At 45.1% G+C, this 511,098-nt stretch overlaps 12 protein-coding genes, 3 long non-coding RNA genes, 1 other non-coding gene and 3 pseudogenes across 68 annotated transcripts; 7 read left to right on the forward strand and 12 right to left on the reverse strand.

Moving 5' to 3' along the window:
- Positions 1-12,063: 12,063 nt before the first annotated feature.
- On the reverse strand, positions 12,064-172,161 carry LOC117314238 (uncharacterized). The gene is made up of 8 exons (XR_004528957.2): positions 172,012-172,161; positions 163,767-163,870; positions 162,422-162,614; positions 126,373-126,434; positions 67,912-67,982; positions 18,294-19,223; positions 17,829-18,045; positions 12,064-12,288 (listed from the first exon to the last, which is right to left on the reverse strand). It is a non-coding gene; the product is annotated as an uncharacterized lncRNA (long non-coding RNA).
- A 302-nt stretch (positions 172,162-172,463) lies between these two features.
- CALCOCO1 (calcium binding and coiled-coil domain 1) lies at positions 172,464-187,723 on the forward strand. Of its 3 annotated transcripts, XM_033866564.2 has the most exons (15): positions 172,464-172,570; positions 174,778-174,957; positions 175,295-175,397; positions 176,132-176,322; positions 177,884-178,042; positions 178,446-178,594; positions 180,274-180,364; positions 182,280-182,435; positions 182,638-182,892; positions 183,353-183,478; positions 183,966-184,061; positions 184,431-184,539; positions 184,772-184,974; positions 185,588-185,694; positions 186,647-187,723. In XM_033866564.2, exons 2-15 carry the CDS (start codon positions 174,802-174,804, stop codon positions 186,822-186,824), a joined length of 2,079 nt encoding a protein of 692 aa, XP_033722455.1. In that variant the 5' UTR covers positions 172,464-172,570; positions 174,778-174,801; the 3' UTR covers positions 186,825-187,723. The 3 variants fall into 3 exon arrangements, with proteins under 3 accessions (XP_033722455.1, XP_073644662.1, XP_033722456.1); XM_073788561.1 differs by lacking the exon at positions 185,588-185,694; XM_033866565.2 differs by lacking the exon at positions 182,638-182,892.
- Positions 187,724-191,208: 3,485 nt separating this feature from the next.
- LOC117314316 (nucleolar protein 56 pseudogene) lies at positions 191,209-194,079 on the forward strand (annotated as a pseudogene).
- An 8,411-nt stretch (positions 194,080-202,490) lies between these two features.
- LOC109552093 (uncharacterized) lies at positions 202,491-215,391 on the reverse strand. 5 transcript variants are annotated; one of them, XR_012324384.1, is made up of 5 exons: positions 214,828-215,391; positions 213,957-214,094; positions 212,518-212,608; positions 209,790-209,845; positions 202,491-203,859 (listed from the first exon to the last, which is right to left on the reverse strand). It is a non-coding gene; the product is annotated as an uncharacterized lncRNA (long non-coding RNA). The 5 variants fall into 5 exon arrangements; XR_012324382.1 differs by having other exon boundaries at positions 202,491-205,518; XR_012324385.1 differs by lacking the exon at positions 212,518-212,608 and having other exon boundaries at positions 202,491-205,518.
- ATP5MC2 (ATP synthase membrane subunit c locus 2) lies at positions 214,655-229,918 on the forward strand. 4 transcript variants are annotated; one of them, XM_073788563.1, is made up of 5 exons: positions 214,655-214,699; positions 217,218-217,287; positions 218,536-218,613; positions 219,110-219,306; positions 224,663-229,918. In XM_073788563.1, the coding sequence occupies exons 2-5, from the start codon at positions 217,249-217,251 to the stop codon at positions 224,727-224,729; spliced, it is 381 nt and encodes a 126-aa protein (XP_073644664.1). In that variant the 5' UTR covers positions 214,655-214,699; positions 217,218-217,248; the 3' UTR covers positions 224,730-229,918. The 4 variants fall into 4 exon arrangements, with proteins under 4 accessions (XP_073644664.1, XP_033722457.1, XP_073644663.1 ...); XM_033866566.2 differs by lacking the exon at positions 224,663-229,918 and adding an exon at positions 220,772-221,047 and having other exon boundaries at positions 214,675-214,699; XM_073788562.1 differs by lacking the exons at positions 214,655-214,699; positions 224,663-229,918 and adding exons at positions 215,186-215,209; positions 220,772-221,047.
- An 18,847-nt stretch (positions 229,919-248,765) lies between these two features.
- On the forward strand, positions 248,766-340,314 carry LOC101326029 (cyclic AMP-dependent transcription factor ATF-7). Of its 7 annotated transcripts, XM_033866569.2 has the most exons (13): positions 267,464-267,508; positions 291,784-291,838; positions 312,632-312,728; positions 318,090-318,279; positions 318,661-318,779; positions 321,781-321,918; positions 323,929-324,086; positions 325,319-325,418; positions 325,950-326,063; positions 326,650-326,802; positions 329,661-329,858; positions 331,404-331,512; positions 334,958-340,314. In XM_033866569.2, the coding sequence occupies exons 6-13, from the start codon at positions 321,802-321,804 to the stop codon at positions 335,173-335,175; spliced, it is 1,167 nt and encodes a 388-aa protein (XP_033722460.1). In that variant the 5' UTR covers positions 267,464-267,508; positions 291,784-291,838; positions 312,632-312,728; positions 318,090-318,279; positions 318,661-318,779; positions 321,781-321,801; the 3' UTR covers positions 335,176-340,314. The 7 variants fall into 7 exon arrangements, with proteins under 7 accessions (XP_033722459.1, XP_019802749.1, XP_019802750.1 ...); XM_019947190.3 differs by lacking the exons at positions 291,784-291,838; positions 318,090-318,279 and adding an exon at positions 248,768-248,968 and having other exon boundaries at positions 267,440-267,508; XM_019947191.3 differs by lacking the exons at positions 291,784-291,838; positions 318,090-318,279 and adding an exon at positions 249,007-249,300 and having other exon boundaries at positions 267,440-267,508.
- Positions 316,141-316,788, reverse strand: LOC117314122 (potassium voltage-gated channel subfamily E member 3-like). The gene is made up of 2 exons (XM_033865671.1): positions 316,775-316,788; positions 316,141-316,435 (listed from the first exon to the last, which is right to left on the reverse strand). The coding sequence occupies exons 1-2, from the start codon at positions 316,786-316,788 to the stop codon at positions 316,141-316,143; spliced, it is 309 nt and encodes a 102-aa protein (XP_033721562.1).
- A 3,130-nt stretch (positions 340,315-343,444) lies between the features above and the next one.
- Positions 343,445-344,189, forward strand: NPFF (neuropeptide FF-amide peptide precursor). The gene is given in 2 exon segments (XM_073788578.1): positions 343,445-343,896; positions 344,012-344,189. Coding segments are annotated over 2 exon segments (546 nt in total). The 3' UTR covers positions 344,106-344,189.
- Positions 344,190-344,444: 255 nt separating this feature from the next.
- TARBP2 (TARBP2 subunit of RISC loading complex) lies at positions 344,445-349,582 on the reverse strand. Of its 3 annotated transcripts, none has more exons than XM_033866570.2 (9): positions 349,381-349,582; positions 348,664-348,833; positions 347,745-347,847; positions 347,049-347,144; positions 346,418-346,490; positions 346,082-346,199; positions 345,667-345,794; positions 345,035-345,236; positions 344,445-344,878 (listed from the first exon to the last, which is right to left on the reverse strand). In XM_033866570.2, the coding sequence occupies exons 1-9, from the start codon at positions 349,431-349,433 to the stop codon at positions 344,721-344,723; spliced, it is 1,101 nt and encodes a 366-aa protein (XP_033722461.1). In that variant the 5' UTR covers positions 349,434-349,582; the 3' UTR covers positions 344,445-344,720. The 3 variants fall into 3 exon arrangements, with proteins under 3 accessions (XP_033722461.1, XP_033722463.1, XP_033722462.1); XM_033866572.2 differs by having other exon boundaries at positions 348,664-348,828; positions 349,381-349,518; XM_033866571.2 differs by lacking the exon at positions 349,381-349,582 and adding an exon at positions 349,133-349,323.
- Positions 349,583-350,932: 1,350 nt separating this feature from the next.
- Positions 350,933-367,416, forward strand: MAP3K12 (mitogen-activated protein kinase kinase kinase 12). 4 transcript variants are annotated; one of them, XM_073788565.1, is made up of 16 exons: positions 350,933-351,448; positions 358,450-358,577; positions 359,777-359,950; positions 360,050-360,258; positions 360,852-361,035; positions 361,201-361,392; positions 361,673-361,831; positions 362,000-362,158; positions 362,895-363,003; positions 363,249-363,358; positions 363,482-363,598; positions 363,722-363,859; positions 364,055-364,679; positions 364,880-364,950; positions 365,042-365,315; positions 365,716-367,416. In XM_073788565.1, exons 2-16 carry the CDS (start codon positions 358,570-358,572, stop codon positions 365,812-365,814), a joined length of 2,628 nt encoding a protein of 875 aa, XP_073644666.1. In that variant the 5' UTR covers positions 350,933-351,448; positions 358,450-358,569; the 3' UTR covers positions 365,815-367,416. The 4 variants fall into 4 exon arrangements, with proteins under 4 accessions (XP_073644666.1, XP_033722470.1, XP_073644665.1 ...); XM_033866579.2 differs by lacking the exon at positions 350,933-351,448 and having other exon boundaries at positions 358,555-358,577; positions 359,777-360,258; XM_073788564.1 differs by lacking the exon at positions 350,933-351,448 and having other exon boundaries at positions 358,555-358,577; positions 365,042-367,416.
- PCBP2 (poly(rC) binding protein 2) lies at positions 362,873-389,679 on the reverse strand. 31 transcript variants are annotated; one of them, XM_033866596.2, is made up of 15 exons: positions 389,443-389,654; positions 386,971-387,113; positions 386,383-386,406; positions 386,262-386,294; positions 385,246-385,362; positions 382,718-382,849; positions 381,619-381,747; positions 380,533-380,619; positions 378,610-378,702; positions 377,485-377,526; positions 376,159-376,231; positions 375,611-375,649; positions 374,619-374,674; positions 373,529-373,698; positions 362,873-363,008 (listed from the first exon to the last, which is right to left on the reverse strand). In XM_033866596.2, the coding sequence occupies exons 2-15, from the start codon at positions 387,037-387,039 to the stop codon at positions 362,993-362,995; spliced, it is 1,080 nt and encodes a 359-aa protein (XP_033722487.1). In that variant the 5' UTR covers positions 387,040-387,113; positions 389,443-389,654; the 3' UTR covers positions 362,873-362,992. The 31 variants fall into 31 exon arrangements, with proteins under 31 accessions (XP_033722487.1, XP_033722484.1, XP_033722486.1 ...); XM_033866593.2 differs by lacking the exon at positions 362,873-363,008 and adding an exon at positions 367,132-367,543 and having other exon boundaries at positions 374,619-374,671; positions 389,443-389,649; XM_033866595.2 differs by lacking the exon at positions 362,873-363,008 and adding an exon at positions 367,132-367,543 and having other exon boundaries at positions 374,619-374,671; positions 380,533-380,607; positions 389,443-389,647.
- On the reverse strand, positions 384,727-384,833 carry LOC117314427 (U6 spliceosomal RNA). Its single transcript, XR_004529171.1, has one exon. It is a non-coding gene; the product is annotated as a U6 spliceosomal RNA (small nuclear RNA).
- A 3,601-nt stretch (positions 389,680-393,280) lies between the features above and the next one.
- Positions 393,281-396,885, reverse strand: PRR13 (proline rich 13). The gene is made up of 4 exons (XM_004316063.4): positions 396,788-396,885; positions 396,189-396,227; positions 395,456-395,817; positions 393,281-393,947 (listed from the first exon to the last, which is right to left on the reverse strand). The coding sequence occupies exons 2-4, from the start codon at positions 396,205-396,207 to the stop codon at positions 393,906-393,908; spliced, it is 423 nt and encodes a 140-aa protein (XP_004316111.1). The 5' UTR covers positions 396,208-396,227; positions 396,788-396,885; the 3' UTR covers positions 393,281-393,905.
- A 123-nt stretch (positions 396,886-397,008) lies between these two features.
- Positions 397,009-403,168, reverse strand: LOC141275871 (3-hydroxyisobutyrate dehydrogenase, mitochondrial pseudogene; annotated as a pseudogene).
- Positions 403,169-403,352: 184 nt separating this feature from the next.
- AMHR2 (anti-Mullerian hormone receptor type 2) lies at positions 403,353-421,662 on the reverse strand. Of its 3 annotated transcripts, XM_033866605.2 has the most exons (11): positions 415,465-421,662; positions 414,981-415,163; positions 414,468-414,659; positions 414,122-414,196; positions 413,855-413,985; positions 413,509-413,739; positions 411,876-411,990; positions 411,560-411,732; positions 411,223-411,370; positions 410,924-411,060; positions 403,353-410,027 (listed from the first exon to the last, which is right to left on the reverse strand). In XM_033866605.2, the coding sequence occupies exons 1-11, from the start codon at positions 415,535-415,537 to the stop codon at positions 409,818-409,820; spliced, it is 1,668 nt and encodes a 555-aa protein (XP_033722496.1). In that variant the 5' UTR covers positions 415,538-421,662; the 3' UTR covers positions 403,353-409,817. The 3 variants fall into 3 exon arrangements, with proteins under 3 accessions (XP_033722496.1, XP_033722495.1, XP_033722497.1); XM_033866604.2 differs by having other exon boundaries at positions 414,981-421,662; XM_033866606.2 differs by having other exon boundaries at positions 403,356-410,027; positions 414,633-414,659; positions 414,981-421,662.
- Positions 421,663-424,735: 3,073 nt separating this feature from the next.
- Positions 424,736-467,492, reverse strand: SP1 (Sp1 transcription factor). The gene is made up of 6 exons (XM_033866608.2): positions 467,407-467,492; positions 466,178-466,335; positions 464,349-465,864; positions 431,521-431,689; positions 428,545-428,744; positions 424,736-427,284 (listed from the first exon to the last, which is right to left on the reverse strand). Exons 1-6 carry the CDS (start codon positions 467,411-467,413, stop codon positions 426,971-426,973), a joined length of 2,364 nt encoding a protein of 787 aa, XP_033722499.1. The 5' UTR covers positions 467,414-467,492; the 3' UTR covers positions 424,736-426,970.
- Positions 427,308-428,525, reverse strand: LOC101323735 (actin-related protein 2/3 complex subunit 3 pseudogene; annotated as a pseudogene).
- Positions 467,493-470,256: 2,764 nt separating the features above from the next.
- Positions 470,257-472,642, reverse strand: LOC141275872 (uncharacterized). The gene is made up of 2 exons (XR_012324387.1): positions 471,272-472,642; positions 470,257-470,689 (listed from the first exon to the last, which is right to left on the reverse strand). It is a non-coding gene; the product is annotated as an uncharacterized lncRNA (long non-coding RNA).
- Positions 472,643-505,684: 33,042 nt separating this feature from the next.
- On the forward strand, positions 505,685-508,669 carry SP7 (Sp7 transcription factor). The gene has a single exon (XM_033865639.2). It carries the CDS (start codon positions 505,697-505,699, stop codon positions 506,936-506,938), a length of 1,242 nt encoding a protein of 413 aa, XP_033721530.2. The 5' UTR covers positions 505,685-505,696; the 3' UTR covers positions 506,939-508,669.
- The last annotated feature ends 2,429 nt before the right edge of the window (positions 508,670-511,098 follow it).

Below are 511,098 nucleotides of genomic sequence, written 5' to 3' on the forward strand. Positions count from 1 at the left end.
TGATGGATGATGAAAAAGTTCTGGAGTTGGATAGTGGTAATGATTGCACAACAATGTGAATGTACTTAATGCCACTGAACTGTTCACTTAAAAATGGTTAAAATGGTAAATCTTATGGTATTTAGATTTTACCACAGTTAAAAAATTAGACCTTAAGATTTTAAAAATGGAATCACTACGTAATCATAAAAGCAACAGTTTACCAGGAAGATATAGCAATTATTTACTTTTGTGCAGTCACTTCAAGTACATAAAACAAAGCTATAAGAAGAAATTTATAAATTCACCATAATAGTTGGAGATTTAAAAAATTATAACTCTCTAGTAATTGGTATATTGGTAGACAAAAACTAGTAAAGGCATAGGAGATTTGAATAACACAATTAGCAATCATTCTCTAATGAATATACGTAGAATGCTTTATGCAACTATTAGAGAACACACATTTGTTTTAAGAATATACAGAGCATTTCAAAAACTGACCCAACACTGGGCCACAAAACAAATCTCAACAAATAAAAAGCATCAGGGTTACACAAGACCACATTTCTCTGCACACAAGCAATTAATTTAGATAGCAATAACAAAAAGATTAAATTCCCAGATAGTTGGAAATGTAAGAAAAAATTTTAAAGTGTAACTAATAATGGAAATTAGATAATATTTAGATTGAACAATAAAGAAAATACACAATCAGAATATGTGAGGTACAGTTAAAGTAGCATTAGAAAGGGCTTTATAGCCTTAATACATTACAAAAGAAGAAAGAGGAAAAAAAGCTAAGTTCCAACTCAAGAAATTATCAAAAAAAAAAAAAAAAAAAAGACAGTCACAGAACCTCCCTCCAATCAAAGCAGATGGAAAGAAATAATAATTGTAAAAGTAAAACTTAGAAAACAAGGATACAATAGGGATCATCAACAAAACTACGAATTGGTAAATGCTCACTCACCAAAAGGCGCCGTGAGGTCTCAATAATCAGGTAGACAAAATCACCTGGGTCTGTAAATGTCAGTCACTCTCTACTGAAACACTCAGGGCTTGCCAAGAGAGCTCATTAACACAGTAGCTATGAGGACAAGGTTGGAAATTACACAACAAATTTTCCTCTCACCAAGGTAGATCTGGCTACGATATACCTCCTGAGGATAATCTGCCAATAGCACAGACCAGTCATGAGCCATATGATACCGTACCTGAGGGAACCAGCTAAGGCAGGTTGATTAGAGTGGATCCCTTCCATCATGGAAGAGGCAGTGTTTTGTCATTGGAATAGATACTTTTTCTGTCTTTGGATTTGCCTTCTCTGCCCACAATGCTTCTGTCAGCCCCATCATCCGAACCCACTAGTGTGTTCTTCACCATTACGATAGCCCACACTGTATCTCTCCATCCAAAAGAAGTGAGGCAGTGAGCTCAGGCTCACAAGATTCAACAGTCTTAACATGTATTCCCATCATCCACAGACAGCAGACTTCATGGAATGGTACAAGGGCCTAATGAAGACTCTACTACAGAGCCAGATGGGAGAAAATACTTTGTGATGTTGGGGTGCTGTCTAATATGACTGACTGGGAGAGCCATATTTGGAGATATTTCTCCCATAGCCAGAATATATGGGTCTAGGTACCAAGGAATGTATGTAGGGCTGACCTCTCTCACTGTTACACGTCATGACCTACTTAAACATTTTTCTTGCCTCTCATTCCTCTAACTTCGGATTCTGCTGATTTAGAGGTATTAATTCCTAGGAGACTTTTATGGCTTTCTGGCCATTTTATATTCATGCCACGGAACTAACAGGCAAAGGAGCTCCTCCAACAGCTGGGGTGAAACAGAGTGGTTGCCTTGCAATGAGAGCAGGGAAGAGTGTGCTTAAAACCCAGGGGATCCTCTGGGGTGCCTCACAGTACCTCCATGACCAGGGTAGAGCTAACGGAGGATTAGAGCACCTCCAATGCAGGCAGAACCACTACAAGCTAGCTTTTTTAGGAATAAAGGTTTGGACCTCTCCACTAGGAACCCGAACCAGCTAGGTGCTGATTGAAGACAAAAGAACATGGAATGGGTAGTTGATTAAGAAAGTTATAAATAGCAACTACAGCTTTGTTCTGAAGCCTTGGGGCATACATGGGTAGTGCTGGCAGCTATGATGGTGGGAGCGGCAGCTTCCTGGCCTCTTGATCACAACCACGGTGGTATGTTCTTCAACTAACAAGTTTAGTGGTACCTTCTGACTCCTGTTCTTTCAGCCCTTCCAACAATTTTGTAAGCCTCGAATTTCTTTAAATCGTTGTAGTAAATTCCTTTCTTCTTAGAATATCTAGAGTTATTTCCGTTCTTGCATTAAGCCCTGACTAAATCAGATAATGATTAAGATAGTGTGGTATTTGCATAGGGATGGTCAGACTGGCCAATTTAAAAGAATAGAGAACCCAGAAACAGACCTGTGCTATTTAAATCTGGTATCTGATATTTCAAACCAGTAGAGAAAAGGCTGGACTATGTACTAAATGCTGCTGGGGACAATGGGCACCCTTAGGGGGGAAATTAAATCCTTTTCTCTCACCAAACAAAAAAATTAATTCCAACCAGATTAAAGATGTAAATGTGAAATGCGAAAAGTGCAACGCCTTTAGAGGAAAATATGTGGGAATTTAAAGTAAGAAACAGTATTATTCTAATGACTTTTAAATTACATCTCTAGCTTATACCTGTCCCCTAAACACCACACTCATACATCCAACTTCCAATTCAAAATTTCCACTTGGGTGTCTAATAAGCATCTCAAAATTAGCGTCTTCAAAACCAAGTATTCATTTCCCCCCAGCAAACCTTCTCCTGCAACATTCCCCCATTTAAGAAAATAGCACTATCACTCATCCATTTCCTCAGGCAAAAAACTTGGAGTTATTCTTGATTTCAATTTCATATAATCCTTACCAAACCCATTGGAAAATCTTGTTAGGTCTCACTTCAAAAAATATTCTGAATCTGACCACTTCTCACCATTTTCTCTGCTAGTATCACTATCTAAGTCATCACCACCTCTCATTTAGACTATAGCAATAAACTCTTACCCAGTCTTCTTGCTTCTACTTTTACCTCTTGGACATTATGATAGTAGCCATAATGATCTTTTAAAAACTAGATCACTCCCTTGCTCAACATCGTCCAGTCATTTCCCATCACAGCATAAAATTCAGCTACTTCTCTGAAGTAATCACATACCACTCTTCCCCACACTTATGCCACTTAGGCACACTTGCCATGTCCTCAATAAAAGTTGGTTGACTAAATTTAATAACAAGTTTGTAATAGCAAAGACTTGGACGCAACCTCAAGGTATCCCAAAGGAGAATGGCTAATAAACTGTGGCAATTCTTTATACTGGAATAGTCTACAGCAGTTAAAATGAATAAATAAGTCTCGTGTGGCCACACAGATAAATATCAAAAACAATATTGAACAACAAAAGCTAGCTGAAGGATAAATATGGTATGCAAATTAAGAAACATAAAACAATACTGTATGTAGCTTATGTTACATACATATGTAGTAAAAGTATTAAAAAACTTCCATGGTGGGAATTCCCTGGTGGCCTAGTAGTTAGGATTCCGGGCTTTCACTGCTGTGGCCTGGGTTCAGTCCCTGGTCAGGGAACTGAGATCCTGCAGGTCACACAGTGTGGTATAAATAAATAACAAAATCTGCTTAAACAAATTAATTAACTAATTAAAAAGGAAAAACTTCCATGGTAACAATAAGCATCAAATTCAGGATGGAGGATACCTCTGTGAAAGAGGAACACTAATATGATAGGGGAAGTGTACCCATGGGGTTTCCTTATATTTGTGTTAATAATTTATTTCTAAGCTGAAACGTTGGCATGTAAGTGTTAATTTTCTGTATGCCTGAACTATTTAATAATAAAACTAAATGAGATAATAGGGACTGGTGTGTAATAATAGTTGATATTTATATAGAGCCTGGTTTGAGTTAGGCACTGTTCTAAGTGCTTTACATGTGACAGCTCATTTAAATTCTCACAACAAGCCTTTGAAGTAACGAATATTATTATCTCCGTTCTAAGGATGAGAAAATGGAAACACAGAAAAGTTAAGTAATGTATCAAGACTAGATGGTGGAGCTGATCTGGGAGAAGAAAAGCAGTTTGGCTCTGATTTTTAACCATTACACCAAATCGCCTCCTAGCCCTTATTAAACACACAGTAGGTTCTTAATATTCAGTTGAAACCTATGAGATTGTTTTTGGAGGCCAAAATGGTCAAATATGTCAGCAATTGCACATGGTTCAACCACTAAATGGCAAAGAAATACAAATACAACTGAAATGATCATATGAAAAGGCTCTATGATGACTCTGCCATTGCTTTTAAACATATGAAAGACTTCTGCATGCACATCCTATAGATGTTGTTACCACTGAAGCATGAGTGCTTGGAAATCCCTTCCCAACCATTAACATTGAAATCAAGTGAAGAAAGCAAGGCTTTTTAGGAAAGAGTGGTCATGATCAATGTAGGGTGGTGTGCAGCCACCGTGGGGTTGCGGGGGGGGGGGGGGAATGGCTGAGTTGCCCTCTCAGCACCCTAAGTCTCCCTTCCTTTTTGCCTTTCTCAGTTTGTCCAGGAGGCTGCTTCACAACAGCCAGGACGTCGCCATAGGTTTGGCTCAGAAGCCCTTGTTTGCAGGCCTCTGAGTGAGCTCCTGAGAAACCCAGACAGGGCGGCAGCCTTTCTCATTAGAGCACGCAAGGGCATGAGATCAAAAATCCCTCTCCCCCAGCTCCTGGCTGCACCCTGACTCCCAGGAATTTGGAAATAGAAAGAAGGAGACAGGAGACAGATACACATTACCTCAGGTTCAATCTGCGTGGTCTTTGCAATTTTTGTCCTAATTTTTCATCTGAAATTTCCGAGTCTCGTCTTTTGCATCTGTTCAGTGACGCTGTCTCCTTCTCAGTCTCCATTTCTAGTGAATCAAAATTTAACTCCCTCTTTTTAAAAAATAAATTTATTTATTTTATTTTTGGCTGCGTTGGGTCTTTGTTGCTGCACGCGGGCTTTTTCTCTGGCTGAGGCGAGGCGGGGCTACTCTTCGTTGCGGTGTGCAGGCTTCTCATTGTGGTGGCTTCTCGTTGCGGGTCACGGGCTCTAGGCGTGCGGGCTTCGGTAGTTGCAGCACACGGGCTCAGTAGTTGTGGCTCACGGGCTCTAGAGTGCAGGCTCAGTAGTTGCGGTGCATGGGCTTAGTTGCTCCATCGCATGTAGGATCTTCCTGGACCAGGGCTCGAACCCGTGTCCCCTGCATTGGCAGGCGGATTCTTAACCACTGCGCCACCAGGGAAGCCCTGACTCTCTCTTATGTATAGTTAACAAAATAACCTGCATGAAACACTGCTTTCCTCATGTCCTTCCTGAAGAACGATCATCTACTATATTCAATTCGAAATCCTTAGTGCAGATTTCTGCAACTCCTCATCACGTTTACAGGTGCCCCTCTCAACCATGTCAACCAGAACAAAACCCGCATCAGTGGCTGGATCTAGCCTGGATCCTGTGTGGAAACACAAGAATGGACAGGGCTGTATCTGCAAAGTGTAGTGAAATTATGTTGCACACTGTTGCACACATGCTTATTCTATGGGCATGAATTTCTATGTACGCACATGGAGGGGGTCCATGCACGGGTGCACAAATGTAGTTGATATATGTGCCTGAAGGTGGTGTGAGCATTTTCTAGAACCCTATGCTCGAAGTTTCACTCCATAAATCTCTTTTACTGACAGTACTCTGAAAACCAAGGGCTGTGTAATAATTTACACTGCATTGTCCTTCCTCTCTCACTCCCCTTCACTTGCCTAGGATGAAAACCTGAAGATGGATGGTGATGTCTCTTTGGAGGAGCCAGGAGTGTCGTTCACCCGCTCTCTGTCAGTCTACCCCTCTAGAGCATTTCTTCTCACTCCACTCCTCCTGCTTTGCTCTAGAGGACAGTCTTTCTGTCTCCTCTTCTTCCCCACACCTTGTCCACTGACTCCTGAAAAGTTTTTCTTGTTGGGGCAGCCACCCTGGGTTAAGTAGAAGGAGAAGGACTTTTCAGATGATCCAATCACGAGACCCCCGCCCCCGCCAAATAACAGTCCTCCGTGGGATCCAAACAGTTCCAGAGTTTTCCTCCTTCCTCCACTCAAAGCTATTTTAGTCTAACTTTCAAAGGCTCCAGGGAAGATGATTCCACATTTCTGTTGGTCCTCAAGAAGAGTATTTCTAACTCTCAAAGATTTACCTTTCATCCTCTCCACTATGGTTTTATTTATTTATTTATTTTTGGCTGCATTGGGTCTCTGTTGCTGCGCGTGGGCTTTCTCTAGTTGCAGCGAGCAGGGGTTGCTCTTCACTGCAGTGTGTGGGCTTCTCACTGCGGTGGCTTCTCTCGTTGCAGAGCACGGGCTCTAGGCACGTGGGCTTAGAAGTTGTGGCACATGGGCTTAGTTGCTCCATGGCATGTGGGATCTTCCTGGACCAAGGCTCGAACCCGTGTCCCCTGCATTGGTAGGTGGATTCTTAACCACTGTGCCACCAGGGAAGTCCCTCTACTGTGGTTTTGACCATATTCTCTTGAGATTGTTTTATTTTCACTAGACAGAAAGTTCCAGGTGAAGGATAACGGGTAAGTATGGCAGCAGTGACAGAGAGAGCTGAATGGAGAGGTACATACTTGTTTTCAGTTTGTGCCTTGCAGCCTGTAAGTGATATATTTAGGCTCATCGAGAGCTGGAGAATCATTTTGTCTGTCCCTTGATACTTCCCCTCTCCTCTCTGGTTGAATTTTCATCTCTCTAGTGTTTGACAACCCCCAAGCAACCGTCCTCTGCTACCAAACAAAGTGACATAGACTCCATTGCTTCAATAAGCCAATGAAACTGCAAACCGTCATAGACAGGAAACCCTTCCTGCGGTTAGACCAACCCTCTCTGCAGCAGCTTCATCTCTAATTCTGTGTAGATAGACCACCTTTGGCATCTGCCTTCTATGTAAAGAAAAAATACTTCTTTTGATGGTTTCCCATTCCAAGTTTTCACACCTCTTCAAAAATCAATTCCGCCACAACCTTACTTTTTTAGGAGAAAATATAGAATGTCTTTATGTCCTCAGAGTAAAGAAAGATTTCTTAAAACAAGATATGGAGTAAATCCTAATGGAAGAGATGGATAAATTTGACTACGATAAGAACGTGTTTTCTTTAGAGACCTCCATGTAAAAAGTGACAAGCCAAGCCACAAACTGGGAGACATTTGCTATTAAATGACTTGTAAAGGATTTGTGCGCAAAATATATATAAAGAACTGATAAAAATCATTAAGAAAAAGACAAACAGAACAATAAAAAATGGGCAAAAGACATGAATAGGTCATTCACTTAAGTGGAAAAGATGTTCAGACTCTATAGTAATCAATAAAATGCAAACTAAAATTATCCGTAGAGTGGCAAAATTTTAAAAGCGTGACGATACCAAATGTTGGTGAAGATAATGGACCAAATTCTGATATACTGCTAGTGAGAGTATACCTCGCACAGCCATTGTGGAAACAATTTAGCTTTATCTTCTAAAGTTGAAGATATTCACACCCCATCAGATAGGAATTCTATTCATTGTGTGTGTGCGCGCGCGTGTGTGTGTGTGTGTGTGTGTGTGGTCAAAAACAAAGCATAAAATTTACCATCTTAACCTTAAGTGCGCAGTACAGTAGTGTTAACTCTATGCACACAACACATCTCTAAAACTTTTTCATCTTGCAAAACTGAAACTCTATACCTACTGAACAGTTCTTCATTTCCCCCTCTCCCAGTCCCTGGAAACTACCATTCTACTTTCTGTTTCTAAGAGTTTGACTATTTTAGACATCTCATAAAAGTGGAATCATGCAGTATTTGTTTCTTTGTTACTGAATTATTTTACTTAACATGATATCCTTGAAGTTCATCCATTTTGTAGCATAAGACAAGATTTCCTTCTTTTTTATTTTTTTTCCAGAGAAGGAAGGATTTATTACTTGCAGGCAGTAAGGAGAACATTTGCTTTCCCAAAGCAGTGTCTCTCCTTTTTTTAAGATTGAATAATATTCCATTGTGTGTGTATTCTACATTTTCTTTATCCATTCATCTGTTGATGAACATCTAGATTGTTTCTATAGCTTGACTGTTATGAATAATGCTGGAATGAACATGGGTGTGCAAATATCTCTATGAGATCTTGTTTTCACCTCTTTTGGTTAAAAATACCCAGAAGTGGGGGGCTTCCCTGGTGTTGCAGTGGTTGAGAATCTGCCTGCCAATGCAGAGGACACGGGTTTGAGCCCTGGTCTGGGAAGATCTCACATGCCGTGGGGCAACTAAGCCCATGAGCCACAACTACTGAGCCTGCGTGTCTGGAGCCTGTGCTCCACAAGAGAGGCTGCGATAGTGAGAGGCCTGCCCACCATGATGAAGAGTGGCCCCCACTTGCCGCAACTAGGGAAAGCCCTTGCACAGAAACGAAGACCCAACACAGCCAAAAAAAAAAAAGTCAATCAGGTTTACCTCCTAAAACAAAAAACAAAAAACACACAGAAGTGGGATTGCTAGATCATGATACTTCTGTTTTTAATTTTTTTGAGGAACTTCCATATTATTTTCCATAGTGGCTGTACATTCCCACCAACCAGGAATAAGAGTTCCAATTTCTCCACATCCTCACTTACACTTGTTATTTTCTGTTGTAGTTGTTGTTGTTATTGTTTTTAATTTTATTTATTTACTTAGGCTCTGCCGGGTCTCAGTTTTGGCACACGGGATCTTCGTTGCGGCATGCAGGATCTAGTTCCCTGACCAGAGATCGAACCCGGGCCCCCTGCCTTGGGAGCACAGAGTCTTACCCACTGGACCACCAGGGAAGTCCTGTTGTTATTGTTTTGATAGTGGCCTTCCTAACAGGTGTCAGGTTTCATATAGTTCAGGTGTCAGTTCATTGTGGTTTTTATATGCATTTCCCTAATGATGATGATGCTTAGCATCTTTCCGTATGCTTTTTGGCCATATGTAAATCTTCTCTGAAGAAATATCTATTAAAGCTCTTTGCCCATTTTCTAATTAGATTTTTTTTTATTGTTGAGTTGTTGAGTCCTTTATATATTCTCTATATTAATCCCTTATCAGATATATTGTTTGCAAATATTTTCTCCCATTTTATAGGTTGCCTTTTCGATCTGTTTATTGTTTCCTTTGCTGCACAGAAGTTTTTAAGTTTGTTTTGTTTTGTTTTGTTTGCGGCACGCGGACCTTTCACTGTTGTGGCCTCTCCCGTTGCGGAGCACAGGCTCCGGACGCGCAGGCTCAGCGGCCATGGCTCACGGGCCCAGCCGCTCCGCGGCATGTGGGATCTTCCCGGACCGGGGCACGAACCCGTGTCCCCTGCATCGGCAGGCGGACTCTCAACCACTGCTCCACCAGGAAGCCCGGTGCTCTGTTTTTACTTTTAATGCAGCATTACTTCTTCTGCATATAGATTATTAATATACAGTCAGCTTTTCTAAATTTTCATAAATTTTGACATAAGTTTACATTTGTAAAATCAGCATCAAGTAATAGACATATTTGTCCCCCTCAGAAGTTTCTTTTTTTTTTTTAATCGGGGTATAGCTGCTTTACAATGTTGCCCCTTTGCCATCTACCCTGCCCACGCAACCACTGACCTAACTTCTGTCACTGCAGAGTAGCTTGCATTTTCTAGAGTTTACATAAATAGAATCATATAATATGTTCTCATTATTACCTGGCAACAGTCATCTTTTGACAGACTAGACTAATCGAAGGAAATGTGGATAATTTCTTAAAGAGGATATATATCTATTTTAAATCATAAGGGGAAATATTTTAAAACTAAATTAATACTCAAGATCAAGTGAACTGATTGATCAAGTTCTTCTGGAATTTGTATGGGAAACTTAAACGCACATCGGAATGCTCCTCTGAGTGTGATGTAGTAGAAAATGGATTGGTTTGGGAGCCAGAATTATATGCACATTTAGGTTCCGTCATCCCTGGAAGAGTGACTTTGAATGAATTATTTAACCTCTCTGAGTTTCAGTTGTTTAACCCATAAAATGGGAATAATAAGGACCTCTTTATTGGGTGACTGGGAGGATTCAACTAGACTTGGACATGGGAGGTGTCTCACATTCAGATATTAGCTTCTCTTCCCTTAACAGTGATTCTTGTTTCTATGAGAATATTACTTCAGAATCATAAAGTCATCTAAAAATTACTCAACATAAAAATAGCCACTTAATAGCCTTTATGAGAACATATCTAGTGTGTGGAGCTGTGTTAATCTATGTAATCTTTTTTACAGCAGCTGATTAACCTTCCTAATTCTGCTTTGTCCTAAATGACATGAAAAAGAATTTGGTATTAGTGTTCCCTGACTTCTCATTGATTAAGAATGGGAGAAGAGGGTTTTCCTGGTGGCGCTGTGGTTGAGAGTCTGCCTGCCGATGCAGGGGACACAGGTTCGTGCCCCGGTCCGGGAAGATCCCACATGTCATGGAGCGGCTGGGCCTGTGAGCCATGGCCACTGGGCCTGCGCGTCCGGAGCCTGTGCTTCGTGGCGGGGGAGGCCGCAGCAGTGAGTGGCCCGCGTACCAAAAAAAAAAAAAAAAAAAAAAAAGAATGGGAGAAGATAGCCAAGAGGCCAGGGAGACCATCAGAAATTGATCAAAGAAAGGACAATGGGTGAACTCCAAAGTGGATAACCCATACAGAGAAAAGAGTGAGGTCATGATGGCAGCTAAAATGAACCAAGTGCTTACTACATGCTAGGCTTTGTGCTAAGGCTTTACCTGAATTGTTGCATTTAACCCTCATAACAAACCTTTGCGTTAAGAACTATTATTGGGCCCATTCTACAGATGAGTAAATCAAGGCTCAGAGAAGCTAAGTAACTAATTCAAGTTCAAACAGATGGAAGTGATGAAGATGGATTCAGACCTAGATCTAAAATACTTTTAGAGAAGCACAGAAGAATCCCAGGCTCGAGAGGTTTTCTGCTCTTAGAAAGGGAAGAAAGGAAACTACTACCAAAATTCTGTCCTGAATTTTAGGAAAGCAACCATCCACAATGACTTGAGTGGGATTCAATCACTTCTTGATGATCTTTTCTGGACCGTCTGACCATGTGTCACCTATTTTAGGCCTTCCTCACCGCCCCCCCCCCCCCCCCCAGCGTCACCTGCAACGCAGGCCCTTGATTTCCGTCACTGTTGGAAAAATTCTCCTGTTGTTGAATCTCAGTCATCCCATGGAAGTGGAGGCCCTCCAGTTCTGGCTAACACCCACTTCCCTCCAGGGCTATTTGTCGAGGAGGGGGTGAGTATGGGCTTAATGACATGACTTCCTTAACAATTTTCCAAACCTATCATCTAGGATAGGGTTTACTAGCATTCATCAACAACACCCCAGCAAAGTAGGTTTATAGGATGAGCCCATTACTTGTTTAGGAATCTGGAAGGCTAAGGAATTTGTACCAAGACTTGGAACTCAGGGATTTGAACCCCAGTCCCTCCTGTACCACATGGCCTTCAGTTAGCTGTACGGTTGCTGTAGTTGTTCATCCTCTCCTCGTCTTCCCTCCACGCCCACCACCATCATCTCTGCTGGCAGAGTGAAGGCTTGAGTTTTGCCTTACTTCCCACGGAACTAATTAAAGTCTACAAAGTACTTTGAGAATATTCAGTGTGGGGTTCTTTCCAAGACAGAATTACAGGTGGGAATGGCAAGGAATGGGAATAGGCTAAAACTAGGATAGTTGAGTTGCTCTAAGGAAGGCTCAGAGAAGCCTCTTTCCGCTATGAATCTTAAGGCTCTTTCTCTATGCTTGCCCAGCCATCGCAGGGAAGAGTTCACTTCTTTTCCCCTTTCCCAGGCTCAGATATAAGGCGAAGAGGGACCTGAGTTCTGTTGTTCCGTCTGCCCTTACCCCTCAAAATCACACACAGAACGCTTCAGACAATACTTGTCTTATGAAAAGGAAAAGGTTGGATTACATACATATTAGTCTGGAACAAAGTTCTCAGATGCAGGATGTTGATTGCTGTATCTTCTGTGCTTTCAACTGTGGTTGGTTAATCACTGCCCTTGAACTTCTGCTCTAGCACAGCCTTGACATGGGCACCTCTGGTGCGGGGGACTCTTCTGAAGAGTCAGGTCCTGTCCAGGAGGGGTTTACCTATAAAGGCAAAACACACACAATAAAAGCGACCCGAGAACAATTACAAAGCAACACATCAATACAGGCAAAATAAAATAGCACAACGGGTGTTGTGGATTCGGCTTTGCTTGATAGGTTTAGGAATATCCCTATTTGAAAGCAGGGACCTTTGGGCTTTAATACTCCTCACCCATGTTACAAAAGCCTCAGTCTTTGGGGTCTTTTAAATATGTCCTGCTTTTAAGCAGGTCAGCTGTACTTTGGGTATTTCTCCCTTTCTTCTCTCACCATCTCATGAAACACTTTCTGGCTCCATTTCCCCCACTCCCATATCCTGAATAGCAAAGGCTTTCTACTGTCCAAATCAACCTGTCCCCTTGGAACATATCTGGAACCAGCCAATAAGCTGCCAGGTGAAGGGGAACAGGCTTGTTAAATATTCTTTAGTACAAATCTCAAATGTGCAAATGCTGATGTTGTGGAGTAAGGAGGATGACGGTTGGGAGAGACATCTACCCCCCATAAATTCTCAGAGATTAAGCTCCACGCCCTTTGAACCAAAGGCTTCCAAGACCTTTTACCTTTTTAGGAAGGGCTCCCTGTCATCTCAATTGTCCACATTACTGGTAGAAAACTATGACACTGATAGCCAAAAGAGGAGATTTCCGATGCAGTGAGAAGGTGTTCTCTGAGGGGTCCGATCCAGCAAGAAGGGTTTCTCTAGGAGGAGTGGCTATCAGCAGTGTTTCATTCTGCTCTCACCAAATGATAGAGCAAGGAGATGGCCAAGCCCAAGGATGGCGGGGTAACAGGAAGAAGCTGGGTCAAGACAAAACATTTGCTGCAAACGATTCCAAAACGTTCACAGACAGAGATAATGGCAAAATGAACAGACAGTAAATGGGAAAAGATCAGCTCTCACCAAAATTATATTCTCATTGGAAGAAGAAATAAGAGGAAAGGGAGCTCTAGCTTTGGGAAGGGAAGGAGATCATAGAGATGACCCCTAGCACCGGCATCACCCTGCAGCTGTGGTTTCAGGGGGTTATGTTTTCAGACTTGCAAGGTTGATGACTACAGTCCTGGCAGAGAAGGTTCTCTTCAGTGTGTGGGTCCAGCCAAGTCTAACAGGCCCAATTTTCTCAACCAGCTCTACTCCACACTGCAGGTTTTCTCTTCTTCCCTACCACCTTCAGTGTGCACCTACATTCCTGATCTCCTCTTTCCTTCAAACCACATATGAGGCTTTTTGGACTCCACTGGATACACTCAAGGAAAGTGGATGAACTATATCTTAATACGCAAGCTCCTCTGACACAGATCAAATAATACATTTTATGAACTTGAAATGGCAGAAGGGTCAATCATAATTATTTGATGCCTGCCCCAAAATCTTCTATGGTTTTAGGCCAGGTATCAAATATTCAATAATATCAAGGAATAATATCAAAGAATAGCTGGCCCTGCCCAGAGGACCTTACAGTTTAAGTGGAGAAACAAGACACAAAGACACATGAGAACAATCTCAAAGCTCACATAAACCTAGGCGAAATTACACAGCACGTTTTGGAAAAGGAGGGATGGAAGCTAGATTTAGTTCTGTTCTTCTCTTTATTTATTTGTCTATTTATTTATTTATTTTGGTTGTGCTGGGTCTTAGTTGCGGCACGCGGGATCCTCGTTGTGGCGTGCGGACTCTTAGTCGCAGCATGTGGACTCTTAGTTGTGGCATGCATGGGGGATCTAGTTCCCCAACCAGGGAATGAACGCCGGCCCCCTGCACTGGCAGCGCGGAGTCTTACCCACTGGACCACCAGGAAAGTTCCAGTCTGTTCTTCTTAACAACCATTTCTGAGCATTCACTGTCAGCCAGGCACAATGCTAGGAGGTACTTTATATCTTTCTTTTCTTCTAATCCTCACAAACCTTCGTGGTAGGAACTGTTGCCACCGTTTCAGAGATGAGATTAAGTAACTTGCCCTACTAAGCAGGAGAATGGGTTGAAACCCAGACCTGTGTGACTCAAAACTTGTGCCTTTAACTAGCACCTCATACTGTATCCTTCTGCAGAAGAACTTTCTACCTGGAAAGAAGTTTAAACTCTTTCTTTGCTTTAGAGGAGGTTGTACAACTTAGGGGCAGTATTGTGAAAATAGAGGAATGAATTACATGAACTTCTATCTTTGCCTGATTGGCTCACCCAGCTCTAATCCTTGGGCCAAGGGGGAAAAAAAACAAAAGCAAAAACACTACAAGCTCAAGAGATGCTAAGGTTGCACATCTAAGAGCCTTGGGCTGAAAGGCGTTTTGAGAGGTCATTCTCCTGCCTCCGCATAGAAGGCCCTTTAGATTCCATGGAATTCACTTTGGGAAAGTGGATGAACAATATCTTAATACAGCGCTAGCTCCCTTGCCATAGAAGATCACATAAAGCATTTCATGAACTTCTAGATTGATTAGTCCTCAGTGTAGCTTTTGTTGTTTCACCGGACTCAGTGAAATTAATAGAAAGGGATATTCTGGGGATCTCTCCTTCGACTTTCTGGCATGGCAGCTTTTCCATACCTCTAGCCTCAATCCTTGCTGCTGCGAGATAAGCATGAGAGCTTTACTGGGGCTTGGAAACACGCCACATACACTCTGTGCAATGTAAGGCTATGTACAATGGTCAGTATCCTCCAAGGACTTATGCCGTCATATATAGGTAATTACAGTAAAAGCAGGATTCAATATGGGAGGAGTAGGAAAAGAGCCTATAGCTCTTAGTACCAAGAGCCCTTTCAGTCAATGATATTCACCCAAATGCTAACAGAGCCACAGTCTGTTTGAGAAAGTCTTGAGCAGGACGGCAGGACCCTGGGGTCCTGTGCTCAATTTGTGCTACCAGCCCACCCTCTCCCAGCACTCAGGGGACATTTATTGTGCACTGACGCTGTACAAGCACTGGGTATACAGAGATGACTGTGATGTGACCCTGCCAGCAAAGCTCTCACATACTCAGTGGATCCGTGTCCCATCCAACATCAGCATGGAGTTTAATTTGGGAGTGTTGGGGAGAGCACAGGGATTAATGCTAAGAGTGCTGAGTCAACAGTTTCTCCACCCCCCCCCCCCCCGCCCCCCTCCACTTCCTCAGAAAGTGGGAAAGTTGTAGGAAACCACATGAGTTTCACTAATCCCCCATCAATAGCACCCACTGCATTACTGGCCTCATTCTTTCTTTTTTTGTTTTTTTCTTAACATCCTTACAATGGTGTGTTAGTTTCTGCTGTATAACAAAGTGAATCAGCTATACATATACATATATCCCCATATCCCCTCCCTCTTGCGTCTCCCTCCCACCCTCCCTACCCCACCCCTCTAGGTGGTCACAAAGCACCGAGCTGATCCCCGGGTGCTATGCGGCTGCTTCACTTTGTTGATTACAGACTGCTTAATTACAGTGACAGACTCCTCTTGGTTGGTGGGGGTGGGAGGACTGGGGCAAGAAATAAGGGTGAGAAGGTATGGGGGGACAGTGAATGCAGGCCAGCCAGCCCCACCCTCACGGTCCAGGACAGGAGCTAAGGTGAGAAAGAAATCTCTGATCAGCGATATTGACCCTCTCGCCACTGCCTTCCCCCCAAATAATAAAACCTCTAGGAATAAGGGGGGAAAATCAACTTCCTCTGATAGCTATTTTCCTAGTATAACTTCCCTCTTTAGGCTTTTAAAATATCTGGTAATTAGAGAGAAACAGCAATATTGTGTCAGTATTAAACCACAAATATAATATAATTCTTGGCATACAGTAAGTACCGAATAATTGTTGAATACATGAAAGGTTACAGAGAGACAAAATAATAGGGACAAAGGCATACAGAGAAAGCAAGCTGATGGTGTATCTATGTTGGGCTACCTGAACCAAAGCACTGTTTCCCTTCCACTAAAATCACCAATTACATGACAGAGTTGACAACACCAGAAGGCACTTTTAGCATGATACACATGTATCCAGCGGCCAAATGAGAGGAATAAAGAAGGGAGGAGGAAGAGAGCTTTTTTCTGTGAGAGTAGTTACGTGCAGCAGTCGCAAAAAGGCTGAGGTGGAAAAGCAGAAAATAGGCAAGGCAAGGTCAGAAAGACTGAACCAGCTACGTGTCAGACGAAAAGGTGTGGAACAGAATGGGCGTTTCAGGCTGTAGACAGGGAAGGTTTGGGGCTCATCCAGAGAGCCACATCTTCAAGTAACATGATTTAGCTCCTTTGTGGCCTTGAACTGACCTCACCTTGCCACTCCTGCCATACCTATCCCAGGTACTCAATAAATACTCTTGGTTTAATCTCAGGAAACTCTTGATCAATCGTGCTAATAAAAATGAAGTAGACGATGAAAAATTTTTTTACCTGGTTTTGCCTAAGGAGTTATACATTAGCAATTACAATTTATATAAGCATTCATTTGAAAGAGTTTGCAATGCCGATTTGGGAATGACTGGGGTAGGGCAGCCACGATGCATGTTGACAGGCAAGAAACAGTCAAGTTAGGTGGTTTTTTTAAAATCTATTTTTGGCTGCATTGGGTCCTTGTTACTGAATGCGGGCTTTCTCTAGTTGCGGAGAGCAGGGGCTACTCTTCGTTGCGGTGCGCGGGCTTCTCATTGCGGTGGCTTCTCTTGTTGCGGAGCACAGGCTCTAGGCGCGTGGGCTTCAGTAGTTGTGGCTCGTGGGCTCAGTAGTTGTGGCTCACGGGCTCTAGAGCACAGCCTCAGTAGTTGTGGCCCACGGGCTTAGTTGTTCCGTGCCATGTGGGATCTTCCTTTATCAGGGCTCGAACCCGTGTCCCCTGCATCGGCAGGCGGATTCTTAACCACTGAGCCCCAGGGAAGTCCCAAGTTAGATTTTTTAATTTCCTGAAGATAATTGACATGCCAACGTTTAAGAGTTGACTATTTGGGCTTCCCTGGTGGTGCAGTGGTTGAGAGTCCGCCTGCCGATGCAGGGGACACGGGTTCGTGCCCCGGTCTGGGAAGATCCCACATGCCACGGAGCGGCTGGGCCCGTGAGCCATGGCCGCTGAGCCTGCGCGTCCAGAGCCTGTGCTCCGCAAAGGGAGAGGCCACAGCAGTGAGAGGCCCGCGTACCACAAAAGAAAAAAAAAAAAAGAGTTGACTATTTGTACCCACATTCTGAACTATATCATTTATGGAAATTTCTTTAATGTCCCCATCTTTCATTTGTCATAGTCATCATCAGATATAGATATATCTCAGGGCTGTTTCTCTCTTCTTTTATATAAACTAGCTATGCCTTATTCTAGTAGAGTATTAAACTGCCTATAAAGCTCCCTTAATTAATCACCCAATAGTTTAAGCATAATAAACATGTGAACTGTCTCGGTTAATTGGCCCAAGAAATTGTGTTCATCCCCAGAATCATATTTTTCTTCTCCCTCACACTTCCCCTGTCACCCTGAGTTAATGTCAGAAGCAAGAAAACGTTATTCTTGGCAAATGCTGGCTTCATATCCAGAATTAGAGCAAGACCTTAAATAGGAATTTAAGAAATAATTCACTGACGTGGAGGGTCTTCAGATGATGTGTAGGTCAGGGACTCCTGAGGTGACCACCTGTGTTCGGGGGCCGAGGGAAAATCCAGAGGCAGGAGGAGATCCCCTTCCTAAAGGTGGGGTCCAGTCCCATGGAGGAGACGGGACGGCACTCATGACACAGGGACCAAGGCAAAGAGAGACAAGGACAGACCAGGAGGCACTTTATTGAGCTGCAGAGGTAAATGCTGGAAAGACATGAAGAAACAAAATAGAGAAAAATTAAGTCAGGAAGTAAAGGATTAACATGAAGGGGTAGCTTTTCTGGTAAGCGGCCTGAAGTGACCTCTAAACATGGTTTGCTATTCACTAGATGCAGAAAACCCCACAAAATCATGCAAGTCAAGAGGTTCAAATCTTCGTGTTCACTTTAAGAACACTCATGAAACTTCCCAGCCTATTAAGGGTATGCATATCCAAAAAGCCACCAAGTTACCTGAAGGATGCCACTTTACAGAGCAATATATGCCATTCCGTCGTTACAGTGGCGGAGTTGGTAGGTGGGCCCAGGCCAAAGAGTGGGGCTGGATGCAGGGTTGGTGGCCCAAAATGAGTGCTGAATTTTTACTGCACATGCTCAGAAATGCAGAGAGTAGTGCTGACCTTAAGGGCTTAGATGTAGATTCTCTGGTCATTGAGCACATCCAGGTGAACAAAGCCCCCAAGATGCGGCGCAGAACTTAGCTCATGGTCAGATCAACCCATACATGAGCTCTCCCTGCCACGATGAGATGATCCCTACTGAAAAAGCACAGATTGTTCCTAAACCAGAAGAGGAGGTTTCACAGAAGAAAAAGATATCCCAGAAGAAACTGAAGAAACAAAAACTTACCGCCTGGGAATAAATGCTGCAAAAAAAAAAAATACAAATAAAAGTTTTTTAAAAATGAAGGGATATATACAAGATGCCACGTGTGCATCTCCATGTGTGTTTTGCAAGAAGCAGCAGGAAAGGGTGGTGGAAAAGGAGTGGACCTAGATCTGTGGAGAGAAGCAAGGAGAGGGCCTCAAGTCTGGGGAAGAAGGCCAGAGGGCGAAAGACAGGGAGGCGTGATGCAAACTACGTCACCAGCCTTCTGTCCTCCTGGTCTATTCAGATCCACACACACACCCCCACCCCCCATTGGTGGGCAGGCCAGTTGCTTCTTGTAAGGCCTCTTGACCCATGAAATATATCTTCAGGGTCCAGAGAGTGAAAAGAGTGATCTTGCTTACATACGGCTCTGAGCCTCTACTGAGGAACACTCAGAGTTAAGTCCACTCTAACATGAAAATATGGGGTCTGGGAGCTTCAACAGCATAATGGGCTTCAAATCTCTGACGAGTTATTATTCGCAGGACCACTGGCAGCAGTTCTTCATTCTTTCTGGGGAAATAAAAACCACAAGGAAACAGAATGAAACTACAGAAGCAAGGATTGAGTTAGACAGAGGAAACATTTCCTGACTGAAACAACCCCCCTCTTTGGTAGTCTTTAGGGAAGGCTTTGTGATACCCACGTGTCAGGATGACTTAGATGCCAATCAGTTGACCTCGTTGGAAAATAGTGCTAAATGCAATGTTTCATGGTAGAACTCAAATATTTCCTCATGTGTAAGATGGGCAAAATAATACTATTTCACAGAGATGGCATGTGAGAAAATACACAGAGGCCCCTAGTAGATAGTGTGTGTGTTTGTTGTGTGTGTGTGTGTGTGTGTGTGTGTGTGTGTGTGTGTATGAGAGAGAGAAACCACTTCCTCAGTAAATATTGACACATTTTTTTTGCTGCTCCTCAGTTTTCTTAAATATAAAATGAGTATGGACTGCATCCTTCAGAGGGCTTAGAGTGAATATCAAAGGGGTTCAATAGATGGGAGATATTTAGATACTGTAAGCTACCACACACAAAGATATATGTTATCATTAGAATCTCTGTGAAAGTATTTTACCAGCTGCCAATATATGGAGACCCCTTTTATCACAGGTCAGTTTCTTTGCATCACAAACAAAGGCTATATCCATAACTCTTGCCCTTGGCTGGGAACAACCAAGGAAAAAATGCTGGAAAAAATGCAAAAAACTGCTACACTGCTGGAAAAAATGCAAAAAACTCTAAAAACTCAAACTTCCCTGACTTCAGGTCAGTCCTAGCACGTGAGAAGAAAGATCATAAGAAAGATCATAAGTTGGTCAGGCCTGGGTTCAAATCCCAATATCACTATTACTTAATATCTTTGAACCTTGGTTTTCTTGTTCACAAAATGGAGATAAGTACTATCTATCATTTGGATTGTTTTAAGGTTTTAATGAAATCAAATATATAAAAGGTCTGGCCTATTGAGGATGGTCTTTGAGTATTAGTTCTCTTCACATCGGACGCACTGCATCCTATTACTGGTCAGGGTTCTGCGTGGAGATGGTAGCATGGACACACTGATGTCTAACAATTTAAGATTTGGAGCAATGTGTAAAGGGCAGGAGAACGACAGAGAACATCTAAAACAGGACTGCTGCATCTTGAACAGAGTGGCCATCGTTTCCCTAATCTCTTCCTCCCTTTCCGTGTCCTTCTCCAATAGGTATTCCTCATTTTTACCTGTAGGCTGATGTGCCACTTTAAATGGTTTCCAGCCTCAAATTAGTCTCCGGGTCCTGCTTTGTCCAGGAGAACGGGGCAAGTGGACTGGCAATTAAGAGAAGATACTTTCACCCGGGGCTTGCCCAATTTTGAAAATTGGTCCAATATATGTACGTGATAGTTTTCAAAGACCTTCTGCTCCTGACGAAATGGAGCATGTCTCTACATCCCACAGCATGCTAGGGAAGAAGGAAGGAGCGTTCAGGGAAAGCTGAGGTCTACAGGTGTGTTTGTGTACCTCCACAAGCACACTCATTAGAACATGTGTCTGAATGGATACGTATTAGTGGAGGGGAAGGTGGCGTATCTTGGGCGTATCTCTGTATCTTGGGAGGCTTGCTATTGAGGTAAATGTATGATTAGTGAGTGTATACGTTGGATTACTGCTGAAGCGCAGTGTATGTATACAGGTGCTAATGTCCATCTAGCATGGCATAGGTGCTAAGGACAGGTGTGTGTATTGTATACATCGGTGTTTGTGGCTGAGAAATATGATGGCAAAAAGCCACATAACTGATGTATCCTCAGTACCTAAAACAAAGAGTGTGTGGCACGTAGTAGATGTGAGATTAATATCGAGATAAATATTGGAAGAAACATCTTATAAATGAAGAAGTGATTTATTTAAACCACCCCGGGCCCATTCTGGCTTGGCCAATTAATGGCGGGGTTGGGTTGATGGCAAAGAAAGACTAGGGACCAGCTGGACACTGATACTCGAGGAAGAGGAAGCATATGAAGAATGAAGTCAGAAGAGTTCATCCAGGCAGGCTCCTTGGATGGATGGAGATGTGGAACAGAGAACTGTCAACATTCTATGCAAGAAGTTATCCATTAAGTGTTTGTTCTCTAACATTTTATGAGTATCTAGTGCGTGGAAGATTCAGTGTTTGGCGGTGTGGTTATAAAGACGAGCAAGCTGTGGTCTTGAGGTATGCATTTTGGTGAAGACCAATGTGAAAAGAGACAACCATTATAAAATGGGCATGGGCCTCAGTAAAGGTTTGTAAAAAGTGCTCTGGGAGCAGGTGGGATGGGAGAGGAGCTAGGTTTTGAAGCCTGAGTTCTTCCTCACTTGCCAAGCACAAAAGGGGGACAGGGTTTTCCAAGCAGAGTAGGGTGAAGTCCGTTATGTTTTGTAGGAACGGGAAGGGGTAGGGCTTATTGTGCACAGTGGCAATGACACAGAGGACGCACAAGGAATCCAGGTTTTTAGATGCAACGATTTCCTAGAGATGTTGTCTTAAAGCAGATCGTCCATAAAGCAAAAACCTAATGGCACAGGTACTATATCCTGACCGCACATGTAGCATTGATGTCATACTTGTAGTCAAAGAGCAGAAAGAGGGCAAGGTGTGGATAAAGGTATTAAGAAGGTACATGGAGATTTTTATGAGACAGCATCAAATGAACAGAGTTGTAAAATGCAAAAGAAAGGAAAAGGGAAAATGGCTACTGAAGAGACAGTTTTCATAAATCCACTTAAGGGAACATGGCACACATATAGAAAAATGGCTCAAAAACACAAAGCTACCTACAAATAGTGCAAATAAACACAGTACAGACTAAGTCCCCTGGCGCTATGTAAACACAGAATAAACAAGGAGCCCACATTGGGTGAAGAGAACTAGGGAATGCTTCCTGGAGGATGGAGATTTAATTACCAGCGATGCTGGGATAAGCGTATGTTAAATAGAGTTACTTGGGAATGAATCAAGCCACATTCAAACGATAGGCAGAGTGAGAAAATTCTCAGAGCCCCTGGCTCACTCCCATCCTGGGTTGTTTTCTCTTGGCCTGCCCCAATGAGCACATTGCTCATTTGCCACTTTGAACAATCTGTTTTCATTTCCTGTGCTGGCAGACACCCCATTCAGTTTCTCACAGACAGTTATGACTTTCAGATTTCCTGTGGCTCCAGGAGTATGGGGTCAGGTAGCCCTAGACCACGAGGAGGCAATTTTCCAGGTAATTTAGGAGCCAGACTACTTTATCTGAATATCAAGTCCATCCATCCAATTTTCTGCTCCCCAAAGCCCTGGCAGCTGACTATCTCAAGACCAACGCATGCAGCACCTAATCTTGGAGAACTTAACCCATTCTGGCTTGGCCAATGAATGGGGGAGTTGGGTTGTCCAATAAAATGCAGCTGTACTGACATCGTGCAGGGTCCTTGGGCCTCAACCACCTTTTCTCTCTGCCATGTGGTTTGATGTACACAGTAATCTTCAAGAGCCTATGTTAATTTCCTGTAGATGGAAGGGTGCAGACTAGCTTCGGGTTTTGTTAGGTTTGAAAGTCACTGTATGTCACTTATGTAAAAAAGGAATGCGAGTCTGAAAGGACTCCTCACCACGGGGATCTCTAAACTGGAAGACTGGGAATTCCCTGGTGGTCCAGTGGTTAGGACTCTGTGCTTTCACTGCGTGGGTTCAGTCCCTGGCTGGGGAATTAAGATCCCACAAGCCGCGTAGCGCAGCCAAAAAAAAACTGTGTTGAATAATGGAATGAATAAATTCTGTCATCACTTATACAAAAATAAATAAATAAATAAATAAACTGGAAGACTGTTAGCCTAGAGTCCCGTCAATACAGACTGCCTGCCCTCGAGGTAGGTTTGAGAAGTATTTAAGAGTGAAAAGGAGAGGATTTGGTAATTTAATCAATGGTGGAGAGGGCGAGGAAGGAGTCAAGAATGATGACCAGGTTTCTGGCATAGGCACCTGGATGCCCCCGACTGAAGTGGGGTCTACAAAAGACAGAGCAGGTTTAGAGGAAGTAGGTGAGTTCTACTTTTGGGCATTTAAATCTGAGCTACATAGGAGTACACAGTGGCTGGATACATGGGTCTGTTCTAGACTTGCTTGCTCTGTGTAAGTATTCAGGTTTATTTCATGCTCACGTGGCCTGGACCTCCTGCCGTATTTCATGTCCTCCAATGATGCCTGATGCCTAATGTTTCTTTAGTATCCACCTGCAGAGAACCTCATATGGGGTCCACACACAATTGAGTCTAATATTTGTTGTTGATTAATGGACTGGGAAAAAAGATACTTGAATGCCCTCGAGGAGAAACTTCCTCCCTCCCAACTTGCTTGTTTGGGGGAGGGTGTTTCTTTGGACCCAGTAGAGCCCAGTTTAGACAAAGAGCTTTGCTGCTTCAGTCTGCTCTTTTTCTTTTTTGAAATGGTCCTGTTGTATCTATTCATTAGGTTTTTAAGTTGTTAAACTATATTAACTAAAGTTAGGGTAGATGATTTCATACGTCTGTAATCCTGACTGCATTCCTTTCTATTATTTTATTCTATTACATTATACCATAAAAAGGATTGAGAGCCAAACCCAGCTTGTCCTAACCCCGTTACAAATGTACACACATCAAATAATGATAAGAGGATACAGGGAGAGGACTCTGACGTGGGAAACCAGAGGCTTTTTTTTTTCTTTTCTTTTTAACATCTTTATTGGAGTATAATTGCTTTACAATGGTGTGTTAGTTTCTGCTGTATAACAAAGTGAATCAGCTATACGTATACATATATTTCCATTTCCCTGCCATCTTGCAACTCCCTCCCACCCTCCCTATCCCACCCCTCTAGGTGGACACAAAGCACCGAGCTGATCTCCCTGTGCCATGAGGCTGCTTCCCACTAGCTATCTATTTTACATTTGGTAGTGTATATATGTCAGTGCCACTCTCTCACTTCATCCCAGCTTACCCTTGCCCCCCTCATGTCCTCAAGTCCATTCTCTACATCTGCATCTTTATTCCTATCCTGCCCCTAAGTTCTTCAGAACCTTTATTTTTAGATTCCATATATATGTGTTAGCATACGGTATTTGTTTTTCTTTTTCTGACTTTCTTCACTCTGTATGACAGTCTCTAGGTCCATCCACCTCATTGCAAACAACTCAGTTTTGTTTTTTTATGGCTGAGTAATATTCCATTGTATATATGTGCCACATCTTCTTTATCCATTCATCTGTCGATGGACACTTAGGTTGCTTCCATGTCCTGGTTATTGTAAATAGTGCTGCAATGAACATTGTGGTACATGACTCTTTTTGAATTATGGTTTTCTCAGGGTATATGCCCAGTAGTGGGATTGCTGGGTCACATAGTAGTTCTATTTTTAGTTTTAGTTCTATTTTTAGTTTCTATACATATACATATATCCCCATATCTCCACCCTCTTGTGTCTCCCTCCCTCCCACCCTCCCTATCCCACCCCTCTAGGTGGTCACAAACACCAAGCTGATCCCATTGTAGTTTTGATTTGCATTTCTCTAATGATTAGTGATATTGAGCATCCTGTCATGTGCTTGTTGGCAATCTGTATGTCTTCTTTGGAGAAATGTCTATTTAGGTCTTCCACCCATTTTTGGATTGGGTTGTTTGCTTTTTGATATTGAGCTGCATGAGCTGCTTGTATATTTTGGAGATTAATCCTTTGTCAGTGGCTTCATTTGCAAATATTTTCTCCCATTCTGAGTGTTGTCTTTGCATCTTGTTTATGGTTTCCTTTGCTGTGCAAAAGCTTTTAAGTTTCATTAGGTCCCATTTGTTTATTTTTGTTTTTATTTCCATTTCTCTAGGAGGTGGGTCAAAACGGATCTTGCTGTGACTTATGCCATCGAGTGCTCTGCCTATGTTTTCCTCTAAGAGTTTTATAGTGTCTGAGACCAGAGACATTTGAACCATCTATTTGTGATAGAGACACCTTATGCTCCCCCATACGAAGAAGCAGTAAAGTTGACTCTTTTTTCCCCATTTCCTCAGTGCTATGAAGAGTACTCCAGCCCCAGGCCTCCAGTTTATGGAAACTGGGAGCTAATTTTTAAATTCCCCCTAATCTTTACCTTATACAGTCAAGCCATTACCAAACCCTTCACATTCTTCCACCTTATTGCCTCTCAGATTCTACTCTTCTCTCTTCTGAGTTCTTGGCTCTAGAAACCAGAGCCTGAAGCAGTTTATGTGATAGTGCTTTATTGAGGGGTACAATCCCAGGGAAGCAAGAGTGAAGGATCAGGAAAGCAAAGCAGGAAAAAGGGGCAAATCAAGAGGCTTGTGTTACATAGCTCTCCATGGCTTCTAGAAAAGTTGTTGCTTCACATGGGAGGACGCCTTCAAATGGACCAAGTGAAGCAACTGTATCCCCAGTCTCTCTAGGGGAAAGAAGGAAAACGTTAACTGCTAACTCCCATTATTCAATGTTTGTCCCTTGAGGTGTTAACTACCTTAGGTATGTGTGTATACATGTTTATATATGTATGTGTGTGTGTGTGTGTGTGTGTGTATGCTGTGCACAATCTTCTTAAGTATCAATAGCAACAGGGAAGCCCCAGGGTGGGGGACAAAAGATGCACAGCATAGGTGTAAGGTGAGGCCAATCTCTTCGTGCCCACAAGTTACATGAGGGCCCTTGTTCAGCTATAACTGAGCTCCTCCACCTCCCAGCAACAACAGACACCCTAGCCAGAGGCTGAATCTGGCATGCCTCCTTTATCATTTGTATAGTCCTAAACCTGGTCTAGAACCAAATTGGTTATGTCTAAATTATCTCAACAGACACCTAACCCTCCTTCATGCTTTCATATGTCTAGTCGTTCCCTTCTTTATTTTTTAAAATTTGTATTGAAATATAGTTGATTTACAATATTGTGTTAGTTTCAGGTGTACAGCAAAGTGATTCAGTTATACATATGGACATTCTTTTTAGATTCTTTCCCATTATAGGCTATCACAAGATACTTAGTATAGTTCCCTGTGCTATACAGAAGATCCTTGTTGGTTATCTATTTTATATATAGTAGTGTGTATATTTTAATCTCAAACTCCTAATTTATCCCTCCCCCCTCTGTCCCCTTTGGTAACCATAAGTTTGTTTTCTATGTCTGTGAGTCTATTTCTGTTTTGTAGATAAGTTCATTTGTACTTTTATACCTCTGTCATCAGAGGGCAGGGCTCTGCTCTTCGGCACTGGGAGCACAAGAATACTAGAATGCTTACAGGGCAGTGTTCAGATGTGGTTTTGTACAAGACAATGGCATAGCCACACATAGGATAAGAACCCACTCCTAGATTCTCCTCCCTAAGACAAAATGAAGTCAGGGATGGCCCAGGGAAGAGATGAGGGCCAACTTATGACAATAGTTGTCTTTATATGCAAAGATAAAATTTGGAGAGTAGGATGTGATGAAAATTTTTAAGTCAAGAAGGATATGATTGTAGGTGAATATAATATTTACCAAATCCTAAAATAATGGGTCAAGGGAGGCACATTTTGAAACAGAAAAGAATAAACCCCTGGGGATCTTGTTAAAATGTGGGTCCGATTCAGTAGGTTTGGTGCAGGACTGACATTCTGCATTTCTTATAAGCTCCAGGTAATGCCAATACTGCTGATCGTGAACCACACTCTGAGTAGCGTCTATATAGACTGTGCAGGAGACGCCTGCAAATAAATAAGAAAAACATAACAACTCTAGTAGAATAACGTGAGGAAACTCATATATGAAAGTATGCTCTCCAGTATTCTGAAGTTGCATGTATTGATAGTTCATTCCTTCTTGTTGCTGAGAAGTATCTTGCCGTGTACATAGCACAACTCGTTATCCATTCACCAGGTGATGGACATTTGAGTTGTTCCCAGTTTCTAGCTATTATGAATAAAGCTGCTGTGAACATTTGTGTCTTTGTGAGAACATACATGGACTGTTAGGGATAAGTCTGGGCTAGTTTAGCCTTAATACTAAGGCATCATCCTTCTGGAGTTTCTACTGATTACTCCAGGTGTTCAGTGATGTCTCTACTCTGGGTGGACAGAATCTGAATGTTTCCCAGCCCTGTGTAAACTCTAGAATTGTTCAACTTACACTTATCTGCTATTGTTCTTTGTTCAGCATCATGGAGTTTTACCCTACCCAGGCACAAATTAGTATTCATCCAAAAATTCTAGGAGATTGTAGGCAGACTCCTGGAGCTCTTTCTCTGCATGGCTCCCACCAGTTCTAGCTGCCTCAGCTTCCCTGAACTCCAATTTCTATCTCAACTTAGCATGACCACCACACTCTGCTAGATGCCCACTCTCTCTGTTGCTGCTGTTTCAAACTTGCCTCCAGACTGGAATCCAGGGTGATCATAGGGTTCACCTTGTTTGTTTCCCTCTCTCAGGGATCACAGTCCTTCATTGCTTCTTGTCTCAGTATTTGAAAATAGCTTTTCATATGTATTTTCTAGTTGTTTACAGTGGGAGATTAAGTTCCAAGCCAGCTAGTTCTTTGTGGCCAGAAGCAGGCCTCTTACTTGGCTTATTTTTTTTCTCTTCATTTTTCATGTTCTGCAGTTTCACTGACACTTGTTAAGTGTGGATTTCTTTATTTAACTTGCTTAGAACTCATTGGGCTTCTTAGTGACTAATCAGTTTTAGAAAATTCTGTAATTAACTTTTCAAATATTGCCTCTGCCCTGTCCTTTCTCTCCTTTTGTTTTGGAACTTTAATTAACATATGATAGGTCTTCTCACTCTATCTTCCACATCTCTCAACCCTCTTCCATATTTTCATATTTTTGTGTCTCTGTGCTGTATTCTAGATTTCTTCTGACTTATCTTCTTTTTTTTAAATAAAGATTTTTCTTTTGATGGGGACCATGTTTTTTAAGTCTTTATTGAATTTGTTACAATATCGTTTCTGTTTTATGTTTTGTTTTTTTGGCCGCAAGGCATGTGGGATCTTAGCTCCCCAACCAGGGATCAAACCTGCACCCCCTGCATTGGAAGGCAAAGTCTTAACCACTGGACCTCCAGGGAACTCCCTGACTTATCTTCTAGTGTGCCAATTCTCTCTTCACTGGATCCAATCTGCTGTTAGATTCATTCTACTTGGCTCTGTTTCAGATCTACGAGATCACTTTTCATATTTTCCCTGTAACTATTTTCAAGCTGGTTTTTTTTTTTTTTTTTTTTTTTTTCAAGCTGGTTTTATAATATATTACTGAGAGTTTCAATGTCTGAATTTGTCATGAATCTGTTTCTGTCTATTGTTTTTGCTGATTCTCATTCAAGGTGGCTTCCCTCCCTGTATGTTTGCTTATTCATTGCCTTTGAAGAATTACTTGTGGGCATTTTTGAAGGTTAGGATTAAGGTGCCTTCACTGAGGGAGGATTTACATTTACCTTTGCCAGGTGCCTAGGGAAATACTTGCCTGGCATCATTTTAAACTAAATTCAAGGTTTGAGGTTTTCCTTGGTTACCAGAGTAATGTAAATTTGGCTACAAATCAGGCTGGCAGGGAATTTTCCCCTCTGCTCTGCTCAGCACCAGGGACCCTTTCTTGCAGTCCTTCAGGAGTGAGAAGAAAAATTAGGTTTACTTCTGTTTCACCCTTACCTTGAGGGTGTAACCCTTTGATTCTTCACTGTAATGTGAAAAGGGAGGGTCTCCTGTTAGACTCCCCACATTAGCCAACCCTGAGTTTTAACTTCTGAGACCAGCCATCAAAACCAGAGTTCAAGTTTGCCTTGATCAGCAAATACCTTCTGGTCAAAACTGCCCTCTTTTGTCCACTTACACTGCTTTGAATTTTCATTTTCCATTAGATTTGGCCTGATATTTTCTTACTATCGTCTCAGCTCTTTTTTTTTTTTTTTTTTTTCAGTACGTGGGCCTCTCACTGTTGTGGCCTCTCCCGTTGCGGAGCACAGGCTCCGGACGCGCAGGCTCAGCGGCCATGGCTCACGGGCCTAGCCGCTCTGCGGCACGTGGGATCTTCCCGGACCGGGGCACGAACCTGTGTCCCCTGCATCGGCAGGCGGACTCGCAACCACTGCGCCACCAGGGAAGCCCTCTTGTCACCTCTTTGATGCTTTTAAGATGTTTTCAATATTTTATCCAGCATTTTTAGTTGTTTTCAGCAGGAAAGTTGATTCAAATAACCTAGACTGTCACGTTCCCAGAAATTGAAGTGGTTTTTGTTTTGTTTTAACAAATTCCATCAAATAGCCTCTATAAGCAATTCAAACAAGCATCGATTCTGTTTTTTGTTTTGGGGGTGTTTGTTGTTTTGTCAGCTAATGTGTCTTCCCAAAAAAAGAACCTAATTTTTCAAAATCAAGTAATTGAAAACATATTCTACAATATGACACTTTGCAAGGATTCAAATATAAACCAAATTCTTTTCTGAGAATTTATTTTGAGAAGATAAAACTTCACCTTATATTTAGGCAAATATGGTATATAGTCTTTTACAATACCCAGCATAGAATAAGTATTTAATAAATATTCATCTCCCCCCCTCCTTTAGCTCTTCAGGGATCCCCTTTAAAAAAAATCCTTTAAAAAAAAATCTAAGTGCTCCAGTTGTTTAAACTAATGTGGATCTGTCCCTGCTTAGGGTAAGTGATGTGGTCAGCATGACATTTTCTAAGTCTCTTCTAGTCCACAGTGGTAATCACATAAATTACACACACACACACACACACACACACACACACACACACAGCCACATAACCTTATAAATTACTGGGTTTTATGGCCTTTTATTTTACAGGGATTGTTATGAAGCATAACAACCAATATATCATAGAAGAAGCTTGAGTTCCATTTAGAAAATGAAGATTTTTTTTTTTTTTAGTTCCAGATGGAAATAATCTTCTTTTTTACTCACATAGGACTTGGGAGTTTCTAAGGAAGAAATGAGTAAGAACTTAATGTAGTGTCTTTTTTAATGACTCTAGAGAGGGTGGACCCACCTTCCCACAGTAGAATAAACATATTTCTGGGATACAGGGTCACTGTGCAAAGGATGTAAGGCTTAGGCCATAGCCACTTCCCTACCCTCTAAAACAGATCACAGCAATTTTTGTAAGATTGCAAGAGGATAAGAAGGCACACTGCCCTCTCTCATCCCTGCTACAAATTTTCAATCATTACCACCAGCACTACCTACACATTAAAATGGCTTCCCCCCCCCCCCCCCCCCCCCGCTACTAGTTAGGTCTTTTTTTTTTTCTTAAACAGAAATTTGTTTCTTAGTTCTGGAGGCTGGAAGTCCAAGATCAAGGTGTTGGCAGGTTTGGCTTCTTGTGAGGCCTCTCTCCTTGGCTTGTAGGTGGTCATCTCCTCCCTGGTCTTCACATGGTTCTTCCTCTGTGAGTTCCAATTATGTCTTTTAATTCATTCTTCTATTCTGTGGTTTCCCTGCTTATAGAGTTCTGTCCATAATTTTGGAGGAGACCAAGAAAGAAAGGAAAACACAAATTCATAATATTTCAAGTTTAAAGCATTCTTAGAGATGGCCTGATATAACACTTCCTTGTCCGAATAATTAACTGAAAGTCCAGAGAGGTTATGAGTTGCCCAAGGTTAAGACCCACACCAGAACTCTGGGGTTCTTGACTTCCGTGCTATTATGCAGCCCTCTATACTCTAATGCTGATCCCTGTATGCTCCTCAGGGCTCTTCTCATCTGGGATCCGTATTTGCAGACAGTGAGGTGAAGGCAGGTCTTGAGGCCAGCTGAACGAAGTCCTTTACATTGCTGCTAGGGGGCTGGGAAGGAAATGCAGAGTTAGGAAAGGAAAGGAAAGGAAAGGAAATGCAGAGTTAGGAAAGGCAGTGGAGAGGGAGAGAGAGAGAAAACGGAACAGGGCTTGGAGGTAACAGTAGGTCAGGACTGATGAGAGAGGGAAAGGCATCCCAGGTAGAGAAAACTCCATTTGAAGTCTCAGTCCAAAGAAAGGTCGTTGGAGTGGAGGCACGGTAACAATAGTGACAAAAAGATGGACAACTAGCTCAGGTCAACACTGCTCAGATAATAAGGCAAATTTCAAATAACACTAACTTTCCTCTTCTGGTATAAGGAAGATAGACATGAGACCAAACTAACATTTGAGAAGCTTTATAAAAGAACTGAGCACTTTTAGCTGGAAAGTTATGAGACATGGATCTCTCTTTTGTGTGTGCACGCGCGCGCTTGTGTGTGTGTGTGTCCATGTCTCATGGCTTGCGGGATCTTAGTTCCCCCACCAGGGATCGAATTCAGGCCCCCGGCAGTGGAAGCTCAGAGTCCTAACCACTAGACTGCCAGGGAACACCCTACCTGGATCTCCCTTTTCACAATGAGAAGTACTGTGTTGGAATCACCAAAGGAAATTAAGATTCGACAACAGGGCCAAAGAGCTGTGCATGTTCAACCAAAAGATGCCAAAGATTCAGGAAATCTTGAAACAAGGTCTACAGGAGACAGCCTTCAGCCTGGGATGAGTTAAATTCAGTCCTGCCTGGAGGCAGAGGGAGGGTTGAAATGTCTTGTCACAGAGTCTGAAAGTCTGGATCAGGGCCGATTCACTCACGGAAACAAAGCGTCTCATTATGGAGAGAGGTGGAGAACAGCAGGAAAAATCCCCAACCTATTTGCCTGGAGCTTCAAAGCAGTGGAGAAGCTTTCTGGTTTGATCAATTTTAGGCTCTGATTATAACAAAAAAGATTTCAACTAAATCAAAATGAAAGAACATCCCATGATACTACCATGGAGCTTAGATCTCACCTACTGGGGATTTAGCAACTGGGAATAACTTGCAAGAACAGTTTAGGCACAACTGGGAATGGAAACAGAAAGAGGGATGAAATTATTGCTTGGTTTGGGAATTTAGGATTCAGCTCTGAGGCCCTGGAGTTTGTCAGAGAGGGTTGGTTAGGTGAGGGTCCTCCCAGCCTGGTGGCTGTGCAGGAACCCACTCCTGGGAACCCACAGTGAAGGCTGGGTGTGTCTTAGTGTGTGCTGAATTCCTGGCTTCAATTACAGACTAGCAGGCAGCTGAAGAGTCTGTCATTGCCGATGTCATCACATTTACAAGGACTCACAGGTCCCCTCTCCAGTAAGAACCAAGAATGAGGGCCTCTCCACACCTGCAGCCACGTCCCACGTGCTATGTGAAGAAGCAGAGCATTGAGGCAAGTAGAAGTAAAGATCTCTCTGGTGTGTCCACTCAGTCCCACCAGGGGAATGAGGAAATGGGAGCTTGGAGAATATACACCGAGCTTCTACTGCCCTGGCATGGCCTCCATCTTATAGGTCAGAAAAATCTTCAAGGGGAGGGATTTTTATTTACCTGGAATGAAGGCAGAAGTATGGATAAGATGATCTCTCAATCTTCCTTTCACTTGAGACACACTATGATACTTTGCTGGTCTAAGGATTGTCCTCTGCCCATTAAAATCCATTTAAATTCTTCTCCTGCCAACATCCTAGGGGATTCAGAAGAGCGTGGGTGCTCAGTCTGTCTTCTTCAACTGAATGTTTCTAAGCTCTGCTCCCGAGATGCCATTAGAGAACTGACAGGAATGGGGGGACCGGCTTCTCTTCACAGAGTGAAACTCCCAAACAACCAGCCCCGCATTCCTCTCTGACTCATGCCACCAACCCCCCACAGTGCCCTGCAGGTCAGTGGGCTTGGAATCCTGCCACATCTGGAACCACTGCAGCTGGAATAAGATGTCTATTCTGATATCCAGGACTCACCTCCTCCCAGCCCCAGCCCTGGATCACTCCCTGGCCTGTGCCCTAGGTATTATAAGATGCAGCCAGTGATAGGCAGGGGATGTGAACGAGGGATCTGACCTAGAGCTGCTAGCCTCACCTGGGGAGAACTGATCACAGTTTCTGTGGCTCATCCCTGATTCCTCCACTTGCCATAGTATAGAATCCTCCCAGCCCCTGGAAAGTAGGCACTTCTCATTATCCAGGTCAGTGGATGAGAGCAGAGATGCATATAATTCTTTCATTTGTTGACCGGCTACTCTGTGCTATGTCCTACACTAAATGTTGAGTGTAAAATGGTGCACAAAATAAACATAAGCCTTGCATGTAGCTTACTATCTAGTGGTAGAGGCCACCATTAAACAGATTCCAAAATAAATATACAAGCTCAAAATGTAATTAGTGTTACCAAAAAAAGTGGTACATCACTTTACCTACACAAAGTCACTCATACACACACACATGCAAACACACCATCTGTGTCTATCCCTGACGCTTTTTCTGACACATCGTTTCTGCTAGACCCAAGGCAGTGGAAGTACGGACTCTGCAAAAATCCACCAAGTAGATAATCCACAAATCAGGAATAAAGAGTTGACCCAATGTCAGTATGAAATTTCACCTTGGCTATTCATCCGGATATAAGAATCATAACAGAATTGGTCACAAAATTCCATGTGCACATCTAGGTTGAATAAACTTCATTTTCACTTCCTCAAAGTCTTCTATCTCTGAACTAGAAAGGCAAAAAAATATGTTTTTGAGGAAGCAGAAGGGCATGGAGCCATGGGGAAGAGAGGTGTGAAAAGACAGTTTCGGGTCACTCTGCCTTCCTCTCTCTATGTCCTGTTCTGAAATCACTGAATTTTAGGCCTGAAGACAGAACTTTGGAGTCTCCACATTCGTTGCATTGCCTCCAAAATCATGCAGACAGTTGGTAACTGATCCAGTTCTTCTAGCTCCTCAGATAAAGGAACTACACAATTTCCTTCAATCATCTCAATAATCATCTTCAATAATCCACTCTGTTGGGAAGTTCTTCTTTCTTTGGTAAGTCTATTCTTTCTTTCTCTACAAAATTTAATTCCTTTCTTGGTATTTTGTCTTTTAAACCTAAATATACCAAAGGGAAGAGGTAGACACATTATAGCATCTTTTCCCTCTCATTCATGTTTAAGCATTATATGGAAAGTGACCACCCCCTCCTTCTGCTTCAGAGGAAATTCCAGCAGCAGTCCAAGGTGAAAATATCATAAAAGGCCTGGAAGCTAGAGCTGGGACTCTCCTCCCCTGTGGTAGTTAATATAACCCAGATTTAAAAGACCTCCCTTTAACAGGCTGGCAAAATTCAAAGGCAGTTTCTCTTTGAATATTTCCTCCCCTCAAGGAGGGTGAATCCAGAAAGGTAAAGGTCAATGGACAGATACCATGTGTGAAAGTTTCTTTGCTTTACCCTGAAACCTTGTTATACAGGAAACAATGGGTAGACTGAAGGATGCCAGAAGTATTTGACTGGCTAAGTTAATTTCTGTAGGGTCAATCTATGATTCCAAGCAAAGTGAAGTGCAGAGTTCCTGTGAATAAATAATTACAGCTGAAATTTAAGCAATATTTTGAAAAAAAAAACCAGACCCTTTGGCTTATATTATAATTGGTCTTTGTTCCTTCCCTCATGTTAGAAGAGCCCTTAAGTCAGGTAGTAGTCAGAGTTCCAAAAGCCTTAATCCTTTTCTCTCAAGATCTAGGGAGAAGAATGAACATTTTAGTCCTTCTTGAGTTATTTTATGTATTCCCCTGCCTCCAGCTAGGAAGACACATCAACCTAGTCTGGCCATCTAGGTCCTCCACCAATTCTCCCCTAATCTCTCATTGAACCTATTTCTTTTTATTTTTCCTACTTAGACCTTGCGCTTCAGCCAAGATAACCCATTCACCAACTCCCACCCCGCTACTCACTCCTACATCTAAGACTGTGATTGAATATTGTCTCCTATCCCCTAGAATGTTGTCTTCACGGCCTCTACTTCCCAGTCTCCCATCAAAACCCAGCTGCTTAAAACCCTTTCCTCCAAAGAGACTTTCTTTGTTAACTCCAACTAACTGAGATGACTTCTTTGCTCCATTTCACCTAACCATTTAGTTTTTCAACAATATTTAATTGCGTAACCCAGCACATGTATGTGTTTACATATGACAGTGGGAGAAATGATGCCTTCTGTCTTGTTTGTTAAAGTTTAAGTTCTGTGAAGGCAAGAACCATGGCTTCTATTTTTGAGGGGAGTATCTAGTATCCCCACTCCCATCCTTTGAGTTCTTCAGTAAATGCTAAAATTATGGTTGAGATGGACTAACTGCTCATCACAGGATGAGACGCAAAACAACTTTTCTATATCAAGTTCTGAGAGATGGACCAATGATCAATAGAAATACCAAGAATGGGGAGAGTGGCTAACAAAGAAGAGAAATCCTAACTCTGTACTCAATCAGAGACTTCCATACTTTTGACATTGTCTGGGAACATTTGATTAAGTAATTTCCCATAGCAAACCAATATCTAAACTACCACTCAGAAAGAGCTTTGAGTATAAGCTGTATACAGGGAGAAGCATAGCAACTTAGAGCAGTGCCTAGTACATAGCAGATGCTCAGCCAGCATTTGGGGACGGAAGGAACAGTGGAAAGGAAGGATTAGGGGCGGAAGAACGGGATCAGGAAAGTCAACAGCTTCTAAATCTCTCTTTATTGTCATCTGTTAATGTTGGTTGACTTTCCAAGCAAAAGAAAGCCAGTCAATGACTTCTCTGACTGGAGAAACTGGAGGCCACATGGATGCATACAGAGTTAAAAAGAAAAGTAATGTCCTTATGGGGAAGTTCCCTGGATGATGGAAAACAAGACACAGAGAAACAGGAACATTACTAAAAGATCTGGGCTGAGATCTAGCCACCCATGCTGGGGAGGATGAGGAAAGGTTAAGGATATTTCCGGAAGTTGGTCAGAGAAGACTTGCTAGAGGAGGAAAAGGAGATAGATAATAAACGAGAGTTTGGCAAGAAAGAAGCTACAGAATTGAGCACAGAGGACTAGGACTGAAGAAATTACCCATGTGGACCATCAGAAATAAGAGAGGGTAACAAGGGAAACAATCTAAGAGTTTATCTTAGAATGCAAAGGCCTTGTTGGAAGTCAAGAGACCTGAGATGATGGGCGAGTGAATAGTTGATGGGAGGAATTGGTAAGAGACCTGGGAGGCTTAGATTTGTATTGTCTTAAGCATGTGGAGCAGTCAAAAAACATCGCATTCTTCTCCTCCTACCAGGAAGCACATGGGAGCAGAGCTGTCAGCCCTTCCTCGGGCACTGGACAGGAAAAGTGCTGTCAGCGACATTATTGTAGCATAAAAAATCAAGCTTGGTGCCAAGAGTGAAATGAATACCTCTAAGCAAGTACATTGCCTTTTTTGCTGACATACAAAATCCTTAAACTGATCCCTTTCCCAGAAATCAGTTTCTTCTAATCTTCAGGTGCCTCTCCCTTGATCCTGGTTTCTCCCTAAGTGACTCATCATGGACATTCCTTCAAATGCCCTTTGTCATTCAGGAAAGCTAATCTCAAACCAGTCCAGAAACTTTCCAGGGATGATTCTGCTTTCAGGGTCTTCTTAAACCTGTCAGTTCTACCCACACTAGATTATTTTAGATGATCTGTTCTTACAATAGACAGAGGTGGAGAATACGCAAAGACCGATTTGGCCAGTATAAAATGGTGACATGGTTAGAGAAGAACTGTAAGAGCAAAATAACGTAAAAACAAGCCATGTTTTCCAGATAATTGATATTTCTTGAGCACCTACTCTCCAAAGCCTTATGCTAAGTTTATATAGATATATTATTCCAGTACAAAACAGTGCTATCACAGAGGCTCAAATAATGTGACACCTTAGTTGGAGGAGAGACAGAAATAATTGTCACTAGAGAGATCTAGGAAGTATTCCTGGAGGAGAAGATTTTTAAGTTGGGCTTAAATGAAGGATAGGACCTTGATAGGTTGATGAGGAAAGGAATGGCATTCCAGACAGAAAGAATAGTATGTACAAAAGTCTGGAAGCAGAAGAGCATAGAATGAGTTCCAGAACCTAAAGTAGACCAAGAGGTTGTAGTCTAGGTTATGTGAAGGGATATAGAGATAAATGTAGTGTCACTATGGAGGGCTCTGAAGACCAAGCAATGGAATTTGGATTTTATTCTGTATGTAATGGAGAACCAGGTAATCATGATAGATGCCCCATATTTCTTTGAAATTTCCAGATAAATGATTCAATTTTTGAAGTTTGAGAAAATACAATCTGCACGTTATCATATGGAAAATGACATTTCACATGGATTCCACCATGGAAGCCACTGTCTTTATCAAATTCATCTGCATCTATACAACTCCACTGGACATAAAAATTGGAGGCCAAGGAAGCGTGTAAATTCTCCCTCTTTGGAAGGCCTTTAACAGAAGAGAGATTTTTATCCACCTAAGAAGCTGGTGGTAACAGTTTTGCTTTCAGTCAGGAGGCTCATTCAGATGGCCACGGAAAGTCCTTTCATGGACGTAGGCAGGCAACAGAACAGAGAGATACGTACAAATAATAAAATGTTGAGGAACTGTAAAACAATGGAGTCCTAGGGGTCAGGTAAGGCCAATAAGGCAGCTTTATGGTGGAAGAGACTTTTAGGACCAGGTATGCAAAAAAGAAAGGGACAGCGTTGAACACGGAGGACAGAGAAACAGTACCTAAGGTTGAAGAAGGAGGGAACTGGCCTGTAAAAATCAATGGAGGCAAGTATCAGCAACCATATGTGGTGAGTGTCATGTGTGGGAGAGAGAGAACAAATGAACTCAGCTGGAATGGACAGTCTGTAACAAGAGCCGACCAGGACTCAGTCCATAGGTAGACACCAGTTTCTAGCACAGTACCTAAGTCAACATTGGATGTTATGCTGGCCTTTCCAGAAAGAGAGGTAGGAATTTCAGTCTCCATTTTCCCCTTATACTTTCACAAGACACGGGTTACATTCTTAGTTGTTCTCAACATTGACTCATCCTCCTGTAATGAATGTGACTGCCCTAGAGTTTGATGCTTTGTATTACACTGAGGGACAAAGTTAGGCTGGGGCAAAGAAGACTGTTGGGCCCAAATTCAATTATACTTAAGAACAAAGTTCTGCTTGGGCTAAACTTACATTCTTAGGACTTCACTACTCATCCTCTGTTCCCCCTGGTCACCCCTTAGGAGATGCTGAATTTTACCTAAACCAGGTGAACGAGTGGTCAGATGTGGGAGTTACGGGTTATTACAGAATGACTTCAGAAGGAGGGCATTGCTTTGGGTCAACTGCCTCTCACAGCCCAGACTCCCTAGGTTAGGGTGCAACATTCTCACTTCTAAGCCCATCTGAATTCACAGATGCAAGTAGCCACAATGGAAATTTCCTGAAGAGTCGACTATCAGAGTAGAAACTGCTCTTTGACCATTCTGCACAACCAGTGAAGCCATGTTGACCTAAGCCATGAAGAAAAATTTTGCTGAGTGGAGCAAAACTTTCATACAGCCCAACTGCAATTAGAAGTTGGGGACCAAGGCATCCCTGAAACCCAGCAGGGGAATCCCTCCCTCATGTTCTCTCTAAGCTCCATATTCTACCACAGAAGACAGTTAAAAGGGAGTTGTCCCACACCCTTATGTAGGAAAAAGGTACATTTTGGGATGGTTTGGAGGCATCAAAATGGTAAGCAATTTTAGGGTACAGTTAAGACCTGGCTGCTCAACCCGACAATAAATTACCATCAAAGGCACTCACACGTCAATAGGGAAACAAAACACAAGTGCTTGCAGGACGATGTGTGTTTGATGCTCATAAAAAGGATAAAAATATGGGTCATCATCATGTAATGAGCTTGTAGGTGTCAGAACGTGTGCTGTTGGGGGAGGTAGGGAAGAGAAATGGAGAGGTATCAGCAAACCGAAAAGGAGCTGGAAATCAGACTCTATTCCCAAGTTCTTCCCTTAGGTCAAAGAACTAAGGGTGGGCGATGGGGGACACAAAAGGACCCCTCTCCCATTTTTTATTTCTCAGGACATCCCCTTCCCTGCTCGCCCCAGCTGGATTTCCAACATATTAATCACCTTTCCCATTTTGAAATCATCTGGTCAGGCTATTATTCAAGCATTGTAATGACACCATCAGCCAAGGTATCAATTAGGCAAGTTAGGATAAGAAGAGCAGAGAATAGGGCTGGTCAGAGAGCAGAACACATGTCTGTTTTGGTGTAGGGAACCTACACCACAGCAAGGGCTCCCAACTCTCCTTCTCCGCTTCCCTTAAAAGTAAATGCACTGAATTTCCCAGCCAAGACTCAAACCAAAACTACTTCAAAAGACCCACTACCTTGCCCCCACTCAGTCGGCCCTTAACTAGACTTCAGCCAGTCACTCAGAATATGCAGGTGAAGGGCCACAGTTAACCAGCTCTGAGGGGAGCTATTCCTATGGTTGGGGCCCAGCATCAAGGGAGGGAATGCTTCCTCAATCCACACTCTGAACTTCCTTTAAAATCTTGCTCAACATTTTCTCATCCAGAAGGCTTTTTTTTTTTCCAAATAACAAAGGTCTTCCTATTTGTTGATTCTTTATTTCTTAAATCCAAGAGCTGAGTATCATTTTCCTCATCAGACTGTTTCCTAAAGACCAGCACTAACTCCTTTTTTCCCCCTGCCAGATCCCTGTGCTTCCCACACCTACCCAAACCCCTTCTCTCTGTCAAGACGGCTCTGTTCAAAGGCTCTTGTTTAGAACAAATGGGTGTGAAGGTATTCACGTCGTTGAAATTGGGATTCTGGAAAAAGGAAGGAATCCAAGACTACAATCAAAACTACAGCATAGTAGGAGTCAATTTAGTCATCAAGATGTCCAAGATCCTTCCCATTATATGCTTAGGGAGGTTTTCCGAGTCTTTTGTTCCTAGACTCCAATCTCCTTGAGTCATTACCCAGCTCTTTCTCACCTTGCCACTCTCCAGATGGATACAAGTTCTCCATGGCTTTCTTTCCACACCCACCAATTATCCAGATCTTCAGACAGATGTGAGAGACTAGAGAAGGATAGGAGGCGGATACTTTTATATCTGCCTTTGCACCCAAAGCAGGTGGCTGAGACAACTCAGTTCCAAACACCACCACCAAAACTGGAACTCCCAATCAAAAATATTCGTGTTTGTAGTTAAACCCACATGTTACTATCTGTCTGGCCTCTTAATAGAATGTACTTATTTGCACAATAAGTTCTCTGTACAGTTGTTTATTTCTTGGCCCAGCTGTAGATTAATTATAATGCCCACGTTTACGTTCCTATGGGTGCTGTTCTAAAATCATTTTTAAGTCAGTTATTTAAAATGTTAGATGATATATATTAAAAAAAAGAAGAAGATATTCATGTTTGGAATCTTGAAGACAAAGTTCTTACCTATTAGACTGGCTAGGAGAGTGAACAGGCCTCTTCCCAAAGACTTAGCTCCTTGGGTTCCCTTTTGCCCTTTTTTTTTTTTTTTTCTGCCCTTTTTTCTCTAATGTCTTTCCTGCAACTTTACCCTAAACTCCAAAGCACTAAGTTACAGTAGCCAATAGAAAATAAATAAACAAATAAACTTTCAAAATGGAGTAGCCAGGATTTTTAAGATGGAGAACCAAAAAAAAAAAAAAAAAGAAAATTCAATTAACTTGTAGGCTCCCTAAGGGCAGGCACTGTATTATAATTTTCTTTTTTCAATAAAAGCTTTATTGAGGTATAATTCACATACTATATGATTCACCTATTTAAAGTGTACCATTCAATGTTTTTAATATATTCACCAGGTTGTGCAACCATCATCACAATCAATTTCAGGATATTTTCATCACCCCAAAAGGAAATCCTATATCTGTGGGCTCCACCCCAACACTCCTAGCTCTAGGAAATCACCGATCTACTCTCTCACTTCATGGATTTACCTACTTTGAACACTTCATATAAATGGAATCATGTGATATGTGGTCTTTTGTGATTGGCTGCTTTCTGTTAGCATAATATTTTCAAGATTCATCCGTATCGTGGCATGTATCAGTACTTCGTTCCTTTTTTATTGCTGAATAATTCCATTTTGTGAATATTCCACATTTTATCCAGTTGATGGACATTTGGGTTGTTTCCAATTTTCAGCTATTATGAGTAACACTGCTATGAACATTCATATACACATTTTACATGAACATATGTTTTAATTTCTCTTGGGTATATACTTAAGGAGTGGAGCTACTGGGTCATAGGGTAATTCTAGGTTTAATATTTTGAGAAACTACCAGACTGTTTCCTAAGCAGATGTATCATTTTATATTCCTACCAGCAATGCATGAGGGTTAAAATTTTTCCAATCTTCACCAACAGTTATTATTCTCTTGTTTTTATTATTATTATAGCGGTCCTAGTGGTTTTGATTTGCATTTCTTTGATAGCTAACAGTACTGAACATATTTTTCATGTGCTTATTGGCATGTATTTCTTCTTTGGAGAAATGTCTATTCAGATCCTTTGCCCATATGGGCTACTTGTCTCCTTATTATTGAGTTATAAGGGTTCTTTATATATTCTAGATACAAGTCTCTTATCAGATATATGATTAGCAAATATTTTCTCCTATTCTGTGGATTATCTTTTCACTTTCTTGATGGTGTCCTTTGAAGCAAGAAGTTTTTAATTTTGATGAAGTCCATGTATCTATTTTTCTTATGGTGTCTTTATCTAAGAAACCATTACTTAATCCAAAGTCATGAAGATTTACACCTATGATTTTTTCTAAGAGTTTCATATTTTTAGCTCTTACATTTAAGTCTTACATTTAAGATCCATTTTGAGTTAATTTTTGTATATAGTGTGAAGTAGGGGTCCAATTTAATTTTTTTGCACATGGCTGTCCAGTTGTCCCAGCACCACTTGAAAAGAGCACTCTTCCTCCACTGAATTTTCTAGTCTCTCATGTTGAAAATCAATTGACTGTAAATGTGAGAGTTTATTCATGGACTCTCATTCTATTCCATTGATCTATATGTTTATCTTTATGCCAGTACCATACTCTCTTGATTACTGTACCATTGCAGTAAGTTTAAAAATCAGTAAATGTGAGTCTTCCAACCTTGTTCTTCTTGTTCAAGGTTGTTTTGGCTATTTTGGGTCCCTTTAGTTTCTATATGAATTCTGGGATTAGCTTGTCAGTTTCTAAAAAGAAGCCAAATGGGATTCTGATATAAGTATTGTGTTGAATCTGTAGATCAATTTGGGAAGTATTGCCATGAACATGGGATGTTTTTACATTTACTTAGGTTTTCTTTAATTTAATTAGGTTTCAACAGTGTTTTGTAGTTTTCAGAGTATAAGTTTTTTACTTTTTTCTTAAATTGATTCCTAAGTATTTTATTACTTTAATGCTATTATAAATGGAACTGTTTTTCTTAAATTCACTTTTGGATTGTTTATTGCAACTATTATAACTTTCTTTTAAATACTCTAGTGATGAGCGTAATTATTTACAGAGTACCTACTATGCAGAGAGTACTCTGCTAGGTTGAATGGGAAATAAAGAGTATAAGATTTGGTTCCTAAACTTAAGGAATTTACAATCTAGTTAACTAAAAACGATGCTTTACACACATTTCACCTGTACAATTTTTCGAAAGTATTTTAAATACTTCATCTTACTTGATCCTGACAATACCATTCATTCATTTATTCAAAAGTATTTATTGAGTGACTGGCCGGTAGCACTGTACTAGATGCTGGGAATTAAATGGAGAGGAAAACAAACACAGTTCTTGTCTTCCTGAATATCTCTGTCAAGTTAGGAAGACAGATATTAATCAACTACAAGTTACAAATCATGAAACATACCATAAAAGTGAAGGACATTGAATAGTAAGTAGGACAGGAATTACCATACTCATTTTGCAGAAGAGAAAACTGAGGTAAGCGAGCACTGAGTGTTCTAGAGGCAAAGAGCAATGAACTCTATGAGAAGGGTTAGGCCTTTCAGACTTAACACTGAGTTGTTACATGTTCTGTTACACAGAACATTTCGGTTTTATTTCCTCCCTTCAGCTTGAGGAAAGAGAAGGAAGAGGCAAGTTGATCAGCAGGGATGCGAGGCCTCCTGTTCCAATCAGGTCAGGACACTTCAGCCACCAGTCTTCCTCTCTGCTGGACTCAAGCAGAGAAACAAACAGCATTCTTTGTAGAGAACACGATACAGTCCCTGGGCCCTGCCTGTCATCCCATTGTTCTAAGTATAGGGTGGTTTTATTTCTTTTATTATTTTTAAAATTTTTATTTTATTTATTTATTTATTTTTGGCCATGCCACTGCAGGATCTTAGTTCCCCGACCAGGGTTTGAACCTGGGCCCTGGGCAGTGAGAGCACAGAGTCCCAACCACGGGACCACCAGGGAATTCACTAGGGTGGCTTTAAACTGTTGGTTAGCACTGGCCAAAGTAAGCCAAATGGCTCCTTTCATATTATGTCTCTTTCTCCGGGTTCCAGCCTCCTCAGTGCTAGTCAACCTGTCCTAACTTTTGTGAAAAACAGTCTGGAGTTATAAATACTCTCCCAAATAACTTTAAAATACTTTTTTAAAGATTCACAGAAAACTGGGAAAGGACAGGGTTAGAGAGAGCTGACGACTATTTTATGAATGCATTATAGATAAAATAAAACTATTATATGGTTTTATTTCTTATGTGTTACACATATACGGGGACAAGGGACGGTATACTTAATTAACCAGGGAAGTGGAGCTCTGGCGCTGGCCCAGGATCTTCCCCTAATTCCATCTTGACAAGCAGTGGCAGGACCAAGTCACAGACTGCAATCGTAGAGCCTGGTCCAGAACGCAGACCTCCTGACTCATATTACAGTGCTGGTGCCGCTGCATTTCCAGAGACGTAATACCTCCTTGATCAATTCTTTCGACAAGCATGGTATCATAGTTAGGACGAGGAGGTACAAAAATAAATAAAATAAAGTTCTGGCTCTCATCATCTGCTCCTCCTCAAGAGTTCACCCCCACCCCGAAGAGTAGGTTAGATTCCACAGCTCCTTTGTGCTTTTATAGTGCTTGTGTGTTGTTTCTTTTTTTTAAATTAAATGTTCTTTTTTTGTATTTTGTATTTTTTGGCTGCGTTGGGTCTTCATTGCTACACGCGTGCTTTCAGTAGTTGCGGCGAGAGGGGGCTTCTCTTCGTTGCGGTGCGCGGGCTTCTCATTGCGGTGGCTTCTCTTGTTGTGGAGCACGGGCTGTAGGCGCGTGGGCTTCAGCAGCTGTGGCTTGCGGGCTTAGTTGCCCCACAGCATGTGGGATCTTCCTGGACCAGGGATCGAACCCATGTGCCCTGCATTGGCAGGCGGATTCTTAACCACTGCGCCACCAGGGAAGTCCCTCCCTAATAATTTTTTTTATGTAAACAGGGACAGTCCTATAATAGAACTTCCCCTCTCTTTTTTTTTTTTTTTTTTTTTTTTTTTTTAGCAGTACGCGGGCCTCTCACTGTTGTGGCCTCTCCTGTTGCAGAGCACAGGCTCCGGACACGCAGGCTCAGTGGCCATGGCTTACGGGCCCAGCCGCTCCGTGGCATGTGGGATCTTCCCGGACCGGGGCACGAACCCGTGTCCCCTGCATCGGCCGGCGGACTCTCAACCACTGCGCCACCAGGGAAGCCCCCCCCCCCAACTCTTGTGATGAGGAAAGAGACGATGGTGGGGGGAACTATGGATTCCTGTTTCCACCCAGTTTAAATATAACTGAGAGTCTGGATACATGTGACAGGTAACCACTCTGCCCCTATGCTTACACTATTTGAACTAACCACATAGTAAGCTGAGCAGTGTAGGCAATCAAATTTGGGCCCCATGACCCTGTTTGGGTGTCTTTACTAATCACCAAATGCCCACATCATCCATGCCACCCAGTGGTTCTTATCCCTGGAGACACATTAGCACCTGAGGAGCTTTTAAATACTACCAGTGCCTGGGGCCCACTCCACATCAGCTGAATATCTACATCTGGGTGTAAGCATCACTACTGTTTAAAAGTTCCCACGGGTGATTCTGATCCACAGTGAGGGTCGAGAGCCACTTATTCACACTGACCTGATTCAGTATAAGCCAGAGACGTATCCCAGGAACTGGGGACTAGTAGACAAACAGGGTGATTCTAGCCAAAAACAAACCAACAAACAAAAAACAAAGTAAGGTTCCTTTCACAGAGCCCTTCTCATCGTGTTATAATATAGGCTCACATAGATACAGCCAAAGAAACTGGGCTGGGAGCGTGGGGATGCTTGTCTTTTAGGAACCTCACATTTGGGAGTCCATTCCCAAAGTACTTACAAGGAAAACTGGGGCATGTGTGCGCACGTGTGCGCATGCGTGTGCGCATACACACTCATCCACACGTACACGCCATGTGACCGCAAGCAACTTAAAACAAAAAAATGTTAATTGAATTTCGGGGCCTGGGGAAGATCTGAACCTATAATTATTCCTTAGCAAACTTGCTGAACACAGGGTTTCCTTCCTCTGGGAGGAGATGAGACGGGTAGCATAATGAACCCTCTTTCATTAAAAAATAAAATGTTTTAGGATAATCATATTCTTCCAAGTTACATTATTTTCTTTTTAAAGAAAGGAAGGATGGTGAGAGAGTGTCAATTTTCAAATGCCCAGTGTTAGGCTGCCACAAATGGCCTCATTTCTCATTCAACCCTCTAGATTCAAATTTAGATCCTTAAGGGAGAACTCGAGTCCCTGCATTATTCCCAGTAGGAAGCTAACTTTTTCACCCCAGCTCTATTCCCAGTTCTCTTAAAAGCAACAGACAGATTCAATGTCAATTGATTCCAGCCAAGCAAAGCTGCAGGAGGGAAGCGGAAGTTGAGGAACCAAAAGGGAGACTCTTTGCCCAGCAGCTCTCTGACCTAATTTTATTGGACTCTCCAGGAAAGAAGTGCACTGTTCATGTTGCCCACCATACAGTTCTTCCCCGGTTCCTTAGGAGGTATTTGGGATGTGGATATAGAGGCGGAGGTGGGGAAATAGCCACCTGGATCCTAGGACTATGGAGGGGGATGGGGGAAATGCAGAGGGAGGCACATGCTCTAATGCATAGAACATGTCTCTCTTCAGAAAGGGGAACAGGGCTTCCCTGGTGACACAGTGGTTGAGAATCCGCCTGCCAATGCAGGGGACATGGGTTCGAGCCCTGGTCCGGGAAGATCCCACATGTCACGGAGCAACTAAGCCCGTGAGCCACAACTACTGAGCCTGCACTCTAGAGCCCCCGAGCCACCACTACTGAGCCTGCGTGCCACAGCTGCTGAAGTCCCTGAGCCTACAGCCCGTGCTCCGCAACAAGAGAAGCCACCGCAATGAGAAGCCTGCGCACCACAATGAAGAGTAGCTCCCGGTCGCCACAACTAGAGAAAGCCCGCACACAACACGGAAGACCCAACACAGCCAAAAAACAAACAAATAAATAAGAGATGGGGGCCTGCAGAGGACAGAAAAGAAGACTGGCACTGATTCTGAGATCTGTGCGTTTGTGAGCAAAGAGGAGGGGATGCTTGAGTAAAAACGCCTCCCGACCCAAGCAGGGAAGAGGCAGAGGCCCGTGGTGTTGCAGAAGGTGGAGGGATGTGGTGGCAGAGGGTAGCAAGCCGGAGAAATCCTGGCTCTCAGGGAACTTTTCTTTTAATCGGGGGAACAAGTTTCACTGTAAGACACTCTGCTGGGCATCTTATGGGCACGTTTTGCTCTGTTCTCATGACATCCTGTGAGATAAATAGTCTATTACTCAATTCAGATTTGGAAACTGAAACTCAAAGGGTTAAGTAACTTGCCCAAGGCCAAAAAGCTAGAATGTTGAGGATCTAGGATTTGAACTCATGTCTGGCTCACTCCAAAGCCCACATCACCATGTTCTTTCTAACACTGTGCAAGAGACTGAATACAATGTCGATGTTTCCCAAAAAGATACAGATCTGGAAGGATGCTCGGCATCGGTCTGTCCAGCCACCTGCTCCTTAGGTTAAATCCCTGCCCTCCTCCCTGGAGCCTCTTCCCTCACCTGAGAACTACCGTGGGCAGGGCCTCTCTGGCTGTGATTGGCTTCTCTCTCCCCCCCACCCCCCGACCCATTCAGGAGGAGAAGACATCAAAGATTGAGGCAGGGCCATAAAGAGAGGGAGGGGGTTAGAAGGGAGCCACCCTGGGCTTGCAAACTGGGTGGGGGTGGGGACCCACCCATTTGTCAGGCGATGCTGCATCTCACTTTCCCCCAAAACTGAGATCTCAGCTTTTGCTTCAGGGCATGGCACTTAAGCAAAGTTCGGGTGGCCAGGGCGAGAGGCAGGGTGGTGGTGGTGGGCAGGGGTGGGGTGGGGGTGGGGGTGAGTGGAGTCATTCTGATATAGAAACAGTGCCACCTCTCCACTCATACCTTGTGAGGCCAAGACACTCAGGTGGGTTCATTTGAGACCTTGAGTTGTAGTTTCAGTTCTGCTGCCCCATGGCCGTGAGGAGCTTCTTCCTGTCTCCTCAGCCTTTTTACCTTGTTCTGGGGTAAATCATCACTGGCACCCCCTTTACCTTGCTGAGTGGTTCACTGGAGACCACATGGTGGAGGCAGTGCACGCGGCCCAGCAGAATTCCCTGGGCCACAGCCAGGCTACACTTCTTGAAGGACAGCTAGACACCAAGAGTACCTGTGGTCTCCCAGTCACCATCTCCTTCTACCATCACAGCAAACCAGAGCCTCCAAACTCTTTTTGGGTGATGCCTGAACCTGCAACAGTCCTACAAATTCAGTAAAAATGCCTGTGTCTTAGGTCTGCGTGCAGCCACCTCCATTAGCCTGGGAGCCTGGGGCTCTTAAAATGGAGTCAGCAAAGTCCACATGGATCAAGAAGCCCACGTTCTCCTAGGCAAACTGGAGAATCACAATTAAAACTCTCTCTTTCTCCCGATCATATTCACCATAGAACTGCTTTTTTCTGCATCACCGTAATTATCAACAAGCGTTTATTAAAGACTGTTAAATAGGGTGCTGTGCTTGGTGCTTGATATGACAGATATCACAGGTCCTGCCATCAGGAGACATGATATAGGCACTTAAAAATATGCAGATACTGGGAAAGCATCGGCTCTGGGTCACAAGGGCCTGGGTTCAAAGCTCAGCTCTGCCTCTTTCCAGTCATGAGACATTGAACAAGTCCTGTAACTACTCTGTACCTCTCTTTCCTCATCTTTTTTTTAATATATAAATTTATTTATTTATTTTCGGCTGCATTGGGTCTTCGTTGCTGCGTGCGGGCTACTCTTCGTTGCGGTGCACGGGCCTCTCATTGTGGTGGCTTCTCTTTTGTTGCGGAGCACGGGCTCTAGGCACGCAGGCTTCAGCAGTTGTGGCACGCAGGCTCCGTAGTTGTGGCTCGCGAGCTCTAGAGCACAGGCTCAGCAGTTGTGGCGCACGGGCTTAGTTGCTCTGCAGCATATGGGATCTTGCCAGACCAGAGCTTGAACTCGTGTCCCCTGCATTGGTAGGTGGATTCCTAACCACTGCACCACCAGGGAAGTTCCTCTTTCCTCATCTTTGAACAGAGAAGACAAAAGGCCCTACCTTGGGCTTCCCTGGTGGTGCAGTGGTTGAGAGTCCGCCTGCCGATGCAGGGACACGGGTTCGTGCCCCGGTCCGGGAAGATCCCACATGCCACGGAGCGGCTGGGCCCGTGAGACATGGCCGCTGAGCCTGCGCGTCTGGAGCCTGTGCTCCGCAACGGGAGAGGCCACGACAGTGAGAGGCCCGCGTATCGCAAAAAAAAAAAAAAAGAAAAAAAAAAAAAAGGCCCTACCTCACAGGGTTGATGCGGTGAGTAACTTAGATGATGCACACACAGCACTTAGTATAGTGTCTGACACATAGCAAGCACTCAACAAGGTAGCCATGGGAACCAGCAAAGTTTCTGAGCGGAAAAGTGGCAAGATTAGGGCCATGTTTTAGGAAGACAAATCTTGCAACAGTGTTTAGGATGGTTACAAGGGAGAGAATTGAAGGAGAGGAGTTCTTTTACAACAGATAAAGTTTTTACAACAGATAAAGCAAAAAGGCAAGGACAGCCTGAATCAGAGCAGAAGGAAACAATAGCTCTTCATACTCTTGGAGCCTTGACCTGTCAGAGAGACCGTGAGCAACCAGTATTATTCAAAAGCTGACGTGAGAAGGAAAGCCCAGTGAAGTCGGTTCTATTTAGACTGAAGAAGCCTGAAAAGCATGAATTCTGTTTATAAACTCGTGAATGGATATTACCCTGGAAGCTTCTAAACAGCTTTCCAAATCCCATATAGATACAAATATAGATATAGATAGCTCATACCCCCACTCCCACTAACACAAGACTAGTTGGGACAGTAACAAAAGAGATTATATTGGGCCTAAGATAAAACTAATAACAGACAGGTGGATGGAATACTGCTTTGGGCTCCTGTTGCTCTGATATCTTTAAGGACTGGGCATCCAAGCACATGCTGACAGTACCGCCTACAGGTGGCGACCTGGACATAGTAGCTGCTGGAGTTTCCTTCTAAATCAGACTGCTTAGAACATCCAAAATTTCGTGAACAAAATATTATCAAGCTCGCAGATGATGGCATGTCTTTCCCAGTTTTCTTAATATTTTCTTGACCTTGCAGTTAGATACAATTTTTTAGACCTCATTTCTTTTGGGGCCCATGCCAAGACCATCTTACCCTGACCCTCTGAGCTAGAGACCACTTCTGTGACTTCATTAGAAACTCTGTATTCCCCACCTTGGAAATTCTTCAGAAAAGGCTCCCTCACTCTTTTTTTCCTTGTTGGACACAGATCTTCAGCCCCCTTGCAACCGTCACCAGACTTTAATCAGGTGCCAGCTGTGTCACTGACTAGTTCTAGAACCTTGAGGAAATCCCATTAAGTGCTCTGGACCTCAGTGTCCTCGTCTGTCAAATGAGGGTAAGAATTCCAAGCACACAAGGCTATTGTATGATTATAAATGAAAGCACGCTGGAACTGTAAAATGCCATTTAAATATTTGTTATTATTACTACAATATTTCAGCATTACGAGAAAGAAAAAGGAGGGAGCTGGCAGGAACTCTGACCCCAACCCTCTTTGACTCACACATGTTGACATTTTTCTAAATCAAACTGCATTTTTGAAACCCTCAGCAAGCTGGAACACTGGTCTTTTCCAAGTGGGTAACACCCGGGCATCTGGTAGGCTGGGCTGAAGTGAGTACTGCATGTCACCCAAAGGATGGAGATTTAGGGATCTTTCATACATCTGTATGTTAGGTCCTGCCACTGTCACTTCCTAGTTGATTTTAGAGGACTTTTAGCCTCTACCTTCTGTGGAGGAGGCTGGGACAGGAGCTAAATCTGGGATGGGAGGAAGTGTAAACTCTGCTCCAGGATGTGCAAATGAGGCCTAGAGGGAATAGATCAGAAAACCAGGCACCATCCTTTCCCTTCAGTCCTACCTGTAGTAGTTACAGTAGGATTGGCAGATGTGGGCTAAGGATAGAGGGGGAAGGAGTAGAGTTTCCATGAGCCATAAGGGCAGAGACTGTGTTGAACTGTGTTTAGAGTCAGGCTGATGGTTGTCTGGCTTCCCCAAGGAATAAACAGTACTAACCCTGATCATCCCTCAGCATCAGAAAGCAATCATTAGTGTCCGGCTCCTTCTCTCCCTTCCTCAAGAGTAAGGGTCCAGGGCTTCCCTGGTGGCGCAGTGGTTGAGAGTCCGCCTGCCGATGCAGGGGACACGGGTTCTTGTCCTGGTCTGGGAGGATCCCACATGCCGCGGAGCGGCTGGACCCGTGAGCCATGGCCGCTGAGCCTGTGCGTCTGGAGCCTGTGCTCCACAACGGGAGAGGCCACAACAGTGAGAGGCCCGCGTACCGCAAAAAAAAAAAAAAAAAAAGAGTAAGGGTCCAGGCTGGTTCCATTTTGTAGATAGAAAACTGACTCATTGTGACCGAAGTTAGCTGGGGAGAGGTACCAGGCTTGGAGAAAAGTTCCAGGTGTTTCCAGCTGTTATTTCATTCACAAGCACAGGTTTACCCCATAAAGATCTCTATCCAGCCACAGTGGATGCCTGTCTGGATTTTAGCAATGACAACCGTGGCAGGGAGGTGGGTTAGTGCGTGGGCCCTGTCATGAGAGGGCACAGGGCAGAGCGGAGCAACTCGGCATCCCTGAGGGGGGTGACGCTCAGGGGACTGGACTAGGTCACCTCCCCCATTTGGAAGCTTCAAGGCTCTGCATTTCCAGTAATTTATCTCTCCACAATTTCCTCGCAACCAATGACAAAGTGCCAAGTCTTTCCTCTTGCTTAGCTTGGGTCTCATGAAATCTAAAAGGAAAGAAAGAAGAACCCTCAGGATGGAAGTCTTCTCCCTTCTCCTCCAAATGAGGGAGAGGGGCAGAGGAGAAGCACCTAATTCGAAGCAAGCCTGTTTACCAGCTGCCAGCCCATACCTCCAGCAAAATGCCATGGAGAATGATGTTGTGACTCATGGCTTGGCAAGTACCGGGATCATGCCCCAGGCTTCCAGATCCCACACTGGCTCCTCCAGGTCGCTCTGGCTGGATCTCCTTCTCCTCCTTTTCCCCAGAGGCATTCATCATCTTGCCCTCTCTTCCCCAGCCCCTCCTCCCCTCAAATCATTCTATGCAGTGAAAGGTGGGGGTGGAGAAGCAGAGGTAGAATTGGGATTTGAGTTAGGGTTAATTTCAGGATCAGGATTGAGGATAGAAGTAGGGATAGAGCTACTCTGAGATTGGGTTTAGTCAGTGGACTTTTAGTTGGCAGAGACAACAGAACTCTACTAACTTACATGCACTAAAATCCTAGGGTCAGCCTAGGGTTAGATGTCTTGGTCAGAGGTCCACTTTTTTTTTTTTTTTTAAGTATTTCTTTCTTTATTTATTTTTGGCTGCTTTGGGTCTTCGTTGCTGTGAGCGGGCTTTCTCTACTTGTGGCGAGCAGGGGTTACTCTTCGTTGCAGTGTGCGGGCTTCTCATTGCGGTGGCTTCTCTTGTTGTGGAGCACGGGCTCTAGGCACACGGGCTTCAGTAGTTGTGGCTCATGGGCTCTAGAGCACGGGCTCAGTAGTTGTGGCACCCGGGCTTAGTTGCTCCGCGGCATGTGGGATCTTCCCGGACCAGGGCTTGAACCTGTGTCTCCTGCATTGGCAGGTGGATTCTTAACCACTGAGCCACCAGGGAAGTCCCAGAGGTCCACTTTTTTTGAAGTCAGATTAGAAGAGTTAGAATCCGGTTTAGAAAATAGGAAATGTCAACATTTAAACAAAGATGTACTCAAGAACCACGTCCTAGGAATCTGAGCAAAGTTTTCTGGGAATCAACTACATTCCTAAGGATTGTGGATACAGTGGAACCATTATACCTGTTCCCCAGGCACCGTGCAGTATCGTCTGACTTTACATCGACCTCAGACTTAGAATTTTCTAGTACACCCAAGAGTATTTCTTGGATTTCTTCTCCTAATCCCCTCCTGGTCTTATCAAAGGAATTGTTCCTCTGTCCCATCAGCATTGGGAAATGGCTGGGGAAGTAGCTGAAGCACCGGGGCCCTGACATTTGGGTACCTCAGGTGCCATCTTGGCAACGAGGCACAAGCAAAGCATGATGGGGCTTCCCAGACTGAGACGTCTGTCAGCAAGCCTCAGGAGACATCTTGTCACCTCAGGCGAAGGACAAGACACATTGCAAGTTCTGAGCTCAATTTCCAAGGACAGAAAAAAAATAATAGTAGGAACAACTAGTAGGCAGTAGCAGGGCATGGAACAGGAAGCTTCCCAGGAAGTCCCGGGGGTCCTCCAGGAGAATTTGGTACATAAACCGAAGTGAGGCCATTGGGTTTCGTTCCTAGAAACACACACACACACACACCAGCACCTCCTTACGTAAGTTACTCAACCCAGAAAGATGAAATAGCTGCAGCCCACCAGTACTGTGCAAGCAAAATCTCTTCTGTTTGATATGGGCCTCAGTTTCCCTTCTTTCTCTCGTGCTTGGAGATCCTCCTGCAGAGGGGCGAGAGGGTTCAAATCTGGCACAAACCCCACCTCAGCCCTGCCCTCGCCACGAGCAGCAGCAAGAGAGTGATTATCTGCTCTCCCCAAGGCTCAGAGGTAAGGGATTTTTTTTTTCTTTCAAACATGTCACATCTGGCACATCTGCTTTCCTAGCAATGATGCATCCCAAGGGGTATAATCAACAGTTGGGGCGGGGCCAGGATGCAGGTCTGTACTGACAGAAACCTGAGCCAGAGACGCCAAGAGCAAAACTGAAGAACTCCAACAACTCCCACTCCCATTCTACCGCCAGGGCTGAAGATGGGCCCTCTCCCTGCGCACCTTCCTGCCATACAAGCAGCTGCCCTCCACACATGCCAGACCTATTTTAGGGCACGGAGATCACGAACTGAATGGTGTATTTTGCTTTGGGAAATTATATAATCCTTTCTCTTGTCCAACCTTAAACTTTCCTACTGGAATAAGAAGGGAAGTGGAAAAGAACTGGTCACCCTTCCCCCGTCACAAGTTTAGAAGCCCTGCTAGTGATCTCCCCAGTCTTTCTCCCCTATTCCTCATAGCTGCCTCCATCTCCCCATTGCCCTAACCCCTTATTCTTTCCAAGCCCAATTCCTCACTGCACGGAAAAATCTTCCCATCCTGGACCTAGTATGTCAAAGGACTACCTAATGCCTCCCAGCAGCGGTTTGATGAAACACCACCAGCACTTCGATCCCTCTGCCCATTGGAACAGCCCTCTCCCTGCCCCCCCACCCCCAACTATGACTTCTTCACTCAGATATTGCCTTTCAGCCAGGCAAAACTACTTCCTTCCCTGCAAATGTCTCCCCTTCTCCCTTAAAGGTCATTCTTTTCTCTCATCAAAGATACCGTCCTTCAGGAATAAAGACGCAGATGTAGAGAATGGACTTGAGGACCCGGGGAGGGGTAAGGGTAGGCTGGGACAAAGTGAGAGAGTAGCACGGACATATATATACTACCAAATGTAAAATAGCTAGTGGGAAGCAGCCGCATAGCACAGGGAGATCAGCTCGGTGCTTTGTGACCACCTAGAGTGGTGGGATAGGGAGGGTGGGAGGGAGACGCAAGAGGGAGGGGATATGGGGATATATGTATATGTATAGCTGATTCACTTTATTATACAGCAGAAACTAACACACCATTGTAAAGCAATTATACTCCAATAAAGATGCTAAAAAAACAAAAAGATATCGTCCTTTCCTTCTCTCTGGTCCTAATCTGCCTCTTCCAAACACTCTCCCACAACCTCTCCTGAAGGAAGTTCTCTGTGGATAAGTCACCCATTTTGCATCTAGTGGTGTCTCTCCATCCTCCATCACTACCTAGACCTCTGCCCTTATCTCATTATGTCTGCACGTTTGTCATTATCCTGGGTATCACATCGTTCCCATCACACTGGGAGCCTCCCTCCTGCTCTGCACACTCCAGTTTCTTGATTCAATAAAGAAAGGTAACTGAGTGAGAGAAAGGCATAGGGTCTAATACTCACTCTGCTCCCACAAAAAAACATAACCAACATACATATACATACGTGCACACACACACACACACCCACAAACATACACAAACACACATACACACCCCAAGTCATCCCAAAGGTGACTGAGCTTGTCAGAGATAAGTCATGTTTGGCTTTCAAATGCAACAGTAATTACATGGTATCTTAACTATCTGTGCAAACTGTCAGAGAAAATATATTGGCAATTCAGAGGAAAGAGGAGGGGAAGGTTGGAGCATCCATTGAACACCTTCTCTGAAGTCATCCAGAGATAGGACAGCACAGAAGGGCAAAGGCGTGCCGGGGCCAGTCCCAACACTTTCAGAGCCTAATGGTTTTTTAGGTGAGATGTGTTATCACAAGCTCCCAGGGAGGAGGGGACATTCAAGATGAATTGTAGGCATCACCAGTCTCATAAGGTGTTGGAAGCAGCAGCAGGAGGGATTTAGGCTAAATTTTCTGAAGACAGCCTGACAAAACAGAGGCCCCAGAAAGATTGGGTCCTTCCTCTGTGAGTCTGGGAATCATTTGGTCTAACCTTTGGCTTCCAAGCAGAACTAGATCCAGACTATTCCAGAAGGGGAGTGATATTTAGAAAACCCAATTTTAAATTTAAAACATATTCGTATATTCAAATAAGTCTCTGTGTCTGAGATTAGGATTATGTTACTTCTTCTTACTTATAGCTACAATTCGGGGTGCTCCCCCAGTTGCTACTCTCTCCTAATATTCCTCCCACCCCAGACTGACGTTTGCTTCGGCTCCCCTTTTCCTAGAAGCACTGCTTACCCATTTCCAGGCTACTTTTCATACACGTCTTTCTGCCAGTGGTTTTGGAGAAAGCGGACTGATGGGTTTCAGAAGGAGGAGCTGTATGTAGGGAGGGGGAGAGTCCAGGGAGGGGGACATGAGAGACGGGAGCCAGACTAAGGAGGGAGAGAAGAACAGACGGAGGACAGGAGTGGGGGCCTGGGGTTGAAAAGTTCATCCCTGCAGGGCAGAGGGGGTGAAGAGAGCAGGCAGAGAGCGAAAGAAGCAGATTTCTCATGGCTCCTCTGGCCCATTTCTTGCCTCTGTGCAGATTCCATATACACATACTTGGTTCCTCACCGACACCAAGCCAGGAAACATGTTGTCTAAAGCTGAGAAAAGAATAGTGTATTTATCGAGAGATGGCTTATGAACATTTCTAATGTGTGCACGTGTAAGTCTTCTGGTGACTTTGTGGACAAGAGGAAAAAGAAATCTGCCTGTACAAAAGGTTGTCACACATGGCAGCAGAGGGCAGGGTCTCCTTCATTAGAGGTGTAGGAAATGCAGATGGAATGTATCTTTCCACAATGATTCTGGATAGTTTATATATTCCCAGACCTTCATGACCAAATCAACTAACAAAACAACACACCCACACCCACACCCCCCCAACACACACACACGTACATTGTGTTCTTACAGACTTGCATAAACAGTAACCCCCAATTCCCTACTTAGCATCTGGATGAACCCTGTTTGGTTCAACACCCCAACGGTTCCACTAGGCCCACAAGTTCCTCTGTCAAAGGAATAAGATCCTCTCAATTTTTCTCACTTGGGGACCTCAAGCTCACAAGCCCTATTTTAATGTCAACCCTACTATCAGTATCTCATTCCCCTAGAATGGACGTTTAGGAGGCTTCTAACTATCCTATAAGTGGCCATTCTATTTATGGATCAAAAGTAGTATGACCGTCACACGAGCAACAGAGATTCAGGACAGACACTGATGGTGGCACAGCGTTCACACTTCTGCAACAGGGTTATTCATACGCTGTGGGATGGGCAACTAGAGAAGAGAGAAGTGACACTTTTTTAGTTTGTGGAAGATGGATCTCCAATTCAGATCATTACCAAAATTCCTAGGTTCCTAAAGGTCCAGGATTCCTGAACTCCAAACACCGCGGGGCTGAGATCTCCTGACCTGTCCCCACAGAGCTGTGAAATTCAGTTATAAGGCAAACAAGGCCATGTTTGTCCCATAAAACCACCGTGTGTGAGCTAATTAAATGACATCATAAAACAGGGAGATAAATGCAGGCAGCAGGGAGCCCGCCTAGAGACGGCGATGGTATCAGATGGGTGGCTGAAATAAAGACAGGCCAGGAGAAGAGTTGAGGGTGAATATCCCCAACCCCAACCTCAAGATTCCTCAGGAGCTTCCAACGAGCATCATGTGATGGGTGAGGGGAAGGAGGGTGTGAAGACAGAGAAGAGCTACACGTAGTCTAAAGGAAAAGACGTTAGCAAAGGAAGCAAAGCAGCCTACGCAAATGTGGACCTCCCCACCCTGACACACGGAGAGATTCTTACATATTACGGTTAAACCGATTTGCATATATACATGGAGTCATATGTAGAGATATACATAAGGAGTCGCAAAAGCAAACATTCTAAACAAGATAATTCTCCTCCAGTTCACTGAGTTAGGCAACTTCCACTGCAACAGAGGGATGTGTAAGCCATGACCTCAAGGATTTCCTCCAGCCCTAAAGGATTCTTTGATTTTGTGATCTCTGAGCATACTTAGAGCATTTTAAAGTGACATATGTTCACTGCTTCCCCTAAACAGTAACCCATTGATAATGTCACTAAAATGATGGGTACCTGGAGCAAATAAAATTCACATTCATATCTGGTCATGTGGCCAGAGCTCTGCTGTTTGCAGCGGAATGGATGAAGGCTATAACTGGCCAAGGTGCCTGTCCCAGAGGAATACTCTGGCAGGTGAGGGGCAGGAACTCACAGAATACCTGAAGTAAGCTTACATTTTAGTTTCCTTTACAGATCTTCTTGGGCAAAGTAAGACTGAGTCTCAGGAACTCCTCCTCCCTCCCCTCTTCCATTCCCAGCCTTCAACCTAAGGCACCTTTCCTCACTGCTCCATTCAGGCGCACATCTCATCCAGAGAAGTTCAACTAAAAGTTCAATTCCTCATGCCCGTGCCCCTTCCCAAAGGTGTTCATGTTAGAAGAAAAAATTGGGAGTGAGGAGGATGCCCAGATCAGTAAAACAAATTCAGGCATCCTGTCATTTATTTGTTCACACCTTCACTCAGCAAACAGTTATTAAGGGCCTTCTATGTACGAAGCACAACTGAAGTTGCAAAAATAAATGACCCTAAAGAAGTAAAGCTGTCACTATTTGCAGATGACATGATACCGTATATAGATAACCCTAAAGTCTCCACCAAAAAACTATTAGAACTAATAAGTGAATATGGTAAAGCTGCAGGATACAAGATCAATATACAGAAATCTGTTGCTTTTCTATACACTAATAATGAACAATCAGAAAGAGAAAGCAAGAAAAGAATCCCTTTTAAAATTGCATCAAAATGAATAAAATACCTAGGAATAAACTTAACCAAGAAGGTGAAAGACCTATACTCTGAAAATTTTTAAACAGTGATGAAGAAAATTGAAGCTGATACAAAGAAATGGAAAGATATCCCATGTTCTTGGATTGGAAGAATTATCACACTACCCAAAGAAATCTACAGGTTTAATATAATACTTATCAAAACATCCATGACCTTTTTCATAGAACTAGAACAAATAATCCTAAAATTTATATGGAACCACGAAAGGCCCCAAAATGCCAAAGCAATCTGGAGGGGAAAGAACAAAGCTGGAGGTATCATGCGCTCTGACTTCAGAATATACTACAAAGCTATAGTAATCAAAACAGCATGATTCTGGCTCAAAAATAGACACATAGATCAATGGAACAGAATAGAGAGACCAGAAATAAACCCACACACTTATGGCCAATAAATCTACAACAAAGGAAGCAAGAATAGACAGTGAAGAAAAGACAGTCTCTTCAATAAGTGATGCTGGGAAAACCAGACAACTACATGTAAAAGAATGAGATTAGAACATTTCCTCACATCATATACAAAAATAAACTCAAAATGGATTAAAGAGCTAAATGTAAGACCAGAAACCATAAAGCTCCTAGGTAAGAACATAGGCAGAATGTTCTTTGACATAAATCATAGCAATATTTTTTGGATCTGTCTCCTATGGCAAAAGAAATAAAAGCAAAAATAAACAAATGGGACATAATTAAACTCAAAACTTTTGCCCAGCAAAGGAAACCATCAACAAAATGAAAAGACAACCTACTGAATGGGGAAAACTTTTGCAAATAATACAACCAATAAGGAGTTAATATCCAAAATATATAAACAGCTCATACAATACAACCCAATATCAAAAATCAAAAAAAACCTGATTGAAAAATGGGCAGAAGACCTGAATAGACATTTTTCCATAGAAGACACACAGATGGGTAACAGGCACATGAAAAGATGCTCGACATCACTAATCATTAGAGAAATGCAAATTAAAACCACAATGAGATGTCACCTCACACCTGCTGGAATGGCTATCATCAAAAAGTCTACAAATAACATATGTTGGCAATGATGTGGAGAAAAGGGAACCCTGTATACTATTGGTAGAAATGCAAATTGGTGCAACCACTGTGGAAAACAGTATGGAGGTCCCTCAAAAAACTGAAAATAGAACCACCATGTGATCCAGAAATTCCACTCCTGGGTATATAGCTGAAGAACAGAAAAGCTCTAATTCGAAAAGATACACACACCCTAATGTTCACAGAAACATTATTTACAATAGCCAAGATATGGAAGCAACCCAAGTATCCATCAACAGATGAATGGATAAAGAAGATGTGGCACACATATACAATGGAATATTACTCAGCCATAAAAAAGGATGAAATTTGCCACACATGGATGGACCTAGAGTGTATTATGTTTAGTAAAATAAGTCAGACAGAGAAAGAAAAATACTGTGATATCTGTTACATGTGGAATATAAAAAGTAAAACAAACAAATGTATATAACAAAACAGAAATAGACTCACAGATACAGAAAACAAACTAGTGGTTACCAGTGGGAAGAGGGAAGCAGGGAGGGGCAAGATAGGGGTATGGAATTAAGAGGTACAAATTATGCATAAAATAGATAAATAACAAGGATATATAGTACAGCACAGGGAAATATAGCCATTATTTGGTAATAACTTTATTTTGGGGTTGTTTTCTTTTTAACATCTTTATTGGAGTATAATTGCTTTACAATGGTGTGTTAGTTTCTGCTTTATAACAAAGTGAATCAGCTATACATATACATATATCCCCATATCTCTTCCCTCTTGCATCTCTCTCCCTCCCACCCTCCCTATCCCACCCCTCTAGGTGGTCACAAAGCACCGAGCTGATCTCCCTGTGCTATGCGGCTGCTTCCCACTAGCTATTGATTTTACATTTGGTAGTGTATATATGTCCATGCCACTCTCTCACTTTGTCCCAGCTTACCCTTCTCCCTCTACATGTCCTCAAGTCCATTCTCTAGTAGGTCTACGTCTTTATTCCCGTCCTGCCCCTAGGTTCTTCATAACCATTGTTTTTTTTTTTTTTAGATTCCATATATATGTGTTAGCATATGCTATTTGTTTTTCTCTTTCTGACTTACTTCACTCTGTATGACAGACTCTAGGTCTACCCACCTCACTACAAATAACTCAATTTAATTTCTTTTTATGGCTGAGTAATATTCCATTGTATAAATGTGCCACATCTTCTTTATCCATTCATCTGTCGATGGACACTTAGGTTGCTTCCATGGCCTGGCTATTGTAAATAGAGCTGCAATGAACATTGTGGTACGTGACTCTTTCTGAATTATGGTTTTCTCAGGGTATATGCCCAGTAGTGGGATTGCTGGGTCATATGATAGTTCTATTTTTAGTTTTTTAAGGGACCTCCATACTGTTCTCCATAGTGGTTGTATCAATTTACATTCCCACTGACAGTGCCAGAGGCTTCCCTTTTCTCCACACCCTCTCCAGCATTTATTATTTGTAGATTTTTTGATGATGGCCATTCTGACTGGTGTGAGGTGATACCTCATTGTACTTTTGATTTGCATTTCTCTAATGATTAGTGATATTGAGCATCCTTTCATGTGCTTGTTGGCAATCTGTATATCTTCTTTGGAGAAATGTCTATTTAGGTCTTCTGCCCATTTTTGGATTGGCTTGTTTGCTTTTTGATATTGAGCTGCATGAGCTGCTTGTATATTTTGGAGATTAATCCTTTGTCAGTGGCTTCATTTGCAAATATTTTCTCCCATTCTGAGGGTTGCCTTTTCGTCTTGTTTATGGTTTCCTTTGCTGTGCAAAAGCTTTTAAGTTTCATTAGGTCCCATTTGTTTATTTTTGTTTTTATTTCCACTCCTCTAGGAGGTGGGTCAAAAAGGATCTTGCTGTGATTTATGTCATAGAGTGTTCTGCCTATGTTTTCCTCTAAGAGTTTTATAGTGTCTAGCCTTACATTTAGGTCTTTAATCCATTTTGAGTTGTTTTGTGTGTATGGTGTTAGGGAGTGTTCTCATTTCATTCTTTTACATGTAGCTGTCCAGCTTTCCCAGCACCACTTATTGAAGAGTCTGTCTTTTCTCCATTGTATATTCTTGCCTCCTTTATCAAAAATAAGATGACCGCAGGTGCGTGGGTTTATCTCTGGGCTTTCTATCTTGTTCCATTGATCTATATTTCTGTTTTTGTGCCAGTACCATACTGCCTTGATTATTGTAGCTTTGTAGTATAGTCTGAAGTCAGGGAGCCTGATTCCTCCAGCTCCATTTTTCTTTCTCAAGATTGCTTTGCCTATTCAGGGTCTTTTGTGCTTCCATACAAATTGTGAAATTTTTTTGTTCTAGTTCTGTGAAAAATGCCATTGGTAATTTGATAGGGATTACATTGAATCTGTAGATTGCTTGGGTTGTATATTCATTTTCACAATGTTGATTCTTCCAATCCAAGAACGTGGTATATCTCTCCATCTGTTTGTATCATCTTTAATTTCTTTCATCAGTGTCTTATAGTTTTCAACATACAGGTCTTTTGTCTCCTTAGGTAGGTTTATTCCTAGGTATTTTATTCTTTTTGTTGCAATGGTAAATGGGAGTGTTTCCTTAATTTCTCTTTCAGATTTTTCATCATTAGTGTATAGGAATGCAAGAGATTTCTGTGCATTAATTTTGTATACTGCTACTTTACGAAATTCATTGATTAGCTCTAGTAGTTTTCTGGTAGCATATTTAGGATTGGTAATAACTTAAATGGAATATAATCTATGAAAATATTGAATCATTATGCTGTACACCTGAAACTAATATAATATCGTAAATCAACTATACTCCAATTAAAAGAAAAAAAAAGAATGTCTTCGGCCCCAGTATTGAAGTATGCACATCTCCTTGGGCAAGGCTATCTTTGTCAGCAATTCAAAAAGGAGTCCAATATTCTGAAATACTAGCCTCATCTTTCACCATTCTCTAGTGAGTTCTTTTTTGTGCTGAATGTGCAAAAAACTGGAGCCCTGAATCACTGGCAGTCGAGGAGATGGTCTCCCTGGACCCTTAGGTTCCTTTCCTGGCTCCACCCTGACTCCCTGGGCAGTTCTGAACAAGTCGTGGACTCAGTTTCTCTATCTGGGAAGCGGGGGAGGCTCCCACTGACTAGTTCTCAACTTCACAGAGCAGCTTGGTGATTAATGGGCTAATGTCCGTGGGAGGCTTTGAGCTCTTGGGATGAAAGACATTCTAAAGCCCTGACTCTGTTGGAAACTCTGCCCAGCCAGCAAGATACCCTGAAACCAGAAAGGGGGCCTTTGATCATATATTAAGAGTTGTCTTTGGAAGGATGAACTAGAGGGGATGAGTTAAAACCGTAGCAGAAATTAAGGTAGCATGAAAAAAAGGACTTTCGGGCTCCTGGGCGGAGTACTTTGCCCTGGAGTTGTTTTCAGATCTTTCACTAGCCTATAGAGGGGGGTGGTCTGGATCATTTCTGAAAGCTTCTTCTGGACATCCTACAGCCAACTCCATGTTAGCTGCTCTCTAACAGGTCTTTAATTTTTTTTTTTTTTTTTGCAGTACACGGGCCTCTCACTGTTGTGGCCTCTCCCGTTGCGGAGCACAGGCTCCGGACGCGCAGGCTCAGCGGCCATGGCTCACAGGCCCAGCCGCTCTGCAGCACGTGGGATCTTCCCGGACCGGGGCACAAACCCGCGTCCCCTGCATCGGCAGGCGGACTCTCAACCACTGCGCCACCAGGGAAGCCCAGATCTTTAATATTTAAGGTTAAATATTTAATCTTAATGTCTTCCCCCACCCCACATATGAAACCAGCCACCTTCTCCACTGCACAAGTTGGTAGCAAGCATGAAGGATGGTCCATTTTATATATTGTTATATATAACAAAAATTTTTAATTGGTTTAAAAAGTTAAATGTGCAGAAGAGCTTTGTTATAGAATTTATCCAAAATCTCAAAGTATTCATTATCAAGATAAAGTGCAAATATTGAGATTTCAAGCTTGAGTATGGGGTCAGGCTTAAGTTCAAATACTGGTCTGCCATTTGCCAGTTATACAACTCTGAGCAAGTTGCTTAAACACACTAAGCCTCAGTTTAATCGTCTGTAAAATGGCAATAATAAAAATTCCAACTTCATATGATATTGTAAGGATTAAACTGGAAAATTCTGAGACTACCGAGAGCTGGCAAGGATGGTAGAACAACAGGAACTCTCAGATACTCTAGAGTGAAAATTGGTACAGATACTTTGGGAAGCAATTTGGTATTACTGAGCAAACTTGAATGTTCACGTACCCTATAACCCAGAAATTCTACTGCCAGGTAGAGACCCTACAAAATGCGGGCACAATCGCACTAGGATACATGTTTAAGTATGTTCAAAGCAACATTGTTTTCAATTGATAAAAACTGGAGGAACTTCCCTGGTGGTCCAGTGGGTAAGACTCCACGCTCCCAATGCAGGGGGGCCGGGTTTGATCCCTGGTCAGGAGCTAGATCCCACATCCCACAACTAAAGATCCCACATGCCGCAACTAAAAGATCCCACGTGCCGCAGCTAAGACCCGGTGCAGCCAAGATTAATTAATTAATAATTAATTAAAAAAAAACTAGAAAGGATGTGATGTCCACCAACAGTAGAATGGATAAAATACTGCATATTCACACACAGCGCAATACGTATAGCAATGACAATTAGTAAACTACAGCTACAAGCAGCAACATGAATGAACCTCACAACTAAAATGCTGAGTAAAAAATGTAAGACAAAAGAATACTCAAAATTTGAGTGTATCAACATAAAATTCAGAAAAGGGCAAAACTGGGACTTGTTGGCGGTCCAGTGGTTAAGACTTTGCCTTCCAATGTAGGGGGTGTAGGTTTGATCCCTGGTCGGGTAGCTAAGATCCCACATGCCTCGGGGCCAAAAAACCAAAACATAAAACAGAAGCAATATTGTAACAAATTCAATGAAGACTTTAAAAATGGTCCACATCAAAAAATCTTAAAAAAAAAAAAAAAGGCAAAACTATATTGTTTAAGGACACATACATTGATACTAAAACTATTATGAAAGGCCAGAAAATTATTACAAAATACAGGATAGTTACCTTTGGGAAAGCGAAGCAATTGTGATCAGAAAGGGACTGCCAGGGAGCTTCTGGGATGCTGGCAAAGCTCTTTCTTTTTAGGAGTGGCGGTTACATGGGTGTTTCTAGGTGCCACGTTATTCATTAAAATGCACGCATATCCTTTATACACTTTAATGAATATGTGTCATATTTTACAATTTAAACATAAAAAAGATTTAATTAGGTTACATATGTAAAGTGATTAATAAAATGTCTAGTGAATACTAAGCTCTCAGTGACTGTTAACTATTATACCCATTAGTTATCCACCACTAGTTCAGAAATTATCTGTACCATTCTTTCCCCCCTTTAATCATAGTAGATATATGGATTTGTGTTAATAAACAGTTAGTTGACTGCCTACTATGTGCTACACACCGTACTAGGGAGAGAAGAACCAGATATCATCCCCATCCAAGGTGCTCACCTCGCTCACCTGAATGCACCAAGACAGCTCCTGCTTCCCAAACTATCAACTTCTCTTTCCACCTATGTGGGTCAAATGTCAACTTCTCAATAATGACAAAATCACAAACAGGGATTTGTGTCCAGAAAGAATCCTCCACTTCAAACCACCCCTCCCCAATCCTTACCAATTGTATTGTTGCCCCAGACCATGGGTATCTACTCACCCCGATACACACATAGCAGATGCAGCCCACATGATGTCTGCCACACCCTCAACCGTGGCAGAGAAAAAAAGAGCTGTGACCAAAAAAAAAATCTCCCCAGTGTCTGCACCAGCCTCCTACTCATCCCTTCCCACCTCAACCCCACCATCCCAGCTTCAGGACACGAAATACATTATGACCCTGGGCCTTCGTTTACATGTAGCAAACAGAGGTCAATTTATTTCTAAATCACTTTTTTTACGGCTCTATTGAACTATTTGCCACATTATTTATACGTTAATGGGCCAGGCCCCTCTGGGAAGCTCCCCATCTAATAAATAACGTGCCAAATCATTAAGCAAGGTGATAAAATCAAAGCCATTTAAAAATACATCAACCTGCGTTCCCTTCCAGTGAAATAAGCTCCAGGGGACCAGAGAAGAGAAGCCAGGGAGGGGGAACCACTTTCTATTACTGAGTTTGGTCAGGTGTAGGTTTCTCCACCCTTCCCTTGGGCTGGAGATAAAACTCAGAGCTGGGAGATCTAGATAACCTGGCTGCTTATCCACATCTCCAGCAGCTAGGGTGAGAGGAAGCAGATATTACAGTAGGGATCACCGAGAGTAAGCTTCAGGCCAGAGGAAGCTGGGACATTAAGATTCTACCTCCCACCTACGCTGTAGGGCTACTGGGGGCAGACAGAGGAGCCCAACTGAGCAAAGGAAGTTACATCCTCTGGCTGGGAACTGGGGGTTAAAAAGAATATCCACTGAAGGCCTTTACCTTTCTACCTGTTTCCCATCACTATAATTCTCTCTTCCGAATCTCAGTATTTACAATTAATCTGAGTCACAGAGAAGAACACTAGTAATAACAATTACTCTGGCTACCCGCCCCCATTATTCACCTCTCACCCCAAAGGGCTTACCACAACCTTCTTCATCATCAACCCCCTCAGAAAACCTGTGCAGAGCTAGTAGCATAGCAGTGGCAAGAAGACCTAGGCTGGAAGACTTACTCTTGAGCACCCTGATGATTTGACCTTGAGCTCCCTAGGGACTTGACCTTGAGGTTCTTCCAAGTAGTCCAGAGAAAAAAGGCACACGGGAACCCATCAATCTATCCCTACCCTGAGGCTCCCTGTGGGTAGACCCCTGCCTTAGGTACTATAAGGAATGATTCAGCTAGATCCTCCCCTGGTTGATGAGAAAGACAAGACCCCCTCCCCAGGACTCTGACCCAGACTGAAAACCTAAACAGCAATACAATTGAAGGAAGTACAAGTTGAATATCTAAGCAGAGAGGGCAGGCAAAGCAGAGACATTATCTTTTGGATAGGAGAGGTTTCAATAAATATGTAAGTCCTAAGCAAACAAACTAAACATTGTTTACTTTAATCCTAATAAGAGCCTTGAAAAGTAATGTACAGATTCAAAGAAATGAAGAGATTTAATCAAGGTCACACAACAGGTAAGTGGAGGGCCAGGGCTTGAATCCAAGTGTGATTGTCTATAAAAGGCTGTGTTCTTTTTATTAAATCATCATGCCAAGGAGTAGAGATGAGCTTTGAGTTGAGTTCTAAATGAAGAGACCCATACGGATAAACTAAGAGAACAGAGGCGGTAGGGTTGCCAAAGAAAAGTCAGGATGCCTGTGCCCAAATATTCCATGGGACACACACTAAAAATTGTTCGTTGTTTATCTGAAATTCAAATTTAATTGGCATCCTGCATTTTCATTTGCTAAATCTGTCAACCTTTAAAGCAAGCAACTCTTAAACCTTAACACAAAGTAAATGGCCTGGGTGAGAGCTCTCAAATGAAGGGAAATAAGGCTTGCAGGGAGGAGGAGAAATAGGTTTGATTAGATGGTACAGACAGTGCCATACTGGGAAGTCAAAAACTAGGAAGATGATGGTCACAGCTGCTAGAAAGGTCTTGAAGAATGAAAAGTTTATACTTCATAGGGAATAGAACATTGTTGGTTCTAGATTGTAAACTTTGAGGAAAGGACAAAAATAGTTTCACCGAATTTAGAACTGGAAGTTAATTAATTTATAATAACTCAACACCTTTTATTTGTAGATTACTTTATAGTTTTCAAAGCACTGTCACATACATTTAATTTGACCCTCATATACCCGTGGCATGGTAGACAAAATGGATGTTATCTGCTTCTGTTGACTCTGTTCCCCCTCGGTCTAGCTGGTCTACATCCTTCCCTCTACCACCAACATCCTGAAACGCACTCCACTGCTTCCCACCCCCACTTTACCACCCTCCTGAAACTGTCCTCACAGGGTCACCTGTAACATAGCCAATGGCTTCTTTTCATTCTCCATCCCACTTTACCTCTCTTTGGCACTAACACTGTGGACAACCTCCTTTTTCTGTGATACTATTGATCTCTTATCTCCTCCTACCTCTTGGATCACTTTTTCTCTGTCTCCTTCATTCTTTCCGTGTCCTTCCATCCTCCCCTTAATGTAGATATTTCCAAATTTCCATCTTTGGTCTTTTCGTTGGGTGATTTCATCCGCTCTATTTTCAGTCACTGAATGTGCACTGATGACTCCCAAATCTACACGTCCCACTGGTTTTCTAGATGCTAGACATGGATTTTTTTTTTTTTTTTTTTTTTGCGGTACACAGGCCTCTCACTGTTGTGGCCTCTCCCGTTGCAGAGCACAGGCTCCGGACGCGCAGGCTCAGCGGCCATGGCTCACGGGCCCAGCCGCTCCGCGGCATGTGGGATCTTCCCGGACCGGGGCAGGGCACGAACCCGTGTCCCTTGCATCGGCAGGCAGACTCTCAACCACTGCGCCCCCAGGGAAGCCCCTAGATTTGGATTTTAAATTGCCTCCTAGAATTTCTACTTACTACCCCCATTCTATTCATCCTCCTACTGCCACCAAATCTAGCCATCTTTTTCACTTAATGAATAACTCCCAATTACTTACAGGATAGGCTTCTCCATGGTCATACAGTTATGGCAAAATTCGGTCTAGATCAGGAGGTTGGCAGACTTTTCCTGTAAAGGACCAAACAGCAGACATTTCAGGTTTTGCAAGCTGCATATGGTCTCTGTTGTACATTCTTCTTTGGTGTTTTTTTTTAAATACAACCCTTTAAAAATGTTAAAAAAAAATTCTTAGCTTGAAGGTTGTACAGAAACAGGTTTAGGGTCACAGTCTTCCAACCCCTGGTCTAGGACCAGGCCTCCAAACTTATTCTCTTTTTCTTGTTTTTGGAAGTTAAAAACTTACATGTATGCAGTATTCACAGCTTTAAAAATTTCTCTTGTACACATCATTTTATTTGCTCTCTGTTTTTTGGACCCCCATTGGACTTCATCTGTACCTCCCTCACGGTACGTACTCAGGTTCACAACTTATAACTCTACTAGGCTATTTGTGAAAATAATGATTATCTCTCATTCACCTTTTTTTTTTTAAGTCACGAAGGGATTTATTTGTTTATTCATTTGTCTATTTATTTATTTTTGGCTGCGTTGGGTCTTCGTTGCTGCACCCATGCTTTCTCTAGCTGCCGCGAGCGGGGGCCGCTCTTTGTTGCGGTGCACGGGCTTCTCATTGTGGTGGCTTCTCTTGTTGCGGAGCACAGGCTCTAGGCGCGTGGGCTTCAGTAGTTGTGGCACGCGGGCTCTAGAGCGCAGGCTCAGTAGCTGTGGCGCACGGGCTTGTTTGCTCCGCGGCATGTGGAATCTTCCCAGACCAGGGCTTGAACCCGTGTCCCCTGCATTGGCAGGTGGATTCTTAACCACTGTGCCACCAGGGAAGCCCCTCTCATTCATTTTTTATAGTCCATAGCAACCAGCCCTATGTGTTATTGATAATAGGCACTTTAAAATGTTTGTTTAAAGAACTAGTAACCTAGTTTTAAATTTTTATTTAAATAGGAAAAGTTGAAGAAGGGTCTGAAAGCTGAACAATCAGTCAGATGCCTGGTGCTCTTCTGGACTGTAAGGAGAGCCCTGGGGACAGGAAGGAATGGAAAGAATGGGAGAAATCCCTCAACACTACAATCTCTGCTTCCCCCTCTGGGAGTTCCAACTCTCCAAGAGCTGAATGGCCTAAGGTTTTTCCAAGAGAAAACCTACCTGGAGTTAATATTGCCTGTGGGGGTCTTAACTGCTTCACTGGAGCATCGGAGGCCCCCAAGGCTGATTGGAATGAAATCAGAGAATCTTAAAGTTATAGGAGAACTTAGAGGTCCAGTTTCCCACCTAAATGGCTATAGTCAACTCCCAGTTATCCGGGCTAAGGCAGGAGAGCTGTAACATGGCTCTCACCAAGTCAACAGAAAAATTAAATAATGTCTTTTGGACTTCTTAATGCAGCATTTTTTTTAATCTTCCAAAAATGTGTCTCTGCCTTCAGAATTGTCTTAGGAAGTGTGTCTCATAAGCACACCTCGCTGGGAAATAAAGGAGAAGGTGGCCTTGATTAGGAAAAGATATTGAATGAGAGTTGACAACACCACTCCTGCAGCTAATCTGAGGGCTGGGGGGTTGGGGCAAAATCCCCGCTTTTTAATATCAGGGCCTCAATAAATACTTGTTAATAAATTTATTGATCTACTCTTTTCTCCCATACCTTCCAGCCTTCTCTTATTAAATTCTGCATTTGGAAGGGGCTAACAAGGAAGAATTACCAGACATCTGGGCTTGGGCACTTCTAGAGACACAGCTAGTCAACAGACTACAGCAGAAGCCTTGAGGCTAGGTCACGTTCACCATAAACCCTCGGTCTAATTCAACTAGTGGCCGCAATGGAATAGGGATGGAGATGACTCCACCAGTGGCCATCAGTCAGTAGACATGCCCAGAGCCTCCAGTAAGCAGGGCCTGCACCCAGGAAGTCTAAAGCCACCCTCTCGTCACTTAGGCTCAGTTCTTGGCAGAAGCATCAATCACCAAGACGTGTCAACCCAATCAGCCAAGTGCCAACTCTCCTTTTCCTTCCAGGATGAAGCTGACTCGTATGGTTCCCAGAACTGTTTTAAACAAATGTCCTGTCTGTTCAGGAAACAACTCTGACAGCTCGTGACAATGTGAGTCTGAAAATGGTTGACATGGAGACGCAGTGAACAAAGTGTAGAGCCTTACTCCTCGCCCTGTGGTCCATGAACCAACAGCATCAGCATCACATGGGAGCTTATTAAAGAATGTTGCAGGAGCTTCCCTGGTGGCGCAGTGGTTAAGAATCTGCCTGCCAATGCAGGGGACATGGGTTCAAGCCCTGGTCCAGGAAGATCCCACATGCCGCGGAGCAACTAAGCCCATGCGCCACAACTACTGAGCCTGCGCTCTAGAGCCTGTGAGGCACAACTACTGAAGCCCGCATGCCTAGAGTCCGTGCTCCGCAACAAGAGAAACCACCACAATGAGAAGCCTGCGCACCACAACAAAGAGTAGCCACCGCTCACTGCAACCAGAGAAAGCATGCGCACAGCAACGAAAACCCATCGCAGCCAAAATTAAATAAATAAAATAAATAAATTAAAAAAAAAAGAATGTTGCAGAATGTTGGACCCCATCATTAGATTCACGGAATCAGAATGAGCATTTTATTAAGGCCCCAGGTGGTCTGTATGCTTATTAAGGTTTGCGAGGCACTGGTGTATTGGATGAGGTTACGCTACTTAACAGCTGTGCGACCTTGGGCAAGTTATTTGACTTCTTCATAGCTCAGTTTCCTCACCTATAAAGTTGGGATAATAACAGTATCTCCTCATAGCTGTTGTGAGACCTTAGTCAACACATGGAAAGTGCTTAGGGTTCTGCCTCGCACTTGGTAAGCACGCAATCAACGTTAGCCATCATTATTATCCTCTTTGATGTACTCCTCAAACTCCACTAAGGGGAACTGGCTGAACTTATGGGGACAGGTTAGGAGAAGGTGGAGGAATACATGTCTGTGTGTGTGATGGGCTGAAGAGAGGGCACTGATTATAGGAGGAATAACTTTTTTGATTAATAATAAAAAAATTCAATTGTGGGAGGGCTAGGCCAAGCTTGAGGTACCCAGAGCCCCAGAAGAGTGAAAAATCATCCACATGATGGATTTATCAATATATACTATTGGCAGGCCCTCTGCTGGGTACTAGAGATAGTGGTGAACAAGACAGACAAGGCCCCAGCCCCCAAATTAGGGAAATTCGAAATTTCTACTAACACTGATGGAAGTGAAGGCCTATAGATATTATATACTGCGGCCCATTTAGACAACCCAATTATGAGGGCTTGGAAATTTGGTTTGGCTCTCCCCCCAGATCTTATTAACCTGAGAGTTTCCCCCACTCTTTTTTCTTCCACGTCCCGCAGTCAACTAAAGCAGTAGTGCAGCTCTCGTTGGCTGTATCATCTGCTGAGCAGAACACACTGAGAGTAAGACTAGCCTTCTCAGAGGCCAGTTGTCCACGTTGTCCCAGTTTTCTGGAATTGTCTTTCTTTCTTTTTTCTTTTAAAGACTGTTTTTTTTCTTAATTTTTATTTTATATCGGAGTATAGTTGATTAACAATGTTGTGTTAGGGACTTCCCTGATTGTTCAGTGGGTAAGACTCCGAGCTCCCAATGCAGGGGGCCTGGGTTCGATCCCTGGTCAGGAACTGGATCCCACATGCATGCCACAACTAAGAAGTCTGCATGCCGCAGCTAAGAAGCCTGCACGCCACAGCCAAGGGTCCACATGCTGCAATGAAGATCCCTCGTGCCGCAATTAAGACCGGCACAGCCTAAATTAAAAATAATAATAATAGTAAATGAATAATAAATAAATATTTTTTTAAAAACAATGTTGTGTTAGTTTCAGGTGTACAGCAAAGTGATTCAGTTATACATATACATGTATCTATTCTTTTTCAAGTTCTTTTCCCATCTAGGTTATTATAATTGCTATGATTTTGATCAACACTCTTTAAAAAATTTATTTTATTTACTTATTTATTTTTGGCTGTGTTGGGTCTTTGTTGCTGCCTGCTGGCTTTCTCTAGTTGCAGTGAGCAGGGGTGATGCGCGGGCTTCAGTAGTTGTGGCATGTGGGCTCAGTAGTTGTGGCTTGCGGGCTCTAGAGTGCAGGCTCAGTAGTTGTGGCGCACTGACTTAGTTGCTCCGCGGCATGTGAGATCTTCCCGGAGCAGGGCTCTAACCCATGTTCCCTGCATTGGCAGGCGGATTCTTAACCACTGCGCCATGAGGGAAGCCCTTGATCAACACTCTTAAGGACTTCCTCCTTAGAGTAAGTGCCCCCAGAAGCAGATATTTGCCAGGCAGGAGCAAAGGCGAGTTTCATAGGTGTGGTAGCAGGAGTCGGGATGTTCTTAAAGAGATCTTTGGAGCCTTGGTTGTGTTTCTTGGTTTTGTTTGGAGAAACTGGGCCTCTTGGTAGGGACCAGCAGCTAGGATTGCTCTCAAAAATTGTTCTGGAATTGTCTTTCTAAAACACAGATCTGGGGACTTCCCTGGTGGCCCAGTGGTTAAGAATCCGCCTGCCAATGCAGGGGACACGGGTTCGAGCCCTGGTCTGGGAAGATCCCACATGCCGTGGAGCAACTAAGCCCGTGCACAACAGCTACTGAGCCTGCGCTCTAGAGCCCGTGAGCCACAACTACTGAAGCCCGCGCACCTAAAGCCCATGCTCTGCAACAAGAGAAGCCACCGCAATGAGAAACCCGCGCACCGCAACGAAGAGTAGCTCTCGCTCGCCGCAACTAGAGAAAGCCCGTGCACAGCAACGAAGACCCAACGCAGCCAAAAATAAATAAATTAAATAAATAAATAAATAAATAAAACACAGATCTGATCTTGTTACTCCTCTGTTTGGAAACTCCTAATGGCACATAAGACTATTCACACCTTAGCCCCAAGCTATTCGGCAGTTCCATTACAAATTATCACCTCTCTCTAGTGTGCACCCTACACCTTAATTACAAGAGTGGTTAAAGACTGGCACTCTATTCAGAACTGGGTTTCAAACCCATGCTTTATTGCTCACTATACATGTGAAATTGGGCAAGTTACTCTACGCAAGCCTCAGTTTTTGCATCTGTTAAATAGGAATAGCAATAATGAGACAAGAATAAAAATAGCTAATATGACTCCATATTAAGTACTATTCTAAGCACTTGTCACCTTTTGGTTCACTTCATCTTCACAACAGTCCTACCTCATAGCCTTGTTGTAAAGATTAAATGAATCAAAACATGCAAATGCGTGTGCCTGATATGAAGTAATATTAACCACTATTATTATTGATATTAATACTACAAAACAAACAGGTTTCATCATGCGTTTATACTTTTAATAGTTCCCTGTCCCTGGCATGACCAACTCCCCTTCTCAGTGCTGCAGACTCCTAGCATTCCTCCAGAAACCTCAGCTTTTTGAGCTTCCATACACATAGCATTTTAAATACGCTTCCCTATAGCTCACTTATCCTAGTGCATTGAGAACAGTCTTTGCCTGCCAGTCTGCACCACTGGACTCTGAGCTTCTCAGCAGTAAAGATCCTGTCTTATTTACTTTATATCACTAGGTTTGACTCTAACGTAAGAAACATAGCAGGTACTACATGAATGTTTGTTGAGTGAATAAATGAAAGTCTGACTGAATAATTAAATACTTATAAGAAAGGGCCTAAAATGGGAAGTTCCAAAGAGAAGTTGGGTAGTAAAACAACCTAGCTATCTGCCTGCATCCCCCAGCCCCTGAGCAGCAAAGCCATTCACCAGCCCAAGCTGCTTCGCTGTCACTGGGTTGCTTGCACCTCCTCACCAATCCCCTCTTGCTGTAGACACACCACTCACCTCTGGCAGCAACAGAAATAAAGAGGATTACATCATTTGTTACAACGAAATGGTTATTATAGTAATAAGTATAATTAGCATCAATTACAATAATAACATATTTCCTTGCTGCAGAGGTACTTCTTTAAAAAACAGGTTTATTTAATACCCCCACCTACCCACCCACCCCCAACAGAAAACAACTCTTTTCACGAAGAGCAGAGGCCTCTTTCATTCTACGGAGATTCTATCTTAATGAAGGAACATTATTGCAAACCCCATTATACAGGAGCAGATTCCCTTGGAGCAAAATCTCTTTTGCTCTGGTTTCTTGGGAGGAAAAGAAAATCTTGTGCCTCTCTTTCAAGGGATTAGGAGAACTGGTTGAACGATAGAAAAAATGAAGCCAGGCAGAAGGACAAAGAAAAGAAAAAAATCTTCTCAAATAGCTAGAGCTTAATACCTGTTGTTGACTATCTGCTATCTTTTCTTCCTGGTTCGACAGACCAGGAAGGGAAGACAGCCTAATTACTCATAGTGGTGAATGAGTGTTTTAGGTAGTTTCCCAAGCTTTGTAGGAGAAAGAAGTGCCTAGTGTGAGAAGGCACGAAGGCCCAGGAGGAGATCTCAGATGGATGATGAACAAGGCATAATGTCACTCCATGTGGACATACCCATGTGAAATGCTTATGCTACATCGAGTTAGTTATCTCCTGCTTTTTCCAAAAAGATTTGGGGGAGCTTACAAGAATCTGCAATGCAAGATTTAAAAATCAGATAGATGAGAAAATTAGGATACACATAGACATTTCAAACTCGTGACATATACCTAAGTGTATGTGCACTTTCCATACATACCTACAAAAGGAGACACACACCCCATATGTATACATAGACATGTACCTTGTACATAGCAGGCTCTCAATAAACACTTAGTGAATTACTAAAACAAACCCACCCCCAAAGACAAAGAAATGTAAAAATAAGTAACTCATATAGATACAGCCTAAGATGCAGACATATAAATACATATAAATGTTCATATATAAAATATATATGTGAATATATGCCTCATATATATAAAACAGACCACTCTCCAAATACACATGTAGTGTATACACCATTTTACACACTTATAAAATTGTATTGTAAAATCCTTTTACAACAGACACAGCCATAGATAGGCATATAAACACTTTGCAAACTGATATATACACATAAAACATGGCCATGTTTCCACAAATATGGGCAAGTGCACACTTACTCATATAAACACACATTCACACACGTAGGTGCATACAGACTACACACACACACAAACAGAATATAAGTCAAATAAGAAAAGCTATAAAGATAAGCATCTCCCTCATCACTCTTCTGTTCTCTTGAGTGAGAGTGCCCAGAGGAACACACTTAAGCTAGGGCTCAAGCTCATCACACCCAATGCAAGAGAAAGCAAGAGGTTTGGGCCACCCACTGGGGAATCTGTCTGTCTCCAAGGCCATCCACATATGTGCGTGTCTTGTCCAAGCACCCTGGGATTTCAACCTCCCCAGTGAAATGTGTGTTGACCTACTTTTCCAGATGCTCCAGATAAAGTCCTTCTTCTCCCTCATTGACTTTCAGCACGAGGTCCATCCCATCACATTTCCCAGATCAGCGTTCTTCTGTTCTTGAATTTTCAGCCAAGTAGGTTGCCCCATAAACCAGGGATATCTGCTCTCTGCAACCACCCCATCAGCAGAGAATATCCTCTTTCCTCGCTTGATATCAGTGCTCCTCTCTTCCAAGGAGCCTTCTCAGAGCTTTCCCTTAAGACATACAGCTGCTTATGGAACAACCATGTTTTCTTTCCATGAATAGCTTTCCTTTCCTCTAATGTCTAAAATGCATTTATTCCAGCTCTCTTTAGTCGCCTATTGGTTTAATGTCTTATTCCATTATTTGTGTGTCCTTTATGGGTATGTCAGGAAATCTATCTTAGATCCTGAGTTTTTGATTCTTGGGAGATTGGGCCTACCTATGGATGTCTTTGTACAGTGGCCAGCACTTGTAGGGTATTTTCATTCTATCCCCCCTTTATCTTGGGATGGACCCTGTCTTAGATGTTTCAGGAAGACACACAGAATAAGAGATGTAACACTGATCTTAGGCATTCACAGACTAATGGTAGAAACAAACATTAAGAAAGAAACAGAATAATAAGGGAGAAATTATATAATGTCAGAGCCAGGAGAGGATTGAGGGATCATTTAATTCAGATTCCTCATTTTCCCAGTAAAGGAGAGGGGAAGTGACTTACCCAGAGTCACCTAGAAAGAGGTGCAATGCCAGGTTCCTGTCACTTAGTCCAATATTCCTTCCACTACATCAGCATTTCCCAAACTGAAGCTCATGAAACATTAACATCCCCCAAACTGACAAAACATTGTTCTTTAAAAAGGGTTCTGTGGGGCTTCCCTGGTGGCGCAGTGGTTGAGAGTCCACCTGCCGATGCAGGGGACACGGGTTCGTGCCCCGGTCCGGGAAGATCCCACATGCCACGGAGCGGCTAGGCCCATAAGCCATGGCCGCTGAGCCAGCACGTCTGGAGCCTGTGCTCCGCAACGAGAGAGGCCACGACAGTGAGAGGCCCACATAACGCAAAAAAAAAAAAAAAGGTTTCTGTGGTCTAGTAATATCGCATATCATGTCCCCTCTTAAACATTCAAAATGAATATCAATACGTTGAAGGTTCTGAGAAGTCCCGCAGTTTAAGAATTTTGCCCAGTGTTTCGTAAACTGACCTGATCATGGAATACTTTTTTTTTTTTTCATGGAATACTTTTAAAATAAATTCCTATTAACACCACGTGGGACTCTTTTGATGATTACACAGTTTAGGAAACACAGCACTCCTCTAAACACAGCAATGGGGAGGGCCTGAGTTGAGTTCCTTCTAAAAAAGAGAGAATTGAGCACAAATATGAGCTTGAGACTGCCTCCTCCTCTATGGAGGAAAATGTGAAGCAGGGTTCAATGAAAAGCACGGTGGTAAAACCAAGCAGGACCCTGTGCAGCTCCTGGGCACAGAAGCCTTTCCGTGTCTCCCATTCCTTGTTTGTAAGGAACAGACTCCAGCCTCCATGAGCTTCCCTGAGTCCCAAAGGGCAGATTTTAAAAACTGCTCATCAGGGAAGGGAGGGGATGCAGAGACAAGGGAGGAGCAGCTAAGAAACAATAGTGCAGCCTTGGGGCAGGGTCCTGGTTCTGCCTCAGGAGATACACATAACAGTATTTTTAAGTTTTTTGTAGGACTAAAACCCTCAACGAATGGAAGACATCAGCATTCTTCAATTCCAGAGAAGACCATCTGAGACCAGATTAAAGGAACCAGAGAAGCTCATCAAGAGGTTACCTGAGACCAGATGAAAGGAGAGCAGGCCCTGCACACACCCTAACCTTATGAGCAACCCTGCCCTTGAACCATTGCTATAAAACTCCTTACCAAATCCTCCTGGTGGGACATACAGCTTTTGAGGGCAGGAACCGGCTGTGTCCCCCTGCACCTGACCAAGCAGGAAAGCTATTCTTTTCTACTTCACCCAAAACTCTGTCTCCGAGATTCAATTTGGCACCGGTGCACAGAGGCCGAGTTTTCAGCATCAGTGGAAGGATGTTCCAAGAGACAGGAATAACCATCAAAGACTTACTGAAAGGAGCTAGTTAGGGTTCAGAAACAAAGTTCTTCCAATGGTGGAAGAGGAGAAACAAATGCGTTATTATTATTATTATTAGATGCTATAAAAGGGGGATTTCAAATCATTTAGTTAGAAGACGGAAGTATCAACATCTTCCAGAGCTAAAGTCAGCAAGCCCCCATCCCGAGAAGCAAGAGCCACACAGACAGCAGGCATTCAGTAAACATCTGCTGAGCGGGTAAATCAGTGAGGCAAGCTGCTTTGCCTCAAGCAATGGAGAGAGCCCAAGCCAAGCGAATTCTCTGAAGTTACCACTTGTCTTCCGCACCTCCAGGGAAGATTAGTGTTCTATGGAAAAGGGGAGTAGGAATCTATAACCAGACACCCATAACCATTGGCTCCCTTATTTCCATAGGGTCTGAGGGATTTTTCCTGGCAAACCCAGCAAGGAACTGAGGGAATGAGTCAGGTTGAGCTGTTTGTTCTCCAGGACAGGGACATGCAAGAGGCAATAAACACACTGGAGCCTCTTTGACTGGGCCTTGGAGCAAGAGGTCAGCTTGTGTGTTCTAGGGAATTTGAACTTGGGTCAAAATGGCTCTCAGGGCCTCCCTTCCCTGGGGTAGAGACCTCCAGGCAGCAACCAAGGTCATCCGCTGGGCAGCCAGGTGCTCCGCCTAACAATATATTCCGCAGAGGAAAGTCCTTTCGCCAGCTATTTTTTTTCATAGCATGCAGTGGATATGCCAATCTTCCACCTACTACTTGCAGGGTGCTGTCTCATTTAACACAGGCTACAAATTGGTGACAGCATCAGGTTAAGGCTATAGCACATCCAAGTTGGTTCACGCGGTTACAGAATCCCAGGACTGGAAATAACCTTAAGAATTCATTTCAAATGTGCCCCAGGCTCAAAGCAGGATAACCATACCCACCTATCTCTAAGTCAGTCTTCTTTTCTTCTTTCCTTTCCCCAATTACAGAAGTGACTTTAACTTTCTTAGCCTATCCAAACCCAGGTAGTAAGGCAACAATATAAAATTCCCCCTATATGTTCCAGGCCTTGCTATTAGGAAGCTCCTAATCTAAGTAAATTGACAGAACCTAAATATCTAGAAGCTGACTTCAGAATGTTTATTAAGCAACAAAGCAGCAAGTGCAAAACAAACAGCTGGGCTAAAAAGATGGCGAGCCAAGAAGCATTCAAAGACAGAAGAGGTGGACTTCCCTGGCAGTCCAGTGGTTAAGACTCCATGCTTCCAATGCAGGGGGCGTGGGTTCAATCCCTGGTCAGGGAACTAAGATCCCACATGCCGCACGGTGTGGCCAAAAAATAAAATAAAAATTTTTAAAAAGACAGAAGAGGTGACTTCGGGAAGGCTTCCTGGAAGAGGAAGTGTGAAGCTTGGTTGGAGAAGAAGAAGGGAACAGAGGGGAGAGAAAAGTGAAGGTATCCCAGTCTGGGGATCGAAGTGCTTAAGGGATGTTTCAGAAGCCAGAAAACATGTAGTATGGATACGAGGCCAGGAAGTAGTTGGGTTTGGCTAAAGTTGACAATAGGGAGGGACAGAAAAGAACCGAGTGGAAGGACGTTGATAGGTGAGTCTTTCTAGTAAAGCTAGAGTTTGAATGTGACACGAAGTAGCAAAGTGTAGTATTAAATGTCTTGAAGTGTGACTCAAGAGACATGAGTTCCAGTCCTGGATCTGTTACCATCTCACGTACCATAAGTCTTAGTCTTCTCATCTGTAAAATAAAGACACTGGATAAAAGGGTCCCTTGCAGTTCTGAAACTTGGGATGCTAAGGTACAAGAGACAATGACGACTACCATGGCAGCTCCTGGACAAATCCGTCTAGTATTTTTCCCTTATACAATACAAGTCTAAGTTCCCCTTATCCCTGCTACTGAATTACAACTTGAGCATATTTACTATGTCAAAGATTAATCCTCTAAACCCGGCAAGCTTGCTGGTTGAGCAGCAAGGAAATATCTCTATAAAAAGAATAGACTCTATAAATTATTGGTCACTTACCTAGGGTTGTTACTAAATTATTTTAAAAGGATATATATTCTGCTGCTACACTCTCTCTCTGTCTCTCTCAGACTAATTGCTTCCTGAACTAAAAAGGGTGCCCAGACAGAGACCTGGGAAGTTTGATATATTCCGGATTCTTCAACTGCTGGGATTCCAGATGATAAATAAACTGCACAGTGGAATTTGAATCAACCTATTCACAGACTTCAAAGGAGTAAGAGGGTAAGTCATTGAAATTGCCCTCCGTTTTTTCCCTTCTAAGCATTCTAAACAGCATAACATTTCCACTGGTTTTCACTGAGGAATTGTCAACTTTCCCATGCTTCTACCTCAGGCCTTAACACATTGTATTTTATTTATTTATTTTATTTTTGCGGTACGCGGGCCTCTCACTATTGTGGCCTCTCCCGTTGTGGAGCACAGGCTCCGGACGCGCAGGCTCAGCGGCCATGGCTCACGGGCCCAGCCGCTCCGCGGCATGTGGGATATTCCCGGACCGGGGCACGAACCCGTGTCCCCTGCAACAGCAGACGGACTATCAACCACTGCGCCACCAGGGAAGCCCACATTGTATTTTAAATGTTTCTTTTTCTATCCACCACTCTAAACTACAATTTCTGATGCCAGGAATTTAACCTTATTCATCTTTATTTTTTTTTAAATAAATTTATTTATTTATTTTTGTCTGCGTTGGGTCTTTGTTGCTGCGCGCGGGCTTTCTCTAGTTGCAGCGAGCGGGGGCTACTCTTCGTTGTGGTGCGCGGGCTTCTCATCGCCATGGCTTCTCTTGTTGCGGAGCACGGGCTCTAGGCGCGCAGGCTTCAGTAGCTGTGGCACGCGGGCTTCAGTAGCTGTGGCACGCAGGCTTCAGTAGCTGTGGCTCGCGGGCTCTAGAGCGCAGGCTCAGTAGTTGTGGCGCACGGGCTTAGTTGCTCCGCAACATGTGAGATCTTCCGGGACCAGGGCTCGAATCCGTGTCCCCTGCATTGGCAGGTGGATTCTTAACCACTTCACCACCAGGGAAGCCCCAATCTTATTCATCTTTAAATAAGACCTAGCATAGTGACTAGCACATAATTGGTCCTTGTTCAAGCATGAGTGCATAGATGACAAAATCATTATCTAATTGAGAGAGACTGTCCAATGTCTAGGCTTAGTCTTCTGCCACCACAACCACTCACCTGCTTCTGCCAATGGGGCCAGTAAATGACACCTCCTTGCCTCTGAGTTAGATGTCTAGCCCTCACGTGGTATCCTGTGCACAACTCCATCGCAGCTCTGATCACACTTTATTGTAAATGCTGGTTTACTTGTCTATCTTCCCACCAACATGAAAGCACCTAAAAGGTAGACACCTTGTCTTATTCATTTTGTACCCTTGTCCAGAGTATCAGCTATCACAAGTAAGGCAATTTGTTGATGAATCAAAGAAACACAGTAGTTTATCTTTTCCGTGTTATGACCAAAGAAAGAATCCTTTAGGAGTATATTATAGATCGATCTCTATGATAAAAGATACACCCATCTCATTGTGTTTACTTGACCGAAGGCGAGGCTTGTAGAGGCAATCACATGGATATTTTAATTATCTAAACATGCTTCATAAAAACAAAAGATGTCTATACAGTTCAAATTATCTCGGTAACTGTTCACCTCTAGTACCTTGGAGTATTATTAATTCAGTCTCTAAATTGCACTATGAGGGGTGTGGAATGGAGCAAACCATGCAAACACAGGCTCTGTTGTCAGGGATGCACAGACTAAGACACATTAATGAGGATGAATATGAGAAAGCTGAAGACCATCAGTGTTATACAATTAGCCAAAGAAAGACATCAGAGTAAGGTTCTGGGGGTACTTGGCTTGGGAAATGGGCAGAGATGGCTAATTCGCATTTTGACAAGCTGTCCTCTTATTGGCCCAGGAGAGCTTCTTAGGTGTAGTGAGGAAAGCACAGAGTGCTGGAAGGTTGAGAAAAGGACTATCTAATAGTTTGAGGGAAATCAAGGTCAGAAGTAAAATATGAATGCTCAGTATTCTTACCTATACCTTACAGAGGAAGAGGAAATAGACCCAAAAATCATAAACAAGGCAGGCCAAGGAGAGTGGTGGTGAAATAGAAAAATAGGCCTGTTTCGAAGGGTGTCATGAATTCTTATAAAAGCTAGTGGGAAGCAGCCGCAAAGCACAGGGAGATTAGCTCGGTGCTTTGTGACCACCTAGAGGGGTGGGATAGGGAGGGTGGGAGGGAGATGCAAGAGGAAGGAGATATGGGGATATATGTATATGTATAGCTGATTCACTTTGTTATACAGCATAAACTAACACACCATTGTAAAGCAATTATACTCCAATAAAGATGTTAAAAAAAAAAAGCTGTAGGGGAGCTCTAAGAGAGATTGATGGGGATATGAGCTAATTAATCAACTGGAAAACTGAGATGTCCAGGCTCTTGAGGATGCATAATGGAATCTATGCTCCGAAGTTGTTCGACATCTCCTACTTACCCACCTCTACACAGGGGCCATTTGTTCGAAGAACGATCTCCTCCTTTTCAGCTCCATGTTTGCCTCCTCCAGGAAGCCTTCCATAGTTAATAACCCCCAAAATGCCCTTCTCCGCACACAGCTATTTGGAGCTTGGCCGGGCTACGTACTACTCATTCATTTCCTAACATTTTGTCACTCACTGTCTACCTCTGGAGATTGCAGTCTGTCTCATCTCTTTAGAGGGGTGCCAAGAATAGAAAGCATCTTATCCTCCTTTGTGAATTTTGCTCCCCAAAGTTGTTCATGGTAAGAAAGCACAGACCACCCAAGGAAGACAGCCATCAGATGGCTCCATTCCCTGCATCACGGAGTCTGTGATGGGCTCTTCCCTCATACTGGACTTATGGAGTGGGAGTTATGGCTCTCCCTGTAAAAAGTCATTATAATTATGAGAAATGTCTACTGCTCTTTCCACCATTTAGGCAAAGCCTCTGGCTGTCCCGATGAGCAGAGATTTAAGAGCCTGTTCTCCATAAAGATGGCTAGATAGCCCCAGAGATAGATGTGTTAACGCCTAATTGGCCATTGTTGAGTCATCAAATCTGTTTCAGACAGCGAGATTGGACAGTCCTGACGGATAAGGGAGGGCAGAAGACAGCTCAGGAGGGGTGGCAAGGGATTCTTTCAGTCATTCTCTCTTTCTGCACTAGCTCCCCCCTCCCACTTCCGACGTTTCTTTGCTTGGGATTTCTAAGAACAGTAGGTTGGTTCCACAGTCCTTCTCAGAAGTATTCAATTTCCCAGTTCGGTAGTGCTTTCTTTAATCTAATCCTAATCTTTCATGTTGAAAGTCCCAGTTGTTTCTGCTCTGGCCTCCGGAAAGGCTGGTATTCTCTTTTTCTTGAGTTTTCAATACTTTAAATCACTGGTCAGCATCTTCTCTTCTCCCTACTTCCTCTATCCTGCCCCTCCAGTCCTGACCTTTCTCTTCTCCATATTAATCACAACTTTCTTAGTGATATCCTTTTTTCAAAGCCGTGAGACGTTTTAAAAACACTTTTCGAGAACCCCTAATAACTGTAATGAATATCACTTGATTCAGAGCGGGTAAAATACATTATTCAAACAAAAGTCACTTTTGGCAGCAAACGATGCAGAGGTATCCGCCAAAGCCCAGGGGCCTCTCACTAGGAGGGTAATAACTGATCCAGTGTAGACGTGAGTGAAGAAGATGGCACTGTTCACAATTTGCAGCTTTAAAAGCAAGGGCAGGGGCTTCCCTGGTGGCGCAGTGGTTGAGAGTCCGCCTGCCCATGCAGGGGACACGGGTTCGTGCCCCTGTCCGGGAAGATCCCACATGCCGCAGAACGGCTGGGCCCGTGAGCCATGGCCGCTGAGCCTGCGCGTCCGGAGCCTGTGCTCCGCAACGGGAGAGGCCGCAACAGTGAGAGGCCCGCGTACCGCAAAAAAATAAATAAATAAAAATAAATAAATAAAAGCAAGGGTAAGAGGACAATCTATGGTTAGGGTAAGACTTTTAAGATGTTAGAGTGTGTGAAATCTTCATTTCAGGTTTTAAACACAAAAAACCATCCACCTGCCTGAGTCTGAAAATATCTCAAGAGGTAAAAATAACTTCCCGGGTGGATGGGACAAAATGACTTTTCAAGGAAAATCTGTGACTCTTCTTCCTTCCCAAGGAAGATTGGGTTCATGGAAATGGTAAAGGAATGGTGTTTGTCCCACAGTAAAGGTGCAGAAGCCAAGGGCAAGATGGGAAATAAGGGCTGGTTCCCTTTGTCTGTGGTGCTCTCCCCACCTACCCACCCCACCCAGGTAGATGCAACTGAGCAGCAACTCCATTTGTGTTACCCTGCAAAACACCCCGCCATCAACCACCCTTATCAACAACTAAAGCCCGGAACACCAACCCCACCCCTCCCAGGCAGAAAAGTAGAACATGGCTATGGCCTGTGGATTTATTCACTTAGCAGCAAATATTCCTTAAGCTTATCCCCAGTATCCTTCCAGCTCTGGAATGTTCCTCCACATCAACCACCCAAGTCAGAGATGAAAATTCTCTTCATTTAAAATCCATCAGAGGGACTTCCCTGGTGTCCAGTGGTTAAGAATCCACCTTCCAGTGCTGGCGACACGGGCTCAATCCCTGGTCAGGGAACTAAGATCCCACATGCCGCGGGGCAGCTAAGCCCGTGCGCTCTAGAGCCTGCACGCTGCAACTACTGAGCCCTCGCACCACAACTAGAGAGCAGCCTACGCGCTGCAGTGAAGAGCCCGTGTGCTGCAACTAAGACCAGATGCAGCCAAATAAATAAATACAATATTTTTTTAAGAAACAATAAAACCCATCAGAGAAGGTGCCTCTGCTACTTTCCTTGTGTGACATCTTTCCTCTCTCTCCTATAAACCTAACATCACTCCTGGGCAGCTGTAGTCCAAACCCATTTCCTTTTCTTCTTCTGCCTACCCACAGAGCTGGTTATCTCAGCTCCCTTGAACCAATCACTCCCCTCCCCTTTCAGTCCTAGAGACGAGGCCAGAGAGCTGGTTATCCTCCATCCCTAAAGTCTGAATGCTCCTGCACATCCAGGCCCTCTTGAGACACAGAAGCTGGAAAGGAGTCGTCTGGATTCCGTCACTCTACACTCCTCAGAATTGCTTCACCTCCTGGAAAATGAGCATTTCAGAGTTTACTGAGCTCATGCAGTGTTACCTGTCCAGCTCCAGAGGGAAGATGGCAGGTGGTGAAAGGAACCTAGCTGATACCCATCAGAATCCAAGGCAGATAAAGCAAGGCAGTTTGCCATGCCTCCTAGAGCCTGGCACTCCCTTGAGGGACAAGGGAACTGGATGTCCTGATCATCTCAAGTCATTGCTGCTGCCGCCACCACCCAGACAATAATAACCCCCGAACCACCGGCAGCCCTTTCCATCTGAAAGATCTCAAAGCTCTTAGCTGCCAGGTGCTCATTAAGCCCTCTTGGATGAGGGTTGGCCCGACGGGTCTGAGCCCTTGCTACAGACGGTCAGGGTCAGGGGGTGACTCAGAGAACCTAGGGAGCCAAATGGTACAGAGGACGGGGGCCCACCAGCTTCCTACGCGTGGGAAAATGAGTCTCCTTGGCCCAGGTCTCAGTCCCAACTCCAGAGGAATGAAAAGGAGGCTAGCTCCTCCCCCAGCTGTCTACAAGCCGGGTCATGCAGAATGAAGCCAACACAGAGCACATCTACCCCAAATAGCAGACAGGACTGTTTATACCCCAAGAACTGGTGGGAGGCACAGGGGAGTGGGCATGGGCAAGGGTAGTTTTGGAAGAGAAAAGCAGAAATGAGGGAAACATCTCTTAAAAGAAACACTCCCTGAATCAAGAGGGGCCCTGAAAAGGATGGTTCTGGGAAACTCAAGCCTTTGGCGGGACACTGGGTGGCAAAGCAGGGAAGGGTTAGTCTTCATTTCCCTGGTATCAAAGGAGGTAAAATCCATTTTTCTACAGAAGTGCCCTATACACAAAGCCTGAATTCAGACTTTGAACGGGGAGTTGTCATCCACTGAACTCGACACCCATAACGTGTAGATCAGAATGTGATTTCTGTTTACCACCAATCCTGCTATCCTGCCCCGCTTGAGAGCCTCCACAATACCATGCCAAGAGCTACATGGATCAGGTAACTGAAAACATCCCAACCTGCCTCCTCAGTTCCACAGAGATTACTATACTGAAGTGAATCCAAAATCATTTTGAATGGCTGTTTCTGATACAGACCACAAAACCTGCCTTTAGAAAAATGGACCACAAAGTAATACCATGGACCATTTGGACAATCTCAGAACATCATATCCTTCACTCGCTCCCTTTTTCTATTACAACTACCACAACAAAAGTTTAAAGGGCTTTTACCTGATGACATATGTGGTTTTGAATAGAGTCAAATCTAATCCAAAAATATACTTCAAAATAATAGCATTTTTGGTAACAATTTGAAAACGCGCAAATGAGCGAGACAGCAAGCCTGTCTTGCCCTCTTGAGATGACCCGAAGCCAAATCACCACGGATTCACCTGGTGGCAACTGTTGGAATTTCAGGCATAAGTACCTTCAAGACAACTGCTTTTAGTGTGCTAACTTTCATACTCCAAAACGAAAAGAGTAGAGGCACTCAGTGGCCTAACCTATGGACTTGGAAGAAGATGACTTCCTGAGCATCAAACTTAAAGAACCAAGGACTCAGGATCTTAACATTCCTTGAGGGAAGGGATGGGGTCAGGTAAGTACCAGCTTGCCTCTGCAAACCAAAGCCCAGAAGACCCCAAGAAATCCAAAGAGCCCCAGACCTGTTGTCCTGTTCCTAAAGGTTTCCATCTCTCCAAAGCTCTGCAGTCAGAATAAATACTAGAAGTATCTTCTGTTTTTATTTAGTATATTCCTCAAGGTCATTTCTGTATTCTTTCGTCCCTAAAAAGGACCTGCCCCCACCCTCCAACCTCAACTCTCCCAAGCAAGAAAAAGGAGAAAGCATCCATTTGCCCAGAAATCAGGGGTTCCCATCCCCAACTTCCAAGAGGTGAGGGAGGCAGGGAAAAGACACTCATTAGCAAGTTGCAGGTGGTGTTACCAGGATGTTATTTATTATTTGGTGGCTGCCAAGGCTTCCCTGAGCCTGCAAAGACAGAGCCATTGCCTCAGGCGCTGCAAAGTCTGAGACAGACAAAAAACACACAACCCAGGCATGAAATCCACCCCACTAAGGAGCTGGGGGCAACCTCAGGGATCAGAGCTACCCTCCTCTCTGGGGAGTCCTCTTCTTCCTGAACATCTTGGGGGAAGTACAAATGTTCAGGGAAGACCCTGGATCAGAGAGGCGAGGGCTGTCCAAAGGAATGAGAGGGGCTCCAAAGAAAGGAGCCCAAGCACAGGTTGAGGCAAGAGGTCTTAGAATGGTGTGAGAGGTAGGAGGAAATGAGGCCAGGGTTACAGGCTGGGACAGCAGGCAGAGGAGTTGGGGTGCAGGCGGGAGGCATTGCTGAATGGATGCGGGAGGCCAAGAGATGTCATCAACTGTTGCATGGAGGAGCTCTGATGCCAGAACTCAAGTTGTGGCAAGAATGGACCGCCAGAGGCACCAAACGATTGGGAGTTTAACCAGAGGCAAAGGGGCTTGGTCATCGGTAATACCTTCTGTGGAGGATGCTATTGCTCCATGATAACTGGTCCATTCCCAGTACAAAGCAGACCACAAAAGAAAAGGCTAGCATCTGGCATGGTAGGACTCTTCAAGACAACATCTGGCCATGTATCCCTTTGCTGGGAGAAGCCCAACCATCTCAGAGTGGTGAAAGCTGTAAGTGTCACTCATAACCTCTTTCCCTGGGAAAGTCATTTGAGCGCTCACCATCCCCTAAGAGTTCCACCCCCTGGAAACTTTGCTCTATAGTCCATCTTCTTGGTCTGGCCTCACCCGCTGTGCAGAGCTCACTAAAACAAGGGAGCTTGTTAGGAGGTTTAGCAGGGAAGACTGCTCTTGTCTAACCAAAGATAGAACTACTAACTAAAGAAAAGCACTTTCTGACTTTATTTTTTTTAATATGCAGCTTCAAGAGGAACGTGCATGAAAAGGAGAGGAAAGCTGGGACACCCATCCAGTCAACCCTGGAAATTGATGAGGTGAGAGATGTCAGAACCACACTTGGCTCCCACGCCCGACACACGGCGGCAGAAAACAAGGCCTGGGAGGAGGACAGAAGGGACTTAAAACAGAATGAGTCAGTCATGTCGTGCTTACTCTCAGGAAGTCCTGGGCTCAGGTTAACCTCAGCTCCTCCAACTTTAAAAAATCTCTTTTCGGGACTTCCCTGGTGGCGCAGTGGTTGGGAGTCCGTCTGCCATTGCAGGGGACACAGGTTCGTGCCCCGGTCCGGGAAGATCCCACGTGCCGCGGAGCGGCTGGGCCCGTGAGCCATGGTCGCTGAGCCTGCGCATCCGGAGCCTGTGCTCCGCAACGGGAGAGGCCACAACAGTGAGAGGCCTGCGTACCGCAAAAAAAAAAAAACAAAAAACTCTTTTCTTCTTATTCGGAAATGGAGAAGAGCGAGCACCCTTCTCCATTTAGGTAATCCAGAAACTGGTTATAAAAGCCCCAAGCCAAGTTATCAAATCCCTGAGCCCCTTCTAAACTCAGCATTCCTGAGTATTCTTTGCTGGTCTCTTCCCAAGAATACTAGGCTGCACCAAGTGAGGAACCTGAAGAGAAGAAACCTGCCTGAGTTTATTTATTTCTCTTCTTCAAAACATGTACCCATTACTCAATAACCTTGGATGGCTCGCCCCATAAAAACAACTTAATAGGAGCAAACACTGCAGGACAGCTCTCTCCTGCTATCTGTGCCCAAGCAGAGAGGCCAAGTGCCAGCCTTTTGCTTTAGATTCACTAAAACCACCTGCAACAGGATGGAAACTTCCTAACAGCCTGGTCTAAAATGGCCCTATGAGATGTAAGCCAGGACATCTCTCCTGTAGGGACAATTATGGGGTCACTGCAGACAGCGGGTCTGACCTCCTCCAGTGTGTCCCCAAATAGTAGTGAATGGAAACGTCTTCTGTCCCCAGCTTCCTCCGAACTGTCAAACCCCCTAAATGAGATAAGAAAGAGCCAGGACTATAAGGCAGTATAAATCTCTCTGTAAGTTCCCACGTTCACCCCAAATTGTGAATTCCTATACCCTATGAACCCTGGGAATGGAGAACAACGGCCCAGACAACCCAAAAATGTTTAATAAACTTTCAAAAATCCATTTGGCTCTGAAATGTTTTATACAAAGTTTTTGCACAACACGTATTTAATCTGTATTATTTAAGCAGACATTAGATTGCTCTTCCCTAGCACATGCTTACTTCGAGCTGTGGGAGGGAAGCAAGCCCAACGTCACAAATTCCCTACAAAGATGTCCTAAAATGGAAACTAAATAATTGTTCATATTTAAATGGTCTGTTTCCTACCAAATCCTCACAATCACTGTACACAGAGAAATCCAGAACTACCATGCATCCACCAGGGGGCCAGCCAGTCAGCAATCTTTCCCTACAGCAAACACAGGGGCTGAGGGAAAATGAGATATTATTACTAGTCACTGCAGGCTCTGAGGGCACCAGAGGGTCTACTCTCATATGTTAATGGTGGAATCAATTCTATCCTTCAATTAGTTTTCAATTTGACTAATTTATTGAAGGGGGGGCAAGGCCATCAGGCCAGGCACAGTGGCAAACTTCCTAATAGAAATGTGGGCCTATTAACCTCTAGGATCTCTGAGACTGGTTAGCTTTAAAAGCATAGACTCCATCCTCGTTTTCAAGCTAGATTCTAAGAGAGTCTGTCCCGAGGCAGCAAGATTGGTAAAAGGACGCTCCTGTTCACTCAGTCTTGAATCTTCTCTCCTAGGGGAAGGCAGATCCAATACCCAGAAGGTGAGGGCTGCAGTGTTATTTTAGAAACAAGCCCTCCCTATATCAACGCCACTTACTGTACTGGAAGCCAGTATTAAGTGAACTGCTTGTGTAGTGCATCAAGGGCTTATTGAATATTGATTCCCATTTACGTGACAGCAAAATGGCCTAAGAAATCTTCTCTGGATGCCTCAGCCCCTTGATAAAGAGGGTGTTAGTTTTGTTTTATGAAGCTGGGATCCAGGCCAGTCACATCTTATAGCTCCACTTACTTTTATTTAATAAAAACAAAGGATGGTATGAATGAGGAGGGGCAGTGTGTTGTGTCTTGTTGTTTTTCAAGAGGATTCGATCTGTTAGAAAAGCGAGAGGAACAGGAGTTAGACTTCAGGAAGGATTTAGCCACGTGCCCAAGAAGGGAACAGAGAAATCCTAAAATGAGCAACCCCAAAGGCAGGTGCAGACCCTTCTTCCAAGAAAATAACCCTACCTGGGTGAGATAGGGAAGGGATTTTGCTAGCTTGCAAGTCCCATACCAGCAAACGATGGAAGAGACTGTTTTGGCAGCAAGAGCAGAATCATAGAGTCTGTATTTTTATTTTAAGGTTGCTTCTTTTCTTTTTCTTTTAAATGTATTTATTTATTTAGTTATTTGGCTGCATTGGGTCTTTGTTGCTGCATGCGGGCTTTTTCTAGTTGCGACGAGCGGGGTCTACTCTTCATTGCGGTGCGCGGGCTTCTCATTACGGCAGCTTCTCTTGTTGCGGAGCACGGGCTCTGGGCACATGGGCTTCAGTAGGTGTGGCACGAGGGCTCAGTAGTTGTAGCACACGGGTTTAGTTGCTCCGTGGCATGTGGGATCTTCCTGGACCATGGCTCGAACCCGTGTCCCCTGCATCGGCAGGTGGGGGAAGCCACCAGGGAAGCCCAAACCTTAGTTCTATTCACCCATTTTTTAAAGTTTTCCCTCCCGGAAAATAAGCTACACTACTTCCGTGGAAAGGAACTGACAGCTCCATCTCAGAACAACGTGGGGGTGGGACAGGGGGCATGGAGAACCGGGGTCAGGCTTAGAAGGTGAATCCTCTCTTGGATCCCCACCATCACCCCACTCAACCTCAACTCCTAAGGTTAGACAGTTGACAAAACTTCTCAGTGTGGAAGACCACAGGAGCCACTTCCTCTGGCACCTCTAATTTGATGGGGTACAGAGGCAGAGGGATGCCAAGATTGGAGATGGAGCAACAGAGGGAGGGTGAACAGAGGAGCTGAGGAACGACCACAAATCGGTCAGCCTGCCAAAAGCCACTGACCCCGCTTTAATATCCCAGAGGTTGGAGGCGAGGGTAAAAATCACAGACTCCAGGAAAAACAATCTTTGAAAGAAAATTGCCTGTCTCAGCCAGAGATATATGAAAGTGCTGTTACCGTCAGGGGGAGCGACTGTAAAACTACACCTGGTTATTGCACTGACTGGCTGACACCATGATGCTTCTGCACTGCAAACAGTTTTGTTTGAAATGAAAAATCCCTGTGGACTTGGGTAAGTAAGGTGGTGCTGGACAAGGTAAGCAGAGAGAGGAGAAGCAAGCAGGGCTGCTCTAGCTTCAGGGTAGAGGCAGATCCGTGATGGCTGGGTTGGGGCTGGGATGACCAGATTGCAGGGAGGAACGGGACGTGGGACCAGGGCTTGGAATTCAAGTCCCACGGTATCAAGGGGCAAGAAGACAGCAGGAAAGTTCTTGCCCCAGGAACCTTATGCCAACTTCCACAAGTGAAGTCTCCATCTCTGTCCCCTGACAGTCTTTGGCTCGCACTTGTGTCCCCCTGCCTTTCCATCTGACTTTCTGACCTTATCTCTCTTCTTTTTTCACTTATCTTTCACTCTTCCCCTCTCCCTTGTCCATCTTTGTATCTTTCACTTTCTCTCTGCTTCTGCCTGGTTTTTACTATCTGGTCCTCTAACTACAACTATTTTTGTGTCTCTGTCTCCATGGCGTCTCTGGCTTTTGTTGTCCCTCCATTTTTCTTACAGTCAACTTCTTGTGTCCATCTATGTGGACATCACTCTTTCTCTCCCTGATTCTCTCTACTCTTCCAAAAAGTGACCAGGGAGTAGAGAAAGGGAATTCTAAAGAAAACTCTTAACTACCTTTTTACTAAGCACTTGCTTAACATTCTTTTATTTAATCCTTACAACTAGTCTGAGAGGTAGGTCTTATTAACCCCATTTTACAAGAAAACAAGAGCAAAGAGTCTTAGTAATACAGGCTAGGATTCAAACTCAGCCTGCTGGCTTCAAATATCCAACCCTTAATAATTAATGGGCGGACTTCCCTGGTGGTCCAGTGGTTAAGATTCCATGCTTCCACTGCAGGAGGCGCAGGTTTGATGCCTGCTGGGGAAGTTCTGCGTGCTGTGTGGCACGCCAAAAAAAAAAAAAAAAAAATTAAATTAAATTAATGGGCAAGAAAAACCAGACAGAAAATGGCAAGAGGGTAAGTAGATGCCCTGGAGAAAACCATGGAGGCAGGAGCAGGTAAATATTCCAGACCAATCGGTAGGAGCAACTCAGTGTAAATCCTTATCCTGCCTGCTTTCAGGCCTGATGGACCAATGACCAGATCTGTCAAGGAGATCACCAGCTCTGTCCAGATTCAAACCAGAATCACTAGCCCCAAGAGGAGCATCCTCCCCCTAGTCTGGGCCTAGTCTTTCCTAAACCTTTCTAATTGAGCTCTGAAATTCTTTGTGGGAAAAGACTGGCTCCTTTTGGCTTGGGATGGCGCTACTTCCATAGCCAGACATCTGTTCATTTGTTATATGTAGATAACATAATCAGAAGCTATGTTGGATCACAAAATTCTCAGGCTGGAAGACAAGTTTTTTATCTATACCCAATAAATCTCTTTTGTTTTAAAACTACAGTTCTCTCCGTGTTCCCCACCCAGCACCTGACACCCTTCCTGTTCACAAAGTTTTCCTTAGCACTCCTGTTATCTTTTCTGCTAGAACTGAATCTCGGTCGCAAGACTTCAGCCATCCAATTCTTGTGTAAGTGATGGCGTCTCCTAGCTCCCAGGAGTGCCTGGCGTGTGCCACGGAGCGTGAGATGGGATCTCTGTTATCTCAGCGTCATTACAAATGGAATAATTGGTCATAAAAATTATGCAGCCTGTTGGAAAAGAAATAACAACACACACACTCATTACACAGATTCCTGAGATAGCTTCTCCCAGCTAAAATTTCATGTTTTCTCCATATCCCAGTCACCACCAATATTCCCCTACTTCCTAGTGCCCAAAACATTGAGTCTCTCCAGAAAGAAGCCCAGGACAGAACACAGACTCAACGCTACAGCCTTGTCAGAAGTTTTGCTCAGCTGAACCAACACAACCTGACTAGAAGTTGAAGTGTTTTTTTAAAATATTCCTGTTACATCTCTCATAAATCATATCTTAGATACTTTTTTTTTTTTTTTTTTTTTTTGCGATACGCAGGCCTCTCACTGTTGTGACCTCTCCCATTGCGGAGCACAGGCTTTGGACGCGCAGGCTCAGAGGCCATGGCTCACTGGCCCAGCCGCTCCGCGGCATGTGGGATCTTCCCAGACCGGGGCACGAACCCGCGTCCCCTGCATCGGCAGGCGGACTCTCAACCACTGCGCCACCAGGGAAGCCCCTTAGATACTTTCTGAAGTGGAAAGGTAGGATCTCCTTAAATTCTCTCCTCATCAGCCAGTCTGTACTGACATTGGTGTGAAGTGAGATCCAGAGAAAGGAGATGCCGATCCTTGCCAGCAGGGAAACTTCAGCCTGATGGGGAAAATGGGCATGTTTAGGACACAGAAATACTGAACCCAAAGCTAGAGCAGGGGTTCTGAGGTCCCAGAGCTGGTATAAAATACAAGAGGGAGATATCCTGGTAACAGACGTAATGACCAACCCCATGCCACCCCCCAGAGAAGGGAGAAGTGAGGGCTGTTATTATTTATTCTGAATGCCTGAAATACTGGAAACTATCTATATTCTGAAAGGCCTGGGATACACCCTCCCGCCCTGGTCCTGACTACCAGGCCCCAGTGCCTCACCCTGCCACTTCCAGGCACGCATAACACTCAAGGATTAAATTATAGCAAGTGGTAAAATTCAAAGAGCACTGCTCCAAAAGATAAATGCTTTTTAAAAATTTTTGTATTAGAGTATAGTTGATTTACAACGCTGCATTAGTTTCTGCTGTACAGCAAAGTGGATCATTTATACGTCTACATATATCCACTCTTTTTTAGATTCTTTTCCCATATAGGTCATTACAGAGTATTGAGAACAGTTCCCTGTGCTCTACAGTAGGCCTTTATTAGTTATCTGTTTTATATACAGTAGTGTGTATTTGCAATCCCAGTCTCCCAGTTTATCCCTCCTCCCTCCCCTGCTTTCCCCCCTGGTAACCATAAGTTTGTTTTCTACATCTGTGACTCTATTTCTGTCTTATAAATAAGTTCATTTGTACCATTCTTTTAGATTCCACATATAAGCAATATCATACGATATTTGTCTTTCTCTGTCTGACTTATTTCACTCAGTATGACAATCTCTAGGTCCATTCATGTTGCTGCAAATGGCATTATTTCATTCTTTTTTATGGCTGAGTGATATTCCTGTGTGTGTGTGTGTGTGTGTGTGTGTGTGTGTGTGTGTATACTGCATATTCTTTTTTTTGAATGTTTTTATATTTCTTTCCTAAATGACATTTGTTTATGCCATTCTCTTTTTATTTATTTATTTATTTAATTTTGGCTGCATTGGGTCTTCGTTGCTGCACGTGGGCTTTCTCTAGTTGCGGCAAGCGGGGGCTACTTCGTTGTGGTGTGCAGGCTTCTCATTGCGGTGGCTTCTCTTTGTTGCAGAGCACGGGTTCTAGGTGCTTGGGCTTCAGTAGTTGTGGCATGCGGGATTAGTTGCTCCACAGCATGTGGGATCTTCCAGGACCAGGGATTGAACCTGTGTCCCCTGCATTGGCAGATGGATTCTTCACCACTGTGCCACCAGGGAAGTCCTATTTTTTCTTTTTCTTTTTTTTAATTTACTTTATGAACAGAAATATACTTCACAAAAACCCCATGAAATATCTATCTGTATCCATAGAGTTACATATAAGCACTTTCCTACTTACTTAAGTAAATAAATTTAAATGCAATTATACTACATATTCTTTATCCATTCCTCTCTGTCGATGGGATAAATGCTTTTGGAGATGACAAGAGATACAGATGAGGTCTTTTGCTCAGGCTGTGATCTGAAGGCCTCTGCTCTCGAAATCACCACTAGGAAAAGACTGAAAACACATTTCTCCACCAATGGAGCAACATTCAGAGACCCGGGGGCCCAGAAAAACATCAGAAAGACTCAGAGTAATCTCTTCCCATGACTCTGGGGGAACACTTCTCATTTACATTGTTTTCTCACTCAGCAGACCACCTCTTCTTCCCGGTTGACCCCAAACTCCTTTGCTCTCTAGTTACTCCATAATTCCACTCAAGACTTAAAAAGCAGCAAGGCCAGTAGTTCCCGGCATCCTCTTCTGGAGATGACCAAGGAGGGCAAGGCACTGGCCTAAAGAATTTCACACTCCCACCTTAGCCTGTGCTTCCAGACATCACAGTTCTCCTATACCCGGATCCAGGAGAGCAGGGGCAGATGTTAACTACTCTCTCTGATTCCCAAAGGGAGAGGAAACAAAGAAAGAGGGAGGCTGGCTACAAGCCAAGCAGACTCAGAGACTGGCTCCTAGTTTTCCCAGCTGTGGACTCAAATCCTTGGAGTCAGAGTAGAGAGCCAGACAAGCCGATTGCTATGTGAAGAACAGGTTTGACTCCCACACCCTGCCTCCGCTCTCCGGCCTCTCCTCCCTCCCTCTCTGTAGCGTGCGGAGGAAGGGGGGCAATTACAGCTCCTCAGCCATTCCCAGCCACAGTCAACCCTCTTACAAAATATGAATCAGCACCAGCCAGTGGAGACCAGTGGAGACAGAAACCAGGAGGTTATTTTGAGACCTATAAGTTCTGCTTCTCCTTAGGACTTCAGTGACAAATGTCTGCTTGGGGACAAAGTGCTTAATTCTGGGGCAAACACCATCAGTCGACCTCCAAGTGAAGTTTAGAGAGCTTGACCCCGTTCTGCACAACTGCGAGACAGGCTGGGAGGTCCCCACGCCTTCCCCTCAAGAACATTGACTCCTGTGCCCTCTCAGCTTCAGAGAGACGGTTCCCAGCTTTCTGGGCAACTCTGATAGAAACTCATAAATTCAAAGAACATGAAATATCCTTTTTCCCCCTCTTCAAAATGTCCACACAGTTTGAATCTAGTCTAGAGGTGTTACTTAGGTAGCTCTTACCCATGCCCACCTACAAGGTAAATTATGCGATAACCCCTCCTTCAGTTGTGCTTCTCTCACTTTAATATACCTGTCAGTAATGTTGGAAGCCTGTTCAAATGCAGATTCTGATTCCATAGGTCTGGGGTGGAGCCTGAGATTCTGCATTTCTAGCAAGCTCCAGAGTGAGGCTAATGCCACTGGACCCCAGGCCACACTGTGAGTATCGAGGATCTAGGATAGAGTACATGAACCCAGGAGGGATTTCAGTGAGAGGCTCCTGACTTGCGGTTGCCTCAGTCTGAGAGGAAACTAAAACAGAGAAAAAGGCAAGAACAAGATCAGAGCAGCCAGGCAGAAGGCTGCAGAGTTCGGGAGGGGTGGGGTGTGCATTAAAGGCTGGGACATCTCAGGACATCAGGGAGGATGTCCGAAAGCAGAAAGTATGCAACAGAATATGAAAGTAAGGGCCAACTGCACGAGGAGAAGGGAGAAGGGGCAACACGTGCACAGGATCAGGTGGGAAAGAAGGACCCTCGCACAAGGGCATGGACCCAGGACTGCCTCTCAGAGCAGGACTCTGAGCCAGGAAATGATAGGAGCTCACTGGAGGGAGTCCGTGGGGGCCAGTGGGGAAGGGTCTAGAAATTCAGCCTGAGGAGCTTAAATTTAACAGAAGAAATAGAGCCTCTGTGGTCAGAACGGTGCTTTAAGAAGCTAGGTCAAACGGTAGTGGAGGCATGCCTGGGGCTGGGGGCAGGGAGAGGGGGAGTTAGCGTTTAATGGGCACGGAGTTTCAATTTGAAAAGGTGAAAAAGTTCTGGCGGTGGATGGCGGTGATGGTTGCGCCACAATGTGAATGTACTTAATGCCACCGAACCGCACACCTAAAAATGGGTTAAATGGTCAATTTTATGTTATATATATTTTACCACAATAAAAAAAAATCATGGTGGAGGCAGAGGCCATAAGAAGATTGCAACACTATGTAAATATGACTAAAACTCTAAATATGACTAATATCCAAGCCCATCCCAGGCTGAGGGGATGCTGGAAAATGGGTCTCCTAAAGTCAAAATGAAATCTGGAACTCTCTCAACCCCAAACCCTACTCCTCCTCCACTTTACCCTTCTGCCATAATACAAGATGCTTATGTTCTTAAGGATTTGAAAGAAAAACAACCACGTTACAAATGGGTTTCTGTTGCACCTCTGAGCTCGACCTGCTCATCTTGAGTCACTAGGAGCTGCTCCACGGGCCGTGCACGGATCTCCTTGCTCAGCAGCCAGCAGATGAAAGAACAGGCCAACAATGAGGAAAGGCCAGCTCTTAAAATGCCCAGGCTCAGAGTCCTGGGGATCACTCAGCTGTTTTCTGGCTCCTCAAGGCAATTAGGGAGAAAACAGATGAGCTGAACTGGTAGAGAATAAAAACAAATTGTGAAAAGAACCTACCAGCGATCCAAGCTGGAAACCTTCTCAAGAGGAAAATAGTGGCCATCCTCAGAGGCCAGAGGAGCAAAGAGACAGCTCTGTCTACAGTCAGAGGCATGGACATGTTTGGGCTAGAGAAGGCGCTGCACACTACAGCGTGCCAGCACGCTGTGTAAATGTTTCTACCAGGCGTGGGCTGTGAAGTGGGCTTGTCAGGAAATAAAGGATGAGCCTCAAGCCAGACAACTGGAAGAAATCCCTGACAGGATCATGGGCTTGAGGGGGTGTTGAGGAGGGAGTTTGGGAAACCAAACACGTTTCTTCAGGTCAGAGTGGAGGCAAGTAGAGAAGAAAGGAAACCTTAGAAAAGTGAGGCAGTTGCCCTGAAACCCATTATGCTGACCCATCCAATGGGGAAACGCCAGAGCAATACCCCATTGCAACCCATCCATCAGGGTGAGCTCAGACAGCAAGGGTTCCAGGGAGCTGGGAAGATCCCGGGATCCAGGCGATTTCTCTGCCCCTGAGCAGCTTCTGCCCCTGCTTTCTGCCTCCACCCTCTGTAGGTAATGGGGTGAATCCAGCACCTGCTCTGAAGTCATTAACAGGAACAGAGCTTGATGATATTTCCTGACTCAGGGCAGCCTAGTCAGACTCTTAATTTCTCTTTGGAAATCCATCATCTGGGATCAAATCATCACTACCACTCTCCCATGTAATCCTCGGGCTCCTCCCAGATCATCATAGAAATTCCCCGGTCTCCAGCTATAACGCCAAGGAACTGCATCATGATTGGAGTGGGGGATGGGAGGGGGAGTTGTTGGATTTCTCCTATTACTTATGTCCTCATGCCTAAGTGGTTAAGGGCTCCTTTCTGAAGTCAGCCCTCAGTCCCTATTACTACAACGAAAAGCATTTGTTTTCTTCAAGAAAAAAACTTTAAAGGGACATTGGCTGTCATTGGCAAGAAGGACCAAAGAACTGCCATCTACTAATGCGTAAATACAACAAAGGCTAAAGGTTGATGTAATTGATAATTATTTCAAATTCCCTTTTTAGCTATACTAGTTATAGGAGAAAAGGTCTCTCCTCCATTTCCACTGAGAAGTTAGGAGGGAGTCATGATCTAACATTCACAAAGTTTTTAGAGAACTGTTACACCCATCATTTCAACCAATCTTCACAAACATCCCAGGATATGGGAAAGTAGGTATTATTATTATGATGCTCATTTTAAAATATTTATTTATTTATTGAATACTGAAGGACAGGGAATGATCTTAACTGCAGGAGTAACTAAAGTTATAGGCATTGAGAACTTACCATCTGTAGGAATTATCAAACATTAGAATGCAGTACTGGGACTTCCCTGGTGGTCCAGTGGGTAAGACTCAGCGCTCCCAATGCAGGGAGTCTGGGTTCGATCCCTGGTCTGAGAACTAGATCCCGAATGCATGCCACAACTAAAGATCCCACATGCCACAACGAAGATCCCTCATGACGCAACTAAGACTCGGTGCAGCCAAAAATTAAATAAATAAATATTAAAAAAAAAAAAAGAATGCGGAACTAAGGGATAGGAGTCGTCAATACAACTTGCCACAGCTACTGTGGAAAAAGATGGCCAAGGGGCTTCGCTTGTCACATTACAAAAAAATTGCTCAAGCACTTTGTGCTTCCTCAAATTGCTCAGAGCCCGTGTGCCCCTCAGAGCTAACCAGAAGGCCTGGCACTTACCAGGTACTCAGTAAGTATTTGGTGAAGGAATGGGGAGGGAGAGAGGGAAAAGGAGGGTAGGCAAGGCTGAGGGACATAGGGAGACAAGGACAGGCTGAGAGGAAGCTTGGGGAAGGAGACAAGAGCTAAGCGGGGAGGGGGGGGAAAGCCCAGGAGCTACCATATATTGCAGGAGGAGAAACAGGCTTTGGGGGGCACAGGAGCAAGAGAACTAGGGGCCACCAGGATACCAGTGGAACCAGATGGGAGCAGGGTCACAGGGAAAAAAGCAGGGCATGGGGAAATTTCTGTGCAAGAGGCACAGTTGGTGCCTCCTATTGGAGAAGTACCTTCTCGGGGATCCTGTAAGTCAGGGACTGTGTTATGTGCTAAGGATAGGGTGGCTAAGAAGAACGGAGTACAGGACAGACAAGCAGGAGACATATTTTTTCAGCAAATATCCCACAGCAAATCTGCAAGGATGGAGGAGCCGGCTTCGGGAGCTGCCCTACTCTGAAGTCACTAGACAAGTCGGGCTGGTGGAAGGAATTTGGGGAGCACATAGAAGCTCCTGTGCCTAAGACATGATCCCATTATGCTGGGCATCTGGGTACCCACTTCAACTCAGAGCTGATTACAAAGTGGGTATGACTGGGGCAACAGTCAGGGGACTCTGGGACAGGAAGCAGGGTGGAATCGTCAATATGCTAGGTGTCTTTCGGTGAGTCACTCAAGCTCTCTGGCCCTCGCTGGGAAAATGGATAGAACGTTCCTGTACAAGGAAATGTCCTTGTACAGCCAGGACTTTTACCATATCCAGGTCTTACACATTTGACACTTGAGCCAGAGAAGCAATGGCTTCTTTTTTTTTGGCTGCGTTGGGTCTTCGTTGCTGCGCGCGGGCTTTCTCTAGCTGCAGCGAGCTGGGGCTACTCTTCATTGCGATGAGCGGGCTTCTCATTGCGGTGGCTTCTCTTGTTGCAGAGCATGGTCTCTAGGCACGCGGGCTTCAGTAACTGTGGCACGTGGGCTTAGTTGCTCCACGGCATGTGGGATCTTCCCGGACCAGGGCTCGAACCCGTGTCCCCTGCATTGGCAGGCGTATTCTTAACCACTGCGCCACCAGGGAAGCCCCCAGAAGCAATAGCTTCTTCACTGGCCTTATGTACCCACTCCCCATCATCAACTTCTTCTCCCCTGATTTAATGTCCTGTGCTCAACACCAGACAGACTACATTGAGACTCCTTGAAGAGCTGGAGAGACACAGTGTGTGAGAAATAGGTTCCTATTGCTGCGAGGAAGTTTTCAGGAAGGACCATTGGACTGTGGGTACCCAAATTAGTCTCTGGTTTCAGAGAAGAGGCTCATCTCTCTACACTCAGATAAGGATGGCACCGCTCGAAGGATTCCCCAAAACCCCAGACCACCCCACTGGTAAGAAGGGATTGTGGCTTCTGCTGCATCTTTCCATCCACAGAATTCCTGAATGTACTTAGAAATATCAGAGTAGATACTTCAATTAATTTTGGAACTAGACTCTCCCCCATCAAAGACCCTTACTCTCACCCACCTCCCCATCCCAGATCTTGATTCTTTTGAGGAGATGAAAAGGTAGCAGTTCTCCCTTACAGCATCTCCTGACCTGATGCAGGAATCAGAATAGAAATGAATATTTAGGCCATCACCATGGAAACCGGCAGTCTCCACGGTTCCCCCTCTCACACGCTCCCCCATCAACTCTTCCCCTTCCGCCTCTAAGTCATATCAGCTCACAGGATTTCTCTTTGTGGCCAATACACTAATTCATCTGGAAAAAAGAACAGAAAAATAGCTCGTTTGGTGTGGTGAGGGGAAGACTGACCCTTGGCTTTCTAACCATTCACCTCAGCTGAGACGCCCTCCCAAACCATCATACCTCTTCTCTCACACAGATGTTTCTCCTAACCCCCACTATCCGATCTCACCAACACTCTGAGCCCCCCATTCTCACACAGTTGCCCCATCCAGAACCCCTTTTCTATTGGTCCCCAAATACAGAACCTGTAGCTTTATAAGCCCCAGTTCACACCTGCTCACCCTCAGACTGCCGTCCTCTTAACCCAGGCACCTTGACCCCCATTCTTCGTGCCACCCCGTGCACACCAACTATTTTCACAGTCCCAGAGCCTCTCATCCCCACCCAGTTACCCTCCATTCTTAATGTTCTCCAATTCAGGGTCCTCATCACTTATCCTACCCCCAGAATCTCAAGCACTCCTCAATAAAAATGGGCCTTACAAAATATCGGTATTTCCCATGATCCATTCCCCTTTCCCTGCTCAGTCTTAATTCATCCAAATTGGATCTCTGAACCCCTGGGTCCCTTGAGAAAAGAGGAGAGAAGGGAAATCTCTCTCGATGCTCCTTTCTCCTAACTTGGTCCTGCCCTGGTCCAGTCATGTCCCCACTGGGGGCTGTGAGACTTAATTAGCCTTTTCCAGATTACTCTGAGATTCTTGAGACAGGCTCCAAAGACTATTCTGAGCTGGGAGGAATTTTATCGGCGTCTTTTATGGCTTTGTTTGTTCTTCAGTTTCTCCAGCTCGGACTCTTTAGCTGAGTCTCTTCAGTCATAAAACAGCCTCAAAAGGACGAGCTGAAACCGAACTACGTAGAGCCATCTTGACACCTGCCCCTCGCCCCACCCCATGATGGGGAAGGGGTGCCTGGATCCCTACAGCTGCCACTACCTCCCCACCTACCCCAAGCACCCATCTCCAAACATGGTATCCCATTGCCCACCACCCCCATCTGGGAAAATGGAAGCAGAAGATGACTCAGGGGGTCAGGGAGGATCAAGGCTTGTTTAGAGCTTTGAGATCCCTAGATGAAAAGTAAGAAGGCGGGGGTCGGGGGGAGTCATGAAAAATCAGCGTCTGGGGCTCAAGAGCAAATCACTGTCCGCCCTACCCACCCACTTCCCAGACTGAGGCTCTTAGTCTTTCATAAATAGGTGCAAAACAGGTTTGCATCAAAGCATGAGCACTTAAAGCTAGCCTGAACGGAGCTGCCCGAGTATACTTCTTCCCTAAGGAGCTGAAAACTGAGAAGACAGACATACCTATGTAGGATAGGCTCCAACTGTTTCAGCCAGATGAGCTAAAAATTTTCCGTGAAAGCCCACCCTATTACTGTACTGGTCAAGATTCAGACTTCAATGGAGAAGAGACTTACAGAGGGCTGAGCATAGGGTCTCTTATGTTTCCAGAGTTATTTAACCTCAGCTCTCAAGAACAAGACAAGTAAAAAGCTGGTAACAGCACCAGAAGACATTAAAGGTGGCCCTATAATGTACTCTCTCCTTCCCAAAGAAACCTCCAACTTTCTAGTTTTCCCTCTAGGTACTTTCTCTCTCAATTATCTCATCCATTTTCACAGCTTCGATTATTATGTCTATGTAAGTGAGTTCTCAATCTATCCTTCCTTACCTGACCACATTCTCTCCAGTCTTCTACTTCCAATGTATGATGAATTTACTTAGCGGGGGTTCTACTAGCAACTTAATCTAAAATGTAATTCATATTCTCTCCAAAACCAGTCTCTTCTAACTTGCTCTTTTTATTTAGACAGGTACCACTATTCTATCAATCACCAAAGCTGAGAACCTCCAGCTTCATCTTTGAGTCCCCTTTTTTCTTTTTCCCTCTTCTCCCATCTTACCTACAATCCCCACCATCAAAGTCCATCAGTGACCAGGTTCTGTTTATCATGCTTTCACAATGTTGGTATCTCCATCCTTCCGTGTCTATTCCCATGCCTTTGTCCTAGCTTAGTCTTTTAGCATCTCTCATCTAAACTTCTACACCAGCATCTTAACTAGTATCTCTGCCTCTGTCTTTTTTCCAAGTTATCTTCCCACTGCCTCAAGCACAATCTCATTTAAACAGTTTTTGCATGTCATTTCATCCCCTCCATTAGAGCGTACAGTTCTATTCATATCTCTTTCAAGTTTCTCATATGAACTCTCAGTGCTGGATAAATGGGTCATTCATTCATTTATTCAACAAATATGCATTTAACATTTACCTTCTACATGTTTGGCATGTTGAGAAAGCAAATGTGAATATATATCACCCTTGACCTTAAGAAGTTCAGAGAAAGCTCTGTTGGGTATCCCTAAAATATATCTTTTGATTCTTGCTTCCATGACTTTGTGCATTCCAACCATGTAGAACATTCTCCTGTCTAATCTTAAATTTTTCCTTAAAATCCTACCACTTCCATGAAGCTTTCCCTATCACAATTATCCCTTCTTTCTCAGAATTCCAATAGCACTTAGTTGTCTGTATCACTTGCTGGGCATGTCTTACTGCCTTCACTTACAGTTTCCCATTGCTACACTTAATTATACTAATATTTCCCCAAATGACTTCAAGCATCTGGAGGGTGGGGACTCTGACTTTCTTTTTATCACCCCAAAAACATTTAGCACTGTTCCTTACACACACAATTGTGCCAGTAATATGATTGGAGACACCATACTGGCCAACGGAAGAAGTGAATTTCCAGGATGGAAATACAGTGTAGTGTCATTGAAAAAAGCAATGCTTCTGAAGTCGGAAGAAGTGAGTTTGCCTCCCGGATCTACCAGTTATTAGCTGAGACCTTAAATTCTGAGCACAGTGTGCAGGGTTTTATGAGGATTTGGCTTCATGAGGAAACATACGGAAAGAGTACACCAGTGCCTAGCACCTAATAAATGCTCAATAAATATTCATTTCCTTCATCTCAGTTTGGTTCTGGTAAGAAGGTAGGTTGGATAGAAGAACCTCCTTTGGGGGCCTCCCAGCTTCAGCTTGTACAGGTCACGGGAACACAACCAAGAGGGAAACACGAACCTACTCAATCACTGCTAGCTTTCTAGCCATCTTTATTCTTGAAATCCTCAGCACTTAGTCTACTTTTCGTTATCACATTTGTCATATCCCAACCTCCCTTCTCTAGGGAGCTTCCCACTCAACTTTCACCCAGGATTCCCCAATCTAGGAAATTAGTCCCCAAACTCCAAGCCTGGAGAATTTATTTTCTCCATCCCCCCATTTCCTAGACCCAACATCATCTTATAACCCTTTCTGAAGATGCTCAAACCTTCGAGGGTATTATGTCTCAGGGCCTCAACACCCCTTCAAGGAGCCCATTCTCATCAACCTCAACTACCACCTTTCCCAGCATCTCCCAGATATTGTGAAAAAGCTTGGGACAGTGGCCTGAGCAATGAAGTGACCAACAAGGCTCAGGAAAGTCTAGCACCTCCCTGTTCAACTGAAATAAGTCAAGGGTCATCCATCCTGGAAGGAGGGAAAGTGATTAAAATGTTCTTTCAAGTTTTCTTTAGATTCAGGTGAGGGTCTAAAAATAGACAAATAAAGAAACACAAAAGTCCTGGCCCAGTGGAGTCATCCTCTCCTGTCACTGTCACCACTAGTAGCAGCAGCAGGTCTCCACCAGGGCTGTGAGAGCTCCTTTAACGGGGAGATGGGGGAAAGGGAGGGGTGAGTCAGCGGGAGCTGGAAACAGAGGGTTTTGTTCAAGGGAAGAAGTCTGTGATGCAAGCTCTAGGGAAACAATGTGCTCCCTGTATCTTCACCCCCTCCCCTCCACCTCCCTCTTCTCCCCACACCCCAGCCAGATCACTGACCAGGTCTCTGGTCAGAACAGAAGCTTCCTAAGCCTCTGGTTTCCATCTAGCCCTTCCCAACTCAACAACCTTTACCTTCACCATCACCCTGCCTGCTCCCCTTCTCAGAGACCAGTGGTGGCTCACAATCATCCCAAATTTCACATGATTATTCCTCAGCTTAAGCTTAGAGCTTAAGCTTCATGCTGCAGTTCCACAGTGCTCACTCACTGCTTTAAGCAAAGAAAACCTCTTTCTAGTCTCTCTGCCTCCAAACCCTTACACTGATCTCTGTCTGGCATGTCCTTTTCTCTTTCTTACCTAGGTCTATCCCTTCCTTTCTTCCAAGCCTTGCTCAGTATTCTCCTCCTCCAGGAAGCCTTCCCTAGGTAAGCCAGATTTCCAAGTCCAAGCCCCCTTTTACACTATGTACTCTTAGTATCTGGTACCCAGTTTACCATTTCTTGTGTATGTGTCTGTCAGAGTCTAACTTGTGTAGGTGATGCTTCTCCTCCCCCTCAATAATTTTTTTGAGAGTTTTATGTTCAGAACCAAGCATAAAAAGAGTTCAAGTTACAGGGGTATAAAAAATGGAATGGGCAACCTGGGGAGGGAGGACATAGGCAGTGATGGTGAGATGTAGAATTGATGTAAGAGGCAGCAAGTCATAAGAGTACGATCATTAAGCTTTTCCTCACCACCTATCTGCACAGACTTCTGGGCAGGGTTACAAAGAAAGAAATTACACAGATGGGCTTCCTACACATTAAGGTCTCAAAAAATAGTCATAATTGTATAATAAATAGAGGACAAATGAACTCAAAAAGAAAAATCAGAAGACTAGAGGCTGAAATATTGAATAAGAATATCCCATAGAAGTCAGAAATAAGTCTAACTGAGACGAGAGAACAAGATGTGTTTGAAATGAGAGGGGAGGACAGGGTTTGAAAAATGGAGTGGGGGAGGGATATAGGATGAGGCTGAGGTGGGGTGGGTCCAAGTTCAGTCAAAGTGAGACCAAAGTCACCAGGTGTCCTCTAATCCAGGAAGGCATCCTTGAAATGAAGGAACTTTTGGAATGCTTTGAAAGGTAGGAAAGAGATGGCTTGCTAAAGAGCATATCTCCTGTTTGAAAGAAAGTAGAAGGCAAACAAGTAGAAGGGGATCATAGCAGATAAGCCCGAGCCAGATGGGAGAAGTGTTCTCTCCAATCTCAGTCCCCCACCAGTTAGCCCTGTAATCCCAGGCCAGCATAGCTCCTTGGAGCAGAGAACTGTTCCCAACAGGACTGGCCGCTTTGAATGAGTTCCACCTCCGCCCCCCGCCCCCCCCCCCCAGGACCCCTTCCACTCCCTACTGGAGTGGAGAACTTCATACCCTGAAATAAATCTCCTCAACAATAGCCCTTACAACTGTGGCTTATTTTACAACTTTCAAAGCACTCTCATATATTGGTTCTCATCTGAGACCCCCACTTCCTGCTGAATTTCTATTCCACTCTGTGCATAACTTAAACCCTGTATCACAGTTAGACATAATGCTCCTGGTATCTATTTTACAGTGCCTGGAATATAGCTGGGGCTCAGTAAACACCAAGAAATAAATGGTTGATTAACTGATCAAATGTTTTAGTTTCAACGGAATGGGATGACATTTGATATCAGAGAGGACTTCCTGACCACAGTGTGGATGGAAAGATAGTAAGAGAAAAAAGCATTAATAGTCACAGAATTGTTCCACAAATTCTCTGACCAACATGGACCTCTAAAATGTCTTTCCCTCCAACCCTAGCTTCTAAGAAAGAAATGAAAGTGGTACTTGTTATACCCCTACTATGTGTCAGTAGTAGGTACTTATACATATATTATCTAATTTATCAAGCCATATTCCAACCCAGCCCTTCCAGAAAGATTGCTTATTCATTTTTCTTTAATAGACTGCAGAGAGGTTAACTTCACACATTTCACATGGGGCCTTCCTACTTCCACTTTTAAGGTTTTCATTTTGACTAAGGGCATTACTTTATGGTGCAATTTAAACTCATTTCCATTCAAAGCGTCTCTCTTATAATCCCTACCTTATCCCTCTCTCTCCCTTACTCAGCACCCCTACATACACCCCACACATATTCTGATTTCTTCTCCTCTGGGTTCCTTGCTCCCTTTTTCCACCCCAAAGGCAAACAACCTTCCCTAAACCCGTAAAAGGTAGATGGAAAGAAGGAAGCAGAGGACACTGGGCTAAGATGGAAGCTTTGAGCCCAGAGAGACTAACAAGGAGAGAGCCACCCGCCCTCCGCCAAGGTGGCTTTGCCTGCAGTTTTTATTATGCATCGATTTTCTTATCCATCTTCTTTAGAGCCTCTTAGATCTTCAGGCTGTGGCTGTTTCTCCAAATTGTCATTCACTCCAAGCTCTCTAGCTCCTTGCAGCAGCTAAGAGAGGGTGGCGGGAACTGAGGTGGTGGGGTGGGGGGTGTGGAGAGGAGGGAGAAGGCAGCCAAGAGACGTGAATGAGGGTTGCTAAGTAACCGTTGCCAAGGAGCCAGTACCAAGGAGCATCCCAAGCTGCCTGCTTATTCCAACCTACCCTCCTTCCACATCTTCCCCTCCCTTAAGTTCACTCAGGTCTATAAAGCAGCTTGATTCTGTCACCTTCAGCAGCTGCAGAGCTATTTCCTTAGCTCTTCAGGTGAAGGGGTGCAGATTCCACTGACTGAAAATCTCACATTCTTAGACCTGGGCTGGTCATCATGGGCACCCGTCTCTCCTTCAGATGGCACAGTTTAAAACAAATTACTAATGTGTTTTCATTTAATTAACAAAAGGAAAGATCCTGTCTGCATAGGCAGGTTATTTGTAGTTGTCTGAATTCAGAGGGTGGACATGCAGGCCAGACGGAGAGCCAGACTGTGTCCATCACCCTAAGAGGATTTAGACCCCCTCGGGGAAGCTCCATCATTTGATCTAAAATTTTGTGAATCCCAAGAACAGAAGATATATCCTGTTCTTACATCAGGATCAATTCCAGACTAAAATGACATTTTGATTGTCTATAAAGTTTGGATTATCCACTAATTAGGATCATCCGTGTCTGCCCCCTCATTAATGCAGAGATTCCAGAAATTACTGCATAATATTTTATAGCAAATTTACCATACCAATTCCATTTGACTCAAATAAATATGAGAAGTTCACATCCCTCCAGGGGTAGTAGGGGGAGTATATAGCAGAAAAAAAAAAAAAAACTGAAGGGGGTGGGGCAGGGAGAGTGTCACTGAGGAAAGCCAGTCGAGAATTCAAACTCTGCCAATAAGTAACCCACAAAGCAGATAAACATTCTTCTGCCAATAACCCCAGATAACGCCAGAGCCACTATCTCTCCAAGGTTAGTTTATAGGAGGTGAGGTATTACCCTGAGCTCTCCCAGCATCCGCATTCCTAAACTGAGTAAGTGCATTCTCCTCACTAGACCCATAGTTCCTATTACATGCCAGATATTGTTCTCAGTACAGCCAAAAGGGACCCCATCTTTGGTCCTAAGTGTCTCTCAGCCATCCTCCTGTCACTAAGAAAAAAATATTCCACAGTCTCCTTCAGAATCTACCAGAGTTTTCCACTCTTGAGAGTCAATACATCTTAGATTTTCCTGATGTTACTTCAGACGAAACAGCAGCACCTTTTTATCTAAAGGTCTCCAAAAAGTAGTCATGCAATATAGCACAGCGGTAGGTAAAAGCAAGGCTTTAGAGTCAGACAGACATAACTCTTGGAGCAAGGAACACCACCTCTCTAAGCTTGAGTTTCTCATCTGTAAAATGAGAATAATATCACCTATTCCACAGAATCCTTGTAGAACTGAAGTAGGTACCATGTTATCATGGTGCTCAATAAACAGTTGCTGCTGTTATCATCATTATTATCCCTGGTCTACTCAGGATTGGGTGAATGGATAAATCAAAACAAGGAAACGCTCATCCAAAAACGCCATGTTTTGGGACTTCCCTGTGGCTCAGTGGTTAAGAATCTGCCTGCCAATGCAGGGGACACAGGTTCAAGCCCTGGTCCGGGAAGATCCCACATGCCACAGAGCAACGAAGCCCATGTGCCACAACTACTGAGCCTGTGCTCTAGAACCCATGAGCCACAACTACTGAGCCCATGCGCCGCATATATACTGAAGCCCGTGCCCCTAGAGCCCATGCTCCTCAGCAAGAGAAACCACCGCAATGAGAAGCCCACGCACCGCAATGAAGAGTAGCCCCCGCTCACCACAACTAGAGAAAGCCCACACGAAGCAAAGAAGACCCGATGCAGGCAAAAAAAAAAACAAAACAAAACATGTTTTTATGGCCACCCAACTTCCAAACGTGAGCTAATTATCAATGAAGTGAAGCCAGAAAGCTGAGGCTATCGTTCTAATGAACAACATGGACTAAAGAAGGAAACCTTCACTGAAGCTGGGTTAGAGCTGGGGTCCAGACCATAACCATGGTCCATGCTGACTTCTTATAAGCCCACAAAACATTATGAGCCCACAAACCAAAGCCTGAATTAAGAAATGGAGAGGGGCTTCCCTGGTGGCGCAGTGGTTGAGAGTCCGCCTGCCGATGCAGGGGACACGGGTTCATGCCCCGGTCCGGGAAGATCCCACATGCCGCGTAGCGGCTGGGCCCGTGAGCCATGGCCGCTGAGCCTGCGCGTCCGGAGCCTGTGCTCCGCAACAAAAAAAAAAGAAAAGAAAAGAAATGGAGAGGGAAGAATGGGTAAAGGAATATTGTTTTATAGGACCAAGGAGTTCCCTTTGCCCTGACCCCTTAATCTAACCACATTTTATTTAAATCTGTCACCTGCACCTCAGCCCCATCTGTTAGGGAGGATGGGTCAAGAGACAACTGCCACCCATGTCGGTGCCTATCAGGTTCTTCCTGATGTCTGACTACCATGCCTCTTGCTGTGCCCAAAGCCCTCTCCCTCACAGATGCTGTCTCTAAAACTTATCTTCCCATCTCCTCAAAGTTGGAGTCATAGGTGAAGAAGGCAAGAAGAACCGACCAGGCGGTGGGTGAAGAGGAGTTAAGAGGACGGGGTAGAGAGGGGAGACGTCGCGGGGAAGAAGCAAAAGACGGACGATCCATGAGTAGAGCAAACAGCATGTGCAGAACATTCTCCCCAACTCCACTAAGTGGTTATGGAAAGAAACAGACCTGGTGAAGAGGGAAAAAGAGGAAGAGAGGAATAGGGAGACAGGCAGACAGCCTTTCTGTCAGAAAAGGAAATGAGGTCTAGTCTAACGTAGGAATTCCCAATACACATGCTGCTTTGGTGTTGCAGAGCCTTTTCTGAAAGGGACTTGGGACTTCAAGATATTCCCCTGAACTAAAAGGGTCATAGGAGATTGGACTGTAGATCAGGAGATAGGACTGCCGTTGAAAAGTATAACATATGAAAGTAAAGCAGTTAATGGAGGCCATGACCTTGACTAAAGTTCCCCCTTTTCTCTCATCCCCTAATCCAATGAACCCGGAGAGGATCAGTGGACCCTCTCTCTTCCTCTATCTCCCATCCTCTGCTCCTCCCCCTGCCATCTCTCGAACAAAGCTCCTTGGGAAAATCTGCCCATATTCACTTGCATTAATGTCAGCCCTGGCACCAGAATCGGCCCTGGCTTGCCCTAAGCTACATGCCCTATCCTGTCTGCCTAAGAAAGGAACCAATAATGCTGCTGCCCACTGAAGGACAGACTCCAGAAAGAACCTCAAGCTAAGAACTAGAATATTGGTACATCTCAGAAATTATTAACTGTGTCCCCAGTGTAAACCTGGGCTCCCTGCGTGCAGAAGTCGGCTTAACCATTTCCCCTGCCCCCACACTATGCTCTTGCCTCACTCTTCCTTTTCCTCTTCCAAGCAGTGTTATTTCTGTTCCACCTCATTTACTCTGCACCCATAGCATGAAGTCCCTTATCAGATGTAAAACCAACCTCAGCTCATCTCAGGTTCCAGCCCCAGTGCAGATGGAAGAAGATATACGACTATCCTACATGCCTCCTGCTCCAGACATAGCAAGTGGCCCAGCTTGGACAAGAACTTAGCTGTTTGACTTCAAGGGCTATGTAGGTACCACTACTCTACTGTCTATCTCTGATGGTCAGAAGTCTGTCTTATGCACGCCCTGAGCAGCTAAAGGGAAATGTGGTTCTTCCTCCTCCAATAAGGATCTCTTCAAAACAAAGCAATCTGAGTCCTCTAGGTACATTTCTGGATTATGGAGCAGAGGGGTAGTGTTCATCTTGAACTATGCAGGAATACAGGATCCATCCTTGTGCAGGATGCCATTTGCAGTTAAGCTAGTCCCCATGGGGTGGGAGAAGGCTGCAGAGAGGCAAGGGCTACAACTTCAATTAGAGAAACTTACGTTAATCTAGATAAGACCCTCTCAATGGTCTGAGGTGTCCTTCAACATGAGCAGGGAAGTCATGCCCTTTGTGAGAAGGGGAACCATTAGTCTTGAGCGAGCAACTGAAATGTGTCATCCCAAAAGGAAGCAGGGGTCAGGAAAGGATTAGTGGATATAAAATCTCTGGGTAGGGGCTTCCCTGGTGGCGCAGTGGTTGAGAGTCCGCCTGCCAATGCAGGGGACACGGGTTCATGCCCCGGTCCGGGAAGATCCCACATGCCGCGGAGCGGCTGGGCCATGGCCGCTGAGCCTGCGTGTCCGGAGCCTGTGCTCCACAACGGGAGGGGCCACAGCAGTGAGAGGCCCACGTAATGCAAAAAATTAAAAAAAAAAAAAAAATCTCTGGGTACCGGTATCAGATTCTTATCCTCTCCCAAGCCTTTCTTAATGTGGCCAATCCTCTATGAGAATCAGAAACTAACGCTACCAACTTGTGCCAGGAGGAGGGAGGAAAGAAAGTGGTCAGAGGAGGACCCTGGTAATGCAAGAACTACCGGAAGCTTCTGGGAGATTGGCAGACTGCATACTCCTCACAGCCTTTGATTGTCTTCAGCCTTGGAGCTGGGATCCAGGAATGACCAAGAGGGGATCTAAAGTCACTCGGGGGACATCTTTCCTCTCCCCAAAAGCCCAAAGGTCTTGACCAACTCCCCCTGAAGTATAGACCCCAGAACCCACTGAGACCGAGGTGGGAGGTAAAAGAGAGTCTCTGTGACAGCAATTTGCCTCTCTCTTCTCTTTGCCTACCTTTGTCTCCATCTCTTCCCCAGCTTCTCACATCCTGGGGCATTACTTCAGAGGCCTCTACCTTGATCTGTCTCCAAGTCTCTAGCAAGATCAAAGCTCTTAACACCTAGTTTGCTTGTCAACTCTTAGGCTAGAAAGAGGGGGTGGGGTCCGTCCTGAGGCAAGGGGAGGGCCCTGACTTCCCCTCTTCCCAAGGCAGAGGGGAGGTTGGGAGGTTAAGAGTTTGGACCAAGGAAGGAACCAAACTTGAGGTTGGGCTAACAAAAACGCCCCCTGGTAGGAAGGCTGTTATTCTCATTCTGTTATTGATTTTTATTATTATTGTTATTCAGGTTGTAAACTGAATTAACTCATCATCGTAGTAGGGTAAATATATGACAGTGACCAGAAATGTCTTTCCTAACTTCCCTATCTAAAGAAGACTCCCTGCTATTCTTTATCACAAGACCCTGTTATTTCCTTCAGGTATTTACCACAATCTATAATTGTTAGATTTGTTTTCTTGCTTATTGTCTATTTTCCACTAGGAAAAGTTCTATATTCGAATGAGAGAAAGAGAATGATGAATAAGTAAATTAGATGGGAATAAGTCTACCATATGATAAAAATTCCTTAATAATATGATCTATACCTGAAAGTATCGTAGCCAGACTTTTATCAACAAAAATATCCTTAATCAATATCCATAATACCCCTACTTCTACATCTCTACTGATGACCTCTTTTCCTGCAACTCTATGCCACTCATTAATGGTATTTAACAATTCTAAAGCACTATGGAGAGAATATAAAAATATACAGGGCACAGTCTGTCCACTCCAGAAGCTTACAGTTGAGGAAAGGAAGATACACAATAAACACAGCTGAAGACAGTGTACCGTAAGACAGTGTATGATAAGGCTGATACTCAAAGGAGTGTAGGAATTCAAAGGAAATAAATTGCTTCTGGCTGAGGTTATCCAGGAAGGCTCAGGCAGGAGTTAATATGTGAGCTCTCCCATGATGATTGTGTAGGAGTCTAGTAGTCAGAGATTGGGAGGAGGGAATTCCAAGCTAAAGACATTGTTACTAGGAAGGATTTCTTGACTTTGGGCATCATCTGACATTGAACTTCTGTTCATCATTAGAGAGTGAAATGCAAGGACCAGTGAAATTCAAGATAAAACTGCAGAAGCTTGAGGCTTTAAATAGGGAAGACAGGAACCAGGACCCAGGTCCCAGCTCAGGTTCCATTTATCCCCAAATCTCTTGTATCTGGTCTTATTCGGGGGATACAAGGTTCAAATAGGACAGGGTACCAGTTATGTTTCCATCTAAATGTCTCTCATCTCCCCTCTCCCCACACCGAGTTCTTTATTAACAATGAAATGATTTCTTAATCTCATCACTAAGAAGAGCACAAAGCACAGAAAAACATAGGCTACACAAATTAAGTTAGATAATTTGCATACCTGGGGAAGGAGAGAAACCCCTCCTCCTTCCATCTCCAGAGTCAATTTCCCTCGATCTTCTGACACCGTATGTCAATAAATATCTGTATTTCTTCCTTCCCTGGACAAGAGATGCTGTTAAATGTCAAAGTGAAGTTTGTCATAAAAATCCCTCTTAAAAAAATCTCCCAAGTACAGCATTGGAAGATGGAGGAGAGGAGTTCCTATCTTTAGGAACATAGGAGTAGCTATGTCTTTACCTTGGAATTCCCTCCTCCCAATCTCTGACTACTAAGCTCCTACACAATCATCATGGTTGAGCTGTGTTTTCCTCCTAATAATGTTCAGGTCGTCCCGCCTCCTGCTTCCAGGAGCATCTCAGACAACCTCTTCTTAAAGTTTTCTATAAACAGAGACACGCAAACAGAGACACCACCCCTGCTTCTGTGAAAGTTCATTCTGGTTTTTTTTATGAAATCAGTTTCACAAGTGACCAGTTTCTCACAATCTCAACTCTAGATTTCCTAATTAGTATAATTTTTAATTCTTCTTTCTGGAATGGCTAGAGTCCCAGTTGGAAGCAAAGAAGTAAATAAAATGGCTTCTCTTAGCACCTTCCATCAAGGGGGTTCTAGGAGAGTGGAGGTGATTATGTGGGTGGTGTGCATACAAGGGTGACTGTGTATTAGGCTAGAAAGTAAAAGACAGGAGGGTATTGCCTTGCAGCTGCTGTTTCTCTTTCTCTGCAAACCTCCTCTGATTATAGCAGATTTATAGGGGCCCCAGAGCAGCCCAGCATCTCAGCCATAAACTTCCCAGAAAGAAAACTCATTGAGGTTCCCTTGAGAGGTGATGAAAAATAAATATCAGGGTTTGGTACAAACACATCAACCAGGGCCAGGGGTGGAAGGCAGCCAGTTCCCTATAGCTGGTTTAACTCCTTCAGGATTTATGTACACACACACACAAAGACACACACACACCCCCCACACCCATACTCTGTAAGTCTAACAAAGATACTCATGTTTATAGACCTACCGAGATAAGCGTACCGCACTCCTTGGTGCCTATTTCCAGTCAAGTGCAAACACGTATGTCCATGTAGTATACATACACACATGACTTTCAATGAGTTGCTTTATGAATATAATACACCCAGCCTCTCCCCCTTCCCAAGGTCCTGACTGCAGGGTGGAGCACAGTGAAGATGAATGAGGGAATGTCTGAGTATAAATGTGCCTGTGTCACTAAGTGTCTCTGATGACATTCCAAAAAACAAATAGAAATTGTTTTTACACTGTTCACTATTTGGGATTATTCACTGTCTTTGAACTACCACTCAATGTGCCATTAGGTTTCAGTGATCACCCCTCCCTCACTGAGCCGCTGCTCTGTGCAGAGTACAGCCCAGGGGTTAGCAGCACGAGCTTTGCACAAACTTGATACAAATCCTAGCTTCACGACTTGTATTGTGCAAACCACTTAACCTCTCTGAGCCTTAGTTTCAACTTCCGTAAAATGAGAATAACAGTACTCACCTCATAACTGTTATATTAAATTTGATGATTGTGTGAAGTGTTTAGAACGAATTATAGGGCACAGTACTCCACAAATGGTAGCTATTATTATCATTGTCATGTTTTAGGCATTGGCGCTACAAAGAAGTAATAAACAAAAGAGATGTTCTTTTCCCTTAGGAATTTTAAAAATCTTGTTGACGAGACAAGATAAATACATGGAGAGTGAAAGGACATTAGGTTTCCATAACCTAAAACTCTTATTTGAGCGCAAAAATGCAACTTATTCTCCTTAATCCGAGCCCCGTTTTGAAATTTTCAGCAATGATTTCAACGTTCTAATGACATTGGTTTTTTCTTCAATTGTTCATCGTCCCCATGCCTCATCACCTTACATACACCACACACCCACCCCAGTTTTTCATTTAAGGAGTTGGGATAGAAATGAGTATGAGACGGAATTCCCTGGCAGTCCAGTGGTTAGGACTCCATGCTTTCACTGCCGGGGCCTGGGTTCAGTCCCTGGTCAGGGAACTAAGATCCCGCAAGCCGCACAGTGCAGGCAAAAAGAAAAGAAAACGAGTATGAGAGATCATTTTGTGCATTTCCTTCTTTCCAAGCAGAATTCTTCTCAGGCATCCCAAACCAAACTGATACAGCCACGTGCATGGCCAAAGAGCCCCTTCCTCCGGTCTCCCTCAATCACCCTTCTAACATCAGAAGATACTTCCTTATTTTCCATCTCAATCTGTTTTCCTTCAACATTGACCTCTCCTTGTCACTCATTCTTATTGGGGATGAACTACACAACTCTTCCAAAGCTTAAGTTGTCAAATGCCTACTTGGTAACTTTTTTCCATTGCCTATCACCCCAGGTCTCTTGAATTACATGCCTCGAATATTTTGTCATTGACCCATCAAAAATCACGAAAAGAGCCTTTAAAAAGCATTGATTTGGCCCTTGCCAGGGTGTAGCCCCTTAACCAGTCATCTAGTCTCTCCTTAAAGCCTTCGAAAGATGAAAATATTTTCATTTCCATGACAGACAGTTAAGAACTTCTATTTCAATCCCTCCAACCCGCCTAGCCTCCTTGGTTAGTATAATCAGATTGTCACTCATTTGATTAAGGAACAGCACAGCCCTGAGGCAGGGGCATGACTAATATGACCTCCCCAGTCTCTTTCAGTCCATCCATATGAAATAGGGGAAACAAAATTGGCGGCAGTCCCAGCCCACGCAATGCTCGCCTCAGGGGAGCCCCTGAGGACCAGGTAGACTCCAGCGTGGGCACGGAAGACATTTTCCCAGAGTAGGTAAAGTGCCAAACCCTGGCATAGTGACTGGTGTGGGAAGCCTGGAGACAAGGAGGTGAGCCAGGGCCCACACTCCCCCCTCTTCCCCAAATTCATTTTCCCCAGCCCAGGCCACTCATCTTGAGCCCCCAATTCCAAAGTTCTCAGATCCTTCTATAGTGTTCACCTAAGGCCAGACACCTATCATTGATCATCTAAGGCCTGTGCTTCTCAAACTTGAAAGAGCGTACAAATCACTTGGGAGCTGGTTAAAATGCAGTAGATCTGGGTTGGGGCCTAAGGTTCTACATTTCTAACAAGCTCCCAGCTGACACCCACGCTGCTGGTCCACAGACCATACTTTGAAGAGCAAGGATCCAGATGACTGTAGCAGTTTCTACAAGAGTTTCCCAGGAAGAGTCCATCCATCCATCTCCATCTGTCTATCTACCCTCCAGACGGCAATGAGAACCATATCTCATACATTTCTGATTCAGGAATCTCCCTCCGTGGCACAACACACAACACAAGCCTGGCTCATAAATTCCACTTCGAAGGCGACAAAACATCCCTCACCAGAGTCCCATGCTTTCGTCACTCTTAAGGTCCATGCAGCCTAGAATTGCTGTCTCGTTTCTTTTCCAACTCACCTATCCGTCTTTTATTTCCCACATTGCTCTACAGGCACCCTCCTCCAGGAAGCATCTCTTGACCAACATCTCTTTCTCAGTTTCTACTCATACCTTCCACTTCCACAGTAATGATGTCTCAGTCCCCATCTAGTTATTAATTCCTCCTAGTTTAGTCCCAGTCTTTCTCCCCAGAGAATCTTAGGTGCTCTCACAACGTTTTTACACCTGTCTCTCAAAAAAGCATCTAAAGGAGTTGGCAAGTATTTGGGTAACCCTGCCTTGAGCAAGTTTCCCTGGTGTCACCTACTCCTTGTTGGGAGTATCAGAAATCCCACAAGTAAGAGAGTCACTTCCCATATCTCCCTCCGGGGGCAGGCCCCGTACATACGTATAATACAATAGGAAAACACTGGCCCTTCGGTGCCAGAGCATAAAACTCTGACTGCTTCAGGAAAGATGCCTATTGTGCCCACGCTGGAGCCAGTCTAGTCTTCAGGGATTCTCTGAAGTCAAGTAGAGTGGGTTAGGCCTTCTAGCAATTTTGCTACTTCCTGCTCCTCCCCAAATTCCATGGAATTAGGTGCAGGGGAACCAAGGGAGGTCTTTCAGGCATTCTCCTGCCCCAGGGTTGGATTATACCTTGTCACTCTTCGAATGAACACTATTCTCACTGTTGGGTCTAAAGGAAGGAGAGAACCTAGTCCCTGCCCTGAACAAAATTCCACTATGATGGAGTAGACAGGAGAGTCACCAGGACTCAGGCATAGCCGAACAAAGGCAAAATTAGAAACAGCTGAGTACAGTTCTAGACGGAGGAAGGGATGGGGAGAAATACTGTTTGTTAAAGAAGTCTCCTAGAAGATCTTTGTAAAGGAGTTTTAAAGGCTAGGGTAGCCTGAAAGGAAAGAAAATCTTTTATACCAAAGAAATGTATAAGATTCAGTTCAATTAAATAGGTATTTATTAGGGTCTTCCCTGGTGGCGCAGTGGTTGAGGGTCCGCCTGCCGATGCAAGGGACACGGGTTCGTGCCCCGGTCCGGGAAGATCCCACATGCCGCGGAGCGGCTGGGCCCGTGAGCCATGGCCGCTGGGCCTGTGTGTCCAGAGCCTGTGCTCCACGACGGGGGAGGCCGCAACAGTGAGAGGCTCGCATACCACACACACAAAAAAAGGTATTTATTAAATGTTCATTATGCGCTGGGCACCTAGCTGGATGCTATGGGAGAATGAACAAGATACACTCCTTACCTGTGATCTACAATCTAGGGACAAAATTAAGAAAATAAAGACACACAGATAACTACTGTATTTTCATTGAGGTGCTTTATTAAGTGAAGCTAAGTGTTTGAAGGGAGGCTTTGTTTCTCTCACTTCATCTTTACATGTGGAGGGGCTTCAGCAGGAGCTTTGGTTTTCAAAGTGTGACCCCTGGACCAGCAGCATCAGCATACCTGGGAAATTGCTAGGACTTCAAATTCTGGGCCCCATCCAGACCCTCTTAAATTTGAAACCCGGGGGGTGGGACCTAGCCGTCTGTGTTTTAACAAGCCCTTCAGGTGATGCTGATAACACTCTAAGCTTGAGAACCACCGAGCAGAGTAATACTCCTAGCCTCTCTCCCCACTACCCCCCAGGGACCTCTTTGATTTGAAGAGACAGCACTGAGCACGCCCAGCTCAGCCTCTTCTAGGCTTCTTGTTGGTTTCTTTTTTTTTTTTTCCAGAGCCAGTCTGCCCACAGAACACATGCACTCCAACCTGTTCATACACGAGAAAATCTAATAAAAGGAGGCTCTATCCTGGGGTAGAGGCGGGTGTTTGTTCAGCACTACCTGTGATGAAGTCTAAGTCTGCCTAATTTAGTGATGCGTTATTAGCAAGTGGATTCGGCAGATCTTAATAACTAGATGCAGATCTAAAGCTTACTGTTTAATCACCTGTCTGTCTCTACCTCTTGATTATCAATTAGTTCCAAATACGGGAGGGGGGAAATGGGTGTTATTTATTGTACCCCTCAAACTCTGACAATGGGTTATAGTGAAAAGTGGGCAGGATGCAGGTTCAGATTGCTTGTAGTAGAGAGACCTAGTTAAGAGAGTAAGGGCAGAAGAACCAGAGGAGATCCACCACCCATCTCTCACATTAGAGATAAAGTAACAAGGCACTGAAGGAATTGAGTGGCTTGTTCAAGGTCATATTGCTAGTTAGCAGAAACAAGACTAGAACCCAGCACACTTGGCGCTCAGCTGTGCACTTTCTGAGCAGGTGGACCAAAGCAGAATATGAGAGAGAAACAAGAAAGTGTTTTAATGTCCAAGAATACAGATATCACCAAGCAAAAGAACCAACCCCAGAATTTTCAGCATGAGTAGTGGGTTCAAAGTCAAAATGCTTTGTGCTCGTAGGAAAACTCTGGCTCCAATGCGTCTGTGCACGTTGCCCCTTCCCTCGGCCAAGGCTGAAGCTGCACAGCCTGCTCAGTGTGTTCTGAACACTGCTTTGCTCTCCTGTGCTTCTCCTCGTGTTATTCTCTCTGCCTAGAATTGTCCCCCTGCCCCCGTGTGTGGCAAAATCTTATCCATCCTTTAAGAGAGCCAACTCAAGAGCCATTCCTCTACAGAGTCTTCTCTGATCACACCAATCAGCCCTCTCCACTGTGCCAGCCAAAACTTATCATTCTCCACTCTGAATTCCCAAGATGCTTTATTTTTATATAACTTATGACACTTATCACTTTCTACTTTGTGTTGCAACTATGCTTCATCTCTTGCATCAGAATATAAGCTCCTTAAGGGCAGGGGCCATATTTCGTCTTATATGTGCTATCCGTCCATAATGCCTAAGAGGTGGTGCACAATAAATATTTACTGAACCTATTATTCAATCAACCAACCAAAATTCAGAAGTCACATGTCACCTGTCGCAGCCCAAATATCACAGAAACTGACACCAAAGGACGCCACAGAAAAATCAACACTGCTCTCCCCCCAGAAAAAGTGCCAAATACCTCCCAACATTCTGCTTTTTTACGCACCACATGACATAATCCCATTTGGGTTCGTCTAACTCATGTAGCTTCATGTACTAATTAAGCTGTAAGACACAACAGGGCATGAATTTATTGTGCAATAATTCACATGCGGGATGTTTGCGCAGTGCTTGGGCGTGAGTTATGACACATTAATTCACGGCCTAGAGGGCCTCATTGCAATTACAGAACCATTTTTTAAATATCATCTGGATTTAAAGTATAAATATTGGTCCCCTCGGTCTTAAAACCCTTAGCCCCAAAAATGCAGCTAGCCGAGGTCAGATGTCACATTGGCCCCCTTTCCCCTCATTCTGCATTACACATGTAGCTGTACCGATGGCAAAGAATGCACAGTCCAACCCTGCACCTCACTCACCTAGGACCACAGGGGCACTGGGAACAGAGAGGAAGAGGGAGAAAGGGGCAGGGACTAACTACCTGCAGGAACAAGAGGAACTGGCTGTTGGGTAAGAAAACACGGAAGAAATGGATGCAGCAGCCAACTAGGGGTCCATTACTGAGAAAGGAGAAGAGCCAGAAAGGACATTTTATAAATTCTGACATTCAGTAAACCTCACCCAAAGCAACCAAGCAAAATTCACTACCGTTTTTTATGTCCACAGTTAGGAGAGTGTGATGGGTAGGCAGAGAAGAAATAAGTCACCTGGCTCAGTAACTCACAGCCGAAAACAATTCCTTCTGTCTGCTCTCTCCCCAGGGTTCTGGGAGAGAAGGTGAGCTCACTTCTGCAGATGACTCCCCTCGCTGGCCACACTGTGTTCCGTAAACACCCTGTGCCATCTGTAATGTCAGCTGCCAGCCACCTGGAGAATCTGCCCTGCTCTGTGAGCTTGTATTAAAACACTCACTTATAACTCCCTATTAATTTTTCACGAGGAGTTATTTTTAACTCGCTCAGACCATTGTCTGAATATGCCAAATAGATTTTCTTAATGAAAGGAGCCCAGCAGTGTGGTTCCTCTTTCCCTCTACTCCCCTACTGCTATTCAAATGGTCCCCTCCTCACAGGGAGCAGGGCTTCAGATGAACAATTCACAGCAATGCCCCGGAAATTAGGAGCAGAGAACACCCAGCTGGGCAGCCCACACTCTCCTCCCTACTCCGGGTTTGGTTTTGAGAGAATTTCAGGAAATGTTGTCAGAGGTTTTCAAAGACAGAAAGATCAAGTCAACATTGAAAAGTCTCGTCTATAGATCATCAAAAGGGACCGTCAGGTTATTGGGTCAGGCATTCCTTCTAGAAATCCAGCTAGACTCCTTTGTTTGCCATTCACCAGTCCCAATATTATGATTAACTCGCAAACAAGAGAGGTAGATAAAGAGAGTCGATTCTTAACTCAGGGAACCTTTCTAAACTATAAATTCGATTGAGTTGCCCCACCATCACCAGTACCAACAACAACAACAACAATAACACCAGCTTAAAACCCTTCAGTGGTTCCCCACTGCCCTCAGGATAAAACCCAAACTTCTTAGCACAGTGCTTCCTTTCTTCTCAGTCTGACCCACGCTTATTCCTCTAGCCTCAGCCCCTTCCAGTGGCCGCTCCGGCAGCCCACTTCTAGGCTCACCCTGTTTCCTTGCCTCTAAAGCTTCCTTGGCCCCCTCTGTTTAGCTAACTCCTACTTATCTGTCAATTCCCAGCTCAGAAACTGCTTCCCCAGGAAGCCTCCCCTGACTCTTGGGCTGGAATAAGTTGCCCTTCCTTCGTACTCTCACAGCACCATTTGCCATTTATCATAAGGTATCAAAATTCCAGTTTAGCGACCTGTGTCCTCCACTAGACTGTGAGTTAAGCACTCAATAAATATTTGTTGAGCAAATACACAAACGGAGAAGAGAAACCCTGAAAAAACGCGTAACCCAGAATTCCTATTTACTCAACTTTGAGATACATACTTTGTAGCCAAGCAACCTTTGTAAATCTGACGCAAGTAAATTATAAATGGTATTACATTCCTGGTAGAAGGCAATCAAAATGAAAAGTGTGAAGCGAAAACCAACTGTGATAAAACCTTGACCGCAGATAATTCATGGCATGTATAAGCCACACATAGGTGATAAAGAATTGTTTGCCTTTGGGGAAACTCATTTTAGAAATATCAGGCTGCTCTGGGTGACAGGGAACTAACGACCCAGGCCCGATTAGAGAATCTCCACTTTTCTGAAGATACCATGCTCAACCCCTAGAGTCTAGGTAGGACACCCCCTAAGGCAGAAGTTCTCACTTTGGGAGACAGAAGGAAGCATAATGGAGACACCTGGGGACCCGTTTCAAACTTTATATCCTCACCCTCTGGACATTCTTTTCAAACTAGCCCCTTACTTCCCATGACTACTCTAAACCATCCCAAGGGACAAGGAACTGTCCTCAATTTAAATAGGAAGAGATTCTAAAATCATCCTTCACAGGAAGGCAACACAGTTAAGAGTAAACGCTCTGCAGGTAGACCACTTAAGTTCAAATCTCAGCTCAGCCTCATAGCTGGGTGACTCTGGATAAATTATTTAAATGTCTCTGTGCTTTAGTTTCCACAACCGTCAAATGGGAGTAAAAGTAAATACCTCCTAGGGTTATTGTGAGGATTAAGTGAACTAATGCTTGCAAAGTACTTATTTCAGTGCCTAGCAAACAATATGTACTTAATATAATCTACCTAATATTTAATATTAAAATCCGATCCAAAGTCTCCAAACTTTGAAAATCAGTTAGTCTTTATAAATGTCTAGCCTCAGAATCATCTTCTAAAACTTGAGCTTCTTAGCTAGCCCTCGTGAGAAAATGAAAGCAGGCTTATTCCATATAATTTGTCTTGAAGCTCTAAGGACTAGAATTAGACACCCTCACACATATTGGTGCTAAACACCTCAGGGGTTCCTAGGCTTACCGAGTTAGACCACATTGAAAAATGCAAGGCTCAGACGTAATAATAACAACAACAACAATAATAATAACGGCTGACATTTATGAACATTTACTATGTGCACTGTTATTAAGTATTTTACCTCTACGTCCTCACAACAGTCCTAAGATACAAGTCTTGTTACTGCCTCCATTTCACATGTTAGGAAACTGAGGCTTAGACGAGTTAAAAAAAAAACTGTGCAAATCACAGAGACGGCAAATGATGGAGCCAGGATTTGAATAAAAATTATCTGCTACCAAAACTCAAGGTGGACAACTCTGCCATCCTGCCCTCCTTCCCTATGGCTACTGTGCACAGCTTGCATTCAACATCCCAGTTTCTAAAATGGGCAGAGATTGAGAGAAAGGCCACAGTTCCCTTCTTGTGGCTCCTTGAACCCCAAGAATTTTGTCTTCTGTCCAACTAGCCCAGAAGAGGAAGATAGCATGAATAGTGATAATAATAATAATGATAATCAGAATAGTAGTATCTTTGCCTGTGGATGCCTCATCTTATTTCTAGACGAGTCAATACTGGGTACTATAGTAGTAAGAGCAAAGAACATTATGTCAAAAATTCTGGATGTGGGCCCTGGCTCTTCTATTTGAATATAAACTTGGATAACTTGCTTAATCTCTCTAAGCCTCAGATTCCTTATCCATAAAATGGGAATAATAATAATCCTTACTGGATCCACATGAGAATTAAATAAGATACAAACTGTCACACCCTGTTTGTGGGAGTGTAACTGGGACCGCCATCCTGAAGCACTATCTTAGTGGAATTAAGTAAGCACACACCCTGGGACCCAACGATCCCGCTCTGAGGTATACACCCAAGGAAACTCTCTCCTGGGTCCATAAGAGGCCCACATGTGGACGTTCATCACAGCACTGCTTGCGGTAGGAAGAAGTTGGAGGCAACCCAAGCATCTATTACTAGAGGAACATATAAGTAAAATGTGCTGTATGGACACGATGGAATATTACACAGCAAACAGAGATAATGAAGCAGATTTACATATAGCGGCATGGGGAGATTTTAGAAACAATGTTAAAGGGGAAAAGTAAAAAGCAGGATGAGGTATATAGCACAATGCCATTTATGTAAATTTTAAAAAGCCAAAACGGAACTTCCCTGGTGGCGCAGTGGTTAAGAATCCTTCTGCCAATGCAGGGGACAAGGGTTCGAGCCCTGCTCCGGGAAGATCCCACATGCCCGTGCACCACAACTACTGAGCCTGCACTCTAGAGCCCACGAGCCACAACCACTGAAGCCCGTGCGCCTAGAGCCCATGCCCTGCAACAAGAGAAACCACAGCAATGAGAAGCCCACGCACCGCAACACAGAGTAGCCCCCGCTCCCTGCAACTAGAGGCCACAACTAGAGAAAGCCCGCACACAGCAACGAAGACCCAACGCAGCCAAAAATAAATAAGTAAATAAAATTTAAAAATAAATAAATTTAAGAATAAAAAGGCCAAAATAACACTGTATATTTTTAAGAATACACATATTTCTGCTAAAAAATGTACAGAACATGTCATTCCTCTGCTCAAAACCTTCCACTGGTTTCTCTTTATATTCAGAGTATAAGCTAAAGTCTGTGTTTCCAATGGCCTAAAAAGTCCTACCTGACTTGCCACTGACCCAGCTACCTCTCAGCCTTGTTTCTCTCTCTTCTCACTCATTTTGCTCTAGCCCCTAGCCTCCTAACATTCTGGCCCCCTAACATACCAAGCAAGACTCTACCTCAGGGCCTTTGCACTTGCTGTCTCCTGTACCTGGACCACTCCTACCCAGGTATCCAAACGGTTGGTACCTTACCTGCATTTGGTGAAATAGCACCTTTTTAGTAAATCCTTTCTATTTTTTTTTTTTTTTTTTTTTTTTTTTTTGCGATACGCGGGCCTCTCACTGCTGTGGCCTCTCCCGTTGCGGAGCAGAGGCTCCGGATGCACAGGCTCAGCGGCCATGGCTCACGGGCCCAGCCGCTCCGCGGCATGTGGGATCTTCCCGGAGCGGGGCACAAACCCATGTCCCCTGGATCAGCAGGCAGACTCTCAACCACTGCGCCACCAGGCAAGCCCAGTAAGTCCTTTCTTAATCACCCCACAAAAAACTTCAATCCACTCCCAACCACCCACAACCCACTTTATCCCCCTGTCCTTTTTTTCCATAGCACTTATCACTATTTAAGTTACTATATGTTTGTTCATGATTTGTCTCACTCCACTAGAATATGTAAGCTCCATGAAGGCAGGAATTTTGCATGGTTTTGTTCACGGCTGTATTCCCAGCACCTACAACTGCCTGACACATAGTCGACACTGTACGTTTGTAGAATGGATGAATATATCTAAATAAACATATAGAGCATGGATTGGAAGAGCATTTGTTAAATACACGAAAGCAGGTGCCTCCAGTAAGGAGGGCAAATGAGAATAGAGATGAGAGAGGAAAAGGAAAAACAGAATGAATTGGAAAGGGGCCTGACACAAACAATGATGCTAATGTGCCATGAACTGGGGAGGTGACTGACTCAATTCTGTGCCCTTGAGGGTCAATAAAGGAATTGTATGAGATGATGTAGTGAGAGCACCTGGTGCAGAGCCTGATGAATGGCAGACACTCAATTGATTTAAACTGAAGAGGACTCAGAATCCTGTAGTTGTCAGGATGTGGAGTATACAAAGAAGGGATACCAGCTAGAAAGAAAGCGAAGAACAAGGGAAGATGGGGCACCCCTCCTACTAGCTCCCTGGGCACCCCTTTCCCTTCTCCCAGTTCCTCTTCCTCCTTCCATCTCCTTCAACTGTCTTTGGAGGCTCCCATAACTGGCACTAAGGATGCTTATACCCCATTTCTGTCTGGGAAACTGTGCTCGGGCACCCACCTCTCAACAAAGAATAGAACAGTGGTTCTTAACAATTTCTGAGTCACAGGCCCCTTTGAGGCCACTCAACTCAGAGAGACGTCACACACTCCTCTGAAGTCCATCCGTGGATGCTGAGCAACAATTCCAGATGAGGAACCTCTGAATGGCAGGGTCAGAGACGGGCAAGATTGTGATAATTTCTGTTTCCCTCAACTTTGTTACACAGGAACATCCTTGGGCCCCTCCCTCTTTTACTGAAGATGAGTGAAAGTGGACCTACAGACGAAGTATGAAGATAACAGGAAAGGGACTTCCCTGGTGGTCCAGTGGTTAAGACTCCATGCTCCCAATGCAGGGGGCCCGGGTTCAATCCCTGGCTGGGGAACTAATATCCCACATACCGCAACTAAGCCCACGCGCCGCAACTGCTGAGCCCGCGCACCCTAGAGCCCACGCACCAAAACTAGAGAAGCCCACTGATGCAACTAGAGAAGGCTGCATGCTGCAATGAAGACCCAGCGCAGCCTTAATTAATTTATTTATTAATTAACAAATAGGGTGATGTAAAAAAAAAAAGAAAAGAAGATACCGGGAAAACAAACTGAAGAACAAAACAAATGGGAATTACAAAATATTATGTATAAAATAAGCTATAAGGATATATTGTACAACACAGGGAATATAGCCAATATTTTAGAATAACTATAAATGGAGTATAAAATTGTGAATCACTATATTGTACACCTGTAACTTACATAATATAATACAGCAACTATACTTCAGTAAAAAAATGGGAATTAAACAATCGTATTTTATCACTCAAACAGAAGCAGGCAGAACAGACGAATAAACAACATACCTTACAGAAGAAATAGCAAACACCTGATGGGGAATCCTGAGAACGTCTACCTTCAACCCAGCCTATAACAATAAACAGAAACATCTTCCTCAAATGCAATGTTCAGAAATGCCCTTTCCCTGCACAATAATCTGTGAATAGTCCAATCATTCCAAGTATTCCAATAATCTGGAATTCAGTCCAGACTCTTCAACCCAGCTGTCAGAGTCCTTCCCTAATTCTACCTCCTCCCCAGCCTCAGGCCCATCACCTCATTCCTAACTCAGCTCCTTACATCTTGGCTTACCCTCCATGCAATGAGCCTTTGTTCTGTGTGAGTTACTTGCCCTGCCAGCGATGCCCTCCTCACTCGTCTCTGTCAGTCTTGACCCTATAGCTCTGCTTAATCCTATTCTACTACCCTCCCCACCACTCCTAGAAAGCCTTTCTTAAACCATCTCCCAATCTCCAACATTCTTCCCCATCCCACCAGCACTTATAGCTAGCCCTGATTCTCAGCTGAAATAAATATTCCCTTTCCGTCTGGTGGTTCCCTTGGTGTGTCCCTTAAACTCCTTTATAGTCTAAAAGCTCCCAGAGGGCAGGGTCAGAATCCATGTACCTCCTCTTTCTGAATTCCACACTCCCACCCCTCAATCCTCTCTACCCAGGGCATGGATCTGCTCATAATTGTACCAGGCAACCAAAAGAGGCATTTAGGACAGAGAACATATAGATGTATTGAACATATAGATGTATTGATTGACTACTAAACCTTGAGATTCCTAGAAGTAGGAAAAAAAAATATTTTAAGAGAGAAAGGGCCAGAGAGAGGTGGAAACAGGAGTCGAAAACATGCACAATCATCTATTTCAAGAGCATTTCCTAAGGACATTTCCTAATGAGGGCCCTGGGCCTGTGAATCTCAGTTTAATTAGGAAACAGTCTCTCCCAGAGGAGATGCTTCACGCAAGGGAGGTGCTTAAAGAAATGATGAGAGAGCCCAGGGAACAGGAAGCCAGCTTGTGTGAATTCCAGAATGCCCTCTGCTTCCTCCTTCCCTCCCCCCTCTCCCTATGTTTCAGCTCTGAGCTCATTCCAAACTCCAAAACAAAAGTTCCATCCCGAGTAGCCAAGAAAACCCATGTCAAATCCAACAATCCACACACGAAATTCCAGGCTGTCCTGCTTTCCCAGACAACCCCACCCACCTTCCTTCACCCTGGAGGTCATTGTGTTCACTCCTCTGTCTCTAAGAAGGGCACTGCCCTCCCTCTGGGCCTTTCCTTTTCAAAACATTTGTCCAAGGCAGTAAGTTCCACTGGTTCCCTTGGATGGGTGTTAAGAAACCTGCCAATCAAGAAGTTTGGCCTCATGGCTCCTGCCGAATAGCTTCAAATATAGTTTGGATCCAAGTTGCTTTGCTAGAAGTTTGATCAAGACTTGAGAGAGGAAGGCTAACGAGGCTATTAATTATTTTTAGGTCTCAGCATTTCAGAGAAGTGGACTTTAAATGTCACATTTCCAGAGATTATATCAATCCTCTGTATGCAAGTACGGCTCCTTTTCTGACCCCAAACTCTATGAGTTTTCTCATCCTCCTTAAAATTTCCAGAGAATGAAAGCTCCCAGAACCAATCAAACCAGTGTCTCCCAAACAAAGAAGTACAAACTTTCTGGGTATCTGAGTTTCCCCAGAGTTTCCAAAGTCCTAACTCAAGCACCCTTGCAACTCTGGTAGGGGCAGTCAGGAATCCAAGAGCACAGGCTTCGAGTTCAAGGTGAAAGGTTTAAATAATCATTAGTGTGGTGTATGTAGTAGACCAACACTTCCAGTTGGGAACAGTTGACAATACACATGAGAAGGTAAATAGAGCAAAAGCCACCACGAAAACTGATCCAAATCTCATATCCAAGGTTAGAAGAAATTAGTTAATCAAGGCAAATGAAAAACGGAATCTTCCCATTTCTTTTCTGTTTGTGCCTGCTCTGTCTCTAGTCGTGGTCATTCATTCATTCAACAAATATGTACTGGCCCCCAACTATTTAGCACCGAGGATACAGCAAAGAAAAAAACACAAAATCCCTCCAATCAAGTTGTTTACATTCCTGCAGGAGGAAGCAGACAGTAAACAAATAAGTAAAAAGAATACATATTGTGTTGGATTGCAATCAGTGCTGCAGAGAAAAGTAAAGCAAGAAAAGGTTAGAGTGGGAGTTGCAATGTTAAAATGGGTGGTCCAAGAAGGCCTCACTGAGAAGATGACATTTCACCAAAGATCAGAAGCAGGTGAGAGAACAAGCCACGATGCAGATCTCAGAGAAGAGCAAGTACAAAGACCTTGGCCATTTTTTAAATGAATTTTTTTATTATGGTAAAATACACATAAGATAAAATTTATCGTTTGAGCCACTTTTAAGTGCACAGTTCTGTGGCATTAAGTCCATTCACGCTGTTGTGCAACTATTACCACCATCCATCTCCAGACCTTTTTCATCTTCCTCAACTGAAATTCTGTCCATTAAACAGTAATTCCCCAACCCTTCCTCCCCACCAGCCCCTGGCAACCGCCATTCTATTTTCTGTCTCTATGAATTTGGTCCCTCTAGGGACCTCATACAAGAGGAATCATCCAATATTGTCCTTTTGTGATCAGCTTATTTCACTTAGCATAACATCTTCAGGGTTCATCCACGTCGTAGCATGTACCAGAATATCCTTCCTTTTTAAGGCCGAATAATATTCCACTGTGTGTATATACCACATTTTTTTGTTTATCCGTTGAAGGGCATTTGGGTTGTTTCACCTTTTGACTGTCATGAATAGTGCTGCTGTGAACATGGGTGTACAAATAGCTTCTTGAGTCCCTGCTTTCAGTTCTTTTGAATACATACCCAGAAGTGGGAATGCTGGATCATATGGTAATTGTATGTTTAATTTTTTGAGAAATCATCATACCATTTTTCCACGGTGGCGGTCCCATTTCACATTTTCATCAGCAGAGCAGCACAAGGGCTCCAACTTCTCCACATCCTCACCAACACTTGTTATTTTCTGTTTTTTTAAATAACAGCCATCCATCCCAATGGGTGTGAGGCAGTACTGCCCGCTTTTGAGGAGTAACAAGGAGGCCCGTGGGGCTGGTGCAGAGTGGGTGAGGGGGAAGCAGCAGGGGATGAGGTCAGAGAGAAAGCAGCAGGCCAGAGCCTTCTCAGGCTCAGTAGGGCCTGAGAGTCACTGTGAAGATTGTGGCTTTTACTCTGGGTGTGATGGGAACCCTAGATAAAGTGATAGTTTTGTATGTTGGCTTTGAACTAAGTATTTGGTTCTCAGACTAAAGAATAGTCCTCCAGAGTTTGAAAACGAGGCACGGAGAGAAGTTAGATGTCCGGTGCTTCTGACAACACAATGAGGGCTGCACAAGCTGAGATTCTCCCATCTGCCTCTCTCTCTAGGTACAAAAGAAGAGATGTCACACATCCTTCATGGGAGATTAACGTGATGGATCGCTCTCATCAAAGTTGTTCCCTTTATGGATTATCTTTAGCCAGGATTCCATCTCTTAAAAATCAAACAGAAGTCATCTTGGTGTCATTCACTCCTTTAGATTAACCCCTCCATGACTGTGGATAATCAAGCGCTGACATGGAGAGAAAGGGTGCTTTTTCTGGAAACTGGGAAAATTGAGGGCTGCAAAGACAGGGGTAGGTGGGTTCTCAGAAAAGGGGCAGGAACAATGTGAATCAGGCACTCACAAGCCTTTCAGAATTAAATGGATGAATTCAGTCCCAAGCCCCAGATGCCTCAGGAAGGATTGTCAGAAATGTCTGAGATGATAAGAGCTAGGGAGAGAAAGGGCCCCAAAGGGAAGGCTGAAAACACATTTTCGAGAGGCAAAGAGTACCTCTCATAACCTCGCTTCCCCCAGGCGACAGGGATGAAAGCTTCTACATCAAAATGAGAAGTCCAAGGAGTTATAGATTTTCTCAACAATAAATAACTTGGAGAGAATGGCCGCCCAACCACCGTTTATAAATGTTAGAAAATACACACTTGTGCTGGGTGGGGGGGTGGTGGAAGGTAGAGAAGGAGAGAATTATGGGGTTGTCCCCTCTGGGAAAGGAGGAGGGACAGAAATCAATTTTCACTATGGCATTCTTAGGATTCAAATGGGGAGGGAAGTTTGGTAAAATCTGGAAACCTAAATAACTAATTTCTCTCCACAAGAAAGCAGGCCATGGACTCCTAGATTTTGTGTGTTTTTCTTTCCATCGGAAACCAACTTATTCATCCTCTTCTCTGAACGCAGTGTGATCGCCAACCCCCAACCCGGGGTAGAGAAGCCGCAGCTCGCCTCACGTCACAGTACCTAGTTCACTTCCCTTCTCTGTGGTCTCATCACAGAGGTCTTGGGTTACCTTTTTTAAGCCCCCAAACATTTATAATAAAAGTGGGACTAGGATAGAGGAGAAGGCTGTTCTTCCCGCTCTCCTCAGGTAGAAAAATAATGGACCTAAAGGGCAGTGAAAGTTTTAGGTCACTTATTCATTCATTCAGTAACTATTAAGACCTTCTAATCGCCAGTCATTGTGCTTGGTATGATGGACACAGCAGGGAGGAAAAAGATGTTCCTTGCCTACATGGTACTCACTGTCTTTAAGAATGTTTCTATAACAGACTTGTGGTGGCCAAGGCGGAGGTGGGGCTGGGGGAGGGATGGAGTGGGAGTTTGGGATTAGCAGATGCAACTATTATATACAGGATGGATAAACAACAAGGTCCTACTGTATAGCACAGGGAACTATATTCAATATCCTGTGATAAACCATAATGGAAAAGAATATGAAAAAGAATGTATATGTATGTATAACTGAATCACTGTGCTGTATGGCAGAAACTAACACAACATTGTAAATCAACTATACTTCAATAAAATTTTTAGAAGAATGTTCTTGTATACTATCCTGCTCAAAATGCGTAACCTGAATCAAACAATCAGTCTACAAAACAACTTTCTACAGAAAGTTGACTTTCTACAGAACAACTGACCTATAATCTTCAAAACTGTCAATGTCAGAAATGACGGGCTGAAGAACTATTCCAGATTAAAGGAGAATAAAGAGACATGACAATGAAAAGCAATGCATAACCCTGGATTGGACCTGGATTGGGGAAAAACATTTTACAAGAAAAAACATTATTGGACAATTAGCGAAATTTGCACATAGAGTGTATTTCATATATGTGTATGTATATATGAGCGAGAGCATGCAAGTGTGGCAAAATATGAACCATTGGTCAATCGTGGTTAAAGCTAAGTGGGTGTTAATTATACTATTCTTGAAACTTTTCTGTACATTTGATATTTTTCAAACTAAAGAGTTGGGAGGAAATCAAGAATGTCCCAGTAGTAAAGGTTATGAAGTCTCCTTCCTTGAATGACCTTTATAAACAAGCTGGCCATCACTTTTGTTTGAAGGAAAATCTCACCCAGAACAATCTAGCCCCAAATCAGGAACTTTAGATCAGAGGGGTGGGTAGGAAGATAGAACTCCTTTGCCTTTGATTTACAACCAAAATTGTCAGCAAGTAAAAATGCCTGGAAAGAAACCACAACCTTGGCTCATGTTGGTATGGTTATAAAAACTACATACTGTTATTGTCATTTTGTGGGACTAACACAAATTAATAAATCAGGGCCCTAGACTTGAACTCTGTGAGGCATTGGGGAAGATTTGCAGAGGCTGGAGGCAGAGAAAAATGGTATCTGGAAAAGAGGGATAGCAGGTGTATGTGTAAGAATTACGGAAACCTGGAGAGGGAGGTGAAAGAGAACCAGAATTTTGTTGAGCTGCAGGTAATGCACATATGTTAATTCATTTAACTCCGTAACAACCCAATGAAATAAGTATGATTATTCCACTTTACAGACCGAGAGATTAAATAACTTTCCCAGGATCATATAGCCAATAAAAAGAAGAGTTGGAATTTGAACTCGGTTCTTTGTGACTTCAAAGCCCATGTTCTTTCTACTGCAACACTCTGCCTCCACAAACATTAAAATTAATGGCTATTAATGGAGAATCTGAGCCAATTCTTATCGTAGTGTCCAAGTCAGCCCCTGTCAATGACTTCCCTTTCTCCCCTAACAGATGCTGATGGACCTGGGCTAGAAGTAGTTGGATCATTAAATCTGAAGGCTCCATCTAAACCACGTTCTGCTAAAATCCTAATCCAATTTAGGGCCAAAATGTCTCCAGATTTTCCTTTTAGATGCTAAGAAAGGAGATTCCAAAGCATCCCTGTGGCCATTCCAGTAGTTCCCAGATATAATTTTACATCTAATTATAACTCTTATCCACAACTTTAACCCATCTCCTTTTGCTTGGCTTTTAATGGAAATATAGGCTAATATATCTAGATGTCTATATGTCACCCTTCTGAGACTCTTTTCCTCATGCTATTCCAAATCTTTTCTATTCACTACACCATTCTTGAGAAGAATAAAACCATATTAGAAAGTGCTAGAGAAGGAAATGAAATCTTGATTCTCCTTGGCTAAAGGAAGATGGGGGTGGGGGAGCAAACAATTTTTTAAATGGGAGCCCAGTGGCAGGAAGACGGTTGAAATTTCCCTGACAATCTAAATACCTCCAGATTTGGCCTTCCCAAACCTCAGCCGTCACCCAAGGCTTCCAGATGTTGCCGGCACACACTGTTAGGAAACATCTGTCACAAAGGACAGCCCCAACTGGGACAAAGGAGAGTGGGAAGGCAGACGGTGCCAGTTTAATGAGGATAGTTTAACAAAGCATCTTTTAAGCTTCCTAATTCACTTGGCCATTTGCTCCCCAGACTTGGCTGCCGATCAGGAGCCGACGGGGAATGTTTGCCAGAGAACAGCGACCTCCTCCAGAAGAACCCAGTACCAGAGAAATGTCAGTATGTCAGTCACTCTAAAACATGGTTAACCCCATTCCAGAGCTAAAAATTCATGATGATTCCGGGAGAAAGGAATTCAGCTACATCAGGTCGATCAGTGTGGTGAGACTGTTGTTGACAACCAGAGACTGGACATAGTAGAATATAAAAAATGGGCATTAGGACTTCCCGGCTGGCGCAGTGGTCAAGAATCCGCCTGCCAATGCAGGGGACACAGGTTCGAGCCCTGGTCCGGGAAGATCCCACACACCTTGGAGCAACTAAGCCCATGCGCCACAACTACTGAGCCTGCGTGCCACAACTACTGAAGCCCGCGCGCCTAGAGCCCGTGCTCCACAAGAGAAGCCACCGCAATGAGAAGCCCGCGCACCACAACGAAGAGTAGCCCCCACTCGCCACAACTAGAGAAAGCCCACGCACAGCAACGAAGACCCAATGCAGCCAAAAATTAATTAATTAATTTAAATAATTTTTTTAATGGGCATTAGTGTTCCCATTGTAACCCGTCTGTGACCAGCTCTGAGCTCATAACGCCTAGAACATTCTTAATATTTATTAATCATCCATGGAAATAAGCACAAAGACCAATGGACATCAGGCATCAACACAGACCTCTTAGTCTTTATTTGGGATCTCCTCGTTATTTTGTAAAGGTTATTGTGGAATACGGACTCCAGATAAGAAATAATGGATATTCTGGAAACGCTGTGAGTATAGGAAGATCAACAGAGAAGATAAAGGATTGCCTTTCCATGTTCGTTCCAAAAGGAAGAGAGCTCCAGATGTGTCCAAAGCAGCTTCTAAGGATCCTGATTTTATTCAGGTAAATTGCATTAAAATTTAGATCAAACCTAAGCAATTTCAACTGAAATCATTGGTTTCAGATATTTGGGAATCACTCTCCTAGCCCTCAATTCAATTCAGCTGACATGAAGTCACTTAAACACTCAGCACCTTGTCCCCACTAGACTTCTATCTAGTAGGTTCCTACAGCTTGCAAATACTGTATATCCAGGGCCAGCCTGCAGCCATACTCTCTGGTCCACCCTCCTGGTCCATAAAATTGGTAACTCTAGACAATGAGATGCTCTCAGATCCCACTCCGATTCACTCAGCAGCCATCAGAGAGTGCTGTCCTTCCCTGAACCAGGCTACAGCCCTAAATCACATTCACCCTGACTGCTGCATTGCAGTAGATAACTGAAGTGTGAGTGCCCTCTACCCTCCTTCTAGAAAATGACACGTTCCTCAAGTCTTAAAAAGACACACACACACACACACACACACACACACACACACACACACACACACACACACACACACACACACACACACACCCTTTCTCCCAACCAGACCTGCAGTTTCCAGCTCTCTGTTAAATCTGAACTTCTAAAACTGTATTTCCAGGACTTTCTTTTCACTGTTCTTCTACCTCATACCCCACCTTTTCTGTGGCTCTCTGCTTGAACAGGACACATCTTTCCCCACACGTGAACATCTTGCTGTCATGCACCTCAGCCCTCACACAGACTGTCTCTCTCTGCCTAGAACACCCTATTTCCAAATCTTTTTCAGCATGACCCTCCTTCGGGAAGCTTCTCCAGCCACACCTACAGATATCTGATCTCTCCAGTATGCTCTCCTTGCCCCCTGCTCCCCCCTCCTTAGTGTCCAGTGGTAAACTCACTGGCCTAGAACTTGGCACTGAGAGAATGCCCAGTTGGGGAAAAGAGCGGGAGTAGTGGATGGTGACACGGAGCGGAGGAGTGCAGTTTCAACCTGCGGAAGCTTTCAGCTCACCACTCCTTCTCACTGAAGCCTGAGGTACAAAGAGTCAACTGGCCACAGCCAGGGAAATATAAGTTCCCATAACAAAGTGAAAGTACAAAGGGAATAACCCATATTGTCTGAGACAAAGCACATTATCTGTGACATTTATCATTTGCCCCAGTGTCATCCCCTTGATGTCCAATGACTGAACAGACAGACAACGGAATTTTATTACTTTCATTGCTTTACTTAATTTGGAAAATAAGTCATCTAATGCTTTGCCATTAGGCAACATGATATGATACTCAAACTGCAATAACTAAGCTTAAGATTACACTACAGAAGGGAGAAGTGGTCCAGTAGTCAAATGGTTGGATATTGTTTAGAATAGGATTTTACTTGTTTCGGGAAGATAGGGAGATATGCACAAAATGTCCTTATGTTGTAAGCTCCCAGAGAAGAGAATTTTCTGAATGTGCTATCATTTATCCCATGCTGTCTGTAAATTAGTACACAGATAGATTCTGTTCCGTTTGGGTTGGGTCTAACGTGAGAAACTGGATAATCCCCATGTGGGTTTGGGTTTCTCATGGAAACCACAAAAAGTTTCCATGTGAGAAAGACTGTATTCAAACTATTAAAAATCAGATGTCAACTAAATGTAAATACATACAAAGACAAATTCCAAATTAGAAAATTCAGACACCAAAATGACTCTTTGTGCAAAAGAATTCAAGCAACACCAATGTCTTTTTCCCCATAAATCATTAACATCACCACCATCACCTCCAAATCACCACACACTTGTTTATATGCAGTGCAAGATAATGGTGACAAACAGAGAATTCCCCTCTCTGGGAACTTACAATTAGGGGCATTTCGTGAATTCTTCCCCACCTCCCCAAAAAAGTAAAAGATACATAAACCAGGAACCGGAAAGGGTATCCCTAAATCAGAAATGAACAGTATGATATTTACATCAGAGGCAAGGGCATGTCAAGATCCCAGATGACTTCACAGTTGATAGAAGAAAAGAGTAGTGGGCTTCATTTTCCACTGCTGGCAAGATTAGAGCGCATCTTCTGTGCACCATGGGAAGTCTGAGAAGGCTGCATGGAAGAGGGGGGAATTGCTCCATCTTGGCATTTTGTCTAAGTGTTTCCCAGGGAAATATCAGTTCAAGCTATGTCTTCATGACAGTGTGATGCTTGGGCTATGTTTCAATAAATCCAGCCTTACTGAGGGCTTCCTCCCAGCCCCCCACCAAAAACACAAAACAAAACAAGCCTTACCACACTTTGAACCAGTAAATCCAGTTTGCCCAACTATACAGATCCAGCTAAATATTTGCTACAGATACAAATACAGATCTCGATACTAAAATACAATAATAATAAAAATTCTCTGTCCTGGTCTGTGCAGAAAAGTAAGAGTCTGTCAGAAAGAAACAATTTTAGTGCAATAAGTCTTTTACTTCTCCCCTGGAGAGAGAAAAGAAAAGCTCAGAAAGTTTCCCTGAAAGGTCGGAAAGAAAGCTGAAGGAACCAAATTCAGCCTATACCAAAGAAAATAAATATGCAAGCTTATAACCCAGGAGTCTTCCAAAAAAACAACCTCACCAAACGGATCACTTACAAGGCATCTTCCCTCCACCTATGATTTTACTTTGTACTGCATTCTGTTTGAATGTTACTTGGGAGAATACTTTGTCTCCCTTTCTAAAATAAAAACTCCTTAGGGTAGAAGCTGCTTCATGTTCTCTCACTGAGGCTAGAAACCATAATTCTGCAAGTAAACATCGTCAATTGCAACCAAGACTTGAACTTGAAAGCTGTGGCAGTCCCCAAATGGCTACCTCATCCAACTGAACTACCCACCCTACAACCGCCAGCACTACACCTCTCAAATCCCTTCCCAGTCTGACAGAGGCTGAATTCCAAGTGAGTGAAAACCCATCCTGATAGAGACCAAAACACTCCAGACCAAATTTACACCAATATGGTGTTGACAGACTCCACCCACCCAAATGTAGACCAAAATGCATGTAGACGTAGACCAGAACATTTTTGCTTCTTTCCCTCAATATTCATGGAGTCTGTACTATAGGCAGACACTACATAGTATCATTACACCATTATTTGGGTAAACAATCAGAGAGCCAGAGCCTCTGATGTTAAACCCAACATTCCTCATTCATGATCTGACACATTCGCAGGTTTAATTTCAGTCAGAACCCAGTTTTGGAAATTCTTAACCTTTCTATCACACCAAACAAGATGACCAACAAATCCAAAAGCAGAAGCAGAAGCCTCGCTTATAGAGCCCTTCAGTAACTAGATGGGCTACTAGAAAGGATCAGAATTAGATTTTCCAAACAGGATTCAGAAAGAGAGCTGCAAAAAGCCAAGAAGGGTGTGAAATGAAAGGATTAGAAAATGATGTGGTATGTTGACATCAAAAGTGAAAGTCAGTTCCTTCTCTCCTTCCCCCTATGATTCTCTACTCCCCTTTTCTCAACCCTGCATCCTATCAACCCAGAATTTCTAAATAAAGACCTCAGGAGAAAACAGTAAAAGGAAATCCATCTGCCTATCCACCTTGTTTTCCAATCTACAACTGTAGTACAGGATGGGCTTTGTCTCAGTGAGCACTAATCCACACTCATTTTTTTCCAAGAAGCCTTGCTAAATAGCTTTAGTTCTGTTTCCCCCTTCCCAAACCTTCCTTTCCTTGTAAAAATAGAATCTAGAAATCCATCCAGTGGTCCCATGTATCACTATATCCTGTCTCTACCTTTAGACTAGCAGTTGTGAGCAGCCAGAGTCCACGGGCCCCTTCTTCCGTGGACTTCCTCCCAACACCCACAATAACGCATTGCACACAAGGTGGCTTAGGACACACCAACTATCTCTCTGGCTATCTTCCTTCATATCTTTAAAGGTATCCTTCTGTCCCCCCATATGAGTAGATGACCATCTCTCTTTCTGTCCTCTCTCACCAGAGTTCACTTGGTTCCTCTTACAGCCCTAGGTTGCTGCTCCACACCTCCACCATGTCCTTTAGAAAGTTAATTTGTTTTGTTTTGTTTTGTTTTAGGAAAGACACCAGATCATCTGTCATATGAAAGTTGTATCATGCCTCAGAGTCCTGAGGTCTTATCCAAATATAGATCAATATGACTTCTCCACCAAGACCCACCCAGCTCATGCACCATGATCTACAGCAAAGAAACTTCACCACCATGCTTTTTAGGAGACACTCTCTATCCTTTTTCCCTGGTTCTTTCTTTCTTTCTTCCTTTCTTCCTTCCTCCCTCCCTTCTTTCCTCCCTCCCTCCTCCCTCCCTCCCTCCCTCCCTCCCTCTCTCCCTCTCTCCCTCTCTCTCTCTCTCTCTCTCTCTCTCCCTCTCTCTCTCTCTTTCTCTCTTTCTCTCTTTCTTTCTTTGCTTAGAAAAGCCCCCTGCAGTGGAAGCACGGACTCCTAACCTCTGGACTTCCAGGGGTTCTTTCTGTTCTCCAGTCTGCCTTGTGATTTCTGTGATAATAAGAGGGGGGGAAAAAGGACAAATAGAATAGAATAGAATCCAAAAATAATTTTTATTAATTTGGAATATACTTTTTAAAGGAAATTAACCTTTCCACATGATTTTGCTTAAACTAAAGTTAAAATGAGTCTGCCTTCTGGAAGCATACATCACATGTCAATTGGTAACAGAGGGAAGCTGCCCAAGAGCTGCTGGAGGGCAAGAGAAGACAACTTAGAAATAAACACTTGCCACATACAATCAATAAAAAGGTGTCATGCATGGATAAGTGTTGTCTGGGCTCCTGGTGTTGGGGTATTAACCAAAGTGTGTGGAGGGGTACGGGCTAAGGAGAACAGTTTAAGACTCCAAGTGCCTTAGAAATCAGAGTTGCAAACATGTTTTGTGATAGCAGCAAACTGCCTCTTGGAGACCCAAGAAGTCAGTCCTATTTCAGGATTCTCCTCCAATGCTTTATCAATCAATAAATATGCCTGTCATGTACATAAAATTGACAGATTCCAAGAGAGAGAACAGAGCCATCAAGTTTCAATGTTTCTTTAGCACTGGATCATTTATAATATACTTGGGACCTCAGACAAGCCTTCATACAATGTTTTAAAGACCAGTAGACGGGGCTTCCCTGGTGGTGCAGTGGTTAAGAATCCTCCTGCCAATGCAGGGGACACGGGTTTGATCCCTGGCCTGGGAAGATCCCACATGCCGCGGAGCAACTAAGCCCGTGCGCCACAACTACTGAAGCCCACAGGCCAAGAGCCCGTGCTCCGCAACGAGAAGCCCACGCACCTCAACAAAGAGTAGCCCCCGCTCGCCACAGCCAGGGAAAAGCCAGTGCGTAGCAACAGAGACCCAATGCAGCCATAAATAAAATAATTTTTTTTAGTAAATAAATAAAGACCACTAGGCAGCCAAACCCCCGGTGGAATTTGGTAATCTTTCCCCCCACAATCCAACCTAGTCTATAGTCCCCACCTCGGTTTTTTAAAACTAGATGAGAAAGGCAAGGAGACTACCTTCAGCATGTGTAAAAATACATATCTAGCTCCTTGAGCATCCAGCACAAAGCCCCTCCAAACCTCTCTCATCGGTGTGGACGGCCTTATCAAGCTGGACTAATGTTCTGCAGGGTCCACATCAATGTCCTCCCTAAGAAGATGAGATACAGATACTTTCAGAACCTCAAGTGAGAAAAGGTGGCAAAACATGAAGGAGACAGCAGACCCAGCAGGAAGAATCTTCATTCATTCAAAGGTCATGTCTAAGCACACTATGTGCTAGGCCGTGTGGGAAAGAAAGATGAATCAAGCAAGCCCCACACCAGTCCAGAAAGGAAAGGCCAGGACGGAGGGCAGGGCAGAAGAGGGAAGGACTCCGGAGAAGAAGGGCCAGGGAATAACCTCCCCTAACTCATATTTTTCTAGGACCCACTCTGCTGAGGCCTTTTCTGGTTTGGAGGAGAATGTACTCCAAATCACTCTAGCTCCAGCAAACCTACCCGCCCCGCCCCACCCACCAAGCTCTCGAGGTCTCTCGTCTGCACTCTCCAACCCGAAGTCCTGCCCTGGCACCGTGGAGTACCCTCTGCTCAAACTCCACAGGACGTCTACAGGCAGCAGCCCTCCGGGTCCAGCCTTCTTCCTCTCTGGCCCTGTCTATTTTCTTACCAAGTCTATAACCACAAGAAACCACTTACTCATGGTCTTTTTCTACCTCAGAGGAGAAAGACCTGAGGAGAAAAAAACGAGCCAAATCTAGGGAGATGTAAGGAAGGGACTTGGCCAAGCAGCTCGGGGAAGAAGGTCAGGGCACCCGGGGAGGGGGGCTTTGGGAAGCTGGGCGGGGCTTTGGGAAGGGGTGGGAAAGTGTGAAAGACGCGGTTTAGCCTGGAATGCCGCAGGAGCTGGAGGTGGGCAATGGAAGCCAAGCGGGGCCCTGTATGGGTGAGGGGGTGGAATGAGGGTTTAAATGGAGCTTTTGGTTGGAGACTGAACAGAAGGCTATGAATTGATAAGTAAACACGCCTTCCAGGGTCCTGGGTATGAGGGAGGGTTCGAGGAGAGTCTGGGGAGGTGGTGGAGCCCTACACGTGGAGATTTGGGGGCCAGTCCCAGATTCAGTTAAAGGACCTCCACTCAAGAGTCCTTTAAACAAGGATAGAAGCAAAACCCCCCACCAGCCTCTTCCAGAATCCTCCTACCAGGTCGCTCTACCCTCACCACCCAGCTGAGCCGTCCTCACCCCCATTTCCCATCACTCCAGAGATAAAATAATTAATAAAAGAGAACTGGTTTAAGCTTCACCACAAGGTGAAGACTGAGACAGTCGTTCAGCTTCACAGCATCTTCTAAGTGAATATGCACTGAGTATTGTGCTAGAGGAAATAAAGATGAAGGCTACAGTCCCTGCCTAGAGAGCTTCCTGCTCGAGACCTTCAAAAAGTAGGGCTTCCGGGCTTCCCAGGTGGCGCAGGGGTTGAGAGTCCGCCTGCCGATGCAGGGGACGCTGGTTCGTGCCCCGGTCCGGGAGGATCCCACGTGCCGCGGAGCGGCTGGGCCCGTGAGGCATGGCCGCTGAGCCTGTGCATCCGGAGCCTGTGCTCCGCAATGGGAGAGGCCACAACAGTGAGAGGCCCGCGTACCGCAAAAAAAAAAAAAAAAAAAAAAAAAAAAAAGTAGGGCTTCCAAGACTCTGAAATAGTGACCAAAGGAAGGTGCCTGCTCCTTCCCAAAATGTTAATCTTCAAACAGAGGCAAGTCTGTAAACTGGCAGAGGTGGAGAAGGTAAGGCAACTTAGGAACTGAGGGCTGGATGGACAAGTGATCAGCCCAAGAAGCCGTCGGTCTCGAGAAAAAGGGGTGCCCCTGCCTTTACTTGACAGTACTGCTATTCCTCTAAACCCTAAGTTAGGTGCAGTAAAGACTGGGGTGGAGATGGGAGGAAGGGGAGGAGAGGGTCAAGACAGGACCCTGAAGAGTTGGAGTCTATACTAACTGTATTAAAACAGATACTGACATTGGAGTAGAAAGAATTGCTCCAGATCTCAGAAAGAACCTCCAACTGAGGAAAAGCGAAAAGTCATTGACCCTGCCCTAACGCGTCTCCTGCCGGGCATAGAGCATTAACTGAGCGCCTCCTTTGTTTCAGGCACTATGCTGGATACTGGATGATTGGCCCCAGCCAAGGGTACAGAACCAAAATTCCTAGAGGCAAAGGAGACAGGCAGGAATTGGAAGGATGTCTGTAATGACAGAACAGTAGGGGAGGGGCATTTGTGCGTTTGATTTATGTCTGTTCCAACAGTCCTAGGCTGTCTTCCCCTGCCTCAAGCTGGGATTTTCCCAGATGTGCATCTGCTGGAGGGAAAGAAGGGCGGGTGCAGGGGGAGGGTCTCCACGTCCTTGCATCTGGTCCCAAGAGTAATCCCTTCCCCTTTCTCCCCGTGCTATCCACTGCCTGCTGGGTAGAGGGTGGAGGCTGGGGGAAATGCCAGGGCCCCCAGATAATCACCAGGTAATGAAAAGAACCGGCCCAGGGCTGGGGGGAATGCAGAGGATGCAGAGTTGGGGCCATAAATCTCCCTTGGAGGAGGGGGTACAGAATGGGGGGACCTGACAGTTGGAGCCCATCCAGGTGATTTCACATGAAGTAGCTGAACCTTGAGGGGTGGGAGGAGGGAAGATGAGAGGCGGGCAGGGGTAGGAGCCAGAGACGGGAAGAGGCCGAAAGACACACAGATAAGAGAAGCAAAAGAGAGAGGTGGAAGGGCAGGCAAGAGATGGGAACAGTGATGGGGGAGGCAGCAAAAGGAGACAGATGGGAGGAGGTGGGGATGGAGAGACTAAAAGGCACACACGGTGAAACTCATAAAGATGTGATGGTCTGAGAGACCCTCAGAGAGAGGGAGGGAAGGGAGGAGGGAGAGAGAGAAAGAGAGGAGCTGATGGCAGACAGAGTCCTAGAAAGACTCGGACCAAAAAATATCTGGAGTCAGAGAGACAGACAGATAGACCCCGACAGACAGATCTGCCTGACAGAGATGAAGGTGAAGGAGGCAAAGAAGAAACAAAGAAAACAGGGATGCGGTGAGGAGAGGGGAGGGAGCGAGACAAAGAGAGAGCAGGAGGCAAGTGCAGAGAAGGAGGAGGGAGCGAGGCCGGGGAGGAGGATATATATTTTCTTTATGATCCTCTTCAATCTCACTCGGCTCACTACTGAGCGGTTCCCCTCTCAGGTGCTGCTCGGTGGTGGATGTGCCCAGAAAGCTGATAGGCTGAAGCTGCTGCCACAGCTGCCCCCAGGCTCTCTCCCAGTGCCCGCCGGGGGGATCCCAGAGACCCCTGCGTGAAGACGAAAACCCAGCCCGCCTTCCTTACTTCCTCCCCCAAAATGCTGCAACCAAAAGAGGCTGAAGCTTGGCCCGAAATTTTGCAGAGTTAATGGAGCCTGATACAAACAGTGCGAGGTGGAGCGGGACAGAGGAGAGAGAAATAGAGGCAGGCCGGCAAGCAAGGCGGGCAAGTCCTCGAGGAAGTGCTGGGGACACACTTTGCGTAGGGATCACTCGGAGAAGAGCGAGGAGAGGGAAGGACCGGGAAGATGTCTGCCTTTGAGAGCTAAATAAGCAGCATGCAAAGGATAAGTGAAATAAGGTACCCGTGACTGTCCATTAATTGGGGGTCAACAATGTAGACACATTCTGAGCAATCGTGATCAATGCCTTCAAGCAACTCTCCACTATAAAAGGCCCCCACGAATATACACATGAAATATGAAACTCACAAAAAGGAGAAACTGAGGCACAGAATAGCGATCCTGAGGCCAGTGTACTTGCGTGAATCTAGGTTTTAAGGGACCAGTGATGGAGCAACCAGCCAAGTTTCCGAAGACCTAAGACTTAGCATGGCAAGCTGGACCCCGCCTTGTTTCCCCAGGCTTTCTTGAGCCGAGCTCTGCAAAGACTAGCTCCCCCAGCTCCTCTCAGGGCAACAACTCACGCAGTCTGAAGGGGACTTGTTCTCCCCACCTCTTTCTCCATCAGCTGCATTTGAAGGTCCCAGAGGCCTGATGTCTGATTATAGCTAGAGCCCAAAGAGTCTCTTTAGCAGCAGGAAGAATCTTAACGCAGTGGGTTTGGGCCTCCCAGAGGTAAATTCGGAGGCTGCAGGACAATAACTGAGGTCACCTACCTCTTCCTACAGCCATCTCAAAGGGGTATGGGTGGATGGCCACCAGAGGACGGGAAAGGAGGTACATCACGAAGCAGGGAAAAGGAAGACCCAATACCCAGGGTCCCTGTCAACAGCTAGGTAGGTCAGTACTTCTGATATAGGGACGAAGGTTGGGCAGCCCAGGTTCCAGGCCAGCTGATGGACGCTGCGAGGCAGCTCTAGATCTGTTTCTTGGCTGGATCAAGCAAAGCTGCGACTGGGGAGCTCTGTAATACTAGAGGGGATCGCTAGGGAGTGCTCACCAACAGCCAGGCTCCGGAGAGGCAGGAGCAGGCGGACTTGGAGGAGACCGGAAGGCAATCGATCAGAGTCACCCTGGCAACCAGGCTGAGCCTGAGACAGACAGCACATCGATAATGAAATCATCGTTAAATGACTTCAAGCCCTAATTAATAATCCGGGCCAACCGAGGCCATGCCTGACTGGGGTCGGGAGGAGGGGATGTCATTGTTGGGGGATCACTGGAAGCTTCTGGACAATTAATCAATTAATCCACTCACTCAATAATTGGCTCCTTTGTCCTGTGCCGTGCCCCCCTCCCCCACCCCATCCACCTCTGACTGCGGAGAGGGTAAGAAGAGCTGTGGGGCTAATCATTTCCAAGGGTCACGTGCCTCCTTCTCTCCTTTTTATTCACAAGTCTGTTTCCTGGACCAACCCCCAGAAACCTTCCCCAAGGTTGGACTTTCCTATGCTGTTCTGCAAGACCTATCAAAGGGTGAATATTTCAGGACCTGGATCCCTAGCTATCCAGACACCTCCCTGTAACCCCCTACTCCTTATCCCATCGCATCCCCCAAGCGCACGCACACACAGGCACGCACACAGACTAGTCACGACCCACAGCCCACGCTGACTGAGGAAAGAGCACTGAACTCCAAGCCCAGAGGGTCAGGTAAATCCCAGCCACACCAGCCCACCACTAAATATGTGACCTTGGGCAGATAACATCTCCTCTCCAAAGACTTCATTTTCCCCATCTGTTACCTGAGGGGATCCAACTGATTTGTAAGATTTTCTAAGATTCCTTCCTGTTCTATATATAGTATCCTATTATGCTAATAATTGCAGCACCTGGATCATCTCCCACTCCTCTCTACTCAGTTTCTTTACCTTAGGGAGGTAAGAGGGGGATTGGAAGGAGTACCAGGCACTGATTTATCAAGTTCCCCATCCCCAAAGAATTCACCTTGAGACCTGGAAAAGGGGAGATGGCAGAAGAGTGTACGGAAGGACGCTTCCCCCAGCCCATCCCCCACCTGCAGAATCCATCTGGTCCTTGCCACCCACCCTGCTTATTGCTCTCCACAACCCCCAGCAGGAAATGAAAAAGGTACAGGAAATTGCACTTTAAATCCCCCAGCTCCTGGATCCCTCCACCAAGCCAGGGAGCTGGGGACAGACTAACCTCACAAACCAGGCTTTCTCTGTTTGTAATTAGTAAGCCACTTAGGAAGGGAGGGGGCTCCCTGCAGAAAGAGCCCCTCCCTCCAAAACAGACAGACGGGCTATCCAAAAAAGGAGTGTTGGGGAGAGCGTGTGGGTTTGGAGAGAAGGAACCAGAAGATCTTGGAAAGATAAAGAGAGTCAGTGAGACACCTGGACTGGACAGGTGATAGCCTCATTTCTGGGAGAGCTGATTTATAGTGCCACCTGTAGCTGGATGAAACGGGGTGTAGCCAAAGGCTGGGATGGGGAGGAAGGGTGGAGAGGAAACCCTCCAGAGAAACCCTGCAGAGAAGACAAGGGAACAGAACCCACCAGGTCCATCCCACTCCCATGGACACTTAGTAGTTTAATAAAGTTCAGAACGTCCAGGGCTTATGTGTAATTAAAGCCAGGAGCTGGGTAATTACATTTCTTCTCCAAGTTCTACCCTTTACCCTCTTCCTCCCCCACATACACACATGTTTTACGAAAGACACTGAACTTTAGAAAATATCTCCACTAAAGAGATGGGCTTCATTTCAGCAAAAGAAATTTAAAGTACACTTTGAAAAGTATTTTAGAGTTAGGGTTGGTAAATGCTAGAATAAGAAGAGAAGCACATGCACACACAGAGGAACACACACACACACACACACACACACACACACACAAGTATATACCCCAAAGAGGAAAAGGAAAACACACTCTTGACTGCCATTTCTTTTCATGTGGGGTTGACCTCCAGATGATGTGTCCCACATCATGGGGCAAAATACAGTCTCTCTAAACATGAGGAAAGTAATTTCCCCCTAACCCTAAGCTCCAGGAGGGAGATGATTGTTTCCCTCCAGGGTCATGGCAAACATGCTGCCGAAGGACTACACAGCCCATAGGTAAGAGCCCCACGTGCAGGTGCCTAGCCTGCTGTCCTGTCCCCCAAGCCCTCCCTCTTCCGTTTTATCTCAACCTCTCTGTACCTCTCAGTGTCCTTCCTTTGAACTCACCCTGTGAACCCAGTCCTGGGGAAGGGAAAGGGTCCAAAGAGAGGAGAAGACAGGGCCCTGATCTCTGGAATGTGAGAAGAGAGACACACAAGACAGGAGATCCAGGCAGAAAAAAAAAAATGCATGTAAGTTAATAGAGTGTAGCCAGATCCTTCAAGTACTGAGAGGCCTATGGAAAGGAGAGTAGAAATAAAGATTGAGAGTATAAAGCAATATCAGAGGAGTAAATGCCAGGACTAGAGGCTAGAAGGTACAAAGGACTTGGGAGGCAAGAGGCTGAACTGTCCAGCAGGTATGGAGAGAATAAGCTGGGAAGATAGCAAAAGTGAGGATGAGGATGATTTAAAATGCCTAATACCTTTAGGGCTTCCCTGGTGGCGCAGTGGTTGAGAGTCCGCCTGCCGACGCAGGGGACACGGGTTTGTGCCCCGGTCCAGGAATAGATGCCGCGGAGCGGCTGGGCCCGTGAGCCATGGCCGCTGAGCCTGCACCTCCGGAGCCTGTGCTCTGCAACGGGAGAGGCCACAACAGTGAGAGGCCCGCGTACCGCAAAAAAAAAGCCTAATACCTTTAGATTTATAAAACTTCACAACAGCACACAGTTCTTTTGCATAAATCTCATTTTATCCTCAATCAAAAGCCACAGAAGCAGGTACTGGTATCGCTATTTTATAGATAATGAAATTAAGGCACAGAGAAGTTGAGTAACTTGCTTTGGTTCACAGAGCTGGTAAGTGGCAGAGCAAGGAATCAAGTTGTGTGTCTGGTGCCAACTCCTGCAGGTTCTGTTTCTTGGGAAGCAGCCAGGCTTGGGGTCTAGTTCTGTAAAGAAGAGACTAATCCCCAGAGGGCAAAAGACCTGCCTCCTTGTACCTTTTTCAGCATCTTCTGCTCAGGAGACCCCTGTTAGTTAGTCAACTTGTCTAGGCCTCATCTGCGAAATGGGGAAGTAATATCTTAACCTCTGAAGATGGAAGGCTAAACCAGGTAATTGATTGAAGATTTTTAGCTTTAATATGCATAACTCAATCCATGAAAGGCGTGAGTAGCCAGGATAAAGGTCTCAAAGCCTTCGGTCTTCCCATTACCCCTCCCCATTCCCATCTCCCTCTCCCTCTTTCTGTCTACTGACCCCAGGAGACCTCTTCCCCACATTTCACAGTCTGAGCAGCTGTCTCCACCCAGCCGCGTCTCACTAGCCCATGAAATCCAGCCTCATTTATCCTCACGCTGTAAGAGGCCACAGCAAGGCCAGGGAAGTCAGCCTGGCTTCCCAGGATCTCATCCACCCAGCCCAGGGTCACTGTGGAGCTACAATGTGGGACACTTATTGCTGCTCCACAACACCACCACCACGGCCACCCCACCACATCCCATCCCTGGAGGGATGGTCCTCTGGGACATCTCAGCTCGAAGCCCAAGCCCCTCCCTCCAGCAATGCTGCCCTCCCAAACCCTGCCTCCTCCAACCCCCTGCCTCCCCAGCACACATTCCCCAAAGAGAACACAGGCGTGGCGCCTACATTCGAATCTACCTGTTTCTTCCTCATCTGCCTCCAGGGTTCACATTCCCTACCCCAAGATAATGCACTCACTGAGAGCTCAAACTCTGTCCCTCTCCTCTCAATTTTCCTGCTCCCAGCTAACTTAATGAGTGCCATTTTCCTTGTCTTCTAGGAAGTCTTCTAACCCTCCTCGTCTTCCTCCACCTTCCCTCCTTCAGTCATTCCCAGTCTCCTGTCATCAGAGTCACGTTGGCATGACTGTTGACAGTCATGTTGTAGGCCCAGTTGCTTTTGACCAACTCAACTCACAAGCATTTGATGGGGGAGTGCCCAGAGTGCCTCTAGGTCTTGGCTATTAGCCTCATCTTACCCTCAGCCTAGGAGCTCTCCCAAGGCAGGGCCCACGCTCCTCCCTCTGGATCTCCCCTCACTCTACTTGGGAAGAGTGTGTGACTCACTGATTCTGCTCCCTAGGAGAGAGGAGGGAAGTGAGAAAGAAACCCAAGCAGGGATAGAGTTCTGAGCCCACACTTTGCCCTGTAAGGTTTAGTGTCCAGGCAGCTGGAGGGAATTGCTGTCCAGCGCGGTACTGCTTTCCTTTAGAATTCCAGGGTACCTTTGGATGTGTATGTGTGTGTGTGTGTGTGTGTGTGTGTGTGTGTGTGTGTGCGTGTGTGTGCGCTTGTGTGACCCGCATGGAGGGGAGAGGAAGATGTGGATCCGAGGCTCTAGGAGTCTAGTTCCTGTCTGTGGTTGGAGTACTGGGGAAACTGGAGTCCTAGACACACTGCAGCCTCCCAGCAGATCCAGTCCCATGCCTGCATCTACAGAGAGCAGCCGCTGCAGGACTGACACAGCTTGGACTCTGGGCATGCCCCATACTCCCTGGACTTGAATCTGCTCAGTCCAGTGCACCAATCCACGTGGTTTCCTATGTTCTGCCGTTCAATGCAATCCCCATCCTCCCTTCTTGTCCACACTCAGGGTTCAGAGCTTAGAGCATTTGTTAAAATTCCTGATATTCAACTGGTTTGGGGCCTATAAAGTCTATTACTTTGGTTCTTCTCTCCTCGAAACATTTTTTAACTCCACGCTAAGGAGACGGGGGGGGGGGGGGGGAGCAAATTGAGGAAGGGTGAGGAATAATAATGGTCTAATATTTACTGATTACATTCTGTGTGCCAAGTGTGTTACATCTATAATCACAGTGCTAATCGCACCTAAGATTATTTCCCACATTTTACAGGTGAGTAAGCCCAGGTTAAGAGGCTACACGGTGAGGAACTAGGGCTGGGATTCAAACTTAGCCCAAGACCCACTGCTTAACAACTGCCACCCACAACCAGGGACGTCCTGGCAGAGACTGGGAGCCAGCAATCCATGCCTGCAGCTCCACAAAAGGAAAGCAGAGAAAAAAAACAGACCAAACTCAAACTCTGGCTCAGACCAGAAGAGCCCGAATCAGGATGGGGTGGGAGCAAAGCCCAGGGACCACACCTGAAACCTAGGGGTAGACAGGTCAGAGAAAAGAGCCCCGGGCAGAAACAGAGGGCCCGCTCGGGGGCTGGGAGGCCGCGGCCGCCGCAGGCGCGCGAGAGAGGAAGGTGAACGCGGAGGAGGCGGCCAAGGCGCGTGTAGACAGAGTTGAAGGACAACGGCGCGGAGGCAGCGGGCTACGTCGTCTGCGAGGCGAAGAAGAGATCGATGACGGCGGCAGGGGGAGGAAAGATAAAGTTCAAGGGAAAGTGTGAATCGGGGGAGGGAGGGAGAGACCCTGTGGAGGAAACACGGAGACTGGAACAAAAAGAGGACCCGAGGGTTAGAGGCAGAGCGCGGAGAGGGGGAGCTGAAGTCAGCCGCAGTGAGGGAAAGTGGGAGGGAAGGACGGAGAGAGAAGCGAGGAAGAGTAGACGCGAAAAAAAAAGCCAGAAGCGCACTCTGGCCGTCTGGTGGGGGAAGAAACCTTCATCTCAAGGACACTGAGAAAGGCAGATAAATGGTGGAGAAATGGGGGAGCCGCGACCCCGGCGGGGCGGGCATCGGCCCAGCCGGCCGCCCCCGCTCCGCGTCCACGCGCCCGCACTCCCTGCCCACCCCTGCCTGGCCCAGCCCGTGCTCGGCGCTGGCATGAAATTGGCTGCAGCTGTAATGAGTCCGCGCCGCGCGGAGGAGGCTGAGGGCCCGCCAGGGAGCCCTGCGCGCCTCGTTTAGCTTGTTTATTGTTCAGGCCTAATTAAAACGTTCCACCGCGCTGCGTTTACATCCGCCCCCCGCTAATGAATTCTCAGCCGCCGTGAGATTTCGGAAACTGCGGCGGGCCGGAAGGGGGGTAGGAGGTGGCGGGACTGGCGAAGGAGGGAAGGAGGGGGTGCGCACAAACACACACCCTTACACAGCCAAAGGAGCAATTAAACATCCGGTGATTGGCTCCGAGGTCCGAGCGAGCGTCCCCAGCCCCGTGGCCCCAAACCCCGGCAGGCAGGCAGGCGTTTGGAGGGGATGGAAGGCAGGGCTCGGAGAAGGGGTGGGGAGAGGGAGGTCACGAGCGAGTGTGTATGTCCTGTGCGTGGCAGGCCTGCGTGTGACTGAGTACGTGTGCGTGTGAGTGCACCTGCTACCGGGAGCGCGACCGCGTCGACGCGGAGCGGCCTGTGCGCGGGGACTGTGTGTCTGTCGGTCTGTCCTGGCTGTTCAAGCCGGTTTCTCCTCCGCAGGGGGAGTCTCGCTTGGCTTACAATGTTTCTGGTCGCATTTTGCTGTTTTGCTGTTTGCCTCCTAGTCACGACCTCAGCGAGGGCAGATGGAGCCAGTGGAGGGAGAGAGACAGACGGTGATGCTTGGGCAGCCAGTGCTCCCTGCCGGCCCCATATCTCCCATAGACACGCGCGCGCGCGCACACACACACGCACACGATCCCGCGCACATCCACTGCATGTAGCCAAATAAAACACACAAAAACCGAGATGCCATTCACACGTAGACTACATGGAAACACACAAATGAGCAAACGCTCTCAGACACAGCAACTTGCCAGTCACACATGCAGATGGAAAGACGAGAGCCTGGGGCACAAAGCCAACTGGATCACTTCCCCCCCCCAAACAAACACAGAAGACATGCAAACTTGAGTACACACTTCTCCAGACAGTTGTGCGTGAATGTGTCACTGCCTGACACGTCAGTGTACCATCCATTGGGCCCCAATGCCTCTCACAGCAAATTCAGATCACCCAGCCCCACCTTTAGAATGTGCCCCTCCCGATTCCCCTTCATGCTGGTTCCCCACCCCAACTTTTTATTTCAGGCCAGCAAAGCTATCCCCTGCCTGGGTGATGGTTTGCTCCTGCTCCAGAGCCATCAGAGAGGTGTTCTTCCTCTTTCCTACTCCATTCCATGCCTTGTTGGGTTTCTCCCTCCACAGCCTACATATAATTCTCCTCCTCCAGGCAGCCTTCCCTGATGAACTAATTGACTCTGAATCTGCCCTGGTCGTTTACACTTGTTGATCTGTGCAGTGGTGTGTGTCACCAGGTTGACTATTACGTTGGCAGGGAGAGAGACTGTAAGCTCCCCAAGGGCAGGACCACTTGACCAAATATTTCAAGCCAATGTCAGGCTTCAGTGCCAGGCTGGAATGTTCCTGGGAGTACTATTACCTGGTTTTAACAGACAGAAAAATGAAACTGGTCCTCAAGAAGCCATCAGGAAAGTCTCCTTCTGTCACATCCTGCAAGTATCTCCTTCAGAATGACCTTTCAGAGCCACTTTGGAGGACATACCCTCCACTGGGTCTTCCCACATTCACCTTGTTCTTAACTGGAAATACTGCTTCCCAGTATGGCTTCCCAACTGGGTGCTACCTCATTCTGCACCCTTGGAGAAAATTTGGCTCTTTTCAAAAATTAGATTCACCCTAAAGAATAAAAATTTGCCTCTGGTGAGGATGCTCAGAGCTGTACAGCAGGCTCTAAAGGTGATCCCCAAAGAGGAATGCCAGGAATGACCAGGCAACTGCAGTAGCAGCAGCCCAAAGTGCTACTTTGAAGAAGATGGCATGCATTGGAATAGGTTCTTTGTATTAAAAAAAAAAAAAAAACCACAAGGTCACCCCAAAAATCCACAAGTTGACTGCCTCCCCAACTTACCCGAAGAGTTGTTTCATCCCAACCCAACCTCTTTGGAGAGACAGGTGCCCTGCCTGCTACACCCCACCCCCTTAGTCTCTCTCCTCTCTTCTCAACAGCCAAGTCTCTCCATTCCCCTCTCCCTCCTGCAGTTAGAGGCTCCCTCCCCCTCCGTGTCTTTCATCTACACAGCCTCCATCATATTTCTTTCTCCACCTCTGTCTGTCCCTGTCTTCTGTCAATTTCTCTACTCCCTTTTTCAATATCAGTTTCTCTCCCTTGATCTCAATTGAGGCTCTGCCATTCCTTTTTCAATCTCAGTCTTTCTCTAACTTCCATCTTTTTCCTGTTCTCTCCTCCATGCTGCACCTCAATTGCTCAGAGCAGTCACTGCAGAGGGAGGGTGTGTGGAAGTCTAGTTCAGCATCAGATGATTCTGGCGTTTTGACTAGAGCTCTTAATGGCTGTGTTCCTGCACACACACACACACACACACACACACACACACACACACACACACAGCCTCTCCGCCCAACAGAGTCCCAGGTTCTGAGAAGCCAGCAGAGCCCCAGACTCAGGGTCTCCATCCCATCCTCTGCAACCTCGACCTGCCCCTTCTCACTGCCTCCCCACCCCCTCCTCTGTCTCCCATCTCTTCTCTTCCCTTCTCCCTCTTCTCTTCGCCCTGGCCCCAGGTGGATCTGCCTTTGGCTCTGGGTCCATGACTTTTGGTTTCCCCGTGGCTTAGGTCCAATTCCTGTCTCTGAGTCCCTGTCTGTCTCTGAGTCCCTGTCTGTCTCTGCTGCCTCTGGCCTCTGGGTGTCTCTGTTTTTTTGTCTGTCTTCCATTTTTCTCTCTGCTCTCGGATGCTCCTCTCTCTTTGCTCTCTCCTGTCTCTGGGTCTCTCTCCTGTCTCTTCGTTTCCACTCTGCCAGTGTCTGTCTCCGTTCCCTCTGTGTCCCGATCTCTCTTAATCTCCAGGGTGCTGTGACCGACTCTGCCATGTTGGTCCCACAGTGTCGATCTTGGCTTGTATTTACTGGGCCTTTCTGTCCCTGTCTATGTGTCTGTCTCCCTCTTCTTTGCCTCTCCGCCCTGCCCCGCAGTCACGGGTGGGCTGCCGCGGAGGGCTTCGAGGGGACGGGGGCAGGCGGCCCTTTGTGTGGAAGATTGACGGCCGCACGGCGCAGCCTCCGCAGCGCTGATTAGGATGCAGCGCTGGCTCCGACTGCAGCCTTCTCCTCCTCGCCCAACATTCTCCACGACTCCAAACGCCTGCCCCTCCCTGCCTGCTACCCTGCCGCTCAGGGTTGTGTGGCTCACCCCTCCCCTGCCTCAGTTCGTCTACTGGGAGCCACTGGAAATCCTGGGAGGGGACCCGAGGGCCCCTTCTCTCACTCAGGCATCCACACGTCTTGTGCATTTTAAGAGAAAAGGAATGAAGAGAGGTGTGAGGTCGCCTGGAGGTACTTTGTCTAAGGTGGGCAGGTGTCGGGGGTGAGAACAGAAACGCGCCCTGGAGCTTTGTCTCAGCATCATCCCAGGTCGAGAATAGCCTAGCAGCTCCTTGCACCCCTCAGATAGGCACACGTGAAGCAACAAGTCCAGGGAGAAGAGAGAGATGACTGCCCCTCTTTCATCCCCCCACATAGCACCTATAACCCTTCCTTGTGCATAGGAAGCTCCCGATAAAATTATTGACTCATGTTTCACCAGTTCTCTCAAAATTAGCACCTAAATCTGTGGAGCTCAATTCCCTTAAATATGCCTCCCCATTCCCTCTCCTCACTCACGCCCAGCAACTGCCCCCTTGACAATTTCCCCTGCGAAGCCTTCCAAGCACCCCAGTGATCATCGGACCCCAGTTCCAAATCCCAGTCATTCCAACCACTCCATCCCATCATCTACCTGGTGTTCCTCCCGCCTCCTCTCCCTCCCCAGTGCAGCCTGGCCCACGAGGTTTCTCCCCAAAGATAGTCAGTCACTAAGGAGCGCTGAGTACTAGAAGGGGAGGGCCAAGGGCAGCCTGGTGGGTGGGAGGGGATTCCAGAGCTAGCAAATAACGAGCCCTGTCAGCATCTGTCAAATATGCCATCTCCCTCCATCATCCCTGTCTCCTGCCTCCTGGTTCCTGCCAATCCATCTGCCTGCTGACGACTGAGCTCAGGTGCAAATTCGAGGAAGCCCAGACGCATAATGCCTGGTCCGCTCCAGACCCATTTCCTCCAGGAATGTCACTAGACCCTGATATCTTTGAGAACTACCGACGATCCTAGGAAACTGGGGTTGTAGATGGAACCCAAGAAGGAAGAGAAATTGCCCTCTCTGGTCAATATCTTGGTCTCAGCCCCTTGACTCCACCGCACATCCCCAAAAGAAAAACTTAACATGTCAGGAAGACCTTCCCAGCTTTAAGGAAGTCATGAAAGCCTCCAGAAACTAGGAAGGTCTCCAGAAACTAGGAAGCTGGTTGTGGGGGGAAATGCTGTTGAACAACCGAAGATCGCTTCTTGTAATATACTCAATTTCCACCAGGGGGCGAGGGACGTAGCTCTGCGGACTTAGGCGGAACCTTCTCAGCGGCGACCTGCAAAGGGCTCGGCGGCCACAGGAGGGCGGCAGAGAATGGCGCTCCCTGCAGAGCCAGACCTCGGCCCTGTGTGCTGAGATGGGGCTGGACTGCCCAGGCTGGGGGAGTCTTGCTCCAGCAAGAACCCATGAATTTCCGAATTCAGGAAATCCCTCTTGCATCCCTCTCCACCAGCATCTCTCCTCTGGTTCTCAGGCCCCTGAAAGGCCATCACCTACCAACCACCCCAGCCCCCTTCCATTTTCTGGCCCCCCAGCACTGGGTCTGCTGGCACAGAAGGGCCCTGTGGCTTTTCCATCACGGTTGTACAGCAAATGACACTGAAGCTCAAAGAAGGGACGTTTCATAGGGTCCCAGCTGATAACTGAAGCCAGACCTAGAACCCAAGTTTTCTTGATTCTCAATACAGGGGTCTTCCCATTATGCTGGTTGCCTTTCCTGAAAGAAAAGCATACTTTACAGGCCCCAATGGAAAACCAGCTTACAACCTTTGGTTTAAAAAAAAATCAATGTCAGAAATTCCCTGGCGATCCAGTGGTTGGGACTCAACACTTTCATTGCCATGGGCCTGGGTTCAATCCCTGGCTGGGGAACTAAGATCCCGCAAGCCACACAGACGCAGACAAAAAAAAAAAAAAAAATGTCAAAGCTACACTCTTCCCCATGTTTACATATGTAACTGGTGCACATGGGACTGTTAACCACAGAGCACAGCGTTGCACCCCCTCATCCTTAGGCGCACACACCCCTCCGCCCCTCTCTTCCTACTTCCTGAACTGCAAGAGGAATTTCTCTTCATTTATAATTTGCGATTTTCACCGTATTTGCAGAGGCTCCTCAAAGCTGAGACAGAGATGCACTTTTCCGGTTGTAACCTTGGTCCCTCCTACCAGTGCCCTGTTCAGATGGAGGAGAGAGGCCACTCTCTCTTCCCAGAAATCCTCTCTCCCAGGCCCTTCACTGCTCCTTGCCTCTCCCATCCTCTGCTGACAGGCCTCCTCCTCCAGACCCTTCTTGCCACTAGCCCTCCTTTAACCTCGAAAGCTGAGTCACCTGGAGAGGTGAGCACAGAAAAGAGAGAGAAGGAAAGGTGGGAGGGACAAGGAAGAAAACCTAGTTGCAAGCCAGGTGAGGGCTCTGTCCTATTCCCTTTACACTCAGTGGGGAAGTTCTACTTAGAGTATGACCCCAGTCTTCTGGCCGGTCCTCACTCCTTCTACTCTCCTTGGGGCTAAAGAGCTGACAAAGGTGAGAGTGAGTGAGGAGGGGTGGAGCCTGGGGCAGAGGGGGACGCATGCAAACTCCAAACTCATGTGTGAGTACCTGCATACAGGGGTGCCACACCCCACGCCTTCCACATAGCCCCCCACATGTGTACTCCACGCCATTGCCCCATCCAGGACTCCTTCCCTATAAAACAGGAGGAGAAAAATATCCCAGCCTCTCAAACACCTTATTCCAACTTTCATCCTCCAGGGGAGATCTGAAAAGACAAAACCCTCCCCCTGTCTTTCCCCCTCCCCATGTGCCCCTTTGTCCACTCTGGCTTTTGAGATGTCCCCCTCGGGTGCAGCACCCACACCCAGTACTGAGGAGGCACCAGCCAGAGCCTCCTCCCTGCAAAGTACTGAGACAAATGCCAATCACATTGGGGCCTCTCACGGTGCCCATTCTGCTATGAATTCCCAAGGTCAAAACCATTCTGGTGTTATTAAAAACGTAAATGTTGCATACCAGGCAGCGGGGGGAAAAATTATAAGGCAGCCAGACGAGAGGAAGATGGAGGGGCCGGTAATTGTGTTCGTCTTCCCTGAGTCAAGCTCCACGGGGCTGGAGCCGCACACAGAACATTGCTTTTTAATTTAACTCAGTAAGGTCAGCGGCAGCAAATGAGGCAGGGGAGGAATGGCACCTCAGAGGGAGGGTGCCAGGGCGTGGCCCCGACCCGGAGTCTGCAGAGCCAGAGCTCCTGGCCAAGATCTCCAAGCAGTGCCACCGGGAGCACAGGGAAGATGGTGGCGAGGACTCACTGACTCTCAGCCTGCCAAGGAAGGGGGCTGGACTGGGGCGGTGGAGGAGGAGGGATCATTGTGAGGGCTTCTGAGGAACCGGGATGTGGGTGCAGGGAAAGAAGAAGGCTTCACAGGGACCCTAGGTGGAACCAGAAAGACTCAGGCTGATGAAGACAAAACCCTGCCCCCATCTTCCCTCCCCACAATACCTGCTCTACAGAAGAGAATAACAAGGGCCATGATCGGAACTCAGGGGTTCGCCTTCCCCCAGCACCTGTGAATCCTGAGATCCAAACAGAGAGAGTTCTCCCATGAAGTGGACCACTCTGTCCCATCCCCTTTCACTTCCAAGGATCCAGTAGGGCAGGGGAGCAGAGAATGAAGGAGAAAATGAGGCAGCACTGCCCTCCCTCAGAACCTTCCTCACAGGTTCCTTTCTCTGGCCACCTTCCCCTCTGCAGATCTGCTAGCTGTATGGTGGTTCCCTCCATTTCCAGTGCTATAGGAAGGACTGGAGTCAGACCACAGAAGGGACTTCCCAGGTTAGCATCTTGGTAATAGCCACAGCACAGGCTGGGGTAGGGGAGGCTAAGGAACTTGGGCTTTTCAGAATAGGCCCAATGAGCTGAGCACGATGAGATCAGGGAAGCTGGAGAAGGTGGGCAGTTTACTGGGTATGGGGGGAGGGGGTGGCTTTGAAAAAGCTGTGCAACTATCAGAAGCAGTGACATCCAAATACAGTTTGGGATTTATTAGGAAGTTCTTCTGCAGGTCAAACCTCAACTCCTCCTGCTTTCGTTTCAGGCTGTTTCCCTTTTAGGACTCTTAGAGAGGGAGAATTTGAATAGTAGGTTTGAGACTTGAGGACAGAGTTTCAATTATCTCTCTCCATGTAGAAGTGTCCTTGCCACTTGGCTTTCCTCCCAGGTTTCTACTCCCCTGTCAACTAAGAATTCAAAAGCTCCCTGAAGAAACCATCAATGTCAATTAGGAATTCTGAGGCCTGCTACCCTCACAGTGCACACCCCTACCGGCCTTCCCAGTTCTCTTGCCTGGAGGTCCCACTCTTAGCACTAGGCCCCCATCCCTGCAGTTCTCAGTGCCTGCCACAAGGTGGCGGCCAACACACCGATTGGTCCAGAGCTAGAGCTGATGCCTCACCAGCGCCAGGACCCTCTCCTCCACCCAGACCTCCACGCATCCCACCCCCTCCTGCCCAGGCAGGATGCCAACCCTGTGGCATCATAGTGGAGCTGCCCGTCACTCCCCACACCAGGCCCAGAATCCCAGGGTTACTAGGGCAGTAGTCTAGGGGGGCCTGTTAACTGGGCCAGAGGCAACCAAGAACAGGAAGAGGAACGGGAGCTGGGGGTGAGGTCTAACCCAGAATAAACACCGGGAAGGTGTTTATTCTGCACTGCCACCTCCCTCCTCGGGAAGAGACCCAGTTGGATGCCATTATCTCTGACATTCTCAGAACACAGAAAACAGGGCAGGGTTCAGTCAATTCTCCACAGCAGTCCTGACCTTCCTGGTGTGTGGAGAGGAGTCCTGGGAGGGAGGAGAAAACAGCCCTGCCCGCAGAAGCACCTTCCATTCAGAGGTGGGAGTGGGAAACAGGGACAAGGTACACAGCTGGAAAGAGGAGACAAAAGAATGAGGAGAGACTTGCAGCTTCCCTGGCAGTGGTTTAGAAAGAGAACGTTTGGGATCCAGAAACAGGAGGATTAATCAAAGAAGATTTCCCAGAGAAGGAGAGTATGGGGTGATATTGCAAAGGGTCAAGAGGCTAGTCTGCAGAAAGAGGAGGAGAGGAAATGGTTCAGACTGGGGATAGACCATGAGGCTAGGAGAGGGCAAGGGAGAACCAAATGCTGGGACGGCTGCCCAGGTGCATCTAAGACAGCAGATGGCGGGCTCCTGCGAGGGGGATGGGAAATTGAAGGAACAGGGGTTGGTGGGTAAGAGGCCTCAAAGGCCAGCTGGGAAGGCTGGGAAGGAGTCGCTGGAGGCTTCAGCGAGAAGAAGGGAGACAGCCCCCCAATTAGCTGAAGTATTCCTCCCTCTCTCCCCACCACCTTAAAACCAAGAGAATAGAAGCAGAGTCTAGGGTTCTCCAAATGGGACACAAGAAGGATTCCATGACCAGGAGTCAGGGGCCTGGGTTTTCCAGAGGCGGCCACCATGGAGCAGGGGACACTGAGTGAGTATTCCCACCTTTGAGGCTCTGTATGTACAGTAAGAGAGTTGGAACCCACAGTCTCTGAATTCCTGTCTCTGAAATTGTCCTGTTGATCATTGCCCTTCTCCCCAAGAATGGTCCGACCCATCTGTGATCCACCAGGCTTTAGCCCCCCGTTCTCTCAGTGTCCCTAAACTCCAGACCCACTCCCCTATTCAGAGGAAACCGTTTCCATGCCAAAGGGCAGGAGGTGCTAGGTTCCAAGTTCACAAACTCGGCCTGGGCTTACTGGGCACAGGGTGCAGCAAGAGGATTTGAGGTTAGACTCAGAAAGAACTTCCCAGCACAAGGGGTCTGAAAGCCTCAGCTTGTACATCTCCAAGAGACAAGGACATTTATTTTGGACCTGTCTGGGTAGTGCTGACTAGAGAGAGGAGTTTTCACCGTGGTTATGGTCCCCCCAGAGTCAGAAGGCTTCACACAAAGACTTTCAGGGACTCTACCACCCTAAGGCGGAATGGGTGGAGCCTAGAGCTAGGAATTGCAGCCTGCTTAGAAGACATTCCTAAAACCTGGTGGGGGAAGAGGTGAAGAGTAGGCCTCACTCCTCCACTGTCTGGGCTCCACTGGTCAGAGCAGGGCCTCTGAGCACATCCAATACAAGCCCTGAGTGAAGACCTCAGGGCCCAGTCTTCACCCAGCCTCAGAACCAGCACCCTGACGCATGCCTGGCGGGGCAGAGGCACCCAATGATCAGGCTACCCAATCCCCCACGCCCCAAGCAGAAACAGCCTTCCTCTCCTGGCCTCTCACCTCAGCCCCACCACACACCACATCCTGGAACATGCTAGAGATCTGGGCAAATGAAAGACATCTTCAGCTGTGAGGCTCCCCCCGGGGCACCACACACATCATACACACACTCACCTGCACACACGCAGATACACACACACCGAGGCACACACTCATACATACCCATAGACACATAACCTTCAAAATATACACATATCCACAACCAAACATCACAAACATTCTCACACGTATGCAACACAAAGACACATGCTCATAAACTCATACATTTACAGACAAGCACATACACACAAACTTACACACACCCCTACATTCATCAAACACACATGTATACATACATACATGTGTCTCTACTCCTTTCTTCTGACTAAGGATGAAGAGCCCAGCCCTCTAGATTCTAGAGGTCTAGAATGCCCAGGGGGGGTGGGGTGGGGGGGGAAGCATGGAAATCCACAGGAAACCTATTTCCAGTTTCCTGACCCAAACTGAAACTCCTTTGCTGTGTTCCCTTTCCTGCCTCCAGAGTCTCTGGGACTCTCGCCCACACCAGGGAAGTGGAACCTGCAAAGCTCATTCATTCATTGATACAACAAACATTTTGGAGCACCTATCTGTCACACACACACACACACACACACACACACACACACCCCTACGTGCCTGAAGCTGAGGCGGACACGTAGAACAGTGAGAACTTCTGCCCAATGGTGTGGTGGAAAGAGCAAGAGCCCAGGAATCAAGGACCCGAGTTCAAATCCTACTTTTGCCTCTTAATAAACTGTGTTACTTAGGACACCTTACATAACCTCTCTGAGCCTCAGTTTCATCACCTGTAAGATGGGGTTAAATAAAATTTACCCAATAATTCTGTGGGGATTAAAAGACAGGGAAAGCCTCCATCAGCAACGTCCACCGTGGAAAGCACCTCCTCCCCTTCCCCAGTCCCCCGTGGTGAGCGTCTCCCCAACACCCTCCCAGTCCTGCAGTCCTTGAAACAGAAACCCAGTCTCCCTCAGCCTCAGACCCCCAGGTGTGCGCACCTCGGAAAACCTGATCTCGGACTTGGCCGGCTCCATCCGACTCCCCCGCCCCCGCCCCTCCTGGTCCATCATGCCTCTCGCCCGTTTGCAGGTCGCGTTTTCCGTAATAACCTTTAATGCGGCTGGCCACGGCCCAAATGTTCGCAATGGAGCGATGGGCCCCGCGCATCAGATGGACGATGAAGTGTTAATCATCCCCCAGGGAGCAGTCCCGCGGAAAGTCGTCATTAATTTCTCTGAATTACACCAATTCCGAGACATTCTTTATGGACAGACAGTGTGGGAGACAGTTATATGACAGGACTTGCTGTGCTAAGCAGATGTGGGAGAGATTGCGTCGCCCCATGAATACTAAACAATCGCTCGGAAGAAACCCCACTAGCTTCTGCTCTCCGGGCTGGGAAGCCGCCCAACACACCCCCACCCCCATGGGCACACCCACCCCAGCTTCTTAAGTGGCCTCCTCAACTCCCCTCCAGAGTCGCGCCTCTGCCTCAGAGTGGGAAGTGGCTCTGGGGGTCTTACCCTCACCTTCCTGGGACCCTCCAAGGACCCACAAACGCCCTTGCTTTCTCTGCCACAGCCTTTGCTCCCTACATTCCTTCCAGAGCCTGACCTGCTTCCTGAACTCCTGTCATCCCCACCCTGATCCTCCTCCGGCTCTCCTTCTAGAAGACTCACCACCCTGACCATCTCTGAGTTTCCATCTGGCATCGCCCCATCCTCGTTCTTCCACCTCCCCACCCCACCCCATCTCTCTACCACTCCATCCTCCTCCACCTGCTCCATCTCTCCACCTCCCCACCCCGTCCCACCCCCATCTCTCTGACCCCCTCATTCTGCCCACCTCCCACTCTGCTCCCTTCCCCTCCTGGCTCACCTCCCCAGCCTGACCACCTGCTTCTCTTACCCATCTCCCAGCGGGCTCTGCTTTCCCATTACCTCCATCTCTCCAACCTGCTGCATTCTACCATTTTGCCCCATTTCAAATCATTGCCCCTACATCTGCTTTCACATCTCTGCCACTCTTCAGACTCTAGAGGGGAAGGGCGAGGTTCAGAGCAGAATGAAAGGAAGGTTTGCCCCCCCCTTCCTCTCTCCTCAAGCCCTCTGCCTGCCCTCCTCCCTCTCTTCCTTCTGGCAGACAGGACAAGCGTAAACGAGAGCTGAAGAGACTTCTCCCCACAAGCAAAGCGGTGGGTGGGAGGTGGGGGAGGTAGAGGGTGACCAGGGAAAAACCTGCCGAGGCAACTCGGTCACATCACACCTGAGAGAAGCCCCGCCCACTAAGGCGCGCCCCGCCCCCTCCTAAGTGACCTCGCGAGGCCCGGCCAGGCCAGCCCACAGCTCGCCCCGCCCCAAGTCCGACAGGACTCTTGGCAGCGCTGGGACCTCGGTCACCCCAAAGGCACTCCCTCTCGGGAGAGGGCAGAGGCAAAGGGTGACTGTTCCCCCATCAGGTGGTCTCACCACCCTCGCTTCCACTCGGGCTGGAGGGAAGGGCACCCCCTCTGCTCCTCGCTGGGTTTGGGGGAGAGAAAGGAAAGTGCGCAGCCTCTGCGTCTTTTCCCCTCGCAGATAATTTATGTCTGAGAGCCGAGCAGATGGCGGGTAATTTAGCAATTACCGTGTGCTGGAATGGGACTCGCGCCTCCACACGGAAGCCAAAGATTCCCTGCCACAGTCTCGTCTTCTTTTCTGCCCGTTTTCTCTATTCTGTCTCCCCTTCCCCACTCCCGCCCCGCCTTGCTGAATCCCACCGCTCAAGGGGAGAGGATCTCCTTCTATGGGTCCCTTTCCCTTCTGATCCCTTCCTGTATCGGCGGAGGATTTCTGCCTCAGGAAACGAGTAGAGCTGCCTGCTCACTGGAAGATCTTCCTCTCCTCTCACCTTAATCCTTCTTGCTGCTGTGACCACAGTGTTCTGCGAAATTGTGAGGCTCTCTCCCAACCTTCTCCCCTCCCCGTTTCTTCAGGTTTTCCATGATATTTCTCCCAGATATCTAGGTTCCACATCCCAGGCTTCAGAAGAGGCTTCTGGGCTCTTAAGATAGACCCAGGAGCTGAGGAGTTCGGGTCTCTATCTGCAAGGGAGGCAAGGGGGAAGGCAGTGGTTATTACAGTGAGAACGGTGAGAGAGGCTTTAGGAGCTCTGTGCACACAGTGAGTGTGTAATAAGTGTGAAATGGCTGATTGAGAAGCTGGGCTTAGTGAGGTGAGGGAGGGTAGAGGGGACAGGAATGAGGCTGGAAGGGTCTGGAATGCCTCCTGCCTGTTCCACTCCCTCTCTGGGCCACCTGGAGAAAGGATGCTCTAAGACAGGCCCTGAGCCTGGAGAGCTCCCTAAGCTGAGGGGGCTGTCCTCCCCTCCATCCACCTCCAGCAGCCCAGCCCAGGACACCCACCACCAAGAGCCCAGTACCCCACACTCCCTCTCTTCAGCTAGGGCACCCAAGTCTCTGACCCCTAACTCTGCACACCAGCCTGATGCCCCCATTCCGGCAGAACCTTAGGTGACCTCTGGGCTCTGAAGAGCTAGGCTCTTGGGCTTTGAGACACCCCCACCATCACCTCCCCCAGATCCTCCTCATTCCTCAACAGCAGAGGAGCACTAATTAATTAGCGTGTGCAACCAGCCATGGGCATGATCTCGTTACTTACCACAGGGACCCGCTGTTAACACACCAGACCCCTGGGACGCGGGCACACACTAATTACACAGCCAGCAGCTCAGCTAATCATAGCTCCTGGTGACACTGTGGCTCACAGAGGAATCCCCAGTTTCCCTCTCCTCTCCCCAACACCCACCCCTCCACACTCCTGCCTCCTAGAACAGAAGGCTGGAAAGGAGGGGGTAAAGACTGGTTAGGAAAAATTGAAACTTGCTGGGAAACAGGAGGCCAGTCATGGAGTAGCTGAGGGGAGAGTGGGGATGAAAAGTTAGAAAGAAAAGAGAACTTTCCTACTAATCACTTTGGGCTACAAACAGTCACTCCGAAATTAGTAACTGCAGCAAGAGGGAGTGCTGGTTAGACTACAGGAAGGACTTCCTGGGGAAGTGCTAGGATCGGATTGGGCCTGGGAAAGAGCAACTTTTCTCCCTATAAGCAGGAAGCAAGAGACGATGGCCACTGAGTTGGAGGAGGAAGGGAGAGAGGGGCAGTTTCAGAACTCAGGTATCTGGTTCCATCCTGTCCCAGCTGTAGTTCAAGGGTACAGAGAGGAGGCAGCCTCACCGCAGACACAGATAGACGGCTTCCCGACACACACGTCCCATTGACTTTGCCATTCCGCTGTCACTCCACAGCTTCTCCAAGATTTAACATATTGACTCTTCGAGCTGCAGAAAATTGAATTTTCTTCATTACGACTGTCTCCCGACAAAAGCAGCTCATAAATTCTCCCATCTTTTTCAGGCTTCCCACCCCCTCACCACCCAACATCTCTCTAGGGGATTCACATATTTGAACATACAATTCACACAGGTGTAAAGGCAAGGCATGACCAGCACTCTCCAGGGACATACCACCCACCAAGACCATCCCTTGCTGCCCACACCCAGATACAGTCTACAGCCGGACCAGACCGCTGCTTTCAGGAATGAGGGTGCATGTCTTCTATAACCAGGGTCCGTGTATATGGTACTCGTGTGCCCCATAGAGCAGACACAGTTGGTCCATACCAGGGGACTAAAGGCCCCACGCCTCAGCCATACGTGTACGTCTCCTGTACCCTAACGGCACTCTCACAGATGTCATCCCTGCATGGGACAGATTCATATATCCTGACATGCAATATTCACTGCAGGTTCACCTCTGCGCTGCCTGGGCAGAGCTAAAGGCCCCTCCCCACAGCATCAGAGCTCTGTGCATGGTCCCACCAGGGGATAAGCCCACAAGTAGGAAACAGGCACAAGTTCACATGATTTGCACAGACACAGAGAGAAGAAGGGAGACATCTCCTAGGACCTAGTAGGGAGTCTTCCTTCACACCATAGCAACTGATGGTGTCTCCTCCCAACACTACCCCCAGCCCATATACACACTAAGGTGGTCCTCCATGGACTGCAGCCTAGCGCCTCAGCAGTCCTCCCCAAGGCCCAGACACCCTCTTCCACCATGGGGGGTGGGTGTTGGGATTGGTTCCCCACCCAAGAGTGTGCTCTCTCCATCTGACTCTCCTTCACTTTGGCCCTAGGAACAGAATTGGGGGAGGTCAGGGCCTAGCAGAAGTTCCTTTTGATACCTGTGCCAGTCTGGCAGCTGAGGCTATAATGGATGGGCAAGAGGCCAGGCTGATGGCCAGCACCATGTGGCTCGTGCCCAGGGCCAGATTGGGGCGGGATGTAATGGGCTGGGTGCCCAGGCACTCCACCCTCCAAAATGCCACACAATCTGTGAGCGGAAAGAGACAGAAAGAGGGACCCAGATAGATACAGACAAGGACACCCCCTGAGACCAGACTAAGCCAGTCTCTGTCCCCATCCTGGCCCCTCAACAGCTACTCCCTCCCCCATAACTCTGACCCAGGCACAAAGGGAAGTTACCCTGAAATGGCAGGAGGGAAGCCAACCAGTTTTTTCAAGTATGAAGAGCCCAAATTTACACAACAGGAATTAGGGGTTTGGCGGCGGCGCAACCAGAAAAGAGAAGGATGATTCCTCAATTGGGAGAGGGGCTGAGACTTGGGGGGGGGGCTTTTTCAATGCATTTTTATGTGCACTAATTAACGTGCAAATGTTATGCACAGTGAGTGCAGATGAACATCTATTGTCTTTGTAATCCCAACCTGCTGCTAATGGTATTTATACACACACACACACACACACACACACACACACACACACACACACACACACACACACACACACACACACACACTCTTTATTTTATCTATGATTGGCTCCTCTGTTTCTCCCAATGCCTGAATTTCTGAATCTTCTCCTTTAAGAGCAAGTCTGGAGCAACAGAAAGATGGCCAGGAAGGCCTAGCTCCACAGTACAAGGAATGGCTTTCCGGAGACTGGGAAGTATTTCGGACCATGTATGTCCAGAAGCAGAACAACTTCCTCCACCCAGCCTCAGCCCCACACCTGCTCCTTCCACTAAGGTCCCCATCTCAAGGAGGAACTCCCATCCACCAAGCCAGGAGCCTGGGATCAGCCATGACTCTTCCATCTCCCTGGGTTAGGGATAGGACTAGGAAGTCTGTTGCACTCATTGATTTAAGCGACAATTCTTTTAAGCTAAAAGTTGAACTTTTTTAGAGTCACACGTCCATAGGCATCAAAATGACTTGCCTCCCTCTCCTTCACTCCCACAACCTGCCCATGCCACCTCCTAAATAACTCTTGAGCCTACCCACTTGGCTCCATTCTCTCTAGCAGATGAGAAGCAGCTCTCAGCAAGATGACTGAGCTGCCTCCTTACTGCTTTCCCAGGCTCCAGGGTTACCCTCTCTATTCTCATGGCACTGGGGAGGTCTGCAAAGCTTAGGGGACATGCCCACCCACACAATTTCCCAGGGAGAAGTATTTTGAAACTGCTAGAAAGGTGATAGAACTGTCAAGGGCATAAAATCAACGACTAAATTTATGACCATAACACAGCTTTGTTTATTTTGTAATAATGTGAAAAATTTCAAACTTTTCAGTAGAATGTAAAAATAATAAAAACTATAGGAATAACGCTCTATTGAGGGGAAAAGACCACTTCTATCACCAGTCACTTTGGGGCCTGAGGCTCCACCAACATTTGAAGGTCTTTCCAGAGGTATCTTTTCTCCCAGGACAACTCTATCAAATCTAGAATGTTGACTCAACCCCACGCTGATGGAAAGTGGAATTGGCACACGGCTAAATTCGATCTCCAACCCCTCTGCAGTGAGGTGAGGCCATATAACTCGTTATCACCAGTGGGATATAAGCAGAAGTGATGTGTTACTTCTGGACTGAGGAGGTTAACAATGGTTATGGGGACTACCTTGGTGGCACAGTGGTTAAGAACCCACCTGCCAATGCAGGGGACACGGGTTTGAGCCCTGGCCGGGAAGATCCCACATGCCACTGAGCAACTGAGCCTGTGCGCCACAACTACTGAGCCTGCGCTCTTGAGCCAGTGAGCCACAACTACTGAAGCCCGCGCAACTAGAGCCCGTGCCCTGCAACAAAGAGAAGCCACTGCAATGAGAAGCCCTCGCACCACAATGAAGAGTAGCCCCTGCTCGCTGCAACTAGAGAAAGCCTGCGCGCAGCAACAGAGACCCAACGCAGCCATAAATAAATAAATAAATAAACAAATAAAAATCTATATTAAAAGAAATAATGGTTATGGCTTCTCCACATGCTTGCTCTTCCCCATCTGCTGGCAGGATGACACCTGGGCAACCCGAGGCCATGTGGTTAAGATGGCAGATCCACAGCATGAACAGATCCAGATTCCCAAGTTACTTGACTACAAATATTCACATTAGACTATGTGATACATAGTGTTTATCATGTTAAGATGCTGAGATCTGGGGGTTGTCTGTTGCAGCTGTTATATCTACTCTAATATACGAATCAAGGTAATGAGGCCAAAATGGCAAGAAACCAGGCTTAAGGCACCATAGAATTTGGACTGTAACGGATGTAGAAGGCAGAGGGAAGCACATGGGATTCAGAAATTCTTTTTTTTTTTCTTTTGGCCTCGCCGCCCAGCATGCAGGATCTTAGTTTCCTGACCAGGGATAGAACCCATGCCCCCTGTAGTGGAAGCACAGGACCCTAATCACTGGACCACCAGGGAATTCCCGGGATTCAGAAATTCTTTTTTTTTTTTTTTAAAGACAAGACCGCTTTTTAGGTTTATTTTTTATTTTATTTTATTGGCTGCATGGCACAGCATGTGGGATCATAGCTCCCCAACCAGGGATCAAACCCACACCCCCTGCATTGGAAGTGTGGGGACTTAACTGCTGGACCACCAAGGAAGTCCCAGAAATTCCTGATTTGAATATCATACTAGTTCTGTGACTCTGGTCAAGTTATTTAGTATTTCTGAGCCTTGGTTTCTTCATTAATAAAAATTACATAGTATCAATAATAATACAAGCCATTTCATAGTACTGGTTGTGGGGATCAAATCAGTCCAAGAAGGTTAAAAGGCCTTTGAAACCAGAAAGCTACATTGTCATTGGTTGTTATTCCAGCAGTTGACAAATAATGCTTATTTAAAATCTGTTGAATAAATAACTATAAATGAATGAGAATAAATAGATGGATGCGTTCACAGAGCCACATCTTCTCGTCACTAATAAAGGAAGGACTAAGGTGATCTGAACACTTTGAGATTAGAGTGGGTCTGTGAGTCCATGGAGTGAAGGAGGAGCTCCAGGACCTGAGTATTATTGAGAACCCTATACTATACCACCCTTCCACCTAGCCTGAAGAAATAAAGCCAAAGAACTAAGAGGACAAAAGAAAATGGGTTAGGGACCCTAAAGAGAAATCCGAAAGAATCCAACTTTGCCCTAAAATAATGTTAATGTTTTTCCTACTGGTATGGACTGAATGTGTTCACTCAAAATTCATATATTGAAACCCTAAACAGCAATGTGATAGTAGTTGGGGATGGGGCCTTTGGGAGGTAATTAGGGTTAGATGAGGTCATGAGGGTGGGGCCCTCATGATGGGATTAGTGCCCTTATAAGAAGAGATCAGAGAGCTTGTCTTTTCTCATTCTCTTCCATGTGAGGACACGGTGAGAACTCAGCTGTCTACAAACCAGGAACAGAGTCCTCACCAGGAGCCAAATCAGCCAGCACCATGATCTTGGACTTTCTAGCCTTCAGAAACATGAGAAATAAATTCCTGTTGTTTGTGCCACTCATTCTATGGTATTTTATTATGGCAGCCTGAGGAGACTAAGCAGCAGACTAAGCAGACTAAGACACCTACTTCCCACAGAGTACACAGTTTGGATACACTAGTAACAGCCTACAATGTCTGATGCACCAGCTGCTTCTGTATGTTTGTAAAGCACCCAGCAGAGTGCCTGGCACATGGCAGGCACTCAGCAAATACTAGCCATTATGATTTTCTGTGAAAGCATCTTGTTATATTGGAAAAGGTATGGGTTTCAGAATAAGATTGTTCTGAGAGACCTTGGGCAAGTTACTCTTAGAGTTTCAGATTCTTCCTCTGTAAAATTTGATAGCATCTTGCAGGGTTATTGTGATGATTCAGTGGGGGAAAGGGCCCTCTCAGACAGTAGGCACTCCATTAGTGGTAGCTCCTCAAAACATTCCAAGAGTCCAAGACCACCTTCCATTCAACATTTATTACATATCAGGCACTGGGCTAGATGAAGCAATACCAGAGTTAGGGCTTTTACAAAAGATAAAAGAGACTTTAAACTTCAGGAAGATAGGATTCATTTTGTAGCACCTTCTTCCACAGCCTCTAGAAAGCTTTCCAAAGATCATGTCACTCTTCCCCCAGCCCCATCAGGAGTCAGCCTGTATTCTGAAAACAGCAACAGTCCCAAGATCTCACAACCTCACTCAGAAGGATTTTTTTTTAAATATTTATTTATTTGTTTGTGCTGGGTCTTAGTTGCTGCTCGTGGGCTCCTTAGTTGAGGCTTGCTGGCTCCTTAGTTATGGCAGGCGGGATCCTTAGTTGCGGCACACAGGCTCCATAGTTGTGGCATGCAAACTCTTAGTTGCAGCATGCATGTGGGATCTAGTTCCCTGACCAGGGATCGAACCCGGGCCCCCTGCACTGGGAGCATGGATTCTTAACCACTGAGCCACCAGGGAAGTCCCAGAAGGATTCTTTAATCCCTACAGCTGTCACTTCCACCAGTCTTCGCAACATTACTCTCCTTGTTAAAAAATTCTCAGTGACTAACTTCCTACTCCTAATGGGAATCAAGTCCAGATCTTTTAACCTGATGGAAAACACTGGCTACTACAAAACATAAAGCCCGAAATTTTAGGGATTTAACAAAATAGAAATTGACTTTTTGGTCAAGTGAAGTCCAAAACACATGTTCCTGATTAGCAGGTAGTTCTCTGCCAAGTAGTGATTCAGGGAGTTAGGATCCTTCCTACCTGTAGCCCCACGATCTTTAACATTTAGCCTTCAAGTCCACTGTACTTAAGGTCCTATGCATCAAGCCAAAAAGGAAAGAACATGAAGGATCTCCCTTGGGAGGTTTCACAGCGCAGGCATGGAACTGCATCACTTAGAGGGAAACCGAAAAATGTGGTCCAGCTGTGTGTCCAAGAAAAAGAAGGAAAGAGATTCTGATAAACACATAGCAGGCCCTGCCTCACCTGGCATTCAAGATTCTTCACACCCTGGCTTAAACTTACCTTTCACACTTGATACCATTTACCTTTCAAACTTTATACCATTACCCAGGTATGGCCATTAGTCAGCTTTGCTGCCAGAACAACCAATCCCAAAATCTCAGTGGCTTGCAGCAACAAAGACTGATCTCTGACTTCCGTATATGCAGACCATGGGCAGCACTTCTCATTCGGGGACACAAGCAAAAGGAGCAACCCTCATGTGGAATATGCCCATTTTAGTGGCAGAGAGAAACAAGAAAGTGTAAATTCACATGCTCAAACATGACATGAGTCACATCTGTTCACAACCCATTGGCCAAAACACGAAAAATGATCGAGTCCAAAATCAATGAAATGAGACATATACTCCTTCCACAGGAGATACTGCAAGTCATGCAGCAATGGGCAGAGAAGGAGAAAGTAAATGATTTCAAACAATAAGTCAATCTAATACAACAGCCATCTTCCATCTGGAGTACATGACAGATATTACTGATTAATCCTAGCACTCTTTCCTCAGAATCCTCCTCAACACAACATTTCAGGCAGTCATTATCAATAATCTGAGTTTGGGGGAAAAAAGTTGAGATTGATGTGCTCTTCTTATATGACTTCCTAGGCTCCAGTACATGTTATACATTCCCACCGCTGCATCTTTGCTTCAGCCTGGCATAAGCTTATCCAACTCAGACCCTGTTCTGTTAAACTATCCAATTCCTCCCTCAAATATCTATATTGTATACTTATTCTTTCAACTAAATTTATTGAATACCTAGCATAGTACCTGTCACATCTATTTGTTGAATTAATCTGTTTAACATCACCTTGCACATAAATGTTCAGTGAACACCTGTCCCCTGAATAACAGTACTGTTCCTTAGAACAAAGGGTGTTAGTATTCCATAACAGGAGTTTCTGGGGTGGTAATATGGTGTACTGACTAGCTGTGCTTGAATCCTGATTCTACTACTTACTAGTTGGATAACCCCAGGTAACTCTCCTAATTGTCCGTGCCTCAATTTTCATCATATGTAAAATGGGGTTGATAATAAGGCCGACTATATAAGACTGTTATATTAAATGGAAAAATCCTTAGCATAGTTTAAACACATGGTAAACACCTAGTAAATGGAAGTTGTTATTATTTTTAGCTCCAGCTGAGACTGAGTAGGGGGAGCAGGATGCCCAAGCCTTTATTCTGGGTGGAAGACAAAAACCAAGAACAACTGAGACTTGGGTCCCTGAACAGGCCTCACTCTGAACCCACCCCAGGACCTTGAGCCATCTCTGCAACCACCAGCTTGTTCCGTAACTCATAAATCCTGACTAATGACACAGACATGTCACCTTAATGTTTGTGAAGCCCAATGACTTATTGTTAAGTGCTTGGAGATCTTCAGATGAAAGGCACCCAAGGGCAGGCACCAGCCACCCTATTCAGTCATAAAAGCAAAATACTACCCCAAAACTTGGAAAAGGCAGAGGCTCCGTAACAATGCAGCAGAGAATTAAATCAGGCACCCAGGAAGATCAAATCAATCTTTAGACTGAAATCCCTATTACGGAGACAGAGAGAGAGATCATTTTGAATGCCTCAGACTACTTGGAGGGTCCAGAGCAGGTAGGGGGCGCAGGATGCCCAAGTCTTTAATGTGACTTGGGGTGGGTGTGTGTGTGGGAAGAGTGTGAATCTTTCACTTCTTCTAAACAAAAGCACATGGATTGTTATTCTAATTACTTCAAACCAGTTAAGAGGCTTGGGCAAACTAGCCCCACAAGGGTCTTGTTTCTGAATTGTGACCCATCCTGAATTATGCCAGGTTCCCTTTTCAACTTGATTCTTCTCACTTCAGCTTCCCCCTCTCCCCACACCACCACGTCAGCCAATGGGTCCTCCTCCTGGACCTAGAGGCCATTCCAGGGATGCCCAGGCCAGGACTGTGAGTACTGGCAGGCCCCTGGCAGTGAAACCTTCAGGTTGGAAAAAAACGGTCAGCGGTGCACACAACACAGTTTTTACAGGGGCTGTCCCTGAGGTTGAAGCAAAGGAGAACCAGCTACCACAGCTGTTATACAGTTTCCTATCCCCTAAATGGTACTAGGTGTGATGTAGTGGCGAGAGCACTTGGAGTCGTGCAAACCTACCATCTCATAGCTTTGATACTTTAGACCGGTTCCGTAACCGTTCTGGGCTTTAGTTTCTTCATCTGTAAAGGGTGGATAACAAAACTGCCTACCTCGCAGGTTGGTGTTAAAAGTAAACGGGAGCGCGCACCCGAACTCGTTCGGCCCTCTCAGAAGTATTACTGTGAGGGCGTTAGAGCCGTAACTCCTCCCCACCCCCCAAGCACGCACGGTACCAATCAGCAGTCGCCACTCATATAGCCTGCCCCTTCGCAAGGACTCTTGGGCTGTGAAGTCCTTTGCTGGCCACACCCTCGTTTGCTGCCGCGGAAGTGAGAACTACGCCTCCCAGGATGCGGCGGTGACGCCGCTACCACAGCCGCCCTCTACTCCGCCCTCCTTGCGCACAGCCTCCTGGCACATGTAGTCCCAGATATGCTCAATCTCACTGGCAAAAAACGCGCGGAGGAACCACAAACCCCAGAAGCCCTCGCGCCCACCCTTCTCCCTCCCTCTCTCGGAGCCGAGTGCTGTTTTTGTTGTTGGTGAAAGGTGAGGGGACAGCTGATCCGTCGGTGGGGTAAGAAACTTGGCCTAATTTGGGGGCGATCTTATGGGGGATCCCCCCACTTCCCAGTCTGTGAAAGGATAATCTAAGGGAACCGTAGAAGGGGGAAGCAGGAGCGTTTGGGTGTTAACACTTTCCGTACTGGAGAAGCCACCCCGCTGTTTCGGGAGTTCTCGGTCTCAAGGGGGCCCTGATCAGGGGCTGCCCCCTGGCTGTTCTCGCCTCCCTCTCAGTCCTTCTCTATAAAGCTTGTTAGGCCTAAGGGAGTTGTGAGGGAGGCTTAAGTTGGCTCGTTCTCGGCCCGGCAAGACTTGACCCCACAAACCTTCCCTTACCCCTAATCCCCCAAACCGCCAACCCCCGCGCCCCGCCACCAATCCAAAGGCCTTTACCACGCTGAATCCCTTGGCGCGGGGGAAGCTTCCAAGGTGTAGAGTGTCAAAGAACTCTAGAGCCCTACAGCGTGGGGGGGATGGGGACACCCCCCTCCCCGCCCCATGCAAACACCTGAATCTGGCTACACATATACACCTTAGTTGCCCAGAGCTCTCATTCAGGCGTGGGGGATATTTCCAGCTTTTTTGAATTTTGTTTGTGGGGAATAGTTGGGGTCCCCAGGACAATGTCTTTGAGGACAGTTCACCCCCTCTTAGAAAGCCAGAAGAATTGTATTTGGAAAAAAACATGGACTAGTTTTAACTAGGGATTTTTCAGAGAGATGAAAATTCAGAGAAACTTCTTGTCGTCAGTTCAGTCTCTATTTTGGAGGGAGAAGTAGCTCCTTTTTGTAGAGCTGTCCCACCTTCCCTTCTTTACTGATTTTCTGTCCTCTTTTAAAGTCCCTACCCACCTGGCTTCAGCCTGGTGTGGGTTTGTGATGTTTGGGGGCGTGCACATGACTAGTGGCCATGGTTGATTGGACGTGCATTACTGTGACTGACACAGGACAAAGCTCAGTGGGCTGAAGATGAGAGATGACAAGGGCCATCTCACAGCCCTGGGCTTAGGAGTTCTCTTGACTGTTGTTATCTTTCCTCACCCTAGCCTCATATTTTCCATTGAACTCTCCCCACCTAACTTGGAACGCTTCGTCTTAATCCCATCCTGTAGCATGCCTCCAACTACCAATCCAAGCAGATGGAAGGGTTCAGGCACTTAGAATTGAGGCTAAGGGGAGCAGAGAAAATGGGGGGGAGGGGAATACTAGCGATGGGTTAACGAACCGTCAAACCAGTAGGTTTCTAGCCCTGCTCCTGGCAAGACCTGAAGAGAAGAATATGAGGTTCTTTTTGAACCATTTCTCCTTCTCTCAACATTATGTGTACATTTCCCTTCCCAGGGCCCCTTACTTCCAGGCTGTCCCTACCCAGGGGTGGGGCTTTCCTGGCTCCAGGCCCCCACATTCCATCTCCCCGCAGCACCACGTTCCTGCTGAGTGTTTCACTCCACCCTTTGAAGCAGCCGCCTCCAGAATTCTTGACTTCCTGGAGGAATGAGTGAGGGACAGAACCTATCTTTCCTTTTATCCTCCCTTTCCCTTTGTTTCTTGGATGAGAGTGCAGGTTTTTTTTTTTTTTTTTTGCTCATGGCGGAAGACAGCTGAGAGACGGGGAGAGAGGGTGAGAGTTCAGGGGCTTGAAGATTGGTCTCTTCGTACCCCCAGCCATATTCCAGCTCCAAAGACTCAGTCGTTACTTTCAGAGAGAGTTGCTGTTTTCAGGTGTCCTAAGTCATTCCTGGGTATAGCTGGAGTGGGCAAGGAGGCCTGCTGAGAATGAGGGGGCCCCCCGCCTCAGTTGGATGTTGAATTCAAGAGCCAGAAGATGTAGGGGATGGGGTGGGGAGATGGAGGCTGAAGAATTTGGAATGGTCAAGGCTATTAAGAGATGGAAAAGGAGGGACTACAGGAGGCCGAGCCTGGGAGACTGAGGCTTGGTCAATGGGGCTGTGAAAAGGGAGCAGAAATTAGAGAGCTCTTACCTCTAGGGAGAGTCTGTGACTCAGAGGGTACAGTGTGAGCCAGGATGCGTAGTGACCCAGAAGGCCAGACCTATGCCCTAGAGACTAAGATTGATACCTCTAGAGGGTCCTAAACCCTCAGGGGCTGGAAACCAGATACGCCTTCATCTCCAGGAGCAGGGGCTGTGGGTGGGGACAGAGTTGGGGGGCAGAGAGGCAGAGGGGGAGAGACTTCAGGATATTCAATCTTCATTTCATAGGAGGGCAGCCATCTCAGGGCCAGAATGGAAGAATCATCGCTAAGCCGGGCACCATCCCGGGGTGGAGTCAACTTTCTGAATGTGGCCCGGACCTACATCCCCAACACCAAGGTGGAGTGTCACTACACGCTCCCCCCAGGCACTGTGCCCAGTGCCAGCGACTGGATTGGCATCTTCAAGGTATCCCTGGACCCCCTTTTGGCTCAGGCTTACGGGCCATGGGTTGTCTGGAATAAGGGGAATGATTTGGTTTCTGAATTCTTAACCTCATGATGATAGAGAGGAAGGGAGAACGATGTCACAGGTGACAAGGCCATGTGTGTAAGCAAAGCCCATCTCCCCATCTTAGCCTTGCTGTCTCCTGACACACTAGCATCCCTCCACTTTCCCTGTCTCTCAGCATCCTTGCCACTGCAACACCATCCTACCCACCCCTGGTTCAATCCCTCAGCCTTTTCCACCTTCCGGAGCTGGGAGTTGCATCACTATACCCCTCTCCCACCGTGGGCTTTGACAGGTGGAGGCTGCCTGTGTCCGGGATTACCACACGTTTGTGTGGTCTTCGGTGCCTGAAAGTGTAACTGATGGTTCCCCCATCCATGCCAGTGTCCAGTTCCAAGGTACAAGGGAAGAGGGAAAACCGGGAGGGAGGAGTCAAGGGGATGGAGGTTTGGAAGAGGGTAGTGGTCTCAGCAGATACAGAATCATGGGATTTTCAAAGAATCAGGGATTCAGACAAGAAAGGAACTGTAAAAGGGCCGCTAGTCCTGCCTCTTAGCAAAAAAGGAGGAACTCTTCTTGTGGGACTAGGGGGTAGGGAAGAGAGAAAAGTGGCTTCATATATTAACAAGAAGATGGTCATTAGATTTTGAAAGACCCAGGTTCAAATCTCAGCTCTAATTACTTACAAGCTGTTTGACCTTGGGCAAATTATTTACCCTCTCTGTGTCTGTTATCTTAACAGTAAAAGGGGATGCCTGGCTTACAGGGACAATATGAAAATTTTAAACGATACAAATAAAGCTGTTAGCAAAGTGCCTGGTATGTAATGGGTACTCAAAAAATGGTAACTAGCATTGTTGTTGTTGTTGTTATTATTATTATTATTAAGGAGGGTAGGTTTGGGAAAGAGAGGAAAGAGAAGGCTAGGCAGAAAGGAGGGAGAAGAGTATCCCAGAGATCAGAAATAGCCTGTGGGAGGTGGAGAGGAGAGAAAACAGTCTATAGAAAAGGTAACAAGGGGCTGGGGCCAAAGACAATGGATAATAAGACACATCAAGGGGAGGGGGAACCTGCTGAGCACTTGAGGGCCTGGGATCATATTGGGGTCCTGGGTCTGTACTTCTTCCCACAGCCAGCTACCTGCCCAAACCCGGAGCCCAGCTCTACCAGTTCCGGTACGTGAACCGCCAGGGCCGGGTGTGTGGGCAGAGCCCCCCTTTCCAGTTCCGAGAGCCACGGCCCATGGATGAACTGGTGACCCTGGAGGAGACTGACGGCGGCTCTGACATCCTGCTGGTTGTTCCCAAGGCAACTGTGCTGCAGGTGAGAGCAGAGCAACAGAGCTGCTCCTGGGCGAGGGTGCCGGAGGATAGCATTGCAAGGGGCCCCTTCCCGCTTCACCCTCCCCTCGCTGTAGCTTCAACTGCAGACCTCACTGGGAGTTATACAAAGCCTTGCCTACAGGAAAGTCTCAATCTGACACAGACAGACACGAACACATAGGGTAGGAAAGCAAGCCACCCACAGGCCAACATCACTCAAGATTTCCTAAGAATTTTTTGAGGCTTCCTTCTCCAGGAGCCTTCCCTAGGCGCTAGAGGAAGATGCAAAGGGTAGAGGGAGGCCACGCAGGGAAGGAACACTGCAAGAAAGGGGAGGATGAGACCCACTTCCACGGCAAGTGAGGAGTGAGAACAGATCAGCAGGGCCCCAGGCCTGTGCAGCCACTACCCACATGTGGCTCTTAAGCGCTTGAAATGTGAGTGGTCTAAATTGAGGTGTTCTGTATGGATAAAATACACACCGGATTTGAAGACTTAGTATTTAAAAAAAGAATGTAGGGAACTCCCTGGCGGTGTACTGGTTAGGACTCCACACTCTCACTGCCGAGGACCTGGGTTCACACAAGCTGCGTGGCACAGCCAAAACACACACACACACACACACACACAATGTAAAAGATCTCAGTAATTGTTTACATTGATTACATGTTGAAATAACATTTTGGATTGACTGGGTTAGATAAATGAATTCCATCTGCTGCTTACTACTTAAGTGTCTACTAGAAAATTTTAAATTATTTATGTAGCTTGTATTATTTTTCTGTTGGACCAAATAGAGAAGAATTAGGGAGTGGAGGCAGATGTTAGCAAGGAAGACTTCTTGGAGGAAGGTGAAGGACAGGACTAGGTGGGGAGGAAGTACATTCCCCAGACAAGAGGACAGGCCTGAGGAAAGCTCAGCAGGTGGGAATGAGTAGTTTGTGATTTACACAAACTCCTGCCCTGTGGAACCCTCTAAACATATGGAATCAATACAAGAATAGGAAGATGTTTATATCTTACATAAGTCAGAGGTGGGTGATCTCCTACCCGTGTTCTGTTTTTACATTCATTGTTCTCATTTAAACCTTAAAACAACCCAGGCTAAGGAATCACATTACAGTTGAGAAGAGAGACTCAGAGAAGTTAAGTAACTTGTTCAAAGTCACCTAGCTAGTAAAAATTGTATTGGAGATTTAAACCCACATCTGTCTGACTCCAGAACAGATAGGGTAAAATTAGGGGAACCATCCCCTTTGTCCATGTGGATTGAGAAAGACTTCTGCCAGACAAGGGGTTCCTGCAATTGCTGGGCAAAGGAGGGACCAGGCCTCAGCGGGGAAAAGATAAGAGGGGTGGGCAGTTCAGCGTGCCAGGAGCTGGTGTGTCTGATGGGTGGTGGGCAGGGTTCAGTAGCACACCAGGCCTCCCCTGACTCGCCTCTTTATAGCCTGTACTGATGTAACTTCCCAGCCCTGACATGCATCTGCAGAGCGGTGGGGATGGGACCTTGGAATGGGCGCTTCACAGGCAGATTCCCCTTCTCATCCCGTCCCCTGTAGAACCAGCTGGATGAGAGCCAGCAAGAGAGGAATGACCTGATGCAGCTGAAGCTGCAGCTGGAGGGGCAGGTGACAGAGCTGAGGAGCCGAGTACAGGAGCTCGAGACGGCTCTGGCGTCCGCCAGGCAGGAGCACGTGGCACTGGAGGAGCAGTACAAGGTGGGAGCAGGGCTGCTGGGGGGAAGGGCCTGCCTGCTCACCTGGGGTCCAAAATCTGAACCCAGTGAAGACAGTAAAGGGGAGACGTTAGTGGGCTGTTAAGATGGTGCTGGCATCTAAGATATAGGTTTAGGCGGTCACAAGTAGTGTTAAACTGGATATGATGGGAAACACGTCCCAAATTTGTAGTGAGACTCAGTTCTCTGAACACAGGAGTGCTGAGTTAGGGTGGAGGTGGCCGTCTTCACCAGGAAGGGGATGTTCCCTTACAGTTTCTTCTTCAAGGAAGGTGACCGGGTAGAAGGGTGGATAGGCAAACTTAGGAGTTCTCCTAAGCCTTTACTGCACTCTTTGAGAGACGCATCTCAGCTTCCCTCTTCTTCTTGGGGAACCTTAATTCCAGGGGCTTTCCCGGTCCCACGGGGAGCTCACGGAAGAGAGGGACATCCTGAGCCGGCAACAGGGAGACCACGTGGCCCGCATCCTGGAGCTGGAAGATGACATCCAGACTATCAGTGAGAAGGTGCTGACGAAAGAGGTGGAGCTGGACCGGTGAGGGGACCCCTCTACCCCCATTACTTCCCTTTGCTTCCTGTGACCCTCGAACCCCAGCCTCCCGTGTCACGTAGGCAAGACCTGCTCTCCATCTCACATGGTTTCTCTTTCCCTTCTCAACCTCACTCAGGGTATTCCAATTACTGGGGGTAATTTTTCTGCCAAGCTCGCTTCCATCTTTCCTAACCTATACTGTATTCCTCACCTTCGGAAATAATCATCATTACCATTTATTGTGCAGCAAAGGCAAAGCAAGAGCTAGGAGTGGAGGATTTGGAAGAAGAGAATGGATAGGACGGTCCAGGCAAGATAAGAGAGGATGGATTTCAGATTTTACCCCAGCAAAGCATAAGATTAGACTCTGTTCTCACTATTAGGAAATGTTAGAACCAGTGATCCAGAAATGTTATGGGATCTCTGCCCTGAAAAAAAGGTACAAATCATAGAATCTTAGCATTGGGAGGAATGTAAAGTATTTAAGAGGGTATGTGAGGAAAGATCACTACCTCAGAAGACAGCCTCTTTCAATATCAGACAGCTGTCATTTTTGTATCTCTTGTGTTGTATTTACCCTCCTGTAACTTTCATTCCTTGGTCCTGGCTTAGACCTCTGGAGCCACATAGAATAAATTTCTTTCTTCTGCCAGACAACTATTCTTTCTACCGAATGGCACGAATATTGACCACCTCCCATGCCTGTCCTTCAGATTTTCACCAGGAGAAACACTTCTTTCATCAAATGACATAATTAAGTTTCTTTCATTCAGTAGTGGTAGATTTGATATTTTCAGAAAACCTCTTTAAAGGAAAGAGGCATGCTATCCAAGACCCAGAGTAAAAAGTGAGTTGATCACTAAGGCTTCTTCAGTCCAGGATATGTTAGTCTTGCCCTAGGGAGATACTAAATGTCTAGGTTCTAAATCATGGAATAGAAAAATTGGGATCAAACCGAGCATCTGGAAAAGATCAGGGACTGTGTAGACCAGGGTTCAGCAAACTATGACCCACATGCCAAATCCAGCCTGCCACGCACGTGGTTTTGTACAGCCCACAAGGGAAGAATGGTTTTGACAATTTTTAATGGTTGAAAAACAAAAGAAGAGTAATATTTTGTGACATGTGAAAATCATATGAAATTCAAATTCCAGTGTTCATAAATAAAGTTTTACTGGAATGGCCATACTCATTCATTTACATATTGTCCATGGCTGCTTCCACATTCCAGTGGCAGCGTTGAGAGGTTGCCCCAGAAGTCCACATGGCCTGCAGAGCCTAAAATATTTACTGTCAGGCCCTTTACAGATAACATCTGCCGACTTCTGACCTAGATCAAAAGTTTATCGTCAATAATGACTGCTCCTTGTCCAGAAAAGACTGAATTCCGGTCTCTTGATTTATTGCAAACAACTGGGAAGCCATTAGCAGAACATCCCTTAAAGTGATACATAAGGAGAAAAGAACAACTGTTTATTTCTATATTCTGCTCTAAAACTAGGAATCTTGGGTACTTGGGGCTTAGAACTAGATCGTCTTGGTTTGGGGATTTGGGCATCCCAGAGAGAAGTGGAGGTCTGGGCTAGAGGAGCCCCAGCAGAAGGGCTCAAGACAGAAGTCTGAGTCTTTGTTCCTTCTCTGGTGACCAGTCGGTCTTCTGACATTGCATCCACCACTCACAGGGTTAGAGACACGGTGAAGGCCCTGACTCGGGAACAAGAGAAGCTCCTCGGGCAGCTGAAGGAAGTGCAGGCAGACAAGGAGCAAAGCGAGGTAAGGGCTCAGAGTTGGTTTGCTTTCTCAATTATCCATCCAGTGCTTTACTATAAATTTACTTTTATAAATTCAAATGTATAACATTTACTTATAAAGCAATGAAAGCAATCAGATAATTTTGCTGGATACCAGACTTGGAAATTGGAAGTTATGGATGACTGTCTTGTCAGCCTCAGCAGCTAATATGTTTCTGTATTGTGTCATGGTTGTACAGTATTGAGAACACCTTGAGTCTCACACACAAGCAGGCGCAAATGATAATTTTTAAGCTTCTACCTTGCGATCTCAGTTTGCTCTCCACGTCAATAGAAAATACAATTGAAACTTTATTCTGAGCTTTGCACAAAAATGAATTAACCTGGAAGCACATATCAGTGCTTGATGATCTCCAGTGTGCTAACTTGTGAGTTTGTGCATTGTTTTTCAACATAATTTTTTATAATTTGGAAGAAGTTGAAATCAAATATTTCAGCTTCTAAATGGCTTCATCAGAACCCTAGGCTTCTATGGGAGATGGTCTGAAAACCATTTGCTCAGCAGTGAAGAGTAGGTAGAATTTGAGTGGACAGAGATGAGAGGGAGGCCATTCTAGGAACAGAGGAACACATGAGGGCCTTCCCTGGTGGCACAGTGGTTAAGAATCCGCCTGCCAATGCAGAGGACACAGGTTTGAGACCTGGTCCGGGAGGATCCCACGTGCCGCGGAGCACCTCAGCCCGTGTGCCACAACTACTGAGCCTGCGCTCTAGAGCCCGCAAGCCACAACTACTGAGCCCTCGTGCCACAGCTACTGAAGCCCGAGCGCCTAGAGCCCGTGCTCTGCAACGAGAGAAGCCACCGCAATGAGAAGCCCGCGCACCACAACGAAGAGTAGCCCCCACTCACTGCAAGTAGAGAAAGCCCACACGCAGCAACGAAGACCCAATGCAGCCATAAATGAATAAATAAACACATAAGTAAATACATAAATAAAAAATAAATAAATTCTAAAAAAAAAAACCCAAAAATACATGAGCAAAGGCTTAGAGTCCAGAACACTCAGAGCAGCTGAATGCGTGGGTAAAGAGTTTGAGGTAAGGCCTAGGTCAGATTATAGAGGTTCTTGAGTTTAGTCTTTATTCTATAAGCAGTGAGAGGCATTGATGATTTTCAAGTGGGGGACACATACTTAAAGAATGTTCTTAAAGAAGATTAATCTGGGAATTCCAGTCCAGTGCAGTCCAGTGGTTAGGACTCTGCACTTTCACTGCTGAGGGCCTGGGTTCAGTCCCTGGTCGGGGAACTAAGATTGCACAAGCCACGCGGCATGGCTGGGGGGAAAAAAGAAAAAAAGATTATTAATCTGATTGCCTTGTGGAAAATGAGCTAGTTGTGAGATTATTCAGTAGTCCAAGCAAGAAATGACCAGAGCCTGAGCTAATGTGGTCGTGGTAACAGTAGAAAAGAGAAAATGGCTGTGAACAAGATGGAGGATGGAGAAGCGTCCATCCTGTGGGCCACTAGGGAGAGAACAGAACCACGCGTGGCACTGAGGTATCCAGCCCAAGTGACTTGAGAAGTAGTTAGTGCCATGGACAGAAACAAGAGTGGCAAGGACGGGGGTGGAGTGGGAGGTAGAATATGCCGGGTGTGAGAGGCCTGCAGGACATCCAGATTGAGTTTTGATCGAAAAGGAAGAGTGGGGAAGCAGGCATGGGGCAGGGGAAGACCCCAGGCCGTGCCACTGGAGACGGGTTGCTCAGGATTGAGACGCTTTGCGCTGAGAACCCAGGAAGGGCTGGCCAGGGTTGAATGCTTGAGTTTGTGTTTGATCTGAGGAGTGGAACCTTGGCTTCTCTCATCACAGAGGCCCACCTCCACGGCCCCCCCAAATATGTATCCCCTTTCCTTACCTGCTCTCTGCTGCCATCAGGCTGAGCTCCAGGTGGCACAGCAGGAGAACTGTCGCTTGAATTTGGAGCTGCAGGAGGCCAGGGGCCGGCAGGAGGAGCAGGGTGCTCAGGCCCAGCGACTGAAGGACAAGATGGCCCAGATGAAGGACACCCTCGGCCAGGCCCAGCAGCGGGTGGTGAGTGAAGCCCCTAGGCAACAGGGAGTGGAAAATGTTCCAGGGCTGGTTGTAGACAAGTACGGGAGAAAGACATGGCTCAAGATTAAACAACCCAATCCTGAGTCCTGATGCGGTGGGGGAGTGGAGGGAGCCTAGTTACCTTCTGGGCTCACAAATGACTCCCTGGGAGCCCTGATTCCATCTCCTCCTTTCTCCTGAGGCTGAGCTGGAGCCCCTGAAGGAGCAGCTTCGAGGGGCCCAGGAGCTTGCAGCCTCGAGCCAGCAGAAAGCCGCCCTTCTTGGGGAGGAGCTGGCCAGCGCAGCGGGAGCCAGGGACCGCACCATAGCCGAGCTGCACCGCAGCCGCCTGGAAGTGGCTGGAGTCAACGGCAGGCTGGCTGAGCTCAGTCTGCACTTGAAGGAGGAAAAAAGCCAGTGGAGCAAGGAGCGGGCGGGGCTGCTGCAGAGTGTGGAGGTAGAGGGATGGGGGGACCTGCAGGCTCCTGGCTGCTACTGCCCGCACCTCTGTGTGGTCAGATCCCCTGGGAGGAGAGAGACGGGGGTGAGAACCTTAGAGGACTTATGGGTGGGGAGGGGCTGTGAGGGAGGTACAGTCGCTGTCCAGGTGTGGCCCCTCCCTGAGCAGAGTGTCTAGATCCTGATCTCTGTAGCACCTGTCTTGGTTACCATCTTGATTCAGAAACATTTACCGTCCTAGGCGCCGGCCCTGCCGTGATACCCGTCCCTGATCAGCAAGGCACCACGCTGTCAGGGACCTTCCTCCATTTGGGGATACAGGGGATGAGGAAAGCAAGAAGGGGAAATCACTCCAAAATACTCAGTTAAATAAAGAAGAGACACAGTGAGGAATGGTGCTGTTGCCAGTGGCATCCCATTTCCTTTACCCTCCCGTTTTCCTTTTCGGCGTCTCCCAGGCTGAGAAGGACAAGATCCTAAAGCTGAGTGCAGAGATACTTCGACTGGAAAAGGCAGTACAGGAGGAGAAGACCCAGAACCAAGTGTTCAAGACTGAACTGGCCCAGGAAAAGGACTCTAGCCTGGTGAGGCGCCCGGCCACCCGAGAGTCCCGGGCCCGGGCCTCCTGAGGCATCAGTGCCCCTTCCCTCTGTCTTGGCTGTGGGCTCAGAAGTTCTAGGCACTCACTTCCCACTTGCACGCCCCCCAGCCCTCGTTGGTTCGAAGCATGCCATGTCCCTTTCTGCTCTCGGCACACATTCTGGGCCCAGTAGGGATGACTTAGGAGAATTCTAGAGTGCCCCCTGCTATGACCGAGCCCTCTGCACCCCAGCCCAGAGGCAGTCATCCTCTGGTCCCCACTTGGGAGACAGAGACTAGGACTCAGGTGAGTCTCCTGCAGCCAAGACAAGGGACTCGTGGAAGCAGAGTGTCGGGGCCTCCTGTGTGTCAGGGCAAGAGAGGAGCGAAGGCACGGAGAGTCGTGGTTCTAGATTGTTGCATCCAGGTCAGAGCCCAGGTTCTGGGAGGTACCTTCTAGGCTCCAGATTCCCTCTGGCCCTTTCTGCTCAGGTGCAGTTGTCAGAGAGTAGGCGGGAGCTGGTGGAGCTGCGGTCAGCCCTGCGTGTGCTCCAGAAGGAAAAGGAGCAGCTCCAGGAGGAGAAGCAGGTGAGAAGCCATAACCCAGCCCCCTGGAGGCCCCAGCGGGGGACTTGAGGGCTGGAAACTTGGTATCTTCTCGTCACCTCTTGGCTTAGAAACTGGCATCTGTGAAGAGGGCCCCGAGGCTAAAAATGGGACCATGGCTCCCCTTATTAGCTGCCTTGGCAGGACAGGGGAGGGTTGCTGGGGGAAGAAGGGGTGAAAGAGGGCTGGGGGCTGTGGGGGGAGGATCTGCCTTAAACTGCCCCCCACCTTTGGCAAAAGCGTCTAATCCTGAAGCGCTCAGAGTTCATCCTGGATGCAAGGGAAGGCTGTGCAGGGCTGCGTGGTTCGCATCTTCCCAGCCTCTCACATGTCTTTCCTGCCCACCTCCAGGAACTGCTAGAGTACATGAGAAAGCTGGAGGCCCGCCTGGAGAAGGTGGCAGACGAGAAGTGGAATGAGGACCCTGCCACAGAGGACGAGGAGGCCGCTGCGGGGCTGCGTCTGTACACCCCCCGTCCTGGGACACCTCTTCCCCGCTCTCCCTCCCTGTGTTGGCAAAGCTCCACATGACCCCTCTGGGAGCTGCCTCTGCCCTCTATGTTTTGCCTTTTTCCTTCCCAGACCCTGGCCCCTGATTAGCTTAACTGTATCCCTCATCCAGAGAAGCCAGAGCTGATCCGACCCTCTAACAATGCTTCTTCTTTCTTCTCCGCCCACTCCCTCACCTGCAGGCTGCCCAGTGGCTCTGACAGACTCAGAGGATGAGTCTCCAGAAGACATGAGGCTCCCGCCCTACGGTCTGTGTGAGCGTGGAGACCTGGGCTCCTCCCCTGCCGCAGGGCCACGAGAGGCTTCTCCCCTAGTCGTCATCAGCCAGCCGGCTCCCATCGCTCCCCACCTCTCAGGACCAGCTGAGGACAGTAGCTCTGACTCTGTGAGCACAGAGGGGAGATGGGGCAGGGGCAGGGACAAGAGGTAGAACCAACCCCAAGTGGCCCAGCCTCCAGAGCAGGGAGTCTTAGCCATACAGGGCTCTCTTTTCTCTTGGGGGAGAGCAGGCAGGCACAGACTCTCTTCAGGGCCACCAAGTGGACCCCAGTCTGACCCAGTAGCCTCTGTGCTGCCAGCAGCTCCTCCCCACACCCGTTCTCTTCCTGTGCACCAGCTCTCATCAAAACACTTCTCCTGGGCTTCCCTGGTGGCGCAGTGGTTGAGAGTCCGCCTGCCGATGCAGGGGACACGGGTTCGTGCCCCGGTCCGGGAAGATCCCACATGCCGCGGAGCGGCTGGGCCCGTGAGCCATGGCCGCTGAGCCTGCCCGTCCGGAGCCTGTGCTCCGCAACGGGAGAGGCCACAACAGTGAGAGACCCGCGTACCGCAACAAACAAACAAACAAACAAACAACAACAAAAAAAACTTCTCCTGCTCCACTCTTACTACAACTCTGTTAACAGTCCCGGCCTAGACTTCCCTTACCTGTCCCAGTGTGCTGCTCCCCCGTCTGGGGACACTACCCCAAAACTCACCCCTATCCCTTTGGTGCCCAGGAGGCTGAAGATGAGAAGTCAGTCCTAATGGCAGCTGTGCAGAGTGGTGGTGAGGAGGCCAACCTGCTGCTTCCGGAACTGGGCAATGCCTTCTATGACATGGCCAGGTGAGGGCCAAAGGACAGGAGGGAGGTGGGAGGATGCCCGCGGATAGGGCATCCAGGTGAACAGTCCTCATGCCCTTCCCCCAACCTCCCTCTTCTTGGCCCCAACCAAGAAAAAGAGATACAGTTGTACTGACACACAAAATGACCCACCACTCCAAATCACCGGCGCCTATCAATGCACCTGCGCACTCAGAGGCCCTGCCTTTAACTGGCTTCTGTGTTGTTCCAGCAGCACATCTTCCGTGGAGCCCAAATTGCCCTGCATCCCCTCTCTCCTGCCCCTACCCCTTCCCCAACCGCCAGGTAAGTACCTAGGCTCTGTCAGGGATTGAAGAGAGGAGACCAAGGTCCCTTGGGACAGGAACAGAAAGAAGACTGGGGTCCAGCATCCATCTGGTCGCCCCTTAGATGCTATCCCTCTTCCCTGACTTCCCTGGGGGACGCTTTGGGTGGGGAATTCAAGTATCAGATTGCCCGCTACCTTCCCTTTTCTTCCACAGTTCAAGAGGGGGAGGCAGGGGGGAAGAGAGATCTTATCATCCAGCCCCCCGCTTTGCCTGGATGTGAGATGGGCTCAGGGCAGGGAGCGGGTGATGCTGTCATCCTTCCAGGCTGGAGCAGGAAGATGAAGGACGATGTCACACTCATTTTCAGCCTCATTAGGCAGCAGACGGAGATGGAGGGAGGAGAGCAGGAGGTTGGGGGATGGGCTCTGTACTAGAGAAACCAGCAGGGACTAAAGAAAAGAGGGCATGGGGAGCTGGGAAACTAAGCCTTCCAGTATTGTGGGGAGAGGGATACTATGAGAGGCTAGCAGAGGGAACTGCCAGGGCGCTGCATTAGGAACAGGGTCATCTGGGAGCCCACATGTGTGGGTCCCTGTCCCAGAGGTCCAAAAGCCGGGAAGGCAGTGGAGCGCACTGACCTTCTCCTTTCTCCTGTCTCTCTTTAGTGGCTTTGCGGCGGGTCCCTTGTCAGAGGCCAGCACTGGGGGCCCTACCACCCCCCCATGGAAGGAGTGTCCTATTTGTAAGGAACGCTTCCCAGCCGAGAGTGATAAGGATGCCCTGGAGGACCACGTGGACGGACACTTCTTTTTCAGCACCCAGGACCCCTTCACCTTTGAATGATCCCACCCCCGCACCCCCAGTACACACACGAATACACACTTACACACATGCACACACTCATGCATAGACGTACACTTAGGTTTCATGCCTCTTTTCCAACACACTCAGCTCCATGATATTCTGTTGCCTGAGACCCGCTCCTGTGTGATTTCATCCCAAGCTCTCCAGCTTCATCCTCTGCTACCTGGCTCTTCCGTCCAGGCAGGGGTTCCTTCTTGGAAGCAGTGGCTGAATTTGCTCCCTGAAAGTGCTTTTGGAGGAACCTGGATGGAGGAGGCCTTCTCCAGGGGGAATCATCACCCCCTCCTGGCCCTGGTTGCTTCTGTCACTCACACCAGCCACTACACTACCACCACCACCACCACACACACACACACACACACTCACACACTCACACTCTCTGGTGCCCCGAAGCCAATTCCTGGGGCACCCCACCCTCTCTTGTTTGGGGTGTGTGTTTGTTTACCTGAGTTTTCCCTGGGGCCTGGATTGACATCATGACCTCTTTAGGTCTCTACCAGTTCTGAACTTCCCTGGTTCCTCCTTCTTTTGCCCCACTGCCTTCCATACCCCAGCCCAGCCTTTTCTATACCATTAGATATTAAGTTTGGATGTTTCTTTTGTATTTTTGAGGTTCTCTGTACTCTATCTCCTGTCCCTCCCTACCACCACCCCCCAGGGTCCTCACATGGAAAGAAATGATGCGTTTGTGCCTTCTGTGAGGGATGGGAGAACAAATGGTCCCAGGTGTCCCCACTTGCCAGCCCTCCCTCCCTCTCCAGGTCCCCCCTCAGCAATAAGAGCTTCCCCCCTGCCATATCCCTCTCCCTACCTGTAGCTGGACAAATATATTTATATGATATGTATAACTATTCTAATAAAATGTGTTCTTATCATGAGGTGTGGCTGGATCAGAGAAGGTCAAGACCTCTGGCGCTTAGACCTTAGTGGAGGGAAGAGGGAGGGAGGAAGGGACCCCCTCACCCCACCCCCGCTGCCTTGGGGAGGAGGCTGTTGGTATTTCCCCATCTTGCCCCTCCCTGGTGTGCTAGCCACCAGTGGGAAGACAGGAGGGAGGAAACTTTGTCTCAGGTGGGGTCTGGCTTGGGGAACACTGCAGTGCAGGAGGGAGCAAACTGAGGGGGAGGGAAGGGTTTAGTCCCAGGGGTGGGGCAGTGAGGGACCTCGGATGGGCCAAGGTGAGTGCCTTGGGAGTGGGGGGAGGTTTCCGCCGCTGAGACCTTCACTCCCCAAAGCAGCCTTCACTGTACTTTGAGCCAAAGGACAGGCATTACTCCTGTGAAGAGTGCACACCTTTGAGTATCCACTTCGTGAAAAATATCCTAAACCTCCTACCTCTAGAGCTTATTTGAATTCCTCCCAGCCCTGCCTCCCTCTCTCCCTCTGTTGCCATCCTCACACACCCATATGCACACACAGACTCCACAATCACAAAAACACATTCATCCACTCTAACCAGCTTCACAGGCTAGGCAGACACACACACACAGCATCACAAAGCATGTATTAAGGACCCACGTGCTCAGCAATGCCTGGCATTAACCGTGCCTACAGCCCCCTGGTTTCCATCCCAATAGCTCTCTTATCAGCCACCCCCATTCCCTTCAGGGCCTGTGGGTGGGCCACCCCCACCATCCCCTCTCTCCATCCACCTGAAACCCTCCTGCCCACCCCCCTTCCAACCCCACCTGGGTGACATCTTACATCCTTCCTTCTTCCCTCACGTTGCTGTCTCCTAGCAACCCCATCTCGTTCCCTGAATCCCTTCCAAGGAAATTAGAGATAATGGATCTCTCCTCTCTCCCTCTCAACTCCTCTTTATTGATCCTACTTTAATGAAAGTTAATTATAACAATGATTTAATTAATAGAATCCCTCTCTTCCTTTATTGCTTCCCGTATTAAGACTATTAATAAATACGAGCGGGCTGACAGAGGCATCCATCACCGGCCTGGGATTCCCCCCATCCCTCCTTCTTCCCTCCCCCTTATCCCCTCCCTCTCTTGGCCTGTAAACTTGCCGGGGTTGTGGGGGTTAATCAGAGAGGAATTATGAGCCAACATCCCCAGCAGGAGGTGCGTTTAATGAAATCGCTTGTGATTTATGTCTGGGGGAGGTTGGGGAGGGAAGAACCTGGAACCCAGACATCCTGCTTCTAGAAGGGTGCCCCCCCCCCAGTGCAGAAGAGGAGGAAGGGCGACAGAAAAAGGGACCCAGGGCCTTTACTGCCATCCCACAGCCCCTGCAAAGCCGCACACACACACCGGCAGGAGCCACATGGGTAGCCGCACAAGGCCATTGACACAGACACTGCCAGACTAAAAGCACTTACGACGACTGCAGCATAAGTTTTGTTCTTTCCCACCTCCAAAACTGCATGGGTCATTTTCACCTATTTCCTTTCCCCCCAGCCCAGTGCTGCCTCACTTTCCCAAACTTGTTCCATACTCCCCTCCTCCACGAAGTCCCCCAGTCCCTCATTGGACCCCTTAACCTGGGTATCTAGAGTTTCCAGTCCCTCCTTTCTCTGCCCTTCGTATGTCTTCAAGTGTGCAGTCGGCACCTTCAGACTAGGAGTTCCCCAGAAATGTAGAGACATTTCTCTTCGTCACTTACGATTTGTCTACCCCAGGGTCCAGTGCATGGCTCCAACACAGGGAGCTCAGGGGAGAGTAACTGACTGCATGGGCAGGGAGGGAAGACAGCTGGGATCCAACTGGAGTTCTTTCTCCTACTCACCATGCGGTATTTGGCAACTCAGCCTTCCTACTGTATCCCTCCTGTAAGGGATTGTCTCTCTCCCTCTGCTTCCCAGTATTCTTGCAGAAAGTGATGGACCTGAATGGGCTCAGACCAAGTAGCAGCAGATAGGAACTCAGGTGTCAGTATTTGGTGAGAGATGAATGAATCCAAACATCACTCCCCACTTACAGAACCACAATGGCTGCCTGTTACCTACAGGAATGCGATGTGCAGATCGTTCAGCGTGCCCGTCAGGGTCTTCACCAACTTGCCTTTCCATTCCCCATCCTACCCTAAGGAACCCTGGAGTCCAGTTTTACACAACCACTCCACAGAAATAGGCACTGCTCTTGCATGCCTCTGAACACATGCTTTCGCCTCAGCTCAAAAGATAGCTCCTGGGCTTCCCTGGTGGCGCAGTGGTTGAGAGTCCGCCTGCCGATGCAGGGGACACGGGTTCGTGCCCCGGTCTGGGAAGATCCCACATGCCGCGGAGCGGCTGGGCCCGTGAGCCATGGCCGCTGAGCCTGTGCGTCCGGAGCCTGTGCTCCGCAACGGGAGAGGCCACAACAGTGAGAGGCCCACATACTGCAAAAAAAAAAAAAAGATAGCTCCTCCGTGAAGCCTTTCGTGATTTCCTCCATTATCCTCTGTGATACTACACATAGCACTTTGTAAAAACTCACTATATCATGTTCACAAGTTTTTCTTCTCTCTCGACTATAAACAGCTTGAGGGTAGGTTCTGTGTTTGTACATCTCTTGTCCCTGAAGTCCAGTACAGAAACTGGCTCATAGGACCAGTCCTCCAAAAGTAATTTTTTAAGTTATTTTAATAAAATACTCCATACATACAAGAGAAGATATATATGTCCATACACAAGGGATAAGGAATAATAAAGTGCACATTATTGGACTTACTAACCAGCTTTAAAAACATTACCAGTACCTTTGAAGTGCCCTGTGTGGCCTGAAAGAACAAGATGTGACGTCAGTTAGGATACAGAGATTCCATGCAAGCAACTATACTCCAATAAAAACTAATTTAAAAAAAGAGAAAGAATGGCGAAATACTCTACATTTTAAAAAATTAAAAAATAAAATTTTACAGGAAAAAAAGACATTTCATGCGTTCATTCAAAAAAACTTTATGGAGTGTTCTTTATGGGTCAATTGCTGGGACTAGAGATGGAACAGTCAAAAGCCCTGCCCTCAAAGAGCTCACAGTCAACATAAACTAACAAATAGAAGAAAACAAGGTAAGCGCTACTTTAGAGATATGCACAGTATGCTGTGGGACCACAGAGAACAGGTACTTAATTAACCAAGACTCGGAAGACAAAGCTTCCTGTGGGTGATGATATGGGGGCTGAGTCTTAAACAGTGTGTACACGGGAGCCCAGAGTGTGCAGGCAGACGGGACAAGACGGCAAAGACCTAATTCACTCAGAAATCTCAACACTCAGGGCTGCCGAATGAGGATTGGACGCGATGTGGGAAGTGAGGCTGGAACGACGGATAACAGACCTTTACTCATACATTTCCTCAACACATACTCACTGAATGCCCACTACGAGCCAGGTGCTGTCTTAGGCACTGGGAATCTGCATGAACAGATAGGAATGCCTGCCCTCAAGGAGCTTACACGCTATTGCCGGACCATGAAAGTCCAAAGAAACCAGTTAGGAACCCACTGTAATAACCCAGGCCAGGAAAGTGAGCCCTGAACTAGGGAATTCTCTGGCAGTCCAATGGTTAGGACTTGGCACTTTCCCTGGCGCGGGTTCAATCCCTGGTCAGAGAACTAAGATCCTGCAAACCGCATGGCAAGGTCCCCCAACCAAAAAAAAAAAAAAACAGTGAGCACTGAACTTAAGTAATGTCAAGAGGAAAAGAAGCAGAATTCTTCAGGATGCAGAATTAATGGGACTTGATAATCAGATATGGGAATTGAACAGAAGGAGTCCTGTTGATCCCAGGTTTCTGGTTTCAATGACCAGATAACCAGTGATGCCATTCACCAAATTAATAATACAAATGGAGAAATAATACATTGAGGGAAAAGATGATTCGTGCCGTTTTGTCTTGTTGAATTCCCAATGTCTTTGGGATCGTTCAAAGGAGAGAACTCCAGTAGACAATTGGATAGATATTTAAGTCCGGAGCTCAGAAGGGTTTAGAGCTGGAGATAGAGACTTAAGATCCTTGTAAATAAAGGTGATACAAGTGAAGATAGATTACCCAGGTATCCCTGCATGTAGAGTGAGAGGTAAGAGGACCAAGGGCAGCACCCAGGAGACCATCAACATGGAAGGGAAGGATGGAGAGTGCCGAATCACGGAGAAGATAGAAGGATCGATCAGAGAGATAGGAAGCAACTGGGGACAGATAAGTCAAGGAGAAAGGCCAGCGGCGGCAGGTGTAGCAGAGAAGCCAGGGAAAGTATCCCTGGAAACGGCTGGTTTAGCAGCCAGGAGGTCACTGGCAGCTCAGCAAGAGGCGCTTAAGGAGCGTGTTGCCGGTGGAAGTTATTGTGCAGCTGGACTTCACAGAGCCTGCAATAGATACCCTGCAATAGACACGCAATTCTTCTGACCCGTGGGAATTGGGACTATGTCTCCATACTCATAGAAGAACAAGGACTCCTATGTCAAGGTGTCAGAAGAATCAAGGGTGGGAACCAAGATGTCTGGATCTAACATCAAAGATCCTGCAGGCTCGAGGCACGCTCTAAGCCTGCACTCCACTATGGTGGCCACCAGCCACATGCCACTACTGAACACTTGATTTTTTTTTTTTTTTTTTGCCACATGGCATTCGGGATCTTAGTTCCCTGACCAGGGATCGAACACATGTCCTCTGCAGTGGAAGTGCAGAGTCCTAACCACTGGACCACCAGGGAAGTCCCCACTACTAAACACTAGAAATGTGGCTAGTACAGATTGAGATTTGTCGACTGCAAACTGCATAACGAATCTCAGATTTAACACCAAAAAGAAAAATGAATTTAAAATAATGTTATATTGATTGCATGTTGAAGGGATATAGTATTTTGGATACATTGGGTTAAATAAAATATATTATTAAAGTTAGTTTCACCCTTTCCCGTTGCACAGCACAGGTTCCAGATGCGCAGGCTCGGCGGCCATGGCTCACGGGCCCAGCCGCTCCGTAGCATGTGGGATCTTCCCGGACCGGGGCACGAACCCGTGTCCCTTGCATCGGCAGGCGGACTCTCAACCACTGCGCCACCAGGGAAGCCCCTTTTTTACTTTTTAAAATGTGGCTACTAGAAGACTTTATGTATATGACCCATATTAAATTTCTACTGCACAGGGACTTCCGTGGTGGTCCAGTGGTAAAGAATCCGCCTTCTAATGCAGTGGACGCAGGTTCGATCCCTGGTCAGGGAAAGAAGATCCCGCATGCTGCAAGGCAACTAAGCCCACGCACCACCACTACTGAGCCTGAGCGCCTCAACTAGAGAGCCCATGAGCTCTGGGGCCCTCACGCCACAACTAGAGAGAAGCCCGCGCGCCGCAACAATAAAGATCCCGCATGCTGCAACTAAGACCCGACGCAGTGCTGGCCAGTCCTGGTGTCTGAGTGATTCAATGGGCCCAGCACAGGGACCAACTTTCCAGAGCCCTGAAGACAAGGGGTAACACCCCAAAATACGGACTCATTTTCCACTCTACCTTCATTGGCCGAGCGGCTGCCGAGAACAGAGGCCGCATCTCCCGATACCTGGCAAACAAATGCAGTATTGCCTCACGAATCGATTGCTTCTCTGAGGTACCTACCAGTGTATTTGGGGAGAAGCGTCAAGAACAAGTTGAGGAGCGGCTGTCCTATGAGACTGGAGAGATTCCACGAGAGAATCTGGATGTCATGAAGGAGGCAATCGTTCGGGCAGAGGAAGCAGCTGCTGAGATTACTAGGAAGCTGGAGAAACAGTAGAAGAAACGCTTGAAGAAGGAAAAGAAAAGCCTGGCTGCGATTGCCCTGGCATCTTCAGAAAACAGCAGTAGGACCCCAGAGGAATGTGAGGAGACAAGTGCAAGACCCAAAAAGAAGCAAAAGCAAAAGCCCCAGGAGGCTCCTCAGGAGAATGGAATGGAAGACCCATCCGTCTCCTCCAAACTCAAAAAGAAGAAATCTTTTCCCAAGGAGGAGCTGGTTAGTAGTGACCTTGAAGAGACAGCTGGCAGTGGAAGTCTTACCAAGAGGAAGAAATCTTTCCCCAAAGAGGAACCAGATAGTGACCCTGAAGAGTCAGGAAACAAGAGGGTCCCCAAGAAAAAGAGGAAATTCTCTTCCAAGGAGGAGCCTCTCAGCAGTGGACCTGAAGAGGCTGCTGCCAGCAAGAGCAACAGCTCCAAGAAAAAGAAAAAGCTCCGAAAGCTATCGCAGGAAAATGAGAATGGACATTTCCCTAGTAGGGCATAACTTACAGAGATATGTCCCAACCCATCCCCTATAGCCCAATAAAAATTAAAAATAAAAAAAAATTTAAAAGACCCGACGCAGGGCTTCCCTGGAGGCGCAGTGGTTGAGAGTCCGCCTGCCGATGCAGGGGACATGGGTTCGTGCCCCGGTCCGGGAAGATCCCACATGCCGGCGGAGCGGCTGGGCCCGTGAGCCATGGCCGCTGAGCCTGCGCGTCCAGAGCCTGTTGCTCCGCAACGGGAGAGGCCACAACAGTGAGAGGCCCGCGTACCGCAAAAAAAAAAAAAAAAAAAAAAAAAAAAAAAAAAAAAAAGAGTAAAAGACCCGACGCAGCCAAAATAAATAAATAAAAATAAATAAATAAAAAGACATTCTTCTATTAAAAAAAAAAGAACTTCTACTGCACAGCACTAACACTGAATAGGACACCCACAACCTGGACATCCCTAGACTCCCAACAACCCTCCTAGCAGAAAGAGAAATGCCTGGAATTCCCAAGACTGCATTCTATAGGCACCCGGATGTCTCAAGCTCCCAACGCCAGAACCTATGGCAAGAGATTCCAGTGCTCGATACCCGACCTCTGGGTATCTCTGTCCCTGTCCCTCTTTCTCCAGGTCTGTTGATAATCAGGTAAGAGCAGAAACGTCCTGTTCTAACTCTCATAAAAGTGTACTTTTTTTCCCAGCTTAGAGTTCCGAATCTCTCTCCCAACCGTAAATTTAGAAGCCATGTCTTCTCCCTGTTTTCCCCATTTCTCAACTCCTTCTTTGCCTTTCTGAAACCTTGGAAATCTCTCAAACTGGTAGAAACACGGTGTTGTGGCAATCACCAGGCTTTAGAGACCTCTAGACTTAATTTGTCATAGTTCCTAACCATGTGACCTGGAGCAAAACACCTCACCTCTCTGAGCCCTCATCTGCAAATGTGGATAACGCCTACCCGGAACAGTTAATGTGATGATTATATGAGATCAGATGTGTAAAATGCCTTGTACAGAGCTCCACCCACAGTAGTTACTTTGGAATTTGGGGTTTCCCACTTTGTGTCTGTCTTACCCCTGCATATCTGGAGAACTGGGAAAAGAAACAGCAAACTCAGGTTCTTATACATGGCCTGATAGAACCTCAAAACCAAAAAGGTGCTTAGAGATATATCTCCAACTTCTCATTCAGTGCAGCAATTCCCTGGACTCCACCCCTAGTTGATATGCATCCAACCTCTGCTTATACATCTCTAGTGGCCATTAATTGGTTCACTTAATAAACAAGAACAAGGCACTATGGGTGCCACAAAGAAGGGCAGACACAGATCTTGCTATTAAAGAGCCTATTTATATATTAGCACAAAGGATATACAGAGAAATTACTATAACATAAGGTAAATGTGGTATGCGCCAATCAAGATGCCATGACAGAGAGCCAACAACATTGCGAGTTAATTCATGTGCAACAAAGTGTAGCTCTAGGGACTTCCCTGGCAGTCCAGTGGTTAAGACTTCACCTTCCAGTTCAGGGGGTGCAGGTTTGATCCCTGTTTGGGGAGCTAAGATGCCTCATGGCCAAAAAACCAAAACATAAAACAGAAGCAATATTGTAACAAATTAAATAAAGATTTTAAAAAAATGGTCCACATCAAAAAAATCTTAAAAAAAAAAAATGTAGCTCTAATGTTAAAATCCCTCCCAAATCCCAGACCTCAGTTTTCCCATTCATTTCATGGAAAATGGGACAAGATCCTTCCACACTAGATCATGGATCATTCTTAAGGAGGACATTTTTGTAATAACCTCTAAAATTTCAGGAGGGTGTGAACATGGAAAAGGCTAAAATGGATGAATGGGAGCACAGGTATGAGGAGAACTGCAAGATCTTCTGGCCTCTTCTGTATCAGAATTTCTGGGAGTCCCTAGAAGTCTACCCCACCCTCTACATATTACCAGCAATTCCTGTCCCCCTGGAAAGCCCTGCACATCCCTACTCTCAGGACTTATCCAACTGTTTTCCTGTCTGCTTTTCTTTTCCTTTTCACCCCATCCTTCTTACATTTTTCCCCTCTTTTATCAGCATCTCTATAATTTTCTTTGGGTCCATCTCTGCTTTAGTCCCTCTCATCATGTTGATTTGGGGTATCTGTTATTCTCGAGGTCCTTCTGCCTCTGTCTTGGTCTCCCTCTCTTTTACTCTTTCATCATTCTCAATTTCTTGGTGGGTTTCCATTTTCGGTCTCTGGCCTCGCTTTCTCCCCAGCGGCCACAAAGCCATAAACCCAGCCGGCCCTGCAGCAGGCAGCCGCCAATCACTGGGCTCCAGAAGTTGCGGGGAGGGGGCTGCAGAGAGAAGGGGGCATGGAAAAGCTGGGGCGCTGCTGCTACACCAGGGGAGGGGAGAGGCAGAAAAGATCAGAGAGATGTCACTCCCAGAAGGCAGCCACAGCTTCCCTGCAGGGAGCAGACACCTGGCCCTTCTTTCTGTTGTGAGCCAGTGCACATGGGTCCCTCCACTGTACGCCCCAAATCGTGGTTTCTCATCCAAAAACCACAGGCCGCAGATCACCCACTCCACCACAGATTTGCCTCCTCCTTCATTCTTAGGTTCTCCCAAGATGAGGGAGCTAAAGGACCCTGGGAGTCTGAGGATGTTTGCAACACATCCTTACACGAACATTGGGACAATAAAAGAACGGTCACGACAGGGTGTTGGGAAGGCACTGAGAGGAGGGAGAAGCTTAATTGGCCAAGGATGAACCAGAAGGTTGGGCACTCCAAGCTCCTTACCAGCTCCCTGGCATCACTAAAGCAGGATGACAGCCTGAATCCCTGGTCCCTGGTCTAGGCTGGGATTGGGCAGTTTAGGTGCTGCATAAGGGGCAACTATCCAGCTCGTGGATAAGAAGCTACAAGGCCTGGGGAAGGGGAGGGGGGCTAGAAAGGGAAAGCAGGAAAGGGGAGGGATCAGAGAGAGATTTTAGGAGAAGAGCAGAGGAGGAGGAATATTCTGTCCTGTTAGGGCAGAAGGAGACTGGCCCAGCAAGTGGTAATTCCTGGTGTGCTGGCGACCCCTGCTGGCTGCACACTCCACCGACTGGGAGAAGGGAAGGAACAGCCAGCCTCTGTTGAGTCCCAGCATGGGTTAAATGTGACAGTGAGTTTTGTGAGCATGTCACTGTACAGCAGTGACGGTGCCTGTAGCACCACGCATAATTATATATGGGCACCCCTGGGTGATGATAGTAATGGGACCGGGCACAAAGGCCATAATATTCAGCCTCTGAACCCCTGGCTCCCCGGCAGGGAGTCCAGACTGGGAAGGGTGAGGTCTTTGAGCCCAACATACTCCTCACCAACGTCAAGTCAGTGTATAAATCCACTCAGTGAGGCTCTGCTTGCATCAAAGTAAAATTAACCTGTCCGAGTTTAGGGGGGAAAGTGTGGGCTTTGGAAGCAGACTTACCTGGGTTACAATCCTGATCCCCTGTACTAGCAGTCTGACCTCAGGCAAGGTACTTAACTTCTTTGAGCCCCATTCCCTCACCTGTAAGGTCGTAAGAATACCTATCTTACAGGGTTATCGTGAGTGTTTAGCAGAGTGCCTGGCCATGGGAAGCATTTAATAGATGCTAATTTTCTGCCTCTCTCTTCCTTTACCTCGACCCACAAGGTCGGGCAGGGATTTCAAAAGGCAAATAAACTGAGGATGATGTTGACAATGATGGTGGTGGTGGTTTATATTTACATCACTCATGCAAATCATTTTAAACATATTTTTAATGCGTGTCTTTTTTCCTTTTTATTAGCCAAGCACATCATGATCATGTTTTATTGGGATAGAAATATCCTGATGTTATGGCAGGTATCTAGAAGGACAGCCTTATGAAGTGATAACAAGGCATGACAAATCTTTCTTTATTGTGATACATTTTCATTACTCAGGTTAATCAGGAATTACCCACTAGAACAAGGGCTTAAGATAAGTACATGACAGTCATCTGTGGAGATCAGAATCTCCTGATTTTCCAATGGGTTTCTAATTGTTATTGCTGTGGTGGGGGGAATGATTAACGCTTTGATTGAACTGGTCTTAAAACATTAGAATAACTCGAAATAACAGGCAGTTAGAAATAGTGTATTCTGAAATTTAAAAGAAGACGGATTTCAATTCTACCACAGAACAGTCTAACCATTACAGCAGTCCAGTGACAGGGGCAAACTGCTTATGAAGTAACGAGCTCCTTTTCAGCAGAAGTATTGAAGCAGAAGCTGGCTGATGCCCTGGCAGGCTTACTGTGAAAGAAATCTGGGCTGCAGAGGGAGATTGGATAAGAGGCCCTTTGAGGTCCCTCCACAAATACACTGCAGTGCATAATGAATACTTAGCTCGGTAGAAGTGCTGTTCCGAACGACATTACTGCCATACCCATGGCCATTGTTTGTCACCATGGGGTGGGATGGGGGGATAGTAATAATAACAACTATATGTTTTTCCGGTTTGAGACTTTGTTCTTCCCGAGGAAAGGGAAGATTCCAGGATTGCTTCCTCTTTAGCCATCCCCACATTCCTCTAATTCTTTTTTTCTTTCTTTCTTGGCTTGACAGGATCCATCTTCAAGTATCTTAAAGAGAATCTCGCTTTTAAAACAAAAGGCTTTTTTCATCTTTTAGTTTTCTGCCTCTAATAGGTGGGCAAGCAGTGGATGGGGGTGGAGGAGGAAACAGACATTTGTTGAGTTCCTATTTAATGCAGATGCTATAAGTTTTGCATTTAAGAGAAGTGTGTATCTGCTTTCCTGCAGGTAAATGTGTGTGTATATTGTTTTGTAAATGTGATGTGTCTGCACAAATTTTTTACTGTTCAGGCCTCTCTGTGAGATTTTAGTATCTAGCTGCATGTGGGGAAGTCTGTGTGCAGCTCCTCCGAGGATTTCAGTTCCTCCTGTGTGTACACAGACTACCCAGGAGTTATTCTTCTGGCTTCAGGATCTTTGTGCAGGATCCCAGCTTTGTCCCTATCCCGGGCACAAGGGTGTTGTCACATCAGGACTCATCTGCCTCCTTGCCTTCCACGTGTGCATGATTGCATTTTCCATCTTTGTCACAGTGCATGCAGATCCCTGAGCCCATCCCTGTGCCACATGAAGCCATGTGTGTCCCACAGTCCCTCCTCCCACCTCTGTGAAGAGTCCTTGGCACCCCTCCCCTTCTGGCCACCCCCACTCGCCACTTTCCATGCCAGGAGAGATCTAATTACACAGAAATTAGTACAGAGAAGGATCGTTTGCTTTTATGGCATCAGAGCCAGGACAGCTGTAAATCTGGGGCTGCTGCTGCAGCCGCCTCTGGGCACTGTGCAGGCTGTAGGGGGGCTCTCACCTCCGCACCCCCCCCTTTGCTCCATCTCTGTCCAGCTGCCTGGGGCTCTACCTCTGCCCAGGACCCCAGAGCCCTATTATACCCATCTCAAAAGGGGGAGGAGGCCTGTGGAAGGGGAGGGTGTGGTCAGTCAGAAGATCACACATACCAGGTGCTCAATAAATGTTCCCTGAATGAGAGAAGGGTTAATCCCAGCAATGCTAACTACTACCCAACTACCCAGCTGTGGTGGCCAAGGGAAGAATATTCCTACTAAGATTTCTCCCAAAATATTTAACACTTACTAGAATGTCTTCTCCACCTTCTTATGAACTCAGATGACGTATATGGGGCAATCAGTCATCTTGGCTTCCACTTTAGAGACCTTGAACACCTTCTCAGGCAGTATCAGTTAATGAAGACAGCCCAGGGTTCAGATCTTGGTTCTCCTGTTCACTAGCTAAGTGATCTTGAGTACCCCACACACAGTCACCTGATCCTTGCTTTCCTCATCTGTGAAATGGCAGTCATAAAACCTACCTTTCAGGTTGTTGTGAGACATCCATGAGAAAGCACTGGACCAACGGGAAAGTGGTCCACTAATCGTTATTATCACTGTTAATGTCTTGTGAGCTAACACTTCCATTTTCCCACCACCCTTTAACTAGACTTTATCCCAACCAACTCTCACTCAAGCACCACCACACAATTTGGGTCAACAGGATATGCAGGCAGGTTGTGTCCAACCTGGAATGAATGTTTCTTTATGTTAAGAGACTTATCCAAAGCCAAGGGTCAGGACAGGTGATTCTAACAATCCTTGGACACCTAGAGACACTGTTTCACCCATAACCAACTTTCTCTGAACTCCTTCCTTGGCAATGATTATTTTGAGCTCCATTATTTTCATGGAGGTTATGAAATTGTTCCTTGGAGTACTGGAGAGTCTTATAAATGATTGGGTAGAAAGAATCAAGGACTTAAGGAATTAGGAGAGCAGGAGTAGGGGAATTGGGGTGGTCACAGGAGGCTTAAACTCTAAAGAGGGAGTAGCAGAGACAGAGGCCAAAAGTCCAGGCTCCCAACTTCCTCCCAACACAGCCTCCAAACCCAGGGACTTGGGGTCTCCTCCCTCTGTCCTCTCCTACTCTAATGTCTCCAGCCCAGGGCACTCAGCCAGGAATTCCTGACTTTATCCCTATGTGGATAACCCTGGAAAGCTCTCAATGGTGTGTAGGCCAGGAAGGGAAGAGCCAAAGAAAGGAAGGGGTACTCCCCCTTTCCCAAACCAGGTCTGCCCAGATCTCCAAGCACCATTTGGACGGGACCCCCTGCAGGGACAGTCAGAGGGCAGGAAGCGCCTGCGGCAGGAGAAAGCTGAGGCACATCATCGTCTGCGTTCGGCCTCCCACCCCATGATCTGCGTCCCAGGGAGGGTGAGGATTTGGCGTGAAGGGCAGAGCGGCGGGGGATCTCTGGCCCCCCACCTTCCCCCACCCCCAACCCCAACTCAGGCTGCAGTCTCTCCTCGTTGTAGCAGAGCGAGAGCAAAGGGACGGGCAGTAAAGATGAGTGATGGCGGGGAGACAAGCAGAAATACACCATCATGAAAATGCTAATGACTCCTTGCTCTCTTTCTTTATGGTTGGAGTAATACAGACTTCAATCATAAAAACAATCTCCCAACATTTTAATGGGCTCCATCATGCCCGCACTTGTCGGTATATTTGAAGAATAAATCACCCTCCCCGCTCGGAATGAATTCGCTGTCAAACTCGGCTCCCTCGGAGAAAATGGATGGGGAGTGAGGATGGAGGGTGGTTTTTTTTTGGGGGGGGGGGGACAGTACTCCACTCCTCTAACTCCCTCCTAAACTGGGCTTTAGATCGTTGTGTGAGATGCCTGGATCCTGAATGGGAGGAAGGGGGCAATTGGGAATTTGGAGGAGCTGAGCCCAAAGGGAGAATTTGAGGCAACAGGAGGCAGGGACTGAGGGACTCCACACGGAGAGAAGCCGCCCCTTAGATGGACGTGGAAGAGAGAAAGGGGCAAGAACTGTCGTGGCATTGGACGGAAGAGGCAAAATCTTGACATTGAACCGAGAGAAGGCAAAGCAGACGCAAAAAGCATACAAATTCGCCTTATTTTATGCGTTATTTCGTCGAATTTCTTTCAGACTAGGCCTCAGGCAGAGGCGCCGACGGAAAAGTCTGAGATATCTCTTTGGGGGAAGAAGCCCAGGAGTTCCGGCTCTGAGCTTGCAAGTTTCAGTGCATTAAGCCACAGGTCCACGTCGCAGAGAAGCGGCTGAGTCCCTTGTAATTCTCATTTCCATACAGGTGGCCGTCAGCCAATGAAAACTTGGGATGCGCATACTGTGAGCAGCCAATCCTAGTTAAGGATGAGCCGAGCTGCCAAGCCTAATTGCATCTTGATTGGTTGTGATGTTGCTAGGCGGAAATGAGGTCTTGGAAATCGATGTGGGCAACACCGGAGAGACAGGTGGATATGAAAATATCTGGAAACCTACACTCCTGAAGTGTCATTTTTCTTCCTGAGCTCCTTCATTCTTAAAGGATTAATGGGATCAAGGAAATGACTCTCCCTTTTCTCCTCCACAGTGGTACAGAGGCAAAGAGGTATCATATCGTTTCCCCAAAACGCCTTCAGAGAAATCTGGTGCTTCGAAGGTCTTCTAATCCGAAAAATCTCCAGGAGGTATTCCAGCCTCACGCTTGGTCTTCCCACTAAGGAAGTCCTTTCTGAGGCCTATCTTCAAGCCTCCCGGCTGTAGTTTAAGACCAATTTTCTCTAACATGCTCAGGAAACGGAGAAATCTTGCCCCAAGTTCTTCTTTCATACCGCAAGCCTCAAAGAGCAAGAGATTTCCCTACCTCCTGGCCACTCCACCACGACCCAAGGGTGCCCTGCAGACCCTGCGAAGGGTCAAGGCGGCCATATAGGGGCTATATCGTGGCATTCCCAAACCCGCAGCTTCCGCGCCTTCATTTGCATCTCATTTGCATAAACCCAGTTCTCCCCCCGCCCCATGCCAAACTCACCAGCCTCTGCCCTTCTCCCCGCCACCCCACGTTTGTAGCTCCTCTCCCCGTGCCTGACTCGCACCACCCCACACCCTACCCCTCTCACCAGCCGGCTTGCCCCACACGCCGGCGCACCCCCGCCTGCAGCCTCAGCTGCTGGAGACAGGGCGCCGGAGCCTCCCGCGGTTCCTGAGTCACAAACACCCCGGAGGCAGGAGGGGAGCGGCGGAGTGAGAGGCGGGGGCTGCCGCCTGGAGCTGCGAACCCGCTGGTCTGAACTAGACCATCCGCGAACAATATGCCACCATTTAAATCTGAACGCGCGCCAGCCGCCGATTGTGATGTTAATTCGGGGATGATTTAGGGGGGCGGGACGGAGTGGGGGCTGGCCTCTCTCTGTCAAATTGCTGTCCGGGGGCTTAATATTTGTAATTGAAGCTGATGAGGACTACGTCTCTGTTTACACTGATAAAAAAAAAAAAGTCTGGGAGGGAAAAAGAGCAACTAAATTATGGGGCCGGGAGAAAAACATGATTAATCAAAGCTTTGAACTGTCGCCGTGTTCGAGGCCCAGTAAATCTCGCCCGGCCGGGGCCTGTGGAGGCCGGAGGATAAACCTCAAACGCCCGGTGTTTGCCGCCCCTTTCTGTTTGCCTCTCGGTTAGCACGTCAATTAATTCGATAATTGGATTTGAAGAGATGTCAGGAGATTATCGAGGGGGAGCTAGGAGGAGTGGATGTGGAAGAAAGGGCCCGGGGATGGCAAGGGAGGAGGCGAGAGCCGGCGGGGTCAGGTGGTGGAGGGACGCGGAGAGCCGGTCCTGCCCAGAGAGCAAGTCACCCAGCTCGCGAGGAGGAGATCCCGCTATGAGCTCTGAGCTCTGAATGGACCCATGATAACAAGCATCCTGTATACTAGGAAATATTTTTATTTAACTAGGAGTTGAGGGATGGAGTCACAGGAAGAAATTGGGTTCAGGGGTCCTTCTGCAGATCTCTCCATACTTCCCATCAGCCAAGACATTCACGAAGCCATTAAGGTCTTCATATATAACTTCTCAAAAAGGATACTCCTCTTATGAATGACACAGTATCACAAGCTGCCTCTGATACTATTGCATCAGAGGAGATACAAGGAGATGAAAGATGAGATTCAGGAAATTACCACCAGATTTAGGCAATTGAGGGTGGTAGAAAGACCAGAGGACTTGAATTCAAAAGAAGAGGCTTTAAGACTGGTGATCAGAAGGGGCCGAGGACCAGAGAGTTGAGAGGATTTCTGCAGGTCACACAGCAAGCAAATAGCAGGGCTGGCTCAAGAACTCAGCTCTCCACTCTCCCAATTCATTGTGTAGCCAGCACAGTGTGGAATCAGACTTCCTGGATTCAAGTCCTGTCTTTCCTTCTTCCTAGCTGTGCCTGAGTTTCCTCTTCTGTAAAGTGGGACAATAATCATACCGACTTCATAGGGTTGTTGTTAGGATTTAGATAATTCATGTAAAGAAATCAGCAAAACATCCAGCACATAGTAAGTATTCAATAATAGCTGTTTTTTACCATGATGAATGGACAGTTCTCATAACTCACAACCTGAATGACACAAATTGGCAAAAGGTATTCACCAATGCCTGTAAAATGTTTTGTGGTTTAATCACTAGGCCTTAAGGGAAGGAGTGAACACTGCCTTGAAAAGACAGTAGGCTCTCTGTTTTGATGACTATAAAGAGCATTTCTCCCCTCAAACAAGTCTCACACCTTTGCGTCTGCTAGAACTAGGTTCATATAGTAGGAGTACACCTGGAACAGCTGCATCAGGGGATTGTCATCCAGTTATTTCATTCATTCATTCATTCATTGAATGCCTAGTTGAAAAGCAGCATGGTTCATCAATCCATCAAACCTCTATTGAGGAACCATTATATGCTCAACACTTCTGTAGGCAGTTATCAAACCGTGAGTCCATTACTAGCTCCACTAGTGAAAAGGAGATATACATATATATATATATATATTTCATTTTTGTATCCCCCGTACCTGAACCCCAGTTCAGGCACTTGGGAACTCAGTAAATGTATATTAAATGAATACATAGACACTATGGGAAATGGAAGAGAAATAGAAATGTAGTTCCTTCCCTTAATAAGCTTAAACTCTCATTGGGGAGACAAGACTTGCATACATAAAAGGATAAGAGAACAGGACTTTGCTGGTGGTCCAGTGGTTAAGGCTCCATGCTTTCACTGTAGGGGCGCTGGTTTGATCCCTGGTCAAGGAACTAAGATCCCACATGCCGCTCCACCAAAAAAAAAAAATAAATATATATTTTTTAAATTTAAAAAGGATGGGCCTTCCCTGGTGGCGCAGTGGTTAAGAATCCACCTGCCAGTGCAGGGGACACGGGTTCCAGCCCTGGTCCAGGAAGATCCCACATGTCACGAAGCAACTAAGCCCGTGCGCCACAACTATTAAGCCTGCACTCTAGAGCCCGTGAACCACAACTACTGAAGCCCGCGTGCCTAGAGCCCGTGCTCCGCAACAAGAGAAGCCACCACAATGAGAAGCCCGTGCACTGCAATGAAGAATAGCCCCCACTCACCACAACTAGAGAAAGCCCGCGCACAGCAACGAAGACCCAATGCAGCCAAAAATAAATTAATTAATTAATTTTTTAAAAAAAATTTTAAAGGATAAGAGAACAATATGAGACAGTATACGTGTTAAGACCATGAATAAGTTCTAGGTGTTATAGACTAGGAAGAGCTCAGAAGAACTGGGGAGGGTTGTGGGCAAGGATGCTTACCATGGAAGGAGTGAGCCTGAAATAAAGAGTAGAATTTGGAATGGCTGAGAAGGAGAGAAAGGGCATTCCAGTTGCAGGAGTAGCAAGAGTGACAGCGTGTGGTAAGAATCTACACACGTTAAGCAACAATACAAGATCAGCTTAATAACAGGGCCAGTCTCTGTGTTTGCAAGACAGAATCCATCTGTGTTTGCAACCATGTGTTTCTTTGACCATGTTCCTGGTCCCCAAGAAATTATGTTTGGATTTTCTATTCTTTTAGATTATTCACACCTTCTTGCTGTATCTTAACCTGAAAAGCAAGAATCAAAACAGTAACCAGCTGCTACCCTCAGCAAAACAAACAGATTGTAAAAGCAATTACGCTATTACCATTACTCATTCATCTGCATACAAGACAATTTACTCTCCCTCTTTCTCCCATATGGCCCCAGGCTGTGCTGGGATTACTGTTGCCTAGATTATTACTGTTTCCTTTATGAACTCATTTTTCCTGGACCCACTCCTCCCAGAAAAATTTACCTGAAACAAACTTCATATTTTTCCCCAGCCTCCATGGTTACTTTGAGGGAAACATGGTGGTGAGTGGGAAGAAAAACAATGTAAACTGAGCAGTGGTTATTAAATACCAGGTGCTTGGACTTCCCTGGTGGCCCAGTGGTTAAGAATCCACCTGCCAATGCAGGGGACACGGGTTCGAGCCCTGGTCCGGGAAGATCCCACATGCCGCAGGGCAACTAAGCCTGTGCGTCACAACTAGTGAGCCTGTGCTCTAGAGCCCCCAAGCCACAACTACTGAGCAGCCCTTGTGCCACAACTACTGAAGCCCGCGTGCCTAGAGCCGGCACTCCTCAACAAGAGAAGCCACCGCAATTAGAAGCCCGCGCACTGCAACGAAGAGTAGCCCCTGCTCGCCACAAGTAGAGAAAGCCCGCGCACAGCAACAAAGATCCAATGCAGCCAAGAATAAATTTTAAAAATAATAATAAAAATAAAATAAAAATAAATGGCAGGTGCTTTGCACATATTAGCTTATTTAATTCTCACAATAACCCTATGAGGTAGATATTATTATTGCCGTTTTACAAGAAAGCAAACAGGCTCAGGGAGTTTGCCCAGGTTCAAAGAAGAGTAAATAAATATCAGAATAGGGATTTGAACCCAGTCTATCTGATTTCAGAGTCCATGTCCTTAGACCCGGCAAGAGGGACCTCTACCCTGGGCACCTATTTTAGAGGGCCTCTTCCTTCTGCAGAGGGAGGATAACTCAAGGCCAAGGGGATGTGCCTACCTAGAGCTCATGCCTCCCTGCTCCTAGACCATGCTCCAGTTGCCAGAGGGTGCTGCCAAGCAGCGCCAAGCCCACTTCTGGGACCTCTTCCTGGGGTCCGATTTCCTGAAAGTACAGAAGGAGCTGCCAGAGAGCACACCATCAGCCCTGTTGGAGTGGAGTTCAAATGTGAGGCTGCCCCAAGCACGCTCCTTGGTGTGAGGCCCCTCAGGTAGTGGGACAGAGCCAGGAATGGCAAGAGAATCTGAGGGTCAGACTTGGGGCTGGAAGAGTCCCAGGATTCTAAATATAAGTCTCCCAGCTGATATTGATATATTTGTCAAGATAACAGGGTAGAACACGTTTTATGTAACAGTTTGTTAGCTTTGATTTGTAACTTGTACATATTTAGACATTTGGTATGTCGGCTCTATTTTTTTATCTTGCCTTGGGCCCCACGAATATTAGGGGGTGGGGCTGCTCATCTCACTCTAACCCTCTGACCCTTTTCCAACCAGAGAATCGCACCACTCAGTGACCCTGGCCAGAGAACTGAGCACCATCTTCACAGCTCTCTTCTCCTTCATCCCCCACAACAATCACTGAGGCCCACTGGTTCTTCCTTCTAAACCTCTTGAGCTCTCTACTTCTCCCCATCACCACCATCACCTCAGAGCTCAGGCCACCACCATCTCCCACCTGGATTCTGACGACAGCCCCTTATGGCGCTCCATACCCCCAATCCTGCCCCCTCTCATCCATTCTCCACACTAGACCTACAATGATCTTTGTAAAATGCAAATCTGATATTAAAAAACAAATAACTAAGTAAAACTAGGAAGAATGGTCGTGACCCAGAGTCTGACCCCTGCGTTTGTGAAAGCATTTGGAGAGTTCAAACTAATTTCTCAGCACATCCCCTCCTGGGAAAAAAAAAAAGTGCAAATCTGAGCTTCTCATTCTCCTGGTTAAATGGCTCCTGGATGCTTTCTGGATAAAATCCAAACTCCTTAGTTTGATGCTCAAGATCCTTCAGGATCTAGCCACTAACCACCAGTCTCTGCACCCTGCTGCACCCACCCTGTTCATTCTGACCGCAATGAATTACTTGCCCTTTGTGGAAGAGACCACTTTATCCCTCTCTTCAAGCTTTGTACTTACTACTCCTTCTCTACGGAACATCCTTCCATTCCCTTCCTATACAGGTCCTTTAAGTTTCTTGTAAATGTCACCTCTTCCTGGAAGCCTTCCTTGACTACTAGTTCTCAGGACTGGGATACATGCCCTTCCTATTCGTTCCCACAGCAACCAGTGCTTACCCATCTTATAACACTATTGAATTGTGTTGAAATTATTTATTTGCCTTTTAAGGGCAAGGACTCTATCTGATTCACTGTTCAATCATTCACAAAATTTCTATTGAGAGCCTATTATGTGCCAGGCGCTTTTCTGAATGCTGAGGATACAGTGGTGACAAGGTCTCTGCACTAGTGGAGCTTATCTTCTAGTGGGGAAAAAAGCAATAAGAAATACCAATAAAGCTATGATAGTGCTAAAAAGAAAAATGAAGGAGGATAATGAGATAAAGAAGGGAAAGTGGTGGCTATTTAGATCAGGCGCTCAGGAAAGGCCTCTCTAAGGAGGTGATATTTGAGATGAGATCTAGATGAAATGAAAGAGTGAGCATGATCTGGGAGAAGACTGATCTAGGCAGAGGAAACAGCAAAGGTCCTGAGTGGGAACAAGTCTAGTGTGACTGAGGATCAAAACCTCATGTAGCTGAACCCTGGAATTTTTTTCTATGAGAACTGGAAAACCATTGGGAGGTTTTAAGTTACATGATCTGATCTACATTTTAAAAGATCACTTTAACTACTTATTGGGTGGAGAGCAGACCTTGGCAAGACTAAACTGGAATAGGTAGAACAGCTAGGAGGCCACTGTAGTGGTCCAGCAGGAGATGTCAGTGACTTGGACCCAGCTAGATCTTGGAAGTGGTTAAGGGGTGAGCCAATGTGGGATATGTTTGTATTCTCAGAGTCTAGCATGATGTCTGGCTAGACATTCAATAAATATTCGATGAATTAATTAAGAATTAATTAATCCAACTAATTGAAGAGTCTGAGCTGGAACTGAAATTATCCATCCTTTAAGCCTCTACTAAAATCCCAACCCCTCTAAAAACTGGAAGGAGATAGCTGCCACTGACAAAGAATCAAGACTAGGCTATATATATTTGTTAATTCCTTAAAATCCATAGGGACATGACAAATAACCCAATAGGAAAATGGGGCAAAAGACATACATGAATAGGCACTTCACAGAAAAAGAAGCATGAGTGGCCAATAAATATATGAAAAGATGCTCAGCCTTGTGAATAATCAGGCAAATATAATTAAATATAAATTCAAACCACCATTTTACATCCAACAGATTGACTAAATACCAAAGCTGGTAAGGATAGGGTAGCAGCCCGAACTCTTATAAACTCTTATATTGGAAAACAATTTGCCATTATCCAGAAAAGTTGAAAAATTCATGTGCTACAACCCAGCAATTTATATGTATGTACCCTGAAGAAACTCTTGCCTATGTTACCAGGAGAAATGCTCTGAGCAACATTGTTTGTAATGGTAAAAAGCTGGAAACAATCCTAAATACTCATTAACAGGGGAATTAATCAACAAATTGGTGGGCTATTATACATCAATGAAAATGAATAAACTATAGCTACCTACCTAAACTTGAATGAATCTTAGAAACATAACGTTGAGTGAAATGAGCAAGTAAAGAAGTATACAAACAATATTATATCACTTTTAGAATGGTAGGAAAAAAAAGACCAAAATAAGCAATATGGTAAAAATCTGAGGAAACATCTTGAAATGATAAACATAAAATTCAAGGATTACTATAGGAGAGATGCAGGCGGGGCCCCTCGGTGGTATTGTTTGGATTGCGTCGGGTCTTAGTTGCCGCACGCGGGTTCGTCGCTGTGGCTTGCAGGCTTCTCTCTAGTTGTGGCCTGCGCTCTTGAGTGCGCAGACTTAGTTGCCCTGCATCATGTGGGATCTTAGTTCCCCGACCAGGGGTCGAACCCTCATCCCCTGCATTGGAAGCCGGATTCTTAACGACTGGACAACCAGGGAAGCCCCCCCTCAGCGGTATTAGTAATTTTTTTCTTTTCTTAAACTGGGGGTTGTTCAATGGATGCCCATTTTATTATTATGCTTCATAATTTATATAAAATGTCAGCTCTGAGGAGGCAAGGATTTTGTCTTATTTTATTTTACCTGTGTTTCCAGCACCCAGAACAGCGCCTGGCACGTAGTAGGATCTCCAAAAATATCTGTTGAAAAAATGATATGCATTAATTGCATTCCTTTATGTGATTCATAAAAGAATGCAATTTTTTTAACAGAAGAAAAAAACCTACTTTTTAATCATGGTGCCCCTGGATCATTCTAGCTGGAAGTCATACTGCTTCCTCAACCCCTATAACCCATATAACCCATTACATCTTGCTCCATATTATAGTTTTATATATATATATATATATATATATATATATATATGTCTTTCCTACTGATTATAAATTTATAAAGACAAGGGATTGTCCTTTCTCCTTTTTTATTCCCTTTCACAATACGTAGTACAATACCTCGCACATAGTACAGTAGATGCTCAGTTAATATTGGTTGATTACTTGAAGTCACAGGAGACAGGGCAAACCAGGAAGAATAGATCTATGTCATTTATATTTAAAGGTGAAAGAGAATTCAGTAATTATCTAGTGTTTTCCTACAAGTTGCAGTTGAGAAAACTGAAGTCCGGAGAGGTGAAGGGATTTTTTCAGTCACATAATTAAGAATAATCCCAAATCTAGGGACTTCCCTGGTGGCGCAATGGTTAAGAATCCACCTGCCAACGTAGGGGACACGGGTTCGAGCCCTGATCTGGGAAGATCCCACATGCCACGGAGCAACTAAGCCCGCGCACCACAACTACTGAGCCTGCGCTCTAGAGCCGGTGAGCCACAACTGCTGAGCCGTGAGCCACAACTACTGAAGCCCGTGCGCCTAGAGCCCATGCTCCGCAACAAGAGAAGCCACTGCAATGAGAAGCCCACACACTACAACGAAGAGTAGCCCCTGCTCACCACAACTAGAGAAACACGCGGGCAGCAACAGTGACCCAATACAGCCAAAAATAATAAGTAAATAAATAAAATTTTTCAAAACAAAGAACAGTCCCAAATCTAGATTCAGATCTCTAACTTGCTGTCCTTAGGTCTTCACAACATATCACAATGACTTTTATTTTCTGTTTTGTCTAGGTTCTTCCCAGCAAAAACTTGTTTGGCCATCCTTCTGTCACCAACCCTCCCACTGATTCCTCTCTTGCAATTCTGGATACTAATGACCCTTTTTCTTCCTCCATCTACTGTTTTCTTTCTCCAGGAGTAGGGAGGCTTACTGATGGCTCACTGTCATGCTGTCCTGGGGAACTGATTTCGCAAGAGAAAGTAGAAAAATCCTTCAGTCAGTGCCCATCAGCCCCAGAAGCTTGAAATTAACAAGTACAAATAAATAGAGGAGCACAGGACCCAAGAATAGTCCTTATTGGCAGTGCAAAGTTACCGCTTCAACTTGCACAAAACTGTTTGTCAGAAAGAGAATGCTAGAATGTTAATATTGGATGGAACCTTAGGGATCACCTACTACTCCCCCTCATTTTTCCAAATGAGGACACTGAAACTTTGAGAGATGAAGTAACTTGCATAGCTACTCAGCTAGTTAGTAGCAGGGCTGGGACCAGATTCCTAGTCTCCTACCTCCAAGACAGCTGTTCTTTCCGTGCATCTGGCAACATGTGCATTTGACAAAATGCGTCACAAAGTAGTCTCCTCTTAAACCATCAGGAATGAAAAACAAATTATTTAAATCCTTCCTCTTCTCTCTGGCGATTTTTTTTCTTTCGTTTCTCTGTGTCCTAGTCTCCCTCTTTTTATCACTCTTCTGTTTCTCTGTGAATCCCTCTCTCTGTTTGGGTTTCAAATTGAACTGTAGCCTGCCTGCATGATTCTCTTGATTTTTCTTCTCTAAGCTATTGTGTTTCTAGTCCAAAGACAAACAAGCATAAACCAATCAAGACTCTTTCTTGGTGACCTTTGTGGAAAAGAACTCTCAGAATTTCTACATGAGAGGTGCTGGACCTCCCTCCTAGCCTATCCAGTCAATTAAAATGAGTCTCTGCCCACCCCCACCCCCAGGGTTGTTAACCAATCCTAAGAAAGAAAAGATCAATCTCATTTCTTCATCACCGTGCAGGGAGGCTGCTACCCAGTCAGAATCTGCCACGAACAGTCATTAGGAAAACTGGCCAATCAGGCCAACCTTGTTACATGGTCTGGTAGGAAAAGAAAGGGATTGATTGGAAAGGATAGTTCTGGCTCCACACCCTTTCCTTCCTGGACCCCAGTTTTCCCTCAGTGAAGTGAAGGAAGGACCCTTTCCCAAGCCCTTAGTTAAGAAGATCCCTAGACCCTTAGCTAATGCTCTCTTGGATCATATTTTGTTGTCTTCAAATTCACCCCTCCACACATGCCTCCAACCACTTTCTGTAGTCTCATGCCTACCGATTTAATTTCTATTTTCGAACCTGGTAGCAACAGTCCCCAGGATTCTCAGCCCTCCCCACAGATCTCCACCCACTAACCTGTCAAATAACTTCTTTTGTGTGATTTACGTAGGTAAAAAAGTTCAGTAAGTGATAGTTGAGTCTCTTTCAGGAGCTATCATTGCAAGAAGCTTGCAATAAAGTCTCTAGGGAGCAGAGCAGAATTGAGCTGCAAAGCTCCCAACTATAACACTACTACCACTACCAACCAAAAAACTATTATTATTACTATTACTAGCATTTATTGAACTCTTACTGAGTTCCAAGCCCCTTGCTAAAAGCTTCACGTATATTATCCCAATACTTGCTGCAGAGTAGGCACTATTATTATTCCCAACTTACATAAAAGAAGATCGATATAGAGGGATTAAACAGCTTGCCCAAGGTCACACAGCGATTTGGGAAACCAGGTATGTGAATCCAGAGCCCATCACTGCAGGGAGGTAAGGGAGAAATAAGCATTGCCGACTGTGCCACGGGCCCCTTCTCCAATTCTCCTTTGGATTGTTAGCGATATCTGAGCGTGGTCTAAATTGTCGCAATAAACAGCTGCAACAACCGGTTGGTGGTGGTGCCTCTTAAGAACTCTGGACTTTTTGCCTCGGAGGATATGAAGCCGAGAGCTAAAAGGAATTCAGTGTGGGCGGGGTGGGGGTGTCTGGGGACTTGAGGAGATATTCTTGCTAGTCTGTCTTTCCGTTCTCGTCTGAGCATCTTACCCTGTGCCTGGCACCGCTTGGTACTTGGTAAATACCTGTTGATTGATTCCCAAGGATCCCAGCTCCATTCCTCACCTACCCCCAACCCCACCCCAAGTCAACAACTGGAACTGGAGGGAGATCTGGGCATTTCAGGGGAACCAGTGAGAATCCTCATCGGCGTGGGATCGTGGATTTAGGAAAGGCGGGAAGTCTCCCACCCGTCTCTCCTCGCCTGCTTCTCCGATTTCTCCCCACTCCTTCCCCTCCCTTTCAGGAGTTCAGGGCCATAAAAATGCAGATGGAGGATCGGTGTGAAATAACAGGCCCATATAAATCCCTCTGCCGCCCGCCTGCAAGATGGATTGGCCGCATTGAAATTCCTCCGCGAGGATAATTAAACTCGGGGCCTCATCCGGGCAAAATTACATTCCTGTAATGGCGTCGCTCGGGGTCCCGGGAAATTGCTCCGTGGGCTTTCAGCGGCGGTTTTTATCGCCGGCCGGGGTGTGCCTGGCTGCAGCTCGCCTCTCCTCCGGGACCGTAAAGCTGCTGCCGTGATTTATCCTCCCCTTCTCCCAAATCCGATTAAATGGAGGAGCTCGGGGCCGGGGCGCCGCGGGGCCCGGGAGCCGGGAGGGGGCGGCGGGAAGGACGGGGACAAGGAGGGGAGGACAAACGGCCCCTCAGAGGGTGGCGGATTTGGCTTTATTTACAGCCACAGCCTTCTTTTTATTTTTTATTTTTTATGGGGGTTTGGTGAGCTTTCCCCGTCTTTCTTGTGCTGCGTTCAAATACGATGCCTGGACGGCCGAGGTTTGGACATGAGGGGACGCGGGTACCGACCTCTCTCCAAAGGGGCCGGTCAGACCCTATGTGGGAGATAAAGCAGCCAAGAATAAGAGGTGAGGGCCAGGAAGCCCCCTACTTCCTCCCATTGGGGAAAGGACGAGCAAAAGGACACGAGGGAGAAGCCGAGGGGCCTCCATAAGAGCACCTCCTGTGGGGGTTGCTTCTCTCAACTCGTGTAAATAAAACCTGGGCGGAGGCACAGGCATGCTTGACGTGATCTCGCAACCTCACCTCAGGTCACTGATGCCCATTATTCCTTGACTGTCTCATGACTCAGGAAAGAAGGCTTAGGGTCAGGGCGCTTGAGTCCTAATCATCTTTAGCCCGTATCTTCTCGTTCGCTGATGCTGGTTTTCTCCTAGCTGATCACTAGAATAAGAAAGAAGGAGAGGGAAATAAAGACAAAACCACAAGAGGCAGCTGGGGCATTTTGCTGACTATTCGCCCGTTGAACGGGTTTCCCATCCATAAAGCCAGGGTCCGCGGCAACAGAAGGAATCCCGTGACTTCATTTTCCTCCTGATACATTTTGGACACTGAACCCCAATCTTGATTGCATGCTATTTAACACCGAAATTCTGGGTAGTTTTGTTTATTTGTTTGTGTTTTGTTTTGTTTTTTTAATGTGACTGCGCATGCTTGAAAAAGGGAAGCAAATCCAAGATCCCAAATACCGTGCAGAGCAAACCGCAGGCCACGTTACGGATCGGCTTACACTGCGGAGTGCCCTCATTTCTGCACTCGGTCGGCTCCGCCTGCAGTTTCTCCTCTCAAACGCCAGGTGGAATGACTGGCCGAATGTCGCCGCAGAGCTGGCAGGCGGCGCTGTGGCGCCTGGGCCGACCCTCAACTTTGCAATCACTCTATCCTTGGCAGAGCGACTCGTTGGTCCGGGCCGCGCATGAGCACAGCCTTCCTTTCGCTATTCCCGCCCTCTCCCCGCCTCTCTCTTGTCTTCTCGGCCCTGGGAGCAGGTAAGGCCTTGGGCCCTCGCTCCCGCCTCGCGCCGCGCACGCGCGCGCCCGAAGCGCCCCACCTCGCGCCAATGCTCTGAGAGCCTTACCTTGCATGCTCCCACCCGGGTCCTCACGCCCTCCCTTACCCTCCGTATCCCCGTGCTTTAGGGCTGCCCCTTCCGCGTGCCTGTGACCTCCAACCGCGCGGGCCTGGCGCCATCTTGGATGTCTCGTGGGTTGGGGGAGCGTGCCTTGGAGCTGGCGAAAGTCAAATGCCGGGGTGCTCGTTTCACCTGTCCCGACTCATCCTTTACAAACGCTCTTTTCTCATTCTCTTGTCCTTTCAGAGCTGTCCCAACCCCCAAACTCTCCCCTCCTATCTCTGCTTTCTCTTCACATCCTGATTCGTGCCTTTCTTATTCTGAAACCTCTAGATTTTTGGCCCCAGGACTTCAGGTGCCGAACAATGGAGATTGTGGATCCTCTCAAGACACCACCCCCTCTAGTCAGCACCTCTCGATTTAAAAAGTAAACCTTGAAAGTGGTAGAAATGAACAGAACAGCCAAAACACCCCCTCCATTCAGACTGTGGCCTGGGAGAGCGATAGCAGAAAAGAGGCCGGTTTCCTTGGAACCACTGATTGTCTCTCAGCGCCGTTCTTTTCCTTCCACTGCGGTGAAGTTGGGAAAAGCACAAGTCGTGGGCTGACACTGAGGTTTTCCGTTAGAGGCAGGAGGCCTGAAAAGGGGTGGGGCCAGCATGGGGTAGTACCAACCGGCCAGCTTTCCTGTCAAGGGTTTACCGGGAGTCCCCGGACTCTGCCCACGAGAGGGAAAGAAGGTTAAGAAAGGGAATGGTTAAGTAGCAGCCCTGTAACTCCTTGGCCCATCTACACTGAGGAAGAAACCCATGAATCTGGGTAGTGCTGTTGTCCAAGGTGATATTGGTTAACAAGTGCAGACTTGGCCAAGGTTAGGTGGCCAGCGGAGGGGTCGCCACTTCATGCAGGTTCCCTTCAGTGCCACATCAGGCACTTTCCATATGTTATTTCATTTAATCCGCCTAAGAACTACATTTTACAAATGATGATATTGAGGTTTTGTTGCCTTGGGGAAAAAAGTCTTCCCTTTTTTAAAGCTTTAAAGAAATTTTGGATTTTTGACCCAAGAAAACCTGAATAGTCTGGCAGCACAATTGGGTTAGAGTTAGGGTATGGGCAGAAATCAGAGTTCTAGACAGGACAAGAGTTGAAGACATCCGGTAATATAAAAGTAACTAAGATTCTGCATTCAGAAGTGTAATCTGGGAAAGTATTAGTCCAGCTCATTCAAGGAAGTGTCCTTTAACAGGCCTAAGTAATCACTGAGTGTTTCAACCTGTAGCATATTAGAAAGCATTAAGAGTGAGCAGAGAAAAAAAAGTGAGAAGAGTTCAAGTCCTGGCTGTACCACTACCATAGTTTCAAGACTGTTTTTAAGAACATGCTATGTACCTAAGAATCATTTGAGAAGCTTCATTGAAATAGAGGGTACTTGGGCCTTATTCCCAGAGATCTTGACCTGGAAAGTCTAAAGTCTAAGGTGGGACCCAAGAGTACACATTTTTTAAGTTTTTTTTTTTTTTTTTTGGCCGCAGCTCATGGCATTCGGGATCTTAGTTCCCTGACCAGCAATTGAACCCGTGCCCCCTGCGGTGGAAGCTCAGAGTCCTGACTACTGGACCGCCAGGGAATTCCCCCAAGAGTCTTTAAAGGGCAACATTTTGAGGCCCAATGAAGCCTTGAGAAGAGTTTCTTTTGAGTAAGAGACTGAGGGAAACTTAGGCAAAAGATACTGGAGAAATTCATCTGACAACCCCAGCATGAGGCTATGGAAAGGGATAACAGGTCTTTTCTCTCTCTCTCTCTCTCTCTCTCTCTCTCTCTCTCTCTCTCTTAATTAATTAATTTATTTTTGGCTGCATTGGGTCCTCGCGGGGCGTGCAGGCTTTGTCTAGTTGTGGCGAGCGGATGCTACACTTTGTTGTGGTGCACGGGCTTCTCATTGCAGTGGCTTTTCTGTTGCAGAGCACGGGCTCTAGGTGCACGGGCTTCGGTAGTTGTGGCACACGGGCTCAGTAGTTGTGGCTCGCGGGCTCTAGAGCACAGGCTCCGTAGGGCTTAGTTGCTTAGTGCACGGGCTTAGTTGCTCAGCGGCATGTGGGATCTTCCCGGACCAGGGCTTGAACCTGTGTCCCCTGCATTGGCAGGAGAATTCTTAACCACTGTGCCACCACGGAAGTCTGGGATAACAGGTCTTAAAGCTGGGACCAAGGGGCTTCTTGTTCAGACCAGGAGAAGTCACTTGATTATAAGGAAATCTTAGAAGCTGTGTGGAGGAAATCCTGACTTCAGGGTTCTAATTCCATCTCTGCTGAGACTTGAGGTCAGTCACTGCTCTCTGGGCCATTTAAATTTTCCAGAGCACTTTTTCTGCTAATAAGGATGTCCTTTGGTAAGCAAGGACAATATTGACAATGCTGCTTCTGTAATTGCAGCTCTCCTGCCACGGCCCTTCAGCACCTGAAAATGTACGCTTGCGCCAAGTTCATCTCCACCTCCTCCTTGGTGAGTACCTGTCTTTTCCAGGAAAGTTTTTAAGGAGAAGCATCTTGTCTTTTCCTTCTCCGACCTTGTTCTTCACAGCTGGGCCCTTTGCTGTGCTAGCCTGACAGGAGACAATGAATGCTTCCCAGGCATTCCCTGCCTTGTGTCCCATGAAGGCCAGTTAATTCCTCTCATCCAACTATATTAGAAGAAGAGTATAAATGAGAACCTAGGCTAAGATCAGGTTATTTCTAGACTGAAACTCTGTGTTCTTGTAAACTGGAACCCCACCAGAAATGGTAAACATGAGTTAAATTTCCTAAGTTGGACTGAATATGCACTGTTTACAGGATCTTGTCCTGAGTGTCAGAGAGCCATAGCTGGGAGTTCCTTCTGGAAGCTTAAATTTGGGTGGGAAGCTAAAACACACATTGGGAAAATATATGACTCAGAAGCAACAGCATGGAAGAAATTACAAATTATTAGATAGTGGAGGCAATTGGTTCATTCACTCGTAAGTGAAAAGGAGTGATGCTGTTAGTAGCTATTATTTATTGAACACTTACTGTGCCTGGCACTGAGTTTACCAGTTTGTATACATAATCTTATTTATTCCTCAAATCAAGCCTGAGCTATGTTATTCCCATTTGATAGATGAGAAAGCAGACTTAGAAAGATTTAAGTGACTTGTCCTAAGATCACAGAGCTGATACAGAGATAAGATTTGAATCTAGTTATATTTGTCTAAAGCCCTGGCTGTTAACCACCATGTTGTCTGCTTTGGAGACACTGGCTTGGAGTTAGTCAGAAAAGGCTACCAGGATGGGGTAAATTTTCAGCATGGATTTTTGTGCCTATTTTCCAGAAGGGTGTGTTCAGGGAAAGATGTTCCAGTCATTGGCTTCCTTCTAATGGGCTGGCCATTACCAGTATATGTATAGATTTCTTGCTGAGCGAAGTAAATGCTTCTGAGGCTTAAATTTCTTCCCGTTCTCAAGGCCTGTAAAAGGGAATAGCAAGGGTAGGTAATTCCTTCCAAAAGGAAGTAGACTTTCTTCCCTTAAATCAGTGGAGAAGCCTAGGAAGCAAGAGAAATGGTGCCGTTCTTGAATCTAGAATTTGCTTAAAAGTAAAAGAATAATTCCAGATTCTCTTGAGATTCTGAGTTCTAGCAAATGAATGGGGCATCTGAGTAACAGTTGGGGGTGGTTCTAAAACTCCTCTCCACAGCCTTCCTTGACTTTCTTGGCCTTGTGTTATTCCCACTAGATCAGGAGAACCTCTCCACTATTGAACCGATCACTGTCTGCAGTGGTGCTGAAGCGACCAGAGACACTGACAGATGAGGTTCGTAATAAGTGGAATTGGGCCTGTGGGGGAGGGGGAGGGGGAGGGGTGGGGGTTGGGTGGGGAGGGTTACCTGACAGAACCAGTAGGGGGAGTGCTGAGGACTCCATATATGGTACCCTAATGTTCCAGCTTCTGCCACTGGCAGCGCATGTCCGTGTGTGCTGCTGATAACTGCCATTACTTGACTTACTGTACTGACTTGAGTTGGGAGTGTTTAGTCCCAGGAAGATGATCTTCTCAAGGCATCAAGAACAGGCTAGGGCTTCAGTCTTAACATTTCTAGATCATACCTGAATCTTGAAGGTATTTGACGTCCACCTCTTGCATTTAAAAGTTCTGCTTGGCAGCATTTTAGGGAGTTTTCCAGGGAGTTAAAAGATTTTCTGTATGGGGGAGAAGCAGTGGGATTTGATAGCATAAGGACTTAAATGGTACACAAGTTTCCAAAGCGAAAAAAGGGTTTCCTAAAAATTTTCTACCTACTTCTTCACAGAGCTACAGCAGCTTGGCAGCCCCACGTCCCCTGACCACCTCACTTATTGCTAGCCGCAGTTTCCAAACCAGTGTCATTTCAAGGGACATTGACACAGCCGCCAAGTTCATTGGAGCTGGGGCTGCCACAGTAGGGGTGGCTGGCTCTGGGGCAGGAATTGGGACTGTGTTTGGGAGCCTCATCATTGGTTATGCCAGGTAAGATGGGCCCACCATTTGCTCTCTGATATGTTTCCAAAGGTCTGGGCAGAGACGGGGTTCTAGAGCTGCACTATCCTATACGGTAGCCACTAGCCACCTATTGCTGTTTGAATGTAAATTTTAATTAACTGAAAGTACACAGACTTAAATTTTGTAACTTTTAATGTAGCTCAGTGGCCACACGTGACTAGTGGCTGCCATTTTGGAAAGTTCTATTGGACAGCTTTGGTTTAGAGTAGGAGTCAGCAAACTAAGGCAGGATGTCCATATCTGGGCCACAGCCTGGTTTTGTATAGTTGAGCTAAGAAGGGTTTTACATTTTTAAAGGGTCGTGAAAATAAAAAGGTAACAGAGACCATATGTGACCCACAAAGCGTAAAATATTTGCTGTCTGGCCCTTTACAGAAAAAGTATCGTCCCCATCCCGTTCCCCCACCCTCCCCCCAGTCTAGAGCTTCAGTCAGCATAGTGGCTTCGCTGCCATTTGTCCCCATCCCTGGGAATTCCCCCATCACTCCTGGGAAAACTGCCTCTGCATCCAGCCCCATGGCTCCCTGATGCTTGGGACTATTTGGTCCCCACCAACTCTGGGCAATTCACTGTTAGAACTAAATTAATCCTCTAGAGACCTGCAAGTTCTTTTAATGTTCTTGGGGAAATAAGGTTATTTTTAAGGATTTGTATGAAATAAGAAACTTCTGTGTCCACAATTCTGTTAAAAGCTGGCATTGCTTTAGCTTATCCATCAAGGCTTCCAGAGGTGACAGAGTAAGGGAAATAGAAATTATATACTGACTTCCAAAGTTGGGAATCCTTTATGCCATTTTTTAATCATATCATCTAAACCTCACAGACCATTTGTATCCCAAAATCTTTTGACTATTTTGAAATGAGAGAAGTTATTTGTCCCTCTGGCTCCATTGTCCACAAGAACAGTGTTTTTCTAATTGTTTTACATAAAGCCCTAGGGTTCTGAGGCTATACCCCAGAGACTGTCTTAGAGAATGAAGGGGAAACCAATCAAACAAGACTTTCAAATCCCCCACTTTTTTTACAATTACACTTTAGATTTATGCATTTTGTATTTTGGGGTTCTGCTGCTTACAGTTTGGAAACACTGGTCTGATAGGCCCTGCCACTCCAGATGCCTCTTCCATTCTGGTTGAGCCCTGGATAGTTGTGTCCAGACCCAGGAGTCTTAAGTTATGAGGAAGATGTGGGTGATCCAGTAGAGGCAGTAGTGTTTGTACCTGGGCTGTGTTACAGAATTTTGGATTGTCCACTCCCTTTATTCATCTCTGTAGAGCCCTTGGTGTATCAGAGCAAGAATTGGGGCATGATGTTGTCATCTCATTAAGTGAGATGTGAGCTTGAGATGGATTCTCCCTGAGTCCACCTTTAATGATTGTCCTTTTCTTTGTGCGGACTAGAGATTCAGTCTTTTCTCCTCCCCTTCTCCCAGGAACCCTTCTCTGAAGCAACAGCTATTCTCCTACGCCATTCTGGGCTTTGCCCTCTCGGAAGCCATGGGACTCTTTTGCCTGATGGTGGCCTTTCTCATCCTCTTCGCCATGTGAAGGAGCCGTTTCCACCTCCCATAGTTCTTTCTCCCGTGTCTTGTCTGCCCTGTATGTTCCTTTTCCTGTACCTCCCCAGGCAGCCTGGGGAAAAAGGGGTCAGCTCAGGGTTTGACAGAAGGAAGACAAATAGATACTGTATTAAAAAGATGTTTCTTGAGTCTCCTGTGTATATTTCTTTTCCACAATTGGCTGAATGCCTTGGTGAAAGTATAAGGCCTGGAGGTTAGTGATGGTGCTAAGCTCAACATGGGTCTGGGCTCACTTATTCTTCATTCTCTTAAGTTGGGAAAGCTTTATTCAAACTAGTGCTCCTTTTTAATAATTTTCACCTGGGATGGCATGTTACCTTGGAGAACTGGGTCAATAGCAACTTACAGTACTGGTTTAAAATTTTGACTAATGGGCTGTCTCTTTCCACTGCCACTTTCCTGGCTGAGGCCCTCATTGCCACCCACCTGGTCTATTGCAATAACTTCTTAATTGGTCTTCTGCCTCCCATCTCTACCCTCTAGCATTTACTTCTGCCAACCACTGTCAGGTTAATCCTTAAGCATAGGACTGGTTTTGCCATTTACCAATTCGAAAACAGTCTGACTCGACTTTCTCAGCTTTGTTTTTTATTATTCCCAAACACTCTACCCAAAGTGGACTATTTGTCATTTTCCAAATACTTTCCCTGCTTTACTGTCCTTACATATCTACAGGTCTTTCCCTTTGTCCATCTCTGCTTTCTTTCCCTGAATCTTTGGTCACTTTCCTCTTTTTCAAACTCCCTGTTATCCTGAAAGACAGCTTAAATGCTACCTCTTCTTCCATGAAGCTTTCATCTGATTTCCATCCACTTTCAGTCAGGTGAGCGTTAACCCATATAAAGGGCTGTAGAGCATGTTGCATCCTTTATAATGCTTACTGTGTACAATAAATTGTGGGTTTATGTATACATGTGTGCACATATGTGTGCCTTATCTTCCAAGTTAGATTGTTAGCTTCTTGAGGCAGGGACTATGTCATATTCATCTTGTATCCCTAGACGTATGTAGCGTGACACAGCAGTATCTTGGTTAAATTTTTAATCATCTGAACCAACCACCTCACTTCACAAGCAAGGGAACAGACTCTGAGAGATCAAAGGATTCTCCCGGGAACATTTACTAGCAGAGCTGGAGCTAGAGCAAAGGTCATGTCTCGTAGCCCAGGGTGTAAGACTACCACACTGTTGGTCTTGTGGGACTCTTCCAGTGTTGCTGATGACCATTGTTTTCCCAAGCAAGCAAGCAAGAGGAGAATAAACAAAGATAAACCTTTTCCCTTAAAAATGCCTCAAGAGGGACTTTGGACAGTGGGGTTAGTATAAACTAAAGGATTATTATTTTCTAAAGGCTAAACTTTAAATAAGCCTTATCTTACATATGCTTGAAGTCAGGTATAAATTAAAGTCCTTTCATGATAATGTAGATGACCACAACAGATTTTCTTTTGGTTCAGTCAGTGACTGAAAGCCCAGGGCAGTGACTGTACCTCAGAGTAAACTGGTGCTCAGGAAGCAGGTCACCCCAAGTCATTCACCCTTGCCCTTTTGCTATTGTGATCAAGGGTTGAATGGGGTCTTATCCACAGTTTACTTCTAGATTGCTATACTATTCCCAAATAACTATATGCTGGACTTTGGGGCTCTAGGTGGACCTCACAAGAACAGCTCCTCCAGACACGAGTAGGTGGAAGATACCTACATATGTGGGGATGAGAAATAGCCCTCTGTTTTGTTCATTTAAGTTTGAGCCTCTGGTAGGAGCCTCTCTTGCCAATCCCCTTACCGAGTCATCAGATCAGAGTCATCTGTGTTTTCTTTTTCTCCTTGGCCCTTTCTTTGGGATTGAATCTAGCTGACTCCTTAACAACTCAGGTGCTTGGGGAGAGCACACCTGGTCTCCCACGTGTTCTTGTTCTCTCTGAGACGAATGATGAGATGGTGCTGCAAGAAGCTTGGAAGCAAATTTCTTCAGGAGTCAAGGCAACCTGGATCCTCTTAGTTTCAGGTCCCAAGAGATATTTATTGGCAACTCAAGTTGCCAGCAACTTGGGGTAGAGGAGTGCTACGTTTTAGTAGAGAGGGTCCAAGAGCAAATTTTCTGAAGGTCTTTCCAATTTTGATAACATGGAATGAAAGCTTTCTATTTGTCCTTGTAGTTTCAAAAAGATCACATGATTTGAAATTAGGAGATGTTAGTTTAATCTCTCTTCTACTCCTGGCCATTGTGATGGTGGTCAGATCACTAACCAATAACTCTAGGACCTCAGTTTCTCCCCATCTATTAAATAGGGATAATACTCATCCCAGGAATTACGTGCATGCAGTACCTTGGTATTTGGAAAGGATGGTGCCATGAAAGTTCAATGTATATTGATTATAATTTGCTTTCCATTCTCCATGAAGCTCAGAGCCTATTACAGGTATTTTATACACAGTTTCTCCCTCTTTTATGGTTGGCAAGTCTGGCCATAAAGCATCTGAAGGAAAAGACCCAGGGATGCTGAAGGCAGAGAGTTCCCTCTTCTTCTTTTTTTTTTTTTTCTAATTTTTATTGGAGTCTAGTTGATTTTACATTGTTGTGTTAGTCGCAGGCGTACAGCAAAGTGAATCAGTTATACTAATGTATATATATCCACTCTTTTTAAGGTTCTCTTCCCATATAGTTGGTTCCCTCTTCTCAGTTTCTTCAATTAGTCATCCTAATTAGAGGAAAATCACGTCCTTTGAAAATCATCTACATGCTAAACAGCAGTAATGAGGAACCCTGTTCCAGCCTCCCTTTCAGGATGGATTTATTAGTTTGAGGCCTTCTTAGGTCATCAGGATGAAAAAGCTGCTCAGGAACAGCCCTGGTGCTTTAGCTCAAGTTGGTGCCCAGGAACCTAGAGGCTGCTCTGTGTCTTACCTCCATTAAAGAGAAATCAGGTGAAGGAATATTCATGTTGAATTCTGAAATAGAAAATGAGTACAGGGAATATTATCCTGGTCCTACAAGTTTAGAGCAATGAAATTTTGACTTAGTTGAGCCATATCTGACAATATGCATTTTCCAACATGTATTCTTAGGACACACTCTCGGACAGCTTTGGACAGCTTTGTGTTCACACTGTTTAATGAGAAAAAACTAAAACATGGGAAGATTTTTTTTTTAGTCCCCAAGCATTCCTTAACATGTCTTTATGATTGAGCATTTACCTCGAGGCACTATGTTAGGACATTGTGACCAAAGTAGCCAATCAAAAGGTGGCAGAAGATATAATGGATAGAATACCGGGGATGGGGTCAGGACTCTCATCTCAAACGCTTGGCTTCTCTTATTGGTATAAATGGTTAGTTAGCGATAGTCTATTCCCACTTCCTTCTTTGCTCCCCACCCCACCCCAAAAGAGATCATTTCCTTTCATCTTTTGAATAAGTGCTGTGGCAGGCAGAATTTCTTAAATGATCCCCTAAAAATGTTATGGTGTAATCCCTAACCTGTGAATTTGATGAGCTATTGCACCTGTGGTTATGTTATATATGGCACAGTTGACTACGATAGGGAGATTATCTGCATGGGCCTGATCTAATCACATGGGCCCTTAAAAGCAAAGAGCTTTCTCAGACTGGTGGCAGAAGGAAAAATCAGAGACATTTGACGAAAAGATTCGTTGCACTATTACTGGCTTTGAAGTTGGAGGGGACCGTATGCAATGATTGGAAAGTGGCCTCTAAGAGCTGAAATTGACCCCCTAACCAACAGCCAGCAAGGAAATGCGACCTCAGTCCAACAACTGGAAGGAACTGAATTCTGCCAACAGCCTGAATAAGCTTGGAGTGGGTTCTTCCTTAGAACCTCTAGATGAGAGCCCAGACCAGTCAACACCTTCCTTGACTTTGGATTTGGGAGACCCTAAACAGAAAATGGAATCAAGCCTGCGTGGATTTTATGATCTACAGAACAGTAAGATAATAAATGGAATTTGTTTTAAACCACTAAGTTAGTGTAGTTTGTTATGTAGCAATAGAAAGCTAACACAGGTGCAATTTTCCAGTCTGCAAAAGGAGTGAAGTTTCATCTGAATCTTGCACTGAAAGGAAACTCTAAAGTTGACTTATCTGATGCTCTGCCTCCTAACTGTGTTGACTCTAACCTAGCTCAGGAAGGCTAAATAAGGAAAGACCTTTATTTTATTTATTTATTTAATTTTCTGGCAAGTCTTTGTGGCACGCAGGATCTTAGTTCCCCGACCAGGGATTGAACCCGTGCCCGCTGCGGTGGAAGCAGGGAGTCTTAACCACTGGACCGCCAGGGAAGTCCAGGAAAGACCTTTAAACAAAAACTGTATGCCTATAGCTATTTTTACTATAGCTATTTCATTTGTGTGGAGTAGATATTTTTTTCTCGTTTTAACAAATGAGAAAACTAAGACTCCTGTTCAAGAATCATGACTTGGTTCTAGATAGAACAGAATAGAAACCCGTGACCAGAGCTCCTTGCATTATGCCACACCACAAGGTGTGGGGGCCAGGGTATCATTGAAGGAGAGGGAAAGACAAATCTGGACAGTTTTTTAGATCTCTCAGTGAAGGAGCTGGATCTGTTTTTCTTATAATTATCATCCCTGTTGTTATATTGCGGATAGGTAGCATTTGCCTACCCTTGTATTCATTTTACCCACTGCTGGGTAATTTCCTGGGTTTCTGGGTAGGGTCAGCTTAGTTGGCTCAGCTCTGGCCCCAAGATGGATATTTTTAACTATTGTGGATTAGAGCCTTCCAGGAACTGTGGAGCTGCTTTTTCAGAAACCAACTCTGCAGGTCTTACTGGGGAGGGTGGTTGGTGGCGGGGTGAGGTGGGGGGTGATGGTGTTTGTGTAGGTATAGGGGTGATACCTGAGCCTAACAGACTTGCATCCCCTTTGTACCCCTAAGGCCTTTCCATCCACATCTCCCAACAGCTGGAGCAAGGACTTTAAGTTTCCAAAACATAGCTGCAAAGGGTAATAAACACCTAGCCCATAACTCCCTTAACAGCAGGAGGATAGCCAGTGGGGATTTAGCTCAGGAAAAATTTGTACAGTGCAAAGACCCATAAAATTTTCAGAAAGCAACTTGGCTTATAGAGTTGACCAAATTGTAAGTGCCAGAATCCTGGGTTCAAGTCACTTTTGGTAAATTCTTGTGCTTCAATTTCCTTCCCTTGTGTGAAATGGGAGGCACATTTCCTTGAGATGTGCCTCCTGGAGATGCCATAGAAATAAATGAAAGTCGATTTTAAAACTTCTTGCTGGGGGCCTAGACCTTGTAAATTGTCTCTATCTCTTCTGTTTCTTAGTTACAATTTACCAGGAGTAACTTAACACTGGGACTCTCTGCCAGTGCTAAAATTAGACTCCACCACTCTGGGGCTTCCTTTTCTCCTTCTTGCTTTTGTTTTTGGGGCTGGAGGGAAACATATGTGCTGCTGGAGTTAGTGAACTAAAGACTACAGAAAACATTTCCCACCAGAAAACATTGTTTTCATCCTTTTAAAGAAGAAACCCAAATCTGCCCTGGATATTGATTATTTGATTCACTCCTAGATATGGACCTGGGAAAGCCTCGGAATCCCTGGGAAGTGAGAGAGGGAGGAATAAACAGAGTTGGAATGGAGACAAGCGAGGCTCCTGATAGCTCCAGCCAGCCTCCCTTTCCCAGCCAGACAGGCTTTCTGCCACTAAAACTGAGGGTCTCTGTCACATCACAAAAGGGCCTGGAGTTACTCCTAAGTGTGCTGACATCTTTTCTGAGGGTGGGAGGCTTCAGGTATTGGACACTTTTCTTGTCCAGGGGTCTGGGAAAAAGGAACAGGCAAGGAGGGAGTCAATCTTTTCCAGCTGTAACCTAGAGAGAAAAGGAACAAATTCTTCACCAGGGAAGATTGTGTAAACAGTGCCTTTGGCTGGAGCCATAGAGTTGGGGAAGCAAAGAAAGGGAGCTTTGTTCTCCCCTACCCCAGCCAGAGCACAATCGTAGAGCTGGGATTGTTTGCTTTGGCAATGGACTCCCTGCTTGAAAAGACTAGGCGATCCAGAGACCGGTGAGAGGCCTCTGTTGGGTTTCCCACATGGAGCTGAGGAGAGGACAACCCCCAGCCTAAATCTTTTACCTAAGGAAGTGTGCTGGGAAACCTGGAGGCCTAAGGCATCTGGCCCATTCTTCTCTAGCTTTGTTCACCTCCTTCCCTTCCCAACTTTACCACACCACAGGATGTTCGTTAGCCTCAACCTTCCTGCCTTGGAGAGTGCTTTTGGTTCTTGTACTAGTGTTCTATCCCAAAAGAAGCTGCATTTTCACAGAATGCAAGACAATCCCAGGGCTCCTCTCTAAGGAATCCAACAGGAAATAAGGGTTCCAAGCTCATTTTGTCCATCCTATTCCTTTAAGTTGTATTACACATGACCCTTAAAGTTGTAGTCAGTCTTTCCAAAAATGTTCAAAAATGTCCCATTTTCCTTGTAGCATTAGTGTCTCACAAATGTAAAATAATATTTATGCAGTGCCAGGTGTTTTGCAAATGCCATTTCATTTCATCCTCGTGACCACCTTATTAGGTAGACACAATTATCCCCATTTTACAGATTAGGATACTAGGGATTAGCAAGATAAAGCAATTTGTCCAAGTCACACAGATTGTGTATTCCTTTACTAGGGCTGCCATAACAAAGTACCACCAGTTGAGTGGCTTAACAGGAATTTATTATCTCACAGTTCTGAAGGCTAAAAGTCCAAGATCAAGGTGTCAGCAGAGTTTGTTCCTTCTGAGGGCTATGAGGCAGAATCTGTTCCATGCCTTTCCCCTAGCTTCTAGTGGCTTGCTGGTAATTTTTGGCATTCCTTGACTTGTAGATCTGCGCCTTCATATTCAGATGGCATTGTGCCTGTGTGCATGTCTATGACCAAATTTCCCCTTTTTGTAAGGATACCAGGCATATTGGATTAACCTACCATACTCCAGTATGACCTTATCTTAACTAATTACATCTTAACTAATTATATCTGCAATATTTCCAAATAAGGTCACCTCTGAGGTACTGGGGGGTTAGGACTTCAACATCTGAAGTTGGAGGGGGACACAACACAACCCATAATAGATGGTAACTTGCTATGCCAGTTTGAACTTGGGTCCATCTGACTCCAAAGGCCTGTATGTTCTTTCTACTGTACTATGCTGCCTCCTAAAAATCAGAAAGTTACTCAAAATGTCTTCTGGTTTCCAGTATCTCTCATCTTCAATCCAAAGTCTGTATTGCTGCTGCTGGTCATCTTTCTAAAATGTGAATTTGATCAGTCATTCTCTTACTTAAAAAATCTTTTAGTGGCTCCCAGACTAACTGGATAAATTCAGACATTTTATGGTGATAAACAGGGTCTTTCTTTCATGCCTGTCTTTTTAGCCTACTTTCTCACCACTCTCTCTTCCTATCCAATCACCGTAAACTCCAACCATACTGGCCTATTTGCAGTTTCTCAAACACATTATGCTTATACACTCCTTCAAGCCTTGATTTCATCCATCACTTCTCCCAATATGTCCCTTTTACAGTTACCCTCATTTCAACTATTCAAACAAAAAAACTGTAGGCTCATCCTTGTTTCCTCTACTTCCTTCACTCTATACGTCCATCTCCACTGTCACCACCCTAGTCTCAGCCACCATCATCTCTTAACTGTACTGCCAAAATGGCCTCCTAACTGGTCTCCCTGCATCCATTCTTGACCACTCCATAGTGAAATGATTACTGAAAATGAAATTGTGCTTGTTTTTCTTCTGAATGAAACCACCAATGGCTTACCAAATCAAATCTGAAGTCCTCACAATGCCTGTTAGGTCTTTACAAGATCTGGTCTCTACCTACCTCTCCAACTTCATCTCAGATTACTCCTCTCATCTCTATTATAATATGTTAGCTATCTATAATTGTATAACAAATTACCCCAGACTTACTGGCTTAAAACAACAAATATTTATTATCTGACAGTTTCTGTGAGTCAGGAATTCAGGACTGGCTTACCTAGTTGGTTTTGGCTCAGGATTTCTCATGAGGTTGCAGACAAGATGTTGGCTGGGGCTGCAGCCCCTGTTGACACACGGATTGGGGCTCAGGGATCCAATTCCAAGATGTCTCACCCAAACGGTTGTTGGCAAGAGGTCTTATCAAGTGGGCCTTTCCATAAGGCTAGTGAAGTTCCTTACAATGTGGTACCTGACTTCCCCCAAAGTGAGTGATCGGAGAGAGAACAAGGAGAAAGCTGCAATGCCTTTTATGGCCTATTCTCAGAAGTCACACACCATCACTTCTGCCATACTCTGTTTATTAGCAGTGTGTCACTAAGTCAGTCCAGCCTACACTAAAGGGGAGTGGAATTAGGCTTCACCTTTTGAAGTGAGGAGAGTCAAAGGATTTGCAGATAATCACTTCTCATCCTTTAGGCTAAGATCAAATGTAGAATTTGTGGACACATTTTAAAACCACACTTGTTACCAGTGGTGATTTTTTAATTCAGGCTTATTGAGGAATAATTCACATAAAGTTCACCATTTTTAAATGTACAATATGTTGAATTTTGGCAATGTATATAGTAATATAATCATTGCAGTTGAGATATAGCACATTTCTATGACCCCAAACAAGTTTTCTTTTGCCTCTTTGTAGTCAGTCCCCTCCTCCACCATCACCACAGTCCCTAGCAACCACTGAATTGATTCTTGTCCCTGTAGTTTTGTCTTTTCCAGAATGCCACTAAATGGTATCATGCAATATGTAAGGTTTTGTGTCTGTCTGCTTTCACTTCACATAATGCTTTTGAGATTCATCCATCTTGTTGCATGTATTATTCCTTTTTACTGCTGAGTAGTATTTCATTATGTAGATGTATACTGTAATTTATATGTCTATTCACCAGTTGATAGACATTTAGGTAATTTACAGTTTTGAGCTATTACAATAAAGCTGCCACAAGCATTCATGTAGAAGTCTTTGTGTGGGCATATGTTTTTATTTCTCTTGGGTAAATACCCAGGAGTGGGATTTTTGGGTTATGTGGTAAGTGTATGTGTAACTTTATAAGAAACTGCCAAATTGTTTTCCAAAGGGGGTATATCATTTACACTGCTGTCAGCAGTGTATGAGAGTTCCAGGTGTCCTCATCCTCCCCAACACTTTGTATTATCTATGTTTTTAATTTTAGCCATTCTAGTGGGTATGTGGTGATATGACACTGTGGTTTAATTTGCATTTCCATAAGGTCTAATGATGTTTAGCATCTTTTTTTTTTTTTTTTTTTTTTTTTTTTGCGGTACACGGGCCTCTCACTGCTGTGGCCTCTCCCGTTGCGGAGCACAGGCTCCCGACGGGCAGGCTCAGCGGCCATGGCTTGTGGGCCCAGCCGCTCCGCGGCATGTGGGATCTTCCCGGACTGGGGCACGAACCCGCGTCCCCTGCACCGGCAGGCGGACCCTCAACCACTGCACCACCAGGGAAGCCCGTTCAGCATCTTTTTATATATTTATTTGGTGAAATGCCTGTTCAAACCTTTTGTCCATTTTAAAAATTAGGTTGTTTTCTTCTGAGTTGTGAGAGTTCTTTTTGTAATCTGGATACCAGTCCTTTATCAGGTATGTGTTTTTCATACATTTTGTCCCAGGCCATGGCTGTTTTTTTCATTTTTTAAACAGGATCTTTTGAAGACAAGTTTTCAATTTTGATGAAGTCCAAATTTATCAATTTGTTTTTATGGTTTGTGTTTTGTGTGTCCTAGCTAAGAAATCTCTGCTTAACCCAAAATTATGAAGACTTTCACTTATATTTTCTTATAGAAGTTTTATAGTTTTGGGTTTTATATTTAGGTCTATCATCCATTTCAAGCTGACTTTTTTTATGTGGTGCAAGGTATGAGTTGTAGTTCTGTTTTTACATACAGATACCTAATTGTTTCAGCACCACTTTTTGAAAAGACTGTCTTTTCTCCATTGAATTGACCTGGCACCTTTGTTAAAATTCAATTGACCATATGCAGTTAGGCTTATTTTTAGATTCTTTTTTCACTTCCACTGATATAAATGTCCGTCCTTACACCAAAACCACACTGTCTTGATTGCTGTAACTCTACAGTAAGTCTTGAAATCGGGTTGTGTGAGTTCTCTAACTTTGTTTTCTTTTTCAAAATTGTTTTGGCTATTCTAGGTCCTTTGCTACCAGCAGTTCTTGCATTTGAGTGCCCCTCCCTGCCCCCCAACTTCTCATGTCTGACTCCTTCTTGTTACTCAAGCCTCTCCTCAAATGTTTCATCCTCAGAAAGGCCTTCTTTTACCATTCAGTTTAGAATGGACACGCACTAATACACTGTGTAACACTCTATCGCATTACCCTATTTAGTTCCCCTACTACTAGAGTGTAAGCTCTATGAAAGCCTAGCTCTTGCCTGACTCATTTATTGCTGTATTCTCAGCATCCAGAATAGTACCTGCCATAATGCAGATCCTTGATAAATATTTATTCAATGAAGGAATTAAGGCCTTTGAATATGTTGTTTCTTCAAACTGAATAATCCTCCACCCTCCAAATCTCATATTTATCCACTAAAACATTTCAGTCAAAAGGCTAAGTTTTGTGCCTTCCTCTTTGTGTCTGTATATATACTTATTATAGCACTTACTATTCATATTGTAATTATTTATATATATGTTGGTCTTGGCCACAAGACTGTGAACACCTTTGACATAGTAGCCACTCAATAAATATTTTTTAGTGGAGAATAAGTGAAGAAATATCCTACATTATGGCTTATCTTCTAGTTTGTTTTTCTACAAGGTGGAGCAACTTAAAAGCAAAAACAAAAATAAAAATATACACACACAAAACTGAAAACAAAAACACCATAAAGAACCACTCTTAATATTAGATGTAACTGATAAAAACTTACATTTACCAAGTACTTACTATGTGCCAGACAGGAGGAGACCCAGTTGGGTAAGGCCTGAAGTTTATACAATTTGGGGATTCTTTTTAAGAAAAAGAAAAAAAATTGCAAATATAAAATTAAGTACAGGGCCTTGGAGGTAGCCTGTGCAAGTGAGATTCCCTAAAACTTAAATGTCTTTAGTTTCAAGGAAAATCCACCTCTAGTGCCAGACACTGTTTTAAGGGTATTGCTTAATCTGCTTAAACAACCCTATGAAGTAGAAGCTGCATTTTAGAGATGAAGATATTGAGGCCTAAAGAGGCTGAGCAGTTTTTGCAAGGTCCCGCTATTGGTAAACATGATAGGGCAGATTGGAACCCAGGATGTCTGGCTTCAGAGCCCATGCTCTTTTGCACTGCTGCCTTCCTGAATCAGTGTGAAATATTTATCATCCATTATAGGTCCATATCTGGCATATCCCATCTAAGATAACTCTTAAATCTTAAAACTGACTCAGTATAGGCTTCCCTGGTGGCACAGTGGTTGAGAGTCCGCTTGCCAATGCAGGGGACACGGGTTCGTGCCCCGGTCCGGGAAGATCCCACATGCCGCGGAGCGGCTGGGCCTGTGGGCCATGGCCGCTGAGCCTGCGCGTCCGGAGCCTGTGCTCCGCAACGGAAGAGGCCGCAACAGTGAGAGGCCCGCGTATCGTTAAAAAAAAAAAAAACTGACTCAGTATAACAAAAGATGCAGTGCGTGGCTTATCTATAAGTGTCTGAGGCATATTCTCCATCTAGAAGCCTGTACTTCAGAGCTTATTCAAAGATGAAAGTAATACTGAGTCTCTGGTAGCTCTCTTGGATCCAATTATTCTATTTTGTCTCTGAAATTTGTATATCTAATTACCTTAAACATGGTTCTTTGGGGTATAGCGTAAATCATTAAAAATATCATGGGTCCTTCCCTGGTGGCGCAGTGGTTGAGAGTCCGCCTGCCGATGCAGGGGACATGGGTTCGTGCCCCGGTCCGGGAAGATCCCACGTGCCGCAGAGCGGCTGGGCCCGTGGGCCATGGCCGCTGAGCCTGCGCGTCTGGAGCCTGTGCTCCGCAACGGGAGAGGCCACAACAGTGAGAGGCCTGCGTACCAAAAAAAAAAAATATATATATATATATATATATATATATATATATATATATATCATGCACACAGATGAACCATAGGCAGTTTAATAATGAAACCTGATTTTCTTTCGGCCACAAGTAAAAGAGTAGCCAACAGTGCTCCTGTGAATGACAATTAGGAATCAAAATGATTTGAGCCTTTTTTTTCTCCTTAATTAAAAAGTAATTGTAAGCCTGCCTATCTTCTTACTTTCCTTCCTTTCTTCTTCCTTCCTTCCTGAATAATTCAGTCTAAAAGGCATTATGTGGGGAATGTAGGAGTCCAGTTAGATGAGCAGCAGCAGTGGCCCATACCATTGTGGTATGTTAGAGCCTGAGGAGGGTAAAGAGGGTTCTGATTCCATGTGTGGAATCCATTTTGGGAGCCTGGCATGGGGTGTTGGAGCTCAAGCAAGCATCCGTGGTAGGAGGAGTGATGGGAAGCAACAGCAACAGAAGACTGGCTATATACAAGTGGGATTGGTCAAATAAATAAATATATTGAAGATAAAGGGAGCCAGGTTTCTTCTGCCAGATAAGGGTCTCAAATGTGGAAAACAAGAAAATCAGAATGAACCCTGTAACATTAGGTTAGAATTAGAGGTATCAGGGTAAAATTTATATATCTATATCTATAATATATAGATATAGATATATATACACATAAACACATTTTCCCCCTACTTCGGTTCACTGAGAGGACCTGGGAATAGTGACACCCCATAGCATTGATCTATGGTTTCTAAATAGCATTTCTCCAATGAAAAGAACCATTGCTTCATGGGAAAAGGGCTGATTCAGGGGCTGGGGAGGGGAAAGTACAAGATGAACCTGAAATATATGGTTGTGCCATGACAAAGTGTGGAATGCTCAAATAATGATGGGGACATGTCACTTATAAAATAAGTCACGGATGTAGTGTATAGCATAGGGAATACAGTCAATAATACTGTAATAACTCTGTATGGTGACAGAGGTAACTAGACTTATCATGGTGATCATTTTGTAATATATAAAAATATCAAATCACTGTGTTTTACACCTCTAATATAATATTGTAAGTCTATTATACTTCCAAAAACTGATGGAGACATCATTTCAAAAGGATATGAGACAGCTTTAAACCAACTATACTCCAATTAAAAAAAAAACAAAGAGCTTGAAGGGGCTCCCACTGGCCAAATCTGTGACAATTTGAACATCAAACTAAATAATAACAATAAAAGATTATAATCCACTGAATAAAACAGGAATCTATGAGTCATTATGATTGTAATAATTAATAAATAAGTGGGGGGCTTCCCTGGTGGCACAGTGGTTAAGAATCTGCCTGCCAATGCAGGGGACATGGGTTCGAGCCCTGGTCCAGGAAGATCCCACATGCCGCGGAGCAACTAAGCCCGTGCGTCACAACTACTGAGCCTGCTCTCTAGAGCCCGCGAGCCACAACTACTGAGCCCGTGAGCCACAACTACTGAAGCCCGTGTGCCTAGAGCCTGTGCTCTGCAACAAGAGAAGCCGCCACAACGAGAAGCCCACGCACCACAACAAAGAGTAGCCCCTGCTCGCCACAACTAGAGAAAGCCTGCGCACAGCAACGAAGACCCAACGCAGCCAAAAATAAATAAATAAAATTAAAAAAAATTTTTTTAAATAAGTGGGAAGAAGAAAAAGGTTTTCTCAGTAAAAGACAACTAATTAATGTAGAAGGAATGATGGGATTAGAAAATGCCATTTAGAAGCCATCGGTAATAATTAAGCCACAAAACATCAATGAATACTAAACCAAATGGGTGAAAATTTGATGAGGAGGAGGATATTTCCATACTTTCAAAGTACTTTCCCACAAAATACTCATTAATTACAAAAGGAAAAAGAATAATCTTACAGTGGAGAAACCTGGAAGACATCACCATAATCAAGGGATGAACGTTACTAGCATTACCATTAATGGGACAAATCAAAATAATATACAGGCTGATAGAGTGCAGTTAGAACAGCATCACTTCCATAGTAATTCCTGACAAAAATGCATAATCTGAATCGAATTATGAGGAAATATCAGACATACCTGATTGAGGAACATTCTACAAAAAACTGGCCTGTAATCTTCAAAAATGTCAAGGTCATGAAAATCAAAAAAAGACCAAGACAAAGACAAGTTCCAAACTGAGGGAGAATAAAGCAATATGACAACTAAATGCAACATGTGACCCTCAGCTGGATCCTTTTGCACTGAGGGATATGTTTTGGACAATTGGCAAAACTTGAACAGAGTATGTGGGTTATATGGTAGTAGTGTATCAAATATCAATTTCCTGATTCTGATGGCTCTCTTGTGGTTGTGTAGGAGAATGCTCTACTTGGTAGGAATCATACCCTAAAGTATTAGAGCTGATGGTAAATGGTTTTCCTTTTGTAAATTGTTCAGGGGGGGAAAAGTTATTTGTACTCTTCTTCTTTTTTTTTTTTTTTGATTTTTGGCCGCACTGCACAGCATGCGGGATCTTCGTTCCCCAACCAGGGATTGAATCAGCACCCTCTGCAGAGGAAGTGCAGAGTCTTAACCACTGGACTGCCAGGGAAGTCCCTATTTGTACTATTCTTGCATTTCTCCTTTAATTTTGACATGAATTACAAATGTTTAAGTGTGAATTATTTGAAACATAGAAATGCACTGAGAATTATAGAGATGTCTGCTCTCACCACTTATATTCAACATTGTATTCAAGATTCTAGTCAGTGCATAAAGAAAGAAAAGCATATATTTTAGAAAGGAAGAAGTAAACTGTCCTTTTGCATAGGTAACATGTTACTTATATAGAAAATCCTATGGAATCTACCAAAAAGCCACTAGACTTAAGAGTTTAGCAAGGTTATAGGATTCAAGATCAACATGCAAAAATCAATTGTACTTATACATTAGCAAAAATAATCAGATATTGCCACCTAGTAGACTATAAGTGGGTCTCCAAAAGTCGTTCAACTGTTCTATCAAACCAGCTGCTTCCAGATGGTAGGGAACATGGTAAGACCAGTGAATTCCATGAGCATGAGCCCACTGCTGCACTTCTTTTGCTGTGAAATGAGTTCCTTGATCAGAAGCAATAATGTGTGGAATCCCATGACAGTGGATTAGGCATTCTGTAAGTCCATGAATGATAGTTTGGGTAGAAGCATCGTAGGCAGGGAAGGAAAGTTCATAACCAGAGTAAGTGTCTATTCCAGTAAGAACAAAATGCTGCCCCTTCCATGATGAAAGTGGTCCAGTGTAATCAACCAGCACCAGGTATCTGGCTGATCACCCTCAGGAATGGTGCCACAATGGGCTCTCTGCAGTGGCTGTAGTCAGGTTGGCTTTGGTGAATGGAAGTCCGTGTTGCTGAACCCATGCATAACCTCCATCCCTGCCACCATGGCCACTTTGTTCACAAGCCCATTGAGTGATTACAGGAGCAGCTGAGGAAAGAGGCTGTCTGGTAGCCACAGAATTATTAAAATCCTGCTCTGCTGAGGTCATCCTTTGGTGACCCTTCACAAGGTACACAAATATTTTCACTTTTTCTGCCCATTCAGAGAAGTCTGTATACATACTTCTTTTTTTTTTTTTCTTTTTAAATTTTTTAAGCCGCGCAGCTTTCAGGATCTTTAGTTCCCAACCAAGGATCGAACTTGGGCCCACGGCAGTGAAAGCGCTGAGTCCTAACCACTGGACCACCAAGGAATTCCCTGTATATATACTTCTTCCCCAAATTTCCTTGTCCCCAATTTTCCACTCATATTCCTTCTGAGTCCCTGACCATCCAGCGAAACCATTAACCACAGCCCATAAATTAGTATATAATCACATGCCTGGCCATTTCTCCTTCCAAGCAAAGTGAACAACCAGGTACACTGCTTGGAGTTCTGCCCACTGGGAGGATTTCCCTTCACCAGTGTGTCCCAGAAAGGGGATGTCCCAGAAAGGGGCTGTAGTGCTGCAACTGTCTACTGCAGCGTGGTACCTGCACATCACACAGAACTATCTGTAAACGAGGCCTAAGTCTCTTCCTTTGTCACGTGATCACAGGATACTCTGCATGAAGCCATAGGCTCAGGCTGGGAGAGAAATGGCAGTGTAGCAGGAGTGGGGATCATGGGCATTCGGGCCACATCTTCACATAACTTACTGTGCCTTCAGGGCCTACTCAAGCCCGATCTCATATATACTATTTCTGTTTGACGATAGACTACTGCTGTGCACAAACAACTTTATGACTTAGTGGGCCAGATAACACCCAGTTCCTGATGATGGGCAGCTGAGGTTGCATGGTAACTTCGTTGCTCACTGTTAAGGATTCAGTCTCTAGTAAGGCCCAGTTGCAGACCAAGAGCTGTTTCTCAAAAGGAGAGTAGTAATCTGCAGGACTTTCCTCCAAAATTCTAAGGTCCTATGCCACAATTTACCAACAGAAGCCTGCCAAAAGCTCCAAAGAGCATATCTGCTACTGACACTTTCAAGCACCATTGGATCTGCTGGATCATGTGGCCAAGTAGGAGAGCAGCTTGCACAAGACCTGTTGCAGAGCCTTCTCTTGCCCCCGCTCCAAACTAGCAGCTTTCTGAGTCATTTAGTAAATGGGCCAATGGAACACACCCAAAGGAGGAATATGTTGCCTCCAAAATTCAAAGAGGCCCACTAGGCACTGTGCCTATTTGTTTGTTGTAGGAGGGGCCAGATGCAACAATTTATCCTTCACCTTGGCTATCTCTAGAGCCCGTGAGCCACAACTACTGAAGCCCGCATGCCTAGAGCCCGTGCTCCGCAACAAGACAAGCCACTGCAATGAAAAGCCTGCGCACTGCAACAAAGAGTAGCCCCTGCTCCCGCAACTAGAGAACGCCTGCGCGCAAAAACGAAGACCCAACGCAGCCTAAAATAATTTTTTTTAAAAAAAGATCCCTGCAAACTAAATTATTACATAGGGCTGGAGAGTTGATATACCCCTGAGGTAGCATAGTGAAGGTGTATCGCTGGCCTTGCCAGCTTAAAGCAAAGAGCTTCTGGCAGGCCCTGTTGACAGAGATAGAGAAAAAGGTATTTGCCAGATCTGTAGCTGCATAGTAGGTACCAGGGCACATATTAATTTGCTCAGGCAATGAAACTACATCTCCTACTGCAGCTATAATTGGAGTGACCACCTTCTTATCCTTTGCCCAGCCTATTTTTCTACTGTGTTGTTTATGCTTTTTTTTAATAAATTTATTTATTTATTCATTTATTGGGTCTTCGCTGCTGCACACGGGTTTTCTCTAGTTGCTGAGAGCGGGGGCTACTCTTTGTCGTGGTGCGCGGGCTTCTCATTGCAGTGGCTTCTCTTGTTGTGGAGCACGGGCTCTGGGCGGGTGGGCTTCAGTAGTTGTGACTCGGGGGCTGTAGAGCGCAGGCTTAGTAGTTGTGGCGCACGGGCTTAGTTGCTCCCTGGCATTTGGGATCTTCGCGGACCAGGGCTTGAACCCGTGTCCCCTGTGTTGGCAGGTGGATTCTTAACCACTGCGCCACCAGGGAAGCCCCTGTTTATGGTTTTTAAAAAATTAATTTCTAGGAGTCCTTTATATGTTCTATATGCTAATCCTTTGTGTGGAGTGCAAATATCTTCTAGTCCGTGATTTATCTCTTCACTTTGTTTATGGTATCTTTTGATATAGAGAATTTAAGTTTTTTAGTCTTCTCTTTTATGGGTATGCTTTTTTAGTTTTGTGTAGGATTCCTTCCCTATCATGTTGTCATAAAAATATTCTTCCACATTTTTTTCTAAAGTAAATTCTGGCTCTGTTACCTACTAGCTATGTAATCTTGGGCAAGTTTCTTAATCTTTCTGGGCCTCAGAGTTCTCATCCGTAAAATGGGGATGGTAATAATATCTACTTCATAGAGTTGTTCTTAGGATTATTCATCTGTATGAGGCAGGGACCCAAAGAAACATCTTAAATTAGGATGATATGAGATGGGTTTATTTACAGAGATATGGATAGGTAAAGGGGAACCTTAAGGGGTATTACAATATCCTGAGGGTAGTAACAGCAAAGAAGCTGTTATAACACTGAGGCCAAAAGGGAGGAATACGGTAGGTAGTGGTTATTGGAAACATAGTGATCTTAGATCTAGGGATAGGGTAAATCTGAGGCAATCTTGCAGGGAAGAGCCTGTGGAATAAATACTCTGACTTCGCTGGCCTTCCTTCTCCAAACTCATACTGGGGTTCTGCATGGGCTGAAGCCAGAGGGCACAGGAGTCCACTGATGTCCATACTAGATACTGGGAAGAAGGGGGAGAGTGGATCTGGAGGAGCAAATGAAAGATAATGACATACTTTCAACCAGAATTTATTGATTGCCAACGTGGGCCAGGTACTGTTCTAGGCACTAAAGATACAACAATAAACTCAGTAATGAAGCCTCTAACTTTATGAGCTTACTTCCTAATGGGAGCAAACAATAAATATTATTAAACATAATATAATATGTCAGGTAAATGCTAAGAAAAAATGAAGCAAGATGAGGAGGATAGAGTGATGGGGTATGAGGTGTAGAGTGGTCAGGGAGCATTTCTGAGGAGATGTCATTTGAGCAGTGATTTGAAGGAAGTAAGGGAATGTGCATACCTGGTAGAAAAATGCAGGCTCATGCTTGGCAGTCTAAGGAAAAGTGAGGAGGTGGTGGTGTTGGAAAACAATGAGTGAGAAGACAGAAGAAGGTGGTGATGAGTGGTGGGATCCTGGATATATTTTGAAAGTAGAGGATTTTCTGCTTCTACAGGATTTGCTGATATAGGATGTTTAAGAAAGTCATCAAGGATGACTCTAAAGGATTTGGCTGAAAAACAACTGGAAGAAATGACATCAGCAAAAATGATGGATTAAGAACCTCCAAAAATCTACTCTTCCATAAAAGCAATGGGAACACTGGCACGATTGGCAGGATCAGCTTTTGTAAAACTTTGGAAATTAACCAAAGGTTTGCAACAACAAAGGGAGTGTTTATGAAAGAAAAATGGCTGAATCTCAGTAAGAACAGTGAATTATGTGGCATTTTAATTTGTCCTATTCCCATCTTCCCCTCTCTCCAGCTCCATGGTAACCTTGAAAACCAAAATCCTGCAATCACGGTGAAAACCAGCAGCCCTTTAGGCCCACGGAGGGGGCAGAATGCAGTTGGAGCTCCTTTAAAGCCTCATCTTCAGAGAATTGTCATTATTTGACCTATCTGGTGGTTCCCTAGAAGATTCACTCCAGGCTATCTTTATTTGATCTGACTCAGAGCTTGCCTCATGCAAACAGCCTTTTCCCTGGAGGCATTTGTTTAAAATAATGAGAGGCAATTTTTCAACATTGCAGCTGCTGTGGTTGTAGATAGCAGTTGGGGTAAAAAATAAAAAAAAAAAATTGGCTGACCAAAAAATATAAAAGGAAAATCTGGGGACTACAATGTCCACTGGGGCTTTGGAATGTTCTGACATGTTCCTGGGAGTCTAGAAGGCCATGCACATTCATAAGGCTGGGTGCATGGTCAGGGAAGAACTTAGAAGCACTTAAACTCTCACCATTGACTAAACTTGAGGCTCTGTGTAAGCAGGAAGTGAAGCCTAAGGCAGAGTTGCGAACTGCCTGGCTGAGTGTTGAAGACATACCCCAATATGAATTCGGAGTCCCTTGGCAAAGACAGGTTGGTTCCAGGCATTTAAGAAAATCTCTGTCAACTAATTACCTGACTGCTAGGCTAACTCTGCAGAGATCTCAGAGGATACATGACAAAGAATACAGAATGTGTAGAATTATTTCAGAAAATCCACCAAATAAACACCACCAACAACATGAAACAGCATCAAAAGAGACCTCGGGTGAGGGGAAGAATCTGATTTTTATTGTTGCCACATTATACTATTATAAATGTCCAGTTTTCAACATAAAATTACGAGATATTCAAAGAAACAAGAAAATACAGGGCTTCCCTGGTGGCGCAGTGCTTGAGAGTCCGCCTGCCGATGCAGGGGACACGGGTTCGTGCCCCAGTCTGGGAAGATCCCACATGCTGCGGAGCGGCTGGGCCCGTGAGCCATGGCTGCTGAGCCTGCGCGTCCGGAGCCTGTGCTCCGTCCGCAATGGGAGAGGCCACATCAGTGAGAGGCCTGCGTACCGCAAAAAGAAAATACAGATCATACAAATAAAAAAAGTAGTCAATAGAAACTGTCTTTGAAAAAGATCAGATAATGGACTTGTTAGACAAAGGCTTTCAATCAGCCGTTTTAAATATATTCAAAAAACAACTAAAGAACATGTGATACACACACACAGCAGAACACTACTCAGCCTTAAAAAATGAAATCTGACAAATGCAACAACATGAATGAAACTTGAGGGTATTATGCTAAGTAAAATAAGACAGATGGTGAAAGACAAATACCATATGATTTCACTCATATGTGGAATATAAAAAACAGAACAAAAATAAATGAACAAAACAAACATATAGATACAGAGAACAGAGTAGTGGTTAATAGAGGTGGGGGTGGGGGGAGGGAGGGCAAAATGGGTAAAGGGGGTCAACTCTATGGTGACAGTTGGAAACTAAACTTTTGGTGGTGAGCACGCTGTAGTGTATAAAGAAGTCAAAATATAATGTTGTACACATGAAACTTATATAATGTTATAAACCAATGTTACCTCAATTAAAAATAGATAAATAAAATATATTCAAAAAACTAAAAGAAACCATGTGTATAGAACTAAATGAAAGAGAATGTCTGACCAAATAGAGAATATCAATGAAAACATAGAAATTATTTTTTAAAGAGCCAAATAGAAATTCTGGTATTTAAAAATGCAACAACGAAAATGAAAAATTCACTGGAAGGGCTCAACAGCAGATTTGAGCAAACAGAAGAGAGAAACAGTGAATTTGAAGGCAGGTCAATTGAAATGATTCAGTCTGAGGAATAAGAAAAGAGAATGAAGAAAAATGACCCGTGATATGCTAACAAGTGTACCACAGGAGGAGAGAGGAGGAAAGTTACAGAAAAAATATTTGAAGAAATGATGACCAAAAACTTCCCAAATTTGATGAAAAATCTTAATCTACAAATCCAAGAATTCAACAGACTCCAAGAAGGAGAAGTTCAAAGAGATCCATACTTACACACATCATAACCACATTGTCAAAAGACAAAAATTAAGAGTGAATCTTTTAAAAATATATTTATTTATTTGGCTGCATCAGGTCTTAGTTGCGGCATGTGGGATCTTTTCATTGCGGTGTGTGGGCTCAGTAGTTGTGGCATGAGGGCTCTCTAGTTGTGGTGCTCAGGCTCTAGAACACGTGGGCTTAGTTGCCCCATAGCATGTGGGGTCTTAGTTCCCTAACCAGGGGTTGAACACACATCCCCTGTATTGGAAGGCCGATTCTTAACCACTGGACCACCAGAGAAGTCCCTGAGAGTGAATCTTAAGGGACTTCCCTGGTGGTCCAGTGGGTAAGACTCCACGCTCCCAATGCAGGCAGCCCAGGTTCAATCCCTGGTCAGGGAACTAGATCCCGCATGCATACCACAACTAAGAGTTCGCATGCTGAAACTAAGAAGTCCGCATGCCACAACTAAGAAGTCTGAATGCTTTAACGAAAAAGCTTGCATGCCACAACTATGAGCCTGCATGCCACAAGTAAAAGATGCTGCATGCCACCACTAAAGATCCCGTGTGCCTCAACTAAGACCTGTTGTGGCCAAAGTAAGTAAGTAAATAAATAAATATTAAAAAATAAAAAGGAGTGAATCTTGAAAGCAGCAAGAGAGGAGTGACTTACCACACACAAGGGATCCTCAATACAATTTCTCATCAGAAACCATGGAAGCCAGAGGTAGTAGTGGGACATGTTCAAAATACTAGAAGAAAGAGACTGTCAAACAAAAATTTTATAGCCAGCAAAGCTATCCTTCAAAAAAATTGAATGAGAAATTGACATACCGAAATAAGCAAAAATGAGAATTCATCACTAGCATGCTTGTCCTACAAGAAATACTAAAGGAAGTCCTTTAGACTGAAGTGAAAGGTCACTAGACAGTAACTCTAATCCACATGAAGAAATAAAGCGTACCAATAAAGGTAACTACATAGGTAACTATAATGTAAAAGATGGTATAAATGTGATTTTTGTTTGTAACTCTTTCTCTCCTATAGTATTTGAAAGATAATTGTGTAAAACTATCATCATAAATCTATTCTGATGGTCATACTGACTCCAGCGGTGAAAAGCTGGAAGAAGGACCTCAGTTCTTGCCTTCTTTTAAGAAAGAATTCAGCAAAGAGATCAAGATTGTGAAAAAGATAAAAGTGTTTATTAGAAGCATAGTACATGTGGAAAAACACAGGGGTGGACTTGGAGTGAATTATGCACCATAGGGGCAGCTTAGATTGCTTATATGGGGGCAGTTTTCTGGGTTTTCTCTGGCCAATCATCTCCATATTTGGTCCTGGTGTGCGTGCCCATCTCTCAGCCAAGATGGATTCCATCTGGTATCTTCCCCCTCCTTTTGTCCTTCCCCTAGGCTGAGGGCCTTCTCTGAGCATGTGTTGGGCCAGGAAATCTACAAGAATGCACCCAATCAGGGCCCAATGCTCCCACTGGTATCCCATCTTGAAGCATCAGCAGGAGACCAGCTACAGCTGCTCAGCCTAGGGAAACCAGTTGCAGCTGTTCAGCCTGGGCCCTATCTATCTCCTACCTCCACACAACGTGGATAGATGTAATTTGTATGACAATAACAGCACAAATAAAGAATATCAATGAAAATACAGAAATTATTACAACAGCGCAAAGGAGAAAGGAAATAAAGCTATGTAAGAGCAAAGCTTTTGTATGCTATTGAAATTAAGTTGGTATTCATGCAAACTAGATAGTTATAAACAAATAACCCAATTACAAAATATGTAAAGGATTTGAATAAACATTTCTCCAAAGAAGACATATAAATGGCCACTGAAGCGATGTTCAGCATTACTAGGCATCAGGGAAATGTAAATCAAAACTACAATGAGGGGCTTCCCTGGTGGCGCAGTGGTTGAGAATATGCCTGCTAATGCAGGGGACACGGGTTCGAGCCCTGGTCCAGGAAGGTCCCACATGCCGTGGAGCAACTAGTCCCGTGAGCCACAACTACTGAGCCTGCGCATCTGGAGCCTGTGCTCCACAACAAGAGGGGCCGCGATAGTGAGAGGCCCACACAGCGCGATGAAGAGTGGCCCCCGCTTGCCACAACTAGAGAAAGCCCTCGCACAGAAATGAAGACCCAACACAGCAAAAAAAATAAATTAATTAATTTAAAAAAAAACTACAATGAGATACCATTTCACATCCACTAGGATGGCTAGAATCAGAAGGATGGGTGATAAAAGTGTTGGTGTGAGAATGTGGAGAAATTGGGACCTTCATATATTGCTGGTAAGAGTAAAATAATGCAACTGCTTCAGAAAACAGTTTGGCAGTTTCTCAAAGAGTTAAACGTAGATCTACCATATGACTCAGCAAGTCCATTCCTCAGTATATATCATGAGAATTGAAAACAATGTCTATGTAAAAACTTGTAGGTGAGAATGTAAATTGATTCAGCCACTATGGAAAACAGTATGGAGGTTCCTTAAAAAACTAAAAATGGAACTACCATATGACCCAGAAATCCCACTGCTGGGCATATACCCAGAGAAAACCATAATTGAAAAAAACACATGCACCCCAATGTTCATAGCAGCACTATTTACATTAGCCAGGACATGGAAGCAACCTAAATGTCCACCAACAGAGGAATGGATAAAGATGTGGTACATATATACAATGGAATATTACTCAGCCATAAAAAGGAATGAAATTGGGTCATTTGTAGAGACGTGGATGGACCTAGAGAGTGTCATACAGAGTGAAGTAAGTCAGAAAGCGAAAAGCAAATATCGTATAATAATGCATATATGTGGAATCTAGAAAAATGGTATAGATATATAGCAAAGCAGAAATAGAGACACAGGGCTTCCCTGGTGGTGCAGTGGTTAAGAATTTGCCTGCCAATGCAGGGGACACGGGTTTGATCCCTGGTCCGGGAGGATCCCACATGCCGCAGAGCAACTGAGCCCGTGCACCACAACTGCTGAGCCTGTGCTCTAGAGCCCGCGAGCCACGACTACTGAGCCTGCGTGCCACAACTACTGAAGCCCACGCACCTAGAGCCCATGCTCCTCAACAAGAGAAGCCGCCGCAATGAGAAGCCCATGCACAGCAACGAAGAGTGGCCCCCACTTGCCGCAACTGGAGAAAGCCCACACACAGCAACAAAGACCCAATGCAGCCAAAAATAAATAAAATAAATTTATATAAAAAAAAGAAATAGAGACACAGACATAGAGAACAAATGTATGGATACCAAGAGGGAAAGGGGTGGGATGGGAGGAACTGAGAGACTGGGATTGATACATATACATTATCGATACTATGTATAAAATAGACAACCCATGGGAACATACTGTATAGCACAGGGAACTGTACCTAATGCGCTGTGGTAACCTAAATGGGAGGCGATATCTGTATGCGTATGGCTCATTTTTTTGTTATGCAGTAGAGGCTAACATAACATTGTAAAGCAACCATACTCCAATAAAAATTAATTTAAAAAATAAACAAAACGAAAAACAAACTTGTAAATGGATGTTCAGAGTCACATTATTCATAATAGCTCAAAAGTGGGAATAACCCAAATGTCCATCAACTGATGGATGGATAAACAAAAATTGGTATATTCATTCAATAGAATATTATTCAGCCATGAAAGGAATAAAGTACTGATTGACACGTTACAACCTGAATGAACCTTGAACATTATGGTAAGTGAAAGAAGCCACAAAAGGCCACATATATTATTCCATTTATATAAAATATCTATAATAGGCAAATCCACAAAAACAGAAAGTAGACTTGTGGTTGCCAGGGTTTGGTGGGGGTAGATTGGGAGTGACTGCTAGTGAATATGGGGTTTCTTTGGGGGGTGATGAAAATGTTCTGGAATTAGATATTGGTGATAGTTGCATAACTTTGTGAATATACTAAAAATCACTGAATTGTACACTTTATTTTTATTTTATTTATTATTGAAGTATAGTTGGTTTACACGTACACTTTAAAAAGATGAATTTGGGGAGTTCCCTAGTGGTCTAGTGATTAGGACTCAGCGCTTTCACTGCCATGGCCCGGGTTCAATCCCTGGTCAGGGAACTGAGATCCCATAAGCCGTGTGGTGCAGCCAAAAAAAAAAAAAGATGAATTTCATGGTATGTGAATTATATCACGATAAAAAAAATACAGCTGGAACTATGAAGGTAACTTTTACTAAGATAGGGAAGATTAGGGAAGGGGCACATGTGGGCGAGAAAGGAAGAATTTGTTTTGGACATGGTAAGTTTGAAATACCAGTCAGACATCCAGGTGGATCTGTTAAGTAGGCAGCTGGAGATACGTCTGCAGTTCAGGGGAGAGATACGGATTGGAGATATACATTCGGGGAAAAAATGAATTAATGCATGTAATACACTTAGAATGGTGCCTGGAACATAGTGACACCTATAAACATTGTCTAGTATAGTAATTATTTTGCATGTATAGAGTAATAGTCAATTGGTTTAACACAATGTGTGGAATCCCTTCTTCTCTGATTTGTAATGCCACCTCTGTTATATACAAATCTCCCATATATATTGAGGTCTGTTTCTATCGTTGTATTCTTTTAAGTAGGAATTGTTTTAGGGGAGAGTAGATTGGAAGTCAAGACTCCTCTCAACTTTTCTCAGTTCACTTCACAAGAACATAAGTGATTGTATGTTTCTGTTTCACCTTTGTTACCTGGGGAGAAATCACCTGGATTCTTTCCACCTTTCAGAGGCTATGAGGATAGATGAGATCCTAGGGAGGAAGTTCAGAAAGCAGAGTAATATAAAGCTGCAAAAGGAAGTTACCTGAGAGAAAAGCGATTCCATGGGTAATATTTTGAGTCAACTGTCCTTATACTTACAGTAACATTTTAAAAGTTTTTTTTTTAGTTGTGATAAAAAAACCACATAACAAGGCTTCCCTGGTGGCACAGTGGTTGAGAGTCCGCCTGCCGATGCAGGGGACATGGGTTCATGCCCCGGTCCGGGAGGATCCCGCATGCCGCAGAGCGGCTAGGCCCGTGAGCCATGGCCGCTGAGCCTGCGCGTCTGGAGCCTATGCTCGGCAACGGGAGAGGCCACAACAGTGAGAGGCCCGCGTACCGCAAGAAAAAACAAACAAACAAAGAAAACACATAACATAAAATTTACCACCTTCATAACCATATGAGAAAATTTTAAATACAGTCTTTGCATTTGATGTTTCACCGAAAATCTTCCCAAGGCTGTCTCCTTCTCACAGTTCAAACGTTATTCCTTCAAAGGGGCCTCTCAACACCAGGAGTAAAGTTGCTTTCCTACTCTTGGTCACTTTCCGTCTCATTACCCTGCAGCACTCTTCACTAACTGAAATATATAATATTTGTGTTTATTAACTGTCTCCCCCTTCCCACTAAAACATAAATTCTACCAGAGCAGGGACCTGGTCTGTCTACTCTTCTCCCCATGCCTAGAACAGTTCTTTGCATGTAGTATGTCCAAAGTATTTGTTAAAATACTTACTGAGTAATAAATATAGTGCCTTTTAATTCCAAATAAGTTTCACACATATTATTTCATTTGATCATTACAACTCTGAGTAAAATGGGATTGCTGGCCTCACTGTAAAGATACTCAAAGAAAATGATAGAGCTGGGAGCTCGCTTTTCCCAATACATGCACTTCAGTTCTAGGGCTAAGGGTATTTCAAACTACTTTGCCATTAAGGAAGTGATAACTCTGGAGGACAATAGAAACAACCTACACGTTTTTTAAAAAGTCGCCAGTTCCTGCGGTTGAACTTTTACCACACCCCATCCCCATATACAGACACACAGCAGAGATTACGGCCAGTGATGCTACTGTAAGAGCAAAGAAGAAAATGCAACTATTCGACTGTTTGGAACACTGAATCATCTTATGTAGCTGTCTCGGTTTTCCCCCCCCCCCCTTTTTTAATTAAAAAAATAGTTTTTTGGCGGAGCCGCTCGTCTTGCGGGATCTTAGTTCTGGGACCAGGGATCCAACCCGTGCCCCCTGCAGCAGAAGCGCGGAGTCCTAACCACTGGAATTCCCCCGCTCTTTTTTTTTTTTTTTTTTTTTTGCGGTACGCGGGCCTCTCACTGTTGTGGCCTCTCCCGTCACAGAGCACAGGCTGCGGACGCGCAGGCTCAGCGGCCATGGCTCACGGGCCCAGCCGCTCCGCGGCATGTGGGATCTTCCCGGACCGGGGCATGAAGCCGTGTCCCCTGCATCGGCAGGCGGACTCTCAACCACTGCGCCACCAGGGAAGCCCCCCACCCCGCTCTTTTTAAAAAAAGTTTTACTGAGGTACAACCTTGTCTCGTTTTTAAAGTGCGCTACTTTGGGATAATCTAATTCTCTAGTATGAGAACTGTTTGGATCTCCATTACTACAGGCACCTGTAAGGAGTCCCTTTCCTATTTCTTTTTTTTTTTTCCCCTTAAACTCCGCAGCCGAACACGTGCGACCAGCGATTAGGAACTCTTACAGCCTCCCTCCTTAGCCCTGCCCACCGAAAGTCCAGCCCCTTCTTTTTCCGGAGCCCCGCCCCTCGGCCCCTTTCCGACTCAGGCCCTGCGGATCTCGCCCTTCCTCCAACTCCTCTCCATATCTCGCGAGAAGTGAGCGCGCCTGGCCGGACGAGAGAAAAGTATCTGCTCCGCTTAGGGGGGAAAGAAGGAGCTGGAGACAGATTGTGGGACCGAGCGCGGGCGGGCGGGAGGCGACGGAGCTACCAGCGGGTGAGTCCAGATAATATTAACTAGTCCATGATCTGACGGGAGTCTCCCCATCAACTCTGGCCAGTCCCAGTGTCCCAGGCCGGGGTCTCCCCTCCCAGTGTGTGTTGGACGGGGGCGCTGAGGCGGTGGCTGGGCCCTGTCTGAGGAAGAGGGTGGGGCATGGACCAACGCCGACCAATAAGAGAGAAGGAAGTTACGATTGGCGGCGACGAGCACTAATGGGAGGTCACCTTTACCTTGCGGAGTGCCGCCCCTCTTCTCTCCTTCCTCCCGCCTCCTTCCTTTGGGGGGAAGGCGGGGCCAGAGGCCTGAAGTGTGGGGAGAACTTGGGGGTAAGTAGCCCCGGGGGGCACAGGGCGTGGCAAGGAGAGGGGAGTTGAATCCTGAGGGAATGGAAGTCTAGTGGATCCTGTAATGGGGTGGAATGGAGAAAGGGTAGGGGTACTAAATTGGTTGAAGACCCAGAGCTTCTTCAAAGAGTGGGGTTAGAGACTTGGCATTGGAAGAGTCAGGGGTAATAGGCAGGAGGTGGGGATGAGGAGGTGAAAACATGGTATTTGGTTTTGCTGGGAAGATAGGGAGGAGTAAGTGGAAGTGAGAGCATGGCATTTCGATTGAATTATAAAAAAGAGGACCAGGGACATGATATCAGAGAGAAAGTATGGATATGGAGAAAATTAAGTGAACGAGTTTAGGAAGACTTCATAGAGGTGGGCTAGTGGCCAAGAGGTATCACTTTGGGAAGGGTATGGGGGAATCCAGAAGGGTAAGGGGAGGTGTTTGGTTAGGAGACGGCTCATATGTACAGGTGTTTAGCCTAGGTGTCAGAAAAAGCCTGGGAAATGGATTTAGGGCTTTTGGTGGATATGGCACCCAGTCTGGTGACCAGCCTGCAAGAAAGTTGGGATAGGGGTAGAGAAGGAGAAAAATAGAACACTTTCATCACTTCTCAGATTTCCTTTCTCCCTCTCTTCCTGTTCTGCACTTCATCTCTTCCTCAACTCAGGGATGGGGGCTTGGGACTTAAGCGGCCAAGTTGGAGCTCCATCGGGAGTTATACGTTACTCTGAATTGCTTGTTATGTTCTGTGACTGGGGTGTTTACTACCCAGGGCACCTCCTCCCCATATTCCCGCGTTGCTGGTTTCCTAACTTTAAAAGTTTGTTTTCTACTTATCAGAGGGTGTTTTAGTATCTTTGAGGTTGTGTCATAGTAAGTGTAGGTTTGTAGGGGTGTGCAGAGTTTTCTCCACAAGCTCACTTGATTCCTACTTTTAAAAACTTTTCAGTAGTATAAATAATTCTTGCAGAGACATAGGTCTTTATAGGTATTATAAGCACAGAAAAATGTACTAAACTGGTTTGTTTTGTTAAATGTGTTTCTTACCCACTCGTATTCTTGAAGAGTTGCTAAATGAATGGTTGCAGTTAGTTTTAGTTAGCTTATGTTTTTTTAAATGGTGTAAATAAAATGGGCACGTATTTCAGGAAAGTGAAAAATTTTCAGTTTCTTCCTTGGTGTTCCGATTCAGAAGCTAAAGATAAGTCATAATATTGATATCTTGGGGGCAAGGGTTGGGGAAATCAAACACAATTTGTACTTAAACATGGAGGATACTTTAAGGTAAGTGGAGACTATTGCGAAATGTAACACGTCTGTGAGAAAGGAAGCTAAAGAAAAGTCTGGCAGCTATACTAAGTAGTCTTACCAGTTCTTAATTCTGTACAAAAAAGGGACAAGTCTTTGCCCTTTGTTTGATAGTTCTGTATTATTTAATAATGAGCTAATACAGCCAATTAATTAATGACTTCTTTGCTATTGCATAGATTTGTCTTTTACATTCCTTTTCTTCTCCTCTTACTTTTGGAAGCAAAATAACATCTGAAATATACCGGGAAAGGTGTTACATGAGGAGAAACCAGAGTATGTTACTTTGTATTAACCTTTGGTATTCAGCAGCCATTTGTCCTCCTAGCCAGGAGGTTACCCCTGCAGCACATTGAGACCAATTAATTACTGACCTTTTAGCATTAATTACTTAATTGGGTTCCAGTATTTCACATTGAGAGCATTGTTATTGGATATTCAGACATTTTCACAGTTTGCCTGGCAGCAGCACAAAAAAATATCCAATGAGAGAGCAAAGTTCCTTGTTTTATTCTTCCATCCTAGAATTTGTGATGGCTTTGACTTGGGCACTATCTCAGTGTTAACACCTAGCAGAAAGCTAGAGAATGATGAACACTGCTCATTTTAAACTTGTGGATCAAAGGTTACATCCTGTGATAGTTTCAGTGTTGTAACTTTTAAGCATTTTTGTTTACCATGGCTTTTAAATGTTAATAGAGACCGTTATTGTATATCTCCTTTATCTTTCCTCTCCCTGCTTCCAACCCAAAATGAAATTTGTTTTTTCATCCTACTCTCAAGCTGCTGCTTTAAGTCCCTGGCTCTGCCTGAACACAGCTGCTCTGAAGTTCTCACAAGTTATTGTTTTGTACATGTCAAGAGTGAGTTTTTCTAGGCTGCAGTAGGAAGGAGTCAGTGTTACAGCAGCCTCCTCTCCACGTCTGATGAGGAGGAGCCTTTTTGGAAGGAAGTTTTAGGTGGAGCAAATAGCATTGCCATGTAAATGTCTAATAAAAACAGTTCTCTTCTTGAAACTAGTTGGCAGGCTGGCATACAGTTGCTTCTTATCCCTTGATAAAGGTACTAAAGTTAAGGTGCATATGTTGTTTCTCTGAGAAAAACAAACGCAGCATTCAGTTAAAAAGAAAAAGCATTATTTCTCTTTTAGAGTTCATGAAAAAAGTCTTCCGTCTCTAGAAACATGTCAAATAAAACAATTTTTAAGCTTCTCATTTTGAATATTGCCTTCCCCTAATAGGCTTATTTTAGGATCAAGTATTGATATATTCATGAAGTGTGAAAATGCATCATTTTGGAATGTCTGGTGGGTGGTCTTTTAACTTCTGAATGCTGTAAGGAGGAGGTCCCTACTTCATAGATACCCTGTTCCATTATAGGAGCTCTGCTTTTTAGAACATTCTTTACATTGTGAAACTCTTTACTCCTGCCATCTGAAGCTACAATAAATAAAGCTAATTCTTGTCAGCATGGTAACCCTTCAAATATTTGATGACAGTTATGTTCTGTTAAGGCTTCTCTTACTGGGGTAAATACCCCACGTTCTTTCAACCATTCTTTAAGTGACATTTTTAATAAAGTTCAGTCTCCTTATCAACTTAGTTGCCTGAGTTTTTAGCGTTTCTTATCTAGATCTGAATATAACATTTCAGATATAATCTGATCAATACAAAGTACAGGGGAGAGTAGGGCCTCTTTTATCACTGCACTCAATACCTCTGTTCTTAAAGCCTAAGATTAATTTATATAATTAATTTTTAAATTTTAATTGAGGAATTTGTGTTTATCCCTGTAATTGTCATCTTGTTAGTTTTGGTTTATTGTTTTAGCTTGATAATGTTATTTAGCCTTTTATTTTAAATTTATTTTTTATTGAAGTATAGTTGAATTACAATGTGTTAATTACTGCTGTACAGCAAAGTAACTCAGTTATACATATATGTACATTCTTTTTCATATCCTTTTCCATTATGGTTTATCACAGGATTTTTAAAAATATATTTACTTGGCTGCACTGGGTCTTAGTTGTGGCATGCGGGATCTTCATTGCGGCATGCAGGATCTTTAGTTGCGGCATGTAGGATCTAGTTCCCTGACCAGGGATCGAACCCAGTCCCCCTGCTTTGGGAGCATGGAGTCTTAACCACTGGACCACCAGGGAAGTCCCTTATCACAGGATATTGAATATATTTCCCTGTGCTATACAGTAGGACCTTGTTGTTTATCCATTCTCTATATACCAGTTTACATCTGCTTGTTATTTTTAGCCTCTTAACCATTCCTCATATCTTTCTGTTGTTGATAGTTAAATTTGATAAACGTGACACCTGTGTTTTTGTTTTAGGTCACTGGTAAAAATATATAAGGGTGGAACAATGCTATGTAATATCAGAACACTATCACTAAGTTGATATTAATCCATTAATGAACCTTTTGGGTAAAATTCAGTTATGAATCCACCTACTGTTTTATTACCTAACCTATATTTCATATGAAGAAAGTGAAGTTAGACATGAGTTACTATTTAGCTTTCTTATGCTAGTGTTTATAGATCACTGCATTACTTGCCAGTGGTTCATAAGCCATTTATTTAATAATTCATTTTATAATCTTCCTGGGAAACAATATTTCATCAAAATATAGTGTCTGGACTCTACCTTCCCTGGCCCCTGTTTTTTCTAAGTATTATTTTTTCCCCACTTCCAAGACCTCTGGTCCTGCTTTCTTTCTTTTTGTTTTTTGCGGTACGCAGGCCTCTCACTGCTGTGGCCTCTCCCGTTGCGGAGCACAGGCTCCGGACGCGCAGGCTCAGCGGCCATGGCTCACGGGCCTAGCCGCTCCGCAGCATGTGGGATCTTCCCGGACCGGGGCACGAACCCGTGTCCCCTGCATCGGCAGGCGGACTCTCAACCACTGCACCACCAGGGAAGCCCTGGTCCTGTTTTATTTAAAAAAAAAAAAAAAAAAATTCTAGAATGATTTAACAGTGTTTCCTCATAGTTGTATGTTTTTTGTCATCAGATGAAATTCTGTTTTGGAAACTCCTTTAGGAAGAAACATCATTCCCTGAACATTTTAAGTTACATATCAAAGAATTAAACTATTGCCCAGGGCTTTCCTGGTGATATATATATGTATCATTGCTATTTATAATTTATTGGTGTGGTCATCTAAGTTTGTCATGCTATGTGCTTAAGGTAAAATGGTGCTTACAAATAAAATAAAACATCAGAAGACATCTCTAGGGACTAAATAAAGATTTTATGTTGGCAGCCAACAACCTTCCTGTGTGTTAATTTTAGCCTGATAGTTGAATTATGTTTGAGCAATTTTAGCTGATAAATGCAGTTTTAAAGCACCTTCCTCTTTTGAGGTTTTAATTTTTACTTTCATTTTTAAAAAATTGCAAATTGTGAATGGAAATGTTTGTACATTTTCTTTTGACACATTCTCATCCATCTGAGATTGTAGTTATGAATTCTCCTGGAAAGCAGAAGGATGGACTTGATGACCCCTCAAGGTCCTTTCCAATCTAAACATTCGTAAGTAGAGGCTCAGATCAAGGAACTTACTATTGAAAAATCAGGAAGAAAAATAGAATGTAAAGAAATTGAAATGGTTCTACTGACCCAGTGGGGATGGACAAACAAAAAGTAAGGAACATAAATGACAAGAAATAATAATTCCTTTGAGCTAAACACAAAACAAATGAACAACAACAAACATTTTGCATTGGGGTCATTTTATGTCTTAAAATATTTTATCATGACATTTTCTCTTCAGAATTTCCCTGGTGGACACTGTGTTGAAAGAATGTGGTTGGTTTTTTTCTTTCTGTTAAGTCATAGTATTTTGTTTCCTTTCCTTCTCTTGTTTGTCCTTTTGTTGAGAAATGTTAAAAAAAAAAAAGAAATCTGAATAATTTTCTCACTGCCTGTATACAGTGAAGCAAAATTCAGTTCAGTTTTGAAAGTAAACATATACTGCATGGCTTCCTTGGAGAGGAAGGATGAATGGTAAAATTCAGGAAAGGTTTTTTTTAATATATAAATTTATTTATTTTTGGCTGTGTTGGGTCTTCGTTGCTGCGTGCAGGCTTTCCCTAGTTGTGGCGAGTGGGGGCTACTCTTTATTGCGGTGCGCAGGCTTCTCATTGTGGTGGCTTCTCTTGTTGCAGAGCCCGGGCTCTAGGCATGTGAGCTTCAGTAGTTGTGGCACACAGGCTCAGTAGTCGTGGCTCGCGGGCTCTAGAGTGCAGGCTCGGTAGTTGTGGCGCATGGGCTTAGTCGCTCTGCGGCATGTGGGATCTTCCCGGACCAGGGCTCAAACCCATGTCCCCTGCATTGGCAGGCGGATTCTTAACCACTGTGCCACCAGGGAAGCCCAGGAAAGGTTTTATGAAAAGACAAATTTACTACCTAGTTTTTAAAACTTTGTAAGCAGACATCTAGGAAAGATTCCCAACTAAACCAAAGGTGAGCTACAACAGTAGTGTCATGAAGGAGAACAGAACTCATTACAAACTCATGACTTTGTTAGCTTCTTTTCATCTTTTGGTGAGTTTAATCCTGAATGTTCTCATATATTTGAAACCTGACTGTGAAAAAAGTTTCTCTAATTCAATACTGCATTTATCCTTAATAAATATCAATTTGTGAAAAGTCTAACAAGTGCCAAGATTTAGCTTGAAAAGTTACTTTGTGAGCTTGTGGCTGGGGCCTTCATGGCAATAGTTTTGTTCTGCCATCTCCTCACCTTCTCACAAAACCCAACTTGTTTTCTTTGTGTAGAATTACTTACTAATATCTTCTTATCTGATATAGTGCTTCTTTCTGACATAGCGGACAGAGGAGATTTATGTTCTAAATTGGCCATATTTTATTTGGGGCTTAAAATTTACCATGTAGTAGAAAAGTAAAAAATAGAGCATAACCATTCTTTTTGAAATAGGAATATGCCTGACTTTATTATAAAAACAGGATGACTAATTGAATATAACATACGATTGCTGTAAATGATTTGTGTTGGCACCAAGTTTCTGGCCAGTAATGTTTAAGCTATCAAACTTGAGTAACACCATCCTATTTTTATTTAACATGGTTTTTCTGATATTTCTGGTACTAACATGTCTTTTGTAGCACCATTTAAATTTTTTTTTTTTTTTTAAGTTTTGGTCAAGCATTAGTTTGCTAATATTTTACATATCTGTGCTAGGGACTTTTGAAAGTCAGTGAACATTGGAATACCCCAGATAGGTCGCTGTGTTGCCAGTATGTGGACGGTCTTAGAAAATAGATTTTTTTCTTGAGAATTTCTAAGCGTCTCCATGATTATCATTGTGGGATATTGTAGCTATTTCCTATCTGGGACCAAACTCATACTGGGGTTTAATGTTAGAGTCTATCAGGTTTGTTGTTGTTTGCAGCCTATTTAAATTAAGTCCATGAAGGTTTAAAATTTATCCTTAAAGATCAGTGTTTTGGGGTTGATTGCTATTGCTTTGCTGTTTCACTTCATCTGAAAATGAGTACACAAAAAAACAAAACACAACACTAGATTTTTCACAGCCTACCAGTTTCCAGGAATTTTTTTACTTCTAAAATCATATTGAGGCCAAACACAGATAGGTATAATGTTCTCTAGTTATTTCTAACTCAGCTTCCTGATATCACTTTAGCAAGTTGTTGCTTCTTTGTTTTTGCTTTATTAGCCTTTCTGAGAATAGCTCAGAATCGTTCCTTGAATCCTCCAAAAGCCTGGAGAGAAAGTTCTAGTCTAGTAGTTGCCTGTATGAAGCTGTTTCCATATAGGTTCTAAGCTTTGGCCATGTGTTGCCTAACTTATGATTCAGCCTAATTCTCACTCCCATCTGTTTTCAGTCATTTGCTGCAAAACTATTTGGTCTATTTAAGCCGGTTCCGTTCTTTGAAACCTGTCCCTGCATGCCTGAGCCTGAAATCCAGAAATTAATTTTAACTTTCCCTTTGATCAATTCAGGGCACTCTACTGTTTATTTCTCAAACTGTGGGTCTCAAACTGCTTTTAGTCTCACTACCCACCCCTCTATACTCTTAAAAATTATTGAGAACTCCAAAGAGCTTTTGCTTATCATGGTTATATCTATTAATATTTAGTATATTAGAAATTAAAATGGAGAAAATTTTAAAATATTTATTTGCTTATTTTAAAATAACATACACACAAAAAAATAACAACATAAATAACTATCTATAGTTTTAAAAAAAATTGGGGGAAGAACATCAAATGTCTGGCTAATAAAAAACAGCTGTATTCTCATATCTGCTTCTGCATTCAGTCTGTTACAATATGTTGTTTTGGTTGAAGTATACGAAGAAAACCTGTGCTTACACAGATATGTAATAGGAAAAGGAAAGATTCTTTTCAGATAATTGTAGATAATCTTTCTTCTTTGATACTACGTCAAAATCTGAAAAGTGATAGTTTCTTAAAGGTTAGCTATTGTGTAGAATCTGCTACCACATCTGTGAACTTTTAATACTCTGTTACATAAAAATGAATTGGCCTATGTTGCCCCTTAAATAGATCTTTTACCCTTGTATGATTTGAACACCCATGAACCCTCTGAAAGGGTCTCAAGGATCTGTAGGGATCCCTGGAGCCCACTTTGAGAACTGATGTCTTATGGTACCAAACTTGAAAAATACAGTTGTTTACCATACGGGAGGAATATCCAACCATTTAGTGCATCTCAAAGGGTAGGTTACTGACCATTTGCATCAGAATTACCAAGGATGTTTTTTAAAGTGTAGATTCTTGGGCCCCAAAGCCAAGAGAATCCAGGAGGCCTGTGAATCTGTATTTTTACATGGAGCCTAGATGAATATGCTAAAGATTGAGAACTATAGAGGTAGATTAATCAATCATGTTTTAAGAAAACCTAATTTCTAAAAAAAAAAGAAAGCCTAATTTCTAAATTTCGAGAAGTCAGATGAAAAATTAGTACTTGAATAGTCACATAATAAAAGTCCTTAATTAACAATCACGCTGACATTTGTCATAATTGGGATATCTTAACCTTGTATTTTAATTAATAATAGTTATAAATACCAGGAGTTGGCAAACTAAGGCTAGATGGTAAATATGTGCTTTGCAGGCATGAGGTCTCTTGTTGAAACTACAGCTCCAGCATTGTAGCACAGAAGTAGCTAGCCAGAGACAACATGCAAAGAATAAGCATGGCTGTGTTCCCATAAAACTTTATTTATGAACACTAAAATTTGAATTTCATATAGTTTTCACATGTCACAAAATTTTCTTCCTTTGATTTTTTTCAACCATTTAAAAATGTAAAAAACATTCTTAGCTTGTGGGCCATATAAAAACAAGTGGCAGGCTAGATTTGGCCCATGGGCTGCAGTTTACCAATCCTTGATGTATACTATAACTGGATTATGAGTTTAAAAATTATTATAATAAAATATACTTTAAAAAAATTTACTTATTTTTATTTTTTGGCTGTGTTGGGTCTTCGTTGCTGTGAGCGGGCTTTCTCTAGTTGCGGTGAGCAGGCTTCTCATTGCGGTGGCTTCTCTTGTTGCGCAGCACGGGCTCCAGGCGCGCGGGCTTCAGTAGTTGTGGCTCACAGGCTCTAGAGTGGAGGCTCAGTAGTTGTAGCGCATGGGCTTAGTTGCTCCGTGGCATGTGGGATCTTCCCGGACCAGGGCTCAAACCCACGTCCCCTGCAGGCAGGTGGATTCTTAACCACTGCACTACCAGGGAAGCCCAATTATAATAAAATATACTTAATGTTTAAACTATCAACATTATTTAATTTTCCTAGACAAAAATAATGCTCCAAGAAATTATAGTCCCTCAAGTTCATATTTCTGGACATTCGTTTATATAATAAACATATAAGAAACACCTATTGTGTGTAAACTTGGAAATACATGATTCACTTAGGAGTAGTCATACAATATGCAAGTTGTCATACAACTTTCAGGTGTTATAAAAAGATACAGTGTCCATTTTTATATCTTCTTTGGGGTGTGTGAGAACAGGTAACCAGGGTTCAGTCCAACCTCAACCTCTTGACTCATCTTTTGCATTTTTTTTCCTACACTCTCTACCTCAGTTTTCCAATCTGTTAGCAAAGTGCTTTACAAAAGGCTAATTAGTTAAAGGTTATAGACTTATATATGCTTTTTTGTTTGTTTGTTTTTGTTTTGTTTTTTACCGGTACACGGACCTCTCACTGTTGTGGCCTCTCCCATTGCGGAGCACAGGCTCCGGATGCGCAGGCTCAGCAGCCATGGCTCACGGGCCCAGCCGCTCCGCGGCATGTGGGATCTTCCCGGACCAGGGCACGAACCTGTGTCCCCTGCATCGGCAGGCGGACTCTCAACCACTGCGCCACCAGGGAAGCCCTATGCTTTTTATGTAATCCTTTTGGGGCATTTGGTTTACCTACTAATGAAATAGTGTGTTAAACTATTGTTATGCTAAATACTACAGTGGAAAATGAACCCAGAATTTATGAACAGAAATTTCAATTCCTAAATAATCTACTGCCTAGTAAAACATGAGTCTTCTTTGTTTTCTGCGGTTAACATACCTTCATTATCGTGTCACTGTTCATAGGTTTATTGGAATCTTTTCCTAAAGTCAGTGTTCTAGATGTAATGCAAGTCACAGGAGCACAGAGTATCTTATGGAGAATAAAATGTTGAGGCTGCTATGGTGAAGAGCTTCAGTGTTTGTACTCTTTGCTTAGCAGCAGCTAAATTATCTAAAAGTCTGAAAGTTGGTATCCAAAGTTATGGTTTTGGAAGAGAACTGTTTGTATATAACTTTTTCTTTTTAATATCATAGGGGAATGGGGCCTGTAGAGCTCTGGGTGCCGGTCTAAATTTTTTAGCGTATTTGTAGCTCACTGAAAGGCATTCAGTACCTGCTAAGCTTGGTTTCAACTCTCTTTATTCCCTTTGTGTTGGACAGTTGGGGCAATTTCTAAGTGTTTAATATAAGTACTACTTGTTGTTAGGCAGCATTTGTGGATTCTGAAAACGGGTCCTTGAGGGTAACTAATAAGGAATTATCTTGAAATGCTTGATTTACCCTGTGTATCGATCTAAGTTTCCACCATGTCTATTTCTATTTGATGCTGTTAGTTTACATTTTTAGAAAGATGTTTTTGGTAGTTCATTTTGAACTTTGTCAGTTGGTTCTGTGGTTCTGTTGCTTTGTAGTAGAGAGTGAACAACTTTGTATAATTTTTAAATACTATACTGTTTAGTGCTTTAGAGTAGTCTAGCAGAGGGACTTCCCTGGTGGTCCAGTGGTTAAGACTTCACCTTCCAATGCAGGGGGTACAGGTTCCATCCCTGCTTGGGGAGCTAAGATCCCACATGCCTTGCAGCCAAAAGACCAAAACATAAAACAAAAGCAATATTGTAACAAATTCAATGAAGACTTTAAGAATGGTCCACATAAAAAAAAAAAAAAAATCTTAAAAAAAAAACGGAATAGTCTAGCAGATACGGGCCTTTTTTTTTTTTTTAACTCAGACATGTTTTTTTTTTAAGTCATGCAGATCAGTATTCTTTTTATTATTTATATTATAAAGTTTTTGATTTATTAAAAGCAATCTGTGGGCTTCCCTGGTGGCGCAGTGGTTGAGAGTCCGCCTGCTGATGCAGGGGACACAGGTTCGTGCCCTGATCCGGGAAGATCCCACATGCCACGGAGCGGCTGGGCCCATGAGCCATGGCCACTGAGCCTGCGCGTCCAGAGCCTGTGCTCTGCAACGGGAGAGGCCACAACAGTGAGAGTACCGCGTACTGCAAAAAAAAAAAAAAAAAAGCAATCTGTGATCATTGTAGAGACTTTGGAAAATACTGAAGGTAGAAAGAGGGAAATAAAATCATCTGGAATACCATTATCCAGAGATAACCATTATTAACATTTGACGTTAATTCGCTCATCTTGTTCTATGCTTATTATTTTGTTTGCTTTTTTATAGATTTGGAATTATGGTGCATATGCAATTTTGTATCCTGCTTTTTTTTTATGGTACGCGGGCCTCTCACTGTTGTGGTCTCTCCCATTGCGGAGCACAGGCTCCGGACGCGCAGGCTCAGCAGCCATGGCTCACGGGCCCAGCCGCTCCACCGCATGCGGGATCTTCCTGGACCGGGGCATGAACCTGTGTCCCCTGCATCGGCAGGTGGACTCTCAACCACTGCGCCACCAGGGAAGCCCCTTGTATCCTCCTTTTTTTCCCCACTTAATGTATAACATTTTCTCATGTTGTTAAATAGCTTTCAGAAAGGTTATTATTAACAACTTAAATATATCTATTGTAAGACAATATCTTAATTTATATTTATCCATTCTTTTTAAACATTTAATTCCTTTTTCTTTTTTGTTATAAATATGACTATGATGAACATTTTCATATATAAATGGTCCATGTTTCTGGTTTTAGCCTCAGAATAAAGTCCTGAAAGAAGAATGATTTGTTCAAAGGGTGTAAAACTTTTTAAGACACTTAATATAAACATTGCCAGATTGCTTTCCAAAAAGATTGTCCATATATGTACTCCCACAAGTCCCATATTAAGGTGCCCTCTCTGCTGCATCCTTGATTAGCAAGCATTCTTTTATACTTGAAAATATACCGTAAAAGCTCTGGTCTAGGTTTTGTTTTCAAGGGTCAGTTAAGTGTCAATTAACTTGACAAATACCTCCCCTCTCCCCATTTTTAACAGTCTAACCAAAAACTGTAGAGCTTCTTTTGTGTTATTTGTATGATAGGAAAAGCATAGAATTGGTTGGGTGCAGTCACATAAAGTACCTTAGGCACAAAGTAGTTATAAATATGTATTTAAATATGTCTTAAATACATATAGCTTTAAATGCGTAAATACCTGCATAGTGGTTGTCTTGTGGACCCAGCAGCTTTCTGCAAAACTTGGAAAGATAAGTGTAAAATTTCAGCAAAGTATACTTGAATATCTACTTCAGATTAAATCAGTAAATATTTATTGAACATCAACCGTGTTATGAAAGGAAAGGCTTCCAGAAGTTTTTAACTGGATCTCTATATTCTTCCCCATTCCCCTTTTGGTCACAGATAATACAGCCATTTCCTTTTTATTCATGAAGCTAAAGTAGTCCACTTCTAGTTACTAACACATCACGATTTCATTTCTTAGCAATTATCTGCTGTTAATCTAAAATGATTTTGTTTATTACTTTCTTTGTGTTTGCCTCTTCTTTGTAGACTGTAAGTAAGCACTATGAGGGCAGATATCTTGTGTGTCTCATTCATTGTTGAATTTTGGGGCCTAGATACGGTAGGCGCTGAATAAAGTGTTCAGTGAATTAATGAATTTTAAAAAATATATTTATTTTTGGCTGCGTCAGGTCTTAGTTGCGGCTTGCGGGCTCTTCATTGCGGTGTGCAGGCTCTCTGGTTGTGGCACGCGGGCTCAGTAGTTGTTGCGTATGGGCTCCAGAGTGCATGGGCTCTGTAGTTTGTGGCACATGGGCTCTCTAGTTGAGGCGTGTGGGCACAGTAGTTGCGGTACGCAGGCTTAGTTGCCCCGCGGCATGTGGGATCTTCTTTCCCTGACCAGGGGTCAAACCCACTTCCCCTGCATTGGAAGGCAGATTCTTAACCACTGTACCAACAGGGAAGTCCCTGAATTAATGAATTTTTTTAATGATTAAATTTACTTTTTGATCCCAAAGGTAAATTGTAGTTACTAGTTTCGTACGTCTTCCTCGTCAGATCTTTTACCAAGACTTAGCCATCTTTTTTGTGCTCGTATATACTCTGGAATTGCTAGTAAAATAATTTGATAAATGACCATAAAGAATAGGAGAAGGGCTTCCCTGGTGGCGCAGTGGTTGAGAGTCCGCCTGCCGATGCAAGGGACACGGGTTCGTGCCCTGATCCGCAGAGCAGCTGGGCCCGTGAGCCATGGCCGCTGAGCCTGCGCGTCCGGAGCCTGTGCTCCGCAATGGGAGAGGCCACAACAGTGAGAGGCCCGCGTACCGCAAAAAAAAAAAAAAAGAATAGGAGAAATAGTAAGGGATCTAATACGTATACTGATCAACCTATGACTAATTGAACTTGTAAATTAAGCCATCATTCTTACCCCTTACTTGGCATCTTTCATGCCAGATGACAAGGATTCTTTTCCCAACCAAACTTTAGTCAGGCTCCTGAACCTTCTTTTAGGCTTATCTGTGTACTTCCTTGTAAAACTGAATTTCAGCAAGAACCCTGCTAAGTCAGTTTAGCAAGAGCCCCCCACCCTCAGTATCTGTTCTCTCGCATATCTGATTAGGTTCTTCATCCTCTACCATCCCTCAGGTGATGTCTCATCACCCTGGCCTGTCATCAGCAAGAATCTTGTTAGGTTAGTTTAACCAGAATCCCCTTTACCCCTTATGTTTCCTCTTAGTAATTTTCTAGTCACTGAACTCCACCCTGGTCCTTGGCTGTTAATTCCCACTGGCCCATGGTGTATTCAAAACTGAGCCTGGTTTATATACTGAGATCTCTTAGCCACTATTGCAATAGTCCTGAATAAAATCCGTTTTTTACTGCTTTAACTACTGTCCAGCTCTGGTTTTCTTTGACACAGTTGAGAGAAAGATTCTTTTTTTGCAAAAGACTATTGTCTTTATTTTTGTGTCCGCTTTGCCTGGCACTTAGTAGTTCTTTAGTAATGCTTTTGAATGAATAAATGATAGCTAGTTTGAACCCCTTCTAGATTTTCATGAATCTTTGATATTTATGGTGTATATGCCCTTCTCATTTTTTTATACTTAGCAATATCTGCTTTTTGTTATTAGGAACCTGCAAACAGGCCGTTGGATGTGTTTATATTGATACATGGCTTTTATTCCTTACCTTATGTTGGGCCATCTTAATAACATCAGTTGGTTACTAAAGAAATAATTATATTACGCCAGGTCCAGAGAACTGACTTTTTGTAGACCTCAGTGACAGACTCCATCCTCATTCCATTAAAAAAAAAAAAGATAGATATACATATGTATACACACAGAATCAGAGAATCAGTTTTCTTATTTGCACATTGACCATTTTAGGATATACTTCTGGCTCTGACAAAACTATTTAAGAAAGATTCTATGGGGCTTCCCTGTCGGCACAGTGGTTGAGAGTCCGCCTGCCGATGCAGGGGACACGTGTTCGTGCCCCGGTCCAGGAAGATCCCACACACCGCGGAGCGGCTGGGCCCGTGAGCCATGGCTGCTGAGCTTGCGCGTCCGGAGCCTGTGCTCCGCAACGGGAGAGGCCACAACAGTGAGAAGCCCTCGTACCGCAAAAAAAAAAAAAAAAAAAGTAAGATTCTATGAAATTACCCCAATTATTAAAATCATTCTCTAAACCTTGGATTTTCTTCACTTTTCTGCCAGCATTCAGATAACTTTCTCTCTTTTAAATGAATACCAATTTTTATCATTCATGCATTCTGAGCACATGAGCCTTTTCCTTGGCCCATAGGACAGCCTTTTTATGCATCTTTGTTTTCCTGTTCTAAGATCACCACTGAGAGCGTTTCACTTTCTTTTGGAAATGTCTCTAAATATGTGTATCCCCTTGTCTGTCATTTATTGCTTAGTTCTAAAGAATGCTTGAGTTTCATCCTGAAGAATAGATTGAGAAACAGATGACAGACTTGAATGCCGTGCCTGGACACGTGATCTACCTGTCAAGCAGTACAGTTACAAATGGGCTGTGAGTTAAATTCTAGTGAATGGCAGTATCATTATTCAAGATTTCACCTTTTGTCTCAGTCTTTATACTACAGAAATGTGTTGCTATTTGTTTTTGAGGAGGCATCAGTTTGACCTCTCATTATCAGAGGTTAGTTTTAAGTATCAAATAGAAATAAGCAATGGCATTCTTTATATGTAGCAATTGATACAGCAGACTGGGAATGAAAGAAATTTTTAGAATGATGTTAACTGGAAATTCTTTTTAAGTGAGGAGACAGATCATTATTGTTAAATATTTCATTTTTTAAAAAGGCATCACTTTAAAGTTAAAAGCAAGAATGATGGAAATGAACAGGAGCAAGAGATTGAGGGAATGATTGAAGAATAATTGTAGGGGGACTTCCCTGGTGGTCCAGTGGTTAAGACTCCACGCTTCCAATGCAGGGGGCGTGGGTTCGATCTGGGTGGGGAGCTAAGATCCCGCGTGCCACGCGGTTGGGGCCAAAAAAAAAAGAATAATTGTAGGTACTTAAGAGGGCCTTCTTCCTCCCATTGTGATCTCTCTTCAGTGAAAATGGCAAAACAAAAGGCAGCAAAATCGGAAGGAAGCAGGAAATCCTAGTTAGTGACCGACAGATTTGAATATTTAAGAGCCATGAAAATGCTTGGTTCTGTTACATTTTAATTCTCTCCCCCAAAACTTATTTTTGCCTTTTTTTCTGCTTTTAGAAAGTCTTGATTTTTCATCTCTATTTCCTAGCAATGAAATAAAATTTGGAAGCCATAAATTGTGATGTGATTGTGCAAAACCAAGTTAAATTTTGAATTCTGTGGTTTGAGGAAAACCATTCCAGAATTTATTTAATCAACTTTCTCTACCAGTGCTGCCCCACTTCTCAGCCAAGACCCTTTTCCTCCTCTAAATCGGTAGAAAACTGAGAAAACTTAGCCTCAAAAAACATAATTAAGGTAAAAATAAGGAATCCTGCCTGCTTATGTTACATCTGCTCTATCCCTTGTAGGTTACTTCCTGATTGAAAATAGGTTAGAGGATCTTGTTGAAATAAAATTCTCATTTAGTGATTTTATTAGAAAAGCAGGTTCTGGGACTAGGATGTAAAATTACCTCCAGCACAGCAGTTGTTAGGAATTTTTCCAGAGATCAGTTGCTTTCCAGAAATGTTCTGAGTTTTCAGCCATAATGGCATTGGTCTTTGCATTTATTTACTGTTGTATATTTGTATTTATTTTTTGCACTGTGTTGTAGTTCTAGGAAGTGTATTTAAAACAAACGAACAAACCAGAAGACCTCCTTGTCCTGGGGCTGTGTGAAGAATAAAGCTCTCATTTTCCCAGTACCAAGCATCAGCTTGAGCTGGCCTCTCCCAGGAACAGAATTTATTGAAGCAATTTATCCTGGCTAAATGTGATATAAATCTGTGTACACCTATGTACATACAGGCTCTCTTCCATTACAGCAGTGCTGCAGCATCAGTTTCCTTCCTAGTCAGACCCTGTTCCTATCACAATGAAGGATTGCTAAGAAGCCCTTTGTATTTTATGGGGCACCCCACAATTTTAAACAGCGATTAGTTGTGGAATTACTGATCAGACTACCAGAAATACGGCTTTCCAACCCTAGAGTGAGTCTTAAGAGAGTAGGAGAGATGTTACCACTGCCCTCTGAGTTTTAGGCATGGTTTTCTGATTGCCAGATTTGGTCTAGCACTTTAATATTTATTTTGACGTAGGTCTGACTGAGGTTAACCTGACATTTTGGTTTATCTCCAAGATGAAAATTCGAAATTTGGTTATAGTTCTGAAGTCGTTTCTACGCATATTCAAATTGTAGTTCTTCCTCTTTCATCTTCCCTTCTTCGTGTTCTTTCATACAGCTTTCTGTCTTGTAGAAGGATGTTTGAAAACGTCCTTTAGGAGTTTATTTTATAAAGACTATTTTTGTGACCCCCCCTTTTTTCTCTTTCACTCTTTCAAAATACTCTGTATCTTTTAGGAATATTTTTACTATGATTTGCATTTCTAATCCTTATCCATCTCCACCTCTATTTTTATTCCTAGTTGGGATATGAGAAATTTCCCCAACACATTCATTTGGAGTTATTGTTCTTTGACAAAGAATTTTGATCAACATTTCAAAAGTTTAGCTTCAATAATTAAAAAACAACAACAGTATAAACCCTGTTAAATTCTAAAGAGAAACGGAGAGGATGGATGGTGATGCCTTTTAGTGCCATTTCTTTTATCCCCTGCAGCAGCACACATCTGTTGGCTGCAACAGAGCAGCCCAAGAACTCTGGCCGAGAGCAGCACAAACAGCCGGAACATATTCACCCAGTAAACCCCCAAAGAGTCGACATTTGTTTTATTGCTGCTTTTAAAAACCTAGCCATAAATAGAATCGGGGGGAAGGGCACCGATATTTCTCCATTTGCCACTGACGATTGGTGGGGGGAGAAGGAGGCTCCCCGTGGGGAGAGAAGGGTTTTATTTTTATTTTTTTATTAATGAAAATCATTTCCCATGTAGCCCAATAGGATGGGTGCTTTGTTTTCTTTGGCAATAATCTGGGATAAACGGCCCTTGCCAACAGTCTCATTGTTTATACACCAGGGAGCCAGATTATGGCCCTGTAAAATGGAGCACCCCTCCTATAATCCCTTAATTAATTAAATGACAAATTTTGGTCTTCTCTAGTTCAGAAATATGGCTTCCGCATCGAGCGTTCAGTGGATTTATTGACATAGGGAACTGCACTGGTTGTAATTCAGCATACTGGAGAAGTGTGTTATATACTGTAGCAGAAAGAGGGAAAAATCTAGTAAAAGGCTTGAAATTCCTTGACTCTTTAGGTTTAAATTTTTCTAATTAAAAGTTTCAACCGAGGCACAGTAGATCATATGCCACCTGTCTAATGGGTCTCCCCAAAGTAGCCTGTGTTTACAGCTTTGATAGACGGCATTCTTGGAACACCTGTTTCTAGGCTCGATATTTTTGAAGCACTTTTTTTTTTTTTTAACTCCAACGTATTTAACATAACTTTTCCCCCTACCTCCCCCTCCTCAGCTCCGCTCTGCTATATGAAATATGGGAGACGACAGACCGTTTGTGTGCAATGCCCCGGGCTGTGGACAGGTACGTTTACAATATACTTTATTGTGAATGTCTCGTTGTGAATCAAAGTGGCTGTTTTATCACTGAGGCAAAGAGTTTAAAGCCAGTGTTTTACGTGATCACTGGAGGTAATCAGATCAGAGGATTTGTAGTGTGTAAATCCAAGTTATGAGGAAATGTAGACACTCTACCGTAATGAAATCTGCCTTGCTGTCTTTCATATTGTTATTCTGCTGGTGTTTGTTTCGCAACACACAGTGTTGAGGAATACATGTTGCTCTCGCCTCCTTTCTAAAGCTATTTATTTAAATACAAAGCAAGTTTAGAAATATCCTTTCTTCAACCTTCATGGATGTAAAAGTCTGCTCAACATATTTGGATAGGAAGCTGAAAATGCACCCATTCATTTTGAACCTCAATTTGCCAGAGTCTATTTTGGATTTTCTAGATAAGAAAAAGTTTCTTTTGACTGTTGATCAAGAAAATCATTGTTAGCAGCTAAGGCAAATACCTGTCTAGGAAGGACAAATCCAACATAGAATCCGAGATCTCACAGCAGTGTATCAGCTACAAGTTTTCTCAGCCATTTTCCCTGTCTGACACCATTAAATGCCTTGTTCTGTGTGTTAGCTGCCATGTTATTGTTTGTATGCGTATACATTGTGTCAAATATTTTTCATCATGTACTTTTTAAATAATTTTGTTGAAACTGCCTTTTTTTTTTTTTCATTTTGTACCTTCTTAACACTTATTCCTAGATCCTCCCATTCTGCCATGTTCCACAAAGGATGAAGAAAGGAATACAAAGAAAGTTTTATTCAAGAGAGTTTTATTTGCCTTCAACAGTTGATTTTATGGAGCCTGAAGGGTTGAATTTCTTTTCAGTTAGGAATATGTCATGTGACTGTCCAGTGACACTTACTGGTAGTATGTGAGATTGCAGACTAGTTCTATTAAACATTGTAAATACTTAGAGAAGTATAAAAAGAAGAGAGTTAAGTTCCAGAGATTCCTAAGAATTGGAATTTGAGAGACAAATAGGGTTGGTGACAAGGAATGGGCAGAAGGATGACTCCAAATTCCAGTAAATGCTGAAAATTTCATAAAAGACTAAAAAAGCCAATTCTGAAGTATTTAGCATTGTAGAGTTTATTTCCTTCCTTGTCAAAGCTGTCAACTGTATTGTTTGTTGACTGCATGTTTTCCTCATGTGGTTTGTGTGTGTGTGTGTGTGTGTATGTGTGTATGTGTGTATATATATTTTTTTACAATAGAAGCCACTTGGGAAAATAGAGTAAATTTGTTTTCAGACAGCTTTATGGGAGTACATACCTGAATCTGATTCCTCCAAATTTTTGTGTGTGAATTTGTTGATTATAGTGCTTACTGTGACTCCCATAATAGTTACGCGGTACCCTTTTTACTTATCTCACTTACTTTAAAGAATCTGCACTTTTGGTGAAAAGATTTATTTTTCTTCACTTATTGTTTAAGCTGCTCAGTGCCCCTCTTATGTATTGTATGCTTAAGACTACCCAGACAAGGAGTTAAATAAATAAAAATGGATGGTAAAAATAAAGGAATACATAGGAAAATCATCTCTTAAGCTTTCTGAGAAAGAAAATATATCAGTAGGGTTTCTTCAGGCTATCTCATCAGAAAAAAGTAGTTTTCACTGAGATTTGTGAGATCCCAGAAGGGCTTTGTGTTTGTTTCTTTGTTTTTGTTTTGCATTATTTTGGACTAGAGGTAGGAAAACAGGGATTTTTACTTTGGGTCCTTCTTGTATTGTTGGGTTCTGTTTACCATAAGCCTTTTCCTTCCCCTACTTTTCCCTCCCATTTCTGAATTGGTCATTAGGATTCATTATAACCTCTGGCATAGATCCTGAGGCTTTTTTTTCCCTCAATGAGTGTGGAACTGAGGGAGATTGCTACCTTCTTTTGGATTCAAGTTACCTGTTTCATAGAAAAAAGGATAAAAAGCTACAACTTAAGGCTTTGAGGTAGCATGATTCATCCTTTTACCTGCTTTGCCTGTCAAAACTTTATGGTCAGGTGAGATTGTAGTTCTTTTAATATTTATTTACTTGCTTATTTATTTATTTGGTTGCACTGGGTCTTAGTTGCTGCAGGTGGGCTCCTTACTTGTGGCATGCGAACTCTTAGTTGTGGCATGCATGTGGGATCTAGTTCCCTGACCAGGGATTAAACCCAGGCCCCCTGCATTGGGAACACGGAGTCTTATCCACTGCGCCATCAAGGAAGTCCCGAGATTGTAGTTCTTTAGTTATATTTAGTCTCCTTTCAGGTTTCTCCCAATATCTAGTAACAAATAACTCTAGAGTGGGATCTCTACAAGATTTACTATGATTGCTTTATGTTATATGAAATAGTGAAAATCTGACAGAGAAGATAAATTTGGTAAAGTGAACTACCCTTGGCCTGTCGTCCCAACTTCCTTATTACCTTGAAAATGGTTTCATTCTGGGGCCACTTTGAGGCCTTCAAGCCTATTTATAATCAGTTGTCACTGATTCATTGATTACTCCAGAAATGGTAGAATAATAAAAAGGCTATGTAAGTCCCAGGAGGGGTAATAAGGACCACGATCATTTTTGCAAGGCATGTTTAGAACTCAGCAGCCATAGAAGTCTCAAAAATCAGTGGCTTCTACCAGTTAGAGGAAGAAGGAATGAAAGCAAATTATAATTCAAGAGACTGATCCATAAAAAAACCAACCAACAAAAACTGTAGGAATCTTGTATTATTTAAATATCTGTTCTCTGCCCAGATTTTACCCTGTGTACCCTTAAATTCAGAAATCATCTTATGCCATAATATTAAGGGGAGGTGAAAGGAAAATTCACCTAAAATAGACTAGTGGATTATGCGCTGCACCATATAATCAAAACCACCGGGCTTTCAATGGATACGTAAACATGTTTTGGTTGCTAGGTCTTTAATGGCTGTTATTTTTGGATTCTGTTCATGATCCACTTCCCAACAGTAAGTCTGATGTGACACAGCTGAGTTCTAAATATGCTACATGTACTTTTTAAAAAAAGATGGCTGCTGAAGTTTGTGTTCTTTGCATTCTTATCTGAAAAGACAGGTGATAGGGTTTTTTGAGCTAACTTATTCCTATTCTCCTGTTGAGTCTCTGTTTCTCTTGAGGCCTCATCACCCTCATGAAGAGGAACTCAGGGAAAGTAATATTCCTGCTAATATTTCTTTACAGAATGTGGTAGCAGGAATAGTTAATAGAGCTGCTTCTGGAGAATGGGTTAGTGTTAAGGCAGCAGAGCCCCAGATACCCTGTGGTAAAGCGCTGGTTGAATTTGAGTTGTATGGGTTTCAGAAATATTTATAAGATAGCATCTATTTAAAAAACATTGTAACTATAAAATAGCTTTGCCTCTGTGTTATTAAAATATTAGAAATACAGTTTGGTGCTGAATCTAGGAAGTAAGTTTTTAATGCTTGGGGGGCACTTTTACTTGAAGGTGGATTATAAAGTTCTGTTGCATGTGGAAGCAGGAAAAATTACTGTGTGTCAGTAATCTTGAATTTGAGTTGTTCCTTCATGTGGATACAGTTCAATATCTTACCTTTTGGATGCCTTTTGTCCTTTTTTTTTTTTTGGCCATGCCTCCAAGCTTGTGGGATTTTAGTTCCGTGACCAGGGATTGAACCCGGGCCCTCAGCAGTGACAGCATGGAGTCCTAACCACTGGACCACCAGGGAATTCCCTTAAAATGTTTTTTTGGAAATTTGTACCTTTTTTTTTTTTTGGCCGCACAGCACTGCCTGTGGGATCTTAGTTCCCCAGCCAGGGATCGAACCCGTGCCCCCTGCAGTGGAAGCTCAAAGTCCTAACCACTGGACTGCCAGGGAATTCCTCGTCCAATCTTTATTACCAGGAGTCAACAATTTCCATATTCCTATACCTCCCTTTCAGGCCCATGATGCTAGTTTGCAGTATGAATTATGCAGATTTAAGTAGTCCTGGTTACCACCATCAAGTCTTTGAGCAGAAGCTGGTTGTATAAGCTTCTTACTTAGAATGTCTATTTCCTTAAGAACAGGAACACATTTCCTCTGAGAAGGTACTATTCATGGGTAGTATCATCCCATTATTAGCCATTTTTGAGAAAGGTTTCTGTCATAACCACTGTGTATCGACTCTGTCCTTTTAAGGAAAAATCCTTTGATTGTTTCTCTACCCATTGTGATGCTGAGGTGCTGTTATTCTATCCCCACCCCACCCCCACCGAGGATATCTACTACCAGATCTTTTCTTCTCCCAGAGAACATTTAGGTACAGGTTGATGTTCTGTTCATATCTTTCTGAGACACGACACGTATAACTAGTTCAAAGACCTCCGGAGCCTGCTTTCCCTTCCGAAGGCCAGGGTAGCAGTAGAGCCCTAGTTGTGGTGGGATGGAGGGCAGCTTCTTTACATCCTTATCTTGTCATATAATAGGAATAATGTTTATGGTGCTGTAGTCCTGGCTTCACTTGGCATTTAACCAACCTCCAGTGCTGTTTATTGCTTCGTATCCTCTGCCTCCATGAACATTATCCCTTAAATCTCTATTGCTTTGTAATATATGAGGCAACAAATAGCTTCTATGATTGGTTAAATGCTGGCATGCTGCAAAGGTGTATATTTTATTGCCTATGTAACACAAATCTATAGAGATTATTCCTGTTATCCCAGCCCTCCCATGAAATAGGCTCTACTGGTACTGTGGGACTCTGGATTGTTAGTTCTGTCCCTTTGGCAAGTTTTCCTATTAACTGGCATTGGCACAAAAGAAAAGCAAGGAAGAATGGCTGGTGTTGATTACTAATTCTTTATGTTAGGGGAGCATCTTGAATTGGAGAATAACATAGGAAAAAATGGCTCTGGTACATAAACACCACTTGTGGTGATATGTGCTGTGATATGTGCTATCTTTACATGCTTCAACAGGTGAAAACAATTTCAGGCAAACAAATAAGCCTTTCTTTCTCACCGCCTGCCAAGAGTTTTAAAAAAATTCAAATTTTTGGGCTTCCCTGGTGGCGCAGTGGATGAGAGTCCGCCTGCCGATGCAGGGGACACGGGTTCGTGCCCCGGTCTGGGAAGATCCCACATGCTGCGGAGCGGCTGGGCCTGTGAGCCATGGCCGCTGAGCCTGCGCGTCTGGAGCCTGTGCTCCACAACGGGAGAGGCCACAACAGTGAGAGGCCCGCGTACCGAAGAAAAAATAATAAATAAATAAAATTCAAAATTTTATTTAATAATTCATATTTCATTCAATAATTAATCCAGTTCCCATCTGGTAAGAGTGCCTGCATGCTGTCAGGCAGCTGAAGATACACTGCCTTATACACAATTAGGCCAAATGCTAACCTTGTTTTTTGTAATAATAATATGTTGATTTTGAAATAACTTTCAGTCCACTTTAAGTATGCTGCAGTTTTATGTAATCTTGTAATAGCAGTAGACCACTGTTATGCATAGTAAAGAAAAAAACTGGGACTGGGATAAAAAATGTAGACATGTTACGAGCAAGGAATTAAACCCAAGTTTTTTTAATGTCAGATCTGGCACTCTTGACATTTACTCTTAGAAACAAGTGGTTGGTTATTTTAGTTTTTTGTGTTATATTTATTATTACGTTACTAAGAGCATAGTAGGTTAAAAGCATCCAAGCTCCAGTCTGCCAAAAAAAAAAAGGCCGTATGAACCTAATTGGAGCTATACCCAAGAAATTAAGGTGAAAATTTTCAGTTACTCACTCTTGTTTTCCTTGGATATGACTTAATATTTGGTATGGGAGCCCAGAAACTGTTCTCAGAACATTCCTGACAGAAAAAAAAATCCTCTGTCTTTGTATCTCAGTTCATCCTAAGTCAGGAGAAGGGCCTCTTTCCTAGTCCCTTCTTTTACAAACTGCTGAGTTTATAAACCGCCTTCTGGATATGAGAGCCTGTCCTTCATTAATCCCTCTTTTGCCACCCCTGCAAAACCATGTACATATAACTAGGTTGTTAACTTACAAGATATTGTCATTATTACATAGAATTCTTTGTTCTTTTATCAAAAACTCTTCCAGCTAATGCGGCAAATTGAAGCACAGCCACTGTGCTCCCTCTGTCTGGTTAGCATGTTTCTTTAATGCAGATTGACTTGCTCAGCAGTCGTGTTTTGTCTGAAGCCCTTGTTAAGGCCTACTCTGTATGTGGATTCATAACACATCTGTGTGTACATCTACACTGCTGTATAAATAATAATAAGTAATCACCAGATGGCCTATAACTGCTCCTCTGGACCCGCTGGGTCTCTTGAAGCTGTTAGGAGAGTCTTCTGGCGTTTTGCTGGGGAAAACTTGTCATAGATTTATTTCTAAAAAAATTCAAACTCACAACTGGGTGTTTAGGACTAGATATTGCTGTGTTGTAAATATTTAACAGGCTTTGTACAATGACAAGTAAAAGCGCCATTACTAACCACACACAGTGGCTACGGAGCTCTTCTTCCCTCCCGGCCATTTAGAAAGGAAACGAAATGCCGATAAATTGTGCATTACGAACAAGGTGCAAGAGATGCTCTCTGGATGCTCTTTCATAGGAGAAGAAAGAGAACTTAAATGTTCTGCTCAAAGGATGTAACAGGGCAAACTTAAGTTTTTTAACCATATGCTAGTGACTTAAATAAAACAAAATGCCCCTTTTAAATTGGACTTTATAATACAAGAAAAGCACCTTCAGCTGGAGTTTGGTCAGAGCCAGGTTTCAGTCTTAATTGTCTTTATAACTAAACGGTAAATCCCTTTAAAAGGGTTACAGTTGCAAGTGTTAGTAAACACTTAGCTAAATTTCAGTTAGCTATATTTTAGACTTTGGGTTATGTCTAAAAATTTAAGACATGTAATTGATCATTTGATAGTATTATTTATAGAGCAAAACTTTTTTTTTTTCCTCTTTTCCTTCATTTTTCTAAAAAGGGGTATTTTGTTTTGGGGAAAAAATATTATTCTGGTTTAGCCTGCTTATAATTTTCTGTGCTATATTTTGTTATTATTAATCCCCTTCCTCCAGTACCTATTCCAGGGTACTTGCTCAGTACAGTAATGCATGTTTTTAAAAATAAAAATAAAACTGACTCCCTCTAAATGTTAGTGTTTCTTAGTCTTTGTTTATCATAAGATAACATAAAAAAAGGTTTTAAACAAATTGGGTATCTTTTAACTCTCAAGCCTAGTTTTTCTTTTGTCTGTTGATGGTTGAATCTATTTAACCACAGAAGAACTGTCCTATAAATCATAGCATGTGGCTGTTATATTCGAGTTCGGAGGTATAGAAAGCTTTTCTCGTTCAAAATCTCATCTTGAAGAAGTGACATACAAATTGTGAGGCAGAAATGCTGCTATTTATAGTTTATTGTAGACAGATTTTGCTTTTTACGTCTTCTCATAAAATTAACAGGTTAAGGAAAGGATTTCAAGGAGGAAAGAAAGCATCATGGAGAAAAGATGGAAGCTTTGGGATTTATCTCTTTGTAATGGTGCCTTTGTGTTTTTACTTTGAAATTTCTTTGTGCAGTGAAATATGCTACCTAAGATTGTGATTTGGTAAGAATCTGGACTATTTGCAATTGTCATGTGCAAGTACACAGAGAATGAGAATGAATTTTGTGAAATTAGCCCATTCCCAGTCTGGCACACCATGTGCCCCGTGTGGCTGCTGATTCTGCTGGCAGATTGAAGAGCTGAACCAGCTTCTGCTCTAAAGACTAAAATTGCCAGCCATCATTCCAGCTTTAAATCTTCTTGTTCACATCGATGATGTCAGATTTGGAGCAAACATAGTTCTGTCTTTAGATCCCAGGTGGAATTTGCAATTCCCTGGGTTGGAAGGAAAGAGTTCTTCCTTTTTGCCTTTGAAAAACTTGAGTAGCTCTGCAAGGAAAGTCAGCAGAATAAATCTGCAGCTTTACCTTGTCCTTTGAGTCATTGTAGAAAGCTGAGTGCTCTGTTCGGCATTCAGCAGATTGGCTGTCAGAGTTGCAGCTCTGCTTATCAGATATATAATCTCTCTTAAGAGCCATTTATGTTATTCCAGAGAGGATCATCCAATGGCAAAAGGAACGCCTCTTTTCTCCTCTCAAGGGTCAGATCTTCTTTCGATACTGGGCAATTACCCCTTGATTTTTCTGCAAAATACCTCAATCTACTATACAGATTGGCACCAGCACAGGTTGCAGACTTGGTTACAATGACAAGCTCTGATTTCTTAGCCACAGGGAGAGGCATCAGGGTGACACTCGTAAGTATGCCAGAGGCTTAATGGTGGTGATTTTTCTGCTGAGTATCTCAGTGCCCCGTATGAGCTTGGCTTCTCTTCTCTTTCTCTGAGGGAGAAAACATTTGCTTTAGTGTTTTGCACACTAGTCACTATAAAAATGCTGCGAGAGTTGTCTTTCTCTCATTTCCTCAAGTCTCTTTCCTTGTCTTAATTATTGTCCTCTCCAGTCTGAGATCAAGGCTTATAGTCTTAATTTTTTACTTTTTGCTTTCCTCTTGTACTGCTTATCTTGGCTCTTATTAGCCATTGTACCTGGTGGGCATTATTAACCAGTGTTTCCTCTAATTAAAAAAGATTAATAGACTTTATTTTTTTAGAGCAGTTTTATATTTACAGAATTGAAAGTCCAAGAGTTCCCATCTACCCCCTACCTTGTTGTACCTCCAGCCTGCCACATCTTGTATTAGTGTGGTAGATTGGTTACAACTGATGAGCTAATATTGATACATTATTATTAACTAAAGTCCATAGTTTACATAAGGGTTCACTCTTTGTGTTGTACATTCTATGCGTTTTGACAAATGTATAACATGTGTCCTCCATTACCATGTCATACAGAATAGTTTCACTGCCCTAAAAATCCCGTTGTTCCACCTATGCATCCCCCACCCCACTTCAGCCCCTGGTAACCACAGATCTTTTTACTGTCTTCATAGTTTTGCCTTTTCCAGAATGTCATATGGTTAGAATCATGCATTTCTTTAATTTTTTTTAAAGTCATGAGCAGATAACCATGTGATTGGGAATAGCTGGAGAATGGGGGAGAGAAAATTAAGACGTGAGGTCACAGCTCTGAGGTCTCTCTAAAAGTACAAGAATCAAATCTAGGGAGATTTATGTGGCCAGCCTTTTTTCTCTACTGGGAGTCTCTCTGATGTTAAAAGATTTGGCTTGCCTGGAGACAGTTTTACTGGTTTTAGGTACTGGGAACAAGGACAGGATGAACACTGAATGGGCTGTTTCTGGGGAGTCAAGGTATTAGGGCTGGGCAAGGTGAGAGGAAGTAAAGCCTGTGATCCCTTTTCCTTTGTTGAAGTACATTTAAATAATGTTGTTGAAGTACATTTAAATAATGTACTTCTACATTAATTAAAGATTCATGTAAGTTAGTGTTATTAGAAAAGTATGGGAGCTATCTTTCACACTTTAGTATAAATTAGTTTAACCACAGATGTAATATTGGCTACATAAAGGAATAGAAGTTTTTATTTGGGTTTAGGGGTTAGTAGATGAGAACTGGCTAAGGTAGAATGGCCCCTAAGCCAAAGAGACATGACAACTTATGAGGATGTCAAAGATAAACAGATTTACTTGTTAGGTTTGTTTGGGGTATCTCAACTTCCTTCTGCTAGATGCTAGTTGAGAAGTATAAATCTTTTTTTTGGACACACTGCACGGCTTATGGAATCTTAGTTCCCTGACCAGGGATTGAACCTTGGCCCCTGCAGTGAAAGCGCCGAGTCCTAAACACTGGACCACCAGGGAATTCCCGAGAAGTATAAATTAAGAAGGGCACCAGTAAACACTAGAAACAACTTAACAGGGTAGAAAGAGACATTTCCTCCTTGTCCTGGTTTGGAAATTTTATTTTATTTTATTTTACTTATTATTACTATTTTATGGCCGTGCCGCGCGGCTTATGAGATGTTAGTTCCCCGACCAGGGATTGAACCCTCGCCCGTGGCAGTGAAAGCATGGAGTCCTAACCACTGGACCACTAGGGAATTCCCATGGAAATTTTAGACTGATAAAATATGGGGGAAAGGGAGTGACCTGATTTCTTTAGTTCTGGGATTCAAGTTTCCCATCTACTTAGAATGTTAAATCCCTGGTATTGGGTAAGATCTCTTTTCATAGAGATACTGACTCTTTATCTTTTAGATTTGACTACATATGAGAATCTTTCAGTCTTGGCCTCAGCACTAATTTAATTTCCTTACTTGTTGAACTGAATTGACTCTATGGTAAAAATGAACACTAGCCTAGGGTAGGCTCTATAGCATAATGTTCAGGATTAACAGCAGTTAGTGCAGGCCAACATCTTATGTGTGCATACATACATCTACAACTTAGAGGAAATGTTGTGTTTATATAATGTATAGGAAAATTATATGGGGATCATATGGGGGGAAAGGGAGAGAACAAAAACAAAGAAAATTGTTTAACTTTATCAATGTCTAATAATAATAACAGCAGCAACAGCAACAATAACTAAAGCTAACTGAGCTCTTATATACTGTGCAGAAATAGTTTACAGATATTATTTTATTTAACCCTAGAAATCCTGAGGGAGGATATAATATTATCTCCGTTTTACAAATAAGAAAACTAAGGCTCAGAGAGGTTAAATAACTTGTACAAGGTCATACAATACTTTGTGATGGAGCTGTAATACAAACCCACGCACACTTCAGACCAGCACTTCTACTAGGATGAATTGCTTCCTTATTCTTCTCCATACACATGTAAATATGCACATCTAGCACAGGGAAAGAAAAAAAAAAAGAATAAGTAGTGCTTTTTTGCACTGCTCCAAATGCAATCATTTAAGTAAGTCCTAGCTATAGTTTGTTACTGATGTAGGTAGTCGTCTGGCTGCCATACCAGAGAGAGCTGGATCGACAGCTGAGCTCTGCCTGTACAAAAAGATAAGAATTCTTACTAAAACAAAGAGCCATCTCTGCAACTGCCTCAGCCTTATTAATCTATAATGTTTTTTATGTACCTGGGAATGCTGCTGAGATGTATCTAACTCTTTGTGAGGTAAACAACCACTGTTTAGTAGTAGGGGCATGATTTTAAAATGGGAAGGAAAACTAATTCTTGACCAACCAGAAATGTAGACAGAGCTAGAAAACCGTGACCTAAAAATCATAGTTTCAGCATTCTCCACTAATAGGCCCAAAGAAACACTGTGCTGTCATCTTTTTGAATTCTAGACTGGGTCACTTCCTGACTCATATTCCCTTCTTCCTCACTCATACTCCCTTCTTCCTCCTCTTAGTTTTATGCCTGTAAGCTCCCAAATGCAAAGGATGGTATCTGGGTGTCTTGCTTTATGTAGTACCATGTAGCAGTGGGGCTTTTGTTATTGTGGCTGCCATACTGATTGTTAACAAGAGGAAATGTGACTAAGGTGGAATTAGGGTATGATTCGGAGTATGTTACCAGTGTAGTGAGATACATGATCTGCCCAATGATTGATAACTTGTTTATTCTCTGACTTTTTGGAAGTATGACTGCATGGAGGGTCTTAACTGTTAAATAATAGAATTCTTCTCCACTCAGATCTCACAATCTTTCCTTCTTTGACTTCATAGCACTTTCATATATCTGCTCTTTCCTTTTCTCTTACGAACTGTGGTGTGTTGATACGATGGACGTTTCATTTATGATTGGAAGTGGAAATATATGGCTAAGTAGATACATGGAAATATTTTTGTGAAATAATTTGTGAGAAAAACATGTAGAAGTACACATAAAGGATCAAAAGAGATCGGAGAGTATTTTTTAAAATTAATTAATTAATTAGTTTTTGGCTGCGTTGGGTCTTCATTGCTACGTGTGGGCTTTCTCTAGTTGCGGCCAGAGGGGGCTACTCTTTGTTGTGGTGCACGGGCTTCTCATTGTGGTGGCTTCTCTTGTTGCAGAGCACGGGCTCTAGGCATGCGGGCTTCAGTAATTGCAGCACACGGGCTCAGTAGTTGTGGCTTGCGGGCTCTAGAGTGCAGGCTCAGTAGTTGTGGTGCACGGGCTTAGTTGCTCTGCGGCATGTGGGACCTTCCTGGACCAGGGATCGAACCCATGTCCCCTGCATTGGCAGGCAGGTTCTTAACCACTGCGCCACCAGGGAGGCCCCCCAGAGAGTCTTATTTATTTATTTATTTAACATCTTTATTGGAGTATAATTGCTTTACAATGGTGTGTTAGTTTCTGCTGTATAACAAAGTGAATCGGCTATACATATACATACATCCGCATATCTCCTCCCTCTCGCGTCTCCCTCCCACCCTACCTATCCCACCTCTCTAGGTGGACACAAAACACCGAGCTGATCTCCCTATGCTATTCCCACTAGCTATCTGTTTTACATTTGGTAGTGTATATATGTCCATGCCACTCTCACTTTGTCCCAGCTTCCCCTTCCCCCTCCCTGTGTTCTCAAGTCCATTCTCTATGTCTGCGTCTTTATTCCTGTCCTGCCCCTAGGTTCTTCAGAACCATTTTTTTTTTTTTTTTAGATTCCATATATATGTGTTAGCATATGGTATTTGTCTTTCTTTCTGACTTACTTCACTCTGTATGACAGTCTCTAGGTCCATCCACCTCACTACAAATAACTCAGTATCGTTTCTTTTTATGGCTGAGTAATATTCCATTGTATGTATGTGCCACATCTTCTTTATCCATTCATGTGTTGATGGACACTTAGATTGCTTCCATGTCTTGGCTATTGTAAATAGAGCCACAGTGAACACTGTGGTACATGACTGTTTTTGAATTATGGTTTTCTCAGGGTATATGCCCAGTAGTGGGATTGCTGGGTCATATGGTAGTTCTAGTTTTAGTTTTTTGAGGAATCTCCATTACTGGCCCTGGAGAGTCTTATAGTTGACATTTTTAGTAAAGGGATTCTTTGTATGTTTGTCTGAATGTCTTTATCCTTTACCGGAAAGTTGCTGAAAATATACATTTCCTTCTTGATTCTAATAATGATTCAGTATATAACCATGGACTATGTGAAACTAACTCTGCGTTCAGCTGTAGGAAGTATCTGACTAGAGCCTTGTCTTTCCTACCTTTGACCGTGAAGTCAAATTCTTGGCTTCAGAGCTAAGAATACCTTATTGGACAAGGTCACAAGCTATCAAAATGATTACTCTGGATGTCCAAAGATCTCATTTGTTTATTTTGTTGGATGCCTCTGACAAGCCAGTTAGTTGTGTGTGTGTGTGTGTGTGTGTGTGTGTCCAGCCAGGAGTTTCTGAAAAACTGTAAATACAAAGAAAAGGTGATTCAGGGCAGCAACCTATCAAACAGAAACTACAAACTTGGCTCCGAAGAGGTTATCAGGTAGACAGTGACAGCCTAATAGGATGGATGATTATTTTAAAAAATGAAAAGAAAAAGGCCCTACATTTTAATGCTAGCCTCAGTTACCTCATTTTTGTGTCTCTCTTCTCAAGCTTACTAACCAAAACAACAATAGCAACAAAAACAAAAAAATCTTTCACTACCATAAGTTATTTGACTCAAGTGAAAAGATTGTTGAGGTAATTTTAAAGATCTGTTGTGGTGTGTGGGTGGAGATAGCTGTATAATACCAGAGTGGGCAGATAGTATTACAGACATCTATCACTTCAGTTAGCATCATTTTTTTTACACAGTGGCAATCTGTGTGCATTAATTTTTTTTCACTGTGTTAATGTTTATAAATTCAGACATTTGTCGTTTTATTATACTTCAGTTTCAGGCATTTCTTAGGATTAAGGAAGAGACTGTAGTCCACTTAGACTGTATTTGGAGGGAACAATAGAAGTAATTACTCTAAAATTTTCAGGGGTCTAGGTGTCTAAATATGTTCTATAAGGTACCATGTTAGGTTCAACAATTTAGCTATTCCCTCTTCAGCCTTTCCTTTTCTTCCCTTTTCTTCCCTTTTAATTTTTACCTAAATAATTGCAAAAGTGAGAAGGGGAGACTTTATTTCAGCATTATTTTACTTATATGCATTTGAAGCTACAGCCAGACAGGGCCTTATGGAGGCTTGTACTTTCAGTTATGCATGTGACTGCTCAGAGGAGAGTTGTGTGCACATATGTGGTAGCTCATGGCAGAGCGGTGGTTAAAGGTTTGAACATATTGTACCTTGTAGTCCTGAGGGAGGCATTTTGCTCCTCTGTAGACAGGAATCAGCTTGTCAGAGTCGAATGGCTTTTTGTTTTCTCTTTATCTAGTAAAATGCAGTGGGCTAAAAGCCTTTCTGGGAAGCAATTTCTTCCTACACCACATGAACAGAAGGTCATGGTTGCTGTCTCTGAAACAAAGGGGGGGAAGTGGTGATAGAAAAATCAGTGGCTAGGGCATAATTGGATTGGAGCTCTGTCAAAGAGACTACAGTTCTTGTTTAGAAGCTGGACTTTTCTGCTTTGCCATGCTTTTCTGTCTTATAGAAATATAAGCAATGAGTACTCTACTTCAGGCTTAATTTTTCAGGCTCTTTTTCTGAGCACTCTATGAGAATAAACTTGCAACAATCTATTTACTTTTACTTAGTGGTTTTCCAAAAAATTTTAAGACTGTTTTTTTAGAGCAGTTTTAAGTTCACAGTAAAATTGAGAGGACAGTACAGAGATTCCCCATATACTCCCTGCCTCCACACAAACAGCATTTCCCATTATGAACATCCCCCACCAGAGTGGCACATTTGTTACAACTAATGAACCTACAATGATACATCATAATCACCCGAAGTCCACAGCTTACCTTAGAGTTCACTCTTGGTGTTGTACATTTGATGGGTTTGGATAAATGTATAATGACATACAGTTATCGTTACATTATCATACAGAGTATATTCACTTCCCTAAAAATCCTCGGTGCTCCACCTAGTCATCTTTCCTCCCCCCCGCACCACTCCTGGCAACCACTGATCGTTTTACTATGTCCATAGCTATGCCTTTTCCAGAGAGCCATATAGTTGGAATCATACAGTATGTAGCCTTTTTCAGATTGCCATCTTTCACTTAACATGCATTTAAGGTTCCTTCATGTCTTTCCATGGCTTGATACCTCATTTCTTTTTAGCACTGAATAGTATTCCATTGTCTGGACGTACCACAGTTTATTTATCCATTTACCTACTGAAGGATATCTTGGTTGCTTCCAAGTTTTGGCAGTTATGGATAAAGCTGCTATAAAAATCCATGTGCAGGTTTTTGTGTGAACGTAAATTTTCAGCTCCTTTGGATAAATATCAAACTGCATGGTTGCTAGATCGTATGGTAAGAATATGTTTATTTTTGTAAGAAACTGCCAAATTGTCTTATAGCTTGGCTCTACCATTTTTTCATTCCCACTGGCAATGAATTAAAGTTCCTGTTGCTTCACACCCTTGTCAGCATTTGGTGTTGTCAGTGATCCAGAGTTTGGCCAATAGAATAGATGGGTAGTGGTATGTTGTTTTAATTTGCATTTCCGTGATGACATGATGTGCAGCATCTCTTTATATGTTTTTGTGCTATCTGTATATCTTTGGCGAGATGTCTGTTAAGGTCTTCGGCCTATTTTTTAATTGGGTTGTTTCCTTATTGTTGAGTTTTGAGTTTTTTATGTATTTTGGATAGCAGTCCTTTATCAAATGTGTCTTTTGCAAATACTTTTTCTCAGGCTATGGGTGACCTTCTCATTCTCTTGACATTGTCTTTCACAGAACACAAGTTTTTATTTAATGAAGTCCAGCTTATCAATTATTTCTTTTATTGATTATGCCTTTGTTGTTGTCTCTAAAGTCATTGCCAAACCTAAGATTACCTGGGTCTTTTCCTGTGTTATCTTCTGGGAGTTTTATAGTTTTGTGTTTCACATATATGTCTGTGATCCATTTTGAGTTAGTTTTTGCAAAGGATTTAAAGTCTTTATCTAAATTCACTTTTTTGCGTATGGATTTCTAGTTGTCCCAGCACTATTTGTTGAAAAGATTATCTTTGCTCCACTATATTGCTTTTACTCCTTTAAAAAAAAAAAAAAGGTATAATTGACATATAACATTATATTAGTTTCAGGTGTACAACATAATGATTTGATATTTATATATACTGCAAAATGATCACCACAGTAAATCTAGTTAACATCCATCACCATACATAATTACAGAATTTTTTTCTTATTTATTTATTTGGCTGTGCCAGGTCTTAGTTGCGGCACGTGGGATCTTTGTTGCCGTGTGTGGGGTCTTCGTTGCAACGTGCAGGATCTTTAGTTGTGGCATGTGGGATCTTTAGTTGCGGCATGTGGGATCCAGTTCCCTGACCAGGGATCAAACCTGGGCCCCCTGCATTGGGAGCATGGAGTCTTAGCCACTGGACCACCAGGGAAGTCCCAGAATTTTTTTCTTGTGATGAGAACTTTTACTTTCTTAGCAACTTTCAAATATGTAATATATTAACTGTAGTCACCATGCTGTACCTTTCATCCCCATGACTTATTTATTTTATAACTGAAAGTTTGTACCTTTTGACCCCCTTCACGCATTTGACCCCCTTAACCCACCCTCCCCTCACCGTTGGTAACCACCAGTTTGTTCTCTGTAAGTTTGGTGGGCTTTTGTTTTGTTTTAAGATTCCACATATGACTGGCCCTCTGTATCCATGGATACAGATTAGTGTTGTTCCACATCTTTTCATGTATCATTTGGCCATCTGTATGTCTTCTTTGGAAAAATATCTATTCAGATCTTCTGACATTTTTAAATTGAATTGTGTGGGGTTTTGCTTTTGAGTTGTATGAGTTCTTTATGTATTTTGGATATTAACTCCTTATCAGATATATGATTTGTAAATATTTTCTCCTATTCAGTAGCTTGCCTTTTCATTCTGTGGATGATTTTCTTTGTTGTGCAGAAGCTTTTTAGTTTGATATAGTCCCACTTGTTTATTTTTGCTTTTGCTGCCTTTGCTTTTGATGTCAGATCCAAAAAAAGTCACCAGTATGGATGTCAGGGAGCTTACTGCCTATGTTTTTTCCTAAAGAGTTTTATGGTTTCAGGTCTTACATTCAAGTTTTTAATTCATTTTGAGTTAATATTTGTATGTGGTAGAAGATAGTGGTCCAGTTTTATTCTTTTGCATGTGGTTGTCCTGTTTTTCCCAACACCATTTATGGAGGAGACTGTCCTTTCCCCCATTGTATAGTCTTGTCATAAATTAATTAACCATATATGCAGGGGTTTATTTTGGGCTCTCTTTCATTGATATATGTGTGTGTTTTTATGCCAATACTATACTATTTTGATTACTGTAGCTTTGTACTGTAGTTTGAAATCAGGGAGCGTGATGCTCCAGCTTTGTTCTTTCTCAAGATTGCATTGGCTATTCGGGGTCTTTTGTGAATTTTAGGAATGTTTGTTCTTTTTGTGAAAAAATGCTATTGGAATTTTGATAGGGATTGCATTGAACCTGTATATTGCTTGGATAGTATGGGCATTTTAACAATATTAATTCTTCCAGTCCATGAGCATGAATATCTTTCCTTTTGTTTGTGTCTTCAGTTTCTTTTGTCAGTGTCTTAGAGTTTTCAGTGTACAGACCTTTCACTTTTGTGGTGAAATTTATTCCTAAGTATTTTATTATTTTTGATGTGATTATAAATGGGATTGTTTTCTTAATTTCTCTTTATGATAGTTCATTATTAGTGTATAGAAATGCAATAGACTTTTTGTGTATAGATTTTGTGTCCTGAAACTTTGCTGAATTCACTTATTCTAAGAATTTTTTGGTGGTCTTTGGGTTTTCTGTGTATCATCTGCAAATAATGACAAGTTTGCTTCTTCCTTTTCAATTTGGGTGCCTTTTATTTCTTTTTCTTGCCTAATTGTTCTGGCTAGGACTTGCAGTACTATGTTGAATAAAAGTGGCAAGAGTGGGCATCCTTGTCTTGTTCCTCTTAGAGGAAAAGCTTTTGGCTTTTCATTGTTCAGTATGGTGTTAGCTGTGGGCTTGCCATGTATAGCCTTTATTATGTTGAGGTATGTTCCCTCTATACTCACTTTGTTGAGAATTTTTATCATAATGGTTGTTGAATTTTGTCAAATGCTTTTTCTGCATCTAATGAGATGATCGAACACTTTTTTTTTAATATTTATTTATTTATTTGGTTGCACGGGGTCTTAGTTGCGGCATGCATGTGGAATCTAGTTCCCCGGCCAGGGATTGAACCCAGGCCCCCTGCACTGGGAGCATGGAGTCTTAACCACTGTGCCACCAGGGAAGTCCCATTGGACGCATTTTATCCTTCATTTGGTAAATGTGGTGTATCACATTGAATGATTTGGGTGTTGAACTATCCTTGCATCCCTGGAATAAACCCCACTTGATCATGGTATATGATCTCTTTAAAGTATTGTTGAATTCTGTTACTATTTTGTTCAGGATTTTTGCATCTAAGTTTATCAGGGATATTGGCCCATAATTTTCTTTTCTTGTGGTGTCCTTGACTGGTTTTGGTATCAGGGTAATGCTGGCCTTGTAAAATGAGTTTGGAAGTATTCCCTCCTCTTTTATTTTTTGGAAGTTTGAGGATTGGTATTAATTCTTCTTTGAATGTTTGGTAGAATTCACCAATGAACCCATCTGGTGCTGGACTTTTGTTTGTTGGGAGGTTTTTGATTACTGATTCAGTCTCCTTATTGGTAAACAGTCTGTTAATAATTTCTATTTCTTCATAACTCGGTCTTGGAAGGTTGTATGTTTTTAGGAATTTATCCATTTCTTTTAGGTTGTCCAATTTGTTGACTTATAATTGTTTGTAGTAGTCTCTTATGATACTTTGTATTTCTGAGGTACCAGTTGGAATGTCTCTTTCATTTCTGTGGTGTTTTTTTGTTTTGGTTTTTTGCTTTTCTTGTTTTTTTGCTTTTGTCCTCTTTTTCTTGGTGATTTCTGTGGGTTTTTTTTTTTTTTTTTTTTTTTTTTGCAGTATGCAGGCCTCTCACGCTGCGGCCTCCCCCGCTGCAGAGCACAGGCTCCGGACACGCAGGCCCAGCGGCCACGGCTCATGGGCCCAGCTGCTCCGCGGCATGTGGGATCCTCCTGGACCGGGGCATGAACCTGCGTCCCCTGCATCGGCAGGCGGACTCCCAACCACTGCGCCACCAGGGAAGCCCTGTGGGTTTTGTTTGTTTGTTTGTTTTGGTTTTTTGCTTTTCTTGTTTTTTTTGTTTTTGTCCTCTTTTTCTTGGTGGTTTGTCAATTTTGTTTATCTTTTCAAAGAACCAGCTCTTGGTTTCATGATCTTTTCTATTGTCTTTGTAGTCTCTAATTCTTTTATATATATATATAAATTTATTTATTTGTTTGTTTGTTTTTGGCTGCATTGGGTCTTCATTGCTGCACGTGGGCTTTCTCTGGTTGTGGCAAGTGGGGGCTACTTTTCGTTGTGGTGCACGGGCTCTAGGCACATGGGCTCAGTAGTTGTGGCTTGTGGGCTCTAGAGCACAGGCTCAGTAGTTGTGGCGCACGGGCTTAGTTGTTCCACGGCATCTGAGATCTTCCCAAACCAGGGCTCGAACCTGCGTGCCCTGCATTGGCAGGCAGATTCGTAACCACTGCGCCACCAAGGACATCCCTCTAATTCGTTTATTTCTGGTCTGATCTTTGTTATTTCTTTCTTTCTCCTAACTTAGGGCCTCGTTTGTTCTTCTTTTTCAGTTCCTTGAACTGTAAAGTTAAGTTGTTTATTTGAGATTTTTCTTGTTTCTTGAGGTAGGTATTTATTTTTCTTAGCTTCCCTCTTAGAACTGATTTTGCTACATCCCATAAGTTTTGGTATCTTACATTTCCATTTTCATTTGTCTCAAGGTATTTTTTTATGTATCTTTCAAGTTCTTCATTTTTAACCCATTGGTTGTTCAGTAGCATGTCTCATTTCCACATATTTGTTAATTTTCCAGTTTTCTAGTTTCATACCACTGTGGTCAGAAAAGATGCTTGATATGATTTCAGTATTAAATTTATTAAGACTTGTTTTGTGGCCTAACGTGTGGTCTATCCTGGAGAATATTCCATGTGCACTTGAGAAGAATGCGTGCCTTTGTTCCTTTGTTAAATATCAGTTGACTATATTTATATGGGTCTATTTCCGGACTTTCTATTCTGTCCCATTGATCTTTTAATCTGTTCTTTCACCAATACTACATTGTCTTGATTACCCATAGCTTTATAGTATATCTTGGAGTTGGGTAGTGTCAGTCTATCAACACTGTTCTTCTTCAGTATTGTGTTGGCTATTCTGGGTCTTTTGCCTCTCCGTATAAACTTTAGAATCAGTTTGTTAACATCCACAATAACTTGCTGGGATTTTGATTGGGATTGCATTAAATCTATAGATCAAGTTGGGAAGAAATGACATCTTGACAATAAATACCCATTTATTCTTTGATTTCTCTCATCAAAGTTTTATAATTTTCCTCATGTAGATCTTTTACATATTTTGTTAGATTTACACCTAAGTATTTCATTTTCGGAGGTACTAATGTAAATGGCATCGTGTTTTTAATTTCAAATTCCACTTGCTTATTGCTGGTATATAGTAAAACAGTTGACATTCGTATATTAACCTTGTATCCAGCAACTTTGCTGTAATTGTTTATTCTGGGAGTTTTTTGTTGTTTCTTTCGGATTTTCTACATAGATGGTCATGTCATCTGCGAACAGTTTTCTTTCTTCCTTCCCAATCTTTATGACTTTTATTTCCTTTTCTTATCTTATTTCATTAGCTAGGATATCCAGTACAGTGCTGAAAAGGAGTGGTGAGAGTGGGGGACATCATTGCCTTGTTCTTGATCTTAGCAGGAAAGCTTTGAGTTTTTCACCATTAAGTATGATGTTTACTGTAGGTATTCTGTAGGTGTTCTTTATCAAGTTAATGAAGTTCCCATATATTCTTAGTTTGCTGAGAGTTTTTATCATGAATGGGTGTAGGATTTTGTCAGATGCTTTTTCTTTACCTATTGATATGATCATGTGATTTTTCTTCTTTAGCCTGCCGATGTGATGGATTACATTGATTAATTTTTGAATGTTGAACAAGGCTTGCATACTTGAGATAAATCCCACTTGGTTGTGGTTTATAATTCTTTTTATACATCGTTGGATTTGATTTACTAATATTTTGTTGAGGATTTTTGCATCCATGTTCATGACAGAGAATGGTCTGTAGTCATCTTTTCTTGTAATGTCTTTCTCTGGTTTGGGTATTAGAGTAATGCTGGCCTCACAGAATAAGTTAGGAAATATTCTCTCTGCTTCTATACTCTAGAGGAGATTGTAGAGAATTGGTATAATTTATTCCTTAAATGTTTGCTAGAATTCACCAGTGGACCATCTGGACCTTTCTGTTTTGGAAGGTTGTTAATTATTGAGTCAATTTATTTAATAGATATAGACCTATTCAGATTGTCCATTTCTTCTTCTGTGAGTTTTAGCAGATTGTGTCTTTTAAGGAATTGGCCCATTTCATCTAGGTTATCAAGTTTGTGGGCATAGAGTTGTTCATAATAGTCCTTTATTATCCTTTTAACATCCATGTAATCTGGAGTGGTGTCCCTCTTTCATATCTGATACTAATAATTTGTGTCTTCTCCCCTTTCTTTTTTTTTTAATATTATCTTTATTTTCCTTTATCATGACTTCCCCAATTCTTATAAAGCTGGTTTCTCCCTACCATGTAGTCTCATAACATGTCCAGATTTCATTAGGTTGTACTTAATTTTTTTTTCTTTTGGCTGCGTTGGGTCTTAGTTGCGGCATGCAGGACCTTTGTTGAGGCATGCAGGATCTTTAACTGCAGCACTCAGGCTTCTCTCTAGTTGTGGCGCATGGGCTTCTCTCTAGTTGTGGCGTGTGGGTTTTCTCTTCTCTTGTTGTGGCGCACAGGCTCCAGAGCGTGTGAGCTCTGTTGTGGCATGCGGGTTTCAGAGTGCATGGGCTCTGTAGTTTGCACCACGCAGGCTCTGTAGTTTGCGTCACGCAGGCTCTCTAGTTGAGGCACTGAGCTCAATAGTTGTGGTGCACAGGCTTAGTTGCCCCACGGCATGTGGGATCTTAGTTCCCTGACCAGGGATTGAACCCACGTCCCCTGCACTGTAAGGTGGATTCTTTACCACTGGACCACCAGAGAACTCCCTTTCTTTCTTTTCTTAGTTAGCTTATCTAAAGGTTTATCAACTTTATTGATCTTTTCAAAGAATCAGGTTTTGGTTTTATTGATTTCCTGTTTTTAATTTCATTGATTTCTGTTCTGATTTTTAGTATTAATTTTCTTCTGCTTACTTTGGCTTTAATTTGCTTTTCCTTTTTATGTCCATTGTCATCTGAGAGCAGACATTGTATGATTTCCATTCTCTTAAATTTGTTAAGGTGTGTTATATGGCCTCAAGTGAGGTCTGTCTCAGTGAATGTTCCTTCCATGTGAACTTGAGAAGAATGTGTAACCTGCTATTCTTGGATGAAGTATTCTATAGATGTCAATTATATTCAGTTGATTGATGGTGCTGTTGAGTTCAACTATGTCCTTACTGATTTTCTGCCTGCTGGATCTGTCCATTTCTGATAGAGGAATGTCAAAGTCTCCAACTATAATAGTGGATTCATCTATTTCTCCTAGCAGTTCTATCAGTTTTGGTCTCATGTATTTTGACATTCTGTTGTTAGGCACATGTATATTAAGGATATATTTGTCTTTTTGGAGTATTTATCCCTTTATCTTTATGTAATATTTCTTTATCCCTGTTGACTTTCCTTACTCTGAAGACTGCTCTGTCTGAAATTACTACTGAAATAGCTACTCCCCTTTCCTTTTTTTTTTTTTTTGCGGTACGCGGGCCTATCACTGCTGTGGCCTCTCCCGTTGCGGAGCACAGGCTCCGGACGCGCAGGCTCAGCGGCCATGGCTCACGGGCCCAGCCGCTCCGCGGCATGTGGGATCCTCCTGGACCGGGGCACGAACCCGTGTCCCCTGCATTGGCAGGGGGACTCTCAACCACTGTGCCACCAGGGAAGCCCTCCCCTTTCTTTTGATTAGTGTTACCATGGTATATCTTTTTGCATCCCCTTACTTTTATTCTATACATGTCTTTATATTTAAAGTGTGTTTCCTATAAACAACATATAGTTGGGTCTTGTTTTTTGATCCACTCTGATCATCTCTTTTAATTGGTGTATTTAGACTATTGACATTTAAAGTGATTATTGATAGTTGGTTTAATATCTACCATATTCCTTACGCTCACAGTTCAGGAGGCCAGAAGTCCGGATCAAGGTGCAGGCAGAGCCATGCTCCCTCTGGAGGCTCTCAGGAGAATCCTTTCCTTACCTCTTCCAGCTTCTGGTGGCTTCCAACAATTTTTGGCTTGTGGCCACATCACTCCAATCTCTGATTCTGCCTTCACATCACCTTCTTCTTTGCCTCTCTCTTATATGCCTCTCTCTTATGATGGCATTGAGGGCCCAACTGTATAGTCTAGGATAACCTCTTCATCTCAAAACCCTTAATTTAGTCATCATATAAGGTAACATTCACAGGTTCTAGGAATTAGAACATGGGCATATCTTTGAGAACTGTTATGGGTTGAATTGTGCACCCATATTTACATGTTGAAGTCTTAGTCCCAAGTACCTCAGAATGTGACCTTATTTGGAAAGAGGATCATAGATGTAATTAGTTGATATGAGGTCATACTGGAGTAGGGTAGGCCCCTAATCCAGTATAACTGGTGTCCTTATAAAAAGAGGAAACAGGACACAGACGTACACCCAGGGAATAAAGATTGGAGTTATGCTGCCACAAGCCAAGGAAGACCAAAGATTGCTGGCAAACCACCAGAAGCTAGGAGAGAAACATGGGACAGATTCTCCTTCACATCCTTCAGAGGGAACCAGCCCTGCTGACATCTTGATTTTAAACTCTGGCCTCCAGAATTATGAGACAATAAATTTCTGTTGTTTAAGACCCCAGGGTTGTGGTACTTTGTCAGCTCTAGCAAACTAGTATAGGAGCTGTTATTGACCTACCACACTATGGTTGAAATTAGCAGTTTGCTATAGTGAGTTGTTACCAAGAAGGACTAGGAGTACCACAGTCTACTTAGATCTTCCCTGACCCCTATCGGTGTGCTTGATGGTTTTTATATTTATCCTTTCTCTCCTCTCTTCTCCTAACAGATGGGCCTGTTGTAATGTGATATGACGGTTAATAGGATCCCATTACCACCTGCTGGTTTGTCTCCATTCTGATATAATGGGAGGAAGGTAGGGGAGTGGGGGTTCTATGTAACTGGATCAATTTATCATTTTAGACAACAATCAAAAATTGACTATTGGTTTTCACAAATGTCTCTAGTGAGAGACTTAGTGTACACAGAGGATCCATTGTTAAAATCAAGGCATTTCCTATTGTGTATTTTTCCAGGTACCTCCAAACTTGAGTAAGCCTGGGGACACGTTTCCAAAAACTAGTCCATGAATAATTTTCTCAATTCATTCAGAGCTTCTTTAGCTTTTGTGGGTTCAATTTAATAAAAAAATATTTGAATATCTGCAATGTGCTAGACACCATGCTAGATACTGTGACAGAAAGGTGGATAAGACATCAACAGATTCATTGTCTCATAGGGGAAGCAGACACATAAAAATGTAATTGCTTGTAATATGATAAATGTAATAATATAAGTATTTGCAAGTATTGAGAGGTCTATTAGACATCAGGGAAGGTTTCATGGAGGAAATGATGCTTTAATTGGTTTTGAAAGGTAAATAGAAATTTGCCAGACAGAGAAGGTGGAGAAGAACATTCCACACATAAGAGAACAGCAGATACAAAAGAATGAAACAGCATAGCATGTTCAGAGAAACTGCAGATACCTTTATGTTGCTGGAGCATAAATTTTGGTGGAGAGCAGCAAGAGGTGAGGCTGGAGAGGTTAGCCAGGGCAGTTTCCCCAGTATTTGATGTTGTTGCTATATTAGATCACTATGAAAGTCAAGGAGCATGTGGATAAGTGTTACTGTTAGGCAGCATAGATTCCATTCTTTTCCCCTGCCTGCCTGTGTTCTTTTATTATAGACTTCTATTCAGTGGCCAACATTCTAAAATATATCTCTAATGGCTAAAAAGCAAACATCCAAATTTAATGAGTTTGCCATTTGCCTGGTTTTATTTCAGAACTTTCCAAGTTAGACACAAAGATAAATCAGCCGAATATGTCAACAAATCAGGGTAAGAAGTTTTTTCTGCATTAAATTAAGGTGACAAGGCAGAATCAGTATACCCTGTATAAGCTTCTGGTTTATTCTAGAGACTGCCAAACCATTTGAGTCTTGTCTTTGCCCATTCCTTCATCAGCCTGTAACCTCTTCTATGGTTCCTAAGGCTCTGGGCACTTAAGATTTGATAGCTTGCTTAAAACAAAAGTGTATTGCTGCATTTTGAAATTATTTTAGAGTGAGTGAGTGTAATCTTGCAAGCTTGCCCCAACAATCTAAGCACTCAGTTTTGGAGACCGAGATCTCTCTCTCCTTCTCCTGTCCCCTCTGTCTTTCTCTCTCCGTCGCTCTCTCTCTTCCCCAGCTTTAATTTTTCTTTTGGCTTAACTGTTACAGTAGTAAATTGTATACACCCTTACAAGGCAGGGTTTTAGTTATTGTATGCTCTGTACTGTGACTCATATATGCTCTGCTCAGTTTGTTGAAAGCATTCAGAATCTCCTGTATTATCAAGAAGTGTTTAGAATATTCTTTTTCCGTAATGAAATTTTCAGCAGCCCAAGAGAAAAACACAGTGTAGTAGATTTTCCTAACTTTAATGGTTATGGTCCACACTGTTCACAATGCATGCTTGTCCTTCCCACCCATATGTGAGATCCAGGGATGACATCGCTTACTGTGTAGGAAATTAGACGATAAAAGTATTTGATGTTCTTTGGGACTTCCCCGGTGGAGCAGTGGTTAAGAATCTGCCTGCCAATGCAGGGGACATGGGGTTCAATCCCTGGTCCAGGAAGATCCCACTTGCCACGGAGCAACTAAGCCCATGTGCCACAACTGCTGAGCCTGAGCTCTAGAACCCGTGAGCCACAACTGCTGAGCCTGTGCTGTAGGACCAACATGCTGCAACTCCTGAAACCCACACGCCTAGAGCCCGTGTTCCGCAAAAAGAGAAGCCACCTCAATTAGAAGCCCGCGCACCACAACGAAGAGTAGCCCCCACTTGCCACGACTAGAGAAAGCCCATGTGCAGCAACGGAGACCCAACACAGCCAAAAAATAATTAATTAATTAAAAAAACAAACAAAACAACAAAAAAAGTACTTGATGTTTTTCAAGGGCTCATTATATCTTAATAATTTGGGAAGAGAGATGAGATTGAAAAATATAAGTCTGTAATTTCAACAAGAACTTAATAGGACTGTGTGATAATCATTTTGACCCAAAAAGAAGTTTCCTTGCTTTGTTAAGAACTAAAGTTGTCCCTTTGGGAACTTTAATGGTACCCCAACTAAGTGGCTACATCTGGAAAGTAGAATACTAAAAGGTCTACCATTAGGCAAGAGCTATGGAGAAAGCAATTAACCATGTAACTGACAGGGGACCAAGCCCTGCTGAATTGTCCCTGGGATTTCTCTGCTCCTAGGCACACTGGTCCTTTAAAGTTTGTTGAGCATTTAATCCATCCAAGTAAGTAGCGACCAGCTAAAGAAAGATAATGGATCTGTTGTTGTTAATTCTTTAGCATAGTTCCCAAGAGTGCCCTGGCATTTAGTAAAGAGCCAGCTATTAGGTACTGAGGGAGAGGGGCAGCCAGGAATGAGAAAAGATGTCCTTCTGCCTGAAACTCCATACCTTAGTGAAGAGTGATCTTTAACTACTTCAGTTTCAAGAGCAGCATGATAGGGTGCCTCTCCTACTGTTTTGTCCTTCCCAACTCAGACACTATATAGCTATTGTTTTTAAGGAGCCCTGAGGCAAAAATTGATGATGAGATAGAATAATTTATTTGGTATACTATGTGAAAATGAAAATGGAATTCCACATTAGGGTCCAATTGATAAGTATTCTTAAAGGTATAGAACGAGATATTTTATTGCATATTCCATATCCACGTTCCTTACATAGAAAATGAGGAAAAATCTATATCCTGAAAACCATCATGTACTGGTTAGGAATGGTTTCAGCTACAAGTACCTAACGGTAGCTTAAAACTTCATGAACACCTGTAACACAAGTATAAGAATTAAGACTGAGCAATTAAGCAAGGTTATTGAGGACTTCCTACCTCTCTGTTCTGCCATTTTTAGCTATTTTACCTTTTAGTCTCAAGTGTGTTGCCTCACTGTCAGAGGATGAGGAAGAAAAAAGGAGTAGCACCAGGAATTTTCTTCTTCTAGCTTTCCCTTTTGTAAGGAAGCAAATGCCATTCCCAGAAGTGCAGTCTTCTGCCCCAGTCCCCAGTGGATTTCTGTGTCTCATTGGCCTGAACTGTGTGGTGGCTTTAATCTTAGCTGCATGGGAAACTGGAAAAATGAGTATCTGGCTTTTCAGCCTTTATAATGGGAGGCAAGCAAGGGAGAAGGGTTGGGAATGAGGGTTGGGTTTAGAAACTAATAGTGTCTTTCCCAAACCTCTTACATTTCTGTTCCCACCCCCACCTTCCCCCAAGCAATCTAATATGTAAGGCATTAATTGACAACAGTCATTTCAGGACCAGAGAGGCCTGATAAACCATACAGATTTCCAGTTTTAAAGCCACTGGACACAGAATTTAGTTTATGGCCTTACTGAAAAAAGTCACACGAAAATAGTATTAAAAAGAGAGAGGGAGGACTTCCCTGTTGGCGCAGCGGTTGAGAGTCCGCCTGCCGATACAGGGGACACGGCTTCCAGCCCTGGTCCGGGAAGATCCCACATGCTGCAGAGCAGCTAAGCCCGTGTGCCACAACTACTGAGCCTGTGCTGTAGAGCCTGTGAGCCACAACTGCTGAGCCTGCGTGCTACAACTACTGAAGCCTGCAGGCCTAGAGCCTGTGCTCCGCAACAAGAGAAGCCAATGCAACGAGAAGCCTGTGCACCACAACGAAGAGTAGCCCCTGCTCGCTGCAACTAGAGAAAGCCCGCGTGCAGCAATGAAGACCCAATGCAGCCATAAATAAATAAATAAATAAATTTAATAATAAAAAGAGAGAGAGAGGGATTCTGGGAAGGTGGCAGAGTAGAAAGGATCAAGAATCTGTTTCCCCACATAGCCAATTGCACTGGCAGAATCTGTCTGATGTTAACTATTTTGGAAACTTGGAGTCTGTTGAAGGCTTGCAACTTCTAGGGGAAGAATTGGAGGGTAAATTGTGGTTAATTTCAGTCAATTTCAGCTCAGCACAGTAGCAGCTATCCATCACCCCACCCTCAGCCAGTGCCAAGCATCTGTGCATGTGTTCCTAGAGCAGTTTGCACACAGCATGTGGGGGAGCTAGGATGGTCAAAAAGGTCCTTTCCTCTAAGTAGCAGAGATCTGTGCTCTGGGTGCTGATTGTTGCTTCTGATCACAGAGGTATAGACAGGTAGCCATTTTGTTGAACCTCTTCACATTGTTACAAGCCCCTCCTTCTCTGGCTGAAGTGACTTCTAGGGGATTTAAAGGTCCTGTGCCCTTTTTCTCCCCTTCATTTTTCACTTTTTTCCCCTTTTGGAAGCCAGACATTAAAGTCAAGGACATTCAAAAACAGCCACATATATGGGGAAAATTAGGAAGTGACTGTGCATACCTAGGGAAAGTGTCAGAAAAGACCTAAGAAGGCATTAAATTTACACCTCATGCTGATCCTTGGCACAGAGACCCTACAACAATCATAAAAACAAAAACAATATCAAAAATCAGCAAATTCTGCAGAAGGGGGAAAGGAACTGATTTCCAGAGTTGTTTTATTAGATTGAAATGACTGGTGTTCAACAAAAAACCACAAGGCGTACAAAGCAACAGCAAAGTATGGCCCATTCAAAGGATAAAAAAAAAAAATGGGGCTTCCCTGGTGGCGCAGTGGTTGAGAGTCCGCCTGCCGATGCAGGGGACACGGGTTCGTGCCCCAGTCCGGGAAGATCCCACATGCCGCGGAGCGGCTGGGCCCATGAGCCATGGCCGCTGAGCCTGTGCGTCCGGAGCCTGTGCTCCACAACAGGAGAGGCCACGGCAGTGAGAGGCCCGCATACCGCAAAAAAAAAAAAAAATCAACATAAACTGTCCCTGAGAAAGGCCTCATGACAGATTTGCTAGACAAAGACTTTAAAACACCTGTCTTAAATCTCAAAGAACTAAAGGAAGATGTAGAGAAAGTCAAGAAAACAATGTATGAACAAAACGTAAATATCAATAAAGAGATAGAAAACCTAAAAAGAAATTCTGGAGCTGAAAATTCATTTACTGAAATGATAAATTCACTAGAGGGATTCAAAGGCAGATTTGGGCAGGCAGAAGAAAGAATCAGTGAACTTGAAAATAGGAGTTTGGGGAATTCCCTGGCAGTCCAGTGGTTAGGACTCAGTCCTTTCACTGCCAGGGCCCAGGTTTGATCCCTGGTTGGGGAAGTAAGACCCCGCAAGCCGTGCAGCGAGGCCAAAAAAAAAACAAAAAGAAAAGAAAAGAAAAATAGGCATTTGGAAATTATCAAGTGTGAAGAACAGAAAGTGAATACTGACAAGAAGCAAGCAAAGCCTGAGGGACCTGTGGGATACCATCAGGCAGACAAATATATGCATTGTTGGAGTTCCAGAAGTTCAGGGAAGGAGGCAGGGAGGGAATAGAGAAAGAGAGAAGAAGGGGCAGAGAGAAAAATTGAGGAAATAATGTCTGAACAATTCCCAAATTTGGTGAAAGACATAACTATAAACATCCAGAAAGCTCATACTCCTGGGGCCTTCCCTGGTGGTCCAGTGGTTAAGACTTTGCCTTTCAATGCAGAGGGTGTGGGTTCGATCCCTGGTCGGGGAGCTAAGATCCCACATGCCTCAGGGCCAAAAAACCCAAAACAGAAGCAATATTATAACACATTCAATAAAGACTTAAAAAAAATTTTTAAAAACCCCTCAAATTCCAAGGAAGAAGAACTCAGAGACCCACATCAAAACACATTATAACAAACTTCCAAAGGCCAAAAACAAAGAAAGAATCTTGAGAGCAGCAAGAGAGAAGTGAATCATCACATACAAGGAATCATCAATAAGATTATAAGTAGACTTCTGATCAGAAACTTTGGAGGCCAGAAAACAGTTGACCAAACATATGCAAAGTGCTAAAAAAAAAAAAACTGTCAACCAAGAATCCTATATCCAGCAAAGCTGCCCTTCAAAAGTGAGAGAGAAATTAAGACATTGCCAGAGAGGTAGAAGCTGAGGGAGTTCGTGACTGCTAGACCTGCCCTGCAAGAAATGCTGAAGGGAGTCTTGAAAAGTGAAATGAAAGTATACTAGACAGTAACTCAAAGCTGTGGGGAAAAATAATCTCAAGAAAGGTAAATACATGGGCAATTATAAAGCTAATATTATTACTGTAAGAATGAATGACTTGTAATTGTACTTTTTGTTTCCTACATGATTTAAGACAGTAATACATTTAAGGAAAAATATTTATATTGTAAAAGCTAGTATTACTGTAACTTTGGTTTGTCACTTCAAATATTGTTTTTCATGTAATTTAAGAGATTAATGCATTTAAAAAATTATTTATGTTTTGGGGTCCGCAATGTATAAAGTTGTAATTTTGTGACATCAGCAGCTGAAAGGGGTAGGCACAGAACTGTAAAGGAGCAGAGTTTTTGTATGTTACTGAAGTTAAGATGGTATACATTCAAATTAGAGTATTAAAACTTTAATATATTAAATGTAATCCCCATGGTAACCACAAAGAAAATAGTTGTAGAATATACACAAAAGGAAATGAGAAAGAAATTTAGACTTTTCACTACAAAAACTCAACACAAAAGAAGACAGTAATGCAAGAAATGAGGGGCAACAAAGCTATAAGACATATGGAAGACAAACAGCACAATGACAGAAGTAAGTTCCTCCTTATTAGTAATTACTTCAAATGTAAATGGATTAAACTCTCCACTCAAAAGACAGATTGACAGAATGGATAAAAACACTTGATCCAAAAAAGAATGCAGTATTGCCATTTGCAGCAACATGGATGAACCTAGAGAACATCATGCCAAGTGAAATAAGCCAGACAGAGAAAGACAAATATTATATGATATCAGTTATATATGGAATCTAAAAAGTAATGCAAATGAATCTTTATAAAACAGAAACAGACTCACAGACCTAGAAAATAAACTTATGGTTACCAAAGGAAATGGAGGCATAAATTAGGAGTATGGGATTAACAGATACACACTACTATATATAAAATAGATAAGCAATAAGGATTTACTGTATAACACAGGAAACAATATTCAATATCTTATAATAACCTATCATTGAAAATAATGTGAAAAAATATATATGTATAACTGAATCACTTTGCTGTACACCAGAAACTAATGCAATATTGTAAATCAACTACACTTTAATAAAAACAAAACAAAACAAAATACCCTATATGATCCAACTGTATGCTGTCTACAAGAGACTTACTTGAGACCCAAAGACACAAACAGGTTGCAAGTGAATGGATGGGAACTTCCCTGGTGGTCCAGTGGGTAAGACTCTGTGCTCCCAATGCAGGGGGCCCAGATTCAATCCCTGGTCAGGGAACTAGATGCTGCATGCATGCCACAACTGAGTTCTCATGCCACAACTAAGAAGTCCACAACTAAGAGTTCACATGCCACAACTAAGAAGTCCATGTGCTGCGACAAAGATCCCACATGCTGCAACTAAGACTCAGTGCAGCCAAAATAAAAATAAATAAATAAATAAATATTTTTTAAAAGTGAATGGATGAAAAAAGATGCTCCATGCAAATAGTATCCAAAAGAGCAGAGTGGTGGCTCTACTAACACCAGAATAAATAGATTTTAGATCAAAATAGGTTACAAGAGACAAAGAAGGACATTATATACTAATAAAAGTTTCAGTGCAGTAAGAAGATGTATCAACTATGTATAAGACTCTTAGAAGAAAAATAGGACAAAAGCTTCATGATATTGGATTTGAGAGTGATTTCTTGGATATGACACCAGAGGAGCAAGTAAGAGAAAAAAATAGGTCGGATTTTATTAAAATTAAAACATTTTTGTACATTTAAAGACAATGTCCACAGAGTAAAAAGGCAACCAAGGAATGGGAGAAAATGTTTGCAAGTCATATATTGGATACAGGATTAATACCCAGAATGTTTAGAGAATTTCTAAAACTCAGCAACAGCAAAAAAACAACCTGATAAAAAAATAGGCGAGGGACTTCCCTGGTGGCGCAGTGGTTAAGAATCCGCCTGCCATGCAGCGTACATGGGTTTGAGCCCTGGTCCAGCAAGATCCCACATGCCGTGGAGCAACTAAGCCCGTGCGCCACAGCAACTGAGCCTGCATTCTAGAGCCCACGAGCCACAACTTCTGAGCCCGCATGCCACAACTACTGAAGCCCACGCTCTACAACAAGAAAAGCCACTGCAATGAGAAGCCTGCACACTGCAATGAAGAGTAGCCCCTGCTTGACGCAACTAAAGAAAGCTCATGCACAGCAACGCAGACCCAACACAGCCATAAATAAATAAATAATTAATTTAAAAAAAAAATAGGCGAAAACGTTGAATAGACATTTCTCCAAAGAAGATATACAAGTAGCCAACCAGCACATGAAAAAATGCTCAATATCACTCATCATTAGGGAAATGCAAATCAAAACTACAGTACTACTTCACACCCATTAGAATGGTTACTTAAAAAAAGAAAAACAGATGATAACTAGTGTTGGCAAGAATATGGAGAAATTGGAACTCTTCTGCCCTGTTGGTGGGAATGTAAGATGGTACAGCCAATGAGGAAAACAGTATGACAGTTTCTCAAAAAATTAAAAATAGGGTTACTATATGATCCAGCAATTCCACTTTTGGGTATATACCCAAAAGAACTGAAAGCAGAGATATTTGTACAACTGTATTCATAGCATTATTCACAATATCTAAAATGCAAAAGCAAACCAAGTGTCCATCTACTGATAAATGGACAAAAAAATGTGGAATATACATACAGTGGGCTATCATGCAGCCTTAAAAAGAAGGAAATTCTGCAATATGCTACAACGTGGAGGAACCTTGAAGATGTGCTGAGTGAAATAAGTCACAAAAAGACAAATACTGTATGATTTCACTCATATGAGGTGCTTAGAGTAGTCAGAATCATAAGGACAGAAAGTATAATGGTGGTGCCAGGGAATGAGGGGAGGGGAGAATGGGGAGTTATTGTCTAATGGGTATAGAGTTTCAGTTCTACAAAATAGAGTTGGAGACTTCCCTGGTGGTGCAGTGGTTGAGAATCTGCCTGCCAATGCAGGGAACATGGGTTCGAGCCCTGGTCCGGCAAGATTCCATATGCCTCGGAGCAGCTAAGCCCGTGTGCCACAACTATTGAGCCTATGCTTCAGAGCCTACGCTTTAGAGCCTGCAAGCCACAACTACTGAGCCCACGTGCCACAACTACTGAAGCCCACGCACCTAGAGCCCGTGCTCCGCAACAAGAGAAGCCACCGCAGTGAGAAGCCCACGCACCGCAACGAAGAGTAGCCTCCGCTCGCCACAACTAGAGAAAGCCCGCACGCAGCAATGAAGACCCAACACAGCCAAAAAATAAATTAAAAAAAGAAAAAGAGTTATGGGGGATGGATGGTGGTGATGGTTGCCAACAATATGAATGTATTTAATACCACTGAACTGTACATTTAAAACGGTTTATATGGTAAATTTTGTGTTATGTATATTTTACCACAATAAAAAAATAAAAAGAGAGCAAGAGGAGGAGCAGAAAAGATTTATACTTACTGCTTTCCTGTGATACTAGGGAATCCCATGGAAGTTGAGATGACCAGGACTTTCTAAGTACATTGAAACCTGAAGTAAAATTATATTTTTCAATCCCATAATAAACAAGATTCATAAATAAAATAAAACTAAAATACCTATTTTTCCTCAGTTAAACTGACAAGAAATTATATTTGCCACCCTCTTTTCTACACTGCCCAATCCCTGGTTGGAGTTGGCCTGTATGACCTTTGGAGCTTGTTTCCTTTCTGCTGTGATTTATTAGGCAAAAGATACCACCCATGGGACTCATGATTTTTCACATTTGTCATAAACAGGAGGAGGGAACAGGAACAAAAATAAAATTAGTGATTGGGTGTGGCTGAGCGGTAAAAACTTCTGCTGCTTAGAGGAATAGTTGCATCATTGGTCTGTATGTTATGGAATAATGCATTAATGTTAATCCCAGATCCTAACAGTGAAGATCCAGCAATTCAGTGTTGACTGTGGGTTTGAATATCATTTTTCCACTCCCCAACCCCCAACTGGTTTGTTGATTTGATTGTAATATACCTTTTCCTCTTGTCAGATTCTCCAGGGTAAACTTTGTAAACAGAGGAATCCAGTTCTTGACATGGCTTGACTCCTGTGGGATGCTGATATTCTGCCCAGTAAAATTCAAGTAATTGAGATCCTAAAAGAAAATGCTTAAAAGGATGTGGTTAAAATTACCACTAGTGGTTTGGGGAGTGAAGAAGGAAAAGGTTGCTGTTGATGAATTGACATTTTTTGCACAGAGCATTTTAGTTGGTAATAAAGTTCAGCAATGGACTCAGATACCCAAAGAAAGTAAATTGACTCACAAGACATGGCACCAGTATCCTTTCATACAACAGCAATATAACTCCAGTGTACTGAAAGTGTCCTAAGTGCCTTTCTGTAATAAAGGGAATCTGGTGTCTAACAAAACAGTGGGAAGGATACACTGATTCTCACTTATTTGCATGATGAAATATACTTTGGAAGTGGAGATGGAAAGGGATCAGATCATTCTGAAAGTGTGCCCTGTTAAAGGTCTTAGAATCTAAAGGTGATAAAGCTTTTCAACAGTTTTTCTCATACCACTATATAAAACTTGACCTAATCACTTAAAAAGGAATTTATTGAGCGCCTATTGTGTGCTCTCCACGGGGTTAAGCCCCAACATGGGGTTGGTGGGGAAGGTAAGGAATAAGTGTAGGGGAACTCCTTGGCGGTCCAGTGGTTAGGACTCGGCGGTATTACTGCCGGGGCCGGATTCAATCCCTGGTTGGGGAACTAAGATTACAAAAGCCACATGTCATGGCCATAAAAAAAAGAAAAAAAGGAGTAAGTGTAGGATACATTTTTAACCCTCTGGTAGTTTATAGTTTAAAGGATAAAACTATATCCTTTATAGTGAGACCATGTAGACTAGAATTCTAAATTATATGGTGCAGATTGTTCAGAGTACCATACAAGTTCAGGAAAGATAGACTACTGAAAATTAGAGAAGCTTTCAAAAAGCAATTGGATTTCAGCTGGACCTTGGAAAGTTGTAGTACTTGGATAAACTGAGGGGAGAGAGGAAGGCATGTCTGAGAATAGGGCGATTGTGTGGAAGCACAAAATTGAAAACAGGTGGATTTTGCAGATCAGTAGAGACTGACCTGGATAGAAAGTGTTAGTGGAAAAATAGGAGAAAATAAAGTTATAAAAATACAAGAGGACCAGGGACTTCCCTGGTGGCGCAGTGGCTAAGAACTACCTGCCAGTGCAGAGGACACAGGTTCAAGCCCTGGTCTGGGAAGATCCCACATGCCACGGAGCAACTAAGCCTGTGCAGCACAACTACTGAGCCTGCGCTCTAGAGTCCACAAGCCACAACTACTGAGCCTGTGTGCTGCAACTACTGAAGCCCACACGCCTAGAGCCCGTGCTCTGCCACAGGAGAAGCCACTGCAATGAGAAGCCTGCGCACCTCATGAAAAGTAGCCCCCGCTCGCCACAACTAGAGAAAGCCCGCACGCAGCAACGAAGACCCAACGCAGCCAAAAATAAATAAAATATTAAATTATTTTTAAAAAATCATCTACAAAAAATACAAGAGGACCAGAAAACTAATAGATTTTACATTGCTTTAAAATCTCCTTTGGAAATGATTTCAGCCCCCCCCCACCCTCTGAGTCAAGAAATTCTTCCCAATGATTTAAATCCCCTTTGCTGCCATTTTGATCTTTTCCTGTTGTCTTAATTTTTGAAATTCTATTTGTTTCTTATTCTAAGCTCCTCCCATTAGGGTATTCTTGGTCCCCACTGGGCCCAGCCTTTAGTTCCATAGGAAAGAGCTGGTGTTTACAATATCAACTCTCCTTTTGAATGGTGATGATGAAAATACTCCTACCATTGTACACATGGATAAGAGTTTTATAAGTTGGGGATGCTTTGTAGCCCTTTAATGAGATATGCTAGTTGGCATTTATTCAACAGCTGTTTATTAAGCACCCACTATGTGCAGGTACTGTTCTAAGTGCTTGGAATACTTCCACGAGCAAACATATGAGGATTCTTGCCCTTGAGGGGCATATATTCTATCAGATGGCTTCTCTGCTAGAACAACTATCAAATAATGTCTCTCCTCTCAAAATTCCTTCTTTTTACAAGGGACTGATTTAGTCAGCTGCCAGAATCTTCTAAGACACTCAAACAGCCTTCCCCAAGCAGAAAATTCCTCAATCCACAGACAAAGAAATTTACCTTAGGTACAATTTGGTGGGGTTTTCCCCCTCCCTTTAGTTTATACTCCTTCATTCCCCTGACAACATTTTCTCTTAGAATATTTTGAGAAGAAGTTTCCTGTTCTTATTTTTCCTCTGTAAATTACCTTGTTCACACATGCAGCCTATGAGCTGCTGCTGCTGTGGTTGTATTTATTTGTTGAACAATCCTGTACTTTGAAATGATTCATTCAAGAGCCATGAAGCATTCAAAGCAGGATGTGTGACTCATTTCGTAAACAGCAGCATCTTGAAGTAGAAAGCAGGAGCCTAAGATTGACTAAGGTACAAACGAAAGTTATGTTGGATTGAGGTATGTGTATTTAGTCCCTTCCCTTCTCCCTTTCCCCACTTTCCCAAATATAAATGATGCATTGGGAATAGAAGCTCTGCAGTGAGGGTGAGAAGCCTTATTAAGACTGTTGCTGATCTCCCAGTTTCTTCTTTCAGGATATGTGATCAGCTGAAGTGATTAAATAGTGTTCAAAAAAAGGTCAGCTATTCTTGCCACCCTACTCAGCACTAAGATCACTGTATTCTATAGCTTTCTACCTATAGTTCTCAGTTTTCTCCCGCTTTTTCAAACTATTTTCTTTCATCAGAATATGCCCAAGTGTAGATACTGTAATAAAAGAAAGCTATTCTGTCCATGAAGCGCTGCCAGACCCACAAAGTTTGGAGAAGAGAGTAGTTAGGTTTCAGTGTAAGTGACTTTCAGACTATCATAAATATAAACTCAGTTGCCTGATAGTTTAGGCATTCAGGGCTCATTTCCTAATAACTAAAGAGTTCTGATTTGTCTCCTTCCCCCAGCCTACTCTTCTAAAACAAGGAAAGGGACGTGAATTAATCATAGGTCAGGATATAAGAGCATTTTTAAATGTGAGACAAATCCACATGGAAACTGGAGCTGTGGTGGCCAAAAACAACATTTCAGGAATGAATTTGGCTAGGGGTTGAGTGCATACTGCACAGAAATTTCATTAGTCACAAAACTTTACCAAGGATTTACTTGAAACTACTACATTTCTGATGCCCATATGCTTGTGCTTGGCTCAGAGTCAAAAGACAAACATTTAGCTTTAGTTTGGCCTGAGCTCTCATTTGCCCTGAGCCTTCTCTTCAATTCTGTTTAGTGTTGCTGTTTCAGAAAGCTTCTGGGAGACTAGTCTTAACGGGATTAGGAAAAGAACTCTAAGCACTGACTTATTTAGAATTATTCTACAAAGAAAAACTAATTTTTACTACAATACCGGTCTGCCTTGAGATTTAAAAAGGGAAAGAGGAGAGAACTAACTGAATACATGCTGTATGCCAGGTACTAAGTGTTTTATATAATTATTTCATTTAAAAGCTTAAGAAAAGTGGGGTATGAGGGGGCCTTCTGGGGTGCCCGAGATATTTCATCTCTCGATCTGGGTTGTAATTACACCAGCATGTACTTATAAAATACATATAAAAATTCATTGAGCTGTATACTTGAGATTTTTTACAGTTTGTATACATTATACATCAACTTTTTAAAAATTAAAAAATTTAAGGCTTCAGGGACTTCCCTGGTGGTGCAGTGGTTAAGAATCCACCTGCCAATGCAAGGGACACGGGTTCGAGCCCTGGTCCGGGAAGATCACACATGCCGCAGAGCAGCTAAGCCTGTGCAGTACAACTATTGAGCCTGCGCTCTAGAGCCCATGAGCCACAACTACTGAAGCCCGCACGCCTAGAGCCCATGCTCCGCAACAAGAGAAGCCACCGCAGTGAGAGAAGCCCGCGCACGGCACGAAGAGTAGCCCCCACTTGCCACAACTAGAGAAAGCCTGTACACAGCAACGAAGACCCAACACAGCCAAAAATAAATAAATAAAATAAATTTTTTAAAAATTTAAGGCTTCATTCACTGACATGTATTCCTGATTTCCAGTTCACACCATGCTTGTTCTTCAAGCCATTCCTAACTTTATTTGGCTTTGCTTATTTTGTCAGTTTGCTAGTAGGTAGGATTCCAGTTTCTTTTCTTTTTTTTCATTAATTAATTTATTATTTATTTATTTATTTTGGCTGCATTGGGTCTTCATTGCCGCGCGCGGACTTTTCTCTCTGGTTGTGGCGAGCGGGGGCTACTCTTCATTGCGGTGTGTGTGCTTCTCATTGCGGTGGCATCTCTTGTTGTGAGCACGGGCTCTAGGCACGTGGACTTCAGTAGTTGTGGTGCACCGGCTCAGTAGTTGCGACCTGCGGGCTCTAGAGCACAGCCTCAGAAGTTGTGACGCACAGGCTTAGTTGCTCCGCGGCATGTGGGATCTTCCCGGACCAAGGATCGAACCTGTGTCCCCTGCATTGGCAGGCGGACTCTTAACCACTGCACCACCAGGGAAGTCCCAGGGTTCCAGTTTCTCATCACAGCAGGATGGGTGAGAATGAAACTTCCTAGAAATGGAAACTTTTTATCAAAACTGTACTTTCACTGCCCATCCTAATACTAATACCACTTTTCAGATTGACTTCCTCATAGTCCTGATATTCCATTTTATGCTTCTTAACATTTCTTAAACTAAGAAAATTTCCTTTCTTGATTTTTTTTTCCCTCCATTGGGGAGTAAAATTCAGAAGTAGCCAAAATTGTTTTGATTTGCTTTTTCTGTTACCTCCTTGCTACTAACAAGGCAGTGCATGAGAATTCCATTTAGTCTTTTCTCCCAATTACATACAGTACCTTCTGTCTCCATCTTCCTAATTTCCCTATCCTAAGTATTTGCAGATCAGTAGTACGTCAGCCATTTTATGAAATGAGGTTGGGAGTTTTCTGCCTGTGTTTTTTTCCTTCCAAGTTTCAGATCCAAAAACATGTGTTGGCAGTTTGGCAAGAGAAACTAAAAAACAGCCCTTTTTTTGGTTTGTTTGTTTCTTTCTTTCCCTGTTATCTTGTAGCAGGGTTTCTCAGCAGAGACACAAATGACATTTTGGGTCAGATAATTTTTTGTTTTGGAGACCTGCCCAGTGCATTATAGGATATATATCAGCATCCCAGGCCTCAACCCTCTAGAGTTCGGTAACATCCCCCAAGTTGTGACAAGCAAATATTTCTCCAAACATTGCCAAATGTCGGGGGCAGAGTTGCCCCTTGTTGAGAACCACTGCCATATAGTATAAACTGTATTTAGAAAAAATGTGTGTGTGGGGAAAAAATCAAGTTTGGGGAATTCCGTGGCGGTCCAGTGGTTAGGACTCCACACTTTCACTGCTGAGGGCCTGGGTTCAATCCCTGGTTGGGGAACTAAGATCCCACAAGCCACGTGGCATGGCCAAAAAAATAAATTTAAAAAAAAAAAAGAATCAAGTTTGGCACATGATTAAAATTCCCATTAGATCTTCGAGCATGTTATCTAGGTCGGAGCTGTCCAAAAGAAATATATTGCAAATCACAAAATGCAAGCCACATATCTAATTTTAAATGTTCTAGTAGAAACATTAAAAATCAAAAATAAACAAGTGACATTAATTTTAATAATATATTTTATTTGACCCAGTGTATTCAAAATATTGTCATTTCAACATATAATCAAAATAAAATTAATGAGATATTTTACATTCTCTTTTTCTTTTTTTGTACTAAATCTTTGACTTAGTACAGTACATCTCAGTTTAGACTAGCCGCATTTCAAGCGCTCAGTAGCCACACGCGGCTAGTGGCTGCCGTATTGGATAGGGCAAATCTAAATCATCTTGGTCTATAGATAGGGTACAAATTAGCACATAATACTTTCCCTCTCCCATTTATGCCAAGAAACTGTCCTGATTCACTTACTTGAGCAAATAAGACTCTGAACTTTATTGTGTTGCTATTCAAATCTTCTCCCAAGGCATATAAAATGCCTTCCTGATCCACTGTAACTCAAATTCTTTAGCCCCCATTTTGAATAATATCAGCCCTCAGTTTTCTTGGAGATGGTGAATATCTACATGTTTATTGATAATTATCATTATTTACCCTACAACCAGAGTGAATGTTCCCTAAATTGAGTGGCTCTTTGCCATAACCTTAGTCATAGGTAAGAGCAAAGAACAAAGGAGGACCCACGAAGGGTATTAACAAATGGGAGAGCTAGATTTTTAAATGGGCAATAATTCAGGGCTTCCCTGGTGGCGCAGATGGTTGAGAGTCTGCCTGCCGATGCAGGGGACACGGGTTCGTGCCCCGGTCCGGGAAGATCCCGCATGCCGCGGAGTGGCTGGGCCTGTGAGCCATGGCCACTGAGCCTGCACGTCTGGAGCCTGTGCTCCGCAACGGGAGAGGCCACAGCAGTGAGAGGCCCGCGTACCGCAAAAAAAAAAAAAAAAAAGGGCAATAATTCAAAAAGGAAATCCTTTTGGGAGCCCCTAATCTATTTTTTAATAAGGTCAAATTTTTATCACTTAATAATTTTAGATGTTTTAATTGAGAAATTGCTTTTAGAGGTATGGTTTCCTAAGCATGTGGTTCAAGATTGATCTAGAGAATTCTTGAGTTAACTCTTAATAAACGAGAGAGAATATAAGGAACAATGAAAATCATAGCCAGAGTGACATTCACTTTGATTTAAAAAAAAAAAAAACTTCAGTAAACTTTTATTCTCTCCCTCCTACTCTGGGCATACAAGAATTGTGTTAGAAATAGCAGGGAGAGATGACCGGAGCCGAGACCAGGCCAGTGCCCTGCTTCTTAAAATTCTGCCCTTTTGGCTCATCCTCTGAAACATACTACCTGATTTAGTCAGGAGGGATTCTTAACTTTTGTGGTGTCATAACTCCCAATGGCAGTTTGGTGAGGCCTATGAACCCCTTCTCAGAATAATATTTTTAATTTTTTTATTTTTATTTATTTTTTTTTTGCGGTACACGGGCCTCTCACTGTTGTGGCCTCTCCCGCCGCGGAGCACAGGCTCCGGACGCGCAGGCCCAGCGGCCACGGCCCACGGGCCCAGCTGCTCCGTGGCATGTGGGATCTTCCCGGACTGGGGCACGAACCCGTGTCCCCTGCATCGGCAGGCGGACTCTCAACCACTGCGCCACCAGGGAAGCCCCCAGAATAATATTTTTAAATCAATAAAATAAAAGACATAGGACTATAAAGGAAGCAATTATTTTGATATATAGTTATTAAAAATGTTTTTAAAATATTTGATAATTAACATATGTGCTTTTTTAAGCATAATGCTGTCTATAAGTTCTAGTGGTAGGTCTAGTGACTATCATAATTTTGAAGTAGTGATGAGTATAAAGGCTATTTTGAGATATCTGCAATAACTATAATGTGATATGAAAATACGTGCAATTTCTATTATGAATTAGGAATGCTAAATTTCAGTTAGAGTTTAGTGAAAATAAAGACGTGATTTTTTTTTTCTACCCACATTCACAGTTATCAAAACCCTCTGAGATGCTGATAGGTGGGAGATCCCTTCAGTCACCTTCAGCCTTCAGTCCTCTTCATATCCCAGCTTTTGATTTGGAAAAAATAAAGAGCTCAAAGGGGAATAGGGTGGTGTGGAAGGGAGTGGGGGGTGTGCAGCAGAAAACTAGAGAACTAGAGGACAAACAAGAACTAGAGGACAAGCAAGTCAGGACTGTGCAGAGAAGTTGTAACAAGAAGCGGAGTTGCCTTTTAAAATATTAAATAGTCCTGGGCTTCCCTGGTGGCGCAGTGGCTGAGAGTCCGCCTGCTGATGCAGGGGACGTGGGTTCGTGCCCCGGTCCGGGAGGATCCCACATGCCACGGAGCGGCTGGGCCCGTGAGCCATGACCACTGAGCCTGAGCGTCCGGAGCCTGTGCTCCGCAGCGGGAGAGGCCACAGCAGTGAGAGGCCCGCGTACAGAAAAAAATATATATATATTAAACAGTCCTAACAAGAGCGAAACCTGGAGGTTTAAAATCTTTCTCCAAGGGACTTCCTTGGTGGCACAGTGGTTAAGTATTCACCTGCCAATGCAGGGAACACAGGTTCGAGCCCTGGTCAGGGAAGATCCCACATGCCCGTGGAGCAACTAAGCCCGTGCGCCACAACTACTGAGCCGGCGTGCCACAACTACTGAAGCCCGTACTCCTAGAGCCTGTGCTTCACAAGAGAAGCCACTGCAATGAGAAGCCCACACACCGCAACAGAGTAGCCCCCGCTCACGCAACTAGAGAGAAAGCCCACACGCAGCAACAAAGACCCAACGCAGCCAACAAAAATGAATAAATAAATAAAATAAAATAAATTCTAAAATAAAATAAAATCGTCCTCCAAGCAGTTTTGGATAAGCTGTATTTCCAATAGTAGAAAAGGACTTTTTTGCATGAAAGTCATTCTTCTGTATTCTGGAACATTGTGCCAATTTTTTAAAGCTACCTACAGGAAATTTCCTTCAAGTTACCTATAAATGTATTTTTGAAAAAAGATTGTTATTACCATTACATTTTGAAAACGTATACCCGTGTAATCCACTGTTCTTCCTATCCTTGTGAAATGATGGTTTTTTCCTCCTTTTTAGACTAGTTCTGCTCATTTCCTTTTACTGAATACCCAGCAATCCCAGACCCTCCACGGTGACTTGTTTAACCTAGAAATATACCCATGGTTAACAGACTGTTCCCCCCCCTTTCCCACCCCCACCCTAATTTCATTAGGAAAAATCTGTGACTGACAAAGTTGATATCTACGGTTCACCAGCGATAGAGAAAACTAAAGTTCTTGGCTAAATATCCCCACACTTTATTCGGTTTTGTCCTAGATCCATTGGAAACCACTAAGGCAGTGTTCTTTTGACTGTTGTACTTCTTGATTCTTCATATTTTCATTGAAATTTTCCTTCACCCTTCAGGCCTATAGGCCTAGCCTGGAAGGATTTTAGGTCTTAAGCTGGCTTTAGTTGATAGGGCTCAGAGCAAATTTGGGAAAAGCTACTTTTAGATAAAATAAAGGAATTTAAACAGTTCAGTGTTGCTTTCTTGACTGGATAGGTGCTAGGATGGGGCCAACTCCTGTCTGGTTTGCAGTCAGGAGGAGCTGTGGATAGAGGGCTAAAGGTAGTTTTGGTGGGAAGTGTGTATCTATCTAATGAGGAAAGTGAAAAGAGAGGACTAACCAATCATTATTTTTAGAAACAAAAAGACAAATAGCACCATGTTTTGGAGCCTGGCTGGTGAAAGAGCTGTGGAAAACTGCAGCATCCAAGCTGTTACTGTGTTGCAGGCATGTTTTAATGAAGGAACTAGCCAGCCAGCCTCAGAGGAAATTTTGAGTGTATCATTGTTCTGAATTACTGCTGTTCATCTGTTCCCTTCACCTCCCCCTTCTGAAGAAGGGGTGGGAGCATAAATTATTGTCCAGTAACACTGTCTTACTTAGTCATAAACTGAGGCAGACCTAGCCTCACATTTTCATTGTCCTTTCACCCAAACCCTTAAATAAGTAAAATCTCTATACCATCTCCTTTTTCCCTTCCCTCATCCTGGCCACAGGCTTCTCCCTACCCAACAAAAATTTTTTGCTTGCATTTTTATTCTACCATTATATAGCCAACAACATTGCACTGGCCCCTTTATGGCTGATGGAGCCCAGGCGGCCTGCCCGATTAAGGGAGACAGCATTTGGCCAATGGGGCTGGTGTGTGCCATTACTGCTGGCTGTTGGGCCTCTGTCCTCTACAGCTCCATCCTGGCTCATTAAAACCCTGAGCCAAAGATCTGGGCAGACGCCTGCTGCAGCACTGTGGGGGCCAGGAAGTTAAATTGTTCTCCTAATCCTGCATAATTTATCTCCCTGTTAGCCCGCTCATAAACAGTCCAATTCAGCCCCACTGTGGTCTGAATTTCCTATTTTTGTGATGACCAACTAGTACCCAGCCTTTCCCTTCTCCTTTCTTTATTATTTTTATTAAAAATTATTTTCCCCTTGTTTGCTACGAGTTTGCCTTAATGTTTTTTTCATTTGGAGCCTCCTTCCTGGATCCCACTTCACCAACAATCTGTCCATTTCTCTAGTTTGGACCTGATATTACAGAGCAGTTGGTGCTATGGTCTTCCCCTTACCCTCTCCTCCAAGATTTCTAGTGCTTTGTTTTCTCCTTCCCTATTTTCTCTTTTTTAATCCATCTCCTCTCCTTTTCCATCATTTCCATTTTTTCCTCCTTTCTATTCCTTCTCCAGTCCCTCTTTCCAGGGACCAACCTTGTTGCAGGATGTTTGGTAGGACATTTTGAAAAGGCACTGAATGGCTTATTTTTTTTTCACATCTCTGCTTCTGTTTCGTTTCAGAGATTTACAAACGAGGACCACCTGGCAGTTCATAAACACAAGCATGAGATGACATTGAAATTTGGCCCAGCCCGAACTGACTCAGTCATCATTGCAGGTATTTGCTGCCCCAGAAGCCATGTGCCTTGATATCACCAGACAGTTAAGATTAATACCAGGGACCAGATGTACTGGGAGCTGTACTCCCCTTCTCCCATTAAGAGCCCTTATGTGATCTGCATTTAATCAGGAAAGAGGAACACTGAAAGTTCCCAAGTTTCTATTGTGTCCTCCACTCCCAGTTTTTAATACGATTGGGTTCTGTGGTTTTTGAGGTGGGTGTGTTGAGGTTTTGTTTTAGCTTTCTTTCAGTCTATTCCCTCCTTGCCTTCTTTTTATTAGGACTTTGGAAGATTTACAGACAAAAGACGCCTTTGACATTTCTCCCTACCCACAGTGAAGGGGTGAACAAAAGAAAGCAAGAGAGCCAACCTAGCCTGGCTACTTCTCCTCCACTGGGTGTCAGTGTCGTCTTCCCCCCACCCCCAGTAGGCAGATTGTCAGTTTGTAAATTCAACTTCCCTTTATGAACCCAGACACCATTGAGGACAAACAAGACACTTAGTCAGTGGGACTTTTCTAGGCCGATTTGGGTGACCTGGAACCTCTCACTGGTTTTTTTGGATATTGTTTTGCTTACCTATGCCATTCTCAAGGGAGCATTCTCAGCAACTGCTCTCAAACCGTGCAGCAGTTCTGTTGTGCCATTTTCAGCTAGACAAACAAACCAAAATGGGTTTTTTCTTTTGATACCGTGAGGGGTTCTGACTTAGCCTGAGTTAAAGCAAGCTTACCCCAATGTTTAACCAATGGGGGATTTAGTTGGTGATTACTGTATTATATCAGTTAATAACTCAGGTAAGGCACAATTTCTCTAAGTACTACTAGCCAAAATGCTGCCTGAGACACAGAGAAGGAAAGAGAGGACCTCCTACCATACTTCTGTACATGAAGAAAGGGGCTTGCACTACAGATCTCCTGTTCCTTATTAATTCAGCAAGTATTTGTCGAGTATCTACTGTTTGCACCAGGCACTTTGCTCGAGTTGGGGACATTGTCATTGATGATCCTGCAGAAAGCCTGGGGGAGGTCCTTGGAAAGAGTGGAGAGGACGTGAGCGTATATGTAGGCAACGCATACTTACGTTTATTGTCAGGGCGTGTATACATGAAAAAAATGTTTAGTATTTGCAGCCAAGTATAAGTGAATAATACAAACAGTATCAATACTAAGAGAATTATTATTAAGTGAAATTGATTGGAGAAGTTTATGAAAGAGTTAAATTTGGGTCAAAGTTATCAAGTTGGAGAGGTTATTCCAAATGCGTGGAAGGGCCTATGCCGCCCTCCAGCAGTGGGGAGAGAAATTGATACAGGACAATGCCAAGGAGCTAAAATGTTTTCCTGTTATTCTTCACATTCTGTTTTGGAGTGTTCGCCCCATTGCACACTTCAGCTATCCTATCTAGTCTGGTGATTCTCGTATCTCTAAATTAAGACCTGGTTATCTCACATGTATTTCAACACCTTATTGAACACTTACTTGGCTGTCTTTCTGTCATTCAAATCTTCATGTCAATGACTGTCAATTAGGGAACTCCTTGTCCCCTAAACCAGCGGTCCCCAACCTTTTTGGCACCAGGAACCGGTTTCATGGAAGACAGTTTTTCCTAGGACCACGGGCAGGGTGGGAGTGGGGGGTAGGGGTAGGGTTCAGGGGGTGATGAGAGCGATGGGGGGCAGCAGATAAAGCTTTGCTCGGCTCACCTGCCGCTCACCTCCTGCTGTGCGGCCCAGCTCCTAACAGGCTGCGAACTGGTAATGGCCCGCCCAGGGGTTGGGGACCCCTGCCCTAAACCAATTCCTCTCCTTTGTTATTCACTGATAACAGTATTATCAAAATCTTGAGTTGTTTTATTCTTTCTTCAAATTCTGACTGTTCTGTTCTTTTCTGTTCTTCCTGCCATCCTCTGTCACTGTGCTTGAATCCCTCCATAGTCTCCTAGCTGGCCTCCTTGACTCGTCTCTCATTCTAATCCACCTTTCATTCTGTCAAAAAGCCAGACTTCCTGAAATTCTTCTCTGCTCAAAATCTGTCATTATCTTCCTGTTTGCTCTTACTTTAAGGCTATTTATATTTGGGTTTTCAGGCTTTCTATAACCTAGCCCCATGGTGTCCACCCAACTTTATTTTATTTATTTATTTTTAAGTGTCTAGCCAGTTTATACACCACACTGGTAGTAGAATCAGGGCTGGTTCTCTTTCCACTGAATCAGGTACCTGCCTCTTTTAATATGATAATCTTCTAGGTGTGATAATAATCTTCTAGAAGTAGATTTCAACTTGATATCAGAAAATTTCTCACAGAATTCATTCAAAATGTTAGAGGCTGCCTTAGAGGTAGTGAAGTCCCCAGGACTGGAGATGGGGCTGGGAAGGGCACTGGGACATGGCTGGAGGGGCACAGGAACCATGGAGCTAATGAGGCTTAACATTCAGGGCCCTGTACTCACATGGTTCCTCCTTAAGATCTTAGGAGGGGCCCTAACAATGTATTAACATGGTGATATGTTTTTGTAGTACTTGCAAAAATAAGATATTTTAAAATTCTTTTTCTTAAGGAGGGCCCCCAGAATTATATAAGTTTCAGGCCTAGATCCAGTCCTAGGTAGCACAGAGTTTTGCAAAGCACTAGGCAAGGAGACCAGAGAACCTGGGTTCCAGTCATGGCACTGCTTTGGCCCAAATGGGCAGAATGGCACTTGCTCTGCTTCCCTCACAGGGAGTAAAATCACAAATGTTAAATGGGCTGAAAAACATAAAATGTGAAAAAACATAAGTAACATAACTTAGATTTCCTGTCTGTGTTATGGGATATTTATCGCTGTTTCTCAGGTTATTGAAGATAACACATCAAAAAATGTGTCCTCAGGGCATTTTCCCGTCTCATTTCCCTCTGCTACAACTTCCTCTAACCCCTAGCCCCCAACACTACAGCCACTAGAACACTCATTTGTCATCATCTGTTGCCACTTATATATATATATATATATATATATATATATATATATATATATATATATATATATATATTTTTTTTTTTTTGGCCACACTGCACGGCTTGTGGGATTTCAGTTCCCCAACCAGGGATTGAACCCAGGCCCTTGGCAGTGAGAGCGCAGAGTCCTAACCACTGGACCGCCAGGGAGTTCCTGCCGCTTTTATGTATTTGTTCAGAGGGCTCCCACTGTCTGTAAAGTCTATCTTTGCTGGAAAAAATCCTTATCAACAAGGCCTAGTTCTGCCAGATCCTCTCCTCCTACCCCAGAAATGACCTCCCTTAGCACTGTTTCTTGCTGATCTTACAGACTAGGACTCTGAGGCCTGATGTAACACATAGCTGAGTTCTGGGGGCCGCACAAGATAATCCTCAGGAATCTTGATCTTCTGCCATCCCCGGGCTCTTAACATCAGAGCATAGACACCTGGTTCTTGATGTATACATGATAGGGGTCACTGCGCTTATCCACTTTGCAGGAGCGGGTGTATCCCAGGATGAGGCTGCCCACAGTGGCAGCAAATAGGAACATGATGAAGAGAATGTACCTGTAGGAGTTGTCATCGCGGCCAGGTAGGGTGGCCTGCCTCTCCTCAGTCAGGTTGTCTGACCCTGGCCGGCAGAGCAAGTTGCTGTGAAGAGTGGCGTTTAGAGCCTTCATCACAGTGTGCAGGCTCTCATACCAGGTCTCAGTCCCATTTGGTGGTCTCCATAGCAACAGGGATTCAGGTGGGGGAAGAATCGGAGGATGCTCTCCTTCAGAAGCCTTCCTGTTTCTCGTCCTCTCTGATCAGCCCTAACTCTCTCCATTTAGGGGTACCATTCTGTAGTCCTGCCGGTCGGCAAGGCTCCTGGGGCGCCGTCTGTTCATTGGACACCTCGTCCTGGGCTCGTGGGTGCCCCACGCTGCACCCCAAGGCACTCCGCCAGCCCCTCTGCTCGGAGCCTGCGGTCAGCACCGCCTGCGCCCCCTCCACTATGCGCCCCACCCAACTTTAGATGCAACTTACATCCCTAACATGGGATGTAAGTTGACATAGACATACCTTTTTCTCCTCATCTATATATTGGTGCCCATACCCTGCCTCTCTCTGTGCCTTCACCTGACTTACTCCTCTTATCTTCCTAATCTTCTCTCTTCTCTACCATCTGAAGCCATTCTTTAAAGGCCCAGCTCAAGTCCCGCTCCTTGAAACCTTTCCTAACTGCTATCATTAATTTGTCTTTATTTAGTTTCTATAACATTTTTTTTCTCTACTGTACATGGCACCTATTTTTTTGTATACTATGATACTATATATATAAATTGATTTCCTCAACTGAAAAACATACTCTTAGTTCTCTATGGCAAGAACCACGTCTTATATTTGGCCCAGACTCCTATACTCCTATCTCCCCCTCCCCCAAATATACACACAAGTGTATGCTTATAGCACCAAAACACAGAATGTATTCAGTAAACACCTGTTGATTTCTTTGGAATCATCAGAGCAGGCTAAGGGTTTTCTTATACATTTTCTGGCTGTTTGGCTGTTTGTTCATGAATGGGAAAAGTTTATGTGAGCCTCAGACCAGAGATCCAAAAGGCCCTCTTCTGCCATAGCCATGCCCTTAGCTGCCCCGTCCTGTTCCACTTGAGTCGTGACTTTTTCATGTGCCCTTACTGAAGTACTCTCTAAGCATAAGGGAATATTACCTCCACTCACCCAGAGATGGAGGGAAAGTGACTTTATCGTTGGCCAACCAAAGCTGCCAGAGAACCTTCTAAAACTATTTTGGGAGGTAGTGGTAATTTTTCCAAACATTCTTTTGATTCAGAAGAGGTTTTGTTTAAATAAAAAAAAAATTATGTTGTTTCCATGGAAAATCCCACTGGACTATTCCCAGTTGATCATGCTAGAAGGAGCGATTTTAGCCCCAGGTCTCACTCCTTAAAATATCATTTAAACATTGTTCTATCCCTATCATTCAATTTAGTGGTTTGGAGTATGAGATGAATCCCTGAGGTGATTAGTATGTCAAGGAAAACTATCATAATAGAGTTAGGACCAGGGAACAAGATTCAACTGACCTAAGAGAGAAGAACTAGAAAAACTGGGTGGGGAGAGAGAAGCTCAAATCTAAAATTCAGGTCGCTTAAAAAGTTCCCATGGCTTACCAAGAGACTTCCTCTTCCCAAGGGCAGAGGCACTGTGCTGAGGAAAGATTTGTGCAGCCTCTGAGAGGATATTTTGGCTGGCAAATCTAAATCCAAATATCCTGGTTTCTCGAATTTGCTCTCAGACCCAGGTCTCTATGAAATGAGCTCTATTGTTTGCAGTTTCCTTTTCTAGCTCATGATCTTGCTGTCTTGTTCCCCAGACCCTAGATTTGCCTGGAATGCCTTCAGAAGGTAATAGACCCTTACCTCAGTGACAACTGAAAGACAAGACACCATTTCTTACTTGGTAGCTTTAGCAAGTAGACTCAACCATCTGATCCTCAGTTTCTTCTCCTCATCAGATTTTAACGTCCATCTGCGTATACCTACTCACTTCAGACCTAGCAGGGAGTAAGTGTAAAGAGAAAATGTCACTTAACTGTACTTGATTTTCCTATCTAGAGGTTTCACAGACTCCACCTGGGTGGGCGGTTTTGTTTTGTTTGGGGGTGAGGGAGCTGAAACCAGCCTCTGGGAGAAAGGTGGTTACATAGATAGTCACACAAAAACATTGTTCTAACTTCCCTCTGCTGGCCTTGAGGCAACACAGCACAGACACCCTCTGGTGGTCTAACACCAGTCTTTACTTACTAGAGCTCAATTAAAGCAAATTTGCCTGAACACAGAGATTCACTCCAAATAGAAGAATAAAAATGTGTTCTCTATGTGCTCTCAAGTTTTAATTTCAGGTCAAAACTAAAATAGAGGTTCCTTTTCTTTTCATGTCTACAGATCAAACTCCTACTCCGACTAGATTCCTGAAGAACTGTGAAGAGGTGGGGCTCTTCAATGAACTAGCTAGCTCCTTTGAACATGAATTCAAGAAAGCTGCAGATGAGGATGAAAAAAAGGCAAGAGACGGGACTTTTGCTGAAAAACTGGTAGTGTTCAGATCTAGGCAACTTTCATTGTGTCCTGCGATAATTAATAATTAAGCAAATTAATAATTAATTAGCTTAATTGGTTAAAGCACAAAATTATGGGCTTGGTTCTGTAGAACCAGATAGTACTCACAGATCCTAGTCAGCCACTCAGGTCTTTAGGTGGTCCAGATGATGGATCAGCACAAGTGTTGGATCTTCATCAAAAATCAGTCTTCTTGCTCTTCCAGTGGAGCATTTTCAGTAATCTGTTTTTTAATTATTTTTGTTCTGAATATGTTGAAGATGTTAAAAAAGATTATAAATTACTCAGATTTTGTTAGATAACATCTTTTTTGCTAAATCCCACTCTTTTCTGAGCTAATCAGACTTGTCACCTGGACTGTTTTATTCAATCAGCCAATCAATAAACATTTATTGAATTTCAACTCTTCTTTGTTTCAGTGTATATCACTCTTACCTTCAAGTAGCTCTCTAGTAATATTCAAGACATTAAGCTTAAGGAAGGATGTTCTTAAAGCCTTTCAAAGGAGATCAACAAGGATGGTGAAAGAACTAGAAATTAGGTCACTTTGGGAACATTTAAAGAAACTGAGGACATTTTGCTTGGAAAAGAAATTTTATTGGAACAAAATTGCAGTCTTCAAACATTGCTAGTTGAAGAGCTTTCCTGTAAAAGAGGGGTTAAACTTAATATTCTCTGTGCCCCAGGGGTAGAAATAGGACCAGGATAGGAAGCTATAACAAAGTGTGTTCGTTTATGTGTAGGCCACTTAGTATAGATATTGTAGAGAGGATTAAAATATTGGAATCACTTCAGATTCTGAGGTGCTGTGATTCTGACTTTAACCTTTATATTCAAGATCCCTAGAGAATCCTTTAGTGTGGAAGATCAGAGGAAATAGTTCAAGAAGCAGAGTCAAAGAAAAATAATTCCCATGGAATAAGGGTTTTGGAAAAAAAGGAAATTGAGAAGGTCAAAGTTTACTGTACTTTAGAATTAGAATTCTGGGTTATTAGTCACTATGTAAAATCATGTTTGTGTTCCATAATAATTCAGAAAAAATTCCAGTATATCTAAAACATATATACATTAACACATGTACCTCCCATAATTGCGTGGTACAGTGAGGCATGGAATCCCATGAGAATATAGGAAAGCCAAGACATAAGAAAAAATTTCCAGGAGGAGCTCTTTTCCTCTTAAGAGGGAGATAGCAGGTAAATCAAGAGAGTTTGTGCATGATTTTTTCATCCATCTTAAATTATAAGAATGAAGTTTTCTTATCACTGGGGGTCTTTCCAAGTTCCATAGCTTTTCTGTGATCTTCATTTCGTGCTGTCTCCCTCAAACTAAAAGAAAGTGGGGAAACGGTGGCAGATATTTGTAGTTCTTTCAAACAGCAGAACTAGCCACAGTCTGCTTGTCATTCTTTTTCCTCAGAGACCCAGGTCCGTCATCAATCAGTTGCTTCAACCTATGTGGTATAATTTTATTTTACAATTTCCTTACCTCATCCCCCCTGTCATTTGTCCCTCCCCCCAAACAATCAGTCAAATTGTTTCCACCAGGATGTGAAGGATTTTAAACCAAACTCATTATAGGCAAATTCAAGAAAATTAACCTCCTTTTAAGGCTCCAGGTCTTTTCCACTTCCATTTTAGCTCACTTGGCACAGGAAGCCATTCATAGTTAGGCCTCTACTCATTGGGCATCTCTCAGTGTTTCTCCGTGCTGGGTCAGGGGTGGTCTTCACGTCTACTTGATGAGAAACACAGGCTCAGTGGAAAATTGTCTCCAGGAGTGTTTAATGAGCCCCAAACTTTTCTGAACCACAGCTTTTCTAGGAGATTCCTCTAGCAGATTTTAAACTTGTGATTGTATTCACTTAGAGGCCTCTCCTTCCTACAGCCCTCTGACTTCAGGGATCTGAGAATTAGCCCAACTGGACCTGACATCTGTGTAGAAAAAATGAGGGCAGAAATGAAATCATCTATGCTGTTGCTCATCCTTATCAGATTGGAGAGAAGGAACCATTACCACTACATTACCATGTATTAGACACTAGATTATCTTTAGTTTGCTCAAATACCAATATTTCTAGTGATTAAGATAGCAAGGGATAAATTAAAAACAAGCTCCTCTTTCATCAAGAAACCTAGGATATGGGAAGAATAGAACAAAGGACGCACTTTGTCATGAAACTGAACTGCAGTGCCAGCTCTCCTATTGTGGCGCAGTATCAGGGTCATGTCAGATGGTTTATTGTTCTCTTCAAAGCCACTTATGGCTCCACAGTTCTGTGAGTTGATTGCACTACTGCCAGAAAAGTACTCTTTCCTTTCTGGATTTCTCCAGTTGTGCTCCTAGAACCAAGTTCTAATTTCTTTCACTGATGAAATGACCAGCCTTTCCTTTCTTTGTTATCCCCAAACCCTAACTTCTAGCCTCTAGCACCAGATTTTGGGGTGAGAACACCATCAAGCATGGAGAGTTCCCCAGAAAAGATACTTCCTGTCTTGTTGACAGTACTTTAATAGCCAGTTTGATTTGGTTTGCTTTTGATAATTGGGTAACCTAGTCATTCTGATCGGCAGAAAATTTGTTCACAGCTCGCTAGTAGCCAATGGAGCTGGTTGCGAATACGAAGGCACTGGATTCAGGAATTGTGCTTTCCTGAAAAATAATATAGTCATTGTATTTGCATGGATAAATGACATCTTTTTTTATTTTCTCCTTTCAGGGCCTTTATAAGCATTTTAAGGTTGCTTTTTTTTTTCCCTTTCGGAATTTTTATAAGTGTTCACCCGTGGCGAGGCAGATTCACATTTCTTTGACTTTCAGTTTGGTGCTTTGACCAAGGACTGAACTTCTTAGAAGTATATTCCCTCATCTTTTAACTGGGAAGGTATAGCTTTAACTTGAAGGGAATCATGAGGTTGAACTATGCTCACTTCTCTCTTTTAACAGGCTGCTTCTGGGCCCCTTGACATGTCTCTGCCTTCTACACCAGACATCAAAATCAAAGAAGAAGAGCCAGTGGAAGTAGACTCATCCCCACCTGACAGTCCTGCCTCTAGCCCCTGCTCCCCACCACTCAGGGAGAAGGTAAAACTCTACCAAGAGTCATCTCAAACGTTAATTGATAGATGAAGTTTTGATGCGTTTGTTGTATAAATATTGTGTGATACAGGAGGATTGATTTTATATATATATATATTTTTTTTTTTTTTTTTTTTTTTTGCGGTACGCGGGCCTCCCGCTGCTGTGGCCTCTCCTGTTGCGGAGCACAGGCTCCGGACACGCAGGCTCAGCGGCCATGGCTCACAGACCCAGCCGCTCCGCGGCATGTGGGATCTTCCTGGACCGGGGCACGAACCTGTGTCCCCTGCATCGGTAGGCAGACTCTCAACCACTGCGCCACCAGGGAAGCCCAATTATATTTAAATAAATGTTAATTGTTTAGAAGATTTATATAAATTACACCTATTCTCTGACCCAGCAACTCCACTTCTAAGTCTGTATGGAAGAGAAATTAGTGCATATGTCCACCAAAAGAAGTATATAAGAAAGTTCACAGCAGTTGTATTCGTAATAGTCAAAAAACTGGAAGCAGTCCAAATGTCCATCAACAAGACTTGTTGCATATATAAAAAGTCATTTAGTTTTATTTTATGCTTTAGATTAACGTACTTTATGTATGTTGTACTGCTTCAATTGATAAGTGGAAAAGAAAAATCACATAATTCATAAATTGAACATTAAACAATTTAGAAAAAATGTCTTCCCAGAGGGAAGTTTTCTAGTGATTCAAAGGGAGTATCTGTCAGGATTCTGATTATTATTATTATTTTTTTTGTGTGTGTGGTACACGGGCCTCTCACTGTTGTGGCCTCTCCCGTTGTGCAGCACAGGCTCCGGACGCGCAGGCCCAGCGGCCATGGCTCATGGGCCTAGCTGCTCTGCAGCATGTGGGATCTTCCCGGACCGGGGCACGAACCCATGTCCCCTGCATCGGCAGGTGGACTCTCAACCACTGCGCCACCAGGGAAGCCCTGATTATTATTTTTTTAAAGGAAACTTTTTGTGAAGTATTTTTAATAAATTTATTGAAATATCACACACATACAGAAAAGCACATAAATTGTAAGTATACAGCTTACTGAGTTTTCACAAAGTTTACAGCTTATGTAACCAACACCTTGATAATTTCATCATAACCTCAGAAGGCCCATCATACCTCCTTCCAGTCTCTACTGTGCTACCAGTGGTTATTAATTTTAATATCCACTGTGGATAGAGCATCTGTACCTCATCTTACCTCCCTCCAAAACTGGTTTGCTAACATCTCAAAACTACCCTCTCCATAAACATTACAACTGTATCCCCCCTCCTCTTTTCATCAGCAGCCAGGTCCTAGAGGCTGTTGAGAGATGTTTTCAGGGCCACTGTAGGCACTGGCAGTCTAAGGTCCTTACAACTTAACAATGGGAAGCAGTTTGTTTTATCACAATATGATCATTATTCAAACTTCCGTAGCCCTTTCTTTAAGGGGTCTCTAGGAGACGTTGGGTTAAGACCAATTGGGTTGCCTTATCACCAGTCTTATACCTGTCTTTTCCCATTAGAGATCAGTGGACACTTGAGCATCAAGTTTAGAATGAGAGTATCTAGATCATGAAAAATTATAACACTCCTGGGACTTCCCGGGCGGTCCAGTGTTTAAGACCCCACGCTTCCACTGCAGATCCCTGGTTGGGGAACTAAGATCCCACATGCTGCACGGCATGGTCGCCTGTCAAAAAAAATTATAACACTCCTTAGAATTTATATGGTACTCTAGTGCTTCTACAGAAATTTCAAGTGATCTGCCAACTGTCATCTCACTCATATAGCCATCATCCCTGAAAGGGAGATAGCCAAAAGGTCTTAACTCAGCATTCCTACTGAATGGGTGAGTGAGGTATGGGTCCATGATCACGATGGAATCAGGTCATGATTTACATGAGTAGTCCAAGTGCTCTTTCCAATAAATTTATACTAGATTTTACCAGCTATGTATTTCCCTATAAGCAGTCCCTTAAAGCATTTTGTGATCTGTTGGTGTCTTCTCCCCAGGATGTTGCCCCAAAGCCTGTTGTGATCTCTACGCCCACACCTACCATCGTACGCCCTGGCTCCCTGCCTCTCCACTTGGGCTATGATCCACTTCACCCAACCCTTCCTTCCCCAACCTCCGTCATCACACAGGCTCCACCATCCAACAGGCAACTGGGGTAAGTAAAGAGAGCAGGGAGAAACAGTGAAGCCTGAATGTCTTTCCTCTGTGTGAAATTATTTGATTAAATAGAGACTGTTTCTGAATACTCAAGGAAAACAAGTCACTGAGATTGTCTCTCAACATAAATTTTTCACCCCATAAACAGAATCTTCTTTACCTTTTTAGTAGACAAGCAAGAATTTATTTGGGGGTGTACTGCCTTAATTTGGAGGTTTAATACTTCTTCGATCTAAAAGAAGAATCCTTAGAACTTTAGGAAGTTCATTATAGTGGTGGAGGTCACACAGGGAAGTATATATTTAGTTCTTGGCTTCAATCATATGGATGTTTATGGAGGCGCTGAAACCCATTAAGTCATCTTTTTTTTTTTTTTTGCTGTACGCGGGCCTCTCACTGCTGCAGCCTCTCCCGTTGCAGAGCACAGGCTCTCGACGCGCAGGCTCAGCGGCCATGGCTCACGGGCCCAGCCGCTCTGCGGCATGTGGGATCTTCCCGGACCGGGGCACGAACCCGTGTCCCCTGCATGGGCAGGCGGACTCTCAACCACTGCGCCTCCAGGGAAGCCCAAGTCATCCTTTTTAAGTCTGGTTGTTCCCCTCAGTCCCAGTTAGGGTTCTTGGTCTTTGCTATTCCTAATTTTGTCTTCACTCCCAGCATGGCCCATACAGATTTCCTAGTGGGATGACTTAAGATCCTGTCCCCAGGTACCCATGGGTTAAGAGGTTGTTATCAGGCTTCAGCCTCTTCAAGTTTATTGTTCTCTAGACCCACTAAGAAAAATACAAAGGGATGGCTTCTTTCTTAGACAGAGTAGAGCAAAATGTGGAAAGGAACAGGAGGAACTTACTCAGATTTGGCTATCATATGACATAATTCAGCTTTGCAAAATGGCAGCTTTGGTCGAAGTATTCCTTGCCTAAGGCAAGACAGAATTTATACATGCCAGTGGTAGGGATGTTTATTTAATTGTTCTAAACTCTTAATAGGATTAGCTTCCCACCCACTTGAATTCAGTGGTGCATTTAATTTGCAAGGTGTAAAGATCTTGCGATTTCTCTCCATCTATAAGGTAAGGTAAGTAGCATTCCCTGCTTTATCCACCTTCATGAGGGTGCCAGGATTTTACAACGCTACTAGAAAAGACTGGGAAATCTGCTGTAATTATAGGCGGAGGATCATTGGCAAAAGGGTCCGTATTATGAGCATTTCTCTTCATATTTCCTCTAGGTCTCCCACTGGCTCCCTCCCTCTCGTCATGCATCTTGCTAATGGACAGACCATGCCTGTGCTGCCAGGGCCTCCGGTACAGATGCCTTCTGTTATATCGGTGAGCTCTGAAGTTGGGGCAGCCAACCCTACCAAGACATTAACCCCTCCCTTCCACCTGAATGCTCATAGACACACATGAGCCCCAGGGAAACGTGGGCTCTGATCTGTAGTAGTTGAACATGGCAGCCTGCCCGTACTCTTCACTAACCTCTGCCAATCCAGCACTATGGAACACTAGACAAAGGCTCATCTGGACAATTGGCTCCTGGTCCAAGAATTGATTTTGCCAGCCTGCTGATTGGTTGATTTCACTTGGCACTAAGTACCTCACAAATTGCCCACCACTTTCCTCAAGATACAGCCTCAGCCTTCGCCATAGAAATTGTCATAGCACTGGAGGATTAGGTCCCCTATCCTGTGGTGCTCCATGGGGGATGGTATTTCCCAGGCTGTTTCTGCATGCCCTATGCGCAGGTTGCATAGTACAGGCCCTAATGTGCCAATCTCAAAAGCACTTCATTTGGGGAAGCTGTTGCCCCACTAATAGCATTATGTTCCCTTCTGGTTTTTCTTCCTTCTCTTGATCCAGCTGGCCAGACCTGTGTCTATGGTGCCCAACATTCCTGGTATCCCTGGCCCACCAGTTAACAGCAGTGGTTCCATTTCTCCCTCTGGCCACCCTATGCCATCAGAAGCCAAGATGGTGAGTACATCCCAGCCCGGGGCAACGCTGGCCCTTCTGAAAGAAGTGGTATCTTCTGGGGCTTGCAGAGCTAAAGACCCACCCAGTTGTGGGGTCTGGAGAAGAAAAGACCCTGATTCATGACTCCTGTCTCCTCTCTTCCACCTTTAGAGACTGGTACATAGACCATGGCAGTGAAAAGAAGCAGCACAGATTGTTTGGAATGGAACTCTTGCTGTTTCAGTTCCAGGGTGACAGATGGAGGGGTGGATGAGTGGGCAGGAGAGCTGGCCAGGAGGTGAATAACTGCGTAATAACCAGCCCCTGGCCAGGTTCCAGGAGAGAGCTTTCATCTGGACTCTATAGCTTCAGCAACCCCCGCCCTCCAACTGTGCCCAGGATGATAGTGAGGGGACAGAGTAGGTATTTTAGGGATCATGTGCACCTTCTCTCTCCCTGTCATTTTCTTTTAATCCCTCTGTTAAGGGAAAATCAGTGTGGGAATTTTAGTTGTCTGTAACATCAGTAATAAAATCTAAGCCCACTCTTCTCACCCTTGATAGAATCTCACCCTTGACAAGCTATTTTTCCTTATCTTTTCCTACAGAGACTAAAAGCTACCCTAACCCACCAAGTCTCCTCAATCAACGGTGGCTGTGGAATGGTGGTGGGGACTGCCAGCACCATGGTGACAGCCCGTCCAGAGCAAAGCCAGATCCTCGTCCAGCACCCTGACGCCCCATCCCCTGCCCAGCCACAGGTCATTTAGACCCTTGGATGGGGGAACCAGTTTGTGTCACCATTACTCTTTAAGTCATACCTGTTTTTTCAAGGAGCAAGAAAATGAAAGAAGAGTGGATTTCAGCATTCTGGGCGTCTACCTGCACTTTGGTCCTTGTTGACAGTTTGAAAGTAGCAAAATGCGCTATTCTTTATCCATCCTTGGGTTGTACTAAATGCAAACAGACTGGATAATGCAGAACTGTCACAGAGGAGGTCTCAGTTTTTGTTTTCTGCTTTTTGGTTATTTCTATATGTGAATGCTGTATCTGCAGAACCCTCTAAAATGTGACAGGACCTCACTTCAAACCACTTTGTACACCAAAGGAGGCTTCCCCTAGTCTCTCCTATCTTAGGTCTTAGCCCCCACCCACCTAAAAAAACTTACCTGATTAGATTTATAGCAAAAATCAGATAATAACAATATATTAGGGACTTCCCTGGTGATGCAGTGGTTAAGAATCCACCTGCCAATGCAGGGGACACGGGTTCAAGCCCTGCTCCGGGAAGATCCCACGTGCCGCAGAGCAACTAAGCCTGTGCACCACAGCTACTGAGCCTGCGCTCTAGAGCCCACGAGCCACAGTTACTGAGCCCGCACACCACGACTACTGAAGCACGTGCGCCTAGAGCCCGCGTGCCGTAACTACTTAGCCCATGCGCCGCAACCACTGAAGCCCACGCACTCTAGGGCCCACGTGCCACAACTACTAAAGCCCGCACTCCTAGAGCCCGTGCTCTGCAACAAGGGAAGCCACCACAGTGAGAAGCCCATGCACCACAACGAAGAGTAGCCCCCGCTCACCACAACAAAGAAAGCCTGCACGTAGCAATGAAGACCCAACACAGCCAAAAAAAAAGAAAAAAGAAAAACAGTATATTAATAAAATGTGATGTCACAGTATTAAGATGGCTCAGTAAACAAATACACACCCCCAAAAAACACTTTTTCCTCATCAATTGAATGTCTTTTTATCAGGAGAAATTAAAGTCTTAAAAAAGCCAGAGGGATCCCATTTAGAAGCCCAACTCTTTTTTTCAGGGAGGCCTCAGTTTACTAATTTTCTTTGAAAACTGAATAGGCCTCAGTTTTCATATTGTCTGTATTGGTTAGGTGACAACAACCTGAGATCAGTTTCTAGAGTTACATCTTTTGCCCATCCCCTTTTCCTGATGTCACCACCTGCTTTATCAGTTACCACCACATGTCCTAACATTTAATGACCATATGCTGCCTTAAAGCTTGGCCAACAACAAAAGCTTTCATCTGAGTTTTCTTGTTGGAAGCTAAGCCTGCCCACCCTCCTGTAACCCCTTCTAATGCCAGTCCCTTCTGGAAATGGTAAAGCAGTAGTCCCCTTGCCCAAGTTGTGCTGCTTCCCCTCTTGAGGAAATGACATGACTTATTTTTTAGTTACCACTAATTCCTTTCCTTCTTATTCTTCCTGTCTTTCTCTTGGTCTGTTCTTTTACCTCCATTCCCTGCATGTCTTGTTGAGTTGTCTATGAGAGAATAGGAACCCATCATTTCCTTTTCCCCATTCTCCTCCTAAAGCACCAATCTTTACATGTGCTCCAGTGAGCTCAGGACAAAGAGGAAATTGAAAATCACAGGAGAATTTGTGTAAACTTCCCTTAGTACAGTGAGAAGCAATGATCCCAAGGCCTGTAGCTCATTAAAATAAGTTTGAAATTTCCTCTCCACTTTTTTTCTTTTAGGAGAGAGAATATTAATCTGAATAAATAAAATGATCTCTTCATTATCTGTGTTAATGGAGAACATGATTCAGTAGGGCCTGAAGTAGAATAAGATTCTGTTTTCTTATAAGCTTATGCTTATTCTCATGCAACTAATGTGAGCTCTGGCATTTGGAAACTACCAATATAGATGTTCTCTAATAGCAACAGATTCAGGAAGAATTTATTTTTGGCGTTGTTTTACATTACATAGTTTCTTTTATACAGATGGTTGACCTTTCTATATTTTAATTTTGACCGTTATTGTAAAATTGGTCTATCTTCTTTGAATACACACCAGCTAACAGAAAAGGAAGATGATTCAAAAGTGCTTTAGAGACAAGAGACATCAGCCTGAAGTTTAAAAACAAAAGACAGTCTTAAATCGCCAATTTGTAAAGAGATTAAAAAATGTTTTTCTCTTTAAAAACAAACAGAACAAACAAGGCAGGAAGCAGGGGCGTTGCTGAGGATGATTAATAACTGATTTAAATAAAAAGAATATATTGGGAGTTCCCTGGTGGCCTAGTGGTTAGGATTCTGGCCTTTCACTGCTGTGGCCCAGGTTTAATCCCTGGTCGGGGAACTGAGATCCTGCAAGCCGTGCGGTGTGGCCAAAAAAAAAGAGAATATACTAATTCATATATCTCCATGATAGTTCATATCTCACTGATAGTAAAATCTTTTCTCCTTTTCTGAAACTTGTAGCACACAGTTATTTGTATATATTGCTTGATCAGATAGGTGATTCTCCAATTTTTTATTCCATAGTCTCCCTGAAATTTCCCCTGACACCTCCCTTGATTATAATTTCCCTGCCTACAAGATTTCCTGTTAAGAAACAAAAAGTGATCCTAGTTTCACTTCTATCTGTCTGTCTCAGAAATAATCAGAGTATGGAACTGAGAAGACTGAAAGAAAACAGGAGGCAGAATGAGGAACTACTACAGAAGAGAAGCTAAGGGACATAGTAATGAGACTCGCTGTGGTTACAGAGACTGGTATATACTTTTACCAGATCTTTGCCAGAGCTTACGTCAGGTTTAGTTTGGAAAGGACTGACATTCCCTTCAAGTAACTCCTCTTCCTTCTGGGCAACAGGTCTCACCAGCCCAACCCACTCCTAGTACTGGAGGGCGACGTCGGCGCACGGTGGATGAAGATCCAGATGAGCGGCGGCAGCGCTTTCTGGAGCGCAACCGGGCCGCAGCCTCGCGCTGCCGTCAAAAGCGGAAGCTGTGGGTGTCCTCCCTAGAGAAGAAGGCTGAGGAACTCACGTCTCAGAACATTCAGCTGAGTGTGAGTGGGTCCTGGGTGATTATTAGGATTGTTGAATCTGGAAAGTGAGATTGAATCAGGAAGTAGTGGGACGATAGAAGATGATAATTCTTTAAGACAGATCCAGAACATATTGCCAGGGAGAATGCAGAAAGAATGTCTTAACAGTCAAGAGTTGAAACCTCTTCCCCGGGGACTGGAAAGGACACTTACCACTACTCCCAAATCTGCTACTAGAAGAGTCATCCATAGACCAGTTTGGATGAAGGGAATTAGATTAAGCGCCCCAGGGTGCTCTTTTTAAGTCATTAGTAGAATCTGACAGGGGTAGTGGAACACCCAAAGGGAAAGTATTTGCCCAGGTAACACAGCTTAAGAAAAGAAAGAAAAAGCCACTCAAACGCAAATAGAACGGTTATAATACAGATATTTTCATTTATTTTTCGCTGTGCTAGATCTTCTTTGCTGTGCGCGGGGCTTTCTCTAGTTGCGGCGAGCGGGAGCTACTCTAACTTGTGCGCGGGCTTCTCATTGCGGTGGCTTCTGTTGTTGCAGAGCATGGGCTCTAGGCGCGCAGGCTTTAGTAGTTGCAGAATGCGGGCTCAGTAGTTGGGGCTCGCGGGCTCTAGAGTGTGGGCTCAGTAATTGTGGCGCATGGGCTTAGTTGCTCCACGGCATGTGGGATCTTCCCGTGCGGCATGTGGGATCTTCCCGGACCAGGGCTTGAACCCATGTCCCCTGCATTGGCAGGTGGATTCTTAACCACTGAACCACCAGGGAAGTCCCCAGATAATTTCTTGAATATTATTTTCCCTTCTTCTGATTATTTATTAAAATATTCCATTACAAAGGTAATATATTTATATAACATATATATAATATACACATACATACACACACAGAGGTACAGATTAAAAATAAAGTCTCTCTTCAATATGTCTTTCCTAGTCTCATTCTCTTCCTTGTAGATAAGTTTGGTGTGTACCTACCAGACATGTATGTATTTCTAATATTTTTTTCATTTATAGCTTTTGTGGGGGAGTCAGGGAGGGACTGTCTGTTGTAACATAAAACAGTATCTCCTGGAGATCTAGCCATGTATACAGAGGACCTACCTCGTGTTTGTAAATAGCTGTACAGTGTAGCATTCTGTAGTGTAAGTTATGTTATAAGGTATGGATACTTATAATGTTTCTAATTTTTTGCCATAACAGCAGTGCTGCAGTGTACATTGTATGCACTTGAGTAGATAGCTCTGTTAAATAGATTCCTGGAAGTTAGCTTTCTTAATCAAAGGACATAAGCATTATTAATTTTGGTGCAATCGTATTTATCCTAAATAGGAGGCATTTTTCTATTTAAAATCCCTGCTATCACTGTAAGCAGCTCCTGTCATGGAATTCGTGGCTGTATTGGCCCTGGGCCGTCTAAAGCCTTGCTGGGTCTTTCCCAGATTTGAGGGAGAGAATCCAGACAGCATTCTGTCCTCACTTCGGGCATAGCTACGGGGGGTTCAAGAGTGGAGCATAAATTTTCTTCATATTCTTTTCTTCCCTCCCTCCTCAGAATGAAGTCACATTACTACGCAATGAGGTGGCTCAATTGAAACAGCTGCTGTTAGCTCATAAAGACTGCCCAGTCACAGCACTACAGAAAAAGACCCAAGGCTACTTAGGTGAGTGGCTCACAACCTAAGCAAGACCAGTCAGTCAGTACGCTGCGTGTAATGAGTGTCTCAACGCTTTATAATTTTATAACCCCATTCTGAATGTTCTGGGGGGCCCAGATGGACGAGTGAGCAGCCTTTGTGGAACAACCAGTCCTATCAAAAAAAATTTTTGAGAACAATATAGTTACCCTAATTATCTATTGTAGCTGGAGAAAAAGGGTAGCAATATGTATTGGGTACCTACTTTGTGTGAGGCACTCAACCATCTTCCCAGTTCTCTCATGAAATCGATATTACCTGCGTTTATACACAAGAAAACTGCACTCAGATTAGTCACTTACCTGAAGTTACACAGTTGGTGAAGTGGCAAAGCCAAGATTCACATCCAGCTCTTCTTATTCCAAAGCCACTGTCTTGGCTTCAAGAGGATATAATACATTGGGGTTTGTTAAGCATTGAGGTTTGGTGGTAGATCACACATTGGGGTTTGTTAAGCATTGAGGTTTGGTACATTTTATCTTTCTAATGATGGGCTCATGTTGGTTTCAGTTTGTAATCTGTGAGCACAAATAATATAGTGCTAGGAAGAGCTGGTCACAGAGTCATGCTCTGGATAAGCACAATCCTGAAATTAAAATTACTGTGAATAATTTGCTTATGGACAGTAAAAACTAATAAATCATTTTCCTTTACAAATTAAATAAATTCATAGAAATGTTGGCTATCAAATTTTGATATATTGAATTATTTTTCCACTAATGTCTTTATCATTTCAGAGATGTGTTCCCATAGAAAAAGAGTAACCACATCACCAATTTTAAACATCTCTATTTAAATTTTAATTTTAATGTGTACTTCAGGGTACATTCATTCATTAGGCAGATATTGATTGAGCCTGTTCTGTGCCAGGCACTGTTTTACATGCTGAGGACATAATAGGGAACCAAATAGATTAGATTAAAGTCCCTGCCCGTGAGGGGCTTATATTTTAGTAGGTGAGACAGACAATAAACTAGATAAATAGGTACAATATATATAGTATGTTAGATAAGAATAAATGCTTGGAAGACAAAAATAAAACAAGAAAGAGGAATATGAAATGTTAGCAGCAGGGTTGAAATTTTAGACAAGACCTTAAGGAAGTGAGGGAGCTAGCCATGCATTAATATGGGAGAAAAGTACTGCAAGCGGGAGGAATAGCAAATGCAAAGACCCGCAGTGGGAGCGTGTCCGGCACATTCTAGGAGCACCAAGGAGGCTAGTGTGGCTGGATTGGAGAGAATGGGGAATGGAGACTATTTGGAGATGAGGTAGGGGAGGGAATGGAAGCATTTTCCTTTAGGGCCTCATTGGTCATAGTGAGGACCTTAGCTTTTACTCTACTTTGGGGATCATTAGAGGGTTGTTTTCAGCAGAATAGTGACATGACTGATCTGACTTATTTTGAACAGGGTCACTCTGTTAAGAGAGTGAGGAATGCATGGGCAGAAGCAGGCAGTCCACTTAGTGGGGCTATCACAGTCATATGAGCAAGAGGTGATGGAGCCTTGGACTGGATGGCCGTAGTGAAAGTGGTGAGAAGGGATTTAATTCAGGATATATTTCGAAGATAGAGTGACAAGGTTTGATGACGGCCAGATGGGGCAGTATATGTGAGGAAAAAGAAAATCAAAAATTGCACCAAAGGTTTTGGACTGAGCGACTGCAGGAACGGAGTTGCCATTGATGGAGATAGGGGAAAGTGTAGGAAGAAATGGACTGGGTGGTATATCGGGAGCTCAGGTTTGGAAGCCTCTTAGGCTTGCAGCTGGAGCTGTCAAGCAGGCAGCTGGTTGTATGGGTCTGCAGTTCAGAGGAAAGGCTGAAGGTACAACTTGGGGAGTCAGCAGAATATGGATAGCTTTTAAAGCCATGAAACTGGATGAAATGTTATTGTCAAAGAGAGCACATAGGTAGAAAAAGAGAAGTTCCAGGACTGAGCCCTGGGTACTCCAATATTTAGAGGTCAGAGAGATGAGAAGGGACCCACAAGAGAGACTGAGAATGCGTAGCCAAGCAGGTAGGAGGAAAGCCAGCTGAGCAGCTGAGTGCGGTGTTCTGTAAGCCAAGGTAAGAAAGTGTTTCAGGAAGTTTAGTGATCAACTATTTCAGTCCTTTTGATGGGCTAAGGATGACAAGGACTGAGTATTTATCAGTGTGAAGTCTATATACAGTAAGGTTTCTATTCAGTCCCTACAAGAACTCTGACAGATAGTCAACCTTTGAAATTACTTATTTGTTACAGCAAAGATGTATTTAGTTCCTACTGTGTGGTATGGACATAGTGGTAGTTACCTGACATAAGACAAACGAGACACTCTCCTATCTCTGAGAGACTCACAGGGTTATGAGGAGATAAACATGTCCAGCCATGGGTAAGGGAAGCACAGGTATCCCAAAGAGCCCCTAGACTGGGAACTTCCTGAGGACAAGGGGCCTGTCTATTCTTTATATACCCTAGTGCCTGGCACACGGGCAATACTCAGTAAATATTTGATGAATAAATGAATGTATGCTCTGAAAGCACAAACGATGAAATAGTTAATTTCCTGAGTGTAACAAAGAAGGCTTCACAGAGGAGGTAGTATTTGAATCCTGAAAGAAGACTCAGGCATTTATCAGGAGGTCAGAAATACAACCAACTATTGAAATTTTGCCCTTATTCTACACATCTCTGTTTAAGTAGCCAGAGAGGCTATCTGATGTTCAGTGAAACTCCTTGAGTGTTAAGCAACATGGAGTTACCTTTGTATGCAGCTCAGACATTTGTGTTTAGTAATAAAAGTTACTGTCACTTTAGGTGGAGTGGCATAACTCAAAGTAAATGTGTTAAATCGTTAATGCCTAGCTAGTTAATAGTTAGGAGGGTCTGACAGACCTCTTTGTAGTTGGTTGTGTTGACTGAACCTTGGCCAAGGACTGGTCATTTGTAACATCATTTGATTGTAGCTTGATATCTATCAGGTTTACCTATGGTGCAACTACATGCTAAAGGAATATTAAAAATAATAGAATGATTGCAATGTTGTGAGCATTAATAAGAGAGGATAGCTAAAAAGAGATCTATTTTAAATCACCTTCAAAGACATGAATAAGAGGAAGTGTGTTCCAATAAGGGTAATGAACTGTGCAGAGACCTAGAAGCCAGGCAGTATAATTAACACGTTGGGGGTTTGCTTTATGGGGATAGATGGGTTAATTTTGGCCTAGCTTGCTTCTCTTCTCACAACTTCCAGTTTCCTAGCCCATTTATGGCTTAGAAGCCAAGATTCTGGGAAGTTTTCCCCCCTAAAAACATGGGCTTCATTTTCCTTTGGGCCCCTTTAGAATTATGGCAAAAGGTAGTTCTGCCTATTTCCCCATTCTATGTTCTAACCACTTGCTCTCTGCTTTTTGCCCTCCTTCCTGGCAGAAAGCCCCAAGGAAAGCTCAGAGCCAACGGGTTCTCCAGCCCCTGTGATTCAGCACAGCTCAGCAACAGCCCCGAGCAATGGCCTCAGCGTTCGCTCTGCAGCTGAAGCTGTGGCCACCTCAGTCCTCACTCAGATGGCCAGCCAAAGGACAGAACTGAGCATGCCCATACAGTCGCATGTGATCATGACCCCACAGTCTCAGTCTGCGGGCAGATGATGCCTCCCCTGGTGGAGAGGTCCCCAGCCAGAGCTCGCCCGCCCGAGAGCCAAGAGAGATGTCATCTTATCCTCTCCCATCTGCCTTGGACATGGCAGTATGGGGGGGAAATTGTGTGTTGTGAGTAATGGTCAGATGTGGGGCTTTTCTCACATGGTCATTTACGTTGACACCTGTACTAGGAGCCTCCAAGCCCCAGAGCCACATAGATCATACCCCAAGGGGGAAGTTTCTGATGTACCCACAGCCAAAGGCCTTTCCCGATGGTCCGAACAATCATCCCTGCCCATGCACGTGTACCTGTCTCTTTTAACACTAACCCTTGTACTTCTAGGTTTCGGTTTCTCAGTTCCCCCTCTTTCCACCAAGCCATGGCTATTACCTTCTTGATTCTTAGCAGCATGCCACTTCCTACTAGGTAGAGGGAGGCTAGAGTTGATGGCATATCAATGGCTGACCCATCCCTAGCCACCCCATGGACTCAGGACTTTGTCTCCCAGTAGCTGCTTATTTATGCCTTTTTCCCCCTCCGTAAATTCTAGTTAAAACATTCACTTATGGAGAATGTGAGGTTACCTTTGATGTATGAAGTAGCAGTATTTCCCAGCTCTTCCATAAACTTTAATCCTCCCTACTTGCCACCAAAACAAAAACAGAGAAATGAAACCTCAAACGGTCTAGTCCTTTCTCATTTATTTCCAGAGCTATTTGGGTACCTCATTTTATGTCTTGAGTTTTCCCAGTCTAGTGGTGGGGTCTTTTCCACCTCCCACTAAGCCTTGGCAACCTCATCTTGTGGCCTTATTAGATAGTGCTTGGTAGTGAAAAGGGAAAGAGCCCAGGATCTGACTGGCTGGTTCCCTTCCCATCCCCCACTCCATCCTCCTTCGGTTCTAATCATCAGGACAGGCAGGAACAATGTAGTTTAAAGCTTGTTCCATCAAGTTACTAGATTGATTCTTTTATGTTTTACAAGAGTTTACTAGCCAAAGCATACAGATTGCTTTTGGTCATCTTTCCACTCCTGCCTCTCCCTCTTCGTGCCCCTGCCTGCATTCCTGCCTCTGTCTCTCTTCTATAATTAGTTCTGATGCAGCCCTCTGGAAGCTGTCCTGTAGGGGATTCTTGTGCTCCCTCACCTCCCCTCGCCCCCCATCTCTCAGTCTCACACATCTGTCTTCTTTTCTGAGTGAGGGTCTGGTATTCACAACTGGTCCTCACTGGATCTGCCTTCGCTCTCTTTCACTAGGCTCCAAGCCTAGCCACTAGGTCTCTCTGGTTCTGTAGCGTTTCTTTAGCTCTTTTCTTCTCTCTGCCCCCTGGATGCAATGCTTCTCCATAGTCTACGCCCCAGGACCCTGAGGCATCATAGCCGAGGTCCTGAGTGGGTTTTCTTGAGTATAAGTTAGGGTGGGGGGAGGCACGGGAAGGGAAGGTGGAGCACTGATGTCAGCAGAAGAGCCCTGCTCGTTGAAGAGTCTGACCTGCCTGGGAAATTGGTGACTGTTGCTCTCAGCCATTCTTACTTTGAAAAGTTGTGTTGCAGGGGGGGAAATTCATCCCTCTTGTCCCTCTTTCTTCCCCATTCAGACTCCTCATCTTCCTTTGGCTCTGAACTATGTAATTTCTACCAAGGCCATAGGAAGCAGTCCAAAGCCAGAGGCCTGTGGATAGATAGGTCAGCTTTAATAGCCCTTCAGTATGAAGCCCTTCCAATTGTCCCAGAGCCACTTTCTGCCATCTGCCCAAGCCAATAATGTCCTTTTCTCTCTCTCTCCTACCTCCATCTTATACATGCATACAGAGTGACTGCCAGCTTCCTTTCTTATTTTATCTTCCAAAATTGGCTATCGTAGAGGAATGAGGAAATGTTCTAAGCTACGAGATTCCCATCTCCTCAGACTGATAAACTGGTGAGCCAGTTAGAGGACATGTTCTACTGCATTTGTTTTTAATTTCCCCTCCTGCTTTTCAGAGCTGGTGTTGAAGAAGCCACACCTGGTGAAGAGAAAGGAGAGAAAACATGGTTTTCTCATCCTCCCCCACCCAGGACCCAACAGGAACAGCCCCTGAGGTGACTCAGACTAGCAAATGGCACGGCAGATGGTCAGGATGCAGGTTACCACCTCCAGGGACTCCACTTGCCTTTAAAACTTCACAGCCATAACTTGTGCTCAGGACTTTTCCTTTAGATGGCTGCTCCCTGGGATTTTCTCCTGCCTTAGTTGTGTTTCATTTTTTGTTATCTTTATTTCCCACTTGTAGCCTTGCCCTAAAGCTTGACTGCGTTTATGGCTCCTAAGGAGCCTTCATAAGACCCTTGACTGTTTTTCTTCCCCCTTCAGTCATGTGTTTTTCAAGTTAAGAATCAGTTTGTCGCTGCACACAGGCCCTGCCTCACTGCTTGGCCTTGGAGGAAGTTTGAGTCCTGCCAGTCTGTCCCTGTGTAGGATGGCTAATTTATGTAGAGGGTCTTATTTAGTTTCTTAATCCCCATGTCTAATTCTCTTGAGTCCTTATTTCATTTTCATCAGTGGGAAGTTAGTACTGGGGACCTAACCGAGAGGCATTGGCAGAACCTTAGTAGTAAAGCAGCAGTGAAATGAGGAAGGAACAACGACAGGACCTCCCCCACCCCAGACAGCTCTTCAGTTGGTCCTTAGTCTCACTAAGAAGGCAGAGCGATTGCTTGCCCTGAAGTCTCTCCTGTAGTCAAGGGGAATGACATTTACCTTGTTACTGCAGCCAGTTGTGTGGCCACTCTCCCCTGCTCCTTGCCCTCCAGACTCCTTTGGACCAGAACATCATGGAGGGTGTCACTTAGCTCTTTTTAAGGAACATGGCCTTTCTAGGGGCCTAAGGGAAGACACTTTCTAAAAGGGACTGGGAATGTGGATGCCTTAGGACTCTTCTAAGTGAACACAGGACTCAGGCCTCCCACTTCACTCCAAGGACACAGCAGCTAGAGACCCAAGGCCATAGAGAAAGGGGCCAGAGCCAGGTCTTCTGGTCCACAGACTTAATGCCCCATTGTCTTAGTATATGTGCTGCCGAAGCGGGCACTGCCCCATTGTCTTAAAAGAAAGCTTGCTTAGAGTTGAAGAGTCTGAAAGCCTCCCACACTATGAGGAAGGACTAGAAAGAGTACAGCCTCCTTTACTTCATCTTTCCCTGTTGGCCGTACACCCAAATCTGGCTTCCTTCGGCCTCTGCTCCTCTCCTCGGCCCGAAGTCCTAGACTGTGTACACTCTCGGTGGCAGTAAAAGAGGAGATGGCCTAACTGAACCTCATTTTGCTGCCTTCCCTGTGCCTGTTCCGTGGTTCCAGTTCCTTTGCTGACTTACTGCCCTCCAGCACCACCCATTCTGGTAGACAGGGTGCTTAACCCTAACCACGCCCCATCTACAGCCTGAACCACCAAGTAGACACCAAAATATTCCTCCTCTGGTCCCTAAGTCCCCCGTTTGCTCACACTGAGAGGCTCCTTTAAAGGTGCTAGCCCTAAGACAGCTCTTCCCCACAAAGTTCCCTTTTCTTTCCTTCCCATCCCCAAATCATTATTTTTCATTAATATTGTACATTGTATACACAGGAAGGAAATGTACACTTTTTTTTTTTAATGTCATAACCAGTCTGTTTAGAATCCAGTCCTCCTAGCTGTATCACATATGCCTTTGTTGATATGCTGTTTCTGCTTTCTTTAGACTTTTGTTTGACTGGGGCGGAGGGAAGAGCAGGACAGGTGAGGATCCTAAGGCAGATTAGAGGCCCCCCATCCTACTTCAGCCTCCCACAACCCTAATCATTCCCTTCATAGTACAGACTGATTTCTGTTTCTGTTTGCACACATGCAAGTGCACACAGACATAAATCCTCACCATCCCAGGGTGGTGACCCAGCAGGGGTGAGTGTAGGTGGTTGCTAGCCAACATTCCCACCCTCCATACCAGTTCATTCGTGTGTCTTTGGGGTAAAGTTCTTCCCTGGAATGAGAAAAGGCTGGGGAGAGTAGGGCAGCTTAAGGCAGCTTACATCCTCTGTAGATGCAGGTTTGTATTGTAGCTGCTAGCGTTTCTCTTTTTAATGGGGGCTGGTAGCACAGAGCTATCTCATCAGCGTTAACTACTGGTGAGTGAGGATTTCGCTGTAAGAAATGGCTTTGAGCACTAGTTTCATTGACTTTCCCTTAGGGCAGTGGTTCTCAGAATGTAGTCCAGGACCAGCAGGACCATCATCTGGGAACTTGTTAGAAATGCACATTCAGGCCCCATCCCAGACATACTGAATCAGAAACTCGGGATGGGCTCTAACAAGCACTCAACGTGATTCTAACACACACTAAAGTTTGAGAACCATTGCCTTAGGGGCAAGCTGGGAGATTCTTACAGGGTATCAAGGATATTTTAAGTACCATCCTCTGCCTTAGCACTAGCATGTTTTTCCATTTCCTCCAGTCCCTCCCTCCACTCCCATTAAAACAACAACAATGTCACTCATCTCAAAATCTAGGTTTGTCTTCCTCTGCTTACTCCTAAAACCTGCCCTGCGTGGGTCTGGACAGGAGTTGTCCCATATCCCCTTGCAGACTGGTCACTCCATGTTCTTTGTTACAGGAAGGACCGGCTGTCCTGTTCTCCCACTCACCCCGCCCCCAACACACACCTTTCAGGCAGGGAGATGAGCCTTCAGCCCCAACAGTGGAGGCTACAGCCTCCTGACATGGTATCTGTTGAAAAGCTGTGTGTGCCTATGGTTATATCTCTGTTCATCTGTATATCTTGACATGTAGCAACACCTCTCCATGTCATCAAGGAACTTGACTCTGGGTCTGGGTTTCCCCCAGTCCCCAGTGGTGGACTTTGACAGGTGGGAGGATGCAGTGCTACAGGCTGTTTTGTTATGCAACTGTCTTCTCCCTTCCCCTCCACGCACTTCAGCATGATCCCTGTGAGCAGGCTCACAGTCTCCTGGGACGGGGCTGAGGCAGAGGCTTCGCTCTCTTCTCCCTGACCGTCCCTCCTCCTTCCCCCTTGCCACATAGCAGTTATCCCCCAGCCATGCCTTCTCCCCCCTCCCTTGCCCTGACATATATTGTGCCTTATTTATGCTGCAAATATAACATTAAACTATCAAGAGAAGCACTGTTCCGTCTGATGTTTCAATACTCTGATCTACAAGTCCCATTGTCCATTCTTTCTGGGAATTCATTGGGCTTTCATGTCTGCGATCTTCACTCTCCCATTTCTTAGGACAGAAACAGCTGGCATTCTTATCCCTCCTTTTTATGCAGGGGAAGACACAGCCTAGGGGAGGTGGGTGGTTTGTATAAATTACGTAACACAACAGAAGGCTCAGATCTGTGCACTGCCCTTAGGGACGAGGGCCCTTGGCATCATGGGAGCCGTCACTAGAGAACTTGTGTGTTTTGCGTGAATGGGGCTTGGAGGGCGGTGGAAGGCAAGTGGCCTCTTAACCTTTCAGTGTTATGTCCCCCACCCCCGCAATTAAAAAATAATAAGCCCTACCCTCAAGAAGTTTCCAGCATGCCTGGGGAGTGCACTTAGACGCAGACAGAAGAAGTGCTCTATGATTCTATGAGTTCTGTGTGTGTGGGGAGGAGGGGAGTCTGGAAATGAGAGGTGGAGTTTATTTAGAAACAGGCAAGATAGTTTACAAGAAAAAAATAGGTAGTGCTCAGGAACTATGGGGAGGTGTGGGGCAGTCACTACTAATTCCTTGCATCTGTGTCTTCCTTGATACCACAGGTGAGGAGGGTGACCAGGCTAAAGAACTTGACCAGGAGATAGCTGGGTACCTCTGAGGGGTTTCCAGTAGGAGAGAGGAGATGTACATGCTGTTGTGGCTGGTGTTCGGTGTAACTGACACAGACAGGGAGTGCCAGTCTCCCCTGCGGAGCGGGAAAGGCAGTGGTGGTCTTCATGGTGGTCAGAAGCACGTGGGAGTCCAGAGAGTAGTAAAGGAAGTTGCTGAAAGCCAAGTACCGAAACCAAGATTGAGAGGTTTTGGAGGTGGGGATGAGACTGAAGGGAGGACAGTTTCCCAAGTTAAAAGAATTAACCCATTCCAACTTCTAGCCAAAGGAGAGACCCATCACCTCCATCCAGGACACACGGGAAGCAGCTAGACCAGCCCCTTTCTGAATGCAGCCTCAGCTCAGATCCACTTGTAACTGGCGATCAGAGAAATCACAGAGGGTAAACATTTATTGCGTGCCTGCTGTGTGCTAGGTGGAGTGCTAGATGCTTTGCATTCATCAAGTTATTTACTGTTCACAAAACCTCTTGATAACAGGAGCAGTTACCTCATGATACTGATGATGACCCGAGGTTTAGCTTGAGACACTTGCCCAAGGCACACAGCGAAGTGCAAGAGCTGGATTAAAATGGCTCTGACCCTGGAACGGCTCTGCAGCACCCCATCTACCCTCACACCTTGTTCCTCTGAACTTGGTCAGATAAGAATGGACAAGGACCTTGATACAGCGCAGGACCCATTTCCCACAGAAGAACCATCTCCTCGTGGACTTGATGCTCCCATGTAAGAAGTGGTGAAACTACAAGATGTAATGATGATGAATGTCAGGTTCTATGCTTGGGACCAGCGGTGAGACAAAGCTTACAAAAAGGTTCACCCTAGCTTAGGCTGCATTGATAGACGTGAGTATCAAAACCTGATCTAACCTACCTATCCTAAGTGTAAGTTGGTTTCTAGATGCCTCACTTTAAAGAAGGGGGAACGCTTCCGCTTGAACAAAGAAAGACGAAAGAAAGAAGGAAGGAAGAATGAAATCTGTCCTCAAACATGGGAAAGGCTTGTAACATGAAAGATGAGAAGTGTTCTCTGAGAGTGAGGGAAACCAGGACCCCTGGTGGAGGCCACAGGGAGATGAAAGCCAGCTCCTTGCAAGGATGATTCTGTCTGGACTGAGGAGATAGCAAGTTCCCCAGGACGCAGGAGAATCACAGCTAACGTTGTGAGGAAGCCTGCTCTATGCCAGGTCCTGTGCTGCATGGGTTACAAAAAGTATCTCAAATAATGCTCACCGTAGGAAGTGGTTCCTTTTAACGTTGCCATGTTTTAGGTGAAGAAACTTCTTACAGAGAGCTAAGCATCTTGTCGAAGTCTGATTCACAGGCCCTTTATGTCATGGCACCTTTGCAGCATCAAGAGCCACACTGGTGGGACTGCTGAGGAAGGGACTCTAGGATCAGAAGGGAAACTGTACCAGATGACTTGGAAGGAACGCTTCCTGAGAGGCAGTGACTGATTTTTCCTAAGGTGGCATTCTAGGCACCTGCCCCAGTAGGTCAGGGCCAGAGCCAGGCAGAGCCTGGAGTGACTAGAGGGAGGTGGGCACCCCAGTATCCTGCCCCTGCCTTTCTGGGACTCGGTGGGGTCAGGGCCTGAGGACCTCCAGCCACCCTACCCTTCAACAAACTCTGTTCCAGAAAAAGGAAATGGCCGGGCCTGACAATGCAGAGCTGTGACCACAGGGTGGCAGCAGTGCTTCAGCTGCAGAGCACTGCTCCCTAGGCTGAAGTGAGGCAGGTCCTCAACAGTGCAAGTGAAGATGGGGGTCTGTCTACAGACATCTGAAGCAATCTCCACTTTCTGGGGGCTCTGAAACCTTTTAGTCTCCTGTATCTCACTTTTCTATCCACAGGCAAATCTCAGAGTAGTGATTCCATTTTTGATCCTCCAACAGGCACGTACATACCCATGGGTGTGAATGGGCTGCGTGGCCCTTCCTGCAGCCTCTCCAGTCACCAGACTGGGTCATCCTGGCTGACTCTGACCCTGGCTTCCCTCCTTCCTTCCTAGGACATAATGCCTAGCCGGACAGGACTGTCTCTATGCTTTTATTCTACAAGTTAGGAAAGAGGAGGTGATCAGTTGTTGCTCTCCAACCTGTTGAGGGATTGGGAGTTCTTGAAGGTCCCCCAGGGCCTGGCTCTGACAAAGCATCTGCAATTAATGATGCTTCTTGAGCTCTGGAGACAGGATTTATGCATCTAATAAAGTCTATAACTCCAGGCTTAGGGGCTGGGGCCGGAGGCTGAGAGCTGGAAGTCCCACGGGGGCCAGAGGAAAGCGGGGCTGGGGTGGGGGGCGGTCCCAGACGGCTCTTCATGGAGCTGTGCATTTCCACTGCCTGCTCTAGATTCCCCCTCAGGCTGCTGTCGGGGGTGAGGAACGGGGACAGCAGGTATAAGAGGCGGGTGTGGCCAAAGGAAGGCAGATGGCAGCATGGACTCCAGACGGGCAGCAGTGCTGCTGCTGCTGTTAGTAACAGACTGGGGCCGCGCTGAAGGACCAGGGGGCCAGGATGAAGGAGACCAGAGCTTCACGGTAAGTCAGCATGCCCACCCCCTTGTCACCATTTTCCTGTACCTCAGCTTGAGAATTGTACTCCAGGTTCAAATACTCCCTGGCTGCCAGGGTCACTGGGTCCTCACATCTGAGAAAATGACTCCTTAGCCTCCTACAACTTGCCCCCGGAAGCCACTCCCTTCCCCTCGTGACCGAAACGCCCAAGGCCTTAGCCCATCTTCCTTCCCGGATGCCCCTGTACCACAGGAGGAAGACCGTGGCGCTCGCCCACTGCAGGATGCCCAGACCCCCGGGGCACTCTTGCGCTCCCTGCTCCAGGCCATGCAGAGACCCAGCCGGAGTCCAGCCTTCCTGTTTCAGCCCCAGAGGTGAGTCTAAGAGGGACATGGGCAAGGCAAGGGCCAGAGTGAGAGGGGCGGGAGGGCAGCGGGGAAGGGGGGCACTGGAAGGGCCTACAGCTGAGGATGGATCTCTCCTCCTAAGGTTTGGCAGAAACACCCGGGGCTCCTGGAGCAACGAAAGGCTGAGCTCCCCATTCTGGAGCCTGGCTGCCCCTCAGCGCTTTGGGAAGAAGTGACATGCCATCCTTTGATGTTTGCATGCAAGGCCCACACCCGAAAGTGCCACGTGTCCCCCCAAATAAAGCTGTCTGGCTTCTGAATCAGTGTGCGTGTCTGTCTGTATGAGACAGAGGGCCAGGAGGGAGTCCCAAGACAAGAACCACAGCCCCCTCCGTCTCTGCCAAACCAAGCTCTCCAGGAACAGGCGATGGAGTTCCCAGAGGTCAGTGCACCCAACCTCCTGCCACCGGAAAGGCAGAAATGGGGACCTGTGGGGAGCAAAGTGGGGAGGCACACCAGGGGAAGTGACCTGGTGCTAACCTCTGCCACCGACTACTCAGGGAAACAGAGCAGGGTTTAAGAATCCAAAAAGCAGCACGTTTATTTGAGGCTCTTACTGGAGAGCTCCCGATTTCATTCCCCTTCTTCATTACCAGTTACGTGAGGACAGAACCCGGGCCAGCTGAGGCCCCTGGTTCCTGGCCCTGTGCCCTCCTCAGCCTGCAGGCAGGCAGTCTGTGTCAGAGGTAGAGGTGGCACCTCCAGGGGGTACCAGAGCTGGGCAGATGCACGGGCCGGGGGCAGGAAGAGCAGGGAGCAAAGGACGAATGTCCACGAGTCCAGCCGGGGCTTTATTTGCTGCCCGCCATGATCTTGAGGTACTGCAGGGCGCGGCGTGCAGCCTCGCCTCGGGCTGCCTCCCTGGTAGTTGCAGAGCCGTGACACACGGTGGCCGGCTGTGTGGACAGCTCCACCAGGCACTGGCAGAGCCCACTGAGGCTCAACTCCTCTGCAGACCAAGAGAGAAGAGGGAGGCAGTGCTAGGCAGGAAGGCAGCACCGGGAAGGGGGTGTCCATGTCATCACCATGCCTTCCCGAACCCTTACTCCCATCCATACTTGCTCGGGTCCAGTCCCACCATCCCCCCGCCCCCCAGTAACCATACCAATATCCAGGTAGCTGACATGGAAGGCCTGCTCCTCAGAGAGCTCGCTGAGGACACTGCAGCAAGCAGAGCCCAGAGCGCCCAGGGAGCCCGCGGAGCAGCTGCGCAGGGACAGGATCTTCTCTCCCACCGAATTCCGCAGAGAATCCCAGGTGCAGCCTGGGCCCCGGTTCCGAAGTCCATCTAGACGGGAGCCCACACCCTGACAAGATGGGGACAGGAAGGAGGATGCAGCCAGGGACTCTGAGACCCAAGCGTTTAACAGACATCCTATGTCCAAGGAGAGAAAAGCCTAAAGGACGCTTCCTCCCATTGCCTCCCCCAGTCAACCCCTGTGTGGCCACCTCTAGCTATTAGACCGTGGACCGGATGGCCAGGCAGCCTTCCTCATTCCAGTAACAGAAGCCTACAGGGCCCCTGCCCTGGGCCAGCTCCCTCCCCCAGCGCACTCACCATGCAGGCCTATAGCTGAGGCTGAGAGGGGGCCCAAGAAACCCTGGGTCTGGTAGGAGAAAGGGCGGAAGCAGCCCTGGGACCCCAAGAGGCTCACTTGCAGGTCACAGACCCGAGCCCCCGGTGCCCAGCCCCCGCGTGGGGGACGGAGCCCGGGGCCCGGCCCACAAGGCACTCACGAGGGAAAAGTGATCGTCCTCAGGCTCCGCCTCACTCCCCTCCCGCGCATCCAGAGGCACCGTGTGCACGCGAAGCAGCATTTTCGCCGCTGCATTGCGCTTTGCCAGCTTTTTGGAAGTGCCACTGCCTGCAAGGGGGAGAGGGTTGCTGAATCATGGTTCCCAACAGACGCAGCGCTTCCACCCGCTCAGGGGATGTCAACTGAAAAGAGGAGCTCAGGACCTGCTACGCGTCCGAGAACCTAGCCGGCCAAAAGAGGAGGGCAGGACAGGGTGCAAGGAGAAAGCTAGGAGGAAGGAGCCAAGCTGGGGGTCTCCGCCAGGAAAGCAGAGAGAGGCTGGGAGCTGCCTGTGGCTGTGGCTGGGGTGCTGCGGGATGGACAGTAGCTACAGGAACTCCCCTCTGCCCAGTTACCAATCTCAATGAAACGCTCCACCCGGCAGGTCATGGTAAACTCTTTGCGGTGGGCTGGTCCAGACTCCTGGGTCACTGTGTACTCAGGCAACCGCCAGCCTTTCTGCACCACCAGTTCCTTGGAAGGGAGAAACAAGGGTGCACAAGACAGTGAGAAAGAGTCCTCACATCCTCTCCCCCTCCCACCCTGGAAGCCTCAGACTCGGAGTTAAAGAAGGAATAAAGGAGGGGTGGGAGAAGCCCTCAGAACAAGGTAACAGCCCCACATCAGCTACCCCCATGGCCCCTGGTACAAGGGAAGACAGGCATGCATGGGAAATGAGGATGGGGACACACCTGCAAAGCACCAACGGGGTTGCACTCAGACTGCTGAGGGGAGACAGGGGGCTGCACCTCCATGGGGGGGCTCCTGAAGGAAAAAGGGCCCAGGGCCAAAGCTGAGGGGGCTGGCTCCTTCGGCGGCTGCCCATGAGTCCTAAGCCCTGCTCTGGTTTCCCCCACTGCCATCTCCCTACTCCCCACCAGGCAGGCAGCTGTCTCTCCAAACGTCAAGCCGGCTCTCTTGCCCCTCCCACCCCAGCAAGGTCTCCTCCAGCTCCCAGGCCCATTTCGATTTTCCGGAACACTTGACTGTCGCCTCGCCAGGACAGTGGAGAGGGGTGTATGTCCAGTCCCCAGAAGCACCTGATGGGACTCAAACACAGGGCCATCATGTGGCCAACTCAGAAGAAAATGGGGCCTGCAAGACCTTTAACATCAACCATGTGGCTACTGAAAAATTATAAATTACCTCCCATCTCAAGAGCTTACCAGCTGGTGCAAATTCTTCAAACTCTGGTCCCCAACTATTCCATCCTCTGTTTACACTCAGACTTCCTCATGCCTGACCAGCCTGGGTGCAAGGGCTAGGGGCCAGGAGCCAGGACCCCTTCCCGCCCCCCCAGGGCAGGCAGGAAACACAAGATACCTGGTTGGGACAGCAGATGAAACAGGAATAGCAGCCGCTGCAGCTGTAAACACCGGCACGTCCTCAGGCAGTGAAGAGTCTAGGGGAGAAAAAGAACTTCCCGAGGGGAAGGGGGCCTTTGATTCACACCCACGTGGGGTGGGGGTGGGGAATAAAGGGTGTGGGACCCAGGTCCTCCTGACCTGCCCATCCCCTAAGAAAATCTCTTCCCACTAGAGACAAAAACTCAGGGAAGCTCAACCACCAGTTCCTCCTGAGATCTTTTGCTGCCAAACACTTGATCAAAAAGACTAAGAAAAGCGGGAGGAGGGTCTCTTCCTACCCAAGAACCACGGGAGCAACAAACACCAACCTGAGTATGGAAGACGGAATATGCCATCTTGCTGGAGAGGGGAAGTATGTTGGGGAGCAGCTCCCTCCAGCCTCAGCCTCCACCCCTCCCCCTCCCCAGGCCCCAACCTGGGCCCCAAACCACAGCCATAACCCCTCACTGGGGCTGGCCATTGCCCCCCAGAATCCTTCACAGCAGCAGGAGCCCTGGAAGCATCCTGCTCGGGTTCCAGAGGAAGCTCTCAGGAAGAGGTCAAGTCAGCGTGGTTCAGTGTCACGAGGCCAAGCCTACGGGGCAGAGGGGCTGGTGCAGGGGCCTGGGTTCCTGACAGAGCCTCTAGGATGCCTTGGCTGTACCTCCCTCACCTGCTGTCCTCCAGGGCCGGCTCCAGCATGCTCCCCCCTTTGAGGTGTTTGAGGGCCACCTCGGCTGCCTTGTGCTTGGCTGCCTTCTTGCTGGGGCCCTGACCTGAGAGAGGGGGTGTGGGCAATACTGGAGGTCACTGGAAGGACAGAAGAGAAACCAGCATCCCACAGCCTCTCTCCTCACAGCCAGAAGGAGTCAACCAAGCCCCCTCTCATCAACCTCCCCCTGCCCAAGACTGGAAGTGTTAATGCTAACTGCTGTCATGAAGGGCCCTTATCTTTCCATGAGTTCCCCAAATCAAGCCATGCCGGGCAGAACTCCTCCTGAGGTCAGACACTTTGTCTGGAGGTTCTTTCTCTGCCTCACTTTCCTCTGGGAAGCACTTTCTTTCCTCTCAATAGAGCTGGCTGGAAAAATAGAAAGAGTGCAGGCTCTAGAGGCAAAACCTGGCTCTGCCACCTACTAGGCATGTGACCTTGCCCCAGTCATTGAATCTCTCTGAGCCTCGGTTTCCTCAGATTCAAAATGAGGATACTACCACCTACATCAGCTGGATCCGACCACGGTTTAAGGTAAGTGTGAACTTGATTAAGCACCTGGAGCAGAGTCCAGCACAGCGGGCACTCACTCCCCCAAATGCTGCACTGAGATTTCGATTTATCTCCTCTTACTTCTTTCTCCAGGATAACAACGATCTGCCGGGTCACTGTGGCAGCGCGGCTTTGCTCCTCTAACTCTCCCGAGTCCTACCCACCTCCTCACAGACCTGTGCTCCTAACCCAGTCAGGGATTTTCCCCCTGAAATCTCTCCTGCCCTCACTGGTCTTGGAGAAAAGGACTGTGAATAGATTCCAAGCAATAAAGCCAATGGGGCCCTGTGAATGCACACCCCAGCCAGGCTGCCCAAGCCTTCCTCACCAGTGCAGCTGGTGTCGCCAACGGTGACCCGGAAGGTGAAATTAGGCTGGTGGGCTTGGCCCTCGGCTTTGAGAAGGTCGTACACGGGCGTCTTCCCTATTCTGGTCCCATACTCCTGCAGAAGGCTGATCGGGGTCTTGCCCGGGTTGGCTGCCAGCATTTGCTCTATACTGGGGGGAAGGGCACAAACCCTCATCACACCTCCCCTTTCTGCACCCACCTGGCCAAGCACTGCCATATCAGATCCAGGCACACTACGGGGGACATAGGATCCAGGGGACCTTAGGCAGCCACCGGCTGGGTTCAGTGTGGAGTAGAGGTGCAGGCTGGGAAAGCAGGGTCCAGTGCCCCAGGGCAAGCGGGGAAAGCACTGTTCCTTGTCTTAGTTAAGGCGAGGGATCCTGTACCCCAGTGCAGTTTGGAAGTGCATGTCCCCTGACACAGTGCAGGCCAGGTCCCCAGTACCCACCAAATGCACTGAACGTCGGGGGCATAAAGCCCAACGCCCCAGTGCAGTCTGGGAACCGGGCCAACCCCGAACTAGCTAATGCTGGAGGCTGTGGCCACTGCCGGGGTGCATGCCGGGAACCACGGCCCACTACCCCAGTGCTTGCCGGGAACAACCCTCAGGCCAGGTGCATGCTGGGGCCGCGACGCTACTCCCTCCGCACCGTGCCAAGTTATGCGCCCTGCAGGGATCGGTACTAGGCGGCTCACCTGGGCAGCCCGCAGCCCGTGGTAATGCCGGAGCCCTGCTCCTCTTCACTCATTCCCTCCTCCGTCTCCGCGGGCGCCACCGTGACTGCAGCCTCCACGCGCCCCAATACACCGCCGACGAGCTAGGGCCGGGGCCAAGCCCCGAGTCGCGGCCGGTCGGGCCTGCCGCGGAGCATGCTGGGATATGGAGTCCCCCGCCCACCCGACTCTAAGAGTCTCCATCAGGAGGGGAGCTATCCGCCCCACAACCCTCCGCGTGGTTTGCCCGGGCAGGCAGCACCGCCTTCTGGGAGGAGCGGACTCATCCACTGTCGCTTCCCGAGCTGAGGGTGGTTTTCTGTTTTTTGTTTTTTGTTTTTAATATCGCCCCGCCTCCTTCCTTCCGCGTCTCCTAGCCTCAGGGCTGGGGCTCTGGGCGTGCGTACTAGCAGAGTGGAAGCGTCTAGGGGCGGGGCGGTAAGGGCGAACTCGAGACTGGGGGCCTTCGGGTCCCTTGAAAACTACAGAACCCAGGAGCTTGCGCGACATCTTTGTCGCAGCTGGAGGGGCAGGGTCAAACGTGCACGAAAAGTTTCGCGGCGTAATTGGTTATTCCCGACTGCGCTCGCTTGCTCTAGGAGGATTGCGACTGGTTACTTCACCTAGAGGGGCGGGGACAAGGGAAGAGTCAACCCCCCCCTTGATCCCGCCTCTTTCTGAGAAAAGGTTGTGATTGGCCCAGGTGCAAGGCGGCTGTCGGTTCCTGACTCTGCACTCTGGGAGGGTGGGCCCTGCCTGGACGCGGGAGGGCACTATCCTCTGCCCCTCAGGGCAGCGGGGCAGTTGTAAATCCTAGCCCATCTCAGTCTCAGTTCCCGCTCAGCCTTTGGCCTAAGCCCCTAGCTCTCGGGCCTTCGTCTCACAGAACCTGCTTCTTTTTCCTAGGTTGTCCTTCACCTCCCTTCCCCTTAATTCTGCCCTGCAGCCTGTCGGTTTCCGCTTTTCCAAAGCCTTTTTAGAATGGCCCTACACCTTTCTGTAGCTGGTTCCCCTACGCCAGGAGACCCCCCTCTGGTGCCTGAGAATCAGGCTATAGTGGGACAACAGGATTAGTAGGACTAAGGCACATAGTGGTCTCATTCCCTCTGCCGTGGGTCTTGGGTCTCTCAGCTAAAGAGAGGATTCTGGCCTGTTAAGACTAATCAACTAATCTGTGTGCGGAGCAGAACGCGTAGTTTTGGGTCCCAGAGCTCCATTCCCTCTTCGCCAAGGTCTCACAGCCACTGGCCTGAAAGATGTAGGGAAAATCTTGTGACCTTGGAGAGAAAGAGATCACGAAAAATGTCTGACTCTAATGAGTGTTCTGGGAATGGATCAGGGAAGAGATGGGCTTCTCTGTGCGGGGGTGGAGGTCCAGAGGAATCTTGGAATAATAACAAGGGGTCATCCAGGAACACTGGAGGGGGACGGGGCATTGAGCTGAGTGGAATCCAGCTGTGTGGAACTGGAGTTGTGACAATTAGAGGAAAGAAGACAGGCCAAGATCCTTTGACAGGGGGAACGATGCTGGGGGGTGGGGGGTCCCACCTGAGGGGCTGCTGTCTCAGGGTATAGGAGGGAGCTTATAAGACCAGCATAGTGGGCTCCTACAGAGTCGGCTTAAGGCCGGGGGTGGGGTCGCTCCAGGTCCCCGCCAGCAGGGAGCTGCGGGGCCCGGACGACCAGGGACGAGCCTGGAACGTGCCTGATGGCAGCAGCAGGCTCCTTTAAGAGGCCGCGGCTCCAGCGCAGCATCCCCCGTTCAGGGCGTGTCCGTCCCGGGGGGCCCGGGGCGGGGGCCTTGGAAGGAGCGGGAGTTCAAGCCGAGTGAGGACGGGGCTTGGGGTCGGGGGGTGGGGGGAGAAAGCTGGGGCTGACACCCGTGCACCCGGACACCGTACGAGCATCGCCTGTGACAGCGCCCCTGGTCCGGTCGAGGGCAGCGGGGGGAGGAGGAAAGGAGGAGGAGAAGGAGGAGGAGGCGGGAGCAGCATCCGGAGCCGAGCTGCAGCAGCGCCGCCTTTTGTGCTGCGGCCGCGGAGCCCCCGAGGTGAGAGCCGGGCCGAGTTGTGGAGGGTCGGGGGCAGGGGTGGGTCTGGGTCCTGGGGTCCGGGTGCCGAGGGAGGGTCGGGAGTAGATGTGGCGGGGTGCGGCGAGGGTGGCGCGGGGATGCTGAGACCGTGGGGATGGAGGAACTGGGGACCTGGACCCGACGCCTGTGGGGATGGGAAGGAGGGGAACCGAGCGGAGGGACGCCGCGGCCAGCTTGGAGGCGAAGGGCCTCCAGAGCTGGAAAGGAGTGTGTGGGGTGGGGGTGGGGGCACGATTGGGGGACGGACGTAAAGGACAGGGGGCAAGGGAACATCCTCCTCTCCTCCCACTCACCCTCAGGAGGGGGGAGAGGGAAGGAGGAGGAAGAGTTTGGGCCCCCTCAGGGCAGGAAAGGAAGGACAAGGCCTCATGTGCCCCTCACCCCCCTCCCCCTACACACACACACTTAGCAGGCTGCACCTGAGGATTATAGGCAAGAGCACCTGTTCCTGGATGCCCAGGTGATGGTCATTCTCCCCTGCCCCGTTCTTACGTGGCTTTCTCCCTCCTCAGTCTCTCCATCGCCTCTGGCTCCCCTAACCCACTTCCCCAGCCCAGGCCTTTCATGAACCTCCTCCCTTTTCCCTACACACTCCTCAAACTCCCTGGCTTAGAAATAAGCAGGAATCCTTTCCACAGAGTTAAAACTCCTATAACCATGGCCGTGGCTAAGGGGAGGGAAGAGAAAGGGTCAGAGGCTCTATAGACAGTGGAAGGAAATAGTGGGGTATCCCTTAGAATTGAGGGAAGAGTCCCACCTTTTAGCTCCTTCACCTGCTCCCTCTTGGAGGAGAGTGGGTCAGCAGCCCTCAACCAGGAAGGGGTGCACACGAGGTCCAACAGAGAATCATCTCAAGCCACAGTCAGTGCCTCCCTCAACACAATTTCCCTTCCAACTCACAGAATGGACTCCATGGCTCTGGGAGCTCTGATCTTTCAGCCAGAGGGTCATGTCTAGGGAAGACAAGTAGGAGGGATTCAGGAAGGAAAGGGCCTGCGTACGCCCTGCGTCTTCCCGTCCAGGCACTGAAGTTCCTCTGAGCTTTAGGGCCTCTGCTCCCTCCTATCTCACACTTAAGGGTGGAAAAAACTTTTGCCCTCTCCAGCCTGCCACCCATCTACTCACTCACTGTGGGAACTGAGGCAATGCTTGGAAGACCAATGGTGTGATACACTAACCCCAGCACATGTGAAAACGAACCACTAAATATCCTTCCCCTAATTCACCCCAAGTATGGGCAGGGGAGGCAAGAAGTTTACCTAAGGAAGTGGCTCAGGACTTTCTGGTTGTCCTTATGGCTAAGGATGGCAAAACCCCTCTAAAAACTGACTGCTGTTTGTGGGTCCTTCCCCCTGAGGTGATGTGCTGCTCTGGCTCTGCCAGGAAGAGGACCCTAAATTCTTCCACCCACCAGCCTGGACTCGCCCAATGGCTCATCACGTGCAGTCCCACCCAGCCCTGCTGGTCTGGGAGAAAGAAGGGATTAGGGAATCAACCCCTTCAGGAGTCCCCGTCGAGGCAGAACAAGGAGAATGTGGAGATGACGCCAGCAGGGGACACGGGGGCTACACTGATGGGCTGGCTACAGACACTAGTCTGTCTGCTTCCCTTGCTCCCGGGAGAACTAGGGGCAGCTGTGTTGGGGAAGGGTGACGAGGCGGCAGGGGCGCGCTATTCCACAGGAGAAGAAGGATCCTCCAGGATAGAGCCCTTTTCCTTTGGTTCCTTCTTTCTTCACTCTCCTTTTTAACCCTTGTGTTTATCCAGCTCCCTTTCCACCTATACCATCTCTGCTGCCTCTTGCTTTGCGGAGACAACGGAAAGAAGGGGAGGGACACACGTTTATAAAAATCTACTACTGCTTGTTAGGCGCTTTCCATGTGCTAATGTTTATAGGGAGCTTCCTGTGTGCCAGGTACCAGGCCAGGAACTTTACGTGGAGTATCTCAATACTGCTTATAACAATACTGAGAGGTAGAATAATCATCATTTCTATTTTAGGGATGAGGAAACTGAAACGTAAAGAAGTTAAGGAATCTGTTCAAAATCAAAAAATCAGTATGTGGCAAAAGAGTTTAGGATTTGAACCCAGGGGTATCTGACCCAGAGCCTATGTTATTACCCACATAATATCCTGCATTGCCACTGTGTGAACTAGTGACCACTGTCCCCATTTAGAGATGAAGAAACTGAGGTTTGTTAAGAAGTCTCATACTCCAGGTCGCCCAGCTGCTCAGGAGCAGAGACAGGACCTCAAGCAAAGCCTCTCTGCTTCTCAGGCCATCCACCCTCCCTCCCTAGCTCACTGTCCAAGGCTAGGTGACAGGAATGGATATAGGCACTCTGTAATTTTCATTTCTTCTTTTTCAGTTTAAAATAGATTTTTTAATTTCTTAATAAAAATACCCACAATTCCACCTACTTAGAAATGGTTACACATTGGTTTCTATCCTTCCAGATCTTTTTTTTTTTTTTTTTTTTTTTGTGGCGTTACACGGGGCTCTCACCCTTGTGGCCTCTCCCGTTGCGGAGCACAGGCTCCGGACGCGCAGGCTTAGCGGCCATGGCTCACGGGCCTAGCCGCTCCGCGGCATGTGGGATCCTCCCGGACCGGGGCACGAACCTGTGTCCCCTGCATCGGCAGGCGGACTCTCAACCACTGCGCCACCAGGGAAGCCCCTTCCAGATCTTTTTAAATGCACATACGGCTCAGGAACAATTTGTTAAAATACGCTGAACTTCTTCCAGGTGCACCTGAGGTCCTAAGTATCAGGGACCCCTGTGACCCATCATACCTTGCTCCTACCCTCGCCTTCCCCTCAAACCTTAACGGGTAGGGCTGCGGGGTGATCCTGGGCCACGATGGCCAGGGGGTGAGGACGGGGTACAGGGAATTAGGCCTTCCCCCTCAGTCCAGAGGAGGTGGGATACAAGGATTTGCGAAGGAAGGACGGGGGCCTCTAGCACACCGCTGCCATTGTGACCTGGTTCCCCTGGGACATGAAATCAAGATTTGTCCTGGGGAAGTAGAAGGTTCTGGTCTCCCTTCTGGTCAGACAGAAGAGATGGCCTCCAGAATCCACAGAGAAAGACCTGGTGTCCAGCCAACCAGAAAGACAAAGCCGGAGCCCCGGCACTGTGCTCGTGGCATTCCCCACATCATCTTACTTAACCCTCACCATCCCATAAGGTAGGGTTGGGAGTCTCGGAGGGATTACGTTCCTTGAACTAATTCACGGCAATATGAGGTTTTAGTTCTGATCTCTCCAAATCCAAAGCTGGTTCTTTTTTCCTAAACAGTACTGCGCCCCTCTCTCCCAGCCCCTTCACTGCCCACACTACTGGAGGAAGAGGCGGTGGCGGCTAGGGTTCTCAGGGCTGGACCTGTGTGAGGCTGGGGGCCTGGAGTTAGGGGTGATCTCCAGTTTTGCCCAGGCTCTCAGGGGAAGGCATTCCCCCCTTATGAGGGCATAACAGAAAAGCTGTAGTTCTTTCCATCTGAGAACAACCCTGGGGCCAGGACCATGGATCTTGTAAAAAGCAAAACAAAAACAAGCTGCAGCCATTGGCCGGGAGCCTTGGCCAGGAGGGGTTAGAGGCCTTTACTCTCTCAGGATCTCAAAGCCTGGATTGGTGGAACTACCATTCCCAAGTCTTGGGTCTCCTTTCTGTGTGAAGACATCCCCTCCACCCCCAGTCAGGAGAGAAGGGGAATCTTCCTTTCCTGAGTGCAAAATAGGGTCCAAGACAGTGGCGAGTGCTCAGTGTGAGAGCCCAAGACTTAGACAGATGGCCTGGCCTCTCAACTGAGCCCCCAAGACAGCCAGACAAGCAGCTTGGCATTGAGATTCTGCTGTTAGAACAGGAGTGAGAAACGATGTAATGGGTTGCTTTGCCACAGGCCTCCAGCATCTCAGGCAGGAGAACCTGGGAGGAGGAATGAAAGGGGTGTGGGGTACTCCCTGCCCACACTCCACCCCTACAGCCACCTGGAGGGAACCACCAGCAAACAGAGAACCTGGTAGCTGAAACTGAATTGGGGCTTCCTGGGGTGTCCAAAGAGCGGCTTCCCCTGGAAGATGCATAGTTTAGGGACCACTCTCTCCCCTCACCCAATCTGGAGCCGAGTTCTGCACAGTGACCTTTCGGTAAATATGGTTGACAGAATGACTGACAGAGATATCCAGCCCCTCCTGTCACATCCCTGCCCTTCCCCCATGCTCTGCATAATTGATGGCCAGGGAGACATCCCTCCCCCAGGGTGACCAAATGTCTGGGGCAGGGGTTCCTAGCCATGATATCCCCTCCCCCCCCGCCGCAAAGCCCTGGCGCCAAGGCCCAGGTGGGGGGCAGTGGGACACAGCTGGCAGGTCAGAGATAAAGGACACAGAGAGAGAGTGTGTGTTGGGAGAGAGGAATCTCCAGTTTACTATAATCTCCTGGGGCCTCAGCTCCACCCCCACCCCCAATACACACACACACTCCTTCAGGTCAATCTGGAAGAGCTGTCATTAGCCTGAGAACAGGGAGGGGTGGACTGAGCGTGGCTGGGTTCCCTCCCTTTCCTTAGGTCCCATCTCCTATTTCTTCAGCTACTTCCACTGCCCGAAATGACAAACAGGTGAAATGGCTTCTCTCCCTCTCCCCAGCTGCTGGCCCTGGATACTGGAGGGGCCCCTGGGGAGGCCAGGGGAACTGGAGGGAGGCTTGGCTGCAAGTGTCTCAGAGCGTGTCACCCTCTCTATGCCTAAGGCTCCAGGTTGCCAAACACCAGGTGAAGGCTGAAAAATTCCTTTAAAAAGCCAGGTGTTGTGCCTACTCAGAGCTCAGCTTCTAAATAGGAAATGAATCGGGGAGGGCACAGATGATCTGTTTTTCAATCCCCTTTCAGCTCCTTTTACTCAGTGTCCTCTGCTTTTCAAAATCAGTTTTTCGGTCCATCCTTCTTAGGAGTGTCTCTCCCTGTGCTTTACGCTGTTCGGTCTTTCTCTCAACTAGGTAGGCCCTCCTTCTCTGGCCGTGCCTGTCGCCCTTTCGCGTGTCCAGTCTCCCTGTCTCACCATTTCCTGCTTTCTCTGTGGCACCGCACCCCCAAAGTCAACCCAAGTCCCCTCTCTTCACCACCACCGGCTCTCCCTCCAATGCACGCGGGGACGGGGGTCGGCATGGGGAGGAGGGGACGCAGAGGCGGTCAGCCGGTGGGGTCCGAGGTCCCCGCCTGACAGCCCGCAACCAGCACGTGGGCCAGCCCGGGTCAGGGGCGGGGCCCCACCCCCGCGATCGCCGCTCACGTGACTCCGGGCTAATCTTGTCCCGGTGACTTCACGCGCCGCCTCGGGCCCAGTCGTCATGGTTACGCCGCAGCGCCCAGCGCTTCCCCCAACCCGCTGCGTCCCCTCCCCTTCCCCGCCCGGACCCCCTCCTCCTGCCGCCGGGCCCCCGCCCCCAGCCCCAAGCCACGTGACGGCCGGGAAGGAGGTCGGGAAGCGGGAGGGGGCGCTGGGGCCGTAACCCCTTCCTCTCCGCTTCGAACGGCCCTCACTCTGGCTTCTAGCAGCCGGAGCGCCCCAGTCCCGCTAGCCCTCCCTGCAGGCCCACCCGGGCGGAGCGCCGGGAGCCCCGGCCTTCGTTCTCAGTGGTCCGGAAGGGACGCCCAGCGTGAGGGGCGCAGGCGAAAGCCCTCGGGTCCTCCCGCGGACGTTCTCCGGCGAATTGGCACGTTGCTTGGCCTGTCATTTGCCTTACTACGTGCATCTCACCTCTTGAAGCCGCCGTTATCTCGCGGGATATGTTGGGGATTCGGAGGCTGGGATTTCAGCTTTCTGAGCCTCAGTTTTCTGAAGAATATAAAGGGACCAATGATAATACCTCCTTCCCTGGGTGGTTCTGAGGAGTGAGGGAGCTAATGCACGCGTAGTGTACGTCTGGCCCATAGGACGATCCTCTGGGGTGTGTAGGGCAGTGGACTTACTGGACACCTTCCTGCTCGCCGGGTGCTGTTCGAAGCCTTGGGATCCCGTGCGACATCGTCACTCTCAGGAGTACAGGCTCTCGGAGGAGCCGGACGCCCCCTCGACCGCACTTTGTCTCCAGGATAATGGGAGCCATGATGGAGGAAGCACAGGGGGCTGTGCCAGCCCAGAAGGGACAGTAACTCAGAGCAGCGGGGACAGGGAAGAAGACTTCCAGGATGAAGTGAGACTTGGAAAACAACAGATGGGGCTTGAGAAGCGCCTTCCAGGCTGAGCACAGAGCTTGAACCTCTTCCTAGCTAACAGCACCTTGGGCAGGTTATTTAAGACCTCTGCTACCTCTGTCAAATGGGTGTAAGGATGCCTAACTTAGAGTTTTTAGGATTTAATAAGCTAATGCACCTATAACAGAGGCTAACATACATGGTAAGCTTTCCATAAGTGTTAGCATTCTCATTAGGTGCCCTGGCCCAAACGCCTGATGTAGCTTGGTAACAGGCTCTGTCCATTATGGCCTGGGTACCAACAGCAGTGGGAGACGAGGCTGGGGAGGGGCCAAGAGCATGGAGGTGAGGCTGCAGGACCAAGTGGGGGCTACTAGAGGGGTTGAAGAAGAGGGGTGCTGGCCAATTTGTGCTTTAGAAAGATCCTTCTAAAGGCTAGGTGGAGAATGGGGTGGGGGGAGCCTTAGAAGAACTTGGAGACCATTTAAGGGGCAGTTTTCCTGGGCCAGGTGACACAGCTAATGAGGCCTGAATTAAGGCAGTAACATGGAACTAGAGAAGAGAGACTAGAAAGGCACTGGGTCAGGACTTTTCGAATGTGCCAGGCATAATAAGAATCAACTGGGGTGCTTGTTAAACACTCACCCAGGCAAAGCCCACACCTGCCCACTGAAAAGGTCTTTGAGAGGCCTGGAAATCAAGAGTTACAAGAGCTGAGACCATCAGAGGTGCCTCCCCACCCAGTGAGCCCTTTTTATTGTAGATTCCTGCCACCCCTCTCCAGTCGTGATTCAGAGGCTCCGATGCAGGTGGTTAAGGAGGGACCCTACTATGCTGAATAGTTAGAGAGGACTGCTGGCCTCAAGAATCCCTACACCTCAGGATGATCTGGTAACTGACTAGATGTGGAGGGAAATGGGAGACCAGATGACTTCTGGTGTCAGGCTTGGGACAAGATTGGTATAGGTTGAAGAATTCGCTGTGCCTGAGTGATAGCTAGTTCATCCCTTTGTACAGTTGGAGAAATGGAGGCTCAACTACAGCTTGCCTGAGGTCACGCAGACAGTAAGCGACAGAGGCAAAGCTAGGATTCAGAGTTTGTAATAGCTGCTTTATAGATAGCACCCAGCTATGAACTGGGACAAATCTCTATTGTTTGGAAAGCTGGATCTTGGTTTGGGGAGTGCGGGAGAGGGCGATGGAGAAAGAGGAAAGGAGACAGGGCCTTCTCTAACTGAACCCTGGGGGAGCAGTGGGACTGATGGGAGGGCTAAGGGGGGTGAAGCACTAGGTTACAGCTTGTCCTGACAGTTTCTGCATCCTCCTTGGACGGTTCTGCCTTTTTCCCTCGTCTGTGCTGGGCAGATAATGGAGCTCATTGGTTACAGCCGTCACTTACCTCGGAGAGGCCCAGGTGTGTACGTGTGCGCACCCGAGAGGGAGACTCAGATGTGAGCCCTGAATATGCCTTAGGATAAGACTCTCAGCAGAGTCATGTCTCAAGTACATGAGTGTGAGGCCCCGGAATGTCATGTGAGAGTGCCTGAGCGGCGCCGAGTCCTAGCAGTGTCACCTGTGTGTGCTTCAATGTGAGGGAGGCGTGAGAGTGTTACTGTTGTGTGCCTAAGGTTGAGACTCAAAATGTGTATATCCGAAGGACCCTTATGTGACACGTGTGTGCATGTGAGCCTCAAGTGAAATAAATATGTGCTCCAGAGGTAAATTACAGTAATCTTTCAGGGAGAAGGGAACTAGTCTATTACCTTACTTGGGTTTGGGACGTACCTTACCAGTATGTACCTGAGCAGGGCTGTTACCTGTATTTACCTGAGAATGGTACTTAGGTATGTTGCCTGTATACCTAAGGAAGACTTGTGTCACTAATAGATGCTTGAGAGGAAGCTTATGTTTCCCAAGATGGATCCCAGGGGAAGCTTGGAGGGGGATAGGTACCTGAGGGTGAGGTTCAAGTGTTACTTCCAGGAGGCTCTTGTGAGCCCAGCTCCCCACCCCACACCTCTGCCTCTAGGGCGAGCCTCCTGAGCTGGGGCACCTGCGGCTTTGACGGCCCGTCCTCCTTTTTCCCACAGGGCCCACCGCTCACCACTACACCGGGGCCCAGAGGCCATGGCCTGCCTCCATGAGACCCGCACACCCTCCCCTTCCTTTGGGGGTTTCGTGTCCACCCTAAGCGAGGCGTCCATGCGCAAGCTGGACCCAGACACTTCCGACTGCACCCCCGAGAAGGACCTGACGCCTACCCAGTGTGTACTCCGAGATGTAGTGCCGCTCGGGGGGCAGGGCGGGGGCGGGCCCAGCCCCTCCCCAGGTGGAGAGCCGCCCCCTGAGCCTTTTGCCAACAGTGTCCTGCAGCTGCACGAGCAGGATGCTGGGGGCCCAGGGGGAGCCACTGGGTCCCCTGAGAGTCGGGCGTCCAGAGTTCGAGCAGATGAGGTGCGACTACAGTGCCAGAGCGGCAGCGGCTTCCTGGAAGGCCTCTTCGGCTGCCTGCGCCCTGTTTGGACCATGATTGGGAAGGCCTATTCCACGGAGCACAAGCAGCAGCAGGAAGGTAGGCCGTGTCCTCGAGGAGACCCTCTCCCCATCTCCCTGAGCCTGACATCCATTTGGACAGCCCCACCTAAGTTGCCTGATGATCCTTTTCTCTTCCCAGAGCCCAGCCCCTTATTTGTCCATCAGCCACTGACTCCCCAGTTTTTTTTTTTTTTAATTTATTTTGGGCTGCGTTGGGTCTTCGTTGCTGTGCGCGGGCTTTCTCTAGTTGCGGCGAGCGGGCTTCTCGTTGCGGTGGCTTCTCGTTGCGGAGCACGGGCTCTAGGCACGTGGGCTTCAGTAGTTGTGGTGCACGGGCTTAGTTGCTCCGCAGCATGTAGGATCTTCCCGAACCGGGGCTCGAACTGTGTCCCCTGCATTGGCAGGCAGATTCTTAACCACCATGACACCAGGGAAGTCCCCCCAGTTTCTTTTTAGACCACCCCTTCATTTCCTTCCTGTCCCCCCATCTTCTCAGCCCATTTTAGCTACTTTTCTGCCTCACCCTCCTTGAGTCATCTCAGCCAACCCAATGCTTTTCCCTGAGCCTGACCACCCCAAGGCCCCAGGTGTGGCTCTCTGAGCCTGTGGCACTGTGCCTCCTGTCCACAGACCTTTGGGAGGTCCCCTTTGAGGAAATCCTGGACCTGCAGTGGGTGGGCTCAGGGGCCCAGGGCGCCGTCTTCCTGGGGCGCTTCCATGGGGAGGAGGTGGCTGTGAAGAAGGTACGGGACCTGAAGGAGACTGACATCAAGCACCTGCGAAAGCTGAAGCACCCTAACATCATCACCTTCAAGTAAGGTCTGGGGCGGGGCCGGGGTTCTCTTTTGAGGGCAGGGATCTACCGCACCCTTCCTACAGCGGGTGCCAGAATGGCGTGGGTGGGAATGGGGGTGCCAGGTGTGAACCAAGTGGATGCTGGGCTGGCTGAGCCCTTCATGCCACTGTGTTTGGCTCCCAGGGGTGTGTGTACCCAGGCTCCCTGCTACTGCATCCTTATGGAGTTCTGCGCTCAGGGCCAGCTGTATGAGGTGCTGCGGGCTGGCCGCCCTGTCACCCCCTCCTTGCTGGTTGACTGGTCCATGGGCATTGCCGGCGGCATGAACTACCTGCACCTGCACAAGATTATCCACCGAGACCTCAAGTCCCCCAAGTGAGTAAGCAAGCGAGCAGGGAGAAGCTACTGTGCACGGTCTCCTGTAGGTGTCCCCACCCAGGTCAGTGTGGCCATCTCCCTGCTTTCAGACCCTGTCCTAAAGTCCATGTGGCCATCTCAGAAACCCCTCCCAAGTGATAGCCCTATCTCAAGAGGGCTGTGGTAAGCCCCCCGTTTCTGGGTGTCCCAGATGACTTCAAACAGAAAGGTAGAGTTGCTGCAGCTAGACAAGGTGCGTGGAGGGGCCCGGGCCCCAGCTGACTACACTCTTTACCAGCATGCTCATCACGTACGACGATGTGGTGAAGATCTCCGATTTTGGCACTTCCAAGGAGCTGAGTGACAAGAGCACCAAGATGTCCTTTGCAGGGACAGTAGCCTGGATGGCCCCTGAAGTGATCCGCAACGAGCCCGTGTCTGAGAAGGTCGACATCTGGTGAGGGCCAGGCTGAGGACTGAGAATAGCAGGCGGCCAGCATGAGAGCTGGCAGGGTTGGGGGTTCTTCCAGGGCCTGAGTACAAGTGAGAAGTGAGACAAGCCTGCGGTAACCTGCAGGGCCTCTGGAGGAAGACCCCCCCAAGTGACGTCCCCTCTTATCCCTAGGTCCTTTGGTGTGGTGCTGTGGGAACTGCTGACTGGTGAGATCCCCTACAAAGATGTAGATTCCTCAGCCATCATCTGGGGTGTGGGAAGCAACAGTCTCCATCTGCCTGTGCCCTCCAGCTGCCCAGACGGCTTCAAAATCCTGCTTCGTCAGTGCTGGTAAGGACCACCTGGGCAAGCTGGAAGCAAGGGAGGTGGCTGACGGTTAGCCAGCACCCAGGACCCGGGCATCCAGGCCCAGAATCCTGAACAGGGAAAGGGGGACAGAGCTCCCAAATATGGCTCTCCAAGAAAGACCCCAGGACTCAGAGTGTGTATCAAGGGGACTAGGATAAAGAACGGAGAGAAATTGGGTTGACCAATAGTCTGCAGGGGCGCACAAACTGTGTGTGACCTTGGGCAAGCAGTGTTCCCTCTGAACCTGTTTCCTTATCTGCAAAATGGGACAACAGTATCTGATATAGAGGGTGTCTATGAAGCGCCTGTGAAGGACCAGCACAGCCGCTGAGCATGGCTGGTTGAGCCTCAAGTATCGACTGTCATAGAACGCGGGAGGCCCTGGACCCTTGTTTGGAACCTAGACCATGGAGGAAGGTGGGAGATTTCTAATCTTTGGCTAAGCATTTCCCCAAATGTGTTTCTTTTAATGGAGTTACTCAAAAAGGTTTGTTTTGGCAAACAAGTTGGAAAATGGGATTAAATAGGTTTCCTTACTGCAGGACTTTGATATGCTAACAGATGGCCTGTAACATTTCCTAGATAGTTGACCAGGGAGTTTTGTCACAGAATCATTGTAGAGTTGGATTCTCCAGGACACCCTTTGGGAAAGGATGCTCTAGTTCCTTTCTGGACCTCCCTGCAATTCCTTTCTCTCCCATGACTCCATTTCCTCCAGGAACAGCAAACCACGAAATCGTCCATCATTCCGACAGATCCTGCTGCATCTGGACATCGCCTCAGCCGATGTACTCTCCACACCCCAGGAGACTTACTTTAAGTCCCAGGTGTGCTGTGGGGAGGAAAACGAATACCTTAGCTCCCTCTCTTTGCAGGGGTAATGGTGTCCTTTGAGGGGAGGCTGGGAAGAAGGGTGGCTGGGGATGGACAGATTAGCTCTTGAAGGACTGAGACCTGGTCTTGGTTGATCCTGTGCCCCACTCCTGTCTGCTCCAACACACAGTGTGCAGCAGTGCAGGCACCTGCGAAGGCTTTCTACAGGTCTCACCCCTAATTTTCTCTCCACCCCCAGGCAGAGTGGCGTGAAGAGGTAAAGCTGCATTTTGAAAAAATTAAGTCAGAAGGGACCTGTCTGCACCGCCTAGAAGAAGAGCTGGTGATGCGGAGACGGGAGGAGCTCAGGTGTGTGTTTTGGGAAGGTGATTTCACCAATAGCAGGGCCTGCAGACCAGTTCCCAGAGACTGGGATAAACTATGGCACCAGGTGAAGCCAGCTCACCTCGGGGACCCTTCTGCCCATTTCAGACACGCCTTGGACATCAGGGAACACTATGAGCGGAAGCTGGAGAGAGCCAACAACCTGTACATGGAACTTAATGCCCTCATGTTGCAGCTGGAGCTGAAGGAACGGGAGCTACTCAGGTAATCACACACACCCTCATACACCAAATCCCATCTTCCTGGAGCTGTGCCTGACTTGGAGATCCTTCTGAGCCTCGGCCCCCATTCCTGGTCCCACGCCCAGCTAACGTGTTTTGTCTTTAGGAGGGAGCAAGCTTTAGAGCGGAGGTGCCCAGGTCTGCTGAAGTCACACCCTTCCCGAGGCCTCCTGCACGGGAACACAATGGAGAAGCTCATCAAGAAGAGGAATGTCCCACAGAAGCTGTCACCCCACAGCAAAAGGTAGCACCAGAGTTTACAAGTGCCATCGCTTGTGAATGGCAAGGGGGATGCTGGAGAGGCAGGAGTAGGGCTCAAGGATGCCAGGAAGACGGATACTGAGATGGGAGAGAGGTGCCTTGTACTGCCTGAGGTTAGGGAGTGCTTTCATGTGATAAATTTGTTAATCTCCAACTTGCACTTTCTCTCTCCCACCAGGCCAGATATCCTCAAGACTGAGTCTTTGCTACCCAAGCTAGATGCAGCCCTGAGTGGGGTGGGGCTTCCTGGGTGTGCTAAGGGGCCCCCCTCACCAGGACGGAGTCGCCGTGGCAAGACCCGTCACCGCAAGGCCAGCGCCAAGGGCAGCTGCGGGGACCTGCCCGGGCTTCGTGCAGTTGTTCCACCCCATGAACCTGGGGGACCAGGAAGCCCAGTGGGGCTAGGAGGGGGACCCTCAGCCTGGGAAGCCTGCCCTCCAGCCCTCCGTGGGCTCCACCATGACCTCCTGCTCCGAAAGATGTCTTCATCGTCCCCCGACCTGCTGTCAGCGGCATTGGGAGCCCGGGGCCGGGGGGCTACAGGGGGAGCTGGGGACCCTGGCTCACCACCTCCAGCCCGGGGTGACACCCCGCCAAGTGAGGGCTCGGCACCCGGCTCCACCAGCCCGGATTCACCAGGGGGAGCCAAAGGGGAGCCACCTCCACCAGTAGGGCCTGGTGACGGTGTAGGGCTGCTGGGAACTGGAAGGGAAGGGACGGCGGGACGGGGAGGAAGCCGGGCTGGGTCCCAGCACTTGACCCCAGCTGCACTGCTGTACAGGGCCGCTGTCACCCGAAGTCAGGTAAAGTATGGAATGGTTCCTGAGCTCTTCCCCTTTCCTTCTTCTCCATGGGGTGCGGTGCAAGTCCTTAATTTACCTCCCACGTTAGGTTCTTGATCTTAAGCCATTCCCAACTTAACCCTTTAAAACCATGTTTCCTTATCCTGGGTCCTTGATGACCTCTTCCCCCTTTGACCACAGTCTGCTCATCTCTCCTGCAGAAACGTGGAATCTCATCAGAGGAAGAGGAAGGAGAGGTGGACAGTGAAGTAGAGCTGACCTCAAGCCAGAGGTGAGTGATGCAATCAGGAGATCATGGCATTCTTTGCTTTCTGAACTGCAAGGTGTAGTCAAGCTATAATCCTGGTCTCCCCAACATACAGGTGGTCTCAGGGCCTGAACATGCGCCAGTCGCTATCTACCTTCAGCTCAGAGAATCCGTCAGATGGGGAGGAGGGCACAGCTAGTGAGCCTTCCCCCAGTGGCACACCTGAAGTTGGCAGTACGAACACTGATGAGCGGCCAGATGAGCGGTCTGATGACATGTGCTCCCAGGGCTCAGAAATCCCACTGGACCCACCTTCCTCAGAGGTGGTTACTGGCCGGGAACCCAGCTCCTTGCCCATCCCACACCACAACCTACTCAGAGGGGAGCAGGTGAGTCGCAACCAGGTACTGGACAGGGAGCAGATGTCCAGTCATTTGAGAGCTGCTGGGGAGACAGATGCAGAGGCCAGAAAGATAGGTACTTCGCCCCTGTGTCACTCTATCTGAAGCTGTTTCCTCCCGTACTAAAGAGCAAATATCCACGTGGTAGAATTTGGGAGATCTAGAGTACCTAGCGAGGTTGCGTGCACAGTACCTATAAATTGCAGCCAGGGAGGAATCCTGAAACTAGAAGTCTGGTGCCTTGGAGAATGGCCTGAGCAACTGAAATCGGGAGACAGTAAAACCTCTAAACCTGCAACTACAAAGACCACAGTGAAGGATCCTGAAGGAATCTATTTGCCAAGAGATGCTGAGCCGCACATCACTGCCTTTCTGCTCTTCTTCACAGGGCCCTCCCAACTCTGAGGACTCAGACTGTGACAGCACTGAACTGGAAAATGCCAACAGTGGTGAAGCCTTGCGGCCCCCAGCCTCCCTCCCTCCATGAAAGCCACTCTTATCCTTGTACATAGAGAAATATTTATATAAGTAATATATATGCGCCACATAATCAACAAAGACAGGGCTATCCCAGCCTAAGTCTGGCTCAAGGGAGACTGACCCCTGACCAAGTCACCTGATAAACTCTAGGGACACTGGCAGCTGTGGAAATGAAAGACAAGTACTGCCCTAGAGATATGGGTAAGGGCAAACTGGCCCCTTCCTGCTTCACTCCAATACGTTCAGCAAGTGGTGAGGCGACAGAAAAGCCAAACTTGCCTAGTTTCCTCTCTATTCTTTCTGCCCAAACTATGAGGAGCAGGAAAGGGAGCCATTTAGACTGCACTTTTTTGTTTTCCGTTTACTCTGTTTACACATTTTGCACTTGGGAGGAGGGAGGCTAAGGCTGGGTCCTCCCCTCTGAGGTTTCTCAGGTGGCAATGTAATTTCTTTGTCCCTCCATCTCTCTGCCCAAGCGCTGGCTTAGGGACTAGGGGGAGGCCAGGAGATTGTGAAAGCATGTGATGGCTCAGGCTGAAGAACTGGGGTGTTGTTTTAAGTCCCTGCTTTTATCTTGGTGCCTGATTGGGGTGGGGACTGTCACATTGTAACCCCTGTGAAAAAACCTTGAAATATAACCACTCCATGCAGGCAAGCTGTTGAGGGTTTTCTTGGTGACTGAATGGGGTAGCCTGCATGGCTAAGTAGGAGCCTTGGGCTCCAGATGTTATCTGAGGACTCTGAGTGACTTCCTCCTTTTTATGCTTTTCTCACTAACAAACTGAACATCACTTACAGCCCCAACCTTGTAAAAATCTACATAAATAGGAACAGGTCTGTCTTTATAAAGGATTCTAGTAGGACCCATAAAACACCCATTCTTTTTAAAAACAGGAGACTACAGTTTTAAGTCTGGACAAGAGTATAGGCATTCCCAGCAACCTGAACCCCAGTGAGACACACATTCAGCTGCTTCCATGTGTATGCATGTGCATCCCTCCCCACCCACCCAGTTGAAGTGCTTGCTTACACCTTGCAGACAAATCTTAGGAAAATATAACCCCCCATCTTTTGGACCAAGGGCACAGCCAGCTTGCTATATCTATCAAGGTCACTCTGCAATGCAGGCTCAAGGGCTACAGAAAAAGATGGGAGTGGTAAAACAGAAGAAAACATCTTCAACGGAATAAAGGCTTACATTCAAAACCCAAGCAGGGTCCGTGTCCTTTGACGGATAAAAGGTGCAAAAATAACAGCAAGACACCAGGAACAAAACCCACATGAAATCACTGTGGCATCCAGTTTCTATTCACAAAGAAAAAGCTCCAGTCCATCTTTTAATTTTTTTGAAAAATTCCTGACATTACAGAACTAAACTGAAATGTATTAATATTCCACTCTTACATTTCCATGACAAACAAAAAAATTTCATGAGCCAAAAAAAACCCAAAAAAAAAACAAAACAAAAAAAAAACAGGGAGAAGCTTATAAAACTAAATATGGATCTCAGCATTAACAGCTGAACAGAGAAAGGAATTAAAACGCTTTAATTAAAAAATCACGAGTGGATAAAGTGTGTAGAAACTGAAAATTTACAAACTATTTAAAACCTGGAATCGCTGACTGTTCAGAAACTACACAGATGGATCATGGGTGGTGGTGAACAGCAGAAAGGGATTATGGATGAATCTGCATTGTTCTAGCTGCTCCCCATGCCACCCGTCTCCGAGGAAAGCCTGTAACACACACACAAAAAAAAACTCGAAGTTAGTTTTCTGAGTGCCCAGCAGTACCTCACCTCCAAAACTTTTAGCCTGGCTGATGAGATGTGAAGAAGTACATAATCTGCTTCAGTTATCAAGGGAGACATTTTAAAGACTTTTTGGATTAATCAGTACCATGGTCCTATAACCCCTGCAATCCAAGCTTCCTGAGGCAAGTTACCTCACAACCAAGGGAAATTGAGGACCTTGGTTATTAATTGTGGGTATCCCTCAAACTATGCTCTATACAATCTTTGTGGGAGATGTTACGCACTCTCTGAAAATACACCCCCCCCCACACACACACAAAAGCCTTAGAGGGTCGCAATATACAGACACTTTCTTTACTGCCCAGCTTATTTTTTAGTTTCTCCCAAGCTACTAATAGAACAGTCCCAGGTCTCTCCATCAATGTGAAGACTATTACTATTAAGAGATGCTTGAGTTTTTAAACACTAAGGCATGTTAAAGAGGGAGCAGCAAGTGTTAAGTATGGGTCAAAAATTATACCCAACCTATAGTTTTTAGGCCTAGTTTTCAAGACTAAGTGGAAGTCAAAACAATGTTTTCAGCAACTCCCTAGCGCACTCTAGAAGCTCCCCAATTTGTGGTCCTGTTAAGCCAAATTCTCCATCCAAATATACCTGGCTACAATGCCTGTTTCAAATAGACTATTTGAGGTCCTGGAATCCAATTTTGGGCTTTGAAGGAAAGGTCTTTAGATGTTCGGCTATCAGCCTGCTTCACTGATATTAGGTAGCCAGCAGGACTTAGCTCCCATTTTGAATGGAACTAAATGTGTAAGACCCAGTCTCAGTTTATAACTTTTTTTTTTTTGGCCGTACCTCGTGGCATGCAGAACTTCCCCAGCCGGGGATCGAACCCACACCCCTGCAGTGGAAACGTGGAGTTTTAACCACTGGACCAGCAGGGAAGCCTGAGTTTATAACTTTATTTCATAAAGATTTAAAATTTACTGGCAATCGTGTCAAGACAGCATGTGCATCTCTTCCAGAATAACGCAAATCCAAAAACTGGCCAGGAAGGCAGGGGCAGAGGGGGTGGGAGAAGGGCAGGTAATAGGTCCTTCAACTACAAACTGCATTTAGTTTCAAGTCAGAAATGCTACTGTGACCTCAGCATAAAGGAAAATAGTTCTTAAAGGGGGTAGATTCTTGCCAACCTCAAAATGGGATGATTTAGAGCAATGTGAACAACAGACCCTGAATCAAAGAGTTTAGTGGGAACTGAAGGTTGAGGAAAGGAGCTGCTGCAAACAGTTTAGATCTAGGACCTAAAAAAAACTAAGTTCACATAAGAAGGTGGTGGCACTCTGGCACCAAAAAGAACAGTCCAGAATTTATACACAGCCTGGGCAGGAATTGGGGGTGGCAGGGAGAGGGGGCAAGGAGAAGGGAAAACCCAACCAGAAATACTGTGTTAAGGACTCCAGAATAGACGGACCACATGGGGGAGCTGTAAGCTACTAAGAAATCGAGCACCAAGAAGTACCTTTGGATGTGGTGATTTTGGTCAGCCCTTAAAACATCTGACTTCCTTCCAAGCAATCCTTTAGGGAGTACTCATTAGGTAAAGAGGCCTTCTAAAATCAAGAACTAGATAAAATAAAAACCAGGTTTCTGGGGGAGACGGTATCAGCAAGATATAAAAAGAGCTTACTAAGGAAAGCTGGACCACATGATAAAGGAGCATCTAGCAACCAACAAGAAAAACCCTATCTGGACAATGAAATTTGCCCCCCTAGTCCTTCAGGCAGACTTGGGACGTGTAACACTAATTCACAGCCCCAATATGAGATTGAGGGACCACGAAACCAGAAGTTAATATATTGCAATATAATTAGGTTTTCTGTTGTTGTTTGTTTTTTAAACAATGTAAGCCAAAGGGGATATGGGAAAAGGTCACCAGGAAAGAAATCTCCACACTAGTTTTCTAAGTCCCTGGGAAGAGCATCATACTTTCATTACCCTGGCAATATGCATTCAGGCTGAGTGGAAACTATCAGAGCCCTTCCACCATTTTACCTACGGCATTTCTACTCTTTTATGGAGAAAGATCTTGGGATACGAAAAAGAATGAGGCTTCAGGGAAATCAAGCACAATCTTAGAAGACTGAGTAAATGTAAAGCACAAATTGCTAGTCCTGACTACTCACTCATGTGATCTGCAAATTTAAAGTCTCCCAGAGCATCTATTTCTTTAATCTGATAAAGTGAATCAATGAGTTACAGTTGATCTTAAAGGTCCCTTCCAAATCTAGGTCTTTAATCCTCTAATTATGATGGGGTTGGTGGGGAGACAAAGGTAGGCGGGGAATAGAAGGGTAAAGGGACCTGGTTGAATAATCAGGGTTGACTTAGGATAACTGGACAGAATCCTGCCAAATCTGAGGCAATGTCACCCACTGGTTGTTCAAGATTTATCCAATGTCACAGGGAGAGGGGTAATACTAGTTCAGAGGAATGCAGACAGAAGCCGGCAAACTTTATTAGACTTTCCCCAACTTGCCTCCCCATTCTGGGTAAAGAAATAACTTCTTTCCTTCACAGCACAGTCAACTAAGGTTCTTACTGTGGCAACTTTATTACAGCTAGAAACACAAATCTGGCCAAGAAGGCTGGCTGATAACCATGAAAAAAAAAAAAAAAAGGTTAATGGAGAAGCTTTTATTCATTAACACAGAGCCTAAAACATTGTTATATTGCAAGGCAGAATAAAGCTACAAAATGTAACAGAATGAGAAAGAAGAGCAAGAACTGTGGCTCTAGATAAGAATTCAACAAGTCAGACTCTGAAACAGGCACTCAAGCAGAAACGGCCTAAACCTAAACAGTTTACCATTGCCCCTGCCCCCACCCTGTTATCCCCCAAAACAGTAAAAAGGAAACGGTCACAAGCTCACAATAGTTTGGTTCTCACCAATGTTAACAAAGGGAAAACAAAAACAAAACCAAAAAATACTTGAGGGGGTGCCCCAAGATATATGCAATCAGTAGGGAGAGAATCTCTGTTTCTCGCTTTTCAGTTTGTTAGTTACACATGGCACGGCAGAGGTGGTGGTGGTGGTAGCTGAAGCCCCGGCACCCTTAGCAGCAGACACAACATTTAGAGCCAGGAGAGGGATGGGTTTCATGCCAAGCAGACTGGAGACACAAGGGGCGGTCGGAAGAGGGTTGGGGAGGCTGGAGGGTGCGTCGGAGGTCCCCGCTGTGGCGAGCGAGGGGGTGGTGGTGGAGGAGGAAGAAGAAGAAGAAGGGGTGGAGGGTTGAGAGAGGTTGATGCTGAGGTGATCAGGGATCGTGACGGAGGCTGCCTGGGAGGAGGGTTTAGCGTTTTCTAAACTGTAACAGAGGAAAAAAAGGAACAAAAAAAAAAAGGGTGGGTGGAAGGGAAGAGCACAAAAGGGAAAAGTACAGGACAAAATCCGCTTCAGTTATCAGTAAGTGCCTCTGGTTGCCAATTAGGAAGACTTAATATCAACTTATGACAAGCTGTCTTTTATTCTGTGTCCCACCCTCTAAAAATGTATACTTTGCCAAATTCCATTCCACAATGCTATTTAAAACTGCTATGGTGAAGAAAAAGCTGACAGACTGAGAAAAATCACACACTTCCATATTACCTGACACACTGATCCAACCCAGAAGGCAGAAAAGAACGATTTCAAGCAGAAAATGAAAGAGTACCCATCCACCTCCAAACAAGAACAAATGTTTCACCCACCAATCACTTGAGCAGCTTTGGGATACTAATGCACAGAATTTTTAATTGTTTTTTCTGTAACTGATATTAAAATTTGCTTCTACCGCCACAGCAAACTAACCAAATATATCAGGATGGAAAGGGACAAGAGCCTAAAGTAGGTCACTCATTTCAGACTTCAAAGATTGTAGCATTTTCAATGAAAAATGCTGAGAACAGAAGCATAGATAAAATAAAGCCTCATTTCTGGTGATGGGGTGGGAGAGAAAAAAAGGCCCTTTGTTTTTAACTGACTGTACTTCTCATATAGACCTTAGAAAACTGGAAGAGAGAAACTTTAAGCACTGCTGAAAAGTTCAGTTTAATAAAGTAAAACTACCACTGCTACTCCTAAAATAAGCTCTAAATCACAGTAATGACCTGTAGCTCCCAAATGCCTGCATGTGTCTATGGCAGAACTGCAGGCATTTGCTGAAGTCTGTTGGACATCCTACGGCTAAAGATGAACTCTTCAAAGGCAGGGAGGCTCCTCTCAAGACTCCATTTTGTTTACCTAAATCCAAGGACAGTTGCAATCCATAAAAAAGGTGCCAAAATCAGTAGAAATGCTCAGGGTCCATTACTGAAAACAGAGAACTCTTTCTTTACCTAGTATTAATAAAACCAGTTTGCTTTCTGCGTTCAAACTGGGCCAATATGAGAAAGTGAAGAGTTAGCTGCGTGCACACATAGTCCTTGCTTGGTGTTAAATGAAGCTTTGAAAAGTTTTGACCCAAATCCATAGCTTGGACAGTTTCATTAAAAAGGATGATCCTGAAAAGAGTGACTAAAATCAGGAAACAAAGGTGGACCACGTTCTGCTTCCTTACAACTTAGCCACTGACCTAGTACAGGGGTCAGGCAAGCAGGTTACGTGGAAGCACTATCTGACAACATTGAGGGCAGGTCTACCCAAGCAGAAGAAAAATCGCTTGGTTTCCAGCTTCCAAGAACACGATTCTTTCCTCTTAACAACCCACCACCCCCATTAGAAACAAGGAAACAAACCTTTGCAAACAGTCTCAGAATTAACTACCATTTCAGTCTGAACAGTAAGAATTTGACATCTTGGTAGCTGAAGAAGAAAGCAGATCTAGACAGAGGAAAGTCTTTTCTACATAAAGACTAGAAAATACCTCAAGGCATCAAAAGACATAGGCAAAAGTCAGAACCACTACTGGGGATCTGATGAATTCTTAACCAGGGGATAAAAGACCATGGAATAAATACATGATCTGCATAAGCATGGCAAAAAATAGATCCCATACTTACGAATTCCTTTCCCTTGCACTAGATTCAGGAACCCATAAAATTTTTACGCACAACAGAGACTGTGACAGAGGTAAATAACAACTAGGTAAAAGTCTACATAAAAGGGATAGCTAAGTCCCTTGGGGAATGAGCTGCTAACACTGGTTTAAGATGTTAGTAAGCAATTAAGAACATGACTTAAGCACATGTGCTGAGAAAGCAAGTAATATAAATGCCTTGTAGGATACCCATTGGACTGTGAATAGTCCTGCTACAACTGTGTGTATTAACATTAGCTACGTTTGGATAAAAAAAGTAAAATCTCAGAAAGTCATTAAGAGATGAGATGAGACTGTGGGGGAAAGGAAAATACTAAGCATTTCTGAAACATCCAATACCTGTACCTCTCCTTTTCCACAAGCTCTGAACAATGGCACACACTGGCAACTTGAGAAAAATGGATGTTTTCAGAATAAACGGTAATGACTGCCTCCAAGAAACTGTCTTGCTGTCACATAACTTCATTATCCTTATTTCAATTAAGGGTGCTTTGGAGCCTAAACCCCATTAGTAAAGTATTAGTCTATATGACATCTACAGCAAGACCCACATTTGGTTTTAAGTCGGTGCTCCACCCAGAGCAGTCCTACTGGTGAAGACATGCTCCATACCTTCCACTCCCAAAACCATCAAAAAGTCAAATGCAAACAATCTATTCCCCGTCCCCCAACCCCATGCAAACTTATTACAAACTGGTTTCTTTTTCTGCTACACTAAGGATGGGTGAAAACTAGAGCTAGACTTTAAACTTTTTCTTTTGCCATCTCTACCCTTCCCATTTCCATCCCTCAAAGAATCCCACACTTTACATTAACAGTGTAACTTCCCCCAACACATACATTACTTATGCTGGCATGAATAACACGAAAGATAGGGAACACTTACCTGACATTGATTAGATATTGAGCCAGGCTAATGCTGGCAGCAGATCCAGTGATGGTAACCTGCCTATCAGTAGATCCTTCCACTGGGTTCGCAATTTTGATCTGCGCCCCAGACATCTGACGGATCTCATTGATTTTGGCGCCTTGACGCCCGATTATGCAGCCAATCAACTTAAGGGAGAAAAACAACAAGGCATACCAAATTAAGAGTTGCATGGTTAGGTCCAAGAATTCCACCCCACTCCTCAGGCTTCTATAGCTTGGGTCCACAAACATGACAATGGAAACTATCTGCATCCTACACATTCTACTCATATACTCCTGATTTTAAAAATTGAGTTATAGATTATATCTCAACTCTTGCCCTATTCTTCTGTCTGATCACTACAGGTCAGGGCCAACTCTAAGCTGAATGACTCCTAGGAGCATTAGCTCACTTCCTCAGAGTACTAACTCCAAAGACAAAATAAAGCAGAGCAAACATGATGATAAACCTAGCTAACCAGAGATAGGGATAAAGATAAAAGTATATTCTGTTTTTGGTAAAAAAGAGGCCATAACTCATCCTGCCATGATTCCTACTTCACCATCGTGACAAGAATTCTGGCTAATTTCTAATGCTTTTGCCTTGGGAAAAAGTAAAAAATTGGCCAACATTTGCACTGTCCAATACTGTAGACACTAATAACGTGATAACTAAACACATGAAGTGTGGACAGTAAAATTGAGAAATTGAATTATTATTCTCAACAGCTACACGTGGTTAGTGACTACCACGTTGGGATAGTACAGACAGAACATCCAAGGACCACTGAATTAGGGATAAGGCTTCAGGTTCTACAAAAAACAAAGGCAAATGGGAATTTCTATTTGAGACAAAAAGCTTCTTTCTGGCTCATCAATTTCCTCCATCAGTTTTTTTTTTTTTTTTTTTCATCAGTTTTTACTTGAGATTTTATGTAGTTTTAAGAATTTAATTTGGTGTCTACAACCCCATTTTCGTAAGAGTGGCATGATGCCGTTGAAAAGACCTCTATTCTTTAAAACCAATTCTCTTATTTTCATCCCATGCAACCCAACCATATACTTACATCGTTTGGAATGGTGAGTTCATGAGAAGTAGTCTGAGCAGATGCATCCAAACCTGCTAAAAGACAGAAGAGAGCAAAGAAGTTCAATGCACAGCATACGAACTCCCACTGATTTGTACATTAACCTAACAGAAGGAAAACGAACTGGAAACCCAGCATTGGCTGTTGGGATTCATCACTAACTTGGAAGCCTCCAAGGAGGAAAGAGGGGGAGAGGGGTGTAGAAATAATGCTGGAAAGGTTCCTCTGTACACACAGAAGAGGCTGATTTCATGACACTTCCTGCAAAGCCCAGCCTATTAGGGTGTAAGGGGATGGAAGCAAGGGGCAAGGGAATGTGGTATCCTCAATTCTCAGGACCAAAATCTAAACAAGTACTTCTGCACTTCTCCCCTTTTCTGGTTGGATTTCCTGCTGTTGTGTTCCAATTTTATCTCACCTGATGCTATCACCAGCGCCAATATCATGCCTGTTATTGGGTACCATGGACTTTTGGCACACATGCAGAGTTGCTTTAAATATACCTATATCAGATTAACACCCTCCTAACACACCCTTACCCCTAACCTACACTTGAAGGTCAGTGAGAATGAGATGGCAGTAAGGTGTGGGAAGTTCATTTCTCCAGATTTATTCCCTGTCTTTTGCTCAATAATTTGTTCTGGGTTTTGTTTTCCAAAGAAAAAGAAAAAAAACTCCTATCAGCAAACACCCATACCCATCTGACACCTGGACTAGACCAGACCAGCTGGCTAACTCACAAGTCTAGTCTTGCTCTCAGCTGTGGCTGCTAAAACTCAGCATTTTTAGAAGGGGGTAGGCCAGATCCATCAAGGGACCCTCAGGGATACCAGGCCCACCCCCGCTTTGCTCTCTCAGCTCCTTTCTGCCATGTGCATGTTCTGCTGGTATGTCATGGGCAGTGAAACAAGACTCCCACCAGTTTATTAATATAACAGTAGAATACTACAGATTTTTTTTTTAATCATTACCCCAATAGCCTTTCACCTCTGGAGAGCTGGATTCAATGCCTGTTAAGATACAAGTGAAAATGAGTTTGGTGGTCTCATCCTAACCCTACCGGACAAGTTATTCCTTATATAAATATAAAAAAAGCCCAAAAAAACAAAACAAAACAAAACAAAAACAAAAACCACTACACAATTTGGCACAAATGGATTGTTTCTACCCAGGTCTATGAACAGCTGGTGGAGAGAAAGGGGGTGCCAATCAGATCAAAGGGGCAGCAGCGAAGATGGGTTAGAAGAAATATCAGCCTACCCTTTGCCTGACAAGCATCCCCAGACCTCACCCCAAACCTTCCAGGGTCTTTTTTCTCTTTTAGAATAACTCACCCCAAATGAAAACCAAGTTAACAAACACATTACCTCCTTTGGTTTAGCCATAGAAAACAGGCAAGTTTAAACCAGCAGGATGCTGGGTAATGAAGTTTGTTTTAAACAGATGTCAAACTGAGACCTTGGGGCTGGCCTCTGTCTTGTACTACACCTTACAGAAATAAACACTGAGGTATCCATACCACTGAATCCGGTGTTGCCATGCGTCATGGGAAAATGAGACTGTTGCATTGCCAACTGGTGCAGCTTGGTCAACTGCAGGAAGGAAACAGAAGAGGCTGGCATTAGAAGAGCAAAACAGTCAGGGCTCAAGCACATTCAAATTTGAAAATGCAGAGCTCCTGATCCCCAAAGTTGGCTACTACTCAAACTATGACAGAGGGTAAGATATGGGGCTGGTATCACCATCCTGGGGATGGGCACAACAAGAAGGTAAGGGTTAGAAATAGAAAGGGTATCAGTACAAAGAGAATGAGCGCATTTGGGGTGTGTGAAAAGACAAGCAGCAGCACCCGCCTGACAACCATCCCCCTGTGGGCTATTTAATGAAGGTGTTTGCAGCCATTGCAACAGTTGCCCCAGGGACAAGCACAGACAGGCTAGGAAAACAAACTGTGCAGTGGTGCTAGGGAAAACACACCATGCAGGGTTCTGTCAGTACTGGGAGGAGGGAAGGAGATGAGGGGGCAGGGAAACTGCAAGGAGGAGAGAGATTAAGGTGAAACCAAACTGGGTTTAGCACACCCCCACCCCATGATTTCTACAGCTATTTTTCTTCATCTATATAAACTGTCCTGGCTGTTGTAAAACCATCCCTCTTCAAGTCTACTTCCCCTCCTGGGGGCTATCACTAACCAAGAGCCAATCTTAACTTCCCAAATCTAAAGCTCAGCACCTGAAAGAGTTAGTAAGGATAGAGGATAAGTGCAGAAAGAAATGCCCTTGAAGTCTAAATACCAGCACTTTTTAAGTTGGAGTTTTTAGTGACAAAGAAGGTTTTATTGAGTTGAATTCCCAAATATTCAGCTTCCTATCCCTCCCTGTGTAAATAAACCCCTTTTCCCCACCCCTCCAGATGCTTTTTAAATTGTCACCTCAGACTGAGGAGTACAGAAGAAGGGCAAAGCCAACCTCCCACCTCCCATCCCCCGCCATGGAAAGGACTCCAAGCAGAGATGCACAGCCCACTGTCAATTTAAACTGTGCCCTGGGATAACAAATGACAGTATACCGTGGAACATTTCTCTTTTAGAGTAATCTGGAACATGGGAGAAAGCAGAATCTAATAATCTGCCAGATTATAATTTCCAGGGATTAAATGGCAAAAACAAGGTGCTACTATGTCCTGATTAAAGATTATTTAAGGGCCAAAATATGGAGTTCACCTTGTGAGGAAAACAATACTGCAAATGTTTAAGACCCAACTCACTCCTGCCTACATGGAGAAAAGAGACAATTTTGGACGGGAGAAGGAACTTTTCAAAACAAGAAGTGAAAACAAAACTTACATCTGGCTGTGGAATGGCATACTGTCCTTGAATGGTATAGGCCTACAAAAGGAGGAAAACAGTTCCTATTAAAAACCAATCACGGACAGCCACCCAGTGGGGGGAAAAAGACAGATTTCAACTAGCCAGGAAGCCAGAGTTGAACTAGAGAATAGGGAGGCCAGGGGTTGAGGCAGTAGATGGTATCTCACAAATACAGTCAGACCTGTTGGCCTTCTTTAAACCCTAATATGATGGCTTATTCCGGGATGCCTATAAAGGGAGCCATGTTCCCTGCAATCAAAGACAAAATAACACATCTGTTTCTTAATGAAAACGTGGGAAGTGGGATTAAACAATGCCTCGACTGCCCGAGCCCCCTTCCTTCTCCCTGTGTACAAGATAGCCTAGAAGGAAAACGGTCTTTCCTCAGCCACCCCAACCCTTCTACCAATCATGGTGACATAAATGATTTTTATCTGCACAAACCTACATGGCATGTTTTGAAACACTTCCCTTTTCCTATCTTATTTTTCTCTACATCTGCCTAAAGACCTTAAGTGCACTGGAAGCTAGTTGGGTCCCTAGCACTAGGGAGCTGACCATAGGAACATACACACACAAAAAAATCACTGTGTTCTAAGTCCTGCCTTCTCCCACCTCCCCTCCATAAAAGGCACTTGCAGCTCCCACTACACCCTCCTCCCCCCACACCATAACCTCCCGAAAAGGGAGCTGGGTCTTCAGGGCAATGGGGTGGGGACAAGGAGAATCGGGAAGGGAGGGGAAGGAAGGAGCAGCTGGTTCACAGGATGTGAGGCTTCTCACATCACAGTGGCCAGTACCCCCAAAAGTGCACCCAGGTTGGGGTGGGAAGGTGAAAATGGGGTAGGAGGAGTAGGAGACAGGGAAAAGGGGTTGAACAAAAAAAGGAAAAAAAAGGAAAAAAAAAAGAGAGTTGGTGTTACCATCTGGTGGGCTACGCAGCCTGTGTGAAATGAGGTGGGGGGGGTCAGTCCAGGTCCCCGTGGACAGGTGGTGTCCACAGCACAAAAATCACCAGCGCCACTGGCCCCCCGCGTGTTGGCAGTCTCGGCTGAGGCGGAAGGATTGAGTGAGCCTTGGAGACTGAACATCCCCTCTCACCTCTAGAGGTGGTCCCTCCAGGTCAGGGTTGAGGCACATGGACGGGGTGGTGTGGGGAAAGCTCGCACTGTCGCTGCCTGTGCTGTACCTGTCCTGTGGATAAATAGAGGATTTCAGTCTCCAGGGCTGTCAATCCGGCACCTTGTCACCAGCATGAAATTCACACAAAAAAAGTTGTTTAATTTTTTCTTTTCCTTTAAAAAGGAGCTCACAACACAATTTGAAACGAGCTGCAATCAGTGAATTAAAAAAAAAAGTTACCTATGGTGGCAGATTTCACACTGCACAATTGGGCTATTTTCAGTCAGAATGAAGGGGTGGGGCAACAGAGCTGATGCCAGCTCCTGGTCAGTGTGCGATTAAATTGAACCCCTACAGAGCCCACTTTGTCACAGAGGAACAAAAGACACAGGTCCATCTGTGGACACTGCATGAACTGGTCCATTTAAAAAGGCCCATGGGAATAATCCAAGACAGGGCCACTCATGGAAGAAGAAGCTGCAAGTTTTCAGAGGGTGGTCAATTGAATAAAGGGAAGGGAGGGAAGGAAAGCAAAGAGGTAAGAAGGGGTGGGTGGGAAGGGGAGGGAAGGAAAGGGAAATGAAGGAAGACTTGTAAATGGAGAGGACTGCTGCTGTGCAGTATGGACTCTAGATAATCCCAAGTGGGAGTGGAAGAATCCAGAAGAGTAGGAACTTGTAGTTCCAGGGTAGAAGGGAAAACGCCTAGAACTAAACCTCCCTGCTACACTGACTCTGGGCCTGTTTATCCTGCCTAACTATCCAGACTCATGGAGAGCCCTTTGACCAAACCAGTTTGTACAAGGCTAGTGTTAAAAGCAAGGTACTAAACTATGAGATGATTAATTTCTTGTGAACGCTTCCAGAACTACAAGACAAACTAAGTCCCCCAAAACTTATTCAGTTTTATGACAACTCAATAGAATATGAATGAGATGGACTTTAAGTGCTTCTCCAGTTCAAATGTAAGATGGAACTAGTTGAATATCTGTGCTTTTAACAGGTCAGCCCCATGTACGAAAAGGCACTTTGAGCACTATACTTGTTTAGGCAGCTACCAAAATCAAGGTCACTATTTCAGCCTGAACCTCAATATTTTAAAAACCTACCTACTCCTCAAATACTAACCAAAAAGCATAAAACCATGGTGCTAATCAGTGCCCTTTGTCATAAAAATCTAAATTCAGAATAAACCACGTGCCAAGGATCCAGAGTTCAGGTGGGTGAAGGAGGAGAGGCCAAAGAGGTGCTTTGGTGTTCTTACTCTAACACCAAAGGTCACAGACCCAACATGCTCTCCCCCTTCTATTCTTAGACACTGAACCCTTACCCCAGCTGATTTGTTATGCCATGTGGGTTCAAACCAGTGTTTATGAGGTTAAGAGCCCGGGGACAACACACTGGAGTTTGGGAGTGAAGGGGTAGGAGTAGGGGAGGTGAGGTGGGGAGAAGGGGAAGTTTGTAGGACACTCAATTTCAGGACCCCCAATTTGAGACCACCATCCAAGAATCTCTTTCAGAGGTCCAACTCTTTGCTACCTTTATTCAGACCTCTAAAGAACACCCCACACATGAAAAAACATGGGATGGGGTGGGGTAGGGAAAGAAGTAGTGACACCAAGGCAATTTAACCCGTTCTTCTAACCCAACCCACCTTAAATTACTAAGTAAATTACCTCTTCCGAGTGCCTACAAAACTCCCATTGCCTGCTAAAAATTAAATAAGATAGCATTCATAGCTTTCTCCAGTACAAAAAATAAATAAAACTGAAAGCAGGTCAAATTATGGCCAGAGTACAGGTTTCAGCAAGCATGCAGAGTGGCCTGGTGTGCTGCTGGCAAAGTTTTGACATTTCAAACATAATCCTTGTTCACCTTAGCCCACCAATAAAAAATTTCTTACCTGACCACCTGCAAAGATGACTGGAGAACTGGACGGCTTGGGCCGGTACGGGATGGTCACGCCCTTCGGGGGGGACTGGGAGAGAGTCAGAGGGGAAAAAAACAAAAAGAGATAAGGTTTCAAAGCTGCTTCAGCTGTGTGGCTTAAGCTCACACAGGTCAGTTAAATTAAAAACTGTATTATTTCCATTCCCTCACCTACCAACGTTGTCTCTGGCTAGATCTAATCTCAAATCATCTGCAGTTATTTGCCTTTAAAGCAGTAAGATGGTCCGTGGACTACAGAGCTCACACTAATTCTCATCAAGGCAGATTCCCCTGTAATAATTTAGGCATTATTTCCATGTGTTCAAATAAGTCTAATTAACACGAAAAACCTGTATGTGTACATATGTACGTTTGAGTTGGTAATTAAGATCCTACATTTTGGCCTGAATAGGAAATAAAACTCCCAAATGTTGCACTTAGGACTGTCCATAAATAGTTCAAAGGCTCAATCAATATTTTCCTAAACTCTACTTGAAAATTCTACTTTCCTTTCTCACCAATATGGGACCAACTCCCTACGACAATTCTAAAAAGGTTTAATTCCCCTTAATTTTGCTATTCTTGTTAATTGAATAGCATCCACCAGAACCTCATAAGTCATTCAGATACACCATTATGGATACATTTTTTTTATATATACAGCATTCTGAATATAATCCTGCCTCATCAGAAATTAATTTAAAGAATATATCAAAGTTGCATGTAGCTAAAATATTGTAATCTGAAAGGCAATTTAACTTAGCTTCTCAGGAACCCAGATACATCTTTTGTCCACTCATTCCTAGTAGTGAATCTTCCCCTACCAACTCTGCTAAAATCGCTGTAAACCAAATGATCACCACTGCTTAGTTTCTATTTTTGCTTGCACTATAAGAAAAGTCAAAGCTGGGGGAAGGAAAATATGAACTCAGGGAACCTCTTCCCCACCCCCACTGAAGGCTTCTAACAGCCTCACCTAATTCTAGTCTTACTAAATATAGATCAGTCTGTCTCCCTAAATCACCCTCCCCCCATTCTCAGCATGAGCCTGAGGGCTTACCTCCAACATGACCACGCAGATCTGTTTCACACACTCAATGATGGACTGCGGAATGCCAGCAATAGTGATGGCCCGCTCAGTTGAGTTGGGGAGCATATCCCCTGCCACCTGGACCTGAGCCCCTGTACTCTTTGGGGGTAAAAAAAAATTTAAAAATCAGAAAAAACAGCTCATACTCTTCAGTATCTCCCAGCAGAAATCTTAAGAATCTAAAGCTCAGTAGATACTTATCCCATCTCCTATCTTACCCTTTTATCCTCCCTTCCCACTCTTCCCTTATTCCTGATAAGACTGTTTAATCAGTTATAAATTATCCTCTGAAAGCTGAAAATAAGGCTGAATAACAGCGTAAATTTAACCTGGTCTCAAGAAAACGGTCCCTCTGGACAGTTTCCTCTCAGCTAATGATAGCTCTGTAGGCCATCAAACAAAATACCCACAAATATCACCCACCTTTCATTCTCTTATTTAACAAATGTTTATATCAAGCCCATGCTATATGTGCCAGGTACCACCCCAGGTACTTGGAATACATCAGTGAACAAAATCAAAATCCCTGCTCACATGGCATGTACAAAAGGCTCCCAAAAACTACAATTAGTTTTCCTTTAGGAGCCATTCAAATTTCATTCCAACATCCAATTCAATAACTCCCAGATATAATTAAAAGCTTCCATAATTTCATGTAACTTCCATAATTTAAAAGGGAGAATTACAACTACATCCCAATACACCTTCATTTTCCCCTTGCTATTTAGGGATTTGGCCAAGAAAAATACTTGATATTATCGATCAAATTGAAAGCTCTTTAAACATAAAAAAAAGATAACGTAGTCTCATGGAAAAGTTGCCAATGGGTCATATGCAATAGGTGGAAATTCTGGTTAACTTTTCTGATTTATTGTTGTTAAAATATATGGAATATAAAATATATATATACACATATATCAAGCAAATTAAAGTCTTCTAGGACTATTACTTTAATAAAAATCTTCATCTCAATGAACACAAACTTTTCCTAGACATAGTAAAGGCTAATAGAAGAAGCACATTTAGAATAATTTACATTTCAAAAAGAAAATGAGCACAAGTTACCAACCTCACGTATTTCCTTGATCTTGCAACCACCTTTCCCAATGAGAGAGCCACACTGACTAGCAGGGACCACCAGCCTCAGAGTGACTGGGGGTCTACTGGCAGCTGTGCTATTGGTCATAGAGCTGCTGATGTCCTACAACAAGAAATTAGTCAAAACATCAGAATATAGAAGTTTAAACAGATCCCTGGGAACCCATAACTGCCATGAAAGAACCTTACAAGGGACATATTATGTCACAATCTGCATCAACAAAGGTTCAAATATTGCCTCCCCCCAAAACCCTATTTCTGAAAAGATAAAATGGCCTACAAACGTCCTCAGGTTTAGCCCTAAATATATTTTCCTTCACACCAGAAGTGTTCTTGGTAGAGAGAAAACTTACTTTGATAATTAAAGAGTTTTCTCAGTAGAAGACAAAATTAAATATTAAGAGATAAAACAATGCAATCCAAATTCAAGTAACCGGGCTTCCCTGGTGGTGCAGTGGTTGAGAGTCCGCCTGCCGATGCAGGGGACATGGGTTCGTGCCCCGGTCCGGGAAGATCCCACATGCGGCGGAGCGGCTGGGCCTGTGAGCCATGGCCGCTGGGCCTGCGCGTCCGGAGCCTGTGCTCCGCAATGGGGAGAGGCCACAACAGTGAGAGGCCCGTGTACCGCAAAAAAAAAAAAAAAAAAAAAACAAATTCAAGTAACCAATTCTGTTCTCTTAGAAAACTACATAAAGATTAAATACTGTACTTCCATTTATCCTTGTCTTAATTTCTTGGTAATAGTACCATTGTACAGATAATGAAATTGAGGCTGAGTACCTACCCCAATCACATCTAAAAAGCTGTAGATTTTAAACTAAAGGACTGTATTGGTTCCAAAGCCCATAGTCTTTCCAGTTACAATATGCTGCATCTGAAAGTCATGGCTTTAAACTAGTTAAGTTTAGCCTTCTGAGAATTAAATGGTTTTAGCCTAATCTCTATGTAGTAGCTAGACCTGGGAACTCCTCAAACATAAGCCCCTAAAGTCAAGAACATGCTTCTTATTTGTTGAAAGCATGAATATTTTCTGAATTTTTTTAAAATATATTTATTTGGCTGCACCGGGTCTTAGTTGTGGCACGCAGGCTCTCTGGTGCAGCATGTGGGATCTAGTTCCCTGATCAGGGATTGAACCTGGTCCCCCGGCGCTGGGAGCTCTGAGTCTTAGCCACTGGACCACCAGGGAAGTCGCTAGATTTTCTGAACTTTTTTAAAGCTACAAGCTCTGGATTAGCAGGGTCTTACAGATCAAAGGATAACATTTCTGATCTTGGCAAGGATAAGATTTCAGGCACCATTAAGGCATCAAGCAGCAGCCCCGAAGCTCTCCTCTGCCTGCAATGTCAATTGCATGATTAGCACTATTACTGCAGAAGTGGGAGGAAGCTGAAGACTGGACCTAGGGCAATGGTTGTTCAGCATTTTAAGGTTGAAACCAGTTAATTATTAAAAAAACTTCCTTCAGTCAGAAAATCTCTGGTATTGATATTTTGCTTCTGATCACTTATAAAACGCATTCCCTCCCTTCAAGTATAGCTCAAGTATAGTATAGACACAGTTACCAGATTTTTTTTTTAAATATATAACTGCATCCAGGGTTGGGAGATACCTGTATTTATGGAATATATTAGTGTTCAGAAGGGCTCCTAACAAAAGCATGTTAATTTAGTCCACTCAACTATGAATTAGGGGACATAATTACCAACACAGTGGTGGCATACCTTCAAAACTGCTGGTTAAGAAATAAAACATGCTGGTTTTTCACACATTTTTTAGAGTCCCTGATAATAGTCAAACTATTTGGGGGTTTTTCTGGGGGCTCTTTTATTCAAGTATAGTCAATATACACTATTTAGGCTTCAGATGTACAACATAGTGATTTGACATTTAAATACATTGCAAGATGATCAACACAGTAAATGTAATAACCGTTTGCCACCAAACAAAGTTAACCTCCCATTACTTATTTTATAACTGGAAAATAGGGAATGCTTCACAAATGTGCGTGTCATCCTTACACAGAGGCCACGCCAATCTTCTCTGTATCATTCCAATTGTAGTTTATGTGCTGCCAAAGTGAGCACTCAAACTACAGTTGGGGGTTAGGGGTGCCGACACCCCACCCCAGTCAGAAGTCCATGTATAACTTAACTTATCCGCAGTTGTGCATCCACAGATTCAAGCAACCTCTGATTGTGTAGTTCTACAATACGTGTTGTGTAGTACGTATTTATTAAAAAAAAAAAAAAATCAAGTACAAGTAGACCTGCACACTTCACACTCATGTTATTCAAGGAACAATTGTATTTTTCTACCGATTAAAGTGACATCTTTTTTTAATTACAAATGGTCCAATTTGGGGGATGATGAATGGGAGCAAAGAACCCATTTACGGAGTTTTATGATCTAGTCTGTCCTTGAATTTTAAAAGCCCTTAGAAATCATTAAACTACCTAGAAGCACAAAATAAAGAATGAGGGGCAGGGAACAACAAACCTCTTCCAGTTTGTCAATGATCATAGCAAAGGCTTTGAAGATGGCATTAGTGGGTCCAGCCAAAGTGATAATCCTCTCAGGACAATTCCCTTCTGAGATGTTGATACGTGCACCACTCTGGATAGGAAACAGAGCCAAAAGGTTAAAGAGAAAAAGATCTGAGCGCGCGCGCGCGCGCGCGCACACACACACACAAATATATAATCCCTCCTAAATAAGATGGGCAAGAAACTGCCTGTATACATGATTCTGACACAAGGCAATATCGACATCACTTCAAATAGTGCTCCATATTTGTCCTCAAACATAAACTACAGAAGCTGCTTTAAGTCTTGAATGACCTGAGACTTCCTAAAATTACATTTCCCAGCATACTATTTGTCATTACAAATAACTGCGCCAGAAAAATACAAGCTTCTCCTATTAAGATCTCCCCCTCAGGCTTCCCTGGTGGCACAGTAGTTAAGAATCTGCCTGCCAATGCACGGGACACGGGTTCGAGCCCTGGTCCAGGTGGATCCCACATGCCGTGGAGCAGCTGAGCCCGTATGCCACAACTACTGGGCCTGCGGCTCGAGCCCGTGAGCCAGAACTGCTGAGCCCGCGTGTCACAGCTGCTGGGGCCCACCTGCCTGGAGCCTGTGCTCCGCAACAAGAGAAGCCACCACAATGAGAGGCCCGTGCACCGCAACAGAGTGGCCCCCGGCTCGTCGCAACGAAGACCCAACCCAGCCAAAAATAAAATAAATAAATCTAAAAAAAAAAGAGAGAGAGAGAAAAAGATCTCCTCCCTTCTGGGACTTCCCTGGCGGTCCAGTGGTTAAGACTCTGCACTTTCACTGAAGCAGGCGCAGGTTTGATCTCCGGTCGGAGAACTAAGATCCCACATGCCGCACGGCCAAAAAAAAAAAATTCCCCCTTCTAATCTCTCATTAAATTTTTTTTTGCTTTTGTTTTAAAGGTTTTTTACTTCCCAAGTTAACAGTCCCTTAACCCCCCCATCCACAATAACTCACCTCCTCACGCATCTTCTTAACTGATTCTCCTTTCTGTAAGAGGAAAAGTCAAGAGTGAGTTCCAACTGCTATTTAAACGCAGACTGACTAAATAGTAATTAGAATTGAAGTGATGTCTTACCTTCCCGATGATACTGCCAACTTCCTGCAATGGAGAAAATTAGTGTCAAATATGAGGAAATCTGAAGCGTTCATTATCACAAAAAGTAATTTTTAACAGTCCAAAGCAATGGAAAAACTAAGATTTATTGGGAAAAGGAATGGACAGGCTTATTATTTTCTTTGCTCAAAATATAAGCAAAGCTATCAAACAACTGTGAAGAAATAATGGAGTAATTAAATGCTATCTTTAATATAAATCCTTTTTTAAAATACCAAATATATCACCCCACCTTAAAGTTACCCCAAAATTGTTTGGGCAGGGGAAATCTACCTATCACAAGCTATAGCAACATCCATGAGAAAAACTTATCATCCAGGTATGAGACAGTCTTTGGCTCTAGCCTCTGGTTAAGGCTTTCCTGCTCAGTGGCGCTTCCTAGTAAAGTCTGTTCGTTTTCCCACTACACTCTCATCTACTCCGCTAGAGAAGAGTTCTACAGCCAGACACCCCACAGTGCTAATCTGATGAGCTCCGAGATCCATGCCCTCTCTTCCTGGCCCCTCCCCCAGCAGTTACTATGACCCAATTTCCCAAGCTGGTGCATACCTTTCCATGCATAAGTAGCCGGATGGTGAGAGTGACATTTAATCCACCTTCAATCACACCGGTGTCCATGTCGAGCAGTGTTCTGAGGAGCTGGACTTTGAGTGGTCAAGTCTTTGGTCACTGGTGGGGGTGAAAGTCAAAAACTGAAATGAAAACATGACGAAAATCAGAGTAGGAAAACAACAGAAATTTACTTTAACCATTATCAATGTTTTCTAATGAACTCTTTTCCTTAAATGACAGTCCATCAGTTGGCAGGCTTATATACATCCAGCACAACTGCATTAACAGCTCAGGTTCTGTTACAGAGTATGGAAGGCAACTTTCCAGTCTGCTCTCATTAACGGTATGGTTTCCGCTGACTCTCAGGATGTGAAAGATTCCTTCAATTGGCAATGGTTCTAAGGGAACTGCTGAACGTGCACCAGTTGTCCTTCAGCAGAATAAGCTTCAAGAGAATACAGAAACACCTGGAAATCATGAGGGCAAACCTCAAACTAATCAACTACACTCAGGGCAACGACCTTTCGCTTCCCTGTTAGGAAGCTTCTTGGGTTGAAAGCTAGAGAGGACACATGTAAACGTTCTTACTGGCAGCAATTTCTAGGTAAAGAAATTGATAAGAGGCATCTCACATTAAAATTTTGAATGTCAATAGATGCCACCAAATAATTTTTAAAAGATTTACATCAAAAACCTCATTGAAAAAGCATCTGAAATGCCTTCTATTGCAGGCTGGGTTCCATATTCCCCTTTGGGAAATGACTCAATACATTAAGTGCAGCCTGAGTCCTCTTTTCCCAACCTAGCTTGATAGTCACTCAAGATCTGAAAATTTTCCTTGCTTCTGTGTTAACCTCTGTTACCACTCAAGTCTTCATTCAAATCTATTAAATCTTAAATTTTCTTCCAAAGGAAACAATCGAAATTAAAACTGGTACTGCTAAAAATTTATTGTGTAGTTGTTTTAAACAACAGCAGTAACGAGCCTTTCCTACTGAGGCCCTTTCCCCACGTATCCTCTAAAGAAATGTTCCTAACATTTCTGCTTTAGAATAATTGACTACGTGTAGAAAGAATGTTTTTGGATATACCTTAGCCTACAACACCTCTTTAGGCCCTAAGAGTGGTTCTTCCCAAAGTTGTGAAATTTCTCCAGTGACATTTTTAGTACCCATCCCTTCAAAACAACATCAGTGATCTCTCTCCTACACCCAGTCTTCCCCCTTCACAAAACCAGCCACCGTTTTAACTTTGCTCTAACACAAAACCCATATCCTAAGTATTTAAAGTGTTTAAGTGGCTGCCAAACCATTCTGTATATGGCAAGCTCCCCTATGGCTACCTCAAGTAAGTGACTGAGGTGACTGAGGCATCCCCAAAGCACTTCATTCCCCCATTTCCAGAATATAATTAATTACTGGCAAAATCCCAGAATTCAACACTTTTCACTCAAGGAAAAACAATAGTGCTAGGGGTGAGGAGGGGAACGGGGAGAGAGAGTTAAGTCTGTGCAGAAAACTTTCTTTTTTCAGTAAGACATGGTAAAAATTTGGCAGTTTAATTCCTTATCCCCATTCACATAATAGGAAGCACGTTACAAATACCACAATAAATGCAAGTTCGAAAGGGCAAGAAAATTGAAAACCTATTTGAAGCCATTTCTTGAGGTAAGGAACAAAGGTGCATTTCCAACTCCAAATCATCCAAGAAATCCCTGTCATACTTCTCTCCTGACTAGGTCAACGTCAGTGTACCCAATCCCAGGAATCCAGCTGTTAATCCTGCAGTCCATTACCCCTTCTCCTATAAATAGCTCGGTCTGGGTCTATAGCGGCATTTTGTAATTTCAAAATTCGTTACCTCGAGAGAACGTCCTGCATAACTCGGTAACTGGGAGCCCGTCTACCCTTTCTTTAACTCCACAGCCCCCCTCCCCTTGGTCATCCAAGCATTTTCCACTCAAAAAATGCACCCCCTATCCCTCCACTAGAAAAGACGGGAAAAAAAATAAACGGTTCGGTCGGGGGGGGGCGCTGCGATCCAGGGGGAGGAGCCGGACTAGTAGCGCCTCCTCGTGTGGCTGCGCCAGCGCCTGACCCCCGCGGGGAGCCGCGCTCACCCGCCCGGCCAGCAAGCCGGCCATCGCCTCCCCTCACCCGCCTCAACCAACAAATCCACCGCCGCCCCCCCCTACCGCGCGCGCGCCCTCCTTGACTCCTGCGCAGCCGCCACCGGGAAAAAGCGGGGGGGGGGGGAGGGGGGAGGGGGAAGGCCTTTCGCGAGGCCTAGTAGGCCTCGCCGGAGCCAGGGCCTCGCGTGAATGGCCGGCCAAGCAGAGTGAGGAGGTAGGCGCTCACGCGGGACTACGCGAGGTCGGGGCTCGTGACGAGGACCGGAGACCGCTAAGAAAGATGGCAAGAATAGAAATAGAGCTATAGCCGCGGGCGGAGGGAGAATCTTGAAGCTTACCTGCAGGCGCGAGGCGACTGAGGGGAAAAGGGGAGCGGGCGGGAAGGGGAAGGGCGGGAGGCCGGGGGCGGAACAATAGGGGCGGGCGGGAAGGCGAGGGGGGCCCCGCGGGCGGGCGGAGGAGGAAGGGGGGGGTGGAGGAGGAGGAGGAGGAAGGGGGAAAGAGACCCCGGGGCGGGTGGAGGGCGGCGGAGGGCGGGCGGGCGGGCGGAGGGCGGGCGGGCGGGAGAGGGCGCAGGCTGCGGCTGCTCCGGCTGCTGCCTCTGCTGGTCTGGGAGGGGGACGGGGCGGAGCGGCCCGCTTTCAACCCCGCGCACCCTCCGACCCCGGAAGCGCTAACCGCCCCGGGGGCCGGCGAGGCGACTGCGTCGTCCAAACCCTCCCCACGCAATACGGACGGCCTCCCAACAGCCTAGAGCGGCTCCGTGGACACCACTGACACCAGCGAGACAACTGGTAGCAGACGGCGAAGTTCATGATAGAGCGGCAGCGTGGGGGGGGGCAGGGAGGAAACTAGTGTCCCCTAGCGGGCTGGCTGGAAAGCCCAGGCGTAAGTGCGGAGAGAGTTGGCAGTCGCCATGGATAAAGGAAACGGGAAAATGGGATGTGTGAGGAGAAACTGACAAGAGCCGGGAAAACCCAGTAGTCTATAGTGATACTCAGAAAGAGAAAAAAAGCTAATTTGCCACATTGGAGGTCACTTTTACACCAACTTACTCTGAAAATTGGTAATTAAAAGGAAAGATTTAAGCATTTACCCTTTCTTTTAGGAAGAACTGTAGTTCATCTCTAGTCGATAAGGGAAAACTTTTTTCAAGAGTTCCATATAATGAATGTAGGGAAATAAAAAAGTTAGAAAATCACCATTTATTCTCCAACCCAAAATGAAATAATTGATTCAAGCAAGTGCCATCAATCATCAAAACTCTAAGGGAAAGTTTGTTAGGGAGCAGGATGTTATCCTGGTGCGAAATATCACATGGACTATTTGAAAAAAAAGAAAGAAACCCGAAAATTTTAAATCGAAACATCATATAGTCACCACCTTACCCAAGTGATCAAACTTTGCATCACTAATAGTACAACTTTGACATAGTCCTTGGTGAGATGCAATAAGTACATAGCATCATCTATTAAGTATTCTTGTCAAGTGTTTAATCTTAATATAATCAAGCCTTCAGACCCGATTTGCAATTTACAGGAAATTTACAAGGGATAAAGGAAAAAGTTAAACACATCAAGGAGATAATCAGCAAATCCAGAATCCAGGACATTCTACAAGACAACTAGGCTGTTCTCTTCGAAAAGAAAGAGAGGAGGAAAAGGAACGGGAGGGAAAAGAGGAGAAATTTAAAAGAATGATAATCAAATGTAATGTGTGGATCTTGTTTGGATCCTGTTTTTTTTTTTAAGAAGAAAAACAGCTATATAAGACATTTCGGAGACAACTGAGGAAATTCAAACATGAACTGAACATTAGCAAATTTTAGGAGGTGTTGTTAGTTTTCTTAAGTGTGATAATGGAATTGTGGTTATGCAGGAGAAATGCTGTTTTAAGAGGTACATGATGAAATATTTAAGGGTGAAGGGTCATGATGCATGAAACAGACTTTCAAATGGTTCACATAGGTATATAAATGAAGCAAACTTGGTAAAATGTTAACAGTTGTTGAGTGTAGGTGGTAGGTTTATGGGTGATCATTGTACTGTTCTTCAAACTTTTAAAAAATAATTTTCAGGGAATTCCCTGGCGGTCCAGTGGTTAGGTCTCTGCACTTTCACTGCCATGGCCTGGGTTCATTCCCTGATAGGGGAACTAAGATCCTGTAAGCCCCGTGGTGTGCCCCCCCCCAAATAATAATAATTTTCATAATAAAAATTGGAAAAAATATGATGTGGAATGGAACAAGATTGGCAAAGTGTTGATAATTATTGAGGCTAGGTTATGGGAAATAGGAGTTCATTAAACTGCTTTCTCTACTCCTGTATATATCTGTAAATTTCCAAATTAAAACTTTTGTTTAAAAAATAGAGAAGAGCCCTGGAAGGGAATAAAACAAAATAAAAAGAAGGATATTGAAAGAGACAGCTACTACAGGGTTATTATTTACCCTTGTTTGAGTTCTTCAGGTGTCAGTTCTGGCCTTAATACTAGTCAAGTATTATTGGACAACCCCAATTCAGTGGAGTTATCTGAAAAGAGATAGCTTTCTGAAGTGGAAAATAAGGCTTGGGGTCTCCAATGCCTTTCCTTCCACCCTCCAAATGATGGGTGGGCATTAGGAACAACGTGAGATAGAAATAAAAAGAAGTCTGTCATTTGGCAAAGGCAAGGGGCAGAGCAAATACTGACAGAGAGCAAAGGAGGTAGGAAAATGTTAGGACACTCAGAAAAAAGCAAACCAAGGAGCAGGCTTACTGTGAGGCCTGGGCTGAAGGTCAGATTAACCTCAAGATTTTGCAGTTGGGTCATTTACACCCCAGGGGCTCTAAGAGCTGGGGTGAAAGTGAGTGGCTATCTGTGAAATCATCTCTAATAATGGGGTGTAACTTTCTTGAACTTTCATCCCACGCCTTTTTACAACTCTGTGCCTCTGCAAAACTGCTTCTTCTGCCTGAAATCCACTGGGTTAAAAGCATAGACACAGGAGCCACACTGCCCGAGTTCGAATCCTGACTTAAGTTTTCTTCTTCCACAAAATGGAAGCAGAGTACCTACCTCACAGAGTTGCTGGGAAGATTAACACAAGTTATAAATGTACAGCACTTAGTGCCTGGCACATGATAAATGCTTGGTGTTAGCTGATGATATGTATCAACTAGGAACCTCCTACGCATCCTGAGGCCCAGCCAGGACCTCACTCATTTCCCACTGGCACTGTCACTCCTTCCTTTGCTCCCCCACTGCTTGATCCCTGTCTCTGTTGTGGTCCCTTTTACTGTATTATAATAACCTATTTACATATTCACATATCTATCTGCTCCCTTAGCTCTTGCAGGCCATGAAGAGCAGGGACTGTCTTATTCATCTTTGTACCTCAACACCCGGAACACAGTATTTCCTAAATAATACTTTTCCAGGGAATTAATCTAGCTCCATTGGGATACCTGTGATTCCCAAACATGCTATGGAGCTTTAGACCCTGTACCTAAGCACATGCCTTTCCCAGTCCTTCTCTGCCATCCACTTGGTAGATCTATTCTTTCATTTTTTTGTGTACTCATGTTTCTCCACTCACGGCCCTAAAGGTCAAACGTCACTTTCCCTGTGAAGTCATCTTTGACTCCTCCTTCACTTCCCAGTTATTTCTAGGTTTATATCTCTCTGGCATTTTATAGCATCTGTACTAATTAGTTCTCTTAGATGTCTTTTTTCTCTACTCAACAGATCTTTGAGAACCCGATGTGTAATACCATGTATGGCACTTGGTAAATCAGTGGCCCTCAGTTCTAGCTATACATCAGAATCACCCACAGTGTTTTAAAAATCCTGATTTGCTGGGCCCCATCCTTATCAAGAGTCTTTCAGGCAAAGCCCTAAATCACTCTCTGATAGCTGATGGGCAGCCAGGGTTGAGAACCTTGGTAGCAGATATGAAAACTTATGCTAAAGACCTATATCCATTCATCAAATGGAAGACAGTAAAGATTCATTCCACTAAGCCTGAACCAATTCTGAAGGATCCTCCCGCTAGAGACATATAAGGACAGTATGCTGTCTTCCTGATGACGCTCTGGTTCCTTACCATGAAACTGATGCACTTTAAAGGGTCCGTGGAAGGCGAAAGTAGTAGAATGTGCTAGACCCAACCACGGTAATGGCACAGGTGAACAGAGACCAGGAGAAACAGCTTTATTTGGACTGAGAGTTGGAGAGTGAGAGGAGGACCTGAGATAGCATCCTGAGCTAAGGAGTAGAGATCAGTTTCCAAAATGGCAGTCAGAGCTCATCAGCCAAATGGACTCCACTTCCCAGCAGCCTTGTAGTGAGTGCAATCAATAAAACGCCTGCTGGGAAATGTTTATTTGCCACTAAATCATCCAAGCATGCCACAATTACAAGAAAGGTACAGGTTGCTTTTTCCTTTCCATAATTAAATTTCCACAGCATCTCCCCAATCATGAGTATTACAAAAGAAAGTAAAGAAATCACATTTTACAGATCTTAGACTTGTCTGCAGCATTTAGCTCAAATCTCACCATTTTCAAAAAATAGTTCTCCTGCAAAATTCACCAGCTAAAAGTTCTATCCAAGCAGTGGGAAGATGGCCTTTGCTAACCCATGGCAATTCTTTTCCCATTTTCCCTAGCCAGTTAGGGTTGAACAGTAGAGTGAGGCTTAGATTGCAGGGGTGGCGGGGGGAGGGACACAAGGGCTAATTTCCCCCAGTACAAGATGGCATCTGAAGCTTGATGGGAGAGCAGAACTGGAGAGACTTGAGGGAAGGGTCCAGGCCCTGTGTTCAGTCAGAGTCACTGCTGGAAGAGGAGGAGGAGGAGGAATGCTGCAAGGGGAAAGGGGAAAGGAGATACCATCAGACCCGGATGAACTTTGATCACTCCATGGGACATTCTTTGGTGCCCTACACCTCCACCCAAGTGCCCTTTGCTTTCTAAGAAGGTCAGGAGTCTTGAACCAGACTGTCCCTTAAACAGCAAAAACAAGGATTTCCTTCAGCAGTGAGCACACAGGAATGGATGAAACCATCCTAAATCACTGCACAGAAGTTATTGCATTTGGAGCAAATTTCCAATTTTCTTTACCTAAGCCAATGCCTAGGCAAGGAATAAATTATAGGCACAAGCATAGTACAGTGCAGGGAAACAGCTGCTACCTTATAATAATGATTAGCTGCATGGACATTCCTAGTGGCTATGAGTCTAAGAAAAATGAGTAGAATCAGCAGCTGTGTGTGCATCTGTCTCTACTTCTTCCTAAGTCCCAACTGGGAGAAAGTGAGGAAGGCGGGAGAGAAAGCTGGGAGAGTCCTAGTCAAGGTTCTACACATGCATACTCCCATCAACAACTGTCATAAAAAACATTTTTTAGTCTCTCCATTCAATCTCACCTTTCCTTCTCCTCAGACTTCTACCAAAGATCCAGAACTAGGATTAGCACCCAAAGCCATAAGGCAAATAAATGCTAGGCAGAAAAATGTAAATTAAGGCCTCCTCAAGATCGAGGTTGGTTCAACACTTCCAGAATTGTCCTGAGAGCTACTTTTACCCTTGCTAATTAACACTCCTCTGGAATGCTACAAGGGGAAAAGGGAAAGGAGATATCATCAGACCCAGATGAACTCTGATCACTCCATGGGACATTCTTTGGTGCCCTACATCTCCACCCAAGTGCCCTTTGCTTTCTAAGAAGGTCAGGAGTCTTGAACCAGACTGTCCCTTAAACAGCAAAAGCAAGGATTTCCTTCAGCAGTGAGCATACAGGATACTTAGCCTTGGGGCTGAGCATGAAACTCAGGGCTTTATTTGAGGCTGAGAGTCACTGACTGCTCTTGTCCTGTTTCCCTGCCAGACAGTAGGACAATAAGGCCCACGTAATTACCACAACACCCTGAGAATAACTGAAGGAGAGAAAGAAACTCCAGGAACTAGGGCCAGATTATTATCTGTTAATTATTATATAAGATTTTGCTTTGTCAAAGGACTGACTCTATTGCTTGACATTTGACCACCTCAGTGGGTGTGTCCAACCTGCTAAAACAAACATGGGGTGGGGAGGGGTGGAATTCCGGGAAGAGAAAGGCAAATTAGAAAGGCTTTTGATTCTGATATCCATTCTAAGGCTCAGCCTAGCCCCTCCCAGATAGAAGACCTAATTAGCCTAATAATTCTTCTCAAGATTATCAAGATTATCAGATTCTTCCCAGTGGGAATCCTTTACACAATCGCTGCCCCATGTCCTCAGACTTCGAATCCTCCTTCCTTGCCCACGCACTGCCTCTCTAGTCCCTCTGAGGGGGCACCCCTTACTAGCCAGGATCCAGAGGGCACTGACCTTGCCATGTTTGTGGTGTTTCTGCTTCTTTTTATGAGCTTTTCTCATTTTCTTTTGCATCTTCTTGTCAATCACCATTCCTGGTCCTACCATGCCAGGAGCCAATGGATTCACAGGACACATGCCAGGGGCAGGTGGTGGGTATGGAGGGGGGTAGGGACCTGAGGGTTGGCATCCTGGATACCCCGGTGGCACAGGGTGACAGGGCCCACCAGGGGGAAAGGCTGGATTCCCCTGGGGTGCTCCTGGGGGAGTGGGAAAGGGGCCTGGAGGAAAGGTAGGGGTGGCAGGTGGTGGATGGGCAGGATTGCAACCTCCAGGGTACCCGACGTTAGGGGGGTGTGGATATGGCCCTTGCTGCCCTGGTGGAAGAAGCAAAGAATCAATTAAGATTAGAACTGCCCAGAACCTCTGACAACAAACAACAACAAAAAGAAGAGGATTTCTTTTCTCACTCAATAGTTAAAGGCAAACGGAAAGGTGAGGAAAGAAAATGGAGGGTAGGGGAGACAAACTTACGTAAGAGAGATAAAAGGTAACGTCCCTGGCAGGGCGGGGGAGAAAGGGAGGCAGTGAACTCTAGGGAAGGATGAGAACATCGGTCAGCTATGGACTGAGGACTTTGCTTTTGCGGGTTCGGGGAGAGGTGGAGGAGAAACTGACACAGAAACCTTCTGTTGTGGCCCTTCTGAAAAGGGGTTGGAGCAAGAAAGGAGATCCCCCAAACACCTACCGGCATTGGGATTCCACATGTTCAGCTATTTCTTCCAGCCTGAGGAGAAACAAATGAAGGCAAGAAGCTGACGGCCCAGAAATGGGCAGGGGTTTTAGAGACCAAGCTCAACTCCAACGCCTCCCGCTCCGCAACAGCCTCTCAGAGAACTACCAAGACCTCCACAGAAGAAATGTTTCTTTCCACCCGTTCCTTCGCCCCCAACACCTATTCTATTCCTAGTTCCCTAACCACAGGAACCTTGCTCCCAGGGCCCTTCCACCTTCCACTAGCTCTGGCCGCGGCTGGAGGTTTCTAAGTCCTCCGGAGAGGGGCAGACTCCGCGAATCTCGCTATCCCCATCACTCAGAGACCGAGTCCGGAAGACTTTAGCCACCTATAAGCTGCGAAGGGATCTTAAACAACTTAACCGCTCCCGGAGAAGAGTGACGGGGGACAGGACCCCCACCCCAGGCTAAGAAAAGGACCTGCCTTGAGGCGAAAGGAGGTAGGCGGCTCAGGAAAGATTCTCAAACACTTACATGGCTAGACATACCCCCTCCCACATTAAAAAAGGCAAATACAGATCCTGGCTCCCAGCTGCGAAGGGACCCCCTCACCCAGGAATGGAAGAAGGAGGAAACTGAGGAATCCAGGCGTCCAGTCACCTCTACACCACTGCTTGGGCGGACTCCTCCTTTCAGCCTCCACTCTCACTTCCTGGTCACCCTCCCACTTTAAGCTTCAGCATCCGCCTCTGCTACCGCCTGATTGGTACTATGTGGTCATTCAGCATTACGATTGGAGAACATAGTCGTCAATCACTCTAGGCTCGAAGGCAGCGTTTGAGGTAGGGGCGGAGCCAGGCGCTTCAGGACGCGGCAGTACAGAGGAGCGGGCGGGCCGGAAATTCCTGGGGGCGGGGCTAGGAGAAACCGGCTAGGAGAGGGCGGGGCCCGTTTCTGGGCGAAGTCCTTGAGTGCCTTGGGGAAACTCAACCCTTGACCTCTGAGCCCTTAGTCCAGTGGGTGCCACACCTTGTAATGTGAATATACTGTGATAAGCGGTATACAGACATATATATACATATATATATATATATATGGATGGAGCGCTTAAGGAAGGGCGGAGAGCTGCTAAATCTCACCCCAAGCCTCAATATTGCGGCCTCCCTCTTAGTCCCCACAGGAAATAAGAAAACATTCTTGGGGAAAATACAGAGATTTCTAATCTCTCCTAGGATTCTCTATCTCAATTGCATAGCTCCGCCATCTGTCAAATTGCATAAACCAGAAACCAAGAAGTCGTCCTGATGGCTCTCTCTTTCCTTCACCTTTCCCCCGCATCTGCTTCCAACTTCAGGAAGGGTCCGTTTTGTTTCCCAAATAAATCTAGAATCACTACACTTCTCTCCATCGTCTCTGCTCCCAGCCTACCATCATCTCTCAACTGGATTGCAGCAATGGCCTCTATTTTTTTTAATAACACAATTAACAAGCTTGATTTAATGAATATATATAGAACCATACACCCAAAATTTAAAAATACTTATCCTTCTTAAGCATACATAAAACATTTTTAAAAATTGGTCTCAACTAATATAATTCAAATTTCAGAGAATTGTGTATTATATACTGTATTCTTTGACCTCAACATAAAATATAAATACAAATGAAACCGAGCAGGACCCTGTGGGGCCCTCACGGGTACAAAAGTCTTTCGGTGTCCCCTTTTCTAGTTTGTAGGAAAGGGTTTAGCCTCCTAGACCTTCCCTGAGTTCCAAAGGGCAGATTCAAACAGTTGCTAATTAGGGAAGGGAGGGAATGCAGAAACAAAGGGTGAACAGTCAAAAAACAATAGTGCATCAATAAAGCAGGGTCCTGGTTTCTCCTGAAGGTGAGACAGGCTGGGACCTGGGACCCTTTGCTGCAGTGCTGCAGTTTTTGCACCTGGACCCACCTCTCCTCGAGCAACAAAATACAAAGAGACTGTACGGGACTAAAAATAATGTGCATGCACAGTTGGGGCAAATTCTGGACAAAAGATACAAAAGAGACCAAAAACCCAACTGCCACTTTTGAAGAGCCTGCAGCAAATGCAGGGTACTGCGCATGCCCCCTGCACACACCACCACCTAAGGGGTGGGCAAAACACCTAAGCCACCCCTCCAACCCGACCCCTGGACACACCCCTACCCTCACCCCACATAAGGAACAAGCTCACCACCCACCCCTCAGGGAGCGAGCCAGAGAGGGAACCTGTTGTACATTCTTGCTCCCCCCTGCTGTAGCAGGGACCCCAGTAAAGCCTTGCCTGAATTTCTTGTCTGACCTCTGATCAATTTCTATTGATTAGGGAGGCCAAGAACCCTCATCTGTAACAAAGGGATATACATAACAATATATTTTTGAGTTATTCTGTGAAAACTAAGACCCCCCCCACCCAGTTGGAGGATGGTAAATTCCAGATGAGCACAAGATTCCTGGAATACCATCTCAGTTACCTCACCACCAACCAATTAGAAGAAAGTCACATGTCCTGCAGGCCTCGCCCCAAACTTTGCCTATAAAAACTCCTCCCCGAAAAACATCAAAAAATTTGGGTCTTTTGAGCGCAAACCACTGGTTCTCCTTGCTCAGTCCTGCAATAAACCTTTCTCTGCTCCAAACTCCAATGTTCTGGTTTGGCCTCACTGTGCGTCGGGCACAGGAGCTTGTGTGCATTCAGCAACGCAAACATACATTTGGAAGTTAAAAAAAAAGTCTTGCAAATAACTTTGGGTCAAAGTATAATACATGATGGAAATTAAATACTTTGAACTCAACCATAATGAAAACATTACATCCCAAATTTGTGAGCTACAAAAAATTTGAAGATAAATTTTATACTGAGTTTGTCATCTTGAACTAAAATTTTTGATAGATTTTTTATTTTTTTAGATATTTATTTATTTATTTGGTTGCGCTGGGTCTTAGTTGCAGTGCATGGGATCTTCATTGTAGCATGTGGGATCTTTAGTTGCGGCATGTGAACTCTTAGCTGCAGCATGTAGACTCTTAGTTGAGATATGTGGGATCTAGTTTCCTGACCAGGGAATGAACCCAGGCCCTCTGCGTTGAGAGCACAGAGTCAACCACTGGACCACCAGGGAAGTCCCAATTTTTTTTCTTTTTTTTTTTTTTTTTGCTGTACGCGGGCCTCTCACTGCTGTGGCCTCTCCCGTTGTGGAGCACCGGCTCCGGAGGCGCAGGCTCAGCGGCCATGGCTCACGGGCCCAGCCGCTCCACGGCATGTGGGATCTTTCCGGACCGGGGCACGAACCCGTGTCCCCTGCAACGGCAGGCGGACTCTCAACCATTGCGCCACCAGGGAAGCCTGGAAGTCCCAATTTTTAATTTTTTAGTTAAAATTTTTTTGTTATATATATTTTATTGAAATACAGTTGACATACAATATTATGTTTTACATAACCATAGTACATATTGATATATTTTTATATCAGGTTTGTGCTAATTATTTGAGATGAATTGGGACTGGCACTTTTTTTGTTTTTGTTTTTAACGCAATTTATATCTGAGTTACTTCTTCCTTGTAAGATCATTGAGTTTGAAAGAAACTATTGATGTGTCTATATGGGCATGATGCCTCTTAGAATTTAAATATTTAAAACTATTTCTTTTTTAAAGCAGCTTTATTGAAATAGAGTTCATATACCATACAATTCACTCATTTAAAGGGTACAGTTCAATAGTTTTTAGCATATTCTGAGCTTGTGCCACCATTGCCATTATTTAATTTTAGAACATTTTTTGTCCCCCTTAAAATAATTCCACACCCCATTAGTAGTGAATCCTCATTCCTCTCCCTGCCTCTCCCCCATTCTGCCCAAGCCCTTAGCAACCACTAATCAATTTATAAATTCTCCTGTTTTATACAAACGGAAAATTGTACAATATGTGGCCTATCGTGACTGGCTTCTTTCACTTTGCATAATATTTCAGGGTTCATCCATGTTGTAGTATGAATCAGTAGTTCATTCTTTTTTATGAAGGAAATACTGAATAATATGCCACTGTTTGGATATACCACATTTAGTTTATCCATTCATCAGCTGATGGACATTTGAATTGTTTTTACGTTTTGCCTATTATATATATCACTGCTATGAACATTCATGTACAAATTTGTGCATCCATATGTGTTTTTTATTATCAGCATAGAAATGTATTTGAATTCAAAATTATATGGTTATATTTAGAATAATGTAATAATTATCTAAAACACATATCATCCTTGGCTCTGAAATAGTTCTAAAGATGTCATTCTTTTTTTTTTTAATGTCATTTTTTTGAAGTCAAAAAACATGTAGTAAGAATGTACAAGGAGGACTGCCCTGGTGGCGCAGTGGTTAAGAATCCACTGGCCAATGCTAGGGGACACGGTGTCAAGCCCTGGTCCGGGAAGATCCCACATGCGGCAGAGCAACTAAGCCCGCACACCACAACTACTGAGCCTGCGCTCTAGAGCCTGCGAGCCACAACTACAGAGCCCACAAGCCACAACTACTGAAGCCTGTGCGCCTAGAGCCCGTGCTCCGCAACAACAGAAACCACCTCAATGAGAAGCCTGGGTACCACAATGAAGAGTAGCTCCCACTCACTGCAACTACAGAAAGCCCATGCAGCAACGAAAAACCAACACAGCCAAAAATAAATAAATAAATAAAATTACTTAAAAAAAAAAAAAAAGAATGTACAAGGAAACAAAAATATAAAAAACAAGTTCGCTGAGTATTGGGAGTTGTTACAAGAGAGACACACCAAGATAAATGTAACAGAGTCCAAATTATATACCATGCAGCAAGGCGTTCTCTTGCTTTATCAACTCCTAGAAAATAAATTAGTAACCTCAGTAATGCAAGAATACCACCACTTGGTTAAAAGGACAAACTTTCTGAGGGACACAGGTAGTAATTCACTATACTTCCCCTTTCTATAAGTCCTTTCTTCACACCGGTTTATTTTTGTTCCCCTAAAATATGTTTTATCCTTTAAAAAAAAAATGTGGTTTTATTTGTAAGTTGGAGTAAATAATATCCTGATTGAAATATGCAACTATTTAGTTAAAGATGCTCAGAGATCAAATTTTTGAAAAAGGTGAGTCAGCTAGTTAGCAGGGACCATCAGTAGCTAACAGAAAAAAAAATTTCAGATATTATATGTTTGCTAAATGGATTAAAAAAAAAAAAGGGCTTCCCTGGTGGCGCAGCGGTCGAGAGTCCGCCTGCCGATGCAGGAGACACGGCTTCGTGCCCCGGTCCGGGAGGGTCCCACAAGCCGTGGAGCGGCTAGGCTCGTGAGCCATGGCCGCTGGGCCTGCGCGTCCGGAGCCTGTGCTCCGCAACGGGAGAGGCCACAACGGTGAGAGGCCCGCGTAACGCAAAAAAAAAAAAAAAAAAAAAAAAAAAAAAAAAGAATAAGCAGTTAAAAATGGGTGAAAAATCCCAGGGTTTACTGTGACCAAGACAATCAAAAGCAGACAGACCCATTTACTTGTGGAGCAAGCTATAAGGAGGTTCCAAGATAGACTCTGGTTTCCAACAGTATCCACCGCCAAAGGGCAAACTCAGAATGTCTCCTCCTCTGTAGAAACTGGAACGCAGATGAGCAGGCTTTTTCTGAGTAGCCCTTCACATACATCATCCTGTAGATCTGATGGGCTTGACTGCCCAGAATGATTGGGCTCTTTGTGCTAACCACAGAGTCTTGTGCTAATCCCAGATCCTTAGTCATGAGTGTTGTTCTGAATCCACCCTGATAGTTATTAGGCAAGGGAACTCCGTGAAGCATGCCAGGTATGGGATTATAAGTATCACTTGACCAAAGCTGTCCTGAGCTCACATATAGGATTTTAGCCAATGGTTCTGGGTCAAGCCTCAACCTGATTCCCAGATTCATAGCATCAGCAGTTCCAATCATACCATCCATACCAGCAGCGTGTTGTAGCCGATCCTCACAGCCTGCCCAGTCCCAAGGGCTCCCAATGCACCACATTGGAGCCCTTGTACCCCAGCAACTCTTGGGCAGCAGCAAATTCATCTGTGACTCCTCCCACCATAAACATTAGGTTCCCAGACTGAGCAGCTCCCACACCACCAGAAACAGGGGCATCCATGAAAATTGCTCCCATTTTCTCAACTTTTTGGCCAATTCTTTCGAAACTGTAGGATCAATAGTACTGGAGTCTATTAATAGTGAGCCTTTCTTCACTTTTGTTGGAATTCCATTTGCTCCAGAATAAGCTTCTATTGCACTGATACTGGTGGGCAACACTGTAATAATTCCGTCAGCTTTTTGGGCTACATCTGCTGGGGAAGACACTACCTGTATACCTGCATCGAGAAATTCTTTGCATGCATCAGGGAACACATCATAAATAACAAGCGGATAGCCATGTTTCATGAGATTTTTTTGCCATTGGATGCCCCATTTGCCTAGTCCAGTGAATCCAGCTGGAATCTTAGAAGCCATTGACCTAGAACACACCACTGCAAGGCTGGCCCCTGCCAGCGGCTCCAGTAGGGAGGCCCGAGGACCTCCACAGAGCTGTAAGGAGGCTGCCTTGCTGCCCCGGCTCATCCACTGACTCTGAGGGTGCGTGGGGACGCGTGCAACCACCATATGTTTTCAATTCTGTTGGGTATTTACTTAAGAGAGGAATTGCTAGGTAATACGGTAACTGTATGTTTAACTTTTTTGAGGAACTGCCAGACTACTTTCCAAAATAGCCACACCATTTTATACCCCCACCAGCAATGTATAAGTGTTCCAATTACCCCACATCTGCACCAGCACTTGTTGCTGTCTGTCTTTATTAGTGTAGCCATGCTAGTGGGTACGAAGTGGTGTTTCATTAAATGTCCTGTCAGCATCCACTCTGGCCCTCTTCTAATTCATTCTCCCACCTCAGAAATTGTTTTCTAAAGCCAACTGTGACATCACCCTACTGCTTAAGATTCTTCAACGGCTTTGCATTATCCTTAAGACAAAGGTGGAAAGTATTTTTACATGTACGTATTCATTTTTGTTGAATAGGTAATATGTTCACATGCTTTGAAAACCAAAAAGGACCAAGAGGTAGAAAGTGAAAAGTCTCCCTCCCGCTCTTGTTCTCCTTTACCCAGCCTCCCCCAACCCACATAGCCCACACAACCACATAACTGGTTTCTTATATATACTTCCACAGTTTCTTCATTACAATCAAGCAAATACTGATATAAATTTATATCCCCTCTTTTAAGTATACAAACAGCAAACTATGCAGAGTTTAATTTGCAACTTTCCCCCCACTTAATATATCTTGGGGATGTTTCCATACCAGTCAGCACAGTGTGTCTTCAGTCTTTTTCACAACCCTATTTGATTCTTTTGTATGACGTACCATAATCAATTTAACCAGTCAAAAGATATTTGTGTTATTTTCCATCTTCTGCTACTAAAAACAATGCTGCAACAAATAACCTGACAAATATGTCATTTTACATATTTTTACTTTTTTATAGGTACTGATGAATTACCCTCCATAGAGGTTATATTTATTTACATTCTCACCAGCAATACATGAGTGTCTGTTTCCTCCAACTTGTCCAACAAAAAAATACTCAAAATCTTATTACTGCAATGTCTGCAGTGGTCTGGCCCTGCTACCTTGCTGGTCTCCTCTCATACTACTCACCCCTGGCTTTCTGCTCTTCAGCCCCTAGGCTTCTTTCATCCCTCCAGAAGATCTTGGTTCCATTTGCAGGAGGGCCTTTGCACTTGCTGCTTCTGCAGCCTGGAATGCTCTCCCCATCTCTCTCCACTTTGCCTAATTAAATCCTGCTCATTCATCAGCTCTCAGCTCCAGGATCACTTCTTCAGGGAAGCCTCCTTGACACCCTCGTCAGGTAAAACTCCTTTGTTGCAGCCTCTAGTCGAATCTTGTCTTTCCTTTAGCACACCTATCTCAGTTTATAATTAGACATGAATCAGTAATTACTTAATGTTAGCTTCCTACATTAGACTGTAAGCTTCTTGAAAGTAAGGACACTTAACAGTTCACACAGTGCCTGGTACATAGGATGGTATAAATGAATACACTGTTAAATAAATAACTACATGAATGAATGAATGAACAAATGGACAAAGAGGAATAGGGCAAGGTGGTTCTGGAGTTAGAGAGACTTGGATTCAAATCCTGACTTTGACACTTATTGTGTGACCTTGAATAAGTTATTTAACCTCAATTCCCTCATTTGTAAAACAGCGGCAATGGTACCTACCTCATAGGGTTGTGATGAGATAATCGTGTGTCTGTCAGATAATAAGTACTTACTATATACTACCATGTATTACTATCATGATTCTTGTTAATATTAAGAACTTTTACTGTTAGACTAGGATGATTTTAACCTCTCTTCAGGACCCTCATAGGTTGCCAATATCCTCCATACCTCTCTTCACCTACCTGCTAGTTGGGAAATTCTTCCTCAGATTTAAACTCAGATTTATTTTTTTTTTCCCACTCCAAGCAGCTTGTGGGATATTAGTTCCCTGACCAGGGATGGAACCCATGACCCCTGCTGTGGAAGCACAGAGTCCTAACCACTTGACTGTCAGGGAATTCCCTAAACGCAGATTATTTAAAAAGCATTTAAATAATGCTTGTAAAGCTCATTTCTCTGATTCATGAAATCATTAATGATTTACCATGCTTCTGTCATTCATTCATTCAACAAATATTTCTCAATCTATCCAGGTACTGTTCTAAGCACTAGGGATAGAGTGAAAACACAGAGAAAAAATCCTTGCCTTCATCGAGGTAATAACTTGGTGGGAGAGGCAGAATATAAATAAATATATAATAAAATGTCAGATAGTGATGTGTACTATGTAGAAAAATTAATTGAAATAAGGGGAGGAGCTGTGGTGCCAGTATTTACAGATCCTTGTAAGCCATGGGAAAGAGTTTAGATTTTATTCTAAGTGTGAATGGAAGCCTCTGGAGGGTTATGAGCAGAGGAATGACATGATCTGATTTTCATTTTAAAAAAGTCATTCTGTAAACCAATGTTTATAGAAGCATTATTCATAACAGCCCAAAGATGGAAACAACCCAAATGTCCATCAACAGATGAATGGATAAACAAAATGTGGTATATGCATACAATGGAATAGTATTCAGCCCTAAAAAGGAAGGAGAGTCTGACACATGCTACACTATGGATGAACCTTGAAGATATTATGCTGAGTGAATTAAGCCAGGCACAAAAAGACAAATGCTGTATGATTCCACTTATATGAAGTACCTAGAGTAGTCAAATTCATAGAGACGGAAAGTAATCAGCAGGGACTGGAGGCAGTGGGGAATGGAGATTGATTGTTTAATAGGCAGAGGATTTAAGTTTAGAAAGATGAAAAAGTTCTGGAGGACGATGATCACAGTTGCACAACAGAGTGAATGTATTTAATGTCACTGTACTGTACGCTTAAAAGTGGTTAAAATGGTAAAATAATAATAATAGTAATTATTATTATTATTCTGGCTACTGTGTGGTGAAAGAGCAAAATAGGGAGAAATGGTTAAAGTGGAAGCAGAGAACCCAGTTAGGAGGCTACTACTGTATTCCAGAGAAGGAATGGTGGTGGCTTGGATGGAAGTTGTAGAGATGATCAGGAGGGGTCAGACTCTGGGTATTTTTTTTTTTTTAATTGAAGTATAGTTGATTTACCAGGTATTTTTTTTAAGGTAGAGCTTAGCAGATTTGGACTGGAGGTAGAGGTGAAAGAAACAGAGAAATGAAGGATGAACCCAAGAATATTGAGCAACTAGGAAATAGTTGTGTCATTTACTGAAATAAGACGGGGGAGGAGCAGATGTGAGTACTTTTGGACAAAGTTAAGTTTAGGGTGGCTATCAGATATCCAAGTGGAAGTGTTAAGAAGGCAGTTGGATTTGGCAGTCTGGCGCTCAGGGAGAGGTCTTGTCTGAAGAGAAAAAAATCGAGAGTTATCAAGGTATCTAAAGGAGCCAGTAAGCCAGAAAGAGAAAAACAAATATCGTATATTAATGCATATATGTGGAATCTAGAAAAATGGTACAGATGAACCTATTTGCAGGGAGGGAATAGAGACGCAGACATAGAGAATGGACATGTGGACACGGCGGGGAAAGGAGAGGGTGGGACAAATTAGGAGATTAGGATTGACATATATACACTACCATGCGTAAAATAGCTAGTGGGAACATGCTATAAAGCACAGGAAGCTCAGCTCAGTGCTCTGTGATGACCTAGATGGGTGGGATGGGGGGTGTGGGAGGGAGGTCCAAGAGGGAGGGGATATAGGTATACATAAAGCTGATTCACTTCATTGTACAGCAGAAACTAACACAACATTGTAAAGCAATTATACTCCAATAAAAATAAGTAAGTAAATAAATAAATAAACAAATAAAGGAGCCAGATAGGGACTTCCCTGGTGGTCCGGTGGTTAAGAATCCACCTTCCAATGCAGGGGACACAGGTTCAATTTCTGGTCGGGGAACTAAGAACCCACATGCTGTGGAGCAACTAAGCCTGCACGCCACAACTACTGAGCCCATGCGCCACAACTAGAAAGTCTGCATGCTCTGGAGCCCATGCACTCTGGAGCCCATGTGCCACAACTACAGAACCTGTGCACCACAACTAGAGAGCCCATGTGCCGCAACTACTGAGCCCAAGCACTCTGGAGCCCACGTGCCACAACTAGAGGGAAGCCCTCGCACTGCAACAAAGAGCCCGTGTGCCACAACTAAGACCTGACACCGCCAAAAATAAATAAATAAATATTTTTAACAAATAAAAATTTTTTAAAATTCAAGGAGCCAGATAAGCTCAGCCAGGGAGCAGGGGTAGCCAGAGTAGAAAAGAGGGCCCAGCCCGTGGCCTCAGGCCTGCCAATATTTAGAAACTGGCAAGAGAAGAGGAATGAGCAAAGGATAAGAAAGGATACAGATTATCCCCTTCTTCAGTGAGGAAGTGGAAAATCAGAGGAAAGTGTGAAGAAAAGATTCAAGGAGGGAGCTATCAAATGTTCAAATGCTGCTGATAAATTATGTAGGATGCAGACTGAGAACTGGCCATTGGATTTTGCACGAATAGCGAACTTTTAAAAATAAATTTATTTATTCATTTATTTATTTATTTTGGCTGCGTTGGGTCTTCGTTGCTGCGCGTGGGTTTTCTCTAGTTGCAGCGATCAGGGCCTGCTCTTCGTTGCAGTGCACGGGCTTCTCACTGCGGTGGCTTCTCCTGTTGTGGAGCACGGGGGCTCTAGGTGTGTGGGCTTCAGTAGCTGCGGCATGCGGGCTCAGTAGTTGTGGCTTGCGGGCTTAGTTGCTCCGCGGCATGTGGGGTCTTCCCGGACCAGGGATCGAACGCGTGTCCCCTGCATTGGCAGGTGGATTCTTAACCACTGCGTCACCAGGGAAGTCCCAAGAATAGTGAACTTTTTAAGAGTGGTTTTTGGTTTTTTTTTAAGATGTTGGGGGTAGGAGTTTACTAATTAATTTATTTTATTTTTTTGCTGTGTTGGGTCTTCGTTTCTGTGCGAGGGCTTTCTCTAGTTGTGGCAAGCAGGGGCCACTCTTCATCGCGGCGCGCGGGCCTCTCACTATCACGGCCTCTCTTGTTGCGGAGCACAGGCTCCAGACGCGCAGGCTCAGTAGTTGTGGCTCACGGACCTAGTTGCTCCGTGGCATGTGGGATCTTCCCGGACCAGGGCTCGAACCCGTGTCCCCTGCATTAGCAGGCGGACTCTCAACCACTGCGCCACCAGGGAAGCCCTAAGAGTGGTTTTAATTATATTCTAGGGCTGAAATTTTGCCTGCAACGAATTGAGAAGAGAACGAAACGTGAGAAGGTGGAGGCAGTAAATAAAAGCAATTCTTCCAAGGAGTGTTGGTAAACAAGAAGCAGAGAAATGGAGCAGTAATCATAAGAGAATGGGCGAAAAAAAAAAGAGGATGGGCAGTCTGGGAAGGGCTCTTTAAGATGGGAGAGTTTAAATCATGTTTGTAAACTGATGTGAATAATCCAGTAGAGAGAAAAAATGCTTTTGCTGGAGAAAGAAGGGATAACTGAAGGAGCAAATTTCCTGTGACCAGGAAAAGAGGGGTTCAAGTTTACATGAGGAGACATTGACCCTAGATAGGACAGTTCACTTAGTACAGTGTAGTGGTTGAGAGAATGACCTCTTGTTACCTGAAAACTGGGTTCACCTCTTGGTAGGTGTCAAGCCAAAAGACACAACCAAGCCAAAGAAGAAGGAAGAAGATGGAAGGATTTATTGCTTGCAGCAAGTAAGGAGAACACTGGGAATCTGTCCCAAAGCAGTGTTTCCCTGAACAGCAAAATTGGGGAATTTTTAAGCTAAGCGTACATGCATATTCATGAAGGGGCTTAAGCAGAGGAAAATTCAGCATAGAAGTGGGGCAAAGGTTGACAGAGTCCAGCTTTAGTTGATTGAAGTCATGAGTGTCAGAAAAGGTGAACATCATCATTCCATTCTCCACCTTGGTGGGAGCCTGCAGAACTTATCAGATTGTTATATATACCCCTTGAGGAGGAATTAGGACTCTGTTTTATCCCTGAACTATTGTTTCTTGACAGCTTTTCCTTTGTTCCTGCATTCCCTGAATTCCCTTAAGATCTTTTTTTTTTTTTTTTTGGCTGCGTTGGGTCTTTGTTGCTGCGCGTGGGCTTTCTCTGGTTGCAGAGAGCAGGGGCTATTCTTCGTTGCGGTGCGGTGGTTTCTCTTTGTTGCAGAGCACGGGCTCTAGGCACATGGGCTTCAGTAGTTGTGGTGCACGGGCTTTGTTGCTCTGTGGCATGTGGGATCTTCCCGGACCAGGGATTGAACCCCTATCCCCCGCATTGGCAGGTGGATTCTTAACCCCTGTGCCACCAGGGAAGTCCTCCTTGCAGTTTCTTACTGCACCACCTGACAGTACAGCTCACTGGGCCAGAAATGCCCTACTGCTCCAACACTCCTGGAAAACTCCTGGTCTTCAAGACACATCTCAAGCATCCTGTGCTCTGTGAGGCCTCCCCACTCAAGCCTCAGGAGAGGATACTGCCCCAGGACACTGTATGGGTGGCCAACAAAATGAGCTGTGGATCTCGGAGCAGTTTCAGAGCAGCAATTTCATCTTTCTCATCCTTTTCCCAGTGCCAGTGTGAGATCCCACCAAATAAAGGCTTATGAAAGAGAAGGAAAAGGAGAGAGACAGGAATGCAGGATCACTGGAAGGGAGGAAGGCCTCAGGACCAAGACATAGAGTCAGGGAAGCTGACTTTATCTCTTTCCTGTGCACACCCCTCCCCACACCAGTCACTGTTCAGAAGCAGTGGATTGGATACCCAAGGAAGGATCCATCCAAGCATTTGACAAGTAGGAAAGGCCATGGCGAGGCAGAGCAGACAGGCATCTGATCACCATATTTATGTTTCCATGTACACCGACTCTACATAAACTGCATATTTACACATGAGAACTGGTACAGGCAGGTTGAGGATTTCTGGAACGAGGGCCTTGCTGAACACTCAAGTGGCAGACACTCAGCTGAGGCCTACGAGGGAGAATGGCAGGGCGGAGGACTGGAGAGACGGTCTTCTGGGCAGAGAGGTGGGCAGCCATGTGGACAGCCCTGTGGGAAGGGGTGGGCCTCCTGAGGACGGGCCAGGGAAGCCAGGCGCTGCTGTACACACTCAGCTGTCAGCCGTGCTTCTGGGTCTGCATCCCAGCAGTCCTCCAGGAGTTCTCTCAGGCCACCAGGGTCCTGGGAAGAATGACCAGGAGGCAGGCTTTACCCCAGGATCCTGAGTGGCCCCATGAGTGGTCCCAGGGTTATAAGGTATCTATCATGGCCCTGTTCTCAACACTCTTCTTCTGATTCTTCCTGGAGCCTTCTTCCTCCCCTTCACTGAAATCCAGCCCTTTGCACCTTGTTCCCTATGAGACAGGTTCTCTCCAAAGAGTCCACCTTTTCCTCCGAGGAGCTAATTCAGGTTAATTAATGGCTTACCGTGCTGATGGGAAATTACTCTCCTTCCTCTCAGGCAATCAGGGTCTTCTACAAACAATGCCTGGGCCTTTGTTATCTAACCCAACAGACACTTGTGCAGTGGAAACTTCAGATCAGGTAGCAGAAGAATGGGCTTCCTGTTAGGAAACTATTTTCCTCAGAAACCCTGAAATTTCACTATTAGGCCACTGTTTTAACCCTTTATACTTAGTTCTGGCTTTTATTGGGTCATGGCAGAAACACAGATGTGTAGGACAAAATGAGGAATTATTGGATTAAATGTTGGGCTCCAGTGTACTAGGAGAGGAGCCATCTTGGGGGCAGAGCTCAGGGCAGAAGCAAAGCCAAGGAGGGCTTCCTGGAGGAAGGAACTGAGGAACAGGGCAAACTGATGATGGAGAGAAGAGAGACGGACAAAGCAAGACTGAGCAAGAGGAAGGTGTGTGTCTCAGGAATGGGCTGTGTGAGACTTACGGTGGAAGGGGATGAACTGAGGTTCAGAGCAAGTTTGCCCTGCTCCAGCTGAACATGAGCCAGGAGGGTGGGAGATGAGAGGGGATAGGAGTAGGTGGCTGGTCCTGGTGGACAAGTCCTTGAAGCCCGTGCCAGGACTCTGCAGGTCCCCAGCCCACCAGCCTGTGGCCTCTTACTGTGGCAAAGCAGCACCAGGTGGATGGGATGTGAGGGCGCCTTCTCTCCTCCACTGCCAAGGTCCACAGCTCACAGGTGGTAGGGGTGCTACCCAGTTCTGCCTCATAGGCCAGTTGGAAGGGTGGTGTTCTGCTGTCTGGGAAGAGGCACAGGGGGTGTCAGCTAACCCGAGGGGGTGCCTTCTTGCGGAACGGCCAAGAGGAAGAAGGGAAGAGCCTCCTGGGTCAGGAGGTAGGTGGGTCTGGAATGGGTGGGTGGGGCATGAGGGGAGTGAGGCCACTGTCACATCCAACCTTACCGGGTCTCAAATCTGGGCAGCGGCTCATGATCTCCCACAGGAGCAGAGCCAGAGAGTAAACATCAGCTCGCCGGAGGGCCGTGCCCCAGTCCTGTAGGTCCAGAGTCTTGTCCAAGAGCTCTGGTGCCATGTACCTCTGGGTGCCAGCCTAGACAGCAAGGCATGGAGGGCCAACAATCATCACCACGGCACTCCTCACCACACAATGGTCCACGCAACAACCCCCCAGCTAGACTCAGCAACATCCCACGTGCTATAGGTGCTGCCGCACTGTTGTCACATCTTCATCAGCACCACCACCAGCATCCTGGGGCTCACCCTTATCCAGAGTACTGACCTCCATGATGGCAGCTGGGCCTCGGGGTTGAGTAGGAGCCCAGGTTGGGGGCTGGGCAAGGCCAGGGAGCACCAAGGCGAGGCCCAGGTCTCCAATGGCGCATGACCCATCGTCCCGAATGAGCACATTCTGGCTGCTCAGATCCCGGTGGGCGATACCTGGTTTATATTGGCCTGTGGGAGAAGCCAGGTTGAAGGGACATGAATCTTCTTCCTCTCTCTTTTTGACCCAATCCTTCCCCTCCAAGCTAAGGGAAAATCAGAAACAGCGGTGTGGCTCCTGACTCCCATGGCTTCCTGCCCCCCAGCTCACCCACCATCCTGCCAGCGTTCCTCATGGAGAAACGCCAGGCCCTGAGCCAGGGACAGTGCCATCCGCAGGGAACTTCCCCAGTCACTGGTGTGCTGGGCCAAGTAGTGGCACAGGGAACCCTGGGGAGAAGCAGAGAGAAGAGAGGGACACACAAAGCTGGAGGTGGCTGATCCACCCCAGGGAGCAGAGATCAATTGATCCCCCTGCATCTCCCCGCAGACTTACACACCGACACACCCAGGGCAAGGCAGCAGGCAGTGGAGGAGTGAGCACGTGCATCAGTTGGATTGACAGGAAAAACAGTAGCTCTAGTTCAAGTGTCCCGAGCACTTACTGCGTGCCAGGCCTCCTGTAGCCCTCACTACAACCCTGGGAGGTAGGTACTCCTGTCACTCCTGTTTTACAGATAAGGAGTTTGCTGGAACTCGCTGGGCAAGACAGTAGCAGAGCTTGACCCTCAGCAGTCTAACTCCAGCATCACTCACCTTTAGCCACCTCATACTGCCTCACAGGACTTGGGGTAAAGACAGAAACAGAAGAGGCAGAGCGGGTTAGGCGGAGCACCCTCGCGAACCACCTGGCCTGAGGTGTCACCCTGTAGCCGGGCGCGGATGGGGAGAGCCGTTGGGTAGGAGAGCAGCTGGCAGGGAGCAACTGGGAATTGGAGGGAAAGGAACAATAGAGTCCCTCATTCTGCAAACATTACTGAGCACTTTCAGTGTGCCAGGAAAGGTAAACAAACAAACAAAACTAATAAAGCAGTGATTTTCGAGCTAGGCAGTGAGGTACATTGGTCAAAGAAGGGACTTGCCAGAATTCAAGATTTCAGAGGTGAAGGAATTACAGGTGCTGATAAAGTCCCACGTCCTTAGCAGGCCCACAAGGCCAGTGTGGTCTGGCCCCTGCCTACCGATTCCTCTTCATCCTCTCTTATAGTACCTTTATTTATTTATTTTTTTTCAATATTTACTTATTTGGTTGCACCGGGTCTTAGTTGTGGCAGGTGGGCTCCTTTAGCTGCATCTCGCGGGCTCCTTAGCTGCAGCACGGGACTTCTTACTTGTGGCATGAAAACTTTTATTTGCAGCACACACGTGGGATCTAGTTCCCTGACCAGGGATCGAACCCAGACCCCATGCATTGGGAGCACAGAGTCTTACCCACTGCGCCACCAGGGAAGTCCCTCTTGTAGTACCTTTTCTTTCCGCACTTAACGCACTTGACATTTTACACATCTTTTTGTGTTTGCTTGATCCATTTCTGCTTCCCTACTACTCTATAAAATCTGGAAAGGCAGGGACTGGGTGTGTTTTTCCTAGCACAGGAAGTGCGACATATAGTTCATAAACATTAGTTGAATGCCTGGAGGTAATTCTTTAACAATGGTTTTCCTTCAGGTTGGGAATACGAATTGTTTTGATTTCTCCCTTTTCTTGTCAATGTAAGTCAAAAACGTTAGCAAGTACTGCTTATAATAATAAAAGGTAAAAACAATACAAATCACTTTTAATGTTCTACAGAAAAGGAAATCTAAACAATAAGAATAAAGCAAAAGAATAAGCGTAGACACAGCACCCCCGCCCCGTCACCTTCCCACACACAGGCACACACACACATATGCGCTCCTCAGCACTCACCTTGGGGTGTAGTTCCAGTACCAGCAGGGGCCCACAGGGCAGGGGACCAGGGCTGCCCCTGCTGGCGGTGATCAAGCGGACAATGTGGTCATGCCGTAGGCCCGGCAGCCCGTACAATGCTCTCTCAGCTTGGAACTGGGCCACAGCCCTCAGGGGGAAGGCCTTGATGGCTACCAGCTTGCCTTGCAGCCGCCCGGCCCACACCACTGCGTGACCTCCTTCCCGGATTACCTGGTGAGGACATGGTGCTGGGTGTGGGCCCCAGCTAGGAGCAGAGCCAGGCTTCCTCCCCAGCACACCCTCCGAGAGCGCCCAGAGGAGCCCGCCGCCCACCCTCCCCGGGCACCTGGGAGAAGCACAGCTCGGGCAGCTCCGGCAGCTCGGCACTCCAGTCCCTGCCTGAGTGTGGCTCCGGCTCCGGCTCTGGCCCTGGCTCTGGCCCACCGTGCACTGGGCAGGCCTTCCGTTGTAGCAGGGCTGAGGCAGAGAAGAGCCTTAGGGCCGGGGTGCATGGGTATGGAGACTGGGAAGGGGGCTTTGTGGGAAGTGATGGGGGTCAGGGCGCTGGGACAGTGTGTTGGGGTCACAAGGGAGGGGTGGGGCAGATTAGTACCCAAGATGATGTTGCTCAGCAGCAGCAGGAGAAGGAGCAGCCCCAGCAGCACCAGTGCCGTCCAGATGGACTCGCCTGGACGTTAAAGCAAGAACGCGGGCTGGATGAGCCCTGCCCCAAATCGTGCTCTCTGCTCCTCTCCCGCTCCTCAGAGAAGTTGCTTCTCCACCCGCCCCCACCCTGGTCACAAGCCCCTTTATCTCCCAGTCACCAGGGCAACCAACTTCTCAAGGCCAGGAGGAGGAACGCTTGGGATGGGGGGTAGGGTGAGAATTGGCCCTGGTTCTACCTCTCATTCTAACCTGGGCTCCAGCCCCCACCTGGCTCCAGCATCCTGGGTGGCTACCTGGGATGGCCTTGGGACCCTGGGAACCAGGTGTCCCAGGGCTCCCCAGATGAGGCAGATGGCTGTAATTGGCATTGCAGAAGTCAGTGCCACAGGAGCAGGTGAAGAGAGTAAAGCTGGGACTAGGATGGGCTCGGGGGCTCGGATCACAGTGGGGGGACTCACAGCCTGGCTCATCACTGTCTCGGCATCCTGATGGGATGGGATTGGGAGAAGAGGAGAGAAAGGGGGCGAGAGAGAGAGAGAGAGAGAGAGAGAGAGAGAGAGAGAGAGAGAGAGAGAAAGAGAGAGAGAAAGAAAGAGAGAGAAAGAGTGTACGAGTGAGCATAACGGGGTCTGGGAACACGGAGGGGGTCCCTTCTCTATCAGAGGCGTCCCTTCCATCTCTTACAGGCTTTTCTTTCCCTCCACACATTCCCTTTCTACTCCTCTCCTCAGCTGCCACCCCCGCCCCCCGCAGGATGTGCCTCTCTCCCCCACTGGCTATCGCCTGCCATGTGCTGTGCCACTCACCTTGCATCTCCACCTGTGCCTGGTCTTGGGTCAGGTTCCAGATCCCAAAGCAGCAGCGGCTGTAGAGGCAGTGGATAACCCTGGGGGGCCCTGGTCCTGCATCTAGCAGCTTCCCCAGATTCTTGGTGCTTCCCCGCACTCCAGGGGCCTCAAAGAATACACAGGTCCGCCTGCCTGGGGGTGCTGCGGCCCAGGGTAAGGAGAGGGGAGGGTTCGAGATGAGAGTGAATGCAGGGGCAAAAACAGCAGCCAAAGAGAGACAAAACATGTTTTATATCCCAGGGCCAGCCTCGTAAAGCCACAGGAGGAAACAGGGTCAGCAGAGGCCTGGAACCTGACCCCCACCAAGGGGACCCATAGCTGTACCCATCACCTTCACTTGCCCACCCCATCACCACTCTTCCAAAGGCGTGGCTGCTGCTTCAAGTGCCCCCTCCTTTAATGGGTAGGTGGAAGGACCCTGCTCCTCCTTGTAGACACTTACCTTGCACAGCTGTGGGAAGCAGTGCCCAAAGCCCCAGAATCCCCAGCATCTTGCAGTGGGAGGTGGGGAGCATGAGCCAACACAGCTGCCCCTGGCCAGAGCTTCCTTCAGATGCGGGCACCGTGGGGCTTCTGATCCTTCAGTCCCCAACTCCGCCCCCTCCCTCTTCCCAGTCTCTGTGGGGGAGACGGCTGCTGAGGGGGAGAGGATGGGTGTGGGGAGAAGCAGGGAGAGAGAGGGAGCAGCAGAGAACCAATCTCACGTCTTCCTCTCTTCAGCCACCTCCTCTTTCCTCTGTAAAGTGGGAGGAGGGCGCCTTAGTGGTCCCGCTGAGAACCCAGCAATGCCTAATTTCAAACCTCTGCCCTTTGCTGACCCTAGGACAAAATGCTGGATCCTGTCAGCCCTTCCCAGGCTGGAAACCAAAGAGAGGTCAAGTGCTCAGACCCATTCAGCTGTGCCCAAGAGCCTTTCTAGCCCTTATTTTCCGGGCTCAGATCTGCAGTTCCCTGGGCACAAAGAGGCTTCACAGCCTATACTAGAGTTGACCTCATTTTCCAAACTCAAGAGTCAGAAAAGCGGTTGTATAAAATTACTCAGAGTTTTTAAAAAATCACATTGAAAATAGGTATGTTGGTAAATTTTATGTCATCAAAATTTTTTGTTTTGCGATACGCGGGCCTCTCACTGTCGTGGCCTCTCCCGTTGTGGAGCACAGACTCCGGACCCGCAGGCTCAGCGGCCATGGCTCACGGGCCCAGCCGCTTCACGGCATGTGGGATCTTCCCGGACCGGGGGCACGAACCCACGTCCCCTGCATTGGCAGGCGGACTCTCAACCGCTGTGCCCCCAGGAAAGCCCTGTCATCAAAATTTTTTAAAAATCACATTGAGTCACACACTAAACACATCACCATTATTGAAAAGGTAACAAACTTTTATTGACCACCTACGTGCTAGGGCACAGCTAGGGCTCTGAATTTTACAATCATCTCATCTAATTCTCCCATTGAGCTAGTTATCATTATTTTCACTTTATAGGTAAGAAAGCTGAATTTAGGTAACTTGCCCAAGGTCACTCTGCTAGGAAATAGCACAGCTAGGATTTGGACCTTGTTAAGTCTGACTCTAAAGCCCAGGCCCTGTTCTTTGCACTTATGCCATGATGCCGGAAAGAAAATACAGATTGAGAAAATGTGCATCAATACCTGTGAGCAGGCCACTAACTAGAAAAAGATACAGTTCAAACTATCACCACCAGAGGTCAGCAGACATAGGAGAAACTCGGGGACATAGCGAGGGGGCAGAAAGGGCATCCTCTGATGACTAATATCCATAGTACATCTCCAATATCTATTAAGCTGCACAAACTGTAAAATGTGGAGAGAGGGCACAGGGTATGTAGAGGGAATGTCAGCATGGAGATGTAAGGACAGAGGTCTATAGCTTGTGCTGCAGTCGAGAGACAGGAGGTGTCCAACTCCACCAGATTACTGATCAGAATAAGGGAAACTACAGAGCAGCTGCCTCCCATAAGAATTAGAGCCAGAGGAGACTGGTTCCGTTTTCCTAACCTTCTGTTCCCCTGGTGGCTGCCTGGAAACCCTTTCTGGGGATGGTCTGGCTTAGATCAGGGCTGAGGGCCTGAGTACTCTTTGATTCTGGAGGCTTTCTCCCAGGGAGGCTGCATGAGAGGGTGAAAGCTCCAGTAGTGTGAAGCAGCAGCTAGAGGAATGACCAGGGCTTAGAGGCTGCTGGATAGCTGCCCATCCCCTCCTGGGTCCTTTTGGGAGTCCAGTGAGGTGGAATGTTGTACTTAGTTACAACTATCTTCCTTCACCAGCTCCCAGATCAGTAAGTCTGGGACTGAGGGGAGGAGTTGAAGGTAAAATAGTTTCTTGTGTCAGGAGTGTCTTAGGAGACTCTCCTCCAGAGGAGAGCAAGGTAAGGATCAGGCAGGAAGGCAGAGTCTCCTCACCCAAAGCCTTGGATAACTACTCTCAAGACAGAAACGTTCCAGTCAGGTTTACAGGAACTGGCAGTCAGAGTTTAAAGTTGAGGTGGTGAGAGAAGGGGTAAGGATTTGAGAGCTGGGGGATTAGGAAGGTCCTGAGAGAGAACTTCAGCATAGAAGAAAGGCTTCCTGGATTCCATATACACAAAGCTCTTCATTAGGATCCCCTGATTAAAGTCTGCAGTGGCCCAATAATTTGCCTTTGACCCCACTGATGACAAGGCTAAAGTGAGTTGTTTATTCAATTTATAAAATATTAGGTCCTAGTCTTAAAAAGGTGTTCCATTAAGTGCTGGACCTACAAAGGTACATGTGATTCCTGACCTCCAGGAACTCATAGTCTAGAAAGGCAGGAAAATATATCAATAAGCAACCAGAAAACTGTGTCAAGCTAGGGGTATGAACAAGGAGCTATACAAGCAGAAAGATCAAACAAGCTAATTCTGTTCAGGGAATAGAAGACAAGGGAAGAAAAGTGCCCAGAGGTTTCACAGCAAAAGCGATATTTAAATTGTCTCAAGGTAAACACACTGAAAATAAAAGGAGGCTGATTATTACAGACCAAGGGAACAGCAAAAATAAAGGCAGCAAGAATAAAGGTATGAACATAAAGTGTGTATGGTGGTGTGTTGGGGTCAGGGGAGATTGAGCAGGAAAAAGGGGTATGAGATATGAAGCAGAAAATCGTGACTAGAGATAGACTGGGACCAGACTGGAAAGTGTAGACTTTTCCTGAAAGCAAAGGATTTTACGCAGGGGTCTGGTGGCAAAGTGGAAGATGGATGACTGAGGCTCAGGGAGACTAGAAGAAGGGAGATCACTTACAAGACCTAAGCAGTAGCCAGGGTGAGTACTAGGACAATGGAAATTTAAAAAAAAAGAGGGAGGGAATTCCCTGGAGGTCCAGTGGTTAGGACTCCACGCTTCCACTGCAGGGGGCCCCAGGTGTGATCCCTGGTCAAGAAACTAAGATCCTGCAAGCCGCTCGGCGAGACCAAAAAAAAAAAAATCCACAACCCCAACCCCCCAAAAAATAGATAAATAAAAGAGGGAAATAATTGAGATACACTGTATTTATTTATTTATTTATTTTGGGCTGCGTGTGGGCTTTTCTCTAGTTGTGGCGAGCGAGGGCTACTTTTCATTGCAGTGCACGGTCTTATTGCAGTGGCTTCTCTTGTTGCAGAGCACGGGCTCTAGGCGTGTGGGCTTCAGTAGTTGCGGCTCGCGGGCTCTACAGCACAGGCTCAGCAGTTGTGGTGCTCGGGCTCAGCTGCCCCACGGCATGTGGGATCTTCCCGGACCAGGGCTCGAACCTGTGTCCCCTGAATTGGCAGGCAGATTTTTAACCACTGCGCCACCAGGGAAGTACCGAGATACACAGTATTGCTGATTGACAGGATTGGTAATCAAATGAATGTTGGTAGATGAAAGGCAGAATTAAAAGATGATTCTGAGGGGAATGGGGGAATTCCCTCGTGGTTCAGTGGTTAAGAATCCACCTTCCAATGCAAGGGACACGGGTTCGATCCCTGGTGGGGAACCAAGATCCCACATACTGCGGGGCAACTAAGACTGGATGCTGCAACTACTGAGCGCGCAAGCTCTGGAACCCTTGCGCCACAACTAGAAAGAAGCCCGCGAGTGCTGCAACGAAAGATCCCGATGCCGCAACTAAGACCCGATGCAGCCAAATAAATATTTTAAAAAAGAGATGATTCTGAGGTTTCAAGCATAAGTGATCAAGGAGTAGTAATATTGTTAAGTGAGGTGAGGAACACAAAGGATTGTTTTTCTTTCTTACATGTAGAGTTTGAGTTATCTGTGGGACATCCAGATGGAAATGTCCACTAAGCAGGCTGCCAGGATGAGAAAAAAGTGAGGCATTTTGATTTGGGAGTCATCAAAATGTATGTAATAGATAAAGAATGGATGCAACTTGTTTAGGGGTGAAGAGTAAGGAAAGGACCCAGGATGGGGAACAGCAGTATTTCAGGGACAGAGGAAGAAGTGGCTATGAAGGAGACTAAAACAAATAGAAAGGTTAAAGGAAAACCAGAAGTGCCTCAGTTTCACACTCAGTGGGAAGAAAGCACTAAGACACACTGTTGCAAAGAGGTCTAAGAGGCTAAGGACTGAAAGACCACGTGAGCAGGCAACCAGGGCGCTGGTATTGATAAGAAAAAATTTGGTAAACAATAGGTGCTTAACAAAGTGCACTGAGAGGTGAATAAAAGAGAAAAATTAAATGTAAACTACTTTCACTAACTTTGGAAATGTTAAGAATCAGATCAGCAGCTTGAAGAGGAAGCACAGGTTTTTCAAAATGGGGGGTGGGGGGCAGGGAGGCAGATTTTAACATGTTTATAGGCTGATAAAAGGGGACCCAGGAGAGACTGAAGATAAAAGGAGAAAATACTATCGAAACAAAGAAAAGAAGTTAAAGAAAACAAGGTTGAGAGCACAAGTGGCAGGGTTGGCCTTGCAAAGGAAAAATATTTCTCTCAGAAGAGAGAAGGGGGTAAACTGGCACTGGTGAGTACCTACATGTTTGTTAGACAGAAGAGAGGGAAAGTCTGAGGAAATTGATGCTTCTGTTTCATGAAATAGGAAGCAAATCACCTGCTGAAAACTGGGGTCAGGATTGGGAAATTTGCAATTAATGGTATGTCTCACTCACCAGACTATGAAGTACTTGTTAACGGGGCTTGTCTTATTTCATTTTTTATCCTCAACCTAGCACACAGTAAGGGCTCAATAAATGTTTACTGACTGAATAGCTGGCACAACTATTAAAGGCCCACTTATGGCTCCAAGGCCAAAAAATAAACACTCCCCCCCAAAAAAACCTCCAATAAAGTCAAATATTAAAATGTTATATTGTTAATGGCTACATAAGGAAATCAACTGGCTGGCTGATTGACAAAACTGACATAGGGAATCAAATGACCAAAAATAATCAAGAATGCTGGTGGCTATATATAAACAAGCTACCAAGGATTCTTAGATAGGTAGGAAGGGAAGTAAAGGTATAGGCTGATGGGAAATGGGAAAGGCTGTCAAAATAACTTCAATTTCAGTTTCAAGGGGCCATGATCCAGATTCAATCATTTGAGACACAGGTTGGTATTAACTAAACGTAAAATATGTTGGAGCTAGAGCTTGGTTTCTAAATACCATTCTCCAATAAAAAGCACAAAGGCTCCTTGGAGAAATGGCTGATCTAGGGCTGGGGCAGGGAAAATACAATATGAGCCTGAAGCATCTTGTGTATCAGAAAGAAAGAAAGTGCTCAAAAAAATAAATGGATGTAGCCATATCAAGGGGACACAGAAGTCAACTTGAAAGCACTCCCAATGTCCAAAGCTGGGACAATTCCATCAAAATAGTGTATAATTGGATTATAACCACCCGCCTATAAAATAAATATACATGAGTACATGCTAGTTTAAATTAATGGAGAAGAGACAGTTTCCTCACAGAAGCTTAATTCCCACCAACCCCATTAACGGTGGCCTAGACTTAATTGCAAAGAATAGGGAAAGAGAAACAGTGGAGAAACCAAGCAAACACTACCTAAACCAGGTGTTGAAGGTTTTACCATCAGTAATGTCACGTGGTTATCACATACTCCTTGATAGGATGTGATGAGAAGGGCATTTCACCTGTGCACGTATTTTTTTAAAAAACCCTGTAAGCTCAGTCTAATAATGAGAAAAAAATCAGACAAATTCAGACTGGGGGATATTCTACAGAACATGGCCAATACTCCCAAAAACTGTCAAAGTCATGAAGAACAAGAGAAGACTAAGCAACTGTCACAGAGAAGACTAGGGAGACATATCAACTAAACGCAATGTGGTATCCTGCAATAGACCCTGGAACAGAAAAAGGCCAACAATGGATGAAGCCCATAAAGCCTGAGATTTAGCTAAAGTAATGTACCAGTGTCAGTTTCTTAATTTTGACAATGTACCATGACAATGTTAACAATGGAGAAAACTCGGGAAGGGGCATATAGAAACCCTCTGTACCATCTTTGCAACTTTCCTTTGAACTTAAAAGTATTTCGAATAAAAAGCTAAATAAAAAAAAAGTTGGGCCTGCCCCTGTTCCTCTAGGTCCTCCACATTTCTATGTAGTTGTGGCACACTGATTTGGTCATGAAACTCTTTACCCGGGAGTTAAGTGTTGGACAACTGCACTGATTAACATGTATGTAACAACAGTGTAGCTGGAAACCTTTGTTGGGTTTAGTATATGAAGTTATAACCATATTCTCCCCATTCCCAACCCTCTCAACACACCAGAGACATGGCTTTTTATTAAAAAAACTTTTTTTAATTGGTTTACAAAGGAGCTACAGACTACATTGAACTAATCTTTGTACAAAAAGGAAAAAAAAAAAAAAAAAAGCCCCAAAACACCCAGAGACAAAAGGTAGGGGGAGAGACAAGAAAGGAAGATACAAAAGAGCAGGAAGAAATTAAGACAAGAGATTAGCATCATACATACACAAGATCAAGGAGAAAAAAGAGCAAGAGAGATGAGAGAGCATTTAAAAGTTATTTCCCCACACAGCCCCGGTGATAATCGGATTGGAACCAACAACAAACACAGCATGAGATTATTAAGAGATTTAAAAAAGGCAACAGTGGTATGGAGACTGGTTATTGACAGTGTTAAGAGAGAGAAATAAACTTGTTTTAGGCACCAGAGACTGGAGCACTGCCCCTCCCTCCCAGAGGAGGAGAGACTCCGGAAGAGGAAGCAGGCCCTGGAGCAGCTGCCATTGGTGTGTGTAGATGTGGTCTCCTCAGGTCAACCTCAGCATGTTTTCCCAAAATCTTTGTGCCCTAGACTCTAGGTGAAAGCTATGGGATGCCACTGGGAGAAAGCAGTGATCAGAAATATGAAGACTTGCCCTTGTGCACACTGTTCAAGAGCAGCTGCTGGGAAAGTGGGGGTCTGGGTAGAGAATCCCATTCCTCTGTGGAGAAGGCACAGTGTAATTCCTGAAGGTGAGAAAGAGGAAAACACACACCCCAGGAGAGGTATCAACAAGGTCCTCACCACAGGCAGCCTCAGCCCCTTATGTTATGCTTTTTTTCGGATACTGAAGGGAGCTGAGGGACAATCACCATGCCTCTTCTTGCTCAGCAGGGACATGGAAGGCTGGGGTTGTTTGATAATGAGGAAAGGAGAAAATGGGACAAAATACTCATTTCCCTCAAATGAACATTGGGGAGGAAATCTTTTTGGGTTCGGGGAAGTCAAACTAGAGAAGACCTAGGAGGGGAATAAAGCCAGGGACTCCCATTTTTTTCCCTTTCCCAGACTCCAATCTAAGGCAAGTGAGCTAAATCTGGAAGAGGGAGTAGGAATTTAAGCTTAAGGCTGCTTCATGTCCTCCTGGGGGCTGGTGTTTAGGGAAGGCAGACAAAGAAAAGAAACAGGTCAACCTCAAAGCTGGTCTGCTCATCCTCCTAGATGAGGTCTGTACCCCAGGAGTAGAGCCAAGAGAGGCACCACAGAGCACACAGGCTCCTAAACAAAAGTAATAACCTACCCATACTTTATCAGCAGTTTTCAAAAGCAATGTTTTCCGGGATTGGAGAAGTGCCATATCCTCCTCCCTTTCCCCAAAGCTACTGCTGCCACCTTTCATCCTTGCACATAAGTTACTGGCTCTCTTCTAAGGGAGATGAAACTCTGAGATTTCACATTTCTCCTCCCAACTCCAAGAGGCTACTCAGCTTTGAATAGGGGAAAGGAGAGTTATGCAAAGGGCCCCTCACTTGAGGCAGCTAGACTATCCTCATTTCCTTGGTACCTGGATCAGAACTCCTTTGATCTGATCCCAAGGTCCAAAAGGCATCAGGGTACTTACAATTGAATGAAAATTTTAAGTAACTAGCACCAGGGCTCCCCCAAAGCACAAAAGGGGCCTGATTAATACCCTCAGAAGAACCCCTCAAAAGGTATATAAATTTATTGCGTCCTAGCAAAGATCTGCAGCTTCCAGTATTCACACAATGTGAAGATATTAACAATACAAAATATATTCTGAAGTCAAACATCTGCAGTTCATAGTGCTTTCTCAGATTTGTTAAAAAAATACAATGCTTAGTTTCCTATATAGGATATACAAAAGCAAAAAATATATATATGTATATAGTAGAAATAAAATCAATCAGCCATAGTAATTTACAGCCTTTGTCTCTAACCCTCCCCCAATCATAATCTTTACCCCACACTTCAGTCTATACTTTCTGGGATCAAGAGTTCTATCTATTCTGAACTCTGAGAAATGTCTGTTAAATTGCATTCTGCATAGCACCCACAAACAGGGTGCCAGTTGGGAAGTCCCTGAAGGAAGATGGTGTGGGCTGTTACTGCTCTGGGTAAAAAGTCAGACAGTCAAATGATAAGCAGATAAATGTGACTGGGCAACCTGAACGGACAAGGGAATAATATTACCACTCCTCTGGGCACCCCGCACCCCACAAGATTTGGTCATTAAAAGGTTAAATAAAAAAGCAACTCTTGAAAAAAATTTAGAATCAATAGCCTGTCAGTTACATTAATTTCTTCTGGCAAAAAGTTCAGGGAAAGGGACTTTCATCAATAAACTCCTGACTAAAGGAATGTGGGCTCCTAACTTCCTGTGGAAAAGACTGAGTGACTTACTGCTGCTGGGAGACAAAAGCAGAAGCTGCTTCAGTTTTAGGGCCAAACAAGATACTGGATCTGGAGCTTCCTTGGTGAGAAGGAAATAGGGCAAGTGGAAAGAACTGGATATAAATTCACTCGTGCTAATGAATGGAGTTGAGGGTAAACCAGCATTCCATTCCAGAGAAAAACATCATCAAATAACCTTCTAAAACCTTGTAGGCTTCAGCATCATTAAGCTAGTTTATATCTAGTAACTTCATACTGGGGAAGATTCCATTCCTTGAAATGCTCTAGCAAAATACTACACACTTCAGTGAGTTATCCTGCCCCTTTTCTCCAGAAGATGCCTATGAACATGATTACAGACATAAAATAACAGGTTCTGAGTTCTGCCTTTCAGAGGGAACAAAGGGTGCGATAAGTGGCTGGGCATGGATAACTTCTACTTCTGGGCATGGATACTTCTGGGCATGGATAACTGCTACAGTATTAATAGAATTTGATCTGGGGAAAAGTTCCTTGCAATACTTCCTGTGTTAAAAACAGTATTAAGTCTGCAGAGAAAGGACCAAATGAAGTAAACTTTTGTTTAGAATGTTAAGTTATTGTATTTCAGGTTAAACAACAACACAAACTTACCCAAACCCTAATTCGGATAGATTTTATATAAAATATATAGTAGAATTATAGCATCATCTATTTGTAGTCAAGGTAAATAGATTCATGAAAGGAACTAGGACTCTGCTATAAATCCGGATGTTGGTTTCACTTTCAAACACAAAAATAGTTTCTTCTTTTAAAAGTGCAGTAGAATATCCCCCATTCATAATTGTAACTAATTTAGCAAAAGCAAAGAAATGACCTCAGGAACATACCCAGGTTTTAAGATAGATTTCTAGGTAATGGGCCTGAAAGGCATTTGATCTGAATTTATTTTCCAACAATTTCAAATATTAATTTCTCATCTGTGTGTAGATATATACAGGCACAAACACACATTCACACACAGTCATACACAAACACTTCACTTTCTATCAGATTAGGGTAATTTTTTATTGCAGGTCTCTTATAGTATTGGCTAACAGAAAACCTATCCCCAACCTAACAGATTACACACATACACACAGCCATTTCCACACTTCCTCACAGTGAAAAGCTCTCTGACAAGATACCAGAAGGTCGAGAGAGACAATGTTTTAATGGCTGGGCCTTGAGGACAACTCTGGTTGCATTTAAATCTCAGTGCCAAATGCACTAAGAGTTCCCTGCCGCTATAATTTTTGGATCAGTCTCTTCAGCAATCAGGCCACGGAGAAAGCAGGATGTTTTTTCCTGATCTCTCCTATAAACCACAGTGGTAAGACAAGATTTCTTTTTGTTCTGGGCTATCATTCCCATGATCGTGTGTGCTTCCTTTCCCCTTAGGAACCACCCAAGGAAGAGTTAAGGGAAAAGATCAAAGAACCACTGCCTTGCCACTGGTCCATGCTCTGGAGTTTTGCAGAATGGAAACCCAGAACAGGTTCATTGGCTGATGCTCCTTAATAACATAATGGGAAAGAAACTACTGGGGATGTTCAAAAGAGGAAGTGTATTTCCTTTCAGAATGTGAACTCAGAAGCCCACACATCAAAGCTGAGAGCTACCTTGGAAGACAGTTGTACAAAGGTCCAAATAATCCACTAACTCCTGAACTGGACTACTTGAGTCACTTCCGCTTCTGAGCACATCATTTTCCTATTGAAAGCCCCTACCTATTATTTGACCATCTTTTCACAGTTTATATAAACTGATCCCAGATTATAACCTTCAAAGGGTCTCTTGTACAATTTCGTAGAAGGACTTCTGATTCTTGATGCTTAGAGCAGCTAATGAAGAGAGAGGTGCCTTTGACTCTCCAGCGCCAAGAGGGTGCCTGCGTCAGTAGTATTTTGAACACTCTCTTCACAGCTACCTCAAGCATTTGCCTGAGCTTCAAGGCTACTCTATTCTGCTGCTGGGACTAGGGACTTTAAAAGAACGACAGAAGTGCCTCATCCAGGGACCACTACCAAAAACAAAGCATGAAGTGATCAGGTAAGAGAAGGGGAGACAGAAATGGTTGAGTCAAGGAAGGAGTGCAAGAAGCTGATCCCAAATTAAAAGACAAAATTAAGAAAGGAAAACATTATGTATGTATATATAAACTAAAAGCAGAGCATATAAATGCTTAATCTGGTGGGAAGCCAAGACAACATCTATAGAAAATCTTGATGTGTCACAACAAGGCTCAGCCATAAGGAAATAAGGCAATATAAAAAAAAAATGACCAAGTTATTTTGGTCACAGAATGGTCTCCTTCCTCCTCCCAGCCAACCCCTGCAAATGCATCTCTATATATCTTTTTTATATATATATATATATAATATAGAATCTGCTTTTTGTTAAAAAGTATTTCAATGATCATATATATTTATCAAGGCATGATGGCTTTAGGAAAGGGGGGATCCATCATGGGGGAGCTGAGAAGGGAAATGCAGGAAGTGGAGACTGGGGTAAGAAGTGTTAAGAAACTGTTTGGGGTCAAACAAATGCTCATCAAAGGGTGGCACCAACAGAATTTTCACTAATGTTTCCCACTTCAAGGAGGTACTGATGATACAGGTGGATGCCAGGACCCCATCTCTTCTCTTGTATCCCTCCCCCAATTCTTCCCACCACCATGCATTTTTAATGCCTCACGGCTCTCTCTCTCCCACATGTCTCTTGGACCCATGCTACCTTGCATCCCAGGGTTGATGGGTATGGCCCATATGTCTCTGGCCCCGGGTGCCTGATCTCAGAAGCCATTGCCACTGATATTAATGGACTGCAGATCTGCCACCTGCATGACGTTGATGCCACTGTTGGCAAGACGGGCAATACCCTCTGGACAGATGGCCTCCATGGCTACCATGTTGGTGGTGATGAGGGCCGAAGGGGTGGAAGTGCCGCTGCCTTCTGAACCTGCCCCACTGTCCAGGGGCAAAGTGCCCACACTTAGGGCTACACCTGGGCCTCCCTTCTTATTCTGGTGGGTCTTAATATGCTTTGACAGGTGGTCACTCCTCATGAAGCGCTTGGGACACTCAGGGCAGGCAAATTTCTTCTCACCTAGGTAAAGGAAGAGAAAGAAGATGAGAAGCTCACATCTCAGGAAGCCTTGTCCAATTCACTGCTTTCAAACTATATAAGGCAGAATAAAGCTAGTCCTAGAAGGTGATTACAAACAAGAAAAACCTGGTGACTATCTTTTGCCTTTTGGGGGAACAAAAAATAAGTAAAGGCTGGGGAATACTCAGAAAGGAAGGAGTATAGCAGAAAAGTAAGGCAGGACCTTCAAAATCCCACTCAAAAGCTAGCTCCTTCCTTCTTAAGGGTTTTCCAGATTAACTCCAATTCATGATCCATACAATCAGTTTCAAACATAAGTTGCTCAGAAATTTTAGTTATTTCATAGATATATTTTGTGTCTTTTTCTTTTTTTGACTTGAAATGTTAGAAATTTCTTTATTATTACTCATTAAGCATCAGCTTAATACTGCGGAAATTTCAAATCGCCCCCCAACCCCAAATTCTTGATAAAGAGCTCTTTTAGTAAAGACACGCTCTCTTCTCTCCTCTGTATAAAACTTTACAAAATAAAGGCAAAGAACTGTGTACATCTTGCTGTAAATGCTGCCCATAGCTGTGGAGACAGTGTCTTCCCAAGGCACCCTTTACTGTCCAGGTCCTGAAAGACTCTTGTTCATGAACTGTCTCTTTGCAAAGCAAGTCCACCACTTGCTATGTTTATCTTCCTGAGGGTCAAAAACTTTCTCACAAAGTCTCAGTCCAGTCTCTTGCCTCAGCTGTTGTAAGCAGGCCCTCATCACTTCATCTTCCTGTTTGTTTGCAGGTTTGGCGTAAATTGCATTAAGTGGAAAACCAGGCTCTCCAGGAATGGGAAAATTAGTGATTCCCAGCGTATACATTTCTTTCTCGCCTTGGCTTTTAGAATTGCAATTTTCTGAGCTTCTTTAGACACTGAGAAATGTAAAGAGTTATATATATCAAGATCCTATCAGCTTCATTCTTAATTTCATAGTTTTTGAAGAAGACATTGGCCTTGAAGTAACAGATAGCTTCATCCACAATATCTGTATCTTTTGTCTCTCTAGGAGTGGGTCCTTTGAAGTGACTTCTGATAGGCAACAGTGCCATGATTCCAATGAGTGTGGTGTCAGGGTCCATGGGGGAAGAGTGGTAAGCCGGCATCTTGGAGGCACCCAGGTTTCAACCCCAATGAGGAGGATCGGGTTAGAGCACGGTGCTATTTTGTGTCTTTTTATTCTGGTCTATTACTACCTCTCCCTTCCCCAAGTTCCTGCTCACCTGTGTGTGTGCGTTTGTGCCTCTGTAACTCGTCCGAACGTGTGAAGCGCTTCCCACAGTATGACCAGGTACACATGAATGGCCTCTCGCCTGTATGCCAGCGCAAGTGTGCCCGTAGGTGTGAGGTCTTGCCATATACTTTGCCACAGCCTTGCATATGGCAAATGTGCTGTTTCTTCTTGCCAGGATCCCCAGAGCCCCTGGAAGCGAGAACACAACTATTCATCATTCATTCTAGAGACAAAAATGAAAGAATCACAAAGTATACATCATAATTACTGGATCCACTCAAAACTAATCCAAACTTTTATTTAAAAAAAAAAAGCCCTCTCTTTAGTATCAAAAGATAAATCTTTAGTTGACTCGATGTTTGATGTTTGAAGAGATAATCATTCTCAAGGTGACTTGTGAAATGTGAGAGGCATTTTCTTATATTTTTCTGGAAGTTAAGTCTCAATACAAGCATTTTCCATGAGAACTACTGTGAATATGGTGACATGGTGATATTTTTGGCTGGGAACTTACTTAATGAACAAAGCGTCTCTCCATTTAAGCACTTGGTGGAGAACTTTAACGAAAACATAATATTTTACAACTATAGAACTTTTCTCCTAGAATAAAGGTCAAGAGCCAAACAGTAAAGATTAAAAGCTGAAAAGAGGGCTTCCCTGGTGGCACACTGGTTAAGAATCCACCTGCCAATGCAGGGGACACAGGTTCGAGGAAGATCCCACGCGCCGCGGAGGAACTAAACCCGTGCACCACAACTACTGAGCCTGCGCTCTACAGCCCACAAGCCACAACTACTGAAGCCCATGTGCTGAGAGCCCACGCTCCGCGACAAGAGAATCCACTGCTATGAGAAGCCCACGCACCGCAATGAAGCGTAGCCCCTGCTCACCGCAACTAGAGAAAGCCTGCGCAGCAACCAAGACCCAAGGCAGCCAAAAATAATTTAACAAACAAACACAGAAACTGAAAAGACAGCAATATCAGAGACTTCAGTGGAAAAGGATGATGGGATGGATAAAAGTCAAAAGAGGGGAAATAAGGACCCTAACTAATTCAAGGTATGTAAAAAAAAATATTCCCTATATGGAGCAAATCCTAAGCTCCTCTCAGGAAATCAGCTCTGAAATGTTTTTGCCAAACCAATTTGTACCATGTGTGAACCATTAGTGGGCACTGGGGAGATTTCCAAGAGGGATTTTTCTTGGGTTTTAACAGCACATATTAGTGGGGCATGGGGAGGGGGAAACCAACACTAACAGAAATGAAATCATACTTAGGTAGAAATCACAGAATTTCCTTCAAAAACTTAAATCCACTTTAAGCTTTGTGAGAGGGAAACTCTATTGTATTCAAGTGCTTTTGATGCAAGTTTTTCCTGTAATATAGGGTAACCTACAAAGAATTCAAATTATTTCTTGTTTTGGTACATTTCTTATTTTTGTGCTTATTTTTAATGGAACAAAACTTTAACAGATTTTTTTCAAAGGCATTTAAAAAATTATGTGACTTTTGGGCTTCCCTGATGGTGCAGTGGTTAAGAATCTACCTGCCATTGCAGGGGACATGGGTTCGAGTCCTGGTCCAGGAAGACCCCACATGCCACGGAGCAACTAAGCCCGTGTGCCACAACTACTGAGCCGGCGCTATAGAGCCCACGAGCCACAACTACTGAAGCCCGCATGCCTGGAGCCTGTGCTCCACAACAAGAGAAGCCACTGCAATGAGAAGCCCGCGCAACACAATGAAGAGTAGCCCCCGCTCGCTGCAACTAGAGAAAGCCCCCGTGCAGCAACGAAGACCCAAGGCAGGGGCTTTCCTGGTGGCACAGTGGTTAAGAATCCGCCTGCCATTGCAGGGGACATGGGTTTGAGCCCTGGTCCGGGAAGATCACACATGCCGTGGAGCAACTAAGCCTGTGCACCACAACTACTGAAGACCGCGTGCCTAGAGCCCGTGCTCTGCTACAAGAGAAGCCACCGCGATGAGAAGCCTGCGCACCACAATGAAGAGCAGCCCCCGCTTGCCGCAACTAGAGAAAAGCCCACGCACAGCAACGAAGACCCAACTCAGCCAAAAATAAAATAAATTTATTTTAAAAAAAAGACCCAATGCAGCCAATAAATAAATAAATTTATAAAAAACTATGTGACTTTCTATTCTCTTTCAAAATCAGTGACTTGAAAAAAAGTAACTTGGAGCTCTCCAGAGATAATACTGAATAGCCAGTACACTAATGAGAAAATTCGTCAGAATTCTCTTCTGTAGGACATATTAGATTCCTTGATGGAAGAATTTTCTACCCAGAATAAGTATTTTTATCAATTTTGAGAGAAAAAAAGATTATGGAAAACTCATGATTTTCACACAGCCACTGTAAAAAATCATTACAGTAGGTATGTTTCTTTTTCTTTGCCAGGCTGTTTTATAAGCTATCTTGTTAGGGGACTTCCCTGGTGGAGCAGTGGTTAAGCATCCGCCTGCCAATGCAGGAGACACGGGTTCGAGCCTTGGTCCGGAAAGATCCCACATGCCGCAGAGCAGCTAAGCCCGTGCACCACAACTACTGAGCCTGCGCTCTAGAGCCTGCGAGCCACAACTACTGAAGCCCGTGCACCTAGAGCCCATGCTCCTCAACAAGAGAAGCCACCGCAATGAGAAGCCTGTGCACCACAACAAAGAGTAAACCCCACTCGCCACAACTAGAGAAAGCCCGCGTGCAGCAACGAAGACCCAACACAGCCAAAACTAAACAAATAAATTTATTTAAAAAAAAAAAGAGTTGAAAAGGATCAGAGCTGGAACCAAGACCCCATATATAATCTAATCAAAAGCACTGTGCTGTCTCTGATTCCTTTGCAACACTGCCAACACTTAAAAATTTTTTAAAATAACCCTTTCTTTTTACCTCCAAGTCTATTAATTTTTCTTCTTTATACTCTTAAGAGATTGGCTGAGTCAACTTACCTTCCTTCACTATCTTTACAGTAGGGGCAGGTGCATGCTTCCCGCCGGGTCCTCCGACCAGCTTGGGGTTGGGGATCTGGGCTGTTCTCTCCTTCCTCTCCACCTGTTGGGTCATCATGTATTCCATCACCACCAGCCCCATGGAGGCCAAGCTGAGCTCCATGATCACCTGAAATTAAGCGAGTAAAAGGGTCAAGGTGGGAAGTAGGGGAAGTCGTCACAGTCGCAGGCATCTCAGTGACACTTCACTTTTACAGCACCATTTCTTCAAAACTTTGAAGTCACATTCACTGATACTGCCCATACTTGAAATCTCAAGAATCAGAGTTGAAGAGACAAAGAGCCAATAAGTCTATGAAAACATTCTCACTCAATTTTTAAAATGCAACTCTATTTATAATAGACTTGTAATTTTTCACCTACCAGGTTACAAAAAGTTAAAACTCTAATAATGCACAGAATTGGCAAAGGATACAGGGAAACAGGCATTTTTATATACAGGTGGTGATAAATTAGTACAAACTCTTTTTTTTGCTGTGCCATGCAGCTTGCAGGATATTAGTTCCCCAACGAGAGACTGAACCTGCGCCCTCAGCAGTGGAAGTGCAGAGTCCTAACCACTGGACCACCAGGGAATTCTCAGTACAACCTTTTTGAAGGCCAATTTGGCAATATTATTAAAAATTTAAGTGCACATCTTCAAAGAAATTTCACTTTGAATCAGCAATGTCCTATGGATATATTCACGAGTACACAAAGATATGTGACAGTAATGTTTTCTGTAGCTCTTTAACAACAAAAACGGAAAAAAATCAAAATGTACACCAGTGAGGAACTAGTTAAGTAAATTACGATACACTTATGCAATGGACTACTATACATGCATTAAAAAGAATGAGATAAAGTTCTGTACTGTTATAGAAAGATGTACAACAAATCTCTTATTCATTCCCAGAACTAAAGTGCTATGGAACCAACCAAATGGAAGTGACTAAAAATAAGACTTCAAGGGATTCCAAACTAGAAAACATACAAAACCGGAAAGAGGAAACTTCCTAAAATGAGCAAAAAATTGTGCTGAATATTCAGCGGGAAATAGTACATGTACATTATAAATTTTAACACAAAGAGAAAAGGAAAGAGCTGAGGTCAAAGTTAATTTTTTCTTTTTTTTCTTTTGGCCATGCTGCGCAGCATGACAGAATCTTAGTTCCCCAACCAGGGACTGAACCCACGCCCCTTGCAGTGGAAGCACAGTCTTAACCACTGAACTGCCACGGAAGGTCCTCTAAGTTAATTCTGTGTAGCTAGATATACACCCCAGGAAAGTTTCGGTTTGGGATTGGATGCTTTTCAGAATGCTACAAAAAGGAAGAAAATATCGTGCATACAATCTATTATGTTACTTGATGTCATTTCCTTTTAAAGATAAATTTGTGGACTTCCCTGGTGGCACAGTGGTTAAGAATCCACCTGGCAATGCAGGGGACACGGGTTCAATCCCTGGTCCGGAAAGATCCCACATGTTGTGGAGCAACTAAGCCCGTGCGCCACAGTTACTGAGCCTGCCCTCTAGAGTCCGTGAGCCACAACTACTGAGCCCACGTGCCACAACTACTGAAGCCTGTGTGCCTAGAGCCTGTGCTCTGCAACAAGAGAAGCCATCACAATGAGAAACCCGTGCACTGCAATGAAGAGCAGCCCCCGCCCGCATGCCGCAACTAGAGAAAGCCCACGTGTAGCAACAGTCCCAAAGCAGCCAAAAATAACTAAAATTATTTTTTAAAAAATAAATAAAGATAAATCTGTATGAATCACTATAATTTCTGTCCTGGTTAAATTAAAATAGATAAATGCTACAAAGCTCCAGGCCAGTGTTTCTCAAACTTTTTAAACTTGCAACCCACAGTTAAAATATATATATGACACTGTGACCTAGTACATAAACATGTAACTGAAACAAGTTTCACAAAAAATGCTTACCCTTATGATAAGCAGGGTATTCTGAAATTTTCTAGACTCTATTTAAATTTTTTTTCCTTAATGCTGGTCATGACCCAGTATATCGATTTTATGAGTTACTAATGGGTCACACTTGACATTTTCAAACACCGCCGCTCTAGGCCAATAGACAGAAGCAATGTTTTAAAGGAATACATAACATTCTTTTCAAGCTTTCAAATCTATCAATAAGCATTCACCTATGAAAGCACCTTGTAAATAAGTTAATGACTCTATTCATATTTAAGATTCCAATAATTGGAGAGTGTTGAAATGGCCAGCTTTGTTTTATCTATTTTATAAAGAAGGAAACTAAATAAACGGGGTAGGTCAGACTTAACATCTAGAAACCTAGGCTCTTAACTTTACTTCTGTACCTAATTTCAACTCTTTTCAGCTCATCTATGTAATTTCGAGTCACAATACCTAATAAGCAGCTCTCTTTGTACTTTCTTTCTCACTCTACCACTTCTAAGCACCAGCTTATTGCATTAAAATAAATTTAATTTGAATATTTTGAGATTTTCATGATACTGGCAGAACTAAAACTGGGAAGTACTGGAGTACAGGTTAAGAACAAGTTTTGAAGTAAGACAGATCCTAAATAAGAGCCCCTACACTATGATTTGATTTGCTTTTCTGGCAGTGATCGAGTAACTTCTCTAGTTATCAATTTCTCCATCAGTAAAATTGGGATGAAATCTTAACAATCTCATAAAGTTATTGTGAAAAACAAATGAAATAATACATGTAGGGCGCTTAGCATAGTATCTGTCACATAGCAAACATTCAATACATTGTAGCTATTACTATTAGGAAAATATCTTGTGGAAAAAAGATAGTGAGAAATCATGGAATAAGATACACCAGTATTTCACATAATCATTCCACCTTAAAATTGTATGTGTTACTGAGTGGAAACTCCCCCTAGTGGGGATGGAGAATTTATCCTTTAAAATAAGCCAAACAGCTCAGCAGACAAGACAGGATGCTAGTTAGTATTGCCAGTGGTTACCTACCAAAAATTACCTTCAGAAGAGAAATTTATAAAACTGTAGATCCAGCTATCTATAATAAGTCTTTAGAAATAAGACAAAACTGTGGTGTATATCAGCAGATCATCTTCTTTGATCTATTTTCCAAGCTAACCTAACTCCATTAAAATTTGAGAAGCAATTCATTAATCCCCAAAGTTCTCCCTTGTCCCAATCAACTGGAAAGAGGCAAATCTTTCTCCATTTTATTGAAACATAAGAATAATATTCAAGATAGGCATAATACACTAAATAGGAACACAGAGAAATACTTAGATATCAGGACTACTAAAACTAAATCTCTAACCCTCTTTTCAAATTCTTATGAAATGGACAGTCAAAAATTAACATCCTCCTGGACCCCCACAATGATTTCAAATTTTTTTAAAATAAGAAAACTGAGAATGGGCTTAGATAAAATGAACAATTTTGAATTTCATTTAACAAAAAGAACGGATAAAATGTCAACAAAGCATCAACATCAGACCAAAATCTGTTTCCTGCCTCTTTTAATAACAGTTTTAGAAAAAGAACAGTTTTATCTTAAAATGTGGCACTGGTTAAGCAATGAAATAAATTATGGATTTTCCTTTCCATGATTAAAATAACTAGTAAACCAAAGGCACAGTTTAATGACAGTCTTGCCCAACCCAGTGGTTGCCTCTAGCATCAGTTTCTGAAATAGCTATGGTAGTTACACACTTTTTTAGTTTCCTCAAAGTGAAGAAGTGTGCTGAAGTCATGAACTTTCAAGACCACCACATGGTAAGTCAAACACCCTATTCTTCTCTGAGAAAAAACTTGGGTAATACTAAAATAAGATGAAATAAGAACCTCCTCAGTAATTTTCAGAAGGGTGGTTCCCATACACTTCCCTATTTATCTGCTTTCTGAAATGATTTTGGGAACACTGTGTTCTTTAACTTTAATTCAGTAAGTATTAATACAGTAAGACTAAAACTTTACAACTATACCTATATTAAACACACACTGGGTTTTCTGAATATGTTTCAATTTACACAACAGATATAACTCAAAGAAGCATATCTCAGACCACGAAGTGTTTGTGTCTTTTCAGCCATGTTGAAACAGAATATTGGTAACACCACTTATGCGTGAGGAACAGGTATCCAGAATATGTCCCCAAATCAAGAAATAAAAACATCTCTAAGGACCTCCCTGGTGGTCCAGTGGGTAAGACTCTGTGCTCCCAATGCTGGGGGCCCAGGTTCGATCCCTGGTTGGGGAACTAGATCCCACATTCCACAAGTAAGAGCCCACATGCTGCAACTAAGACCCCACATGTTGCAACTAAGACCTGGTGCTGCATTAAAAAAAAAAAAGTCTCTAGTAACAGAAATAGATGATTCACAATACATAAGGATCCAGGGATTGAACCAAAGCCCCCAGTAGTGAAATTCCTAACCCCTGGACTGTCAGGGAATTCTCCTTTATATTTCTAAACAATAATAATTTTATTAATCTAGTTTCCCAGTCCAAACAAAGTATATTAGAGGTAGAAAATTAGAGAAAAAGGAATAGAAGAATCATACCTTTAATGGCACAAAAACTGGCAACTGGGAGTGATATATATAAATGACCCATAAATCCATCCCTATATTGACTATTTGGTTACTCTTGAAGTACAGTCTAATGTAAAAGAGATAAGATAAATGCTTGATTCTGTCAATTAGTAGTTTTTAAAATAATGAGTTGGTTTCCTAGACTCCTTAAAAAGTGACTAACGGGGCTTCCCTGGTGGCGCAGTGGTTGAGAGTCCGCCTGCCGATGGAGGGGACACAGGTTCGTGCCCCGGTCCGGGATGATGGCTGGGCCCGTGAGCCATGGCCGCTGAGCCTGCGCGTCTGGAGCCTGTGCTCCGCAACGGGAGAGGCCACAACAGTGAGAGGCCCACGTACGGGGGGAAAAAAAAAAAAAGTGACTAATGAGTTCTCCTTTTCTTAAAAATCAAGTTTCCTGAGATACAATTCACATACAATAAAAATTCACCCTTTTAGTAAGTTTAGACCAGGGTTCTCAAACTGGCACCATTATACTCCCCAGGAGACATCTGACAATATAGGCATTTTTGATTTTCATGTTTGGCATCTAGTGCTGCTAAATATTCTACAATGCATAGGACAGCTTTGCTCCTCCCCCCCCCAAATAATTACCTGGATCAAAATGTCAATAGTGCTGAGGTTGAGAAACTATGCTTTAGGCAAATGTATACAGTAAGTAATGTAACCACTAATAAAGCATGATACAGAATATTTCCACCACCTCAAGTAGTTCCCTTAAGCCCCCCCCATAGTCAGTCTTTTTTGCATTGATATGAACTCATGGATTTAAACATATTTGATGCTTCTATCCACTGCAGTTATTTTTCTTACTGATGCTCAAGCTATCCTGCACTTGGCCACAGAAACATCAAGTTGGCTCCTTTGTTCTTTGACAAGATGTCTCACATTTGATATTAATTTTCTGCTCTAGATCTAGAATCAGCTATTTCTTCAAGTATTCCTAGTTTCTTTTCATGGGAAATTAGTATTCAGGTACCGTAATCTGGTCCTCTATTTGAAGCTCTAGTAGATTCCACAGGAAGGGATCATGTGAACACTCTTTCCTTTATTCTTACATGTTAGTGATCTTTATACTTGGAGGTCTATTTGTCTGAACAGAAAATTCTTGGTTGTTGTTTTATTTCCTTGATTCTCTTAAATGTTAATCCATTGCATTCTAACACTAAACATGCTGTCAAAAAGTCTAGTGAAAATCCATTTTCCTTCATTTGTAAGTGATTAGGTCTTTTTTTGCTAGGATGCCCAAATGTCATTTTTCTTTAAAGTCCACCAGTTTTAATAGACTATGTCTCAGTGTTGGCCATTCTGGGTCGATTTCCCCAGGCACATTTTTAAATTTTTAAAATAAATTTATTTATTTATTTAAATTATTTGCCTGCATTGGGTCTTTGTTGCTGTGTGCCGGCTTTCTCTAGCTGCGGCAAGCAGGGGCTACTCTTTGTTGTGACGTGTGGGCTTCTCTTTGCGGTGGCTTCTTTTGTTGCAGAGCATGGGCTCTAGGTGCACAGGCTTCAATAGTTGTGGCACATGGGCTCAATAGTTGTGGCTTGTGGACCCAAGAGCACATGCTCAGTAGCTGTGGCTTGTGGGCTTAGTTGCTCCACAGCATGTGGGATCTTCCTGGACCAGAGCTCGAACCCGTGTCCCCTATATTGGCAGGTGGATTCTTAACCACTGTGCCACCAGGGAAGTCCCTCCCAGGCACATTTTGGGAAAGTTTTCTTTCTGTCCCATGCATTTGGCTGTTTTCTTCCTCAGGAACTTAGTTAAGATGAATGTTGGTTCCTCCTTGCCTATATTTCGTATCATTTCTTCTCAAACTCCTTTACTTCTTTTTTTTGTAATTTATTTTTATTTATTTATGGCTGAGTTGGGTCTTCGTTGCTGTGCGCGGGCTCTTTTCTCTAGTTGTGGTGAGCGGGGGCTATCCTTCGTTGCGGCGTGTGTGCTCACTGCGGTGGCTTCTCTTGTTGCAGAGCAGGGGCTCTAAGCATGCAGTCTTCAGTAGTTGTGCCTCACAGGCTCTAGGGCGCGGGCTCAGTAGTTGTGGCACATGAACTTATTTGCTCTGCAGCATGTGGGATCTTCCTGGACCGGGGATCGAACCCATGTCCCCTGCATTAGCAGGTGGATTCTTAACCACTGTGCCACCAGGGAAGTCCTTCTTTTTTTGCTTTCTTTTATTTTAAAAGCTTCCCTCCTTCTATTAAATATAACAAATTAATTGCTTTATTTTGTGTTTTTTGAGTCATATTTGTTGTCATTTTTTGATGTTCCTTTTATTTTCATCTTTATTTCTGAAATGATTTTTTCCTCTTATTTCTAATTTTTTTGTGTGGTCCATCAGTTCTCTTTTCAAATTCTCCTTTTCTCCAATCACCTCAATTCTGATATTTTCCTAAATAGAAGGTAAACTTCCATCATTTCCTAAATTAGCTCATTTTCAATTTTCATCTGTTTGGTGAGCATGTCTTTCCAGGAGCCTTCCACTGCCTTAGGGAGTTTTTCTGCTTCTTTCTGTTGTTGCTATTGCTATCTTTTGCTAATAGTAGTTGTACATGGATTCAAACTCATTTTTAAACTTAAGTGAGTTTTCCTGTAATTTTGTGAGGAAGGGGTATGAGCCAGGATGGGTTTTTCTAAGCTTCATGGCTTTAGAGATTTTCTCTTATTTTTGAAAAGTGACTAACAAACAAAACACAAAACAAAAAACATACAACTCTTCCTTCTTTCTACCCTCTGCTCTTTCTCTGACTTTTACCTTGTCCTTTTCTTTGTTCCTGTCTTGCTCAAAGTAGATTCTACCCCTAGAAGTTTCTCTCAGTGCAGTTTTGCATTAGAACTTCAGTTTGTTAATTTCAAAAGTTGCCACAGTTTATCTCCATTCCCTCCTACACACCCTCTAAGGGCAGAACCCCTTCCCAGTTTCAGTTACTATTCTAGATGTTTCTCCAGTGAATACCTGTTGGTGATTTAGAGGTTCTCCTGTTCTCAGGGCCATCAGAAACCCTGTTGCCTTCCCTCTGCTTCCTTCCCTTCACAAATGCCAATAATCAAAGATCTATAGTTCACTGCAGATACAAGGTTTGATTGTAAAGTTTTTGGTTTTGCTGTCCTAGTTTCTCTAGCTATTGTAATTTTTTTTGTTTTGGAACAATTTTAGATTGATAGAAACATTACAAAGATACTTCAGAAAGTTCTTGTATATTCTTCTTCCTTTAATGTTAACATCTTACATAACCAAGGTACATTAGTCAAAACCAATAAATTAATATTGGTATAATACTAGTAACTAAACTGTAGACTTTACTTGGATTTCACCAGTTTTTCACTAATGTCTTTACTCTCTACCAGGATCCTATCACAATACCACATTGCATTTAATTATCACGTGTCCTTAGGCTCCTCCGATCTGTGACAGTGTCTCAGTCTTTCATGACCTTGACAGTTTTGAAGAATACTGGTTGGTATTTTGTAGAATGTCCCTCAATTCGGATTTGTCTGATGTTTTCTCATTAGACTGGAGTTATGGGTCTTGGAGAAGAATACCACATAAGTGAAATGCCCTTCTTATCACATCATATTAAGAGGTACATGATATCAACATACTCTGTTTTTAGGAGGAAGATCCAGGAAGATTTAAAAAACTGGCCGCCATTATGTTCCCACAATTTTCAGTAAATAATCTTTTGAAAGTTTTAAAATAAAAAAAGAGGGCTTCCCTGGTGGCGCAGTGGTTAAGAATCCACCTGCCAATGCAGGGGACACGGGTTCAAGCCCTGGTCCAGGAAGATCCCACATGGCGCAGAGCAACTAAGCCTGTGCGCCACAACTACTGAGCCTACGCTCTAGAGCCCGCGAGTCACAACTACTGAAGCCTGTGCGCCTAGAGCCCGTGCTCCGCAACAAGAGAAGCCACCACGATGAGAAGCCCGTGCACTGCAACAAAGAGTAGTCCCCTTTCAACTAGAGAAAGCCCGCGCGCAGCAACAAAGACCCAACGCAGTCCAAAATAAATAATAAATAAAATAAATAAATTTTTAAAAATAAAAGAAACAAAGAGTCATTCATCTAAAATAATTATTTAGGTGGACTCCTCATGCTCTATGTGTGGTCAGTGGTATGTATATGTATGTGCACTAGGCTATGGCACTCAATAGCAGATACTAATTCTTTTTTTTTTTGGCTGCTCTGCGCAGCATGTGGGATCTTAGTTCCCTGACCAGGGATCAAACCTACGCTCCCTGCATTGTTAGTGCGGAGTGTTAACCACTGGATCACCAGGGAAGTCCCAGCAGATACTAATTCTTGTTCCCAGTTTTCAATCTCTCTTTCTTTCTGCCTAAAAGCCACCTGATTTTTGTTCAGGGTAACAGTGTGCCAGGTTAAAAATATTCTCCTTCCCAGATTCCCTTGCAGATCAGGAGTAGCCAAGTAACAAGGTTTTGGTCAATCAGGTATAAAACAAAATTGCTAGATAAGACTTTCAGGAAACCTCTTTAATTGGGAACAACTAGGCTTGCTTCCTCCTTTATCCTGTCTGGAAAGGTCACAATGACCCACAGTGGAGTAGCTGCAAGCATGGCAATTGTCCCACACTAAGGCAAAAGTAAACGTGGCAGGGGTTCCTACTGTTACCTGGAGATGCCACACCAACTTTGGACTCACTATCTCCAGATTTCATATTATATGAGAAAAATAAACCCCTATCTGGTCAAGCCACTGCAATAGGTTTTCTAGTACATACAGCTAAATGCATTCCCTAACTACAAAAAAAAAAAGGAAAAAAGAAAAAGGGAATTATGTTTTCTTAATGTGAGTCATGACTACATTGGGCATAGAAATTTTTCTTGACTGCAATCTGTATCTCAGTATGTTCTACCAGTATTCTGTGTCACTATTTTGTGTGACTCAAATTGATGAGAGTCTTTAATTTTCTTTGTCCAACTCCCAGAACTATGCCGTAAGTGGGTAAGCATGTAACAAAAAATTCTGATGATAATTTTGTATTAAACTAGACCACATAAGAATAGAGAATGGGCAACAGAAATTTATTTCCTTCTGCTCCAGAATGCAAGCCCTTGCTAATTCACCGGTAACTTGTGCTCTATAAAAATCCATATATACACCTGGCTTCTAAATTTATTTATTACACATTGAATCTTTCCTGTTTTAAAATTACAACATATTTTACACACACACACACACACGCATGTATAAGTTATAGGCTTTACTACATATAAACTTACTTAAGAGCTTATCCCTATAGTGCCTTATACCACCATGTGGACTTCCTAAAGGCAATCTGTAGAAATGTTTATCAATTATTTACTGTCTATTGCTCCAGGTACTATACAAAGCTCCAAAGATTCAAAGAAATAGTTCTCACTGTTGAAAAGCTTGTAGTTCACTAAAAAGAGAAACAGATAATTTCAAAATAATAATACGAACGTTACAGTAAAAGCCATCCAAAAGATGTTCCAGAATTGAAAAGGGTAATTTCTCCAGTCTGGAATTTCAGAGAAGGCTTGCTTCCTAAAGGAACTGAGATTTGGGCCAAACTTCAAAGAATGCATAGGAGTTAGCCAAGTGAAAAATGTTGGCAAGGGAAGGGCATCCCAGGCACAGGGAAGACTATGAGCAGCATAAAGGAATGTAGTGGAGTGTGGGATGATGGTGGAGTAGAGAAGATGTAGGTGGAGAGATGAACTTCAGAACAGATGATATTATTAGATGCAAGACAGATATTTAAATGACTGATTTTTTAAAAAGGTGATGGTAGATAGAGTATGGAGAGATAAGCACTTTCATACAACTGCTAGTAGCATGACTGCACAAAAGCATATGTCAGGGAAACAGCACGGTGTGTGTAGGGCATGTTGGCAATACAGACCAAGTCTATAAGATAGAGTGTCTATATAGACCAAGTCTATATAGACCAAGTCAATATAGACCAAGTCTATAAGATATAAGTGACTAATGTTTAACCCAGCAAGTATACCTCTAGGAATAAGGACACGTGCCAGATATTGTATCAAGCTCTGGCGATAGATATAATCCTGGCCATTATAGAGCTTCCCAGCTTCATTATCTCACTGGGAAGACACAAAATGAAATCAACAAGTATAATATCTGTCCTATAATTTGTATATTAAAGTACTAATAAAACACTCTAATAAGAGAAGTATTAGAGTTGGGAGGGGGACTATTAGAAAGAAAATAGTGGAATATTCTGGGCTATTTCATTAGATAATGGTGAGAGATAATAAAGGTCTAAAGTAGGGCAGTGGTTCCAGTAAAGAGTAAGGCATGGATAAAAAAAGTATTTAGGGGCTTCCCTGGTGGCGCAGTGGTTGAGAGTCCGCCTGCCGATGCAGGGGACACAGGTTTGTGCTCCGGTCCGGGAAGATCCCACATGCCGTGAAGCGGCTGGGCCCGTGAGTCATGGCCGCTGAGCCTGCGCGTCCGGAGCCTGTGCTCCGCAATGGGAAAGGCCACAACAGTGAGAGGCCCATGTACCGCAAAAAAAAAAAAAAAAAGTATTTGGGATTTAAAAGAAAGCAGGATTTAAGCGGCTGAATACAGGGAACTTCAAAGTTTCTGGGATATAACTGAAAACAGCAAGACTGCCAGGGATATGAACAAAAGACAGGCAACAAGCATTTTTAAAGATTTTTTGAAGATACAGACTAAGGGACTCATTAAAACTAAATAACCCAGGGAATTCCCTGGCAGTCCAGTGGTTACGACTCCGTGCTTCCACTGCAGGGAACCGGGGTTTGATCCCTGGTCAGGGAACTAAGATCCCACAAGCTGTGCAGTGCAGCCAAAAAAACAAAAACAAAACCAAAAACTGAATAACCCAGTAAATTCACTCCTAGGTATATAATCAAGAGATATAAAAACATGTCCACACAAAAACTTGTACACAAATGCTCAAAGCAGCATTAGTCATAATAGCCAAAAAGCAGAGACAACCCAAATGTATATCAACTGATGAATGGATAAACAAAAATCGGTATACCCACACAATGAAATATTATTTGGCAATAAAAAAGAATGAAGTACTGATACATGCTACAACATGAATGAACCTTGAAAACATTACGCTAAGTGAAAGAAGCCAATCCCAAAAGACCATATATTGTATGATTTCATCTATAAGAAACATTCAGAACTGGCAAGTACATAGAGATGGCAAGTAGATTAGTGACTGTCTTGGACTGGGGATGAGGAACGAGAATGGGGCATGATAGCTAATGGGTCAAGTGGTGTTTCTTTTTGGGGTGATGAAAATGTTCTTAAATTCGAATTGTGGTGGTAGTTGCACAATTCTGTGAATATACTAAAATCCACTGAACTGTACGTTTTAAATGGGTGAATTATAGAGTATATGAATTATAGCTCAATAAAGCTGTTTTAAAAAGCAAACTATAGTTCAAAAAGTTCTTTTTTAAAAAAGGAAGGAAGGAAAAAAGAAAAGGTTCAAAGGGGAAAAGTGAAAAGAAAAAACCTACACTGTCAGGGATGAGGGGTACCACAGGAATAGGGAGACAGAAAATATTTATTTTTTATTTATTTTAATACAATAAATCTTTATTTCATCTCTGTTGTGTGCCACACACTAAATTTAGGTTCTACGGTCAAGGACCCAAACTCTAGTGAGATAAAACACAAGACAGAAAAAGGTATCTCTAGCTGCCTTTTTTGCTCTGGATGTCAGGAAGCTGAGAGACAAACCATATGTTCAAAGTAACTTTAGATATTGAAGTTACAATATCACACCCTTGTCACACTTCAAAAATAATTCTGGGCAGATAAAGTACAATGTTTACAAAAATGTCTGGAAAGAAAGACTGGAAAAAAATTTAAAAACACTAATATTGGTTTCTTTAAATGATGGGTTGACTTCTTTATATTTTTCATATTAAACAGAATGAAAAATAAAGGGAGGGAGGGGAGTTAAATACACACACACACATATATTTAAATATGAAAAGAAAACAATTATCAAACTTTTAGGGACTTCCCTGGTGGCACAGTGGTTAAGAATCCACCAGCCAATGCAGGGGACTCGGGTTCGAGCCCTAGTCCGGGAAGATTCCACATGCCGTGGAGCAACTAAGCCCGTGAGCCACAACTACGGAGCCTGCACTCTAGAGCCCATGCTCCGCAACAAAGAGTAGCCCCCACTCGCTGCAACTAGAGAAAAGCCCGCGCGCAGCAATGAAGACCCAATGCAGCCAAAAATAAATGATTAAAAGACAAAAACTTTTATAAGGCATAGACCGTAGAGATCTATGTTATGATTTTTTGAATTCATTAAAGAAACCACAAAAGAAAAGATCAATTCATTTGACATACAAAAATAAAAAGCTTCTGTATTAGAAAAAGCCAGTAAGAACTTGAGGAAGTTATTTTCAGCAAATGAATTTCTTTATTTAAAGAAAGAGCTCAGGCAAGTTCCTAAAAATATTATCATGCCAGTAGACAAATCAACTGGTATAATCTGTAAACAAGCAGAAGGAGGGCTTCTCTGGTGGCACAGTGATTAAGAATCCGCCTGCCAATGCAGGGCACATGGGTTCGAGACCTGGTCCAGGAAGATCCCACATGTCCCGGAGCAAATAAGCCCGCGATATGTGAGATCTACTGAGCCTGCGCTCTAGAGCCCGTGAGCCACAACTACTGAAACCCGTGCGCCTAGAGCCGCTGCTCTGCAACAAGACAAGCCACCGCAATGAGAGGCTCAGGCACCGCAGCGAAGAGTAGCCCCCGCTCACCACAACTAGAGAAAGCCAGCACACAGCAACGAGACCCAATGCAGCCAAAAATAAATAAATAAATAAATTAAAAAAAAAAAAGAACCCGCCTGCCAATGCAGGGGACATGGGTTCGAGCCCCGGTCCGGGAAGATCCCACATGCCGTGGAGCAACTAAGCCTGTGCACCACAACTACTGAGCCTGTGCTCTAGAGCCTGCGAGCCACAACTACTGAGCCCCTGTGCCACAACTACTGAAGCCTGCGCACCTAGAGCCCGTGCTCCACAACAAGATAAGCCACTGCAATGAGAAGCCTGCACACCACAACAAACAGTTGCGCCCGCTCGCTTCAGCTAGAGAAAGCCTGCGCACAGCAACAAAGATCCAATGCAACCAAAAATAAAAAATAATAAATAAACAAGGAGAAGGAAAAATATTCAACCTCACTAATAAGCAAAAACATAACTTATCTGGGGAAAGGTCAGAGTCCATAAAAATGCTCATCATTGAAAAAATCCAACTATGGAAAAAGTCATTTGAACAGACACTCATCAAATTATTTACAACAGCAATAGAAGAAATGAATTAAAATGTAAATAAACTGTTCAGGTAACCTGATGGACTACTAGGCAGTCAGTAAAATTTATGATTAATTAAAGTATAACAATTTAGACAATATGCTTATGCTATATTACCAAACAAACGAAGAAACACATTACATGCATACTAAGAAAAAAAGCTATGCTAAAGAAACACTAGGTTGGCTGCAAAGTTTGTTAGGGTTTTTCCATAGGATGTTACAGAAAAATCCGAACGAACTTTGTGGCCAACCCAATACATACATTAAAATTTATATAGAATAGAGCAAACACCAAATTGGTGACTGTAATGGGAAGTGCTATTAGTTTTGTTTTTCCCCTTTCTCCTTCTCATATTTTCTATAGTGTAATTATACAACTTTTATCATTAAAAACACCGACACAGTGAAAACAAAAATCAGCCTATGCATCTCCCCACTTTTTGGTATATTAACAGTGTTTTACAGTGTTTTTTTTGGTTTGTTTGTTTGTTTCAATATATTTGGCTGCACTGGGTCTTTAGTTGCGGCACTCAGGATCTTCATTGCCACATTCGGGATCTTTTAGTTGCGGCATGTGAACTCTTAGTTTCAGCATGTGGGACCTAGTTCCCTGACCAGGAACTGAACCCAGGGCCCCTGCTTTGGGAGCATGGAGTCTTAGCCACTTGGACCACCAGGGAAGTCCCTATTTTTTTTTTAATTTATTTTATTTTTTATTTTTTAAGTGGACCTGAAATTATCAATGTAGAACTTTTGTTTTTAATTGGAGTATAGTTGCTTTACAGTATTGTGTTAGTTTCTACTGTACAGCAAAGTGAATCAGCTATACGTATACATATATCCCCTCTTTTTTGGATTTCCTTCCCATTTAGGTCACTGCAGAGCACTGAGTAGAGTGCCTTGTGCTATACAGCAAGTTCTCATTAGTTATCTATTTTATACATAGTATCAATAGTGTACATATGTCAATCTCCATTACAGCGTTTTTTAAAAATTGGTTCTTCACATTGCAGAAACTGCAGTCTTCCCAAAGTACAGGGCAATCAGCACAATGATTGCAAAGGCTCTCACCAGTAGGTGTCGCTGTAACTAAGTGATAGGTGTTTTAAAAGCCCACCCTCCCAGGGAAGTGTTGAGGAGCAAGAAAAAACGAGGGGAAAGGCGTGCAGTGTACGCACAAATTTTAAATGGGACCATTTGAAGAATTGTAATTCAGATGTGTCTCCATCAAAACTACATTTTTTTCCCCCAGTTTTGGTAATGCTTCCTTAACTAAACACTCTCTGGTTTTACATTATCCATCGTCAATCCAAAGGTACACATTTCCTTATTTTTCATGTCCAAGAAAACTAAGGATTTGAAAATTTGATCATTAGTAACATACCAAAATTCTTATAAATTCCAAGACTTTCACTTACTTCCTATCTCTGTCAACATCATTCCATAGTGAAAATTGTTTTTCAAGACAGAGAAATGAACTAAAATTGCCTTATCTTTCTGCCAGCTCTCACCATAGTGATAATTTCCTGGGAAAGGGACTCACTTTAACATCCCTCGCAAACTAGCTATAATTACCTATTATTATTCAGACTGTTATGATTTAAAATTCATTTAAATATATAATATATACCAGAGGAAAGCTGTGAGAAGGAGCATAAAGCTTAAGAGAATATAGTTGGGAATTCTCTGCTGGTACAGTGGTTAGGACTCTGTGCTCTTACTGCTGAGAGCCCAGGTTCAATCCCCAGTCAGGGAACTAAGTTTTAAATTCTTATTAAAATTTTTTTTTGGCTGGGCCGTGCTACTGCAAGTCACACGGCCCAGCCAAAAAAAAATTTTAATAAGAATTTAAAAAATAATAAAAAATTTTAAAAGACACCCTTTTTAAAAAAAAAGAGAGAATACAGTCATTTGGTTTAGTAAGAACACGAAAGTGATACAATAAATAGGAGAATGAGAAAAATTAATTTTGGACTTATTTCATGCCTCTATCACTTCCCTGATTAAAGGAGAGATGAACACAATCCTAACCACTGGACCACCAGGGAATTCCCTTGACTGACTTTCGAACTGTTCATATTCAACTGACATTTTAAATTACTGAGAGCCTCTGATGATTAAAATTAATAAGGGCCATTACACACACTGTAATGCACTATAATGGTGCAGTTGGACAAACTTAGATATGAATCCTGGTTTCACCACTTATTAGCCAAGGAACCTCTCTGAGCCTTACTTTCCTCAATGGCAAAAAGGATACTGGGATAACTAATAAAAATTAAAATACAGCATACCTAGCACTGTTCCTGGCACTTAGGAGGTACTCAGTAAGTCACCGTATATTAAGAAAATAAAAAGGCTAAATGTGACTTTTAATGTTTTTTTCCTCCCATCTACACATGTACCATTACTACCCACAGTATGTTCTTTTGAATTAATCTAGGGGAGTTGTAACACCAAATTGTATCATTAGTGTTTAAAACAGCAGCAATAAATACTATAAAACAAAGAATAAAATGCACAGTAATCTAATATTTTGTTTCTAACCACTGGATTTACCACTGAAAAAGGATAATCATATCGAACTCTTCAAATTATACATAATTCCCATTAAAAATAGCCTGGGGTTGATTAGTAATGCAGAAATAACTGTTTTGAATACACTGTATACTTCTGAAAGGAGAAAGAAGCTGTGGATAAAATTTCACGTTTTCAGAAATTTTCCTAGATAAAATGTAGCAAGGAGATGCTGTTTGATGATAAAGCATGAAAGAATGCTGAAGCAAAGTAGAGATGTACATAGTAAAGGTAAGTACCTCACACTCAAGTATACTAGAGGCTTTCGCTAACAAAACCAAATTAATTTCTCTAGTAGGGCCTGAAGAAAAATGAATAATAGTAGCCATCTATCATGTTCTGTAAATAACAGTCTAAAAAATATTTATAGTACTATTAACAGTAATGAAAACCAAAAAGGGGGTGAAAATATCCCAAATTCTACCATCACAACAAATTAACTATTATTATCCTTTTCATCTTCCCCTCAATTACTATTTATTTGCACAAATAAACTTTATATATTTATAATCATAATACAGTAACATTAAGCATAAAAATCTGAATTAATACTAAGAAGTAACTCTTCAGGGGACTTCCCTGGAGGTCCAGTGGTTAAGACTCTGAGCTTCCAATGCAGGGGGTGCAGGTTCGATCCCTGGCTGGGGAACTAAGATCCCACATGCCACTCGGCGGGGCCAAAAAAAAAAAAAAGAAGTTAACTCTTCAGATCCATACCATCCTGAGATCCCTGAAGTGACAATGTAAATAGGCACTTACATATTGGGTACCTTTTATGATAGGGCTCTCTAAGTTTATACCCACAGTGCAATTATATAATCTGATACAGTACAGCTGACATTTTTTTGTTTTTCAAGAAGCCACCTTTTATTTATTTATTTAAATTTACTTATTTAACTTATATTTATTTTTGGCTGCGTTGGGTCTTCGTTGCTGCACATGGGCTTTCTCTAGTAGTTGTGGCGAGTGGGGGCTACTCCTCGTTGCAGTGCATCGGCTTCTCACTGTGGTGGCTTATCTTCTTGCGGAGCACGGGCTCTAGGTGCACGGGCTTCAGTAGTTGCGGCACGCAGGCTCAGTAGTTGTGGCTCACGGGCTTAGTTGCTCCGCAGCATGTGGGATCTTCCCAAACCAGGGCTCGAACCCGTGTGCCCCGCACTGGCAGGCCGACTCCCAACCACTGCGCCACCAGGGAAGCCCCCAGCTGACATTTTAAACCTCCCAAGCATAAACCCCAAGGCAACTTTTTAATATGAGAATTAGACTTCTCCTTGTCTTAATTTGTCCAGTTTACTGAATACTAAGCAGATACTCTATTTATATCTAGTGTTACAGAAACACATCACAGCTTTAAACTGTCAATGACAGTATGACAAAAGAATAAAAGATGGAAATGCTACTCCATGAAAATACACAGATGTTCATCTATGCATTTGTGAATTCCTTTTCCTAAACTGGTATCCTTCAACTTTTGCTTAATATGGCAATGAATAATTCAGATGTATGCATTTTATTTAACGTATTCTGAGTTTTCTGTTCTGTTCTTTTAATACTGATTATGTAATAAATGAATCAGCTAACATACTCTTGAGGACTTATTCTAAGAAAATGACTTAAAATGAGAAAACTGGACTTCCCTGGTGGTGCAGTAGTTAAGAATCCGCCTACCAATGCAGGGGACACGGCTTTGAGCCCTGGTCCTGGAAGATCCCACATGCCGCAGAGCAGCTGAGCCCGCATGCCACAACTACTGAAGCCCGTGCGCCTAGAGCCCGTGCTCCACAACAAGAGAAGTGCAACGAGAAACCTGCGCACCACAATGAAGAGTAGCCCCCGCTAGCTAGCTGCAACTAGAGAAAAGCCCACATGCAGCAATGAAGACCCAACGCAGCCATAAATAAATAAAATGAGAAAACTATATGTTCTATTATATTCTATATTTAAAATACAGGAAATCTTGAAACTGCCTGAGTATTTGACAAAAGAGAAATAAACTGTGGCAAACAACTTGATATAATATTATGCAGTAATTTAAAATCACCCCTCTGAAAGTGAAATATAAAACAAGGATCCCTACTATTGTGACTCTTATTTAAAAAGACAAGAATGAAATGAGGTACAAATATTAAAAAGGAGTAGGTAAAATTATTTGTAGATGACATGACAGTATACCTGGAAAATAACTAAAAATCACTAAAGAAAGTCACTAACAATTATTGAAAGCAATAAGATTGTAATACAGCCATTTTAAAATTAACACACAATAAGTGTGTTAATTTTAAAATGTATATATATGTACATATATATGTACATATATATATTATAATTTTAAAATGTATATATATGTACATATATATGTATATGTACAATGTATGTATATTGTACATATATATGTATATATACATATATGTATATATATTTAAAATGTATATATATGTACATATATATGTACATATATATTTTATAATATATAAAATATATATGTACATATACAATGTACATATATTTAAAATGTATATATACATATATACATGTATATACATGTATATATGTACATATATACATGTATATATGTGCATATATATGTACATATATTTTATAATATATAAAATATATGTACATATACAATGTATATATATGTATATATGTACATGTGTATATACGTATATATGTACATACATACATGTACATATACATATATATGTACGCGTATATATGTACATATATACACGTATATGTACATGTATATGTACGTACATATATATGTACATAGATGTATGTACACATATTTTATATATTATAAAATATATGTACATATATACATATATGTACATATATGTACATATATATTTTATAATATATAAAATATATATGTACATATACAATGTACATATATTTAAAATGTATATATATGTATATATACATATATATGTACAAAGTACATATATTTAAAATGTATATATATGTACATATATATGTACATATATATTTTATAATTTTAAAATGTATATATGTACATATATATGTATATGTACAATGTATGTATATTGTACATATATATGTATATATACATATATATGTACAATATACATTGTACATATATATGTATATATATGTACAATGTATATATATGTGTATATATAATGTATATATATAATATATATATATAAAATAAAAAATATATATAAAATATAAAATTTTATATATATATAAAATGTATATATATGTACAATGTATATATATAAAATGTATATATATGTAAAATGTATATATATATACAAACCTATTTGTATATAGGTTTCCTATATACAAATAAGAGCCAGTTAGAAATAAAATGGAAGAAAAGATCCTATTTGCAATAGCAACGAAAACTATACAATACGAAGCTTAAAGTTAGCAAGAAATGTGTAGGATCAATAAGAAAATAATGAAAGTATAGTATGAGTCAATCAAAATAAAAATTCCAAAAGATTTTATTAGGGGAACCTGACAAAATATGTCCAATTCATCTGAAAGAATAAGAGACTAATTAGGAAAAAAAAATTTTAAGTAGTAATAAGGGAAAATATTAAAACTTTCATAAAGGAAGAATTATTAAAACAAAGTGTCGGACTTTCCTGGTGGCGCACTGGTTGAGAGTCCGCCTGCTGATGCAGGGGACACAGGTTCGTGCCCCGGTCCGGGAAGATCCCACATGCCGCGGAGCGGCTGGGCCCGTGAGCCATGGCCGCTGAGCCTGCGCATCCGGAGCCTGTGCTCCGCAATCGGAGAAGCCACAACAGTGAGAGGCCCGCGTACAGCAAAAAAAAAAAAAAAAAAAAAGTGTACAATTAGGTGGCATTTAGTGCATTCACGATGTTGTGCGACTACCACCTCCCTCTATTTTCAAAACTGTCATCACCCTAGAAAAGCCCCTCTGTCCATTAACGAATCACTGCCCATTCTCCCCTCACCCCATCTTCTGGCAATCACTGTCTCTATGGATTTTCCTATTCTAGATATTTCATATAAATGGAATCATACAATATGTGACCTTTTTTGGTGTGGCTTCTTTCACTTAACTCCAGGTTCACTCACATTGTAGCATGTAACACTACTTCATTTCTTTTTATGGCTGAATAATATTTCATCAAATGGATATACTACTTTTTTTTTTTTTTTTTTTTTTTTTTTTGCGGTACGCGGGCCTCTCACTGCTGTGGCCTCTCCCGTTGCGGAGCACAGGCTCCAGACGCGCAGGCTCAGCGGCCATGGCTCACGGGCCCAGCCGCTCCGCGGCACGCGGGATCCTCCCGGACCGGGGCACGAACCCGCGTCCCCTGCATCGGCAGGCGAACTCTCAACCACTGCGCCACCAGGGAAGCCCCAGGATATACTACTTTTGTTTATCCATTGGACATTTAGGTTGTTTCCACCTTTTGGGTATTATGAATAGTGCTGCTACAAACATCTGTGTACAAGTTTCTGTGTGGATGTACGTTTTCATTTCTCCTAGAAATATACCTAGAAGTAGAATTGCTCACTTACAAAATTTTAATCTAAAAAGTATAAACAACAATATTCACCAGAGCATTACTTATGACAGTGAAATTTTAGAAAAAAAGTATATCAGTAGGATTAAGCATATCCTAGTACAAACATACTAAGGAATTCCCATACAATCATTTAAAATGATGATGTAGATGTATATTTATTATTATTTATGGAAAATATGTTTATGATATTCTATTCAGTAAATATAAGATTATGGAGAATTGTGAACAGTATGATTCTACTTCATAAAACAATATGCAGACTTCTTTGTAAATTGTACACAAAGGTACAAAAAGATATCTGGAAGGATGATCACCAAAATTTCAACAGTGATTTTCTTTGGATAGTTAATGTTCAATAAATTTTTACTTTACTTTCATTATTATTTGAATAATATTTATTTTACTTTCAGTATTATTTGCATTGTTTAATGTTTTTACCAATATCACTTAAACAGGTTACTTAAAAATATATTTAGGGAGTTACCTGGTGGCCTAGTGGTTAGGATTCTGGGCTTTCACTGCCTTGGCCTGGGTTCAATCCCTCGGGAACTGAGACCTCATAAGCCACGCAGCATGGCCAAAAAAATAAAAAAATTTTTTCCTATCCTCAAAGGTAAGTTTTCTAATTTTAGCTCTATAGATATTTATAAAGTGAATGCTTTGAATTTCCCCATTTCCCACAATGAAACTGTAATTTACATAGCAGTGTGCGTAACCAGTATTCTCCCTTTAGATCATGTATTCTGCACCTATATGTTTATGGTACCAAACATGCTCTGTATAAAGAAAAACAGAGGTGGTTCCTGCCCTTCAGGCATTTAAGATCTAAAACACTGACATACCTAAAACTGTACAAAGAGCAGCTAACAAATGTCTTAGATATTTGTTTGTATGTATTTGTACATCTGTGAATTTACATCACCAGAAAGAACTGAGCAGCTATAATCATCCTTGTTCTTAGATGAACAGAAGTCAAGAAATTCCAAAATCACTAAATTGAGTCGGTTCAGACCTAACCAGTTTCTCAATTTTTTACTTTCCTTTTGCAATAGAAGATTAAAACAAGTGAGTTTACACACACAACCATTACTTGATATAACATACAGTTCAGCAGCAATTTTAAAAAATTTTAGAAGGGCAGACAAATCTTGTGAGCTTTAATAATATTTATAATGTACCATTTTGTGACCTGGGATATGGGTAAAAGAATATCCACTGTATTATCCTTTACACCTGCCTAGATGTCTTAAATTATTTCACAATCATTTTTGAAGTGTTGAGTTTTTTCTCGGGGGGGTGGGGGTGAGATAGGTGAGACAGGAATTAGCTGAGATTACAAAAGGAAGTAAAACAGTGATTGAGTAAAACCAAGTTCTAGAAAGGTAAAAGGAAAAAATAAAATTGTTTTAATGTACAGAAAACCAAACAACTCTTAAGAAAATAGGGACAGAAAAATGATTCATTGAAACAGAAATTGAGAAACCTAATTATCATTATATGAAGTGTCAACAAAGTGTTCATCAAGGAGAATGTTTTTCTAGCAAACTGTCTATCAAGTTCACAACCAGGCCAACGAGAGATGAAGAAACAGAAAATCCACGGGTAATCTTAAAAACCTCTACTGTCAACTACTGTTTTTACTAGAATGGTTTATGAAAGAACAAAGCATACTGGTTGGAATTTACTTCCTTTGGCAGTTGTGGTAGTTCAATGACTACACCAATGGACAAGAAACATAATGGGTGAGAAAGAACGTGAAGGTCTAGACACAACAACTTGAAAGAGCTGCCTTCAACTAAGCGATTAAAATCCTACTTTTAAATGGATGGAAGACAGAACTTTTATTGAGAGGTGGGCACTAATATGTGTTGAGCACCTATTATGTGCTCTCACATGTTCTCTACCTCATTTAAGCTTAATAATCCCATGGGGGTAAATATTAATACTAACTCTCTTTTACAGATAAAGAAACCTCAGCTCATAGCGGATGAAGAACTTCCCCTAAGTCACATAGCCAGTAAGAAGCAAAGTTATGATTTGGTTCCTAGTGTATCACTCCCCTGTCTACACTGAATATCTCATTCAGGGCAAACTTTCTTTTTCTTTCACAAAGAATTTTCAATTACTTCTAGTTTCAGAGCTGGAGTTATTTCGTCCAGCTAAACTGTTCAATCTTATACTACACAGGATGTGAGACTTGTTCATCTGCAAAAACAGTATTTAAAACAAAAAACAAACCGCAGTATTTTGGCTTTAAGATCCCACTTACAGTCAGTCATCTATAACTTCCCATCCAGAAGAGTACTAACCAAGTAGAAAAACTTTTCCCAACAACTGTTCCCAATCTCCCAACAATTTTGTGGATTTTTATATTGTACTTTCAAAGAGTCATTTCATTTTCCCTCCTAACAGCAGCATAGCAAACAGGAAAAAAAAAGAAAAAACAGTACTCTTTAGCGAGTGCCTGTGTTTGTTCATAGTACCAACATCTCACGGGAGGTTGGGAATAGAAATGGGGGTGGTGTGGAGGTGGTATAAGAAAACAGGAGACATGACACAATGTGACTCATTTATAAACAGAACCATTCATGTGCAGCAGTAGCTTTCATTTTCAGCCTCCATTTCAGGTTTCAGAAGGCAGCTGCATGGGCCTGATGGTGGTTTTGAACCAGAACTAGAAAAGCCTTAGAACTTGACTTCTGAACAGAAGCTCATGTTTTCCAAACATAGCCTTTATATTTTTGTTTCCTCTAGGTACAATATTGTAGAGCATGCTGAGCACAATGCCAGGTATCTCCAAACCATCTGCTCTACTGTGGTCCTGGGATACCTTGCTTTTATGAGAGGGTCTTCAGATGATGCAACATTAGTAGTCCTTCAGTAACATTCTCATTAAGAGAATCATTCTGGACAATACTATCTATAATACTGACGCTTTATGGAGCTAAAAAAATGAAAGGTTTGTTTAAGTTTGATGCTTAGCTTTTTGGAAAGGGACCAATTTCTTGGGTGGTACCACTTTTAAACAGCATCAAACTCCTTTGCAAGCAAAGCTACGATTAAAACCAAACAGTCCATGGAGTAAAAATTTTCAACGCTAGGAAAGAAGTACGGGAAATGAAAGTGCCTATTTCATGTAACCCTTATTACATGTGCCTATTTCTTAAAGTTTAAATGCCTATTTCTTAAATTTTTATGGTAAAACCCATCTAGATAATGTAATATGATAATACTTTATAATGTCTCCATTCTGGTTATTGCAATAAAATTTTAAGACTTAAGTCAATTATTCATCAGAATGTTTTCAGGAATAAATCAAAGAACCATCAGTAATTTAAGTCTGGATGCATCTGAATTTCACATTTCAGTTAAAAATAATACAATGTGGGGACTTCCCTGGTGGCGCAGTGGTTGAGAATCCACCTGCCAATGCAGGGGACACAGGTTCAAGCCCTGGTCCAGGAAGATCCCACATGCCGCAGAGCAACTAAGCCAATGCACTACAACTACCGAGCCTGCGCTCTAGAGCCTGCGTACCACAACTACTGAAGATCACATGCCTAAAGCCCGTGCTCTGCAACAAGAGAAGCCACCGCAGTGAGAAGCCTGCACATCGCAAAGAGTAGCCCCCGCTCAGGCAACTAGAGAAAGCTCGCGTGTAGCAGCGAAGACCCAACACAGCCAAAAATAATAAATAAATAAAATAAATATAAAAAAGAAATGCAAAATAAACGACCCTTCACAATCCGGCCCCAATTTCCCTTAAAAAAAAAAAAAAACAACATTGTACCTGCTGTATTAAAAAAATAATAAAATCAGGACTTCCCTGGTGGCACAGTGGTTAAGAATCCACCTGCCAATGCAGGGGACATGGGTTCGATTCCTGGTCTGGGAAGATTCCACATGCCATGGAACAACTAAACCATGCACCACAACTATTGAGCCTGTGCTCTAGAGCCCGCGAGCCGCAACTACTAAGCCTGCGCACCGAGAGCCTGAGCTCGGCAACAAGAGAAGCCACTGCAATGAGAAGCTTGCGCACTGCAATGAAGAGTAGCCCCTGCTCGCCACAACTAGAGAAAGCCCACGCGCAGCAACAAAGACCCAATGCAGCCAAAAATAAATAAATAAAATAAATTTATTAAAATAAAATAAAATAAAAATAATAAAATTAAAATTTTAAAAAAAACATTGTATATCATGACAATTTTTTTCCCTTTTTTTTTTTTTTGCCGTGCCGCATAGCTTGTGGGATATTAGTTCCCTGACCAGGAATCAAACCCACGCCCCCTGCAGTGGAAGCTTGGAGTCCTAACCACTGGACCGCCAGGGAATTCCCTATCATGACAATTTTTCATGTGCAATCTTAAACGGTAATAATTCCTGTCTCAAATCTCAATCCTTGAGCTCCATTTTAAGCATCTTACATTACAAATATCCGTATTTAAATAATGTAAAAGCAGCTGGATATCAGCTATAGTGTATTAATGATCTTGCTCCATTAGATTACAAAATCTGGAAATAATCTTATAGGAAATCTGGAAATAATCTTATCTGGAAATAATCTTATAATCAGACAAAAAAGCTTAAAATGTAGTTCTAACTGAAAACATAGTATGGAAATGTAGTTTTTGAAAATCTTTGTTTATAGAAGCTAAAAGCAAAGCTACAAAATACATTTCCTCAGAAAATTAAAAACAGAATTACTTGGGAGTTCCCTGACGTTCCGCTGGTTAGGACTTGGCGCTTTCACTGCCAGGGCCCAGGTTCAATCACTGGTCGCAGAACTGAGATCCCCGCAAGCCGCACGGCACGGCCAGAAATAAATAAATAAATGAAAAAATTAAAAATTAAAAAAAATAGAATTACCATATGATCCAGCAATCCTACTTCTGGGTATATATCCAAAAGAACTAAAAGCAGGATCTTAAAGAGATATTTGCACACCCAAGTCACAGCCACACTATTCACAATTGCCAAGAGGTGGAAGAAAGCCAAATGGCCATCACAGATGAACGGATAAAGAAAATGTAGTATATACATACAATGGAATATTATTCAGCATTAAAAAGGAAGGAAATCCTGTCACATGCTACAATACGGATGAGCTCACAAGACATTATGCTAGATGAAATAAGCTTGTTGCAAAAAGACAAATACCCTATGATTCCACTTACATGAGATATCTAAGGTAGTCAAATTCATAGAAATACAAAGTAGAACCTACTTTGTATGGCTGCAAGGGGCTGGGAAGAGGGGGAAATAGGATTTTAATAGGTATAGGTAGTGTTTCAGTTTTGTAAGATGAAAAAGTTTTGGAGATCTGTTGCATAACAATGTGAATATACTTGATATCACTGAACTGTATGTACACCTAAAAATGGTTAAGATGGTATATTTTATGTTATGTGGTTTTTACCACAATTAAAAATAATTATTTAAAAATATCTATATTACTTTTCATATTCTTTCGTTTTAATCAATTTTTCCTAAAACTACATAAATGCTAGGGATTTAACAGCAACCAAGCAAAAATATCATTAAGTACATCACAATATATATATACAAATCTCTTTCCTCTTTCCATGCATCTTCTTTTACAAACTTGAGCCAAAATTATAAATAAAAGTAAAAACAAGTATTAAAGGACATGACAGCATTTTTATTTATTTTTTTAAATAAATTTATTTTATTTTTGGCTGCGTTGGGTCTTTGTTGCTGTGCATGGGCTTTTCTCTAGTTGCGATGAGCAGGGGCTACTCTTCATTGCGGTGCGTGGGCTTCTCGTTGCACTAAGTGTAGGTAACTATAACGCAACAGCAACTGGAGCTCCAAGAAGGCCCGGGAACATACCTGTTTCAATGAATTCCAAGAGCCTAACACATCAGACACACAATAAATGCTCAATAAATTTTGCTAAAATTCAGACTTCCCTGGTGGCGCAGTGGTTAAGAATCCGCCTGCCATTGCAGGGGACACGGGTTTGAGCCCTGGTCTGGGAAGATCCCACATGCCACGGAGCAACTAAGCCTGTGTACCACAACTACTAAGCCTGCGCTCTACAGCCCACGAGCCACAACTACTGAAGCCCGTGCGCCTAGAGCCCATGCTCTGCAACAAGAGAAGCCACTGCAATGAGAAGCACGTGCACCACAATGAAGAGTAGCCCCCGGTCACCGAAACTACAGAAAGCCCGCATGCGGCAACAAAGACCCAACGCAGCCAAAAATAAACAAATAAATTTATTTAAAAAAAAGAGAGAGTAGTAGTATAATGGAAAGGATACTGATCTGAAGTCAGAAGACCTCTATCACTCTGTAAATTTTGTCAGTGACCTTTGGCAAGTCACTGAATCTTTCTACACCTTAGGTTTCCAAAAGGAGGGTATTGGAGGCACTTCCTTGGTGGCACAGTGGCTAAGACTCCATGCTCCCAATGCAGGGGGCCCGGGCTCGATCCCTGGTCGGGGAACTAGATTCCACATGCATGCCGTAACTAAGGAGCCCACGAACTGCAGCTAAGGAACCCGCCTGCTGCAACTAAGACCCAGCACAACCAAATAAATTTTTTTTTTAAAAAAAGGAGGGAATTGGAGAGGATCCTCACCCCCCTTCTAAGCAATCCAAACAGGGTCAAGTTAATGAAGAACATATGGAATAATCTGAAATGATCCATCTCAATAGCATTTAACCTTACTTAGATTATTTGCAGCAAATATTTGATTTCCTGTGAAAACGTTTCAAATTTTTTTTTCAGAGATGTAGATTTTTTGTTTTGTTTTTCTTTTGTTTTGGCCTCACCGTGCGGCTTGCAGGATCTCAGTTCCCTGACCAGAGACTGAACCCAGGCCCATAGCAGTGAAAAGAGCCGAGTCCTAACCACTGGACCACCAGGGAATTCCTTCAGAGATGTAGATTTTTTTTTTTTTTTCAAAGATGTAGATTTTTAACTGAGTTCTCTCATCTTGTAATGGGCAAGTCTTTGTCTTGACCTGGGTATTTTATATTTTAACCGCTTCTTTGAAATCATTAAATTATTATTTATTTTACACACAGATATAGGGTGAGAAGGATTCATAGTAAATTAGACAGGCATGCCCAACTTATCAAACGAGTTATACTATGCAGTTTCCATAAGCCACTCAGAGTTTCACACACACTGGAGTGAGGGACTTCCCCGGTGGTCCAGTGGTTAAGACTCCATGCTCCCAGTGCAGGAGGCCCAAGTTCGATCCCTGGTCAGGGAACTAGATCCCGCATACATGCTGCAACTAAAGATCCTGCACACCACAACAGAGATCCGTGCCGCAACTAAGACTGGGAGCAGCCAAATAAATAAACGAATATTTTTAAATAAATAAATAATTAAAATTAAAAAACACTGGAAGGAAAAGTATAAATTCAAATTACAGCCCAGATTTGCAACCAACTCTGAAGAAAAAAACTTTCTTCAGAAACTTTTTCAGGGTCTTTTAAGGGGCCCAATTCTTAAAACCTAGAATAGTATTAACAATGTAGTCATAGTGTGGCATATACCTTTTAAATAATGCTTCAGAACACCAGGGCCTGTATAATAATGCTAAATGTTACAGAAAGGTATAGTACTATTGTGATATCCCTTCTGTATGAAATATGAAAAATATGCCCTGTTTTTCAATTAAACAGCAAATTGAAAATTTTCAACTAATTATTATCTATTAATGTTTACAGACACCCAACCAGTAACTTACAAAGTGTTATGTAATAAAGCTTTTCTACAGATGTTCATCTTACATTTAAAACATTTTCAAGGAGGGAAAACAAAACAATCAGAAGCAAGGAATGAGCAGAACTAAATTTTTAGTGCCAACATTTATATGCTACTTTACAAAGTAGAACAATTAAAGGGAAAGGGAGATATGAGAACAGATACTAAATTTTTCTGAAACACTAGGCACCCTTGTGCTCGTTATTTAATTAAGAACTAAAATGGCCACATTACACAATGCAACAGGATTTAACAATGACGTCATTGACAGAAAGCCACTGGAATGAATAAATAGGAGCAATTGAAAAGGTCTCAAGACTGCCTTCTCAGTCTTTTCAAATCAATCAAGGCACCTACGTTTTAAAGGAGACCTTTTCTACTTAAACTGAACTCGTTTAAAAAGCACTTAAAAAATCACACTAAGAATCAAATATAATATTAGATACAACAAATGACGCAGAAACATTTATATTTGATAAGAGTATTATTATTTTAAAATAGAAAATTCTCTTGTATGACCTTTTGCACTAGAATGTTAATTTTGAACACATTTAAATCCTCTAAACCTACTTATCACTAATGTTCAAATGAACTAGTCTAAAATACAACTCTCTTAACAAATTAGGTCTCAGCAATCTGACCCCAAGTTTAGCGACACTTGGCAAACCAACTCTGGTATCGCATTCAACTTAACTTCTAAGAGACATTTTCCTGACCCCGATAAAACTGAGCAGATGTGAAATTTTTATTTTTAGTGCCTGAAATTTGCTTCTTGAGTGTATTATAGCCATCAAGGAAATGTGCTCTATTCTCTTGCCAAAGCCCACCCCTGCACTCTTTATTAGGCAGAACTCCCACAAAGTCATCCAAACTAAGTCTTTCAAAACCAGGCCCCTCCTCAACCTGGGGGAAGAGTTTTCTGGATTTAGCAGTGGCTGAGAAAAAATCTGAAGCTTTAAGCTTAAAAAAAAACAAAAACAAAAACAAAAAACCAAGATCTTTGAGCATATGACTAGAAAATGAAAGGGAAAAGGGTGCTGATAAAGGGGAAAGGGTGTTGATTAAAAAAAAAAGCTGCTAACTTAAAAAACAACAAAAACTAAGAGCCTATAGATCATTTCACTGTCTGGAAACTAAACTCAGTTTACTGGGTGGTCTCTTCTTCACTACCACCCACCAGGGGCAGAGCTGTGAAAAACAGGAATACAGAGACGGCGGGCTTATTCGGTTCTAAGTTTGTGCCTTTGCCTGTATATTCAAGCAAACAAACATAGTGAAAGTCAAAATGACAGCTTAGAAGATATTTAAACGTCACCTTTAAAAACTAATAAATGTGGGAATTCCCTGGCAGTCCAGTGGTTGGGACTCCTTGCCTCCACTGCTGGGGGGCGGTGGGGGGGAAGGGGGATGGGTTCCTTAGATCCCTGGTTGGGTAACTAGGATCCCAACAAGCTGTGCAGTGTGGCCAAAAAAAAAAAAAAAAAGAAAAGAAAAGAAAAGTAAACATACTAACCTGCAGTCTTCCACAACCATGTAATAATAATGTCTCACTTTGCAGAGTGCTATCTACCTACCTCTCTGTATCTTGTAGCTTACAACATGATTTCATATCCAAAGCTCTTTCCACTACATCATACTGCCAAGAGGTTGAGTTTTTCTAATAAAATAACTATATACCAGAAAAACCATATATCAGAAATAACTATATATGAGACACTTTGTAGCAGCCGCACAACAGCTAAGGAGCACTAACCTTCCAGGAAATGACTTTATTATCTTTCATTAAGGCTGAAGTCAGATCAATTGAAGGGGAAAAAAATGTTGCACAAGTATGACTAACCAGAAAGAAACATGTATCTTCAGAAACCACTATTAATAAAGCAATCTCAACTCTCACAAAATGGCCTTTCAGAGCCTCATTCTCTCCTTAGTGAATGTCAAACTGCTGCTACCTTACAAAAAGGCATGCATTTTCTAGAGCTCAGAGACCATCAGTAACAGCTAGGTCGGTAGCCCTATCTTATGACATAGTAAATGGCAGACTTCCCCAGAGCATGATTTAGCAATGAAAGTGTCTCAGAACTGTTCCTTAGAGCTGAAGTTATAAACCGTTTAAAAATTGAAAGGATCCAAATTATTACTAACTAGAACAATCTCAGTTTTGCTTTCCTTTGAAGAGCAAAACTGCTGGATACAACAACCTAAGAGCAAAGAGAAAACAAACACACAAATGTAGATTACCCAGAAAGTGTCTAATTTTCCAGGCTGTTGGGTTCAGTTTTTATTAAACTTTTCCCATTTCTACTCCCATAATTTTTAGCCTATAAAAAACTTGCCAGCTCTAGAGCCTTAAATTTCAAAGAAACAAAAATATCTTTTCCGAAACATTTTAAACAGTCTAAAGGATTTCTCATGTCCCAAGTTAAAACTAACAGGTAATGAATGCCCCAGACTAGAACTAACAGCAAGTAGTCTCATCACTTAAGTGCTTCCCAGTATCTCAAAGTACTCATCTAGAAAATAAGGCAGTTGTATGAGACGATTTTCTCAGGTCCCTTCCAGCTCTAACTTTCTATTCCAAGATCTCCAATTCACTAAGAAAATTACTGTCTGTTAAGGCTCAAAATGTACTAATTTTAAACACACTACAAGACTGTGAGAAAGCAGGGAACTTGAGCAGACCTCCCCAGCACAGATTTTCCTAAACTGCAAGAGGCAGGAAATATGGTTGCCTATTTGTTATCCTCTCTTACATAAGAACCAGTCTAAACGGAATGAGAACTCTATAATAAAAGTAAACAGTTAATAAACCCACACATATTCCAACAGAAGTAGAAGTTTGGTGGTATTAAACTATTTCCCATCATAACTTGTATATATCATGCCATAATATAAAAATGTGTATGTATCCTAATGTGCTTTATTAAAGATTAGCTCCATCACCATGGAATTTAAAATGATAAATTCTAAATAAACTAACTTTCACCTTTTAAAATAAATGTTTTAAATTTCAAATTAACCAATACTAGTGAACATAGTTCAAAATAAATGACTGAATAGTAGCATCAACTGATTCAACATACATTCCAATATATACCTCTTCCCTGACGACTCTTTCCCCTTCAAAGTTCTCCTTATTCCCAACTCCTCTCAGCTCCACCTCCCCAACTCCATTCTGGTCCCCACTCCCTTTCTCGCCCCTCCCTTCTCAACCACACACTACTTTCAAAGCAGACTAGGAAGTGGCTCTCTAATATAGGAAGTATGAGAATCACCTAGGAAGCCTAAGAAACAAAAAATAAATTAATTAAACAAAAAAAGAATCACCTAAGAAGCTTATTAAAAATACACATAAGTACTTTCAAGGTAAGTAGGAGTTGAAAAAATTAAACCTTGCTTGCTCAGAGGGTACGCTCTTCTTGTTAACTAAAGATTAACCAGGGAACTTATTTTGTTGAAAAGTCCTTTGGAATCCATCACTTTTCCCTTGCTTACAGTTCATAAGAAGTATCTGATGATTTAATAACTGCCCTACAAATAGGTTAAGTTTATAACCAATTCCTATCCCCGCAGGGGTGAGCCCTCAGGCCAAATAAAGCCCTCACTGGTAAGAATGGTTTTATATTTTTAAAGTGTTGCAAAAACCAAACAAAAAAGTACATGTAACTGAAACCACACGTGGCCCACAAGGCCTAAAATATTTACTGTCTGGCCCTTTACAGAAAAAGTTTGCCGACCCTTGTTCTGTAGCACCAAAGGCACTGAAAGTACAGAGACCCCAGGGACATTGCCCAGAAGGGCTCCTTTCTCATCAGATTAACTGAGGAAAAGAAAAAAAGGTTCCATTAAGTCAGTTCCAAATGACTTAGAATCATTGCTATTTCTCTAACTGACTTGCCCTGAAGAAAGTGTTACCCTCAAAAGATTCTACTCCCTTCTTTAGACTCAACAGTTTCAGCTGGGATGCTAAGTAGCTCTGGAGATAAATACGAAAGATTTCAAGCCTTACCTGAGGCATTTGCTATAGCCAAGGGCAGGCTTGGAAGCTGGTGCACCTGGATTCCTGAAGCACCCAATGCACTGAGGTTAATGGTCTGGAGGCCAGGCATGGAGGAGAGTTGAGCAGCATTCACAGTGACTGTGCCAGCAGGGATGGAAGCAGCTGAGGCAATAGGTGTAAGGGTGGTACTGCTGCTGCTGGTCTGCCCCAAGGAAACACCCTGCATTGGGGCCAAGGTGATTGTCTGGGCCTGTGGGTTCTGAACTTGGAGGTTCTGCAGCTGAAGAGTCTGCCAACTGACCTGTCCATTGGGCCCCACTGTTGGTGTCCGGATGATGATAGGGCCAGAGTTTGGAACAGCCTGAAGCTGAAGGTTCTGGAGGGTTTCCTGGGAGATAGCTTGAGTTGTAAAGGTCTGCCCTGACAGTGGGGCTGCTTGGAGGGCCTGGAGGGCCTGTCCCCCTTGAACTAGTTGAGGCTGGATGAGAATTTGTTGTTGTTGCTGCGTCTGCTGGTTTTGCTCTCCCTCTTTTTGTTGACTTGCTTGCAGTGAGCCTCCAGATGTCTGGTTCTGCTGGATGTTCAGAGCATCAGATCCCTGCAGCCCACTGACCCTCTGCGGTGTCTGGCTTTGAGAGTTGGTCCCTGCTGATCCGCTGGTGGTAAAGTTCATAATTCCCATGTTGCTGGTGGTAGTAGTTGTTGAGTAGCTATTGGCATTGGTGAAAAAGGAGCTGGAACTGGCTTGTGATGATACCAAACTGGCAGAACTGATGGCAGTCCCTGAGGTGACAGGCTGTGAGCCACTCTCCTGGGACCCAGAGCTGCTGATCGTGACTGCCTGAGAGCTAGGAGTCAAGGTAGCTGCAGAAACGCTGTTGACAGGTAGCAAGGTAATATTCCCATTCAGGGCCACTGGTACATTGGTCACATACTGAGTCTGTCCTGAGAGTACATTATTAGCCAGGCCTTGGAGGGGGACAGCCTGCTGGAGTAGGTTTGGCATAGCAGCAATGATGTTGCCTCCACTTCCTCGATTTGTGATGATCTGTTGGTTTGCACCTGGTATGATCTGTATCTGACCTGAACCATCCTGCTGCACTTGGGCCCCAGTGGCAGCAAACTGCAGCTGTTGCCCATCAACGGTCTGGAACTGTGGGATTACTTGATACTGAATATTAGGCATCACTCCAGGCAATCCTGTCAGGACTTGCTGGTTCTGTAGGTTGGAGGTGGCAGCCACAACATACTGCCCACCAGAGACTGTGCGATTCTTGGAAGACTCACTGCCATTGTTGCCACTGGTACTGCTGCCACTCTGTTCCTTCGAGGTAGGGGTAGCCCCAGAGGAGGAAGAGATGATCTGCCAGCCATTGGCACCCTGGGAAAGTTGTGTGGCTGTGAGGTCAAGCTCACCTGTGCCCCCTGACTGGCTTGGGCCCTGGGAGTTGTTGCTGTTTTCATTGGGTGACTCAATTCTGCTGCAAGTTGCTGCCAGGAGGGCCAAAGGGGATGGCTGGGATTCCTGGCCAGAAATAAAGGAGAGGAAAGGAGTTACTTTAGTGACACCCATCTGCCAGCCCAGGGGGTAGTACACAAAATATAAACAGCAAAACAACAACAACAACAAAAAAAACCCAAACAAAAAGCTGACCTATCTATACTGCTGAAATTCTCATTTGGGGGGATCTCCAAGCTACTTGTCTCTCTGTGCTTACTTCCCTATCTATAAAAGTTCAGCCCTTTCTTAAAAATTTTCCTATGAAAAGACAGACAATCATCTATGAATATTTACATCCTCTCAACACCTTCCCCACTCTGTCCAGATCATCACTTACCTGCCCTCCTCCTCCTCCACTGCTGCTGCTACTGCCTGTGCTGCTGCTTCGAGCCTGAGAAAAGGCACCACCACCATTACCATTGCCCCCATTATTGCCACCAACTCCTTTTTCAATCTTCACCACAGCTGTCATTTCATCCATGGAGTGATCTTGGTCTAAAAAGAATTTGAAAATAACTTAAAGTTCGAGAAAGGAGAAGGGTAAAGTGAGGAAGGGTAAAGGAGGCTGTGATGAAACAGAAATGACTAACAGGAAGGTGAAAGGCGCCAGTATTAAGAAAAAAAAAAGGATTGGGGGAGAAGAAACAGTTGTAGGACGAGTAGGATGTAAACTAGGCTAGGTGGTGCCAAAACTGGGCCTCGACTCTCCCTTGCACAAAATTAAACTCATAAAACACTGAAAAGGTGCTTTTGATATAGGAAATGTGAAGGTCGGTGGGCATGTTGAAAGAGTTTAAAAGTATCCTGGGGAAAAAAAGGATAGGTAAGGCACAAAACAACACGTGAGTGGATGGAAAGCGAGCTAAAAGTAGGGTCAAAGGAGGTAAGGAAAAAGAAAAATTCAAGTGTAAAAAGTAACAAGAGGAAAGGAAGAGAAAGGGGAAAAGAACAGATAAAAAGTTTGAGTGGGGAAACATCTGTGAATACTAGTAAGGGGCTAAAGAGGTCCAGGCGTTAGAAATCAGGCGTTTCGGGGCGGCTACAGGGCGGGCCCTAGAGTGAAAGGGCGGTTTCGGGGTGAGAGGCGTGGAAAGGGCGGGACGGTAGGGGGGGAGGGGTAATTTGCGGGGGGGAGGGGTAATCTACGGCCGGGGGGTGGGGGAGGGCCCTGGGGCCGGCGGCGACCAGAGGGCGGACCAGGGAGGCGGTTGGCCCGGGCGGGGCCTGCACTGCTCGGGCCGCCCCCGCGGCTCCAGCCCCCGGCAGGAGGAGCCTCAGGCGAGCGGCCGAGTAGTGGGGGGTAAGGCCCGTCCCCCGTGGCCGGGGCGGGCAGGGGGCGGGCGAGGCCACGCTGCCCCCTCCCCCGGGGCGGGTGGCCCATCCCCCTCCTCCGCGGAGGCCCCGCCACTGCCCCTTCTCCCTCCCTTCCCTCCGCCCCGGGCGGGACCAAGGCCGCCGCCGCCGCCTCCCGCCCGTCCCCCCTACGGCGGGGACCGCCCGGTCGGCCCTCGCGCGCGCCCCCTCACTCCCCTCCCACCCCTAAGCTTGGAGTGGACTCATCCTTACCGCTCATGGTGGCAGCCGAGGGACGAGCTCAAGGGGGTCCTGTCCGGGGGGGTTGGGGGGGGCCAGGAAAAACGCGGACGCTGACGAGGCAAGCGAACCCGGACCGGACAGGGAGGGGGGGGGTAAGGAGGAGGGAGCAGCGCGCCACAAGCCCGGCCTAGGCCCCGCCCCTTCACTGCTGCCCCGCCCAATGAGGGAGGGAGAAAGGAGGGACTTGCAGAAAAAAGACGGGTAGATTGCCCAATGGTAAGACTCGCTTGCACTCTTAAGGCGTGCAAGACAAAGTTGCGTGCGAGGTGTCCGCCCAAAAAGAGCGCTCTCTCAGTTTTAAAGGCCAATGAAAGACGCAGGAAGTGAAGGTGGGCGGGAACTAGAGTTGATAGGCTTGAAAAGAAGCCAGTCAACTGCCCGGCGGGCTCCCTGAGAGGTAGGGATAGGAAGAGCTTTCATTGGACTGACAGAACAACAACCAACCAGAACCCTGGACGTGCCTGGGCAAAGTCCTGGTGGGAGGAGGTAAGAAGTAGACAGGAATGGGATAGGATGAAACTGATCAAAACCAGTCAGAAATCAGGCGGGCAGCCAGGAAAGTTATGATTGGATTAACACTGAAAAGAGACACGATAGGACGCAAGTTGACGTGAATAAAAGCCAATTGAACGCCGCGTGAGCTCTGAGGGCAGGAACTTGGAGTGGGCAGAGGAGAATTGGCGTCTCCCTCAGTCATTCAGTCCAATGAGGCGGCGGGGGGAGCCTGGCACCGCCTCCAACTTAGCCAATGGGCGTTACTAGAGCCGGGAGGGAACAGGGCTGTGCCAGGAGGAGTCCGTCGCCATTTTGGCCCTCCTCAGGGAACGTCTTCTCCGTGATTAGGTAGCAACGCTTCAGCGGAGCCGTGCAGCTCAACAAGTGTCAGGGCCGAGCTACTCGGCACGTAGGTCTGCCTTGACACCAGGGCTCGTCTGAGTCTTAATGTAACCGCTCTTAAAAGTACTTCTCAAGTCTCACTCTCCCCCGGGTGGGCGGACAGGCAAGCGGATGCCTCTGAATGTGGTGTAAGCCCTGTAGATACAAGCGCAACGAAATCTGGGGAGGGTGTTCACACATTCAGTTAATAATGTGCTGACCAATTTGAACGGTCTTTGTGACTGCAGCAAACGCCCTTTTATTAAATTCCCCCCAGACAGAGGTGCTAGCTACTTAAGGCGGGTTAAGTTTTCAAGAGCTTCCCTTTGAAGACTAAAGCATGTTGGAGAACTTCCCAGAGTCAAGATTCTGTAAGCCACTTCCCCCCCGCCCCCTTTAATTGTAAATACAGTCTAAGCAAAAAGCAAGCTAGCAAGATAGAGTTCCTGCTTTTTGCAACTACAAAGGTTAAAGGAGATCTTTCCTGAGACACCTGAATTTCTGGTCTCCCATTCTGCCTCTCCTGTATCCTAGTTTTGGTGGAGGCAGCCTGGGTGGTTTGTTAATAACATGACAAGGTCATTCTCTTTCTCACTTGTATGTTATATGTTGGCACTTCATTATCTGCAATTCAGCACTTGATAGTGTCACGTTTTGAAGTCTGGATTCCCCCAAAACTGAGACCTCTTGCTGTTTTGGGCAAGGCCTGAAGGTGAAAGCCTATAGTGTTAGGTGCCTAGGTCAGCTAGGCGTCTTGCATTCCTTATGTCATTCTCATAAGGAAGATATTAGTATTAGAGATATTATGTATTTTATAAGTGAAGAAATTGAGGCTGGGAAGTAACTTGCCCAAGATCACAAAGCTAATAGGTTGTACTGCCATATTCCAACCCAGAATAGTCCCACAAAAAGTCTTCTATAAATTCTTAAGTGAATAAAGCAATGCCTTGTATAACCATTTATAAAAATGGGCTTAATAAAAAAATACTTTAATTTTTGGCCACACCCCACTGCACGTGAGAGCTTAGTTCCCTGACCAGAGATTGAACATGCACACCCTGCATGTAAGGTGGCGTCTTAACCACTGGATGGCCAGGGAAGTCCCAAATTTATTTAGTTTTTAAAAAGCTTTTTTTGTTACCTTCTAACTCCTGAAAAAAATCCTGCCCATACTTCCAGAACAGCTCAAATGGTATCATACTCCTATAAAACATCACATTTCCATTAATAGCATCTCTCCCTAGGTCAAAGTTTCTCAGAATATAATATCAGAGGCTTTACTGGTATCCTCTGGACTGCTTTTTTAAAAAGGTGGATTCCTAGACCCCATCTCAGACCTAATAAATGAGATTCTCTAGAGTGGGGCATGAGAATATGCATTCTTAAATAGCTCTTTCAGGTGATTAGTCCCTAAATCAGAGTTTAAGAAACACTAAGGGAAGAAATTGGAGAGAAGAAACTTCCAGAAGGAAAGAAACTTCCTGGAGGGAAGAAGCTGTATTACTCATCTTTGTAAACCAAGCTCTGGAGATTCCAACAGCTGTTTAGTGTATTTAGCAAAGGACCACACCCAAACTTGCTGGGGGGGGGGTGGGAGGGAGGAGGAACTAACAACGTGGAGCAGCCCTCTGAACGTTTCACGTGCTCTGTCTAATCCTTTCAACCAATTTAAGAAATTGTCATCCTCTTCTACAGATGAGAAACCTGAGGCTCAGATACTTCAGTTAAATTATGACTGTTTTGTTTAGTTCCAACGCTTGTGTTTTTTCCAGCAATTCTAAGCTAGTCTAAACCTGAAATGGGGACTAGGGTTTGATTTTATTCCACGTAGTGAGAAAAACGGCCTAGATTTAGACTCAGAAATTCAAGAGCCACCATCCTTTTCACAATACTCTCTCCTTGCTTCTCCAGGACAAGACAGAATTCAGATCCTGGCTAGTGAGGGATGTCCTCGACATAAGCTTGTTTATTGATAGTTCCTGAGAGCATATGGACATGATCCATCTTGTCCAATTCATCTGTGAAAACCTGAACAAATTTAATTTTTTTAAATTAATTAATTTATATATTTTTGGCTGCGTTGGGTCTTCGTTGCTGTGTGCAGTCTTTCTCTAGTTGCGGCGAGCGGGGGTTACCCTTTGTTGCGGTGCATGGGCTTCTCATTGTGGTGGCTTCTCTTGTTGTGGAGCACAGGGTCTAGGCGCACGGGCTTCGGTAGTCATGGCTCGCAGGCTCTAGAGTGCAGGCTCAGTAGCTGTGGCGCACGGGCTTAGCTGCTCCGCGGCATGTGGGATCTTCCCGGACCGGGGCACGAACCCGTGTCCTCTGCATCGGCAGGCGGACTCTCAACCACTGCACCACCAGGGAAGCCCTAAAACTGATTTTGAAGCTGCTCTTTGATTCTAGCAATTTCCCACTTAGCAATCTGGTAGCGGGAACATTTTACAAATTAAAATACACAAATGATTCAAAATTCTCCTTTTATACCATCATTGTAACCTCCCTCTCAGTAAGCTCTCAACTACAGCTGTTAAGAACAAAACACACTGACTAAAATTTCATTTACCTGTCCTACCTTCTCTAGGATAAAGGAGTATAGGAAAGAAAAATAGTCCCTGACAAGAAAATTAAGTCTCAACTGTCTTATAAACCTTTACATTCTAGCTCTCTGAACAGGAAAACAAGCCTAGATATTTTACATCATGCACGCTCAGGTCATTTGCAAGGCAATGGTGACTTGGAGAAGCTAAATGGATCATCACAACACGCCCTTCAGTCTTTTCAGGACCCTGCAAAGGCAAGTAACTAAGAAGAACTCTAACAAGAAGAGGTTTCTTTCTGTTTGAGAAGCCCAGATGAAAATGTTGATGAAAAATCCGAGACAGGCTACAGATATTCTTTACTATTATTATTATTTAAAATGACTCATTCTGCATCTTTGCCGGCTTTGTTTCCTTACCTGAGATCCATCACGGTTCATCCCTGCCTAGACTCTGCCTGGTACTTGGAAGGCCTTCTTCCAGTCCGGCAACTAGTGGTTCTGGTGGTCTTGAAGGCCCTGGACGAGGAAGAAAGGCTGGGGGAACCGGGGAGGGGTTTTCTGTCTGAGAGTTGGGAGGCATAGTCAAGAACACAATTTAGTTATTGTTGGAGCTGAACTCTGGCCCAAACTTCTGGAATATTCTCTTTTCTGAAGAAGACTGCAAGAAGACAGGCCTGACTGTAAACCCAGCTGATGGTCCCTGCACCTTTAAGACCCTTTGGCAAATAAAAGTAGAGGTGGTTTCAGGCATGGTGGGAAAGAGGAATAGAAACTGCTGAGAGACACGATCCATCTGCATTCTTGACAGCTAGAGGAGGCAAGTTGGAGTCACCAGGGAGGCTCAGAGAGGAGCCTGGACCCCACAGTGAACAAGCAGAGAGCTTCACTGAACATTTAAATCTGACCCCTAGGGACTCCAGCTGAAAACAAACACATAATCAAAACATTTCCCTCCCTCAAATATCCAACCCCCTCAGGCTCCTCAGCTCACCAGACCTGGAAGGAAGCCTGTGCTTACTGCCAAGTTACCCTCACCAGTCACCCCCATCGCCACCGCCACCCGGACCTCTGCACCCCCAGGGTGACTGGGGTACTGCCCGGCAGTTCAGCATTCAAAACAAAACAAAACAAAACTTCCTCTTTTAACCAAAAATGAAGCAGTTTCCTTTTCTCCTTCCTCTCCTGGGGAAGAAGCCCTGAGACCCCTCCGGAGTCCAGAGCTGAGAAGAGAGCTGCACCACCCCCAGCTTCCCACTCCCAGAAAGGAGAATGGCCCCGACTGGTTCAACAGGTCTATAAAAAGGACCTGCCCTGCCGGGGCACCCACAGCACAGGCTAGAGGAGGAAAGGGGAGGGGACCGGAGGGGCGCTGGCGGGGACTGGCCCGGTTTCCCCCTCCCACGGTACTGGGGCCACCCTGAGGGCGGGCAGAGGGCCGGGCTGGGGGTGGAGGGAGCTGGATTCATAAACAAACCCGCCTGGGCCACGAGGTGCCCAGAGGAGTGGGGTGGGGTTTGCCGGCCTCTCAGGCCCAGCCTGGAGCTGGGACACTGGTGTGGGCCGGGCCGGGGCCTCTCCACCCCCAGTTTCCGGCTAGCGGTGGACCAGCTGGCTCTCCCCAAGCGCTATACCCCTCCTTCCTGCTTTGCCCTCCCTCCCTTGAGCCCGAAAAGCCAGCTGAAGTTCGTAGAGGCCTGACACCTGACTCCTCTTTTCTCCCGGAAGTTTTCACTGTTCCCCCAGGAGAGTGGGTGGTTCCTGTGGGGGAAAGGCCCTGGAACACCATGTTCGTACCTTCTTGAGGTGCCCAGGGAGATGGTGGAGAGGGCAGGCGCTTCACAGGCTTTTGCCACCAAGAAAGGTTTTCCCAGCGCTGCCCTGAGGCCGATGCCCAGCCTAGAGGTAACCCTTACCGCGTCCTGCCTTCTCTCTGCCCTCCCCTCCCCCACCACTGTAGGTGATCAGAGGTGCCTGGACAAAAGTCCCTGGGTGCCTTCCAGGAAGAACTTACCTTCAGCCACTCACAAGACTAGTAACTAATACTTGTAGATAGTATAGTGTCTCTTTCTTACTGATTGGGAAATAAATTTAGAACTTGAGAAGTGTGTCCAGCCAAGGTCTCAAGGCAGAGGTAGGTGGGACTCTCTGATGCCAATTCTACTCCAGCATTTCCGAAAGTGTGGTGGCATTGAACATTTCTGTATGTGTTCTTTGAATAAATTTTTATTTTTATTTTATTATTTTTTTATACATTTATTGTATTTTATTTATTTATTTTTGGCTGCAGGTCTTCATTGCTGCGCACGGGCTTTCTCTAGTTGCGGCGAGCTGGGGCTACTCTTCGTTGTGGTGCGCGGGCTTCTCATTGCAGTGGCTTCTCTTGTTGTGGAGCACGGGCTCCAGGCGCCAAGCTTCAGTAGTTGTGGCATGCGGGCTCAGTAGTTGTGGCGCAGGTGGCTAGTTGCTCTGCGGCATGTGGGATCTTCCCAGACCAGGGATCGAGCCCATGTCCCCTGCACTGGCAGGTGGATTCTTAACCATTGTGCCACCAGGGAAGTCCCTAATAAATTTTTAGAAAGAAATTGAACTACATACCAAACCTATCATTTCACAGATGTTATTGTTAGGGTGAAGAAAAAAGTAATGGTATAGGGACTTCCCTGGTGGTCCAATGGTTAAGACTCCGCATTCCCAATGCATGGGGCCTGGGTATGATCCCTGGTCAGGGAACTAGATCCTGCATGCCGCAAGGAAGATCCCGCACTCGGCAACAAAGATCCCGCATGCCGCAACTAAGACCCGGCGCAGCCAGATAAATAAATATTAAAAAAAAAAAAAAGTAATGGTAGGGCTTCCCTGGTGGCGCAGTGGTTGAGAGTCCGCCTGCCGATGCAGGCGTGCCCTGGTCCAGGAAGATCCCACATGCCGCGGAGGGGCTGGGCCCGTGAGCCATGGCTGCCGAGCCTGTGCGTCCGGAGCCTGTGCTCGGCAATGGGAGAGGCCACAACAGTGAGAGGCCAGCGTACCGCAAAAAAAAAAAAAAAAAAAAGTAATGGTATATTACGGAACAAGGGGAGCCTGATTGTGGTAAAAATAGGAAGGTGGAGTGTGATGGATGGACCTAGAAATTATCATATTAAGTGGAATAAGTCAAATAGAGAAAGACAAATATCATATAATATCACTTGTATGTGGAATCTAAAAAAAATGATACAAATGAACTTATTTACAAAACAGAAATAGACTCACAGACATAGAAAACAAACTTACAGTTACCAAAGGGGATAGTGGGTGGGTGGAGGTGGTGAGGATAAATTAGGAGTTTGGGATTAACATATACACACTGCTATATATAAAATAGGTAAATAACAAGGACCTACTGTATAGCACAGGGAACTATACTCAATATCTTTTAATAACCAATAATGGAAACGAATCTGAAAAAGAATATATATATAACAGAATCACTTTGCTGTACACTTGAAACTAACACAACATTGTAAATTAACTAGACTTCAATAAAAATGTTAAAAAAAGAAAAAGAAGGTGGTGTATGAATGACTGAAGCTGGGGAAATACATGGTAACATCCTGATCTCACCATCTTACATGCAGCTATTTCTAAGAAAGATGAGGGAGAATGAGGATTCTTCAGTGAGGGGCTAGTCCAGGTGACCCACAGGCTTCTTCTAGCACTGACATTCTAAAGTTTAACATCAATCAAAGAGTATTTAAGGCAGAAACTGGAAGCCAGAGTACCAGAAAAATTGAGCCAGCAGAGTCAGGAATTTTCTCTGAGCCTCACCACCATCAGTCCAACCACCAAAGGTCCCAGATTGGAAGAGGAAGGCTTCCTGATCTCCACAGTGGAGAGTGCAGGACACGGTGAACAGGTCTTGAAATGGTTTGTCTCCCCCCCCAGTCCTGGGGAATTTTGCCTGGTTAGTCTCCTCATTCCTACAAGGTGCACACAGCAGGGCTGAAAGGAGGCACTGCTGCCGTTGTGGTATCTCTGTCCCAGGACCCTCTGCTCAATCCTGCCAAAGGACTGAGCCAGTCCAAGCTGCCAACATCAAGCTGATGCTTCTCTGAGTGCCTCCTCCCTGACCTCAACCCACACCGTGCTGCTAAGGCCAGCAGCCACGGAGGCTGGAGCCCAGTCAGAGCTCAGCCTCCAGGTCCAGAGGTGGTTAACCGCCTAGATCCCCTCGGGCTTAGCTTCCTCCAGCAGCTTCAAAAACACAGGACACCAGACCACCAGCCATGTGCACATATGTGCATTATGTGGCCCTGATATAAGGCAATATGAAGAACACTGCATCACCTAACAAATATTCTTTCCAAGAATATCGAACCTGAATCTAAGGAAGTCTTTAGATCTAATCTCCAGTTTCCAGAAAATATGGGGACTGGAGGAACAAGGTAAGTCAAAACACAAAGAAACTAATCAGAAAAATCCAAAAGGTAGGTCATTCTACAGGGTAACTGACTATTTCTTCAACAAGTCAATGGAGGACTTTCCTGGCAGTCCAGTGGTTAAGACTCTACATTTGCAATGCAGGGGGTGAGGGTTTGATCCCTGGTTGGGGAACTAAGATCCCACGTGCTAGGCACGGCCAAAAAAAAAGAACAGGTCAGGGCTTCCCTGGTGATGCAGTGGTTAAGAATCTGCCTGCCAGAAATAGGGACACAGATGTAGAGAACAAATGAATGGACACCAAGGGGGGAAAGTGGTGGTGGGGGGTGGGGGGAGATGGTGGTGGGATGAATTGTGAGATTGGGATTGACATATATATGCTAATATGTATAAAATGGATAACTAGTAAGAACCTGCTGTATAAAAAAATTTAAAAAAAAAGAATTCGCCTGCCAATGCAGGAGACACGGGTTCGAGCCCTGATCTGGGAAGATCCCACATGCCGTGGAGCAACTAAGCCAGTGCACCACAGCTGCTGAGCCTGCGCTCTAGAGCCCGTGAGCCACAACTACTGAGCCCACGTGCCACAACTACTGAAGCCTGTGCGCCTAGAGCCCATGCTCTGCAACAAGAGAAGCCACTGCAATGAGAAGCCTGCACACCGCAATGAAAAGTAGCCCCCGCTCGCTGCAACTAGAGAAAGCCCGCGCACAGCAACGAAGACCCAATGCAGTCAAAAGTAAATAAAATAAAATAACACATCAGTGGCGTGGAAAAGGAGGAGGAAGAGCTGCTCTTGCTTAAAGGAGACTTAAGAGGCAAAACAGTCACATGCAACACGATCCTATTTTGAACAAAACAGCAACAATAAAAAGACCTTTTGGGGACAGCTGGGAAAATTTGAATATGGACTGGGTATTAGATGATATTAAGGAATAATTGTTAATATGTAAGGGTTTAACTCAAAATGTCTGTAAATTATATTAAAATGCTTAAAAAAAGAATAACTGGGGGAATGCCCTGGCTCTCCAGTGCTTAGGACTGTGTGCCTCCACTGCCGGGGGCGTGGGTTTGATCCCTGGTTGGGGAACTAGGATCCCACAAGCTGCACGGTGCAGCCAAAAAATAAATAAATAAGTAGATAAATGAATGAATAACTGACCTAAATGTGGCAAATATCAATAATTGTTTTTTGGCCCCACCCTCCAAATATTAATAATTGTTAAGTCCAGATGACAGTTATATCAGATCCATTTTCCTCTCCCTTCAGATTTTTTTAAAATTAATTAATTTATTTTTATTTTTGGCTGTTTTGGGTCTTTGTTGCTGTGCGTGGGCTTTCTCTAGTTGCGGGGAGCAAGGGATACTCTTTTTTTTTTAAATTTTATTTATTTATTTATTACCTTCAGCTGCATTGGGTCTTTGTTGCTGTGCATGGGGTTTCTCTAGTTGCGGCGAGTGGGGACTACTCTTCGCTGTGGTGCACGGGCTTCTCATTGTGGTGGCCTCTCTTGTTGTGGAGCACGGGCTCTAGGTGCGTGGGTTTCACTAGTTGTGGCACGCAGGCTCAGTAGTTGTGGCTTGCAGGCTCTAGCGCACAGGCTCGGTAGTTGTGGTGCACAACCTTATTTGCTCCACGGCATGTGGAATCTTCTGGGATCAGGGCTCGAACCCGTGTCCCCTGCATTGGCAGGTGGATTCTTAACCACTGCGCCACCAGGGAAGTCCTCCATTCCGATTTAAATGATTTTTTAATAATACAGTTTAAAAATTAAATAATAATAATTAAAATTCCCACTGGCTCATTTCTCCTTTTACATCTCGAGTCTCAGGCCCATGGCCTCCTTTGCTTTCTGCTGGAGTTTACAGCTTCTTGGCTGTTCTCTCCTCTTCTCCCCTTGCCACATCAGCCTATGGCATAGTGCCAAAGACATGCCACCACTTGCCATACAGCTCAAGGTTTGGTGATTTAGAGGAGGGGAGTAGAAGTACGGGGCTTCTCCTATGGCACGGTTTTAGAATCCGTTTCTGCGTGGTGGTAGTAGAATTTTGGGGAGACACTCTTCTCCACACTGCAGTCACCCATGTCTGAGCTAGACAGCATCTATCACACCATGTTGCTAACTCAGAGAAGTAAAGGATTTAGGGGAAATGGGAGCAATCTCCCCTGGGGCAGGCTTCTGACCCAGGCTGAGGAGGGAGACAGTAAGCTGGAGAACTTCCTTCCTCCCAACTTGTGATTATCTATCCCCCCTCCAGGGAATTCCTGGTGTGTCCACTAGTTAAGACTTCCCACTTTCACTGCCGGGGGCCCACATTCACTGCCAGGGGCCCACGTTTGATCCCTGGTCAGGGATCCTGTAAGCCACGTGGCTAAAAATTTAAAAATACTTTTATCCCCCACCTCAGACCAAAGCCAATCTCTCTGCCCTGCACTTTTATTCGTTGTTGAACATGTTCTGTGCAAGATAGGGCTCTAGGCACTGAGGAAGATGAGACGAAGGAGACACGCTCCTTCCTCAAGGAACTCCTGGCTTAGTAGAGGAGGCTGAATCATACTCAGCTAATTATAATATCCTGTCTTACATGCAATGAAGGAGATACATACACAAGGGATCCCTCTCCTTTTTTTTTTTTTTTTTTGGCCTCGCTGTGCAGCTTGTGAGATCTTATTTCCCCTACCAGGGATTGAACCTGGGCCCTCGGCAGTGAGAGCACAGAGTCCTAACCACTGGACTGCTAGGGAATTCCCAAAGGGATCCCTTTTTAAGTGACCTTGTGACCAGTTTTCTCCCCAACAAACTTTTACTCTCTCTCTTAGACGCCTATCCTCCCCACTCATAGCAGTAATCAGTCATTGAGTCCCATCAGTCTTATTCCGCAAACATCTTTCAGATTCATCCGTTAGGCAGGTGAACCCAACATTGTTTACTTGTTACTGTAAACAATTCATTTCTTGTCTCTAGGTTGACCCTCTTCAAAATAGGCCCCAGGGAGTCTTATCTCACTGATAAGACATAGCTTATCTTCTGGTACAAATCAAATCAAGTTTTTCCAGGACTTACCTTTCACCTAGCGAGCAAAGCTCCAGCCATGCCCACTCAACTACTTATCACTCATAAAATAGACCAAATGGTTTTCTCCATGACATCCTACTGATACACATACAGGTGAATGCCTGGGGTGCCCTTCCCCGTAGTAGTTCAAGAACTCACTTTTCAGGAATTCCCTGGTGGTCCAGGTCCAGTGGTTAGGACTCTGTGCTCTCATTGCCCAGGGCCTGGGTTCAATCCCTGGTCGGGGAACTAAGATCCCACAAGCCACATGGTGCAGCCAAAAAAAAAAAAAAAAAAAGAAAAAGAACTCACTTTTCAAGTCTTAGATCAAGCTTCATCCCTGGAATCCTTTCCAGAAATATTCCCTTCTCTGTAGAATTGGCCACACTTCTCCATGTGGTGCCCCCAGTTGCAATCTGATACAACCTCTGCTGTTTTCCATCTTGCAGCCTTCAACACTTTGTTGCACTTACTTGTCTGCACATTTATAAATACAGTGGAGAGAAGTAAACCTGGGTCACGGAGCCACAGGTCAAAGTTCACATCCAGGCTTAGAAACTGTGCAACTTGAAGCAAGTTACTTAATCTCTCTGAGCCTTAATTGCCTCATCTATAAAATGAAAATATTATTACTCACCTGGAAGAGTTGTAGAGAAATTAAATGGAAATGTGGTCAGTCCTTTTTGCTTTTGTTGTGGGATTTTTTTTTTTTAATCTGCTTGGTTTTTGTTTTTACTACCCAAGTAACACATGAACATCCTGTGTTTGTATAAGATTTGAAACAGTCAGAAGTTTAGTGAGTATGTGCACATCTCCCATCATTAACCTACCCCACACACACCATTCTCTCTTCTTCCAAGGTAGGGAACCACCTTCACCAGTTCATAGTTTGGTCTGCAGTTCTTCAATCCCTTTTCTATGCGTTTACATATATTTATATACATCCAACAGATATTTACTCAACGTCTGTTATGTGCCAGGCACTGACTGTTCTGCTTTTGTTGTTGTTGTCATTGTTGTTGTTGGTTTAGGTCAGAGGTCTTTATTTTTTTAAAAAAAACTTTTTATTTTATATTGGAGTAGGGAAGGCACGGACTGTTCTGGTGTGACAGTAAAGACACAACAGTGAACAAAATAGAAAAAAACGTTTGCTCTTTTAAGCTTACTTGCTACATTCACATATATTCTTTGTTGGTGGTATTTTTTATGTAACTAAGTAAGTATTATTCTATAACTTGCTTTTTTTTTTACTTAACAAAATATGCTGAAGATATTTCATTAGGTTATTTCATTCTTTCTTAATTTTTCAAACTCTTCTGGAGCAAACATCTTTGTATTTATATACTTATGCCCATGTATGGCATTTAAGAGACAGTGGAGAGCTGTATAGCATAGTGGTTAAGAGCACAGATTCTCAATTATACCCCAATAAAGATGTTAAAAAAAAAAAAAGACCACAGATTCTGGAGACAGGTGTAAATCCTGACTTTGTCACCTACTAGCTATATGACCTTGGGCAAGTCACTTACCGTCCTTTCCTTACTTACCTTATCTATAAAATGAGGAAATAAGAGTATTTACTGGGTGGAATGGTTGAGGTATGGTAGGAATCCCAACACATGGTTAAGTACATATCAGTATTATCAGTATAGATTTTTAGGTGGAATTGCAGAGTCAAGATTATACATATTTAAAATTTTGATACACTGCCAAATTATCTTCCAAAAATATCTCCAGTTACACTAATACCAACACTGTGAAAGTGATAGTTTCCCTGAATTCTCTCCATTTTTTTTTTTAAATTTGTTTATTTTTGGCTGCGTTGGGTCTTCAGTGCTGCAGCATGGGCTTTCTCCAGTTGCGGTGAGCAGGGCGGGGGTGGGGGGGGGGCACTCTTTCTTGCCGTGCGCGGGCTTCTCATTGCAGTGGCCTCTCCTGTTGAGGAGCACCGGCTCTGAGGAGCACCAGCTTTAGGGCACGCGGGCTTCAGTAGTTGTGGCACGTGGGCTCAGTATTTGTGGCTCACGGGCTCAGCTGCTCCGCGGCATGTGGGATCTTCCATGACCAGGGCTCGAACCCATGTCCCCTGCATTGGCAGGCGGATTCTTAACGACTGCGCCACCAGGGAAGTCCCTCCAATTTTTAAAATTGTTTTTGGGACTTCCCGGGTGGTCCAGTGGTTAACACTCCACGCTTCCAATGAAGGGGGCACGGGTTTGATCCCTGGTCGGGGAACTAAGATCACGAATGCGGTGAGGCCAAAAAAATTAAAAAAAAAAAAAAGTTGTTCTCAATCTAACAATTCCATTATTGAAATTTGTTGTTTTCTGATTAATTGAGATTTACAAGGACAAGTGTGTCCATTTGTATTTTGTCCTCTATGAATTGTCCTTTCATGTCCTTTGTCCATTTTTCTATTGAATCGTTTGGCTTAAGCTCTGTATGTGTATTAGATATTAATTCTTTGTTAAGAATATGTCAAATATTTTCTCCCTGTCCATTGTCTTTTTGTTTGTTTTTGAGATCAAAGGCAGTCAACTTTAGTGAGGTATAATTTTTACACAATAAAATGTACCCATTTTAAATGTACATTTTGATGAGTTTAGACGAATATATATATACACGTGTAACTATCACAACAATCAAGATATAAAACATTACAGACTTCCCTGGTGGCACAGTGGTTAAGAACCCGCCTGCCAAGGCAGGGGACACGGATTTGAGCCCTGGTTCGGGAAGATCCCATTTGCCGCGGAGCAACTAAGCCCATGCACCACAACTACTGAGCCTGTGCTCTAGAGCCCACAAGCCACAACTACTGAGCCCGTGTGCCACAACTACTGAAGCCCGCGCACCTAGATCCTGTGCTCCACAACGAGAGAAGCCACCACAACGAGAAGCCTGCGCACTACAAGGACAAGTAGCCCCTGCTCGCCACAACTAGGGAAAACCCGCACGCAGCAACGAAGACCAAACACAGCCAAAAATAAATAAATAAAATAAATAAATAAAGGTATAAAACATTACCCTAAAAAGTTCCCTGTGACCCATCCTCCCAAACAATCCATGCCAACCCCTCCCCCACCTCAACCCCCAGTTTTTTGTGTGTTTTTTTTTTTTTTGGCTGCCTTGGGTCTTTGTTGCTGCGCCCAGGCTTTCTCTACTTGCGGCGAGTGGGGGCTACTCTTTGCTGTGGTGCACGTGCTTCTCATTGCGGTGGCTTCTCTTGTTGTGGAAGACAGGATCTAGGCGCGCAGGCTTCAGTAGTTGTGGCATGCCGGCTCATTGGTTGTGACTCGCGAGCTTAGTTGCTCCGAGGCATGTGGGATCTTCCCGGACCAGGGATAGAACCCGTGTCCCCTGCATTGGCAGGTGGATTCTTTTTTTTTTTAATACCTCTTTACTGGATTATAATTGCTTCACAATACTGTATTAGTTTCGGTTGTACAACAAAGTGAATCAGCCATATGCATACATATATCCCCATATCCCCTCCCTCTTGAGCCTCCCCCCCACCCTTCCTACCCCACCCCTCTAGGTCATCACAAAGCACGGAGCTGATCTCCCTGTGCTAAACTGCTGCTTCCCACTAGCTGACTATTTTACATTTGGTAGTGTATTTATGTCGATGTTACTCTCACTTCGCCCCAGCTTCCCCCTCCCCCCTCCACGCCGTGTCCTCAAGTCCATTCTCTATGTCTACGTCTTTTTTTTTTTTTTTTTTTGCGGTACGCGGGCCTCTCACTGCTGTGGCCTTTCCCGTTGCGGAGCACAGGCTCCAGACGTGCAGGCTCAGCAGCCATGGGTCACAGGCCCAGCCGCTCCACGGCACGTGGTATCCTCCCGGACCGGGGCACGAACCCGTGTCCCCTGCATCGGCAGGCGGACTCCCAACCACTGCGCCACCAGGGAAGCCCTATGTCTACGTCTTTATTCCTGCCCTGCCACTAGGTTCATCAGTAGGCAGGTGGATTCTTCACCACTGTGCCACCAGGGAAGTCCCTGACCTGTTTTCTGAATTCTAGATTTGATTCTGGAAAAGAATTAGATTTGTGGGCTTCCCTGGTGGCGCAGTGGTTGAGAGTCCGCCTGCCGATGCAGGGGTTCGTGCCCCGGTCTGGGAAGATCCCACATGCTGTGGAGCGGCTGGGCCCGTGAGCCATGGCTGCTGAGCCTGCGGGTCTGGAGCCTGTGCTCTGCAACGGGAGAGGCCACAACAGTGAGAGGCCCGTGTACTGCAAAAAAAAAAAAAAAAAAAAAAAAAAGAATTAGATTTGTGTTTTCAGAAATATAATCAGACAGTATTTGGTATGTACTTTTTGTTTTGCTCTAGCTTTTTTCCCTCAACATAATGTTTTTGAGATTCTTCCACACTGCTGGGTATATCAGTAGCTTATTCCCTATTATTACTTAGTAGTATTACGGCAAATATATGTTTAACTTTATAAGAAACTGCCAAAATGTTTTCTAAAATTGCTGTACTATTTTACATTTTTATTTATAGATTTATTTAATTTATTTATTGGCTGCATTGGGTCTTCATTGCTGAGTGCGGGCTTTGTCTAGTTGCGGCGAGTGGGGGCTACTCCTCCTTGTGGTGCGCGGGCTTCTCATTGCAGTGGCTTCATTTGTTGCGGAGCTCTAGGCACCCAGGCTTCAGTAGCTGTGGCACATGAGTTTCAGTAATCGTGGCTCGTGGGCTCTAGAGCTCAGGCTCAGTAGTTATGGCACACAGGCTTAGTTGCTCCGCGGCATGTGGGATCTTCCCGGACTGGAGCTCGAACCCGTGTCCCCTGCATTGGCAGGCGGATTCTTAACCACTGTGCTACGAGGGAAGACCCTATTTTTAAATATACGTAAATACTAGATACTAACCCATTTTTTTTTTTTTTTTTTTTTTTTTGCGGTATGCGGGCCTCTCACTGTTGTGGCCTCTCCCGTTGCGGAGCACAGGCTCCGGACGCGCAGGCTCAGCAGCCATGGCTCACGGGCCCAGCTGCTCCGCGGCATGTGGGATCTTCCCGGACCAGGGCACGAACCCATGTCCCCTGCATTGGCAGGCGGACTCTCAACCACTGCGCCACCAGGGGAGCCCCTACTAACCCTTTTTAAAAAGTATTGGAAGTATTTTCTTCTGTCAGTTGCCTTTTAACTTTGTTATTGTGATCTATGCAACAGAACTTTTTTTATTTTAACAAAATTCACATTTTATTTAGGTTGAAATAAACTATACAAAACTGATTTTCTTCATCAAAAATAACAATATTTTCTGTATTATTCCTAGATAAACCACAAAAGTCTTATTTTTGTAGGTTTTCTAGGCTTTGCTTGTAAATCAAGATGAGGCAGTAGATACCGTCATGGAAAAAGATAGAAGAAAACAGTCAAATCAGTTGTCACCTCCCATTGAGTACATTAGTCATTGATAATCTGCCTGTTTAAATGGCCTGTTTGAACTCCCATGCTTTGGAGACCTAACTGTTCTTCCAGAAGATAGCATTGAAAGTACCACGTTACATTCTGTGTGATCTCTGCTAATGGCACTTTGGAATTGTATTAAAGTCATTTTAGACATAACATTTATCACTGTGGGTCCAACTGTCAGGTATTGAGTTATCAGTTCTTTGAAGGAATAAATTTTGAGGAGGTATAGGAGGAAGGAATACATTTTATAAAACGTTACAATGAAGCTCATGACTGACCTTTGAATAGTAGGAGTTTTAAGTATGCTGTTAAAAATCTGTAAGGGAGGGCTTCCCTGGTGGCGCAGTGGTTGAGTCCGCCTGCCGATGCAGATGACACGGGTTTGTGCCCGCGGAGCGGCTGGGCCCGTGAGCCATAGCCGCTGAGCCTGCGCATCCGGATCCTGTGCTCTGCAACGGAAGAGGCCACAGCAGTGAGAGGCCCGTGTACCGCCAAAAAAAAAAAAAAAAAAAAAAAAATCTGTAAGGGACAGTTAAGAAAATTATCAGACTGTAAGAGAAACGTGTGGACTCGCCAAACAAGGATTTCAATGTAGATTTTGTCTTTATCAAATGAAGTTAAAGAAACAAGTATAATTAAAGTTTGAATAGACGAGCCTGCCATTATTGTTCCACATCTGGTTGTTGCTGTGCTATGAAAATGGGCGGAAGTGTCTCAAAGCATACCTGAGGAACACTTGGACAGACCAAAGGTCAAGTAACTTGGCTTTGTTTAACATAAATTTTGACATAAAACACGATTTGGATTTAATGGTGGATACATATATCAAACTCTATACAAGTAAGTCAGAGCTTCCTACAGATAATTTAGAAACCGTTGAAAATACCTAAGAGACTTTTAAAATAAGCTTTCTCTTATATTTGATATTTGAAAAACTCTGTCAGAACTTATTTTTTAACAGATCAAATCTTTCTTTTTGTACCTTTGTATCCCCGGCACCTAGACCTGTGCCGGGCACAAAATAACCCGTAACTTAGTGTTTACTGAATGATCCAACAACAGTGAGGAATTCTACTGCCATCCCCAGGAGTTTGTAAATACAGTCACATTTCCATCATTTAGTTAACACAAACTAGTCACAGGAGATGAATTTAACCATCAGTAAAAGACTCCAAAATATTATCTGCAAAGGAGAGGCTGATGAGATTTGGGAACACCTAACTCCAGTCTTTGGTCCACTGTATACCCACTGAGAGCCTTCTTTAAAAATTTCATGTGATTTTATTACACTCCCCTCCTGTCTCCCTCCACCCCCACCTAACTGCCAATCACCTTTCTGGACTCAGTTTAACTCAACTCCTCTGGGACGCCTTCCTTCCCCAACTCCTGAAACAGCCATAAGTTCTGTATAACCCTGTAATTACTCATTCAACTTTTGCCTTCCCCCCAGATTATAAGCTCCACAAGAGAGAAGACCATGCTGCTCTTATTTGCCTCCTTGTCTCCACTGTCTACTAGAGCGCCTGGCTCATAATAGACACTTGATAAAGGTTGAATGGATGAATGCATTAAAGGTAAGCCAGGAGTGGGAGGAATTGTAGAATTCATTAAGAAGTCTGGATTTTATCTTGGGGGTAATGGAAGCCATTAAAAGATTTGAAGCAGAAGAGTAAAATATAAAAGGCTCAATCAGTCCCACTAGGCTGAGATGAAATGTTCAGATAATCAGACAACAGAAATTGCACAGTGATAGAGTAAACACATAAGGAGACCCTAATCCAGCCTGGAAATGCCTGAACTGAGCAGGAGATCATGATTCCTAACCTACCTGTGCATCTTTTCTTTTTTTAATGAAGTTCTATTCTTTTTATAAAACTTATTTATTTGTTTATTTGATTTGTGGCCACGTTGGGTTTTCATTGTTGCATGCAGGCTTTCTCTAGTTGTGGTGAGCAGGAGACACTCTTTGTTGTGGTGCGCAGGCTTCTCATTGCAGTGGCTTCTCTTGTTGAGGAGCACAGGCTCTAGGCTCACGGGCTTCAGTAGTTGTGGCATGCGGGCTCAGTAGTTGTGGTGTACGGGCTCAGTTGCTCCGCGGCAAGTGGGATCTTCCCGGACCAGGGCTCGAACCCGTGTCCCCTACATTGGCAGGCAGATTCTTAACCACTGTGCCACCAGGGAAGTCCCTACCTGCAGATCTTTTAAAAAACACTCATACATGGCCCCACTCCAGTCCAACTAAACCAAGTACTTTTGGGGTTGATTGAGGCTCAGACATCTATACATACTATATTCTCTGGGCTGTGCATTAAAATCCTATGACTTATTTATTTCATAACTGAGAGTTTGTACGTCTTAGTCTCCTTCACCTCTGGTAACCACTAGTTTGTTCTCTGTGTCTGTGAGTCTGTTTCTGTTCTATTATATTTTCTTGTTTTGTTTTTTAGATTCCATGTATAAGTGAAAACATACAGTATTTGTCTTTCTCTGCATCTATACATTTTTAAAGCTCATAAAGTCATTCCAATATGAAGCTAGAGTTGAAAACCACAGATTTATAAGGATATTCCAGAGAGAGAGTAAAGGCAAAACAGCTAAGTATTGCTGGACATAAGTTCTAGACACAGAGAGCCTTGGACTTTATCTTCTAGATTATGGAGAACTTTTGAAGGATTTTGGATGGGGAAATGAGAGTCTGGAACATAGAATTTTTTTTCAATCTAGGTGCAAAGAGTCAATAAGTTAGTCAGAGTCTTTGGTTCATAGTGAAGCAGGAGGGAAGGGGGCAGGGCACAACCTTTAAAAGAATGACATAGCCATAGGACATGACAAAAAACTGGGTCCAGGATGGCGGAAGATTCAACTTCCAGTAGACCTTGAGCCTCATTATATGCTCATTGTAATACATTAGCATGCTAAATGACACGCCCAACAATGCCATGACAGTTCTGAGGCCAACCATAAAAGGCCAAAAGTGGGCCGTGGCCCAGTTCCTGGAAATCTACGCCCCTTCCCCCAAATAGTTGGAATAATCCTCCCACTCATTAGCCTGTGAAATTACCCAGTCCATAAAAACTAACCAGGCCATATTTCCAGGCTTCTCACCTACTGAGATGGCCCACGCTCTCTCTGTGGAGTGTGTTCCTCCCAAGACCATTCTCGCCTTTTGAGACAGACCTCATGCTGCCCATGGAATGTGTATCTCTCTAAATAAATCCACTTCTTTTTAAAAAAAATTATCTATTTTATTTTTGGCTGTGTTGGGTCTTCGTTGCTGTGCACAGGCTTTCTCTAGTTGCTGCGAGTGGGGGCTTCTCTTGTTGTGGAGCACAGGCTCTAGGAACATGGGCTTCAGTAGTTGCGGCACGTGGGCTCAGTAGTTGCAGCGCATGTGCTTAGTTGCTCCACGTCATGTGGGATCTTCCTGGATCAGGGATCAAACCCATGTCTGCTGCATTGGTAGGTTGATTCTTAACCACTGCGTCACCAGGGAAGTCATCTGGGAGTGAATTTTTACCTAACATCTTTTTGGTCTTCTATGAGAGTAATTTACCCCCATTTTACAGACAAGGAGACTGAGGCTCACAGAGTTTGCACAACTGGCAAGTGGTGGAGCTTGAGTTCACACCTTAGTCTGTCTGACTTCCAAGACAGTGCACTTTACTACTTCAAACTGCCTCTATGTCATAAGAGCATGGCTGTTTACCAGGTTTCTTCCACTAGATTGCACACTTCGTGTTAAATGCTATTATGGACCCTTCTAACACGTACCTGGCACACAGTAGATGCTCAGGAAATGTCCGTAAAAGGCTGGTAGGCTGGTGGGTGGGACAGAAAATAGACCCTTGCTTGTTGAATTCTGGCCTACGAGTCTGGACAGTTTTACCTTTGACAGGGGTCATGCCTTCTCTGAGTCAAGGCTGGGGGAAGGCACAGAATCAGTACCATAACCCTCTGAGGATTCTTCCCACCCCAGCCCTTACCTCGGCACTGGCAGGTCTGCCATTGCATTGTCGCCTGCAAAAGGTGCCAACACTCTGGCCCAGGAACAAGCCCTGGAGAGTGGGTGATATAGGTGGAGTCCTTGGGTAGCTCACTCCTGCCACCTGGTGGTACTGAGCAGCCTTGCTCACCCTTCTTTCAGAGCTGAGGCTCTAGGGAAGGTCTTGTCTGAAAATAGAAGTTGTTTGCACACTGCCCTTCTCTCCAAGGGTTTTTCTTTCTCTGGAATCCCTTCCCATTTGCAGAACACACGGAACTGAGCTGGATGGAGTTAAGACCCTGAAAGATCCTAAGCTCCGAAAAGATTGTGATGCTCATCCCTAGCATAAGGGCTTCAAGGTAGAAACAATACTGAAAGTGATAAGTGCAAGCAACGATGTGACACAAAACTGACTTCTCTTACGATGACTACTTTAATGCTTTTTTTTTTTATTTCTTAATTTTTTTTGCGGTACGCGGGCCTCTCACTGTTGTGGCCTCTCCCGTTGCGGAGCACAGGCTCCGGGTGCACAGGCTCAGCGGCCATGGCTCACGGGCCCAGTCGCTCCGCGGCATGTGGGGTCTTCCCGGACCGGGGCACGAACACGCGTCCCCTGCATCGGCAGGTGGACTCTCAACCACTGCGCCACCAGGGAAGCCCAATGCTTTTATTTTTTAATATGAAATAACAAATTATATCAAATTTTCTGTTTATTTTAGTGTCCCTGCTTTGCTGCCCTGTGTACTAAGAACTACTGGGTACTGCTGGGTACCAAGGTAGCACACCGTGGACTCTCCTTTGGAAAAGAGAATCTTCCTAATTTAAGCCTATGAACTACTTGAGGGCGAGGGTTATTGTATTTTATACATGTTTGTCTTCACTGGGACCCTGTGGAACCTGGGAGATAATAAGAGATAACAATCAATGATTGGCTTGTTGTCTTTACCTGAAATGCATCCCTGACTGGCCTGTTGTCAGGACCCTTGGGAGACCATCTCTACTTTGTCACAGCCTTTTGTGTGTGTGTGTGTGCCTCAACGCTCAGCATGCAGGATCTTAATTCCCCAACCAGGGATCAAACCCGTGTACCCTGCAGTGGAAGAATGGAGTCTTAACCACTGGACTGCCAGGGAAGTCCCTGTCACAGCCTTGCTGGGTGCCTAATACCTACCTGCCTATCTCTCTGCATCTTTAGTTTTTCTCTTTGCAAGTCAGAACCCTCCCTCCGCACTCCAAGAAACCTGATTTCAGTTCCAAGAAAGGATCTCAAATCCCTAGAACTTTAGAGCTAGAAGGAACCAAGATACTAATAATCCCCACCATTTGCTGAATACTGTTTTTTTAAAGTGGTTTTTATTAAGAATAACCATTTTGCTTTTTTAAAGAAGTTTTATTGGAGAATCTTTTTTTTTATCCTTTTAAAAAACTTTTTTTAAGAATAGCCATTTTGGGAGACTTCCGTGGCGCAGTGGTTAAGAATCTGCCTGCCAATGCAGGGGACATGGGTTCGAGTCCTGGTCCGGAAAGATCCCACATGCCACGGAGCAACTAAGCCTGTGCGCCACAACTACTGAGCCTGCACTCTAGAGCCCGTGAGCCACAACTACTGAGCCCACGTGCCACAATGAAGAGTAGCCCCCTCTTGCCGCAACTAGAGAAAGCCCGCATGCAGCAACGAAGACCCAACGCAGCCAAAAATAAATAAATAAAATAAATAAATTAAAAAAAAAAAGAATAGCCATTTTGGAGCCTTCCCTGGTGGCACAGCAGACAAGACTCCGTGCTCCCAATGCAAGGGCCCCGGGTTTGATCCCTGGTCAGGGAACTAGATCCAACATGCATGCCACAACTAAGAGTTCACATGCCACAACTAAGGAGCCCATGAGCCGCAACTAAGGAGGCTATGAGCTGCAGCTAAGGAGCCCGCCTGCCACAACTAACACCCAACACAACCAATAAATAAATAAATAAATATTAAAAAAAAAACAACCAAGAATAGCCATTTTGGGACTTTCCTGGCAGTCCAGTGGTTAAGACTCCATGCTTCCACTCCAGGGGGTGCAGGTTGGACCCCTGGTCTGGGAACTAGGATCCCACATGCCACATGGCAAAATAAATAAATAAATAAATAAAATAAAAAATTAAGAGTAGCCGGGTTTTTTTGTTTTTTTAATATTTATTTATTTATGGCTGCATTGGGTCTTTGTGCTGTGCGGGCTTTATTTAGTTGTGGCGAGCAGGGGCTATTCATTGTGGTCCTCAGGCTTCTCACTGCAATGGCTTCTCTTGCACAGGCTTCAGTAGTTGTGGTACGCAGACTCAGTAGTTGTGGCTCGCAGGGTCTAGAGCACAGGCTCAGTAGTTGTGGCACACGGGCTTAGTTGCTTCGCGGCATGTGGGATCTTCCCGGACCAGGGCTCGAACCCGTGTCCCTTGAATTGGCAGGCGGATTCTTAACCACTGCGCCACCAGGGAAGTCCCAAGAATTGCCATTTTGAATTTTGTCAAATGTCTTCTTAGCATCTATTAAATTGATGATGTGACTTTTCTTGTTTAACATATTAACATGCTCTTTATTCATGACTTCCGTTATTAAAGACCCATTCTAGCATTCCTGAGATGAATCAGAAAGGAACCTTAGCACTCACTGAAGTCAGTGGTTCTCAGTTAGGTGTAGCCAATTTCGTTTATTTTCAGATGAGGAAACGGACGCAATGAGAGGTAAAGTGGGTCATCTATGCTTTCAAATATGGTCCTTGGGTTTTTTTTTAATTTTATTTATTTATTTTTTTGCCCTACCCAGGTGGTTAAGATCCTAAAGGGCAAGCACTGAGAGTCCTATGTAGCAGTTTCTGTATAATATTTCACCTAAGGGTCCACTCAGTAAATCCTATTGATTACTAAATTGATTAGTAGGTTTTTATACTGGAGCTAGAAAAAGAAGTTGCAAGCTAAAAAGGTAGATGGAAGATGGTAGTTATACCAAAAGAGGACTTCTAGATAATGGAGAGGTAAACCATTAAACAAGTGAATAAAGATGGCTTGAGGCGTCCCCTCCTCAGGTGAGCTTGCGAAAGAGGAGGATATGCCTTCTAACTAGGCCACACGACTGTGGAAAGAACATAATGACTTTTGGCCAGGCTGATTAGCTTTGGTTCTTCCTATGATTATCAGATTTCCTCATCCCTCCACGGTGACCTTATATCCTAGAGTTTTCAGAACTTTAAAACTTCAGATATTTCCCTTAAACCAGTGAGATGTTCCAGAAAACAGCAGACTATGTATCTCCAACCTCAGCTTTTTCAATGCTCTGTCCCATTTTGTATCCATGCCCCAATCTGTACCTTTCCCGGCAAAAGACAAACACGCAGGATGTAAGAATTAGGCCCCTGAACTGGAAAGGCAGTGGACAGAAGAGGATAAGGCTAAAGAATAGGCTGAATTGAATATAACAAAAAAGGAACATACTCACTAGTGGTTACCGGTGGGGAGAGGGAAAGGGGGAGGGGCAATATAGGAGTAAGGGATTAAGAGGTACAAACTATTATGTATAAAATAAGCTACAAGGATATATTGGGAATATAACCAATATTTTATAATGACTATAAATGGAATGTAACCTTTAAAAATTGTGAAGCACTATATTGTACACCTGTAACTTACATAATATTGTACATCAACTATACTTTAATAAGAAAAAATAAAAGAGCCGAGCTGGGGGTACAATTCCCATGCTCTTCTTCTCAAACTGGCTGAGACAGAAGGGATCAAGGGGGAGCAGAGGTGGGGGGTGGAGGGTGGGCTGTCACCAATGAGCCACAGATCCCCAGATCCCCAGGCTCTTGCCTTCTCTTTGTCTCCTGACTGCCATGACTGAGTCCGCTGGACACCATATGCTTCTTCTGCAGGAATTTGGAAGTAGCTAGAAAGTGGTCTGAGGGTAGCACTGAGGGGGAGCATTGCAGTCTTCCTCTACCCCAGCTCTCAAGACCCTGGAAAGAGGGGTCAGGCCTGAGAACCATCTAGAAATGGAATGGGGTTGTGGGTGCTGCCTGGCAGGGCACAGGCAGCCCTAGATGTCTCGGTCTGTCCCCTCACCTCTGTTAAGTAAGGCCTGCCTGCTTTCCTACCCCGTATTCTTGGATTCCTAAGGTCTCCTTAGCTGGCAGGGAAGGCCCAAGGCCCAAGGAGACTTTAAAGGAGTGAGGGACTGAGGAGAGAGAGAGTGTGATCACCCACGTGTGTGCTGAATGTACTTATCTGACTTCAATGTATGTCTCTTTCTAGACCTGGCCCTCGTGGTTGTCAGTGTCGCCATGAACACCCATGGGGGTGTGACTGTGGCATGTGGTGTGTGCCTTTGTGTGTCGGGGCAGGGGCTCCCTGTGGTGTGCATGTGTGTTGGGAGGGGGTGATGGTGAGAGCCTGGCTCCCTCCCCTCCTCCCCCATCCCTGGTCCCATCTGGCCTTGATCAACGGGTCCCTGGGGAGGGAGCCGCGGTTTCGGATACAGGAAAATGTTCCAGGAAGCGGCCACTGTGCTGGGCCCTGCTCAGGCTCCCCCAGCGGAAATTGTTCCAGGAGGGAGGGGGAGAGTGTTGAGATAGGATTAAGGGAGGAGGGGGTGGCTCCTGGCTCCCCTCTCCATTGGATAAAGCAGGATAAACTGATGGGAAGCTCAGGTCAGCCAGGAACCTGGATGCTGCTACCTAAATCCTTTAATGCAGGAAAACTGAAAGCCAGCGAGAGGGTTCCCTTTCTTGTCTCTTTCTAGTGAAGTTTAAGGATTGGGATCTGGGTGGTCCCTGGAGATCCCTTTTCTGGCCCTGCCAGCACGTACCCAAGCTGGGGACCAGGACACCTGGGTCTTGTCTGAAAGTGGTGTGGCTTGATGGGGTGGGGGAGGAGGGGGCATAGGATTCAGCCCCTTCTCCTCACTGAGGGGGCTTTGAAGCTTGGATCCAGGACTGGGAGGGCTGCCTAATTGGGATAATGGAGGTTAATGGGGCGCCTGGAGGGGGTGGCCACGCTCCTAGATCAAAGAGGCCAGCTCTTCCCAACCACCACAGCTGGAGGTCACAGCTGGAGGGGGAGGGGCGTGGGGCTTCGGGCCAGCCAGCAGGAGGTGCTCTGGTCCCTGAATGCCTGTCCTCTCGAGTGTCTGACCCCTTCTTTGCTTGGAACTACTTTTGCCTAGAGAGTGCTTGTGGGGAGCGGGGGGTTGAGGAATGGGGGAGTCCTGAGATTCAGACTCCTCTTTGGGTGGATGAGGAAGAGAAAGAGCACGAGAGGCTGGCAGCCTGGGGTCAACGGGATGTTAGCGCCTTGGGGACCTCGGGCCCTGCAGGGTCCAGAGGAGGACGCCTGGGCTGGGGAGGCAGGACTCCCGCCCTAGGTTCAGGCGGTGGAGAAAGGACTGGGCGGGGCCGCTGGGGGGCACTGGCTGCGGCTGAGAGGAAAGGGGCACACAGCTCCCCGCCGCCGCCTCCTCCCCCCTCCCCCCGGTTGGCGCTCTCTCTCGGGCTCTAATCGGCGCGGCGGCCGCAGCGGGCAGAGTCAGCGCCGCCAGTCTCCGGGACGCGACTCCCAGCAATTGTGGTCGGGACCGCAGATATGCAGCTGCCTCCTGCCCGGGCGCCCGGCCCGGCCGGCCCCGCCCGCGCCCCGCCCCCTGCCCCCGGCCGGCCCGCCCCTCCGCCTCCCGGCCGCGCGCGGGGACACTGAGGCACGGCTGGGAGGCGACGTCTCCGGCCGCCCCGAGCCCAGCCCAGACTGCGTGAGGCGGCTGGGGAGGTCCCAGACCTCGCGATCTGCTGGTCCCGGGGCACCCATCCGCGCAACAGCTAGAGCTAGGTCTGAGAGCGCCAGTCTGGCCTTAGCCTTACCGCTCGCCCGGCCTCAAATCTCCCCGCCTAGAAAGTCAAGCAGTGATTGCTTTGGGATCCAGCGGGGGGCGTCCGACTGAGGGTGTGTGGGGAGGAATGGCGGTGGCTGAGCCCCCAAGACTCTCATTAACCCGGGCAGAGGAAAAAAGAAGGATGGAGAAGCATGGCCTGTGCAGACTTTGAACTTACAGAGAGTTTCTTCGTAGGAGAGGAGAAGGGGGGTGGGGTGGGTGGGAGGGGAGGGGAGGGAGGGAGGGATGGGTGAAGAAGGGAAAAGGAAATAGTTAAAGAGGGGTTAAGGCAGAGTGTGTGTGTTGGGGTTCTCCTGGGAGGCTGGAGGCCAGGTCCTCAGATGCAGCATGGTCCTTCACTCTGTTGACCCGACCCAGCAGCTGGCTGTCAAGGGGCCATTTTCAGAACTGAATAGATACCTCTCACGTGCCCGCACGTCCTGTGTGCTCGTGCCCACACCAACACACTTATCAAGAGAAGTCATCCTTGACTGCTTGGTCTTCCTCACTTCTCACATCCAATCAATCACCAAATCTTGTCTATACCACCTCCTATATATCACCTTTCCATTGACTTTTACTCACCCCCTTTGCTGCTGCAGGCCACACCTTCTCACCTCTTGCCTGGGCTGCCACTGTAAACTGGTCTTGCCTCTGATTTTGCCCTCCTTCAAACTCTGACAATACTATTAGGCACCATTTATGGAACAACTACTAAGTGCCAAACCCTGTGGTAAGAGTTCCACATGTATTATTCCTAATCCTTATAACAACCCTGGGAGGTTGCTATATTACGTTTCCCCATTCTAAAGAAGAAGAATCCAAGGCATTAAAGGTTAAACAGCTTGCCCAACCTTACACCATAGTAAACAGCTGATTTGCCCAGAACTGCCGGGCTCTAAGTCCCTAGTCCTTTCTCTTCTATGCAGCCAGGGTCATCTTTCTGAAATACAAATATTCCCATATGTTGCCCTGAGCATCTAGTTCAGATCCCTTGCACTGCTGATCAGACCTTCTCCATCAGCCCTTACTGTCTGTGCTCTAGTCACACTCAACTCTCAGCACCTTAAAATGTCATTAATCCCTCACACCTCTGGGCCTTTGCATACACTCTTCCCCCTGCATGTAACACTCTTCCTCTCTTCACCTGGCTGACTCCTATTCATCCTTCAGTTTCTTTACCTAGTCATCCCTGCTTCCAGGAAGCCTTCCTTGACTCTCCCAACACTGGCTTAGATTCATTTTTTTGTCTCCAGTAACATCTAGTACTTACTCTCTTAAGATACTTTCCACTCTACGTTGGTTGTTGGTTTGTGAGGCAAAGGACTGGGTCTGTATTGTTCGTGGTTGCAAGCCTGAGCCTAGCTCTGCACGCGTGGCACAAAGTAGGTGCTTGCTGAGCATTTGTTGAATGAAAGAATATTCTTCAGGTCTAGTCTATATCTTTTTTGTGTGTGTGTGTGGTACGCGGGCCTCTCACTGTTGTGGCCTCTCCCGTTGCGGAGCACAGGCTCCGGACGCGCAGGCTCAGCGGCCATGGCTCACGGGCCCAGCTGCTCCGCGGCATATGGGATCCTCGCGGACCGGGGCACGAACCCGTGTCCCCTGCATCGGCAGGTGGACTCTCAACCACTGCGCCACTAGGGAAGCCCTAGTCTACGTCTTAAAAAACTGTTCTTCTAAGAAGAATCTAAGCAGGTCAGAGAAATCAGGGGATTGGGGTGGAGTGTGTCTAAGATTTTGAAGGACCGTTGCCTTGGGTTGTTTAGCCCCATTGCTAAGGATAGAAAATGTGATGAGGACCCTGACACCCCAAGGTCTCTTTGTTTAAAGACAGTAATATATTTCATGCATCAGATTCCAGGGTATCATTCTTACAAAGAGGCACTTGCTAGAGATGACCGAGACGACCAGAGTCTTAATTCCATGCTGATCCTTTTGAAACGCCTACCCAGTGCAGGTTCCTCTGTTCCAGCATCAGGCCTCTCAGTGTTACCCTTCCATCCATTTCCCTCTTTGTCCCTGGCCATCCCTGCTTCTTCCTCCCCTTCCCAGAGCACTTTTTCTGATTCTTGATCTGCCTCCCCTGGAACTGCTATATTATCTCAGGGCTCCAATGTCAACTAAGGAGACTGAGGCTCAGAGCAGAGGGGAACCAGGACCAGCACCAGGAGTCCTGCCTTTTAGCCCAGGCACTGGAAGAAGCGAAGGGGAGACGCAGCAGAGAGGGAGGGAGCTGAGGTATCACACATACCTAAATGTGCTTATGTGAACATTAGGGTGGGGAGCTCCTTTTTCAAGCTGTGCTATACAGAGGTTGCTGGCCTCCTAAAAGCCTCCCTTCTTCCCTGTGTCCTCAGCTTTGCCATCCAGAACGGGATTATCTTCCCCAAGCTCCCTGAGCCTAGTCTCAGAATGTCAAGGCAACGAGCAGTGTCCGAATCCCAAGGTCATGAGTGGATCTTCCCCCCACCCAAGGAGCAAGTTTCCCTGGTCACCAGCCCTGTTACTTTTGGAGGACCCTCTCAGATTAGCAGCTGTCCCTCAAGGTCTCTTATCTGTAGTCCCACCATCTCTGTTTCCCCCTGTGTCTCTCCCTTTGTCTTTCTGTTTCCCTGACTCTGGGTGCCTTCTTCTTTCCTGTCCCCTCTATGTTCTCTGTCACTAGTGTCTCCACTGGAGACAAGGGTTGGGCCTGGGTGCATGGGGGGGTAGTGGCCAGACCTGGGGCCCGGGACATGAGCGCAACTTTCCAAGCTTCTCTTCCAGGCCCCTGTGGTTGGGGAGCTCCACAGAGGGAGAGATGAGTCAGCGGGGCCGCAGAGCAGGGGGGGTCTGGGTGGGGGTGGGGATGCCGGGGTTCCCCAGGGCCAGAGAGTTTGCTAGGACCATCTGGGTCTCTGAACTCTGGTGGATATGGAGAATAAAGGATCAGCGAGTCCCCAAAGGTACACTACACTAGTAGGAATTGCAGGCAACAATTTGTAGGACTAGCAGTGCCCGTCACATCACCCTTATGCCCAGATTCTTGTAGGAAGGCGTTCCTAAATCCCCTCTAAGAGACCTCTGGGATTTCTAGAGCTGTAAGCTTGTGATGTTAGACCTGTGTGTATGTCTGTGATGTTTGCCATATCTGTAAATGTATGTATTGACGTGAGTCTGTGTGAGTCCCTGCGGGGTATTGTAGCTAACTGTGAGTCCATCTGCATGTATGTATGCTGGTGTGAGTGCATTTTTGTGATTGGAGGTTAGGGTCAGTGTCTTGGCGTAAGCATCATCTGTATAACGTATGTATTTATATCCGTGTGTGTCAGGGTGGATGCCTGCAGGGTGTATGTATGTTCATAATTCAGCATGTGTGCAAGAGTGTATCTGAAAGTGTGTCACTCATTAGGTACGTATTAGAGAACGTGTTGATCTGTATCTCCGGGCTTTGTTCGCTGTTTGCTGGTGACTCTCTCTAGGGTAGCCAAACTCATAACAACAAAGGAAGAGTTAGGAGTCCCTCTGGCTTGGGGCTCTCAGAGGAAGCCCAGCCTAGGATGGTGGGCGGAGGGCAGTGGGGTGGAAGGAGGTCGCTTCCCTGAGGAGGAGGGAGGTAGACGTCTCTCCCCAGTGTTCACTCTCTCTCCACCCTCACTGACCTTTCCAAAAACAGCTAAAGAGAACTGAGGCAGGTTCCAGATTCAACCCCCTCTAACCTAGAAATCCCACCCTGATTCTTCTAGGCGAGGGAGGGAGGGAAGGGAGCGGTCCCTGTGGTTCAGCCCAGTCCTGGGGTTGAAAGATCAGAAAGGCACCATCCCACCCCTTCCTTCAGGGGCGTCCATCTCTGGAGCTCAGCGTCTGGGTGGCCATGGGCGGAGGCTGAGGGGCCCCCAGGGTGGTGGGGGGTGGTGGATAGAAACCAGATGCCTAGGGGGTTTATACTGGAAGGACCAGAGCCGCAGCCTCTACCCGCCCCTGCCACATGGCGCCTCTGCCTGGCTGCCCCACCCCCTGGGAGGCTGGGCTGAGGGAGGCCTGCGAGGGTGGAGGCAGGTCCTTGGTCAGCGCTCCCAGTTGTTGACCCCAGCCTCTGGGGGCACTGGGAAGGGGGCGGGGGTCTGGGCCCAGGAATAGCAGGGCCTCAGCTGGGCTGCAGGACTATCTTAAACAAGGGTGTGGAAGAAGTCAGAACCCAGGGTCCTGAGGGAGGCAGCTGGGGGCTTCAGGCAGCCCCTCCGCCTGGCTTTGGCACAGACTCTTGGGAGGGGGCGCTGTGTCCAGGGACTCTCCTACTTGGGTTGGCACATCGGGGGCCCTGGCTCACATCTTGCTGGGGACCCTGCTCCTTCCTTGTCCTTCCCTATCACCCCTGCTCCTTCCCAGGTAGGATTAGGGATCATGATCCTGAAAGGAAGTGGAGAAGGCTGACCATCCCTGCCCCCATCTCCTCTCCTCAACCCCCCACCTCCTTTCATCCTGCCTCCTTTTCCCCTTTAGTTTCTTCCTTTCCTTCCCAACCCCTCTCTCACCTGCCATCTCTTCTCTGGAGTCTAGACTTTGCTCCTCTGCCTCAGTTGCTTGCCTGATCTGAAAGCGTCTGGCTTTCTGCTGGTGGTGCAGTAATTCCTCCAAAGCTTCCCCTTTTCCTCCCCAACTTCTGAGCCCGCTCGCGTGGGCGCCCAGAAATCCATCGGACACCTCAGGCTCAGAAGCACCCCCCACCAGGGGGAGACTTCGAGGTCATGGGACACCCCACCACGGGCACTTCCTCTTGGGCAGACGGGTGGGGTGGCCCGTGTAATCATCGGACACAATTATGCACTATTTATACTCCATCCCTGCCCCCCACCTGCCTGGCCGTTTTGACCCTCTGCCTCCGCTGTCCTGTCCTTCTGAAGCCATTGTCTCCTCATCTTTGTTCCTCTGGGCCTATTTCTTTTCCTTTTTTTTCATTTTTTCTGCTCTCTGTCTTTTTTTAAGGCACATACTGGTCTTCTGTTTTCCTCTCTTCTCTCCCTGTTATATCCCTCGCTTCTCTTCTGATTTTCTTGGATTGTTTCATTTGCGCTGTATGCCTCTCAGTCTTTCTGTGTTTCTTCTTTTGCTTCTTTTCCTGGGAGACTGGTGTCTGCCAGTCACCCTGGTTCCCTAACCCTCTCCTCAAAAGTTGGGCCCCCAGGCTTCCTTGGGGGAAATTAAATCATGGGGCTGGAATCCCGAACTGCTCCCCCCACCCCCACCCCCGCCCCCTCCTCCCCTGAACTTTGATCCTGCCCGCTGGTTAAACTGCAGTTAACCCTCCCTGGACGTCCAGCTGCTCCTGCCCGCTCCCTACCTTTGCCTTGAGGAGCTGAGCTGGGAGAGTAAAAGGAGCCCGGAAGTAGGCACCCAGGAAGAGAAAGTGAGGGGACTGGTTGGGGAGTGAGGGAAGGGGTTGCGGGGTAAGGACCAGGCTCCGTTCCTCTGATGGGCAGGGCCGAGAGCGGGAGAGGGGTGTGTTGGGGAAGAACTTGCAAAACAACCCCAGCTGGCTGGGCGCCTCCGTGGGAGAGATGCTGGCTCTACCACTTGGCTGCCCAGTCCTCTCTCTCCCATAAACTTACCTTAGGGCCCAGGTTTCAGTTAATAGACTTTTTGAATTTCCCTCTTCCAACTGGTTGACTTTCTTTTCTTCCCCATTTTGATGAGAAGTCAAAGTTGGGAAGTCCTGCCTAAGCTCTAACTTCAATTCTTCCTGCTGCAGAGGGAACTGATGCATGACAATGAGAAAGGGAACCAGGCACTCCCTCCTGGAAAGCATGATCACTCATGAGAAGATCATGAGTGATCACTTTGATCACTGCATCAAAGGATGGAGATTTGATGTGTGGCCAAGAAGGCCTAGGGATGGTAACTGGCAAGGAACAATGGAGGCTAGGGCCTCCCTTTGGGGGGGCTAATCCAAAGAGGCTAGGCTCAGGCTTGGATGAGTTGACCCAATGACCTCCTGCCCTTACCCTCACTCCTGCCTGCCTTAAATTTTCTCAGAACCAGAAGACCTAGCTTCTGCCCCACAAAGTGAGGCAGGCCTAGGTGCCACTTCCCAAGAGTGAAAGTCAGGCATTGGGAGGAAGATTGGCGAGCCCCAAACCTGTGCCAAGCTCTCCCCCACCTCCAGGCCTCGCTCTGGAACCTACCTCGGTGACCCTAAAAGCCTGGGCAGCGGAAGCCTCCACCTCAGAGCGCACTCCCCCTCCTGGCTTTCACAACACACGTACACACTGCACTCCTGCTCTCGAGGTGGGTGACTGGGGAAGCAAGCATCTCTGTGGTCAGCCCGGGTGTGTGTGTGGCTTGTGTGCCTCCAGCCATGTCACTGTGATCATTTGTGTGAGTTTGTCTCTGTTCATTCACGATGGTGGTGGCTGTGCCCGGGTGCATAGCACTGTGCGTGTGGACGTGCACACGTATCATCCTGTGTTTGTCCATGAGCGTGTATGTCAGTGTGCTCCAGTCTCTCTGTGTGAGTGTCGTCCCCAGTCCCCCATCCCCCCCCCTGGATCTCTAATTAGTGGTTTGGGGTTTGTTCCTTTTCCCTCCTGTTCCTTCCCTCAGCGGCAGCAGCGGCGGCAGCAGCAGCGGCGGCAGCAGAAGCAGCAGGAGCAGCCCCGCCACCCGCCGACCAGCAGCCAGGACTCTGGAGTCAAAGTAGGATTCTAGGATCAGAGCCTGAGTGGCAACAGGAGTGGAGCTGGCCTAGGAGAGGAGCGAAGCCCTCCCAGGACCCTCAGGCGACCCCTTGCCAGCACTCCCAGTGCCAGACCTCCAGGGAGGAGAGACCCAGGACACCCAGCCCCAGATCCCCCAGGTACAGGACACTGGGGAGCTGCGTCTGGGAGGGGTTCCCACAGATGCTGATGGGATCGCTGGGGGCAGGGTGTGGGACACCTGGGCCCGCCGTCCCTCCGCTTTGCCCTCAGCGCCCCCCAGCACACCCTGACAACTTGCCCTGTCCCTACCCGCTCCTGCTTCCAGCCCTTCTCTGGGAGCCCCGTTTCTCCTCTCCCGCCCAGATCCCTTCTTTGGGGAGCTCAGCAACTGGAGCAGGAAATGTGGACCCTCTGCCTCCCTCTCTCGCCCTGCTCATTGGATCCGGAGCCTTCTCCGCTGGGAAAGCTGTAATTAGAGGGTGGATCCCTACAGACAGAGAGCAGCCCCCCCCAGCCCCTACCCCCAGTCCCTTCTAACTTTAGATCTCTTCTCTCCCATTCTCCCATTCTCCCTCCGTCTCCCTCTCCCTCTGTCTCCGGCTCAGCTCTCTCCATCTGCCTGGCTCCCTGGGACCCGTTCCCCAGCCTCAGGATGGCGTCCTCCCTGCTTGAGGTAACTGCCCCCTCCGACCCCCAGGACACCAGCCATGATCTTAATGGTCCTAATTCCTGTCCACTTCCCACCTCCCAACTCACACAGACAGTTGCCGTGGTGCTTGTCACTTCCAGGGGTCAGAGGAGTGAGGAGCAGGGGGCAGGAGAAGGGAGGAGAGAGCAGGGCCAGGGGTCAGAGAACAGTCACAGGAGGATGAGAGGGGATTAGCTTAGAAGAAGGCATGGACCCCTAAGGTCAGCCAAGCACACCAACTCTGAGGAGTGGAAAAGGGATGGAGAAAGGAGTTGGGGGCTGAGGAGAGAGGACTGGGAGAGAGAGAAGCTGGTAGCAGACAGGGGGAGAGAAAGAAGGCCAGAGGACTGGCTGAGTGAGCACAGAGTAGCAGTGAGTACATGGTTCCTTGGGGGTCCTGGCTCTCGGGAGTCATCCTAGGCAGTGTCCTGTCTGGTTTGTAGGTGGGGAGGGGGCTGGGCTTCTGGGCTCGTAGGAGAGGAGGTGGGCAATGAGAGAAGGGAGAAGGCAGTCCCTGCATGTGGGGGGCTGACCAGAGGAACTGGGCCCAGGCCTGAGAGGCAACCAAGGAGGAGGGCCAGGGTCTGAGGCCGCCTGCCCGGCTCACAAATATTTAGCTTTCAGCCAAAGACAAACTCAGCTCTATTTTGGGAGTGGGAGGCTCCAGGGCGGACTGAGCCACTTCCCCTCCAGGCCGGGACCCCAGCATCCCTTGCCTCTGGCACTGGGGATGGAGGGAACTAGGGTACCATGGGGGTCAGGGGTTGGGGGCTTGAGAAATGTCTGACTCTGCCGGGGCTTCTGGGAGACTCATGGCACATAGTTGGAAAGGGGGACTCAGGGTCACTCAGAGCCTGTTTGAATGTCCTGAGTTCTCCTAGCTTCTGGGTCTCTGACTCTGTGTCTCTGTCACCACCTCTGCTTTCCGGGTCCCTCCGCAGGAATTTGGGACCACAGAGGCCTCCCCAAAGATCAACTCCCAGCAGTAGCCTTGACCTTCTGTATTCCTGGGCCCCTCTGAAGGCCCCATCTCTGCTCCCGGTGCACTAGCTCAGGTCCAAGGGGTGATGGGCCAGACAGGAAGCCGACTCATGCAGCCTGCAGGAGAGGTGTGTGTGAGATAGACTGGGAGCCTTTTAACACCTGTGTTCACTGGCCTGCATGTAAGTGTCAGGATGTAAAGCCGCACACCCGCACGCCTGGCTGGCTTTGTGGGAGCACAGGGGTGTGTGTGTATAAGCTGGGGCACCTGAGCGTCTGTTAGTCCAAGTGGGGAATGGTGTGTGCAAGTCTGGTGGATAGCGAGTTTGTGACTGAGTCTGAGGGAATGGCATGCAAGGCAATGGGGTGGACACCATAACCCAGTCAGGGGGCCTCAGGTGCTGTGCTCTACCCCCTGCTGCAAGGAGGCAGATCGCTCACCCCCAGGACACTCTCAGTTGAACCATATCATTGAAACACTGGGGTTGGTCTTGAGGTAGCTGGAGGACTAAGGTGCATGGAAATCCTGGGTTCACCCAAGGCAGGGGCAGTGTCAGTGGGCGTGGGCTTCATGTCAGAGTTGCCAGCGTGGCACTGGTGTCTGCAGGAGCGGCTGGGCCAAAGGCCTGTTGAAAAGACACGGGATTGGGGTAGCACTTGGCAAGAGGAGTGTGTCATGGAAACTGGGCTTTCATGTCCCTCACTCCCCGTGAGCTGGAGATGCCCCCAACACCAAGGTTTCTAGTCTCTGTCTCTTTCACCTATTCTGGGGGCGCCTGGGCCCTCAACCTTCTTCTCCCGCCCCCATCCGGAAGCCCTCTTTGGCAGTGGGAAGAACTTGGGGTTTCAGAGAGGAGAGCTTGATGGAAGGCTCACCTGGGCTGAGCGAGATGCAGAGGAACAGGGTGGAGGGAGAAATGGGGATGGGGGCTACCTGGGGATGGACACTTGGAAGGTGGGAAAACTAAGCAACTTGGGAGGAGGTGGAGAGTGGAGAAGTGGAAACTGCGACCTTGGGTGCCCAGAACCTACGGCCAGTCAACGCTCAGATGTCCAGTGAACATTCCCGTGGGAGGTCAGCGGAAAGAGGGGGCTCTCCTCCCTGTGTGAGTGAGAGAGCTGGGACAGCTCCTTGTCTTGTTCCTTCTCCACAGACTCTCCCTTCAGTACCTGAAGCCTGTTTTCTTGTGGTTGTCATTGTTTTCAATGGATGGTGGGTGGAAGTGAGAGGAAAAGCAACTGGAAGGTGGGCTCCTGGGCCCCCGGTGTGAGGTCGTGGACGAGTATTTAGAATCTTGAACCAGGACCCTCTCCCCAGTTCTCAGAAGAGCCCACGCAGCAAGAGAAGGAAACCGAGGCTGTGGTGAAACTTAGCCAGGTGCCCAGCTCTTGGCCTCCAGGAACTCCAGAACCGTCTGAGTGGGCTGGCGCCTTGCTCCCCCTTCCCTGCCCTCGGGGGCCCTGGGGGCCTCCGCTCCCCAGTGCTGGGGTCTCCCGTTGGCCTGGGGCTGCTGGCCTTCTTTCACCCCTCCTTCCCTCCCCACGGCTGGGTGGGGTCCCTGGGCTTGGCTGAGGCCCCTGTGGCCACAGTGTGAGGGCCGGGCGGGGGGGACGGCGTCGGCGTTTTTAAAAATAAACCGAACGCAGGGAAACCAACGGAGCCGGGCCGGGCAGGCAGAGGGGGAGGGGGTGGTCAGGGGGAGAAGGAGGGAGGAGTGGCCTGGTCTGGGGGTTTTCTGGGGCCCAGCGCCCTGGGGATTTTCTCTTAGGTAGGAAATCTGCCTTCCTCCTCCCCCTCCCCCTTTTCTTTTTTCTCCCTCCTTTCTTTTCCTCTGTTTTCCTGTGCCTTCCTTGCCCAGTCTCTTTCCATCACCTCTCTGTCTTTGTTTATTTTGCTTTCTTCTCTCTCCGTCCCTTTTGTCATTTTTTTTGCTTTCTTCTCTTTTGGGTCCCTGCCCATTTCTGCCCCTGAGGGTCAGCTGCCCCTCTGTTTTCATTTTCCCCCCGCGGGCTTTTCCGTCAGCTCTTCACCCTGCAGGGTCCTCTGCTCCAGGTGTCTCTGGGTCTCTGCCTCTCTCCTTTGAACTCCACGTCTTTACCTGTCCTTTCTGCTAGGCTTTGCCTCCTGCCCCATCAGCTACCCTTCCTTACCTACCCTCTGCTTGGGAGATGAGAGGCTCCAGGGAAATCCTGGCTGGGCAGGATGCAGGGCTTCTGCCAGGTTTGAGGACGCTTTCAGTGGCTCAAATCTGGGAGTCCATGGGGTCAACAGGACCTCAGAGAGAGGTAACTAGACAGGGGGAGCAGCAGGTTTGCATTTGCGGAACAGTGCAAGACTGGCGACTGCACACACCCCTCACTGCAACCTTTAGACCCCAGATCTACCTCTAGGATCGGGCACATACAGCACATACCACGTGCTGGGAGCTAGCAGGCAGGTCTGGGACCTCTGGATTCTCGGGTTCTTTTTCAGTTTTTGAGGGCCCCAGTCAAGGAACTGTACGGGGTCAGCTTTTGAGGGCATCTTTTTTTTTGGTGGGATTCTCAGTAATGGATGCCTATCTATGCCAGCCTGGGATCCGGGAGGGCATCCATCGCCCAGGAGGGCGTCCCAAGTCTGACTCAGGGAGGGGTACCATGAGCTCCTGAGAGATGGTGATCTCAGAGTGGTTTGGCCTGGTAGCAGCAGCACGATGGGCACGAAGGGCATTGTGTGTGTTTCTAAAAGACTCCCATGCCCCGTATCTACATGCATCTTCCTTCACTCCCTGCGCCGGAGGGGTGAAGAGAGACGAGCTCTGTGGCCTCTGTGTGTTAGGGTACATTGAGGCATGGGAGTGTGTGGCTGTGAGCTAGTATCTTAGCCACGCCAGTTCCCTGCCCTGCAGCGGCGTGAGGACTTCAGCTCTCCCAGCCCTCCCAAAGGGGTACCAGCTGGCTCCACAAAGCAGGAGGTGCCCAATGCCCGCTTGAAAGACATTCTTGCCTCAGCCACAGTCCTGGCTTGGCGGCAGCCCTGTTCCCTCTCAATGTCCCAGTGTCTCTGCCCTCGCTTCCTCTTGCTCCCCAGCCCCAGGGTCCCTGCCAAGAGAAAGAGATTCCTTACCAAGGACATGAGGACGCCGCTTCGGGGAGACCAGGCCACTGCCTTAGTCAGGAGACCAAGCAGAGACAGGAAGTGAATAAGGGGTCAAGCTGGGAAAATCTGGAACGCGGGGAGCTACAGTCCCCTACGACTTCACCTTCTTCCCAGGCTGCCTTTTCAGCCTCATCTTTCCTCTCCAAGTCCCCGACCACGGCCTCTGCTCCCAACCCATTTCCAGGGGTCAGGATCTCTAATTCTCACCGCACCCAAGTGCTGCCTCTATCCCCAGCTCTTCTCATGGCTATTTAAGAAGCGTCTCCCGTTCCTCAGAGGCCCTTGCACACACCCCCAGCACCACAGGGAGCTCTGCTTCCTGCCTGCTGGGTTGGGTGTTAGGCCGCTGTCTCGGTCCTTTGCTCTTTTTGCAGACTCCATCTGAGCTCTGCCCTGGGCCCCAGTCCTCAGTGCCTCCCCTCACCACCTCTGATTCCCCATCCTCTTCAACTCTTCCTTGACCCCTTTCTTCTGTTGTCCAAGTCTCTGGGGTGCACAGTCCTTCGTGTGTCCTCCTCTGCCCCTAAACACTGCTTCCCTCTCTCCACAGGAGGAAGCTCATTATGGCTGCAGTCCCCTGGCCATGCTGACAGCGGCGTGCAGCAAATTTGGTGGCTCCAGCCCTCTGCGGGACTCAGCGACACTGGGCAAAGCAGGCACAAAGAAGCCATACTCTCTGGGCAGTGACCTTTCGGCCCCCAAAACCATGGGCGATGCCTACCCAGCCCCCTTTTCAAGCACCAATGGGCTCCTCTCACCTGCAGGCAGTCCTCCAGCACCCACCTCGGGCTATGCCAATGACTACCCTCCCTTTTCCCACTCATTCCCTGGGCCCACGGGCACCCAGGACCCTGGGCTACTAGTGCCCAAGGGGCACAGCTCTTCTGACTGCCTGCCCAGTGTCTACACCTCTCTGGACATGGCACACCCCTATGGCTCCTGGTACAAGGCAGGCATCCACGCAGGCATCTCACCAGGCCCTGGCAATGCTCCTACTCCTTGGTGGGACATGCACCCTGGGGGCAACTGGCTAGGTGGCGGGCAGGGCCAGGGTGATGGGCTGCAAGGGACACTACCCACAGGCCCTGCTCAGCCTCCACTGAACCCCCAGCTGTCCACCTACCCATCCGACTTTGCCCCCCTTAATCCTGCCCCCTACCCAGCTCCCCACCTCCTGCAGCCAGGGCCCCAGCATGTCTTGCCCCAAGATGTCTATAAACCCAAGGCGGTGGGCAACAGCGGGCAGCTGGAGGGGAGTGGTGGAGCCAAACCCCCTCGGGGTGCAGGCACAGGGGGCAGTGCTGGCTACGGGGGCAGTGGAGCAGGGCGCTCCTCCTGCGACTGCCCCAACTGCCAGGAGCTAGAGCGCCTGGGCGCCGCGGCGGCCGGGCTGCGGAAGAAGCCGATCCACAGCTGCCACATTCCGGGCTGCGGCAAAGTGTATGGCAAGGCCTCCCATCTGAAGGCCCACCTGCGCTGGCACACGGGCGAGAGGCCCTTCGTCTGCAACTGGCTCTTCTGCGGCAAGAGGTTCACCCGTTCGGACGAGCTGGAGCGCCACGTGCGCACTCACACCCGGGAGAAGAAGTTCACCTGCCTGCTCTGCTCCAAGCGCTTTACCCGAAGCGACCACCTGAGCAAACACCAACGCACCCACGGCGAGCCAGGCCCAGGACCCCCACCCAGCGGTCCCAAGGAGCTGGGGGAGGGCCGCAGCGCCGGGGAAGAAGAGGCTAATCAGACGCCCCGACCTCCGGCCTCACCGGCACCCGCAGAAAAAGTCCCTGAAGGCAGCCCAGAGCAGAGCAACCTGCTGGAGATCTGAGCCGAGTAGAGGTTTCCAGCCCCTGGGCTGCCTTGCCAGTCTCTCCTGGCTCTGTGGACCACTGCTTGCCCCTCACTCCCTTTGCCCCATGCATGCTGCCCTTTGGGACTCGCTCCATCTCTCCCCCCATCATTCTGGGCCTGGGTATCTCCTCGCATGCCTCCTCCTCTCACTTCCTCCCCCTTGCCATGGGCCCCTTCTGCAAACTCTCATCTTAGGCCCTCACCTCTTGCCTGATTTCTGCTCTCAGGGCTTCTGAAGCTCTTTCCTCGCCACTGCTCAGTATCTCTCTCCTCTGCTCTTACCACACCAACTCATTTTCTCTCCATTTGGGCTCCCAACACTTTATTTCTCCATCTCACTAACTCCTTGACATGCATCTTTTCTGCTTCCCAAGCTTATTTACCACTATCCCTTAGCTTCCAGGCTCGTCTCCTCAGTGGACTTTGTAGTCCATTGCCTTCCATGCTCCAGAGCATTCTTCCTTTTTACAAACACAATGATGATGATGATGATAATAATTTATTGCCCCCTGGTGGCCTCTTCATTAGGGACCAGAGTTGGGGGATTGGGGTAAGTGACCTGGTAGGGAGCAGGGTGCCAAGAGGGGGGCAGACCAGTGGGGATCTGATCCCAAAGATGGGGTGACCCCAGGGTCAGGGAGGCTGCCCCCAGGCCTGTATATTTAACCCCTATGTTCCAAGAGAAATGAATAGTAATAATAATAATTCTATTTATCTAAGTTATGATGACAGGTCAGGTAGAGTGAGCTGGGGAGGGAAGCGGGTCCATTTCTGCTATGGAAATTTTAGCCAAATGCATCCCTGTCTAGAAAAAGTGATAGTGAGATCTTGTTAATAGAATTTCTATCATCAGGGTCTCAGTTAATGGTGTTTCTCATAATGGAATCTCTGCTAATAGGGTTGATTAGCTAGATCTCTGTTAAAAGAGTTAATGGGGTATCTCACAATTAGGGGATCCCTAATATTTCCAGCCCTGGCCAGAAGCTGTGAAACCTCAAGTCCTATGGAGGGGAGGACTGGAATGTACCCCAGCTCCCTTGACCCCAGAGCAGGTTCTTCCACTGCCCCTCCCCTGACACCATGACCCCATCAGGCTAATCCCTTGTTGCCATGGTAACAGAGAGCTTGCAGCTGCCATCTTAGACATGCTCTTTGGGGAAGCCCACTTAACCGGAGGAGGACACTGGTTTGGAGGTGTCTCTCTAGAAGAATAGGTGGGGAAGGCTTTCTCTGGGATCAGATCAAGAAAATCAAGTATTTATTGAGTGCCTACTCTGTGCAAGGCACTGTGCTAGGCTGGTGCCTAGAAGCCATGAGAAAGAAGAATTTATAGAGCTAGGAGGACAGAGGTTCCCAAGCTGACTTGGGGGTGCGTCCACAGGCCCCCAACCTGGGACTTCCGATGCTCCCAACTCCACCTCCAGTGACTTTTAAAGCCGCTTCGTGCCTTTGAATGCCTTTCCTGTGACTTTGGATCCTCCTTTTCTATCTCTTGCTCCCTCAAGGCCCCAAGTTAAAGGTTTAAAGCCGCCGGAGCTTGGGGAGAGGGTAATATTGTGGAAGGGAAGGGATCATGCCCTCATGGAGTCTTTTTTTTTTTTAATTTAATAAATAAAAAATTCGATTTAAAATTTTGTCCTGGTGAGAAAAGAGGAAGAGGAGGGGAGAAGAGTGAGCCACAGGATTTCTGGTTGGCAAACTGGGGAGTCCCCGCGGGCACTGTCGTGCCTGTTTGCACGTTACGCCCGGGGTAGAATACTTCGGCGGCCCGGCCCTGCGGCGGAGGTCAGTTTTTGACCGCCCAGCCCAGAGCTCTCTGCGGAGTTGGGAAGGCGAAGAGGTTTTCTTCACCCGGCTCTTTCTCGGGCTCGGCACCAGCGGACACAGCCTGGACAGCAGCCGGGCGGCGCGCCGGCCCCGCGGTCGCCGTGCGGACTACGGCGCGGCCCGGGCCGGGCGAAGTGCGGCTACCGCGGGTGGACCCGCCTGGCACGTAACCCGCCCCCGGCCCCGGGCCTGCAATCAGTCGTGCCCGCCACGGACTCAGCGGAGGAACAAAAGCCACTCTGTCGCGGCCAGACCCCAGCCACAATAGGGCTTTGTGCGGCCTCCGCCCCCTACGGCGCCCCCGCCGGGCGGAGGGGCGCACGAGCCGCTCCCCCAGCCTGGGCCCGACTGCGGGCGGCGCCCCCGTCCGCCGGTGCCCCTTGCGGGCTCGGGAGAGGCGCTCCGCGCTAGAGCGGGGGAGGGGTCGGCGGGTCCCAGGCGGTGCTCGGGCTGCCGGTCCCCTCCCCACCCCGCCCCCGTCCAGGTGCGAAATCTCCTGCCCTTGGGCGGGGCTCCGGGCTTCAAAGGCGCTTTGAAGAAGGATCCGAGTTCCGAGGACCCTCCGGCCGGCCGGGGGCCGCGGCGGAAGAGCGGCTGAGAGGGGCGGGAGACGCCTGGGCGCGGGGCTGCGAGAGTGGGCGGCCCGAAGTGGACCCCCGGGCTCGGCGCCCACCCCGCGGGGCCGGCTCCTCGGGACCCCCCAGGGCCTGGCCCTCTCGCCTCCCGGCCTCCGCCTGTCCGGTGCCAGCTCCCGCCCGCCGCAGCCTCGCGGTCCTCCCCTCCCCGGTCCCTCGGCTCCTTTCATCTTCCTTAGACTCCGCTTGGGGTTTTGCTGGTTTCTGGGAGATAAAAACCGCCTCAAATAGCGGCGGCGCGCTGCCAGGACAAACAGGGCCGGGCGGGCCATGTGCGCCTGGTTACCGGCCCCGCGCCGGGGCGCCGGGCTTCGGCGCGCCCAGGAAGGGGCGGCGGGCCGAGGTCCAGGCACCCAGGCTCCCGCGATGCCTCCCGCCTCCCAAAGTGGGGGGCCCCATTTTAGAAGTTTCGGGCAGTGGCCAGGACGCTGCCTCGGTTTCCCGCCCAGGTCGTAGGGAGGGGCCCCGGTGGAGACTGCCCGCCGAGCGCTCTGAGCCCCTGGGGCGGTGGGTCACAGTCACTGTGTCGCCAGGGCCGCCGCGCCCCCTGGTGAAGTTAGTGGGGAGTGCGCTAGGCCTGGACTTCAGCCTCCCAAGAATCTGCAAATTGTGAAAAACCATTCAGCAAACCTTAAATAAGCTGTATGGGGGAGGCGGTTGTGGAGTATGAAGACACAGAGCACTGTTCCTTCTCTCCAGGTCACATTACAGGGTAAGAGGCAGGCACCTAACTGATAATTATAACACAGTCTGTTGGTGAAAATCAGGCTTCATTCAAGGGAGGGTGGAAGTCATAGTCCCAGGCTGTAGTGAGTTCTTGGGGTATCTGGGGTTGGATGATACAAACAAAAAATTTGTGGGTGGCTTCTCACTGCTCTCCACCAGTCTGTCAGGGTCACGGACTCCCACTTTTCCTTCAAACCTGTCCTGCTTCCCCGTCTCAAGGAGAGCTTTCCCAGCCAATTTCTCCAAACTATCCCCAGTTTTAATAATCTGCTCTTTAAGTTTTCTGTGACTTCCCAAGTGACAGTGAACTAATTAAATGGGGGACGGGCTACTTAAAGAGTTGTCTGTGCAGTATCACCTGCGGGCTTTTTGGAACTACAAGTTCAGAGCTCCACCCCAGAATTTGCATTTTAACAAGATCCTCAGATGATTCCTATGTCCATTAACGTTTTGGAGCCCCTGGTTTTCTGACCCGGGAATAACACTTGGGGGAACTTTTCGTGTAGAAAGGAGGGGCAGATATAGAATCCGAGAATGTTAAACCAGAATGTCTCCTATAGTATCCAATGAGACTGGCTGCTCTTGGGGATGGGGAACTGTATGCCTTATACAGTTCTGGGTCCCCAGAGCTTGGTCCTTGGAATTGCTCATTAACATCTGTTAAATGAATGAACCAATGCCCAAGGTCACCTAGTTCATGGCAGAGTTAGGGCTATTCATCTCCAATATCTGCTTAGCACTTTACAGTTTATTAAATGGCTTTGTTTCCATTACTTTGTATGGGAAACAGCCATGTATAATAGTTAGGACACTGCAAGTGAGGGAGCTGAGTCTCAAAGAATTCAACGATTTTCCCAAAGCCACACAGCTGTAAGAAGAGGAGCCCCCATTCTGCATTAGATTCCAGTTCCAGTTCCATCCTTTGGAGTTAGAATAAGATCAATCTCAC

Source organism: Tursiops truncatus, chromosome 11, assembly GCF_011762595.2.
Source record: "Tursiops truncatus isolate mTurTru1 chromosome 11, mTurTru1.mat.Y, whole genome shotgun sequence".
Lineage (NCBI taxonomy): Eukaryota > Metazoa > Chordata > Mammalia > Artiodactyla > Delphinidae > Tursiops > Tursiops truncatus.

Excerpts from the sequence above, each read along its gene's own strand:
- CALCOCO1 (XM_033866564.2), top strand. The coding sequence starts at position 174,802 with ATGGAAGAATCATCGCTAAGCCGGGCACCATCCCGGGGTGGAGTCAAC. Across the intron at positions 182,436-182,637 it reads GCCAGGCCCAGCAGCGGGTG|GCTGAGCTGGAGCCCCTGAA; the intron begins GTGAGTGAAGCC and ends CTTTCTCCTGAG. Across the intron at positions 182,893-183,352 it reads GGCTGCTGCAGAGTGTGGAG|GCTGAGAAGGACAAGATCCT; the intron begins GTAGAGGGATGG and ends GGCGTCTCCCAG.
- SP1 (XM_033866608.2), bottom strand. Across the intron at positions 431,690-464,348 it reads GGCTATAGCAAATGCCTCAG|GTGATCATGGAGCTCAGCTT; the intron begins GTAAGGCTTGAA and ends GCTTAATTTCAG. Across the intron at positions 427,285-428,544 it reads GCACAAACGCACACACACAG|GTGAGAAGAAATTTGCCTGC; the intron begins GTGAGCAGGAAC and ends TCCTTTACCTAG.
- PCBP2 (XM_033866584.2), bottom strand. The coding sequence starts at position 387,039 with ATGGACACCGGTGTGATTGAAGGTGGATTAAATGTCACTCTCACCATC. Across the intron at positions 373,699-374,618 it reads AACTCACCATTCCAAACGAT|TTGATTGGCTGCATAATCGG; the intron begins GTAAGTATATGG and ends TTCTCCCTTAAG. Across the intron at positions 370,933-373,528 it reads CAATATCTAATCAATGTCAG|TTTAGAAAACGCTAAACCCT; the intron begins GTAAGTGTTCCC and ends CCTCTGTTACAG.
- PRR13 (XM_004316063.4), bottom strand. Across the intron at positions 393,948-395,455 it reads AACACCACAAACATGGCAAG|CATTCCTCCTCCTCCTCCTC; the intron begins GTCAGTGCCCTC and ends TTCCCCTTGCAG.
- MAP3K12 (XM_033866578.2), top strand. Across the intron at positions 363,004-363,248 it reads AGACTTACTTTAAGTCCCAG|GCAGAGTGGCGTGAAGAGGT; the intron begins GTGTGCTGTGGG and ends CTCCACCCCCAG. Across the intron at positions 363,860-364,054 it reads CTGTCACCCCACAGCAAAAG|GCCAGATATCCTCAAGACTG; the intron begins GTAGCACCAGAG and ends CTCTCCCACCAG.
- LOC101326029 (XM_019947190.3), top strand. The coding sequence starts at position 267,461 with ATGGGAGACGACAGACCGTTTGTGTGCAATGCCCCGGGCTGTGGACAG. Across the intron at positions 321,919-323,928 it reads CCCCACCACTCAGGGAGAAG|GATGTTGCCCCAAAGCCTGT; the intron begins GTAAAACTCTAC and ends TCTTCTCCCCAG. Across the intron at positions 324,087-325,318 it reads CCATCCAACAGGCAACTGGG|GTCTCCCACTGGCTCCCTCC; the intron begins GTAAGTAAAGAG and ends TATTTCCTCTAG.
- SP7 (XM_033865639.2), top strand. The coding sequence starts at position 505,697 with ATGCTGACAGCGGCGTGCAGCAAATTTGGTGGCTCCAGCCCTCTGCGG.
- TARBP2 (XM_033866570.2), bottom strand. The coding sequence starts at position 349,433 with ATGAGTGAAGAGGAGCAGGGCTCCGGCATTACCACGGGCTGCGGGCTG. Across the intron at positions 347,145-347,744 it reads CCGGCCCTGGAGGACAGCAG|TTCTTTTTCTCCCCTAGACT; the intron begins GTGAGGGAGGTA and ends CCCCTCGGGAAG. Across the intron at positions 344,879-345,034 it reads TGTCAGCTACCTGGATATTG|AGGAGTTGAGCCTCAGTGGG; the intron begins GTATGGTTACTG and ends CTTGGTCTGCAG.
- AMHR2 (XM_033866604.2), bottom strand. The coding sequence starts at position 415,248 with ATGTTTTGTCTCTCTTTGGCTGCTGTTTTTGCCCCTGCATTCACTCTC. Across the intron at positions 414,197-414,467 it reads GGGTCCCAAGGCCATCCCAG|GCGAGTCCATCTGGACGGCA; the intron begins GTAGCCACCCAG and ends TTTAACGTCCAG. Across the intron at positions 413,740-413,854 it reads CCGAGCTGTGCTTCTCCCAG|GTAATCCGGGAAGGAGGTCA; the intron begins GTGCCCGGGGAG and ends TGTCCTCACCAG.
- ATP5MC2 (XM_033866566.2), top strand. The coding sequence starts at position 217,249 with ATGTACGCTTGCGCCAAGTTCATCTCCACCTCCTCCTTG. Across the intron at positions 217,288-218,535 it reads TCATCTCCACCTCCTCCTTG|ATCAGGAGAACCTCTCCACT; the intron begins GTGAGTACCTGT and ends TATTCCCACTAG. Across the intron at positions 218,614-219,109 it reads CAGAGACACTGACAGATGAG|AGCTACAGCAGCTTGGCAGC; the intron begins GTTCGTAATAAG and ends ACTTCTTCACAG.